Source organism: Dermacentor andersoni, chromosome 7 (assembly GCF_023375885.2).
Source record: "Dermacentor andersoni chromosome 7, qqDerAnde1_hic_scaffold, whole genome shotgun sequence".
Taxonomy (NCBI): Eukaryota; Metazoa; Arthropoda; class Arachnida; order Ixodida; family Ixodidae; genus Dermacentor; species Dermacentor andersoni.
In genome coordinates, this window is record NC_092820.1 from 99,764,216 (window position 1) to 100,260,960 (window position 496,745).

Below are 496,745 nucleotides of genomic sequence, written 5' to 3' on the forward strand. Positions count from 1 at the left end.
AGTGCTCTTAATTGCAGACATTGTCCATGACGAAATCCAGCAATCCATTAGAATTTCGCAACCGCCGCAGCCGCAACCTGATACCTTGAACTATGCCGCCGTCGCACCCCGCCAGGTTTCCCCGCCGCGCCCGCGCCAAGGCCCCGTAACGCCGCCAATCCTGTCGCCAGCTACCACCGCAGTAGCCAGCACGCCCAGCTGCTGCCCCGCATAACTTCCCACTAAAGACGGGCATTGGCGCGTCCCCGACCACTGCCTGTTTTGATATCACTGAGGTGAACAAGGCCATGTCTACAGTCGTTGAACACTCCGCTAGATGGATCCACGACGCTTCGCTGTCATTGTGCCTTACCAGCTGCCAGGCGACCGCCCTCGTGACTTCGCCCAACACCTGGAAACAACCAGCGGAGACCTCAACAGTATTCCCGTTCGCCGTCATCAGGACGCTGCCTGTCGCCGCAGCGCCGACCATGCACTGGTCCAGCCCGTGGCCGGTCTGTAAGCACATATCTGTAAAACTAAAATCCAGCCGATGGAGGTGCGGTTGCTGTTCATCGAAATGCTGAAGATCCCTCGCAGCTGGTGAAGACACCGAAAAAACTATCTCGACTACTCCGTTTCATGTGGGCCGTTCGCCGCCCAGTTGATGAAAGTTAACACTGCACGGGAAGGCCCTCAAATTCGTACAGCTGGAGGACACCTAATAACGCCGATTCGAATCTCCACAGCGAGAATTACCCGTAATGACAGCACCTACCCTGCGACCTTCATTATCCTGAACAATGCTCACGAGACGCGTCTTGTCGGCATAGACTTTGTGAACCAACAGTGCATTCATCAATTTGAAGTCCGTATCAATAACGCTACCGAAGACCAAGTGATACTGCCGGAGAGCTCTCCGAGTCACCGTATCTTGACTGTGCTGGCAGATCAAGTCACTATGCCGCCTCGTGCCACGTAATGATTTCCGTCAGCGCAGAAGACACGGCAGACTTAGAAGCGATCATCGACAGTGGACAACGCCTTTTGTTCGACCGAGAAATTGGCGTCGCAAGGGGAATCGTGCAATTGCGCCGAGAAAGAGCGTTGTTACTGATGGCAAACTTCAACTTGAATTTGAGGACTTGAACAAGGGCATGAAGATTGTTTATATGGACATGTTGCAGCAGTAAGCGATGCGCTTCTGCTCCTGTGTTCTACCAAACTTACAACGACGGCCGTGTTCCTGAACCAGCCTTCGATATTAAGCCGAGTCTTCGTAGGCCTAAACAAGAACAAGTCAAAGGTCTCCATCTGCAGCACACGCACACCTTTGCGTGGTATTCAAGAATGTAACGAACACGAATCTTAAAGCATCGCATAATAACCAAAGAATGTGATCGACCCCTACATCGGAGCCTGTACAGAGTTTCGACACCAGAACATGAAGCTGTAAAGCAACAATTCGACGAGATGCTGCACGAAGACATCATCAAGCCGTCTAAAAGCCAGTGGGCATGACCTGTAGTGTTGGTGAAGAAAAAGGAATGAACTCTGCGTTTGGGCGCCGACTATCGTCTCCTGAAAAAAATCACAAGGGAAGACGTATAATCCTCTTCCATGGGTATATGACGCCTTGGATCGACTCTGATATTCAAAGTAATTTTTCGTCGATGGATCTCAAGACTGGTCACTGACAAGTTGAAGTTAACGAGAGGGATCGAGAGAAGGCGGCGTTTATTACGCCGAGGGGTCTCGTCGACTTCAAGGTCGTGCAGTTCGGGCTTTGCTCAGCACCTCGCACGTTCTAGCGCGTCATAGACATAGTGTTGGCTGACTAAAAGTAGCCAATCTGCCTTCTGTAACTGTATGACATCATGGATTTTTCCGCCACTTTTGTCGAACACCTGAAGCGCCTCGGAACAGTACTAGACGGAATCAAGCAATATGGACTTACCCTGAAATCGGAAAAGCGCCGCTTTGAGTACGAAGAGCTGCTGTTCCTGGGCCACGTCATCAGCATGTCTGGCGTCTGTCTCGACCCACAGAAGACAGCTGCCATCGCAAAGTTTCAGCAGCCCATCGACAAGGAGGCAGCGCGCAGATCGCTTGGTATGTGTGTCAATCGCAGACGCTTTGTCAAGGGCTTTTCGTACATCGACGAGCAATCGACTACTCTAACGAAATATAACGCCGAGTAGAAGTGGGGTAACGTCACCAGTCTAAACATTTCAAGAACTGAAACGACGCCTGTAGTCACCGTCAGAAGTTGCACGCTTCGACAAAGAAGCTGATATCGAAATTCACACCCACTCAAGTAGCGTAGGCCTCGGTGCCGTGTTAGTCCAAAGGACAGACGGACTTGAAAGAGTTTTAGCTTACGCTAGCCGCTCGCTATCGAAAGCCGAAGCCAATTATTTTATTTTCGGAAAAGGAATGCCTTGGAATCATTCGGGCAACTGTGAAATTTCGGCCTTGCCTATACGGTAGGCCTTTCAAAGTCTTGAGAGACCACCACACATTGTGTTGGCTGGCAAATTTAAAGGGTTGCACAATGGAGCCTCAGACTGCATAACTTTAACATCATCGTGACATACAAGTCGGAACGGAACTACTGTGATGCCTATTGCCCGTCTTGGACGAGCCACGAGAAGATGAAGAAGAGGGGGACACCTTCTAGGGAACAATAGGCGCAGACGACTACGCCGAACAGCAGCGGAGCTAAGAAGCCTTGATGAGTAATTGGAAGGCAAAATGGACATTGTTGAAAGGGTATGTAGGCGAGGATGGCCTTCGACTTCTTTGCGAAATGACGTCCTTGTGAAAAACCACTTTTTACCACCCCGCGCCAACAACCCTCAGCACTGCGGCCGGAAGTTCTCCACGCCCTGCACGACGACCCGGCCGCTGGGTGCCTTGGGTTCTCCTGCACGCTCTCTAGGATGCAGGAGGAGTATTACCGGCCGCGCCTCGCTGCCAGCGTCGCTCACTACGTCAAGACTTGCCGAGACTGCAAGCGGCTCAAGACAACACCAACAAGGCTAGTGGGATTGATACAGTCAATAAAGCCTCCTCGCCGACCTTTTCAGCTGATCTGAATGCACTTATTCGGGCTCTTTCCGACATTAACATCAGGGAATAAGCGGACGGTGGTAGCCACCGACAACCTCACCCGCTACGCCGGTACCAAAGCCCTGCCCTAAAGTACGGGGCTGAAGTGGAGAAATTCTTTGTCGAAAATATCGTGCTACGACATGGTGCCGCAGAAATCCTCATCACCGACCGAGAAACGGCTTTCACAGAAGAGCTTACTCAAGCCATCCTGCAATGTAACGACACAAGTCACCGTAGGACCATAGCCTATCAACCGCGGAATTACAAAACGCCTAAACAAGACCCCCGCCGACATGTTAGCAATTTACGTCAACGTCGAACGCAAGGCCTGGGGACGCAGTTCTTCTGTACATAACATTCTCTTACAACACACCAGAGCAAGAAACAACGCGGATCAGGCCTTTCAGTCTTGTTAACGGAAAGAACCCGAGGGTGACTATCGACGCAATGTTGCCACGAGTCATTGACAAAGTCAATCGCGACGCCGACGCCTACCTTCAGCGCGTCGAAGAACCACAACTCGCCCGCCTGCGCATCGATACAACACAAATGAAGGACAACCGACGCTACAATCTTAGACGTCGCGACGTGGAATAAGAGCCCGGTGACCGTGTTTTTGACCGTGTCTTCAGCAAGCCGTCACTTTATCATTACTCGTCACACATTAGCCTCTTCGTCGCTTTCTTTCAATTTGCTTTTCGTGGTTGTGAATCAAGGTCATCGTATATACAGACCTATTTCAATATCTATTTTACTTCAGAAAATATTCCTAACATATGTATCGCACGATTAGACGGGTTTTAAGCTATATTTCAAGGCAGCTTTGTTTCGACTGTGCGAAGCGCACATTCGTAATTTTGATGAATATCCTGCTTTTGTCGTACGCAGCAAACGTAAGCGTAAGAGAGTTCGCACATAAGCATGACAACCTGGTCCGGTAAGCCAAATGCAACAGCACAATTGTGATTCTATGCCTAACTTTCATGATGTAAACATTCGCAGGACGTATAGAAAAAAGGGGCAACTTCGGAAACACTGTACAACGTTCACACTCAGCTTTTACCTAAGAATATTTTTCATTTCTCCCGCATTACTTCTTTATAAAAGAACAAATAGTTGTCTAACGCTATCCTAATATCTAATACTGTATATGTAGTGTAGTATTTGAATGCTAACCATGCATTATGCGATTTTGAACAGCAATCTACCATTTCGCAACAAGTTTTTTTATCAGTGTTGTTGTTGTTGTTGTTGTTGTTGTTGTTGTTGTTGTTGTTGTTGTTACGCTATATGGACGCTGGAAGCCTGTTCGCGATCACCGCCGCTATGCTGCCGCCGTATCGACGGCCCGTGGAGGGTTAGAAGGTCCTCAGAGACCCGCGGCGTGCTTAGTAGCGAAAAAGTCGAAACCCCTCGCGTTGCACTAAGTCGGCTCTGGAGCGAAGCCACTGCGGCATCTGTGTTCCTGCTGCTAGCGTATAAGCGCCGTGGTGCGCAAATTGCGCTTGTGCGAAGTAACGTTGCTGCCGACGGTCCCTCGATTCTGGTGTGCGCCACCGAGGTAGCTGTCGTGGCTCTGACCGTTGCTCAGCGCAGCAGGAGGGGCCTGGCATGCTGGTTCGTCCGCGCGTGTTGTAACATCGTCCGATGAGCTCGAACGTCAGCTCTAAGCCTTACTATCGATTTCCGCACATCGACCTCTGCACGAAAGCGCCGATGTTGTAATGCGAACCATTCTTGCCCGAGTCACTAATCCAGCTTCTTCTGTTTTCTTTTCTTTTCTTGTTCTGTTTTCTTTTTTCTTTTTTTTTTTTTTGTCGTGTGTCAGGTATGGTGCGTTTCGCGAAGGAGCCTTGTAAAAAGCAGCCAATAAAAAAGAAGGAAACTGTGGTTTGGATAGCCATCCTGTATTGCTACTGGCCGAATTAAAAGCTTTGTGCCGCGGATGCAAGTGTGTAGAATTGCACAACTATCCATGACATCATGGGCCTCTTGAGAAGCAACTTTGCATCAAAGGTCAGGTATCCTTGCTCTAGATTTAAGTTTGCACATATAAAAAGCCGAGGGTCCGTCCGAGTATAGTCCCGCTTTGCTCGGGTTGCTCGCACAAGGCAATTTCTTTCGCACGGACAGTTCCAGCGCGCCCACGTGACGGGTGTTTTTTTTTTTTTTTTTCACATACCCCAAAGGCCCTTTCTGGGAGTTAGATAGGGCGCGGCGAGGATGGGGTGTTACAGTAAACAGAGGGGGTTACAGAAAACAGATGAACAGTCATTAACAGCGACATCAATGAAACAGACACTAAATGACACCCACATACATAAAAAAATATTAAAAGCTTGTAGACATACGAATTCAGACACAACTATTGGGGGATGCTCAGCGAACTATTCAGCATATGTAAAAATCTCGCATGACTTACTATAGACACGACGCCGTGTGGTAGATTATTCCAACGACGGATGGCCCCAAACAGTGGCGAGTTTTTTTTAAGAGGTTTGTACGTGGATGCTGGTTTACAACTTTGATAGGCGAGCGAAAATGCGATAGGTAGGCTTTATGTGAGAAGCCTCGAATGACGAGTGATTTTGATAAAGCTTGTGAAAATTAGATAATATTGCCAGCAATCTGCTCTAGTGATGGCAGGTTTAGTTATGTTTTAATATTAGTGGTGCTGGAATGACGTTAGTAATTTCTTGTTATAAATCGGGCCGCTTTATTCTGAACAGACTCTAGTTTATTAATGAGGTATATTGATGTGGGTTCCAAATTAATGACGCATATTGTATTTTCAGAGCGAACCAGAGAGATTTATGTAATTTTTTTTTTTTGTTCGGGATAGCCTGACGTGAGCATCCTCTCATTAATCCGAGTGTTTCGAATGCTTTAGAAGTTATTGCTTCAACGCGGGCACATGTCTGCTGCAGTTGAGTCTGCTTAATTTCGTTGTCTGTGTTTCCTTTTCCGTCTTGCACAGCACGAAAACGTTGACTCTCCGCGGTCACAGGTCTCCTCGTTAAACGAATTTCACTGCGTCCCACTTAAGAGCCGTTCGCTTCAATAAGAGCAGCAAAAACCGTCAGCCCTCTGAGAAGCCTCGCCGCATAGAGAAGTGGTCTTACCTGGGTCCACGCAGACGTGACCCGGAGCACGCGGTATCGATGACCGCCTTGCATCGCAGCCTTCCGTTCGGCGAAGCGTGCCGCGATAAGGAAGGCTGGGTCTCGTGGGTCCTGCTGCACCCACCCTCCCAGTACCGGTTGGTCCCCGAAACCGACGCAACGCGTCGCTTCGAACGTCAGCAGTAAAAGCAGGAAAAATGTGGGGAACTGAGGTGTACCACGGCCATGCCCGTATTTCCCCATGCCTTGCTGCAAGAAAAAAAAGAAAAGAAAGGAGCGAGTATTAAAATAAATAGCATCGTACGTAATTCGTAGTATCACAGGGTGCACCCGTTTCAACTCTGACGAAAGGAACTTCTGAAGACCGCAGGAAGTAATTATAATTTTTCAGGGAAATTGTAATAGCAGCGAACGCTATGAGTGCCCGCCACCGTAGCCCCGTGGCTGTGGCATTGCGCAGTTACGCTCGAGGTCGAGGGTTCGATGCCGACTATGGCGGTCGCATTCTGGTGGGGCGGAATGCCACAACCATCGCGTACCGTGTAATGGGTGCACGTTAAGGAACCCCAGGTGGTCGAAACGAATGCGAAGCGCCCCCCCCCCCCCCCCCCCACCCGCCTCCACTACGAGGTGTCTTATAATGAGATCGTGGTTTTTGAGGCACAAAACTGCATAATTAATTTTTGTTCATATGAATAGTGTGTCTGCTACGCTCAGTCTGATAATGAACAAACACTTTGCCAATTACAGGTCGAGAAGCAAGCATACGGCAGGGACAGCTGAATAGCATTATTATTGCTAGTCTTGCGTTAAGTACTCCTGTGTATGGTGTGGTGATTGCTAAGCTAAACTCAACTTGCGTAATATTCGTCTTTGAAACGAGCCAAAAAATACCTTCATGTTTTATGCACTCGTGTGCTAGTCCTGCGGCGCTCGCAGAAAGAGCGCGTATCTACATGATACATAAGGCACAAGTAAACTCATGCCCACTTGTTTGCTAACCGACTGTTGATGGGGCAATTATAATTTTATTATTTATCACCTTATTTCTTGTGCAGTACTAGTTCATGGGTACGCGAATAACGTGTCTTCTATATAATGAGGAAAACCAGAACTAGGTGAAAGCAGGAGCCTACTTTCACCTTGTTCTCGTTTTCCTCATTGTCTTGAATTTCCATCTCCCACCCTACCCCTGCTTTTCTTGACGTCTTCTATATGCAAATTTTAACTGCCTTGTCTCCTTAGGTTTACGGATACTTAGCATGGCGCAGAAGAGTCTCGCAAGCAGTATTTCTTAGTGTAATCCTGCAATACACAAACAACCTCCCAACGTAAACATTCATGCAGCAGATAAAACTGATATCGCAAGCATTCGGAGTATTATAGATTAACTAGAGCACAAGAACAAAATTAACTCCTGCAAGCGATTTACAAAAGTATTAGTGCCGTGGCGCTACGGCAATATTGAGGTCACTTTGAAAGTATGAGCATACGCTAGGCGCGGACACAATTTAAGCCTTAGTTAGTAATTCCAATGTTGCTTACCCAGAACGATCTGGACTGGAACGCACCAAAAAGGCTGGGATGCACACTCGTCCGATATCTCTCCGACGTCGGCGTATATAGTCGGCCCGCGCAACCAGCGATCGCGTGCGGCAGCCAACGATGTCCTGGGCGCACAATTTGGCGCAGGGGATTTTTTGGTTCCACCCCAGCTGTTCGTCTCACGTGTATGGGGCGAGCAGTACTAGGTCGTGTGCGCGACAATTTTACGTCGACAGCTCGACAAGGCTCGTCGGCGTGCGTCTGAATTCTGGCAAGAAAGCTCAATTTCTGAAGAGACATCCAAATCATGACGCGAGAAGTGACCCATTCGCTGTTTGGAGGCGCTGAACATTCACGCCTCGTGATGGACACATGAAAACGTGGGCGCGAGTGTATTACGCTCGGGCGTGTTCTCGCCAGCTTTATTTGGGGAACCCACGCGTGGCTGAATTCAGCGGAAGATCCAGACCCCACAGGACTGGCAGCGATGCCGAGCAAGGGGTGTCGTATTTCTTTTTTTTTTTTTCTCTCTACCACGTGCACAATTCGCATACCACAGATGAATGTATTATTCACGAATATATAGCGCGTTTTCAGAAAGGAGGAAAAGGCGTTTTGATTCGTCTCCGTGCTGTTGGTCGCATTCAAGGGCTTGACAGTTTTTCGGCCTGAAAACTGCCTCGGCTTTTTATTTAAAAAAAAGAAAAACATACATTGAACGAGAGCATACGCACGTACGTGGCCCTGATTTTTTACTTTAGGTGCATGCGGCGATAAGAGGCACACCTGTGAGTTTCAATGTTTGCGTACGATCTTCGTGCACTGAAAAATATTCTGGGTCCCTTGTAGTAACTTTATTTTGATGCTGGGTGAGCTAGCACAGCAGTAGCGGACAATATGTTACTGCACTAATCTCGCCTCATCTCGTGGATTATGAACTCTGCTATTAGAAATGGACAATGGATAGAGTCAAACTTAATCAGAAGTGAAAGTGAACGAAATATATATTTGCGAATTCTCAAGGCAGATTGCCTCGTTGAATAATAAGAAATTGTTTATTCCGGTAATACTGTTACTGCTGCTCTCTTTCTCGTCGTCTTCATTTTTCCATTTGTCGTTGTAGTCTGTTTTAACGAAAGTTAAAGTAAAAGAGACATTGGGTCGCCCAATAAGGGCGATGGCTGAGCCTTTTCATATAGTGGTAGTATTATTAAAAGCGAATATTGCATAACGAAAGCTCTCAGGTTCGGGAAATGGAGAGCGCACATAGCCAAAGCTTAGTAAATAAGGTTCACTCATACCCGCCGTGGTTGCTCAATAGATATGGTGTTGGGCTGCTGAGCACGAGGTCGCGGGATCGAATCCCGGCCATGGCGGCCGCATTTCGATGGGGGCGAAATGCGAAAACACCCGTGTACTTAGATTTAGGTGCACGTTAAAGATCCCCAGGTGGCCGAAATTTCCGGAGTCCTCCACTACGGCGTGCCTCATAATCAGAAAGTGGTTTTGGCACGTAAAACCCCATAATTAATTAATTAAGGTTCACTCATATTGTAGTAGACACAATTCAACATACCGACAAATAATTTAAGGCGAACATTCGCCACACTCCACTTTGATTCACTGCGAATTGTTGTTATCGTCGTGGCAGTCGCCGTCGTACTTGTCCATTTCACTAGAGGCACCTGGCAGAGAGTCGCACGGAACGAGCAAACTATTGAATTTTACACGTGCAAAAATAAGAACCTAGTGCAAGACCTTCAGAAATATTTTATGCTCCTTCTTCAGTAAAATACATCAACTTAAATTGATAAAGCATGCGTCACGCTAGTTTCGGCCCGTATATTGCTGCCCTCATACCGGGAAGTCGTCGCTCAAAGCCGTCGCTCGCGTGGAGTTCGGCTTCCAAGCGACGAGTGACGAGGCGAGGCGACAGACATCGCCTCGCCTGTCGCGCTGACGCTGTCGCGTGCAAGATCACTTGTAAGCGGTTTATACTTTACTCCCTACATGTACGAGCCGAGTGCGAAGAACCGGCCTCTCCAAGAAGCAAAAAATGCTGGTGCAAGCACTGCTTTCCACGTGAACGAAGGCGAATTGTTAGCATCTCCTCGTGTTGGAAATGTTCTTTGGCGAGTATGTTTTTTGCTAAGCTGCATTCAGCGTTCTAGTGAGTACGTTTCCGGGCAAACAACTGTAGTGTTATGTTCCTGCATGCCTCCTCGTAGAACGTAAGCGGTGATGCGATCTTCGGCATTTGTGCGCTGCCCCAAAGCTGTCGGCAATCTACACAGACGGTTTAAACGCGGGAAAAGTTTACCGGCTGTTGCAGCACGTGTAGTATGGAACCTTCATCAGCGCGCCATCCGCACGCTACTTGTAACTGGCGAATTCCGTCAGCTACGTGAGATGGTCGGTTTCTCTATGTGTGCGAGAGAAGGGGGAGCGCAGCGTCCTGGCTTGAGCAGGCTTTCCAACACCTGCAAACTTTACGCTTGCACTGCGTTATGGTAGCTGCATGCAGGCTGTTTCACAACACACGTGCGAATAGAAAATTCGCGGCGCTTGGCGATGAAACCTGCGTCAAGGGTGGGAGATAAACATGCACCTTCCGTTCAGCGTGCTAACACGAAGGAGAACCCAAAGCACGCATTATTGATAAACTCCGGTAGTAATCGTCACGGAAGTGGTTAGAGCATAACACTGTTGTTCTTGAGCGCTTGAAGTTGTTTCGCTTCACAGCAGCCTCCACTTAGCTGAAAGCTTCTTGTCTTGCAGGAACTAATGGAGCATCGAAACATCGTCGCGGCCGCTGGTGTTCGTGCAAGCGTAGGCTGCACAGAACGCCGGCATGATCGGCCTACAAGTTCAATTGATGCTGCACACGTCAACTACCACTCCTATATACACACAAACAAAGGAATGTAGGGTCGAGCGAAGCAGATTAGGACGGCACGCGCGCAGAAATAAGCCCAGTCAGGCACGGTCGCGGAGACTGCGAAGGAGCGGAACACCAGTGTTGACGTCACTACGCCGCGGTCTCCGGTCTCCGCTCGCATCGTCAGCGTCAGCAGCAGCGCGCGGCGCTCGACGGGGGGCGGAGCTACAGCGCAATTTTAACCGACGATTGCGTCGCTCCTAAGTGAAAAATCCCCCCCAAAATTTTACCTTCATTGTTTATAAAGTTCCCGCATCCGTATATGAGCGTTTTATTGAATTCGACAGACTCTTCAGCTTCCCTTTATTATATACAATGGTATGTACAGAAAACGCACAGGTTAATAAACTATCATAATAATAAATACAAAACATAAAGCTTGGGCACACACAAGTTTACACCAAAGAAGTAAAACACTGTCACGGGAAGCATGATGCAAACAATATAACGTCACTGTCAACATAAGAAGAAGGCAGTTAATGTAGGCGCAGAGATGACGCTATTTTTTAGCTGGTTCCAGTCCGCTATTGTACGCGGGAAGAATGAATACTTGAACGAGTTGCTACGTGAGGAGAAGGGAGATATAGTGAAATTCTGTCTTTGCCGAGTAGCGTATCCGGACGAGATGGATACGATTTCCGTTATGCCAATCTTCTAATGGCCCTTTATTATAGATATAAGAATTTCAGTCGCGAACAACAATTTTTTTTTGTGCCAGAGAAGAAAGATTAGCCCTCTTTAAAGGCTCAGTAAATGAAGTTCTCGTAAATGTGTTATAAATAAAAACGCACGTCTCTTCTTTGTAGCTGCTCTAGTTTGGCTGTATTAGTTTTTGTAATATGGTCCCATATCATTGCAGCGTAATCTAACATGGGCAGCGCAGCTGATTTATAAGCCAAGGGGTGAACAGAAGAGGAGGAAAGCTTAAGTGCTCGCCTGGGGAAACAGAGTTTAGGTCCGCATTTGCCGAGACAGAATCAATATCAGTATTCTAGTTGGTATCGTTTGAAATCCAAAGCCCTAAATATTTACAGTTACTGGCTTCAGAGAGGAAAGTTTTATTAATACTGTAATCAGAGTGTAAAGGTTTCTTTGTATGTGTTATGCTTGTCAAAATCGTTTTTTCAACGTTTACCACCATCTTCAATTCTCGACACCAAGAGGCAATTTTCTGAAGTGCACTGCTCAGCAATAATTGATCCGATTTGATAATAATTTCGGAGTACAAGACACAATCTTCGGCAAAAGTTTAATATTAACTAGAATATCTCATACAATATCCTTGATATATACGAGGAACAAAAGTGGCCCTAACACCGAAGCGGGGGGTGCTCCAGAATCCACCGTTACTGATGCAGATACGCTGTTACGAATGGAAACAAACTGTCTGCGGTGGGTTAGGCATGCAGCAGTCCATTCAGTTAGCTGATTATCTTTGAGAACATTATGCAATTAAGAGAGTAGTTTTTTGTGAGGAATTTTGTCAGATCCTTTTGAATACTCCATGAACATAGTGTCAATTTGTGTGGCATCGTTAACTGACATCGCAAAATCGTGGATTCTTTCAATCACCCGAGTACACGTCGGGAATCCTTTTGTTAAGCCATGTTGATACTTGGTTAAAAAATTATGATTATTAAGAAAACATAGTATTTTATTATGTATAATGTGTTCGAGTAATTTGCAAGTTGTGGATGTTAATGAAATCGGACGGTAGTTGTCGATGTTGTTTCTGCTTCAACTTTCATGCAACGGTTTGATTCTGACTGTAACCCAGTCATTCGATAGTTCACCGTCGCATAATGATTTATTAAATAAAACGTGCAAATACTTAGACACCCACCCGACGTATTCTTTTAAGAAACAAATTTGGGTTGTTGTCTGGCCCCGGTCACTTCCTTACATTCAGTTTTAACAGCATATTGAAGATACCTTGTTCTGAGATTATGAGGTCTGGCATACGTGGCAAGGAGACATAAAAGAAGGGAGGGCACCATCATCTTTAGGAAAAACAGACTTGAAGTGGTCGGTAAATGAGTTGGATATTATTTCAAAATCAGCGACCTGTTCGCCGTTAATTTTGAAAGTGATGCTATAATAAAACTAGGTAGTGATTCCCCGTATTTTGTCTATGGCCACTCGTTTCTTAAATTCTGACAAACCTGAAATTATATTTTCACAATACGAGGCGTTGAAGCAAGATTTTTCTCTTCCTAAGTGTCTTTAGCCACTTCCGTAATTTCAGTTTCTCAATGGAAAACCATGGATTCTTACTTTTGGTTTCTTAACAATGTCTGGCACGAAATGCATGCAGCTGTTCAGCGCTTAAATGAGTTCGAACGGCTGAAAACAGAAGCTGCACCCAGGCACACGCACTCTCGCTGTCCGATTCTAAATTCGCGAAAACAGACGATGGCTCGGCGCGGATTCCGGGCAGCAAGCACGAGCGCTGAATTCGAAGTGCGTTGAGCTCCTCGACTTTGTGACGCGGCGGGGGAACACAAATGTTTCTGCTGAAAACAAAGGGAATGAAACATAATATAAACCTAGACTCTGCGGCTGGAGAATGTGTGCTAGGATTCAATGCTCAAATTAACAGCGCGGTACACATACAGTTGCACATAACCGTCGACCCAAAGTCACATTCAAGAGGCTCATGGAAATGTGGCAGCTGCATAGTTTCACGTGCCTAGTAATCCAAGTTGATATGAACGAGGTTCATTGAACGGCGGCACGTAAGTTGTAGCACACGCTCATTAACATAAGTTGGCGGAAATACGGCACATATGCGATGTCAGATTCCCGTGATCCAAGTTGGCCCGAAGATCGCCTTCGAATCCGATTCCCTGATATCACACAGCAGCGGGGTTCTGTGAACCGCTAGACTATACACTTTCCAGTGGTCCAAGTTCGCGAGAAAACGGTAGAGGCACAGAGAGGAAAACAGGCAGCCATACATACAGACAGCACGTGTAAAATGCTTGAATTGCCCTAGAAACGCTAATCACAATAAAATTATAATCAATTTGAATCAGGAACACGTTGTGTCCGGCCCTAGCTCCGCAATCACTGTACAGGCGCAACTGTACAGGTTATCCTGCAAAGCTCACAGATCATTTCTACAACTGCATTCGCGTTGTCGCAATATACTACGCAATGACGACACAGACAGGCACATATACCTACACGGACTATGATGTGATAACCAGCTTCGTGACAAGATGCGATGAACGCTTCTTCCTTCGAATATGGGAGGTGGTGGGTTCAAACACCTTGCGGTGTCTATTGCAAACCCACTACCGGTGAAGCCGTGATTACGTGCAGCTGTACTTGGCGTCTCTTTGTGGGGCGCGCAATTAGCCGCACGGGAAAACTATCCCTTGAGGTAGTTGATAATAGTGGAGGCTGTTCGACACGGCGTCACTTTGATTCCGGCTGCGGAGTCAAATCTCGGCAGAACAACGTACGTGGCATTAATATGGGCAGGAGAGACTTGGGGTGGGAAAAGGTGTTAAGGGTTTGGTGCCGCGGAAACGACAAACGTCTCTGTTGAGAAAAAAACGCAACAAGAAAATCATTTGGCCCGCTGGTTCTCCCAAGCCCCGCCAGCGAAACAGGGGCCAAGTTTGTACGCAAACGTTCCAAGCGCGGTCTGTTGTGGTGGTTCGGCAAATTAACAACACCATCCTTTTGTTTTAATTCCGGTAGCATTCTTAGGGTGCTTCATATACTTTACAGGTGGTATGTTTGCATGTGTGCACGTTTATTACTTTGTTTGTTTTGTGCACTTCAGGGGCCACGCGCCAGTTTGGCGGCGGCAGCCTTTGTGCTAGATGCCACCAAGTGTTCTAAGGGAAACGCGATAGAGTAGTCCCACTGGAGTACGCGCCTAATTCATAAATTGTTCCGGCGATGGCAATGCGTTTTGTCGCAAAGAAATTCGATATAAACGCATTACCATCAACCGTCATCGCAGGATAGGTTTAACCGGATTTTTTAAGGTTAGATCATTACGTGGCTCATGAGGCGGATAATCTGGTATTGACGCGGCTACGCCATGCTCAAGAAGACTACAAACCTTTAACCCTTTTCTGTAACTTGAACGTATGACGTTTGGTGTTGAATAAAGTGCATTTAATTAAAGTCGAGTTACTTAAATCACTCGCACCCACAATCTTTGGTGGGAGTCCAACCCACGACTTTCGGTATTCAATAAGGCAAATCTAATTAAGGCAGAGTTAATTAAGGCACTCTAACCGACGCCATTTCGTGGGAGTCGAAATCGACTGCAAGAACACCAGCTGGTTAAAATTATTCCGGAACTGTCCACTGTCCCTCAGAAACCGCTATTGAGATTGGGGGCATTAAACTCCCCAATTATCCCTTTTCCCATGCTGCAAAAAAAAAAAAGGAGCGCTCCAGTGGAGGTGCTCGGTATCAATACCTCTACCTCTCGCATGCTACGCCAGCGCTCTACCTCCCCATGTACTCCCCTGATTTTTTTTATGATTTTTATTTCAGGCACTCATAACTACTGCGGGAAACAAACAGATAAAGGAGCTAAGAAGTCTATTTCAGATGTATGGCAACAAAGACAAATACACAGAGCACCGTAGAGTTCCTCCATATCCAGCTTTTCTGGACACCTACCAACTAGCGCCCCAAGCGGCCCCGGCACGAAGCCAGCTCGTTTTCAATGGAACGAGCGGGTTTTTCGCAAATAACAAAAGCTGCAGGTAGAATATTGAAAAAGGCAGGTGACAGACATGTTCTGGAAGACACTCCACACGAGCCAAATGCAGTGATCACTCTGGCAAGCAAGAGTATGGTCTCAGAGTGCTTAAAGATTCAGCAATGGAAGCATGTGGAAACAACGAAAATTTGGACTCAATTTTCGAGACAGAACGGTAGCTGTCATAAACCTACGGCGTCTATCGTAAAAGTCGCTGCAGCGTATGTAGTCAGGAGACTCAGCTTTCGATTGATGCCTATCTCGACGTTCTACACATGGAGTAACTGTTCCTAAAAGTGATTTTTGAAACACATTCGTGCAAGTTCACGTGGTATCTATAAAAACCCGAGGGTATCAGTTTCGGAAACGTTGCAAGTGTGCGGCAGCTGGTAAACCGGTTTTTGTTCTTTAGGGACGCAAGCGACTCTTTCTTCCGCACGGTATGCCAAATGAGGCTGAGTAGACGGCTGCCAAAGTATGTGGTTTCAACCTAAGAGTTTTCGGGAGATTCGAGGTTTTTACCAAGAAGTCGTATCGAGTGTCAGATTTCTTTCAGTGCGCTTTTCGAATGATTACCTGTCCGGTGTGAACAAAAAGAAACGGTATTGTGCTTTGTGCACTGTTCTTTTCCGACTGCCATTCTACAGGTCCTTGTACGGTGGAGGCCCAAGCAGCGATATTTTAAAGAGAGTAAAGAAAATGCAGGTCCCGTCAGGAACGAAAACCTTCTTTTTTAAATTACACATTGGATCATTACCAGTTAAGACGTTTTTGGAGAGAAAGGGAGCATTTTTACCGTGGGGAACGGACTGCTTAATTTGCTAGCAGCCAGAGACAATAGATCATGTTTTTTTTTTTTAACCTGTTGGGAAGGTGTGTTTTTCTGGGATGTATTGCAGATGAAACTAAAGAAAGAATTTCCACTAAACCCGTATGGCATTCGTTACTTAAGCATAGATAATAATGATGGGGTACCTTTTGATTTAATTATGCTCTTGGACATCCACTGTATTTGGCTCGCAAGAATGGCAGGATACCATGTTGATAAAGATGCTCGGCCCGCAGGAATGTATTTCCGGGAAAACATGAACTGGATTGTCGCTATCCATGAAGCGGCAGAGGAATCATCCGAGTGGCTCCACAAGGGTAGAGTAGAGTGGCTCCCAAGAGTTGGTCACTTTGCGCGAATTTTGTTTAGACTAAGCCAGCACGATGCTGGTTGAATATGTGCACATTCAGCAAATGTACATTCTACTTTGGTTTTCGTCATGGTGATTGTTGTCTCTTGTGAAAAGTTATGTACCAAAACCAGGCAATAAAGAAAGAAGAAGGCATGAGCGAGTCGTTTAATCGCTCGCACCTGCCGTCCCGCGTCATGCTGCGTGATTCGTTTTTTTAACGCCACGTAGGAATGAGTTCGACAGTCTTCCACCAGATGGCCGAAACACAAAACTCAAGATTTGGTTTGAGTTTTGGTTTTTTAGGAGGGCTCTTCAAAAATTATATTTTCTATGTTTACTTAATAAAACGAAGGAACGGGTTGGTCATTTGTTAAGTCATCGCTTTTATCATCACATATTATTCCTTGGACAGCATAGCGACAAGCATGCGCATATCTTTGTGTTGCGCTAAAAAAAAAAATACTATCGTGCCTTGTAGCATGGACATACTCAGGAATTCTGGACATTGCACTTTCACCATTCTGTGGAACTTCACGGCAATGCACTTGCGTAACTGAATTGGTGAAATTTTAAACAATTTTATTTCTATGTAATAGCCGAGTATCAACAAGTTTCCGCTGTATGCGCGATGAGGGTAGCCTTTTGTAACAACATATGTATTTATGGCACTTAGTCAAAACATTGGACTTTTGGAAATGCGGTTGTTTGCTGTGCAGGGTGATATGGGCTGGACTAGTTTTGAAGTGAGGGAAGCTCGCAGTAAAATTGAGTATGAAGAACGGCTGAGAAATATGGAAGAAAGTAAATGGGCTGGGAGAGTGTTCAGGTGTCTGTACAGGAAAAACATTGATTCAGAGTGGAGGGAAGGAACTAGGAAGCTTACCAGCGAGTATGCGGCCTGTTGGGTGGGCAACACAGCAACAAAGAAGGTCAAGCGGAAAGACAGAGAGGCTGAAATAATCTCATGGGTGGTGGCAATGGAAAAGAAACCTGCTATGAGCAACTACTTAAGAGGAAAAAATAAAATCAGGAAAGAAACCATTTATGATAACTCAAAGGGAAGCTCATTACTATTCGAAGCGAGATCGGGATGCCTTAGAACGTGCACCTATAAAGCGAGATATAAGAAGGAATAAGAAGCATGTGCTTGCTGCGGTAAAGCTAGCGAAACGACGGAGCATGTTTTATTAGGATGTGAAGACGTCTACCCAGCGGTCGATTTAGGCACCACTAGCCTCCTTGAAGCCCTTGGGTTCAGCGGGAGCAGTGGTAAAGCAAACATGTCCGCAATAGGCATTAGTAAGAGGCGATTGGAGGACTGGTGGAAGAAAAGTAGAGAAACGAAAAAACACAGAGACGTACAAAAGCACAGTTCGCAATAGGGGATCAGAAAATTTGGGCGTGGTTGTTCATAGTGTATTTTTTTTTTCATTGTTTAACCTGGGTAGGAGATTAGGCAGTATAATAGCAAGAGCTTGGTGGCGCAACCCACCGCCCCGTTCCAAAGGGGACGCTCATATCATCCATCCATCCATCCGGACGTGCATTAAAGCAGTGTTTTGGTCAGGGATGGGTGATTGTGCCACAAGACAGGAGCAAATGGTCTTGCACCCTCTCAGCAGAGGGCACATTGACTTGAAGATGCGCGAAGTTTAAACCGTGATGCGATTTATCACAGCTGGCGTTTTGAACGGTAAATGCAGAGCGAATGTCATTCAGTCTGTTTGTACGCGTATGTTTTTGTGAGGCAGCAGGGAAGGAGAGGGAGTGTGCATGGGTGTGCTCACCTTGAACGTGGGTGTGTGTGTACTTGTACTTGCGTGTACAAGTTTGCGTTTGTACAAGTGTTTTTGTGCGTGTGCGCATGCGTTTCTACGGTACAAAAGCACCAACCCCCTCCCCCCAAAAAAATAATAAAAATAAGCTTGCGAATAGGGGAATCATAAGATCGAGCACTACAGCACTCGTTGATCTTCAGGATGGCGTGAGCGTTTCATTGAGCGTTTATTTCTCTGAAAATCAGTTGAAGTTACATTTATTTGCATCACAATGTTGGGCGTAATCAGACAAAAATTTAACGCATTTCATTAGAGGGTGCCTGAGTAATCTGTGTAAATAACGCACGACAATGATAGCAAGAATACAACGTTATTAGAGAATATAATTCGAAAACGAGTTCACTTAATAATGCAGCGTAGTAAAAAGGAAGTGCCTCCACAGTATAGCTGTGGAGGGAGCAAATAATGAACAGGCTCAAAAACAGTCTCGTAGGTCTGTAGAAAACTGGATAGACCGTTCGCGCCTTGGCAACAGGATAAGGTGGCCCCTGAAGGCAGAAAGTCTGGTGGGCATTTAAATCAGCCAGTTAGCTCTCGCCACTTAGAAATGCAGCAAAGGACATGATGACGCCACGACGACACGCCACTGTATGCCAAGAAATAAAGGCAACTCTTTTAAAGTGAAGCTTTCTTTGCTTCTTCCTTCGACTTTTCCACTGGTGCTGTTGCTGTCTTGCACGCCGTGTCGGGGGGGGGGGGGGGGGGGGGTTCAGAGCGTTCATATACATGGAAGGAGCGTGGAAAAGAGGAAAGGCGGCGCAGGAAACTCGTTTGGACCTTTGCATCGCGTCACATGTGCATGGTGCCCTCTGGAGCTCCCTGGGCGACGTCACATTAGCCTCCTGACAGCTGTAATTATCCGTGACCCCCCGCAAAAGGCATTGCAGAAACTGCAGCGCTTACCCTTATCCTAACATGCAAGTTCTGAAGAGAGGTATATAGAATGGCAGAGAGGGGGCAGGGCGAAGAGGTGGAGAATGGGTAGAACCGGGGTATTCGCGAAACGAGTGAATAACATCCTTGCCATTCTTCGCTCGCAGTTCTCATACAGGGGGGAAGGACGGGACCGGGAAAAGACGACGAGAGAAGATAACGAAACTCTACTACTATAGGCACGACAGCGGTTGCTGGCAAGCTGAAGGAAGGGTACTGTACGTTTCTGCTATTTCTAAAAATCAACCAGTGGACAACTGACGCAGGGCGTGCAGACGCAAAGACGCAATTAATTACCGTAGGGTATAGTGACACTACTGAAGTGGTCGCACGTCAAACCAACACTTACGTGGCCGCAGCGGTAGCTTGACAGCTGTGGCATTGCACGAGGTCGCGGGTTCGATTCCCGCCGCGGGAGCCAGATTTCAACGGGAGCGAAATGCAAAAACTGTCGTGCACTTTGATTTCGAAGCCCGTTAAAGAACAGCAGGGTATCAAAGTTAATCCGAAGTTCGCCACTACGGCGTGCCTCATAATCCTTTAGTGTTTTGGCACGTGGAGCACCATAATTCTGCCAGCACATCTGCCTCGATGCGATGTGCAATGTAAAGCAATGACAATGCTCAACCCTCTCACAGGTTACAAACAATGGCGCAAGACAACGCCTCAAGCAAACATGGCTCGCTGTATGTTGTGTACTACGCAAACAAAGCGCAGTAGTGCACGCAAGGTAACATTTTCCCTCAATTCACAGCTCTCGTATTGCACTATAGGCTGAAGAAATTACACATTCGCAGTCAGCATTACTGCTAATCAACGTCAATCGAAACAAACAACACAGGAAGCCTGGCTTACATCGATTCGCGCAGTGCGTGGCATCCGCATAATTTTTAAACTATGAATTTATATGCTTAATAATGGCGCCCAATAATGAAATATTTGCGTTCGCAGTGAGCAAAAGCGGCTGCATTGTCCACGGTAGAAATGATTTACACGGTTTCAATCCCATGGCCATTATATCATTGCCAACTTCCGTAGGATTGTAGTCGTCAAAATGGGATAAAAGTGACAGGGAAATCAGGAGGTTGATGAACGGCAAGACGGCAGAAGCTTATACAAGACCTCAGGGAAATAAAATGAATTTTTGAGCAGCGTGGTCAGGGGTCCGTGCTATGGTTTCAACGTCTATTAAAAATATTCCGAAATATGAACAGAGGCCGACAAGACTGCGGGCATCTTGGGAAAGGCGGAACAGCTGGAAACCTCAGGACAGCATTGGGCTAAATATTAAAGATGGCCTAAACATAACAAACCATAGTGTTGACAGGGTGGCCAAATTTTGGCGCAAATAAATTGCCTGTTGAAGCAGTCCAGCTGAAACGCGATGGTGCGAAATAAAGCGAGAATGTCGGCAAGGTGTGGAAGAGAGGCCAAGTACGTAGGTCATGTGGCCGACGCCAGCGCCCGGCAGTTGTCAGGCGACTGCACGTATAAGCGAGATTCCTGGTCGTCAGTCGTTACAGGGTGATTCGGGTCTGAAATATTGGGCGTGGACTCCATCACATTAAATACAGTGCACTCTACGGTGTCATTATTCGACGGCTGGTACCGATTCTGGCGCTATGAGGAGGGGAACAAATTGTCTCTCGTACCGACTATCACCTTCCTCGAACTGCCAACATTCTTTCCCCTCCGTAGTTGCTTTGTTTTTATTGGGTTCGACTGCTGATCACGAGGTCGCGGAATCGATACCCAGCCACGGCAGCCGTATTTCGACGGGTATGCAATGCAAAACACCCGTGTGCTTAGCGCTAGGCGCACGTTGAAGAATACCAAGTAGTCCAAATTATTCCGGAATCCCCCACTACGGCGTGCCTCACAATGAGATCATGGTTTTGGCACGTAAAACCCCATAATGTATTATGTAACGTCCGTTAAGGATGTCCTTGGCAGTCGCACAAGTCTTGAATGTAAGTAAGTGTCAGGAGTTGTGCGCGAGGTCTTTGTGCGGGTAGCCTTTATGGCGTTCAATACTTGCTAGTCTACATTGCGGCTGCATTATAAAGACGGAACGGCAAAATGGTAGACAATATGGAGAACAGACAAATCCTGCGTATATTACTGCACAATCATTCTAAATAGCGGTCTGCCTTCACGCACGTGGATAACCATGACAGGAAACTACTATAGGAACTAACTGCAAGTGCTGCATGTCTCATACGCAAGGGTTTATGTGGCGCAGTGGTCAGTAATTGTGACGTCATATTGCGAGCAGCTTCGGCCATATAGCATGCTAACGAGCAACGACACAGAGACAGTTTGCTCAATTCTTGTGTCGTTACTTTTGTGTCAAGGTTAGATATAAGGCAGCTAGATATATAAGTCAAGCTAGATATAAGTCACTTAAGCAGGAGCAATACGTGCCCCAATGCTTAAGTGACTTATATCTAACTAACCGTCACCAGGTTCTTGATGAACGCCTGAAAAATAACACCGATTTCGTGAAAGTATTCAGATTTGTGGACGATTTTCTAATCATTTTGAATAACGAGTCAGACAGTTTTGATTGGTTGGTTTCAAAGACCATAACCTCGTTTACTGAAGTGCTGTCCCCTTTATCGTTGAGACATGAAGTCCCTATAGGCAATTTCATAAGGTTTTTAACTTGGGATTGTAGTTTTCCCCACAAATGGCCTGCTGGAATTATCAGCCCAGAGGCAATAAGCCAGTCCTACCATTTCATTCCGCTCCTTCAAAACTCGTAAAACGCGCAGTAGTAACATCATGTTTTAATAATTCTCTGACGAAGTCATGTAACTACAAAGTGGAAACCAGTTTCAAAGATAAGGCCAAGCACCTGGCAGATTCTGGTTACCCGATGCGTATGCTCACCTCTGTCGCGGAGCGCTTAAGCAGTGTAAAAGTGTAACTGCAAAGTGTAAAAACGCATCGAATGGAAGCAGTGCCACTGCTGGAGCAAGAAAGTTGCTGTGGCACGATACATTCCTTGTATTTCTCAATCTCAGAAAAATAGCGGCGAAATCGGGGTTGGACGTGGTTTTCTCTGCCCCTGAGCGTCCGCAGAAGCTGTGCAAACAGGTTAATACGCAGAATAACAAAAGGCACTCATGTTCTACTCAACAGCGCTAACAGTTTGTAACCTGCACTCATAACGTTGTCTATGCCATTACACTTTCGTGCGGAAGAATGTATGTTGGTCAAACCGGCAGATGCATCTATGAGAGATTAAAAGAGCATCAATATAACGTCACTAGGGTAATCTCGGGTCATTTGGGTATTCACTGCCGACATTGTTCCTGCAAACTCATGTTCGAAAATACTTCCATTCTGTATAGGGCTCAAAACAGGATGACAAGGGAGATTGTGGAAGCTGAGGAAATTGCAAAATTGCAGGAAAGGTGCGTGAGGAAGCCATCAGTGTCGCTATCTGAAAAGAAGATAGGTTCCCTCGGTTTATCTTTGTAACCATAGCAGTATATGTTTTCACCATGCCTTGCACACGTATATGTATATATATATATATATATATATATATATATATATATATATATATATATATATATATATATATATATATATGTATATATATATATATATATACCACAAAAAAGGCAGTTCTGGGTCCGGGTAAATATTCACAGTGAAGCAGACGCGCGTATGAAGTGGTTTATTGACGTTTCGGCCGGGGTCCGGCCTTCACCAGAATTCATCAGAATAGATATATATATATATATATATATATATATATATTATATCAATGCTTGCGAAAATAAAATCTGTAGTTGAAAGTGAAGCGCTGTCACTGTGTAGTATCTGTTTCTTTCTACGTCCTCGTTCAGTCACGCTTATACACTCTATCATGGATTCTAACCAACGAGCCAGCCAACGTGTTTTGGCCGAGTAGAAGCTAGGGCGCACACGAGTGCTTTAGTTCGTGCAATGTGGGACGCGACATATTCGTTCCAGTCATGTCAAGGAAGTGTAACACTGCCGAACGCCTTTATGACGAAGTGCTCGTTGCGCGCGAGATCTTTTCTTATATACAGGTCAATCCATTGTAAAGGTCGCGCAGCGCAAAGCTCACACAAGAACGGGCACTGCAGTCGGCGTCGGCATGATGGAAGCATTACGCAAAAAAAAGGTGAGGCGTGCAGACAGGACACAAGAGAAGAGGACAACACGAACTTCTCTTCCCTTGTGTCCTGTCTGCACGCCTCACCTTTTTGTGCACAATGAATCCTTACCAACTAGCTCAGCTTTCTGTCGTTCTCAAATGAGAGAAGTATGCGTTCGGCTTAAGAGAGAGAGAGGGAGAACATTTACTCGGACCACTCGGACCATCGAGGTCGTTGCTCATGAGGTCGAGTCGCTTGAACATCGCGCTGCTGTGTCTGTTGCGTCAGGCTTTCGAACCCGCCGTCGGTAAGGAAATAGCGCAAGAAGTCATATTGCCATTGGAGCGAACTAATACACGCACAAGCACACGGGCTATCGCTCATGACCACCGCAGTCACTCTGGTAATCTTTGTAGTATTCTGACAACTACTTCGTCATTATATGACTAACAAAATAATCAGAGCAGTCTTCTGCACCCCTTCGTTAGCAGGGAAAGCCTCTTAGCTCAATATCTCCCATGCAAAGCCCTTGAAGAGCACAAATGCGATATTGAATGTCATATTTGGCAAAAACACGCTTTCGGAGAGTCGAAAAGAAAACCCCAACGTCGAACTTCATTAACCGGAAAAATCGCATCACGCGAACGTCTCCGTGTGGGTGTGATGTTGTGACACTTTCAGTGACCCAAGCTCAGGTCAAAAAAGGTTCGTTGAAGAGCGGTAGATGCACGTTGGCTCTAGGGGACATACCCATTGTCACACACGCAGCGACCGCGTCATGCATACCGAATGGTATATATTTCATACATTTTTCATACATCGCGCGTTTTTTTTTTGTTTCCTTCCCCTATTTAAATGATCAATGACGCGACAATGCTAACGTGCACAGCAAAATAACATCTATAACATCATATAAATGCTGGAGCTCCACTTCTTAGCTTACCGCGCCGAGCTCTCTTGGCGGGGTCCGCTTGCATCGCAATTTGCACTAGTTTTCTACTTTATATAGTACCTAGTGCCATGAAAGTCGCCTGCCTCGTACAAGTGGCGACCATTCTAAAGAGCAGGCACGCGAAAATGCGTTTTCCGGTACGTCAGGCCTTAAAACTTGCAGTGCGAAATCACTGGAAGTACCTTGAGCGCCTTCGTCCCGTCGTCTGCTTGACGTTCGCGGCGCTGTTCGTCAGCACGGCGCTGACGAGCCGCTGGCGCCTTACGACGGCCACCCGATGCCTATAGCTTTTACATTCTGACCTACCACCACCCCTTAAACTTCATTTTCAAGAACAACATTTCTTCGTACTTAGAACGTGAGCTTCGGCAACTTTCCTTTATCTCCGACTTTTCTACGGACATCTGCCATATCTATGCCATCGAAAATCAGGCAGCTGCCGCACTGTCGCGGATCCGGGCTGTACCTGTTGGCCCTGTGGATTTCCAGGCTCTAGCTTCCGCCCATCAAGACGATCCCGAGCTGCTTCGACTGCGGGAAAAAAGGCTCGTCGCTCCAGCTTGCAGAGGTGCCGCTTTTCTACACAACAACACTGTTCACGTGCGACACATCACAAGGCAGCTCCTCGCCCGTTCGTGCCCTATCAGTTTCGGCGGCCAATATTCTATTCGATCCCCGAGCAAAGCCATCCCGGCGTCAGAGCGGCACAGAGGCTTATCACAAATCGCTTCCTCTGGCCAGGGATCAACAAAGATTTTCGAAGATGGGCAAGAAGCTGCCAAGCGTGTCAAGCCGTGAAAGCGACCGGCACGCGTTCAGCGGAGCAGCCGTTTCGATAACGTGCATTTAGACTAGGCGAGGTCTCTTCCGCCCTGCCAAAGTTTTAGGTACCGCCTCACGTGTGCCGACCGGTACTCAAGGTGGCCTGAGGCGATGCCTCTACAAGACATCACGGACGAAACAGTGGCGAAAGCATTGTTGCTAAGTGGGTGTCGCGGTATGGTCGCCCTTTGCGCATAACTACTGACCGAGGCCGGCAATTCCAAAGCTTGCTTTTTTCTGCCCTGGCGACTCTGCTCGGCACGCATCCTCATTACACCACGGCTTGCTACCCACAGAGCAACGGCATGGTTAAGCGTCTCCACCGACAACTGAAGGCGTCCCACGTTAGACAGACTGCACTGGGCGGAAAGGCTGCCCCTAGTACTACTGCGGCTGCAAACAACAATCAAGGATCACCTCGGAGTCACTGCATCCGAGGTGCTCTATGGGTCAGCAGTTCACGCTACAGGCCAGTTTTTCGGCCTCCAGCAAGCCACTCCGCCAGCGGCTTCATTCCAGGCTCGAACAGTTTCGACCTACACCACCACGTATCGCCCGCGGCTAGCCTGTGTTTAGTTTCCCGACGATGGACAAAACCACGCACTTCTTTCTGCGGCGCGACTCTATCAAGCTGCCATTGAGTCGTTCTATGAAGTAACGAGTCAATCCCTTTCGTGTGATTTCGCACTCAGAGCAAACCTTGAAGATTGACGTACGCGGCATAGGAGACACAGTGTCGTGCGACCACGTGAAACCACCCTATCATGAACATTAACTCTTCATTCGTTCCGCCATGCCTCCGACATTCTAGGGAGAGAGAGAGAGAGGGGGGGTTGTACTGGGCTTGTAGCGACCGTCCGTCACTACATGTTGTCCGCGCTTCTGGGAAATCCACTTACCTAGCCTTGCCTCCACGCGGGGGTCATTTCCCCCTGCTATTTCTTGGAAGTAAGGTGGCTGCCCGACAGGGGCGCCATCATAGCCACTCGGCAAACCTGCTTTTACTGTGGAATGAAGCCAGTCGACTATCCGTTCTCAACCTGTCAAAACGTGTGTGACTTGTTGCCGCTAAACCGAGCTGCCAACAAATGAAAGAGAGCTTGGTGGCGCAAGCCACCGCCCCGTTTCAAAGGCGACGCTCATAGCATCCATCGATCCATTCACTACACCGGGACGCATTTGTTTGAACATCACGAACTCGCGAATATCACGCAAAAGCACCAGCGTAGTGATGCGAATGCCTATGAAGGATACCCTGCGCAGTTCACATGCTTCAGTGCTGCAGGCACCGCTTCTTGACCGACGATGTGTTAATGCTGCTCTCCACGAACCCAACCGGAAACCGTATGTGTTCACAATGTCCAATGCAAGCATTGCCTCTTCGCCTCGGCGTAGCAGCAGTGGTGTGATATGTTAAGAAATGGTTCTGCAAAAAGCGTGCCTTGAGCTTTTTTAAAGTGCCGCACATGAGGTGGCCATCCATGAATCCATGAAGATATGTTAGGGATGCCACCCAAAATTCAGAGATGAAAATCAGTAAATATTATATATGAGAACACACCAATTTTCTATTATAGCTTCGCAAAGTGTGGACATCGCATGGATAATGCTTTGACGACTTTTCCTTCTAATCCTGGAAAGAAGGTGCTAAATGATATGATCATCAGTGGTGCAATAGTTAACTAATATCTTTGTTAATAAAAAATGTACAGTCAGTATGTGATCACTTCTTTAACTATGCGCAGAATGTTCTGCCTTCTTAAATAATAATAGAAATACCAGAATGCGATATTGGCTCGTAGCATAAGCGTGTGTGAGCCTTGTGTAGGCTTGGGCGAGGCATGTTTAATGTATGCGTCAGGAAAACACAATTAAAACTGCGAAAGGAATCAATTGTCGTCCCCCTGAACTGTAGTTCGAAGCTTCAAAGGAAGCGCAAACGAGTTTCTCAGAAATAAAGCCTCACGGTTCAGGAAAAATTCGTGCTTGTCCTCGGTTCGAACCCAGGACCAACGCCTTTCCAGTGCGATCTCTCTGCCATCTGAGCTGACCAGGAGGCTTGCAGATCGCAGAGTGAGAGCAAAATTATCGACAAATTCGAGGAAATGGGACACTGAATATGTCAACTCAGTTGTGCGGAAGCCCGTAAAGTGGATGAAAGTACGTGGAAGGGATGAATTGGTCATCCACCTGAATTGTAGGGCGAACTTTCAAAGCAAACGCGTACGGGTTTCTCAGACAGATATTTTTCGCCTTTCATTTACTTTGCTCCACCTCCACGCCAATAAAAACTACATAACACGCGTATGCTCGTGCCAATTCCAGTTACATCGATCATCCCAAGCAGTGAGAAATTTATGTCATCTCATTTGATAGCCGATTTTGTAAAACTGAGAAGCATCACTCCCTCACCCTAAGCCGTCATTATCTCAAAATTCATCAAGGTTTTATCAAGATTGTCATGACGCAACGCTGCTACACCTCGCATACAGTGTTTTTACCCCTTCAAGGCGTAGTTAGTTATATGAAATCATGTCATATTTTTCCTAGAGGCAACACGTTTTTCAGAGGTCGCAGAAAAACTTAAGATAGCCTCTAGCCGTTTTATCAGCGTACACGACGTTTTTATAGTATGTTTTAGGCAATGTAAAAATGGCAAAAGCGGCACTTTTGTCTACCACAAAAGTGCCGCAATTTTTACATGCAATTTTTTACATTTTTAACTTTTGATATAGTTTCCGGTGCCACAAAGAAAAACATGTTCGAGGCGGTGAGCCTCAGGAAATATTTCTCTGCCTTTCTTTTTACCATAAACGTGTAACGGAAGTGATATGTTGAATATTTTGAGTGAGTCTTTGCAAGACACCTTCCGCAAACATATCAGAACGTTGAGAAATTAGGCCCTTTCGCCATATGTATTATTTAAGACGACGGTGTGTTAACGTGACTTTACTGCGGCACCCTGCGAATGTGTACTCTATTACTCCTGCCAAGAACTAGTAAGGTACCGTCAATTAAAACCCTCTGGCAATCAGACAAAAAATTGCGAGATTTAATAATGCGTAAATAATGTTTGGCGCACTAAAGGGATCCTTATCTTCGGTATTTCAATGATAACAGCCGCTAGGCCTCCCTTTGCATGAAAGTAAGTTTTGACCAACGTATCAACATGCGCAATACCGACTATGCCCCGGAGGGATGTCTTATCTATGCTAATACCATATCACCACTCTTGGTGCTCCGCGATCAAGGCCCACTCAAACCAGATTCGTGAACTCATCAGTAACAGGTTTTGATTACGTTAGTATTGCATGTGAAAAGGAAAACCTAAGTGTTGTGATTAAATGTGGATTGCGACGAATGCCTAGGGCTTCCTATATCGTCGTCACAGTGCGAATGCGCGCAAGCTTCAGAATAGGTCTGTGACTTGTAGCAACGATGGAATATATGCAACGAATACTAGGAAAAGGAACTTCGAATTTTCACGAATAAACGGCCAATACAAGCTTTATTTATGTCCAACATTCCCTCTGTGGAGCGTCTTCTCCCGCAAAAACAAAAGAAAAACAAAGCTCTCTGCTTGGTCTTCATGCAACGCAGTCAAATTAGTTGTGTAAATTTTTGCAAGTCACGTTTCATAGTCGTGATTCTAGATGTGCAAAGAACTTTGCGCATCTAGAAGTGTAAGTTCAGCATCACACCGACTTGCAGCTCTTCATAAGGATACTGCAGACAGTATATAATTCTATGTTGCACTGTGTGCTCAAATGGAGGAGTCTCGAAGATATAAGGCATTTTGTTCCCACGCTTTCGACAGCTTGGGAGGTTTTTCCTTAAATAACTGCGATGCGTATGCAGCTGGTCTTCGAAAGTCTTCAAAATTGGCAAAACATTATCGAACGCGACTTCGCAAAGGGTACGCCGTGCGTACCTAGTCTTTTTAGCAGCTTCATGGCACTAATTTTGGACACTAAGCATAGGACAACAAAACAGCCCTAAAAACTGGGTATTTGCATCCAGCAAGAAAAAAATGATCTACTACGAATGTGCACTGGTATGCGACTCTGAATATGCAAAATTCAATCAGAAAATTGCACAACATGGCAATTTCTATTCCTAACCACACCGGCGCTAAACTAAGCAAGCAAAAGCTACTGCTTGGAAGTGGATGCAAGTTAAGCGTTCAGAAAGCGACTGTTAGAGAATTCGTCTGCAGAGGACAACAGATCTGCAACTAATTTTTTTCTATCAGCATCCGCAGTAGCAGCAGCCTGTTTTTATATCCACTGCAGGACGAAGGCCTCTCCCAGCGATCCCTAATCACCCGTCTTGCGCTAGCTGATTCCAACTTACGCTTGCAAATTTCTTAATTCCATTGCTCCACCGAATTTACTGCACTCTTCAATTGCGCTTCCTTTACCTTGGCACATATTATGGAATTCTAATGGTCCAGTGGTTATTCGCTGTATGCATTACATGGCCTGCCCAGCTCTTCTTTTTTTTTTTTTGCTCTTAATGTCAACTACAATATGGGCTATCACTATTTGCTCTTTGAGCCATACCACTTTCTTCCTACCTCTTAAAGTTACGTCTAAAATTTGTCGTTCCATCGCCGTTTGCCCGGTGCTTAACTTGTTCTTGAACTTCCGTGTTGACCTCCAAGCTTTTGCTTGTTTTTTTATATATATACTATCAAATTGAGAAAGTGTAAATAATTGCAGCTAACGTCGAGGAGAAGGGGTCGCGGTGCTTGAAAAGGTAATGGTGAATTCTGCATGAAAATCCTTAAGCCTTCGCACCCAAAACGCGAGCCTTACTCGCCGCAACACTTTGCTCAATATCTACCAAGGGGGCACTACAAATGTGTAATTGTTAACTCGCAGAGCATTATGCCTGGAAATGCAAAATCCTCTGTGGTAAAATGAATTGCGACGTAAAGGCACGCGTTGTAGAGACTATATTATGCTTTTGTATTATAATAAGTAGAAAACGTGCAGTGCGTGGAAGGAGATCTTGAAGATTCGATGCGTAAACACTATTGCGAAAACTAACGATCTACTGTTTCTCTCTGCTTTAGCTGGTGCTACATGGAGTGAGAGGCAAAAAAAGGATGAAGTCGCAAATAACGTTGTTTATTGGGCTACTGCCTCGATAACGCCATTTACGGACGCCTCTAAGCAACCCCTCCCCCCCCCCCCCCCCAAGGTGACAGGCGCGAAATCAACTGGAGGGATGCAAAATTGCAGAAACTGGCCACGGAAATACAGCAGTACAACACCTGGGCGAAAGTATAAATGTGTTCTAAATAGAGTCACGATAGCCTAGTCAAAACTCGTGTAACGTCCGTATAGATTTATAACTAAGCTCATAGTAATTTGCTTGGAGGGCAGCACTTATAGTACCATATAACACACGAGCAATGCTGAAAAACCTAATCTCTTGAAAACTATCATAGGAACAATGTTTTCAGTGAGCAAATATTTGTGGCTGCCAAAAAAGACGGTGTCTTATTGCCATGTCATGTTACCTTGTTACCATGCACCTTGCCATGTTACCAAAAACATCCAATAGTAATTTCATTAAGAATACTGTGCGCTCATTACGGTCTCTCATGTACGAGAATTTATTTAGCAAAATAAAATAAGTACATGTATTACTGCATCGGAATTCACTCGATAGACAATTTTTTTATTTAAATCACATCTTTTGTAGGATATTAAATCATACCTATGTTTTGTTTTCTTTTCAAAACTGACCTGATTTATGGGGGCATGCATTATTTGACGTCTTCAAGCAGACATGTCGGCGTGTACATACATTTGTGGATATGGTTCTCTACTTAGCATCTGCTTCCTGTGGCCTCCACTTAGTCTTAATAAGTCTGTTTTCAAATGTTTTCAAAGGTCTACTGTAAGTTATGACGAAATTAAAAAATTGGTGTCCAGCTAGTTGCAGGAACATCTCTTCGATTAATTGCTCTTCGATTATTCGACGTTAGCAAAAAAGAAATACACTTTTTTATTGCGAATAAATTCTACATCTCCCAATCCTATGTGAAATTTAGGGTGTATCTGGTCCTATCTTGGTGAAACCACTAAAAAAATCCCCAATACGCACCAAATCATTTCACACATCTACACAATTGATTCAAGAGTCATAAGAAAGTTTGTGCAGCTACCTGTTCGCTTAGGTCATATGCACGACAATATAACAATGGGCGGCAGACTGTCCTGTATATTTCCGAGAAACAATGAAGGTGTGTGTACCTTGCAGGTTTACCTTGCATTTGCTCCCCCAGGTTTTAACTAGAACCTACCTGCTTTGTAAATAATTACTGCACTTGATATTTTTAAGACCTATAACATTAAAAAAAACGTGACCTAACCTTGACACATGTTTGCAATGTGTATTTATTGAGTTCATCTTTTTGTTACATACAGTCTTCGCGTTTCTTTTATGAAGGTGGCAGCGTCGTCAGTCTCTACTTGTCCAGAACGTTCAAACATGTTATTTCACGTGAGATGCTGCCGACTCGCTCAGACCCCGACCTACTTCGGAAGTTGGAATTTCATGCGTAGTGTTACAACAGCGCTTTCATGTCTCACATGCGCATGTCCAGGGCTGAGTTCACAGTGGCTTAAAACGCGGGCATACCAGTGCATAGATATCGTTCCTCTGCATATGCGCCGTGTCGCAGGACACACAAAAAACACGTGCCCATCTGCTCCTACGCGTTCTTTTGGCCATTTGGAAGTGACATTCAACTCTTCTATTTGTAGTTGCTTTTCTCTTCTAAAGAAAGCCAATGAAAATATTTTGAAATGTTGAAGGATCCGAATAGCATTGTTATCCTGCCTCTGTTTTTGTGTATGTACAAGGTATAACAGTTGTTGACTAGTTCATGGTGATTGAAACTTCCGTTTCAACTAACGGACGCGGAAAATATTCGCTTCTTAGGTAACATTTTAGAGAAGCTTCAGCGAACTGAAGCAATTCCTCATCTTGTATTATAAATATGACTAACAACTTTGTTGAAATCCTCCACTGCCGCTTAGCCCAAATCCTACATACTTGACAACCTAAATGAATTTGTACTGGTAATCTTGTATGCTGTAATGTCCTGATATTCGTTGTTTTCTTCTGGCTAAAACGTAACGGGATTATTCCCAAACGAATCGGTTGTAAAAGAAAAAAAAAGGTATGCAGTCGCGCAGCGAACAAGCGTGGTTAAGCGGTGAAATAAATGATTTACACCTAACGGTGGTGTATACAATTTTGTTTACACTCATGCTACGCAACGAATCAGCGTATTCTGGGGTGTTACGGGCCAAAACCACCATTTAAGAGGAACGTCGCAGTGGGGTACTCCGGATTATTCTTGACACCCAGGGGATCTTTAACGGGCCCCCATTGCAAGAGACACGCGCGTTTTTGCATTTCGCCCCCATGGAAATGCGGCCACCGTGGCCGGGATCTGATCGCGCGACCTGATGCTTAGCAGTGCAACAGTATAGCCGCTAATCCACCGCGGCAGGTGCCGTTCTATGCAACGAGTATTCTGATAGAATGTTTATGTTTATCCACGAGAAAGGTCGCAACTTCATTGTCGTGCAATTTCGAGGTATATACAGACGATCGCTCACAACCTACGCCGAAACGCAAAACTCCAATTCAGGCGCATGCGCAGCGTGAGGGAGTGGTGCCTTCTGTTCGAATACCGACTATGCGCTATTAGCAACCTCTTGAAGAAGCCTTAAATACCTCTGGAATTGCGTGTGCGTGTGTGTGTGTCCGTGCGTGTTACTACTACCAGAGGAAATAGCACAAACTACACCGTCAGCAAAGGTAAACCTGAGCCTGCCATTATGTCAGTGCGTCCGTGCCCACGGACTCCACAGATCCTGTTGCCCGTTTTCAAGTGTCTCGCTGCTGCTTTCCCTGTGTTGTTGCGGCTTCCCGTAATGAGTTAGAACTATGCATAGAGCGATGTCCTAGACGTGAATGTAGCGACGACCTTGGGCGGGGCGAGTTGTGGCGGGAACAGGTTGACCACTCTTGCCGCTTACGTAAGCACGAGGATGAGGCGCTCGCCCCAGGCACGCAGTGCATTGATTCCCCCAATGCGAGTGGCAAGGCTACCAAGTAGCAGCAGCGCGAAGAATGACAAACGTGAGCTTCTCATTCTTTCATTTCTTCCACACACACTAGAAAGCAACAATATTCACTGCTAAGTGAAAAAGCGCCTAAAGTATTTTTAGCATATAGGAGATGATGCGGTAACATGCCATCTAAAAGCAAACAAAAGATAGCTTGATCATGATAAGCACTGCCATGGAAGAAAAAAATCAGCTCTGATAGTAACGCCTTTTCTTTACTGCGTTAATCGTCATGGTTTGTTTTATTAAATAATGATGATGGTAGGTTGTTCCAATCATTTGTTTACTTTAAGGACAAAGATCGCAAGACAATCGCCATGTGGTGTGGCCGTTTGTGTTCTTTAACCGTACAATAATATTACTTGATTCATCAACTGACTGTTAATAAAGTGTGGGCATTCAATGTTAGCTATACTGATTCGTAGCTCTGTACTGCTATAATGGTGGCGTTAACTACCTGCATAGCTTTCAAGCTAACAGCGGCTCCTAAAGTATATTAAATGATTTCTTGATGGAAGCTCATAGGATCAAAAAATGTTAAGTTAGTGAAAACTTTATTGAGCTCTAGTCTTCTGCGAATGGGGTGGATTCTTCAGGGGAGTCTTCCTCCTTGTGTCTTCCCCGGAGGTCATCACCCGCTGCTGCGTCCGTACTCTATCGCAATGGTTTAAGGAATGTTTCGAGCTTCCAACTTGACCGCACAATTGCACTGTTGTGAACCTGAGGCTGTTATATGTTCACCGAGAGCCCTTAAACGTCTCGCTTAAAGGTAACAAAAGCAGCCAGCCTACTATTGTTATATGTTTATGACAAACTTCATGCACCACGCAGCGGTTTAAGGGATATTAAGTGCTCTTAATTTTCTAAAGAAGATGCTACCATATTTCGCATTGCCCAGATGTGGGGAAATTATTACGCCTCCTACGGTGTGCCACAACAGTTTCATATTGCGGAGCGATAAATGCGACGCAAGAACGCTTGTCTGCCACAGATTTAAAAAAAAATGACTTCAAATAATCAATGGGGAGCGTTGTGGGCTTTCTCCGCCGAGTTTTCGCATAAAAAAAAAACTAATTCTCAAATTTGCAAGCCTCGCCCATTCAGAGCTTTACAGTTCATCATTGTGCGAGAAGAACCGTTCGACAGCTCAAAGCACCACTTCTCGCTCCAGATGGAATGGTGAAATGATAAAGTTTCTTAAAATATTACCTAGATGAAAATACAGCTCCATCGCTGTTTCTCTAACGGACGGTCTGCCACCACAAAGATGCCCGGATATGTGAATAGTTGAATGGTGGATGGCCCGTTTTGAATAACGAATTTTCCTAAAGCGTGCTCGTGGCTTCCTTAACAGAAATGTCTGAAAATAAATGGTCTTGAGACGTCAGACCATATATTCAGACCATTTAGTCAGACCCGTAATTCGTAATCCATTACTGTTTAGTGTCATACAGTACACTAAGTCAGCGGAAATCAAAACCACGTGACCGAAAATCACGCACAGTGGCTATAGAGGAAGAGGAACGTAAACTTTATTTTCATATCAACGAGATTAAAGCCCGGCGTCTTTTTAGTGGGTCTGGGGCACCCGCCGCGGACGCGGCTCCGAGACCTTGTCTCGAAGCAGCTTCCTCGGCTCGCTGGACGGCCCAGAGTTGTGCTGTCAGGTTCGAGCTGAGCAGTGCGGTCTTCCAGCTCTAGCGGAGGCTGGCGGTGGAAGAGACGGAGGGGTCGGCACTGCCCGACTTGTTTGTTAAGTGCTGACACTCCCATAACATGTGATTAAGCGTGGCAACCTCGCCACACGATGTGCATCTGTTTGTAGTGCGCATGTCTGGATACATGGCGTGCATGAGTCGGGGGTTTCTGTAAGAATCCGTTTGTAATTGTCTGAAATGTACTGCCAGCGTCCTGTCTAACCTAGCGTAAAGGAATGGGTATACGTGTCTTTGTAACTGGAAGTGTGTCGTGATGTCGTGGAACCTGGTCATAGGATCCTCCCACGCCCAGACGTTTGCAGTACCCCGCGGAGGCTCTTCCTGCGATGATTCTCCGAGGAAGAGAAGTGGCTATAGAGAATGTGGTCTTTTCGGGAATTCAGCGGGCACTTATTGCTGCTGGCGGAAAAAAGCCGAGACATTTTTCCGTTTTATCCAACTTTCGCAGACCGCCGGAGATGTTTTGGTTCGATATTGTATTGTGGAATTTTTCTTCTAACATAATTCTAATGCAAGGTTTCCCTATACAAAGTTACTCACAGAAAATTTTAATATTTTCTAAACCACCCTTACATGATTCACAACTTGCGTTTTCTCTAGCAGGTTTTTAATTCAACACACACAAAAAGACTTCATTTGAAGTTTTCTTTAGAGAAATGGCCATGGTGAAGGTGCCTATTACGACTCAGAATACCATGAAGACCCGGAGAAGACACCGGCAAGCCGTTGCCGTCTCTTTGGTCGTGGTTTTCCGTATGGCGTTGCTTTGTGGAGCGTGGTATTCGGACACCAACGACATCTACAGGCAGTACGGTGACTGGCAGTGGCAAGACGCGTCGAGCCCCGAGTTCTTGCAACTAGCCACCGAAATAGAGCTCGATGCAAACGACGGAAGGAAGAACTACAGCGTGGCTAGCGAAGTGCTACGAGCCTACGTACAGGTACGAATTTTATTTGTCGATTGTCAGGAATTATAGGTTGCCTAGTGACAGGCACACTAACTGTCGTATTTGTACAGCGTCCTCAAGGTTCAACTATCGCTAATTTTCTTTCTAAACTTAGCCTAGCTACGCAAATCTTTTTTGTACAGGTGGTTTACACACTTCGGCGGACACAATGTACCTTCAGCAAGTTGGTTACTTATAATTCATTTTTAAATAACTGATTTTGCTTATGCTGTATGCGTTTACACAAAAGCTTGAAAACTATCGTATACGAGGACAGCTTAACTTGCTTTGACACCTTAAAGCGCTTGTGCTCAAATACATTCACAATCAAATTTGCCGTTCAGTTTTTACTTTCGTATTCAGGGGTTTGAGCCTCAACACAAAACTTAACCCGCGTGTGACGTAGCCCATTCCGTGCAGCACGCCAGTGAAGAAGGCGGGTGGAGCTGATGACAATTGCGCTTCTGCTGTCGGCTTGCAAAAACAAGACTGGCGCACCACTTTCCCCAGAAATTGCGCTCGTTCACATAGTGCGGGGATGGGGGGGGGGGGGGGGGGGCGTACATATATATGCATATATATGGAGCCTCCCCCCTCTGAGTGCAAAGCTAGTGTACTAAGCGTTCAACTTGATTGTCAAATGTAGGAGCACAAACACATCAGAAGCGTCAAGTAAAATTACCTACACCTTCAATACAGTAGTTTTAATATTTGTGATGTAAACGCGTACCATTAGCGTGAAATTTAAAAAAGCTAGGAAGCTTTTTCTTAAATATGTACTTGCTCACCGTCCTTGTTCACGAATACTGTGTCCGCCACAGCACATACACCACCTGTGCAAGCCCACTCAGAGCTAGCGCAGGTTTATAGTTAACATAACCAACACTTTACCATTGAATATCTTGCACATCGGAAAGGGCTGAGAAACGTTGAATTACATTTAATTACGTCTCTCAGAAAGCGCACCTATATAAGAGTAGAAGTACGCAAATTTTTCACTATTTTCATGTCTTGCCAGGTGACAGTGACAGTCAAACGTGCGAATTACTAGAATGCTTGCTGATCAAGCACCGGACGCTGTTAATGTGGACTTTAGTCCCTGACTCTACACTAACGGCACGTTTCAGTGTTCATTTGTCACTGCCTTCGCAGTGATTAAGCATGTTGAAAGGCAGCATTCAAGCAGCATTTAGAAACTGAACGAAATCTAACAGGGATATTCACGTTTCACGTCTACTGTAATATTGTAGTACTGTAGTAGTGTATTCTGGTGTATTATAATTTATTATTACTATGCAGAGAAATGTTCTATGTTTATACACTGTATTGTAGAATCGTCTATTCTGGTGAGTAAATGTCAGTTTCTCTCTTGCACGATCATTGTAGCATTGCCTGGAGAGCTATGAAACGACATCTGGAAGGTACCTTAACCATGCGCTTCTTTAGGAGTAATACTTCATTTCCTGGGGGCTGTATGTACATCCTGATCACAAGCGTTCCTTCATGGAAGCAATCACTTTGGAAACATAGCAAACTACTGATGTTATTAGTTTCCAGCTTACATCTGTATAGAAATATACAGGTTTCAACTGCAAGAATAAGGATTAACATTTTCATGCGAGAAATTCAGAGGCCAACTGCAAGAATAATATACACCAGAACGTAGCACGGCGATCCTTCTCTAAATTATTATTACATTGGCGTTATTGCCAGTGGTCTTTCTTTTTGGTCTCTGGTGCTGTCTATATGAGGATGAGGTGTGTGGGAATAGCTGTAAGCTGGTAGAAGCAATTATGGCAGAAAATCAGCGTCGCCATGCTTCGCCATGTGTTTTCTAACGAATTGGAGAAAGTTTTCTGCATGCTCACTTCTGTGGTGTTTTGTAGGCTCGAAAGCTTGAGTACAAGAGCTAAATTACCGTTCATGGTTAGGGGCGATGAGGGTATGTAAGCGCGCATAAGTCCAAAGAGTTGAAATAATGGCATCATTTTTTGTGCGTATGATTGACTAAAATTATGCCAAGTTGTCATGCAGGGTACTTGCTTTGGCCTTGTCCCACCTAAATACTACAAATGTTGTCTCCCAAGCTATATGGTTTATATTATTGGATTGTAGCACGAAGTTGCACACACAGATTAGAAGACAGGACGTGTGTCAATCTCATGTGGTGCCTTTTGTTGTTCGCTTTTTTAGCTTGCCTATTTCTTGACACATTTAACTGATAGTCTTTAGACCTTGCCATGTCCGTATGCTGCGGTATTTGCAATCACCTATATGTTGATGTTTTCAATGAAGATTTAGCTAAGGGTCAGCGCTCGTCCTGTCTGCTTCTAGTCTGTGTGTGTGTGCAACTTCGCCCTACAATCCAAGGATATGTTACCGTACCAACTCCCCCTACTTTCTATCCTGTTGCAATATGGCTCATGCAAGGTTGTTATATTGGCTCACCTAAACATTATCAGTGTTGCCTGCCAACAGTATTGTTCATAATGCTTCGAGTTCAAACATTTGATACATCGATGTCAATTATTATGAATAATATACGTCTTCTTTCAAATCACAGGTACTGAATGGATTAAGCTACAATCTCACCTATGTTGCTCGAAAAACAAGGTGCCCCACAACTGAGCGCTTCGACGAGGATGTTTGCACGTCTGGCATTCAGCATGTAAGTATCCTTCACATGGTGCGTTCTCAGGAACTATGTTGGGTGGCTTTTTTTTTTTAGCACCGCGGTTACTTCATGAAATACATTGCTCAAATAGAGAGAGAGAGAGACAGCTTTATTTGCCACTGCAGGGTTGGAAGTTAGGGCAGGTAGGCCTAGTGTGGCTCCCCGGCGGGGGCGACGTCTTGGGCCCACAAGACCAGTGCCATTGGTCAGACACCAAAGAGGTTGACATTACTTGCACGATAAATAAGAATGCGCATTTGACACATTACAAAAACTAATTAATTGCGTTTTTTAAAGTGATCACTTTACGGCACGTATTCCAAACAAATTATTGTCGGTGTGCTCACGAGCCGCGGGCGTATTCACTTAGAACGAATTCTTCCCGAAGTGTGCAACAAAATACTTTAGCGGTCCGGTTACTTTCCCCTTCAATGCGCAAAGCGGCGTTTCTTTAAATGGTGAGTAGAAGAACAGTGCACATTTACTATAAGTTTGACGGTGCACTTCCCGAAACCGGTGCTACCCTTAGAATTTATTCCAAGAGTTCCAATTTATTGGAACACTTGGAATACTCTTCTAATTTATTCCTTCCAGACGGGCAAGTGCGAAAATCGTAAATCGCAATATGTGCCCTTAAGGAATCAACTAAAACTTTATTCAGGGAAGTTTCGTTAATCAGATAAATTTGCATTTAGATTTCTCGTGCAAGTAATGTCTATTTTTTCGAGAAATCTTGTTCAAGGATAGGAAATGTGCTACCGGAGTCCGTTTTTCGGAAAACAATGTATTCGTTGTCGAGTTGCCACCACTTTTCACTATCAGGAATGTATGTCTATAACCTGTTTCTAGCCTACTCGAGACTTCCAAGCACTGAATTGAGAGCATCCAGCACTTGCACTGCACTTCGCGCTGACGGAGTATGCTGGCCATTCAAGAGCATTCTAAAAGTATTCATCAGAGACCGGAGCATCCTAATCACTTCCCGGTGTTCTTCGGGCAATTTGTCAGGAAGCCGCGCTGTGCACTCTATAACGGTGCGCCGTATCACTTGACGTGGCTTCGGCTCCAGCTGTGGGCATTGGCTGTGGCTTCGGTTGTGACTTCCGCTGTGGCTCTGGCTCAGCCACAGCATTCCGTTTGCATTGAAGGCAAAAGGACCGCGGTTTACTTTAACGCTATACTGCCCCGTACTGCACCGTACTGCTAACAATCACTGGCCCCTCGGTCTTCCTAGGTGACTTCAACGCGCGTCACCAGCTATGTGGACGCACCAAGATTAGCTTCGGATAGCAGAATTACGACAGCCCAATGTATCGGAGGGGCACCAACGCACGTCACCAGTGCGCGAGTCTGGAGCTCCAGCTGTTGGCGCGGAGTGACTTTCTGATCACCCCTGGCTTGTTTCACTCTTGGAATAAAATCTCTCGTACACGTGTACACCTTTTCTACACAGGTTGAAGTACACAAACGCGCATGTCAGTGTTTCAAGCGTTCTAATCAAATTCGGGATACATTGCTTTAATTTCTGGCGGCAAGGTCTCTCAAATGAGTGGTTTAAAGGGATTCTAAAAAGAATGCAATGAATCCGTTTAAACTGATAAGGTATCGTTTCAAAAGCATACTTCTTCTTATGCAGTAATAGCGAAAATAGAAGTCAAAGTTAGCTTTTCTTTTTTTAATTCACATCGAATCCCGAGCACCAATACATCACTGTGGCGTCATGAATTTCAAGATTATCTTGAAATAATTGTTTATTTTATTTTATATTGTATTTTTTTACAAAGACCGTTGTCGTGGAAACTTCAAGGCGGCGTCTCCACGAGCCTTTCGTTTATGCGTTTTTGCTGGCGTCGCAAGGTATTTCTCCTAGTAAGACTGGCGTTCTTAGTATCGTAAAGCGTAATTTACCGATACAGGATAAAAGGCTTCCTGTTACTATCCCTTTAAATATGTATAAAAATCAGGAACTTACGTGAAATATAATAGTGCAAATTAAAAGAAAATCTTCATATGCAGCTATCCAGTCAAGCACACAGTAAATCACGGCCAAAGTACAAATGAGGCATTTATTTATTTATTTATTTATTTATTTACAATATCTACAGTGCCAGTGTGGGGCATTAGCGAAGGGGAGGGGGGAAATATTAACATCAAGACAAAAAATACAAATACATAAAGCACAGATTGGTAACACGCCATTTGGAACTGGCTACAGAACAACAACTCTATAAACTGCAAGGGCAACAAAATGTCAAAGAGAGCGAAGCACAAATCTCTAGGCAGAAGAAAAGAAAGTTTAAGTGATAATTTTAAACTGTTCCCAGGCTGACTTCAAATAAAACTTTGAAGCACACGTGGGAATGCTTAACGGGAAGCGGAAACAATTTCCTGGGTGACCTTATTCCACTGTTGAATTGTTCATGGGAAAAATGAATATTTGAATAGGTTTATCCCGGTAGCAAACTCGCGCACATTTAATGTGGGATCAGTACGGGCAGATATACATGCAAGCTCCAGCACGTAGTTTTTCCTTGTGAATGCCCGTTGAACAACGAAATATTTTATAAAACAAAGACAAGCGCAAACATTGGCCCCTGTCTTCAAGAGGAGGCCACCCTAACGTACTTCTGATTTGGAATCATCTATTAGAATAGTCATAATCGCCTCTGACGAAACGAACCGCTCGCAACGGCACACGCACCATAGCGTCGACGTTAAGTTTAGTACAAGGGTCCCAAGTCCTACGCGCGCATTACAAAAGTGGGCTTACATTCTACATATACAGGGTTTCCTTTCAACAGTCTGGTTCTTGTTTGTTGCACCTCACGCAGTTTAGTGTTGCTAGCCTTCCAAGCAATGTAATCTATGTGCGCATTCCATGTTAAGTAGCTGAGAAAAACAACTCCTAGGTACTCATATTCCTTCACAAGAAACAACTGTGTTGCGCTCATGACATTACTTGCCGTTAGGGGCTGCTTTTTGCTCATGAATCTTAACAGATTGCATTAAGTTCGCAAAAGAAAAAGACATCATCTATTTATAGCATCATATTGAGAGATCTATTGCGGCCAATTTGGTGAAGCTATCAGTTGCTCCTATCCATAAATCGATCCCGCGTTACTTTATTAGTAACTGCCATCCTTTCGCTCTCACCTCTGTGTGCAGTAAAATTCTAGAACATATTTTATATACAGGAGTAGCCAAGTATATCGATGCAAATTCCTTGTCGAAACCATACCAGCACAAATTTAGGAAAAGTATATCGTGTATTACACAATTAATAGCGTTTATACATTATTTAGCGGCAGCACTTGACGATAATACCACTGTTGATTGTATTTTTTTTAGATTTTTGAGAGTTTTGAGAATTTTCATTCCTTTTTTTTCCCTCCCATGACATATGGTTGCAAAACTTGCCAGCGTTGATATTAACTCGCCATTAATTGCTTGTATTGCTGAATATTTACGAGGAAGGCGTCAGTATGCAGTTCTAAAAGGACAACGATCTGGGATAACTGATGTCACGTAGGGCGTGTCTCAGGGATCCGTTTTGGGTCCTCTTCTTTTTTTTACTTTATGTAGATGAAATCCATAAAAATGTTGAATCACACATCGAGCTCTTTGCAGACTGTTCCATATTGCATAGAAATATAATTCTGAAAGTGCCTTAACTGTATTTCAAAGAGATATTAATGCAATAAACGCAAGGGGTCAAACATTCAGAATTAATCTATATTTTAACTCAACAGTGTATGAGGCTCTCTAAAAAAATGCACGGGTAAGTTAGATTCCACAATAAATAATACTAAGATATAGTTTTTGAATATAAATAGGTATACATTTACTTTTATTCGTATTTCACATGGCAACAGCACATACATTATACTGTAAATAAAGCATGTCAGAACTTAGGATGTTTACGTCAAATTCAAGCGCATTCTCTCGGCAAACTCAGGAAGTATTGTACAAATCATCCGTTACATCTGTGTTACAGTATGCGTGTCGTGTGTGGAACTAAGCTGTTGCGGCTGATAAGGAAAAACTGGAAAAAGTGCTGTCTATGGCAGCAAGATACCTATATATATATATATATATATATATATATATATATATATATATACCCTATATACTGACGCATGATAGGCAGTTTACTGTAGGCAACAGTAGAATGGGAATCTTTATAAAGAACAGAAAAGCGTCGCTTCGACTAAAGCAATAGCACAACAAATATAATTCCCGAACTGGTGTTCCCTGTAATGTATGCATTTTCCGACCACACTACAAATCAGCCCGCCGAGATCACGAACACAAGGCACGAGAGTACAAACATAATGCGTCGGTATTTGGGATAACTTCTTTACCAAACGCAATCCGTTAAGAGAGACACCTACCTACGCTGTTATAACTGTTTCTTGCAGTAACAAGACCTTCTCTTCCTTGAAGACGGTAGAATTTTGGCATCACTAAAATTATAATAAAAATGCCCGCTAAGTGGGGATGCTTAACATAGATATTTCTTTCTTGTTTCTTTTTTTTTCTTTTTGTAATGATGCGACGGAATAATAGCATATTCGTAGAAACGCTGTTACAATATCACCCGATCATGCTTACTGTCATCTCTCTCTGTATACTATAGTTGACACATATTGCTTCTTGCTATCGCACTGCGGCCTGTACTTATGCTGCGTTGTTATTGTTTTTGTTTTGTTTTTCGTCTTTAGAGGTAAGGATTTTATTTTTTGTGGGCTTGTACATACGGCTAAAGGATGTGTGAATACTCGTGTCTCGTTTGCATGTATTAGCGCTTGGTGGGCAGATCCTAGTCGCGTTTCCTTAGAGTCACTGTAACGCACCTTTTTCTTACATTGTCCTCTGATTGCACGGCACACTGAAAAATTAATGCCTGTTTAGCATTTTTACTGCAGCGTGATATCGTGTGTTTCTTTTGCATGCACAGTAAGTCTAGTTGTGTGTTGGTTATTAAGCGTAGTCTCTTTTGCTTATTATGCCCTTGATTATTTCGTACTTCATGTCTTGTTTCGTACCAACCGTCAAATGTGTGATTCAGCACACAAATGTTAACACAATGTTATGAGTGTGTAGTATATTCAATGTATGTATCTTCAAAATATTGTCTACACCTCCCCCCCCCCCCCCCCCCTGTAATGGCTGCATAGGCACCGTCGATAACAAATAAATAAATAAATAAATAAATAAATAAATAAATACACATTGTGACAAACCGCGTTGAACATACCGAGTGACTGAAGTTGTCTACTGGGCCAAATTGTCCCTTCGAATTCGCATCATCTTAAGGCTCAATTTGTGCCTCTTTTAGTACTGCCGAACACTGTTCAGAAAGCGGCAGATGTGCAACAAGAGAAGGCGTGTACATCCATGCCTAAGTTCTTCTAGAAACCCAATTTTCATTGTCCCGAAGGAAAACGCGCAGTGAACCATATTCACAAGGCAATTGCAAGGTGAATTATTTTGCATTATTGAGACCTTCAAGTCAACAAAGGCACAAGGCCAATGAAGGCATTGTGCCTAAGGCTAACTTTACGGCAGAAAAGTTTGTGAAATGCACTTCGGAAGCCTAGAAACTTCGTGACGTATTTAGAGAACAATAACATTCCGGACACTGTGTACTCTCTTTTGGCTGGAATCAAAATTCTGCAAGACTGGAATCAGTTGTACGTTTGTGTAACTCTTTTCCTTTCGTTCCTACAGGAAAAAGGAAGATATTGCAACGCCCTCGTCTGGCAGGATTATTATGCGTCTATTCGCGAAACTTATTTCTACAAGTGTGACAACTTCTGGTCTACTACGTACGAGTAATTTCTCACATGTATATATAGCCGTTCGCTCATTGTCACTCGGCAATAAACTGTTCGAGGCAAAAGGCGTCCTCATTCGATACTCATTCCACCAGCTGAGTAATCCGGCTAAGTTCCTGTTTGGCATACGAAAGATTCCTTAATCAGTGTTCCTCACCTTCCGCTGGCAACATTGGGCGTTGAAAAAAAGAAAGATTGTTTAAAGGTGGGATTCAGCCGTCGCCTCGCCGCCTAGAGTGAAAGAATCATGGGCTGAATCCTCAAAGTTCGTACTTCATAAGTGCTTTTTTTTTTTTGTCATTGGCCGGTCGCCTTCGCCAATTTTATGTCTAGCACAAGGATTGGCTGAAACCCTTACTAACAGTTTTAGCGTAAGAACTTTTGGTGAATACGGGCCCGAATTCTCTTCTAGAAGCCCGTCATGAAGGTGTCGGAAGTTTTTTGGACAAATCTCTTGGGCCGCTAACACACAACCTCACTGCCTACACGATCGAACTGTAAATTCGATGATCACTGGTACAAAATGCTGGCACGAGCCGTCGTGCTCAGATGTGAACATTTAATGACCCAAGCCTCGTGTGGGAGCTCAGGTAAGTGATGCACGAGCTCATCGGCACAAGCTTGTTTTACACGCCAACTGAAAACATATTTTGAATCACTTCAAATCCAGAACCAGCGGTGGAAGAAGACGACGGCGAACGCGCAAGCAGTCGCACGAGCACGTCTCTGTGACCACGTGACGTGTTCAGTCGGGGACGCACTGGCCACACCCTCAGTCAGCTAGAACCGTGGAGCAGCCGCGTCTTCAGGGAAGCGTGTTCGTATCGCACCCCAGAGGCCTGGGCTCCATACCCACCCAGAGCAAAATGCAAGAAATTTTCGTTTGAAAGCCATTAATTTGTTCACAGGAACCTGCCCGTGAAATGTGACATCCATCCGAGCATTTGTTAATGTGATTTTACTCTTTACGGCGTCGGCCATTTTTCGTCACGGCACTGTTTCACCAAGGTCACTGCCAAGGGCACACAGACGGTTAAGGTTTTCGCGTTAATAATTTCTTGTAACCACGAGGTGGCCGGACCGCTTTGTTACTGAGTACATCATTTTGATAGCCGTCGTTTGCAAATTGTTCTGCGAAACGCGAATGTATTGAGTTCGAAATACTTTGCATGAATTCACATATCAGTTCAGAGAACACATGCCGTAAGGAATCGTTGCTTGAATACAAATTCAATGTTCTCTCTCATATTACTCACTATTTTATCTAGTTATCCATTATAACGAGTTACATCAAATTTTTGCCAGCATAGTTGTTACTTCCCCAGATGACCGGTCTACCGCAGCTAAATGAAATGGGGCAGAACCCATCTCAAGATGACTGTGTCATTGTGAATGTGATTAGCAGTCAAGCAATGTAGCGACACACCTTATTGCTGAAGAAACCTTTTCAGCGCAGACCATGTTAAAATGCGCATTGTTTAAAATGCCCCGTGTTACAGCAGTGTACTACGACTGGCGCCGGCGCGTTGTCGCTCGGTCTGTCGCTTCTGCTCTAGAACAGTTTCTTCTGGCCATCACCTTGTTTGGCGGCGTATATCGAAAGCGTCCAGCTTCAGCGCATTGCTGTGCGACGGCAAGGTGTCGTGCGGCTCTTTTGCACGTATTGCTTCGCAACTGTCGCCCAGGAATTGTTGCTTAACTTCTTCTTGGCCAGCAAAGTGGCGTCGAGCAGCTTCGGCGCGGCGTTGTTTCCGTTTTCCTAGCACTGCACCTGATAATACCCTCTTATGGCATGTCACAACTTGCAACGGAGGCTCTATAACCCGTTTTATATGTACTCGGGATAGACGTCATAGCGGGGGCAGTGTGCAGCGGTTGCATTTTGTTTGAGTAAGCTTCCTCTAGCGCTATTGCTTCGCGAGCGAGAGCGAAGATTCAGGGGCTATAGATAGCAGAGAGCAGCAGCACTTCAATGTGGGGGAAGTAACCTAATAATGTTAATCGCATTAAACGCTCATTCTATTTCCTCGTAACGTTCGCCCTTCTGCAATAGCGCTTCTCTGCTGCCCCTTGGTCATATTCATTTCAACACCTGTAGTCAGGCCATGTGTACAGGCTCGTTTGGTTATATATGCGATAACTATAACACCGCATGCCAGCTGTATCTTTTGGGGCCAGCATAAACTAGCTTCTGAGAGCATTCCTAAATATTATGTTGCCGGAGCAAATGAGCAGTACATGCGATACTCGATGGCTAGACATTCTATTCCTCGCGTGATGCTTTTGCAAGTTCGCGCTCACGTTACGGGGGCTGTACACTGCCGTATGTTCGGGTATTTCAATAATTTATACACTGTCGTTCCGGCAAGCGCAGTCGATAACGCGAGAGAATGCGGAGGTTTCATCATGCAAGGAAAGTAGTAGGGGTAGTAGGGTAGTGGTTTGCTCATGCGTGAGTTTTTCCATTTATGCATGCGTGATACAGCGCTCGTAGCATGTGCTTCTTCTTTAACGTCCAGGCAATTTTGTCCTCGCTGTCGGCAAATATGCACATGCAGCAATTCGCTCAGCTAGCTTCAGTTCTTCCTAGTCAGCTGACGCAAGAGTTTGAAAAATAAATCTCAATGACAGGGACATTTTCGTTTTGAGCAGCGAGCCCTAATGTACTGAAAGTACTGCTATAGCTAATTGCGAAACTTTGTTTTGTTCCCATTTTTGCTATTTATCCCCACTTAACTGCTAACAAGAAATCCCTTTGCAGGTGTGGGCTGTGGGGCCACTTTCTGAATAAATGCCTTAAGCTTGTACTTATTTACGCATAAACAGAAAGGAAGTGCGCATACGTTTGAACTTTTTATTCGTTTTCTTCAGCCTCACACTCAATAGGTTTGATATTTGGTCGAGCAAGTACAAATACATTCGTACGCTTTGAGCAACAAGCCGGCACACAAGATAAGAAAGGGACGAACTATACTGGTCCGTTCATTTTGTTACCTTGTGTCCAGTCTTATCGCACAGTTGCTACGATTGTACTCGCACTGAAGTTTGACATTACGCTATGAAAATTCTTTTTCTTAATCATTTCTATCCATGTTAATCAGCATTTTGTTTTTCGAGCGAGTTGCGTCATTCATAGCACCTTATCTCAAAGAAACCAGGGGAAGATAACAGAAGCAAATATTTCCAATCTCGCGACTTGATTCTCTAGCCAAAGCTGTATAGTGGCATTTGGTCTGCTGCAGACATGACAGAGGTCGACCGTGATGGGGATGAGATCTGGTAGGAAATCATAGTTTTACAATGGTTATCTCACCAGCAGACCCTTACAAACCATCCTAAATTAGTGCTCTCATACAGCAAGATTTGTAGTTTCAGTTCTCATACGAATGTAGTTAGGATTCACCTCTGTCCTCGAGACAATAAGTTAATAAGTCCTTTTCTAAACCACCAAAAAAATACAGTTCACGGCGCATTCGATTCCAACGATAAAATAAGAATAGGGGCATATGTAGCGAAGCCCTATCAAAGCACCCTTTTATAGCTCGCAAACAGCTGCGTTAAATGTTTACCTCCTTTATATGGAACGCTCTGTTTCATCATTTTCAAAGGAAGGCGTTTGCAGTTAACTTGTAGCGAAATCTCCACGAAAGAATAGGGCGTGACCCATATTTGTGAATGTATAAATAACCAAACAAATCAAAAATTGACGTTCGCGTCTTCATCGCTGTTCATGCGCAATACCTAGTCCCAGCTTTATCGACACAGGGAAAGAAAACAAAGGCAAGGCCAAGCGATCAATGTACGTTGAGGGACGAATATCGGACGCCATAGTTATCCGATGAAGGGCAAGTAAACGTTTATTGTCACCTAAAACGTTATTGGGTTTTCGATGCTATTGCCTGCTCCTACAGTCTTTTGAATGCGTACCACTTTGTTTTAAATTGTCATCTGAATTATTGCTGAAACGTGATAATATCGCATGGTTTTGTTCCAGGCCCTAAAAATTCGGATATTTCCATCATTAGACCATTTCTAAAGGGGCTTTAAGTTTAATTTGGCACGAGATAACGACAATTTAAGTAGTGTTTACGTTAACACCGGAGTACTTCATTTCTAATGTTTCCCGTACACCACATATTTTCCTTCAACATCTATGTGCGCAGACCTGTGAAATGCAAATATCGTCGCGGAGCACTGATTACAACAGCCATAGTACACAGAAGTGGGCTCCAGCTCGCCTTAAGTGAACCTGAACATTGTGCAGTCACCGTGGTACGCTGTCTACAATGGCAAAGAAAAGATTTGTGTGCCTTGTTCCACGTCTGCTTTCTCCTCGTTTTATTTGCGTCATGGCTGCTTTCTTTTTTTCTTTTTTTTTTGATCCAAGCAATGTTGCTAGGCAAGGTATCTCACGCACCGCATCTCGCGGATTCTGTATGTTTCAATTGCAAATTTGTATGCTTTGCACATAACACAGAATTTTAGGTTTGTAAAGTTAGTCGGCAATCCTTTCACAAAGATTTTTACTCTGCGCTCATTTGGCATCGCACGGCAAATGGATGCGCATATTGATGCGGGCACTGGTTGCCGACTGCTGGCACATATCGTTCATGGGCGAAATCAGGAAGGTAAACGTCCCGAAACTGCAAAGCGGATACGAAGGAGGTCGTAACGAAGGGCTCCGAAATAATTCTGACCACGTGGTGCTAAAATGCATGCTACGCGAACATTTTTGCACTTGTCCGTCATCGGAATGCAGTCATGGATGCCGGAAATGGAACCGCTCGCCGGGCGCTCCAGCAGCAGAAAGCCATATCCATTGAACCACTGCGCCAACTGGTCAGGTACAAAAAAAAAGAAACAGGCAAATTCGTAGGACAACTTATGCACCTCCACGCTGACTGGAATTTTGAAGCCTGCGAACCGTGAGCGAGGCGCGAACAATGCAACAAAGAAAACCGGTTCTCATTCCAAATTGACAGCCCAAGTCCCTACAATGCGTGCGTACTACGGAAGGAAGTTTACGTTGCTTGTTGAATGCGTTCAGCACGGTTTACCTAGTTCTTGCACAGACCGAATTATTTTATGTCTTCGCACTGTCTCTATGATGCCGAAAGCGATGGTGCTTCCTAGGTGCTTACAGGGTTAAAAGGTGCCTGTCATGGATCTACCTTCAATACCGTTTGCTGGTGGGTCGGTTCCTGATGCATTATTTGTGGCAGTGTTACGGCACAGCTATTGTCCTCAGGTTCCTTAGATCAGCAGCCCACCCACCATACAGCCAACAGAACTGACAGCCAGACTGGTCGGTCTTGATTGAACTTTGAATTGACGTCTCTAGCGCAAGAAACAGCACGGACGCCAGAGAAGCGCTGTCCGTGTGTGCTTCTCTGTCGCCCGTGTTGTTCCTTGCGCTTCTGGACAATTCAATTCAAATATGAATTCAAGAATGATCGCTCTGCAGAGCCCCAGCGTTAGATTCATATTCAAGCTTCGAAATATATCTTAATATGTTCTGCAGCAGTGAGCTCATAGGTCACATCATAGAAAATGTATAAAAGCTACAAGATGTAGGAAAATATTTCAATGTGCGCTCTAAATTTTTCACGCCAGGCACGACAAGGCTACACGAAGATGTCCGAAGCGTTCGTCCACGTGACCCATGTTACTCTTTCCACTGGTTTATCGCGCACGTCGATTCAGTTATTTCCCGCCTTCTATATGTTCTGAACCCTTCATACAGGTCGCGTATCGCTGAAGGCTCTCGCGACTAAGTATTTCAGCAATTGTTTAGAAAAGCTGTCTGCCGGTAAACTAAGCGTCAACGTAATGACGTAGAAATATCCTGCGAAATACCCAAGAAACTCAATGTTAAACTCAAACTCAATGAATAAGTCGACTCTAAAACTAAGAAGCCGTGCAATCGTGTCACGCATGGGAATTCTTTACGGATCTGACCTTGCTATTATAACACCTACTCTACCTTCATCAAGTAACAATGAACCAGCGCATAAAATTGTGATTATCATGCGCATAAAAAGAAAGCACTATTACCCTTAAAAAAATGTGAAAAAACAGAAAGTAAGAAACTACAGTTCTAGCTCAGTGGCTTGAAGGGCCCCTACTTCTGCACTTCTAGTACGTTCTCGTATGGCTGAAACATTAGGCTGTTTTAGCAGAACGTTTTTGACGGTCCGCTCCGCTCAGCGGGCTAGTAAAAGCGCAAGTGCGCATGCGCGACCCGTTCAGCCGTGAGCGGGCGAGCGGACGGGAGCCCCCTCTCCGCTAGAAAGCTTTCTCAGCGGAGCGCGGCGAGCGGGTGAAGCGGGTCTAGCGGGTCTAGCGAAGCAAAATGGCTGCCCCCAGTGCTGCTAGCCCTTCAACGAGCTCGTTTGAATCGGGATTTGTAAAGCGCAAACCTAGAGTACACTTTAGGAGACACGAAGATCTTCTACTTCGGGAGGTTGTGGCCATGAACCCGTTCCAGAACCCTGCCATGTGTGCACGTTTGTTTATGCGGACCACGTTTTAGGTGTACTGAAATAGCAATAAACCTTGCCTTGGCTACAACACAGCGTCACGGCTTTGTTAATGTAAGGATTATATATATATATATATATATATATATATATATATATATATATATATAAGAAATCAAAATGCAATGCATTGCGTGAAATGCCTTCAGTCATTTGAGTAATTCCAAATATATTATTTTATTGTGGCAATTCTTACAACTTGAGTATTATGTTCATAGCGGTTTTACCTTCTGCGGCAAGGTGGCGCGACAGGCGAGCACATGCCTTTCGGGCGCAGCCGGGCGCTCCGCTAAAACTGATTCTTCGTCCGCCGCTCCGCTAACTGTGAGCGGGTACGCGAGGGCGGAGCGGACCGTCAGAAACGTTCTGCTAAAACACTCTATTAACTTCCACATTTCTGGTACGTCTTGACCGTTTTCTCGTTAAAGGGCCCCTGAAACGGTTCGGACAAATTTTGTAGACGCGTAGGGTACAGCTAAAGTTAATCGTTCGCACCACAATTTGTGTTAAACGTCTCATATTAGGAGAGCTACGGACGATTACAAGTTGCCCTCCTCCACAGTCATGCATTTTCTCCTCAACTCGTTCGCCGAGTGATCGGGGCTAAGCTCCGCGTTCACTGGCTCTGTGTCATGATGGCACGTCGTGTCGTCGACTTCCGGTTCTCTAGGAGCGAGCGCGCGAAGCCTCTCCAAACTCTCCGCCAGCTGCTTGGCAGTCGACCCCAAGCGAGAGCTATCGAAGCAGCGTGTGCTGCGAACAGTCTGTCGAAGTGCCGGACGTGTCTGGTATTCCGGTAACCACAGGCAAGCTGGGCATTTCGGCAGATGGCTCGAGGCATAAACTCAAGCTGATGAAGGAACTTTAGCGTAGACGTACGTGGGCGGCCTGATCGGTCTGCACGGTCCAGCCACTTGTTGGCGCAGCGCTTACCCACCCAAGCAAAGCGCTAATATTGCTCTAACCAAGTGCAAAACATTTTAAACATTTACAAAACGTGTTGATAATTACACTGCTGCGAAAAATTTACATCAGCAGCAAAGAAAAATACATTTGGTTACTGGTACTGTGTATGGTTGAGCTCTGTGCCACCAGGTGGCTGCACCGTGCAGACCATTCACATTTGCGCTTCTGCTCATCCCTTTAAACGGCAGAGTCAAGCGGCCAGACCCTGTCCCCTTGCGCTTGCGTTCGCCCTAATAGCGGACTCGCGAAACGCTATCGCGTTAGTAATCTTCCGGTGTAAAGTGACGGCCGCAAACGCGCAAATCCTGGCGCCGATCGGATAGCGGCAGTCCGATGCGCAGCAGCCAGTTCGCTCGTCTGCTGCCTTGCAGAGTGACACGATGTCGCAGCTTGACATATTGCCAGTCGCTACGTTTGCAGTCCACAACGCAACAAAGTCGAATCATAGTGCTCGCGAAAACACTGAGACCGACTCTGACCGCGGAGCTCTCGTCAAAATGGAGTACGTCGTAACACAAGCAGACGACGCTTGCTGTGTGCCGGAAGTGCTTAAGTGTAGTGAGAAATGTTCTTGTGCATTTTCTTTCTGTTACTTTCTTTTTATAGAAACAAATTAGCTAGCATTCCAACTATTACGAACATTATTTGTTTGCCATAAAGGCGGAAAATTATAGATGATACGCCCTAGGCAGCCAATAAAATAGCTCGCCCTAATGACGTCATATGGGTGATTTACGTCATATGGGTAGTGGCGGCTAAAAATTCCGCCGAGACGTGTGCTGCGATCGGCAGCGATGTACACTTTTAAAACCTTGTAATAAATTATACGCTTCACGCGGAGCACTTAGATGCGTCAATTAATGATCAGAAGGACCTACTCTAACGACTGAGTCCGTTTGAACAAAATCGTCAAAATCGTTTCAGGGTCCCTTTAAGGTTGTGTTCTACGCTGGAAAAGGCAATGGTCAGCATAATAGGGATACTACCGATGATGGTCGCTGTATACCGGGCGCTGCCTTGCTCAGCTGAAAACGCCCCCGCAGAAGCTCCGTGGAAGGACATGAACCTCAAGGACAACGAAACTATAATGATAGCGCAACAAGCTATGGACTTTGCCAACAACCGAGGCTTTCAGTACCAATACGTCTTGGAAGTGCGGAGCGCTAAGTTCTCGGTGAGCTTTGGCCTGCTCTATTTTATTCCGCCTCGCAGATTTATTGCGAGCAGTCTGTTTATTTATTCGAAACATATCATTAAAGTCAGGTGAGAATGTGTACCGGAAAGAGACATTGTACTTTTTTAATTAACGATTACCGCTTCTTGTAGAGCAAGATAGCCCAGGAGTACGTATAATGTTCCAGTTCAGACAAACGCACTATCGGGGATAAAAATTTCAGGAAACATATCATTGATAGAACACAAACAATTCACTATAAAGAAATAATTACTAGATCACAGATAATAAGAATTAATATCACAGCTTGAAGGGTCTAAGGTGAGAGTGCGCATATATGCATGATGTCGTGACAAACTTGTGCATACGCATTTCACGCAATTATACCCATCAACAACATTCTATATCTCAATTGTCAGTTATGGGCGGTGGGGGGGGGGGGGGGGGAGGGGTTTGAAGGTGGTTGAGGGTAGCATCTAACTAGTGAAGATCTTAGCGAAAAAGTCTTTAGGAAATGACGACGGCGGATGCTTCCCGTGCATTAAATTTGTGCATGTATATGAAATGTCGCTGCCACTGTATACGTTGTCACGTGGAGTGACGTATGAAGAACACAGTAGCAATACTGCGAAAGACGAAATTAATTTTTATTGGGCGAACTGTGCCCTCAAAAACAAGCTACACTTACAGAACGGCGACAACGGCGAACACAGTCGGCGACCGTCAAAATCTGATCAGCGGGTCTAGCGCGTCGGCTTTTGTAGATCAGTCGTCGAATGTTCCAGAGTAACCGCTGGGATCCGCGTGCCTTCCACAAAGTTCTACACCATGCGCGTCACGCATACATGCTATCAGAGAACACAAGGTTCGGCGACAACAGACAGCGGATAGAGGCATCGATGACATTCTGGAAACTTCTGATACATGTAGACGCGTCCTGCGCTGAGTTTCTTAGACGTTAAAAGCGCTCACACTTAAAAGATAAACGAGTTCACGTGTCAATATGTCTTTCTTCGACGTTCTGTGTTCAAGGCATCTTTGCCGACAGAAAAAACGTACATTTCAAATAAAACGCTACCTAATATGTGCTGAACCATTTCATCCAATTGTTTTAGCCAAGGTCACTTCATGATGGCTTTTAGCACGGCGCGATTCATTACGTCGTGCTCCGTTTTCAAAGGGAAACCTAACGAAAGATGGTTTATGCCCAAATTTTGAACTTGCGAACACATGATCCTTCTCAGCCTTTTTGCTGGTTGGCAGAACCATAACGAAACACGAAAAGCTTTATGCCTAATGAATATATCTAGGAGAATGCAAGAGCATTTCAGTGACACACTGCGTTATGTCATAATTCATCTATGTTTATTTCTTTATCGCGAATATATCTGCGACGTCTAGTGCGACTTGGGCTCCGTACATGATTCACTCCCGATTACAGGGAGCTTAGCGGGCGCTGTGCAAAAGTGCGTTACCTGTCTGCCTTCTCGATTTCAAATTTTGCGTGAATCTTGCGAATACGTCATCAGTTGCGCCGCTACTCCCTGATGTGGATAAAATATTTGAGCTATAATTTATATTTAGAAACAAGACATTTTGCCGATTGGGATGCCTACAACGCGACACGTTGAAACTATTTCGTAAAGGCTGGGGCTGACGTTACAACTCAACTTCATTTATTTTTACGGGCACATAAGATGTTGTGGAGACGCACCGCCTGATTCTGGGTCAGTAAGAATATGCACCAATATATATTCTAATCTAAAGACTGCTGAGAAGTTACTGCTGACGTCGGCCCACACTAACCAATCACTGCAATTTCGCAGGAAGAAGGAGATAAGCATTACTACATCCTGACGTACACGACAGTCCCAGCGTACTGCACTACGTCCGCCCCGTTCGTAAGGGAAAAATGCAAGCCTCTGGATTACCTGGTATGCGAAATTGGTAAACGTGTAATTCGCGGTTCATTTGCCTTTCCTGAGCGGACGCCAAAGTCGGGAACTGAAACAGATATTTGGGAAAGTCTATGTATGCAGCAGTAGTCACTGTTTCGTAACTCTTGATCTAGTTCTGCGTAGGTTCTACTGAGAAAGTGGAACATGTTTGAAAAAATGTTCCAGATACCAAGTAGAACCTACGCGTAACGAATTTGGCTGAAGCATGGCACTTCCTTCGATGGAGTTTATTGTGTATGTTGCTATGCATCGCTATTATTGTCTTTCTGCATAGGCACCACTGCGCAAGTCTGACATATTTAGTAAATTTTTGCATTTGCTACATGTGTGGCTCCACCTGAACTAACATACGTTGCTACGAACTCTGTGGCAGACGGTAGGCGAAGAAAGAAAAGTCGCACTTTCGCCTGAAAGGAGAAGCAGCGGTAGCGATTGCAAAGTTTTAGGCAATTGTACGAATTGATGTTACTGATTTATCAGCCGCGTAAATTGCAGTCAACCTTCGCCTACTAAATAAACAAGCACGATGTCGCGTGCGCACAGCACAAACATGAAGCCATCTCACTCGATGATCGCGAACGCTTGTTTTCTCAGCGCTGGCGTGATAAGAAGTGCCAGCAGCGCGGGAACGAACGCTTCGCGCTTCCGCTCGCTTCACCGCATCTCAGAAACTGACAGCGCTGGAAAAGACAGCGCTCGTGAAGCCAGCAGTTATCCAAGGCTCGCCTCTGGCCAACGCACCAGCCGCAGATGACCTTCGACACATTGGTGCTCGGGCCACCTGTGTGCCAACCCGCGCGGGATGGCCATATGCAGCCACGGCCGAACTCCTGCCCCTCAGCCGAACCAGAGGAGAGAAGCCAGCTGGCCGGGCCTACCGCTCGATCGCGTGTCCTCCAACATTGAGCGCACATCGAGCCACCATCCTTCTCTGGCAACGCTCACCTGAATGCCCTCCCACCTGCAGCATATGCGGCGCACGGCCCAGTCGTTCTTATCACACCTGAACTTTGAACGTAAAACCACGGCCATGGCGTAAATTCGGCTGCAGTGTCCGCAAAATTGCTAGTGCAAAGCAAGTAAAGAGTGTGCGCAAATTTTATGTTGCGAAAACAAGAAAATGAAGGCGATCAATCAACTAATCAAACAAGCACAGACTATTAGGGAATCACGTGTCTTAAGCAGACCTTTTGGCGAAATCTGCTGTCACTACAAGGCTCCAATTGCTGCAATACTGCGGGTGACGTAGAAGAAACCTGACATCAATAAAGAGCGCAAACAACAGACACAGAACAAATAAAGCGTTACGTTTTGGGCGAGTTGGTTGTACATCGTTCGACGTCCTGTCTTTGTACGTGTAAAACTCTAAAAAGAACAAAAAAGGACTAGACACGTTCAAGCACTATTGTCAACTCTTTAGTCTTGCATATGCGCTTTGCATGTCCTAAAGATAGACGCCCGCTGTCAAAGTAAAAACTGCCCAATCGGAATAAGACCGTTCCAGATGGAACAGGCATAGCTTTTTGAGCGATACGCTGTTGTAACCATGCGAGCAACAAACAAGTCGATGCTGGGTGGTGAACTTTAACACACAAAAGACGGGCCCGATGTAGAACAAATCTGACATAAGTAGGCTTTGCGAACGTTTGGTTGGTTTATATATGACGTGAATAAAGAGCGGAAACAAACATACACTGCACTTAAGAAAAGGGTAGACACTGGTGTCCTGGCCGTATATACTTTTCAAGATAAGGCCCGCGTGGCCGCATACGCCGCCGCCGCCGGAGTAGAACGCCCGCTTCCCCCTGATGGCTCGCTCGCAATGGAAGACACCCCGCCTTACTCCCCGCCTCCCATTCCTTTCTTGCGAGCGCAAGATCGAGGCCCAAACAATGAAACGTTCCTTTCCTTAGAGCGCTTCCTAACCTTACGTGAGGCCTCCTTACAGCGAAGGACCGATGGAGGAAGCAAGCGTACTCTGAAAACTGCCTTCATCCGTCCTCACGTAAGGAGTGGTTGCCGCATGCCTGGGTTCGAGATTATCTCTTAAAAGCTTTACGCGAATACCATTATTCAATAAAAAAATGTTGTATCGTCGCACAATCTTTAAACTGAAGAGCTAATATACAGAAGCGTGGACGCTTTCTTCTAGTTTCGTTTACTAAACTTAAAAAAAGTAGCGCATTACAGTGCAAAACGATGTACTCCAGCAACGCTGGCATGCCGGCGTCGTGCAACGCCTAGCAACGCCTAGCAACGCTTCCATGTCGCGCGCGTGACTGAAACGAACATGCCTGGCAAGACGTACCGTGCTCGCGCTTCTCCGCAGGTGGGCGACTGCGCGCATGCGCAAGCAAACGTCGCGTGGTTAAGAGGAAGCTTTAGCTCGGGCCCAACTCCGACGCGGCCTATTCAAATACATGTAAAAACGCAAAAACGTTTTCCTGAGATAACCCCTGAAACGATTTTAATGAAATTTGTTGCATTTGAGAGAGAAAGTTAAATTCTAGTGACTGTTGGAAGCGGAATTTTGATTTAGGGCTTGAATTTTGTTAAAAGGATTTTCAAAAATTCAGACGTATGAAAAAAATACAAGCACGAAGTTTACAAACTAATAGCTCTGCATCAAGAACAGATATCGTGGTTCTGTAAGTGGCATCCATTAGACCATTCAAGGCGGACAAATTTGATATGTCAGTTTACATCTTACGTGAATTTGTTACGTTGTTTACGAGGGTTCTGCAAAAGTTGTAATTACACGTTACTCCATTTTTTGAGGTTCATGTGTAACATATCAATTTTGTCCGCTTTAGATGTGCTATCAGGTACAATTTACAGAATTGCGATATCATTTTTTCTTGCTGAGTTACGGAGTTGTAAACTTGATAGTTTCGTTTTCCGAAAATTTGCGTTTTTTGCCAAATTTTTATAAAAAATTGTCGACCTAAATCGAAAATTAGAAACCAACAGTCACTAGATTTTCAGTTTTTCTTTTAAATGCAGCAAACCCCGTCAAATTTGGAGCAGTGGTTGCCGAGAAAAACGAATTCTCCTTTTACATGTATTTAGATAGGAGCACCCGAGCTAAAGCTTCCTCTTAAGCAGTGAGTTGAAGCGCTCGTTCAGGGTCAGGAGCGGCGTAAGGGCGCATGAAGGTAGCTTTGGAGCTACCTTATGCTGAGGAAGCACCAAGGAAGCCTTCACCGAGGGCCCATCAGTAAGGAAGCTTTCAGAGTGATATAAGGTAGCCTCACCGCAATGAAGGCTTCCTTACTGAGATAAGGAAGATTTCATTGTTTGGGCCCGAGCCACCAACCTTCTAGCCTTAGCACGCTTTCACTCGCACATACAGCATAAAGCACACAGCCGCGATGTTATGGCACTTGGACTTTATACAAGACATCACCGCGATGGTGACGCCGACGTTGACGGTGGAAATGCGCCGGGACTGTCCATATAATTGCTATCACAATAAAAAAGAAAACTTTATTTGTCCCCCTTTCTATTCTGCTGCGTGGAGCAATACATGCAGGCCAATGGTGGGCCACGGTAGAACCTGGTTCAGGCGTAAGTGAGGAACCTTGCCACGGTAATTGCAGATTCTAAGCCCGATTGAGCTTGTTCGTTTTCTGTAACCATAGTCATAGTTTGGCCCACCGGAGTGCAACAGCAAAGCATACGCTGTGTAATAATTCGCAGGTATATAAGCGCATCCTCACCCCATCGGTGACACTCAAGTGAGAATGAAGCGCAGCTATAGCATGTAACTCTCCATGAGAATGCAACATCATTGCTCTGCCGTTAACCGTGACAATCACAAATACGACAATTCCGTAACATTGCGCGCAAACGCATATCACAGTTCCGTAAACGGCATCTGCTAAAGCATCCGAAAATGAAGATATACGAGAGTGTGCAGCTTGCGCAACATTATTACATTGATGGCGATTTCTTCGCAAAAGTTCTACCCGCAAATTACTCGTGCACTTCAAAACTGCACGTGAATTCTTTTTGTTTCAATTTAAATGCATCAGTAGGTACAGTTTACAGATTTGCGATGTCACTTTCTTTTTTTTATATATTTTCTGCATAACCCTTGATCCTTCGTACTTCATTTTGACAGTTGTCAACAATTCTGGTAGAAAAACCGATATCCTAAACGAAAAGCGTAGTTCCTACAGTCAGTAGAACATATCTTACTTCATTAAAAGCGGGAGCAGTCATCAGAAGTGCAGTGCATTCCACAAAAAAAATGATCTCTCAGTTCAATTGTGCTTAGATAGAAGTTCCTGAGGTAACACTTCCTCTTAGAAGGCCTCCGTCCAGCCGTCCGAGCCTATTTTCTTTGGCAAACATGCATACGCGTAGTGGGACATTTGTGTAGTCCATTTGTCATTGCAGAAGTATCTAATTGCACCTTCTGTAACACATAATCGCTCACACGAGTAAGTTTTTCTGTTTTCTTTTTCTTTGAAGGCCAGCGACGAGTGCACTGCTTATATGTTAATGGTACCCAAAGAAGAATTCGTCCAGGTGACAAGAATGGAATGCCACGAAATAGAGCCACACGACAGTCATACTAGAATAAAAGATGAATAGCCATTCCTTCCGGCTTTGGGTTTTTTCCTTTCAATATTGTAATGCGTTCTCTGGCTTCAGCCCTGAATATATTCTTAAGGAACAGCAGCAGTTTATCATTAACTGCGTTGATGCTGTAGGACGTAGCGAAGGCTGATAGTTCGAATATTTCCTGAAGTTGGGGCTGGACGTTAAGTGTAAGAGCGCCATTTCCAAACAAGCAATGTGTACAAGAATATAGAATGCATATTATCGCACATCATTTATCTCATACTTGCTCTCCAAGATGAAAAAGTGTTCGAGAAATCTTGCACAAGAATGCTTCAGTAAATTGAGAAGGAATAAAACAAACACATAAAATCATACAAGATGCAGACTTGGACAGGTATACGGCTGAAAAAGGCAACCTGCGCATTCGAATGCAACCGGTGTCGCGCCTTCTAATGAATGAAATTTGGGTATTTATCGCAGAATTAAGTACTTCGTACAATGCTGCGAGCGCGGATAAGAAGCTTAAGAAGGGTAAACGAAATTTCTACTCCTTTCCGTGAGACTCGCTTTGCACTACGTTCGGAAAACCTCAGCGGCGCATACGATGGCAATCTTCAGCTCGATTCAAGTCCAAAAGCTGTCGTAGCATTTAGAGGCTCCGCATAATATTCCCCATGAGTCCTGGTTTGCGTAGCGGCGGAAAGACTCTGCACAAAGCCACGTCGTTCACATCGTCGGAAATCCAGGCACAACGAAAATGGGGATCCCTGTCTAGAGTTCAGTTGTTGCAAAGGCAATAATCAATGGTACACGTTGCGAGGAGAGCACCTACGTACAAGAAGGCCCCACAAAGAAACAAAAAAATATTTACGACTGTGATTTCCGAACCAAGTGTGATGAGTGAAGTGCCCGAGGCCAAGTACACTGAAAAAGAAACAGAACGCGACGACCAAGAGCGCGCGGACGTGTGTGCCATGCGTTAGGGCTAGAAGAGGACGTAACTAAGAAATAAATGAAACTGAAACAATCGGTGGAAACATGCGGAGCACAATCAGATCAATTAGTGAGAAACACGAACTCCGACAGAACCAATCGTATGGACAGACGAGGCCCAATGAGAAGAAAGAGACGAAGCGCGTTGTACGAATTGCATGTGGAACACGCGCCATGTTTTGAGGCAACAACAACACAGGTGGAGTTTCGTTTCGTTTCGCTTCCTGAACACTGGCGCATAGCCTCTATGGGGGATTGGCCAAGAAACAGACGGTTTTCCGTGGTTAGAATTGAAGCAAAACTAGATTTTAACAGTGGAGCGTTGGACTAAAGAACTGTAATTTAGAAGTGCAATTAAAATATTAATTGTTAAGAATTTTGGTCAAATCAGTTAACATAAAGAAATGAAATAATATAAATAATTGACGATTTTAGAAATTCAGCAACGTAATGTTTTCGTCTCTCTAATAAAATTGTCAGCTGCAAGAAAAGCGTCCCTGTGGCTGGATCCCAGTGAAGTCGCCCCAAAAGAAAGAATGGTTGGGGAGGTGAGCGATAGCGAAAGTTTGATAAATTAGCTTTCTAAGGGTTTTCGTCACATTAGAAAGGGGCGGCACGAGAGAAAGCAATGTTCGGTAGATTTATGTGCACTGCAACATGAACATAGAGGGGACATAGCGAGACCAGACCTGTGTATGTAAAAACTTAGAGGCCTTGATGGACATCGATTACTATTCCACGAGAAGCCAAGATAGTGGAATTCAGAAGACGGTGTTTGCATGGATATTGCAGAGTTTTGCAATATACCGAAATTTCTGCACCTAGCCGCGGTGACGTAAGCTGATGTCGGCAAAACAGACATGATAGGGCCATTGAGGGATGCTCGTGCGAGCAAATCAGCCATTTCGTTCAAGTGCAACCCACGGTGTCCTGGTACCCACAGCAAACATATACTTTCCGTAAGTACGGAGGTACCATCGGACGAAATGTTCGTTGAATCCTTGCATTTAAGGATGCAGTAAGTCCAGAAAGCGAAAGCGGTAGAAGGTACGCCGCTGGGGACCGGGAGCTGAAGACGGGCCGTCGGGTTCCGAACCGGAGCCACCAGGGCTTCATCCAACCGGGCAACCTGTCAACCTGGTCCTATGCTTTGTGACTTCACCGGGCCACGGAGTTTCACCTCGAGGCCTGCGCACCTCTGCACCTGTTGGCAGAACGTGAACGGTCGGATTACGGGCCCGAGCTTATATATACAGCTACCTGTCCAGGGCGTTTCGGTCTTCTGCCGCTTCCTCCTGAAGGTTCCGCTGAAGGCGAGCCCAAGAGGCTATTCTCCAGTCATCAATTCGTCGCTCATCCCCATCCCCACTTTGTTAAGGTCAGCGTCGCTTCCATCATCGCCTCGCCCACCACCATTCGGCGGTGAACTGAAGTTGCCTTCGACTGTACCGCATGCTCCTGCTCGCGATAGGTCATAACGCTACATAGTGTCGAAGTTTGTTCTAAGTTGTAATTGCCTCTTGCTGTGAATGTTTTATTATGTGTTTATTACCTATTTCTAGGTACTATTTGCAATAAATGCCGTGTGTGCCTGTGTTAACAAAGGCTTTGTCCTCATTTGGGTGCACTGTGAGTGAAGCTAAAGAGAACCTGCATTAGAGCAACGTACATGTAGGTTGCCGTAGAATATGCGGCCGCTGAGTGTCATTTGAACAGTGAAAGTAGTCACAAATAGAGTGGAATGCTAAGGAGTGTGTTATCGACCAAATGAACCTCAAGAACGCGTTTATTTATTTATTTATTTATTTTTTATTAGAGAATACTTCCAGCTGGGTCTGGTAGCCAAAGCAGCAGTAGGTACAAGAGATAAAGAGAAAGAAAACACTCACAAAACAAGACAGCGTCAAAAGGCAATTCAAACACAGCAGAATAACAAATGTACATATTTCGCACGCATACGCTACTACTCAGAACAGCAGCGCCATTTACAAAGGACAGACGAAATTGTGAATTCAATATACGTAGCAAGAAAGGGCATGTGTGAAGATAAGGTCAACCAGTAAATGACTTGAAAAGATAGCAATGATTACAATCTGTAAAAAGTATATAACGCGCTTCACTCGTAACTGACAAGCAACAGCGGATAGGAAAGAGTCGATTAAGTGCTTGCTCCTGACTCCTTTTGGAAGCATGTTCCAGTCTCTTACGGTTCTATGAAAAAAGAGTAGCAGTTTCACCTGACAGAAGAAAAACTAAAAGTAAAGCCGAAGTATTAGGCAACTACATGAAGGAAAGTACACAGTTTTTCGGCCGTATAGAATACACTAAATATTCTCTTACCCATTACATTAACGAGCATTAAGTCATGCGAGCACAGACAAACATGAGCCCATCTCACTCGATGACCGCGAACACTTGCTATCGCAACGCTGGTCCGATTAAGAGAGCCCGCGGCGGGGAGAGAACTCTGCGCTGCCTCTCGATTCAGCGCGTTTTTCGAAACTTGAGATAACGCGACCTCCAACAGTAGGCGTGCAAGAAAACAGCGCACAGTAGGCCACCAGCCAGCTCGGTTCGCCCAGCCTCGGCACCTGGTGCATATTACCTACACAATTAAGCGTGCTGGCCGCGTACGCGCTCAGCTCGGCGTGCAGCAATGCGCAGCCACTGTCAGGCTAGAGTAGGAGGCGCGTGTGCTCACTTTCCCTCCCCCCTTCTCCAGCATGCGCTTGATCACGTTGCCGCGCGTTCACCTCCTTCGCCCCCGCGCGCTTGATGACGTGACCTGCAACAATGGGCGCGCGAGAAAACGGCTCTGCGCATCAAGCCACCATCCTTGTCGGCTCACCTTCGCACCCTTTCCCTCGCTCCCGCACCATACGGCAAGCGAGAGGCGATAGGATGTTACAGCACTTAGGCTTTATGCGGAGCATCACTGCGATGGTGACGATGGCTGAAGTTCGCCTGAAATGTTCATATAACTATTATCGCAATCTCTAAACGTGGTAAGCATTTCTTCTTGCCAGTTCTATAAGGACTGTATGTTTGCGTTATGCGCGAGTACGTCTAGGCGTTTTAAACAGTAAATAACTGTCGAAATTCGTTTCCTGATGGTTGATTATAGTATAAAGCATGTGAACACGGCGCAACTTACAGCTTTCCTCCAGTGTTGCGAGGCCAGACCATGACTGAAGATCAGAAATTGATACTTGTGTTTCGTAGGCATAATAAATAAACTTGAGTGCTATTTTCTGTACTTTCTCCAACTCATCTAATCCGTCTTTGTGGGAAGGTCCCAAACGAGACCGCCATACTTAAGGACGCGCCAGTACTGTATAGCCAATTAGTCAAGTTTTACTTGTGCAGTGCTTCGGACGATGTCGAAGCAAGCAGAGTCTTTTAGATGCTAACGAAAGTATGTATTAATGTGCGCACTCCATCTTAAATGATGAGCTAGTAAATTCCCAGATATTCGGACGCGGCGACAGACTTGATGTCAACATTGGTACTTCTTTATGAACGTGATAGCGGTGACAAAAAAGTGAACGAGATGCTTATAGAGCTGTTGCTAGCAGTGCCGTCGGATACCTGAAATAGTTTATTTAGGTTTTGCAAGTCGCACTACCTGCGTTCCTGGCTAACAATGCGTCAATCCACGTATTGTGCACAGTTGATTTACCAGCATTTGCTTGCAATGTAGAAGTTGAAGAAGTCTTTCAGAAACATTGTGAGCCATTTATAATATGGATTTCAAATATCAACATCGAAGTCCCCTGCGATGTCAGTCAAAGGCAATCTCAACGGCGTGTCGGCGACATGACCCAAAATATGTCCATTTCTCTAAAGCATAACGGTGGCGCCTTCTGTCACTGCGCGGCGTGTTTTGCCGTGTTTCGCCATAGTGGTGACTGGTGGCGCCACCTTTCTGCTGGAGGGACCCAGCGGTCGATTTAGGCACCACTGGTCTCCTTTAAACCCTTGGGTTCAGCGAGAGCAGTGGAAAAGGAAACATGTCTGCAATAGGGATTAGTAAGAGGCGATTGGAGGATTCGTGGACGTAGGGAAACGACAAAAAACGGAGACGTGCAAAAGCACAGTTCGAAATAGGGGATCAGAAAATTTCGTTGTGGGAGTTCATAGTGTTTTTTTTTATTGTTTAACCTAGGTAGGACAATAGGCAGTATAATAGCAATAGCTTGGTGGCGCAACCCACCACCCCTTTCCAAAGGGGACGCTCATAATATCCGTCCACATCCACCCAGTGACATCGCGAGCTCCCTATGTTTGACTGCAGTAGTGTGACCATAGGCTAGGCCTTCTTAGCTCTGAGAAGTCTTCCAAGCCAACACTCAAAGTTTGCTGCCTGTGAGAGCTAAAGCGCGGTGTATGTCTACAACGCAATTGACTTCTTATAAAAGCGGCAAATGAGTTAAAAACGTACACGCGTTCGGCCTGAAGCGGGCGAGCCAGCTATCCCCATGTCAGGCAATAATGTAAATTCCGTTGTACCCGTACAACGGAAGTCTATAGGAGACCTAGACAAAAACGGCTTGTGCGGCAAAAAAAAATAGGGTTAACTTGTTTCAGGGCCAATATTTAGGTTACACAGGACCCGTCCAGATACGTAAATGCGGTTTACTCCGTGATGCACATTTAGCCGACATGGGCTCGTAGACATTGTAATGAATATAAATAGTAGGTCCCGCAATAACCATAACTGGTAATCTAGCCCATTGATTTACGACCGACTTACGTTACGTCGCTCACCGGCCACAAAATTCTTCAGCACTGGGAAGAGCATACCACCTCTACCTTTCCCCCGCCATAGCGCCTATTGCTTAAACATTAGCAGCGAAGCTATTAAGGGGACTTGCATGACCATTCATGGTCAAGGCCAACTGGGTGCTGCGGTCTGCTTTGTATCAAATGTCCACCGACGAAGGGTCAGTAGCACTGCATCATGGCGAAAAATTTGCTTTTGAACGTAATGATCAATTTATGTAATAAAATTTCCAAAAATTTCACCGACGATTAAGATATTCCCTAATCCGAAATTTGAGTGCAGCTCTGTACGTGTTTTCATTTCCCGATATATTGGCTCGCGTGGACAATCTGTCTAGTGCGGCACGTTTGCAAAGGGAGCGAAGTGTGGCGCGACTGCCTCGCTAATCTGAAGATCGCGAGAGCCATCGCATGGGTGACACGTGGGCACGATTCGCACCAGCTGCTGCCGACAGACTTCTCAAATGACGCATGCTACTCTGACGCCATCTCGTAGCCATCTTCGCCGTACTACGCTTTTCTTCCCGCGCTTTCGCCATACCCTCCTCCGCTTTGCGCCTCATGGTTCCGCTGCGCCCACCTTACCGCTTTCCTCCGCGCATCTTCCACCTCCCGCTGCGCTTCGCGTTCATCTTTCGCTGTGTTCATTCGCTCGGTTACGCCGCCGCCGACGCCGACGCTCACCGCAGGAACGGGCATCTAAGAGCTGCGCTCTAAACTTCAAAGTTGGCTTGCATATATCTCGTTGGGATGCGCGTCTTTATTGGCAATTGATCGGTAATTTTTGTTTCGCACGTCGCCTTTAACTTCCTTCAGTTTGGAGATTTACTCGGAGGAGACCATATCGACAAATATTTTGCGGGTATTCCGTAAGAGCCTTTTAGTTAAAAATAATTTTAGTTTGGGCACCAGATCGTAGACGACACTACCAGCTCCACTAAGGCGATTCTCGGCCTAGATATTAAAAAAGACCTTTGACAACGGTAAACACGAAGCGACCTTAAAAACAATCACAACATTAGGACTAAGCCAAAGAATGTATAATTACGTTAGAGATTTTCTTGCGGGCAGGCACTCATGCGTCGTCGTCGGCGACGAAGAATCGCCGGAACTTGATACGGGTCCGTGCGGCACGCTGCAAGGATCCGTCATATCACCATTACTCTTTGATTTAGTTCTGCTCGGTCTACCCGAGAACTTAACAGCAGTAGAAGGATTGCATCACAGTCTCTACGCGGATGACATCACCCTCTGGGTTCCCGGGGGAGGATGTGACGGTTACAAATGCTGCTACAAGAATCACAATGGGCGTGGGGCGATCGCCTGACTACGTTCAGAGACCTCACCGAACACTACAGACTCGAAGGACGCACATTCCCGCCACCACACGATAAATTAAACAGGAATGAGGCCGTAACTTTACGCTTGCTCCAGACACACACCTACCCTAGCCCCGCCGTCCTACATCTTTGCTACCCCGGTTTAAATCGAACAGATGCCTGTAAAGCTTGCGGACAGAGAGCAACGCCGGGACACATGCTCTGGGAATGTGCCGGCAACCACGGTAATGAGACCGCCTCCGTCCGCGACGCGTCCGTAATCGCGGCCGTTGCCACAGTACGGGAAGCCTCGAGATCGCTTCTTCCCGACGCCGCCCCGGCTGCGGGAGCCGCCGGGGACCTTCTCCGTCGCCGTCGCCGCCGCTGGGAGGCGGCTCTCAAAAGTTCAGAGCTAGCAGACCAGCTCTCGGCAGTCCGGCAAGCCGAAGATGCCGCCCGAGTCCAAGGACTTCGAGCCGCCACCTGAGGCCACCAGAACAAAAACTGCCGGACCATTCATTAATAAAGTTTCTTCTTCTTCTTGGGCAGCCTATCAAGGCCCTCAGCTTTCGCGTTCTCCGCGCAACTACCATCCCGCCTGCGTCTCATCGGCATTGTCTTCGGCGTCCGCGGGATAACCGGGGATCCCGCCTGCTGAATGTACAAGGCCTCAGCCCATCATCACCTGTCCTCTCGGGGTGCATGCGGGGATGGCGTCGAGACCTCTCCCGTTTGCGCAACCCCCCCCCCCCCCCTCCTCTTGCTCCTCCTCCAAGGAGCAAAGGCATTCCATTTTAAATTATTTTAAATGGATAACGCAGGCGTCTGTACAAAGCTCGGATATACTGCAGCATATGGAAAGGGTCGAGTGAAGCGCTTGCAAATTCTTAGATTTCGAACAGAGGCAAAACAGACCGCTAGGACTTCTGAAGGATGTCAGAAATCTCTTACGCAGCTTCGATGTATTTGCTATATATTTGCACGTGTACTTGTGTAGCTTTACCCGCCGTGGTTGCTCAGTGGCTGTGGTGTTGGGCTGCTTAGCACGAGGTCGCGGGATCGAATCCCGGCCACGGCGGCTGCATTTCGATGGCGGCGAAATAGGAAAACACCCCTGTAGTTAGATTTAGGTGCACGTTAAAGAATGCCAGGTAGTCGAAATTTCAGCAGTCAACCACAACGGCGTGCCTCATAATCAGAACGTGGTTTTGGCGTAAAACCCCACAATTTTTTTTTGTTTACCTTTCTTCGGTGACCGCATTCACCGGCTAAAAAATGTTAAACGCTATCGCGCAGCGCAAGACGCACTTACATGGTTTAGAACTCAGGCGAATATTATCGTAGGTTCTATATGCATTATGTGTGTCCTCGCCGTACCTTGTATAATCAGATTGCATGCGCGACACGAATTGTGTGGTAGTTTCTGGAAACCATGCGGGCGCCAGGAACTACACCGGAACCTTCGACGAGTGACATATATAAGCCGACGCACATGACCGCTGGTCACATCTCGACGATCGCCGACTGTGTTCGCGGCTATCGTTGTGCTTCGAGTGTCACTTCCGTAGGTGGGCACAAGTTCACCCAGTAAAAGGCTAGTTTCGCCATTCGAAATTTTGCTACTGCGTTTTTGACGGCCGACAATATCAGTTGCGCGGAACGGCATACATGCCCGAAGGTTACTTTTTCTCGCTTATGTCTGGCGTCATCACGGTTAACTAGTTTAGCTTGGCTTGGCAAGCGATATGCCGTTTTATGTGAACTCTGTAAAAGCAGCGGAAAGTGTGGTACTCAAGAGGGGGCCGCATTGAATAAGCTAATAAGCAACTGATGAAAAGATGCACTAAATAGCATTAGCGGCTTTATTCTCTCAAAAATGTGGAAAATGACATGATAATTGGCAAGTGCATTCATTATTCCTTGTGTGCCATACTGCGATGTGTTCATTTGCATGTTTTTCACGCATGTGGCCGCTTGTAGGCCAACGTTATACTGTTATTTAAATAAATTCTGGGACTTTATGTGCCAGAATACCAATCTGATTATAAGGCATGCCGTAGGAGGGGACGCGGAATAATTTTAACCACCGGAGGTTATTAAACGTGCACCCAAGGGACGCTACATGGCCATTTTTGTAGTTCGCCATTTTTCATTTTGTAAACGCAGCCGCTGCGGCTGGGATTTCATCCAGCGACCTCGTGCTTAGCCGCGAAACGTTACACCATTTTGTTAATTTGATATACAATTAGCCAAATAATTTGACATTTTGTTTGTTTGATTGATAATATGATGATCTATTTAGCAGCTGCTCGAAGTATCTATAATTAGCACGCTTGGATAATGAATGCACTTCATCTCGTGTCTCCCGTTATTTGCTCTGCTGACTTGTTCTTACACCGTGAGCTTCTTCATTGTTTCAGTCGTTATAGCTAAAACAACGCGGCACCAGCTCAAGCTTGCATTACCCACGTTCTCTTCTGTAAAATTTCTCAGTAATTTAAATAAATGAGCAATAAGATTCATTGTTTAAAAAAACTTTTTGTGCGCAGACAGACAGGGACAAAGAAAAGGGGCAACACATGTGTCCCTGTCTGTTTGCGCACAAAAATTTTTTTAAATAATGAATCTGTTCCAACTAGGCCGACTCGCAGTTTTGCTTCAGAGCAATAAGAGTATACAATTTCTTCGCTGAATGTCTACTTAGCAATAGCAACAGCACTGCACAAGAAAGCTGGCACTGATAGATATTGCGGGAAGTTTGGTGATCCATTTGATAATTCTTGACCCAAATGTTACTTCAAATAGGCACTACATTTGTCTGGTCGAACAACATGTACTTATTGGAAAACCTGCTTCGATTTCACTGCCTGAAAGCGTTGGGTATAAACGGAAAAAATCAAAGCCCTACGCTTTTGTCCGCAATTTCTCCCGCCGAGAACGGCGCCGAGGACGTCACCGTGACATCAATGATTTCACAGTATAGTAACCTATACATCAGCCGATTTCTTGCGTCAAAAGAAAATTTATCATGATTTCAATATTCCGTTCCGACTTGTGTCCAAACATCATCCAATTATTTTATTTAAAAACTCCCAATACCGTCGATAGGACGCCGTCAAAATCCATGATGTCAAGGAAAGCAAATGCAAGTATTTCAAGGTGTGTCACCATCCGCCTCTCGTTTACCCATCTTTTCTCAGAATTTCTCTTCACAACTCCACAACCATTATTTGCCAATCAATGTTAATTTTAGGTTGTTTTGATTAGGTTGGCACCCTCAGAGCGAAGACGACGGAGACAGCGATGTCGCGGTGTTTCCGTTTTCAAGCAAATCATTATCGGGCTTCATCGGGCTCGGTCTCGTTCAAGTGTTACCCTCTAAACGGGGTGATCCTTCTTAATTTGAAAGTGGTTAAAAGGAAAGGGACTAACAGTTTCGAAGATGCGTCCTTCGATATTTATTGCTATAGCGCGGCGGACACGAGATGGAGGAGCCGTCGTCAACGCCCATTCGCTAATTAACTTAAGGCCCATGCTGCAAATGCAGTAATGCAGGAGGCAAAATAAATGTACGCACGCACTTTTAATTCCTTCATTTGTCATTAATGCATTCGTCAACGAAAATTTACTTCTTGTTCATTTCCGGAACCTTAGGCACAAACAGCACGGGAAGCCCTCTCCACGTGATGCTTTCCGCCTCGTTTGATTTCTTTAATTCCCCGACTTCACCACCTCATCGGACTTGTTGCGAAGTTTTTGTCGGTGATCGACCTCCGCTTACACTCTAAAAACTAGGAAGGGTATCGCAGGAGTGAAGCTGCCGGTTCACTCTTCAAAGCGTCGTTTTACTCTCGCAAAATGTCGAGGAGAGTGAAATGCATTGTTCACTCTGTCACCAAGGAGAGAGTGAAATGTGCTTTTCACTCTCCCCTTCAGAGAGAGAGAGTGAAAAGACTCTTGCGACAATAGAAAAGAGAGACTCTTGCGGCAATAGAAAACAAAACGTAGCGTAATCTTCTGCTTCAACTGTAGGTGGCTGGCCCCGAACATGGCAATGTATCATTCATGCACGCTGAGCAAAGAACACATCGTTTTGCTTCTAAGAGAACAGGCCGCCGCAGTTCAAAGGAACGCGTAGCGAGCGCTCTACTTTTTCACTCGGAGTGGCTCCACCGCGCGCGCGCGCGCTCACGATCGCGGAACAACACAGCACCCGAGAAAGAAGATCCGTCCAGCGAGCAAAGGCCAGCCGAGGGAGATCGTGTGTCAGCCATCTCGCGCCGCCACGAAAACACGACAGTCGTTCGTCATGCCTTGGATATAACAACAAATCCTCCACGGTAAGTGAATTCTAACTTAGGTGCACATTCTCCGTATATATCATGCTATCGCCAGGAAGTCGTCGCTGCGCTTAGCCGACGCGATTGACAAAGGACTAGGCGTACGCGCTATCTCTCGATGTCAATCGAAAAAGCCAGTCGTCGCGATAACTGCATGTGATTTTATAACTTTGCCGTTGTCCGTAAGAGCTTTAAAAATCGCAAACGCTGCCAGAACTATGGTATGTTCAATAAGACGCCAGGCGAGAGGACGCTTAAAATGGTTAGTTCACCAGCCCGTGATTCCGAGCCTATGCGGAGCGTGATTAGCGTGCGTTTTGTGTGTTTGAATTTATTCAGTTTGGCAGTCTACTGTGTACGGAACGCTGTTGAACTAAGGAATCACATAACAGAAGGCGTCATTTTGCTGGCAGCATGCTTTTTTTTTATAGGTAAACCGCGCGCTTGACGGTGTCTCGCGCAGGGGGAATCTGCGACCACTGAAGTTACGTGCAGCACCAGTGCTAGTTAGAAACTTTGCCGCAGGCATTCAGCTGCATGCTGCAAGAGGTCAGTTGGGCGCGTTATCTTGAACTTACTGAAAACGCATGAAGAATCCATGTTTTATTCTGAAAAAAGTATAAACCCCATTTAAGCGATCTTGCGCGCGGCAGCTACAAGCGACGCGACGGAGATGGCTGTCGCGTTCGCTTGTCGCCTACAAGTCGTACTCCGTGCGAGCGACGATTTTGAGCGACGCCTCCCCGGTGTTGCCGGCATGAGGGCTGCAGTCACGCGTGACGCGTGCTTTAGTAATTTACGTTGATGTATTTTACTATAAAAAGTAGCATAAAATATTTCCGGTGGTCTTGCAGTACGTTCTTATCCTTGCACGTATAAAAATTGAATGATATGCTCGTTCCGCGCGACAATCGGTAGTATTTGAGCGATGTATGTACATCCAGTTCCGGCTTCGCGCTATTGGCTAGTCGCTCATAGCACTTCTGGGCGACGAGCGACGATTTCTAGATTTCCAGAACCGAGCCATCTGTTCAAGCGACGGCCCGTTTTGTCGCTCGAAGCCGTCGCTCGTCGCCGTCGCCGTCGCGCACTAAATCGCTCTCACAGTGTTTATCCCTAAGACCGAACTGTTTTTGCTCATGTTGAAATGGTGTGATTATAGGTCTGGTTTTGTCTCCTGTTGTGGTTTTCGTGCACGGTGCGAAACTGAAAGGATGCTTATGTCTACGAACTCGGTGAATTGTCGAGCAGCTAGTTACGCATCGGCATCGAATATAACGGCTGCTGTGTGGAATTACAATTGCAGGGGCGCTTTGCATACGCTTATTGTTTTGGACATGCCTGTGCATTTGCTAATATGAGTTGGCGTGTCAGAGTTATGTCATATGAACAGCTAAATCAGCCTTCCTCTGGGGGTTACAAGCGTAATGTGTGCATTTTGCTATAGCATGGCAGATCAAGATGTGTTTATCGCTTGAATATTTTTAGTAGAGAAATAAAATATCAAAATAAAATGTTGCTTTAATTCCGTGTTACCAGTCTGTCGTACACAGAACAATAGGTTGGTGTAATAAACTAATAACTGCGGTTTAACTGCAACTTTTACATGCCTACAAGAATGTAAAATGCTAGATTTCAAACTGCAGCAGTAGTCGGGTCTGTCAAAAATGAACTCCACTGCGCACCTCATGCATGAAAATAAGTTCATGCCTTTTAGTAAGCTTAGATGCAGGCTGCAGTGAACTTGTTAGTATTGAAATGTGGGTAAGCTTGCCATAACAAGCCTTGTTGCCCTTTTTTATAGGCACATCTATATATCCATTGAGCTGAAGGACAATATTTTCATCCCTACTGAGAATCATGTTTGCAGCTATAATCCTCAAATTATGGCTTCAGCAGTGGCACAACCAGGGATGGGGGGGGGGGGGGGGCGGCACACTGGGCACGTGCTTAGGATGTGTCAGAAGTGGTGTTTGCGATACACCAGACTCATGACAGACCTATGACGTCTGAAAATGACCAATATTCTATTCATTAGCAGGAGTATTCTAACATTCATGAAAAACAAGGATGAACTGTGGTTTATTTGTTTTTTTGCTTAAATCTAAAGATTGAAGTTAGTTTAGCAGTTGACTGTTGCAGTCATTTGGATGTTTTGCATGCATTTCACTAGGAAGACTAAGAGCTAAGACTTTTTTATTGCCATGGCCTTGACTGTCTTGATGTTGTTTTGCACCATGCCCTTGTGTTGACTTTTGCATACGATATTTTTCAGGCACCCGCTTTATATAACGCAAGAAGGCAGCTGCAAGGACACGAGGATGTGAAAGAGCCAGTGCAGTGCGACTTCACGTAGTGCAGAGGAGCCAATGCCAAAAAATCAAAATACATTGGCATGTTATTTGGACAAGAAAACTAGTATGTGGGTATATTGGGTGTACCATTTGACCAAATGTCAACAAAATCAAGATACAGTATGTTACACGAAGATGAAAATTCTCACGTGCTCCAGGCAGTCATCTTAACATGGTATATTTATGTAATGTCTCTGATTGGAAAGTCAAATCAAGTATGCTCTCTGGAGACAAACACATAGCAGCAAGTGTCATTGAAAAGTTAAAAATGTGTTTTAAGAAAGCTGATTAGTTCTGAGAAGTGACTGCTTTTTGTCTTGCCTCTCAACAGATATATCCATGTGATAAAAAAATAGTGGTACAATAAAATTGCATATTTGCTTAGCGACATGATACATACTTGCAATGAGCACGGTGCCTGTGTTTACTATAAAAAGCAACAGCCCATGCTTGGTTAGGTTAGGCCCACTACAACATGCAGGCATGGGTGATTGGCGCTTTTTTTATTTCTGTGTCGTCAGGTTTATTGACGTGCGTATAGGTGCAGTGGCACGCAGTATGGCTAGTACAAAAAAGGGGGGGGAAGGCAGATATATGTAGCTCACTGTACACGACACAGGGCAAAGGAAATCCGTGTTCAGCAACTATGTTAAATGCCATGTACGTAAATTTTACAACGCTACTCGTTCGAAGCGCGCACACGTGCATATTGAAGAAAAGTTTCCAGGGTAGATAATTTAGTTCGTAATTTACACTAATTCTGCTCTAACCACGAGACATAATAATTTGAATATACTGCACGGAAAAACCTAGAGCGAATTAAATTGTGTGTCAGCTTCGTGTGTATACATATAGTCTTTCCTATACATTAGGTTTTTTGCGTAATGCATTAACAGTTGACAGCCTATCTTATGATGTGTACTCTACATTACAGTTGTTTATTAGTTTACTCGTTTGTTTTGCGACTGATGAAATGCCGGCATATATATATTTTCAACATTTGACATAACCCTGTATGCCTTGCAGGGACAACCCAGCACGTGCATTTCTCAGCACCCAGTCAACTGCCAAAAGTGACTCAAACACAGGCCACCAGTAAGTGGACATCAGTTGCAATTTCACATTATGCAGTTGGCGGCTGCCTTGTACGGAGGCTTTTTTTTTTTTAATGAGATGGTGATGTCGTTCTAATGTACATTTTGACCACAAAGGTGCGATCACGTCTCACAGAGGCATATATGGTTGCTATTCTCTGCGAGGGACGTGTTCTCGTGTTCGTGAAGCATTTGTGTTTGGCAGTATTGTCGCCCAATGAGTCGGATATAAACACTAACTCACCACTGCCAGCAAGTAGTTGCGAGAAACGCATTATGACGCTGTAAAGTTATTTCATTAATTCGAAGGAAAGTTTTGCAGCAGGAAAAAAGGTTGCTATTCCAGGTAAACATGTCTTTTTCTCGCAGGTTATTTAGCCAAACGGTGAATGCATGAAATTCGTGACTTATGAATAGATTTTAATTTATTCTTTAGTAATGCTTCTAAAAGAGACTAGAAATAGCATGTGACTACCTCTGCAATCAGCAGACCATACACTTACAGTCATAAGTGGCAGTTCCATGCAGTCTCGCACTTTATATAACCTTTCCTTTCAGCAACATTGGAACTGGTGGCTGCGTTTTCAGAAGGAGAAGTGCACTTGACACTGTATATGTATGTGTGAATTCGGTTTTCTTTGTATGTGTCGGCTCACTGACAAACAGTGCAAAAATCTGTTGTACCATGAGCCTGACGACGCCTTCTGCTGCTAGAAATGCGGCACTTCGTATTTTATAGTACTGCATGACATTTAAATCAAAGCTACCACATAAAATGATCAAGAAAACTAACCGCTGTTATAGCTGTTTTCCTCAAAGAACGCTTGTCCTTTATGGGCTGTGTTAATCTGAGCTCTCCACCGATGTTTCAGTAGTATTATCCCTTAGTGAGTGATAGATTGGGGGCAATTAATCGTGTTAGTGTTTAAGTGGTGTCCTAATTATTTGCATTTGTTCCAACAAAGTTGTCTAGATTACTTTATTGTGTAGTGTAGAGCTTATGAAACCATCAGCAACTACTGAGTTGCTAACACGCATATGGATTTGTCACTATACAGGTGGAACTCGGCTGTACCACTGCAGTGCTGCGGAAATTTCCTTCACCAGCGGCTTTGCAACAGCTGTTTCGCAGCATGTCGGTATGTGTTAATTTATAATTATGTTGGGATGGGCTAGTATTATGGACCACTGCTACTCTGTATTGTGACAGATCCATATGATAAGGGATGTAATGGGCACAGCGAAAACCTTTGAATTTTTTACTATGGTACATAAACAGGCTCTCCTTTTCGTCACTGGAGCAGGAGAGAAGGGCATGCAGGCACTCCTGAATGTACATATATTTCAAAACATGAGAGAGACACACACACACACACAAACTAAAGGCAGGGACGTTCCATCTTTCATCTTGAATTGAATTGTGCAGCGCAAAAATACAACACAGACCACAGAGAAGCACACATGTTAACAGGTTTGATACACACGTTAGTTCAACAGATTTGATACTTCAAGTGTGCTATTTTACACAAGGGGGAAGGGAAAGGGGAGAAAATCTGAAAAAAAAGTGGAGTGGAAAAAAAGGAATCGTGCCAAAAAGCATGAGAAGCATCGCGCAGCCAGGATCACCAGCAGGACACCTAAAAAGCACTCTGATAAAATTACATACAGGAGAACCTTACGTATAGTTTGTTTCAATCAACTCAGATCACATGCAGCCATTACTGCTATCAAGTTGTTTCCTTATGTCATATGAGGGAATGATGTGGGCCCAAAAAACTGTTTAGAGCTGAAGGATTATGTTCCATTCTAGCCTCATTGCCTGCTTTTTTATCATATTGTTATCAGCTGCTTATGTTAGGGACAAAAAGTAAGAGTACGAACTGTTTCCCGATTCGCCATTCCACACAACATGTCTTTGTGACTATATGTACATGCAGATGATCCATAGTTGAAAAATATTCAGTACAGTAGAATCTCATTACAAGATGCACTTGGTTGTAAGAGACATCTGAAAATGGTTTGGTTGGTTTTCCGATGTTTGCCACGTTAACAATACTGTATACAAGAGACACCTTTGTTACTAAGGATGACTTTTTAAGTATTCACTACTTCGAAGGGACACAACCCAGACGCATTCACTTTGTGCACCTTGTGTGCTCCGAAGGGCGTAAAGATCACGCAATCCTTACACAAGTCAATCGCGCATGTCTCTTTTAGCATGAACCAGAAAAGGAGGGCAACGAGGACAGTGCAGGGCAGAAAGTGTCGGCAGTTGAAGCTGACGAGCGCCTAAGAGCACCTCAAAGGTACTGCGAGCAACAAGGCTTGCAAAGTGAAGTGTTTAAATTCTAGAAGTTGGGAAGGAAGCTAACACAATCTACAGTCACTAAAAAGCTGTGAATGTCTTCTTTAAAGGGCCCCTAAACCACCGAGGTTGAAATTTAGTTGTGGTGTTGCAGTTCTACACAATAAGGCAATGAACAGGTAGCCACGAGAATTTTTCGAAACGGTGCAGTAATAGTGGAGCTACGTGTGTTTGATTATCGAAAAGTAGTCCCCACTCATTTTACTCTTTCATCTGGTACACGCCATATGGACAGTATCGTCTTTTCCTTGCCTAGTACACCTCCAAATGTTACGGGACAGGCCAACACCAACGAGCTCTGTTGCTGCCGCGCTGGCCCGTCGTCCTGCGAGGGGTGGCGCTAATACAACGGAACTGTATGGTGACTCGTGTTGAAGAGCCTCATAGGGAGACCCTTCTGTTGGCGTTTGTTCTTTGCTCCCATTGGCTGCCCACAATGGCATCGCGCGCAACGCGACGAGGAAGAAGGAGTGTGTGTATTTGCTTGCAGGCCTTGCCGGCAGTCGTACACTTTCGTTTGACAAATCGACAGCACCGGAAACTGGTGACATCATCAGAGACAGCCTGGTGACGTCAGGACAAACTGGGGGGTGCAGGATAGATCCAGAGAGGCGCACGGGGTCATATTCTTCATATTGTGGTGCTCCGGCAGTGCTACGCACTCTGGCATTTGGCTTCGTCGATCGTGACGGCATTCTGATTTCGATACGCGTGTTTACTTTAAATGTTCAAAAAATGTCGAGAAGTGGTTTAGGGGCCCTTTAAGCCACCCTGAGCATTTATTCCTTCAGATGTATCAAAACATACTTTAGTGATGATGCATAATAAAGTGATCTAGTCTGGCTCCTCAGTGTCTCAAAATTTTTGGTTTCGAGAGACATGTTTCCCGTGCCTCTTGAATATCTTCTGATGAGGCTTTACTGTAATATACACAAACAATTGTGTAACTCCTCCTGCAAGTATTATTCATTAAGCCCGGTCACTTATGTGCAAAGCTTGTGGTTAAGTCTTGATGTCCGTACTTTTTAGAGCTATGTTTATTAATTCATGCTGTTCTTATTGGTTCTTCGATGCAGGAGACAATGCCTACGAAATTATTGGCCCTGATCATGAGATCAAGGGGCAAACAACATCTCTGTTGCAGAAGTGAGCCCGATACCACTTGGAAGTTACCATGACAGATGACACAGCAGCAATAGATGCAGAGACTGCCATGTCTACTGCAGCTGCAACAGTGTACGAGGCAAGCAGCAGCTCGTCAGCATCAGCAGCAGTGTCAGAAGGAACCACACCAGGCCTGGTAGAGCAACATGTGTGCTATCACTGACTTTTTTTGTAGTGGATACAACTCATTTGCTCAACATACAAAAGCTTTTCACCACGACTGTGAGCCAGTGTTATTGTGCAGCAAGTGCAAGACTAAGTTAGGTGTTATAACACAGTACAAGCATCACTTTAATATATGCAAATGCAAACATATTACAGTTGTTGCCTCCCCAGCCAGCCCACATAGTGACAACAATGTGGAACACATGGTGGGACACACCTCTCCCCCATTACAAGATAGTAGAGACTGTCAGTGTTGTTGCTAGATTGACTGGTCTTTGTAGGCAACTAGAAGGACAACACAGGTGTCATAAGATTGTTGTTGATGTTGTTGTTGAAGAGGTAAAAAAGAAGTTTGATGCAGCTGAAGTGCCAACTGATATTGAGCAAATCAAAAGCAACCACCTGAGAAAGCAACACTATCGAAATTTGGGTATCTATGTGCCGCCAACTCTGGTAAGAATGGCATAGGACAAAAGTGTGATGAAAATCACACAGACACTGCTGTTGCATCACTGGCCACAGTGAGCAGCGACTTGTAGGGCAAGAGAGTCAACTGAAACTAATATTATGATATAGTGTCATGCTCCCATGTGACCACTTTTCAAGTTATTTTGCAAGATACAGCTCAACCTCCAGAAACGAGACTGCAACGTATGTAAAAAAGCTTTCACAAAGAATTATTCATACCACTATTAACATAGCAGTATCTTTTTTTTTTGTGTCGGTTTGAGGTTCCCGGCTGTCCATTAATGCAAAAATTGAGGAAAAAAAAGAACGTGTCGTACTTACACCTTTTTAACAAGTACGAGGGGGACAGAACTTTTCTAGTCATGCATCTTCATCATACTATCAAGTTTTTAAATGCCTTTTATAATTATTATTACCAGTTATATCTGAGTGCATTGTATGCATGTAGCAGGTGTAAAATCAGGTCTGTTGGATCAGATGCCTTATCTGCAAGCGAGCCCTATATTCAAGAAATTTGAATTAAAATAGTTACGTTAGAGACGCAGTCTTTCAGCACTTTATTGCCTGTGGTTTAAGCATTGCTCAATACTTTTGTGGGTGGCAATTTCAACCGGCACAGCACTGCGCTTTGCCACAGTCACATTTGTCTTCAAAGCGGTGTTTACCATTTGTGTTGATCTGTTTGTGTATGCATAGAGCAAGTTTTTAATTTATATTTTTCTGCATTCTTGTGCTTGCACTAAGCTTGCATAAGGCAGTTACAAAATGTGCGTCACTATAACGAACTGTTCTGTTGAGCTTACATTTGCAAATAATCGTGTTCAGATGGCCGCACTTCTATGCGGGTGCACCGCTTGCTTTGTGTATGTTCTCATGTTTGTGTAACGCTTATATAAGCTAGTTAGAAAATGTATGTCACTAAGCATTGTGATATTCTTTAAAGAACTGCTTGGTTGGTTTTACACTTGTGAATTAGTATTGAGGCGGTGGTATTCCCATGTATGCCCACTGCTAGCTTTCTGTGTCCTCACGTGTTTGTATTAAGTTTCTACAAGGGAGTTACAGCATGTACGTCACTAAGCGCTGTGATATTTTTTAAAGAACTGCTTTGTTGGTTTTACACCTGTGAGTAATAGTACTCGGGTGGCACTAGTCATGTGTAGGTACACAGGGACCATTTGTATACATTATGCTCATGTAAAGCAGTTACAAAGTGTATGTCACTAATTACTGTGATATTTGTTGAATTGCTGTGATGGTTTTACACATGTGAATAATAGTGGTCAGGACACAGTACTTGCGTTGTATAGTTGAATTTATACACTGCCAAGACATGGGCTGTATACGTACCAAAAGAAATGTATGTCATTATATTGTTGTGATTATTACTGTTTGGATTTTATTAAACTGTAATAAAATTGTTTCTTGTATCTATTGAGGTATGGCAATTTGTCATGCAACCAAACTGAGGATCTGAACTTGTGCATACAAATAAACAGCTAATTTAAGAGTATACTGCTCATATTCTGCTAAACCAGTTTAACAAATCTTGTACTACAATGCTGGAAAAATGACAGAGCTGACTCGGATGTACAGAAAAAGTTCTGCACTGGCTGAAGGACTGCCCCACACTGGAGTTCGTAATGTTGCATTTATTGGAGTAGAACAGAAAGTGCACTTCTATTAAAAATGCGACAGTCGGTGCAGAAACATAAGGCAGACGAGCGGATGTGGCACATTTTTTTCAGGGCCCTCCATGCCTACTACTGCATTTCTAGTCTTCCTGTGCTCTGCGTTCCCGGTTCAGCCAAGGTTTTTACTCCATGACAGTTGTTCTACTGGGTTCGTAGCAATATTGAAGAAAAAAATTCAATGGTTTTCAAGGACTTTCGAGGCCCCGACACAGTAACTTCAAGGACCTCGTGCAATGTGTGTAGTAGTTTCGACAGGCAATAACTTGTTCAAGAACACCGTTAACTTTAATGCAAACTAAAGAAAACAAAACAAATCGCATTTCAGTGATTTCAAACATTTGAAAGACTGCTAATTTGCCTTTCACCGCCCACCACTAAACGCACACAAGGAAGCATTTCAAGAAGGTGCTCAAAGTTTTTCTGCAATAGCACAATTAACTACTTGGACCTGCAACGTTTGCAGTTTTTGAATACTGTTTGGTTTGACAGTGTATGTGATGTCATCTGTTGCCTCAGCTTTTTTCACCATCAAATAAGCAATAGTCATTTCTAATTTCTTTTTATTGTGTCTGTCGCTCTCAATTTTCACGGCTTCTCTTCGAATGCCTCAACTGTTGAGCTTCCTGCTTCTGCTCCTCCAAGCACATTTGTCGCCGGTTCCATGTGCATAAAACTGGTATCTGCAGCTCCTTTGTAATTTCAACTTTAAGGATGTCGCTTTCCTTCTATTACCTCCAGAGACAATTTTCTGTGACATGCGAAAGAGTGTCACAGAAGGGAAAAAAAGCGCTTGGCAATGTCTGCTAAGTCTAGCCAAGTGTACAAGTTTAAGGACTTTCCAGTACTTCTAAAAATTCAAGGGTTTTCAATGCCTTGAAAATGGCATTTTAGAAATAAAGGATTTTCAAGGATCGCTACAAACCCTGGATTCTAGCACCTAAATAATTTTACAAGCTTATTTTGGCATGGAGTTAGGAAATTCATGCTTTCTAGCTAACGCTGCACTATCTCTGTACAGTGAAGCCACGAGAGCGCAACTATTTTGGAGTAAAGAAAAATACTGAAAGCTTTTAATACCACTTTTTTTTTCTATGGAGCTTCGTATTGCCTAGTTAAGTTTACGAATGTGCCTGGTTTTGGCGGGCGTTTCTTCGACATTTTCTGGAAGAAGCAGATGTCTAGCCCCGTATTCAGAAATGTATCTTAATACAAAGCTCATGCTTGACTTGATATAAACGACGCCTGGTGCGAACGTCCCCCAAGACGCTCACTGCCTTTCTTTTGGTGCGTTCACGACTTGCGTCGTTTAGATCAAGTCAAGCATGGGCTTCAAGTTATGATGCATTTCTGCATATGGGGGTAAGCGTGCACAATTCCGGGCAACGCACTGTGCCATTGACACTGAGAGAAAACGGGGAAAACAGAGTTAACCACTTATGCTCCTAAACTTTCGCGTACCTGTGGTGTGCGTGTATCGTGGAAGAAGAAACAGCGCAAACACAAGGACGAAAAAAAGCATCAACCACACCAGCGCTTCGTGGTGTGGCATGTTTTTGCGTTGTCCTTGTGTTGCGCTGTTTCTTCTAAAATGCTCAACCAACTAGCCGGCAAGTCCATCCTGTGCATATATAAATTGAACACACGCATGAGTGTAGATGGTCTTCGAAGCTTTTAGAACGAGCACTGCCACAGGATACGAGCAGTGCACGCGTAACAAGTGGACACATTAGTCATTTAAACATGCGTGCCAATGCATTTGACGCGGGTATCGGCATAAGCAGTCTCCAAATGCTGGAATGCATGCGCTTCAAAACGCTAACGATCTGCTGCTAATGCAGGACAAGAGCTCACAGCGGACTGAACCAAACTCTAAACTAATGCACTTGAAAAGAACGCCTACACGGCAGCGTGAGGCACGTCGAAATGCCTGGTACTGGCGTCGCAGTTGCTCACCAGTATACGCGCGAATTAAATCCACATATGTGGATGGTTGGCGCAATACTTTGTATCCGCGTATTTTGGAGAACATGGACTGGAGAAGCACTCGATCATGAGCTGAACGGCACATTTGTTATTTTCCTGCGGTGACGACAAGCCGTGAATAGTTCTCACGTTGTCGTCTACGTTGTCTTCCTTCGTTAGTCGTAGCAAGGAATGGAAATGATGCAAACGCACACGTATTCCAGTACACACTGCAGAGAAGCCCCACCCACCACAGCCGATTCATCAAATACGTTCGGTATATATATATAACCTCTAAAACAACACTACTGGGCGTGGCGGCGCTGTGGTGTAATGGGTATGATGTGTGTTTTCAATTGTACAAATGCGAGTGTACGCGGGTTCGAATCCACATGATGTATAGAGCATTGTGATTCTTGATAAGTATGTGATTCCCTTGATAATTGTATTCTAATTAGATTGTGTCACTTCTGATTGTGAAATTTGCGAAGATATTTGCAGATTAAGTATTAATTCGCTTTTTTTTCTCCTCAGTGGCGTTCGTGACGCATACGCATAGGCCGCTTCAGAGCAGTCACGCCTCACGGTAGGCAGCAAATAGCCACGAAAAAATGACTTTAAAATCCTGCATAACTTTGCTCACGCCTATTCTGAAGGCCGCTTGGAATCGGGCCAGTGTCTCTGAGGAGCCGCCTAGGGAACAGTATATCAGCGGCCCTAATTTGATCAGATTTCCTGCCTGCATGCGTGACCAGGACTTGGCTAAGAGGGTATTGGGGGAAGAGTACTAGCACTCTGTTCTGAAGGAGTACAAGCACTCTGTTTGGGGGAGTAGAAGTACTCGGTCTGGCGGTGTACTATTAACCCTGCGGGGAGAGTATTAGCACTCTGCGGAAGAGTACTAGCACTCCCTGTAGGAAGAGTATTATCACTCTGCGGAAGAGTACTAGCAATCCCTTGCGGTGGAGTAACAAAACTCTGTCAGGAGGAGTTGACCTACTCTCTCTCAAAGAGGGTCGATCTACTCTCGAAAAGAGAGTGAAATATGGGACAAGCAGCTACTCCCTCAAAGAGAGTGCCCGGCACTCCCTTAGTTTTTAGAGTGTATGGTAGCAATGCGCGACGACGTATTGGCTGCCTCGGCAGGCTATTAGTAGGAGCTGTTTTTCGTCACGCTTCGTCGAATAACGTTCGAAAGTGCTTCTATAGCTGCCTCTCTCCTTGTGCCCGGTTTCTAAATCTGAGGGGGAAAAAGGTGAACTTGTGCCGACAAATAATCTCACCAACAGATGACGCTTTTAAAATTGCGTTATTTGCTTATTGCTGTATTGTTTAACCTAGGTAGGACATTAGGCAGTATAATAGCTAGAGCTTGGTGGCGCAACCCACCGCCCCGTTCCAAAGGGGACGCTCATAACATCCATCCATCCATACACATTTGCTCTAGTATCCTGCCACGTTCATCCGCGATACTGCCACTGGAACATGGGCCTTGCAATCAGCGCGTGAAAGCTTAGCAAATTTTTAGCAATTAACTTATCAATGCGACTACGACTGCGACTCGTTATCTAGTGTCCACCGCGTTGAAGGGACGAATAGTGATGAAAGCATCCTTGCGCCGTTGGTTCAATCTTAGTATTTCAATAAATCACCTTTTATTTCTACTAAATTTATCCTGTACATTTCTACGCAACCTTATTTCACCTCATCACCGTTTTAGGCTGTCTGCTGAAGATGTCCATAGCACCTGCTGCACAGTCATATGAAATTTTTTTTAGCGACGCTCTACAAATCATCTGCTACATACTTCAAAACACCGTTGAATATAAGATAAGTTCTGCTATAATTTCAGGCCGCCATATTATTTTGCATACATTTGCAGAGTTATTAACGAAAATAGCAGCAAGAAAAAGGCCTGCAATAAAACAAAGGTTGGCCGCACGCGCACTGTACAGGTACATCATGGCTAATATTACATGCATTAATTGTTTAGAACTCTTCACTGACGCCCAGACATTTTTGAATGGCTCTAGGCTAATTTCATTTTTCGTAGTATATCTCAAAGCACTCCATTTTCTGTATCTGATAAAATTCTTCCGCAGGAATCTCGAAGAATGTTGTACTGCACTGTTTCTCAGCCTGAAAAGAAATAGAAAAAATGCATCATAAGGCTTTTCAATGGATTTATGATGCCTTGAAAAATTCATTAATTTGAAGCCTACGAGATAAAATCGAAACATACGACAATTTCTCACACCACATTCAAGTGGCAACATTACTTAGTAATTAATATTTCTTGCATACCTGTTGTCTTTAAACCAGGTGGCAAAAAGCTATGCAGTGCGAGTTAATATATAAACGCATGTTAAACCAACAGACGATGACAGGGAGAAAAGCATAGTGGAAGTGAAATGGTCATTCTAATTGAAGTGTATATATTACTAAAAGTGTTGACAAAATTTTTCCTTTCCTTTGTAAGCAGTGTAAAGCTTACCAATAACGTTTTTCGCAGTTTTATTTACTTTGGCATTTTAATTACTGTAACAATTACCGCACTAAGTCAACAGCAAGATGGGAGCAATTTTCTTGCACCTTTCGGAGGTGTCAATGCAGCCAACTATTCTTTCGGAAGACGTGTGATTCACGTTAGTTTCAATAAAAACAGAACACATCAATTTATTAAACGCGTGCATTAAAGAAATTGTGGCAGTGGTCATGTTACGTTGACTGTAGATAGTGATGCGTTTAGCATTCGAGCAATGCAGTGGCACATCGTGTTTCTGAAGTCACGTTTATTCAACATCCGTAGCATGACGACGACATGACCGAGCCGGCAGGGCGATGGTCGGGTCACGAAGAATGGCGACGATGGAACTACCATGATGGAATCACGACGAGCGTATGACAACAAATGCATGGCGACGACCGTATGACAACGACGCATTGACAACTATGGAATGACAACGCTCTGAGGACGATGAGATGACGACGACTGGATGATGACAATGACGACTAAACGCGGATGACGGCTGAAACATGGACAACGACTGAACAACAAAGCCTGTATGACGACACTGAGACGACCACGACGAATTGACGGCGACGGTATATGCATGATAGCGACTGTCTGACGTCGACGTAATGGCGACGATGGCACGACAACGGTAGTACAACGCGATTGAATAACGACAGCATGGTAACGAAAGATGAACGAAGAACGATTGACGTCGGCGGAACAATGAAGGTCATGTAACAACGAGGGCATCACGACAATGAGAGGAATTTACTATAGTGGTGACGATGTCAAAAGGCAACGTGATGAGGACAAGACGACAGTGCTATGACAAGTGTGTGACGACTGTGGCAATACGAGATTCACTTCAGATGATGAAGTATTTCAGGATGACGATGGAAGACCCCGACGGCTTCACGACAACGGTATGACAACGAATGCATGACGGCGACTGTATGAAGACGATGACGTCATGACAATGGCATGACTACAGTTCGATGAGGAAGCTGGAGTGACACCGATGGAACGACCACGACGGCATCATGACGACGGTGTGACAACAAATACATGGCAAGTGTATGACGATGCGATAGCATGACGACGACGGCACGACGAGAGTCGGATGACTAGAACGGCGTCGATGAAATTGTTATGACGGTATCACGGCCACGAGCACATACCTAATGACCCACGCTTGAAGACAACTTCGGCCACTGGGTCAGTGTAGAAAGGTTGATTACGACTGCATGACGATAGTCCGATCACGCAGCTGTAATTACGACAGTGGAACAACACAGATGGCAACCCGACCATTAGCCCATAACTAGTGACCCAGGCTGGTAGACAATTTGGACCACTGGGTTGCAGTAAGAGGATGGATGGATGGATGGATGGATGGATGGATGGATGGATGGATGGATGGATGGACGGACGGACGGACGGACGGACGGACGGACGGACGGACGGACGGACGGACGGACGGACGGACGGATGGACGGATGGATGGACGGACGGAAGGACGGACGGACTGACAGACGGACTGACGGATGGACAGACAGGCGGACGAACAGGCTCAAGAGGCAAAGAATGCTAATCCCATTAAAGGCAGATACCTGTAATGTCACCTCTCCCGACGATCTCTCAAAGAAAAAGAAATCATTTATTTTAGTCAGGACATGCACGCATGCGCGGTTGAAGTACTTCTGAAAATTGTTTCTGCCAGTTAACCACGTATTAAGTAAATGTCCGTTGTTATCCAGCCTTGAATGGAATTGTGGGGTTTTACGTGCCAAAACCACTTTCTGATTATGAGGCACGCCGTAATGAGAGACTCCGGAAATTTGGGCAACCTGAGGTTCTTTAACGTGCAACTAAATCTAAGTACACGGGTGTTTTCGCATTTCGCCCCCATCGAAATGCGGCCACCCTGGCCGGGATATCCAGCCTTGTATTACCTGTGGCATATACCTAAAGTTTTGCTGGTAACGCGTTTTACAGTTCTGACTATAGCCGAAGCAAATAAAGTCTTTGAATTACCCCTGTAGATGTTAAATAAATGTGACTTCATAAATACAGCTTGTCGCTACATTGTTCGAATGCTAATAACACTACCTTCGACAGGCCTCGTGAGCCGAGTTCTACCCTCATTTTTTTTCATGTGCATGCGATTATGAAATTGAGCACACCGGGCTGCTACTGAAATACTAGGCTTCTAGAGCACCGCAGCTCGCAAAAGGAGGTCCCGCAGGAACTGCTCGACGGATTTTCCTTGAGCTTGGAGGTGAGTCCGAAAAAGGTATCTTTCGTGGATGTCGTTTTGCTGCTCGACGTAGTACCACTCGAAGTTGGCGCCCACGGTGTCGTAGCCCTTCGTGTTTTCCCCGTGGCGAAAGTGAAATTATTGAAGACCTGTAACTCGTCTACACCAGCCAAGCCGAGAATCGGTGATGTTTTCACTGCGCTAGATCTTGGCGTTTCGGTGCACGACGTTGCTTGCCCTAAAAAACTTTAAGCTTCTCTTTGAAAAGGCTCCAGCTCTTACCGCCGTCTCAGGTGATGCGCAGTTTGGTGTTAAGAATGGCGAGCTGCAATGTAGGATTGCCACCCAATTACGACTGGGGGACAAGACGCGCATCCCCCACTCTCCGTCGCTGCAGCTAGGCTGCGTTCGAAGAAGCGGTCTTTGTGCTGAAAACCGCCTCCATCCACCAGCCCCATCGCCGTTGTGACGAAACGGGTTCGACGGACGAGCTATTGTGCCCGAGGTCCCCAGCGCGGACCTGATTTGCTACGCGTGAGCAAGCTGCCGCGGGAAAGCCGTTTTATGTCGCTTCCCATGCGCCGGCCGGCACGCAGGACAACGAGCTGCCCAGAATGTCTCCGAGGTACCCGTAACGGCGCCCCTCTGACGTCGGCGCCGTACATCGGAAGGTGTGTGCCTATGTGTGCGTAAACTGTTCTGCGGAACGGCGCCCCTCTGACGTCGGCTCCAGACCTCGGAATGTGTGTGCCTTTGTGTGCGTAAACTGATCTTCGGGGCGGCGGCGAATTTACAATGAGTAAACGAACGCTCGCGTCACCTTGTTTCGCGGGAGGCGGCTAGTTTTGCGATGACGAAACGAACATTCGCCGCCTTGTATCGCCGACGGACCGAGTGTTTAAAAACGGCTGTTGTGCGGATGCTCGACAAACTTTCTCTTGAGCTGACACTCTTTTCTCAAGCAGTCATGTTAGACTGATATAAATACTGTAAATAAACTCATTTTCCTCGTTCTCGATGAGAAGCAGTTCATCCCTTCATCAAATTCCTCAGCGTGGATAAGTTGGACGACGGCATGGGCCAGCTACCTTCGAATTCATGCCGGACTCCAATCTTGACAACGGACCACGCGCGATGGGATTGAGCCCCCAATCCTGACATCGGGTAGTCCGATGCTATCCATTCTCGCTGCCTGAAGTTGGCAGCCGCAACTACTGCTCTAGGACGAAGGTAGCTACCCTACATCCGACACCATGTATCGTCCCGTAGAAGAATCCCTTAGGGATATCGCACCGGAACTGTCAGTTGTGAATGACGTACTCATGAGGGGCACTAAGTTGATAATTCCCACAAGCATGCAGGTTGAGACATTGCAGCGGATTCATGCGGGGCACATCGGTAAGGCTAATAAGCAAGAGCTAGGCAGCTCGTTTACTGGCCTGAGATAAACGCTGACATAGAAGCATTGAGTCAGAAATGTGGAGTCTGCAGAAAGTACGCTTACAGTCAGCCAGCAGAACCACTATTGCTTCATTCAACACCAACCCAACCCAAGCCAAAAAAAAAGCCTACAAGAAAGAGCGGTTTGACAAAAAACCTGACTGAATACATTCATACCGTGCCCTGGGTGTATCATACCGGGCAATTTTTTAATTAATCTAAAGGAGAAATTTCTGCCTTTGTTGGCACCAGTTACTTCTCTTCCCAGAGCAAGCAAGTCTAAAAGCACGAGACACTAAAACACTAAAACACTAAAGCCAGTCAAATATCGCGAACTCTCCTGCAGTTCCACAGACGAGTGAACGAAGTCATAAAATAGAGCAAACGGACACTCAGAGATACGCACGGTTTCGTACAGAAGTGAAAATAGACAAAACAGTACGGAAACACGCATAGAAGATGACAGCTTTGCAGACGAGATACCTGATGTATCTACGCATAGCTACATAATAAGTCACGTAACTACGCAACTACATTAAGAAATTTCAACGTGAACGCCACATATACGACTTTATTGTAACATAGGGCCCGGGCAGAAACATTATATAACTGTGAAAGAAATACTTCGCTCATGGTTAATACTGTCGATAAATAAAAATAGGGATTTTAAACATCTTTTTTGGGGAAAATACCAAATTCATAGGACCATATTAAATGCCCAGTACCCTTAGCGATGGTTTCACACACACACACACAAAAAAGCTCAGCGCTCGTGACAAAGTCTCACCATTCCGGCGTTCAGGTTGGTAAGCTTCTAGTAGCAAACGGCAGACGGTAAAGTAGTCGAACACAATGCTTGTGATCATTCTAGAAATGGGCATAGCACTGCACATCACCAACCTTTTCTACAAGCGGTTTGCAAGTTGCTTCATCGAAAACTGCAGAGCTGAGACAGCTTGTTGGAGAGGCTTTGTATGTCACATTGTATTTGGAAGCACTGGCCTCGTTTATTTTCTGTAACAATCAAAGCACAAAAAGCACATTTGGCGTAAGTATACGCGCAGCTGATGGACGATGGCTATTGGAGTAAAATAAAGTGGCTGCAAGGAAATTCTGTATGCCTCCTTATTCGAAATTTGTCGAACAAGGAATGTGGCTGAAGGCAACGTTTCGACAAGGAGATTTGGCCTCGTCAGCGCTGCTGTTAAGTGTTTCGGCGGGGCAGCTGTTGTAAGACGGGTTTCACTCGCGCGATAACAGCAGCGGGAGAGCGGCCCCAAGGAACTTCCGGTCACGGGCCTGATCAGTCTGCTGCGCGGGAACACAAAGCGTGGTTATAAGTTCTTCCACTGTGCGGAAAGTCTATCTATCTTTAAGTTTTGAAACAAAAGACATGTGCTTTACGCCTTAATATTAATACGCAATATTTCTCGTATAACTTCCAGTAATGTTGACTTGTAAAATTGTCGTTATGTGCAGAGGAAAAGTGTTGAAAACATGCGGGCTTAGATTTTAACGCACTGCTCCTACTCGACATAGTGGCCAATGCTTTTCTTCTCGCTCGATTTAGCGGGCTACGTCGGTGAGCAAAACCAGAAGCCGTCCAGGGCCAATGTCTTTACACAGTGAAAGGGTCTCTAAAAGTTGGCTCCGGCGATATTCCCTCTTTGACCCCTCGTGATCACTTCAAGTCTCCATTTTGCTGTGAACTCCTCTCATGCTCATTTCAAATGCAACGTTAACAATTTGCTAGCGACGAGCAATCTGCATGATCATTGTTCTCTTATTTGAGCAACAGAGTTGTTCTGAAGGCTAACTCGTCGTGGCACACGTAAAAGAACTGTACCTTAGTGTGTAGTATTACAACTTTTGTGAGCTCTTACAGCCAACAGAGCTATAACGCCCCTATTCAGAAATGCACCTCGACTTTAAGCTCTTCATCGGTGCAACCGAATAGACTGTAACGTCGTCCCTTGTGCAAAAAGACACTGCGCCTCAGTGGTGCACTTGATTCTTCCCAACGACGAGTGTAGTGTGTGTGTGTGTGTGTGTGTGTGTGTGTGCGTGCGTGCGTGCGTGCGTGCGTGCGTGCGTGTGTGTGTGTGTGTGTGTGTGTGTGTGTGTGTGTGTGTGTGTGTGTGTGTGTGTGTGTGTGTGTGTGTGTGTGTGTGTGTGTGTGTGTGTGTGGGTGCGTGTGCTCGTATTTTAGTGCAACTAGATTATTCGGCTAGGAGGCATTTCATGACTTATTTCTTCACGTGTTTCCACGTAACCATTTAGCGATCGCATGACTACTTCCCGCGGTTAACTTCACGACAGTCAACTTGAAAGAAAGGAGTCAACAACGTTAGCGCTCCCTCGTGGAATAAATATTCGGTCTTCATATTTCAAGCCTATTGATTAAAGCGCGAGAAGGATGTAAGCGCAGGAATAGTATAGAATGCAGCTCAAGCGCTGTCCATCAAAGGACAAGTATACGGGAGCAGCGCTAACCCTGTGTCCCATACTCTGCTGTAGTTTAGGTCCTTCTTGCTTTTACATTATTTAAGGTTTTGACAAACTCGTCATGCTATCCCCCTTGCTGACGTTTGAATTGAAGCTGCTCAGAGTTGTGGCATTGCATCTACGCTTGCAATATCTACCTATTACAAAATTCGATTTCGAATTTTTGCGAAGTGTCAGTTCTCGCTATTTCGTCTAGTTAACTGTTCAAGTTTCTTCCTGTAATGGGGACTTCTTTTTTCTAGTTAACAAAGTGCGCTTTCACGTTGTATACTTGCCAAACTTTTGGCGGCACCAGTCATGCTTCACTTCAAGACAAAGTTCTCGTTGCACACGCTAAATGCGGTGGGAGGGGACGGAGGGTATGCTTGTTTACTGGGAATAGGTTCACCACCAGCCACGTCAACACTTTTCATGCCATATAGATATTATAGGAAGAGCAAACCGTGGTCTAACACGCTGATTGCAAACATAACTACGCCGCAATAAGCTCGAAAATTTGTCTCACGGGAAAGCTAACATTATATTTATCAAAAGGGCCCCTACTGTTGAAGTCGGTTCGACGTGATACGGCGGAATAAATGTCGCAAAGAGATGAAGGACGCTTAAGCTTCGCCTTTAAGAATGGAACGCCACAGCATTCAAAGATCCCCGACTGCTTCTCTCGCGTACCAGCAACTGGAGCATATGTAACCGTAATGTTTACCGGGAAACGCTGGCCGCGAGCGCTATGCACGAAGGCGGGCTTTCTGGTAGAAACGCGGCCGCTTGCGTGGGCCGCGATGCGGCGTAGGAGAGCGCCATCTGGAAGAATTGCAAGGAACCGGGAGCACCGCTCGGAGGCCCTCGAGATACTCACGCGCAGGCGCGCACAATTGGCGCACGCTGTGGCCGATCTATGCATGGTGAAACGCTGGAAAAGGGGTTTCCTTGAGCGAGTGAAGAATCCGCACCATACACAGCGGTGGCTGGGCCGAGACAACGTTTATTGCATGCTTTGATGCGTGTTAATATAGGCGTTGTGCGAGACGGTTAGAGAGGGAGTGTGAGGAGGGGTAACAGCGGCGATAACTGTTGCCGTATGCTGGCGTGACGTCATCCCGATGCAGCATCTCGTTCACCCTACGGTAAATAGCGGTCTGGGGATTTTTGTGTCCAGCCCGACCGGCGCAGTGCTGGCGTCGGGGTGATCGAGAAGCCTCGCGTATTCCTGGCCCCTGCCCTGAAGTCCCAACTACTTGGGGGCTGGCGGTTCCTTCTTGGTGCTCAGGGTCACGGGCTCCGTCGTCCAGGTCATGCTTCCCCACTCGTGGCTTGATCTGGTTGCTGTGTCGACGAATGTTCTCCCCCTCTGGACCATTGACGTTCACCATGCGAGTGCCAACCAATGACGTGATTCGGGGTGGGATCCATGGCTCGCCTCGCCCGAAGTTCTCTACCCAGACCAGTTCCCCCGGCTGCAACACTCCAGGAACGTGGCGGTCCACTGGAGATTGCGAGGCGAGAGGCCCCGGTGGTGCCACTGCGTTGCCCAGTCTGGAACGGAGCTCGTAGCTCATAAGTAGTTTCACTGGGGTACTGCCCCCGGCGTCCTTCGGTACCTGTACATAATCCTTGCCAAGCGTGTTTTCAAAGACCCATGGACATTCTTCTTCAAAAACTCAACAGTTCGTATGGCGCGTTACGCGAGCCTGTTGGACTGCGGATGATACGGTGCTGTCCGGAGATGTGTTATGCTATTCAGCTTCATAAACTCCCGAAATTCAGCACTTGTAAATTGCGGACCGCTATTAGATACAAGCGTCCGAGGCAACCCGAACGTGCCGAACCAGGTGCCCAGGGCTTCTCTGGTGGCGTGAGCTGTTGTGCTTTTCAGGTGTAATGCTTCGATCCATTCACTATGTGAATCCACAACGATCACTAGCATGTATCCATCAATCGGCCCCGCAAAGTCGACATGTAGTCTGGACCAATGCTCGCCCGTTTCTGGCCATGCGACCGGGGATTTCTTGGGGGGCATAGGCGCTGCTTGTACGCAACTTAACCATGTTCTAAATCTCGTTATCAATCCCGGGATACCACAACAGGGAGCAGCCTAGCCGCTTCATTGAGCAAATACCTTGATGGTTATCATGCAGCAGGCGCAACATTACCGCTCTCGCGTTGTTAGGCATGACTACGCGATGGTTCTAATATAGAAGCCCATGGCTCCAACTTATCTCAGCCTTCCAGTTGAAGTATGGTCGCAAATGCAGGTCCTTGGGCCCCAAGTTTCCTGGCCATCTTTCCCGCACCCATTTTTGCATCTTTGTCCTCATCATGCGAGGTGACAGCGGCCAGTTGTTTCGTGGACATAACGCCGTCATTGAGGTTTTCCGTGAGGGACATACTCACCATCCCCGGTTTCTTCCAGGGTCTCTGGCTGAAACGTTGCGGACGTCGGCAGTTGGCTGAGGGCATCTGCTGGAACGCTGTCCTTTCCCGGCTGGTGTTTGATGACGTATTCGTATGCACTCTGCAACAGGGCCCATCGCTGGATTCGGGTGGCAAGCCACGACTGGTACAGCCCTATCTGGATGAAAAAGTCTCACAAGTGGCTTATGGTCTGTCAACAGTGTGAATGGATTACCTTGTAGGAATATCGGAATTTCGAGACCCCAATAACTAGACCCAGAGCTCCGCGCTCCAGCTGTGAATAACTGCGCTCGGCTTCCATCAGTACCCGAGAACGAAGGCCTATGGGCCGACGCACTCCGTCCCCGACATCGTGAGAAAGCACTGCACCGATCCCATCAGGGGAGGCATCGCATTTCAGGACAAAAGGCTTGTAAGGGTCAAAATGCGCTAGGAAATCAGCGGGCTTGAGGTTCTTTACCTTGCTGAACACCCATTGTTGACTGGAACCCCACTCCGACTTAGCTTCCTTGCAGAGCAGTTCATACAGTGACGCCATGGCCGTAGATGCATCGGGAAGAAACTTGTGGTAGTATGTTACCATGCCCAGATAAGACCTTAATTCTGCGAGGTTCCGCGGCACCTGCATCTGAAGAATGGCCTCCACGTTTTCTGACTTTGGTTGACGTCCCTCAGCACTAATTCGATGTCCCAGGAAATCCACCTGTGCTCGACGGAACTTGCACTTATCCGCATTTAAGCGCACGCCATTTTCCCGAAAGCCCTGCAATACTTCGTGCAATGTGGTGCAGTCATTCTGTTTCTCTGCGATGATGACGTCGTCCAAGTAGACCTGAACCCCAGGAAGTCCTTGCAAGATAGTCTCCATGCGGCGCTAGAACACTGCCGGCGCGGAAGCCACTCCGAATGGCAGGCGAGTGAAGCTAAACAGTCCCTTATGCGTGTTTATGGTCGTAAGTAGCGTGGCTTCCTCGTCCAACGGTAGCTGATTGTAAGCCTCCCGCAAATATATCGGGGTAAAAACCTGACCGCCGTTCAACGTTGCCAGGATGTCTTCTACCTGGGGCAACTGATATTGCTCAGTGTAACAAGCTTTGTTTACCGTGAGTTTAAAATCACCGCAAAGGCGAATGCGGCCGTTACGCTTGACCACCGGCACCATCGGTGCGGCCAACTTAGAATGAGGTACAGTGACAATAACGCCCGCGGCCAGAAGGCGCTCAAGTTCAGCGTTTACACTTGGACGAAAGGCGTACGGAACTTCGCGTGCTTTCCAGAATTCAGTACCACGTTGTCGCATCTCAAAGTGTACCGGCGGACCTTTGATGAGACCTAGGCCTGGCGCTAACACATCACCGAATTCTGTTACCGAACGGTGCACGTTAACATAGTCGGTCCCGACGAAAGGCATTCGCTCACCTGTCGTGTTCACGTGAATTACTGGCGCCTCGAGCATGTTGAACGACAATGTTGAACATGTTGAACGACCAACAGGACCCGCTTCTTCTTGTCGTCCGTGACTCCATTGCCTTCAAAGAAGGCGTCCAGTCGAACTTTGTAAGCTGGCCACTTGTCGCTCGTCTCGTCAAACTGCGACGGGCTGGCATATCCTCCCATGGTGGCGGAGGCTGCGGCGTACTAAGAGGGCGGCCCGTTGTCATCCCATCCTCGTCACCACTGAAGAATCCGCGCCATACACAGCGGTGGCTGGGGCAAGACAACGTTTATTGCTTTGATGGGCGTTAATATAGGCGTTGTGCGAGACGGTTAGAGTGGGAGTGTGAGGTGGAGGAACAGCGGCGATAACTGCTGCCGTATGCTGGCGTGACGTCATCCCGATGTAGCATTGAGAATTATGTTTTTTCGTATAGTTAAATTTCAATTCGGCGTTATCATGTCTGTAGGTTGTGTGTTCGTCGTACTTTTAAGATTTTTCTAAGTATTTTACCTTGAAAAATTCAATTGGTTCAGCAGCTTCCTTGCGCAACATGGAGGGCCTGGGTATGGCTGGTTCTAAAACCTTTTTGCCGAAACAACTTGACGCTGGACGCCGACGCCGGCTTTTCTGCGACCGGGGTACTTAACGCTGTCGCATTAATAAACACTTGAGAGCAGGAATCACGTGCGATTACCATTAAGATAAATGTTTTCATCTTTTGCACCAAGCAAATTACATTTACGCCTGATTTACGGAAGCAGTACTTTCTCACCATCGTCTCGGCACTCAGCATCTCGACAACAACGTAATGACGGTCGACATTGCTCTTCATGTGTCTGAGGGCGTCCTGGGCCAATGTCTTTAGCTTTTCGTTGTTCTTCACCTCGACGCTCAGCCACTTAGGCCCGGCAGATTCTGTTGAAGAGCACGGTGGAGGTGAACGCAGCACGGCCAGTGTAAGGGCGATTTTGAGAGCTTTCGCCATGATTCGTCATACACACGGCTGGTTTTTTGCTTTGAAAAAAGAAATATGAGAACGAGATAAATAACTTACGGCACTTTTCACGGAAAAATAATGACGCCACACTTTGAATACCCCTGCTATATACAAGTACCCCAACTATCATGCACCAAGATTTAGAAATAGGCAAATACCACGTAGTTGGACAGAACCAATGTAATGTTGTTAGTCGTAGTCGCTCGGAGATGCTCAGGTTCTTTTTTTGCATGGCTCCTATTCACATTAGTCTGAATTAATTAATAAACTTCTCAAATACATTAAGTAGATGAAAAGTGTCCATGAGAAAATTGTAGAGCAACATGAAAAAGTCTTCATACAGCTTTCTGTTGCTCAATACGTGCTACGTGAAGCTGTTTTACCGAGCGTGAAAAGAACCCGCGAATACACGCAAAGTGCCTCGAGCGGCCAGTCGCACGGCAATATTGCGTGTATTTGCGGGCTCATTTCATGCTTGGAAAAAACACTTTTATGTAGCACGTATCGCATAACAAAAAGCTGTATCAGGATTTTGTCATGTTTCTCTACAATTTTGTCATTGACACTTTTCGTCTAATTATAATATTTGTGAATTCGATAAATTAATTAAGGATAATTATGTAATTGGGCACAATGCAAAAGAAAATCTCAGTATCTCGGAGCGACGACTAACAACACTACCTTGGTTTTTTCCAGCTATACGTGGCATTTGCATATCTTAAAATCTTGGTGCATGATAATTGGCGCGGTCTGCATATAGCTTTGTAACAGTTCCTATGCGAGTGCGTTGCTCTCCGAGAGAAGCTTATGCAGGGTGTTTTATCTTAAAAAATACGTTTCGCGAAGCAACGCTTCTGCACAGTCAAACACCAAGCACTTATAACTGTGTTTGCACACGCTTCTCTTCGTACATAGTTTACATTGGGCATTCAAAAGGCGCAGGGCGACTGGGACGGACACAAAGCAACACAAACTAGAACACAAGCGCTTGTGTTGTGGTTTGTGTTTCTTTGTCTCCGTCCTAATCGCGCTGCGCCTTTTAAATAGCCATGAACCGATTCGGCCAAATCAAAATTTTACTGTTACATTGCGTGTTTCAGAGCTACATTCGTTTTTTTTTTTTTTTTTTTTTCAACTGGGATCACTTGTTCTGGCCAAGGTTCATAGCAGCGCGGCCATATCACTCACGAAGATTTGCCAAACGTGGGCCCATAACCAGTGGACCAAGCGTGGGGAAGAGCAAATAAGTTATTTAGGAAATTTATACATTAAACTCTCAGTTGTACGAACGTCGGTTTAACGAATATTTTCGAAGAGCAAGCTTTTAGAAATCCCCGGCGTGTTTCCTATGCATTCTATGCAAAACAAAAATGGCTGTGGCTTAGCTCAGCTAACCTTGGATATGCAAAGCGAGAGCTTGGTTTGGCCTGGTTAAGTCTTGGTTTCACTTGGTTAACCTTTGCTTTAGCTGCAATTATTATACTTAGCTATACAATCATCGTTATGCCAGGTATGACGGCTGTTCTTATAGGTCGGTGGCTAGACATGACGGTGATTAGGCTTGGGTGGAAACTCATCCTTCGACGGTGCGACGCCTGTTGTGCCACAGGGAAAGCGCAAGTGCTAGACATGCAAAGAGACACCGCGAACATGCGCAGCGTCGTAGCACAAACGGACAGGGCGCGAACGCGGTCGCTACATTGATCCCGATGGTGCGACGCCTGTTACATTCCGGGCCCTCTCCAGTGAAGCAGCTTGCCGGGCGATATCCGCGGGGTGGTCAGGCGCCGCTTGGCGACGACGGCTCAAAGCCTCCCGCTCCCGCGCAACGCTCAGAGAAGACGGCCCGGCCTCGCTCTCATCCATTAGCCAGGCGCGCGACGAGTCAAGGGGTCAGGCGGCGACCCAGCTGCAGAGAGCGCGTGCACCAAGCCGGCGGCGAAGCTCGGCGCGGCGAGCCACGTGATGCGTTACCAGGACTACAGCGCAGCTGCGGTCAATTGAAGGTCAAATTACTGGCGACGGCGAAACTCGGCTCGACGCGGTTATTAAAGCTTTCGCATTAAATTCTTTGAGTTAAACGAGTTTATGAATAGTGAACATTTCAGTTGAACAAACTTGGTTGAAATCAAGAAAAAGAAATGGGCATGGGCAGGACACGTAATGAGGAGGGAAGATAACCGATGGTCATTAAGAGTTACGGAATGGATTCCAAGGGAAGGAAAGCGTAGTAGAGGGCGGCAGAAAGTTAGGTGGGCGGATGAGATTAAGAAGTTTGCAGGGACAACTTGGCCACAATTAGTACATGACCGGAGTAGTTGGAGAAGTATGAGAGAGGCCTTTGCCCTGCAGTGGGCATAACCAGGCTGATCATGATGATGATGATGATGATGATGAAACTTGAGGCTCCTCTTGTACAGTAACACCGGCTACAATGAGAAAATGCTGGCATAAATCCGGCCTTTGCCCTCTCTGCGGTGAAAGCGAGCAAGAGCAACAGCGCGACGAGGTGATCGACCCCGGGATGTGGGCAAAGGCCTGTGGTCAGCAGGATATTGACAGCAACGCTTCGTTCGAAAACTATGTGCAGTGACAGTGAGCTCATTACCTGTGTTGAACTATTAGATCTGGAAATTGTTTCCAGTGTTCGTCCTGAAGAAGAGTGCGACGAGGAAGATGCAATGGCAGATGCAGATTCAAATACTGTAACTCTAGCCGAGGCTGTAGGGTGCCTTGGAAAGTTACGAACCTTCGGGTCTCAGCAACAAGCTCTGCCAGAGGAAGTGCACAAAAACATAAACTCTCTGGGCAGGTGTATTACTTCTTGCGCTTTAAAGGGCAACTCCGGCGTTTTTTAAACAATATTAGGATATTGTCATTTTCAAATGGTATTGACCGTCCTGTCCACAGTGAGGTGGTTCGATTTCCTTAGAACTTCATTACTAATTCTAAATAACCAATAAAGGAGATGCCGAAACCGAAACGGGTAGCTGCTTCGTGTGACGTCACGATGAGTGAATGACGTCAGGTGTTATGCATAATGCAAACACGCAGAACGCATGCTAAACACGCAGTACACGTGGCGCTAACACCGCAGAAACGAAGCTGATGATGTCTCCTGACGACACAGGGAGCTTCCGAACTAGACAGTGGCGCTTTAAGCGACGATTTCAGCGACAATGGGTTGCTGACTCTGACGTTGCCAACACAGGGTGGCCAATAGTAAGTAATGAGTCCGGAAAGCAACCCATCTTTCATATTTATTTTCAGGAAAACTAAATGACTTGCAGCCACATAGTTTGGCACAAATAATCAGAATGCAAAAGAGAACATACATTCAAAATTTTATTAGTATCAGTGGATATCGAGAAAACGCCGGTGTTGCCCTTTAAGAACACCAGTGCAAATGAAAATTACAGATTTTTTTTAATGAGACAAGCAGCAACGTAACTCTTACGCACTTCGTGTATTTATATTGATGTACATGACTCCATAAATTACGTATAACACTTTTGACGCTTTGTCTGCTGTGCATGCCTTATGCTGTTCGGCATTCTACTTAACATTTAGTTTAGTGAACTTTCAGCTGAGTGAACTATTTACTTGGGTCCCCTGAAGTTTACTCAAGTGATGGTTCACTGTAGAAGCCATTGAAGATCATGTGCTGTCCCATTAACAGCTAGGTCTGTGCGCTTTAGACATAGCAATGAAGCGACATTATATGTAGATCTTTTATGCGGTTATATATTGTTTCATAACGCAAAACACAAGTCCATTCATGGGTATTTATTCGTCGACAAGCATTGCTATATAACGCCGGTTAGCTTGAGTCTTGCCGTTTCATCAAGCCAGAAACGGAAGACAGACCGAAGACTGAACACCCATGCCAAACACCACGGTGCAAAGCAAATACAGCTTCGTTCTCAAATTCCCTTGTTTTCAGTTCCGTCCTATGTGTACTGGCAATATCATTGCCTATATTGTGATGTTAACAATGACTGTTAGGTTTAGCTAGCAAAAAGTGCCCGCGGTGGCGTAGTCCCTATGGCGTTGCGCTACTAAGCCCGAGGACGTGGGACCGAATCCAGGCCGCGGCGGCCACATTTCGATTGGGGCGAAATCGAAAAACACCCGTGTACCGGGCATTGGGTGCACGTTAAGAACCTCAGGTGGACAAAATTAATCCGGATTCCGTCATTACAGCGTGCCTTATAATTAAACCATGGGTTTGGCACAGAAAGCCGCCTAATATATATTTTCTTTTATTTAGCAAGAACTGCTACTTAGCTCACTTCGTCTCGAGCACTCTGTATTTGTGCTTGACACTGAACTTCTATGTACGAGGAAACCAGTAAGGACGCCGCCTTCTCAGCACGTCATGGTGGCCCGCCTGCTATTTTTCTCTGTGCGTTTTTTTTAAAAAAATAGTAGCTTCAACAATGACCTTTTAAGTAAACTTTAAACAAGTATATTGCAAACAGTAAATAAGTCCATGTAAATACCAAGGCCTTTGTTGCGCCTTGACCGAAGTGGACTGAAACAGCATAAGCAAATAATATTTTAATCTTCCTCTAGGGGTTCCGCAAATGTAAAAAAAGGACCCCCGTGGTTGATTCTTCTGAATCGGAAATGCAGAGTTCACACCGGCAGTTGTCGTAATTCTGAAAAGTGCTGAATATAATCACTCCATATAAAAATGTTGTTTTGCAGCGTTCATGCGTTCATGATCGTTCATGTTCAAGCTTTTTCCTTCTAGCGCAGCCAGGCATTCTGAATCTGGTGGCAGTTTCCAGCAAGCTGTTTTTATCCATTGTGTCTCTGAAACTCTCAGTTCTGTACAAACAAAATGGCATTCGTTGATGAAAATGTATTTTCATCAAGCTACACTCTACATATGCCTGGGATGTCGTGGCTTCGTCAAAAAAAAAAAAACTAGCAACAACCTAAAGCTGTGACGTGTTTTGCTTTTTCTGATGAAAGTAATCTGGCTCAAGGTTCAGGAATTGTCCCGAGTGCATAACACGAATAGCCACGTGGCCACATGGAGGAAATTGCAGCGTGGGAAGGAAAGCATACGGCTGCAATGCGAAGTGCTCTTTTAAAGCGAAAGCTTTACTAGGCCAGCCAGCGAGCCATTTCGGCTCGTCGTGCCGTATGCCGTATGCAGGCAGCCGTATGCCGTGGCCGACGAACGACCTTGAGCCGCCGTTGCCTAGCAACGCCGCAGCCGCGCTCCAACAGATGGCGCCGCCATCGACGCCGCTTCCGCTGACTCCGCTGCCATCGCCGCTCGCTCCACCAAATGTGCACCGCTGGGGTAGAGGGAGAGGAGCCTCGCGGGGCATATATATATATATATATATATATATATATATATATATATATATATATATATATATATATATATATATATGCACTTCGCCTCAGTGTATTTAGTCGTTACGGAGAGCGCGGAAGAGACAACGCGCTCAAGAGACGCCAGAAGAAGCGTAGCCATGCAGCTCTTGCTTTCGCAATTCAACTAGGGTTAACCAGTGCTAACCCACAGGCAATTTTTTTCTCATTCCATGCACTTTGCAGTATAGCCGGGTAGGTATAGGTTCCTGTCTCGCCTCGTTTCGGGTCTCTTTCGTAAAAAGAAATACACGCTTGCAGCTTGGATCGAACCATGCGTCCTCCCAGCAGAATATATCGGTGCTCCAATGCACGTCTCCCTCGACTACTGCAAGTAGTTCTATTTAGACGGTTGGCGCGTGCGAAAACATGTGCGCGCGCAAGCACGTGCGCGTGTCCCAGTTTCCCTTAACTCACAGAGGTGCGAGCGAGTAGCAGTCAAGCTTACCGCCGTCTTTCGCGTGCGTCGCGTCTCATAACAATCAGATGCTCATATAAACGGAAGCAAGTAGTTAGCCCTATTCTCATAACGCGGAAGTTAGTGCTTTGAGATGTTGCCTTAGACTGCACGTCCTTAAAGATCCGCCCGCGTTTCCCTGTCCTTTGCTCGTAACAGGTAGCGCTATGTACACAGTGTGTGTGACCGTACGCCGCACCGCCTTCGGCAATGGACCCGGTCAAAACGTAGTAGGTTGTAACGTTTCTTCGCTGGATTCCCCAAAAAATCAGTCGTCACGCCACCGTCGTTGCCGTGTTAACGCCGTCAACGTCGTCGTCTCACTGTTTTCGTCACCTACTTGCTCTCGCGTCACGCACACAATTGATCTTGCACAAACACACTGGTCCACGTGAGAACGCTTTGCAGAGCCCCGAACGATGCCAGATATCCAGGCGACTTTATAGATGCTTCGCATAACACCGGTTCTCCGAGTGCGTGGGATCACTCTTAAACTTTATTTATCGATAGCTACTGAGAGGAAAATGTTACTGGTAGAGAATCCGTGCCACGTATGTTCGAGCAGGCATAGCAGCTGTCGTGAGGCGCGTCGCCGCAGCGGATAAAGACGGAACGTTTGTTTATGGAAGAGTGAATGAGATTTCGCGCCCCCTTTCCTACATGACGCCTAGCACTGCACACAGCTCCGAAGAATAGGCTTCAATTTTCAACGCATTGTAGAATAAGCGAAGTCGTTGTTTCGTTCAAGGCCCTTTTTGTCAAGTCTTTTTCCTGTTTGTCTGCGTTGGCCCCTCCTCCCAGTTCAGAGACACCCCGCAGTTGCAAAGAGATTTGTGGAGACGTGAGATTAAAACCATTACTTCCGTACGGCGACATTTTTCTTTTTTCCATCACGAAGGATACGTGCTGCCAGACGTGCAGCCTGGTAAGGGCATTCACACCACATGCAACGATTTGCGCAGAAATTCAACACGTGTCATTTCTTGCGGCAAAAGACACACACCAATAGGAAGAAAACATTTTTTTTAGTGGTAAAGTACAGCAAAGTGTACAACTTTCTTTATTAGAACAAAAAAAAATGTTTCTTGTTCCCCCCGTATTGCAATTTACTGTCCCTTGCCAAAGTGATATAAGTGAGGTTAAGTTCTACTGGTCACTTGCGTGCAATGATTCCTACGGTGCACAATAAATATAAATTATGGGGTTTTACGTGCCAAAACCGCGATATGATCATGAGGCATGCCGTAGTGGGGGAATAAGTTGGCCCACCTGGGGTTCTTTAACGTGCCCCTAAATCTAAGTACACGGGTGCTTTCGCATTTCGTCCCCATTGAAATGCGGCGTGCCCGAGATTCAATCCTGCGAGCTCGTGCTTAGCAGTCCAACACTATATCCACTAAGCTACAACGGCGGATTCGGTGGACATAAGAAGGCGCGTTTACTTCCTGTTGATCCTAAGTTGTTTTGTTGTTTCTTAAGTGTAAGACCAAACATTATTGATATTATTGATATGCATTAGACGAAACATGATTGTAATTGATCAGAAGAACGTCAAATTTACTTCTCGTATACCAACCAAGCGTGCTTTCATATAAGAATTATTAAACATTAGTGACTCCTAGTACAATAGCGTAAATTGAAACCGCAACTTTCCGTTACTCCATATGTTTTGTTACCGCAGAATACTGCCTATACAAACAAATTACAAGTGAGAAGAAAACAAATCGGCTATTTATGAAATGACACTCATCTGTGTGCGTTCCCCAGGCTGAATGGCGTCGAGTACAATATTTGTTACCACCAGTCAGCGCTTCAGGTGGGTCATTGCTTAAGACTACATATTGCAGTCAAGTCAAACAGTATTAGGAATTTGGAGCACAGGGCATAATACTCACGCGCAATGGCCGACGGTGAGGCGAAGATCGCACATTCGTCTCAATTTTCACACTTCGCCGCATTTCGCTTTATTTTTTGTTTTTTGTTTTTTCCTGCGAGCACAATAACGCTAAGCGCACGGTTCACTTTGTTACGACCGATGCACTCGTTAGAAATGAGGCCGCTCTTTGTGGTCAAGCTCTTCTTGCTCTTAAATATGGCTCAAAACATAATAGACACCGCTTCAATTCAATCCCTTTGTTTTTCATAAACAGAATTAGCTATCTTTGTTTTCTCTAACAGCCATCTGTATGCGCTTTTACAAAAGGAATTACCTGCTTTCGACGGCATAATCAGATGCCTTATTCTGCGTTCCTTCCACTTAGCGAAGTATATTGCCGACAGAACGTGTCGTGGACAAGTTTTCCAGAGCCGTATACTTCTTCTACAGAAAATTTGCTGCCTGTTTTAATCTCGATCACTGTAGGTAAACGTTTTTTGTTTTTCTTAAGTTGACAGAACAATTTTATACAAGGTGGTTATACATGTGGGAACCACTTAGTAGGTGTTTGCTCGCTGGTACATACTTCTCACTGCTTTCCATTTAAGGTACACCGGACGATTTCAATTCATAATTAAATTGCACCTCTCCTCGCACGTACGACGCTATATTTGCCACTAATTGTCACAACTTTCACAGAACGCTCATGCTTTCGTTGTTCAGAAGTAGTTCCTTCAGCTAGTACACGCACCTGCAAAGCCCACAATGTTCATGTTTCTTTTATTAATAGTATATACTTATTCTTTCTAAAGATATTATGAATAGCTCAATAATGTAATAATGCTAGCTGTTTGAGCGGTTGGTAAGACATGACAAAAACGTTTAGGCGCACAACCAGACGAGGACGCTGAAAGAAGAGACACGAGCGCTAACCTGCGAAATTTTTATTGAAACCCGCGAAGTGGTATATAAAGGCTTTTTTTGGCCGAACATCACGTAAGCGCAGCTAGCATAACTAACTGAGACGACATAAGTATTGTAATTCCTTGGAAGTTAAAGGAATGGACGGCTTGGACACAGTTATCTCCTAAACTATCAGTCATCTCTGCCTCGATAATTTCACGCGTTAGTTGGCCGCTGCTTCTCTTGATGATGGCGCATTCGTGATACATTGGCAAGCAGCTCGATTTTTCACCAAAGTCTGCGCTTTGGCCGCAACTGGGAACATACTACGACTATTATTACTAGATTCACACTTCTTACAGTGCACATCAAGAAGCCCTCCGCACTTTCCCCTCACATTTCCCGCGCTTTTCCCTCCCCGCTTGTCGCATTGACTGAAAAAAAAAATTAGGCAAAAGGCGAATGTTCAAGTCGTTTTTTATGCTCCTGACGAGCAAAATGGGCAAAATGACCAGCATTGGCGCCTCTCACAAGATTGGGTGCAACAAAAATCCCGAGGACACGTTCGCGGATTGTGCGGAATCGATCGCATATAGCATGCCGATTTCTTGTGGTAAGACTTATGTAGGTCAGAGCGGGAGCTGTATAAATAACCACCTCCGTGAACGCCGTAGAAATGTCAGCGAAAAGTGGGGAGGGTTTCTTGATGTGCACTGCAGGAAGTGTGAATCTAGTAATAATCGTCGCTATTGAGATGTGCGTACAGGTTGTACGCACGCCCCGCGAACAGGACAACGCGCATCTCGCTTAGAAAAAGACGACGACGTTGACCGAATGCGCGCGCACGCGCTTTCATGTTCTCGATCGCGGAAGAAGAAGAGGACGAAACTGATAAACGCCGAGACGCGTCAGTATTTCAGAAAATTAATCGTATCGTAGCTGCAGAAGCCGAAGAAGCGACCCGAAAAGGAACGACGATGGTGAACTTCGACGAACTTCCAGTTGAGCTTGCGCTGAAGATACTATCTTACCTTCCTCAGCACTGTCTGCCGACCATAGCCGAAGTCTCACCGTGGTGGAAGACGCTAGCCTTCGATCCCAGCCTCTGGAAGGAAGTGTGCATCGATTCAAGTTTTGCAAGCAGCGTCCAGCGTGTGCGCGACGTTCTGGAAAGAGCTACGATGATCCGTAAGTTAGACGTCTCCACAGGACCTCTTTATCTTGAGGTCATTGCATCGGCTTCGAAACGCTTCAAGCTGATGACAGAATTGGCGATCCCTGGCCGGGCATTGTCCCATGCTAGCATGCCGGCCATCCTGCAGAACTGCGAATCGCTCAACACCGTCGTGCTGCGCGGCAGGGATACGCTACTGCCGGTCGACATATGCGCCCTCGAGCACCTCAAGTGCCTCAAAGCGCTACTGGCTTCCCGCGAAGTGCGCATCGACGATGACGTTTTTCTGCGGCTGTGCCTCATTTGTCCTCGTATAGAGCGACTGCACTTCAACTCGGACTTTATATCCCGCAGAGACAGCTGGGAGGGCCTGCATCACCTGCGACACCTCACGAGGCTTTCGATAAGTCGAATTTCAACGGTTGCATTGCTGCACGTCTCCAGGAACTGCGGCAGTCTGCAGACTCTCCAGATAAGTGACATTTGGAACGAGAACGAAGTGAGCGTCGCCCAAGCTCTTGAGAGGTTTCGGAAGCTGAAATTCATCTCAATATTTGACAGCTGCGGCACGGACTGGTTCGACTCGAGGTTCCGCACGCCGCCAGAGATACAGCGCTTCGACGTGCCAGGCCTCCATATGCAAGAGAAACACTTTGCGCTCCTTGCCGAAAGCTGCCGTGACAATATCAGAAGTATCGCCTTTAGCGCGAAAGTGCTTACACCTGCATCCTTGAACGCCCTGTATGGATGCAGATACCTCGAGAGCATCGCCATTCACGATCTCCGCGGCAAGGGACTATTACTGCCCAAGCTGATCAAGCTCCCCAACCTCGTGCGAGCAGAGCTGCACGTCGCTGAAGATACGACGGAAGCCATACGCACGTTGAACTCAGTAGTGGACATACTGGACATGTCCAGCGAAGGCAGCGCACGGCTAGAGGTGCGCATGCACTGCTCTTCGCAGTCTTCCCAGGATGCCATGATCCGTGGCGTGTGGCTTTTCAAGGAGTTCCTCGCTTTAAACACGCGCCTTTCAGGCCGGCAGATCCGTGACATTGAGGAACAATGCTGGCGAATCAAAGATGCTAAGATCTTCTGGCTACCGATTGGAAGAATAACGTCGAGAACAGTCCATACGTCGTTCCCGGTCATAAGCAAAACGCTAAAGCACCTCATACTTGACCTTTCGGACTAATAAGCACCACCGGACAACCTAAAGTGCTGAAGAGCTTAATACTTCTGACTATAAGTAATAAATGTTTGAAATCAATGAGAACGGCATCGTGTGTTACTTCTTATTGCATACTGCAACTTGATTGCATCTTTTGTGTTGAAAATTTACAATTCCTGTACTCACGTTCTTGAATGTATTACTGTCCACATTGATACGAGATATAACTTCAGGTTACCGGTTCCATGACTTGGAGTTCATTGCAGTCTCATTTGCATGGGATGGCGCTCATATCGTACACTACACAGCTGTGAGGAAGCCATGCCTTTGAGGTGAGCTACATGGATGTTCATTTGCGCTGGTATCAACATTAAAGCAGTTTGGGTGCTCACCAAAACGCATCCTGTTGCATGGATGGCAGAGTACTCCGGAGAAGCCTCTGCGCGGGTGCCGGTGATTGGTGTAGCATGATAAAACCGAAGTTATTCTTCGGAATGGCTTACTGGTGCTGAGAAAATCAAAGCATCAATATGGATTACCATGCTCTGGCGAGGGAAAGGAATAGTGTTCATGGAAAACGTCGAACAGACGCATTTAAAAAACTAACTGTAAAGCGCTTCGTTATTTGTCATGAAAGATGATGCTAATCGTTTGAAATTTGTGTCTAACAGCAGGGAACGGGCTTTTTCTTTTACTTTAGAACTTTTGGGCGAACAGGCAGGCACAAAGTTCTTTTCTAACGCAGCAGAGTCTTTTTCTGTGATAATGCCATTATCTCGGATTACAGACAAAAAAGTCCTTCTTTGTCTGTCGCAAGACGTGGAAACATTAATTAGAATTAAATCACGAACGCGTAAAATTCTGTCCACAATTTGCACTCTTTTTTCAGTCTTAGCAACAGCGTTCACGCACTCAGAAATACTCCTCGCCCTTTCATCCCCAGAGAGAGAGAGTAAAACTTTATTCAATGTAAATAAAATAAGGCACGATGGTTGGAGCCCCTATTCCAGGGCCCCACTGGCACGCCAACCACTCGCAGAATCGATTGTGCAGACGCTAACTTATCCACGCGCTTCAGGGAATCGAGTTTCGAAATGGCCTGCATTGTAACGGTAGCGAAGAACGCCGCATGTGAAAGAAGAGGAAGAGAAGGATAGAGTATAGGGGCAGTGGGTCGGGGGAATAGTTGGTTTTGGAACGGCTTAGGTTTGGGCGTGTCGCGTACCGCTTGGAATCCGTTCAAGGCAACGGACTCCCGTTACATTTTGGTGGCAACGGTCATGTTAGCCCGCAGCAAGGCGTCCCCCAATACGACGCCTTCGCTCGCATCGGTGCTGCAATCTATGCCAGCACCGTCATCGCACACTTCACTGGATCACGCCCTTTCCACGAGCGACGCCACCACTACGCAACCGTCGCCGCTATCTCAGGCTTCAGATTCTGGTACGACACCTTCAAACATTCACCCTGCTGATTCGGATTGCACTCGCCGTCAACCTGCGCCCAACTTGGCGGCTCTCCTGGACTCTTTTGAAGAACGCCTTGACCAGCGACTGCTCTCTGTTGAGAACTGTTTACTCCAGCGTATGTCTTCTGCGGACAGCCACACCGCTGACTTCACCACACGTGTTTCCAGCCTTGTGTCGCCTGCTTCCACTGCTCAAGTTCCACCTGTCTCGGCACCTCAATATCCCTTTCCCATTTTCTTCACGCAACAATGTCAAGGATCCTTCCGAAGACCACCTACCTTTCCGGTCTCCTTTCCGGTCTCCTACCTTTCCTGTACACGGAAAGGTCTCCTTTCCGTATATAGTTTGAGTCTGTCGCTTCTCGCCACTCCAGGCCACCTCACCAGAAAGCTCAATTAAATCCATGTAGCTCAGCTTCGTTCTGCTGCCGCTGATTTTCTGGAGTTTCTGCCAGCATTCGACCGTTCCAACTACGTAAGCCTCGCCTCGCCACTCGAGTCCCGCCCATCTTCAGCACTTAACATCTTACAGAATTACGGCACGTGCAACAGGGCCACTACAGCCTGCAAGAGCTCGCTGCTCTTGTCGAGCGCCTGTCATGGAAGGCACTGGCTGATTGTCCGAACTCCACCATCGACTTCATTGCTACCGAAGCCTCCATTGACACCATCATTGACAACGTTCAACGCTTCGTCCGTCTCTCCCGCCCGTCTACAGTTCACGCTGCCTCTCTTGCCTTGGAGGTTCGCATGGCGGAATGCTCCACTGCACTGTCCTTCCTCCACCATTCTACATGCAAGCGTTAGCAGGCCAAACCAGTCGGTGAGACACATACCGTCAGCGCTCTACAACTGTGCGCTGCTATCAATGGCAGGAGACAAGCCATTATAATCGTGACTGCGTATAATGCCCCTTTGTCGGAAAACTTCACCGCAGACCACTGAGGGCAGGCCCTCCGCGTAAGTCGTCACGTCACTCTCCTATTATTGGGCCCGTTTACGAATATTCCCGCGTTGAAAGTCCAGTTAGGTGAGCCACCGGAAAACGTTGAAGCCCTGGCTGGCGGACAATGGGACAGCTTTTAATTTCATGATACCCAATTGGATCCCCATTCAGTGCCATTTGAAGACGGCTACGGTCGCACCAGCCGGCCACCTCCTAGCTGACGGAGATCGTCTACCATCCCTCGCAGAAACTTCGATGTCTGTGGCTGCTTTCGAAAAAAAGTGTAAGTTATCAGCATAGAGCAGTTTACACCGTTTGGAGTGCCCCTTCTGATAACGCGCGTGCCGTTCGTTACTGGAAAGTACCGGGCTCGCAGCGTTAAAGAAAGGAAACGCATCAAGGCAGATAACGATTATTGTTGTGTGGCAGAAGGGGCAAGCCAAAGGGTGTAACTTTGCCTAAGAGTGCAAGTGGGCTCATAATCCAGCGTCACCAAATCTTTCAGCAAAGCCTTCATAGAAACTACATTTGTTTTCTGCCTCCGTTTTAATAGAACACATTTCTTCGCTTAATGCAAGCGTGCCTGTTTAGCCCAGTGGGTAAGACACTTGGCTCCTGAGCTTGCGGCCGTACGTTCGAAAGTCACAACCGCCAGCGCTTTTCCTCTCGAATTTGTTTCGTCTCATGTGACGGACGAAGGAATGAGTTTCCTGTAGGCATAGCAATACTTACGCATTTAAAAACTAGTCTCGAAGGAAGTGCTTTTGATAACTGCATAATAGAAGACATGTCATTAACACCACTTAGCTAAATGTACAAAATGCACTCCCCTACGAATATTTTTATTTCATGGTGGGATCTTATGCGAGTGTTACGGACACGTCACGTTTCTGTGGCTGGCTCACATGTAAACTTTTAGCAACTTCAAGGTGACCGCGAGGCGTGTTGTCCATCACGTCTACGCTATAAAAGAGTTCGTACGAAGCCAACATAATCCAATCCGAGCGACAAGCAGCTCCAGCTTTGCGGCACTTGCAAGCTAGCTCCTTGGGCTTTCTCCGTCGTGCCGCTTGTTTTTCGGCGAGGCAACTTTCAATTTATCAGCGGGAAAACGTCGCCGGAGGACAAACATGAGACTTAGCAGATTTGTGGAATTCGGCAGGAAGATTATATGCGTTGGAAGAAACTACAGGTGAGTGGTAAAACGCTTTGTTTTTTTTTTTCTCTCTTGTTTGAACGCTCTCGAAGCGCATGGGCTGGGGAAGAGGTTGGTCACTTCAGGAGACCGCGATATCAGTGCGCTGAACTTCTTTCGTGTCGCAAAGTCAGCACATATGTCTTACGAACAAGTCAGTACTGCGGGGATTTGCACATTGTCCCGCATCGTGCAGCGGAAAATATCTTGCTATCGGCCTTGGTTCACTCGATTCAGTCCATTTTACCTCCGCTATTCCAAATAAACAAGAGTGTCGCCAGCACGTCGCATTCCGCTGGTGGATGTTGACAGCTGTTTATTGCGTAATCGAGGCTCGCCGGAGTGCGGCTTTTATGTCGCCGGAATGCTGATAGCCTTCGGGCCACAGCCTTTCCTTTCCTGATCGACGCCGTATCATACCGCCGCTCCTAGCGGCTGGGTCATTACTCTCCGCTGGTAGAATTAATCAAGAAATCGCGTAGGCAGAAGAGAAAAGAAAACGTGGCCGATTCCTTCCCGACAGCAGCACCAGTTTGTCATGTTTCGCGGAATGTACTAAAACGTGCTGGACCCAAGTGTCGGATTTGAGTGTAGTTTATGGTCTCGCCTCGATTGTAGCATCAGCGCTTGTCGGTTGTGCGATGTGTCGGTAATCGCTGCGGAGTTCCGGCAGGAGATATTGATGTACGTATATGGAACTGACCTGTCGATATCTGTATCATACTAAAACGTGCTGGACCCAAGTATCGGGTTTGAGTGTAGTTTATGGTCTCGCCTCGATCGTAGCATCAGCGCTTGTCGGTTGTGCGATGTGTCGGTAATCGCTGCGGAGTTCCGGCAGGAGATATTGATGTACGTACATGGAACTGACCTGTCGATATCTGTATCATATCACTTGCATTGCGTGCGGCGTCCGGCTTCCACAACTAATATCTGAAGATGAAAAAACTCGGTCGTGGAAACAGCTCGATACTGTAGGCCACTTCTGTGCTGTTTTCATCCTGGCGTGTCTCCACTGTGTGTGTGATTGATTAAACTCGCACAGCTTTTCCTTTCATATCTTTCAAATCTTTCAACCCTATGGTGGCTTCTATGTGTCCTTTGGCAATTTCATGCCACCGTAGGGCCAATTTCACCCATTTTCCCCACACTCGGAACTGGCAACAAGGCATGGCCAACAACCAGAAGATCCTTCCTCTTTTATTTCGACCAACCACAACAGCCACGGCCTGTCTTAGCGAGATTGGTTAGAAGGAAGTGGAAAGCTTGTGATACTGTATGCACTCAAGTAAAGGCCAGACTTCATTTTCCTGCTCTCGATGAGGGGAGGCTCTTGCACAGCGATGAGCCATTTCAATTCAATTTCTCTGCAGGCCATGTGTAATACCCTTGAGTCTCTTAGTAACGACTGCTGTTTTCATAACGTGTTCATTTGTTCACACATACACACCACGCAGCTGGTGCCATACCCTTGAGTCTCTTAGTAACGACTGCTGTTTTCATAACGTGTTCATTTGTTCACACATACACACCACGAAGCGCTCAGCACTTCAGTGTTGTCACTACTGTGGCACTCTTTGGCAGCACACTTGTAGATACAGTCGTCCATTGTGCCATCCATAACGTTAAGTAATGCTTGCAACTTAAAAGCTTTCACAACAATGTCCGAAAACACTGCATGCCATTGCACAGTAACTTTCTTTTTTTTGTTCTTCAGTATTTTTTTTTTTTTTTGATTTTTGGGCTGTCAAGTTCGGGATGCAGCTCGTAAATGAGTGCGACCTTTATGTGACTGTATGCAGTACCCTTTTGACACATAGCTTGCACCTTGAAGTGAATCAGCAGAACGAAGAAATAGAAGGGAGAGAGAGAAAAAGGACAGAAAGCAAGACAGAAGAGAGGATCACTCTGCAGCCGCATGCATAGAAATTGCCTACAAAGCAGTGCTAAATGCATTCAGACTAAAGGAGGCAGAATGTTACCACTTCTGCTGCATCACATTTGCTACCATTCTAGAATGCAGAGCAGCCACGTAGCAAGTCTCAACCGATTGCTGATGTCGGCCGGTCTGCACCCCATGGCCAGTGGAAAGGCCAAGTGCACATGGAACAATGTTAGAGTATCTGCTGACTCTATCAAATTTTCCCAAGAGTTAATATTTGGGCTCATACTGAGTGTTCACTACTGTTTTTGTTAAGCGTTATGAAAAATACTGTTCACAAAGAAGTTTTTAAAGGTGTTGAAGAATGGTGCGGCAGAAGGCTGCAGACAAATGCATGCAACAAAGAAATTGTGACGACGGCTACGCTACCCTCTTTGTGGCAGCTCAGAATGCCATACGTAAGCACAGCCTCCTGTGTACTACTCGGTGCCTTTGTTTGAGGTTTCACATAATTGATAATGCTGGGGATCCTGCCAATTCCTGATGGTAATGCAGAATGCTAACAGATATTTCGTACCCCAAACAAGACTGGAACTGAGTCTCGCTTATGGATATCCGACCACCCTCGTAAAGCACACTGGAGGAGCACAGTGGAGCGGCTCTACAATGAAATGACCTGTATAACAAAGAGAACATTGTGTTGTGGTTCTGTTCCTTGGTGCGTGATCTTTATAACGAAGTGAGCCGTATAACGAATGACTTCGGACGCCCGAAGCACTTCGTTGCAAAAGCGTTCGACTACTTGCTTCGAGCAAGAGTATTTAAAACAGCTTCTGAATCGGCTGAAATCGCTGCCATCAAGGTCGCTGAAAGAGTCACTGATATAACAACACGTTGCTTGTTGCTTCTGTTTCAAGTTTGCAGCTTGCACTGCACATCTAAAGGAGAATCATTGTTAATAAAGAGCAAACATATCTGATGAAGGGTGTGTGTTCAGGGCATACTTTAAGAAAATGTACCAGCCAATTCCTCCCTGGGTAAATGGCATACCCTGACCTTCACACATGCACACACACACATGCTCACACACCTTCGCCACGAAAATATTGTAAATTCTGAAGTTCAGAGGCTGGCAGGCATGCCTTTGGCAGACATGTGTAATGCTTCTACCCATTACTAAAGCGACGGCAATGTTTTTAGTCTTAGACGAAAAGAAAGCAGCTAGCAAAATTGAATAATGTGTCTTTCCATGTTATATTGCATTAGCCTTGTCTGTGTGTGTCATTGCACTATTCAGGCTTCATACACCTCCTTGAAATTCTTTAAAAACGTTTGAATTTGGAAAGAGAGATTCAAAGGCCCTTACAACTCCTTAAAAACAAGTGCACTCCTTCAATTTCTGAAATGAGCATGAAAAGTATGGACAGCTTAGGAAAGTTCATAAGGTCGCATTCTTGAATACTGTGCAGTTAAAGATGGGAAGAGCGTAAGAAATTTGACTCTGCCCGAACTTGTCAAACTTTTATGATTGTCTCATCTTTAAGTGCGACGTTTTCGAGAATCCCTTGAAAACTGCACATGGGACTATGCCATGGACACTGTCTATTGGAAAACAATCCTAGATTTTTTGTTTTGAGAGTGTCGCTAAACAATTGCAATGTGGCATGTCCATAGACACCGACAACAAGCTTGTTTTGATTACCGTTGCCATCGTGTAGCTAAACAAGGCTAGATCAAGTGACCAAGCCATGCCACCATTTGGCTGTTTTGCTAGTTTGTTCTCACCACAGCTATCATGGCATCTTGCTCGAGCCCTTGACTCCAAGTATGCCTGGAGGAAAGCGAGTTTCATCCACTTGGCTGTAGCACGACAAGCATCTTTGGCTGTAGTGTCTCTGGACACAACTAATCATCATGCCAGAAGGCAATCGACATCATTACAATGGGAAAGTCAATGTGTGAAGGCGACCTGAAGAGCTTGAAGCGTGTGTGCAAGTCGGCAGCTGAAAAAGAGACGTAACTATTTCACAGCGTATGTGTATGAGTAAGATTTATTTTACCCTCCTTGAATTCTGACCTTCGGCATCCTGGAAGTCCTCTAATTGGCCTTGAATTGTTAGCCAGATGTTCTATATGAACCCCGACTATTGTACTCTCCTAAAGGGACACTAAAGTAGAATGTTAATTCATTCTGTGTATTAACGCTTTTGCAATGCCAAAACGGCAACTCTTGCTGTAAGAGGACGCTCTGCAAACCAGAAAAGATGCGAAGACAAAAGAGCTGTGGCAATACCACTCTGAACTTCCCACGTTAGCTTACTGATGTGGATTTTGCCGGTGTTCATTTGAGCCTGGATAATTATTTATGGATAAATAAGTGCTACATGCACATTCAAAACAAACCAAAGATGACCCAGCGAGTTTCTAAAGCTATATCTGTGCCAAAATGACTCACATACAAGCACGTGTTCTGAAATACCTTGAATTTCTGTCTCCACTTATATTCAACTTCATTTAGTTTATTTAATTGAGCTTGGAGAGAACATTTTATCAATGTATACTGATTTATTGCTGCTACTTGTGCGTCTTCAAATTCGCAGCACGGGCATACTGACATATTTTTTACTCTTCTTTCATTAAACGAAGGTCCAGAACCTTTAAACCTTAGAAAAAAATTTCGCAGGCCTCAGAGTGTTCTATATGTTTTTTAATATAAGCTGCATTTTCGTTTTTCTAAAATTTTTCTCAGTGTGTAAAACCATAAAACCACTAAACACTTAAAACTATGCATGCTGGCATCAACAACATGAGCATATTTTTTTTGGAGGGGGGGGGGGGGAGTTCAACTAACCATGGGCATTTTCTTTCTGCTAGTACTTTCGGCTTGTAAAAATTTTGTTTACAGAAATTCAGTACCCTAAAATAGGGTAAGTACAGGATTTGGTGACGAGTGTACACGCGTGCATAATCACGTTTGATCCTGCCGACTGATTTAAAGTGTGTGCATCTTATACACTGGTGTGATATATACCTTTCTTTTATTATAAATGGCAAAAGTGAGGGGTGCAACCTACAGTCCAAAAAATACAGAAATAGCTTTTCTACAGCAAGTTTCGGTTATGTTTCTTCCTGGGTGTTACTGTGTCGTGCTCTCACAATGCAGGAAATGGTCACGGGGAAGTAGGGCGATCCGGTGTTTTTCCGGTTACTGTGTTGTGACTCAGAAAATGCTCACGTGGGAGTAGGACATTGTGACATTTAGACATTGCCCCGACTCGCTCGGTCACCTTCTTTGCAGCTATTCATTCCAAGGGTTTACGCAGCAGCATAGGAAACGGCCGAACGAGCAGGAGAGAGAGTCCAATGCCCTACTCCCACGTGACCACTTTCTGCATCGTGACATTACAATGCAGTAACCTCCTGAAAAAGTAAACTAAAACTGGCTGTAGAAAAGCTCTAAATTATTTAAGATGTTCTGAGGGTTGTGAGCATTTTTTCTGCGGTTTAGATGCCCCGGACCTTCATTTAGCAAAAGAAAGTTAAAAATATTTTTGCGAGAGGAAAAGGCAAGCAGTCAGTTCCAAGTGAACAGCCGTTTACTGTTCTTTTCTGCAGAAGCTACCACGCATACTTCTTCATCCTCGGCTTCTAGCTTAACTAGCACGTGCCATTACCCCTCCCTTCAAAAAAGAACAAAAAGAAGGGAGACTGCTTCTCCATGCGACTAGACGAAAGTTAGGCCACCCTCCCCCCCCCCCCCCCCTCCCCTGCCAAAAAAGTTGGGGAGATGTCAATTGCCACAAGAAGAAAATAAAAGAAATGAGAAATACAACGGACGTGACGACAAGGGCCACATCACAAAGTTTGTGGATGAGAGTCGGTGCGAGTGGTAGGACTGCATCCTGGTAACATGAACAATTTCAGAGGAACATGGTCTACGGGAGTGGTGCGAAGTTTTGGCTGGAATAACTCCAAGGTCTTCCACTGCAATACAGTCCCCTGGCAAGCTCTGTGAGGAAGACGTCAACAACAACCGCAAGCCAAACCGAGGGGATCTCAAATGCCGCCGTACCATCCATTGTCAATGCGTCTTGCACGCCTAACCTGTTCCACGGCGACGCCTTTGAGGACGTTGAAGAATGGTTGGACCATTTCGACCGGGTCGCCACCTTTAACGACTGGGACGATCGCCGTAAGTTGAAGAACGTCTACTTTTCCCCTTTAGACACGGCAAGAGTATGGTACGAGAACCACGAAGCCTCGTTTACCAGCTGGCAGGAGTTTTACCAACTGCTTCACGATGCCTTCAGCACCCCCGAAAGGAAAGAAAGAGCCGAACAGGCACTGTCTTCGAGGTGACAAATGCCAAACGAAACTGTCGCCATGTTTGTCGAAGACATGACACAATTGTTCCACCGGGCCAACCCACTAATGCCAGAAAACAAGGACGTGCGTCTGTTAATGCGAGGCGTAAAAGAACAGCTTTTCACGGGCCTCGTGCGCAATCCTCCTACAACATTGTCTCAGTTCGTTCGTGAGGCAACAGTCATGGAACGTATGCTTCGGCAGCGGCTCTCGCAGTATGAACGCCAGACCACTATGACTGCTGCATGCTCTCTTGTACCTGCAAATGATGACGGGGAGTCCCTTACCGAGGTACTGGCATCGGTAGCTTCTGGTTCAGGACCAGTAGGCATACAGTGGATGCATACCTGGCGCCTCCACCAGTTTATCGTGAGAGGAAAAGGCAAGCAGTCAGTTCCAAGTGAGCGGCCGTTTACTGTTCGTTTCTGCAGCAGCTATCATGCACACTTCTTCATCCTCGGCTTCAAGCGTAACTAGCGCATGCCAGTATCATGTCAGTACGCTGTAAAGATGGACTACAGAGCTGTGGTTGCTTATTAGAATGTTTCTATTCATGAAACTGGCTCAATACTTCATGTAACAATGGCCATTACATATGTCAGTCAAATGCTGTGTGCAAGAACTTTGGTTGGAAAAGCATCAGATGTCAAGGTTATAGAGACAAGGAAAAATGAAGAAAGACACACGCACACACACACACATTTTATTTTGACATTAACTGCCAACATGCTCAAGTCTACCCTTCACAGAAAATATTACTTTGTGCCTGTAACATGTGAGAGCTAAATTAAAGAGAAATGGAAGTTCAAAATAAATTTTGTGAAGGAGGGTAACCATGAGGAAATCTACGGTTGGGGGCTAACAGATACGGCTTTTTCTTTGTGCAGAGAGCATGCTGAGGAATTGGGCCACGCGGTGCCCAAGGAGCCGCTGCTGTTCATGAAGCCCCCAACAGCCTACATCACCGAAGGGCAGTCTATAATGGTAAACGCATTGTGGGCAAAAGCAGTCGGTAATCCAAGCAACCTTTTCAAGTGGCACTAGTGTGCTATCGATGTCACAAAGGTGGCATAACAGAGTACCGATTGCAGAAGTAGCTCACCTTCTCTGTAAGGTTCATAGACTTTGCAGGCTTGCAAATGACCAGGAGCAGGGGACTAGTGAGCAACTCTGTACTGCTTTTGAACAGCATTTCTTAGTTGGGGTTCAAGAAGGCAGTGAAAGAAGCCAGTTGGTGGCAATTTATATCTTTCTTTGTGTGCTGTGTACGGCACGGAAACTGGGGGGCACACTAACAAATGAACGGTGTGCAAACTTGCAACTGGTTTATTTGTTTTACCACAGGCCGAGTATTATGGAGGTTCGTGAACGCAGTGATCAGGAAATAAAATATATCTAAAGAAAAACAAGGAAAGACTTATTGAAAGTCACTGATGCTCACAAAAAGCCAGTCCTAAAGATTATATTGAGATGTTCAAATACAGTACAGCTGGCATGTTGGCAAACATACTTGGGGACCATTTTAGTGCCAACACACAAGAGCAGTGTGATGAGAGAAACAAGTTGCATGGCTGTTCTTTGACGTGTGCATGAATGATGAAGGGTTTAAGGGAAAATGCATGTAATGTATTAAATAAATGCATAGAAACTGATTAAGAGCGTCGCTAAATTGCAGCATTTTTATTATGTTAGGTAGTCTCTGTGGCACCATACATGACGATGCTTCCTGTACAGCTGTACTATTACTTTCATTGTAATAACTAAAGCCCCCTTACTCAATTCTCTGTTGGCCTGTAAGGTATCTTAAATAAATAAATAAATAGATGCTGAAAGTCCGCTGTGTTGTTATGCCCTCGAGACCATTGTCTTAAATTGTTGGATTAATATAGTGAACGCTTCAATGTCAGTGTTATGACAAATGGAACAGCGACCACTGCATACAGCCACCAAAGAAAACTTTGCTGCAGTTACCGATATATTATTTCGATTCACTTGTGCTTCACACGACAGGCTGTTTTTCCGAGCATCTGGTTTGTTTTCACGCTAATGTTGTCTACGAAAATTACCTGAGGGAAGAACTCTGGCGCTATTGTGTTTCGGAGCCACAAGCAGATTGCTTGAGCCAGCATTGAAAGAATGGTTAGTGCTACATGCATTTGCATAAAGCTTGCCCTTCTGGCATCTAACGACTTTGTAACCTGGGAGATTGATTATGTTCAACAAAGAATTGTGATGCAGCTACAGTTTGCAATGATTATGTATGTCTGCAGAGTCTTATTGTTGCCTTGCTGTGTTTCGAAGGGCGTAATTGCTTGAAGATGTAGGCCAGGAAAGATGGGTAAAGCATAGTAAATAAAACCACAAGAATGTCCGAAGACACAAACGTGAAAATCGGGCAAGTGCACTCACCGCATTGCCCTTCATTCCCATGGTGGCTGAACAGTCACAGCGCCACAATGCCCTCTGGCAGTTTCAGCAGGAAACGTTTTTACAATGCCCGTGTTCAAGCACGCGCAATGGCTGTGGACCATCAGTGCACCAATCCTCTTCACCGTTTCAGATTCCTAGGGACTGCGAGGAGCTAGATCACGAGGTCGAACTGGGTGTGGTTGTAGGGCGCCGAGGGTCTGCCATCCGCGCGGAAGAGGCACTCGACTACGTGGCAGGATATGTGGTCGCACTGGACATGACTGACCGACAGCTGCAGAGACAGGTGAGGACTGGTGCCGAGTTTAAGTGACACTTAATGAAAGTGTTAGGTCAGGCAGAATTCAATGATTGCTCATTTGAATAGGAAAGTAAGGTAGGCCATCATTGATCATTTTTTCTTGTGTAACGTGAGGGTGTTTGGGTTGTGTTCTATGTTGAAACATTTTCGGAAAGAACAACATTGTGTGACATCAAAAGAAAAGGCTTACTTGCAGGCCAACCTCTCCTACTGAGATAAACACTTATAAACACCAGGTTGAAAATAGGCCTTAAGATTCTCAGCTGTGCCACTATATATCTTGTGGTGAAAAGGTAGACAAAACCCGGGAGTGTGAGGATGTACATTCCGACCCATATATGAGAATATTCTATTGCCATTGATATTACATTTTTCTTAGAGCAGGTTACGGAAAGAGAAAAAAAGACAAAATAAAAATGTAAACATCCTAATCCCGAGGAAATCATGCCCCTTTCACTGTTTAAAAAAAAAAGCCATAATCTGTCAGCTTTGGTTGCTTCACATAAAACTTCCTGAAATCCTTCTTTAAAGGGCCCCTCACTAGGTCTGGCCATCTTGAGCTGACAAGTGCACAGTGTACAATGAGCGATAACGATTGTGTCTGAAAAGTATTACATCACTGTGTGCTACGGAAAGATCTGAAATTTTCAAACCAAACGCCGTTTTCCCTTCTCCTCGCGGCCGCTGTGTTTCAAGCCGGAGGATGACGTACACATGCTAGTACGCCTACGAACACGTGTTTGTGCTGTGATGTTGCTCATGGTGACACCTGACTTCGAGAATTATTCAAGGCAACATATATTATTTGTGTAATATGGTGCTTGAATAGACTAATTAAAGCTTAGAAAAATAATAAAACCCACAAACCGAATGTCTGCGTGTTTTTGTTTCACTTTGCACCGCAGCAAGAGAGATGTACTTCCATTTCGTCTGCATGTTCGCTCGTCGTAAAGTGCAAAATCGTGCGCTGCGCTAAACGAGACAATCACAAAAGCTTGCGCACGACGTCGCCAGTGGAAGTGAATAGCGCCACAGAAAAGCGAGGAGAAAAAAAATTGAGGCGGGGCTTGTGACGTGTGCATCACGCGATCCTCAAGGTCCGGTATGGGAGAATGCAGGGAAGGAATTTCGCTTGCAGAGGCTAGACGGGGCAATTGGAGAAGGTGTCTCACTTGGCAGTGGAGCTTGCCTCCTGAAATCTTGGGTTCGTGGCACTGAAATATTTATATCTCTGCTATTAATGAGCCAATCTGAAAAATTTTTGTGGCAGAACGCTCCTTAGAGGACACGTAACAACTTCCGGTGTATAACCGTAATTTGCTATGGGTCCTGGTGTGGGGCCTTTTAAAGTGTCTAAGTGCACATTCTTAGCGACAGATGCATCACAAAAAAAAAAAATGAAGCTCGGTAGAAACTTCGTCATCTGCACAGTATTCTGCAAAGACACAACATGGGCATTCTGCTCTGCAGTGGAACCCTGTTGATAAGTTTCTCAACGTTGCGTTTTCCCGGCTGCTACGTCATGTTTTCGTGGTCCCAACCTAAAGCCCATTGACTCCTGTGTATTATGTTCCCATTTGATGTGTCGCCATTCTGTAATGTTCCCGCATGTTACATTGCATTCGAGTGCGGTGGTCATGCAAATTTGGTGGTTTCGTATTCGCAAATACGAAATGCTGGAAAGATGCAATCATCAGTCACGGTTAAGTGTGTCACGGCATGGTTGTAGTGTTTGCCGGATCACTAAGGTCATCTTCACTGCAGCATAACTATGTTTTGCAGTGAAGCTTAATGGAAAAAAGGCCTCCCTCGCAGAATGCAGCCCGTTTTTGACATTGTTGTGGCAATTTGGGGCCATCCTTACCATTACATTTTCTCTATGACATTTTTTTTTCTGCTGTCCCTTGAAAAACGTGTCAATGGGGTTCTATTGCACTTGTCCCCAGGGTTGTCATCACTGAGGCTTATGTTTCTCTCAATTTTTTTCTCTCAAAGCTGGCTTACAGTGGCCACATCCATTCTTATAACCATTAATGTAGTCTGGAGACATCCCAGTAAGCGGATTGTTTTACCATAGAACACATCCTGAAGTTAATGGTGCCGTGGCTTTTTGTTCTTATATTCTATATATTTTTGCAACTGCTATTCTTACACACGGGTTGGACTGCAGTGTGCAGGAAGTTTGATAGGAAAATCCTACGGAATTGGTAAATCTGAATTTTTTAAGCAGTCATTAAATGAGTGCTAATTCAAGTTGAAGTGCTAATAGATTGGTCCTCCAAAACGTCCAAAGGGAACCCTGCACTGCACCAACGCGTTTATGATGCGACTTTTCCCATATTTATGGGCATTCTGCTGTCTTCTAAATGTCTTCGCCCGCGTAGCATCACGTTCAAGTTTTTTTTTGGTTTTTTATGCATTTAGCTGCTGCCGCAATTACAAAGGGATGCCAGGGTGCAATAATTGCTGGCGATTCCCGCAAGGCTAGGTGGTCTACAGCTAACAAGCATCGCTGTCACCACACTTTTCTTTCATGTCGAGCATTTTTATTGATGGTTGACTGTCATTTACCAGTCATAAGTTATTTGTTAGCCGCCCTCAGGAGAGCTGGCACTGTATTTGGTGGTGATATGAAACCTATCATTCATTTCCATTGTACTCTCGTTGATGAAAGCTCTGCTCCCAATAAAAGTGATGCTTTGGACATTCTGGGGTGCTAACTTGTGACTAGCTTATCTTGGCCCCCATGTATCCCTTAAAGAACAAACAAAAACATTCACCGACGATTACGGTACTCCCTAATGCAAAATAGAGGCTTTTGCCTTCATAGCTGAGCAGCCACACCTGCCTGTGTGCAGGTCACCTCTCTCCCATCTCCCTTCCACCCCTCCGAAACACGAGTCAACAGTGGCAACAACCAACCCCACCAACGCCCGTATAGTATATGACACCCGTTGCTTTTGTATGTTTATATGCCCATTGCCTGCAGGATATGTCACTAACATGTATTCATTATTCAGTGCACGTTTCTCATACAGTATTTAGTACTTTGTGCCCTCTTAACATATTTAATGTATGGGAGCATTTCTTTTTTTGTATCTGTGCGCATTTTTCTGTGCGATTGAGCATGGGTATGAATGGCGATAAGGGCTGTTGACTCTGAGTGGATGTGATTATGAAGACAAGTGAGTGCCGGTTAACGGGAGTATCAACGAAAGTCAGCGACAGTAATTTTAGGTGAACTTAGGTAAAGTATGTTCGAAGGCGAATTAGAAAGTCTTTGCTTTCTTTTTTTCGTTCTTTATGAGCTAAACTAAGGTACATACAGGTCATTACAAATATACGTGCTATTATATGTACCTAATAATCCTATCGCACTGGACATCTTAATGTCATTCGAACTGAATGGCATTAGCATCGGATGACATTATTCGGCTGCTACACAGCAATATTTAATTCCATTTGAATCAAATGACTTCTGCAATCGAATAAGTTCTAGAAACGCATTTGGCTTCGCACTTGAAGCGAATGTAAACTCTCTACCCCAGAGACAAGGTAGGTAAAATATGACATTGAGCGTTGGTAATTTGTGAAGCGTTCATGTAAATAGGCAACTCTTTTGCGTGTTCTAAGGCATCTGTTATATTAACAAGAGAAAAGCTGTACAGCAGGCTGTCACAAAATGTTTTTACTCTCGACCTCAGTGGCGTCTGGCTGCCGTCACTTTACTAGTTGGCCATACTGTAAACAAACGGGCACCTGTGTGCACGTACAAAGCAAGGTACACAGCAACTAACCGCTTCACCTGCTGCAACTTAACGTCATCGTTCAGCGCTGCCATGTCAATCATAACGCATGTGTTCAATTTATCGGCTATGACCAACTCTGTGGCTATGACTACTAAGCTTGTCTTGGCTTATTGTGGCTAGACATTCTGAAATATAAGTTCTATAGGCTTATTTTAGTGAAGTGATGCCCCATATTTATTTTGAAATAAATAGATTGATGTTTCAAACACTCACACATACCTTGTTCTGCATTTCATGCCTAATTTTTTTGAAGGATCGCCATTGATATCATGACTGAAAGGCATTAATTTTTCCTCTGTAGCACCACCATGGGTCAAATAGCATTCACTGCACTGAATGTCATTTGAATCTAATGACATTAAACGCCTAGTGTGACAGGGGTATTACACCATTTTTCCACATATTCCCCACACTGGTTCAGACATTTGTCCCATCACAGTGCTAAATTTGAGATGCCTCTGTGGAATGTTGTCATCTGTAAGCGACGCACACAACCTCCCTGAACGCTAATTGTCATGCGTCTTCACGGCTTTTTGCGAACTCGCAACACCACCTCCTTGCACTTCTCCAAGCGAGACACCTTTCCTGATTCATGGGTTCCATTTCCCTGTGGATTTCGATGTGCATTCGTCTCTTGCTTTATCGAAAACGAATCACACTTGTTGCTCGTACGCCGTGGACGGTTAAAGCACAACCGCCATCTTCAACAAGTGAAAGCGGCGCTGTGCTATGGAGCTACCGGCAGATAAGGCAGGGCCAGTCCAAGCAAGGTTCACATCTTGGAAAAGGATATGTTGACTTCGCATTTACAGCCATGATTTCGCTGAACAAAAATAGGGGCAAGGGCATTCTGATTTGCCCTTGTATGTGAGTTTGTGCTGGTGTATGGAAGTGGATGTGAGTATGAAGGTGTGTGGAAGTGACTGAATGCGTGTGAGTGCAGGTGAGTATGAATGGGCGCAAGTAGTGAGTGATACAGTTACCCTCTAATTCAAATTCTAATGACAAAGTAGTGAGTGATTGCCCATGAGCGTGAGAGAATGTATAGCCCCCAAAGCTATTGGTGAGTATGACTGGGTATCCACTTGTGCCGAACTATGCACACTAGTGAATGAGTAAACTTCAGCCAATGCGATTGGCTCATATCCAACTCATGACTGCTGTGTCTGCAAAAAGAAAAACGCAAAGTGCCTGCTGCCCGTACCATGCAGTGCCAAGCCCAGGGCCACCCATGGGAGCGTGCCAAGGGCTTCGACACGTCCTGCCCAGTGGGGCAGTTCCTGCCCAAGGAGTCTGTGAGCGACCCGCACACACTCACCCTCTGGTGCAAGGTCAATGGCCAACAGCGGCAGAAGGGCAGCACTTCACACATGCTGTTCACCATCCAGCAGCTGCTGGAGGCGGCCAGCGCCCGCTTCACTCTCGAGCCCGGCGATCTTCTGCTCACTGGGACGCCCAGCGGCGTCGGGCCCGTGCGCGCTGGCGATGTCGTCGAGGCTGGCATCGAGGGGCTTGGGCAGGTCCGCTTCCCGGTCGAGCAGCAGAAGCCGAAGCAGTAGCGTTTCTCTAGGATTGTTGCCTTTCCTGGGCCATTCGGTTGCCCACCAGTGAGAGGACCCGGTGCTCACAATGTTGCAAAACAGGAAGAAGGAATATGCCATTCAATGCCCATCCTCACCCTGTGCAGTAATCAGATAAGGACACGAAGGGTGGTACAGAATAACACAGCGCTGATAAGCAGGTGGCGCTGGTTTTACTCTTCGTGTGCGTGTCTGGTGTGCACCGAATCCTTCATTCATGACGAATCAACTAGCCTCCTTCTGAGACCCTTTTGCTTCATCCACTGTATTCCTTCCGACCTTGTTCTGCATCCTTGTTACCGCTAGGTTCTCTCACCACTCTAGTTCTTGTAGTTATGAAACGAAATGGTCTAGTTCAATCTTCGGTTCTTATTGCACAAAGAGCTTGTGACTGGGGCATGGCCTTTTCATCGCAAGCAACAAGGCAGCCGAAATGGGCAGCAGTAGCATGTGTGCTAATAATCGCTGGGTGTAGTGATATCCCGAAAGGCTAATTCATGAAGTTAGGTATCTTTTCAATTACTTTCTAATGCTGTATGCACACATTGCGTGCAACTGTGCGCTCCTGTTGAAGTAGCAGAGACTAGCCAGCGTACAGGCTCTCAACTTTAAGTTTCCTTCTTTTTGGTAACTGTTTTGTCTTCGGCAATGATATTGAAGCAGCAGCTCTTCGCTGTTGACTTATGCGGGGCTTTACGCAAGCCATCTAATTTTGTTCTTGTTTGGCTTGTCCCAACATTCTAGAATTTAAAAAATCTGCACATACACTGCCGTAGTAGAGAGCTGAACACTGGTACCGTAAAGGGCGAAATTTCTTTGGGCATGCATTCGCGTTCAAGTGTTACTATAAATAAGTAGTCGCAGACTGATCTGAACGGTTCAGGGTGAATTTGTCAAATGCTACAACCTTGTGCCTTTTGTAGGTACGGTACCATACCCAGCAGTCAGTGCAGTCAAGCTCTTGGGAGCAAACCACACATTACGTGGGTCGCTGAAATTTTCAAAGCTTTGTGTTGTTTGAACTGAACAGCCAGTTTTCTTACTCAGTGGCATTGCAATGCCGGCAGAAATAAGTATAAAGTTAGCAGTTTTTTTTTTTTCCGTACAATTTGAATCTGTCCACATGTTCTATCCTTCACTTCGAGGCACAACAGGTGCCATGTATAGTGTAACCCCCACTGACCTGTCGCATATCCAGTAACACGTTACCAGATGTCACCGCTGATGTGAATGCTGGCGGGCAGTTCTCCAAGCATACGTATATCCGTGGCCTCCTTAGGAAATGCACTCATTTCCGAAAGGTACCGGTAATGGCTGCTTTGGACCAACCCTTGAACCGAACTTTGTGGGAATTAATAGGCACATTACATTCTTTGCATGTTTCTCGTCGTTCTGTAGGTGTGGGGTGACTGATGTTATCAGTGAAGCGAAGTCATTCCACTTAGGCCCCATAGGTTACAAAAGGCTTGTTCTCTGTGCACCTTTGGCTGCTGTTATTTTTTTTATTTCTCCAAGAGGCATACATTTTTGGCACATCTAAGGTTCACTTTGGCTGCTCTATGCTATGCGTCTTTCTGCTAGGTGCATTTTATCATGTTGCCTAGCAGCTAACATGGGGCTGCTCGTTTGTTACGATGCTGGTTTTTTTGAAGGTGGAAACTTCTGTCTTATCCACTTTTCTCTTTCACCTCTTGGACAGTCTGTCATAAAAGTTGCCCGTTTCCTCAATTTTGACTTAAACCGTGGCTGAGTGAATGCCGACTAATCAGAACCTTGTGGAAGTGAACAGCAAGTAGTTTCTCTTGTGTCCCAAGTGCAAGCCTCAAACATTAATGGTGAATTAAACTGGTTGGGCGGCAGCGGCCATGTAAATACTATAGCGAGTGTTCCCATACGGGAATCCTAATCCGCTGGTACAAAAGTAAGCCGTTCCGCACAGGATTATCGCGGAAGTTGCTATAGGTAGCCGATTCAGGAAGCAGCGTCCAGGAGCTGTATTCTCGATAGATCACTTTTGGGGATATTGTTGCTCTCACGCAATTTCGTGAGACCTGACACTGGATGTGCCGGCGCCTACTGGTGACTACATTGCTTAAACCATGCCAACCACAGGTGTCTTGGCACAACGGTAGGGAAGCTGTGACCGTAAACACTGACATGTTCGGCACCAAGTTACACGAACTCTTATGAAAGTGGAAGTATATTTAAAGTGATCAGCTGAGAATACTGCTCAGGTATCTGCTGGATGTACACCGTCAAAGCACCAGAGTGATTTCGGTGGCGCTACTCCTTTTGTTCATGATGTTTAAGTGCTAATCGAGAACCAGTTCAAAACATAGAAAGTACTACGCAAAAAAAAAAAAAGCCTGGTAATGTTGACGTGAAGCACTGATGGTTGATACACTCATCTCTTTAGCCTGCACAACTGACGCAATGTGCAGCTGTCACTCCGTTACCCAGCAGCACGCTGCTGCGGATCGGATCAAACTGAAATAACCAGTGGAACACGCTAACAGACATTACATCAACCACTGCAATGCATAGTCCTTGCCACGGAGATGCGTAATCAACTCGCTCTGTGCCGACCAATGGAATTTGCCATAGTTTATGTTGTGCCTGCCTGTACACTCGGGCAACAACTGCCTGCAAAACACAGCAACGAAGTTTGCAAGCTTGTTTAATGATGCCGTGCTTTGTCGACTCCTGTATGAGGATGCACATTTTGGCACTTCGTATGCATAGCCATTTTTAAGTTGGTTAGTCGGTCTGTTGCCAATCTTGATGCGCAATTCCCTCGCCTTGAGATAAGCAAGTCGAGGGCAGCTGAAGTAGCAGCACGTAATACTAGCTTTGAGAGCTTTGTATTATTGATACATGCATTAACCTCGCGAGTGCCACGCACAAGCGCCGATTGTCCAGGACATTCCTTACAAAAACTGCCAAGGACGAGTCTGGATAATGCGTGTGCTTTCCTGCCCATTTTGAATGCCGTAGACAGTACATTGTTGTCAGCTCTTTTACAAGATTAGATTGACCTTCTCTCTCCCTTTTGCTTCTAGAGGGCACTGCTGTAAGATGATAGCAAGGAAGCAGTGACTTATATGTGGTGGTTAGTTTCACATCACTTAGGCATTTTTCACACATGATAAATATAAGTGGCTTGTTGATACTAATTTTACTCCCCATGGCAAGTGTATGTATTTGGTACATGCAGTCATTCTGCTTTCCACTCGTACGTGCAACTTTGCTTGTCTTCTTATTTACATCTTTTACTAGTGCGTAGAGGATTAAAGGGACTGTGAACTGTTAGCAAAAGCTGAGAGGGTAGTACTAGAGTGTACAGCTGAGCTGGTTGCATTTAATAGCCTAGTCGTTCAGGTGCGCTATCTGTAGTTGTGCTCGACCTGTTACGGCCTGCTGAAGTCGTGCTCACTTACCGGGAAAAGCTCACCAGACCTTGTGTGGTTAGGTTTTGCTTTTAACTTGACATTCGAGTTGCCTCGTGACAAATGATTTCAACTTAACTGTGGTCGTATTTTGTACGTTGACAGTGAGCACGTATGGTAGGCTACGACTGAGGTTCAATACAAGTGCAGTTCATATGCCTGTGGTGTGAGACCTCCCATGCAGATGAAAGCTTTCTCAAGTCTCGAGGACCAGTTTTGCCGGACAACCTTGCGGACCCAGCTTCAATATTCCAGCATTCATGTTTAATGCCTGTCTGTGAAGTCTTCCAAGTGGTTGTGCTTGAGTGGAAGTTCTGCAGTCGGAGTGTTTGTTGCTGGAGGTCGCACGGTTTGGCTGTTGGCCACCATAAGCAGCAGCGGGACTGAGAGTTGCAGCCATGATAGAGGTTTTCTTTTTTAAACTGCAGAACAAGAAACAGAGGCATTGTTGTGGTCCTTTCCTTGTGTTGCACCTGTTTCTTGTGTTGCCGCTGTTCGAAAAATGCTCTGGTGGCGAGTCTGAAGTACGCCCAGCGCACGTCTGCCCAAATGCAAGTCTTGTTGCAAGTTGACCATCACTGCCTGGCCATCACGTGAAAGTTGAAGTTTGCTGACATTCCTTTGGTAACCATACCAGAATATTTGCAATATTATTTGAACCCACAGCTTATGTTGTTGAACCAACGGTTCAATGGCACCAATACACTGCTGATATTCGGTACATGTTTTTATGTCACAGTATAACAGAATGGTGCAACGTAGCAGTGCTTCTAGTTCTGTCTCGCAGGGGCTTGAATATTACGAAGATGAAAGCTTCATGTTGCTGTCCCCTTTATTGAGAGTCTGCGTGAAACAGATGTGTTCTCACATGGTAGCCACTGGGCAGCTTTCCAAAGAGCCCTGGCACAGTTAGAAGGAAAGGTTGAATTCTAGTTTAACCCTGAAGTTTAAAACCCTTTAGCGTGAACGCATATACAGGTGTAAAAGTTATGTGAATTGCACATGTTAGCTCTAAGAGCATCTAACATTGCTCTACAACAATCACTTAATGTGAACATGAGTTTCGCATAATTCGTGTTGCCAAACTAGGAGTAAACTGCAAGTCGGCACGTCAGTTTTGTTTACTTTTTGGGTTCACTTTCTGGCATGGTTCGTGGAATTAGGTGTTCAGCTAAAAATTGTAAACATCATGGCGATTCTTTTTTCCCCAGATATTAATAGTTATTAAACTTCAGTGCTTTGCTTGTAAATCCAGCAAGTTTTACACATCAGTCACATGGGGCACTTTCGATTGCGATCAAAAGTGTAGTGCATGATCTAACTGGTTGAGCAGTTAATAACAGCACATTCTATGTTTGACGTGTAGTATTTGAATAAAGGGGACATTAACCTGTGTTTTCTTCTCGAGAAGAGCTAGACACGTAGGCAAATTAGTTATTGTCAGTCTGCTGAAGGGTTTGCTAATAATGCACAGCAACTGTCACTTGTACCGTGCAAGCCTTGGTGAAAAGCAGTTACAGTTAACAAGTTAGGTTGTTTCCTTCATACTGGTAGGCCATGCGAAAGTGTGCCAGTACTTTGCTCACGCTTCTAGGAGCGCTATGCTGTGGTTGGCCAGGAAAACGTGAAGGGCAATGTCATTTGTTTAAACCAGCAAATGACATATTGGCAGGCCGAGTATGTCTTGCCTGACGGGCCTTGTCATCATTGAATGTTCATTGGTGCCTCTCTGATGGAGCCGTCAGGCGAGGTGTTGGCATTTGATCTAAACCCAAAGGACCCAGCCTTGCATTCCTGGCTTGTGATACGCAGTATGGTGGCAGCTTTACGAATCTGACACAAATGTTGTAAAACATGTTGAATGTCACTGTTTCTACCATGCCATCATTAGATCTCTGCTAACCCTTTCTTCCACCCATTTGCAGCAAGCGTGCCAACGCCAACCACGTGGCGTAGTTACGTGGTGGTTTGCAGTTAACTTTGGCCAATCATTGTCTGCTGCTGAGGTGCTTGTGCTGCCAGAATAGTTAAATTGTTCGTTGTGCATTCTAGATTTATCATGTCACTTCAACTGCCCCGTTTCTAGTAGATGCTAATGGAAAGTTGTACTGTTTCCTTGTGAATGCCATTTTCTACTATTGAACAAATAAACTCGTTAATACAACAGCTGTATGCGTTTACTAAAGAAGCCTTCAGCTGCGGGGCCTCTACATCTTGCTTTGATCTTCCGAGATGACAGACAAGACATGCCTACAAGACGTCACAAGCAAGGCTTGTAAACATGATGTTTCAAGTGGAGATGCTCCTCGAAACAACTCTTTTTCAAAAATTTTTCAAAATTCAAATTCATTGTTTCAAAATTCGGTCAAGTATAGAGTTTTCTATGCAGGTTTCAAATGTGGCACAACTTTTTGTGTAGCTGTTATAGTGTTAGAGTTATAGAATATAGTTATCTTTATGGGCACTTTTTTTATTTAATAAATTTTCACAAAAAGCATCGTGCTGTAGCTTGTTTAGCTTTTTGTAGATCGCAAAGTGCCGATATCTAACCAAACAGTGTGTACAATTACTGAAACTTGTCAAAAAAAAGAGAACATCTGAACAAATTTTTTTTCTCTATTCTCTGAAATATAACCGTGTACTTTTGCCACTTACTGCTTGGAGATATTTCAATTTCAAGTAGATAATAGCATTGTACATATCTTCAAGAGTATGTGTGCCAAATTTCATTAGCATCAGACAATTGCAAGTGTACAAGATTAATTTCATGTGATTGTGAAAAAAAAAAATTAGTAGAAGTGTCCTAATTTATTTTTGTAACTGCAGTAATTGTACACACTGTTTGAATAGATATCGGCACTTTGCGGTCTACAAAGAGCTAAATAAGCTACAGCAGAAAGAACTTTGCGAAAATGTATTACACAATAAAGTGCCCACAAAATCACTCTATTTTGCCATTGTGTAGGACTTAAGAACTATAGCAGCTACACAGAAACTGACGACATATTTGAAATCTGCTTGAAAGGCTATTTATAAGTGCGTGGGTTTTCAAATCTCCAGTACAAATATTCAAAATGCTTTTTCGGGGACTGTCTCCCCTTAATCTAATAACTAATAATGACTCATGATTTTAAATGTCTGCCATGACATTTATGGTGGGAGCAGGAGTTAGCATTGCAGCACTACAACGTTCAGCATTCATTTATGCCATAACAGTTTGGTATGTCGATATCGTTTCTTGTAGGATTCTTTTTTCTTTTTCGGATTCCCCGCACACATCGCCGAGTACTTTTGTTGGCAATTCGACTTTTTGTATTGTCATCACTGTCAGTCCCAATGCTACTGAATGTACTGAGACAGAATGTTGGCATGTGGGCAGATTAATTGCATGCTAACAAACTTGGAAATTAGCTAGCTCATGAATGCGAAAGACCCACTGTCCAACTCAATTCCCAGGAGTGGTCTTCTGGGTTCACTATGCGGTGTATGTGGATAGAAAAGGTACCTTTAGAAGATGAAAACAGTATCTTAATGGGGCATTGCCAGATTCCACGTGGCATAGAATGTCATCTTGGAACGTGCTGACATCTCCGGTTTCATGCACTTGGGACAAGGCAAGAGTCAGCATTGTGGAGTAAAACCTACGAAGCGCACGCATGAAGAAGGCAGCAGTGCTATTTGATTAATCTGTACCCTTTGATCCCAAGATGACTGCTCAAACAAAAAAAAAAGTCCGAGAACACCTGAAGCGCTTTTTACGAGTTGTGAATGCGAAAGCACTAATGTCCAATTGAATGCCGCTGGGCGGTCCTTCGAATTATGAACGCCTTCTGGGCAAGCGAGTGCGTAGATACGCTTGGCGCGTTTTGATTTAGCCTAACCGAGGCGCAGTTAGAACGTAGGCGCGAGCTTGCGTGGACAAGAAACGCGCAGATAACAGACTTCTGAGAACGAGAATGATGTGGCGTTGCGGCGATGCCCTCTCCCGTGATGCAACACCTGCCGTGCTGCCGCAGCATAAAGTGCTATGGTACATCCATTCTGCTACATTTAGGTGACGTGGTGTCGCAGCCAATGAGAAACGAGGTGCCATTTTGCTCCTACAGACGACAGATGCCAGCTTTCTTGCTCAGTGGGCCATTTGACGCTTTCGCATCAAAAAGCGGACCATGTCATAACCCATTGCTTGTGAACCATTCTGAATAAGTGGTCTGTATAGGCCCCAAAACATCATGTTTTAGATGGTCAGGAACATGCTTCTACAATTAGCTCACTGGCAATTTATTTATGTCACTCTTTGATGATTTGGTTTCTTGCGACTACAAATATACAGCAGAACCACCATAATATGTTGTTCATTCATACGTTTTCCCATGTACACCGTTGCTAAAGCCCGCCAGGTCCCAGCAAGGGGCTCATGGACACCTGTGTACTAAACAACCCCTCTCATACGTCGTTCCCGCATGACACATTGCGGCCTTTGGCATATAATTACAAAATATCAAGTGTACAGTCTGTACCGTAATAAACAAGAATCTTAAGATAACACCAACTCTATTGGGCACCATAGCTGCGTACCTCCTACCATAGTTTCATACAATAATTACTTGAGGGAGATCCGACGCTAGTGTCTAGGAGAGCTGCAAGCAGGGTGCTTCAGCCAGCATGGGAGTGACAGTTACTATAGATGGATTATTCTATCCAATGTCCTTAAAAGAGCTTTGCAACTTTGTAAACACAATCATGTTAAACAAAGTACCGAGTTATAGATATTTATACATTCAAATTTTCAGACTGCAAGATTTTAACACGGGACCTCTAGCACAGAAGCCTGATATTTACACCATTACGCCATGGATCCACGCATCGACAAGTGGTGTAGAAACACCTTTACGAGTTTCTCACGGGCAAGTGAGTACGTTGAGGTGCTTGGCACGTTTTGATTTGGCCACCTCGACAGGCTGAACCGCTGCAATTAGTAGCAATTGTGCATGTTCGCAGAGTCTTCTGCATTTTGGAAAAGTACAGATTGTTCTGAAATTTAGGACAATGAAGGCAGATAATATGTCGTGAACAAAGCCACAAGAACTTGTGAATCCACAAGATCACACACATGCATGTACTAACCATCATTCCCATGGTGGCTGAAGGATCGCAGTGCCACAGTTTCCTTTAGTAATTATTGTAAGAAGCTCTATGCCTCTGACCACTATGTCCACTTTACTGAAAGCGCTACAGTATCGGGAAAAAATTCAGAAATGCCCGACACCTCGCAGCATGCCATTCAATATTTGAAGTCGGCCTGCACAACCACATGTCAATATTGGCACACAGTCGAGAAGAAATAGCAATACTTTGGTTTTAATACATTGCCAGCATGGTTGTGGGCCATATCTGTCACGCGTACCTCCTCGAAACCGAAACTAGCCAAGCCTAGTTGGATCTAGTAGTTGCCGACCGCACCCAAACTGTAGGCTAAGCCAAGCCGCCAAGTTGGCAAATTGTTGAAAGGCTGCATCGGCTGCAGTTGATGTTTATCATGAGAGTACCGCGGCTCCAGCGTTTCTCCATTCACGTGTTCAATGGCGACAGTCTCGCGCAGCTTCTTCAAGCAGTTTCAAGTGGTGCCAATTCCATACTTGATGGCTTGCACTGACGTCATCGTAGTTGCCATGCTGATGCATAGGCAAGGTGATAAGCTGGGTCCGAGACGTCACATGAGAGCTATTATTACGAAAGAATGGTGGACTTATGCTGCCAGAGATGAAGCTTTGGTGCATGCATTGATTGTACTTTCATCTGTAGCAAAGTGGACAGAACGCGTTGACAAACTTGGGCCGCATTCCAGAATATCACTTTTGAAGGTTTCACTTTCGTACCACTGTACACATTGATCGGCAACACCAATCCTGGCCCTGTGATAAGATCCGTGTGCTTTGCAAAGAGCCTATGTTGTGGTCACTTGTAGACAGCGATGCATCTAGCATTAGTCTCTTTTTCTCGAAAGTGAGTCCAAGAATACGACACATCTTTCTCGGCCATTTTTGGAATAAGTGACTCTGTTGAATCCGATATTTCAAACATTGAGGTGGTTCTCTGTCTAGCCCACATTGCAAGCCAGTGACTGCAGCTCCTTCATAGCCAAGCCATACATGGTGTGTTTTAAGGGGAGACATTCCTCGAAACAACTTTTTTTTTTATTGTATTACAGGTTCCAAATTCAGTTGAGCATAGGGTTTTCTATGCAGATTTCAAATATGGCACTACTTTCTGTGCAGCTGTTATAGTTTTAGAGTTATGTGATGCACAATGGCAAAATATAGTCATCTTTATGGGCACTTCTTTATATAAATTTTCGCAAGACGCATGGTACTGTAGCTTGTTTAGCTCTTTGTAAACTGCAAAGTGCCAACATCTAGCCCAACGGTGTGTACAGTTACTGAAACTATGAAAAAAAAATGATAATCTCGACTAGTTTTAACGTGACAGCGTTAAGGAGTTCGTGTCGCAGGAAAGCCGGTGTCGGCGGCGGCGTTGGCCGTGAGCGAAAAATCCCGGATGGCAATTCCTGAATGAAAACAACTTGCAAGATGGGCTGGGTGGGGATCGAACCAGGGTCTCCGGAGTGTGAGACGGAGACACTACCACTCAGCTACGAGTTCGACGGTTCAAAGCGGGACAAAAGCCTCTAGTGAATGCGGTGTTGCCTTAGAAACATTCCGTAGAAAGTTATACTGCGGTATATATCGGTAATTATGAGCATGGAAAATTACAGAAGTCGCAGTTAAACTTCTGCGCTTGGCGCACACGCAGAGCCATCGTGCGGCAAACACAGAAGACCCCCTCCTCGCAATGTATGGCGCTGCTCCGACAGGTGGCGCGCCACTCGCCCCCTTCTCCCCTTCGTCTCGTTTGAGCGCATTGGGGCCGTGCGGGGACCAGTGCGAGGATGCCCCAATACCCTTGCGTTTAATAAGTTTTCTCGCTCTCTCCCCTTCCAACTTCCAGTGTGCATCACTCGAACCCTCATGTTTAGGCAACGCTGCTCCTCTTTCCGTTCACAGTGCGATTCCTAGGTGCAGCGTCCGATGTGGGACGCGTCTGGTGGGAAAGCGTCCCCTCCGATGTGTGCCGTGCTGCTGGCGAGGAGTCAGTATCTGCGTGGTGCTCCCAAGCGAGATAGAGGACGATCCCATCAAGGCGTCAGCCCCATGATCGCGTCCGCCTTCACGGCGCGGCGCGGCCCGGCTGTCCGTGCTGATCACGACGTTTGGCTCGCGTAGATCGTTTCTCCCTCCGAGTTCTTTGGTTCGTTCCGCTTGCTCAGGCACGTTTAGTCTTTGTGCGACTCAAGAGCATGCCGAGCAAATGAGTGGGCAGCGCGAATGGGGTGCAATAACGCTATCGCGTTCAGACTCTTAAAGGCGACGCTTAAGCGTCCTCCAAATTTTTTTTTCTGAATTCTCTGAAATATAACTATGTACTTTTGCAACTTACTGCTCGGAGATATTGCGATTTCAAGTAGATATTAGAACTGTACATATCTTCAAGAGTATGTATGCCAAATTTTATTAGTATAAGACAATTGTAAGTGTATAAGGCTATGTTCAGGAGATTGTGAAAAAAAATTAGTAGTGTCCTAAATTTTTTTTATAGTTCCAGTAATTGTACAGTAATTATACATGTACTGTACATGTAATTGTACAGATACAGGTATTTTGCAGTCTACAAAGAGATAAGCTACAGCACAAAGCGTTCTGCGAAAATTCATTTCACAATAATATGCCCGCCAAATCACTATTTTGCCATTGTGTAGGACTTAACTCAAGAACTATAACAGCTACACAGATACTGACATATTTAAAATTTGCCTGAATTGTGCCATAAGTGGGTGGATTTTCAAATCTCTAGTGCAAATATAAAGGAAATGTATTTTTCAAGGAGCGCCTCCCCTTAATTTAATGACACGTTAGTGCAACTTTAACAGCATGTTCACATGATATGTTTCCCAGATATGCTTTTTTCTCAGTCCCGTTGAAAACATAGAGGGACAACACATATGTGCAGCATACTACGAAAGCACTTACCTTGTCTTGCTCATCCCTTTATCCACTTGGTCAAGTTGTCCATGTCAGGTCAATTTGCAACTATATACACTGACTGAGCGATCTATAGTCTAAGGTCCCAAAGCAACACACGAGGGCTGTGAGCGGTGTTGTGGAAGGCTCTGTAGTAACCTTGACCTGCCTCGTATTCTTTACAAGTGAAGTGCACACTTTCAAGGTCGCCGCTCTGCAAGAACTACCAGTGGCACGCCAAGGGAGGAACACGCTACTGGCCATTGAACTACATGGCCGGTAGAGCCACCGTAATCTGGCTGCAGAGACTACAGTTTTAGCCTCTCCGTGATTTAGTGTTTGCAGAACATCAAGACACTGGGAGCACTGAGCGGTGCCTTGTGGTGCTAGAACAACTTGAACCAGAACACTACACTAAAATGGCGATGTCCAACTCGGCAGCTGGAGTCAACAATCATTAGTACACAAGTTTCTTTTTTCTTCCTTGCAGCCAACGAAAGTGTGGTTGAACAAAGCATTACAAGCATAGTTTTGAACTCTAGTGTACACCATATCTGGTGCAGTCACGGGGATGACGATTAGCACGTAGATTTGTCTGATATTTGCGAGTCAGGCGTTCGTGCGGCTTTATTGCCCAAGCTTTATCTGCCTTTTACTGGCCTAAATTTTGAAGTAATCCTAGTTTCATATATTCTGAAGGCAATAAGACAGAACCTGCATAATCGCCACAAATTGTGGCATTGTAATGCAATATCTCGTTGAAAAAAAGGATCAGCTTGCAAAATTATTTAGCCAAGACAGTTGGCAAATCCATGTACCACTACCGATAATTCCCATGCTCCCTGTACCACCATGCTTGCAGCTCTCATACACACCAGCACCAGAGTTCAGTTGTACGAAAATATGGTTACGAGATGTCGCTGCCATGCGGTATTCTCTAAAAGCCGAGAACCTTGTGCTTCAGTTAGGCAACGTCGCTGACTAAAGAAAAGGGTCAAACAAGTGTGGACGCTAAAGAAGGCAAGGTCGACGTAAATGCTCCGACTTTGAGTGTACAAAGAGGACACACGGTGGCTAGCTTTTGTGGAAAAGCCTATAAGAGGCTCGAGAGCTAGATTTTCACAACTTGGGTCCTGAAATAGCGTGTACTAATCTGGTGAATGATGCAACAAAGGTGACACTGGAGCTGCGAAATTGCAATGTGAGCAGAACTTTATTGCTGAATACAACAGCTTGGGTATAATTGGGCAACTTGATTGGTACACACACACTCTCAGGGCAGAGTGCCTGAAAGGAAAACTATACCCCAGTCAGATGGGCAAATTTAGTGCCACTTTGAGTGCACCCTACCTTTGGTGCCATTTGTAGGCTGTCAGACGAAAAAGTTTAGTGACACTTTAAGAATAAAGATGGTAATACTCGTTGCAGAGTTGGCACCAATACTGAAACCATTTTTTTTTTTTTTTTTGCGGTTTCTAATATTAAAAGCGTCCCCGTGACATAATGCAGCCAAAACATGCTTGAAACATTCCAATTTCAGCCTCTGTGAAATCATCTGACCTGGAGTTGGCCGATATGACTGTCTGGATTTTAGATGTGTTACTTGCTTCTACTACTGGCTTGAAATGAACAGAAGTGTTAACTAGATTATATTATTCCTACCTTTCATTCAAGGGTTCTCGTAAATAAGCATTTTCTTTTTCACAATACAGTAATTGTTTACAGAACACAAAATGCTGAAAAATCACACAAGCCCTATGGCTTCATAGGCTGTCATGGTCATCAATCCCCAATGACACTTCGTTTTGCTGTCAAGCACCACGCTGCCAAATTAACACCCTTGCTGGGTGCACTCTCGCGAAGTGTTGCTACATTTGCCCACCTGATTGGGGTGTCGCACGTAATGCACATCTCTCGGAGGTGCAATTTGCTTGCACATGTCCAAAACCCTGCAATGCATACATGTTACACTGATAGTTTCCTGCGGACCTCTTTTAGGATAACCTCTTTTAGGAGATGGCATTTTCAACAACCACTGAAGCATGCCGAAATTCGTGAGCTCAGCTGCGCAGACTGCACGATGAAACCGTCGGGTTGCCCAGCTCTTAACAGTCGGTTATGGAAAATGCATGAACGACGCACATATAAATATATAAAAACAGATGAACTGTGGCATGTACAAAGCATAAGCAAACAGAATCCGGATATTATGCTTCACCTCTCAGACACCTACCGAGGCAGATGTTAGTGCCACTTCGAGTTGGGGTCATTTTGCTTTCAAAGCTTGACCACTACTATCACTTCTTTGCCTTGTATGACAGCAAACAGGAAAATGGCTGTTGCCTGTACAAGCAGCTTTGGAGTGTGCCATTTTACGGTCAACGTTTTTTTTTTCCACCACCTGAAGGCAACATTAATGACTACCTTTCCAACTAACAGCCATCGATTCAAATGTTTGTAGCAATGGCTCACCATTGCTACCAGTTCCAAAGGGCACCTGCTTTTCTGTACGGCACTGAGCTTACAAAATGGTTATCGGTGAAGTCTGTTCCCTCGAGTCTCACTAAGTTTGTCAGCCAGACAGAAGGTGTTAGTGCGCTGTCTACTTTCCTACCAGGCGAGGCATTGCTGTGTCTCGTAATGCAGCTTTAGTTGCACTGCTAACGCAGCACAAGTTTGCACATCTCCAGGAACAAGTTGCTACTTACTCTCAGTTCGCAATGCGACATTGCTACTACACCTCTCGGTGGCCAGGCTTAATGGTGCAGCTTCCCTTTCTTAACAAAAGGCTTTTCACATGGCAAAGCAGCAGTACTCTCAATACACACAGACTGAGCATCAATGTGCTGTGGCCTGAAGACACACACTTAACACTACTGTACAATTTGGCACAGAACAGGGTGTGCTTTTCAGTTGCCATAGGTGACAAACAATGACCTGGTAGGTAGCATGGCCGAGCCAGGTGGGACAAGAAAAGATGTCCCGACAGTCAACATCCAACTGTGGCAGACGTAGCTGGTGCTGCTATCAGGGTTGCCAGGTTCAGACTATTTTTGCCTAAACTGCCTGGTGGTAAGTATTTTGGAGGCTTGTTACTTGCAAAAATGTTTGGCTTCTCTACTGCAAGGTAACTTATAGCATAATACTATATCACAGACGTCATACTAGAGCGTGAAATTTAAGCTGTGGTATAATTTTGCACAAACAGCCATTCTGCAGTGGCCAAACATCATTATGAATAAAGCGATTTTAGCGAAAATGTTTCTTATAGCCAACGTTTGGAGTGTTCATTGACGGCGAGAAGTGGGATACTATAGCACAATGTGCAGACGTCCTGAGACTGGTCAAATAATGCATTGCCTAGTCCAAAGTGACAACAAACTTGCAATGTAGGATTCCTAAAACTGAGGCACTCTTATTGAATGTCTGCAAATTAAGAGAGCGGAAGTTATCTGCTCGGTACGTTTTCTCAGGAGCTGGTGCCTTGGCACAACCACCGTGGCTCTCCTGCAGCAGAATCGTCCAGAACAGTCCTGCATCGGTCTTTCTCCAATGCCGCCATTTGAACAGAAATGAATAATCAACAATTTCGAATGTAGCGATTTCTTAAATCGTACAGCAAGAATGATCCCATTAATATTTGAAATTTCAAATACAATTGAACCCACCTCGAGCAGTTTTAACGACCATGTTTTTCACTGCACTTCCGACTGTCCCATCCTACCTATTGAACCAGCATCCACATAATTACCCATGTGCCGCTGCAACTACAGCTGAAATGCATTCCATACAACAATGGATTAACGCAGGTATTCTGCACTATGCACTTGGGCCATGGCTACTGTGCGGCATGAAATGGATGTTGCAGGTAGGATGCAACGTCAAGTTGAAGATGCGTTGCCGATGAATGCAGCTACCAAGGAAGAGAAGCCGTTTTTTTTTGTTAGCATCAGTGCCACCGAGCAGCTGTTATTCTTGGAATAGTGTACTAGAGTGCACTAGACTTCAATGAAACATTGTAAAGAAAACAAAACATGGAAGTCTAGCATTGGCTGCTGGTGATAATGTGCGTGGCTCCGTACAATGCCATTTTTTAGCACTACACGTGCCCCACACTGTAGCTCTGCCTTCTCCTGAATGCGCATTGCCCTCACAAGTCACAGCAGATGCACTTGACTAAAATTATTGCTTGGGCATCTACCAGGATTTCATTTGTACAGTTGCCGACCGATTTTCCGGAGATCGCGGGGACTGAAAATAGTCCGAAAAACCCGTTCACACACAAAAAAATTTATTAGGCTTAGAGCGGCTTAAAAAGAAAATCCCTAATAATACCGTGCAACATATTACACTTAGAGGTGATCAAATTTGCCTGGATTTGTGCAAGAGTGACGCCTCCACATACAGTCTGACAAAAGTGTCACTGCGTTCGCGATCTCCGTTGCCAGAGACCGCCATGGAGAAACTAGCCATGTTTCTTCGCACCACTTGGCTCTCACGAAGGCACGCAAGGTGGTGCCGATCACGCAAATGCAAAGCCACACATAGACAAAGATGTGACGTCTCCGAGAGACACCTGCTTTGTTGGCACACCACGTGCAAAATAGCAATGAAAAAAAAAAGGGGGAGGGGGGGATCCTGCATGAAGTGCTTCTGATGACAGCGCTGACCAAAAAAGAAACAAGAAAAAGTGTTGACCCCTGGAGCGTTCCGTCAGCCAAGGAAGAGCGGGTGTGGACCCCAAGACTGGAACATATCGCATGCGCTCTGTTGAAAGCGTGCTCCTCCCAATTTTGGAGGCTATATAGCGGGCCACTGAATGCCAAGCCTGTGGAAAACCCAACATGGCGGCCCCCAAGATCAGGTAGCGTGGCTTGGGATGAGCGATTTAGTTAGGAAAATTGAACTTTGGGGCTTAAATTCGTCAAAAAAATTGGTTGCAAAAATTCATGAGCTCTATGGGAACCCTGATGCAACATTTATCAAGTCCGAATTGTTGGAGTCCGAAAAATCCGTCGGCGACTGTAGATGCTTGCTTCTAAAACGATGCTATCCATCGAAAGTGTTCCACGAGGGTGTTCAGTGCTCCAAGCACCCCCACAACACATAAGCCATGTCTGAATAAAATTTTGATATAACGAAAACTTTCACTGAAAAAAACATGACATTGTTATGTGGAGGTTTGATTGTATCTGATAAGCTGTACAGGAGCCACCTGATGAAAAATCATGAAGTACAGTGAAACCTTATTTCGGGAAAAGCATTTAATTTCTGGGGTTTTACAAAACTCCGATATGATTATGAGGCATATCGTAGTGGGGGATTCCGGGTTAATTTCGACCACATGGAGTTCTTCAACATGCGCCCATGGCACGATACACAGGCGTTTTTACATTATTTCGGGAAAACTATACAATATCGGTTGGCCATTTGACCCACAAAAACGTGCGCTATTTCAGTGCCCACCAGATGCTTGCTAATTCTGGTCAGATACACCGATTAACTAGGAAAACCTTAGTAGTTATAATACAGAAAGTTGGAAGCGTGCCATTAAGGGGACAAGCTACTCAAAAATTATTTTTGTTATTTGTACTACAAATGCTAAAATACTGCCATTCATAGAGCTTTTTCATGTAGATTTGTAGAGGCACTTCCTCATGTATTAAATTGTCACAGAAGGCATCGTGCTGCAGCTTACTTAGTTAGCTCTTTGTAGACTGCAAAGTGCCGACATCTATCCAAGCTGCATGTATAATTAGCAGAACTAAGCAAGAAAAGATTAGTAAACTTCAACTAGTCCTTTTCGGAAATCCATGAGAATAAGCTCGTGCACTTGACTGTACTGTATTAATGAAATCTGCCATACATACTCTTCAAGATATGTACAATGCCGATATCTAATTGAAATTGCAATAACTCTCGGCAGTAGCCGAGAGAGTAGAAGGTTACGTTTCACGAGTTTGTGAAAATAATTTGTTGAAGTTTACTCATCTTTTCTTGCATAGTTCCGCTAACTATACATGCGGTTTGGATAGATATTGGCACTTTGCAGTCTACAAAGAGTTAAATGAGGTACAGGATGATGCTTTTCGTGAAATTTAATTTAAGCCTCCAAAGATCACTACATTCTGCACTTGTGCAGGACATAACTAAAAAGTATAGCAGCTACCCAAAAACTAATGACATACTTGAAATCTACATAATGAACTACAAATGGCAGCACATGTACAGTCAAATCTCTTTAACTCGGGCACGCTTGATTCGAACTGATGCCGTGGTCCCGTCACAGTTATGTGTGTTCCAATGGGTGAAAATGCCCGGTAATTCGAACACGCAAGCATTTGCAACCGTTAATTCAAACATACCACGCTCCGACAATGCCAAATCACGCCGCGGCACCTCCGACCAGGATTTTTCTAACCCTGCCATTAGGAAAGGCTTATGAGAAACAACTGAACACCACAGGCATAAAAAAAAAAAAAAGTGGCAGAAATTTCATTCTCTCTCAAATGGCAAGGTCGCTGTTTCTGCATTGCGGCATAATTTACCAGCCACACCGGCGGCAAGACACGCTCTGCGGGAGGGATTGGTCCAGGGTCGAATTTTCGTGGCCCGCCACTGCGGCAAGCAAGTGGAGGAGACCAAGAGTAGCCTCTAGTGACTTATGCGCAGGAAAGTGGCATCATGTGGAGCTGCCCTACCGCTCTATTCATGCTCTCATCTGGTTCAGCCGGACCGATTGTTTCGTACTATCGTCTGCTCACGTCAGCTCTCGCTTGCACGTGTTTTGGTCGGTCTGGTTCGCACTTGTTTTTTTACAATGATGCGTCTAAACGGAGATGTTCCAGTGGAAAGGTTGTTGGAGACGGTGCGCCATATCCGATTCTGTACAGCAAGACAGACTCTGAATACAAGGACACGAAGGCGACACCCAGTACCTCATTCTCCTTGTCTTTTGAATGCGGTGACGACGACGCAACAGAAGGGAGCACACCAATGCGATTATGATCAGTGGCAACGACTTCGCAATCTTGATAAGACATGACTCACGCTAAGCCCGCAGGCCAAAGAAGGTAAACACAGCGCCGATCTGTCAGCAGACGAAGGAAAAAACGAGTAAGCATGCAGAGGGAAAAGCAGCAGTGGGGGCCCAGTCTGACCTCGGCAACTCCGCTGCTTCGGTGGCAGTAGGTGGCAGAGGTAATTAGCGCCATCCAGCAAGTTGGCGGGAAAGCGAATCCGCTTCCCTCCCGGCCTTCCTCGCAACTACGCCCCCTTTACCCTCCCTCTCAACTCGCTTGTAACTCCCTCCTCTTCGACGGTCTCCGCGCCTGCGCCGCCAGCCCCGTGCCAGCTTAGCTTGCTCTTTGGAAGTTTTGTTTTTTTGGCACTATAGGGAAGGCGAGCGTCGGCCGGCGTGGGCAGTTTCGTGGTCCTCGCTCGCTGTGTGCTTGCGCGCTGCAACATTTCAAGACTCTCACCATTCGTGCATCGTGCTATGGCGCACGAATACTTCAAAAACAAGTCCTTTTGATTCGACCTTCTAATTTTAGTTCATACATATTCTCGGACCCCTTTGAGTTCAAGTTATCGAAATTCAACTGTATTTTCAGATCTCTAGTACAAATAACAAAACATTCTTTTTTTCGAGCAGCAACTCCCCTTAAGAAATTTTCAGTAGATAGTGAAAAAAAAGAAAAAGGAATACGAAGCAGCAGGACTGATAGAATATTGCAGTGTTCCTTCCGTCACTTGGGAAGGTACTGTGGGAAGGAATGCCTTATGCTCTTCTTTCATGCGTTTTACACTGCATAAGAGTGGCCCTCAGTGGCGTTTCACCACACAATCTCAATCAACAGTTCCCTCAGTCCAAGAGAAATCCATACACATGCGGACATGTGGCCACGTGGCTCAACAATCGCCATCATTGCAACCGGAGATTCTTCTACTGTGATGGCGGCAGCACCCGCAAGCAGTTATTGCTTTGCGTCAACTTAGTATGAAGGAGGCTTGCGGTATGACAATGTGGAAACTGTTTGTAAATACAATGGAATGTCGTTTGACTCTGACCTGTGAGCTATCGTCAAACTTGCTTACTACAGCAACAGACAATCAGTAGCCAGTCAGCCCAACGGCAATGAAACGGTTAGCAGATGAGCTCGGTAAACGAGAAGTTTGCCTGCATGGATGAAGACACACATGTCACGCTGCAAAGTAAGTTACGAGACCCTTGACATTCTGCATTCATGCAAGCTCTCCTACCAAGTTGTACATGCCTACGATTTGCAGAGGATGACTGAAATTGCACATTTCGTGCAATATACGAATGAGGATGACGGAACTATCTAGTATATGAAGGAATACTCGCACGGTAAACATTTGCTGTTCTCTTTGTTCTGGATAACTGGAATGCTTCTTCCTGCAGCATATCATAATTAACAAGCTTTTACTGTACAATCTCAATATCCTGATCCACTGTATAAACCGGACCTTTCTTCCCATCCCAGCAAAGCCGAAGCAGTGGCGTTTTACCACACAACCTCAATCAACAGTTCCCTCAGTCCAAGAGAAATCCATACACGCTGCTCACAATCCCATGCTGGCTCAGTGATCACAGTTCCACAGAGAACTCCGACAATGGTTACGTGTGCCCCAAAGCATCACACATGCGTTACCAAAGGCCACTGCACGAGCCTTGAAAGACACACTCTTTGGTCGCCGTGATGACTCTGCGTGGCTCGTCTACAGGTGGCCTTGTGCATAGACAATGGCCAGAAGGGAGCGCACGCGAGCGGCACTGCAAACCCGCAGCTCGCCAAATGACAGCGCAGACGCCGCAGCAGTGGGTACAGGCTCGCTTGCGGATGCGTGTACAGCCCGAACTCCTGTAGCGTGCAGCAGGTGGGCCAGGTTGGACTCCCTGACACCTCCGCCTGCACATGCCAAACAAGAGGACAGCCGTAAGGTATGCAGTCGCTGATCGACAATTTCAACTCGACAGGACTTGTCAAATAGTTTTAATCTGAAATATCAGACACTACAAAAAATAAGTTACCGTATCTACTCGCATAATCATCGCACTTTTTTGTCAGAAAGATTGCCGCAAATTCAGGGGTGCGATCATTACGCTGGTTAAATTTCCCACGAAAATAAACATTTTTTGTTCATCTGGCATTTGCCATGGGATGACAACAGGTCAACAAACAGGCAGCTGCCGTTGTCAACAGTGCAGGACACCAAAAGAAAAATGGCAGTCAACGGAGCAAGCGGAACGCGCCGAACACTATTTTTTTCTTCTTGCGAGTATACTTTATGCGCATTGAAACAGTTTCTTCCGTATCAGTAATGAATAATATCATTACTACCAGCAAGTTTGCAGCAATAACGTAGCCATGACCACTTTGAGGAGACAGAAACAGAGGTGGGTGCATTTAGCTGCCAGTGGCATAGAAACACATGGCGGGCACGCTGCGAAAACTGCGGCATTTAACTTCACTACTATCCTAATATGGCACGTTTACGCTAAGGGTGGGCAAATATCTTAGCTGTGTTACAAGCGTCGGCGTATGAATAGGGTACACTTCTAACGTACCAGTGGAAATGTGGCTACTATCATTGCCGCTCGCGATTTGTTGCATGCCCATGGGTGCAGATGAGAAGAATCGAAAGGTGCCTTTTTTGTTGTTGACCACAACCATTATAAAGCCTACAAAAAATAAAGCCAAGGCAATTTGGTTGTAGCTTTTTTTTTTTTCATGGAAGTGCAGAAAGCGATGAAATGAATGAAATCTGTTATTTGTATAATCTGTTGCTTCAACAGACGAATAAAAATTGAGAAAAATAATAAAACCCACAAACCGAATGTCTGTGTGTTTTTGTTTTACTTCGCATCACAGCAAGAGAGATGTACAGTGCTCACGAAATGAAATGTGACAGGGAGCATTTAGTGGAACCCTGCAAATGCGCAAAGTACTCAAGAGTACAATGTCATGTCGCTAGGAATATTGTCACCAAAGGTGACGCTGTGGGGATGCGCGACTCTCGCGCGTCCCCTGATGTTTTTCCCGCATAGCGTGCCTCCTGTAGTGCGGCTTCGCCGCGTGGCCTGCGTGATGGCCTGCGTGAAGACTAGGCGCTCTCTCTGGGATTCGAGACAGCGAGCGGGACGGACGTGCCGTGCGCCGACGCATGCTTCGGCGAGACCGTCTCGCGTGGCCGCCTTGGAACGCGCCACCGTTGGCGTGACTGTACACGCGAACGACCAGGCGTTGGGATCCAGCATGGGGCGAACATATTCGCTCGCTATGCGGTCGTCGCGGTGAGTCGGACTTCTAGATTTGTCGCGCGCCCATCGGCATGTTTTGGGGATAGCAACTCGGCTAGCAGGCATTGATCTATGAAAGGTGCAATAAATGCCCTTGTGATTGTTTGCACTACTGTGTTGTCGTTCCTTTGTCCCAAGAGTACGGAGGAGAACCACCTATCTCCCACAACGCGGACTCCGATTTAAGTGTAGGTGCCAAAATTACGCCAATGTGTCACGAACTGCAGCCGGCAGAAATGAAAGTATACGCATTAGCTAGGCCTAAATTGACGCGTTTCATTCCATAAGCACTGCACTTGCGTTCCGTCTGTTATTTACCATGTCGTGCAGTTGCGCGGGCAGACAACGAAAGTATGCTATTTTCTGCTTAGTTCCAGTGCGCGATCATGCCCTGTGATCCGCTTGTGTCTGCCTCAGCATTCATGTAGCGCTGACTTACGCTGATAGTCAAGTGTAAGAACACTCGACTATCGCACTATTTTGTGCACAGTGCGCAAAATCGTGTGCTACATGAAACAAAACAAATGCAACAGCTCGCGCACGACGCCACCAGAAGAAGCGTGCTGCGCAGCAAAAAAAGGGAGGAAAAGAAATAAAAGAAGGCAGGGCCTGTGACACTTTTGTGCTTTGCACATGAAACCGCAGCGCCGGCTGTCAGGTGCCATTAAACTCGCCAACAGCAGTGAGAGGCGGTGATGCTGTATGCAACTTCACGGCTCCCTGCTTGGAAGCAGGCAATTTGAATTTCACCGGAGAGATGCAGATGGTTCAGACATTTTCTCTTAAACTAAGTCATTTCATGGCATGAAACAAGTGCTGCTATGTTATTGGAATAAAATTTGAACAGTCTACGTTGACCTAATATTTGCCTTTGGTGTCCATTTAATGTTTAATTAAATATCTATGATAGAGCACAGAACTCACCTGGCATCAGCTGTATTCTGCCCTTGGCCTGAAAAGTAAGAAGTAAGAGATAGAACAAGTCAATCACTTGACACAAGGGCCGCACAAGTGATAGCATGAACAATGATAGGTTAGATAATTAAATTCTGGAATTTTACATTCCAAAACCGCGATCCGATTATGACGCATGCCTAGTGGAGGACTTTGGATCAATTTCGACTATCTTGGGTTTAATGAAGTACCTGAATCTAAGCACACGAGCGTTTTTGCATTTCAACCCCATCGAAATGTGGCTTTTACGGACGAGATTTGATCTTTGGCTCCAGGCTTAGCAGCACAATGCTGAAGCCACTAAGTTACCGCGGCGGGTTCTGCACGCTGCAGTTAGCAAATGCTTCGCGATTGGCAGTGCTTTTGTACTATCACGGGCTATAGGGACCAAGGTTAGGTCTACAACAACAATGTGCGAGTGAGCGAGTGAAAGGCCTGAGAACCGTTCATACCAATGGCAGGAGCAGAAGCAGCTTATTTTTTTCTTCTGAACTTGCAGCTCGAGGCATGAGACATGCGCCGGAGTGCGCCATAAATAAAAGGCGGCCGACTAAAGGGCTGCCCCCTTTCAGGAGAAGGGCAGCAGCGCAGCAGTGTCCAAGAAACAGCCTTTAATGCTGGGCTAATTAGGTAGAGCCGTTGTTTCAGCAATCTTAAAATAGTTGAAAGCAGATAATGACTAGGTAGGCTGGTCGCTAGGTAGGCTGCTTTGATTCTGCCTATCGCCACGACTTGTTCACGTCCATTGAGGTTGATGGTAATGCCTTTTCTGTCCACTTACTGTATTTACACGATTGTAAGTCGACCTTTATTTTTTATTTGAAAATCTGAAGTGGGGGGGGGGGGGGGGGGGTCGACTTGCAATCGAAACCAAAACATGGTACCACCAAAAAAGCGAGACCAATGAGATATCAGGGGAGCTACAATGTAGTTACAATTTTATGTTTGCTCTATAGCCCTATCCGTAGTTCTCGCTATCCCGCACGTTTGCTCGCTTTTCGGAAGGGTTTTTCAACATTTTCTAGAGTTTTGCAGCGCACACAACACTTATGGGGGATGTCGATAGTCGAGGGAAGTGCCGCTGTTCTATTCGCGGCGGCACCCCCAGAACGGCGTGCTTGCAGGGGGTACCGATAGTTCATGGAAGAGCAGACGTCGCCTCACGTGTTTCTATTTCCCTGTAGCTCTTAGTTTGACGCGTTTGACTCGACTGCTGGCTACGTACTACTTACATGCTTCCGCAGTCATCATGAGTGCTCGAGGCCTACTAAACATTCGGCCCCCGTTCACAGCAGCGTTCAAGAGGGCTGCCATACTTTACGCCGAAGAAACAAATCACTGCGCAGTGGGCCACAAGTTTTGATGTTTCTGAACGGGTGGTGCGAAAGTGGCGACTGCAGCGAAGCAAAATTTTTGCCTGCGACGGCAAGCGAAGAATTTCCCACGGGCTGAAGTCGGGACGCTTTCCGGAGCTCTAGGCCAAGCTTGCGGCATACATCGCTGAAATGCATAATCGGTCCCTGCCAGAGAAGGGCGACATGGTCATGAAACAAGCGTGGATCTTTGCCTTTTAAGGACCTGCTCTGCCGTGAGTACAATGAGTGACTGGCGGCAGAAGACCGTGAACTTATGCCAACTGGACGTGTCAAAAGAGCCTCCCTGACAGCTCTGTGTGGTTGCGTGCATTCAGCGTGGGCTGCTGTTCCACAAGATGTCGTTGTGCGGTCGTTTGCCAAATGTGGAATTTCGCTGGATGACGACGCGCTGTAAGACCGTAGCAGCAATGACGATGGCACAAGTGAAGACGAGTAGTAAAGTGACCATGCCAGCTACTGATAAATTTTCGTCATGAAATGCGCCCTCGAGTATGCTCTTCTTTTTTTTTTCTGTCGCGATACAGGGAGTGGGGAGGGCGACTTACAGTCGTGTAAATATGGTAAGCAAGTTTGAAGCCGCAGTCGTCGATGCTAGGCCGCCTCGGCATCAATCGAAAATAACAGATTTTTGTTGTGCGAAGTGAATAAATACAGTCGATCCCGGATGTATCGAACCCGGATATATTGAATTATTGCCTATATCGAATAGTTGAAAAATCCCCTTGGGAATGCCATGCAAAAGTATAGTGCTATTGTTCGTGTATATATAACTCCCGTGCACCAGCATGTCGATGCATCGAACTCCGTGTTGAGCTGCTCCCCGGCAAGTGCGCTTCTCCCATCGCATCCCACCCCCGCAAGTGCGCTTCTCCTCACGAAGCTCTCGCGATGTTCCCGCGATCTCACGTGCGCAGCCCCGCACTCTGAGAAAGGGGCGAGCGGGTAAAAGGCACGTGTGACGAGGAGAACTTGGAGTGCGATTGGGTGTGAAAGGGAGGCGGGAGGGAGAAACCACGCTGACCGCAGGCACCCGTTTCCTGTGTTTTGGTTGGCTGACATTGCTGGCACAGCGAGACAAACGAGGTCAGTGCAGCTTGGGCTTGTGGTAGTGCGGAGACGCGGAGCGGTGTGTCCTTCGATTTGCTTTGTTCCTTTTATTCACGAGGCCAACGCGAAAGCTTGAGACTCATGTGGTGCAGTGCATTTTTCTTTCTGCTTTTGGCACGTGTTCCGGAGCCATGGCCACTAAAAAACGCAAGAATTATGATTTGTCACCAAAGGCGGACATCATTCGACAGGTGGAGGCTGGCGAGAAAAAGTCGTCGGTCGCCGCGGCGTTCGGAATTCCTCGCAACGCCCTGAGTAGGATCCTCAAGAAGAAAGCCGACGTTAAGCTGAAGGCAGTGCAGTCCAGTCGCCCTGGAGCGTGTCGTGTGCGCGTCCCAAGCTTTGACAAGGTCGAGAAGGCATTGTACGCCTGGTTTTTGGAGACACGTGCCAAGAACATACCTGTTGACGGCCCAATGCTCATGGAGAAGGCCAAATGGTTTGCTGTGGCCTTCGGAGAAGAAAGCTTCACTGGTGGCACTGGTTGGCAGCAACGATTTAAGAGTCACTACAGCATCGTCGGAAAGACCCTTTCGGGCAAAAGTGAGGCGACCAGCACAAGTCGCATAGAGAAGTGGTTGACCAAAGAGTGGCCAAATATTTCCGACCGCTTTTCGCCGTCGCGAATATTCTACGCAGATGAGACGGCACTGTTTTGGCAAATGCTGCCAAACAAGACTCTGCATCTGAAGGGCAGCGCATGCCATGGTGGAAAGAACGGCAAAGTGCACGTGTTGATTTTGTTTGCTGCGAATATGGATGGGTCACGCAAACCACGGCCGTTTGTTGTTGGAAAGAGCAGGTCACCACACTGCTTTAAACGGAACCTCAAGGGACCGGGGAAATTGATTCCATTTATCAGCAGCTCCATTTACTGTGAGACAAAGCTGAATACAATTGCATGAATACAAAACCATAAGGATATTGTTCCGTTTAAAAGGCAGTTCCGTATAAGCAATTTCCGTTTCTCGAGATTCCGCTGTATTTGTCCACGACTGTAGAAAGCAAAACGACAAGTCAGGCAACCAGCTGCTGGTGCACTCACCTGGTTGGCAAGTCTGGCGAGCAGCTCCAGGCCATGATCCACGCTGGCAGCTTGGCCACTGGTTAGCAGACGCCGAAAGCCAAGCTCGATCACCTGCTCCAAGGCTGTCTGTGGATTCCTGGCCACGTCAAATGCTGCACAGGTAAGCAATGATGGTCAGTCTGTCCGAGAGGGACTGCTAGTTAGGAGAGTTGAACATATTCATCTTTACGAAAACAGGGCGGACTGCAGCACACAGGCATATGTGGAGTCATTCTTGTTTGATTGTCTATCACACACTAAAAAGAGTTTACACCCATTGGGGCATATCTTTGTCCCACAATAATAATCATTATCTGTTTTGAAGTATTGGCTATTTTAAAAACCCTGCGCTCACTAATTTCCTGTCGAGAACGCTGTGATAGACCGATAATGCACGTGCCATTCGTGATCTGGAAGCACTGGACTCGCATCGGTAAAGAAAAGAAAGGTACACAAGACAGATCGCGATTATTAGTGAGGGACAAAGATATGCTCCTAAGTGCGTAAACTATTTTTAGAGTGAACAGTGCATGTGCTTTTTTTTTCCATTAAAGGAGCACTGCAATATATTTTCTTTAATCTGGTAACGAGAACGTTTGTTCTGTAGACGACGTGGTCACAAATAAGCAAGCCAAATATTATTCTGCTGTGTGTAACAGGGAGCCCACAATCTTGCACAAAAGATCACCCAATGTAACAAAAACTTTTTCAAGGCCCGTTGAATATTATGACCAGCGCTTGACAGCCCGTAGACCCAAATGATTGGCAAATTGCTCACGAGTTACTCCCTTCATAAAAGCTACACCTCGTCGCTGACACGGTGATGTGTATGCACCATCCAGCAAGTGCAAATTAATTGTATGAGCACTCACGTGACATTTAAAGCAATATTTCTTCCTTACTTATGGGGTTTTACGTGCCAAAACCACGATCTGAATATGAGGCATGCCTTAGTGGGCGACTCCTGAAATTTGGACCACCTTAATGGGCACCTAAATCCCTGACGTGACGTCACAAACACTGCAAAGATAACAAGGTGCTTGGTGTTTGCCAAGCAAACCACGGAACAGCTTAAAGGGAAGCTGAAACACTTTTCGAAAAAAATGAGTTCTCTGCGGCGTACTACAGTTTTGAGTCCCCTGAACACGAATATCTGGTTCAAAAAGGACGGAAACAAACGCAAGCGGCTGTTTTTCCAAGAAAACGCGCACCAGCGCCTCAGGGCATTGCGCGAACGCCGCTGTTGCCCGTGATTGGTCGGGGCCGCTGTGACGTCGTTGGCGGTAGTCGCCGGTCGGCGCCGCCGCATGTCTCCGTTTCAGAGCGTAGCACCATTCCTTTCTCTCTGGTAGCACGCGGTTCTGCTGTTCTGGCTTCATAGCTGAGTTGCAAGATGGAACGTTCTCGCTGTCTCCGACAGCTTGTATTGTCCCCGTACATGTTTGAACCCACAGCCGATACGGAAAACGATGGCGGCAACAGAGTCAACGACGATATTGAGTGTGCCAACAGCGAGAGCGATGTGTGCACCTTCTCGCGCGCTGGAAATCTTAGCTGGTACGCATGTACGCATGTACGCAATCGTAGCTGGTACGCATGTACGCATGCAGAAAAAATGCGCTAAAGTGTCACTGGGAACATGCTGCTGGAAGAATGCCGAAGCACTAACTTCTCATTAGATTTACACGGGTGCAATTCCGCGATGTCAAGCACCTTGCCGCTGCTTGTCTAAAGTCCCGTGGTTTTTTCAGCGTTGATACACGATCGCGAACATAAGTGCCGCGTTTCAAAGCGCGCACATGCAGTGCTGTGAGGTACAGTCATGGAAGTTGCTTATCATACACATCCAGAGATGACCAGAGGTATTATATGTGCAATATTCATACTATGGTTCGACGACTTTGCGAGTGTGGCTCGATCAAGAATCGGTATGCGTGCTCCATGCTAGTGTTGACATAAAGATATTAGGCAGTTTTAGCACCGCCGTGTGGTAAACACGATAACTGAACCGTACGTCGAATGTCACTAGGCAAGCCTACACTCCATTTGATACCTCAGGTGCATCGCTGTGGAAGCTACGCTCGAAGTCCTGTCACCAAAATTTATTACTGCGCGCGTTTCCGTCTATGCTTCGCAGCGTGCCAGCGGCGTTTGCTCGCGCGAGCATGCACGTGAAGCTGCCGCGACGGGCTGCAATAAAAAAAAATACCGAAAAGAAATTTTTTTTTTTAAAGAACGTGTTAGCAGCCGTATAAGTACACGGATGGTTTCTATGGGTAAATTCTTTTTTTTTCATTCCGAACTGAGCTTATATATGGAAAGCTTTCTGAAAAATCGGGTCAAGAAACACCGAACTTTTTCTAAGTGCGAACGCAGCCACTGCAAGAAGTATCTCAAGCCTCCACAGCGTTGCACCTGATGTATGAAACGGAGTATAGCAACGCTAGCAACAACGCGTTTTCGCATTTGTCGTAAGGCTATCCGGCTACGCTAAAACTGTGTTACCAGACGTTAATGGCTGCAAATGTTCGCATTTCTCCAGTGCATCAATGTGGGCCTAATCACGCTTTCATTAAACTAGGTGCACCTGCATGTGCGTATGTGCGTATTGATGGAAGATGAAGAGAACTGCTTGTGCTGCCAGGAGGTGCAAGAGATTAGGAAAAAACAGAAGCGCACGCAGTGCGTAACAAGTTCAAGACAATTCAGGACTGTGTGCCTCAGCAGGGCAGTACTAGAAGTGGCACTTGCCCAGAAAGGAGTCGAACCGGCTGGACAAGGCAAGAAGTTTACACACAGGTGTGAAAATGATATGGCCAATGGAAAAAGAGTGATGCAAAAGCAATTTTTTTTTTACAGGCAGTTGAGGTATGCAGCATACCGCCAGTTTGTCTGGCTAGTATGGAAAAAGTTGGGAAAGAAGAACCGTCGAATTCTGCCAAGCTGTGTACTTGAAGTTGTTCGGGCTTCAGTCGCGCCGATTTAATTGAAATACCGATTGCCAGCATCGTTGTCAAGCTCCGATGATAGTCACTGTCGCGGAAATGGTCCGAGCACAGCAAAGTTGATTTCGTCGGCACGAACTTATCTCTCCTCACCGCACGTACCCACTGCGCTGCAAGCTTCTTTTCCTTCGGGAATTTGTGAAACACCACATCGTCTCGCCCGCCTGTGTTCGAGCAGCCGAATGCTGCACAGAACGAGGGCATGTTGGGCGCCCTTGGCTGTAGGCACTCACGCAGCACAGAAGGAAAGAACAGTTTACGAAAATCGCAAAACAAACGTGAGCGGCGGCGGCGGCGGCGGCGGCAGATCTCTCGTAGCGTCGTTCAGTAAAGCGCAGGACGGAAAGACGCATGCCAGCACATGTCAGCACGCCGGTCCGCAGCTCGGTTGGCTCGGTCTCCGCCCATGACGTCACTCTCGCCGGTTCTCTCCTCTGCCAACGTCCTCACCCGGCGCTCCGGGAAGCGATGGGGGCGTGTCCGCGCGGGTGATTTAGAAAGCGATTTCCGCCCGTTATATTAACAAAACGAAAAAAAAAATTTCAGAACCGTAAATTATTAGGTCTGTTCTTCCCAATCCCAGCAATTCATAGAAATTGAAAACCGTTTCAGCTTCCCTTTAAAAGGGAGACTATTGCAGGCTGCTATCGCAAGTAAATGTGTGTACGGCAGGGCGGCCGTGGTTAACTTGTGAGAGCACGTGCCGTCAGTATGGCAGTTTACTTATGCTGGACCTGGATGTTAGCCTGGACCTGGATGAACAATTATGGACTGTCCAGCAGGCTCGCGACGTGGATGTGAGGCTTGGCCTTCCGGTCCCGACGTGGGAGCGTCCCGCTTAGTGGTTAATTATCACTACTTGCAGGACCAAATAAAGTTTTCCATCCATCCATCCATTATGCTTCTGGTGCATCTGCCATGTTTGACTGCGTGCTATGTTCATGAGTTTCCTCCAAGTTCATTAAATGTTGTTTTGCTTCATACAATGCATTTTCCTGCTCATGACAGGCTCCTCAAGGATCCTTCAATGAAGGAGCCCACTTTAATCTTCATGCATACAGGCCCAATCTTCTAGCAAATGGGCTAGTGCTTTTGTTGCTCTAGGGTACCTTTGTTAGGCGCCAATCCCGAAGGATTACTATTAGGCGTGATCGAAGAGTAAAACTTTCTATTCGAACCGAATGTTTCACCACTTTAAACAAAGTAAAACAAAGTGTGGAGTCCTGTTGGTTTTTAAAATTATTAAGGTTATTTATGGTATTGGACACACAATGTAATGGTCTTTGCAACTGCATGTCCGGTCAATTGAGGAGCTTGTAAATATGAAACAACTACTTTCATTTATATGGTGCAACATGACAATGACACCTATGAAACAAACATTTGCGTTTGCACACAAATGTTTGCGAACATATGTTTGCTGTACAAGAGATGTGCGTTACAGTCGAATCTCGATGATATGATAACGGCTGACACGAATTTTTATGATGCTTCGGACAGACTACGTTATATGGAATACGCCATGATTCGAGATAACACTAACAGTTTCTCAAGCCTTCACGGATGCTACGAACGCGCCAATGACCGGCACACACGAGCGGAGTGATGCGGCTGGTCTCGGAGAGGGAGCGCAGCCACCGTGGCTAATGTGCAGCTGCTGTCCCTTTTCACACCCGCTTCCCTTCACCTACAGCGTCTGCTGGCCGAGCGGCAGTGGCCATCGGACCGCCTCTCCACACCCACCTCCCTTCACCTCCACATCTCTGCCGCCACTTGTGCAGCGCGGTGTAGCGTACATAGTGCGCTCGGCACGGAACCTGACAAGCCCAAGCCAGGGTGAGTCACCTGCCTGACAAGGCTACGTTACCCGTTTACTGGCAGCTCATTGGCGTACGCTAGCCTTTCTTTTTTACATTTTTTATTGCTACGCCACGCTTTCACGCAGGGCGAACCGATCTGAAAGGGAAAGCTGAACTGCCATCGCCATCACAGGCTGGGCCGCGTGCTACTGCATTTGTGTGTTTAGTGTTCGCTGCTGTTGCAGCATCGTGCATTTCGCATAGCTGCTAGAGCGCTGCAATGTGGACTACCCAAATGTGACGGATACAAGTTGAGTGTGCGCAGGAAGACTGAAGCGTTCGTTACTCGCGATGTCGTGGAAACAGAAGGCCCTTTCTTTCGAGGAGAAAATTGAAATCCTCAAGAAGGTCGATGAAAACCCCAAGAAGAAACATGCCGAGTTGGCACAGGAGTTGGGCATAGCACCGTCGATGCTCTGCACCATTGTTGGGCAGCGAGATGTTCCGAAGAATGCCCAGCACTTCGATGTGAACGTCAAACAGGCGAAGACAGCTAAACAAGTAAAGCTGGAAGAGGTCTTGCTGACATGGTTCCGTGAAGTTACTGCGGCCGGCGTCAACGTGGATGGCAAGGTGCTACGCGAGAAGGCAGACAACATTGCACTTATCCTTGGATTTGAAAATTTACAAACTTCCGGGGGATGGCTGCATCGTTTTAAAGAAAGGCATAGACTTGCCTACAGAGTTGTTTGTGGGGAAAGGAAGAAAGTGGATTAGTCAGCTGTCAGTGACTGGCTTAACATGCTGCCGGCGCTGATTTTGGACTACCCACCATGCGACGTATTTAACGCTGACACGGGCCTCTTTCTCAACTTGCAGCCGGAGAGGAGCTTGTGCATGAAGGGCCAGGCTTGCCAAGGCGGCCAAAGAAGCAAAGAAAGAGTGACCATGCTTTTTTACGTGAATGCCGACAGCTCAGAGAAAATACACCTTACCGTCATAGGCAAGTCTAAACAGCCGAGATGGTTCCGATTGGTAGGACGTTTACCTTGTTTGTACAAGGGGAAATAGAAAGCACGGATGACCGCAGATGTTTTCTGCGAGTTCCTCACGACCCTAGATCGGAAAATGGCAGCAAAGAACTGAAAGATTTCGCTTTTCGTAGACCAATGTTCGGCAAATCCAAAGGAGACGACTTTTAACAATGTTGCAGTAAGGTTCCTGCCTGCAAACACTACGAGACATCTGCAGCCGCTGGACACGAGAATAACATTTGAAGAAGAGGTGTCACAGGGCCCCCTTTAGGGCAAGGTATTCGAGAGACCATTCAGCTGGTGCTTACCTCTGTGAAAGGTGGTGTCCGCTTGTGGACCAGCAGCAGCTGCAAAATTATAAAATGGGATTATACAACTGGCCGGTCATGTGTAAGAGACTCTTAGAAATAGCAAGCAAAGCAGCTTTGAGTATCCAGAAGCTTGACCTCCTTTGAACACCTATTTTTTTTTTGCATTTTGTGCACTCGACAATAGCATCATGTAACATTTGGTCCGCTATTTCTGAAACTCTACACTGTCTCAAGATTTGCACTTTTATCAAACAGTGCAGGTGTGCAGACATCAGTAGAGGTGCACAGAGAGAGGACACGGACATTGTTTTCAGTGTGGACACCGTTGTGTCTTGTTTGAATTTGCACTTACAACATGTGTTGAGAATCTAACAACCAACTAGGCAAAAGCAGTGGTGTCAGTACACAGAAAGACACGAACAAAACAACCATCAGAATGGGCTGATGCCGACTGGAATGCACTAACTGGCATAGCATAGGGTTTGTAGAAAACCCTAGTAGCAAGCGTGGCTAACACCTTCACTTCACGCAATTGTAAGGTTATGAGGAAGATGTAGAAGTGGGAGACCTGAACTTGAGCAATGCAATCAGTCGGATGCACAAGTAAGTAAAAGCATGAAGAATGGAAAAGAACACAAGCATAGTCTGGGCTCTGTGTTTGCAAAGCCTGAATGAATGAATGAATGTGTGTTGGTTAGTGGCGCAAGGGCCAGGTATGGCCAAAGAGCGCCAAGTGTTTGCAAAGCCTCTGATGCCACTTTGGCAACACTGACCTATTCGGGTATGTTGTTTATAAGACTCCCTATTACAGTCGAACCCAGTTATAACGATACCACTTTTGACAATACTCGGATGTAACAATGAGCAGCCCTAGCACTGTGGACCAGTGTGTGTGTCCTCTGGCAAAATAAACCACTTACTACAATGCCCCCCCGCGGCATCATCGGTTGTAACAATTAGATCTGGCTCGTAGGCAAAATTCCCAACAAGAAAAAAAAAAAAAAGCCAGCTGCTGTGCCTGCCTACGTGCTACACACTTTCGCCACACCCAACATTGCGTCGTGCGCCCCACACCTTTGTAGCTCTGCCGTACAGATCGCTAGCCTCGCGTGTCCCTCTCCATCCCTCTTCCACCCCTCGGATATACGAGTCAACTACACCGACGACGGAGGGGTGAAAGGTGCATGGGAGAGAGGTAATGCTATAAAAGGGTTGGACGTATCTACTTCTTTCTGTCCAATTAAAAGTGTTTGGGTGTCTGTTCCCTCTGCTTTTTTTCATGCAACCCAGTTGAAGCAATTATCGGCTACAACAATGGGATTTTCTTGGCACATGAATACAGTTGAACCTCGTAATAACCAAATCGGCGGGGAATGTGAAAAAAAAAAGAGCTTTCGCAAAAATTTCATTGCTGCAAAATGAGACAGCACAGATTCGTCGCAAAACGAAACCTCATATAAAATTTCCATTAGCCTACTTTGGCAAGCTTTCCCCGAGGATATAGAACCGCACTGCTGACAGTAAAAAGTGTGCCGCATGCATTGATTAGCAATGGTAGCACTACCGTGGAGCAGTATTATTGGTCAATTGCTTTCGGAGATACAACTTTTGTGAGATTTTACGTAACTTGGCACCGGACGCACAGCTACAGGGCTGCACACACGCAGCAGCGTTTCTCCAGTGCCGTAGGCGACGACGCGTCTGGTGCTGAACGCGAAAGTGATTGTATCTCGTACAGTCTATGCTCGCGTACAACATACTTTCGAATATAACGAACCATATTTCAACCTTAGCTTGCTCTGCCTATTTTATTAATGAAAGAAAGTTTGTTTTTAATGGACTGCGCTACAACAGCGGACGAAATTAGTGGCAATCTTTGTCTAATCGGCCATATAAAATGAACTTTTGCCGTGTCGACTAGGGCTGGCAACTGACTTGAGAGGTTCAGCCGACGATCGCAGCTCAATATCATGCACGAAAAGGAGGGAAAGCGGGGCGGGAGCACACACGAGGCATGGGGGGGAAGGGGGGAGGAGGCAAGGGGGATTGGGCTTTTACTTCGGAGGCTGCTGTTAAAGGCGTGTCAGTGCAGATGCCGTATCTCGAAATCGATCTGTGATGTGGACAAAGTGCACCCAGTACCGGCAGCTTCGTGTGCACTGTGCTTTCGACGTTCGCTTTGAAGTGAAAGGCAGCACAAAAGTCAATTTGCTCGCTGTCGCTGCCGCGCTTCCTCATTACTATGTTATGACAGGGACTTTCCGCAGTCATCGAGCAAGATGTGTTTATGTTTACCTGTGTGCATACGACAAGGTGCTTGTTAATTTAGTTAGTAATCTAACATTTAAAACTATAACACTACTATCTTTACTTCGCATAGCGGTCTACTAATTTGCGATCGCAAACGATGGCTTTCGTGTGAAACCGCAACATCTTTTTTTTTTGTTACTTTGGTCGTTCGTCACACACTCTCTTTGCAATAACATTGTTGCACATCACGACCAAAGTTTTGGAAGTGAAGCGTTTCGGATATTACAGACTTTGGATAAAATGGTAATTTTTTGTTGGTTTATCAGGGTCCTTTGTAACGAAAGTCGACTGCATACCCGAAGGCAATCGATCGAGATTACAGCCCCTTCGTGCAAATCTACATTCTGTGCCAAATGTGCAAGCAATGCCTGCCGATGGCACCAAAACCAGCATTCTTGAAAGCAATGAAAGCGTATTTCCTGACGATCGCTTAATCACAGCCCGATGTGTGGCACTCCATCCTGTGACGGCCATCCCTAGCGCCATAAACAATTCCTCGTCATTGGGATACGGATTTCCTCACTTTTGCTGCATTTTTCTCGCCGAGGCGCACATTACTCACTGCACTAGATGTACAAAAACTGTCGTCACATGTCGGTAGCAACATGCTGCTGCTTCAAACGGGCGATTAACAAACAACATGGCAGCCAAGACATGTTTCTCGTCATTGGCTCGTCATTGGGATACGGGTTTCCTCACTTTTGCTGCATGTTCACTTCCGGCGCTTGGTTGTTTTTGTAAACAAAAATGACGGGACCCACACAAGTGTAATGTGCATTTAACACATTTTGGAGCCTACTACGCCTTCTGCGAGTAGGTAATGTGTGGGGTTACGTTCCTGCTAATTTCGTTAATGCGGCATTGTACAGTGCAGTCCACTTATAGCGATACCACATACAGTAAAACCTCATTAAACAGTACCTGCTTAAACAATAGTTTCGTTTTAAAAGTAGTAAAGTCAAATCCCCGACTCAGCGGCCATTGAACATAACGTGTTTTGTATGCGCATAAACCATACCAGCTTATTGCGTACGCATAGGTTAAAACGTAGCGTTTCCACTTTTCGTCGTGCAAACACGGCGGTGTGCCGTCTCCATCGGGCGGCCCGGCAGACCAACAAGCCTCAGAGATCGAAATAACGGCCTCCAAGCGCCCTGTGTGTTTGCGCGTGAAGTCACATCAACATAAATATCATTTCGACGCCGTGCCAGAGAGCATTGTGGCATCGTGCTAGCGAGGACTCACATCATGCCGAAGCTCGGATAAAAAAGACGCCAGGTGCTCAGCATAGAAGAAAAATTAAGACATCGTCCGTGCTATCGAACGTGACACGAAGAAGTCGGTGCTGGCACGCGACAGGGGTCTGCTGTTGACTACGGTGTGTGGCATTTGGAATGTGAAGATGTTGCTCGGCAGCGCTGCTGTGACCGAGAAGAGATGTCCGCTACGAGGTTTCGACTTTTCGCCATCGTTGCCTCTGTTGCTGCTGAAGTGTCAACTAGCGACAGTGATGAGGACGACACAGAAAGCGACAGCACGGGCAATTCAAGCCCAACAGTGGCAGAAGCTGCGCGTTACGTCAGCCTCATGAATGCAATCGTCGCGATGAAAACAGCGCCCCACGACTTCTGCAGCGCTACCGCTCGCATGCACGGAGAACATGCAACGCCAACAAGGAATCTGCCATGCGAGTGTTTGCCTAGAAAAGGGGGCTGGCTGAAAAGCTGGCTCACAGCTTCAGTAAGTTTGAGGCCGCTGTCGTCGCTGCTAGGCCGCCGCGTCATCAGACGAAAATAACACTTTTGTCGTGCGAAGTGAATAAATACTGCATGTTTTTTCCCCCTTTCATCGCACTCTCTCTTGAGTTCCGTTTTTGATAGGCAAGTGGGCAATGTCACACAATTTTGGTTAAGCAGTACTACCGTTTAGTACGCACTTTATCCAAGCTGTGGCCAACTACGGTTTAACGTGGTTTCACTGTACTGCACTTCCTCGCTCCAGCGTTTTGATAGAGAGTTCCCGCAGTCATAGAGTGCACGCATGACATCATGCTTGTTAGTTTAGTTAGTAAACGAATGTTCACAAGTTCATACGGCTGATAAAACTACCATCTTTACTTCGTATGGCTATCTACTAATTTACTCTTGCAATCGGTGCTTCGCCTTTCGGGTGAAACTGTGACTTTTCTTATTTATCGCAACTTCAGTGCATTGGGAGTAAATTTTTGTTTTTCCAAAGGAGAGAAAGTTGTATTTCTGCATGAAAGCATGACGTATGCGGTACTGTAAAGGACTTTGCTGTTTTCTTGGGTGACGGCAAACGGGTGCATGTCACATTCGAGGGTGCATTAGAATCGAGTAAGTATGATATGCTATCTGTAGCAGGCAATTACGGAAAATTCCGGAAGATTTTAAAATCACCACCTCACATGACGTTATCTTCTACATTTTGCCCCTTGAATATGAGTAAAACAGTTGCTAATTTTTGGCAATCAGTTCTAGTTAGTTTTATGCACTCTCCTGCCTGTTTCATCCTGAACATTCTGCCTCTTCAATTAGAATTAAAACAGTTTGCATATTGTCCTCTATACGTGGCAATCTCAGCTTTGTGCCTGGTTAAACTATGCGGTGCAGCTTCACTTTGGTAGTTACTACATTCAGTGTCAAACATGAGCACACTAAATGTGCAGGACTTGCAGCAAGTGCACAAACAGAAGGCAATCACTCACCAAGCAGCCGCTGGCAGGTGGGCATGTCGACATCACCTTCCCTACAAAAAAAGGAGACCAACATTTCGCTACATGGAATGCACTTATCACCTGCCATCGCTGAGAATAAGCGCTGCCCGTTATCCCAGCAACAGCTATGTTACAGCGAGATCCCTCATACGATCCAACTCTGTTAAGGTGGAAGAAGATTTTTTCAGAATTATATTTTATCTCCTCTGCAAAACAAATGCTGATTATTGGCAAACAGAAGCCAAGTCAAAATTCCCTTTCTAAAATTTTGTACCCAGACCAGCATGTCGATAGGGTCAATGTGAAGTCGCAGATTTCGATGCAATTTATTTCTCCATTTTTTCTGATACAGAGCAAGGGAAATGTCTGAAATGTTGCTGGGCTCAGTAGTAGTACTAGTAGCAGTAGTGCTAGTACACAACAGCAGTAGTAGTAATAGTATATTGCATTAACCTTATGTAAGCCCATACATGAAAGATTGGGAAAAAAATATGCTTCCCCCCCCCCCCCCCCCCCCCCAGAAATATAATGTAATGCCACATTAAATGGTTGGTACTTCCGTTCGTTTGTCTATACAACTGCAATTAATTACTCAATGACGCATCGAGGAGATAAGTGAACAAAGATGAGCGCCATTTTTCCCCTTCATGGCAGTTTTGTTCAGCATAATGATCTGTTTCCTGTACAAGCAGGCTAAAACTTCAACCATTTTTTTCAAGGGCCTCTGCCAGACTAAGAAAGCTTTCGTTTTACATGTTATTGGGCCATTCTGCTGGAGACAGATCTGTCTTGCGGCCACGGTTTATCAATGTACTTTTTCTTAGTTTTCTTTAATGGTTCAACGTCGTGTTGATTGCTGAACAAGTTATCAAAGTCAAGAACCTCTTTGTGAAAAACCATTTCAAAAAAAGTAAGCAATGTATATGTTGCTTTTATCTCTACCCCCTTGATTTGTTACCGCTGCTGCAAAATTTTCTGGCGGCAGTACAGCTACTGTTGACGGCACATCAGTGCCACTGTCAATGCTGTCCAAGACATCATTAAGCCTTCCCCGTGCTCTCGAATAAAAACACGCACATTACATTTTATTCCTTGAGCAGGAAAAATAAACACGTGAAGATAGTGTTCATTCAAGGAAACAGCTGTTATGGTCTTTATGTACCAAAAGTATAAACATAATTTTCTGGCTGCTCACGATGCATGACTGCACCTTATTTGCCCAGCGGTTTAATATAGGACAGCTGAATTTGAAGCCTAACTCGTGAAGTCTTTCAAATTTCGCGACAAAACTTACTGACACAAACTTCTGAACCAGCTGAAAAAGCATTCGAATATTCATGCCACCGTAGCAAAATTTTCTCTTACTTTTGCTCCACGGCATATTGCAGAAACAACGTGCACACAGTGAGGACAGGCCATCCGTATGTGGAAATGAGTGGAGCTACAAACATGCAGGCTTGCATGCAAAGAGGTAAAAATGTATTCGTTTTACTGAACGTGGTGCTCGTTTTCAGATACAATACAGTCAAACCCGGGTATAGCGAACTCGCAAAAAAAAAAAAAAAAAAAAAAAAACGCCTATCAATTCGGTATAGAGCATAATTTGATATAAGCCGGCTGAATAATTTAATGTCATAAAAGCACATACACCATTTATAAAATCACTTTATTGATGAAACTAGCTTAGTTTCGCACGAAATAGTCCTGCATTTCTTTCTGAATTTCACTGCCTGCGGCGCACGCACTTCTCCACATTGTCTAAGGAGTCGGGAGCAGCTGAGGCCGCAACCTTCCGCATTCGCGCAGAAGCACTGGACTAGTGCGAGCGCACCAATCACTTCGGAGGATGTGGGCAAAGGACCATCGTTGCTTTCCTCATTGTGCCCACTTTCACTTATGCTCGGTACGATGTCGGCAATGTAGTCCTTGTTTTTGGGCTCACCCGTGGTTGCGACACCATCATTTGCACTCACAAACTCGCCCACTGTTGATTCGTCAACAGCTTCCAGAAATTCTGACAACTCGCTCCAAGTTTCGGTAACACTGGCAACGGCTGCGTCGCATTCATCAGAATTTACAGTTATCACTGCACACGCGGAAGCCGGCACGGCTGAAACAATTTTGGATGAACCAATCGTACACGGCCGTGCGTACGCGTTGGGCACCACGGGCACCGGGGCGAGAGTTTGGCCGCTTTAGCCCTAATTTCCCCCTTATTCTTCAAGATCGTCCCGAGAGTGTTCCTTGGAATCATTCACACTGCGGGGACACATCCGACTTCTCACTGCATTCGACCCGATTTATGATTTCGAGCTTCATGACGAAAGGCATATTCTGCAGCTTCATCACGGCAACACTGCGGGAGAAGGCCCACAAGGCACACACACAATGGACCAGAAAAGCACCGAGACAACTCGCACTTTTGCCATTTCGCACAAGGGCACAAGAGCCTCTGATTGGCTGTCTGAGCAAGCGCTGCGGGCGGATCAGGATCATTTTTTGCACGGGGGTGTCGACGGCTCATCCGAAGCAGCGTGGTCACGGTAGGGAGAGCGGTTGGATTGAGCCGCACCGTCGGGTTTCTCCGCAACATTTCCGCCGCTCGATGTTCGATATATCAGAATTCGCTGCTATTTTTGTTCGATGTAAACACAATTTTTGCTATATACAGTCAACGACCGATTTTTCGGACCCTCTAGGGAACGTAAAAACGTTCAAAAATTCAGGCAGTCCGAAAAAATGAATGCATGCAAAAAAACGCACCCTTCTTATTTTTTTCTCAGATCTAGAGGTAAAGGGCGAAGTAACAGGCTTCCGAAACCCTGCCACAGCATCAGTGAAGTGGCTATAAAAAGAGGCGTTCAAAAACTGTATGCAGCCGACTGCCGATTTATTATGTACATGCGCATCGTCGGGCAGGCGGTGTTATTGCTGCAGTGGCTTGAAGAACTTGTTCATTTGTTGTTTTGACGGCATTCCGGTTGCATGCGATCATACTCGCCTCGATCTGAGCAAGGGTCATGTCAGCACTGTACACCGATGAAAGAGTCAACAGTGCTCGCGTCAACTCGGCGCCTGTAGGTGGCGCAGGCATTGGCTCCTCATTTTCAACATCGGAGTCTTCTGAATCCCCCACAACCCGACGGACTATTTCCTCGTCAGTCAGTTCTGCGCGGAAGTCGAGCTCGTTGTCAGCGTCAACAAACTGTTCAAAAGTTATTTCCGTGGGTATGGAAACCCCAGCAGAGCGGAGGTCGTTGATCACGTCGTCCGACGGTACTGCTTTCCGCGCTTCGATGCCATCGGCGAGGACGACGAAGACGGAGTGGGCGCCATCGAAGGCAAGCGAAATCCTCAAGTTGTGAACAGTGGAGTTCGCTCACGAGCGTCGAAGCACCTAGGCCTAGCGTCGCAGAGCACACTTGACACAACAGACAACCACACACCACGCTAGCCAAAACATGGCCTGCACAAACAAACAAACAAACAAAATGGCGCCGCTCCGCGAACTCCGCCGGAGGCGGAAGTGCGGCGATGAACATAGCCAGCGTGGCCAGACCAAATCGGTGTGTGACGACTAGATTCGGCTAGTTGTGCTTCAAAGCGGTGATATGCTTCGGCTGCAAGTGGATTTTCTTCTCAAGGGCGCTGCGCGAGGAGCCAAAAATTCCTTCCGTCCGTCCGTCAAAAAGTCCGGAAAATTGGACGGCGGGGGGTTCGAGCGTCCGAAACTTCAGATGTCCTTATACGTTGATTCTATGGGGCTCGTGGCGGTGCCACGAAGACGTCCGAAATATCAGGCATGTCCGAAAATTTGGGCGTCCGAAAATTCAGTCGTTGACTGTATACTCATTGTAACTATACTGTGCCCAGAAATTGTTCAATATATAGAATAATTCGATGTAAACGGGTTCGATATAGTCAGATTCGACTGTAATTAAGAGGTTATTGGCCATCAAAGAAGTGTGCTTTATATAGAACATATATGGGTGAAGACAATGGTGGAAGCAAATGAAGAGCCACGGGCATAGTAGCTGGCTTCACTTCCCAGTTGCCACCTCAACTCTCCCGCGTCCATAAGGAAGATACAGGCTAAGAGAAAAGGGAGGGGAGATGAAAGTTAAAATAAAATAGACGTAAAGGAGATAAGAGGACATAACAAAACATTCACAATTTATAAATCTAATTAAAGAAGTAATCAAGACTTTTGCATGCTTTCAGATGCATCCTCCTCCTTTGTTTGTCAACGACAATTTAGCTCCGAGCATTTGCGTAACTAGTCGCAATCGTCACCTGGTGAGTGCTCCTATGACAAAGCCGTGTGCGCCGTTTTGCCGAAACAGGGTGATGTCGGTCACCATGGCCTCGACCTCCTCGGCCGTGTAGCAGAAGTCGCCAGCCCTCGGCCGCACCAGCACCATGATCGGCAGGGGAACTCGCTGCCGGATTGCTTGGAACAAGCCTGCGCATTGTCGTTGGCAGGGGTTCAATGTGGAAAGGTTGCATGTCTATAGGAGCCAAGTGTTTTATACTACAAATTCGCAGTCTATGGGAACTACAGAGCAATCATCAACTCTACATATTCAAACACGACCATAACTAATTTGTGCGTAATTGTGTTGTGCAGTCGAACAACAATTCAGCAAACACAAAATACAATGCGGCACCCTAGAAATTTCATTGGCCAAACATTACCTGTATGGGCTAACCTATGGCCATGACGAAACTTAAAGCACGAAATTCAACACAATACTGGCTATGGTAAAGAGAATATTTGTTTACTTGCAGTACAAAATACATTTCTCAAGAGACAGGCATTCTGGAATGGTACTCCAAATGAGCTCCATTTGGGGATACAATGCTTTTGTGAGACTTGGCACCAAACACATCAGCATCTAAGAGCAACAGTGTTCTCAATACTGTGCACTATGCGAGGAATACTCCCACCTATAGATGCTGCGTGCTTATGATGCCGAGTCACAAAAGATCTTGCAAACATGGGGCCTTATAACGTAAAACTATTCCAATACGTTTCTATTCCAATCTCCTGACGTCAAATTTGCGTAACCACAGATGCAACCACAGAGCGTAGCGGTGGCGTAGAGGTAGAACACCCGCCTCGCGTGCAAGAGGTCCGTGGTTCGAATCCCGGTGCCGCGCAATTTTCCACCGGAATAAAAAAAAAAAAAAAAAAAATCCGCGTGTTGATAAAATTGCATAAACAGGCCTGGAGTGTGGCCTGATGCCGGTGACCAGAACCGGTAACACACTCCCTCACCAGAGCAGGATTGGCCACCCTGGTGCAGTACTTGGCCACAACCTCCTATATGAACACAACAATACATGACCGGGGTAGTTGGAGAAGTATGGGAGAGGCCTTTGCCCTGCAGTGGGCGTAATCAGGCTGATGATGATGATGATGAGATGCAAGCACCGGGCGGTCACCCGCAGGGTTGTCTGAACAGACCAATCAATTGCTCTCCTCATTCATAGGAGGTCACTTTTGTTTGCTTGAAAAACGAATAACATTGCCTACACTGAGCGGCTTGTCGTATATAATTGGCTGACAAGAGGCGAGGAGAACGCTCAAGTGTAGAGGGATTCACTGGGGCAGAGCCAGTGCACTGAAAATTGATAAATGGATGAAGAGGATGGTGCCGGCATCTGCGATTGGTCGGCTTTCCCTTACTTAGCTTGTGGTGGCTGGTCGAAAATCCGGCGGCATGCAACGGAAGCTTAAGAATGACGCTAAAACTGAGCCTCAGCAAAGAAGAGTTGGCAGAATGAGGTGGTAAACGTGCCGAAAGGGCTCGAAAACGTTACACGGCCACGCAAGAAGTTTTATTATACGCAAATACACCCATGCTCTCCGGCAGGTGCGAGTAGCCAGCGTCTCGGCGATCGATGGCAGCCATCTTTTATTCCTTTCGGAACGGGGCAGCCTGCAGCTATTCCGAAGAAAATTCAGTTTTGTTCAGCATACTCATGCATCTTTATCGCGTACACGTCACTTTGACACGGTGAGTTTGTGCAGTTTTGTGACGTCGCGTGACAGGCAGATGAAGTGGGTGCAGCCCGAAAGCTTTCTACCAATAGCCGAGGGCTAATGGCGAAAAGCGGTCGAATCAGAAATAACTGTTTTTCTTTTTTCTGTCAAATCATGCATAATCAGTGTGTACACACCATATCAGATGGGGAGGTATCGCGGTTTTCGTGACGTCGCGTGACAGACAGGTGAAGTGGGCATGGTCGAAAAAAGTTTTTGACCAATCGTGGAGGGCTGATAGCAGAATTGGAATAGAAAAGTTTGGAATAGTTTTGGCCAGTGGTTTGACAGCGCAACACTGGGCTCATTGGAAAGCTTCGTTTGTCACGTGATGCTAGCCCCTGGTACAACAATATGGCGGCAAAGGGTAAAGCACCATCCCTCGAAACAAAAAAAATTACCGACAATTACGATACTCCCCAATGCACAATTTGAGTGCAGCTCTATACATTTTCATACTGCGATAGGTGTATTAGCTGGCGCTGACAATCTGTCTCCTGCGGCTAATAAGCTGCGCCTTATTTTTTATTTTTCCTTGGCCCTCTTTCTCCAAAGATCGGATGGGAGGGTGGAATAGAGCTGTGCCGAGATACACAAAACGACATGCAGGATGTCCTAGCTATCATGTAACAACTTTTAAAGAAAAGAAAAGCCTTCTATGCAGATGAAGCCAATTGTATATTTTCAGCATCCTCCTAAAGAAGGCTCAAGTATCTTTTTTGTTTCTCCCAAATAGTTTTCAATGAGCTATTAGCAAAATATTTAGTTGCTACATTTATGGCAGATTTTTTAGCACTACGTGTTAGAACACACTCGAAAACAACAAGTTTAACTTTTGCGGTGCACTACCTCTTGTGCGACCTTTTTCAATGTTTAGAAGAAAGCCTGTAAAATATTTTAAAGAAACTAACCCATTTTCCCGCTTGCAGGTCACAGCAGTGGCACTCTCAAAAATTCCACAAAGGAACTAGATGCAATAACATGGCAGCTGAAATTTTTTTTTTTGAACAGAAAGTTTATCTTGGTATGGCCACGAAATTGCTGGTATCGCAGGGTCGAGTGCCCAACCACTTCTGCAAGAAGTGAGGAGACTGCCAAAGCCATGTTACCAAATATTGCAGCAAGTGCCATCAGTTTGACCCGTGAGGTCAATCAGGGTTTCTACCAAGTTGACATTTCTGAATTCCCCGAGTTTTCCAGGTATCCCTGAGTGCCTTTGCAATATTCCCTGAGTGATGTAGAACTATGTTTTATGTCAAGACAAGCTGAAACCATATCGCCCGATGCTGTCACTCTCTAGTAAGCATATGAAAAAAAAAAAGGGACTTAATCCAATTTGAATACTAAGGAGTAGTGTCTATGTTATTCAAAAAGAGAAGAGAAGGGAGGGTTTAGTAAAATGCGCAGCAAATAAAATGCCTTCGAAAAGAATTGCAAATCGAGTCGGACATTCTCAAATCCGAATAAAAAAGGAGATGCATACAAAAGCAAATATTTTTGAATATGAGCTATTTCTATCAATTGACAGCAAGCTCAGTGGTATGAGGCCCGAACTTTGTCACAATTGAGATTCTCTCTCAACAGCTCGTAAGTCAACCTCAACTGTCCTGACATACTCTCTGCCCGCGCACGATGCCTCAGTGTTGTGTTTCACTGCTTTAAATAGTTTATTTTGGTTTGGATGAGGGACACTCGCATCTCTGCATCAGCCAACACTTTGTTTTTTGAGCTCAAGCTCCTTCAAAACGGCGGCAGCACGCTTCCTTTCCCGTTCATTCCTCAATGCGTAGGTCCTTTCTGTTCTTGTTCTCCTTCCGCCACTCATTCGCCCCACGGACCATTTGAAGCATCTTCTTGGTCAGTTGCATAGTCCACGTCCAAGTTTTCCAGACTCCCAAAATTCGAACATGCTCGATTATTCGGTCTGCTTCGCGGCACTGCCATTTTCCCCATAGACTATAATGTATAACAACTGCCGAAAGTTCGGAGACCTTGCAACCTCTCCACACACCACACTAGCCAAAACGTGGCCTGCGCAAACAAACAAACAAAATGACGCTGCTCCGGAAACTCCGCCGGAGGCGGAAGTGCGGCGATGAACATAGCCAGCGTGGCCAGACCAAATCGGTGTGTGACGACTAGATTCGGCTAGTTGTGGTTCAAAGCGGTGATATGCTTCGGCTGCAAGTGGATTTCCTTCTCAAGGGCGCTGCGCGAGGAGCCAAAAGACCTTCCGTCCATCAAAAAGTCCGGAAAATTGGACGGCGGTGGGTTCGAGCGTCTGAAACTTCAGATGTCCTTATACATTGATTCTATGGGACTCGTGGCGGTGCCGCGAAGACGTCCGAAATATCAGGCATGTCCGAAAATTTGGGCGTCTGAAAATTCAGTCGACTGTACAGTCGAACCTCGATATATCGAACAGCGCGGTGATTGTGAACTAGTTCGATATAGCCAGAATTCAATACATAAAATCCCGCAAAAATGTGTCAAAAACGTATGCAAATCAATCAATGAACCAAGGGCGTGACTGGGGATCGTTGTTCGGAGTGCGCATTCGGTTGCGCCGCACACAATTAGCGTAGGCCACTTCATCCACCGTGCGAAGTCGGCATGGTCTACACTCTAAAAAAGGGTTTACGCACTTTGGGTTGTATTTTGTCCCCAAAGAATAATCGTCATCTGTCTTGCTCGCATTTCCTTTCTTTAACGCTGCAAGCCTGGTACTTCCTAGTCACGCACGGCTTGCACGTTATCAGCTTGACACAGCATTCTCGACAGAAATGTAGCGAGCGCCAAGTTTTCAAGAAAGGAAACGCAAGCAAGGCAGATGACGATTATTGTTTGGGGACAAGATAAGCCCCAAAGTGTGTAAACTTTTTTTGGAGTGTAGGCCAATTGCGTGCAGCGCAACAACAATCCTCGATCGCGTCCCAATCATGGCGCAGTAAATACTCACTTGAAGCTTCGCACAGAGCATTTATTTATTTGGCTGAAAGTACTGCAGCAGTGTAGCCTGCTTCTTAATGGCAGCCACATGCTTAAACACAGAGTCCTCAACATAGCCTAAACTATCCACAACCAACTGGCACCCAACCGAGTGGCGTTTGCGTGTTTGCGGATGCAAACTGCCTGTTCTCATGAGGCGCGGCAGGTGCAGAGCATAGCACCGAAGAGGAGTCAGTGCAGCAAATGCAATGCATAGAATAAAGAACAAACAATGCGCTGTCGACGCTGTTGAAATAGCCAAGACACCGCATAAATTCAAATGGCGCCCTCGGCGCAATCAATGTGTGCAGCTATAGTGTGCAGCAGTCGGGAATGCCCATTACTATCTTTGAGTGTGTTGCGGAACAGCTGGCCGCCTGTGAACAGGGCGCATATGGTCTGGGGCGGCGGCGGAGTTCGATATATCCATTTTCCGTCCAACCCGGTTCGAAATAAATAAAATTAAAATGGCATGCAATTTTCCAGGTGATACAGAAAGTGTTCGATATACGCAATAATTCGATATATCTGTGTTTGACATATCGAGGTTTGACTGTATGTACACACACACACACATATGGAAATCCACATGTAGCTCACCAAAGCTGGGGGTCAGTCCTCCGACAGCCAAACCAGAACATAGCTCCAGCCGTGTGGCCCCTGACTCAGCAGCTGTCAGCGCCGACGTCACCGAGTCCACACACACCTCCAGCTGCACCAGAGGGGCAGGTGTCAAGCAACGGAGCACACTTAGCACCAGAGTTTGCGCAGGAGAAAGGGAGTGAATGATCATTCTCAGATCTCTGAATAAGAGCCCCTTCAATCCAGAAAGAAAAAGCACCTGCTGGAACTAGGGCCGATGATTGTTGTTAAACACTTATAGAAAACTATTCGGCTTATTAAAGGAATGATACCCTTGAAGGTGCATTATGTTGCAGAGAAGACATTTAGGCAGCGTTTGTTTTTTAGTAGGGAAATTCAGTGGACAACAGAACTGTTAACCAGTACACCTGTAGCGGTGCTGGAGCCCTCACCTGCAGATGACACAGGGGGAGGGGTTGGAGCGAGAAGAGGAGAGCATTCCTGCCCAAGCGCTCTTTAAACCTTCAGACACCCCAAAGCACTGTGCCTAGAGGCCCAGCTACTATGCTTACATGCACAAGAATGTTATGAAGGCATGTCTTCAATGGTGCCAAGTTCTACCTTCGCATTGTTGCCTATTGCCTATCTTCACGACCTCCATAATAGCCATGGATGCTCAACGAAAAATGACAAAATGTTTATTTTATTGTTGCAAATTCCATATTTAGAACTCGTAGGTTGAACTAAGTTCACATCGAAGGCGTTTTTTTTAATTCTGATTAGTTTGCTGTTGTTGATGAAGACGGTTGTGTTAGAGCACAGGCCCAGTGAAAGTCCCTACTGCCAAACACCGACCACAAACCAAGAAAACAGGCAAAAGAGCTACAGAAAGCTAATCGCTTTAAAAACAAACTACAGCTGGACTCTACATTTCTTGGCCTCGTGTATTCCTGTAGCAACAGACAACAGCACAGAGTTGAATCTTGTTATAATCAAGTTGCATCAGACATGGAAACACCTTCGTTCTATCAGATATTCACTCTAAGCACATGTTCGTTACACAATACTATAGGTGAGAAAAGTTTTTTTGTTTATTTACTTTGTTATATTAAGGTACGACTGTACATCTGCTGATCAAACTTTTTGAACTAGAAGGAGACCAGGAAAAGTGTTTGAAATACCGAAATTCAAAAAACGACTTTTCCAAAATTTTGCTCCACCAGCAGCTTATGCTTTCCCTATGCCAATCCTACGCTTGTCTCTATTACAAACTGTCTTGCGAACTTCCAGAATATGTGGGGCATTGCACCCTCCATGACGTACCTCGAAAGCCATCAGTCAATTGTCGTCAACCCTGGAAGCCAGTGCAAGGAAGTTGAACACGAAGTTAAGGAATGCACACCTGAAAAAAATCAAGAGGTCGAAGAGCACTGATCAACACAATTGGTGAATTGTGCCTGAATTCCCATTTCACAAGAGTGTGTACACAATTGGTGAATTGTGCCTGAATTCCCATTCCACAAGAGTGTGTTGTTCCCAGTTGCACCTTTGTTTTCTTTATGTCTTAACTCAGGCATGGTCCAAAGGAGGCTGAGATAAAAGGCGAGCAATGCCTGACGGCGTCTCAGTTCTCTTTACATAAATACACAACAATTTGGCAAACAGTTTGGCCAGACAGATTCTGCACACTTGGAATGAAAATGCAGGTACATAACTTCAAACAGTTGAAGACTGTTTTAGTTTCCACCAATAAGTATTAACGAAACTGTGAGAACAAGATTAAGCAAATATGAATTACATTTGACACATATTACAAAACTAAGAAATAAACACTACTGAAACAGAACATTGCATTTGATGCACTTCCACAGCAAAGTAGGCTACTAAAGCGTAAATCACCAATACCTGCATTAATACAGTTTTTCTCTTAACAGGACAGACTAAAGCAGACTTTCAATTGTACACATCACATAGGTCCCTACAACACATACTGCCATGTTCACTCTGCATGCCAGTGCATGCCAAGATTATGCATCAAAAGCAAAAGTGCTGGTAAAAATAACGATATTTAGAACGTGTTGCATACACCTTGAAACACTTCCGATATTGGACCCGAGCTGCAAGTTTGAATAACTTGTGTAAAGCGCCTCAGCATAAAACAAGTATGAATGTAGAAGGCTCGACATTTACTCTTGGTATCAGTACGTCATCATTTAGCAAGTTCACCTTCTTTTGTTGTTTTTCCCAGTGTTTTACATGAGCCACATTTCTCCAAGTGGTTAGATGGGCGCCTTCTCAAAATTCTAGAAATTAGATAACTGATGTCCTCATGTCCGATGTTCCTTGCAGAGAATTCTCGCATGAAGTCCACATCCTGTAAGCTCAGTAATTCGTAATCCATTCAGCTGCATGCTTTTCATGATTCTAAGGGCGCAAGAAATATCGTGAAACTAAACTTCCATGGAAATCATTAACTGGCGCTTGAAGGGAACATATTAAGAAACAGAAAAAGAGCAGGTGTGCGATGAAAATGACTGACCTGCTACATGCTGCCAGTGAACAGCAACCACGCAATCTGCTGATGCCTCGATATTACTAACTGGCTCCTACCACTTCAGTTGGCTATTAATGCCACTCATCCCAGAGGGTATAATAAATAAACAAATAATAACAGGGGCAATGCATCATCTGAAAAGTGTTTCAGATAAATATCAGATGGCCACGTTATCAGAGATCAAAATACCGATAAATTATGAGGCAACAAATAGAGAACTAACCAAGAACGTCAAGACCAGTGTTCTAAGGCCTGTGCAAAAGCTCGTTTAGCAGAATCTGAACGTATAATTAGTGTCTCATTGGATTTTTCAATGGTATCCTTTCCAGACATGAACAAAAGGAAACACTGTAACCCCCCCCCCCCCCCCCCCAAACGCACGTGCGCAACTCGGGTGGCGCAGGGCTGCTCAAAGCCTGTCGGTACGGCTTAAATATCGATGTGTGAATGAGAGCCTATGCATTACGGGCGAATGCCACTCAAATATATGTGACGTTAGGCGACGAAGGATGTTCACGCTCGCCGCGAGTTGACGAGAGCGTAGGCGTTCGGCCAGACATGTGATAAGGAAAGGCGATAACTCAACATCGTAACTGCAAAGCTGTTTGCGCAGTACGAAGCTCTTAAAGCTTGTTGGCGGAACGCGAACAATACGCACACCAATCTGCATGCCATCGTGATTCGTACAGCTAGCACTGAACAGTGGAACAAGATCTACGTACCCCCACACGCGCGCGACAATTATTGCACTCTTCTGACTAATGTGCACGCACCATCGCTGTTTGACCAGACGCCGGCATCTAGGCAAACTCGTCACTAGCGTACTGGCAATGCACTCACTCACAGCAGCAACTTACCTTGGTTTTGTAAATTCTGGGCGAAGATTACCGGCGATCGCGGATTACGCCGGCGTTCCCTCGAACCACCCGCAGGGAATCCAAGAGTGTCAAATCAGTATCATATCAAGTTGTCAGCCCTTCGCTTATTCCCGCCGCCATAGCAAAACACACAAGCAGCGTATGGAGCGATGCCAACGGGACAAAGGCCCCAAGAAATCCAGTGCTTTATAGTACACTGAACCCGTCCCTAGAGGCGTGCGTTGACGCCGGTACGCCGGTACAGCTCCAACAGCTCTAGCATTGTCTACAATAAAAGCACCTCATTAATACTATACCTTTAGTGGTGCTTTGTCCTGCCTCTCTTGCTCTATCTGTGTAGCTTGCAGAATGTTAGCACTGGTTAGCGTGGTTAACTTAACAGTAATACTGGTGCTACAGTAACTCAAGGAGGCACTACTGCCACAGCTGTTCTGCCAACCCACTGACAGGGCGTGCCAATAAACATGAAGCGGGGCTTTCAACTCTAAAAAATAAGTTAGTGTTGGAAAGTTTTCTAAAACATTATATGCTAAAATGCGGTGTATTTAAATTACTTTGTTTCTTTACTTTAAAAGTTTTTGTAGTGGCGCTAGCTGTTACTTTAACACGGAGCGTTGACGCTACCAGCACCCCTCCACTTCAGCGCACTTTTTCATCACGTGATTACGGCGTTTTTAGTTTTGATTTTGCTGGTAGCCGGCATAACCCAACTTCAGTCCAAACAGTGTCCCTTTGTCATTTAATATTACGTGTGCATCTCTAAAGTGATTGGTGTCGTCATCGCGGACAAACGCAATTTTCAACGGTATGACAAGCGTGTCTCAACGGTAGTATTTTCGAGAAGACGCGCCAAGCCCTGAAGCGTGACACGGCGGCCGAGGATGTTCACGACATGTGAGTGAAAAGCATGCATGCGCTAGTCGACTTGGCATGACCTTTGAGCGGTGGCACACGTCTTTAACCCTCAATTGAAGCGATATACTGGGGAAATAGTTAGAAAAATGTATTTCTAGCTCACGGCGCGTGAAAAGCCACTCGTAATTTTTTGTGGATGAACGAATATTTATTAAAATATAAGACGAGAATGTACATGTTACCGTTTGGCAACATGGCACCTCAATTCAGGCGGGTCTGTGCCGTGTCAAACATACAGAATTAGTCCCATTTTTTGCGTAAAACAAAGCTGCAAGCTGCATTTCCTGGGCAAGAACTTGGGAGACCCTTAAGCTTCCCCATTAATAGTAGAACGTGATAGCATTAAAGGGTCCCTGACTGCTTCTCATGCTCACCACTACCTGCTTCTCATCGCACATTGTCGTGTCGCTATCCCAGCGACACGGAGGCTACACCACTACCGGTCCCATGCCGATAACAACCTTTATTCCGGTGAACATAACTTATATACAAGAGCGCTGTGGCGCCATCAGTCACATGTGACCTGGGATGGATGGATGTTATGAGCGTCCCCTTTGGAACGGGGCGGTGGGTTGCGCCACCAAGCTCTTGCTACTATGCTGCCTGATATCCTACCTAGGTTAACCAATGAAAAAGGAAAAGAAAAAAACACTATGAACTAACACGTCCAAATTTTCTGATCCCCTATTGCGAACTGTGTTTTTGTACGTCTCCGTCTTTTGTCGTTTCCCTACTTTTCTTCCACCAATCCTCCAGTCGCCTCTTACTAATGTCTATTGCGGACCTGTTTGCTTTAGCACTGCTCCCGCTGAACCCAAGGGCTTCAAGGAGGCCAGTGGTGCCTAAATCGACCGCTGGGTAGACGTCTTCACATTCTAATAAAATATGCTCCGTCGTTTCCCTAGCTTTACCGCAGCAAGCACATGCTTCTTCTTCTTTCTTATATCTCGCTTTATAGGTGCGTGTTCTAAGGCATCCCGATCTCGCTTCGAAAAGTAATGAGCTTCCCTTTGAGTTATCATAAATGGTTTCTTTCCTGATTTCGTTTTTTCCTCTTAAGTAGTTACTCATGGCAGGTTTCTTTTCCATTGCCGCCACCCATGAGATTAATTCAGCCTCTCTAACTTTCCGCTTGACCTTCTTTGTTGCTGTGTTGCCCACCCCACAGGCCGCATACTTGCTGGTAAGCTTCCTAGTTCTTTTCCTCCACTGTGAATCAATGTTTTGCCTGTACAGATACCTGAACACTCTCCCAGCCCATTTACTTTCTTCCATATTCCTCAGCCGTTCTTCATACTCAATTTTACTGCGAGCTTCCCTCACTTCAAAACTAGTCCAGCCCATATCCCCCTGCACAGCTTCATTTGTAGTCTTCCCGTGAGCGCCCAATGCGAGGCGACCCACAGACCTTTGGTTCCCGTCGAGCCCTGATTGTACCCCTGATTTAAAGCAAACAACCGCATTTCCAAAAGTAAGTCCTGGAACCATTACCCCTTTCCACATACCTCGTAGGACCTCGTACCTATTGTATCCCCATAGCGCTATGTGCTTCATTATGGCTGCATTTCTCTTCCCCTTGACTGTTATGATTTTTTCCTGTGCTTCCATATATCCATTGCCTTCGTTTATCCATATACCAAGGTATTTATATTCTGTTACCCGAGGTATTTCTTGGCCCTGTATCTCCACTGTCTGTTCACTGTTTTCATTGAATACCATAACACCTGATTTTCTAACACTAAATTTCAAACCTAAATTGTTGCCTTCCTGTCTACAGATATTAGCCAGACATTGCAAATCACTTTGCTTGTTAGCGAGCAACACAATGTCGTCCGCATAAAATAAACCTGGGAGTTGCTGCTCTATTACTGTACCTGCCTGTTTGTATGAGAGATTAAACCAGATATTACTTACTTCTAGCTCCCTCTCCATCCTCACCATGTACATCATATACAGCGGCGGGGATAAAGGGCACCCCTGCCTCAGTCCCTTGTTGATTTGAACTTTCTCCGCGCCTCTCATCCCTTCCCATTCAACGCAAACGGTATTTTCTAAGTAAATCTCTCTCAAAAGCTGTAGACAATCGTTACCTAAGCCTTCCCCTTCCAGAATATCCCACAATATGTTGCGGTCTACGTTGTCGTATGCTCCTGTAATGTCCAAAAAGGCCACATACAACGGTCTGCTTTCTACTTTTGATATTTCGATACACTGAGTAAGAACAAACAAGTTATCATCCAAACGCCTACCTATTCTAAAGCCATTCTGAAGCTCTCCCAAAATGCCATTATTCTCTGCCCATGCTTGAAGCTTTAATTTGATTGCCTGCATTGCTAACCTGTATATTACCGATGTAATAGTCAACGGTCTATACGAGTGAATTCTGTCTTTCTCCCCCTTACCTTTATAAATTAAATTAATTCTACTTTGTCGCCAACTGTCTGGTGTTCGTCTATCTCTTAAAATTTTTTCCACTGCTTTCACCAGAGCTTCCTTACTTTTTGGTCCCAGTTCATTTATCAGCCTAACGGGAACCTCGTCTAGCCCTGTGGCTGTGCGCTTAGGAATTTTCTCTTCCGCTTTCTTCCAGTTTAAGTTTGTCAGCACCAACTCCTTTTCCACTTGGGTCTCATTCATGCTATTTTTTTCCTCAAGTACAACCTCGTCATTGCCTTGGAAGGATTCGGCTGTTGCGTTTCGGATGTAATTTATTGCCGCTTCTCCTTCCAGTCTGTTTTCATCTTCGTCTAGGATATGTTGTTGTATTGTTGCTGACTTCCTGCCTAATAATTTTATGTGATTCCAAAATATTCTAGGTGCGGCCTTCTTTTTCTCACGTATTTCTGACAACCAACGTTCACTTTCACCTTTTAATTTTGCTTGCACCAGTATTTGAACCATAGACTTTTTCTCCCGGTATATTTCCCGTTTACTGGTTACTTCATCCTGTGGCAACAGCGCCTTTGCCTGCCTGTGCTCTCGAGATGCTTTCTGTCGTTCGGCGATCGCTTCTCGTATCTCCTTGTTCCACCAGCTTTTCGGTTTCTTTTTTCCTTTCCAACGAACATGTTGTTTCTCTTTACGTATTTCTGTCGTTATTACACTTAGAAGCTCACCATATTCCCACTCCTTACTTGGCCACTTGCCAAGTTCTTCTTCAACTCTAGTGACTATATTTGCTATTTGTTCAGCGTTCAAATTTGGACTGGCCATTGTGCTTTCCTTGCTCTCTTTCCCAACTACATATCCCATTTTCAAAATGATGCGTTTATGGTCACTCCCTATGCTGCTAACCCCTTCCTCATCGATGACCATTTCTCTCAACTTATCATGAATTCCTTCTGTCATCAGACAGTAATCAATGGTCGATTGCTGGTTTCCCACTTCCCACGTGATCTGTCCTTCACGCTTAGGCCCTGTATTCACGATCACGAGGTTATGTTGCTCGCAAAGGTCTAGCATTGACTTCCCGTTATTGTCGGTATAGCCATCTAAATCCTGTATGTGGGCATTCATGTCACCTAATAGGACAATCTCAGCACCATTCCCGAAACCCTTAATATCAGCGCTTATGCATTCCACTAACTCTTTATTCTTCTCCGTGCAATTTTTTCCGGTCCACAAATACGTAACTCCCAGCCAAGTTTCTTTCCCACTCATTGTACCCGATAACCAAAGATGCTCTTGACATTGTGAATTTACTCTTTTCCATTTGGCTCCCTGATGGATGAGCATTCCGACTCCCCCTCCCTTTCTTTCCGACTTAGTTCTGTTGCACCCTTCCCATACATAATTCTCAATAACTGGCGGCTCTTCTGAGTCTCTAAGGTGCGTTTCTGTAACCGCATACACCCCTATTTGTTCTCTATGTAACTGCTCCTCAATCTCTGCCCACTTTTCCTTTCTTCTGCCGCCCTGCATGTTTATGTAGCCTATTGCATGGCGAGCTCTTTTTCTTGCTTTCCTCCTTTTTCTGTTATCGACGGCGATGCTCTGCTGATGTTCCCCTAAGGGACCTTCTTCATTACTACCTACTCTGACCTCCTGAGCGCCCGCGGGCCCCCTAAAAAAGCAACAGCGCGACCCCCAAGTCGCCAGCCCACTTCTCGTGCTAGCCTGTAATTGAAGTGGATCCCATCTCGTTTAAAACCACCACACCTTCTCACTTCCCTGTTTGCTTCGACAACCTCGAAGCCCTTCTCTCGGCTCATTTTCCATATTTCCTCATTGGCAGCCATTACGGCTCTTTGTACGTGACTGTCACGCACAGGCACCGTGCACACCACGATCTGCACTTGAGGGGATAGCTCGCGCAAGTCGTCCACCCCCTTCGCCAAGCGCTGGGCTAGTCCTGGCCCTTTCCTGTTTAGGACGTCATTTAGCCCACCTGCTACTACGACAAGGTTGCGTACGTGGGCATTTTCTGTGAGCTTTTCTTTTGCTCGCTCCATGACAGCACTCAGTGTCCGCCCTGGAAATGTGCCCACCGCCACTCTTTTGTCGCCTTTCACCCTCTCCACAATTGCTTTTGAGCACCCAGCCATGTTTGAGTCGCCAGCGATAATCACCCTTTCACTCTCTCCTACCTCTCCCTGCTTCCCTGTGTCCTTTTTCGCGTGATTCTGACTCGACAAAGGGCATTGTCCCCTGGGCTCCTGCTTTTTCCGCGTGGTCTCAAGGTAAGTGCCGCTCCTTCTAGCTTCCTGCGGCTGCAGCGTCGCCTCACTCGGGGCGTGTTGCGCTGCTTCACTATAGCTACGCCGATTCACCGGCGGCGAGCTGGCGACCGCTTGCTTTGGCTCCCTGCCTCCCACTTTGCCTGTAGGGTCTACCCTACTTTCTGAGTCTTTGCCACCGCTTTGGTGTCCTGACCCGACATTCTCCGCTGCACGCGTCTCAAGTGCGTCGAGCCGCTTTTTCAGTTCGGCGCTCCTTTTTCTTCGTCAAGCTCGGCCACGGTCCTTACTAACTGCGCGGCCTGCACCGCTTCCACCTTGACCAACTCGGCGACTTTCTCCTGCAAAGCTACCCGCTTCTCCCGCTCCTCCCTCAGGTCTGCTTTCAGCTCTTCGAACTTGGCTGTCCAATTTCCTTCCAGTTTTTGGACTGCTTCCCTGACCCCTTCGCACAGCCTGCATGTAAAGCTAGACTCCTCCGCGTCTGCTAAGCTCTGGAAACTGGTCTCGTCGAGGGAGCACCAGCGCAGGCACTCGTCGCACTGCACTTGCTCCGCGTCCCCCGCGGCTTTCCCTTTCTTCGGTTTCATCGCTAGGCCTACGTCCTTAGGCTCAACGAGCACGTCCGCCAAATCACTCACGCAAAGCCGACCTCGACCACTATCCCAAACAAAACTAAAGAATTATCACTCCCTACTCCATGTACGCATCCGAAGAGCTAGCTGAAAGAATTAAATAAGCCTATCAAATAGGCCCCTCCTACCACCTAGGCCTAACGGGAGAGCCGCCAGACCTAGACAAAGCCGGTACGTTTATTCACGCGTTTACTACTCCTACCAAGAATTCAAAATTTGCGCCCCTACTCCATGCAAAAGAAAACACTTCAAAACACTAGCTAATAAAGATAAACGAGTACTTAGCTACGAACGAAGTCGCTGAAGCCTCGTGCACAGGAGCGTCCGCGAGCCAACCGCTCAGCAACTGTTGTTAACACCGCGGCCGCACGGCGTATCATGATGGCACTGCCGACATGACCTGCGTCACGTCGGCAGTGCCATCTGTTGAGAAGGCACGACACTACATCTAGCCCTCCCTCAACAAGAGAACGCAGGTTATATGCACACAACCAAAAAACCGTCGCTGCTTGTGGCGGCCAACTAAGTAATTGCGCTAACAAATTGATAGTAAAGTCACTGGTGGCGATTGCCTAATAAAGTCACTGCAGTCATTAAGTTCATTGCACATAATCCCAGAACTTTGCTGGCAGTCTTCGCTCCCGTGTAGTATGGCGCAGCCCTGACTCTACTGGCTGATAAGGGTTTGCCGATTCGGCACCACGATCAGCACACAGTCCAGAGATAATGGTTCCAGCTAGTGGGCTCCCTGGCCGTGTAGGTGGGCTCGGCGTGCAAGGAGGCAGTGATGACACCAGCGGTTCTGGAGAGTGTGAGTCATCAGTCGTTGGTGTTCTTTGGGATGTGGTGCTCTGTGTTCCTAAGGAGGGTGTCCGAGTTGTGGCGTTGCGGCATTTCTATGTCCATATATACTGTCCGTGGAAGAGGAGAGACCTTGATGCAAGATCTCAAGCGATCAGAGAGATGTGTGTTTTGCAATTTGAGCGTGAGGGGTTGCGTCCCAGGTCAATCAAGATCTTTCTCCTTGCTGATGTAACTGAAAGCCTGGAGATTTGTGCCGTTCGCTGAGCCTCGATGACTTCTTCAAGCGTATTATAGACTCCAAGGTTCATCAGGTTCTCTGTCCTCGTGCGCATCGGAAGACCTGGTACTCTCTTGATGCTTTTACGTATGAGGGTTTAATTTAGTTCTCTAGTGGAGTTCCCGCTTGTTCATGTTTGTGACATAGTCTGTGTGGCTCATCAAAAAGGCATGGAACAGTCTTAGGAGGTTGTCCTCCCGAAGACTACCATGTCTGTTGGAGATCCTAGTGATTAATCAAATGACCCCTTCCAACTTGGAAGTCAGACAATTGATCGTGCAGCCGTTCTGTCCATTGGCTTCAATGATCATGCCGAGAATACGTATGAAGTTCACTCTCAACATCCGCTGCCCCGCAGCCATGTGCAACCTAATGTCGATGTCAGCCAGTGGTTTCCAGTTTTTGGGTTTAGGACCCCTTCTCATGGGTCGATATAAGAGAAGTTCGGACTTTGACGGCGAAAGCTTGAGAACCATTTCCTATTTGTATACAGTTGAACCTCGCAATAATGAAATTGGCGGAGAACGCAAAGAAAGTTTGCTTTCATGAGAATTTCGTTGTTGTGAAAAGAGACAGCACAGATAGGTAATGCATCACAGAGCAAAGGTTTACAGTCAACATTCCGTTAGCCTACTTTGCAAGCTTTGCTGGAGGATATAGAACCCCATTGCCGACAGTACAAGGTGCACTGCATGCATCAACCAGCAGTGGCAGCACTGCCGTAGCGTAGTATTCTCGGTCAATTGCTTTTAGAGATTCGATCACTTTTGCAAGATTTTGCGCAACTCGGCACCGGACACAGAGCAACAGCGCTTGCAGCAGCATTTCTCCAGCACACGCTGTTGCGCGTAGGCGCTGGCGCGTCCGGTGCCAAGCGCAAAAGTGATCTAGATAATGGTTTCTTTGCGCAAATGTACGGCCGGTGCCGAATCCAAAAAGAAAGTTCCAAAGAATCAAAAGAAAACATGCCCCTAGCTTTCTGAGCCATTTTTATTAGGTTGCACCTAAAACTGCAATGCTTTGCACTTCTACTTACTAACACCCCTTCATTCCACCCAGCAAAGCACTAGAGCTCTAATTAACAGCACAGAACAATGATTAATAAGAGCCCCATACCTTTCGTAAATGCTGGTGTGTTCAATCGAACGCCTTGGAGTTGCATCTCATCTGTGAGGGTGAAACCCCTGTCTGCCTTGACATCGCCATGTGTCATACGTAAGTGCCGCGCGTCGCCCCTAGAAGATCGAAGCGGCCACCAAGCGCCGTGAACGACGAGGAAGACAACGGGTGCACGAGTACGGCAGCACGAGGGCGCGCTCGCAGTGTTCGAACCAGGCGGGCAGCAGCTCCGAGCTCCTGGGCGGAACGAGGCGAGGGCTCCTGCCAGGCGAGACGTCCGTGGCAAGGTGCGGAGGACCGCGGAGCCGAGCGTGGACGTCCCAGGGCCCCTGCTGCCAGTGATCGAGACGCTGGCGGACCCGAGGGCCGCCTGTCCCTGAGCTGCCGCACCTGAGCTGTGCCGAGCAGCGTTTCAGTCTGGCACAGATGTTGCTGTGCTAGACGAGGTCCTCACGTGCGACCGCCGTACGTGGATTACGAGCGGCGCATGAGCTGGGCACCGAGGTCGTGCTGGAAGTGCGACTGTAGCACATCGGTCGCGAGCGGCGTCCGAGCCGAACATCGAGGACGTGTGGAACAAGGCGTCCCCTGGCTGCTGCCACGGCGGCTCCTGAGCGTGCCGAGTCCGAGAACCGTGCTGAACGGGGCCCGAGCGTGTGGTCGTCGCGGCCAGCTCCAGCACGGGTGGCCGCACGGTGCCGTGACGACCGAACTGTGAGCCTCGCAACGCGGGACTGTTTCAGCCCGTGGACACACTGACTGCAGTTACGCTGTCATCAACTCTCTGTACATATTCATATTTTATAGGTTGCTCTGAGTTTTATAAACGCACATAAATGACTCTCTGTCTTTCTTCCGCATCACTGCGCACTAGCGAAAGTGCCGAACCGTCCTAATCACCACAATTTCTGGCGTCCGCGACAGGACTAAGCTCTGCTTCCACCCTTAAGAGCCGCACTTCGCTTGTGTGCAGTGGTCGGAAATGGGCTGGGAGAAATTTATTCCGATAGGCAAGGAGCTTGGCTTGTCCGGTAAAGAACTAAGAGAGTGGATTGACGAACAGCTTAACAGAGAACGCGATAAACGAGCTGAGGTCAGGGAAGCAGCGCGAGTAGCCCATGAACAGGAGATCGCTCGAATGACGGCGGAACGAGCTTTGTTAGAGACTAGACTAGATGTCGTCTTGCAGAGCACGCGCCTGGGACGGTCGAAACCGGAAGCGGACGCGCGGAAAGCAGCCGTGAAGCATTTGGAAGTCCCCACAAGCTTATTCCTCCCTACAACGAGAGCCGCGACGAACTCGACGCGTACATACAGCGCTTCGAGCGGGTAGCCACGAGCCAAGGATGGCCAAGCGATAGGTGGGCGCTATCGTTAAGCTTGTGTTTGTCAGGCGAAGCCTTGAGCGTGATCGGACGCATGGCTGCGGACGATGTCACAGACTATCAAAAGCTGAAGCAAACTTTATTGCAAAGGTTCCGGTATACGGAAGAAGGATACCGTCAAAAGTTTCGCGAAACTAAGCCGGAGAATTCCGAGACAGGGCGGCAGTTTGCTGGTCGACTGCTTGGGTACTTCGATGATTGGCAGCAGATGGCAAAAACAGAGAAAACATATGACGCATTAAGAGATAAGATTGTTTCTGAACAGTTTTTGCTACGTTGCGATGAGAGGCTCGCCATCTTCCTGAAAGAGCGAGGATGCCGCGGCCTCGACAAGCTAGCCGAAGCGGCTGACCATTATTTGGAGGCGCAAAACCTAACAAACCTCACCAGAGGAAAAGAAGATAGAGGGATTAGTAAAGCAGCCCTGCAAAGCAAGAATTCCGAAACAGAGGCCAGGAAAGGAAAGGTTGAGTGCTTTCTATGTGGCAAGCAAGGACACCGTGCTGCAGATTGTTGGACGCGGTCAAAAGGACCGAAGTCCTCGTCTTGCTGGAAAAGCACGAAACATGGACATAAAGCTGACGAGTGCCCGAACAGAAACGGCAGCAACACGGAGGCGTCTAGTGCCATTACTGTCTGCGACAGGATGCCTGCCGCCCGGAACAAAGCAAGTCCGGCTCCTACCACTAAATCTGAGTATAAAACAAGGCCCCCTGTAAAAACATATGGAGAAGACATCTGCCTTGGTCTTCAGACGCAAGAGATGCCGACGGCAAGCGGATATCTCAATGGACACCCGGTGTCGGTGTTGAGAGATTTCGGCTGCAGTACTGTGGTCGTCAGGCGTTCGATGGTGCCGGAAAAGAATTTCACCGGTATCATGCGTACCATTTACCTTCTGGACGGTTCGTTTAAGCGGCTTCCAGAGGCAAAGGTCTATGTAGATTCCCCCTTCTTCCGAGGAAGGACACTGGCACTCTGCATGGAAAGGCCACTCTATGATGTTGTTCTTGGGAACATCGACGGGGTGCTCTACCCTACTGGTTTCAATCCGTCACATGACCTGTCTGACATGTCAAAACGGCACAAGGACTCGGCGACAGCAGAGGAGCCTGTTCGACACCAAGGCGTGTGCCCGGATAGAGCTACCGTGAGTGCTGCGTCAAACCCTGCAACTGTGTCGACTGAGGCAACCAAGCAGGAGACGGAACCGTCTACTGAAGCAAAGGATGAAGGTGCTACTGAAAGAGCTGGAGAAGGCCAGGAGGGCAGGAGACGAGCGTCCCTTCGGGCCAATGGGCTTGTGAGTGAAGACAGTCTCGGTCGCCGTCGCAAGCGGCGCAAGCCCAGAAAGGAGGCGGATAGCCACAGCCAAAGTGAGCCCGAGGGCATTGACCGGAAAGGAGGAACTCCATGTCGGGGTGGGCTCCGTTCTTACCAGCGACGCGTCCCTCGGGATCGTTCAGACACAAGGTCACGCATTGATGTTGATGAAAGCATCCCCGAGTCACATCGTTACGTCTCGGCTGATGACACGCGCAAGTGTTCATTGTACATTGGGAACATGTCAAGCCAGGTGACCAAGGATGAAGTTCGTGCCCTGTCAGATGCCATCCGCAGTGTCCGCTTTATAAACAGGCACAGTGCATTCCTAGATTTTGAGAGCCCAGAAGTGGCTACTGTACAGCTGGAGCTCCTGCGCAGCAAGCAGCTCAAGGGGAAGCCAGTGCAGGTGGAGCCTAGCAGACCACGGAACAGTTCCACATACAAGCCAGACCGCCTGCTGTATGTGCGAGGGCGTCCTGGTGACAAAGGCATGGATACCCTTGGATTGCTATTTCCTGATGCCTTGCTCATTGATCGCCGTGCAGGCAAAGTGCTGCTGCGATTCAAGGACCATGAAAGGGCCATAAGTGCCATCAAACAAGTTATTGCTCATGATGGGACAGACTACAAGTTCAGCTTTGCTGCTGTTTGTCCGAGATGGAACCGCCGAGGTCCACCCCGAGGAGTGTGGCGTGAAGGGTAGCGAAAATGTAGGCGCTGACCAGATGAAACGAGCGCAAACTTACAGCATGAAGTAATTGTATTTACCGCGTTTGTGAACACTTCATGAACTACTTCTGTGCGTGGAAAAAAAAAAAAAAACTCTTGCATATGAACACTTTGTGCCTTAAGGACTGCGAACTTTACCCATGCACGTGATTTGGAAAGTTGTTTTCGTGAAACAACTTCTTAAAGTGGGGGGTGAAATGTCATACGTAAGTGCCGCGCGTCGCCCCTAGAAGATCGAAGCGGCCACCAAGCGCCGTGAACGACGAGGAAGACAACGGGTGCACAAGCACGGCAGCACGAGGGCGCGCTCGCAGTGTTCGAACCAGGCGAGCAGCAGCTCCGAGCTCCTGGGCGGAACGAGGCGAGGGCTCCTGCCAGGCGAGACGTCCGTGGCAAGGTGCGGAGGACCGCGGAGCCGAGTGTGGACGTCCCAGGGCCCCTGCTGCCAGTGATCGAGACGCTGGCGGACCCGAGGGCCGCCGGTCCCTGAGCTGCCGCACCTGAGCTGTGCCGAGCAGTGTTTCAGTCTGGCACAGATGTTGCTGTGCTAGACGAGGTCCTCACGTGCGACCGCCGTACGTGGATTGCGAGCGGCGCACGAGCTGGGCACCGAGGTCGTGCTGGAAGTGCGACTGTAGCACATCGGTCGCGAGCGGCGTCCGAGCCGGACATCGAGGACGTGTGGAACAAGGCGTCCCCTGGCTGCTGCCGCGGCGGCTCCTGAGCGTGCCGAGTCCGAGAACCGTGCTGAACGGGGCCCGAGCGTGGTCGTCGCGGCCAGCTCCAGCACGGGTGGCCGCACGGTGCCGTGACGACCGAACTGTGAGCCTCGCAACGCGGGACTGTTTCAGCCCGTGGACACACTGACTGCAGTTACGCTGTCATCAACTCTCTGTACATATTCATATTTTATAGGTTGCTCTGAGTTTTATAAACGCACATAAATGACTCTCTGTCTTTCTTCCGCATCACTGCGCACTAGCGAAAGTGCCGAACAGTCCTAATCACCACACCATGTACCAGGTAGTCGCTGATGCCACTGCTGTTAGCAATAATTTTGTCCGAGGCCCACCCTTTATAAGCTTTGGACACAAACATTATAAACGCATTTGGGGCAATCGCTACAAGAGACATCACGGTGTTATGTGCTTTGTAGCTGCTGAATGTTTGTGCCCTCGCTATCAGCTTTTTGGGGCGCTGCAAAAACACCTCTGTGCAATCAAGAATGCATGTGGTGTCGTCATGCTTATTTTCGATGAAGGAATCTGGCATGCTGTTTTAAATGTGGGATCTTGGCAGCCAGGTAACAATCTTCATGATCTTGCAGAGCAGGCTGAGTATGTATGACACATGGTTGCCAACACTCGACACAGCGATACGGAAAATCCATGCAAGGTGTCCATACAACAGCCCAAGGTGAAGCCTCACGAGGCACATTATGAACTGATCAGCACGTGTGAGAACACTTGACTTCTTTGCCAGGATAGAAACTGCTCTTACAAGTCTCTCAAACACGGTCTGGGATTGATTAGCGTAAAATAAAATGTCGTCTCTTGATAATAGGTGTTTTCGATTCAGGAAAGGTGCACGGCACCGGAAACGAAAAGGTGCTAGTGGTGCCGATACACGGTGCAGAAGTTCTCGGCACCTTGTGCGAGGTCGCAAGATGGAACCTGTCTGCAGTGCCACCAATAAAATGTCAATCGAATGTGTAGGTGCAGGCCTTTCGTCTGCTGCGTCTACAAAAATGTGGGTAATAAGCTGGCGAGACAACCCCAACGACGGCACGCGTGTCCAAAGAAGCCGTTTTATTTATCTTGTGCGTCCACAAACCTGCTGACTTGGACAACGAAATGGATGACCTGCACATTGTTATGGAACTGATAGAATCTGACAGCGAAGACGAGGAACTCGATGCAGTGTTGTGCCAAGTCGGTGCTGAACTGCTCCGCAACGATCGCAACCGCATTCCCAGATATTACGAGGAAGTTGTGGCCAGGTATTTTGATCATGAGTTCAAGCGCCTTTTTAGGCTCTCCAGAGGCACATTTCAGACCGTTGCGGAGCGTTTCAAGGCATGTATTTTTTTCCCAAGCCCTCAGGGAGGTCGCCCGCAAATACCCGCGGAGAAAACATGCCTAATTGCTTTGTCTTATTTAGGTACTCAGAACAGTATGTACAGAATTGCTGATACCTACGATGTGTCAGAGTCATCAGTGTCTCTGTGCCTTAAAAGGTTTCTGAACTTCTTATTCAGTATTAGTAAAGAAGTGATTGCTTGGCCTAGCGATGAGCGGGCGAATATCAAAGCACGCTTTCTTGCTAGAAGCAACGGCAAAGGACTAAGAAACACTATTGGGTGTGTTGACGGCTGTCACATTGAAATTCCTCACCAGAAAGAATCCCCTGCATCCTACTATAACAGGAAAAAATTCCCTTCAATCGTTCTGCAAGGAATCTGCGATTCAAGCAGCCGTTTCATAGACATTTTCGTTGGATATCCTGGCTGCGCACACGACCCGCGCGTGCTGAAAGAAAGCCCCATCTACGGTGTAGCCGGGACCAAGTGTGCTAACGACTACTTGCTGGGCGACGTAGCGTTTCCGCTTCTCCCATGGCTGATGCCTCCATATAGGGACAACAGGGCGACGTTTGAGTGTTACAAGCGGAATTTCAATAAGGTTCACAGCCAACAGCGTGTGGCAATTGAGCACGCATTCGGCATTCTGAAACAGCGTTTCAGGAGACTGTATGTTGTAGACGCAGATTCAATTGACCAGTGTTGTCTTGTCGTACTTGGTGCATGTGTACTACATAATCTGTGTAGCAGTAGCATTGACTTATTAAGTGACTGCGAGGACCCCCCCAGGGAGGACAACATCGAAAATGAGAACGATGGTGCAATCATCAGCACTGCAGCTGTTAAGCAGATGTGCGAGCTTAGATGCAATAATATTGCGGAAACGCAGTGCTGAATGTTTACTGCTGCAGCCTTCACTTTCCTCAAAAATGCACTTTGCTTTCTGACTTGTTCTGACCACTATAATTGTATTGAATGCTTTGCACTGTTCCCAGCCTCGTACCTTCTGTTTCGTGTCTCGGTTGAATAAATGCCAGAAGACATGATTTGATGAAGACAAGCTGTTTATTTTTTTGTTTCATATGCGCTCACGAAGCGCTCCAGCAGGGCCATCTTCTCCTTGTGTCGCGTTGCCCTATTTTTTTCTATCTCATCTAGCTTTTGCAGGAGCTGCAGTAAGGGCCGGTCCTTCTTTTGTTTAGGCAGCTCCACATGGCCAGTTGGGCTGTCCACTGCTTTTGGGGCCTGCAGTTCCCTGCAGCAAAAGTATTGTTCATTAGTAGAAATTTACACTTTAGAGAGGCTTGCCTGGTGACATGCCTAGCATATTGCTCAAGATTGCTGTGATGAAAAATTCAATATACACAGCGCAGGACGGAAACCTCAACAAACGGAAACCTCAACAATCAATGGACTGAAGTATCTCAATGAGACCCGTGTCCTGTGCCTTCATTGGCATAACACGCAGGCAGTGTTAATGAATGGGCCAAGAAAGCGATACCTGAAAAGATGGCAGTCAATGAACCTTCAGTGTGAAAATTGAGGCTCTTTCTAAAATAAACAGCCTGTAAGCACAGATAAAGTGCACTATATCATCAAGTATGTTGCACACAAGGCACCAGTATTGACCATATCCATTTTATTTTAAATTAGAAATGTTTATTATTTGTGCCATTTAGTCAAATGCGGTGTAGGCATGCCCGGTAGTGCATCCTGAAGCCACATGGCATGACAAACTAGCTTATAGGATTGCAAGTACAAATAGGTCAGTACTAGCTGCTGTTCCCGAGTCTGACAGAACACCAAGTCCAAGCAGACAGCATGCAGGATGCAACACAAAACAAGAGTTGCCACCTTTCTACGATCATGCTCACCTCTCCCTGTCGTCGGGCACCATTTTTTGTCCCTGTGTGTACGTCACAACAGGACTCACATGGTGCTGTTTTTCCATGAAGTCCTGCAGGTCTCTAATAAAAAATTAAATGCAAGTAGCACCGGAACTTTAGTACACCAGCAAAGCTGCTGCATTTGCACAGGCAAAACTTGGAACATTGTAGCAAAACAGAGAAAGGAAGTTTCTGCTCTTTAATTGATTTGTATGCACTTATACATATCCCATTGCCAACAGGGACCCGGCAGGAGTGAGAAACATAGGCGTCGAACAAATCACTTAGCCAAATTGCTCACATGGCTTGCGGAAAGCATAACTGCATACGACAGTGGTACAATTTCCTATAAAATGAATGATAGACAAGGATGCACTACAAGAATAAGCTATTCTCTGAAGCTGATACTCGTTAAATTGCATGCTCAGTCATTTTTGATTTGATTCGATTTGAGCATAAAGTATTTCAGGAATTTGCTACGTCTTGAAACAGCCAGTTTTGTTACTAATTTCATGTAGACACTGTGAATAAGACTTTAGGTACGTCTTAGTTGAACTATGCACTGGCATAAGAGACCATGAATAACATAAAAGCACTGCGAACACTTACTCCTCAAAACTGCACTCGGCAGCCGCGCTGCCGGATTTATTATTATTCGTCCGGACTCTCTTGTACGCTCTCTCGAGTGACTTCCATTTATTGGTTACTTGAACCACGGTGAGGCAGCAGCCGAATTCATCATTGAGCGAGTCTGTCAAAAACAGCATCAGCTGCTTTTTGGTCCTGCGTGCAGAACAATACAAAATGCAACGCAAATACACAAACGCATCGAATGCCAAGCGTCACCTTAGTCCCCCCTTTTGCCCGATGCGGCCGAAGTGTTCCTTGTAGTTTTCTATAAGGAATTTTGTTCTTCGGCCGCTCCACAAGGCTTCTTCGCTGTCGTGTTGCTGAGTCGGCATGGCTGCCGCGTCCACGGCAGCAGCTTCAGTGGTACGCGGCGTGGCGTCTCCGCAACGCGAAGTTGCGGCTCCTGACCGCTCTGTTTGCTCAGAATCTGCGGCGAAACCCCCCGGTGTGCAAAGCACCCTCACCCTTCTTCCATCTGCAAAAATAAGGGAAGAAATGTCGCCACTTCGCACGTATACAAACCATGCTATTATGCTTACACCATGCTTACACAGTACAATAGCAAACTTACCTGCTGTAGAGTAAAGTTCGGCGTCACCGTCGAAGGTAATGACGCCAACTCATTGTAAATTGGGTACAGCTCTCTCGGGCTGCCATCAATTTCTACTAGCACAGACACTTTACTTGCGGCGTCTACTTCGCTCACTTCTACCCGTCTGCTATGGCGGTAGGGTCGTGCGGCTGCACCTCTTGCCAGCCAGGTTCAAAGGTGCACTGCACCGCGGCGACACCTAACCTCGCACCCCGCGCAATCGAGGACGAGAGTGCAGGGGGCACCTCTGCACCTCAGGGAATCTAGGGTTTAGGTGCAGCGCACCCTGGATGAGTGCAGAAAGTGCAGAGAACCCAAGCTGAATCGAATAGACCTAGTGATTCAGCAAATGATTTTCCGTTGAACCCAATGGGGAGATGCTGGACATATGTGTGGTCCTCATATGAATTATCCTCCCACTGTGTCCACCGGTCGCATATTTGCCCCTGTGGGCAAAAGAAACCCGCAGGCTCATTATGTTGAGTACATGGTTAGTACGAACCACATAAGTAAGCATCAACTCCAAAATATAAAGATATTTGTCTCCATAGAGTAGGTTTTGCTACGATGCAGATTTTACTCTCAGTGGATATCACACTATATTATGCATCTGTAGATTATAGGCACTTCACATTTGTACGCAAGCATGTTTGTTTTGCACGGAGGTTAATTTAAAAATGCTTGTTACATTTTTAAGAATTGTTTATTGGCATGAAGGCACTAGAGTTTGGTGTTAGTTTTTGGGCAGGCATGGAGGTGTGTGTTTGTTTAGAGTTTGTTGGGTATTTTGGAAGTTTTTGTGCTGACATAGAAGTGTGTGTCTACCTAGTGATGTTCTTCACTTGGCTGTGATGTGCTCTGCACATATGTTGCGTGATGCAGCGATCGTCTTGCTCACGGTGAGTTTCTTGAAAAGCCACAGGTATTTGAGGCTGCAGAAGCGGCACATAACTCGGTCGTTTTTAGGATCCCACAATCCAAGTGCCCCGATGATGATCGCCTCCACGGTCACCTTCTGGTATTTCTGCAGCAGGTACTCTCGGACTGGCTTGTACTTCTCCTTCTCCCCCTGGCAGGCCCCATTCAGGGCTGCAGGCTGGTTCTCTAACGGGCAGGTTACATCCACGATGATTGCCTCCTCGCGTCTACAAAGCATGAGGTCAAGACGAAGATTAGTACTTCCTACTGGCTGATTCTTGTAGTTGATTGACAGTGAACTTGGCGGAGGCAGCGGCTTTCACTCGGTTCACGATCGGGTTGTGGTGGTTTGTGTATGCTTGACTGTGAGTCATGCAGTGACACAGGACATGTGGCAGGGTCTCGGGTTGACTGCCACAAATCCTTGGTCCACGGCCGTAGCCCATGGCCTAGCTGCATTCAGGGGAACGACGTTGAGTTGAGCTCGGTGAATGAAACACCAGTTAGTAACCCTTGTCAATTGGCCGGTACGCACAAAGTGGGAACTGCTCCGGTCGTTGGCAATGCACTCTATCACTTTCCGCTGACTAGGTTTTTTGGTGGAGATAGTGATTTCATGCGTTCGCCAGTGCCGTCCTGAGTGTCCTCACCACCTTAGTACGTTTCCTCAAACCAAGTGTTATGTCACCCCTGGAGATGCGGGGGCCTTCTTCTTGGAATTCAGGTGGTACCAAGACACCGAGAAGTCTGCGGGCCTCTGCCCACACGGACTGGAGCTGCGTCGCTATGGCCCGGAAGTCGCCCTCCATCTCGCCGCTCAGATAGGCGGCCATGTCACCAGGTTCTGCAAGTTGTCTTATCCTCCTGCTTGTCACCACGACCTGCACCTGCAGTGCTAGGTTCTGGACTTCCGTGTCTGCAGAGGAGAGAAGTTTGAAGGCATTGTTAATTCTGCACATGGCACATACTTCTGCCGCCACAGGAATGCCAATGGCGCCAGCTGTGGAGCTACAATAAAGGTAGTCGTTAGCAGCATTGGCAGGCAGGTGGAGGTCCGTTTCATGAGTGCGGGAAGCGTTGTTTCAAGGCGAGACCATTTTGGCTTACCAAGGGAGCCACCCTTCATGGCAAAGTTGAGTGCCGGAAATACAAATGTTTTAACGCCGTCCAATCTCTGCCACGGGGCGAGCATCGAGGTAAGCACGCCGTGACCCACGTTGATGGCTTCGTCCACGGTTGCCTGGCCCGGTATTATTGAGAACCCCGCTGATCGCCCAAGGAAGGTGTGTGCCTCGAAGTCACTGATTAACTCGTTCCTTACCACGGGGAAGTTGGCTGCTTTTTGAATGGTTTAGTTAGGAATTTTTTGTGCAACATCTACTAAGTTTAAAGTGTCATGCAGTACATAAGTGAAGTGAAGGTAAATGAACGTGCTTTCAAATAAAATTTATTTTAACATTATATATAAAAAAACTATTTACATAAAAAAATTCTTGAACAAAAAAACAAGCAAATTTCAAAAAATGGTTGAGTAAGGAGTAATATCTCTGGCAAAAAAATTTTTTGCAAAATTTCAAAATATACAAATTGTTGGTGTATCACTAGGCAACATTTCTTCAAAAAAATTACACCCATACATTAAGTACTCTTTGTGTTATGAAAAATTACAAGATGCCTAGTGAAATATTCAAGTTCTTGATTGGTCCTACTTGCGATTTTTTTTTTTTCAAGGAAAAGATTAACTTATAGCACAATATTATATACCAAAACGCGTGTACTAAATGCACATTGCAAAAGCACATTTTGAAAAAAAAGACAGTTATAACAAAATGCGTAATAAAAAGGAGCAAACACAAACAATTTATAATATTCACCACAAACATTCTTAATGATTAGCTTATATCTTCAGAGCAAAAATTCTATAAAGCTTATGACAGATACAAAATAGTTAACACTCCATAGCAGAATATCACAGCAAAATTGAAAGTTGTAGTTCAATAACTTTTGGAGCCACAAATATTTCATTCAGCCAGATTGGTGTGCCAGTTGAAACAGTTTCTCATTGTGAAGCACAAATGCACATTGCATGTGCAACAGAACACATTCGTCTTGTGTTGAACTTTCTTTTCCTCATAGCACTTCCTACAGTTTCGGCGGACGTCCTTTCTTTCAGGCTTGTGCCGTGCAGCTGTGCGTGGTGCAGCTGGCAAGGGAGGGATAGGAACTGGTGCTGTGTCCTCTAGCTCTAGGAGCTGTCCAATCAGCTCTGTCCTAAGGCCAGCTGGTCAAACCGAGAAGGCCTAGAAAGCTCGGATGCTTGGGGATGCTGCATGCGATATGCTTGAAAAATAATGTAGCTGTTCACAGCTGCGATGTCGATGCAGTGGAAGAATAACGTTTTCCACCAGCGGACGCATTTCCCCAAAACATTGTACGTGGCAATGAGCTGGTCCGATTTATCGACTCCAAGCATTCCGGCGTTATATTCGTCAGTGAGCTGTGGCTTTTTTATGGCGATTTGTTGCCACTTCCCGTCCTTTTCTCGCCGTTTGGCAAGCATGTGCGAGTTAGCTGTGTGTGCAGTGCTAACCATATGCACAACACGTCGATTTTTCCATTGTAGATACACTACTCCCTTGTCTCTCAGCCAGCAGACGTCTCCTCTTTGAGCTCTCCTCTCCCAAGTGACACCTTTCAGTTCTGTGGGGAATCCCCGGCGATCTTCTCGTGTTGTGCCGCACGCTAGTGTCTTGCGTTCCAAGAGGTGCACAAGAAGAGAGGTCGAAGTGTAGAAGTTGTCCATATATATATAATGTACCCACGATCAAGGTACTTATCGCAAAGCTTAGGGACCACATCAAAGGCCAGCCCATTGGCACTAGGTTTTTCACGCTTCCCTGTATACACTATGAACTGGATGGTGTAGCCGGTGTTCGGGTCCGCAAGAACCCATAATTTGTAGCCCCATTTCACAACTTTGTCTCTAATGTATTGCCGAATTCCAGACCACGCTTTGGATTTTACCATTCTTTCGTCCACTGAAATTTCGCGATAAGGCTGGAACAATGACGCGGAGCAGTCGTTCATGTGCTGAAGAAGCCACGACACCTTGTCTAGCTTCTGTGCGGCAGCGCCGTTGTTTGTATCTGGGTCAGAAATATGTAGCATGGCCAAGAGCGCGGTGAAACGTCGCCTTGGCTTAATGTTTGGAGGGAGGAGCCCAGAAAACAATTTTGATGTACTCCAATACAAATGCAGCCGCGGCAGTTCCAGTACTCCCATGTACAACAGTAGGGCGATGGACTTCATCATTTCCGATGGGGTTACCTCTTTCCAAGAACCATCCTTCTCGCTGTAGGTCGGTTTCTCGATGATGTGCATCCATGCATACTTGTTGGTATTTGCACAAATAGCGTGAATGACCTCCCCCGTAAAGAAAAGGCTGTTCAGGACATTTTCAATATGAACCAATTTTATTTCTATGCTATTATGCCTGTAAACAAACCTGATGCTCTCTGTACTTGCGAGCTGCAGCACGGCAAAATAACACCTGAGGCTTCTTTTATATCCCCTTCGGGCGCGAATTAAGAAAAAGGGTCGGGAAAATTTGAAATCCTTTTTAGACTATCTCTAATAAATAACACAAAACAAATGATATGGTTAGAAACTTGTTTATTTAACATACAAAAATTTTTGGTGCTGTGTACAATTGTACACATGGCGTCTGAACACAGAAAAAAAGGCAACTACATAATCTTTCATATTCTGTGATTTTCATGGGTTGTTATCATTTTAGAAGCATCTTAGAGAGATTTTCTGAAGCATCTCTACAAGTGAACTTGACGGCACCTTACTTTTTGTTGTGGAACTCATAGTAGCAGTCTTTCGCTGCACTCAGGCAAAGGAAAACACCACACTTCCGACAACAAATTCGAGACTTGGAGGCACAGCCAGAGTTTCGGCACCTTTGCGGAAAGTTTGCCGTCGTGTGCATTGGCCAGTGGTTGGTGCCGTCAAATCTTGTTGAGTTGGTTGGCATGGGCGTACCACTGTGCGACTGCCAAGCAGGGTTCCGATTGGAAGTGCTTGGTCTTCCCCTCCTTTGTGGTTCACTTTTGTTGCTAGCAATCAAGCTCCGCGCGATGTCAGATTGGAATGCCATCACATCCTTCACTTCTTTTCTAGGGAGTGCATCTTCGTTTGCATCGCGGATGTACTCAATCCAGCTGTTGCAAACTGCGAAGGAAATGAAGTGGGAGATGACTCTAACTGGCCACTTCTTTGTCCTTGTGTAGAGTGGATACAATGACATTAAGAAATCCAATTTGTCGACGCCGCCGATGAATTTGTTGTACTCGGCTATTACTTGTGGGCAGGTAGGTCCACATGTTCTTTGGCTGAATCACTCCATCGTTTGACTTTCGTTGGGTTCCCCACTCCTACAAGTGTGGAGATCATGTTAACCGGGCCATTGTCATGCCACCGCACTATGACTACGTCCTCTTCTTCAGTGATCTTGAAATCGTGACTTCCACGGCCTTCCTTCTTCAACTCCTTGTCACTTTTCAGCTCGCAGCCAAGAAGCCTGTTGGACCTGATTGTGCCAGAGGCCAGAATACCCAGCAGTTTGAGCTCTCGGTAAAGTGGAACTGACGAAAAGTAGTTGTCCATAAAACATCTGATGTTCTGCCCGCGGGGTAGGTGTTGTACTAAGCGCATTACCACCGATCCACCAAGGCCCAAGTATGAATGATCTTTGCTCACACCGGTGCCTTTACCTTGGTAGAACTCGAAGTCGTGAGCCATACCATCTGAGCTGCAGCGTACAAACACTTTGATGCCTTCAGGATTGGGCTTGTTTTTGACGAATTGTTTTCCAGGTACCCTCCCTGTAAAAGGCACCATCTGTTCATCAATACTGGCCTGTTCGAGTGGATCCAAATCAAGGCATCGACTTCTCACGGCATTTAGAATTGGAGCAACTTTCCAAAATTTGTTAGTGGTTGATTCCTTTGGAGCATTTGAGTCAGTCACGTGTAAAGCTGCTCGCAGCTTAAAGAATCGCTTGCAAGTCATTGCTTCCGCAATAGTGGGTATACGCGTGTCCTCTTGCCAGTACATACGCACTCTAGGGAACTTGAGGAGTGCCATACGCATCATAACACCGAAAAAAACTTTAATTTCTTCTGGTGTGGTGTTCAGCTCAGCTCCGTCTCTGTGCAAAGCATACATGTTAGTGTAGTGAGCCAGTTCGACAAAAATCTCATCTGTATAGTACTTGCTGAAGTACTCAAGCGGCTCCGAGGGGGTTGAGCCCCGTCTAGGGATGAAAGTGCACGCAGTATTCTGCGGTGAAAAATCCTTCCTAATCCACTTCACTGCTGTTTTCTTTCTTTTGGGTTGAGATTGCTGATTATTTTCTTTCTCGTCCTCATCACTGCTGCTAACCCTGTGGTCTGCCGTCACAGGCTCTTCGCTTGAAGTCTAGCATGAAAAAAAAAAGAAATATGGCAGCGCTTATCATTGTTTTAGTGTTTTTCAACAAATTGTAATACAGCTTACACATGAAATTACAGCAGAAATAGAGCTAACAGTGAACTAGAAGAATCAGACGGCTCGGGTGAGTAAATTTCACTTGAGCAAATGCAGTTGTACTCGCCATCATTGTGACACTTTCCTCAACTTCATCATCGGAGAAATCGCCATCCGACACATTCCCGTCTGCTATCCTCGACAAAAGCGCTTGAGCCGACGTCTTCGATGCTTTTGGCCGGCCAAGAGAATGTTCTCGAAGACCTACGATGCATAGAAAATAGGTATAAGTTGACCATTGCCAGTTAGAAATAAAATACATGCCGAAATAAGGTGATCCAGTAAAGCAGCCCTAAGGCGCCATGTATACAATCATACACATACATATTTCACTGCATGGTACAGAACCACTGTTAATAAAAACCTCAAAAACTTTTAGTATGTGAGATGTACTAACCTAATGTGTTAAGTTAATATAAAACTCACTGTCGTAAAAACGTTTTACAATCGTAAAAATAAAAAGAATCACAATGCACTCGCGTGCCGGTCCGTAAAACGTGGAGACGTCCATGTTTAGTGGTTGTTTTGACCGTAGCTTTGGCGCACAAAACCTAGATGGCGCTAGTTGTCTGCTTAGGAAGCATGAAACAGTACTCACGTGGTGTGTCATCCGGTTTGAAGCGAAGGCGCGCGGACGCTGTGGCGCCAAATTTCGTGTGTACAATTGTACACACCGCCGCTGAAGGGGATATTGTACACGTACTTTGCCTTGCTGAGCTTGCTCCCTTTCCGAAGCGTGGTTGGGCGGAGGAACCTTTCCAGGTCCTTGATTTTTAGGAAACCGTGCCTCAACACAACCAAAAGCGGAGGGTCCATTGTGGCCTATGCACCTTCGCTTGTGGACAGCTCTTTTTGCCCTACTCAGTTCGCGCCAAGTCTGTGATGGGGGCGCTGGTGATGGGTTTTTCCACAGCGCCGCCTGGGCAGAGTCTGAGGTCTAGGTGCACGCTTTGAAACGTGGTGCTTATGTTCGCGATCGTGTATCAACACGCAAAAAACCACCGAACTTCAGACAAGCAGCGGCAAGGTGCTTGACATCGCAGAATTGCACCCGTGTTTGCAATCTAATGAGAAGTTAGTGCTGCGGCATTCTTCCAGCAGCAAGTTTCCAGTGACACTTCAGCGCGTTTTTTCTCCTGCCATTTCAACGTGCAGCTACATGAAAAAACATACGTACCAGCTAATATTTCCAATGCACGAGAAAGTGCACACATTGGTCTATCTGTTGGCACATTCAACATCGTCGTTGCCGCCATCGTTTTCTATATCGGCTGTCGGTTCGAACATGCAAGGTGAAAATACAAGCTGTCCGAGACAGCGAGAACGTTCCATAATGCTTACAACTAATCTGTGAAGCCAGACCAGAACAGCGTGTTGTGCTCTGAAACAGCGGCGCCGACCGGTGATCCCCATTAATGATGTCACAGCGGTCCCGACCAATCACAGGCAACAGCGGTGTTCACGCGATGCCCTGAGGCGCTAGTGCGCGTTTTCTTGCAAAAAAAAAAGCCGCCTGCGATTGTTTCTGCCCTTTTTAAACTAGATATTCGTGTGCAATGGCCTAAAACTAGAATGCCGCAGGGAACTCATCTTTTTTTTTTTTTTTTTTTGAGAACTATTTCTCTGACCAGCTCCCTCATGTGTGAGTCGGGTGACGGCTCCTGTGACGACGACTTGAGCGAGAACAGGAGTCCTTGGGCCCAGGCCACCTTCGCGGGTCTGGACGAGGACTGTGACGAGCCCTGGGTTGAACCCAGGGATAACTCAATCATTGTTGAATGACCCCGGGAGGACGAGGACAAGGTGTTGCGGTTGGATGACTGGAACTTCAAGTGAGAGCGGGATCTCGAGCGACTGGCCCATTCTCGCTGCAGCGGTTGGCTGAGAGGTGGGAAAGACCGATCTCGGGATGGTGAGTGGCCGTTGCGGAGGGTCAGTGGTCGTGTAGGTGATTTGGCGCGTTTTGAGTTTGAGCCAGGTGGCGTGGGCCTCTTGACGAAGCGATGTTTACAGCTTAGGCTGTGGGTAGTGTGTCCACCATTGCAAACAATACATAAGGCCTGGCATGTCGGTTTGGCATCTTGCGGGGGTGGCGCGTGGTCTTCGCCACAACGGCGTCATCGGTTATGTCTGGGATGAGGGCAGACATCAGTTCGGTGGCGGCCCACCTTGCGACAATTGAAGCAGGCTTCCACCTTGGGATAGGAAGGGTAGAGGTGTGTGTGCACGTCATGGTAGAATATCCATCGGGGCAGATGATCCCCGAGTATCGTGATGAGTGTGTGTTTGGTCTGTCCCATACGGTGGCCGCCCACCACGGGCACATTTGGGTTGCTCTCCTGTAGGTCTTTCAAAATTTCTTCATCGGAAAAATTGTTGAATGCGTGGAACATGATCCCACGAAAGGCATCGTCTGGCGGCGAGGTGTAAATGTTAGTTTCGATGGACCAGTCCCTGAATTGTAGGGACATACTTCGAAGGTATGTCTGTGCTCAAGCTGAGTCTTGCACGCTTAGAGTGAGTGTATTGTTGGTAGGGTAGACCCTTACTTGTTCGAGGGACGCTGGTGGCTAGTATGGCAGCGACGCTGCATTGTATAAGGCTTCGTATAGTTGCCAGGGTGCAGCTTTGTGAGGTTGATTGGGTCTTTGGTCTGTCCACAATGTAGTTGGTGTCGGCTGGCATCTTAGGTAAGGGCCGCATTGTCGCTAGGGCAGTGAGCATGGCTTCAGATCATTGCGAGGTAGTGGCATTTGCTCGGCGGGCTTCTGGTGTGGCGTGGCCTGGCAAAGCTCGAGCTGTCGCTCCTCCTGTGCACGAAAACCAGGCGGCAGCTGCCAAGAGTCGTCCTCCCATTCTTCGGTCGAGATCGTGGTTCTTTCTACTACGCACTCCATGTCGGTGGGTGCCTGGGTGTGGTGGTAAAGCCGGGTGGCCACAAGAGAATGCGTGACCTAGGCATGGCCCAACTGTCGGGTGAGAAAATGTGGTCGAGGAAAAATGAAACTCTCACTTGAGAATGGCTGTCGAAGAGCCCATGAAATTAGTATCCACGGGTTTGGAAACACTTCGCGCACCCACCTGGCAAGAAACTTGCTGTCATTGTAAACCTCTATGGGATTCTGATGGTCCCTGAGTAGGCACTGCATAATTGCTGCATATGGAGGTGCTTTGTGAACATAAATTTCCTTTAAAGAGCGATTAAATTTACAAGCTCCAAAAAGCTGGTTGTGTGGTTGTCACGGCTTGTCACCCGTTCGCCGTCGGCACGAATTCGTCGACCGGGTATACAAGCCGGTTGGTCATTCTGTACTCAAGTGAATATAGCGAAGGAGTCAGAGTCAGGAGAAAAAGAGAAAAAAATATATTTATCGACTGACGATACACAAATGAAAAGAAACACAAGAACGCACATACACTTAATCTAGATCAATAATGAAAGCAAGAAGAATACAACGAACAAATAACAGTGGATATAGAAACTAACACTACACAAGAATACACTTAACGGCGCTCCACTAAACAGAGTTCAAAAGAAAACAAATGATGGCATATGCATGGCCAGGCAGCAGCAGCAAGTCCATAAAGTGCGGAGTCGCCATCAGAGTTTTCCCGAAGAACACTGACAAGCCAGTTTCGTTGCGATGGATGCAATTGCTGAGCTGGGTATCCTGGGAGACTAGGTCTGACGTCTTCCCTCAAGCAGGTTGGGCTAGCTTGTGGGGAACTACCGTGAGCTTTGTTGCAGACGTTGGTTTGTCATATCTTACATCAACTAGTAACTCTCAGTTCAGACGCAGCTAGGCGGCCCAGGCGATACTCGATGGCACTGGCTCCTTGATGCTTCTCAGCAGATTGTAGGCTCGGCTTCTAGACTGCTTAGCTCAGTCTAAAACCTGCATTTAAATAACTTCTCCTTTCCTTAGTTCCCTTGTTGGAGGATGGCAGATATTGGTGGCAAGTTTACCCAATTAGATTCCGGCTCCGCCCAAGGTCTTGGCCGCACCCCTTTTAATAAGGGACAAGGGAATGGGTGATTCCCCCTGCATTTAGAGGTCTTGAACTCGTATTGCACCACACACACATAGACCCTTAAGGGGGGAGGCTACACTTGAAAGACTACTTTTTATTTGTGGACAGATCTGAACGAAATTTTCACACTTTGTGTATTTTAATGTGCAGATTCTAAAAATGTAACTAGTTTTGCCATAGGATAAGTAGTTTCCGATATACTCTAGAAGCATTGTATAAGCTGGGTCCTTTCTTTGGAGGAAGATTAGCACCCAAACAGAAAACCCTAACACAGTGGTTTGAGTATAAAGTCTATCTAGAATGTTCAGGGAGTGTCATAAGGTATTAATCAATGTTCTAGGCTAATCTGAGCAAGAGTTAGAGCTCATCAAAGCTGTGAGAAAAAAATGCCATCTTGACATGTCAAACATGGGACCCATTTCAAAAACTTTTTGAGAGGAGTACTGCTTTGAAAAGGGTGTATTGCTTACTGCATACATTTTTCTGGCAAAAAAAAAAAATTATGGGGATAGCTGAAATAGGACAGAAGCTATTTTACCTTCAAAATTGGAAGTCAGAATTGTTGTTTTGAGAAGTCAAGGAAAAACATTCTGCAACATCTTTATTGGGAACATATCAATAACATCTCAAGGAAATGCACCAGGGGCATAATCTGGATGCATCCCATCTTTATGCTGCTTCTTGGCCAGCTTCCTTGCGCTCAAAGAGGCTTCTCGCTTCTTGCTGGAGTTAGCGCTTCGATGGCCGTCTTTCTCCTTTGCTCGCTGATATGCAGTGCCAGGAATTTTCATGTGTAGCTGCTGTAGAATTGCAGTGGATGCAAGCAGGTTCCCAGTGTCTGAGCGTAGGACAGTTTCTGCAACAGCAGCTTGCACGGCAAAGAGAGATGCATGCAGTTCCTTTGAGACTAAACTCCAAATCAGAGTGAGGCTCTCATTAAAATTCTGTGTCTTGCCTCGCTGGCATCTCTGGAGCAGTTTTTTTTTTTTTTTTTCAGATAGCTGCATATATACAGGCAGCATTGCTTCTGCCACATGTTCTGGCAAGTTGTAGTGGTGCCTCGGTTCAGGCTTTCCCTTTGCTCTCGTAGCATTGTGACGACATCACGAATTTTCACTGTTCGGACACGGGTTGTAATTCGAATGTTCGTCAGTAGACGTGACATGCCTGTACGTCGCCATCACAGCCTTTTGCATGGTGTCCACATCACCGCCATTGAATTTTAGAGCCCAGCCACAATACATGCTCAGCCTGGTGATGAGCTCATTTGTCAGCTGGCCTCTCCCACCAAGGCATTTCTTTGCGTCACCTTTTTGTTTCTGCACTAAATTAAGCAGTGCTGTCCCCATGCGCTTTTGGACGTGATTGACGCCTTCCTCCTTCTGGACATCAACAAATCCATAAACTTATTCTTCTCGGATAGCAGTAAATGTGCAGCTGTCACCATCGCACAAGATGGTTGTGTATCTCAATCCACGTCGCTCTAAAGACCTTTGAAACAGTTTGAGGCCAGCTTCAACTTCCACATGACCAGCTTTGCTGTCAGTATTGTTTTTGGCACTGGTGTGTGTCCTTCCATTTTGCGCAGCCATCAGAATCGTGCTTCGGTCCAAGTTCACACCCTAAACAAAAGTTTGAGAGCACGACATAGTCCAGCACATAACCTGTGAAGAGCTCTGACAGCACCAACACCTATGTGAGAGGAGTGACCGCGAGTCATCCAAGTGCCGTCATAGCACACTATGTTACCTCTATCACCAAAACATCAGTCCTCATACAGTGTGGCCACTTTCTGTGCACACTGGCTAATAGCAACATCGGCCGCTTGCGTGGCAGCAGGTTTCAAAGTTTGCTTCAAGTGGTGCTGATAAGTTCAGTGATGCATCCCACAGTGGGACAATCCCATTGCCGCAAATTCATAATTCATGGCTGTCTGGCCATTTCCCGTAGACATCATCGCCCGCGCGCGTAGCCAAGAGGTTGATGTCGAATAGGTTGCATGTCTTCTTACCATCAACTTGGGATGAGCTCCATCCGGCCGCGATGTCTCCACAATTATTGCACACAACAGTCAGCTTCACTGCGAGACCATAGTCGCGATCACCCCTCACTACTTGCTCTGGTTCGTTGCACGTTTCACATCGCAGAACTTGAAGGAGCGAGTTGAGGGAGTTCAGGTTCACCATCATGTAAGAAGTGGTAGGCTGATCTGACGCTGATGCAGTCGCTGCACCGCTCGCCTCTGCGAAAGGCTCAACCTTCCATGCCGTTGCTGGTACCGACGAAAGCCCTTCAAGTGCGGCTTTTTCAGGGGCGCGCGCCTCGCGCACTTCTCCGACACCGATAACATTGGAGTCTATTCTCACGCGGCCAGAGTAGACATCGCTCGCATTGTCACGGCAAGCTTCCTCGCGCACCTCGCAGTTGCCGATAGCATCGCTGTTTATCCTAACGCGGCCAGAGTCCACGCTGTCAGGTGAAGCAATCCCACGAACACTGCTGTCGCCAATAACATACCGTATTTACTCGCGTAATGAACCCACCTTTTTTCCAGATAAGTTGACATAAATTTTGGGGGAGGGTTCATTACGCGGGGAAAAAAAATTTAGATATTTTTTAGGTCGAAATTTCATGTCACAATGAAGATAGGAAAATCGCAATCCCAACCTTACCTTTATAGTAAAAACACGTACGCGATGAATGTGAATTAAAAATTCATTTTTATTTTCATGCTGCTGGCTGCTTATGGTCTGTCTCACTCGGGCTCGCTATCTGAATCCACGCTTCCACTCATATCGCTTGCGACTTCGTCGGCGTCGTCGTCTTCCCACAGCGCGTCGTCTTCACTGCCGTCGAGGCTGTTGGAGATGCCAGTCTTTTTGAAGCTGCGGACGACCATCTCGCTGGGAATCACACTCCATGCTTCTAGAATCCATCGACAGAGCATGTCGATGGTGGGCCTTCTAATCTTACCTGCGGGAGTCAGGTCGTGGTTTCCCGCGGCCATCCACTCTGTATAGAGCCGGCGCACGTTGTCCTTAAAGGGCTTATTAATGGAAACATCAAGGGGCTGCAGCACTGATGTCAAGCCACCTGGGATGATAGCGAGGTCCGTGCGTAACTCGCTCATTCGGCAGCGGACATTTTTTTCCAGATGGCCGCCGAAGCTGTCCATAACAAGCAGCGATGGCAGGAGAAGAGCCCCGGGCCGCCGTCCCCAGACTGTTTTCAGCCAGTCGGACACCAGCTCGGCCGACATCCACCCTTTCTCCTGGGCGCGAATGTGGATACCGGCAGGAAGAGTTCCCTTTGGCAGAGTCTTTCTTTTGAAGACGACGAACGGCGGCAGCTTCCTGCCGTCCGCTGTTACAGCTAACATCACGGTGCACCGCTGCTTCTCGGCGCCCGTCGTCTTAACCTGCACACTTTTCGCACCTTTCATATCGACAGTGCTGTTTCTTGGCATGTCAAAGTTTATAGGCGTCTGGTCCGCGTTCCCGATTTGCGACAGCAGGAACTTTTTGTCCTCACGGATCCGAATGACAAAGCGGTGGAAATCACGCACTTTGTCCCCACAGTCTGCCGGCAGCCGCTGGCATAACGTAGTACGCCTTCTGAGGCACAACACGTTCCGGCGCATGAAACGAGTCGTCCAACCACTGCTCGCCTTAAATTCACTCGCGGCAATGCCGTGACTTCTTGCAGTGGCCCGCGCGTGATTCTGTATCAGCTCGTGGGATACGGCACATCCTTCGTTGCGGAGCCTCTTCACATAGCTCAGAACTTCTTCCTCGACGCGAGGAAACTTGCCCTGCTTCGGCCCGCGAAAGGCCCGGCGATCTTTCTTCGTCGCTCTGAGTTCCTCTTGTTGATTCCTCCAGTAGCGCACACGCACGGGGTCTACACTAAAATGCCGTCCAGCCGCGCGATTGCCATGCTCCAAAGCATGCTCCACGACTTTGAGCTTAAGAGGAAGCTTTAGCTCGGGTGCTCCTATCTAAATACATGTAAAAGGAGAATTCGTTTTTCTCGGCAACCACTGCACCAAATTTGACGGGGTTTGCTGCATTTAAAAGAAAAGCTTAAAATCTAGTGACTGTTGGTTTCGAATTTTTGATTTAGACCGTCAAATTTTTATAAAAATTTGGCAAAAATCGCAAATTTTCAGAAAACGAAACTATGAAGTTTACAACTCCGTAACTCGGCAAGAAAAAATAATATCGCAATTCTGTGAATTGTACCTGATAGCACATCTAAAGCGGACAAAATTAATATGTTACACATGAACCTCAAAAAATGGAGTAATGTGTAATCACAACTTTTGCAGAACCTTTGTAAACAACGTAACAAATTCACGTAAGATGTAAACTGACATATCAAATTTGTCCGCTTTGAATGGTCTAATGGATGCCGTTTACAGAATCGCGATATCTGTTCTTGATGCAGAGCTATTAGCTTGTAAACTTCGTGCTTCTATTTTTTTCAAACGTCTGAATTTTTGAAAATCCTTTTAACAAAATTCAAGCCCTAAATCAAAATTCCGCTTCCAACAGTCACTAGAATTTAACTTTCTCTCTCAAATGCAACAAATTTCATTAAAATCGGTTCAGGGGTTATCTCATAAAAACGTTTTTGCGTTTTACATGTATTTGAATAGGCCGCGTCGGAGCTGGGCACGAGCTAAAGCTTCCTCTTAAAACCGGCCGTGTAGCTAGCGTAACGCCCCATCGCACAACGCGCAGAAAATGCACAGCACGCACGAAATAATGCAAAGGTCGTAGCGAAGCACTTAAACAGCAACAAAATAGGACTGGCGAAATGGCGACCGACGCTGTCCAAGTGCGTTGTCTTTACTTCGTTCTGCCGCCACCGCGCATGCATGGCGCTATAAGCAGAGGTTTGCTAGGGTGCCTCGATGCGCGCGCCCCCGCTTAGGGTGAGGACATCTGCGTCGTCTGCTACGGCGGCCGCCATTCTCGTTCCCACTGCATGCTCGTTCTCGCGGAGAACGGACTCCTCCGCTTTCCGGCTCCCTATCTCACGCTCGGCAGCGACTGGGGCTAACCCCCTTTCTCCCGCGCTGTTATGCGGAGGGCGTTAAAAGGCTGAATGGGCATTTTTCTTCGTGAACGGAGGCGCGGTAAACAGGATTGCATGGGAAACCTCACTGATGTCCCAATGCAAGTGAGTGAATTTGATCGGTAAGAAAATTCAGCCGACGCGGTCAATGCAACAACGTCTTGGTTCTGCACGCTTTGAAGAAACAGCATCAGCAACGGTAATAAAATATAAAGTCCCCTTTTCGTCTGGTAACAGCCAGATGAATACAAAAGCTGTTACCCAAGCAAACATGAAATCATTTATTCAGTGCTTATGAAAACACACAAAGTTAGAGATTTGTGTTTAATGGGAACGTGAACACTGAACATTATTGCACTTTTTAAAAGTCGACATTTATGTTAAATAGACCGTAATTGATAAAATAGTTGTGATCACTATATATATAGATGCAGACTTCAGACTTTGAAGGAAAAGGCTCGCAGAACTGCAGATTCCAGCTTGCTTACGCAAGGCTGACCCCTGCACAAGTCTTGCTTCCGTGGCCACTAGGATGAGTGCTCGGAATTTGTCGGAGATGAATTCGGAGCCTCACTCTGGCATATGCAGCAGTCAGCATTTTGCTTATTCGTTCTTTGTGAGCCATGCATGTGTTCACTGAGGGTTTGTCTATGCCTTCGAGATAGGCTATCAGAGAACGAAGTGGCGACTTCATGGTGAAAAATTTGCCTGTGCACCATGAGTTGACAGCGGTGAAATGTTCCTCGTAGTTTTTTAAAGTTTTCATGACATCAGCGCTTGGATATACGAGGTTTTGCCCATCCCTGACGTATTCCTTGAGTGCAGTCAGGGAAGCATACTGATCGTCAGGCTTGCCAAGGAGAGCAGCCTTGCACTGCGGACAAGTTATAGATTTCAAAATTCCTTTCAAAATAAAACCGCCAAGGTAAAACAAGATGCGGCACTCGGTTGACGTGAGCTCTTCAATGAACAGAATTTCCGTGTCGTTGATTTCATCGACTTCGCTTTCTGCACATTCCTTCTTGCTATGTGCAAGCAGATCGACAAGGTATTCGCGGTCGTCAAGTTCGTAGCTTGTTGATCTCGGAGTGTGAAGAAAGTGGCTGACGCTGACGAGTCGGAGTGCACACTTCAAGTCATACGCAGTGGGCACTGGCTTCATGAGCCGCACCACAGAAAAAAGGTTTTCTAGGCAGTCTTGCAACAGCCTGCTCGTGAGGAGGAATTCATACCCTTCACTGCCAAGAAGCACTTCTTGAAGGCGAAGGACAGCCGTTGTCGCAATTAGGACCCCTGCTTGCGATGGCTTCCACTGAGATCCAGTGCCCATTTTCAGTTCTCTGATGGTGTCTGTTGCCGTGCGTAGTGTGTCCAAGGCGGCATGATATTTAGTAATGTTCCTGCGGCTTAGCGCCATGGTGGGATGACGCGATGACATGAGGGCATACCACCTAGAAACGAGGTCCATAAACCACGCTGTTGTTTCGGCCTCTGGCTCAATCACTCCTTCTTTTATTAGGAACCGAATAGCTGGTGGGGCTTCACGGAAGAGCTGGACAGCGACTCCTACTTTCATTTTGATGAAGTGCCCACAACTAATGTGGGTTTCTGACAAATTTGGTGCTACCTTAAGTTCGTTGGCTGCGTCATAATCCAAGACGGCCTGTACATGCTCCAATTTCACCTTCGAGGCCGTCAGTCCGTTCCTGCTTACTGTAGTATCACTGAGTGTGAAAACTTTTGAGCTTAGAAGCTGTCCTTTCAGGTTCTTAAGGACATGTGCCGGGTCCGAGATGAAAAAAAGTTCCTTCCCTTTTAAGGTTGGGTGAGGTATTGAGCACGAAGTTGTCGAATGGCGGTGGCTCGAAAAGCCAAATTCTCTCCACATAGCGCGGTTTGCTGCACCCATGTCACATGTGATAACACGGACTCTTAGAGAAATCTGGCTGCATATCTGCACTATTTCCAGGACATATGCCTTGAGTACAGAGCCGTCCACGTGCCTACCAGTGAATTCATAGGCTATCACTTGCTTCCATCTCTGGTTTACCCCACCTAGCATAAACACCAAAGCATGATTGGCTGGCTCTTCAGGCTTTGAGGGCAACGTCGTTCCTCCCAGAAGCACGTCTTCGCCACGGTCGAGTTCAAATCCGGGTGCTATCTCCATTTCATCTAAAAAGAGAACGCAGTCTTTCTCCACGTCCTCCATTCCCTCTGCTTTCGACCTCATGACGTCGATCACTTCATGCAGGATACCTGGCAGAAACTTCAGGCCCTGAATTCTTCTTGCTAACGTTCTGCTGGATGGAAGAGGGTAGCCAATCTTTCTGAGTGTTTCATACCCGGTGGTTCCACAAGCAAATTTAATTTTTAGACCTTGCTTTACTGTTTGCGCTGACCACGAATTACCATGATTGTTGTTCCGAGAAAGAGCACGAATTTGGTCTTCATTTAAAAACTTCGTATTTCGTGAGAAATTAGTTGCCTCTTTCTGCAGCTTGCGTACCTGCATCTGTAGTTTTTTGACAGTGTTCTTAGATTCGTTATGATGTTGTCTAAGCTTATTATTGGCTGCTGTGAGATCTGCAATCTTCTTCCTAAGCTCAGCTGCCTCAGAATCGAGGGGTTGGGTCGCAGTAACTATTGCAGTTTCTTGAAGCCGTGCATCCCTGGGGGTCGAAGTAAGTTGCCCATTAGCATTGTTGGTTTCCGTAGCCGCCAATCTCTCATTTATCTCCCCGTCTGACGAAGAATCAGCGGGAGAAAATTCCTGCGTAGTTGAGGGAAGAACGTTTCTCACTTCTCGTGAAGAATTGTGTGCGGCTGCGTCGTCACTGAATAATGCAGGCACGTGTGCATTTCGTTCCCTTGGTGGCCTTCGCTCTTTAGGAAGTTCTGGAAACAGATAAATAAGAAAAAATGCCCATTACATATATTTAAGATTGTGTTAACTAAAAGCAGAATAGAAGGCGCGCCAGAAAATTTAATATGTATGCGCATGAATCGTTTCCTCACATAACTTTTTCAAATGTAGATAATGAGCCGATAAGCAACGTGGTAACAAATACCAGGGTCAGGAGGCATCTCACCTTTGAATGGGAACACCGTTGGTACAGCATTAGGCTTGAGCTTCTTCCACCCATCCGCGCGGTTCTGTTCGAAGCTGCTGGCTTCGAAATGAGCCTGCAGATGAATTTGATATTGAAATTAGCGGCGCATTTCCGGCTCGATAATGAAAACAATGAAGGCAGCACGCAAGAGAACACAGTAGTCCAAATATCAGTCGAATTACTCGAATGAGAGCCTCAATCTGCACATAACATATCCTGTCTATCTCATTCACTGACTTAATCCGCCATCGCAGAACGAAGCGTCGGGTTAACAGGCCAAAGAACAAATTAGTCGAAATATCAGGCGAATTACTCGAATGAGCGCCTCAATCTGCACATAACAACGATCTCTGTTAATCTCATTTACTGACATAATGCGGCGTCGTAGGACGAAGCGTCCGGTTAATAGGCAGCGGAAGCTACCCAACGCCGCACACATGTCAAAAACAACTTCAGAAATCGTGAGTGAATTAATCAAAATTGGTTCCTGGACCATCCATTTGCACAGTAATTGCCACAGCTTATGTGCCCTTGCTTGTCCTCATGCTCTGTGCCTTGATGCAATGTTTGGGCCCAGACCGCAATTCGCTGGCAAGCGCCTAGTAAAGGCAATTACCTTTGAATGAAAAGAAGCGGCGAAAGCACGCGTGGTACGTATTCCCCAGCGGACACGTGTCGTGCAATTTCGGATGCGAACAAGCAAGCGGCAGACAATGGCCTGTACCGCGCTGTAGTGAAACTCATTTACTTTGTTTTAGTGTTTCACGCAGCTTTTTTAAGCCGAGCAAGAAGAATATTGAACGACACTTAGCTGCCCAAACGCAACAAAATACAAATAAATCGCAACAAAAACAGCACTGAACCAACATGTGGCACTTACGCTGCAGACACACGAGGAGTTCGTCGGTTGCCACTTGTCACGCTTGACTCGCACCAGCCACAGAAGCCGCCTTTTTGGGTCCCTTGGAAAATGGAACATCCTCCAACCATTTCTCGAATGGTTGGAGCACTGAGGAACACAACATCCAGGCATTCTACGCCGATGAAAGCCGCGCGAACGCAGCAGCGTTTCGAGGACGCCCGCACAGCAGCGCGGCGAAGTCGACGCGGGCAACGCAATGGCGGAGGGAGCGCGCGAAAACAGGTTTAGGCGGCGCCGGCTGGTTCAAAGGGTGACCTCACCCTAAGCGGGGGCGCGCGCATCGAGGCACCCTAAGGTTTGCTTTGCATTTAATAGATGGCACTCGGCAACCTGCATCATCATCATCATCATTGTAAAAAAAAAGAATCTAGAGAAGTTTGACAAATTGGTTCGAGAAATACAAAGAAAATAGCCGAGCGTGGTGGAAACTGCCGTCACCCCATTTCAAAGAGGACGCCCCAGTAAAGCCCTTTGCGCATCCACCAACGAATCATGCAAGGTCAATGAACGATCAACGAAAGCGTGCAGTCGACGCCCGCGTCACCCGCGTTCGCGTCGCCGGTGTTCAGCATCGTTGGCTTCAAATGATGTTTATTTTATCACTGCGCGATCAGACAATTTTATGATCGTCGACAGTCGACAGCGCCGGCCAATTGAGCCGAGATAACGCGAACATGCTGAACACCGACCCTGCGGGCGGGTGCGCGTTATTTACGCGACGTAAAAAAAAAAAAAAATTCAATTTTCGACGACAAAAGTGGGGGGTGGGTTCATTACGCGAGTGGGTTCATTACGCGAGTAAATACGGTAGACGTTTAGGCTTACACGGCCGGAGTCCACACCGCGCTCATTTTGGGGGGTAGCGTTATCGCTACCCCCCGCTACGGCGTTATCAGGTGATGTCAGAGCCCGATTGTTCATCGCATGCTCTTGCGGCGCAGTAGCAGCTCCAACACGCTTTCTGCCCCTGCCTTTCTTTTGTGTACAGCCGAAATGATGCAGAGATCGGAACGTCTTCGCACCGCCGAGCACAGTCAACCGCACAGTCACGTTAAGGATAACACACCTCCGTAAGAGAAAAACCTCTTCATAATGGCAGCCAGTGCCTCCTCTATACTTCAGTGCCCGGCAGACGAGCGCTACAATAGGCCGCCGCCACGAGTACAGCGTTGCGCTGCCACCAAAACAGGGCACTCCTCCCTCATCCGTGGCCAGGCTCGACTGGCAAGCGCGGCCCTCAACACGTTTCTTTGTGTTGGCCGCACCACCCGCATTTCTTAATGTCTAATTTCGCAGCTCAGAGGTACACACACATATATGTGGTTTGTTCCTTGCTGTACGAATTGCGAAGTGAAAACGGTAACTAATGCTGTTATGAGGCGGCGCCCAGCTGTGTGCGTGCTCGCTTTCAGTTTAAAGGAAAAGTCAGCAGACGCGTTTCTGGGGCTGCCTACGCAGTAATGTATAACATGGTGCATACGAGAAATGACAGCAGCATTTATTATATTAGCTGTTGTCATAAAGCTTGAGGCACTTCATTGAAAGGGGCTTTTTGGCGAAGTACCTATAGGCATCATGCTTGTCCGTCACGGAGAATGCATAGTTCGATGGAAGAGGTCGCAGGAACCGCACAGAAATCAGTTCCATGGGTTTCAGCCTGTGCGGCTCGTCACTGTGCTTGCATTTCAACAGATTGGAGCTACAGAGAGCAGGAACTGCACATTCTACAAGACTAGCGAGGGGTTTCTCAAGGGCACGATTTTCCTTCAGTGCCTGTTCAGCAAACGTCCGCAGGGTGTCAAGGATAAATAGGAGCTGGTACGAAGGATAAAGCAATCCACCTTTTTTTGGCTGCCAGTGCCAGTGACAGCCAGTCAGAGCAGCCAAGCAGGGCCGCCTCCCAGTCCTCCCGGTTAGGGTTGGGTATAGGGGGAAGGTGAGGGGTTGATTGGGATGCCCACACCATGTGGAAAATGTCCGAATATTTTTGCTCACAGTGCGGGCACTTCCCTGTGCACGCAGGGTCGAAATGTTTTTGGACTGCCGGGCACAACAGTGTTTTAGTTTGAGGCGGAGGAGTAAACGCTTCTCTGCCTTCATGAGGCCCTTACAGGGCTTAGGAAAGATTGCATGGTCGTATTGGTAGTGGTGGGTGATTTCCTTGAAGGTAAATGCTAGATTGGGGTTGGAGTCCGCAGCGACGGGAGGCAAGGGCGATGCTCAGAGAGTGAGCGTGCGGGCAGCAGCGTCAGCCGCTGCGTTGCCCTCGAGACCCTCGTGCGCGAGAGTCCATATTATCGTTTGGGACGCGGGGACCCCGAGATAATTGCTGCCTTGAAGTAAGCGGTATGCCAGATAGGGAATAAAGCCCCTTTCGATGTTTCTGCAGGCCCCTCATGAGTCGCTAATAATGACCCGCGAGTCCTGATCTGCGGCGACGAGCGCAATGGCCACCTCTTCCGCATGTGTTATGTCTTGTGCTTTGAACGTAAGGCCGTTCACCGTGGTGTTTTGGTGGACGACTGCGGCCGTATACCAACCTCCATGGTGTGGCCGGAGGCGCCCACGTAGAATACTGCGTGCTTGTTCCCATAGTGACAAGCCAATGCTTCCGCCCGCGCGAGGCGCCGGCCACTATGGTCATCTCGTGTCATGTTGGCCGGAAGAGGATGCCCGTGAGGGCATATCTCAAGATTTCCGGGATGCGCACGCGCTCTTACATCAGTGTTGGATGGTGGATGTGTAGTCGGGCAAGAAGGCGGCGACCCGACGGCGTCTTTGAGAGTCTTGTGTAGTGGTTCGTCAAGTGTGCTTCTCGGAGTTCTGCGAAGGTGTTGACCATTGCCAGGCTGACGACGCACTGGTTGGATGTGTTGATAGGGAGGTCGAGAGCACGCTTGTAAATTTTACGGAGAATCACCTCAAAGGCGTTCTCGTCAAACCTGCGAAGGTGGAAGTAAGGAGTCGAGTACAACACTCCACTGGTTACGAATGCGTGCGCCAGCCGCAATGCGTCTTTGCACCGTAACCTCCCGCATTTATTGGAAACCCGGTGAACCATGCGGCCCACCTGGTACCCCACCTTGCGCAGTTTGGCCAGTGTTGTGTCGACTCGGCGGTGTTTATGAATAAAGAGACCCAGTACTCTGATCTGATCGTGTTCTGTGATGGTTTCATTTGGTAGGGACAGTTTGATCTTGGTAGTGCACTTCGCTGAGGGGCGAATGTGCACAAATTGCGATTTGGCCGGGGAGCATTGAAGGCCGCAGCGGCGGGCGTAGGCATCCATGATCTCCGCCGCTTACTGCAGGTTGGCTTCAGTGTCTCCTACCGATCCGTGTTTAGCCTAGATGGTGATGTAGTTCTACATTCTTCAGCTGAGCCGGGAGTTTCAGCATTGCCAAATTGGATAGTAGGGGTGAGAGGACCGCGCCCTGCGGGGTACCTCTGGTGCCTAATTGGTAGGGGCCGTGTTCTTCATCTTGTATCCGGATGTATGATTACCGGTCGGAGAGAAATTGCTTAACGTATTGAAATGTGTTGTGTCCACAGTTGGTTTGGGAGAGGTGTGTCAGAATTATGTCGTGTGTGACATACCTGCAATACTCACTCGTGTATTTCTACTGGGTTGCTAGTTCTTCCTATTCACTGCAGCTATCCACCAGTAGCGCAGCTTGGCGTTCTTCGTTGCGGATGGAAATCGGTGCAAGCTGAAAACACTGCACTGGCACGATTCCCTGCGTGTGTTGTGCTCTTTGCAAACAGCGCTAAGTAACCTGCTCCTTTTGCGCTGGTTGTTTTGGCATCCAAACACGACGCAGTGCCGCCCAGATGCCTTCTTGTACTTTGGATCCGCGTGAACGGGCACATTTCCGTACTTTGGAGTATTAGAGCTGGCGCTTGCCACGTCTTTTGGTCGCCGACTAACACACTTTGGCAGCCCAGTACAATATGGCGCTGGCCGACCGGGCAACCAGGGTGCGGAGAGTATGCGTTCGGTTAGTCTAGGTGCGAGGCTACCTTGTTCTGGTCTATAATGCAGCATTCGTGACATCTAAGTGACAAGATTTGCCGCTCTCTTCAATATGCTGACTCTTGCCCTACGTAGGTGGCACTGCCATAGGCGGCGGCCTTTTCGCGCTCGTCTGGCAGGCGTAGATTATATAGGAGGCTGTGGTAAAACTAGCAGAGTTGCCAGATCACTCCAACCACAGGTAGCCAAATGGCCTCCGCAGTAGCCCAAATGTAACCAAAAGCGAAACTTTTGGGTAGCGTTAGTTCGCAGATGGAGACGTGTTTTCTGAGGCCAGCTTTCTTAATTAAAATTATCAAAAGGCCAAGGATCCTTGACCTTCTGACATGCATATGTGTTCTCTCACATAGAACTTGGAAATTTCGATTTTGTAACAGGCGCGCTCAGTTTCTTTAACCTGCATGCTGTCTTCTGCATTTTTATTCCAGCGTGCATTTCATTTGTGCTTAACAAGTTTTACTTTTTTTTTTACACAGGAAAAAGATGTAGCCCAAAAATAGCCACATAGCCAACAGGAAAATTCTGACGCCAGCTCGGACAAAAAGTACCCCAATTTGACTATTAATAGCCCAATCTGGCAACCCTGAAAACTACACACGGCATTGGTAACCAAGCGTCCCTAGACAATCAGAAACTGCCATTTTGGTCACGTGCACCAACCAACCAATAGAAGCACACGCTGCGCATTATTTTGTATGGTTTTTTTTGCTCACGCGTGGTGAGCAGGGTTGCTTACCATAAAACGCTCGAAGCAGGAGCTTTCAAACAAGACCAAAATTGTGGCGGTGGAGCGTGTAGTTCGCGGGCTACGGATGGTTGAAATAGGCAAGTTTAGACTTCAATTTAAAGGTCCGCGTGCGCGCATTCGCAGTTTTGATCTCTCATAACTCGTAAAATATGCGCAATTTTGAAACCAAAAGTTGCAGGTCAGTGCAGAAGGGTCTCAGGAATGCAAAAAGGAAGAGACTGAAAATGCAGTTTTCGGGCCGATTTTCGTCTTTCAAGTGCCATGTCTCGCCTAAGCCCGTGGCGGGCCTCTATTGTTCGTTCACAAACACAGGAGAAACGACGGCGGCCGGCCATATGGCACTGTTCGGCACACATACGCTGTCAGCAATTCGTGGGCACGGGATTGCACAGAGGCACCACATGAACTGTCAGCACCTCGTGGACACAGGATTACGTAGACACACCACATATTTCGGAGTATTCACAACCCCGCCTTCTTGGCAAGCTTCTCAATGCATGCGCGGGGCAGAGAATACACAGGGCTTCCTACAAAAAGCTGTATGGGCATCACGGCCGCACCGACGACGCAGGGGATTCCTACAAAAAGCTGCTCTGCACATGGTCGCGCCAACAACGAAAAGACAATAATCTCTAAACCTGCCTTGGACTTCTTTCGGCTGCTTGCAGGAGTGGCCGGCGATAACCGTCTTGCTCACCAGTCCCTAATTCCACGACTTTTTGTCGCCCGTTGATCGGTGCTTAGCCGAATCGAATGATGCCACACCATGACAGTGATCCTTGTGTGGAAAGCTGCATGCGGGTCATGCACATGCTGCATGCACCAGTCCCTAATTCCACGACTTTTTGTCGCCCGTTGATCGAGCCTTAGCCGAATCGAATGATGCCACACCATGACAGTGGTCCTTGTGTGGAAAGCTGCATGCGGGGGGGGGGGGGGGGGGGGGGGGGGGGTACTTTACCGTTTCACATTTCACAGAATGGTGCTGGTCATTGTCGATGAAAATCGTACTGCTTAGTGTTAAATGAAGCAGCAGCTTTTCCTTCCCCCACTTCTCGTAATGGGTGTCATCCATTTCATCGTGGTAGTCTGTGGATCCCTTTGTAGCGTGGAACACTTCACTTGCTCCAGTCACAAAGCCACTGTTATTGCCTCATTGAGTTATAAACTGAGCTCTCTTGCCATTGGGGGTCCTCTCCACCTATTCTCATCTGACCAGCGGAGGTCTGGCTAAACATGGCAATTATTTATTTTTTTGATGTTTCTCTTTACCCACAGCGCCCAGTGGCCTTAGGGGGTGGGGGGTAATGTCTGATACAACACAGATCACGAAGAACTATAACAAACAGGAAACAATCGCAAAACACAAAGGAACATCACAGTGATGATGCAAATAGCTCGTTGGATGTAAGATATAAGTTCTTTATGTGATCAGTTCACTCTTTTATAGATCGAGGGAGAAAAACTCTTAAATGAATCTGATTCACAGCACTACTTCAAGACTTTCTAGTTAATGGGGACATGTAAGTTTGGCATAATACATAGTGCTGAAGATTGATTCTGTAGATCACTCGCAGGTGCCTTTTTGTAGTCATTAAACCCCTCAGTGAGACATCACAGAGGCTTGTAGTATGCATGTTCCTGGACTAGGCACTTCTTTGCTTGCATGTGCTGTTTGCTCTCTTGCTTTTAGCGGCAGAAGTCTACAGAACTTAACATGTTGCCTGAGCCACCAGTAAGCAAGTCTCATTACACTGTGCATCATTTATGTGCTAACTTCCTTAACCTTTGTGCGACAATTCACTCTGTGAAAGCTCTGGGACAAGCCACTTGGCGCTGCCTACCACTGGCTGCCACGAGAAATGGCATAGGGGCTTGGCCCAAGCTTTTATGCCTTGTGTGGGCAGAACTCTCTTTTGTTGTTCGAATTTGAGAGTAGTGCATGTGTTTGCTTTCGTGACAAAGCTCTGTGGCAGTAATCGTTACCTGGTGTAGCTACCAGTAACCACTTCCAACACTGTATCTGGGATACCTCTTTCTTTCCTAGCTGGCACTTTTCTGCTCTTCACTGTCAGTCCTGTTTCTCAATGAGTGTGCATGATGAAAGAAAAACAGGAATAAGCAAGAAAAGTATTGGCTGAACATGTTAGTCATGTGAACATGCTGCTAAATATTAAAACGCTATGCAAGGCTCAGCCCCTAAAGAGCTTATTTGCCAATAAACAGTTGAAAACTCCTAATTAAAGTTTGGCTTTTATTCTGTGCCTCAGCCAAGCCCACATCCTTTTCAAGCTGTAGTATCGCATTGCAGCAGTCTGTGTCGCATATTTCTGTTTTGTCAGTGGTTCAGACGTGCCAGAAATGTGCCGCCTTTGGCCTACTTTTGTACACTTGTGTGAATTGCGAAAAAGGAATGCAATTAAGAAACTTGTAATTATGTACCTGGGACCTGGGACCCATGTACCCGGGACCACGCTTGGTGCGACTGCCACTCGGCAGAGGCTTTCTTTCAGAGCTCCTTGTTTCGCACTAGCCAAGCGCTGTTGGGCAAGGAGTAATCACTACCCCTTGCCCGAATGCCTCTCAGGGGCACCGAACCCGAAGGGGACGGTGGCAGGGAAATGCACATGCCAGAGTAGGACTTCTTCCCCTGCTGCTGCCGCCCTCCGACACCCTGGCAGGCAGCCCCCGCTCTCCCTCTTAGCCGCACGAGCATCCGAAGACACTCACACGTTGCCCGTGACGCACCCCGAGGAGGTGGGGAGAGCTCTTGTCCAGAGGCCGCGACTCCACCCAGGCTGGATTACACGGACACGCCACAATCCGCATCGTCCAGGCACCTCTGGATCATGGATGGTTGTCAGACTCATTCAGGGCCGACATACTGGAACCGACTTCCATGCTGTGGCTTCCAGTAAGCTGGATTACAGGGCCGCGCAACCAAGCCCCAGCCCTAACAACGTGGTCATTGAACTCCCTCACAAGGACGCGGTCCCATACCGAGGCCTCCATGTCGTTGGATTACAGGGGCACAACACGCGCCCCCAGCCATTTCGATATGGTCCTGTGTGTTCACCCTAAAGGTCCTTTTACCCGGGTGAACATTCGTGGCAACGTTCCTTGCGTGTAAGCCGGTCGTTGAATCCATCTGACTTCATTCATGTATGCGTTGATCAACACCTTGCCCCCAGGCAATGGTTAACAGAAGCCCGCCACAGGCTTCCGGCATGGGCCAGCCATGGCATAGTACAACGCTATACCGTCAAATCTCGTTAATTCAAGGTGGCCGCATTGGCATCTTTGGTTATGCAGAGTACGAGCCACAGCTCGTATACTCGACTTGCAGTACCACGACAGGGTGTCGGCGAACAGATGCTAGAAACGCAGCACGATCCCAGGGGGGCCGGGCACCTCGTCGCTCACGTACAGATGCACCGTGCAGCTGGCGTTGGAGATGGCACCGTTGAGGATGTGGCGTACGTACAAGTCCGAATAATGCAGCAGCAGCAGCAAGTGTTGGTTCATGAACGTCACTCCTTGGAGATCAACCATGAGATCAACGTCCAACGTGGCCAGTTGAGGCATGCCGCCCTCCAAGTTGGGATCGCATGCAGTGTGACACACGTATGCCGTGGTGCGAACAGTGGGAGCCATCCCCCACGCGTTGCCCATCGAACGATACCGCGTGTCTGTTGCGCAGGTGATTGAACAAGAGGTGGTCCACACCAACACCGACTCGGATTTGGGAGCAGTGGTGATGACGGCCGCTTTGTCATGTCTGCCCCTAATGTGCTGCTGGCGGGCGTCCATCGTGCTCTTTTGGAGCGCAACCGGCAGTGGATGTAGATGCATGTATCTCATGCAGTCTCTGCCCCACTCTCCGTCTGTCTCCATGTAGTGTATGGCCGGTGCCGGGATGGCGTAATGGTCTTCGCGGTAGACGACGCTACTGCTGCTGCTGCATGACGACTCGCTGACGAATGCTTCGATTGGGACGGCGGCGGCGGCAGCAGCGGCTGTCGAGTTCTTGTGGGAATGCACCAGGACGAGCGAGTCTATTGCGAGCGGCATCACAGGGTACATGCGCATGGTGCGAGCCAGCCACTTGAATCCAGCCCTGGGCGCCTTGACGGTTGGCTCAGACGCGTCCTCCGACACCGCATACGCGCACTTAAAAGCGACCAAATTGTCAGCAAACTGACTGAAACGCATATGCACACAACGAAATAGTCTGCGCACAAAAAGTCCAGCGAAATCTCGCGCTTGTTGGCGACCAGTGAGCCGCCCTTGCTGCGCAGGTTCATGCTGTCGCCCACCGCGTTGGGCCCGTGAAACAGGTTGACGACCGCGTTCATCTCCTGTGCAAGTGTGTTGCAGCTATTTCAGAGTCGTCTCTCGTACTGTAGTTTTCTAGCATTGGGCGTCTGATTAAGCTTGTCTTTGGCTCCCTCCGTAATTTTCTGTTTGCACATTGTGCAGATTTCCGTTCCCTGCGTCATAATTTGCTGTTTCATTTCTTGCATTGCTTTTTGCATTTCTGCCATGAACTGGGCAAAGTCTGGTTGGTTTCTTATCTCAGGTAGGCTGAGAGGGGGGGTCAGTGGGGTGAGTGATCTAGGGGGGCTACCTGATCTTATCTCCTGCATCAGTCTATTAATTTTCACGTCCTGCTCTTCGAGTTTTCTTTTGAGGACCTTATTTTCCTCCTCTAGTTGTTTTTCCCTGTTGCTTATAATGTTATTTTGATTTTGATTGCCCGAGTGCGGAAAAAGGGATTTGGGAGGGCCTGCTTCCCAGCTCACCTTTGTGCCGCCGTTGGGCTTCTTCTTGGCCTTCTGCTGCTGCTGCTGCTGGCCCTTGTCCTTCATGGCCGGGGGTGCCAGTGGCGGGAAGGATCTGAAGCAGCTCCCCGAGCGGCTCTGCAAGCGGCCCCACGACTGGTTCCGCGAGTGGCTCCGAGACCGGTCTTGTCCTCCCTCCAAGCTAAACCATCTTGGTCTCCGTTCTCGTCCCCTGCTATTCCGTTGCTGGTGTAGTTGCTGCTGTTGCCGGCCTCACAGCTTTCTTGCTTTCTTGAGTCGGTCCTTGCAGTCCCTGTATCCCGTGGTGTGATCGCCGCCGCAGATCAGGCACTTAGCTTGGCATTGGTGGTTCTCCGGCGGGTACTGCATTCCGCACACCCTGCACGCCTTTGTGCTGGGCGCAGGGCAGACGGCGGACCGGTGCCCTTGCTGACAGAAAATGTAGCGCAACTGCCTCGTTGGTCTGTACAGGTAGCATCTGAATTCTCCTCTGGTGAAAAGCACATACTTGGGTATGGTGGGGCTGTCGAAAGTGATGACCGCCGTTTCTGACTCCCCTAGCATTCTTGCCATGAGCCCATATCAGTATTGGGAGTCTGCTGGATGGAGTGAAATGCCATGCTGAAGCTGCTTTGAAGCCACCGCATAAATGTGTTTGCACATGTGTGCATATATATCACTATATATATATTATATGGATATATGGGACATGCCATAAAGCTTCGAGAGAGCAGTTCCAAAACATTGAAACAGCTCTTCGAAATTCTCTGTCCTGTGTTTGCACACTTCAAAGTAGTACTCAATATCTCTGTGTTACTGAATCCTGGATCTGACATCTGTAGACCAAGAAATGTGCTTATTCGAGTTCCTCATAACATGTCAAGAACAGAACAGTTGGTATTGCACTAGACCAATTATAAAAGCTGCGGCATTACTCGGCATGGAGGCCATTAAAAGTATTACATTTGCCTTTGCCTTGATGACTGAAAAGCTGGACTTTCTTTCCTATGTCAACTCTCTTCGATATCAAGTAGGTGTACGGCATGCCAGATCAATCTTCACTAACTTAAAGGCAGTCAGGAAGAACCATCACACGTTTGTGCTATGCATCAACTCAATGCAAAGCTTCTCGGCTCCCAGATTTTGACGACCTCGCTGTGGCAAATTGAAGAGCAAGCTTGAAGTCTTCTTCATAGCTTGATAATTGATCATGTTTCTTTGACTATAGCAAGGCTGAATAGTTCTGTTGTGCCTCAGTTTCTTTCACCTGGAATTCTACAAGTATAAAGTCATTGGCATTCCTGCTCCTTTTTTGCCGATTTTATACTTATCTCGAATGCTGTGTGTGCTCTTTGTTGTGACAAGTTTCCACCTGGATGGGTAATTACTTTTCATAGTTGTGTAAGCCCTAATATTGTCAGAGATAGTATTTGGTGGCACTCCCTGAGCCAGATAATTGTAAAGAGCATAAAACAGTGCACTGAAGTGTGTGCTGCAACTGCTAGAGCTAGCAGCATGTAATGCCTCTTGTATTACATGGAATTTCCTACTATACATGTGTTACGTGATACCAGTACTACTTCAGAGGTTGATTAAAAATAACCACACTGTTCAAACCAGTAAAGCTCCAACTCACATGGTGTGCAAGACAATAAATGTTTTCGAATCTGTCGAGGTGGTAGTGGTGAAAACTTTATTATGGAAAAGAGCGTAGGAGCCTCCAAAGGGGCCATACAGACTAAGTGGCATCCTCAGTCCGGGAAGTCATAGGACGATACCGCCACTTTGGCCCGCATGTTGAGGGTCTATTGGGCCCCAAGATCGGAGGAGCTAAGCAGGGTTGCCTCTCAGTCCTCTCGGGTAGCGTTGGGTGAGAGGGTGGGGTGGCTGTGTTCTTCAGGCAGGCCCACACCATGTGGTACACATTGGCTGTCTCCACACAGTTTTTGCACTTGCCATTAACCACAGGATCAAAGTATTGTAATCTGACTGGGCAGAGCAACGTGTTAGGAGTCAACATAGAATTCATTTTCCCACTTTATCCAGGCCCTTGGCAGGAGGTGGATATTGGCAATGCTGGTATTCCACAGAGCGGCAGTTGTGGGGTCCAGTCCATAGGGCTCAAATGAAGTATCCAGTGAATGAGTGCTCGGGTGACCACGTCTGCAGCCTCGTTCCCTCTAAGTTCCTGATGACCTGGTTCCCATATCAAGTGTGTTGGGGTGGGGTTGGCGACCCTCATGCTCGCATGCTGAATTTCGTAGGCAAGGGGTGAGATCTCCCCTGCCATCAAGCGGGCACAGGCTTTGCGTGAGTCAGTAACAATTACTTTCAAAGTTTGGTGCGAGAGAGCTAACACGATAGCAACCTCCTCTGCCTGTGTTGAGCGGGAGCCTTAACCCTTTGAGGGTTGATTTCTTTCGCCATATGCGATTTTTTTATTACAGATTCCAATTTTTCCTAGGAAGTTATTTATAAAAAAAATTACCGTAATTTTTCTAGGGTGACCGTAAAGTGAGAAAAAAATACTTTGCATTGGTATATATGTACTCTTCATTCATGAATAACAACAGTAAAAAAAAAGGAAATAAGAATTGAAAATTTGATGCATTGTTATAGTTCAAGGCTTTGAAGATGCACTCACGAGAATATTTCGCATGACTCAAATTTTCATGCTCTTACACTAATATGTACATCCATAGCGTAATCGAACTGCATAGGTGTGTGCATTCAAGAAAACTGTGTGGTTGTGTGTCCGTCAAAAAAGCAAAACGTGTGACAAGCTTCTGTTAATCTTCACCTTATCGCCAATCAGAGGCGATTAGTTTTCACGAGTCTCAAAAAAAAAAAAAGAAAGAAAACAACGGAAACGCTTGCACAGCGGCATCCTTCCTATGCGCACCCCCGTGAGCACTAAAGGTGCGAGAAACAAGCAGCCGCCCTTTGAGCGATTAGTAACAAGATAGCCATCAGTTTTGCAAGCGCAAGAAGCTGAAACCACCCGCGGAACAAAGCTCTAACTGCTATCTGCCCGCGCATGCGCCAATGCACGAGCTGTACTATGTATATAGACGCGCGGGAGCGAACTAGCGCTAAAGCAAACCTTGCAATTAAAGCCAAGAGAGGGAGGCGTGCGAAAACAATTCTCTGTATTCCCACATAGTGGCAGCACATGACAGAAAAGAAAAAGTTAGCAAATTGGCGTGCTTTTTAAACGTACAGACGGCACCATAAATATACGGCATCGACCATTTCGGACTTCGTTTGCGGCGCCGTATGTTTAGATCATTGACCCTCAAAGGGTTAAAGGAGAGGCCATCTACCTGTTTCCACTGCCATGTAGTGCCCCCTTGTTAGCATTCCGGCAACATCCACGTAGTATACCCGTGAGCTACTGCTGTACCGTTTTTCCAGTGTCCGAACGCATGCTTCCTTTCTTCCTTGGTGTAGGCCTGAGTGCATGTTTCTGGGCAGAGGGTGTACGTGAAGGCTACGTCTCCACAGCTCCGGTACCCTGAGCGTGCCTTGTTTCATGGTCGTGTTGTATATAAAGGCGAGTGAGAAAGCACCGACCTGAACGCGTCTGCCTGAGCCGAGTGTAATGATTTACGAGATGGGCTTCTGTGAGCTCCTTGTTGTGTCAGGAGTGGCAGGCGGCGGGCGCCCGGTACGCCGGCACGAGAGAGACAGGAGAAGTGTCTGGTTCACAGTAAACCCACACATAAGACTGGACCTACGAGTGGCTGTTTAATTCACCAAGACTTCTCTTGCCAGACGTCGCCTTCTCAATGGTCACTACCATACACATTGAATGGAAAGTGAAAGTGAAATTGATTTATTCATTATAGAGTGACTGTTCAGTGAAACGCACACCAGACGTGTACTGACTTAAGACCATGAATGTGTCCCCCCAAGGTCACAACTCAAGGCACACCAGTCTCTGGAGACACAAGAACACAGACAGTCTGTGACAAACCAGTCTTCGGAGTGTCCTGGAACTTGAAGTGACTTCTCACATCACTGGTGTATAAATTCATTTTTCCCACTGAAGTGCACACATTCCAAATAACAGAACAAGAAAGGAAACACATAGTACAACTTTTAATACACCACACACATAAAAGAAAATGCACTGTAGACCTATACCAAAGAAAAATAATACATGGCACTGTCTCTGTGGTGTCGTGGCGAGGCCCACAGCCATGGCATCTCTATGTCCTACGCTTAAGAAACAAAATCGTCAAGCCACGGAGGCCGTTTCTTGCTCTGGCGAGAACGTTTGTGAACCTCAGAGGAACTTTGCATTTTGCAATGCGTATCAGTCGACTTTGAAAACCCAGTAGTCCCACTAATGCTTGCCTTCCCCGGGTTTGAAATTTCAATGTTGGTGTCACGAATAACTGAAGAGGGTTGCCCAGGACGCTCCTCTTGACGTCCCAACATGTTCTGGGAAGCTATCAATTCTTCCATGGAATCAGAAAAGACTTCTGACTGTGTAGACTCGGAAGTAGTACCGTCTATATGGGTGCAAAATGCGTCCGCTATAGACAGACGCACACAGAGAGAAGAGCGAACTTTTGAGTGCAACCGCCGAGCAGCCGAGCGGCAGTGAAAATGATCCCTTATTGTATATACCTTCCCCGCTGAGAAGGCTGTCGCTGCAAACATAAACATCCGCTCGTTGCACAGATGTTCACAGCGACAACACCAGAGTCTGATCCTCTACAGGGCTACCCCCAAAGATGCGTAGGTCGCTGTTGTCAAGCTGATGTCCAGGACACGTGTTTACTCACGGGGCACGCTACAGATGGGGGAGAATCGGGCGGGGAACGACTGGGGAGTGCAAGAGGAACACACAAGTTTGACATGTATGCGGGTTTCACACAGTCAATTGCAATCACGTTTTCACGGTCGTTCACAGACACAGTAACAGTCTTTTCTCCGCGCTGTAGCACTTCGAAAAGGTCATCGTACAGTGCAGTGAGAGTGGGCCGGATGACTTTGCAGCGCACGAAAACATGAGTTGAGGCAGCGAGGTCTTTGCTTATGAAAACATCTTAAGTGGAGGGCTGTCGACTGATGTTGGTTGCAAGCCTTCAAAGAGCGACCAAAGTTGCTCAATGTAGGCAGGAGGCGAGAGGCTGGGGGCGGCAGGTGGTGTGAAGAATTCACTGGGTAGACATAGTGTCGTCCTGTAGGCCATTTCGGCAGCAGTACACCCAAGGTCCTCTTTTATCGCCGACTGAATACCTAGTGGAACTAGCGGCAGGTCACTGGCCCATGAAGCTCGAGTGTCGCGGGCGATGAGGGCAGCTTTCAACTGGCGGTGAAGCCTTTCCGCCATTCCATTTGCTAATGGATGGTATGCTGTTGTGTGGATGTGGCGGATGCCGAGGATGCTTGTTAAAGCTCCGAAGAGCCCACTTTTATACTGTCGTCCGCAGTTGGTTGCTGCCACGCTGGGGCAGCCAAAACAAGATGTCCAACCGGCTACGAAAACGGATGCCACGGCGGACGCCGTTATGTCATGTACGGGAAACGCTTCAGGCCTGCTTGTGTAGCGGTCAATGTGGGTGAGGATGTAGCGTTTACCATGTTATGAAGGCAGCAGACTGACAATGTCGATGTGAACATGGTCAAAGTGAGAGTCAGGTGGTCGGAAAGGTTGCAGTGGTGACTTGGTGTGGCAGGTCATTTTTCCACATTGGCAGTGCTGACATTCTTGAGCCCAGCAGCGGACATCTGTGTTGATGCTGGGCTTCATAATGGGAGGTGATGAGCCTCTGAGTGGCACAAACACCGGGATGGCTTGAGTCATGTAGCCAGTGGCGCCTCAGAAAATGAGATGTGGACCCTGCATGCAGGTCACACAGCTCGTTGCAATAATGTTGTGCCTCTGCGATGATCTTGAAGTCCACAACAGCTGTGGAAAACACATCGACACGTGAGAGGACATTGGCAGCTGCATTAACGGGTCCGTCGATGTCCCGGATGTCAACCATGAATTCGGAGATAAAATGCAGGTGCCAACTTTGCCAGGACATGTACATGCTGTGGTATCCATGGAAAGTGAATGTCAGTGGCTTGTGATCCGTCAGTACGTGGAACACGGCACCTTCGAGGAGGTGGCGAATGCCAAGGTAGACAGCCAGGAGTTTGCAGTTGAAAGTGCGGCGTCGAGTTTCTGCTGGCTTCATCTTCTGCGAAAAGAAACCGAGTGGACACTACAAATTCTGCTGGAATTGTTGCAGAACTGTACCAACAGCACTGAGGAGGCGTCGGTGATGAGTCGCATGGGCGCGTCAGTTAGGGAATCCACTAGGAGGGGGTGGGGGTGCCAGGACATTCTTGGCTTCTTGAAAGACAGCGTCTGCTTTGGATGTCACTGCAATATTGCAGATAGTGCCTTTGGAGCCTTCAGCATGTCGGTCAGAGGTAGAGTGATGCGGGCTATATTAGGCAGGAAACGACGGTGGAAGCTCAGAAGCCTGAGAAATTCATGGAGCTTGCGAAGCGATGTTGGGCATGGAAAATCCTGCAGAGCTTGAACCTTCTTGTCCAATGGCTTGATTCCCTCGGGTGTGACAAGGTGTCCAAGGAATTTGACGCTGTCAACACTAAAGACATTTGGCTGTATTGATAGTCGAGCCATGTTCCTGTAGTCGCGAAAACAGCAACCGCAGATGGTCAGCCTGCTGCTCTGGTGAAGAACTTGCCACCAGCAGATCATCAAGATAGGCGACGACCAAGTGCAGACCACGTGTGACTTCAATGATGAAGCGTTGAAAAGTTTGACCTCCATTCCGTAACCCAAAAGGCATGCGGACGTACTCGAATAAGCCAAAAGGTGTCGTGATGGCAGTCTTCGATAATTCGCAGTAATTTGATGATATGCCTTGACTAGGTAAATCTCGCTAAATATGGTTGTTCCAGCAAGAATAGTAGCAAAGTCGTGAATGTGCGAAAGCTGGTACCAGTCGGGGGCGGTGCGAGCAGTCAATGCACTGTAGTCTCCACAAGGGGGCCAATCTCCGGTGTCATGCTTGGGCACCATGTAAGGGCAGTTGAGCAACTGCGTGATGAAGGGCGGATGATACCTAAGTGCAGCATGTGGTCAAATTCTCTGCGAGCTATGGCGAGGCGGTCTCCAGCAAGGCTTCGTGGCTTGCAGGACACTGGAGGACCTGTAGTGACGACGTGGTGCGGCACAATGTGTCGCACCGGAAGTTCCAGGTTGCTAGGTTTGGTAAGTGCAGGAAATTCACTGAGGATCGAGGTAAATTCTGATGTTGGCGAATGCAGAGCTGCTTGTGTAGAGGCGGACAGAAGTGTGAGGATATCTTGCATGGAGAGGCTGGTCATACAGTCCACAAGTTGATGGGGGCGGAGATTCACATTCAAACAGAAATGGGTAAAGTATAAACCCCATGCAAGCGATTTCTTGCGCGACAGCGACAAGCGACGCGATGGAGATGGCTGTCGCGTTCGCTCGTCGCCCAGGAGTCAAACTCCAAACGAGCGACCGCTTCGCGCGACAGCTCTCCAGTGTTGCCGGTATTAGGGGATCGAGTTAGCGCCAAACCTGGTGTGGCACTTGCTATAATTGTTTAAGTTAATTTGTTTGGCTGTACAAAGCAACATAAAGTCTTCTGAAGGTCTTGCAATAGGTTTATTTTGTTTACATATCAAAATTTGGTAGTTTGCTCGTTCCGTTTGTATACTGGAAAGTGCGCACGTGCGCAAACCGGTAGTACGTCACTAATGTACATCCTGTTCCGGCTGCCTGCTATTGGCTAGTTGCTCATAGCACTTCCGGGCGACGAGCGACGGATTCTAGATTTGCAAAACCGAGCGATCGCGCGACAAGACCGAGCAATCTGTTCAAGCGACGGCCCGATCTGTCGCGCACGAAATCGCGCTCATGGGGTTTAGCCTTAAGAAAGTCCGCACCTAGTATGGCGAAGCGCATGTCGGAGAGGATGAAAATCCACCAAAATATGCGATGCAGGCCCAAGTCAATGGTGAGCGAGCATTGGCCAATGTTGCGATTGTGGATGTATTCACAGCTTGCAAAGGCGCAGTCCTCGGACAACGTTTTCGGTCGAGGCAGGAGGCAGAATGACGCTCACCTCTGCACCAGCATCCACTAGAAAGCAATGTCCTGCGATCCTGTATGTGGTGTAGAAGAGGCGGCTTCACGTAGCGGTTGAGTCACGTACCATCATTAGTGACTCGCTTCCATGTTTCCCTGCCAGTGGCAAGGCTGGCAGGGAAACATGGATTTGACAGCAAGGATTTGGAAGCAAGGAATTGGCAGCACTGGCGCCGAACCTGGTGTGGTACCAGTAGCAGCCATCGGAAGTGTGTCTTGGGTGGGAATGGGAACGTGAACATGAGCCACCCCTAGCCAGTCGAGAGTGACAAGGCGTGCCCATTTGCATTGCTGCCGTGGTGTCCATCAGCCGGTCAATTTTCTCCTCGAGGTGAGATTGTCGGGCCTTGAGGTCTGATGTGACAGTGGTTCATGACACCGCAGAGCTTGCGCCGGAGTAGTGGATGCGGTCCGCGAGCTCTGCCAGTTTGTCAAGAGGCATATTATCCCCAGCTGCCAAAACCACGACAAGTGTCTGAGGCAAGTGTTGCAGAAATAGCTCATGCAGTAGTGGACTCTGAGTCTTAGGTACGGTCGCCGAGTGGCTGTTGCACTCAATGTAATAGCTGCAATGATCATATTGCCAAGTTCTTCCACATTGAGGAGTTGCTGCAAGTGGCTTCTCTCTGACATGGTTTTGCGTGTGAGCACTCTGGCCTTGAAATGGTCGTAGGGTGCGGTCGGATGTGGGGCTCTCATGATGTCGTACTCATCAGCCACCTTGGAGGAAAGTGCTGAGATGACATGCAGGTACATCATGCGTTGTGATGTGATGCAGCACAGATTGAAGAGGGCTTCTACTTGCCTGAACCACATGGTGGGATTCTTCGGCCAAAATGACGGCAGCCGCACCTGGGCATTGGAAATAGCGTCCATGGCTGCGCTGGGGCAACACCACCTAGAAGACTGAAGGCCCCCACATGGTGGCGTGTCATCATGCAGGTCAGATCATCCTGCAAGTGGGCTTCACTACGCCCGCTCTCTCCACAAAGCGGCGCGTTGCCGTGAAATAAAATTAAATTCGTTCGCTCTTGTTACGAGTAGGAACTAACTAATATGCTGCGTCTGCAGTTATGTACGAAGCTTGGCTGGGAAAAATCGCCACAGTTTGTAGTCTCGTGCCTTAAGGAGGCGTTTTGCATGCTTACACATGTAAGAAACCATTTTCTGACTGATTGGAAGCGACTGATCTAAAATTTTATCATCACTGTTGGGCATCAACTTATGGGGTGTAGTTATAAGCTATTCATTTTTCAACCTACCGCCATGATTATATTATATTTAACACTTCGATGCTTTATTTACTTTCAAAAGCCCTATCAGGGGCATTATAAAAATGGCAAAATTTGACATTACTTGAAAGTAAAATGTCAAGAGTTCAAAGTGGAAGAAATCAACACTCATAAAATGACACAAACTCATTTCTGCTTACAGCAATACAGGATCCTTTATATACACAGCTTGACAGTCTCTTCTTTTTACAAGAACACATTATTGTTAAAAGTGCATATAAATGCCGTACAAGTCGGTGTCAGGAAAAGAAAAAGTTGGTTGCGTAAATTTTCTGCGAATACACTTTACTGCTTCAAGCAAGGAAATCCAGGCATGCACAATATTTTACGGCGCAGAACAGAAAGAGATTAGAACATCAGAAGCCTTCTTGAGAATGAAGGTAGGATGAAGGGCATTTTATTTGACATTGATGAGAGAAAAAGGTATCTTTTTACAAACGATACTGTGGAAGCAAAACTGCATAAATGACACCTCAACTTTTAACAGTTTCAAGTTTTCGCCTTGCCTTTGTGGCAGACAACTTGTCGTTTACTAACTTGTTTGCTGCTTTGCACGAGTTTTCAAAAGGGTGTTTGCTGCTGCACTCAAAATGTAATGCATGACTTGTTCAGGAGCATGCCCATTAACACAAACATCCAGGTCATCATTATCACTGAGGATGCCATACACAAGAGCCACTAGTGCTTCTTTCTGCTTAGGAAGTGCAAAGAACTGTTTGGCGAAGCGTGGACTCCTAAGCTTTTCCAGCACTATTTCTGTGGTAAGGACAGCATTCACAACAAGTTCGCGTGGGAACTTCAGCCCACCTCTGGTCATGCTGGTAATAAGGACATTTCTAGCAACGTCTATCTCTGCATCATCCATTACCAGATCTTCTTTGCATGACTGGCACAACAGTTTCTTTATAGCTGCTTGTGCGCAGTAACCGGCAACATATGTCACAGCTGGCAGCCTTGCCACTTTCTTCTCAATATCGCTGTCGCTAACTGTGACATCAACTGATGGTAGCGCTAAAAGGACGTCGTCGTGTCGTCTTTTCATCTTGTGTCCGTCCTTTTAGCGCTACCATCAGTTTTAAAGAATGCATCACCAACTAGCCCAGCACCAAGTTTTATTGTGACATCAAACTGGCTCAGCAGTGAGTTGGAACTAATGACAGGAACATCGCACACCATGTCAATGTCTGGTAATTCGAGCACTTTCTGTAGCCGCAGCTTTGTCTCGGACTCATAAATCTGCCTAATTGACACATGATAGTTGGCACCAGACAACTGACGGTACCGACCAAAGCGATCCTTGAGGGAATCTGTCTGAAATTTGCCTACCAAAACATATTGCATACCAAGTTTTTCAAGGCAGTAGATAGTGATCTCATGGAGCGCATGAGTTGTGTGACATAAAGCAGAGTGTAAACGTGAAGAGAGGGGGTTAACCGAGGGTCCCGATTTTGATTAGTCATATCATGAGAAGCCAACAGACACTGACACCAAGGACAACATAGGGGATATTACTTGTGCTTAATAAATGAAATAAAGAAACGATAAATTAATGGAAATTAAAGGGGATGAAAGAACAACTTGCCCAGTGGCTGTCCCATGTTTACCCACTTTGCATTCCTAATACCGCTCACAAGTGTGAGGTCCGGAGAGGTGTCTATGCTCACGCTGTTGCCATCTTCGTATGATCTAGCGGGTTGTTCAAGATTGTCCATTGCAGGTCCTGAGATACCCGCCATAGCCTCTTTCCCTTTGGAGTGGCTCGGATGTAGCCCCACTCCGGATGAGGCGCGTTGAAATCCCCAACCACGATTAGTTGAGCCCTAGCCGTTGCGTCTTTATCAAAAGGTCTGGCAAGCCCACCCCATTATCTTTCGGAGAACAATATACATTAAGAACAAAGAGACTCTTATAGTCCTTTCTTTTGGGCAGAACCTCTAGCAGGACGTAGTATGCATGACCGCTGCATGACGACTTCCTGGGCCTCGAGCGCCGCTCCTCCTTGCCAGTTTGGCTCTTATCCTCGCTGCTCTGCTGCAGGCCCATCGGCTGCTTACAGGCTAGACAAAACTTGCAGTTCCAGCTCCCCGTGTTGTGCGCCCCATGGCACATGATGCAGTCCGGTGTGCAGGTCAGCGACTCTCCTTCCGGTGGCGCAGGATGGTCCTTTCCGCAACGGCGACACAGATTAGTCTTCGGACGATAACAAACATCCGCCCGATGTCCCACTCGTCTGCAGTTATAGCAGGTCTCGACTAACTCTCTATACAGAATCACAGCGTACAAACAGTTCCAGTAAATAACTTGCCAGGAAACATGCTTCCCCCCGAATGTGATCTGAATCGCCTTCGACTTTCCCAAAGGTCTGGCATCCAAAATTTCCATGCCGTCATTCCCCTTCAAGAATCCCGCCCAAACTTCTGCCAGTGGGCATCCGTTGTAAGCACTGTAAATTACTCCGCGTACAGAGTTCTCCGGCGCCGTCACGTACGCCGAAACCTCAAGATGACTTTTCAGCTTGAGCGTCTTTACATTCGCATTGTCTCGATGACCCACACCAGGTCATCCTCCGCCGCAGTCGCATTCATCAGCTCTGCTGCTGCTCTCAAGGCATATCAGAGTTCTCTCGACGTCACTATACTCAAGTCCCAATTCTTGGGTCGGCACACAACCTTGAAATCCTTGGCTGGCATCTTCAGAAACGGTCCCCGTTTCTTCCACACCGGCGCTTTCCCACGCTTGACTTGCTCTACTCCGTGCGTCTGGCGCCCGTCGCTGCCCGCCTGCTTCTCGTTAGGCCTACTCTCGGGGTGGTCCCCGTGCACAGATTTCATGAATCGATCTTGCGCCTGCAAAACCCAGGCCCATTCTCCCGTTTCGAACTCTTCGGGTGTTATAGATTCTCCCTCAACGGAGTACTCCATTTTCTTCAGCCTCAAAAAGGCCCACAAGTCACAGCCCCGGAGCCCGGCGCCCCCAGTGGCGGCTCGGCCTAATGATGATGCCTAACTTTGCCGCGCCGTGGTTGAGTAGAAAAAGCATGGAAAAACCCTTAAAAAGGGGGGCAAACTTGACGAAATTAGGTGTCCGCAGGAACGGGGCAACTTCCTGTAGACAATCCCACCAAAGGCAAATCCACAGCACATAGCGTTCCGCCGAAAAACGTTGTCAAAGCGGGAACTCATGCGGAGCACGTCCACTCCAGTTCGCGTCTCCTTGCACGGGGAGGTACGGACTTGGATGGCGAGTATGTAATGGTCGCTGCTCAGGAACTGATGCGTATTGGAACAGTGCGCGTCGTGCTCATGACGGCAAAACCGGAGTGGTGTCACGGCACACGCTGTTGCCGATGCACGTGGGTTGCATAGGGTCAGTTAGCAGGGAGAGGTGGAGGTCGTGTGCGAGCTGGCCTAGCCTTGTGCCGGGGCCATCGGCCTTGGAGTAACTACAACCCAGATGCCTGATGTTGAAGCCGCCGAGAACGAGGAGGGGGGATTTGGCTGCTCTCGTTGCAGCGGCATGGAGCAGGGCAACGAGCGACAAGTCTTTGGTGACGCGTGGGGGGATGTAAACATTGAGAATAAAAAGAGAGGGGTTTTCACGTCGCAGAGGTAAAACCTCGATAAAGACATGGCGGACCGCAGAGAAGGGTAGATAGGCTTGATTGACCGTGAGTGTTCGCTGAGCGAGGCCGTGACGGGATGGGGCAGAGGGTGATGAGCCACTTAGTCGTGGGCGACGTAACCCGAGAGGGAAATGGTGGCGTGAGTCTCCTGTAGTACGATGATGTTAGAAGAGACCGAGGGGTCCAGTTGTTGAAGGTGTAGAAGGAGGTGGTTATGCTTGGGGCGAAAACCACAACACTTCCACTGTCAAACGGTGATGACGGAGCGGTCAGCCATGGATAGTAGCGGAAGAAAAAGGTGACGCCTTGGCCGCTGCTTTGAGAGGGTTGGGCGGCAGAGGATGAGGTGGTGCGGGCGTGGAGGGGTGGTTTGGCTCGTATGGTTGCGAGCATGGAAGTTTGAAGGCTGTCGACCGTCTCTTGAAGAGATTGGAAGGACATGGCGAGGGATAGGCAGCGAGGTCCGTGCGCATGGCATTGGGAGCTTCTTGTTGTTCCATGAGAAGCTGGTAGATAGAGTTGAAACGGCTGTCCAGCCGTTTTTCGAGGTCTACCAGGGCCGTCTTTACGGCTCCCTGGGCCTCTTCTGAAAAGTGGAGAGATGCAAGGGGGGTGTTGGATCCGTGGCACTTGCTAGTGCCTCCTTCTGAGGTCTGAGCATCCATGTCAGAGGAGGAGGCGATTGAGGAGGGCAGACAGGATGGGAGCGTGATGGCTGCTTCGAGCTCCTCTTCAAGAGCTCGTAGTAGGGCTTGGAAGGAGTCAATTTGCATGTTCTGTGCCGCAAGTTGAGCGGTTTGTGCAGTGAGTTGCTGTCATAGGAAGGTGTTTCCTTGCTGCAGTGCGATGATCTGCAGCAAGGAGGACGCCGAGGGAGCGCCTGGGGGCGTCGCCGGACCACGTCGACTGTGTGGACTTTGTGAGGCGGGTTTGGGCGCTGCCGTGGTGAGAGGCGGCAGTAGACCACGTGCCGTTTGCTTTGGGGGTTGAGGGCATTGCACGTAGCAGTGCTTACAGTTGGAGCTATACGTGGAGCGATTCCTGTTGCAGACGATGCAGCGGCGGTGCGAGTGGGGTGCGAGCCCTCGAGCGGTAGGGGGTGAGTGTCGCCGCAACGACGGCACCGGTCCTGCTGTGTGGCTTGGGGCACACGTCGGTCCGGTCGGCCTACGAAAGCCTCTGAGGCTTCGGTAGGCCTGCTTTATGCACAATAAAGATTGTATTGTATTGAGCAGCAGTTAAAACAGGCCTCCACCTTGTTGTGGAAAGGAAGGAGGCAAAGGTGGACTCCATAGTAGAAGATCCACCGGGGTAGCTTGGGGTCCGTGAGGGTGACCAAGATGTGGGGAGTCTTGCCCATGCGGCGGTCTCCCACAATAGAAAGTGCAGGATTGCTTGCCTGGAGGTCGTCAAGGGTGGCTTCATCCATGAAATCGTCGAAGGGGTGGCAGAGCATGCCCTGTAGGGCATACTTTGCCACCAAGGCCTAAAAGGCTGTCTGCCACCAAGGCCTTCGTTTTGGACACAATATGCCTGATTTGCTCCTTGGTGTCAAATATCGTTAAACAATTTCCTTTATTTCTGGCTTCTCCTGAATTTGGTGTCTTTTTGCATATGGGCCAGTTGAGCTGATTGTTCCCAGTGCTAGTTAAAAGGCTGCTGCAGCCATTGCAGTAATAATGACGTTCCATAATTTCTTTTTCTGTTCGACCTGCAGTTTTCAAAGCAGGTACGCGCTTGTAGGCAGCACTGCTTGTCTCTGACCAAACAGGGTGTTGATAAGCTGCAAACAATCCTCCAGGGCTGTCCAGGGCAGGCCATGGGCAACGACAAACGCCATTATAAGCAAGATTGCAGCACCCTTCATCGTGGGTCATAGCAGTATACCCACGTCTTGTGCAGTAATAATGGTCTTCCAACAGTCTTCACCTTTTTCTAGACACTGCTTCCACTCGAGTGAGATGTCTACACGGTTTTGTTCCTCAACTTGGATGAGCAGGTGAGGGATCCACTTCACACAAACTCTGGACATGTGAAGGCGGTCTTTCAAAATTTTGTGGGTGCTTCCTACTGAAATCTCCAGGAATCAGGCGAGGTGTCTGACAGTAACGTGCCCACCGGTTTTATCCTTTCAGCCGCTGTGTTGACTGTTTCCTCCGAAAGGGCTGCAAGAGGTGCACCATCCCCTCCCTACTATACAGTGTCGTCCCGGCCCTCTTTGAAGTCCTTGAACCACCGAAAATATGTTGTGCAAGACACAACGTGCTGATTAAATGCACAAGTGAAATCTGCATATGTTTTTGTGGCCGTTTTGCTTATGTTTGGATGCGTGTTGCTGCTGTCACGTTACAGCGAGAGTGATGCGACATCTGGTAGAAATCAATGGCGTCTCAACATTTCCGAATTATGCCAAGACCTAATACAGCAAGCTCGCAGTGAAGAGCACCAGACCCAGTCTTTATTGAACAACCCTCGTATTGTTCTCCCACTCCTTTTGCCTCAGCTCGTGCCAGTATAAGCATTCCTAGTGATCAAATGGCATCAGCACTAACCATCTTTAATGTGTGTGAAAGTTGGTAATGAAATATAGCTGAAGGTTTTTATACAAAGTATAACATGTGGTGCTATGCATGTGCAGTAGAACAAGCAACTTTATATTATGCCCCCTTGTTAGTAAGAATTGGAGATGCAGCTTAAACAAGTGAAGTTAAGCCTAAGCACCCACTGAGTGCGCATAATGCATTGCAGTCCACTCATTTTGTTCAGCTATTCTCAATGTTCAAGCACCATTCCTCTAAATAGTTCTATATTTTCAGAGTCGGAAAGGACCACTGTTTCGTGATACTAGTAGATCAGTATATACCATGCATGCCGGCTATAGCAATATATTACTTAATAAGCATGTCTGTCTTACATAGTGCAACACATGTACAATTCTATTTCCCTTGTTCCACAGGCCATGAGTAGGCTCCACTGCACGTGCATCTCATACCGCTTTCCATTTGGAAAACAGGAGCTCTTTTAACTGCGCTCAAAGTGCTCTCGCGAGTTCCAGCGCCTTCCGGTTGTCGGGCAGGAGCAGGGGCGTCGTGATTCATTGGTCCATAAGGAGCACTTTTTCAGCGCCGAGAGCAACCAAGAGCAGTTCTCAGTGCTTTGTCACTAGCGGCAGAGTAACAGAGAGCGCGGAGCAAGTCACATGACTTTTCTTACGTTACTTCTGGTTTTATCTCCGGGCAGGCAAAGACAAAATGGCGGAAGGCAGCAACCGTGATGGTCACCCAGTGCTGATGGCAGTAGCTAAGCGCTGCTTTCTGGATGAGGAATTGTTGCTGCTTTTGAATGAAGACACCAGCAGACACTCACAATTGACAATTCAAAGCACCAGAATACTAATAGAGTAAATGAGTTCTGCGGAGACCCACAAAGAGGCGCCCCTTATATGAGTGCATTAACAATGTCTTCATGAAGACAACAGGTAACAAGTTACTTGAAGAAACGAGTGCAACAGGTACTATTTTACTGAGCTTTTATCATATGCACTGAGAATAAGGTACTTTTACATACGACAACATGGCTCAGGCGACGCAGGCCATCCACTTGAGGACTGTTGAATATTATGCTCCGAAAAAGAAGAGAAGAAGATGAAGTGAGAAGCGAGCGTGGAGCCGAGCGCGCGCCTGCGTTTTTTTTTTAGTTGTTTTTACAAGCGTCGAATAAAGAAGACGTTCTCTACTTCGGCTCCGCTTCCTGGTTTTCAACATATGGTGCCGTGACCAGGATATCAGATCTACAGTTGAAGACCCCTGACGATGAAGCGAGCTACCTTAAGAGGACGACCGACCGACGCGATCAAGTTGAACTGCCGTGGCGCAGCAATTGTTCCCAGCCTAAAAATAACCAGGATATCACGTTAAAGAGGCTGGAGTCCTTGCAGAGAACGCTACATTGAGAACCAGAGTTTCAGAAGGAATATGACACTGCCATTAGGAGCTACTATAACAAAGACTACGCTGAGAAGGTCATAATGGACAGTACGAGTGAACATATCACGCACTATATGCCACACCAAGCAGTAGTGCGACGCGATAGAACTACGACTGTAGTACGGGTGGTATCCGACGCCTCTTCTCATGCTTCGGACTCGCCTTCACTTAACGACGTCTTGTGGACAGGGCCGAATTTGAACCCCAACATCCTCGACACACTGCTGAAGTTTCGCAGCTTCAAGATTGGAATTTCCGCCGACATCGAAAAAGCGTTTCTTCAAATATCGCTGGCTGAACAAGACCGAGACGCATTTCGTTACTTCTGGTTTGAAGAAGGGTCTTCCAATACTGAAGAATTGTGCATGACAAGGATTCCTTTTGGCGCCTGCAGCAGTCCCTTTCTCCTTGCTGCAACTCTGCGACACCGCTTCCAACTAGTAGAAGTCAAATATCCTTCTACTGCCAAACTATTGAAAGATCTTCACAGACTGGCGGCCACCAATAGTGTGTCGGCTACTCAAGGACAGTCATGGAATTCTTGGGCCGAAACTATCTGCTTCAAGAGTCCAGAAAACGAAGAAACAGATAAAGAGGCAGAGACAGCGAAAAGAGAAAGCGATGCCATGAAATTAACCCCTTCGGGCGCGAATTAAGAAAAAGGGTCGGGAAAATTTGAAATCCTTTTTAGACTATCTCTCATAAATAACACAAAACAAATGATATGGTTAGAAACTTGTTTATTTAACATACAAAAATTTTTGGTGCTGTGTACAATTGTACACATGGCGCCTGAACACAGAAAAAAAGGCAACTACATAATCTTTCATATTCTGTGATTTTCATGGGTAGTTATCATTTTAGAAGCATCTTAGAGAGATTTTCTGAAGCATCTCTACAAGTGAACTTGACGGCACCTTACTTTTTGTTGTGGAACTCATAGTAGCAGTCTTTCGCTGCACTCAGGCAAAGGAAAACGCCATACTTCCGACAACAAATTCGAGACTTGGAGGCACAGCCAGAGTTTCGGCACCTTTGCGGAAAGTTTGCCGTCGTGTGCATTGGCCAGTGGTTGGTGCCGTCAAATCTTGTTGAGTTGGTTGGCATGGGCGTACCACTGTGCGACTGCCGAGCAGGCTTCCGATTGGAAGTGCTTGGTCTTCCCCTCCTTTGTGGTGCACTTTTGTTGCTAGCAATCAAGCTCCGCGCGATGTCAGATTGGAATGCCATCACATCCTTCACTTCTTTTCTAGGGAGTGCATCTTCGTTTGCATCGCGGATGTACTCAATCCAGCTGTTGCAAACTGCGAAGGAAATGAAGTGGGAGATGACTCTAACTGGCCACTTCTTTGTCCTTGTGTAGAGTGGATACAATGACATTAAGAAATCCAATTTGTTGACGCCGCCCATGAATTTGTTGTACTCGGCTATTACTTGTGGGCAGGCTAGGTCCACATGTTCTTTGGCTGAATCACTCCATCGTTTGACTTTCGTTGGGTTCCCCACTCCTACAAGTGTGGAGATCATGTTAACCGGGCCATTGTCATGCCACCGCACTATGACTACGTCCTCTTCTTCAGTGATCTTGAAATCGTGACTTCCACGGCCTTCCTTCTTCAACTCCTTGTCACTTTTCAGCTCGCAGCCAAGAAGCCTGTTGGACCTGATTGACCCAGAGGCCAGAATACCCAGCAGTTTGAGCTCTCGGTAAAGTGGAACTGACGAAAAGTAGTTGTCCATAAAACATCTGATGTTCTGCCCGCGGGGTAGGTGTTGTACTAAGCGCATTACCACCGATCCACCAAGGCCCAAGTATGAATGATCTTTGCTCACACCGGTGCCTTTACCTTGGTAGAACTCGAAGTCCTGAGCCATACCATCTGAGCTGCAGCGTACAAGCACTTTGATGCCTTCAGGATTGGGCTTGTTTTTGACGAATTGTTTTCCAGGTACCCTCCCTGTAAAAGGCACCATCTGTTCATCAATACTGGCCTGTTCGAGTGGATCCAAATCAAGGCATCGACTTCTCACGGCATTTAGAATTGGAGCAACTTTCCAAAATTTGTTAGTGGTTGATTCCTTTGGAGCATTTGAGTCAGTCACGTGTAAAGCTGCTCGCAGCTTAAAGAATCGCTTGCAAGTCATTGCTTCCGCAATAGTGGGTATACGCGTGTCCTCTTGCCAGTACATACGCACTCTAGGGAACTTGAGGAGTGCCATACGCATCATAACACCGAAAAAAACTTTAATTTCTTCTGGTGTGGTGTACAGCTCAGCTCCGTCTCTGTGCAAAGCATACATGTTAGTGTAGTGAGCCAGTTCGACAAAAATCTCATCTGTATAGTACTTGCTGAAGTACTCAAGCGGCTCCGAGGGGGTTGAGCCCCGTCTAGGGATGAAAGTGCACGCAGTATTCTGCGGTGAAAAATCCTTCCTAATCCACTTCACTGCTGTTTTCTTTCTTTTGGGTTGAGATTGCTGATTATTTTCTTTCTCGTCCTCATCACTGCTGCTAACGCTGTGGTCTGCCGTCACAGGCTCTTCGCTTGAAGTCTAGCATGAAAAAAAAGAAATATGGCAGCGCTTATCATTGTTTTAGTTTTTTTCAACGAATTGTGATACAGCTTACACATGAAATTACAGCAGAAATAGAGCTAACAGTGAACTAGAAGAATCGGACGGCTCGGGTGAGTAAATTTCACTTGAGCAAATGCAGTTGTACTCACCATCATTGTGACACTTTCCTCAACTTCATCATCGGAGAAATCGCCATCCGACACATTCCCGTCTGCTATCCTCGACAAAAGCGCTTGAGCCGACGTCTTCGATGCTTTTGGCCGGCCAAGAGAATGTTCTCGAAGACCTACGATGCATAGAAAATAGGTATAAGTTGACCATTGCCAGTTAGAAATAAAATACATGCCGAAATAAGGTGATCCAGTAAAGCAGCCCTAAGGCGCCATGTGTACAATCATACACATACATATTTCACTGCATGGTACAGAGCCACTGTTAAAAAAACCTCAAAAACTTTTAGTATGTGAGATGTACTAACCTAATGTGTTAAGTTAATATAAAACTCACTGTCGTAAAAACGTTTTACAATCGTAAAAATAAAGAGAATCACAATGCACTCACGTGCCGGTCCGTAAAACGTGGAGGCGTCCATGTTTAGTGGTTGTTTTGACCGTAGCTTTGGCGCACAAAACCTAGATGGCGCTAGTTGTCTGCTTAGGAAGCATGAAACAGTACTCACGTGGTGTGTCATCCGGTTTGAAGCGAAGGCGCGCGGACGCTGTGGCACCAAATTTGGTGTGTACAGTTGTACACACCGCTGCTGAAGGGGTTAAGGAAAGAGGATATGGGACTTTTCGGATTTTGTCTAGCGTGGGATGATTTCTATTTAGTTGTGTGTGAAATATGTAACGAAGTCACAAAACCACAGGCTCTGCGAAAGCACTTGGAGCAGCGGCATGGGAGCCTCGACACATTTGGTAGGGCCGACCACACTGCTGACGCGTGCGTGCTCCACCCGGCGGGTGTAGGGAAGTCGTCGGGGCACAGCTCCTTGTCATCGTGCTCCTCGTCGTCGTATTCAACGTTATCGTCTTCCGCCCTGCGACACTCGAGCGGGCATGCCGGGCGCCCGTCGTCAACAGCAAAGGCTCCATCTGGGTCCTCACTGTCAGGGAGGCACATCAGGGGGGTGAAAAGGCTAAAACGCAACAACCACACGCTGGCCCCCGTTGTCCAGGTGGAGCGAATGCCACTTCCACGACAGCCTCGAGCCATGGTCGCCCGCAACAGCTCGCCAGGCCTTGAAAAGGAATTACCTTCACCCCAGCAGCCACCACCTTTAACCCCTGGAGGGCTAGGAATGCTGTCTTGGCCGGGGCCAGGGCAGGCCAGTCACATAACACCCGACGCATCCAACAGCAGCACGTCAGCAATGGTGGCTGCGACGGCTTTAACTGCAGCACCTACGCCCATCAGGAAGACGCATGCCAGCAATGGTTCCACCACGAGCACAGCAAAGGGCTCATGGTGCCGACGGCAAATTTCGCTCATGCAAATTGCGCACTTCTAGTGGCAACACGTTGCGGAGACCGGCACAGATGCGGTACCACCTAGAATCTGCTGGACAAGCTCCGTCTTGAAAAGAAACAAGCATACGCAAATTGTTCGGCCGGTAGCTGTTGAATATTATGCTCCGAAAAAGAAGGGAAGACGACGAAGTGAGAAACGAGCGTGGAGCCGAGCGCGCCTGCATTTTTTAGTTGTTTTTGCAAGCGTCGAATAAAGAAGACGTTCTCTACTTTGGCTCCACTTCCTGGTTTTCAACACTGCTTGGCTAGCAGAGAGGAAGCTGAAGACGTCTAGACGCGTCATCCATCATATGACGGAGTACTGGTGGAACTAAGCCCTAGGACAGCTCCGCAAAGCCTATGGTGGAACGAAGACAACAATAGCAACGAACAACCTGGTGCTGCTGGGAAATGCAGCATTCCTGAGGATGCCACAAATCTTCTACATGATTTACACATTTTTAAATGCAGTCCCATAAAATATAGCAGGCTTGAGGCATTTAGATTACCGTATAAACGCGTGTAAGGGCCGCACTTTTTTTTACAAATTCGAGGGCCTATTTTCGGGGTGCGGCCCATACACGCGACATACGAAAAAAAATTTTTTTTTTCATGTAAAAACAGACCAATAAGTGAATGCGCGTTTATTTACAATAATCCTCATCAATCATCACTATTTACAATCAGTCATCATCACTCGCGGAGTCCTCAGACTCCGAGCTGGTGCTGCATTCTTCTGGCTCATCACCCCACAAGTCGTCGTCTTCAGTTCCGTCCAAATCGTTGGAAATCCCGGTCACTTTGAAGCTGCGGGATACAATGTCCGTAGACACCGAATTCCACGCGGTCAAAATCCAGCCCAGCACAGTCGCGAGCGGTGCCCTCTTGAGCCGCCCGGTCGGAGTCTCATCGTGATCGCCGTTTGCAATCCATTCCGAGTATTGCCTCCGGAACTCAACCTTAACCCTCTCATGCATGAATTAAATCCAGAGGATAAAAAATTATTTTTTGCTTAAAAGTGTTACTAGAGGCCACAAAGATTATGATAAAATTTTATTGCAAGTAATCAAGAGTCTCTGTATCACATTTCCGATCTGTCCCCAAATGAGGACAACATGCTGTAAGTCCACATTAGTCTCTGGTTTAAGTACACAATAAATATATGTAACAATGCTTATTGAGCGTTCATACTAGAACACTGAAACAATTTCAATTCAAATTGAAATGCTGACGATCGGTCTTGCACATTCCACTTATGCACTGTGGAAGGACTCGAAGCACTCAGGACAAAGAGGGACGTTGCAGCGACCGCAGAGGTATCTTGTCTTGCTGCGGCAGGCGAGACTTCGACAGCGGCTGGCGTACTTTTGGTCGCTCTTCTTTGGGAAATGGCGCCCGCCGTCCAACCTCTTTTCCAGGGACACATGGTGGAGCACTCTCTTCCTTATAGGCGCTGGCGAAGAATCGTAGGATGGCCGGCCTCGTCGCTTCGACCTCTGTGCTGCTTCGCCGCGAAATATGAGTGCCTTGGCAACGCGACTTCGGAACTCAAGTTGGTCCATATAATGCTCCGCACCTTTGTCCCACCGCCACACAATCCAGGCGTTCACAACTGCTGCATTTAGTAGGTGAAAGAACATTCTCAAGTAGCCCCTTTTGTTCCGGACGTCATTTCTGTACCTTGCAATCAAGGAATCCATGAGGTCGACACCACCCATGTGTTTGTTGTAAACTTCCACGGAGTACGGCCTGGTGACATCCATTAATTTGCTCTCTTTTCTATTGTACCTTTTGGTAGTGCCTTCGGGCTGCCGTCCTGCATAGCTGGAAACAACATGAACAAGCGAGTTGTCCAGCCACCTTGTCACTGTGATGTTGTCTGCTGAGGTGCAAATTGATGTGCTTCCCCTTCCGTCTGCTTTGAGCTCCTTCAAGGGCTTTAGCTTTTTATCCGCTCCTTGCAGACGGTTTGTACGGCACGTCCCAACAAACCATATTGCATCCTCTCTGAGTTTTCGGACGAGCGCTATAGATGTGAACAAGTTATCGGCATAAAGTTTATGATTTTTCCCTTCAAGTCCCTCGGACAACCTGATGACAACGTCTCCGGCCATGCCAAATTCGCTTGAAACTTTGGCTCGCCCACCAGTTGCCCCTTGGTATACCTCAAAGCGATAAATGTAGCCAGACACTCCTGCTCTCACCCACACCTTGAAGCCCCAGCGCTTTGGCTTACTTGGGAGGTATTGCTTTATGGAGGAGCGCCCCTTGAATGGTATCACCATCTCATCCACGGATTGGTATTCCTCAGAATCAACTGCCGAACAAAATGCTTCGTTGAGTGCATCAATGACTGGCCTCATCCCAGCCAAGCGGTCATTCTGGTAGCTTAGAGTGTCGGTCCTATCGTTGAAGTGAAGGAATCTTCGAATCTCCTCAAAACGGTTTACAGGCATTGAACCGGCGACAATGTCCATCCTAAGGCCCGATTCTGTGGACCAGTAATTCCTGATTCTTGGGTATTTGATGTAAGTCATTACCAAGCACATGCCAAGAAAGACTTTTAGCTCTGGTAAAGTGAACCGTAGGTTATCTTTGCCTTTTTGCACTGCATACAAATTTGTTTGAAAAACAATGTGCTCCAGCAATGAGTCCGGAAATTCGGCGAGGAAGTAGTCAATCGGAAGTGTACCGTGCACGTTGACCCTATGCTCACCAAGAAAATCGGGAGGCTTTGCTGCATAGTCGTTGTCTTTGTCGGCAATCCACACTGTGCTATCCGTTCTCGCGGCAGATGTCTTCGAGAGGGTCCTTGCAGCAGAGCTTGTTGAAGCGCCATTAGCACGCACAGGCTCACGGTCATCACTCTCTTCTTCTGAGCTGCTGGAAGTGTCAAGGTCGGTGAGTAGTTGCTCCCAATCATCTGTGTCGGAATCGTCATCAGAATCAGATGAGAGGTCCAAAAGAGCATCGATTTCCTCTCTGGACAGTCCTCGCTTTGAAGGCATCTTGGAAAAGTATCGTTTTTCCCACGGTCTACGGAAATGGGGAACTTATTCACACCCAAAAACTCTCGCAAAAGCTGTCTCAATCGTGCACGAAAAGCGCGGGCAAATACACGCGCTTTCAGCCAAGGTCTGGCTTTCTGCGGGTACATTTTTGTTTGGAGGCGCTGCAGGTAAGGCTACACTTTTCATGCATAATGTCCCCAATTGAGGACACCTCTTCTTTTCCTTGTACCGAGCCCATAGCCAAGAAAAAAACGGCAACAAAATCAGATAATATGGATCAGAAGTTGCTCTTTGCGCAGATATTTTTTACAGTCCAAGAGCACCATAGCCTGTCGAGCAATTATTTTTTCTTTTCTACGAACGTTCAGTGACCTCGAACAAGCCTACTCTCCTTTAGAGATTGGCGTTTCAAAACACATGGACAGCAAGCGCCATCTGTGTAACACTTTAGAAACCTTGGCATGTCCTCAAATGAGGACACCATGCAGCTAGTGACTCGCTGCAAGCAACTGGACGACTTTTATACCAGGATAAATATGTGTCCTCATATGAGGCCCGTATGCATGAGAGGGTTAAAAGGCCGGTTAATGCTCACGTCCAGTGGTTGCAGCACGCCGGTGAGGCCGCCCGGAATAACGGCCATGTCTGTGCGGATACTGCCCAGTTGTTTTTTGACTCTATCCGTCAAATGACCGCGGAAGCTATCCAAGACGAGCAGCGATCGTTTGGCCAACATCGCGCCTGGGCGATTCTGCCAAACGCTCTTGATCCAATCGAGGACGAGCTCATCATCCATCCAGCCCTTTTCTTGGGCTCGAACTACAATTCCCTTGGGGAAAGCCTCATTCGGAATCCTCTTCCTTTTCAAAATCACATACGGGGGCAGCTTCCGCCCGTCTGCAGTGACGCACAGCATAACTGTGCACCGTTGGCGCTCCGCGCCAGTTGTCCGCACAGAAACGCTCTTCTTTCCTTTAAGCTCAACTGTGCAGTTCTCAGGACAGTCGAACCACACGGGGGTCTGGTCGGCGTTTGCTATTTCCGACAACATGTAGTTGTGCTCATGGCGCATCCCGATCACGTACCTTTGAAAGTTCAGCACCTTGTCGGTGTAGTCGGGGGGCAGCCTCTGGCACAGCGTGGTCCTTCGCCGAAAGGATAGGCCCTTCCTCTTTAAAAATCTCCGCAACCAGCCGACGCTACCTTTGAACTCCTCGCGGGGTATGCTTCTCGCACGCGCCAAAGCTTGCGTCTTCACGCGCAGCATGTCCGTCGTCAGAGCATATCCATTGTTCCGCACTTCCATTGCGTAGCGGAACAGCTCTTCTTCGAGCTCAGGATATTTGCATGGCTTGCCTCGAAAAGCACGCCTTTTGGAGCTGGTGGTCTTCAACGCATCCTTCTGGTTGCACCACCTTCGGACGCACTTCTCGTCCACGTCAAATTTTCTACCCGCCGCACGCTTGCCATGGTCGAGGGCAAACTCCACTACCTTCAATTTAAAGCCTGCCGTGTAGCTATTGATATGTTTGCCCATCGTGCTAGAATGGCAACGCTCGATGGCAATTCGTGAAAAATAAAGCAGAGCACACACGAGAGCCGCAACAACAGCGTGCGCCCACGCCAACAACGCTGCTACAACTCGCGTGCCTTCGACAGTCGCAAAACAAAGCCGGGGTGGCCAGCATGGTTACAGTGGCTACAAGGGGGAAGTGTGAGGAGCGCGCCCGGGCAGGCGAAGCGCTTTGGAAGGAAAGGGGCAGATGGCGCTGCAGCGCGCATACACGTCAGATTCTTCGGCTGCAGCGTTGGTAAACGCGTGTTTTATACGCGGCGGACGCAGTTTTTCTTTCGTCATGTTTCCATGGCTCTCACTATATTACAGAAATCGGTTCTGCTGGACACTTGGTTGTACAAGAGAGCCGGAAATATTACTGAGTTAATTCCAAATTGAGCAGAATGTCAAGAGAAAGCAGACTTACCGTTTCCATGTTGGATCGCCCAACAGCGTAGATTATTTCGCGACGGGTTGATTTCTGCTGTACTCGGACAAAGCACCACATGTTCAAATGCGCAAAATTTCTGAATAAAGCTTTATTTTGCTAAGCTGCTCTGGTAGCGGCAAAATAAAATGATTTCCTGGTACTTGGGAGTGAAACCTCTTCCAAACAGTCCTTAGGTAACCCGCCTCAGTTTCAAGTGCTTCTTTTTTTCCCGCGATGATTCCCTCTCTTTGTTAAGGGATTTCATGTAGAAATGAAGGCGTGTTAGCAGGAAAAACTTGGTGATGTGGTTGGTAATACTCAGCCCATGAAGTTCACAGCCAATCAAGACATTGTTCTTCCTGAGACAGCATGTCAGCTGATCAAGGCTGTCATAGTGCAGTTGGTTGTTGCTAAACCACATAGAAAAGGTGAGTTCTAACGCCTCTACAAACGAGAAAAGTTCGTGGGATGGGTAGAGCAGACCACCTTTGTCACAAAATTTGGTAAATGTCGAGAGTTCTTTGTTAGCATTCTCCGGATTCACGAGAAGCTGATCAAAACAGTCTTTGCAGTGAGTTTTCAGGATGGTCTTTCGTGCAACATACCCTGCAATGTAAAACACCAGGCGGCTGTCGCTCGTTTTTTCATTGTACACATGGTCAGAGAGAAGCTCAGATTTCTGGAGCCTTTGTGAAGCATCTTCTATCTGTCCTCTGTCAAGAAGTTCATCCACTTCACCGCCTGCTTCCTTCTCACCCAGCAAAAACTGCAGGGTGCCTCCTTCACAGTTTCCGCTGCTCGGCGCTTTCACTAAGTTATAAAAACTTAGGCAATTAACAGTGATGAGGAACTGGGTTGCGTTGGGGTGGTCATTACAGCCGGAAAACTGACGTATGACGCCAAACAGTTTTTCCAGGCTATCCTGACAAAGGCGGCTTGTCAGCAAGTACTTGTACCCAAGCTTGTCATGGACATACTTTAACAGATCTAATGTTGCATGGAGGGTAACCCTCAGTCCTTCAGCTGTGCTTGCTGACAAAAAACCTACTCTGGAAGGTGCCAAGGATCTTTCCCATTTGTTAAGGTACTCGATGAAATCTTTGATGTTTTTCTCTTGAATGGACCCAAGTCTTAGAGCTTCGGATGGAATACGTGCTGTCATCGCCTCTATTAGCTTGGCCATTGTGCTGACAAATGCCTCAGTTGCTGCTGGGTCACCCCAATTCCTTTGAATTTCATTCTTGTAAAAGAAAAGGCCACGAACGACTTCTGAGCTGAAAAGTTGGAATGCTAAGTTCACCCTCATTTTCTCAAAATTATTGGGCTTCACGTGGCATGCACTAATTTTTGGCATGACCTTGAGGGTGACTGCACATTTATCTTCCTCGTGTGCCACCCTGATGTGCTCAATGTAGGCAGCACCATCCGGAGTTTTGTAGAAGCACTTCAGGAAACCGTTCCTTACGCATTTTATCAAGTGGGGAAAATCTGACATAAAAAAAAGACGTCTTTCTTTATCAACAGGATGAGCAACCGACGACTTCACACAGCTCGAGGAACCAGATATTCCAAATATGCGCCACATAGAGCGGTTCCATGAAGCGCCATCAGCTGTCACAAAATCAACCTTCAGGCCAGCTTTTTCGGCAAGAATCACAGCTTCTAGGACGATTTTCGACAACAGAGCTGCCTTCACATTGCCCCTTGAGGCAAAAACACCAAGTATTTGATGCCAAGAACCGCTTAGAGGTTGAAACATGACCACTAGACCGTGATCACAAGGCACATGTTTCTCACTTTCGGGGGTGAATTTTCCTAAGTCCACAAGTCCCTCAATCTTTCCCCCTCCAACTACACTGAAACACTCCGACAGTTTCATCTCATCTATTATCAGGCCACCGTGGCACCTGAATTCATCCATGGTCTTCGTTTTCTTGCCAATCCCTGCAAGCACAAGGGAGTTGAAGCCAAACCCGCTCTTATACTTCCGCATATATGTCTTCAAGCAGGTTCTGTTCGGGAGTGTTAGTATTCCCTCTCTTCTGACGTGCTCGTAGAGTCTTGGACTCTTCATGCGCATTATAATGCACTCGAGTAGCCAATCTGGGTTGTATTTCATCCCTCTCAGTGATTTGCGACGAGCTGCCTGAAAACACTGCAGTACCGCGAGCCTTTGCTTAGGTGGAAGAGCTTTTAATCTGTCTTCCAGGACGCTCTCTTCCAGTTCTACACTCTGCCTCTCAAGATCCTTGATGGTTTGTGTGTAGACTGACAACTTGGCCTTGAGTCGCCGAACAGTTTGCGTTTGAAGTTTTTTCTTCCTTGAGAGTCTGGGAGCTGAATTCTGGCTACGACGCTTTTTTGATCGCTGGTTCAAAAGAGCTTTTCTTAGATGCTTGCACATCACACATGGCCTACTGTCATGCGCTACACCACGACACTTTATGCTTGAAATGATTGCGTCAAAAAAGTGAAATTTCTTGCTTCCCAACGCAAACGGAAATTCATCGACTGTGCCGGCTCCAACACAGACTTCCATGCTGTCGACCTCTTTCAAAAGAGATGTAGGATCGGTGGATGACAGCCCCGACTGGCGCACTCCCTTTAAAAAAACATCTTGTTTCACACAGTTCGCTTCTTGTGAAAACACAACCAGCTTGCTTGCATATAGGACCCGTTTATCCTTCCCTGGTTTGCACACACTGTAAGCCACAGTCAACGGCGAAGGGTTCAACGTGTGCATGCCCCACGAACACGACGGTAAAGTGAGGTCCTGAAACGAAGCTGTGCAGTACGGAACCTCCTCGAAGCCCACACTCACAGAAACGGCACTGTCTTCTGCACATTTCTTCTTGGCTGGAGCTGTGGGTTCAGGCTTTGCGGGCCGCTTCCTGTCAGGCGGCAGTTGCTTCGATAAATACTTTGGTAGGTTTGGGAAAAGCGTGGGCACAGCTCCAGGAAGCAACAGAGGCCTGCTTCTTTCGATTCGGACGAGCTCTCCATTCACTGTGTGCTCAAAGTACCTTGAAATGTACCTTGTGTCGAAATGAAGCTCGCACACCGCAGAGTTCTTCTCGAGTTGTTTGTCAGCACGCGGTATAGCCCGCTGCCACTGCGCCAACGCCAGTTCATTCTTGGGTACACCAAACAGCGACAGTTTCATCTTGCACGATTTGTAGCCAGTAGTGCACCCAGGCACAAAACAGTGGCTCTGTTTTCTGGGCATCACCACACATACAGCGCACAAGAAATAACTCACACAACTGCCGGCAAAGCCGAGAGAAACACGTGCAGCACAGCTCACGCCAGCGTATGCCACCGCGCCTTGCCCATCGACTGACGTGCAAACGTCGTCGAGCGCCGCCTGTCGGATCCTCCTCAAAGGCCTCAGTGGACCGCATACGGCGAGCGGCGCGCTCCTCACACTTCCCCCTTGTAGCCACTGTAGCATGGTGGCCAGGGCTGATGATACCGATGACGATATGGATTGCGGAAGCTCGCGGCAGAAAGAAAATATGATGATGATGATGACCCGCGACATCGGCGCCATCCGTGGGCGGCATCTGGAAGCTTCCGTGCGCGCGCATTTTGAAGGCTAATCACACGTGGGTCGTGGAAAGTTCGGGGTGCGGCCCTTACACGGATATTTTTTTTTTTAAATATTTGCTTCGGGAAGTTGGGGGTGCGGCCCATACACGGGTGCGGCCCTTACACGCGTTCATACGGTATGTTAATTACGGTAATTACTTGGCTCTCATGATTCAAAACTGCAGCTGCACGGCTAAATAATATGAACACGGTATGCATACTTGAATGCAAGCTTTCAGGAAACCATACCGTGACCTATCTTAGGTGTGAAATGAATAAAGATAGCAATACATATGGTACGGCACAAGGGCACGCAGCATTGTATTTAGCAATCGAGTTGAGTGCTAACATCTCAACTCATGCACGTCACCCCCCCCCCTCCCCCCCAAAAAAGAAAGAATAAAAGAAAAAGTGAAGTAACAAGTCTACCAAAATCAGTAGATGAGGCGGCGAACTCCAAGGCGGCTGTATGGCGGGTGTTGGGCTGGTGCTGCTTTGGCTGTGCGGCGCTCGCAGCAGCGCAGGCAGGCCTGCCCTTAGTGACATGGTGGCTCCGCACCGCTGATCTTGGCGGGTGGTAACTTCACTCACGTGCCAGGTCTGCTACCTGTTGTAGCAGCCTGTGCACGACCTCGTAGTCTTCCTCCGTCCCTGATCTAGTGAAGCAAACAGGCGCATTTAGAAAATTTGGCCGAAACGTGTTAGCTTAGGATATCGACGAGTAATAAACGTCTGGAACACTTACTTTCTCCTGTTTTTAATGTCCTCCCGCAAGAACTGCGCCAGGAGGAGGTCCAGCCGTTCCCTCACGTTTCGTACATTACGAACCACTTGTGTGTGATCACCGAAAAACCACAAAGTTTTTCGGTGATCTTCCCCCACATCGCGAGATCGTCAAACGGGTTTCGTGCAAGCACTTCTTCTAATATAATAATGTCGTCGCTCAGCATGAATCGCCTGCGCGAACGAACGACGGGAGGGACAGCCATTTTGTAGTTCTTTTGTTGCTTTTTTTTGGGGGGGGGGGGGGGGAGGGCTTGTCTTGACTCGGCTTATTTGGTCCTCGGTGTAGACGCGGTAATCTGGCCACCTGAGTTGGAGCGGATGGTACCGGGATCTGGCAATCCGGTATCCGGCAAAGGCATGCGCAGTTCGCACCCGGTAAAATGCCCCATTGCTAACGGGGTGGCTTTCCAGACAAGCTAAAGCTCTCTAATGTCATTTCCAATGAATGACATTCACTCGTAATGTCATTTGTTTGCTGTCACACAGAAAAATGTCACGACATCAGCTGAAAATTTCACTTTCAATTGAATGAGTTCGTCAAACTCATTCGCATTCTTTTTGGAACAGAATGTGTACCCTCGACACCAAGAGCCTACCAATCAGCTTTGCAAACGGCTCATTTTTAATTGTTTAACAAAACATAACTATTGTACTGTCAAACTTATTCCACAATTTTTTCTTTCATGATGTTTAACTTATCACAGTGCATAATTACGTAAATCTACTCTCAGTCCAGGGACTAAACGGCCGTCTTTGGCTGTGGCAGTCGTGTTCGTTCGCACCAGCCATGGAATCTTGGTTAAGCACATGCGCGTTTATGGTGTGTTTTGCCATGACGACGCAAGACAGCGATACAGACGTTAAGTGCCGTCCGTAGTGGTCTGAAGGCGAGACCCACACACTCGTAAGGGTGTGGCGGGACCACTTGGGAGACCTGCGGCGTATGAAGAGGAATGCGAAAGTCTATGCAACCATACAAGAGGAGCTGCGAGCTGAAGGCATAAACAAACCTCTGAAGGCTATAAAGTCGAAAGTAGAAAACTTGTAAAACTTGTAGAAAACACAGGTAAGCATCGTGTCAACAGCGCGATGGACAGCATTTTTGTGCTCCTTTATCTCAGTAGCACAGGGCCTGTTATTGATTTGAACACCACGTTGCATTCGCGGCTGGTGCGGTTGCATGTTTGCCGCCAGTCATTGATGAGTGTTCACATTTTGGGACCTTGTTAACATTTAATTGTTGCCGCCGAACTCTCAGTGTCATTTTTCTGCTGCAAAAATCTGCGCGGAAACCGGAAAAATCAACGTGTGGCACTGCATTAGACGCCTGCACGCTCTAGCACATCGGAGAGATGCGCTTCACTCAGGACCTTGCAAGTGGCCACACCGTTCCGCAGCAGGCGCACCGCTTCTGTCCCAGTTACCGAACGTGCCTAGACTCACAGATTAGTGAAGTGGTAAAATGAGCCAGGAGAGAATGTGGAAAGTACTAGCCGAAGATATGCGAAATACTTGACATGCACCAAGATGGAGCTACGGGTAAACAGATAGATATGGATAGAGCTACAGATAGTGATACAATACCATCTGGTATTCACATTAACAACGCAACAGATCTCAACTACACATTTTATTCTCGTTAACTCTTTGCACACTAATTGGTGCTGCATCTCTCCCGTCTGGTAAACTTTTATGCTGTAGTGCAGCTATCAGTTCCAATGCCACTGATGCAGACTGTAGACTCAGTGGTGCACCATAACAAACAACCAAGCAGACAGCATGATTGTGACAATTGCAAGTTAAAAACTGCACTTCTCTCGGGATGGTCTTCTGACACACTAAACACTCGAAAAATAAAAACAATTGGCACTGACACTTGCTAACATTAGGCACAATACGTTTTCTCTGTGCTACAAAAATTCTGCAGATTCCATGCAGTGTGAGATTCTGGGGACAAGTAAACTTTTAACGGCGGATCCAGCATTGCAGACCTAGACACCAGATGGTGATTTAGGTGTTGTCACAACAGTAAAACAAAATTTTTTAGTCCACTTGGCCCCTTCTGTTTCAGCAAGTCTTGCTCATCATCAAATGGAACACCTGCTTTAACACCATCACTACACTGTGCATTTTAGTGAGCTAGCTTGCAAAAATAATTTGCCACCACGGCCCTCACTTCTCAACCTTCACCACTGACAGCTTCAGTGCTGTGCACTGGCTGAAGGTAGTGTTGATTGGAGTGACGCAGCTCTTGCTCCCACTGTTGCTCGATGGGGTCTTTCAGCACTTCACAGATGTTGCAGAGAACACAAGCGGCTTGGATGGCTTGTTTTGCAGTCCTGAGCTTGCACTCCATCCTCTCTGAAGTGTATCTGAAAGAGGCTTTCAGTCGTCCAAAGGCATTCTCCACTATCCTCCTTGTTTTTGACAAGTGCTAATTAAAAACGCCTTCACAAGATCCTGCAACAGCATTTGCGAATGGCTTGAGGAGGTTAGGGGTCAGAGGCAACGCCTGGTCACAAAGCATTATAGAGCCCACTCTTGTGCCCTCAATTTGTGATGCAGGTGACTTGAAAAAATCACCTTCCAAGTTGTGAAGCTCGGAGCGGCTGTAAACATAGGTATCATGGCACCTGCCTGGGCTCCCTACATTGATATATTTGAACAGGTATTGATGGTCGACCAGTGCCAACAGTATGATGCTGTGACTGCATAAAAGGGAAACAAAAAATAAGCCTTCAGAGGCAATCTGTAGCCACCTTGAATGCAGAAATGTGAATTTGTCAGTTTGTTCAGAAACGTATTTATTCATCACAGGTACTGGTGAATGCTTGCTACCAAGACTGTTGAACACAGCAAATAGTTCGCTTTGAAACATGTATGTAGTGCTTTTTAACGCACGCAAAGGTGGACGAAATATATGAAGAAAGGTTACCACCCTTTGTAGTTCTAATAGTCCGCGGCGTGCTTCGCTGGTGGCGATATGGCAATATGGCAGCCATCCAAGGTGTTGATGGCTTGTGGAAAGCCGCTCACAGCGTAGAACCTTTTGATATGCTCTGGCATTTCTTCACTACGGACCATGCGAAGCCAGCGAGGCTCTAGCACCTTAGTGGCCGCCGCAAAGAATTCCCGATAGGCAACGTTTACCATAGAATACCAGACACCAAACAGATGTGCGATGGTGGTAGTGTCTTCTGCTGTCGAGCGAAGCCGGTACAGTCCGATGGCGACTGGCTTGTCCCTGGTCACAGCCAGCCACATGTTCGTGTCCTGGCGTTCCAATTCACCCCGCAAAGAGTCCTCAAGGTAACGCAATGTGGCCGGTCTCATGCGGAACTGTCTGAGGTGTGCTTTGCCCAAGTGCGGTAGCGTGTCCTCAAACCACCTTTCGTTGCGCTGAAAAGCCCATGGCAAACGAAGCAGCCATACTGGCAGCCACTGTGAGCCAATTTGCGCAAAGTCGCTCTTTGTACTCCCTCGAAATTGCTTCTTGCGCTTCCAACTCCACCTTAAGCGGCCTTTCCTCACTGCAATCTTTGGCCTGCATGCACATCAGAGCAGCGATGACACTCGACTGCCGTTTTCGTGGCTCTTCAGCAGAGGTAGCACTCACACCCATCGTACTTTCCGCCATGTTGTTTACCTGATCTTCGGCTTGGCTTGGGTCGACTTAGTTGCCAGTGTCGCCGAGTTAGTGATCTAAAAGTATGATGTGAAAGGGAGGTTCACTCATTCCAATGGATTTTAGCATATTGGAAAATAATCACTGAACAAAATTAGGTAGGACACTATTTCCACCTCCTTTCTTTACTATCGTCATTGTCATCATTTTCAAATGACATTAGTTTTCATTGCGTGAAAGTGCGTGGTGATAATGAAATTAAACCTCAACAAATGTCATTCGTTGGAAATGACATTAGATCTGTCATCTGACAGGGGTATTAAATAACGCATGGAAATGTTTGGTATTCCTTCACTTCATCCTGCACATGCTGGGATGAATGAAAATGCATCTGCAGCTCAGCTGGAGCTACTTACTGCCACGCAACAGCCTACAGCTCCATTAGTGACTGAAGGGGAAGCCACTACAGTCAAACCTGCAAATACTGAACTCGCAATAAACTGGAATTAGTTCGATATATCGTGTAATTCGATATAGAACATTTAAATAAATTCACAATGTACAAAACGCACCTCATCAAAAAGTGTTCTTTACTTTTTAAATACAAGTACCGCGGGCATATTAGCTCGAGAAATAGTCGCCGATCTTCTGCTTTTTCACTTTGAAAGCATTGCTTAGCATACACATTTCAACGTTGTCGAGTGACTGTGAATAGCTGAGCCCACAGCCTTCTATGGACACGCAGTGGCCATGAACAATGCTCAGCGCATTAAGTGCTTCGAAACACGTGGGCGGGTCGGAACTCGTTGGGTCCTCAGAGTTGCCGTCACCGGCAGGATCCCTAGCCAGATCAGCAACAATGTCTTCGTCGGCGAGCTCTCCGGTAGTCACAACATTGTCGTCAATGGAGACAAAGTCTGTAGTCACAGTCCCATCACAAACTGCATCCGGGAACTCAGACAGCTGCCTTAACAAATCGTCAAGTTCCTCGAGTGATTCATCAATGTCGAGGGGTTCAACGGAATTTTCAGATAAGTTGGCGCCAGCCTCGCTGGAAACACAGAGTCCACAATGACAGAAACAATTTTTAATCTTTTTTTTTTTTTTTTTTTTTTGACGTCGTTCCACAACGCATTCAACATTGTTATTGCACCCAGGAGGTCAATTTTCAACTCCTGGTCAGTGCGAAGATTTAGCAATAGCCGTTGCACAAGGTGCTTTCTATAGCCTGCCTTCAGTGCACGAATGACACGTTGGGCTAAAGGCTGCAGCACCGACGTTGTGTTCGGTGGCAGAAAGCAAAGCTCGATGTTGCTGACACTGACCTTACAATGGTGAGTGGAACAATTATCAATTAGTAAGCAGACCTTTGTGCCTTTGCTTACCAGGTCGTCGTCCCAGACTTCAGCCACTTTTCAAAAAGTTCACTTGTCTCCAAGCTTTTCTTTTGAACCTGTAGGTCACCGGAACGGCGACTGCATTTTTTAGGCACCGCGGTGATTTGCTTTTTCCATTCACAAGTGGTTGAAGGTTGGTGAATCCATCAACATTGGTGGCAAGCAATACTGATATTCGGGCTTTGTTAACTTTCCCGCCGTGGGACTTGTCATCGTGACACGCCAGCATTTTGTTTGGGAGCATTTGCCAGAACAAAGCCATCTCACCGGCATTAAATATATCATGGGGATGGTATCTTGTCATGATGTTGCTCCAATTTTCTTCAATCCATTTGTTCACGCTCGGGACATCTACCGCGCGGCATTCACCACTGATAGCTTGGCCGACAATGATGTGGTGCTCTTTGAAATGCTGCAGCCAACCTGAACCGCCTTTGAAGTCGGGTCTGTTGAGAAGGAAAGCAAGATCCTTTGCTTTCTGCTCAATTATGGGGCCAGAAACAGGGATGTTTCGCGACATAATATCAAGGAACCACTTGTACGCTGCTGCCTCCACATGTTCATGTGCAGCCGTGCATACTCCTCGGGCACTAGTGGCACCAAGCCTCTTGTCCACCTTAGCCCTAATGTTGGCCTTATTTTTTAATAGCATACTCAAGGTGCTTCCTGGGATGTTGTACGCTGCGGCGACATCCAACTTCTTTTCTCCACGTTCAACTCTTCGGATAATCTCTATCTTTGCGGATATTGTCGAATTCTTCCATTTCACGGCAGCCACCTCTTAGTGGAGTGGACAGTTACTGCGTTCAGAAAATGAGGCAACACAATCTTACAACTGAACGCTTAGGCAGTTAAGGCTATTGCAAGCAGGCGCACGTACCTGTGAGAGAGCGAGGGGGGTCGAACCACTCTTTCTAGGGGTGGCTGTCTGAGGGAGCAGGAGCAGAACTGCACATGCGCAGTTGGGCTAAACCCCAATTTGTCTGGGACGGGAGTATCGGCGGATAGCCCGGCCGGCACGCGGGAAAGCCAACTTCTGGGAGAATTTTTTGATGTTTGAAGTTTGATATATCGAGTGCGGCTGCTATTTTTGTTCGGTTTAGCAGTACTTTTTGCTATAGATTCTAATTGTAACAGTATGGTGTTCAGAAATTGTTTGATATACAGGATGATTCGATGTAAACGAGTTCGATATAGTCGGGTTCACTTCTCTCTCTCTCTTTCTCTCTCTCTTTCTCTCTCTCTCTCTAGATATATATATTATATGTATATGTATAGTTCACTTCTCATGGAATCATCCCTTGGGCAGGATGGCCGGCGTGCATTCGTTAGCCTTTTGTAGTGGACTGTTGGCACCGGTGGCACAGCAGCTGGCAGGACTACAGCTGGTAGGACTGGAGCTAGGGGTGAAGCTGGCGGTGTCCTTGGTACACTATGGCCGACTAGCCGAGCAGCTTCACCGTTTGGTGGTGCTGGACACTACATAGCCGCCGCTTCATCCTGGCTTTGAGTGAAATCCCACTGCCAAGAGTCATCTACTGCATGTCGGCATCTGCAAAGTTGTTGCAATCAGAGTTGATATTAGTGTCGTTTCCACAGTGCTTGTACCTTTTACAAGCCACTTTTACGAATGCGCTTTGCGCTATGCACACGTATTTTGCCTGGCTACATGATGCACCGGTGTTTTTGTGCAAAACACTGCACTGTGCTTGCTATTAGGACACACAAAGAACATGACACAATCTAAGCCCGTGAGCAGACAACAATACAGCATGTTCCTACTGGTGCATCCAGCTGAAGCAGGTTGAATGGAATGGTGAGTGATCACTATGCCCTTGCATTCAAACTTTTGCATATGAGCCACTCACCCTCATATTAGGGTTCATTCTCTGTTTCACTCAATTCAACTTTTGCAGCAGTGAAATAAGGCACAAATGCAATTGCAAAAACCACTTTTGGAAGCCTTCGAGATAGAACCAATGAATGCATCATTCCTCGTTATAGCATCCATTATACCAAAACTCCAACCTCATCATCATGACGTGCAAAATTAATGTCAGCACTCTGACGTTAAAAAGTAGCTTAGTTTCTTGCAATACTGCTGTGTCAAATGCAGAATACAGGATGAGTTTATTAGCCACCTGCAATGCCTCATTTGGTGCCTTTCTGTATTAGCAAATCTAGTTTCCTTAATTAGTTCACACATGATATTTCACATTAACTCAACTCACCATTTGCATCAGTGCCTCGTCCCGGCTGTGACGAAGCCAGCAATGCTGCTACAGCTGGTGGGGGCTCTGTGCCAGGCCCAGCGCAGCCACTATTAAAAAGGTTTGCAAGGCATGTGGCCATGTGGGTTGCCACCACACGGACCCTCAGTAATTCTTCACTAATGCCGCTTTCCGCCAGAGTGCCACCACCTTTGAGAGGCAAATATCAGCGTTAGCAAAATTTCACAATCACTAAAAATTCCATCGTGCCTCTTCAGTTCCACTGCTTCGAAAATGCTGCCAGAGACATATGCACACATCATGATGTAGCTCCCTTATGTCATTTTGGAGCCTTGCTAGCTGAGCACAAAGGAAATATAGACGCATGTCACCGTGCTCACATCCACATAGCACTGTGCATATGCTAATGAACTGCAACTGTGCCCAAGTTTTGCTTGCCCTTGTATTTCATTATAGCAAACGACAAGCCTACACACAAAAATAGCTGATGGCATTTGGCCAAAGACTGAATTTTTATGCTTTGCAAACCAATAAGGTAGTGTTCCTTTCATAGCAAGACATCTTTTGAGATAGCAACTGAAGACTTCAAGGCACCAAAACATGAGCGAATTTGCCAGTCCTGCAAGTGCGTCATGAAAAACAAACATGCGTATGCACTTCCTTTGTTTGCCTGCATGTTACAATCCACCAAGTTCAGTGCAAGAATATTTCTGGTGATGAACTTAATACGTCCTCGCCACTGTTCCATATGCACCCGCACAAGCTGTTGTAGACTGCGCTCGAAATCAGCTGTAGCAGTGGCTTCCTGTGTTTTCCTGTGCATTTCATCTAATATATTCTTAAGTGAGAAGCAAGCTGCAGCAATTTCAGTACGTACACCGAAATTGTTGCAGCTTGCTTGTGCATGTAAGTTCTGTAACTGCGAAGTATGCACAGTGGTGGATGAAATCTACTAATTAAAGCCCCCCAAAAATTGAAGGTTGCCCGACAGCCTTGGCACAGTATTCTGCGCGAAACAGGAAATGCTTTATTTGCTTTTACGGCCAAGGTGGCGACAACTAGATGCTCTGTCCATGTACAATGTTGCGGAAGCAATGGTATGACCTTCTGACAACTTCGTTCTAATATAACCAGTCAGGTACAGATTTTCAAATCTGTGTTCTCACATCTAAAAAATTTTGTTTTAAAAAGCATAAGGACATGTTAAAAAATGGCCGCCTATGTAGGTACAAGTGAACTGTCTGTCTTAGTATAGCACACATAAGGAGCTTTAGCAGGTCAATCTAGCTTAGATGAGCTGGCTGCTGGCTTCTTGCAAAAAAGTGGTTCGCTAGTGCCACCTTTATAGTTTGGCCATTACTAGCACGATTCTGAACTATGAGAAGGCTGTTCATGGGTGGCATCCCACATGGCTACTTCTTGCTCCCATTGATGCTCTACTCGTTCTTGAAATTCCTCACATACATTGTACAAAACACAGCATGCCCTAATAACTAATCTGGCGGTGTCGAGACTGCACTCCATGCACTTCACAACAAAGCGAAATCTGGCCTTCATTTGGCCAAAAGCATTTTCCACAATTCTTCTCGATTTTGACAAGTTGTAAATAAATTAATATTCAGGTGTGTTGGGTAAGGCATTTGCATATGGCTTTTGAAGATTACATGTTAGTGAAAACGCCTGATTGCATAAAATAGTAGAAGGTACATGAACACCTTCAATGACAGCTGTTGGACGTTGAAATAAATCATTTTCAGTGAGCTTCCGAAGTGTCGACCTGCCATAAACAAATGCATCATGGCACCGCCCAGGAGAGTCGACATTTGTGCAGCAGAATCGGTAACAGTGGTCGACCATTGCCAGCAGGATCATACTGTACCTGCAGGCAGAACAAAATGAATATTCAAACAGCGATCAAAAGCAAAAGAAATTCCAAGCGTTCGAAAGTATGTTTATACTTAAAAGAAACCAAATTGTATACTATTAATAAAACTATACAATAGTAAACAAGCGTTCAGAGAACGAAATGCGTAATCAGGTTATTGCTTTGTGAAAGTATGAGAGCATAGTTGAAAAAATCTCAACTCGCCAACCCTTGTAGTTGTCGTAATCTGAAGCATGTTCTTTCATAGGCGACACCAGGAAATGGCAACTGTCAAGCGCACCAACGCCTTGTGAGAACCCAGTCATGGCAAGAAACTCATGTAGTCTTCAATGTCTGCGGATGCAGAAATCTTGAGCCAGGCTTTTTCAAGGTTTCGCAAACCAGCTGCACAGAACTCCTTACATATTTTGTTTACTGTTAAACGGCCAAGTGAAAATAACACTGAAATCTTCCTGTCTTCCGCAGTAGAACACAAACGGTAGAGCACGATGGCGACTCTTTTTTTCGCAGAAATAGCCTTGGTCATTACAGCATGTTACGGATCGCTGCGACAATACTCCACGATATACCTGAACGTGGCTGGTGAAACACGAAAACACTTCTTGAAGTGCGCTTCTGCCAAATTAGTGAGGGTGTCCTCAAACCACCGCTGGCTGCGAGGTAAGCGCCATCGAGATCTGGCTGTTATGCTCAGAATGGTAGTGAAGGCAACCAAGTCGAATGTGTTAAAAAATATCTGAAGTTCTACGTCGCAGATCTGACGCATCGTAGCTTCTCTTTGCTCTTAGAGCCTGCGATGTTCCGCACGATTTTTCGTGCAGAGGAATATCAATGCATCTGTCAGGAGCTGTACTTGACGAACTTCCTCAGGTCGGCATTGCAACAGTCTCACTGTGGCAGGTGCCATTTTGTTTCTGGGCTTCGGATTTGACATACATTTGCCACAGTTATATTGTAGTAGAATAATGTCCTAGTGGCGCGACCGGAAAGGAGCATGCAAACCCCTTTTTGTTGACGCCACCAGGTGTTGCCACTGTGACCTTTTCTAGCAGACCGGCTGCTCTCAATCACTGCTTTTGAGGCGGTCCATGTTTCTAAGTGTTTTTTACTGACATGATTCTTTTGTTTTAACAGACAAGGATTGTATTTAACAAAGTATTGCGTAGAGGAAGTTTTTGAAGGCAATATTAATACTTTAGTATTGACAACTTCGTCTGCTAGCAAAGTCTGGCACAGTGCGGCGCTTTGATTGCACTCGTGGTATCGCCTGTGCCAGCTGGCAATTACCGAGCTTTTTGCTCATCTACTCCTTAAAAGCCAGTATATCTGAGCCTGCTTTGCTTCTATGCAGCTATATTTACCACTCCATTTAAGTTGCATGCTTATCACGAAAGTGCGTAGTGACTTCGGTGACACTGTCACTGGATGCTATAGTGCAAAGAGAGTGGTCTGGCAGTGTTTTTAGAATCAGTGCTTCTGAATCAATGTTGCCAGCATCCAAGAACTTGTTGATGATTTTCTGCCTTCCACTTGTAGATGCTTGCTGGCTGGCATCTGCATCTAACAAGGAATTAAGGACACTGGCTTCACAATTTCCCTTGGAGACATAATGGGCAAAGCTACTGAAAGGCAGTTTACAGTAACGACGAACTGCTGAGATGTAGGATGAGAATTGCAGCCGGAGGACTTATGCACCATCCCGAACAGGTGCTCAACGGGATCCTGGCTTAGTTGACTGGTCATGAGATACGTAAAACCTACTTTCTTTTAGGTAGTCCAAAAGTGACAGCACACCGGACAGTCACCAGCAACCCTTTACTTGTTGAGTGGTTTAAGAAGCCCTGCTTTCCTTTGGTATGGAGCTCCCAACATGTCAGAAGTAAAAAAAAAAATGCAGCTTGTTGACAGATGTGGATCTTGGGTGCAGAGCCTCGGCAGCAAAGCGAGAAGTCATCACCTGGATAGGTCACGAATTGTGCTGAACCAGGAAAGAGTTCTTGAGCAGATGTCGCACAAATCCCATATCCAGGATGCTGTCACAGTTATACCACATTTGTAATACACATGCTAAGAAAGAAGTTCTGCTACTCACTCAAAGGAATGTAGTGTGAGTAGCATTACCATGTTTACCAAGTGCAGTATGAATACGGTTGCAGTGGTTGTCATTATGTGCACATGAAAGACTTGCACATCCATCTGGCAGCAGGTAACCAGATCCAAGTAGTCCATTGCATAAGCACTTTATCAAGTGGGCAAAATCGGATAAAAAATTAAGTTGCCGCTCAGGATCTACAGGATGTTGTGCACTGCACTGTGTGCTAGTCGCAGATGCCCCTACACCAAGTATTGTCTACATTCCTCTATTCCACAGAGCTCCATCAGACATGATAAAGTGAACCTTCAGGCCGGATTTTTCCAAGATCACTGCTTCCAGCATAATCTTCATTAAGAGAGTTCTTTTAGTGGCAAATGCTGCAATTACTTGCTTGCGTCCAGTTGCCAACAAATGGGATGAACAATATGACCATGCCATGATCACAGACAGTGTGTTTGTCACCTCCTGCTGTAAATGGACCAAAGTCAACAAAGCCTTCTTGTAGTGGCCAGCGGTAGTGACAGAAAGGTGCTCGGACAACTTCATCTCGTCAACAATAAGACCTTCATGGCTGTGGAATAAGTCCATTGATCTTGTCTTTTTGCTGGGCACATCGAGAACTTTAGTGCTGAATCCATACCCCGTCTTTTAAGACTTCCGGTATTTTCAGTGTAGTTTTGAATGGCATTTTAAGTACGGATTCCTTGCGGAGGTGCTCGTAAAGCTTTGGGATCTTCATCATCAAGCATTCTAGCATTTCATCCCTTTAGTGCTCTGACGTGAAGATGCTTTAAACATGTGACGAACTGCCTCGCACTGTTTGCGTGGAAGGCCTGCTGTTTTTGCTACAAACTCATCTTCACAAATACTTGCATTCTTGGCCACCATAGCAAAAAGTTTGATATTCAAGCTTGTGGTGCGGTTGTTGTGCTGCCTTTTGCTTTACTAGCTTTAACCCTTTCAGGGTCGATTTTTTTCGCTATATGCGACTGCCCGGGGTAGATTTTTTTACTGCAGATTCCAATTCTTCTGATGAACCTATTTTGAAACAAATTTTCCGTAATTTTTCTGGGGTGACCGTAAAGTGAGAAAAAATATTTTTTCGTTGGTATATATGTACTCTTTACTCATGAATAAGAACAATAAAAAAAGTAAATAAACTTATAAAAATAAAAAATTTGATGCATTGTTATATATAGTTCAAGGCATACAATATGCGCACATGAGAATATTTCGCAAGTCTGAAATGTTCCTGCTCTTCCACTAATATTTACGTCCATAGCGTAATGGAACTGCGTAGGTGAGCACAGTCAAGACAACTAGGTTGTGTGCCCCTCAGAAAAGCGAAACATGTGACAAACTTCCGCTAATCTTTATCTTATCACCAACCAGAGGATTTTAGATATCGCGAGTCTCCCCCCCCCCCCCTCCCCCCCCCCCCCCGCCCAAGAAAAGAAAACGAAACGCATGCGCGGCGGCATGCTTCCTATGCTCACCCCTGTGAGCACTAAGCGAGCGAGAAACAGGTGACCGACTTTTGAGCGATTAGTAACGAGATAGCCATCAATTTTGCGAGCGCAAGAAACCGAAACCGCCTGCGGAACAAAACCCAAACTGCCGCCCACCTGTGCGCACGCAAATGCGAGAGCGGTAGTATATGGATGCACCATAGCAAACTGGCTCTAAAACCATGCAACAAAAACCAAGAGAGGGAGGCGCGAGAAAAAAAGTCCCTGTATTCCCACATAGTGGGAGCACATGCCAGGAAAGAAAAAGAATTGGAAATCGGCGCACTTTTTAAATGCGCAGTTGGCGGCATAAATATACAGCATCAACCATTTTGGACTTGTTCGCGATGTCGTATATCTACGTCATTGACCCTGTAAGGGTTAGTCTTGGAGCTGGGGCTCGACTCCTAGACTGCTGTACCCCCGTACGTGAAGCATGCGACTTCCTCGTCAGAAGCAGCTTTCGTGTTTCCTTGCATTCCGCACAAACAGCACCTGGAAATAGAAAAAAAGCAATGTGCACTTGAGAATAACATGTGAAATTGTGACGCACCAATGTGCAAAGCAATAGATGTTTAAAGGAGATAAATTACCTTGTAGAGAAACATTTCCCAGGCACTTAGTGCTGGAGGCAGAGCCCCAAATACCACGGAGCAGACTGCAACCTCGGGGTCAAAATATGTGGCAGGTCATGAGAGTCACTTTCAGGCATTATTCCTTGGCAGATCATGCTGCTGTCAGTCTTGTAGCAAATGGGCAGTGGCAAGGAAGCGTACAACTTTGTCTTGGCACAGCACACCTCTAAAGTACACTTGAGCAGACACTTATCTCCATGCTCATTGAAATGCACAACTTTTTCATGCAAAATCTCTAGCCTTTCTTGCTTATGTACCGACATCGCGAAAACTACGGTTGGGTCACTGCCGCTGTTAAAGCGGCACCAGAACTTCGAGGGAACATTCACTGCTTGGAGTGACCTAATTGCGAACAGTTCATTCCCTGTGAACCATCCGTTTTCATCTTGCTCGCTCTTGGCCTGGATCTCGTGAAGTGGTTGGCAGAGCTGACCGTCTGCCACTCGTTCTTCATTTTGTGCGGTCCGTGCACTCTTGCGTGGCTTCGTGCTTGCCGCCGGTGCATTTGCTGCGGCTGGCCTCTTCCTTTCCAGCCTCTGTTTGACAGGTGCTACGGAAAGGTAGGATGCACAGTCGGGCAGAAGGGTAGGCACCGCGCCAGGCACCAGCAACGACTTCCCACGTTGAAGTCGCACTTCGGTGCCATTGATGATGGTGACGTAATCCCTCAAAATGTATCGAGGCTCCAAGTGGCGCTCACCTACTGCTGACGATTCAGTGAAAGGCTTGTCTGTTCTTCGCAGATTGCGCTCCCACTTTTGAATTTCATCTTCCATTGGTGCGGCGAACAATGACGCTTTTCGAGCACCCAGACAACCACTGTGGCAGCCCGGAGCGCAGCAATGGGAGTCCGTCTTTCTTTTTGGCATTGTGCCTCCTGTGGTGCAGTACATGCAGGGAGATGCCTTCTTTTTCAAATCATCCAGTCTTTCACCAGAATGCGACGAATTTTGCCTTTCAGGTCAACAGCTCACTTTCGCCACACAGTTTCATAAAACTGAGATGAGCACGCTTTCTGAAGTTTTAGCCAGCGATCGCTGACCTTAAATCCTTGAATGCTCATCTGAAGCGCCATCGTTTCAGCTTTCTGTTTGAGGAGGGCACCGGAGACGGATTTGCTAGCCACTGCTGACTTCAGCCAAACAAGGAGGGCCTCCTCGAGCTTTCGATAGGTGCCTTGGCTTACATTTTTCTGACGACACCCAGTAGACTTTCCCGCTGCCTCCAAAATCTTTTGCTTGTTTTTCATGTAGTCCGAAAGAGTATGTTTGGAAATTTTAAACTCTTTTGCGACATCTGCCTGTGATCGGCCACCTTCGACAAATTTGATGATTGCCACTTTCTTTGCCATCGGCATTGTGGCGTACTTGCCTCGGTTCATCGGAACTCTCGAGGCCGACAACAACATAGATTTCTTCTCCATTGTGAATCGGCATGCTTGGCTAAGCAGCGCACACAGCGCAGTCGTTGGGAAATTGTCACACCGACTTTGTTGAGTGCTTCCTCGCTGCCATGTTGCAAAAAAAAAATAAAAGTTCCGGAAACAGCGTCTTGAAGCACTGAAGCCGATTCAATCAAATGCTAGCCACAGTAGCTTGCTACTGCTAAGCTTGTCAATGCCCGGCAAACACAAACAGGCAATCGAAGGAAGAAAGGAAAAAAAAAAGCATTGTGTTACGGCAGCGACGCTGCTAGCACATAGCCTCAACCCAGCGTCCGAGTAGCTGAGGAACCGCCATGCAAAACCGGCACCGGTTTTGAGACTACAGGATGAAAATGTAAACAAACAAAGTGGTGGCGACACAGCTCTATATGCGCGGCAGTTGGCCCGGCTGACGCTTGGAAAGTCCGAAAAATCAAACAGCCCTCCCTCGAGTGTCGGAAATATTGAGCCACGTAATACATTGACTTTATGAGGTATGTCCTGGGGCCGGGAAGAAGTACGAAAAATCAAGCATGTCCAAAAAATTAGGCGTCCAAAAAATCAGTCGTCGACTGTAATTTGTTACTATTTCTTTGCATGTGTTCCTAAATGCAAAAGCTTTTTTGGCAGATCAGCGATGCCATTGTAAACACACTTCACTTTTAATAGGTGTTCCTGCCATCACTGTATTCCAAGCACTGTTGTTCTCGAGCGCTTGAATTTATTTCGCTTCACAGCAGACAACATCATTGCGGCCACTTGTGTTCGTGCAAACATAGGCTGCACAGAACGCTGGCATGATTGGCCCACCACTTCAATTGATGCTGCGCACGTTGACTACCGCTCTACATACACACAAAGGAATGCAGGGTCGAGCGAAGCAGATTATGACGCCACGCACGCAGAAACAAGCATGGTCAGGCATGCTCGCGGTGACTGCGAAGGAACGGAACACCAGTGTTGACGTCACTATGCCGCGGTTTTCTGTCTCCGCTGACATCGTCAGCGCGCAGTGATTGACGGGGGGGTGGAGCGGCAGCGCAATTTTAGCCGACAATTAAGTCACTCCTAAATGAAAAATCCCTCCCCCCCAAATTTTACCTGCATGGTTTATAAGGTTCTCTCATCCGTATATGAGCGTCTTATTGAATTCGGCAGACTCTTCAGCTTCCCTTTAATATGCAGTTGGCAGTTGTGCACTAATTATCATCAGCAACACAGTTTTGCTAGTTGTCGTATGCCTTTTCAACAATCTCCATTAACCCTTTGAGGGTCGAATTATCTTGGAAAAAACTTTTCCAGGTGGTCAAATTACTTTATTGCGGATCTTGAATTTACAAAATGTATAAAGTCAGGAATAAATAGTAAAAAAAAATTAGGAACAGTATTTTGGTGTCGGCATCACTCAGAACTGCGAAATGTTCAATAGTATTTCAGAGCGTAGTACTCCTGGAAACACGGTTCTACGCACAGCGCCTTATCGCACTCTGCACACCTAAAATGCGTGTCTGTTCTCCTCTTGAGACGAGTTGTGTTGCCGCACACGACATCTTCTCTGTGTGCGGCTGCCTTGGGCAGAAGTCTGAGGTACCCTATCACGTAAGCGCGTTGCCGCAGAGAGCGAGAATACCTTGCGAGCGATGGTGATAAGCTAAGAGCAGCACCAATCAAGATAGATATCAGCTTCCGCCACCCCTAAGAGAGCGTGCCGACAAAGTGAAAAATCACGTTTTGCCCGTCTCTGTTGCGATCACGCGGCGGAACCGAAACCGCAAAAGCGCGTTGCCGCAGAGAGCGAGAATACGTCGCGAGCATGGTGATAAGCTAAGAGCACCGCCAATCAAGATAGAAATCAACTTCCACCGCGCCTGCAAGAGAGTGCCGACAAAGAGAAAAATGACGTTTGGCGCGCCTCCATTGCGATCACGCGGCGAAACCGAAACCGCAAAATGGGCGTTGCCGCAGTCTGCGCGACGCGCTGAAGCTAGAAATCAGTTCCGTTTATCTCTCCAAGAAGGTACCACAAATTTAAAACGCTTCTTGTAAGTCCTAAGAGGTGGCAGCACCTCCCACTGAGCACGCATCGTCATTATGGCGCGAAATTTCAAATGGAGGGTCGAAACCGTACCCGTACGGCGAAGACCTTGCGGGACAGAAAACCGCTTCCGTACATGTACGGCAAAAACCTTCAAAGGGTTAATAGCACCTAACCGTTGCCAAATTCAAGACTGTTTACAACTTTTAAATATGCTGCTTCCCCACAAAGTGATCCTATCCACTTTGGCTGTTACGAATTCAAGGCCAGGAGCGGGAGCTACCTAACATTTCTTTGTGTTTTGCATGTGCAATGACATTCAAATTGCACAACAGAACATTTCAGCGATACAGTTGTCTTGTCCAATGGATTCAACACGTGAGACATGGTTATCGTGTACAAAGCCTTTGAAATTGGTGGTACAAAAATCACGCCTGTGTTTCTCAGGTGACTAGCATTAAAAATGTGATTTTTTGCACATGCGTGCACATAGCACAACAGCAATGTTATCAGCATGCTTTGCACAGAATGAAACAAACAGTACTCATTCTTGTTTCACATATTTCTCAACATGGTGGCTTTTGTTGCATTGAGATTCATATATATGTCAAGCTCTCTCTTGCAGAAGATTTTGCTGTGACGTGTTACATGAACTATATCTAGATGTCGCTTTCATCCCTCGGCAGAATGCTTCTTGTTGAAGCCTCTTTCAAAAACATGCAACAAACAATATGTCAAACAGATATGAATTAGATGAATTGTGTAAGGGCCTGTACTTGCTCAATCTGCCTTTTGCAGGTGGTCGGATGAGGGTGGATGACTGGCCAAATGCCTTGAAAGATGTGTTGACTTTTTGAGAAGTCTGACAAGGCAAGGCACGTGGAACACTAGTCAAAACATCCACACGTGCTTTTCAACGCGTCTAGCCAGCTGTCTACCCTTGTCTGCCTGTGTGCAGAGGATGGCGCAATGAGCAATTACAGGACCTAAAATCCATGAAGGTTACCCATGATGACCATGAGCTTCACATGAAGTTTACCATTTCTGAATGGCTGTGAAAGGCACCAACGTCTACAACTGCCATTTTTCAATCTATTCATTTGTTGATGCTGCAAATACAGTGCGAGGATCACAAGAGAGAGAGAGAAAGAGTACAAAGCTACAATGCACGAAATCTGAAAACACCCATGTACTTAGGCGCACGTTAAAGTACCCCAGGTGGTCCATATACCCGGAGTGGCCCACTACGGCGTGCCTCGTAATCAGATCGTGGTTTTGGCACGTAAAGCCCCAGAATTTAATTTAATTTTCAGCTACAATGTAGGCAAACTGGCATTAGTTCAGTGGCTATATGTTGGGCTGCTGAGCTCGAGGTTACGCGTTTGATCCAAGCTGTGGTAGCTGACCCATTCTGATGGTGGCAGAATTGCACAACACCCATGTACTTTGATGTACACGAAACATATATTACAAGACATACCGTATTTACTCGCATAATGATTGCACTCGCATAATGATCGCACCCCTGAATTTTGTCGTCAAAATTCGATTTTTTTTCTTTCCCGTGTAATGATCGCACCCTGAACTTGTCGCAGCGATATGTCGTGTGCCAAGTCTAGCTAATGATAATCGCACTTACCATCTGTCAAATGCTACGCAAACGATTCTTGAAGACATACCAAGAGGTCTGCATGTACCCAACATTCTTAAGCAGATGCCCCATTTCATTTTATCACTTTCTGCACTTCCATAAAAAAAAAAAAGCTACTACCAAGCTTGTCTCGGCTTTATTTGTAGGCATCATAATGGATTTGGTCAACAACAACAACATAAAGGGTGCCTTTCGATTCCTCTCGTCTGCACTCGTGGGAATGCAACAAATTGCGGGCGGCAACGATATTGGCCACGTTTACACTGATATGTTAGAAATGTACCCTATTCATACGCTGACGCTTGTAACGCAGCTAAGATATTCGCCCACCCTTAGCGGAAACGTGCCGTATTAGGATAGCAGTGAAGACATATGTCGCAGCTTCCACAGCATGCCCGCTATGTGTTTCTGTGTGACTGGCAGCTAAGCGTGCCCATCTCTGTTTCTGTCCCCTCAAACTGGACATATCTATGTCGCATACTTGCCGATATTAACATTATTCATTACTGATACGGAAGAAACTGTTTCAATGCGCGTAATGTACTCATGGAAGAAAAATAATCGCGTTCAGCGTGTTCGGCTTGCTCCGCCGGCCGTCATTTTTGTTTTGGTGTCCCGCACTGACAACGGCAGCCGCCTGCTTGTCGTCGCGCTGCAAATGTGGGATAAAAAAAAATGTTTCTTTTCGTAGGAAATTTAACCCGCACAATGATCGCACCCCTGGATTTGCATCAATTTTTTTGACAAAAAAGTGTAATCATTATGCGAGTAAATACGCCATATGATCATATACGAAAACTTTTTTTTCTGCCTCACTCATTCTGTTTTTGCAAAACCTTCATCTTTAAGTCAATAAGGGCCTTTTTTGCCTTAAGGTTTTCCATTACTTGAGCATGCTCTGCCTGCCTTTTCTCAAGTCTATCCTTATGATCCTCACGAGCGAGTTCCATGCGAAGTGCATGGTCTTCGCGAGTTAGCTTCATCTTGAGCAAGTGCTCTTTCCTTTTTCTTTGAGCATCTTTTGTGATAGAAGCAAGCCGAGCGCCAAGTTCACTCCTCACAGCATCATCCCTTGGGCAGGATGACCGGCTTGCGTTTGTCCGCCTTTCACGGCGGGCTGTCGGCACTGGCGGCACAGCAGCTGGCAGGACTGCAGCTGGTGGGGCTGGAGCTAGGGGTGATGCTGGCTCTGGTACAAGCTGAGCAGGTTCAGCATTTGGTGGCGCTGCACACTGCAAAGCCGCTGCTTCGTCCTGGTTTTCAATGTCCCACTGCCAGGAGTCATCATAGTTCATGTCGGCATCTGCAAAGTTGTTGCAATCAGAGTTGACATTAGTGTCGTTTCCGCAGTGCTTGTACCTTTTACAATCCACTTTTACGAATGCGCTGTGAGCTATACACACATTTTTGCCTTGCTACATAATGCACCAATGTTGCTGAACAAAATACTGCACTGTACTTACTATTAGGACATACTAAAGAACTTGACACAATGTAAGCCCGTGAGCACACAACAATACAGCATGTTCCTGCTGGTGCATCCAGCTGAAGCAGGTTGAATGAAATGGTGACAGTGATCACTATGCGGTTGCATTCAAACTTTTGCATACAAACCGCTAATCCTCATATTAGGACTCATTCTCAGTTTCATGGGCCATGAAAATAACTAAACCAATGGTGTCTATGCTGACACTCAATGCTGGCACTTATTTGCATCACAGGTAGGCTTTCTGTGTATATTGCTTTCCTATTGCTAGGAAATTATGGGCACTATTGCATGGGAAAAAGAGGCGCTTTGGAAACGCTAGAGAGGTTTGCCCGATAGCAAGTCTACTTGCTATTCCACACGCATGTGGCAACAAATAAAACACACGTATGACCACAAACACACAGCATATGCACCCATGAACATACACAGCTAATCATATATCCAGTACACGACACAACATGGTCAATTTAGTTATCTCCACGAGGCATGGTCCCTCTCGTATGTTCAGTGCAGATAACATTATGACATCTCTTCTGGATGCAGACAGTGCAAGAGCATATCGACCCATGTGTGCTGTACATTGCACACATACAAGTTTGGTGATGTAACCACACCACTGTAAAAAATAAGGGATTTCTATTTGCAACACTGACATGAAAACATTGAAATAATGCACAAATGCAACTGCAAAAACCAGTTTTGGAAGCCTTTGAGACAGAACCAATGACTGCATCATTCCTCGTTATAGTGTCCATTATACCAAAACAAAAATAAAACCCTTCCTGCGCTGCTCCAACCTCATCACCGTGATGCCCAAAAGTAATGTCAGCACTCCGACGTTAAAAAGTAGCTTAGTTTCTTGCAATACTGCTGTGTCAAATGCGTAATACAGAATGAGTTGTTCATTAGCCACCTGCAATGCCTCATTTGGTGCCTTTCTGTATTAGCAAATCTAGTTTCCTAAATAATTACTCCAGATATAATATTGCACATTAACTCATACACTACCATCTGCATCAGTGCTTCGTCCCGGCTGTGACGAAGCCAGCAGTGCTGCTACAGCTGGCGTCGGCTCTGTGCCAGGCCCAGTGCAGTCGCTGTCAAATGGGTTGACAAGGCGTGTGGTCATGCGAGTTGCCACCGCACTGACCCTGAGCAACTCATCATTCATGTGGCGTCCCGCCGGGGCGCCACCACCTTTGAAAAGCAAATATCAGCGTTAGCAAAATTTGACGATCACTAAAAATTCAACCATACCTCTTCAGTTCCACTGCTTCGAAAATACTGGCGGAAACATATGCACACATCATGATGTAGCTGCTTTAAGTCATTTTGGAGCCCTGCTAGCTGAGCACGAAGGAAATACAGACACTGGTCACCGTGCTCACAGGCACATAGCACCAGGCATATGCTAATGAACTGCAACTGTCCCAAGTTTTCCTTGCCCCTGGTATTTCATTACAGCACACGACAAGCCTACACACAAAGCTAGTTGATGGCGTTCGGCCAAGGACTGCATTAGCATGCTTTGCAAACAAATAAGGTAGAGTTTCTTTCATAGCAAGACGTCCTTTGAGGTAGCAAACGACGCCTTCAAGAAACCAAAACATGAGCAAATTTGCCGGTCGTGCAAGTGTGTCGCGGAAAACAAACATGCGTAGGCACATCCATTGTTTACCTGCATGTTACGATAAACCAAGTTTACTGCAACGTTATCTTTGGCGATGAATTCATTATGGGGGGGGGGGGGGGGGGTCCTCGCCACTGTTCTGTATGCACACGCACAAGCTGTTGCAGAGTGCGCTAGAAATCACCTGTAGCGATGGCTTCCCGTGCTTTCATCAAATATATATACAGAAGCAAGATGCAGAAATTTCGGCACATGAGGAATAATGCTCACCTGTTTTGAATATCTCACGCGTGTCTTCGGCTTTGGCACGGCGCCACTTTTCTTTTAGGTTGTCCCAGCACTTCTTTAATTGCTTGGACGTTCGTGGCCGCACGTTGTGGCGACTGTTAAATTCGTCGGCCAACTTCTCCCACGTCTTCTTTTTCGCGTGGATGGACACCGCATCAGTCCTTTTACACTCAAGCACATCACGGTGCCTCTCCATCAGATCCATCAGGATGGTGCGCTCTTCGTCCGTAAAGTTAATTTTGCGCCGCTCTGTTCTGAACGCGGTTTACCAAAAAAAAAGATAATACTACGACTATTTAAACAACCAAACTGATTAAAAATGAGTAAAATAATACACAGCTAATTATAGATAAGCAAGAAAAAGCGAAGGAAGTAATAACAAGGCAACACAAGACGGACGAAGGAAATACAAACACAATGAGCACAAAACTAATTCGAGAAGACGGTACAAAAACGTGCGCTGCGTCGAGTGGGTTAGACCAACGTGGCCAGACGTGAATGGCGGACTCACCAAAAACGGCGAGCGTTTCATCACGTTTCATCAAGCATTTATACATTATTTATGCACAGATGCTTGTGTGCATGCCATTATTGCTTTCTTATAATAAAAGCAGTTTAAACGTCATCAAAGTATATATTTCGTAGCAAAAAATTCTCTAGCCTCGCTCCCAGGTAAAACACTTAACGAGTGAAGGGTGCCTTTCATAAGGCACACTTAAGGCGCGTTTTCGAAACACACCTTGTTCTTTCCTTATACTTTTCTCGTCCTTTCATAAGTGACCTTATCGCGATAAGTTAAGTTTGGTGTGTGAATACAGGGGTCAGTTTATGGGTCTGACCTCACAACAATTCCTGCCACTGATTCTATGCAATCAAGGTTATAAAATGCATCACATTTACCTTTGAGGTGCAGATGATGCTCAAGCAGCAGTGTTGTCAGCCAGTCTGCCACCGTTTTGATAGAGTGTGACAGCGTGTTAGCTCAGGGTGGGTAGTTGCTAGCCACCTCTGAAATTCAGAAAACATTGATCAGTCAACATAGATAACACACTTCACAGGGGCATCTGCGTAACCAAGCGTTCGGTGTGCTGTGACGCCACATACCCGAGCACACGACAGTTGGACCCTCCGGCGTGTAGCCGTGCGTGGTCTATGGCCGTGTCTGGGGAAAGGTGGATCCTGGGGGTTGCGCCAGCGCCGGGTGTGCGGACCTTTAAGGCCCCCCGGCGGAGGCAACACACGGCACCTCCAGACTGACCCACTTGGAGGAAATCGGCAGTCGCCTTTTTTTCTCCTCCTCTCCAACCTTCGTCTTTCTCTCTTTCAATCTTTCCTGTTCCATCTACTTCCAACATTCCTGGTGGCAAGGGTTAACCTTGTGTGTCATAGCCACCCTTGCTTATACGTATTTGGTTAACCCTCTATAAGGCATGAGGTCACACGCAAAAAAAAAATTTTTTTTGATCCAATGACACTTTATTGAGGCTAAGAAAAGGCGGTCAGACCAGTTTTCGTCACTCTCCGTACAATGGTTTTAGCACAAAAGGTGGGCCATGTGTCCCGCTGCACACAAGGAATAAACGGAGGTGGGACAGCATGTGTCCCAATGCTCACGAGGGGGTACCACAAAAGAAAGTTGCATGGTGATTTTAGGCTCACTTTAATGAGTGAAAGGGAGAAAAGCACTGCATATATAATGGCACGTTACAACCTGTGCATATGAGCTCGGTGCGCTTGGTCGAACACCAACGGCATCTCCTTCTTGTGCCAGATGATTGTGGGAACTGGTTGTTTCCTTGAAAACGGACTTCGTGTGGAACTCCCGTTAGTATAGAACCACTGTGGCGCCCATTTTTTCTGGGTTAGTCTGCCTGGGATCTTCCAATGCGGAAGCATTGCCGTGCGACTAGTTATCGCCCAAGAATGAGCTTGAATTGCAGCAAGCCTGTGCTGCCAGCATCGTGAACACCTGCATGCTGAATAAAGGCATTCACGATGGCAGCATCAACCATGAAATAAAAAATTCTGTGCCATCCTTTTTTTGACCGCCTGTCTACTACGTAGGCATTTCTTTTTTGATCAAATCGGTCAACTCCACCCATCCACCGATTATAGTCTTTCACAGCCTTCGGGCATGTCACCTGGATTTTTTTTCCACAAGGCAGCTTCCTTTCCACTGTAGCTTCTTCTTGGGGGTCGTGATAATTGGACATCACATGGACGTTCTTGGAGTCCCGCCACTGGTACACAGAAATTGGCCCTTTGGATCTGTACAGGAATGATCCACGCTTCAATTTATTGTCAACCTTTACCTCTTCAGGCAGATCTTTCTTGTTGGATCTGAATGTTCCACAAGCAAATATACCTCACTCTCGAAGGCGCTGGAGAAGCTTCGTCGAGGAAAAAAAAAATTATCGAAGAAAACTTGTGAGCCTGCGTCCACCACGTCTTCTGTTAGAGAGAGCACTACATGCTCACCGAGTCCCACGTCAGTGGGTCGACGCTCTGTGCGGCCTTGGTAGAGGTCAAATTTACAGAGGTAACCAGTCTGGCTGTCAGCGATACTCCACACTTTATACCCGCGCTTGATTTTTGGTTTGCGCGGCATATATTGCTTCATTGCCGATCTACCCTTGAAGAGAATCATGGACTCGTCGACAGCAACGTGGGAGGAAGGCTTGTACTCTTTTTGGAAGTTGATGTTGAGCATTTCCATTAGGGGCCTCACCCTGTAGCACCTATCAAAATTTGGTGAGGTCTTATCAGGTATCTTTGAATTGTCGTTTAGGTGCAGGCAACGAGTGATCTTTTGAAAATGTCTAAACGACATTACACTGGAGACTTCTTGAACATTGAAAAACTTGTCTGAACTCCAATACAGGTACACTTGAGGCAAGTTATGAATGCTCATTAGTATGAGCATCCCCATGTAAGCCTTCAGCTCGCTCACTGTCAGCGTGCGCCAGTTTGGCATCATTCCTTGAAGAGCATAGAAGTTTGTTTCCTGAACAATCATTTTCCACACCTCTTCATCGAAGTACAGAGAAAACGCGTCGCATGCGCTGCAGTCTGCATTTAGTTTTTGTGAGTATGTCGGTGAATTTTCTGCGATGCCCACTGGAATGTCGCAAGGCTGCCCGGCTATCCATCCTGCTGATAGGGAATAGTCTTCTTCCTCTTCATGGTCACTGTCATGATGAATGGGCTTAGCACGCGCGTTCTTAGTTTTCTTTTTGCGTGTGTATGCCTTCTTGGGTCTTTTCTTGCGCGGCGGCTCGATGTTTTCGTCGCTTCCCGATGACTATCGGAGCCAAAGCCGAGGTTGATGGTAGGGTAAACTCGTCACCCGAATCACTTGACACATCACTTTCCGAACCGTCAGGCAGGCTAAAAAACACCTCTAATGCCTCTTCAGCGGTGAGACTCCGTTCCCCTGCAAGGACAAACGAATACATAATAAATTTATACGTTTCATTCGAGCACGAACGACACACGACGCCATGCTTCTAAAGCCTAAGCCTAATGAACTTCCATATGCCTGCAGACTTTCGAACACAGAATTCTTCACAACATTGTATGAACTGTACAATTTTACTCATATGAGCCTGACATATCTAGAAGCACGGAGAACACAATGGGCGTCTTACCTGGCATTTTTGAAGAAAAATGTTGCTCTTCGAAAATCGTGTGTGCACAGCTCCGTCCTTCGAAAAAAAGCAACAAACTACAACACACACTTGACACTTGCGCCACCCAGTAGAAAAAAAAGAAAGCATAAAATAGTTAAACACATCTCTCTTAGATGGCGCCAGTTGTCTGAAGCAAACCCAGCTCTCTCGCAGTTTTCACAATCGTTGTTTTGCTACAGCATTGCAGGTGGGACAAGGGTTGTCCCGATGTCGCAAAAAGGGTTAAAGTGGGAACGTACAACTGGCATTTGTGGGACCTGTGTTTACAGGTTCTACAGCGTCCCCTTGTTGGGCTCCATGGTGGGTGGCTGGCATTCCTGCCGTAAAGATATTTTTATAGCTTGCTCTTTCCCCGCATTACCCGATCGCCCCAGAAAAGGGGGTGCACCGAAGAAGTGTCTCAGTTTTTTGGTGAGGCGACCATTTGGGACAATGCCTCACTAAACATTGAGACCGCCTCGTAGTGTTCCACCCACCTGGTTCAACAATACCATTGTAGGTGGCAGAAGGGTTTCGAGGCACATTCAAAGAGACTTTTCAGGGTCGCTGTTCTTTTAGGGGATCTCCTGAAGAAAGCACAAATGTCTTTAATAATGCCGAAAGCACGTTGAATGTCTAACATTCGAGGGCTCATTCAGGCAGAGATTGAAGGAGTGTGATGAGTAGTGCGTGTACTATGCAGTTGGAAGCTTTTAGCGATATGATCGCCTGTACGCCACAGCATGCTCCACCGAATACTAGCGCGCCATCGTAACCTTGGTCTCATGTGGTCCAGCTGCAGACCTAGTTTATCAAGCTCACTATTCAGCGTGTGAGCTAAGCTAGAAGCACTGACATCTTCGACAGCTACAGAGGACTAGAAATCCTCTCGAATACAAAAAGTGCTGAAGTCAACATATTGTACAATTAATAAAAATTGTTGGTTTAGCAATACATCTGATGTTTCGTCTGCTAGCTCGTCAAAAAAGCTTGCGTTGTTGACTTTTCTGACTATTTTGTCTTGGATTAGCTTCCCGATAATAGAAATTCTCATTTTGTATGCGTAGACTTGAGTACAGAGTGTTGTGTCTAGGTGGTTGAATGTCATTAGTCAAGACGCAGTCCCCTCCGTTTGCCCTGTAGTGTAAAAACGCCCTAAAGTTACCATCGTTGTTTACTGTCTCTTGAAGAGTAAGTTGCTTGACATCTTTATTGCCCCTGAAAGCGAGGTTTTGTCTTCCGCACAACATGATAGTCTCGATGATTGCATGCAGTTTTGCCTTGGTAACCTTAAACAAGTATTTTTACTTTACTTACTGGTTGATTTGCATCTAGACACTATCCACTTCACCTCTGCTCACATCGAGGAAACTTTATGCTTCAGTAGTAGCCCTCTTGTGGTAGTGTCCGCAGGTGGCTTTCGAAAGTCTCAATGGCTTGTTTCTATTTTCTAAATGGGGTGGTCACAAGGCTTTTGCACATTAGGTGAGTGCCTTTACCAGCTTGCCTTCTCACGCAAAAAAAATATGCAAGCTTTACAAAATGCTCTATTTTTAACATCATAAAAAGCAAGCCACTTATATGGCTGAAGGCAGTGGGACTGAAACGTGCGTCTCTTACCGTCTTTAGACACCGAGACCTCAGAGTCCTAGCTGGAAGGTGGCGTCCAAACTTCGGAGTATGCACAATCTTTGATGTCACCAGCCGTCTGTGCAATTGACATACAGTCAAATGTTGTATTCACTAAGAGGGATGATGACAGTTTTTGATGCCTCTTTGGCCGAACGAGATGTCTCGAAATCCCCACCTGTCGCTGCGACATTTTCGTTTGGAGAAGTGGAAGCAAGTGGTGAGCCAGGGCGTGACTCCTCTAGTGACTCCTACTCCCTCCTTCTCCTAGGTACGTGCCTGTATTGAATGTATACTTTGTCGTAAAAACCTAGGTGACACTTTAAACATTTTGATACATTTATACTAGGGTGTTGAAAGCTCTGTGCGAGCCTACATCAGAGATTGGAAGCTCTCCATAGCTGCTTCCTCTACTGCTAGGCAGGCGTCATTTGTTTGCAGTGTACCCAAGAACTTGTGCAACCTTCAATAAAATTCCCATGTAACACCTCCGGATCCTGTTATTCGTTTGTGATCTTGTATGTATAAAATGGAAATGAGTCGTAAAAAAGTGACAGGAGGCACAAAGCAAACAGGTTGGCACATCCGCATGCACATTGACATTGGCAAAAATTTAGCTGCCTTCCCTTACAAAAAATTATTGAGAAGGCATTGAAATTCCGTTAGTGAATGTCGAGTACCGTGTTGAAAAATTATCGTAAATTTATGGAGATATAATTGGGTGAAGTGTTGTGAGCTCTTGAATATTGCCCACTGAAATTTTACTGAAATACCATTGGGTGTTTCAACGTTGCGTAATTGCTGAGTTACCATTGCAAATTACTATTAAATTAGTTACAACACATCACAGAAGGATATACGGCTACCTGTGTGAAGGCAAAATACCAAGATAGTCTTGAAATGAATGGGCACGTAAATATGTGCAAAATTGTACGATTGACTTCTTCAGCAGCGGTTCATAGCTTGTGAGGACGCGCCATAAAACAGGTATTGAGGCTACGATGCTAATGATGATGATTGTTTTATTGGCATCAAAGCCTGTTTGATTTAATTAGGTATGCCATACATGTATTTAATGTATGTATGGCACTGGCCTGTGACTTTTTTCTTTCTCAAAACAATCCAACCATTTTTGGACCAGTCCCCCATTGTGGGCTGGAGCCTGGCCATAGCTGTGACGGAAACTGGCAGCATACAACATTGGCAATCTAAAAGGCTACTAGAATGAGCCCATAACAGTTTACACTGTAAACTGTACGCACCACTGTACAAAGCAGCATCATGAGAACCGAAAAGTAGAGCTTAGTGTGTCTTTTAACTATCAATGCTTGCATACCTACAAGCAGGTATTTTACATACACCTTGGATAGATGAAAATGATAAATCTTACACACAAATGAAGTTGTCACTCTTAGGCTGCCTGAGGGACTCTTCGAACTTTAATAAAAAATGTACAGCAGTGTTAAATACAGGCAGAAGAGAATTTGTAGGGTTCTTGCAGAAATAAACAATGCAAATAACTTTACATACCACAATGTTACGGACACTTTGGCAATTTGGTGTACCTACATACTTGACTAACAGCTCAGAGACAGAAATGATGAAATAAGGTAGGAATATACTTCACTACTGACTCAACTTGAAGCTTATTCGTGAAGCAAAAGATACTAAGGCACTGGCCAACTTGACACAGAAAAAGCCATGAATGTATGGCAAAAACAGCCTGGCGTGACCAAAAAAAGAAGTAACGAAAGACATGTCCTGGTAAATAAACGTCTGCACAAAAACAAGCTAACACACATGTAAACAAAGATGCGACCTATAAGCAAAATGAAAAATGTGCTTTTAAAAATGGCAACTTTTTCCCACCAAGGGTAGCATGTAGTTTGTTTTACTTTCGTGATCAATAAATAAGGCTGTGATAAGTCTCTTGTCTTCTGGTATTCAGAAAAAAACAATTTTGTAAGAACAGTGTCCATGCGACAGCTTTCACACAGCACCGAAAAAAAAAAAGAAATCCCACTTGATGAAGTGTGGCAACACAGATGTGGGTTTCCTGATCCAGATATCAGTGCATGTCTCTGGCAATGAATGAAGCCGAGCTGTTTTTCACGTATGACGGGTTGGCCATTGGGTACTTGCTGCTTGTGTAACCTGGGAGAAAGGAATGCGGATAGAAAATGAAATAATGCACATTAAGAACGTACCACACTACACATTTCTCAGATGTACAGCTAGTAAATACACCATTACCCAGCTGATGAGTTATTACCTGCGCAACAACTCTGTTGCCTACTAACTTTGGGCAGACAAAATATAAACAGATATCCTTTAACAACTTTAGGGAAAACAGGAAGGTGATTTGACGAGTGCCTGTTCTCTCATGGATAACTCAACAAAGGGCTGGCCTAAGTGCAAATGATTCCCTTTGGGATGTTAGTATCCGTAATTTGCTGTGTTGCATAATGGCCATCAAAACAGATCATGTGCATCAACCAGCTTCCAAATGTGCTCGTCCCTGAAGCTAGTATGCTCCATGGGGCATCATTAAACTGCCTTCCAATTCAGTTACACTGTGTGCGGGGTATAAGAATCCTGTGAGCAGCAAAAGTTACACATGTGATGAATGGTTTGGCACATTCAATACAGTTGCTTCATGAAAACTGGCAGTTTCATCTCGTTTTTTTTTTTTTTGTAGCCAGGTGCTAATCTTAGATCAAAGGGAAACTGCATTAGCTCAGCATTGCGAAATTGTCTGCAAGGCAGTACTGCATCTTAAATTGTACAGCATAACGGTGCCATGATAACCTCTAGATTCACGTTCCAAGCACTGCAACAAAAGACAATAGAAATAAAACACGAAGAGCATGTTGTCTTGCTGCACTGTTTTTCATCCAACTAGCCCAATTCATAAACTGTATATCCACTTGCAGTGGGCACCAATTTTTTTCTAACAATACTTTTCAAATCCTGTGCTAGGGTGCTTTGTCCTGTTTCGTTGCCTTTCCTTGAATTTTTTCATACTGCGAGAGCTCTTCTCGGCTAGTAAAAAATAAATATATACATATATATGTATATATACACACACACAAAAAACTTGGCTATTTGTGCAGTTCTAATATAGGCTAAAACAGAAACAGGTGTTGCTAATAGCTGCACTCAAATTACAAACTTCTCTGAAAAGCAAACATGAGACATTAACTTGACGATGAACCCCTAACCCCTGTGAAGAAAATGAACCTCTTTTGTTAAAGTTACCACCTTGGCTTCAATTCCCAGCGTGGATTCTAAGTACAGGGACAGTAAGAGGCACGAGTTCAACAGGTGTTACTCCAATTCAGCTTTTCTGGAGAACTGAAACGCAAACCTTCTCTTGATAATCTAAATCAACCTGAAAGCTCTTGACTATGCTTAAATATTTTCTATGCAACTTGTGAAACAGTGCAGCTGAGTCTACCCAGAAAATGTGACACTGAAGGCTTCGAACCGCATCTTTTCTTGCTTTGATGTAACAAAAACGCCGAGTTTTGTTTCAACTGTAGTACGAGCAAATGATGGTGCAAATTTGTTTGTGATTCCTTTAAAGGTTCATTATTTCAGGAAAACATAAACTAATTTTTTACATGAACTCGACAGTGTGCTTTGTAGCTGCTGGAAATACTAAAAAAACAAGAAAGATTACATCTGGTCTTAGGTGGAAAGTAGTTAACAAACAAATCACACTCTGGAAGCATACATAGTAGCTATACTTCGAAATACTGTCCTTGATTTCTATTGGATTGGATAAACTTTAATAAAGGTCCTGCACAATGCGCGTCAGCGGTCAGCGGGCGTCTCTCACGCAGGGACCGACAGTATGCACTACGTTTAAATACCAATTGGATCAAAAAAAGTGACCACTTCGCTAGAAAGTGCTTCACTTCTGCGATTATAAAAACTGTTCACGCTAATTTAGCTAAGGCTCAAAAATACTCAAATGCATTATAAGTGCATGCAAATGAATGCCCGTTTTTAAGGCCACTCTATAGAGCAAAAAATTTTTGAAATGTTTGTGGTACGTAGTTAAGAAATTGGCTAGCATAATTTAACAACCAACTCCATAAGTCTGTTTTGCGAAAACTTGCAATGAGGAAATTGTAGAGCACTCTACGAAATGCCAGATTTGACAGTGTCATATGTAAGTGCCGCGAAGCGCCACTAGAAGATCGGAGCGGCCACCAAGCTCCGTGAAGAACGAAGAAGGGGATGGGTGCACCAGCACGGCGGCACGAGGTGCTCTCGCAATGTTCGAACCAGGCGGGCAGCAGTTCCGAGCTGCTGGGCCAAATGAGGCGAAAGTACCTGCAAGGCGAGACGTCCGTGGCAAGGTGCGGAGGATCGCGAAGCCGAGCACGGACGAAGACGTCCGAGGAACCAGGGCTCCTGCTGCCGGTGCTCGAGACGCTGGCTGACCCGAGGGCCACCGGTCTGAGCTGCCACACCTGAGCTGTGCCAAGCAGCGTTTCAGTCTGGCACAGGTGTTGCTGTGCTAGACGAGGTCCTCACGTGCGACCGTCGCACGTGGATTGCGAGCGACGTCCGAGCTGGACGTCGAGGGCGTGTAGAACAAGTCGTCCCCTGGCTGATGCCGCTGCAGCTCCTGAGCATGCCGAGCCCAAGAACTGTGCTGAACGGGACCTGAGCGTGTCATCACAGCCAGCTCCAGCACAGGTGAACGCACGGTGCCGTGACGACTGAACTGTGAGCCTCACAACCCGGGACTGTTTCAGCCCGTTTATTCCAGTGTGCTGTGTGTGTGTGGACACACTGACTGCCCTTAAACAGCTATCAACTCTCTGTATATATGCATATTTTAAAGGTTGCTTCGATTTTTATAAATGCACATAAATAACTCTCTTTCTTCCGCATCGCTGTGCACTAGCAAAAGTGCCGAATAGTCCTAAACCCCACCATTTCTGACATCCGCGACAGGACTAAGCTCTAATTCCATGCTTAAGAGCCACACTTCGCTTGTGTGTAGTGGTCGGAAATGGACTGGGAGAAATTTATTCCGGTAGGCAAGGAGCTTGGCTTGTCAGGTAAAGAACTAAGAGAGTGGATTGACGAGCAGCATAACAGAGAGCGCGATAAACGAGCTGAGGACAGGGAAGCAGCGCGAGTAGCCCATAAACAGGAGATCGCTCGACTGACGGCGGAACGAACTCTGCTAGAGACTAGATGTTGTCTTGCAGAGCACGCGTCTGGGACGGTCGAAACCGGAAGCGAACGCAGGGAAAGCAGCTGTGAAGCATTTAGAAGTCCTCACAAGTTTATTCCTCCCTACAGCGAGGCCGCTCTCGCAGTGTTCGATCCAGGCGGGCAGCAGTTCCGAGCTCCTGGGCTGAACGAGGCGAGTGTTTGTGCCAGGCGAGACGTCCGTGGCAAGGTGCGGAGGACCGCGGAGCCGAGCGTGGACGTCCCAGGGCTCCTGCTGCCAGTGCTCGAAATGCTGGCTGACCCGAGGGCCGCTGGTCCCTGAGCTGCCACACCTGAGCTGTGCCGAGCAGCATTTCAGTCTGGCACAGATGTTGCTGTGCTAGACGAGGTCCTCACGTGCGACAGCCGCACGTGGATTGCGAGCGGCGTACGAGCTAGGCACTGAGGCCGTGCTGGACGTGCGACTGTAGCACGTCGGTCGCCAGCGGCGTCCAAGCCGGACATCGAGGACATGTGGAAGAAGGCGTCCCCTGGTTGCTGCCACTGCGGCTCCTGAGCGTGCCGAGCCAGACAGCCGTGCTGAACGGGGCCTGAACGTGTCGTCGTCACAGCCAGCTCCAGCATGGGTGAACGCATGGTGCCATGACGACCGAACCGTGAGCCTCGCAACCCGGGACTGTTTCAGCCCATTTATTCCAGTGTGCTGTGTGTGTGTGGACACACCGACTGCCCTTAAGGGGGAACACGGGTCTTTGGGACGAAAAAATAGCGAAAAAACGGACTTTTTGAAAATGGTGTTTCTGAAATCTACAGCCCCTTTTACACAACCAGACTGAATTTATAAACTATTCAATCGGTATTTTAGCCCCAGCATTACTTCATTTCATTGATATTAGCAAAATTTGAGCCGGAATTAATACTAAAACGGCACTTCTCCTACGAAACACAGCTGCCGTTTCACGCATCGTAGCGCGAACATCTAGGTCTCATTTCAAAGAGCGGTCTTCTTTCTTCAAATTTCCGCCAACGCAGGCTCTATGCAGCCATTCGATTCCTTCAGTTACCACACCAAAGAAGGGTCCCAGCGCACTCTCTTATTTATTGTTGAGTGCACGTGACTTGAGGGCGCCATATGGTTGGCGGAATTCCTTTCTCGTCGTCTGCTCCCCGCTTCAGTCGGTCGTGCGCCATCCGCCATATTGCCCTAGCATCAATGCTGCACGATGGCCCATTTGGGAAGAAAATTCCACACGAGGAACAAGTTTGGTAGAAGAAAGGTGCGACGTACATTGACGTACTTGCTATAGGCAGTGAAACAGGTCGACCTCTGGTGTAACTTCTAAAGCCAATGCCAGAGTCGCTGCTCAGGCACTTCTTTAGTATTCGTGAGCTGCATTAAAAGCGCTTTTCATTCAGCCATGTTGCATTTGACAGCACTGCAATCGCGGCGCATAAATACATATTGATGAGGCGTCCACCCTTTTCGCATTATATCTTTATGATGTGGGAAAATTTATTTTATTATAACCTGGTTCCTTTCTTTTAGACTATACATTTCCCAACATCGCCCGCGACAGATATAATTTCTTGTTCTTGCACTGGGTTAGTCAGATGTGAACATAAATTCCACAAAGGTCTGAGTACATATTTGACATACTAACAAACACCAATAAATTCAAGACACATGCTGCAAATTATATTTGTAGATGGTGGTTTGCAAGGCGTATCCAGTGGGAACAAATTTTCAGGATGACACCAGTTTCGAGATTTTCAATCCGAAACTGTGCATCACAATACATGGACATTCTGTTACTTTTGTGCTTCAATGCCTAAAACGGCGGTCTGTGAAAAAAGCAGAGAAAGCAACTGGAACAGTACGTTTTTATCACAAGTTTCATGGCACATATCTTGAAACTCGTCTTCATCTTTAGAATTAGTTCTAAGTTAATGTGTCTTGCAAACTAACTGACTACAATTCGTAAATTGCAATATGTGCTGTAAAATAATTAGGTAAGGCCTTTATTAATTTTCTTAGTAATTTGTTGATTATTCATCTCAATTCCTCGTGCTTGTCGTTTCCACTATTCCAACTCAGACTACCATCTACCTTAGGCGACTTCAAATGTTCTGTACAGTCTATGATACCTGTACGCAGGATGTGAAATTCTGCTGAATTGGGCGTTGCTTAAAATTACTCCATAGCTCTCTCTCTCATTGCATGTTCTTTTTTCGAACTTTAAAACATGCAAAAGTAAGTAATTATCGCTTATAACGAAACTAAATATGTAAAACTATAGCCGAGACACTGTATAAGGTTTACCACGACCAGAGAACGATCTTATGGTAACCAATTTCGAATGCTCACAAGTTTATTAATAATGTGACTGCTTCACTGCAGTGACATGTAAATTGCACCAATGATTCTAACTTCTAGAATTGCAGCAACCCGCCGTGGTTGCTCAGTGGCTATGGTGTTGGGCTGCTGAGCACGAGGTTGCGGGATCGAATCCCGGCCACGGCGGCCGCATTTCGATGGGGGCGAAATGCGAAAACACCCGTGTACTTAGATTTAGGTGCACATTAAAGAACCCCAGGTGTTCGAAATTTCCGGGGTCCTCCACTACGGCGTGCCTCATAATCAGAAAGTGGTTTTGGCACGTAAAACCCCATAATTTAATTTTTTTTTTAGAATTTCAGCGCCCTCGTGCATTCACAAATGTGGTTGCATGGTTGGCCTGAAGTGCAGGGAATGCACACATAAAAACCTCCAGAGGTGGTGGCCAATTTGAACAGAGAACCATTTTTTTCTTATTTGTTTTATTGCGGAGTAAAAAAAAATGTTCCAGTTCAGCTCTGGTTTGAGCAAGAACAAGTCTATTTCAGTTCAGTTCCGGGTTCTATACCTCAGGGGCACTGAAACATGTAAAAATCGAATGAGAAGGTTGAAGTCAGAAAGGGAGGCAGTACCAATCATGCCTTCAGACAGTGTCATTTTGGATCAGTAACACCCGCCACACTACTGAAGTGTTAGTGCCCTATTGTAAGCCTGGCTGTCATAGCAGGATGTGGTTTCGGCGGAAAATAAGACAGCCCTATAGGGGGAGAAACGCATCAACATTGCTGACAAAACTGCAGCGTTAGAGCATTACACATGACATATCATGGGTGGTTAATGTTGCGTGGCACTTGGGTTGGTGGCAACAAGCAAGTGTAGTAAAAAATATTCGCCCGCTTATGAGATTATCGCACTACAGTGTGCTGTCTTCCAGTAGCAAGAAGAAAACACAACTGCATTATTTTAAACATGAGAACAGCGTACTAACACACTGGGAAGCTTAATGTCAGCTGTTCTGTTGTAAGTCCACCACAGAAAAAATAGCCGTCTGCCAATTTATGTCACCTAACTGCAGGTTTAGTTTGCCCCTCAGTTACTGCCCCCTTAACAGAAACGTTGCAAGAGAGTTACTTTCAAATGCAAGTGACACAACTTGAGGCATTCTGTATTTCAAAGAGAAATTGTGTGCCGTTTTATATCTTTTGTGAAGTTCACCATTGACATGCCAAGGCTTTTCGCATTATTAAATGCAGAAACATTGCTATGCCTACCCAACGAGAAATTTGTCTGTCACTTCAAACAATGAATGGCTCGTACCACCTTAAGCAATGGCTCATACCCCTGTAAGCAAGCAAAAAATTCAAAGGCTGATACCCACGTAAGGCAGCGGCTACAAGCTCTCAGCAAAATGAAGCCAACAATGCTTACATTCATTGAAATCACTCGTGCAACAAACACAACAGCATATGTTTGAATAACGAACAAGCTCAAAACAAGCATCTGAAACATCAATAATGCATTGCATACCTCCTTAGCAAACATGGTTGTGGTTTTGCAACAGCTTTGCTCAACTAACCCTAATTCACCTGAATTAACATCAAAGGTTGAGGGTTCGACTCTGACCAAAGGTCAAGGGTTGGAGTGCCTTGATTAGCTCCATCTTAATTACAATTGGCTAATTACCTTCACCTTCATTAACATCAATTGTCGTGGGTTCGAGTGCTGCAATTAATTCTATCTTAATTAAACCTACTTATCCTGTTCGCTATCGAAACTGATTAGCGAACGACCGATGAGGGTTGATAAGGGTTTATACTGGTCACATGAAGCTTGGTCACATGGTCATATACTGGTCACATGAAGATTGATATTGACACTGGGCTGCGCGGAGATGAGTAAGTGGCCCAACGCTTACGCGTACTTAAACAACTACCAGAGCAGTTTCTAATATTTTTCTAGCAATGTTATCAGATAAATAAACATGCTCACTTAGCACGGCGTTCAGGCACACTGGGTCAATGCCGTCCTTCTGGCCATGGCTGCCTTTTGCACCAAACAGTGTGCGCCCTTTCAGCTTGCTTTCTTTGAAAAGGTGACGCAAAAGGGCTCTAGCAAATTTTCCTGGCCCACCCTAGCAGGACATAATGAGTCCGTTAAGGATAGCTTCTTTCACCAAGACGCCTCCGCCTATGCAAACCTGTACACTGAAATAATAATTACTATGTCATAAAAAAGGCTAGGTCTTTTGAAACACAAATAAATACACCAAAACTAGGGTACACAAAGGTTGCGACTCTGAGAACAAGAAATATCTCCTGAAGCACTGCACAGTCACTGCTTTGAAGATGAGGTTCGCTACTGCAAAAATGTCTTCAAGTGGTCCTTTTGCTCCTTAAGGGTCCCCTGTCAGAAGTTGAGAATTTGTTCTATAGCGGCAACTGTGTACCAGTCTGCAATGAACATACAGCTGCAAGATCTTTTAAATGATGCTCCGATAGCAAACTTGCAGGAATTTTGTGAGCTTGGTGGCAGTTGCAGTTTCTCGCTTACCTTTGCTACCCTCCCCACAAGCACTCTCATCCTTGCCTATTCTGACCTACCCCATGCATTACAGCGAAAGCTATAGGTCGCATCAATACACCAAATGAGAAGCTTCTCCACTGTCCCCGAATCGCACATTTTATGAAGATGACTGATTGGAAGATTCAAGATTGATCAGTTAACACAATATCTTCTGAGAACACACAGCCGGCTTGTGTCATGTTTACCGCCCCTAGTTGACTGGCCAATCGGCAGCTTTAATCATGGTGGCATGTGCACGACCTTAAGGCATAATGACAAACTAAGCAATCGGGAAAGCCTAACAATAGAATCTGTATGTCTTCATTTGGGGCTTCTCGGCCTCATGCAGCACTGCTATTTTCACCAAAAATGGTAGCTGGAGCATTTTATATGGTACGAATGTGTTTATTTTAGAAGTACAAAAGCTTAGAGGGGTTTAGGTTCCTTTTAATATCTTGAAGAGTGGTATAGCCTAGTGGTATGACTCTACCTCACTGCAAGTGTCATGTAGGCTGTGTGTGCCTAGTTTGATGCAACAGGATATGGGAGGTTTCCAAAAGTTAGTTGAGGGCACAATTTCATTTGTTTGCATTTTTAAATGTTGCTAGTAAATAAATTCTGAAAATGGTAACCAATTGGCAATATTTTCCATTGCTCTCCAATCTGCCTCAACCAGATTTCGACTAAACACCACCTGAGGCGTAAATACACTACCTCGGAAAGCCTTGCACCTTACTACACTGCCCAAAATATGTGTAATTTACATACCTTTCTGCATGCAACAAGCACATCTTTCTCTTTTGCCTGTCATTTTTTCAAGTGTTTAACCATCTATGCCACATCTGTAACGTGCACAGCAGCACAAGCATGTTTGTTGGCATGTACAACAAACACAGGACTGCATGATAACAGTACTCGAACTTGCACCATCTTGATACCATCACTCTAGCATATATGAATGTCAAACATTTGAAAGAGACCACACCATGCCAGTTCATTTAATAAAATACCTTGTGGCTGCTGGCAGAAATAATTATTTCGGTGTGCGAAATATAGGCTGATTATCACAAGAAATACTGGATAGTAGGAATTAAAACTTATACCAACAGTAATTTCAAATGATTTTCAGGTCACCTTTACTGGTCCTGCCTTTTCACTCAGACACATTGCGAACTAGACCATCACATAACAGAGTATTAATTGACATCCCTGTGCTGCTGTTATGACAATACCCTTGCACCATCTATTCGAAAGCATCCATAGCAATGCAGCTATATTTGGGAGAATTAATGCCGGAATGCACAGCTCAAAGAATTCTTTTTAAGTTAACGGTACTTACACCACAAATGTACATTACGAATTGTAATAAACATTGCTGTGCCAGACACAAATTGTTTCCTGAAGCTTTGTAAGATGTTAAGCCTCCACACATGGGCACTTTGCATTTCTCCACAAATGATCCGACATGTAACAGATACCCATATGTGACCATGTACTATTCATATCCAAAGCAAGGTAAAGAATGGTTTTCCAGCTATCGTACCATGCTGTTGAGCAAAATGGCTGCTGCACCAATTCAGCAGGTTACTGCAGGGACATGAGTGACAATTATAGCAGTCATTTAGCTTTGAAAACTAGAGTGCCAAGTCGGTTAGAACAATCTTTATAGCCTAAGTACTCCTAGGGATTTAAACTCTCCCAGATATTTGAAACTCCACAGTATGCTTTCTTCATTCATATTTAAGACACTCCCTCAGAAATAAGAGAGTGGCTTTCATGCACCTCTGCTGCTCCTAGGTAACTTTCGCGCTCATCTGTAACATAAAAAAACACCGACATGAACTTATAGGTGATTACAAAGCCTTTGCAAGTAGATAGGTAGGTATGTTGGTATATAATATTGAAACTATTTACTCAGCAAAACGGTTTATTAATTTATGTGGTTTAATCCCCAATCCAACACAAGGGCTTTCAGAGACACTGTTGCGAAGGGCTTCAGAATATTTCACAACTTTAGATTCTTTAATATGCCACCTAGAGTTCGGCGCACTAGCATTCTTGCATTGCAACACACAGAGGAATGTGACCGCTTAGGCTGAGAATCGAACCCTTGACCTGGTGGTCAGTAGAAAAATAGTATAGCCACTATGCCACCACACCATACAAACCCAAAAGTCATGCAAGATATATCTCATGCAGCAGTTCAAGTGTCACACGGAGATGCAAAGTAAAATTTTCATGCATTTCGTAAAGAAAATTTAGGTACATACTCGAAAGGTTAAATACTACAGTGTCAATCTACATCATAGATCCACATTACAAATATGCAGGATCTCGTTAACTGCATAATTATGCTAAACGCAGCATAACTATGCACTAAATAGCAGTAGACGCTATAGTGGCAAGTAAAAATTTCTCTTTACGAGGGCCGTCTCGAAAAGAAATGGGTTGCTACGGTAAATGTTACCTAAGATACGCACAATGATGCTTATGTTGCACAATGGTGAAAAGTTCCCCGACTCTGGCAAAACCAAAAACCATGTGATAGCGCACAGCCAGTGCCAATCAGAAACCCTAATCTTGGTGTAAAAGTCAAGCAGCAGAGGTGATAAAAGTACGGCAAGAGCGATGTGTGCGTGAGTATGCTTGTACGTAGAGTGAGAACCGGCACCGTTTCTTTGAAGCTTAGTACTTGCTGCCGCGTGGCTCCAATCATTCCGCGCAATTTGTGCGCAGAGCGTCACGTACACGTCCTTGTGCGGTTTGCACGGGAGCGTCGGTGTAGCTGTCTTCATGCACGTGCCATTTCTCGCCGGGCAAACGGTGCTCGAGTGCGGTGTGCAGCTTGAACCAACGTGCCCATTGGCACTCCTTTCGTTTCTGCAAGCAACGCAGATTCGGATCAGTCCACCTCAAAGAGGCAGTAGAGAACTCTAGCGCTTTTTGGTTATCACCTATTAAAAGCGTACAGCACACTTTAAACGGCAATGCGCCACGCTAGCTGAAGATGCTTACTGTGGTAGGGTTGGCTGCGATAGGTGATAAGGGCAAGCCCGTCGGCGGCTATGTTCTTTGCCGATGTCGCCACTACACCTCTGTTTATTTGTGATGTGTATCCGTGTAACATCACCGTGCTGAAGCAGGCCTTATCGGTAATGGTGCATCCAGACAAAAGACCGAATCCGGATTTTTAGCGGACGCGGACTATGCCACGGACTGTCAGACTGCAAGCAAGCACATCCACACAGCGGACGAGGCCCTAGCAGACGACAGCGCCACAGAGCCGGATTACTCTCGACCGCAGCCTCTGCGCTGGCTAGCAGCAATCTGGTCTAAGAGTTTCTTGCGCAAATTGTGAGAGTATTCGACAAAATGGAGGCCAGCAGAAAGCGACGTTTGGCCGCGATGGCTGTTCTGTCAGAAATTGACGAGCACTTTGATTTGCTAGTGGAACTTCCCGAACTGCATTGGGGCCATGGATGGCAAGCACGTACTCATAAAGAAGCCACCAAATTCGGGAACTATTTGCAGGGACTACAAGAAAAGCTTCAGTATAATTCTCTTCGCTATTGTCGACGCAAATTACCGGTTTTTATATACTGATGTCGGTGCACCAGGCTCGGAAGGAGACGCTGCAGTCTGGCGAACGACACCCCTACAGAGAGACATAGAAAACAGAAGCGCAGGCCTGCCAGAACTTGTGAAGGTGTCCAGCTCACCTAATGTGCTCCTTCCACCTGTGTTCATTGCAGATGACGCATTTCCGATGGGACGGAATTTAATGAAACCTTTTAAGGGCACAAATCTGACAGAACTTTAATTACAGGTAAGATGCATATGCACATATAACAGCAGATATCAGATGAAAGCTTGAACTGCAACAATGCATTTTTGTATCTACTAATGTCTCCAAAGTTACTTAGTTCATACTGCACATGCTACATTCTGCACTGGGATGTGCCAATGTTGGCATAAAGCAACTCCACTGTTTCATTTCATTACATGCAAGCTCATATGATGTAAGCAAGTTATTATTGCCTAAATTAGTGGCTACTAATATTCAGTGAAGCCTTAATTTCTGCAGTCATTAGTTGGGCTTTGTGTTAGGCAGGTGGTGTAGCATATTTATAATTCCTCTGCCATGCAATTCATGATCTGAATTAACATCTCCTTTACTTTTGAGGTTGTCAAGGGCTTGCCGTATCGTCGAAAACGCTTTTGGGATATTGGTGAACCGCTTCTGGTGTTTCCACACAGTCATCAATGCATCTCCAGAGAGGGTGACTGCCATTGTCAATGCGGCATGTGTGCTGCACAATTTTCTAGGCAACGATGTCATCAGTGCGCCAGACTTAAAAGTTGAACCAACCCCTGCTGGGTCACTCCTGTCCGGCCAAGCAGCGTCACGTGGCAGAATCGGTGCTGCAGTGCATGATAAGCTGTGTTCGTCCAGTGATGAGCGCCGTGCCGTGGCAGCGGCAGTTTGCCCACTTGAATGTGAGCTTCTACAGAAAACCTCGGAAGTGAATACAAGTGTCAACATTGAAATGGAACGAACATTTTATTTTTCCTGTGTTTTATTAAACTTCCATGTTTCTTTCCATCACCTGTAGCATTTCCACTTGGCATGACAGCTGCCTTGCTTTGGGTATCGCCCGCACAGTCGCAGCGACAAGCTTCCCGAAGTGTTCACACGCATCGTCAGTGATCACAGGTTGTGTTGGCTGCATGTTTACGGCTATTTTCTCGAGCACCTTTTGCCGCTGCGACCACGTCTTCACGCGGATTACAATTTCGCCGTCTTTTTCTGGTCGATGCTTCACTTAAAGATGTACTTGGTGCTGCGGAGAGGTCGGTGTGCGCTTCATTCTCTCTCTCCGTGGTGCAGCCTTCATTATCTAGGACAGCGTCATCAACTGTGGCAGCCTCATCCACTGCGGCTGCATCTGGTGTCTTATGAGTGTCTTGTGACACAGGAGGCTGCAACAAAGGGGTTCTGACTCAAATAAATTGTAAAAGAACGAAATTTTTTGCCTGCAGCAAAACAAAGCAACAACGTTTTACTGTAATTACATTAACGCTTGGCAGGACCAAATTCGCTCTGATAACGCGTTATATTGGATGCATCCGAATACGGCTACAAAACGTGCAGTACATTATTGAACACAATTGAATGGCCCTTCGGGTACAAGATGCATCTTGAAATAAAATTTAATATTTTAAGAGATTAGTAACCGGTTGCCTTTACAAGCATACCATTTCTGGCTCAGCCACCTCTTGCAGAGCATGGCCCATTACTGAGTGGCATACTTTAACTTTCACCGCATCGAGAAATTTCAATGCCTTGAAGAATTTCCATCGGCCTGTGTAGACATCGCTGGCGGGTTGGCCACTCTTCGTGTGCTCCATTTTGCTTCAACCGGTATGTTCTCTTCTTATTGTCGAAGAACCTCTTCAGCGCCTCTGCGAAAAATTTGGGTAATCAGTAACACTCCCATAGCAGCATGCATAAGTCACAGAGAGCAGTATGCGAAAAGCCTGACAAGAGCGAAGATACCGTTCCAGGAGAGCAGGCCTGGTCTCTACCACTACCCCTACTGCTCCCCTGGGAAAAGCAATGATGTTATTTTAGAGGTAAAGGGCCGACAAGCCCGAGAAAGGTACAATCCGGCGTGACTAAATACGAGCGCCACGGGCGCGATAAAGTCTGTCCGATGTACCGCTCCCTTAGAACGGCCTATAATGGACCAATAACACCGCTGCAAAATAAGGCCCCTGCATTGTTTACAATGTCAGTCACGGAAGAGGCAACCTACTGTCTCATGTAATATCGCATCGCTTTTTCAGGCACTGGAATATGTCAAAGCACTTACTGACGCTGTACGGCCTGTAGGTTGGCCAATTCTCCTTCATCTGATCAACAGTGTGTTCCCAGATTGATTGTTTTTTTTACGGTGTCCGCATAATCTGCACGACTGAGGTCCCACAAAATGGAAAACTCTTCCACCATGTGGACGAAATAAAAGGCGGCGTCATTGCACAAATTCATTGTTCAATAGAAGTGAACGACACCAGGAGCTACGAACTGCTGAAACCAGGCGCCAGCAAACGGACTGATGCTGACTGCAATGCAGCTGTCCTCGAGCAAGAGAGAAGTGTACTGGTTGCCAGACACTTCTCTCCTGGCCCGTTAAAGCTGCAGCTTTACCCCGCCAGAACCTGGATCTGTCCGCGTGGCTCACGGAAGAGGCGCGGACGAAGCACATCGCTGATGTGAGGTCATGTGACGCTCCGTCCAGCCCTGCAAATCCGTATTCGGTCCTTCGTCTGGATGCACCATAAGTCGTTCTCCGTGCACCTCGAAAAGGCCTAGTATATTTTGCGACGTACCGCATCATTAGCCACAATGCAAATCGAGGCGCAGTTAACCACTACGCAACAAAAAGGGTGATAGCACCTACTGTAAGGTATACGATGAGTCACTACGGACCAAAATTCAATTATGGTGCCCTATGCTTCGAAAACCATGATCTCATAAGGCAAGCCGTAGTGGGGGTCTCCCGATTGATTTCGACTTCCTGGTAATGTTTCACGTGCACACAATGCACGAGCATATTTTTGCATTCCGTCCCATTGGAATGTCCACGCAAGGGATCGCACCAGCGATCTCGAGCTCAACAGTGCACTGCCATAACTACTGGCATAGCACAGTGGCTGCGATTATCGATTAAGCAACCAGCCTTATGGAAACTGGGTTGGTAATTTGTCACGACCATGTTTTAACCATTCGTACATTTTAATCTGGTATGCATTAACAACTCTTTACTCACATTTTATTGCCTCTATGAAGAAGCAGTGTACTTCAAGGCCAGCCATGCATGAAAGATCTAACATAGAACAGAATAAATAACGCTCTATGCCTTAGATCAGAAAAGTTATGGATTACTCAGCAAAATTAACTCACCTTTAAGGGGGGACATGGGTTGTGGAGATTATTGCCTGCATCTTATGGCCAAATCTGATGAAAATATACAAGCTTACTTAGTTTTTCGTGCTGATTTCAAATATGCAATAATCTTTCTTGTAGGTTCATTAGTTCAGGAGATTGACGGTGCTGCCACTCTATTGTTTCCGGAGACAATGGAAAAAAAACTGCTCAGCAGAAAGTGAATATTATTGCATAGCTAGATACTATAATGTACAATAACTGCAATGCTGCAAAAAGTTTTCAAATGAAATTTTAATTAGTCATTCTGCAGGTGATCAAAATTCTTTCCTTGACCTAAGGCTACCACAGCAAAAGAAAATTCATAAAATGGAAATATACATACGCACAAATTTGAAATTCTGCTCTCAGCAATTTGTAATATGTAGATTAGGCTTTCTGCTAAAGAAAGATTTAGTGCTCTAGCTGTTCTAGATCATGAGATATCACTTCGACAGTCTAGTGAAGTGACCCAAAAACATGTTTTGAGAAAAGTGAGAAAACGTGCGAAACCCTACTTTATTTACAAATTTACAGCTGTAACAGCTCAGTAGGCACCAGGCATGTAGTCCTGCTGACTCCCAGCCCCGGTGTGCCGCTTTTTGAGGGACTAGCGCAAATTTTCTGATGCTTTGCATTTCTTGGCTGATGCTGTCATTTGACGCCTATCTTTCTCGGCCATGAGGGTGCGACTTTGCTCGCTCGGATTTAGACATAGTTCTTTCATTATGTCCTTTGAGGCCCTTGCCCTTGCACACAACGATGTTCCCAGTATGACCCACGTTCAGTTCGGCGTAAAGTTCGCGAACCGACCGCGCGCAGTCGCTCGTCAGATTACGCGCCGCGCGATCGGCCGCTGGCGTCAACTTCGTCTTCACGTAGCTCTGGCACGTTTTCGTGTGAAGAGCCCGACGTCTGATGCCCATCAACGAGACAAACGTCATTGAGCGCGGTCTGTCGGTTCTCCGTTGCCTGCATGGCACGCGTAGCCAAAACGTTCACAGCAAAGGGTTTCATTCGTTCAGCACTGTGAACGCGCGGCGAGCTCCACACCGACGCAAGCTCTCCACAATTTGCGCACATAAAACGCAGCTTCACAGCGAGTCCGTATTCCCGCTCGTCTCGGACGATTTATAAGGCACCACTGCAGATGTTGCAGTTCGCAAATGTTAATAAAGTGTTCACGGCACTCAAATCCACAATCGTTAACGTAGTCCCATCAGGCGGGCGAAGTGCATCGTCGGTACTGTCACCCACACTCGCGTTTCCTCTCCGTCGCTGGAGCGGAAGACAACTCCGATAGCTTTGCTTTGGCTTTCGCTTCCTCCTCCTCCCGCTTGGAGGGTTGCCGGTAGATCGTATCTTGCCGTACGCGAGCGCTGAGTCGAAGGGTCAACGGCAGGCGGACTTGTCACAGTATCCGCAGCAGCCGATGCCGTCGTTAGGCCTGCCGTTGCTGCATCAACGATTTCGGCATCGGTCGCTGAGGTTGTGGCGTCCTGAGCGTTTTGCAGTGTTGAGCAGCGTTTTTTGAAGTTTTCGATGAGTGTCCGTCCCACTTTTTGCGCACCAAACTTGTGCCGCGTTCGAAATTTGCGTTCCGTTTCAGATATCGCGTTGACACTGGGGCAAGATGGCGCACCTCAGTGCGCCGCTCCAAGCGCGGAGCAGACGATGGCCATGCAGTTCCGCCAATCGGGAGGCAAGCTCAAGTCACATGCACCGAGTGACGAATACGAGGGCGTTCTAGTACCTTTCTTTGCCGCGCATTTTATAAGTGGCCAATGGCTGAATGGGGCCCGTTCTGGCGGGAATTTGAAGGGAAAAGTCGCCTCTTTCAAATGAGACCATGATCTCCGCGCTAGCACACGTGGAAAAGCAGGCGCGCGTTTCGGAAAATATGCCGTTTCAGCGCAAGTTCCGCCTGAAATTCCGCTAGTACATGTCGTATAAGGCGTCACTGCGGCTAAAATACTGATGTTATCGGTATGAAATTAACAATATAGATGCAATAATAGCTGTACATTCCAAAAATGCAAGAAAAAAAAAGTTTTTTTCGCGATTTTTGGTCGCCACAACCCAGTACCCTTTAGCACTTCATTCTCTTCCGGCTCTTTCAGTCTTGTCGAGCTGGTACATGGTGCCTTATATAAAACGAAAGAAAAAAGGGAAGCGAGGGTCATTGCACAATATGCAAGGTACGCATGAAAATCATTCAGAAATTAGTTGAAGTTTGCATTGTAATATAGTTTATATAACTGCAATATAACTGCATTCACGCAGTTTCGAGCAACACCTCGTTTTACTTCTTTTACATTGTGCCTATTTAACTCCCTTAATTTGTTTTCTCAGGCAGTTTTATATTTTCTATCCAAGTTTCACTTGGCTAATGTATTTTGTATATTGTTTTACTTGTGTATTTTGCTAGGTATCGTACTTTTGTATAACTTTTGTGTTTTCTTTTGTAAAAATTTTGTATAACTTTTGTGTACTTTAGTTGTTTTTTCCGTAACGCGCAAAGCTCGCATTTCTTCATGTATCGGTTCCCCCTATGTAATACCCCTTCGGAGGCCTTTAGGGGTATTATGAAATAAATAAATAAAAAATAGTATTAAACTCGTATTCCATTAAGAACTCAGGTGAAAATTTGCAACTAGGTTGCAACTGGTTCCACTTGGTCCCTATTGCAACTGGCCACAGTAGAAGCCTACCAAAGGTATCTTCTGCTTATGGATTTCACGCAACAAGGGCAGTTCAGCTTTTTTTTTTTATTTGAGTTTCACCTTTCGAAGCGCCTTCGAAACATCCTGTATTTTTTCAGTAAGGAGACGTGACAAATTCTTCAGTGTGTCAGACATCCATGTTCTTCTACTGCAGTGCTGGATTGTAGCTGAAAACAATACAATGTTTCTTGCATAAGTAAAAATAGAAGTTCAAAAATCATACAATGATAAAGTGATGCAAGCGCAATATAGAAAATATTCTCATTATGACAAATGCTCTTATCTGTAAATTACATTATCTGCACTAGCATAACTTAAGAATGAAGTGGCAAATGTACCATTGTTTAATTTAGGCAGAATTTGTATATATGCTTCAGCTAATTACACTTGCTCATCCCCGTGACACCACAATAAAGGCATGCTCTTTTAATACAAATAATTTGGCCTTGTAAACAAACTTTTCAATGTGCCAAAAATCTAGGCCTCAACACGACCCTTGTGTTCTTTCATCAATGGTTCAGTTGAAACTCACTTCAGTCCACTTAAGGTCACTTAGGTTATGCATTTCCAGAAGTTGTGCACTTCAATGTAACTAAAATTTTATGATCATTACTTCATAGATGTTCATCTGAAAATTATGATTGTTAATAAGTCTTCCAGTGTTCATTCGTCGCTAACAGTGTGAACATAAGCGTTCTGAAATCATTTGCTTTGACTTCTTGGTTTACAAAATATAGTAATATAACAACGCAAGACACTCCCATAGATGAAAACTATCAGCACATCTTGAGAACTACATTTTCACACACAAAAGCACAGAGAAAAAATGCTGTCCGATTCTGTAGCAGGGCCTTGCACAAAGTTCTTAGGCTCCCACCAAGCAGCGTAAAGTAGAGGCAGTACAAGAAATGAAAATCAACGAAGAGATACTGTGCTGTCTTCCATCGTTTTACTACAGCCACAACCTACCCAATACTGTTGAGTGAGCTGCAGCATTCAAACCCAAAGCTGCATATTTAGTGGTGGCATTAACATTTTGTGACAGCTTACCCGCTACAACATCCACCTTCTTTGGGGTTAACCACTGTTTCGGCAGCTCGCCCAATGCGCTCTTCCTGGGGGCTACATTCCCACTGACGCTCCTTGTGGCAAGGACAGTGTTGCTCCACAGCGCCTGTACTATGTCCTTGCACAAAAGCGTTCCTTTCTTATTGGCAAAGATTTTGGCCGCTTGTGCACCAGAAATACAGAAGCCATCCTTTAAGTGAAACTGCAAAAACAAAACTGCAATGGTCTTCAGACTAGTTTACGTAACGTGTACACACACAACCCATGAAAATAGAAAAGGGGCAGCCTCCAAATTAGCTTAACAGAGTGTCACATAGAGGCTACAGGTTCTGCTGCTACGAGCAGGCCAGTGCATTTTATTCTTTTACCATGTTTATTAAAGATAAAAACTATTACTCTCATTTCTACCTCCAAACAGTACTACCTCCCAAGCATTCCCATTCAGTTTTTACGCGTTGCTTGACCTTGTTGAACTTTGTTTACAGTACTTATACAAGTACGTCACAGGTTTCTTCTACCACTAACACATATGGCACAACCAAGCTGACTGACAATTTAGCTTGTTTACATACATAACACCCTAAGGAAATTGTCAGGCTAACAGCGGGCACAGAAAAACATGAAAGGAGTGGGCGAGCTGTAATTAGCTGACTCGTTTGTAAAACGCTTCAATGGAACTATGTTGCACTAAACACATGCGGTGTTTGTGCTATATATGAGCAAAATACTTCTGTTATTATTCTCTGACAAATTGCTTAGCAGTGGTTAAGCAACAAAATATAACTTACAAAGCCATCTTCCCTATAAGAAAAGTTTAGCTTTCATGCTGTAAGCAGAAAAAGATACGTTTTTAGCAGACAACAGTTGATATCTGGCCTTGTTGGTATGACATTCTAACAGGTTTTAAATAATAGAAACAAGAGGAGTGAGACAGAAGCCTATATTCAATGAGTGGCACTCAGGCACATGTACATATGTTTAAAACACATATGCCTTTAAATACCACAGGTAGTGATAAGACTTTTTGTGCCAAAAAACTGTCATACCCCTGCCACACGTGCACAGAAGATGACATTAACTGGCTAATGCCTTAAACTTTAATGTCATTTGCAGGGTGCCACGGACATGCTTAATGGCATTAAAGCTTAATGCCATCGCGACGTAGTGCGTCCCCATAACTCACTTGGCCATCAAATGCGTACTCTCGATCCCAGTGTCTCCACATTCTGACGAGACTAAACGGATTCTTAGTGAATAACAATTAATATATTCTTCACTTTCTTTAAAAGATTGCTCTTTCTTGTGGCGTAGTGCATTTTTACAATTATTACAACTCACTTGGCCGTCGAATGCATACTCGTTTACGATGTCCCCGCCGTGGCCGTAGTGACCATATTCTCACAATATTAAGCAAACTTGTAGATAAAAACAACGAATATATTCTTCACTTTTTTAAAAGGAGCTCTTTATTTTCGTAGAGATGAGCAGGCGATCCTGCGTCTACTCATGGCTAGAGCACTAATCGTGAGTGCGTTAGCCAGGAGAAGCTGTTCAAATGCACGGTGGCAGCTCTTTGCTTTGTTGGTCTCATACTGAAGCCTTCGAATTTCTCTACGAAGCTTGACTCGAAGAAGCACATACGCCTGAACAAACTGGAGCACACCGTCAAATTCTTCAGGATCGCTGCTTGAGAGCTTTGAAGCTGTGAGCGCTATTTTTCCAATTTCAATGCTTTGGCTACGCTATGGATTGGCCGTCAAGCTAGCTTTGGCTTCAAACAGATTACGGCTGGGTGCAACAAAAATTCCTGAAGGAAACTACATACAATATGCCGATTAATGTTTCTCATGCCATTTTTTAAACGTCTACTTCCTAGATAACATTTTATTGTGTTCCGATTGGCAAGCAAACTTAGCCGTTTCACCGCAGCTATCGCCATCGCAATGCTTAATGTCATTAAGTATGCGCTTGTATGCACGATCAAAATGTAATGGCATTAAGAAACTTAAGATCTCAAACTTTTAATGGCATTAACCTCGCCCGTGTGTCACAGGTATCAGTGTCAGAGCACAGACTATGGCCCATTAAAAATGACAATTCTTTTTCTGACAGAAGAAGCGGCAAAGTGAAGCTAACTGCAGTTTTTGCTGCTTCCAATTACTAATCTTATTATTGCTCTGTGTTCTTGCAAAGCTAAGATGCTTGAACCTATGGTTGGCACCGAAATGTGCCACAATGAAACAGAAGCTGCTCACTGCATTCTTTCCTGACATTATAATGCTCTCTTAATTTAACATTCAGGCAATGGCCCAACTAGCTCGCACAGATCTTTCCAAAGAACTGTGATATCCGCTAAACAACTGCTTTGCAATCCACAAGAAGTACTAAAAGCCATATTTTTGCAAGAATACGTGCGTCCTATCTGGTAGTGGACTACTACCACGCTTACATATTGCTTTTGACCATCTTGGGAGTGAAAAAAAAAACTACTTTAACAACACATTCTGTCAGACCTCTCAAACTGTGAAAGATTTTACGCAAGTACAGCACAACAGCGACAGTGCTGCCCATAATGTTGTCTTGAAGATGCTGGAAGACTGCACCGTTATGGTAGCTTTTTGGCCCCATGCAAGTCAAAAACAATTCGCCACAGTGTCCACAACCAGATAGAACATATGTATGCTTGCAAAACATGCCATTTTATGCCCTATGGGAATTGCAAGAAAGCAGTTGTTTAGTAAGTGAGCCAGATGGGCCACTGCCTGAAGGTTATATTAAGCAAGTGTTATCATGGTGGAGAAAAGACGTAATAAGTGGCTAGTGTTGCATTTAGCACATGTGGATGCAGTCTATTTTTTTACAAACCTTGGTTTTGCCGAGACAAAGTCAAAGTAACAAGAATAATAGCTGTAGAAGCAATGACTGCAACTTTAGGTGCCCTTTGTCCCTCGCTCATCCAGAAAAACAATTGTCTCAGTGGTTCTGGTGTAACACAATATTGTGCCCGTTTTCTCATGTATCAAAGCAAGAAGTCTTCCCAATATCCATGGCATTTGTGAAGGCGCACGTGCATCCTCAGTGTATATGTATGCCTCGGTCTCAAGTAAACCATTTACTAGAAATTTAGTGCTCGTTCACACTACCAGTCATGGAAGCATAGTCTGAATATGTACATGTAGCCACATGTAAAGCTATGTCATTTACTGTGACAATGGCACAAGCACCGTGGCATCGACAGGGACCTGATTGCTGGGATTCAAAGCATTACCCATTCCTGAAATTCTCAATGATTTATGGCAATAGATATGCTGGAAGGAGGTCATGCAATCTAAACCTTTGCAAAAAAGTGGACCCCTGGCTTAAACCACAAGGAGCACTCAATCGTACTCGAATGTGTCCCAATAACAGCTCTGGAATTCACACGAAGAAATGCAGTGTACATTTCACTGAATGCACATTTAAATGATGTGAATGGTTATGACATATGAATAGCATTTGCAGTACAAATTTATGCTGTATAAGATTACCTTCAGTCTGGGCAGGCTGTGATGCAGTGGGTTCAGCATCTGGAATATACCACAGCGCTAGCGAATTGTCTGGCATATATGCATGGGGAACATACAAAAGGATATATATATATTTCTCCCACAGTTTTCATCAAAGATGAACATGCTTCTTAAAAAGCGCATAAGCCAACAGCAGCAATGTAAAGCTAAAAACGGCCCTTTGAATGGCTGCATTGCTTGGGCCCCGCACAGCTTGCCATGTCTCTCGTCATCCCCTTCAAGTAGCATTTGAGCCCTTTCAGAGCCTGCAGGACTTGCAGGCACACCAGATAGAAGGAATTTAAATCTTGCTTCCACTAAAACAATAATTGGAACACTTGATTTGCCTTTTATAAACTTGTTATTGTCAAGTGTGCATTCCTTTCAATGCAACGTTGAACACCAGCATGAAACCATAGTTAGAGGCACTTACAGTTAAATATGTGACTTGAGGCAGCGTTGCAATGAGAATGTTTGCTCAAGTAGCTTTCGATTTTGTTTCTGGAGATGGAGGGCTCCTTGCTTCCAAATTTTTTTCTTTTATTGCTTGAAGCAACTCGCTCCTGGAACAAACCGAGTCGCTTTCACACGACGAACTCGACGGAGTTGGTGTCCATGTCGCGCCCTGCAGGCAAGGTAAATGTCAGCCTCGCAAGACATATCAGTTAGCTACTAAATTCAAGTTGCGCTTACCTTTCTTTGTCCAACTTGGCTTGTTGGAACACAATCGTTGTTTATCAATGCAGCCTTCACATTTGATTCCCAAATTTCTTATGCCATTGTCTTTGCAGCAGCACGATGATGCTTTCGCCTCTACAGACAGAAAAAAAGAAGGCATCACACTTCCCTCGTGAAAAACTATTGGTGGAGCAGCACTACTATCCGATAACTCATACATGTGTATGCAGCAGTACAACGTCAATTTAGGCTAAACGAAATGTGCAAACAATGCATGCTATACTTTGTTGATGTATTTGGCTTATACTCCTGTGACAGTTGGTAAAATAGCATTACCTTTCTTTGTTTCTTTTTGTCTTCTTCATCTTCGGTTGTATCATCGTCCACATAGAGTTTTGGAATGTGCACCCCCTTTGCCGTCTGACGTTTTTCCAAGCCGTCTCGTGTGCCTTCACCAAAAGAAACAGAGCATTATGTTTCTTGCTTTCCTAAAAAGTTTCACCTAACCTCCTAGCAGCCAAGAGTACGGTTTGAAGAAGTTTGTGAAAGCAGCCGCAGTCCGGTGGTGTAATATTTATTTAACCAGCAAGATGAGTGAATGTATTACACCCGCATAATATTACCATAACTCCATCGATCAACTACCCATCTATCACAGTATTAATGTTGCTTTACTATTTTTATTTGCACACATGTGCATATCTGCTTTACTGCCATATATTTTCGCATGTCTTCATTTACGTATGTCTTTTCGAGATACAGCGTAGTTTCTTTAGTTTATACCGGTCCTGCATTCCAGCTCCAAAGGTGATCATCACCGTTAAATGAATCAGCGCTAATTAAAAAGATCTACAATCACTTGCACGCTGTCTACATGCGAGTGTAACATTTTCTAAGTAATTGGTTACATCCCGAAATGGTTCTGTTCGCAAAGCACGGTCTCCAGATATGTGAATGTTGCGAGCGACTTCAAAATTTTCACAAGTAGCAGAGAAATAGAAGCACGTTTATAAACGTTAGTATTAGCCCCTTATGGTCCAACATCAAGATCTGCCCACTGCAAGTTCCTGTGTTTTCTTCGTTGACGTCGTCCTGCCACATGACAGAATATAGCAGTCTATTGTGAAAATCTGTTTCGTCATTTGGGTCGAACCTCTCGATGTGCACGATATGTAGATGGTTGTCCACTTTGTGAGCGAAGCGTACAAGTGCAAACATGACCTAACACTAATAGTAATTAAAATAAAATACAACAAATCAGCCAAAGAGAGAGGGCGGCTGATACTATAGACAAATTCGGAAGGCAAGGGACTATTAAAAGGAACAAAAGCTCAGCGATATATGTTGACCTATGCGACGTGCGAACAAAAGACAAACGATCGAGAACACAACCACTGATGACGACAGGCAAACGAAAAATTGGAAAGGTCGATGGCAAAAATATGCAATAAGCAACACATCGGCTTCCATGACGCTGATGATGTCCATATCACCTCCGCCGGCCAAATTACTTCGAGGCCATATTCGGTTCAGCGACTTTTTATTATTATTTTTTCATTTCACGCTATTCTACACATTTGCTCACAACAGTTGACCTAAGCTAATTTTTGTATAATAGCAATAAACAAAACTGCAGGCAAACATTTTTTGCTAAGCAAATAGGCATAATACCATCCAATTGAAGGCCTTTAGGGTATACTGAAATAATCAAGTACAGCTGGGTGACAGTATATATTGATTATGAATGTGTGATATAGATATCTATTTGTGGTCAGGTTTATTTTTTTTTTCTTGTCTGGCTAGAGCTTTATTGTAAATATTGACCGCTCACCGTACAGATTGCCGCCATCTTCATTGACGTTATGTTGTGTGGGCTGTGTTTCGTGCTCGGTTGTCGTGGGAGCCCTGTGGTCATGGGGATTGCTGTGGTATGTATCCGATTGTGGTTCGCCCTGAAGAACATTGAGGCTGGATGGCATGTGCCATAGTGTGTTAAATGGAGCGACTGCAGTCATTCTACCCCATATTTTCGTTTGTAAATCAGTTTGTAAACACGTTACGTTACGTTGCACCGTATAAAGCCTTACGTGTCGAAGTTGAAGCGGAGGAAATGCTATCTTGGTTGTGGTGTTAGTGTCGCGGATCTCCCGAAGACGGCCAGATTTCGTTTGATAGGAACTCATTCATGTGACCGGCCCGTGGCAGGTGCACAAAGTGCCTCTGCTGTATCGCTGTAAACTGCTACGCCACTACTACAGCAACCCGACCCAGACGCAACACCCCTTCACACAAACAGCTATGCAGCAGAATGAGGCGATGATGGCCAAAATGCAGCTGAACTGTTATCCCAGTTTTCTGATATCAGTGAATGTTCAGAAGTGTCTGGTGACGCTGCCAATAGAACAGATCACTTTTTCCGATCTGGTGACCCGAGCAATACTGGAAGAGCTTCTTCAGAAGATGATGGTGACCATGAAGATGCACACAACAGTCCCCCACTGCAAGACTTGCTTGCTTTAACAGTGAATTTCGCTATAGAGTTTGGGCTTCCCTGGAATGGCGTCGAATTTCTCCAGAAGCTGATCGCGTACGTTCTTGACAGGAACAACGTTCCTGAAACCAAATACCTTTTGAAGAAGTATGTTGATGCAGGTGCCAAAGCCGCGAGGTTTCATTTCTACTGCGCAGAATGCCTGACGTGGCAGGCTGTAACTTTAGGAAAACTTCAAGAAAGAAACAGCGTTGAGGGCTGCTGTTTAATCTGTCATAAGATGTACAGTGGCCGCAAAATGCTCCTTGATGGCCACTTTTTTTACGTTGCCACTCCAACAGCAAATCTCCTCTCTCCTTGCTGATACATCTGTGGCAGCTGCCCTTTCCAGCCAACTTGAAGACATTACTCAGAACAGAGATAACAGCCAAATGACTGATTTCACTGACGGTCAGTTGTTTAAAGACATTAAGGCGAAGATTTCACTTGGCACTGCTCTGTGCTTACAAACTGGCTAGAGTATGCTCACACGTTGCACTTTGTAATTGCACGTAACAGGCGTTATGATCGGTTGTTTCCTGTTTGCATGTCAAATTTACGTTGATGGTACATCATTATTCACGGATTTTCTATGTAGCATGTTTCAAGATGTGTACATTTAGACAGTAGAAACGAATTCCATTGGCTGATACTGTTGTTGAGCAAAGAGCACCTGTCTTGCTTGTATCCTGTCACCGGGGTTTGCAGATTTAAGACACCAGAAAGATGTACTCACTTTTAATCTTCCAATAAAGTTTGACACGTGTGTTGTTCCCACTTTTTCACAAGCATGAATATGTGGGTGCAGTTTTTTTTGACCATGTAAAAAGCAAAATGTGTTGCCTCAGATAAGAAAATTTAATGCGCAAGCTTCTCTCAGAAATTTTCTAATACTTATTAGACATGTGCAATTAAAGCTTAGATAACTGTAACAAAGCGTGACTAGGAAGCACAGCTGAAAAGCAAAAGCTAAGACATCACAGTATGCATAATTATACTTGACAAAAGATCATTGTTTGCGAAATAAAAGACTAGTCTGGTTGATTGCCTAAGGAATAAATACACCAATTTACCATGCGTGACAAGATGTATATAGAAGGTTCAGATGAGCATTCACTCTGGTAATACTAATACCACTGAAGAAAAAAAATCAACTGTAGCACCACACATCCCTGACCATGGTAACTTGTATCAGAGGAGGCTTACATGAAGTACAGATGATAAAACTTTGCTGTAAAATAAATATGAGGACAGGTAGAAGCACGTAAACAACACAAATAATCCCTAATATTTATCTGTACAATATTAACGTTCTAGCCCTGCAACGAGCAATCAAGTTGCACAGAGGCTTTATGTAGTCTATCTCGGGCATCCATGATTCTTGACTAGGCCATCCTGTAAGTCGCTGCAAGTCACTAAAAATATACCTGCTTCATAGGCTTGTTTCCAGTAGTCGAAAACTGTTCCAATGGCATTTGTAAATTTTGATATTTTAACTCGGCTGGGTTAATATCACTAGACGGTGAGAATTGTGACAGACATCAATTACTGTATGGAAGAGAATGAGAATTGTAATGCTGGTCTTCCCACTATTTTGGCTGTGTTGCAGCTCGCTGTAGAGTGCTCATAAATATGTTTCTCTACCCGTAGCGTTATGCTGGAGTACGTACTTAAGTTGCCCACGAAGTGCAAACCCAGTGGTTATGGTGTGTTGCTGCTAAGCACAGTCATGTGTTTGATTCAGTGATAGCACCAAAACGCTTATGCCATACGGTGTACTATATTTACATGTAAATAACGTCAGGGAGGACTTCCTGTCTCTCGGAAAAAAAGAAAAAAATTGCACATATAATGGCAAGTGATGACAGCGGGAAAAACGGGAAACGACGTACAAAATAAGATGCCCGCTGGGGGCATTACCCATTGTTACTATGGGCTGCCTTTGCAAAATGCACTGAAGGGCAAGCGCAGCCACAATTTACCCATCACTGTTGACGTCTTAGTTACATTGGCAAGAGCTACTTCATCCTCCCTTCCATAAAAGTAATTGAACAGCCAGCACAGCAGAAAGGCCTGCGGCACCAACAAACATGGCTTCATGCACATTAGTGATTGCGGGGGTGCCTAGTAGTTTAGCTTACTGTTGTTTGAAGTGCGAGGGAAAAGAAAGTTGTTATATTCATTTTGTGAACCAGTATATAATGCAAGGCGTGTTCCGATGCCTGAAATTTTGAACAGTTTCATGTTATGTTCACCCAAATATAGTATGGTATAGCCGCCAGGATGCAACAGTCACTTGCACTAGTCTTTATTGTATGCTGTCTCTAACAACGTTTGATCCCTGCCCAAGCTCCCTACCCCGAAATATTCTACCTTAGGTAAATCGAGAAAAGCAAGTCTGATGTCTTTTAAATAAGATCAAATGCATTCTACTCGTATACCAAGCATTGAAAAACCCTATTCAATCAATAAAAGTATCACTCTAGAGTGAGGCATCATTCATGCGACTAACTTTGCTGTCTTACAGGTTCACGCAAGATCCACTAAAAATAAAATTGTTAAAGAGTTGGGATAGCTTCTTGAAGGAAGGCATCATCTCTACAGACAACCATGGTCACGCTTTGCTTGTTTGAATATACAAAAAAGAAACACTGCTTTGCATTAAGCAGTTACATCAAAATCTGGACCTATGCATAATAATATCTATGCGATTTCCTTAGTATGGGGTTTCCATCAACATGATGCACATAGTGAACGATGGTGTGCCCTGAATTATCAAAAATCCCTCTGTCTATGCATTTGTATGGGCACCTTATCTCCAGCAAGCATGTCAAGCCAGAGAGAGAAATAATTCCATCAGGGCTTCCACAAAGCCATGGCTGTTGCGGATGAAGTAGCAGGCCCAGCTGAAATGTCATTTGTTGCTCATTTGTGTTACGCAGACAAAAATTGTTGCACAGATTATTTCTTTGCCCATTACTTATTTAAATATTGTCAACATTTCCTCGAGCTTCCTTATAGTCAAGATTTATATTTAGGCTAGTTGGTTCATATCCGTAATAAAACGGCGCCAGAGAACGCAAGGGGCCAGACGAAGAAGAATACGTACACAGGGCGCTTATGGTGACACAACAAAGGGTTAATAAAAGTATACTTTTACAACATTAATACAATTTGATACAGATGTATAAAAGAAGCAGGGTGCGAGACTGGGATAGTTGGTAATCCATGACGAGGTGCACAGCGCAACAATGGACAGAAATGCACAACGAAGGCAAGCGCTTGCCTCCCTCGTGCCTTTCCGGTGCACTGTCATGCTGTGCACATCAGCATAAAAGATGACAATTTGCTTTGATATGTTGTCAGTTCACTTTGGGCTGCCTGTGAAAATACGGCAGGATATGACACATGTACTGTAACATTAAACATTGCATAATTGAAAATGATTCCAACTATTATGTTTTTATTTGTTATCACAAAGTTGGCTGTACTTAGCTCTCCAGAGAATGCGAGTGCTGTGCTCACCTCTGTCACCGTAACACCACGTTGCTGCTCAAAGTCCTTCCTGGCCACTGGCTCCATACATATTCTTAATATCAAGCACACACATGTAATTTATATTGCTTAGGTCCAACTATCTTAACGTACCATATCTTGTAGCCTCGGACGAAAAAAAATTGGACTTGGAAAAGGCTGTGAAGGATCTCTTTAGGGGCCTCTGCGGGTACGCAAAATGGTATGTGCTGCTGATGCGCGCTTTACGTTCCTTGTGCCGCCTGCATAGACGTACATGTACACAACATAAACATAACGAAACGAACATGTAAGAAATATATATGTGCAATGCTTTCTGAACCATTGTTACCTCGGACAACTTGACTGGCCAGCAGTCAGAATGCATAGCTCATTAACAGGCTCGCATACAACGAAATCGTTGTAAAATGCCCTTTCTGGTGTCAGCCCTTGTAGGTGGTTCCTTGGGGTTATGATTACTTTAGGGAAGTCACCCAACATGTCCAGCATGTGAAGTGGTCTGTGTGGTGACTTAGGCAGTATGCTAAGCTTTTGCCGCAGCAATGTTCTTCGACCTCTTTCAAAAATTGCATAAAAATTTCGCCATGCCTGATCTCCGCCTCATTTTTTTCCATCTCGTTAATTTATTTACATACCTACTTCGCCCATTGGGCATTACAGTAGGGAGGACAGATAATATAGTTTTACGTGTAGCTGAAGCCCAATGCTACATACAATTTATTTACAGGGACCATAGAGTTTCTCACTACATTACATAGAGGGAAATCTGGCACTGCTGCGCTGTGGTATGCATGGGAATGCCGGTATATTGTGGATTCGGATTGGCATCGTTCTCGTAGAGACAGAACACCTTGAAGACCCGCTTGGCAAGTACCGTTCAGTCTGTCACAATGATTCATTTTCTACTAGAACAGCACGTGAAAAGCTGTTTTAGCTTTATTATTACGCGAAAACATGTTTTGTTTAACTATGAGAACTTGTTATTGTGTGTACAACTACATGTTACGTAAAAAGTATCAGCGGGCCGCTAAAGTTGGAAGACAGACGACAAGGTTCGCGCTCGCTTTGAAACAGTTGGTCGTCTGTTCTTGCTTTTCTTTGCTTGGTCATGCATCGTGGGTGAGTAAAGATGTAATATGCGTGAATGGAAACATTTTATGAAGATTTTACTTTGAGAACGCGTTATTTGCGTAGCCATATCCACGCTTTAGACAAAGCCTCTTACAACACCAGCCAACACGAGCCTCGCAGACACATATACCGTCATTCCCATGACGGCACGGTGCCCCCTTAAGAAACTCCCATAGACGGTGGCGCCAGATTACCCTCTAGGTGTTATAGTGAGAAACTCTATGACAGGGACGCTAACGGAAGGCAAAATGGCGACGCTATATCAAGCGGGCGCACGTCGTCTTCCTCCTCCTCAGTGCAGCCACACTGTGGCGGCTTTTCCGTAGCATCACCCCCGGCAGTAGAAGTAAGGTGGCTAGAAGGACAGGTGTGAATACCGGCGGCGCAAACGTGACCCCACAGCTCACCGATGCCGCGGGGCGGCGCTGTTGACCAAGGCGGGGTAAGCACGCAGCCGAAATGAGCGCCTCGCCAGCCTCGCGTCGGCTGCATCTCTACCACCGAAGTGAAAGTTAGCCCGTTTCGGGTATCGCGCGCTTTCTGGGAGCGTCAAAGAATGAATCTTTATCATGAAAACAATGTTATGTCAGCCCAAATCATAACTCCTGTGAAATTTTACGGGCCCAGTTCGCACTGTATCGAGATTCAAACGCGTTTTGTCTGTGCGCATTTCGTGAGCTGGCTTTGGGTGTTAGGAGCTAGTGGGGGCTTCGAAATAATTTCGACCACTTCGGGTTCTTTAACGCGCACTGACGTCATACGGCACACGGGCGCCTTGCATATCGCCTCCCTGAAAATGCGACCGTCGTCCTCGAGATCAGCAGTGAATCACCCTATTAATGCAATGATCAGCAATGAGCCACCCTAGTAGAAGCACCGTCCCGGTGCTTAGTCTACACATCCGCGGTTAAAGGTGTGTGGTATGGCTAGGGTGGCTAGAAGGGGAGGTGTGAATACCGGCAGCGCAAACGTGACCCCACAGCGCACCGATGCCGCGGGGCGGCGCTGTTGACCAAGGCGGGGTCAGAATTCACTCGTATAGACCAAGGCGGGGTCAGACAGAATTCACTCGTATAGACCGTTGACCATTACATCGGTAATATACAGGCTAGCAATGCAGGCAATCAAATTAAAGCTTCAAGCATGGACAGAGAATAATGGCATTTTGGGAGAGCTTCAGAATGGCTTCAGAATAGGTAGGCGTTTGGACGATAACTTGTTTGTTCTTACTCAGTGTATTGAAATATCAAAAGCAGAAAGCAGACCGTTGTATGTGGCCTTTTTAGACATTACAGGAGCCTACGACAACGTAGACCGCAGCATTTTGTGGGATATTCTGGAAGGGGAAGGCTTAGGTAACGATTGTATGCAGCTTTTGAGAGAGATTTACCTAGAAAATACTGTTTGCGTTGAATGGGAAGGGATGAGGAGCGCGGAGAAAGTTCATATCAACAAGGGACTGAGGCAGGGGTGCCCTTTATCCCCGCTGCTGTTTATGATGTACATGGTGAGGATGGAGAGGGCGCTAGAAGGAAGTAATATCGGGTTTAATCTCTCATACAATAAGACAGGTACAGTAATAGAGCAGCAACTCCCAGGTTTATTTTATGCGGACGACATTGTGTTGCTCGCTAACAAGCAAAGTGATTTGCAATGTCTGGCTAATATCTGTAGACAGGAAGGCAACAATTTAGGTTTGAAATTTAGTGTTAGAAAATCAGGTGTTATGGTATTCAATGAAAACAGTGAACAGACAGTGGAGATACAGGGCCAAGAAATACCTCGGGTAACAGAATATAAATACCTTGGTATATGGATAAACGAAGGCAATGGATATATGGAAACACAGGAAAAAACCATAACAGTCAAGGGGAAGAGAAATGCAGCCATAATGAAGCACAGAGCGCTATGGGGATACAATAGGTACGAGGTCCTCCGAGGTATGTGGAAAGGGGTAATGGTTCCAGGACTTACTTTTGGAAATGCGGTTGTTTGCTTTAAATCAGGGGTACAATCAGGACTCGACGGGAACCAAAGGTCAGTGGGTCGCCTCGCATTGGGCGCTCACGGGAAGACTACAAATGAAGCTGTGCAGGGGGATATGGGCTGGACTAGTTTTGAAGTGAGGGAAGCTCGCAGTAAATTGAGTATGAAGAACGGCTGAGGAATATGGAAGAAAGTAAATGGGCCGGGAGAGTGTTCAGGTATCTGTACAGGCAAAACATTGATTCACAGTGGAGGAAAAGAACTAGAAAGCTTACCAGCAAGTATGCGGCCTGTGGGGTGGGCAACACAGCAACAAGGAAGGTCAGGCGGAAAGTCAGAGAGGCTGAATTAATCTCATGGGTGGCGGCAATGGAAAAGAAACCTGCCATGAGTAACTACTTAAGAGGAAAAAACGAAATCAGGAAAGAAACCAATTATGATAACTCAAAGGGATGCTCATTACTTTTCGAAGCGAGATCGGGATGCCTTAGAACACGCACCTATAAAGCGAGGTATAAGAAAGAAGAAGAAGCATGTGCTTGCTGCGGTAAAGCTAGGGAAACGACGGAGCATACTTTATTAGAATGTGAAGACGTCTACCCAGCGGTCGATTTAGGCACCACTGGCCTCCTTGAAGCCCTTGGGTTCAGCGGGAGCAGTGGTAAAGCAAACAGGTCCGCAATAGACATTAGTAAGAGGCGATTGGAGGATTGGTGGAAGAAAAGTAGGGAAACGACAAAAGACGGAGACGTACAAAAGCACAATTCGCAATAGGGGATCAGAAAGTTTGGACGCGGTAGTTCATAGTGCTTTTTTTTTTTTTTTTCATTGGTTAACCTAGGTAGGATATTAGGCAGCATAGTAGCAAGAGCTTGGTGGCGCAACCCACCGCCCCGTTTCAAAGGGGACACTCATAACATCCATCCACCCATCCATCCATCCGGGTAAGCACGCAGCCGAAATGAGCGCCTCGCCAGCCTCGCGTCGGCTGCATCTCTACCAGCGAAGTGAAAGTGAGCCCGTTTCGGTTATCGCGCGCTTTCTGCGAGCGTCAAAGAATGAATCTTTATCATGAAAACAATGTTATGTCAGCCCAAATCATTACTCCTGTGGAATTTTACGGGCCTAATTCGCACTGTATCGAGATTAAAACGTGTTTTGTCTGTGCGCATTTCGTGAGCTGGCTTTGGGTGTTAGGAGCTAGTGGGGGCTTCGAAATAATTTCGACCACTTCGGATTCTTTAACGCGCACTGACATCATACGGCACACGGGCGCCTTGCATATCGCCTCCCTGAAAATGCGACCGTCGTCCTCGAGATCAGCGGTCAATCACCATATGCGTGCCGTAAGACCTGTAAACTGCAGACATTACCTGATAAAGTCTGGAGGTGTTTACAAACCACTTTTTGTCTGCGCTTGCAGACCTGTAGCATGTCATTTTGATGCTCATATAAGGAATTTACTATGATTGCAGACAGTGAAGCAACAGATCTGGTCATGAAATCGTTTATTAACAAGTGAGCAAAAAAATATACAACACACAATGTTTCAGTGTTTTCCGTTTCTTCTCACTGCTCTGCTGATTGACACCTTTAAGCAAAAAGTGAATCCTTGTGAGGCAATAAAAACGTATAACTGAGGCTGTCAGGGTAGCAGAATGGTCTAGGCAACCAATCTTTAACATTTAACCAATTGACTGCAAAATCTCGGCCACAGCTTTGGCATGCTAGCGTGGAATTAAAAATTATGGGGTTCTACGTGCAAAAACCACTTTCTGATTATGAGGCACGCCGTAGTGGAGGGCTCCGGAAATTTTGACCACCTGGGGTTCTTTAACGTGCACCTAGATCTAAGTACACGAGTGTTTTCACATTTCGCCCCCATCGAAATGCGGCCGCCGTGGCTGGCATTCGATCCCACGACCTCGTGCTCAGCAGCCCAACACCATAGCCACTGAGCAACCACGGCGGGTGTTACACTGAATAAACGAGTGAGTTTGTTTTCAAGGGCATTGTCCAGCTTATAGAACGATTCTGACGGATATAAAAGGCCCTCAAGGTCCCACTCTTTGGATGCCTCTGGTGGAAGCTCTCTGGGGATATTGCCTTTATGGTGCTTCGCAGTCTTCACAATGTGTGGGCAAAACACGTCTTCTCGCCACATAACCTGCAATGTAATAAACTAGCCGTGCGTCGCTGCGGTGCTCAACATAACTTTGGTGGTCCACAGCATCTCGCCCTCGAATGACGGAATATCGGGAGGAACACTCCAAAACAGGCGACGAGACCAACTGACAGCCGAGGGCGCAGGCCAGCGCGGGAGTACCACGCCGTAATACCATGCCGCGAGCAGCAGCGCCACGTTCCCCCTGGTGGCATCGGTGCGCAAGGGGGTCACGCGCGCCCGAAGGAAAGCGCCGCCGGTATTCACACCTCCCCTTCTAGCCACCCTAGTATGGCTTTAGTCTCGCCGGTTAAATATAGTTGCTGTGGTTCCGGGTTGCCAGACAAGGAATCCGAGACGCTCCAGTTTTGGCGGGGAGATAATTTCGGCTTGAAGTGCGGTTGTATAAGGGGATTCAATGTCCCCGAAAAGTCCAGTGTTCTATCGTCCTCTATACGAGACATAACGAAACAATGTTTCGTTATGTCTCGTATAGTGGACGATAGAACACTGGACTTTTGTTAACGGAGGTTAACTGGGTTTATTAGGCATGGAGTACACAGGAATGGGTGTGGTTACATGGAGGTACAGAGAGTGGAGTGTCTTGAGAGGGGCGGCGGCCGACCAGCAGGAGAGGAGCGGGAGAGCCAGACGCAACTTGATATGTCGTCTGCTCAGAGTTCATAGATTCACCCCTTCGAACTCTCTGCTCAAACTTCTTTTCTTGCAGTGTGGGGATTTTTTCAACATGAAAATATTGCCACATACATTTGTCATACCAACATCTCTGATATTTTTTTTTTATTTTCCAGTGCGAGCGTCTCCTTTAATAAGGGTGAAGTCGCTATGGGAATCGGTAGCAAATTCAACGAAACCACCGCGTTATCGGGGTCCTCGGGGGCCTGATTCGCCCACCGTCATCCAAGCACTGACCAACCTGCCTACTGATGTCAGCTCCCTGCCCTGAAAACCCTGGCCAGCCCACCGACCTCGGCACCTTGCCTAATTCCAATCCTCAGGGCCCTGCCTGATCTACCGCCATTCACCTAGCTTCACGAGAACTGGATCTTTGGCGCCTGCCTGTAAATAAACTGTTTGAACATAACCGAGCGTCACTCATTTAGGTCCACGGAAAACGCGTATTTGTGCAAATTTATTCGTAAATAAACTGTCATAAAAGTGAATATTAGTATTCTGTTATTATTATTTGCATCCATAGAGGACTTATGCTTCTTGACATAATGTCTCTCTGTCGAGCTTTCCTAGCTACTATTGAGGCAGACAGTATGGGGACAATTGCTATCAAAAATGCCGCAAGCAAAAGGTCCGCGGTGAAAATGGCTGCGTACTCTGGAGCCAGCGAATTTACAATATTCGTCATGCAAAGGGCATTGGCTCGAAGCTGGGATGAATAATGGCAACGATATGGCTCAACACTGGCACTACGCTAGCAGCACAATGGCTGCTGCATTGGCATAATATTCGTCCAATCTTGGCTTTAACTTTGGGCCAGCATTGGATTGGGTTGCACTTTGCCAATATGCCAGCATTGGTGGATGATTTGTACATATTTCTGCCAGAATTGGGCCATGCTTGGACCAGTGCTGGTGGTCCGCTTGGGTAAGTTGCGTATTCCCACTGTGGCTATCCACTTTCAGAAAAGGTCAGAAGGAATTATGTATCTTTTCTCCGCAGTTATAGATGTTGAGGTATTGAAGTATCGTTTCACGTGACACGTTGTCGAAAATCCCTTTCACGTCTAGTGCGAGGACGGCTCTCCTGCTGTGCATGTGCAGTTTGTCTATCACTTTTGCCTTGATCTGCAGTAACACGTCTGGCTTGAATAGGTGAGCTCTAAATCCGAACATAATGTCTCAGATGCGTTCGTTGTCTTCGAGATGTTCGATCATGCGCTTGTGCACCACGTGCTCATAGAGTTTTCCAGCACACGAGGTGAGGGATATAGGTCGCAGTTCTGAACTGATGGGCTTGTTGGGTATAGGAATCATTGTTCCCTCCGCATGTTTCGATTCGGGTGGTAGTTTATCCTCCTCCCAACACTCGTTGATGCATCTACAGAGGGTCGGTTTCGGTTCCGGAGTGTCTTGTTTTTTTCGGTCGTAGCCCGGCGCCATGTTGCTGGTGAGCTTGCTCAAGACCTTCTCGCACTCTGCTACTGCGAAGGGTTGATCCAGTTCAATGTTTGGGTTGCCTCGATGCTCGGTAAAGGCGAATGTACAGTTATGTTCCGCTCGTTCACGATGAACCTCTCGTTCACTTTGATAATGTCTTCCTCTTTCCCTGGGTGGTTGTGTGTGAATCTGTGCTTTTGGTTTTGCGGCGCTCTTATTCTTCTTAGCTAGTGTAGTATTGAGTATCACCCAGGTGAGCTCGCAGCTTAGGGTCCTTTGAAGCTTCTTACAAGTTTCGAACCAGTTATTTTTTTGAAGCTGTAAAGAGTACTCCGGCGCCTCACTGATCAGCTTGGAGCTTTGAATTTGGAGTTTGCAGTTACACTTGTTGCGTTGCCAGCATTCCGGGAGTCCCTCCGCGCCTCCCATAGGTGGAGTAAGCGCGCGTCGACTGCGCAGGTTGTCTTGCGACAGTTAGATTGTCCTCGTGTGCTTCTCGGATCTTTCCACGACTCCTCTAATACAAAATTATCTGTCGTCTGTGGTCGCATCAATGTCACTTTTGCGAAAGCGTCATTACGAAAGGCCTGCTAGTCCGTAATCTTGACTTTTCCGATATTCATCGCCGCCTTGTAGTGAGGGATGATCGTTTGCACTATATAACGATCGCTGCGCAGATTCCTCTATGCAGCTGTACTCATAGCGTTTGAGTCCTTGTACCAACGTGAGGTCGGGGCAGGTGTTTCTAGATACTCTGTTGCCGATGCGCGTGGGTGTCTGCGGGTCGTTGAGCAGCGTGAGGAGGTGTTGGGCCATGTTGCGCACATATCCATTTTCTTTGACGCCCCATAACGCCAGGCCACATGGAGGTCGGTAAAATCACCAACTTGCCCAGTTCCTTCACTTCTCGCATTAGCTTGTCTACATACTTTAGGTGGTCCTTTGGCTGGCTGTACACGTTTGACACAAAGAACCTTTGCTGCTGTTTTTTCTCTGGCGAGATTTCCACGACGGTGTGCTCGATGCGGCGTTGGATGTCGTGCCGTTGAGCGTCGATGGTCTTCTGGGTCAAGATTGCTGTCCTCGTCTTACATTCTGTGAGGTGAGTGAAGTAACTACTGTCCTTGAAAGCTTCACTTTCGGTTTCTTGTAGGGCTGTAATATCTGGGTCAAATTGTGCGCATAATTGTATAAGGTTGCTTCTCCTACTTCTGGTGGAATGACAGTGCCATTGCCAAATTTTGAGCCGCTGGTTTTGCTTGTAGTCTTCTTTTTCTTTAGTTGGCCTCGCCATCTTGTTCGCTTTGGGTCTGCAGGATCTTAGTTTCTCTCGCTGAGTATTTAGGTTTCTTCGGTGCATTCTCTTTTTTCTAACATACGGATGCGTTGACTGAATCTTTCCCTCGATTGCGTCATTTTGGTCTCTAGTGCCCGAATCTGCTTCTCCATTTCGCTCTTGAGAGACTGGAACCCACTATGTATCATTTGCGTTACCATGGTGTGTACATCCTGCGATACCTCAGGCAATAATGGTTTCCATCATGACGGTCACCTTGGCATTTATGCGGTCTTCAAGTGTCTTGAGGTCGTTCCGAGTTATCACCGTTTGTTTTGCCAGTGATACTGGCTGTGATCGTGGTGGTGATGATGGTTGTGGTGATGATGGCGGCCGCGGTATTGGTGTTTGCAGTTGCTGGCTATATTCTTTGCATAGTTGCATTTTTGGCATGAGGTCTAGTTTTTTGCGCTGGCCTCCTTCTCTTGTGTCTTCCTCTTTTGATGTTCTAGCTCTCGCTTTAATTATTCGTTCAGCTTTGGAGAATCGTTACCGTGTTTTCGTACGTCGATTATTTTCTGCCTTGAACGCCAGTTATTTCCCTCGGCGTCTGACTGTGCCCTGTGAGGATGTTTGCCCAGCCTACCTTGTGCTGCGCGCTGCCGTGTTCCACGCCCATTGTCGTTATTCTCGGGATGCTCAGTTCTCTACCCCTCGATGTGGACTTGGATCTAGAACTTTTTGTCTGTTCGGTCTTATTTGGTGACTATGGCGGGGGTGACATCGTAATCGTGTGCTCGTTGTCGCTGGTAGTTACTACACTGGGCTGGTACCAGACGCTTCTCTGTCTCGATCTGGATCCCTCCCTGACTCTCAAAGGCGACGAGGCCGGTTTCAGCTTCCTTCGTCAGGCTCTACTCGCCGCTTGATGGGGCATTCTGCACAGCTTACCTTTCAGCCCGCATTGCTGGTTGTTTGGGCAAGCGTCGTGTTCTCCGCTGTTGTCACGTAGTTTGCCATTTGGGTTAGCGCAGACGTTTTGTATGTGTCCTATGTCCCCATAGGATCTGCAGTACTGGATTGACTTTGTGTACGGTCGGTAGCGGGTGAGCACACATCCCACTTTAATCTAAAACGGCACGCGCGGACCCTCGAAGGTGTTCACTGCCGACGTCGATCTTCCTAGAATTCTAGTGTACACGATTTTGCAGTTGTCAGTCGTTGCTAGCAGATCTACTAGCAGTTCGTCAGTGGTGCCTTCCTCTCTATCGTGAACAACGCCGCGTACAGTGCCCAGAATCGAATTGAGGTATGGTGTGATTTCGTAAATTGCTTTTCCAATTTGTATGTTTGTTAGTTCGGCTAGTTTAAGTGCGCAGTACTCTTCGCTACTCGTCCGAATTAAGTTTTGTTGCAATTGTGTCTGGATCATCACTTTGGTGTAGAGCTCCTGGGATGTGACTCTGCATGTTTGAGCTAATCCTCTTCCTACCACTCCGTCTTTCTAGCTTGATACTTTCATACCTGCTTTATGTCTATACATGTTCTTTTAATGGCTCTCTGCTGGTGGTGGAGTCCTTGGCCAGCGTAGGCGTGTTGGCTGGCGTTGTTGTGGCCCCACGGCTTTTGTGGAGCTTCTTGCGGTTTTCCACCACTTATGTTCTGCCCCTTCCGTTGGTCGTAGGAGGATTCCTTCTGCCTATCCTGTGTTGCGATGTATTCTTTCCTCGTCTGGCATCACGCTAGAAGCAACATCAACGGTCTGGTCTTCCACAGTGTCTTTCGGCTGTTGCTGCCGAACGTCGGTTACATGTCGTTCATTTCTGCTTCAGTATTTGTTATTGCTGCTGGGGAGTCTGTTCGCCCGACTTCCATAACGATAAGTAATGGCTGTGTTTCACCACAGAATAAACAATAAAGAAACGTGTCGGGCTGCCGGGTGTGCGCGTGGATCTCGAGGCACGTGGCTTCGGGTAGCGGGGCTCGGCAATCCACAGTAGGCTTAGCTGGGCGCAGCCTACGCCTTGCAACTTCCATGATAAGTACTTGCCTGAAAAATAAACTCACCTCTGTGCACGTGGTCTGTCTGAATGGCGTTTCTTGAGCCGAGTCAAATGCTGCAGGAAGTCAGCCATTGCGAGGTGCCAAACCTAAAGAACTTCTCGCTGAATCTGGAGCACATGTAGAGTAAGTCCGCTCGGTAGGACCTCTTGCGGCGAAATCCAGGAAATAGGAGAAGAATTAAAAAAAAAAATCTTTTTTTTTGGCTCCTGTCATCGGTCCGAACAGTTCTCAGATGTTTCGCTCGCTGACTCACACATAGTTCTGGTGGGCCTAACCTGGGTGCCTATACCCTAATTACTTCTGCTTGTGTTCTTCGCCGGGTCTTTGACAGGAAATATTTGTAGGAACTAGGAGGCCTTTTTCTTTTGACACGTGATGTTTTCTGCGGCATGTTTGGTTGTTGTTTCCCATTTCTGCTCAACTGCAGGTTCTTTATGGCCGTTCGTCGTCTGCCAGCCGTGATCTTCAGTGCTATGGAATATCTATTTACTTTTATGAACGCATCACACTCAATAACAAAACACGAAAAAACAAAATTAACGAGAGCTCTCGCATCATTAGCCTTCTGTCATTGTCCTGCAAATGAACAGCCTGCGTCATAATTTTGCGGACTTGGCACTTATGGTAGCTCGAGAACATTAATCAAATTTCACTACCGCTTCTCGTGAGCAGCAATATAACTGACTGTTGTGACACTACGACAGCGTTCGAGAGCGCTCGCAAATTGTGCCCAAACGAACCCTTGTGAAAGGCACGAGGGTTCAAAGAATTTAACTGAGCTATCGGAAAGGGGAACAGCACGCCAGCACTATGGTTGATATTTTCAAGAATTGGTTTGTGGACTCAGTATGTGTATTCCTAAGTTAGGATACAGTAACGATGTTCAAGCATCTTTGCGTTCTCAAAAAATTTTGCATTGAACGTAGAGTTTTTTTCTCGTGGTAGTTCAACCTGGTTAAAGGAAGGGTCAAGTTACACAAAGAATGCAATCGATACTTTCCGAGCTGATTTATTCTGGCGGTGATGGTTTCGAAGGAGCGGGAAGTGAGAAACAGATGAGCCATATCCGAATTAAATCAACTTTTGCGTGCACCTGACCTACGCTTAAATTGAAGCCGCAATGGGTCAACAGGATTTAGTAAGAGGCCCGGTACTTTCACTTTCATAGGGCCTGACTCCTCTGCACTCAAGCTCAGCTCAAACGCATAAATCGTTTTGTACAGAACAGTTTTCATCATCAGCAAAGCTAGTCTTTGGCCCAAGCAAATGTGTGATCCGAGGCCGAAGGGAAAGTACGTAGAAGACAGGGTGCTTTGCTCTCTCTTCGCGAACCTGTCAGGAATAAATTCGTCCGGATCACTCCATATCTTCGGATCTCTGTGGATGTGCCAAGGGGGAGCGACGAGCGTTGTCCCACGGGGAATATATTGACCCAAGACTGTCGTGTCCTGGGAGCACTCGCGCAAGATCATGACCGGCAGTGCGGGGTAAAGGCGTAGTCCCTCGCGTACAACCATGTCCAGACGCTCGAGGGTTAGTATGTCGTCTGCTTCGAGAGTGCACTCCTGGAGCGTTTCTTCAATGTTTGCATTTCCTGTGACTGTGTCGTCCCGGCGCGTTGCATCACTTGCGTTAGACTGCATTTGCCCCTGTGGCTTTTGGTGGCTTTTGTCCGTTTCGTAGAACTGAGAAGCGTTGTTCTTGTGAAGCATTTTGATTATATCTGGCTTCTCTGGTGGCTGTTGCTCTGACGGAGTACTTTGGTCATTGACGCGGTCTGTTTTTGTAGCTTTTAAGCTTTCCATTTTTGCCACCACCTCGGCGCGAATTTTTTCTTGCTCTTCTGGGTGTTTTGCCAGCAAGTAGAACACGAAAGCCAGCGAAGAAGAGGTGCTATCGAAGCCAACGGCTAACAACATGATAATATTTGACAACAGGGTGCTGTCGTTAAGGGCACGTGCGTATCTCCTCGTTTTTTCTGTGGCGCCTTCGTTTGCCGTTTGGAGGTCGATCAGGTACTGAAGCACATCTTTCTCTCGCGGTGCCTTCGGACTTCTTCGCCAGTTCAAAATTTTAAGCACATCGTTTGAGACTTCCCTCATGTTCCTGCAAAAGTCTGAGAACGGATAGACGCATCGGAGCGCCGCGCGCAATAGTGGGAAGGCAAAAAAGCTTTCTATGGCCGTTTCGTCCATTTGTTGGAATACTGTGCAGAGCCTGGAGACTGTGGGGTTATCCTCGTCCATTTGAAAGTTCACCTGAAAACAGAGAAATAGTGTGTAAAACACTAAAGTTCGCTAGTTTCCTTATACAATTGAAGCAAGTAAACATCTAACACGCATTTCCCTACTGAAATGTCTGGAAAAGACTTATAAATATCATAGACATCTACTAATTTGAGCTTACCGTAAGTGCATTAACGTTCGTGCCCGTTGATAGAAAATTTTTATTTTTACAGCGAAGCTGTGTACCTCTACCGTCCAAGGAAATTTTCGTGTCGTTGTAAGCAAAAAACGCCGCATACGTGGGCCGATCCCTGAGATAGTGCCATGCCGGGCCGGGCCGTGGCGTAGGTGAACCAGGCGTTAAGCACTTCCCATACGTGGGCCGATCTCGCAGATAGTGCAATGCCAGGGCGACCCACGGCGGAGGTGAAGCAGGCGTTAAGTACTCCCCATACGTGGACCGAGCCCGAAGATAGTGCAATGCCAGGACTACCTGTGGCGGAGCTGCTGTTCGCCATTAAGGGGCCCACATACACAGCTTCGCTGGTCATCCTTAAAAGATTGGAAGGGCACTGAGTTTTTTAGTTCTCTGCTCGAATTGTGCATCCTATGCGCACCTGGATATGGGACCGTTAAATCATGTGCGCAAACAATTTTGTGATGAATCTACGTGCATGTTGTAAAATTTGCCAAGGGCACAGAAAGGTTCCTCATCAGTGAGCATGTGTATTGAGCATTTATTGAAAACTTTAATTCGATCCCGCACTCCAGAACCGATGCAACAATAAAAGCTTATTTTCTGGCTAGAACTGTCACACGCCAATGGGCTTTTTTTTTTTAATAACATGTGCCTTCAAGTTTTCTGTTCTGATGCTACATTGTTGTGCCGCCTCTGACTTGGCGTAGCATTTGCGAAGGCTTGCTCGTTTCGCATCGAAATAGGTGACACGCTTACGTGTGACCCTTGCAGACACGAAGGAACTATTCAACGACTTTTGTGTCTTTGTCCGCTGGTGCAACGTTGAGCGTGAACCTTTCCGTACAGCACTAAAATGGTTGGTCTCAAGGCAGTTTTCACGAACGAATGTCCTTGGACCATGGCTGTGCTCGTCGCTGGCACGGAAAGAAACGCAAGCATTACTGCATTAGTTAAAGCCGACAGGTCTTTGAATATTTTAATATATCTGAATACCTGGATACCTTGAATATCTGAATATCTGAACAGGTCTGAATATACTTGCTGAGCATCACCACATGTGCGCGTGACTAGTGCAATTTTTTTCAGTTCTTTATTCTCCCTCTTTTCGTCCCCGTATTTCGTTCCTCTTCTTAGGGTAAAGCGGGAGGCACACGGTCCGATTCGGCGTCCGACGCGCCGAAACGACAGCCGGAACCGAGGCGTCTTGTCTTGCCGTTGCGCCGGATGTGACGCCGAGCGTGTTACAAATGGCAGCTTTTCGTGGCCCGGCCCGTCCGACCACCACACCGTTGTTTTTCAGCAGCCTGTGACAGCGCGGCTGGCGTGTGACGTCCTCTGACGTGCCTTCCAGAGTGGGCGGGTCGGTTTCTCATCGCGTGTTTTCTCGAGGGCTACAATCAGTTTCTTACACGAAGTAGTCACCGATTCAGGTAAATTAGCTTCTACGTGTGCTTGTTCTACAAAGCAGCGCCTAGCACACTTGTACTAAGCTAGTGGCGAGCTGAGAACCGCGATGCGAGAGCGTTTCAACAGCAGACAGCACACACCGACCGTCTTAGCGAGGCTGCTTGCTTGGCTAGTACGTTTTCTTTTCGCGTCGACGACGGGAAGAAAACCAATAGTGCTTAATTACAGATGACGTAAATGTACAAATGTTAATCGTGTTGGAAAATATGATCGCTCTTCGACGAGCTCGTGCTGCATCGCAAGCGCCGTTAGTTGCTGCGTCCGCCGGGCTATATATATATATATATATATCGCGATTGCTATATAAAGCGCAGAAGCGTTTGAGTGGCGCTTTGGTTTCGGCCGCCATTGATTCGCGAACAAGGTCGTCCTATTGATGTGATAATAACTACTGAATTCTTGAATAAGTGAAATTGACTATTTAACTAAAATGTATTAAATACATTTTTTTAAGATAAACTGTTAAACATTCCTTAAATGCCTTGACCGCTGCAGAAAGCGATTTTATTAAACGAAGATTTGCTTTCCGATTTGTGTGGATAGAAGTTATTACACACATATTCAATTGCGACGATTCGCATAACAGTCTAGTGGGACAAAGAACATACGGAAATGTTTTGCAGCATTTGATTTAAATGCTTTTGGAGATGTCCGAAGAAAAACCGACATACTGGGGCCTTTGCATACCTGCCAAGTTAAGACCGTCTTCGCGAGGGTGTCCAGCGCGAGGCAGTGCGCGTTGTGATAGACGTCGATTGGGTCCCCGCTTCGGCTGAGGGCGTCCATCTTCTTGACAAACTCCGTCGTGCACATATCGACGGCGCTAAAGAGGTCCTTGACTTTGCTAGTCGTGAAGCACGTGTTGAAAAGTGACCTCAGTTCTCGCCACTTCTCGCCTGCAGTGGAGAAAGAAGTAGAGTGCTTGCAATACCTGGTAGCCGTGTCACTTTGTCTGAGACAGCAGATGAAATGACACGGAAGTTGCACCGCGCTGCAGACGGTGCTTATTAACGCATTGACTTATGAAGTTGTACAATTCGTTGCATACTACAGCACAATACATTTTGTAAAGAATGGGTGGCTTCCACTTTATGCTATTTAACAACAATTTTCAAGAAATGGACAATCAATCAATAAATCAATCAAATGTATCTCCCGGAGCAGCTACGAAGCCTTACTACTGGTGCACCCAAAAAGTAATACGCGAGAAGTAAGTGTAAGCACAAGAGAAGAGGTATTTTAATGACTGGAAAATGTAGAGAGGTCGGCCGGATAATGGAGCATCTGGCCTGCTACTCCATACGTAAGGGAAGGGGAAGAGGGGAAGAAAAAGGGTCACAATGGGGGATGATAATGGGAGGAACGAGGTGAAGGACACATTACACAACTGTTATCACAAGAGAAATGCGGCAGGCAGACTATGAGATGGAGAACAGAGACAAATGGGGAAACACAATACAAAAATGCGGGTGTAAAAGGGAGTTAATCCAATAACATGATCATCTACATGCATACAAGACATAGGAAATAAATTGTAAAATAGGTCCCCCCCCAATACAGGCGGAATACTTAGTACATGTTTTTTTTTTTTTTATTATTCAAGCCATCGGTCATTGCTTAATGCAGCGAGGCCGGGCAGAAAAGCCGAAAAATCCACGGTTTACTTGTGCAATTTTCCGTGCCGCAAATGATTAAGAAGCTTTGGGAAATGCACAATGCAATGGACCATCTTAAAAAGGAACAAAAGGTTCGATTTATACGTCTTGATTTTAAGAGGTGCGAGTTAATGTGTATGCCGAGAGGCCTAACTGTGGTCGCCATAGCGGCGAAAGCGGGGCATGAAAATGCATTAAAACTGCAGAAGGTTGAGTTATTCGGTATGTATTCATCGTGAAAGAAGGTAAGGCGTGCCGACACGGACACAAGAGAACCAGATAACACAAATGCTGCTGAGAGGAAGATTACATACCGCGCCAGTACGGCAGTCACCAACTTGTTCGTATGTTGTACGAAACAGATGTCTGTCCGCGTTTTCTCTTTTACTTGCTCATTCTTCCTCTGCGCGGCAGCGCATATCTTACCTAGCTTATTGGCACTTGTAAAAAGTCACAGGCTTGCGTGGCAGACGCAGCGCAGTTACACCGAAAGCTGGAGGGGCGGCTACATAGGAGCTTCATTTTCGGCGCCAAGCATGACAGGTCTTCGCTGCGAAGTATCTTCGCATCATTTTCACGAGAACGATGTCCGCCCGACGTCGACACCGAGCTGCGGCTTGTCCTGCTCTCTGCACAGCGGTCTCCTGAGCCCCATGTTGCCTGGTTCCCTTCTTATAGTTCGTCGCTTGCGAGGAGGTGCCATAATGTGTACCGAAGATTAAACACAGGTATCCAGACTACGTGGCGCGTATGTCACATCCCGTGACCCGTGGCACCGTACGCTGCTGTTGATGATGTTGATGATAATGATGGCATCCCGTTAGAAACGGTATGACGACAGTCACTCAGCCTGCTACATCCAGGGTCAGCTACATGCAGCATGCAACTGCTATATGCAACTGCTACATCTCGGGCAACTCGTGTAACATACCGGAACTGCAATGCAACATTTGTACGTATCGATAGTAGGCGGCGCGCATGCACATGGCACGGTACGATGGTAATGATGATGATACTGATCTAATGGCATTCCCTTTGAAACGGGACGGTGAATAACCGTCACTTAGCCTGCTTGAATTATTCAGGTATGCCATACAAGTTTTTCGTTACATCAATATTTATACACCTCCATACTCTTAGTTTCCTTCCTCAAGACTTCTATATCTACCTTGCGCCGCATCCTACGCATTTGATACATGGCGTTCCACCTGGTGTGATAATATTCAAATGTTGTGTTTAGTGGAGGGATAAACTGTCGAAGTTTCACCCTTCACTAGAATTGCATGCGGTGGTTCGCTGTCCTCATCCAATCGGCGCATTTCTTGTTCTGGCGGCGATCGTCTCCTGGGGCTACACAACGAACCTTGGGGCACTCCTGGTAAAACCTAACTTGACGCCAGGATTCAGCGGAGAGTATAGCACATATCATCCTAGTATGGCCGGTCGATGGTTGCAGAAAGCCGCACATAATCCGAACTTCTAACCGACACACACAATTCCGGGTAAACCATGGCGTATTCCTAGGTCGGAGAAAACAAATAGCAATAAACGAAGCTAAAGGTGCAGGATTGTGCAGATAAGTAGAACACGCATGTGATGTCGGAGTACTAGACGTGAAGCTTGTAATTACAGAATGTTGAGCTAGTTGTTGTGAGTTCATCGTGAAAGAAGGTAAGCCCTGCAGACACGCACACAAGAAAACCAGACAACAAAAATGCCGTGCTGTCAGGTTGTCTTCTTTTGTGTCCGTGTCTGCACGCCTTACCTTCTTTCATGTTGAAAATGGATGTGAAGTTATTCTGGAAGCGTTCCACGAGGTCAAAATTAGATTTGCACGTTCCGCTCCAAACTGCAGAGACATACTCTAGTAGTAAAAGGCACACAAGTAGGATGGAGTTTCGGAAAGGGAATATGGGAGTGAAAGCCATGCAATATACGACAAACAATACCAATAGCACGAAGGGCACTTTGTTTCGCATATTTAGCATGTGAAGAGAAGCTTGGCGTTTTGTCTTAGTACATGCCGAATGTAGTGACGTACATCCCGAAGGATGTACGTAAATCGCACATGGTGGTTTTTCTGTATATAACTTGTTACCATAATTTAGGAAGCATTTACGACGGTGTGACAACAACCAGATGATGAAGCGCAATTGACGACATTCGCACGACCAAGGTGGCATGACGACAGTGGCATGCCAACGAATGCACGACAGCGTCTGTGCGACGACGATGGCATGACGGCAGTGGGATAATCAAGATTGAATGACGACAGCATGAATACGATAAAATTACGAACAAATATTGGCGCCGACGGATCGATGAAGGTAGTATGACGACTTCGGCACTATGACAATGGGATGACGATACTGAAGTTATGGCGATGGTGAAATGACAGCGTGGCATGAATGGGATGACGATAGTACTGAAGTGAGGATGTTGGTGAAACGACGGCGTGACGGTGATGGCATGACGACAACAGTATGACGACGACGGGGTGACGAGACTTGGATGTCGAATTTACAATGATGACGTTGAAACGAGCACGACATCACCCTGTCCATGGTATAACGTCGAATCCAGGACGACGACCATGACGATGATGCAGTGACGACACTGGCATGACAACGGCATGGGAACATTGGGATGACGACGAGTTTAGGAAGACAATGACTTGACAATGACTGTATCACGAATGACGAAGACGGCATGGCGAGAGTGGGATGACTTGGCTGTAGTGACGATGATGGCAGGAGCACAATGGCATGACATGACAGTCTTACACGGGATGCATGATAGCGTTGATGATTGCACCATGACAAGGGTGGCATAATCGCGATTGAATGACGACAGTATGATTACAATGCCATCACAAATAAAGATTGACGTTGACAGAACGATGAAGGTGGTATGACGACGATGACATGACAATGGGATGATGTTATTTAAGTGATGACAATTATAAAACGGCAGCGTGACGACGACGGCGAGACGACGACTGTGCGACGATAGTGTTAGTTATGAGATATATTTAACAAAGCTGGAATGGCAATGATACAACGAACACGACGGCATCACGACCCCGAACACACATCTAGTGAGCCAAGCTTTCAGCTTGGGCGAGTGGGTCGGAATAGAAGGCGTGGTGACGACAGCATGAAGAGAGTAAGATCACGAAGCTAGAATGATGACAGTATAAGTATAACGACCACGACGGTGTCGTGACCAGGAGCACATACCTAGTGGCCCAAGCAGGTAGGCAAACTGGGGCAATGCGTTGGCTTAAGACGTTAGATAGATAGATAGATAGATAGATAGATAGATAGATAGATAGATAGATAGATAGATAGATAGATAGATAGATAGATAGATAGATAGATAGATAGATAGATAGATAGATAGATAGATAGATAGATAGATAGATAGATAGATAGATAGATAGATAGATAGATAGATAGATAGATAGATAGATAGATAGATAGATAGATAGATAGATAGATAGATAGATAGATAGATAGATAGATAGATAGATAGATAGATAGAAACGGCCGAAGTAGGCAAAGAATGGGAGTCGTATTAAAATTTGTCTCGATCCTGAATGTTGTGCGGGGAAAAAAATTCTTCGCGAAACTCCTCTGGAAGTCTTCAAGTACGCGTAAGCATTGTGCCACTTGCTCATCTCCACTCAGCCCGATGTCATTATCAGCGTTCTGAAACTTGATCCGGCCAGTGCGAACGACAGCGCTGCGGCAACACAAACTGGTTCATACGGCCGCGTGCAGGTGACGGCATCAGGTGGGCTGATGGCGTTCCGATCATTATAAGCCGTTATCGCTCTTCAGCGCTTTATACATCCACGTTGAACCATTACGAACCGTAATGAAACGTACACCAGCAGCGGCTGCGTGTACGGCACGGCCGCGCGGACCGTAGCTTGAAATGTAGTTCTCAAGCGTTACGTTAGGGCGAGTTCGTTGTACAGTGACAAGTTTGGTTTCCCCGGCACAGGTGGCTATGCAGGTTTCTCACTTTATTTTTTCTTTTTTGTTGTTCTTTTGCCTTCCTGTTTTTCCTGATTGTGGCAGCGTATATATATATATATATATATATATCGCTGTCACAATAAAAGCCAGTTGAAGTTTGCGCATGTTTTGTGTCCCTTCGTTCGACGTCCTGTCTTTGTGCGCACAAAAGTCTCTTAAGAACCGTTTGTTGAAAGCCTGCGACGCGGACAGAGTGCCGACTACCGATAGCTCCGCGCGCCGTGGTTACGCCGCTTCGCGTTAAGGAATGACGCGCGGGCCCTTATATTTAAATCGATCTGCGAAATGGGCAGGGTGCGTCTTGTGCTGGAGAGCTTCGTGAGCGCTGTGTTCCCGCCGCCTCGTTCGCGTTGAAGCGACAGGCAGCATGAAGGTAAAGTCGCTCGCTGCTGCGGGCTTTATATTGAAAGCGATCGTTTTACGGGACAGACGGACGGATATTTCTCTCGTTGGATAAGCACAGAAACGCTTACGCATTGAAAATTAGTGACGTTTCACTTCACCAACGCAGGTTATGCGGAGGCGTATGGGTGCTATTCCCATACGCTTGCACGTAATCCGCGTTCCCTTTGTGTGGGTATGTGGGCTCGTGCTCTGCCTGCCGGCGCTTGCGTGGCTGCTTCGTCCTCACAAAGCGCTCGACTTCTTGAATGTCAGACGAACCCAGTAAATCTATCGTGCACTCTAGGTCCGTAGCAACTTGCAGAGGAAGTGAGCCCAGCGTGCCTCCGCATATCCTCCTATTTATCCCTATAGTGGATCATCTGGCGTAGAGATGATTTATATATAACTGCGCTGGGGACATCTGCGTTCCGTCGTAAGACCCAGGTTGGTTGGTAATGCGAAAGCGTGCATGGTATTAAGGATCTTAGCGCAGTCGTCCACTTAGGGATGCAAAGCGTTTGTGCCTCTCGCTCTTGATTTATTTGCAGCTTGCTGCCTAATCTCTTGTTCACCTGTCTTTTAATGTCTTGGTAAAAGAAAGCATCTTACACTTCCGCACAGTGGCCATTACGCTCAAATAGGTCGTGAGTTCCACCCTGACCGTGCCGGCGTTATTTTGAGGGGAATAATATGTAAAAGCGCTCGTTTAGTTAGTTTAGGCTCACCTTCTATGCCCCGGGGCAAACTTTTTAATAATAATAAAAAAAGCGCCCAAGGCGGTCAAAATTATTCCGGAGTTCTCCGGTACGGAGCGCCTCATAATGTGATCGTGGCTTTGGCGAGAGCCACAGAATTTAGTTTAAGTGTTGTCACAGTAAGAAAAGAACAAAAAGTTTCGGCTTTAACAGGTACAGGTGGTGTGAGACCTGACTCAATGGTATGTGCCATAAGTCTTGCTGCTTCCCGCAGTATTAGTTGGACTAAAAATTCCCTGATAGTCCGAGTCTTGAGAAAGTGGCGCCATCCGGTGGTGAACAAGGAGAGATGCACGACTTTCTCTTCCTCTTACCTATCTTACCTTTCGCTTCTTACCGTATGGCTTCGTTGAAATCCTTGCAAGTCTGTACATTTGTATGCTTGTACACTCTGTGGGCAAATACTTAAGCCGTACCAGCTGTTAGGGACGATGTCCGGCTGACCTTTATGCTTTTGCAGTTGCGTTTGTAAGATTGCTTGTTCGGTTTGTTTGAAAGAGTGACATAACAGTTAATAAATTGAAGCTTGCTCAGGCTGATTCCTATGTTTCATGGTATGGTCAGTTTACGTGGTCTTGGTGCACATTTCTTTAATTCGCTCGAACACTAATCCCACCCTTCCCTACACCTGGGGGAGCGGAGCGCTCCGCCACAAGTGACGCGCCCTACACTATGGCCACTGCTGGTAACCCGCATCAAATTCATTTATAGAACCAGACATATGAACTCATCGCCTAGACTAGGGACTCGGCTGGAGTCCGTCAAGAGTAATTAAGAAACAAAGCTTAAATATATATATATATATGTATATATATATATATATAGGAAGCAGGCAATATATTTGAGGGTTCAAAGAACAAGCCGCATTTACTGGCCTATGTGGACAGCCTTCCTTCTTTACACGTAGAACTGGTGTTGCTATAGCCATTTCAACTGCAAGATTGCCTGCGAATGCGATTCTTAATTCAGAATACGTACCTTTTAAGAACGTCAGCGCGCTAGAAAACGGTTCAGCATCAATGAAGAACATTGGTCTGTCCTGGAAAATTTTCGATGGTTTGATGAAGCACTCCTTGATCATATCGGTATCGGTGAGGACCATGTGGGGTTTGTCGCCCATGTAGATGCCGAATACTTTGCCATATTTTGCGATCCACTCGTGCATCACCTGCATTTATAACATCAGTATTAGGAAGCTGTCAGCAGATTACCTAAGGCAGCTTGCAGCGGACTGGCTTAAATGTGCACCTGGAGGTTTAGAGCTGTGTTTAATTACATACCGTAAGAACCACAACCTGCTGAACGCAGAAGTAAGCTGCAGATTTGAGACAACCTCAAGTACACATATTGCATAAAATGTCTAGCCATATCTTCGGTAATTAAGGGCGATGATTAACTTTGTGCTTGCTAACTGTACTCCTTATACGCATGATAGTACCTTTCCTAGATGTTCAAGTGACACTTGTCTTTTCGCCCACTTTCATTTCACTTCTCGCTGTTATTTAAACATTTCAAATAAACGTATTACGCATAATTTTCCTCGTGCTTCACGTCCCTTCGTTGTCTGTTTTGGTTCGTGTAACTTACGTAATACTAAGCCCTCGGGTCTCTCCTTATATCCTGCTTAGAGGAGAACGGTAACATTTACCGGCCAGATAATATGTTTTCTCTTCAACTCTAGGTTATTATGGTTGCAGGCGGACGTTGGTTGCTACGCCTAGAGATTAGCATGAGTCATAAGAGCTTTTTGTTATGTCTAAGAACTTTCTGAATAATTCCAGAATGTCGTAGCTCTTTTGTAAACGCAGTAATTGAAGATATTTGGGGAAAGCGGAATCGTAAGAAGAAATTAAAGAGACAATAAACTGCGCACCGATTCTTGGTATTCATGACACACAAATGCCAAGGTTGAAAGGCAAGAGCCAAAGGTTAATGAGACCCGAGATCACTTTTTATATGGAGACAGCGTGGGGAATAAATTTTAAATAAATGTAAAGAGAAGTAAAGGACACCTTGGATAATTGCGGTAAGATCTCTAGATTAGGCGTATTGTTTCATTTTTTTTAAAATAAAGCAGCAAGCTCTCGTAGGCATTTACCGGACGACGTTGTTAGGAAGTAGTCAACCTGTCCAACCAACCTGTGGCCCTTCCCGCCCTAAAAAAAAGCATCCGGAAGATTTCAGGTTGCCCCTTGCTTACGCTTATCAGGCTTTATAGAAGGAGAATGCAGATGGCATTGACCACGAGCCGTCTGCCTGAACTTCTGAGTAAATGTCTGGGTCAGGCAACGTGCAGCCTGTTTACCAAAGCTCTCTATTCCAGCAGGTGACTGCAGTGCCACCGCGTGAAAGGTACGGGAAGCACACTGAGCCGTAAACTAATTAAAAGGCACGCCTGCGCCTTAGAAATCAGGATTGGTTTATGTACGCCCTGTACCTGCAACGCGACCATGCCTAGTAGCTCCTTCGCAATGCTAGTTGCAAATCGCGCGTCCATTCGCATTTGACCAATGAAAACATTGTGCCTTGATTTTATACATTGACCAATGAAAACATTGTGCCTTGGCAGCACCTCTAGGACACCAAAGCGGCAACGGTCATACCAAAAATATTAAAACGGACGGTTCCTTAGGTTTGGGTCTCGTCTTTGGGGGCTGCCCAACTACAAACCGCCTCATGCAGTCTGTCTTTTTGGCGATGCTGCTTGCATTATTTCGCTATCCGTCGGATGCCCTGGCGACCCTTTGCTGACCGCCATATTTAAAAAAAAGATAAACAAATTATGTGGTTTGCGTGACAAAGCCACGATCTCGTTAGGGAGCACGTTGTAGTGGCGGACGCCGGATTAAGTTCAACCACCATATGTTGTTTAACGTGCGCCTAAAAATCAAAGTACATAAGTCTTTCTGCACTTCATCCCCATCGAAATACGACCGCCTTGTCAGCCAAATTTTAATCTCATGTGCTATCCTGAGGACTCCGTTTGCCTGTTTCTAGGAGTCTTCGCGTTGTAAACGCGAAGACTCATAGGTAAAGGCCTCTGCGTTTGCGTTTACTAATAAGCATAGAAAAGACTGAGTGCCACGTCGGTCACGTCGTCTTACAGTAAGTAACTAAGGTAAGTAAAGACAGTGAGGTAAGTTACAGAACGAGTTACAAAACCACCACTTTTCCGTATCCTTTATGCTTTCAACTTCTTTCGTTGGCCGATCCTAGAGATAGCGCAGCCTAAATAGAGTGAATCACTGATTGCGATAACAAGCTTTAGCGTCGTGCTTGGTGTTCGGGCGTCGTTCTAATGCGCACGTGATATACGCGCATGCGCCAAGGTGTCTGGCACAAGTAAAAACTTGACCACACCGTGAAGGTTCTGTAACAACATCACACACCACTACGCTGCCCGTAAAGAGCCGTGTTCGTTCCGCACTGTTCCGCATATTTAATAATCTGAAAAGGTTCAACACCAAAGGCTCGCGCTGTAAGCGTTATGTATCACGAAATATTTTTTGGACTGCAATCCTCAAAATTCCGAGGAATAACTTAGCGAAAGGTGTAAATACTGGTATGTGCAACTTTCGTGATAGAATAGTTTCATAGAATATCGCGCATATACAGAATGGCATACAGCATGGCATGGCATGTAGCATACATATACTTAATGAACGCGGAGCGTCACATTAACGCCGATGGCGAGGACGACGGTAATAATTCGCCGGGAGTGTACACATAACTGCTATCACAATCGTAAAAATGATCTAAGTAGACATAATAATGGCGGAAAGCCTGTGTTATTGGCTGTTCACTCGAAGCGTAATCAACTCACGAGCGCCTTAGTGCGTTCTTTTTGCACGGGCACTCCAGCGATGTGGGTTACGTTTTCTTGTCCCTGCATGTCTAAAATATTGGGCACAACAGTCGCACGACAAACATCACTGTCAATGTTACATTGCACGTGAACCTACTAACTTCAGCCATCAGCCTTCCGCTTAAAACCTAATTCAGGAAATTAAGAAAGTAAACAGGAAAAACTAAAGGACCCCATTGGCGAGTACTGTGACACGTCGGGCATCGTAGCCCAGCTTGGCCGCCACCGGTAAAACGTGAAGGTCCAGGGATAGACCACCATGTGGAAGATCAAAGAGAAATAACCATATCCCAACCCTCGTTCGGTCTCTCCGTGTGCGAAATAAACGAATAAGAGAGAGAAAAAAAAGAAACCATTCATGATTGACTGCAATATGGGGCTCAACCCGACCAAAATAAAGGAATAATGGTTGCGAATGTAGGTACAGACTACTGGCTGTATCAATTCTGCAAATGCAACGCGTACTGAAACTCATTAACTAAGAAGTTAGTTAATGAACCTTAACGTAGTTGCAGACAAGAGCAACTTTGTAAATATTGCATGTTGGAGCTATCACAACTATATACCCTGGTCGGAACTACTCGATGAGGTGGCCCATTACGTTAAAGAGGAATGAAAACGCGTAATGAATAACTGTCATATTTATGCTAATGACATATAAATTATTGAATAGCTTTTTTACGAATAATTTAGCGCCAAGGTTAGAATTGTGCTTTCTGCCACACGCAACTTCAAAAATAAGTTGGTGCAGATAAAAAAACACGTGCTTCATATATAATTATTTTCCACACATATGTGCCCTTTACTTACTGCTGTGATCTTTGCCGGTGGGACACCCTACACAAAAGTTTGTATCTACTACGGACAGTTGGTCCACTGGCTGCATGCCTTCTGCAAAGGGCGTAGAAGTTGACTTGCTTTCTGGACTATAGCAGAGGTACAGTGTAATAGTGTAACGAGCCTGCGTTTTCTGGATGAAACCGGGAGAACCGTTGAAACTGAGAAGACGTACCGTAATACCAATTGCACAGGATATAACATTGTCGTAGGGTGAGCCTTAGAGTGCATGACAAGCTCAGAACTTGGAAATCTTGAAATGATATGGTAAAAGCGTCAGCGCATGTGGGCATGTGGTCGTTGGTACAAAAGGTCAACACGACATTAAGCGCCGTCGTTACTTGAAGGGAGAATGAGGAGAAACACATGTTTGCACTGACGGAGTATATTCAAACCATATATGCTTTTTGATTATCAATAAAGTCGGAATTATTAATAGAAAAAGTGAACTTTAAAGTCAGTGAATTTAACCCTTAGGCAACAGTGCTTGTGGCTACAGTGTGACGTCACAAGTTTCTAGGCCTCTTTAGATGTGCATTAGACGCTTTAGCGCAGTTAAAGTTTTGGCAAGGTGCCAGATTGTGCAGTGCATCAAAGAAACGCGTTATTTCTTATTAGTAGAGAGTTAAATACTCTCCACAAATGTGTTCACTATGGAGAAGGCAGCAGGGAGTTTGTTAGAGAAGAAGGCGGTACTGTCATTACCCGCTTTTTTTCTTACTTAGTACCTGGTTTACAAACCGCCACTCGCTGTCAACTTGATCGTGTCATTACTGGTTGTATGTATACTTTCTGTATAAATTTATATTGCTTGCTATTTCTCATTTTCTCTTAAAAATGCGTGTGTTAGCAACTGCTTGAACTTGTCGAGAAGTAGCTACGATGGTATGTTTCACTCACCAGTAACCTAAAGAGGCAAACTTTACGCAGGACATTCCAAACTGCTCTAACATTCTGCACTCCTTTCTTGAGCAAGGGAGTTTTTGCATCCTCGGTATGTAGGTTGTCCCAGCTAACGTTAGCCACAATATTAAAACAAAACAAAAAGGAAAGAAAGCATGGTGCAAGATGCTATTATAAGAACAACGGTGTGCGGTCGTCAAAATCTGACGACTGAACATAGTAGGTGTTATTTGTATGTGGCACTGTGTTTCTGTCTTCATTACTTTTTTATATAGCTTGGATAACGTTAGCTGGGACACGATATATTAAACAGAAGCCCGTCTGAAAGGTACAGCACCATTGTTCGTCCTTTGGAGCTTGTAGACTAAACACCTATAGCTTACAATGTTGCCGAATAGGGCCCGAAGTAGCATGGTGTGGTACACTGACCATCATTTTCATGTTATAGCTATTTTGGCTATCCTCCTGTTGTTAACGCGACGTCGCGGATGAAGGTATCGGAAGTTTCGTGCTCTTGGAGGCGCCGCCTGCTTTACTGGAACAGCAGAATTGCGACTCGAAATTTTAACTTCGCTTGCGGTACGCCACTTTCCCATTTTCCAGTTTCAGATAGATAGATAGATAGATAGATAGATAGATAGATAGATAGATAGATAGATAGATAGATAGATAGATAGATAGATAGATAGATAGATAGATAGATAGATAGATAGATAGATAGATAGATAGATAGATAGATAGATAGATAGATAGATAGATAGATAGATAGATAGATAGATAGATAGATAGATAGATAGATAGATAGATAGATAGATAGATAGATAGATAGATAGATAGATAGATAGATAGATAGATAGATAGATAGATAGATAGATAGATAGATAGATAGATAGATAGATAGATAGATAGATAGATAGATAGATAGATAGATAGATAGATAGATAGATAGATAGATAGATAGATAGATAGATAGATAGATAGATAGATAGATAGATAGATAGATAGATAGATAGATAGATAGATAGATAGATAGATAGATAGATAGATAGATAGATAGATAGATAGATAGATAGATAGATAGATAGATAGATAGATAGATAGATAGATAGATAGATAGATAGATAGATAGATAGATAGATAGATAGATAGATAGATAGATAGATAGATAGATAGATAGATAGATAGATAGATAGATAGATAGATAGATAGATAGATAGATAGATAGATAGATAGATAGATAGATAGATAGATAGATAGATAGATAGATAGATAGATAGATAGATAGATAGATAGATAGATAGATAGATAGATAGATAGATAGATAGATAGATAGATAGATAGATAGATAGATAGATAGATAGATAGATAGATAGATAGATAGATAGATAGATAGATAGATAGATAGATAGATAGATAGATAGATAGATAGATAACATTCAGCAAGTAGATAAGGTGGAGATGTTAGCCACATGTATGGCGTAATTTAACTTCTGAACGGGCGAAAGTACTACGTGTGATAAGAATAACTCGATAGAAGTGCTAATTAGGATAAAAAACGTTGTGGAGGACGCTATCTCATACTTAAATGCAAGATTGAAGAAGAAAAATAAAGCTTGAACGCATGCACAATATCAGTGCTCTAAGGATAGGCTGAACGAAGGTATAAAGATATTCGCACATGACATAACGCCCTGCTTGCAATATATGGAGAAGCTCACGGTCCAGTGCGACTCCCTTGTGAGAGCGAAATCGAGTGGGCAACTGTGATAAAAATATCGACGGATATCCTTGAAATGCTGCAATACCGCTTTTAGAAAATTGTTTGAAAAAGAATGGAGGCTCATAACCTGTATGCGATCCCGCTTGAGCTGCGTCCAGTTTCCCCAGAACAGGTCCGGTTTGGGGCCGGGCACTCCAAGCCGTTTGAAAAAGCCATGCTGGTGACGGCGTTCGATCACCCACAAAATGAACCAGGAAACCGCACCTAAAGACACTAATTGTAAAACGCTGTAGAAGAGCTCCCACGAAACCATGTTGCTCACAATTTGGTGTAAGTGCGTCAGGAGCACATTGCCTTCTGAAAAGAGTAATGCAGTGGTAAAAGCTATTTATAAGGGAGGATGACATGCACTACCACTACAGAATGTACTTTGCTCTGGTGAGTGTGTTTCCTGTATAGATTCCCCAGTCATATGGCCTGCTGGCGCATGACAATTTAATTTTGCAGTGAGCGGTACAGCTGTTCTAGTTTCGTCCAGCGGACAGCTATGTGATTGTCGAGCGGCCAGACTTAATTATTGCAATGATGTTTGGGACGGAGTGAAGCGAGTTCAGAGTAATTATGCTCTTTTAATGCGAACAGAATTCGTGAGCTAGGGAACGGGCTGAACGTATCTGCCCGTTCTCAAGAATTCGAAAGGACTTTTATGCAACCTAATGAATTGTTCTGTGGTGTAGGGAATCGAGCTGCTGCTTATATAAGACTAAGACCCGCGAACGAACGAATATTTCACGGCCACCTTTAATGACAACAACTCACTGTAAGCTAGGAGCTGAAGTATAGCAATCTGTGCGATTTGTATGTGATGACGTCTTCATTGATAGAGGGCTAAACGACAGCAAAAGATGTAGACTCCAATGCACTGGTCTTGCTACTAAATCTTTACTTACAGTAATACACGCACACCACCTAATTTCTTGTGCAGACTTTTTTTTTAAATCGGCTATTAGACATATCCCTTTTCTTCTTTCCAGATGGTTTACCTTTCAAGAGGCAGCCATTATTGCAGAATAAAACTAAATGTTGACAGAGCTAATAAAAAGTATTTAGTCAATTTTTAATTACTCAATATAGGGCACGTGTTCTATGGTTATCAAATTCAAGCGTAGCACTAGTGAAGGTATCTTTAGTTCAGCGCTAAAACCAGCACCACTTTCGAGAGTTCTGTTCTTGAAACGTGCTACGAGATACCTTGTTGTTTATTTAAAAAATTAATTTTAATGACGTTTATGTAGAAGGCGGCGCTAGTCGTAGGGTTCCTGCTGAGCAGATATCACCACTGCTCATCTTCGGTGCCGCAAACATTAGATGTTTCCTAAAGTAGGTAATTAAAAAGACAATGACTTTCTTTAATTAGCCAGCAGGACATTGTTGCCTGTTGTGCAGTATTGCGCGCTAACAAAGCAATCAACAAGACCACGTCGAAATCTGTTATGCGCTCCATGTGGTTCATAAATAAATATTTGTTCGAACTACAGAAAGAAAAAGAAAGTAAAGAGGAACCACACATGGTATACTTGCAGGATCAATGCACACCAGTAAACTGTGAAAGTACCCGATTCCTTTCGCTCTGAAACCTACGCATGCGACCTTAGCCTTAGGGTACATCAAAGTCGGTATTAGAGAATGAAAGCACACAATGGGTTCGTCAAAAATGGAGCGTGTACAAGTATAAAACTACCTCACCAATTATAAATATATCAATTCCTTTCGAGGCATGGATACTGACGGCTAGCTGACACATACGTCGTATCTTGTCTTCACATAAAGAGTTTGAATTATTTATCTAGTTAGCTGCTCTTTTTACAACATTATTTTATGCATCTGGATGTACCAACAACCTTAGAGGAAGGCAGCCCCAATTTCCAGAAAGCTGCTTCTTTCAAAAGGTTGCGTTTAGGATTTCAGATGTCTTAAACTTACGAAATGGTTTAAATGTTGCGCGGATATTGTTATATAGTTTAAATGATTGACCACATGTAGGGCTCCTGAACAGTTTCCTAAGGAATGTTTTTTTTTTCTCGCAAAGGCTGCACTTCAGTCACACTTATTTGGCCTCGCGTAAAGATTTGCCATGCGTCCGGCCTAACTTCGCAAAAATAATTTCGGTGGTTTTTCATGTTTTAGTAGAGCAGCGGCCTAAATTCTGTGTTGTTCATATAGCATGTAACGCGCCAGGTCGCTTCCAAGCGCCATTTACTGCTAAGGTCGTAATCACTTCACACAATTTGAACTTTTCCTACGCACAAAGAGATGTGAGCACTCGGAAAAAGAAATGTTATACAAAAGTATCATCGATTTCTTTTCCGGGCTCACACAGTAGGAAGAATACTTATCGCTCACGTTTACGCAATAAAATAGAGCGTATTGATGAAAATCATGCACACATTAGGCGTGTGTCGCGCTGTGTCTATAAACATTCAGGTGACAAATTGTTTTATCCAGTTTGCGTAACATTTTTGAATGTGGTGTGCTGCATCTCCATCCTTTGTTGTTCAGAAAGCCCACCGCCACATGCGTCACTTCTCACGGGAACTGGATCGAACCTTTCACGGATAATAAACGACAGGGTTTATCTGTCGACAGGGAGTACAGTTTTGGTAACACTCTAATTCATAATGACAAGGAAAAACAATCTTTAAAAGCCACGTCGTGTACCTCACCTGGTATGTCAATGAACTGTCTGAATCAATACACAAGACATAGTTTGTCGTTGGCTTTAATGAATGAATGTTCGATGTTTAATGGCGCAAGGGCCAGGTATGGACAAAGAGCGCCATGCTAGTATTAATGAGTTCGCAATGTACTGATGGGTGCTGTGAAGTTAATGTGACGTGGTTGTAAAGGAGTCTAAAAGTGTTGGTGTAAATTGCATAAAATCTACGCGTAATAAAATCATGGCAATGATTATTGACGTGTACTATGAACACTAAAAGGCATTGGAAAAGAATGAGGCAGTATACAAAATATATGAAATGCTAAAATTGCCTAGAGCACTGCTGCCTCGCCAGAGCCCTTGAAACATAAGGGCCTAGAGGCATGTGCTATAGGAAACAACTATCACAGCGGCATCCTCTGAAGAGAGGAGACGCTACGAATTTGTGGGGCTAATAACATGTAATACAACATCTTTCAGGAAACCTAGGACTGCGCTGGTGTCAAAAGAGCGGTTCTGGGCCGAGTAACATTACAGGATGAAGGGGGATGTGCTGCCGGTATGCTAAGGGAAAATGTTTCTTTCTCCCAAATTCGGCTTCACGACACTCCAGGAGGACGTGGAGGACGGTCAGCCCCTCCTCTTCCCGCATCTACCACAGGTTGGAGGCTCATTTCTAGTGAGTAAAAAGTTATGGGTGCCAAATGTGTGTCCTATTCTTATACGACAGAATATGACATCTGTTCGGCGGGATAGTCTTGCAGAAGGCCAAGAACCTAATTGTCGCTTTATTACGTGCAGCTTATTATTTGTTTCCAAGTCCCACAAGCATTGCCAGTAGTTTCGCAGTTTCCTTCGTAAGAAGGGCTTCAGATCAGTGACAGGGACTGGAGCGGTATGATTAACAGCATGGGATGCAATTGATGTGGCCATCTGGTCCGCTGGAACGTTACCCTCGATGCCCCTATGGCCACGCACCCAGCATATAATCACATGCTGGTTTGATATATACGCCTTACACAGGACAGAATAGAGTTCATTAATTACTGGATTTTTGTGTTTACAGAATGACATCAAGGCTTTCACAACACTTAGGGAGTTCATATATATAACTGATTTTTGGAGTTTTGATTTACTTATATCCTTCACAGCCGACAATAGTACACGGGCCTCAGCCGTAGATATACTTGTTTCAGGGTGCAGTACACCGTATTCTGAGAAGGATGGACCCATGGCTGCGTAAGACGCCCCGGCATGCGACTTAGAAGCGTCTGTGTAGTGCTCTGTGCACCAGTACTTGTACTAGAGCTCTAAGAAATGCATTTTAATATATGTCTCTGGCGCATGTTTAGTAATCGACATTAAAGGGAACGACAACCAATTTTCATGGTACACACTTCTTCTAGTGCAGCGGGAAGCTTACTGGCCAGAGCCGGTAACGCTGAAAACGCCGTGGAATATTTTTTATTGGGATTTTTCGATGTGCAGTGGGGATGAAGTCGCTCTCTGGAAGCATGCTGAAAACTGTGATAGGTGAGCGCGATAGCGATTATAGGCCAGCATTAGTGGGAGGCGGACGACAAGTGCGGCCGTAGGTGTGAGAAAGTATTATTTTTTTCATGGAGTCGATGTTCCTGCGGTTCCTGTTTTCCAAAGGGGTAAAGTACTTGTGCGATGATTGCCACGCGTTTTTGCCGTTTCCTGTCCAACTGCTTTGGTATTTGACTAATGAAAACGAAACCAAGCAAGCGCATAGAAAACGAAACGACGCTTTTACACGTGATGCGCGGTTCGTGTTGCTGTAGCCAGGCAAGCGTTTCTGATTTCCGATGTCGTCTCTCGAAGACCTGAGCGAGCTGGAACAAATGATTTTAGCTCACACGCGTGCTCAGAATTTACATCCTTACGAAGTAGCACCCGAACGTGATGCTTCTATGGACGAAAGTTGCAGCGGAAGCGACAAATCCGACTTGTACGATGGACCACTGACCCCGCCACAAGCAGCGTGCCTGGAGAATGCCGATTCGTAAAGGCCCGCTCACACTAGGCCAACGCGACACCGATTTCGGCCTGCCGACTGTCGGCGACAGCGTTTTTTCCTTCCTGTTGGCGCCTATGTCACACTGTGCCGACGCCGACAATCTGCCGACGGTCGGCGGAGAGCTCGGCGTCGGTGCAGTGCGACAGAGGCGCCGGCATGAAAGTAAAAAACGGACCCATTTACGGCCCAACTCGTCGATGAGATCTTGTATCACAGGAAGATCATAAAACTCTGGTCACTTGCAAACTCACGCTATACTCGCGCGCGTACAACAGCACGTGCGCCGCCATGCATGTGGGACGACGCAAGCGCCGGTCGCTAGCATGGACTTTCTTTACTTCATAATACGCATAGAATAAAGCCGCAAGTGTCTCATAATATACTAACTGCAATTTTAAGCAATACTTGTATACTGTAATTAATGACAGTCGACTTACGTACAGTAATCTCTTGACAGCATTTCGAAGTATCGAGATTTCACCGCCAGGCCTCGCCACTTACTGATTTTTCTGACTCTTTGCCAATTTAAAATTATATTTCCTTCTTAAATCCTAAACAGCGTTCTGGATTGTATCACGATAAATCATGGTCATTTCATTTTCATCAACTTCTCACAACAGATTTTGGCCAGTTGCCGGTACCTTTGAGAGAAAGAAATGGTGCTGGGAAGGTCATGTAATGCGCAGGTTAGATAACCGTTGGACCTATAGGGTTACAGAATGGGTACCCAGAGAAGGGAAGCGCAGTCGAGGACAGCAGAAGACTAGGTGGGGCGATGAAATTAGGAAATTCGCGGGCGCTAGTTGGAATCGTTTGGCGCAGGACAGGGGTGATTGGAGACCGCAGGGAGAGGCCTCCGTCCTGCAGTGGCCATAAAATAGGCTGCTGATGATGATGCCAACTTGGAACACTGGGTATGTGCCACTCGGTCTGTGATGCTTTTTTGATTAACTCCTTTCACGCGACCTTCGGTAAGTAGGTATGTGCCGCTGAGAATGTACTGCTTTACAACCTACGTCACAAGGGTCCACCAAGGACAATAAGGCGATGTTTTATATGGCTGTGCCACAAATGCACTGGGTGTGTAGGTGTAGGTCCTTTGGAATACATGCACGGTGCCGCTTTTCAGTGAACGACTTTGCGGCCAATGCTTCAGCGAACTGCGTCATGAATGCGTTGAGTATGTGCCGCTCTTCCATGAACCTCTCGCCAACTTGTGTAACTGAACATGTGCCACTGGTTAAGCGGTAAGCGAGCTAGCAATTCTTAGCATTAGCAGGCACCGGCACGCCGCGCTTGTCGTATCGGAGGCTACGTGCCGTCTTCTTGGCAGCGCCACTAGATGGCGCAGAGTGTCCAGAAAGAAGCGTGAGAGAGGACCTCGGTTGCCGCATGGTGCGTTTCGCGGAGCGCTTAGCTTTGCCGATGCTACGTGCAAGCTTCGCGGCGGCGACACTAGATGGCGCCGAATGTGCTCAAGGAATGCGTTGAGTGTGTGCCGCTTTTCAATGAACCCCTCGCCGAGCATGTTTTATTAGAACGTGAAGATATCTGCCTTGCGGTCGATTTAGGCATCTCTGGCCTCCTTGAAGCCCTTGGGTTCAGCGATAGCAAGGGGAAAGTAAACATGTCCGCTATAGGAGATTAGTAAGAGGTGATTTGAAGATTGAAGGAAGAAAAGTAGGGGAACAACAAGCGACGGAGGCGTACAAGAGCAGTTCACAATACGGGTTCAGAAACTTTGGTTTCGGTAATTCATCGTGGGTGTTTTTTTCCTTTTCTTCTTCTTTAACATTGGTAGGGCATTTAGCAATATAATAACAAAAGCTTGGTGGCGCATCCCACCGCCTCTTTCCAAAGGGGACGCTCATAACATCGATCAATCCATCGATGCGAATCGCGAAAGAGGAGTACCGCTGCATCACACGCTTCATACATGACTGATTTCAATGGTGGAAATAAGTTATGTCGCTACATTGATTCATTGTTAAACGCATTACTGTCGACAGTCATCGTGAGGTGCGTTTTGCCGATTTTTAATCCGAAAGCATTATATGCCAGTTACGTGAAAATGCGGTGTTCTCGTCGGCGGAGTGACCCAAATATGGTACCAAAAATGGCTTACGGCACAAAGTGTAAGTAAGTTTCAGAAATGCTCGGAGCGACGTCGAATTTACCATCCAGGCGGCAGTAAACAAACCAAATTATTGGCTTTGAAAAGAAAAATTCGTACATTTGGGTCTGGGTGGGAATCGAGCCCGGACCTCCGTGGTGTTAGACGAGCACGCTTCCTCAAGCGTGACGGCGGCTCGACGGTTCGGGCTGGCTAAAGGTTTGCCTAGGGCGTCATTGCAGACATCACGTCGCAGCTATCTAGCTGATTAAAGGTGTGGCCTAGTGCGTGCGCCATTGCGCACGTGACGGTGCAGCCAATAAGAAGAACGTCATGAGTGTATGGAATGAATGCATAAAATCGAAGCACTTCACCAAATGGTCAATAATGCTTTCGCATTCCCACACGGAAGCACTTTTGCGTGTCTCTGCCGATTTTTTTTTCTTATAGAAAGAATAAAAAGCGTTCAAGGAATGCATTACCATTGTTAAGTGGTTTCGAAGGGGTCGCAGAAGGCAGCACGGCTATGGTCGCATCTTTCGCGCGGTTTCGTGCACCTAAAGGTGGCCACACGTTTGGCAATCCCGCAACATGTACTTGACAACGTGGCATTCGCAATCCGAAAAATTCCGAAAATGTGAAGACAGTGCACCCGCATCAGTTCCTTAATAGAGTGGAATATTGATGCTTTTATGGTCCGTAGATGAGAATTCCGGAAGCTACGAAGAATCTGTAGCGCTGTATGGAATTGTGTTTTTGTGCGTGTTTGTGTTTTGGCAACATTCAGTTTGTAGATATACGTACGGTCTGCATTGCTCATGTATATTCACGGCGTTATAATGATACAACGCAATGCACAGTGCCGTGTCTCACCTTTACTGTATATATCTCCACCTAATATGTAACAGGATGTCCCCATTTAGCCATGTGCATCGGGAGTGCCTTCTGAATAAGTACACTTATGCTTGTATTTGTTTACGAGTAAATATACTGAAATAAGCTTTGCCGTGCAACTATATAGCCACAGAGCTACAAGGGCGGGTCCTTGAAAATCAATTTTAGGGCATTTCAACTTTCAAAATCTCGGCTGGTGTTAATAGTTATTTGCCGTTCTGAAAATTAGGATGTTTCATGTTTAGCTAATGTATAGCTAATGACTGCATAACTGTTTGGTCTGTATAGTGGAATGGCCTATTGAGTGAGTTTGTCAGGCGGGTGTCCTCCAGGGGTGTCTTGGGCTATGATGGTTTATATTAGTTTAATAGTTTTAATATCTAATAGTTGATGCATTCATAAGGAATGTACAAAAAAACTCGGAGGGCGGCGCGGTTGCAATACGTGACACTAGGGAACGTACTGCTAGCCAAAATTTATACGAAGCCATTGCTACAAGCAATACCGCCTGACGGCGACTTTCGAAATGCCTGCCATTTCTGCCTACCGATGCTGTCCCGTCGTCATTCACGCAATCACTGCTTTAAGCAGCTGCCGCGCTGCCATTCCATCGGGTGGTGGTGGTAAAAACGTTTATTTCCTCTGAAAAGAGGGAGTTACATGGAGGGTGCTCTGGAGTCAGGCTTAGTGCCCTTCCCCTCACAAACACTAGGTGGAGTCCCTAGTACGGGACCCCAGTGGCTTCCGCTGCCGCCATAGCTCGTTCGACCATCGCCTTTTGGGCTTTCAGGTCGCAACAGGCGAGTAGGGTCGCCTCCCAGTCCTCCCGGGTGGGGTTTGGGTGTGGAGTAAAAGCAGGGTTGGAGGGGCACGCCCACACCATGTGGTAGAGGTCCGAGGACCTCTCCCCACAGTGCGGGCACTCCCCGGAGAAGGCAGGGTCAAAGTGCTTTAGCGAGGCCGGGCACATCATGGTGTTCGTGACAAGGCGGAGGAACAGGCGTTCCTCCGCTCTCGTTAATCCTTTACACGGGTGGGGGTACAGTTTATGTCTATCTTTGTATAATTGTGTTATTTCTTTGTAAGTGTAGGTCGGCGTGGCTTCCGCTACTTCTTCAGAGGAGGCGGGGGACGAGGTTGCCCGGTTAGAGAGCGCGCGGGCGGCTGCATCTGCTGCCTCGTTTCCTCCTAGCCCCGAGTGGGCCGGAGCCCAGACTATGAAGCGGTGGGATGGACCTCCTACGTACGAGCTATTTTGCAGTAGCCGGTAGGCCAGGTACGGGACCCAGCCCTGTTGGACGTTCCGACACGCCCCTCGCGAGTCGGTTATGATTGTCTTGGAATCGGAGTGTGTTGCCGCTAAAGCGATGGCGACTTCCTCTGCTTGAGTGACGCTTCGGGCTTTGAAGGTGAGCCCGTTCACCGTTTTGGACTCGTGGATCACTGCCGCCGTGTACCACCCGCCATGGTGCGGGCCGGATGCGTCCACGTAGTATACCCCGGGTTTCCTTCCGTAGTGGTGAGCTAAGGCCTCTGCCCTGGCCCTGCGTCTACCCTCGTGGTCGTCCCTGGACATCTTAATTGGGAGTGGTCTTACGTGCAGGGCGTAACGCCATTCCTGAGAGAGTCTTACTCTCTCCTCGGTTAGAGTCGTGTGTTCTATGTGCAGACGGGCCAAAAGGCGGCGTCCTGATGGCGTCTGCGATAATCGCGTGTATTGACCTGTGAGGTGGGCTTCTCTAAGTTCATCGAAGGAGTTCGTCATGCCCAGACCTTGGAGTCTCAGGTTAGACGTGGTTATCGGGAGGTCGAGGGCCTTCTTCGCCATTTTGCGTATTATCACCTCGATGATGTTCTGGTCGTGTTTGTTGAGGCGGAGATAGGGGGTCGAGTACAGGATTCTGCTTGTTACAAAGGCATTGGCCAGCCGCAAGGCGTCTTTGCTTCGCAGTCCCCCTTTCTTGTTCGAGACTCTGCGGACCATTCGGCCCACCTGATCTCCCACCTTCTTTAGTTTGTCGAGCGTGGTCGTCGCCAGCCGACGCTGGTGGATGAAAAGACCTAGGACTCTAATTTCTTTTCTTTCGGGTATCGGTTCCGATCCAAGTCTCAATTCTATCTTGTTTGTGCATTTTTTGTTGGGGCGAATGTGCACGAATTCGGATTTTTGAGGGGAGCAATGAAGGCCACATCTTTTCGCGTACTCGTTCGCCGCGGTGGCCGCCTCCTGCAGGCTGGCCTCCATTTCACCGAGAGAGCCCTGCGTGGCCCAAATGGAGATGTCGTCCGCGTACAGCGCGTGTTGCACACCCGGGACTTTCTCCAAGTGGACCGGCAGGTTCTTCATTGCCAAGTTGAAAAGCAAGGGGGATAGCACCGCTCCCTGTGGCGTCCCTCTCGTGCCTAATAGAAAGGGGCCGTGTTCCGCGTTCTGGATCCTCACGTAGGCCTGTCTGTCCGTGAGGAAGCGTTTTATATACTCGAAAGCGTTCCTGCCGCATCCCGTCTCTGATAGGTGTGTGAGGATCGCCTCGTGTGTCACATTATCGAAGGCTCCCTTCAGATCTAGGGCCAGCACTATCTTATCCCCGTTCGGATGTTCGATCGGGTTTAGTACCTCCCTGCTGAGCTGCAGCAGGATGTCCTGAGCCGATTTATTTGGCCTGAAGCCGTACATCGAGTCGGCGAAGACTCGCTTGTTTTCTAGGTACTCAGATAGTCTGTCTCTGACCATAGCTTCCATCAGTTTGCCCACGCACGAGGTGAGAGAAATAGGTCTTAGGTTATCCGTATCTATGGCCTTGCCCGCCTTGGGGATGAAAGTTATCAGCGCCGTCTTCCACTCCGTGGGAAATGGAGCTTCGCCCACCCAAATCGAATTAAAGTGTTCTAGGAGGGATTCGTATGTGCGGTCCGGCAGATTGGCTAGGAGTTTTACCGAGATCCCGTCCCTTCCTGGCGCGGTCCCGCGTTTCATCCTCGCTAGAGCGGCCTTGAGTTCGTATATTTTGAAAGGTTCGTCCAGCTCAGCATTTTGGGCTCCATTGTATCTGTAAGCGTCTCCCCTTGGATCTTGGGTTGTGGTCAGGTACTGGTCCCGAAGCTTCAGTGCAAGCTGGGCCGTATTTCCTTGAAATGCATGTACCGCTCTCTGCAGGTGCTTGTGCGTCTCGGTGCGCGTCTGGTTGGGATCTATGAGTGCCCGGAAGAGGCGCCATGTGTTCTTGCTAGACATCTGCCCAGCGGCCGCGTTGCACCTATCTACCCAGTTCGCGTCCGCGAGTTGCGCCGCGTACTCCGCCGCTTCTTTAGTGATTGCCGCGATCCGAGCTCTTAGCTTTCGGTTATGCTTCTGTCTACGCCATCTTTTGACCATGCTGCGTCTGGCTGCCCAGAGGTGGAGGAGGTGGGTGTCCACGTCCGTCACCGCCTCTGAGAGCTTTACCTGCGTTTCCGTCGAACGCAGGTTGATCAGCAGCTGTTTTGTCCAGGCTTGATATCCCTGCTCCTGGATGGAGCTTACCTCGTATTCCTTTCTAAATTTCGTCCAGTCCGGCAGCATAGTGTGCCCCGTAGGCCTGGTAAGGGGTTTCGTACGGATCGTTATGGTGATCAGGCAGTGGTCACTACCGAGAGTTTCCTCCGTATTCGTCCACTCCACTCGCCTCGCGTTTTTCGTGAAGGTTAAGTCGGGACACGTGTCCCTCTGCACCGAGTTCCCTATCCGCGTGGGGCACGCCGGGTCAGTGTGTAGGGTTAGACCTAACGCGGACGCCGCCTCCGCTAGCTTCCGTCCTCGTATGTCTTCTCGATGATAGCCCCATGAGGGACTCTGCGCGTTGAAATCTCCCATTACTAGTAACGGGTCTCGTCCTGCTTCCCTGATAGCTCTGCTCAGGAGTGTGGAGAAGGTTACGTTTTTTGCTTTAGGTGGGCAGTACACGTTCAGGATGTGTAGCGGCGAATCCTCCTTTTTCAGTGGCAGAAGAGTCACCATCACGTGCGAAAAGCTGGTTTGTAATTCCAGATCTACCAAATTTGCAGTGTAGTTTTTGTGCACAAAGATGCACGTTAGGGGGTCGAGTTGGAACGTTTTGTAGTTTGTGAGGCTCACGTTCCCGCCAGGTTCCTGTATGGCCACTACTGCCGGAGTATGCTCGTACGTAGACAGGTGCATCTGAAGATCCGCTCTCTTAGTCCTCGATTTCAAGCCTCGACTATTCCACTGCGTTAATGTTATGGGACTCTTTTTAGTTTGTCTCGCCATGTTGTATCTGGAGATTGTTGTTATTCTGGAGGGGAAATTGCTCCTGGTGGTCTTCCTCCTCGTCCTCGCTTATCACCCTACGCATCCTGTAGGCTCGGGGAGTCTGGAGTCTCCTCGTGTTAGCGTATTTGCGAACCGTCATCGCTTTCGCTATCTGTTGTGAGACTATGGTGGGAATGGATTCCTGGACCCTTCTCATCATAGCTTCTAGTTTATTTTCAAGACTAGGTTCTGTGTCGCTTTCCATCGCCTCCTCTTGCTGAGGTGGCTGGGGTTTAGCTAGCGCACTTTCTAGTTTGCTCGTTAGCACCGCGATCTGCGCTTTTAGGGCTGCTATCTGGTTTCGTAACTCGGTTTCTACTGGGTTGGGTGTGGGTGGAGAGGAAGGTTTGGGAGGAGGAGGAGGAGAGGCGGTCCCACTCACCTGCCGCATCCCGTTCTGGACTATGCTGGCCCAGGTCTTCTTTTGCTTGGGTTGATCAGAAGTCGACTCCCTGCCAGGTGGAGGGGGCGGGAGATTCCCGCTTCCTCCCTTCTTCTTCTTCTTGTTTTTTGTCTTCTTTTTCCTCCTCCTTTTCTCCTGATTGCTGGGTTGTTGCTGCGCGTTCGTGCGAAATTTCGCCGTGCAGTCTCTGGAGTTCGTGGCGTGTTCGCCGCCACACACCGCACATTTTGGGTTGCACAGGTGAGGGGACCGCACCCCCTCCACAAACGGGGCTAGCGTTCCGCAGAGTCCGCAGTTTTCTTGTCTCGGTGTCGGGCAGGTATCTGGCCTATGCCCCACCGTGCCGCACAAGTTACACGCTGGTATGGTGCGGCGGTACCTTGCTACCGGTATGACTTGCGCGTTGTACAGTACAGCTCTGGGCTTGTACTTGCCTTCGAAGGTGATTCTGGCTTTGTTAGAAGTTCCGAACTTTCGGATCTCCAGGATGGTGCTTTCTCCGTGAAAGCTTTTCACCTTCCCTCGCAGGGACTCGGTGGTTTCCAGATTGGCCACTGTGATGACTCCGTGAATCACGTTGTCTTCGCTCTGTTTTACGTGCCCGCGCAAATGGAGGTCTGCTCCTTCTTGGATTTTTATCGCAAAGTCCCCGACCAGTTTGTCTGCCGCGTGGATGCTCGACGTGCCCACGATGATCAGGTTTTGGTCCGGGGATATTGTGAAGTAAAAGTTGTCCGCTTCGGCCTCCCCGACTCGCTGTCGTAGGGCTAGGCCTAGCTCACCGTGTTGTAAGTTCTTCAAGCTTGTCGCCGTTAATGGTTTGATGATTAGCACCACATCGTCTGGTCTAAATCTGCAGAGAAACTTGGGTTTCCATGCAGCTTTGACTTGCCTTGGGCCTCCGGCTGCGCGCTCATCGGATGCCTTGTCGGGTTGCGCATGGTGGCCTCCGTGAGCTGACGTGGCCTTCCCTTGTGCGCAGGCTTGGAGTTTCTGGGCTCTTGTTTCAAAGGCCCGGATCACATTAGCGTTGCAGGCTTGGTCCCGACTGGTCTGCGGCACAGTTGTCCATGCCATGCCTTCCGGGTCGTAGCCGCGTTGCTGGTTTGCGCTTGCCATGTTGGCTTGGAGCGGCCTCCCCGCCGCCGAACGCCGGCGTTCAGCCTTGAGGCTGCGTCGCGGCGCTATGGCGGATGGGAGGAAAAACGCTTAAAAAGGTCAACAAATCGGCCTACCGGATTGGGAGTGGTCTCCCTGCGTGCCGGCTGACTTGCTGGTCCTGTCAAGTCCAAAATTGTCGGGATCAAACGCGTTGGGCCGCCGCCACGGTCGAAAATCGCCGGAGCCGATGTCCCATGCGTCCGCTCGCTACGCGCGCTGGTAGCGTCTCCATTCCATCGGGAACAAATTGCAAACGATGTTATCTTGGTGAGTGCTCAAGCGCGAGTGTAGGCTCGCACGTGGCCATTTGTTAGTGGCATTAGATTTATAGCGATTGCAATTATATGGACCCACAAGGCGAATTTTCGGTGTCGTCGCTGTCGTTATGTTCCGTATAAAGTTCAAGTGCGATAACATCGCGGCCGCATGCCGTATGCTATATGTGTGAGCGAAAGCTTGCTTGGGTGAGCCGAGAAGGGTGCTGGCTCGATGCGGCGGTGCCTTCTCTCGCTCGAAAGGAAGGAAGGTGTGGAGCGTGCGAGGGGGGAGGGGACAGAAGAGCGGGGACATGTGCGCGTGTTAGGAGGGTGGGGAAGGGGGCAGCTTAGTGGCCATCTCCTCTTCCACTCTAGCTGTGCCTAGCTCCTACTCCAGCTTGGCGGTAAATTGCGGTGAGTTCAAAAGCTAGCCGACTGAGGTAGCCGATGGCTTCCTGTGAGCTGTGGTCACGCGCGCCTAGTTCGTGTAGAAGCGAGAGGCCGCGCGAAAGGCGATTCGCTCGCCAGTGCTGCCGCTATTTATCACGCCAGTGTTGTGACCGCTAGGGTCCGCGGTCGTCGAGTGATATGTGTTTGCGTCTGCCTTTGCGCGCGTGACGTGGTTGTTAATTTAGTCAGTAAGCGAATCTTTGAAGCAGTTTGTTCAGCTGATGAATTTGCTAGCATTGCTTCATACAGCTGTCTAATAATTTGCTATCGTAGTCAGTGTTTCGCTTTTCAGGTGAAACTGCGACTTTTTGTTAGCATTGACATCGCTCATGAAAAAAAATTTAATTATAAGGTTTTACGCGTTAGAAGGGCGATTTCATTATGACTTACGCCGTAGTGGGGGACTCCGGAATAATTTCGACTACCAGAGGTTCTTTAACGTGCTCCTAAATCTATGCACGCTGGTGTTTTCGCATGTCGCCCCCATCCAAAAGCGGCCGCCGTGACCGCGATTCCATCCCGCGACCTCGTACTTAGCAGCCCAACACTATGGCCACTAAGTAACCACAGCGGGTTGACATCACTGCTCCGCACTCGCATGTGCGGTGACGTAATCCACCTATGAACAATAATAAATTGACAATTAGTCTACGTGTCAAAAGACATTTCTTGTCAATGTCAATGCAACTAAACAACAACGAAAAAAGAAGCCGTACCCTTTTCTGGTGGCCTCCACAAGTGACCCCCTTATTGCGACTGCTGTTCTAGTGACGTTTTTCTTTTTTTTGCGAAAGCTTTTTGCGAATGCTTTTGCGAGTGCTATTGCGAATGCTTTTTTAAAGCGTCTTGCTGACGTTTTTCAATAGGCGCATGAGCGTACGTGACGTTCAGTTTTCTGAAGTGACTGACCCGCGGTTCGCTATTTCTTTGATGTCTAAGCTAACCGTTTGAAATATCTTCCACAGAGCAACCTGTTCTTTTTTTTTTTTTTTTTTTTTGCTGCGTGACATAGATATTCTGTGGAAATTCCTATCCCAGTCGTTAATGTTTGACATAGCGCTTACTGCCCCCGTAGTTAAGGACAGTGAACCCAAAGGCCCTTATTGTGGCCTTATTGCGCGACGATGTTCCAGCAAAATTAAACTGTATATGTTTATGGCCATCACTGACAGAGCAGGGACTAGGCCAGCAAAGCTTCGTCGTTTAATTGTTCGCTTTTTGGCCTCACTTTTGCGCTAGCTAAACTGTGTGTGGCAACCCGGCATTAATTACGGAGTTCCAATTATTCTAGTATGACAGCGCTTACTGGAAGAAATAGTCCGAATTTAAGCCCCAGTAATGATTGTGCCACTGTCTGTAGTAATCTACACCTACATGCTCATCCTCTTAGCGCGGCCTATGGTGGTACTACTTTTAAGTGCGTAAACAGGGAACATTTTTTTAGATGTTCCTTGCCTCGGGAGTATTATTCGGTTTCTCATTCCTCCTCTTCCTGTCGTGATCCCCTTTCGACACTTTAAAAGCAGCACGAATTCATGCAATTTTCTCTTCAAACACTTGCCTAATTTACCATCTTACCATGAAAGTGTGAAAGCTATTTTGTTAGTTCTCTTAAGGCTATTGCTCTACCCATCCGCTCTATCACGCGCGCACGCACGAGATGAAAGTGGATAGCAAAAAACGTAAACGTCAGTGCAACACTTTCTTCTCGCACTAGTGTCACTCATATTTTAGTGTACTTGTAGTCCTTTAGGGATATATTCCAACAAGCTTTATACCCTACTGGGTTTGTCTTATGCCTCGAAAATGTTGCCGGTGCGCCTATCTTTTAGACATGATTGCCAACCCTAATGCGGTTATCAATCTATATTATGTGCTTTTTAAGTTTCACAGTGATTATTTGAAAGGAACCACATATCGTTTGATTTAAGCCAGATAGGCAGTGGCTCAAACCCTGCGACTTAGGCTGCCGTGAAAGAGGTTTATTGAAGGCAACTACATACCCATTGTTACATACCAAGGAACACAAGTTGATCTGCCCGTTGGTTCTGAACCAGGTTCCCTCGGCTCCGCACAGCAGCCCGGTACACTACCCTTTTAACCATGGACTACCGAGCGACCAAGTTGGCGCGAAATAGGCTAGGTGTATCTTATTTTGTTATAGCGCAAGCTTGACACGGACAACAGAAGACACATCTGACACACACAGCGCTACTTTCAATAACAGATTTATTTCTCGTTCTCGTCGCTATATATACACCCTCGACCCGTCATCAGCACGTGGAAAATTTTTGGAAAAATAAACAAAATATATAAACTGGGAACCACACGTAGGCAGTTTCTTGACTAACATATTCACAGACATGTACACGTTCAACGCGAACAAAGATAATTCAGCTCTATTGAAGATAATGAAATGGAAGGTTTACTGACGCATGCGTCGCCGAATGTTGATATGTGTCTGGCTTCTATTATCAAGCGCGTCATTTCACACCTGCTTCTACTCATGATGACTGTTTCTTTAAATCTTGGTTTGCACTTGCATCTCTGGCAATGAATGGCAAGAAAGCCGTCAGCGGCCACGTTGTTACCTTTGTTACTGTGTTCTCGTAGCCGGTCATTTATGCATCTACCTGTTTGACCGATGTAGGATCGTCCGCACCAATTCAATTCATTGATTGCATCGCCGGTGTGGTATACCGTATTCCGCTTGATAATAGAAGCCAGACACATATCAACATTCGGCGACGTATGCGTCAGTAAACCTTCCATTTCATTATCTTCAAAAGAGCTTAATTATCTTTGTTCGCGTTGAACGTGTACATGTCTGTGAATATGTGAGTCAAGAAACTGCCTACGTGTGGTTCCCAGTTTATATTTCTTGTTTATTTTTCCAAATATTTTACACGTGCTGATGATGGGTCGAGGGTGTATATATAGCGACGAGAACGAGAAATAATTCTGTTGTTGAAAGTAGCGCTGTGTGTGTCAGATGTGTCTTCTGTTGTCCGTGTCAAGCTTGCGCTATAACAAAATAAGATATGCCGTACCAACAAGCCCCTATTGCTGTCCTCATAGGTTAGGTGTAAGCATGCACAGGTTCATCAATACAAGTAGACCTACCACAAACTGAGTGAGGTTCCCTGATAATGGCACCAGCCTTAATAATCCTCATAATCATAATCTTGCGTGAACTACTTCCATTTAGGCTGCGCTCGCTACCTTCCTGTCGGGAAGGTAGCGAGCGTACATCGCGAACGTCGCGTTCTTACGTGCATGACTGTCGTCACCTGAAATCACAAACACGGTGTGAAAGAAATGTAGGCGACATAGAAACGTCGTTGTTTTTGGAAAAATACAGTAGCCCCAAAGACCCGCACATGGTCAAGCACTCCTGACCCGCCTACGCTCCCGGCCAGCGTCACGCTGTGTGGCCTCTAAAGGAAGTCATAGGGGACACGCCTGCAAACGCTGTCCACCCTCGCCCACCGCAGCGACCACCAGTCCCTATCTCGACGGATCTGCCAGGTGTCTCGAAGAACCGTTCCCCAACATGTGCCCTACAGCAGACGGCAGCCTCTCTCCTCCAGGAGAGACTTGGGGACCACCTTCACATCTTCGTAGATGGATCCGTGATACCGGAGACGGTCTCATCCGCAGCAGCCTGCGTTGCACCGAACCTACCACAGCTGTGCCGTCTCCCGGGACATGCAAGCTCTACCGCAGCAGAGCTAGCAGGACTCCATCTTACTGTGGACCTACTGGCGGAGGAGCTACCAGTGACCCCGGCAGCCATCTTCTGTGACTCCAAGGCGGCGCTTCTCTTCCTGCAGCGCCCTGACAGGACTAGCCTTGGGGTTGCGCTGCTCTCTTCAAGACTGACAGCCCTTCAGGACGCAGGATGCTCACTATCCCTGCATTGGCTACCGGCAGACGTGGCGATCCCGGGCAATGAAGAGGCGGACACTTGCAAAAAGTGCGTCCCCCTCAGCCCTGCTGTAACGGCAGCAGACTTCTCGAGACACAGGCTGCGCCGGCACATCATCGCCTGCCACCCGGACAAGCGGGTACCCTGGGCCGGCCCCCACGGCCTCTTCCACAGCACGGCATCCCACAAAGGGATGCCTCGTTGCTGCTCTGACTGCAAGTTGGCTGCTACTGGACGGCAGCCCACCGGCACCGCCTTGGGAAAGCCACCTCGCCAGCCTGTGCCTCCTGCGGTGAACCAGAGGTTCTGGAGCAGCTCCTGCTGGCCTGCCCTGCGCACCTGCAGTACCGGGGCCGACTTCTGCAGGAGTTCCGCCGCCTGGGGCTCCCATGTTCACGACAGGAAGATATCCTCTTCCCCTGTCGTAATCAGCTACCAGCCTTCCTAAGTGTCGTCGAGTAACTCGACGCGTCGGGGCTCTCGGCGAGACTATAGGAAATTTCTACAAAGATGGATAGCCTAACGGCCTTCCCACCACCTCGGGCTTCCTGATCCGTCACAACTTCGCTTCTGCAGGGCAACCTCCTATACGGTCTATCACCAGCCTACTCCTCCGGTCGAAACCACTGGGCCCTCCCGGCCGGCCTGCTCTGATGCTGCTAGGACGACCCTCTACTTTTCTCCCTACTACCCTCTCTCTCTCCTTTTCTCCCATCTCCGCCACCCTGCTGGCGCTGAGTCGTGCTCCCGCATGGGTTGCAGAAGATAGTGTCAGCCTTTCCTCCTTTCCCCCACAAGAACCACTTCTCTCGTAAAAAAAGGTAAGTGAAAGCTTGTTTAAGAAACCTAAGTCCAGTGGTATCAAACAATGAATTATTATACTTACGGAGAAATATTTAACCATAATCATTACTGTCCCGTCAGTGTACCAACGCATTGCATATAATCCGAAAGCTAAAAAGGCGCCCACTTATATGTAAGAACAGCAGAAATTTCTTCAAAAGGCATTACTAGTGTCCCCTTTAGCCTTATTCAGATGTATGTGGTTGTATAAGCCCGCGCACATGCCATACTTTGGACATTTGCAGAAAATTGCTCTTAGTTCACGCCAAATTTAAGAGCACCGAAAAAAGGCACGACTCACATCTATATCAGTCTATTGGATTACAACGCACAATAAATGGACAAGAATGACAGAGTAATGACACCACCGAGCGCTGAGTAAAGACACCACGTATCGCGTTGTCCGCTACGTGGCGGTGGCCTCGTGCAAAGCGAGGTCACTCGATTTCTGCATCCGGCACAGAATACTTCCTCCCAACATGTTATTGCTGTTTCCCGGCTTCCCTGCGTCAAGAATCTATGGGACTAGGGTTTGTAAAATCTTGCGCTCAGAGTGGCAACGGCAAGCCCGCCTGTGCAGGACCACCTCCGGCTCGCATCTGCTCGAGCCGCGACCTCTGCTTTCCGGTGGCGCGAGCTTTCCTGTGAAGTCGATAGGATGACGGAATTCCTTTGACAGCAAGTGCTTCCCTCACTTCGTCACCTTCTTCCACCAAAGGCCCCTGTCTCCAGAGACGCCGTCCACGTAGTGGGCGAGGTACAGCCACCACTGTAGGTGTGACAGGTTGTCAGCTACGGGCCTATGTTTGCTGTAGAACCTAAGAAGACTGAATCTCTGTATATACAGAGATTCCACAGCTACCTTAATTCTGGACAAGAAACGTAGGCAGATACCTATAAAGAAAATCTGCAGAGTGCAATAAATCTCTCTATGTGGCTTTCATAGATCATGAGAACGCATTTAATGCAGTAGAGATACCAGCTGTCATAGAGACATTACGTAATCAAGGAGTAAAGGAGGCATACGTGAACATATTGAGAAATATCTACACAGATAGCTCAGCTACCTTGGTGCGCCACAAGAAAAGTAGAACGATACCTATAAAGAAAGGTTTCAGGCAAGGAGACACAATCTCTCCGATGCTATTCACTGCGTGCTTGGAAGAAGTATCCAAGCTATTAAACTGGGAAGGCTTAGGAGTAAGGATAAACGGCGCATATCTAAGCAACCTTAAATTTTCAGATGATATTGTCCTGTTCAGCAAAACTGGGGACGGGTTACAACAAAGGATTGAGGACCTCAACCGAGAGAGTGTAAGAGTGGGGTTGAAGATTGGTATGCAGAAGACAAAGATAATGACCAATAGCCGGGCAAATGAACAAGAGTTCGGGATGATAGTCAGCCTCTAGAGTCCGTGAAGGAGTATACTTACCTAAGTCAGTTACTTGCAGGGGACCATGATCATGAGAAGGAAATTTACAGAAGAATAAAAATCGGTTGGGGGCGCATTCGGCAGGCATTGTCAGATACTGAGTGGAAGCTTACCACTATCATTAAAAAGAAAGGTGTAGAATGAATGCATTCTACCGGTGCTGATATATGGGGCAGAAACTTGGAGACCTAAAGAAGGTCGAAAACAAGTTAAGGACCGCACAAAGAGCGATGGAACGAAGAATGTTAGGCGTAACGTTAAGAGACAGGAAGAGAGCGGTGGTGGATCAGAGAGCAAATAGGTATAGCCGGTATTTTAATTAACATTAAGAGAAAAAAAATGAAGTTGCGCAGGTCATGTAATGCGTAGGTTAGATAACCGGTGGACCATTAGGGTTACAGAATGGGTGCCATGAGAAGGGAAGCGCTGTCGAGGACGGCAGAAGACTAGGTGGAGTGATGAACTTAAGAAATTCGCTGATGCTGGTTGGAATTGGTTGGCGCCGCACAGGGGTAATTAGAGATCGGAGGGAGATGCCTTCGTCCTGCAGTGGACTTAGAAAACGTTTATGATGATGATGAGGCAAGTGTGTAGGCTAGCCCCTAAGTGTGAGATCGACAGCTGCATTTCGGAAAGTGTGGATGTGTTTATCGCGCTGTAAGGTACTTGGACGGCACTTACTCATCCAAAAGACTGTCTCTTTTTGAAGGGCAATTCTTTAGCGCTCCTGCCTGCCGACAAGAGGGTGGTTTTGTTGTGGCTCAGGAAACGCGTATAAACCAAGAGCCACGGATGCTGTGCCATCGGCCTTCGATGAACGGACCGGTGTAAGCGCAGCAGAAAGATTATGTGGCAGGTTGAGCCTGGATAACCTTGTGAAGGCCTTTGACAAGGACAAGAAGCTCTGCTTAGACCTGTTCTTCTCAGCAAGAAAAGAAAAAAAAATAAAGAATAGAACAGCGCTTGGTGGTTTCCTTACTCTGTCAGTCCCTGTCAGTTTATTGTGCGCTGTGATTCAGTAGACATGTATAACCAACTAGCCCACCAGTTCATCCTGAGCCAAAACAGGCAGTACAAGAAAAAGATGTATGAATATATTAACACTTAATTAGGGCTTTCATATCTTATTGGACTCGTACTAATTTCTACAAACACAGGAATGAATGAACGACGGGATAATTATTGCAAAGCAATACGACGGAGACGTGCCGGTATCATGCTGTAGGAACGTAAGAGAACGCGCCGCCGTGTCAAACGCGAAAGCTGACAAAAATACATCTCTAGCATAAATTTTTATATAGACGAAAGAAATACTTGGAACAGGGTTTACAAAATGAAAGGCTTTTAACCTTATCTTCTACCAGTAGTAAATACACAAGGAGACACTCTTGAAGAGCAGGCTGATTCTCTAGTGGCAACTTTTGAGTATATTTCTAGTTCATCCCCTTACTCACCCCGCAGGGGCGTCTGCGTCAGCAGGCGTTTGGTGTGTTGCGACACCACGTACCCGAGCACACGAGGGTTGGACCCTCCTGAGTGTAGCCGTGCGTGGCTTAGCCGTGTCTGGCGAATAGGGGATCCTGAGGGTTGAGCCGATGCTGGGTGTTCGGACCGTTAAGGCCCCCCGGTGGAGGCAACACACCTCTTCGGCCTCGGCTTCACATAGACGGCACCTCCAAACTGACCCACCTGGAGGAAATGGGCAGTCACCTTTTCCTGTCCTCCTCTTCAATATTCGCCTTTCTCTCTAGCCTTTTCATCTTTCCTATCTTCTCTTCGCTTCTCCTCACTTCCGCATTCTGGGCGGCAAGGGTTAACCTGGTGTAATTATCCAACCTTGGGTATCTTATATTAGGTTATAGTGGCGATGCATGGCCTGGCGTCTGCAGGCTTCCAATCTTGTAGCGTCCCCTTGTCGGGCTCGGTGGTGGGTGGCCACCATCGCCGCCGAATTTGCCAATTTTTTATGGCTGAAGCTTTTCCCCTATTACCTGATCGCTCCCTGAAGAGGGGGCGCACCGATGTACAGTTCAACTTTTTCATGCAACCGAAAGTGTCCTTTCCTAAATACCACGTTGTCCACAGTCAGCACGAAACGAAGACAGTCCGAATGATATCACCATTTTTTGTAGCTAAATCTATCACCGAAGCAATAGGCCCAGGTTATAAAGTAACGAAGATGGGAAGTGGCGATCTTCTACTAGAAGTTCGCGACAAGCCACAATATGACAAACTCTCAAAACTTGTAGCGTTTGGGGACATTCCCGATTCTGTAGGCCCACACAGGTCGATGAACACAGTGTGCGGTGTCATCTCGGAAGATGACCTTATGGAACTTACCGAAAGTGAATTACTAGAAGGATGGCAAGAACAGAACGTCGCCGAGGTACAACGGATGAAAATAAAGCGAGATGACAAAAAAATACCAACCAGGCATATAATCATCACTTTTGGAACTAGCAACTTACCAGACTCAATAGAAACAGGATACTGCAAACTGCGGGTAAGGTCATACATTCCTAACCCACGCCGATGCTTCAAGTGTCAGTGGTTCGGGCACGGATCGCAAAGCTGCCGAGGGCGCACTACTTGTGCAAAATGTACATCAAACGAGCACTCGTCCGACACCTGCACTTCCACCACACGTTGCGCTAACTGTGAAGGGGATCACCCCGCAGACTCGTTCTTGCCCATCCTGGAAAAAATAAAAACAAATCATCGAAATCAAAGTAAACATGAACCTTTCCTTCCAAGAGGCGCGCAAACGCTTCTCCATCAATCAATTTAGTCCATCCTACACCGATGTGGCTCGCCGGAAAGCAGCGCTACATCCTTCGGCGGCCGCCCAAGTGACACGGAGTGTGACGGCGGTCACGCGATCAGTCCCCCCGGCTGGAACAGCCAGCGCTGTACCGGCCCCCGCAAAGGCACCAGCAGACCCTCGGGCCTGTTGGACCCAAGGCCACTGACCAAGCAGATCGGCCCAACATTCCCGCGAAAGTGCCCACCGCGCGGGCAGTATCCACCGCCTCAGAGGAGGTGATGAATACGAGCACAAATCCGACGTCTCAGACGCCCAAGGAACGGCGCAGCTGCCTCGAGCGCGTCCGGTAGAGAGATTTCGTTTCACGGGGCCTGGGAAGATCTCCTGAGATAATCTAATCTATATTTCTTGGACACACAGCACAAAACACATACATTATGGATACACAGATAATACAATGGAATGTCAGGGGTTTACTCCACAACCTAGACGACATTAAGGAACTCTTACATAAGTACAGTCCAAAGGTGCTGTGTGTCCAAGAAACACATCTTAATCCTTCACGCACGAACTTTCTCCGGCAGTATGCCGTTTATCGAAAAGGCCGCAACGACACCCTCGCCTGGTCTGGCGGTGTGGCAATAATAGTAGATAAGGGTGTTGCTTGCCGGCAACTACAGCTTAAAACACCCCTAGAGGCAGTTGCAGTCCGTGCGGTACTTTTTAATAAGTTGATAACAATTACCTCTGTATACATCCCCGCGAACTACCAACTTTCAAAAACAGAATTTCACACCTTTCTCTATGAACTGCCCGAACCCTACATTGTCGTTGGAGATTTCAATACACACAACACCCTTTGGGGAAGCCGTCGTTGTGATGCCAGAGGACGCTTAGTTGAAAACTTTCTCCTTACTACAGATGCTTGCTTGCTATTTGGGAAAGAACCTACATTTTACAGTGCCGCAAACAAAACATTTTCATCTATCGATTTAAGCATCGCATCGAGTTTACTGTTGCCACGTCTGGAGTGGAACGTGATTAAGAATCCTTACGGGAGCGATCATTTCCCCATTGTCATAAAACTAACAAAAGATGATGAGTGCTCTCCACATGTCTCCCGGTGGAAAGTCGATTGTGCCGACTGGACACGATACAGGGAGCTGACACATTTGACTTGGAATAATATCTGTAATCTTTCTATCGAAGATGCAGTGGCATATTTCACGGCGTTCATAGTTGATGCCCCGTCAATATGTATCCCCTTAACAAATGGATCGTCCTGTAAGCGACTTGTTCCATGGTAGAACGATGACTGCAAAAAAGAGCGTAGAAATCAAAATAAAGCTTGGAACAACCTTCGAGACTCTCCAACTACGGAGAATTTGATCATTTTCAAGAAAATAAAGTCTGAGGGTAGAAGAACGCGGCGCCGTGCGCAAAGGGAAAGCTGGCAAAGATATATTTCTAGCATTAACTCTTATAATGACGAACGAAAAGCCTGGAACAGAGTGAATAAAATCAAAGGTCGGCGAACTCATCCTCTACCATTAGTAAACACGCAAGGAAATGCTCTTCAGGACCAAGCTGGCTCTCTAGGGGCTCATTTTGAAAACGTTTCTAGCTCATTGCATTGCTCCGATGCATTCCTTAGAAATCAGCAACAAGCTGAGAGACTGCCTCTGGACCTAAAAAGAAAGAGCAATGAATCCTGCAACCGTCCTTTTAATATGGCGGAATTTCAGGCTGCACTACATAGTTGTAATAAATCAGCTCCTAGAACCGATCGAACAATTTACGAGATGATCGAACACTTACACCCCCAATCACACAAAACACTCCTATCATTATTTAGCGCCCTACTCTTTGCCAGCTATATTCCTCCCTCTGAAAGGAAACAGCCATCATACCTGTTTTCAAAGAGAAGGACCCGTTTTCGGCCAGCAGTTATAGGCTTGTAGCCCGGACAAGCTGCCTATGCAAACTGTTTGGGAAAATGGTAAACCGACGCCTGATCCATCATCTTGAAATCAAGAAAATAATATACCACTTGCTGTGCGGTTTTAGAAAGGGTGGATCCACTACAGATAAACTTGTCCGCATCGAGGCGAATATACGCGATGCGTTTTTGCACAAACAGTACGCGCCCGTTCCTGCGTTGAAGGTCGGCGTGCCTCGGCGTCGTCGGCGTGACCGAGCGAACGAGCAGAACGAAGGATAAAAGAGCGAACACGGAGCACAGCGGGGGATGAAAAGCGAAGGAGTGCGAGGAGGAAAGCGCAGGAGGAGGCTGCAGTGAAAGCATGAGACGGAAAGTGGAGAAGTGCATGAAGAAAGCGTAAGAAAAGCGTAGTGCCGCTCTGCGGCGACGATGGCTGCGAGATGGCGCCCGAGTAGCGCGCGTCGTCTGTTCGCAGATCGCATGCGGCGAGCCCGTCCAACGATACTTTACAGGGTGTTCCAACTATCTATCATGAACCAAGACTTAAAGATATGCAAATGCCTCGTAGTTGGACAGAACCAAGCTAATTTTGTTTGCCGTCACTTGGAGATACTCAGATTACTTTTTTTTGCATTGGGCCTAATTGCATAATTAGTCTTAATTTATTAATCAACTTCTGAAATATTATGACCGGATGAAAAGTTTCAATGAAAGAAGTGGTAGAGCAACATAAGAAACTGCCGACACAGCTTTCTGTTGCTTAATACGTGCTACATGAAAGTTTGCGGAGCCCCTGCATACACGCAAAGTGCCACGAGTGGCCAGTCCCGTAGCATGAGGCACGCAACTCACCTACATTTGTGCCTGAGAAAATTAAACAACTTATGTTTTTTTTTCTTTTTGTGCCAATACCACGATTTGATCATTGCGCACGCCGTAGCATCCCGCTGCCAAATAAATTTGGCCACCTGAGTTTCTTTAACGTGCACCTAAATCTAAATACACGAGCTTTATTTATTTTTGCACTCCCCCCTACTCGGTATTGTAGCAGCCGCAGCAGCGATCATATCAAGCTCAGCAGCACACAGCCCCAAAGCTACCGCAGTTTGTGAGTCTGTGCATGTAATGTCGTAATGAAATGTATGAGTAACAAAACGTACAACCAGCTGTAAAACTTCGGAGACCAGGTGCGCTAGAAAGCAAAATTAAATGCAATATTTTTCCTCTCAAACCCACCAGATTACATTTTGTCTGCTCATGTCGCCTCGAAACGTTGGCTAACGATGGTATATAGAACAACCACACGAATACACCAGGAACGCAAAATAACACTACAACTTTATATTACCATTAATGATACATTGATGTATGCTATCTGTGTACCTCACAGACGTCGCAGCTAGGATTGTTAGGTGCACGCACTCAAATTTTACTGAAATATTCTGATCAGAGTTTTTAATTAAAGATTGAGGTTGAACTCATTGTTAGCACTGGGGCCGCCCAGAAGTAAACGGCGTAATTTTTTAATTGCTGGAAATCATATTGTTTCTGTGTTTCGAACATCAGCTGTAGCGCAAAAAGCAATACCAAAAATTAGGGTGGATGCGTATACAGATAACAAGTACGCTGAATACTTATTGCTTGCTCGAAGTGTTCCGTGCTTACAGTCTTACGTCATCTGAGCATGCTATGGACCACAATTTTTGTTAATAAAGTAATTGCGAATGCTTTCTTCGGCAGACGTTTTTTTTCAGATCATTTTTTTATTTACTGTTAGCAATGTGGACCGAAACAACAGGGACATTACTCCGCTTACCCCGGCGCGTCAGAAGCTTTTTACGTTATACATTGCATGGATAGTGCGGCCATCTGCGCTGTGGCTACTGTCGTTGCTAGAAAGGCTGTCAGGTTGGAAGTAAGCCAGAAATTTCGCTCATAGCAACAGCTGCGCAGGGGACACTTTGATGGGTTTGAGGTGACGTGATTGGGGCCAGACGTAATGAAGGTTGTCGCGTAACTTGCAGTAAGATTGCACGCCGAATGTATAGCTGCAAACTTTACCAAACTGGTCCGGCGTGCTTAACCAGTAGAACATTTGCAATATGTAAACCAACCCGCCGCGGTGGCTGAGCGGCCGTGGTGCTGCGCTGCTAACCACGAGGTCGCGGGATCAAATGCCGGGCGTGGCGGTCGCATTTCTATGGAGGCGAAATGCGAAACTCGCGCGTCCCGTGCAGTGGGGGCACGTTAAAGATCAGCTGGTGGTCGAAATTGATCCGTAGTCCTCACCATTACGTGGTTCATAATCAAGTCGTGGTTGAACGAAAAAACCAGTCAAAAACACAAAGGACAAGAGAGGTTCACACCACAACGACTGGTTAGAAAGACGCCCAGGGAAGAAGAAATGCTTTGCAGAAGGGTTGAAATCTGTGCCAGTTGGTACATACTTGAACGAAAAAACCAGTCAAAAACACAAAGCACAAGAGGAGAGGTCCAGTCGTTGTGGTGTGAACCTCTCCTCTTGTCCTTTGTGTTTTTGACTGGTTTTTTCGTTCAAGTATGTGCCAATTGGCCCAGATTTCAACCCTTCTGCAAGTCGTGGTTGTGGCACGTAAAGCCACAGAATTCAATTCAGTTCACTGAGAAAACTTTTGAAAGGAAATTCTAGGTTCGTATATGTCAAATAATAAAACTAGCGACTGCGAATTGTTAGAACAGAATAGCGTGACCAGAAAGCAACTATTATAAAACCCAGCGCAAAATATGCGACAACAAGCAACGACAGGCGGTTGTTGTTGGCCTACCTCTTCTCTGAACTTTCCTGGTATGTGCGCTGAGCTTTACGTGATTTAATTAAGCACCAAGTTACCAAACAATACGCGCCACTTTCGCAACTGTCTGAGGAAAAAAAGAGATGTAACCGATTACGTCGTCGTGGGGTCGTGTGGAAAGACTTTCTGATAGCACGAAGACTACTTCGGTGAGCAACTTACTGAGCAATATAAAAGAGGTTTGCAGCGCTTCATTTTAGATGTGAGCTTTATATGAGAAGTTCCTGCGGAAATGCATTGGAACGGAGAAATAGTTTTGTTCGACATGAAGTGCTAAGAATTTCATTAGGCTCGCCGTATTCCAAAGAAACGGTTTAATCTACCGACAGCACGAAGGTTATTTTTTAATTCAGTTTGTCGTTCTGTCTAGAAAAATTCTTTAATATTTGGAAAATGAAAAAGTGAACGGTGAAGTTTATGATTTTGTAACTCGGCAATAAAAATGGCAACGTGATCACATCTACTAGGTCATTTGATGTTAACAAAATGTACATATGATACGCCGCTCTAATTATGCCACTGATTTCTGACTATAGCACTGTCCCGAAACCCTCGTTGCCTATTTCACGCAAGCTCTGAGCTCATTAATGAGATGTGTTCAACTCAGGTGCTCTAGCAGATGCGGCTTACGGAACAGCGATATCTGCCTCTAGCGCACAGTCAGTTGTAAACTTCCTGATAAAGTTCTGTTGAGAGTCGGGGATTTTTGGCAATCTGTTAAAACCATTCGCGGCCTCAAATTGAAGTTCTACTTCCGAAAGTCGGTAGAACTTTTAATCTTTTTTGAAATACAGCTACTTTCAAACTTTTCAGCACTTGCCTAATGAGAGCATTCTTAAATTTATCGTGTATTTATTTAAGGGTATAGAAAGTGGTTCAGAGATGAGCTCCTTCTTAAGTGCGGTTTTGGAGACACGAAGTTCAAGGAAAGAAAAAAATCACAAGCTGTAGTTCCACAGAGTATTACAGCTTTACTGGGTAGCTGTCTCAGGGAAAAGTTCTGCCATTATTTTTTGTCAGTGGAGCAAGAGTGATAAGAAGCAATTACATTTTAACTGATCAACAGAGAAATGGGTGCTATCTCATAACAGAATTCTTGGAATCTCCTGTGTCTTCATGGAATTTTCTGCGCTTTATGTTATAGAGCCGACATTCTGCCCACGCAAAGTCCGTCATAGTTTCCCGCCTGAGAAACAGGCCTCAAAATCGAGAACCCTATTAGCGAAAGAACCTATGAAAAAAAAAATCAACGCGAGAATTATATGAAATGCAAAGCGTCGGTCATTTAGTTGTCGAGCTAAGAGTTGCTTATCGGGTTGTTCGACACAAAGTTACGCTGAGGCCACGAGAAACACCGTACAGTGGGCAGCTCCGGAAAAACTGCAACACGGGATTCCCTAACTTGCGCGTAAATCTGGGAAGTGAATGCGGAAATTCCAGCGAACGCAACATGAACACTGAGCCGCCACGGCTGAGAAGTTCTGTTAAGCCGAGGAAAGCCTCTTGTCAAACACGCGCAGGGAAGTTGTTGGAGGCCGTAAACCAAAATACATTTCCTTCGTATGCGCACCGTTATAAGGCAGCGGTTAGTACGCTGTGCTGCTGGCGCAGAGGCCACCGGTTTCATTCTCCACCCCGGCGGAGGCAAATTGATGGCAAATGGTAAACAATAATGTCATGGCGTCATTGCACTACACCAAGGCGTCGGACTTCATGCATCTGAATTCGGCATACGCCATGTGCAGGTCCTGTGCAAGAGCTAGTGACGGCGACATGGCACCCATCCATTTTGGGTGCGAGCTTTCCTTTCACCGTTCCTTATCTAGTTGATGTCATCCGTAGCGCTCTCCACTCGCGCGCTCCGCTCTTCGTCACCGCACCTATGTATTGTCTTCGAGTATTCTACTGTTCTCTCCCCGCAGGGGCGTCTGCGTCAGCAGGCGTTTGGTGTGTTGCGACACCACGGACCCGAGCACACGAGGGCTGGACCCTCCCGCGTGTAGCCGTGCGCGGCTTAGCCGTGTCTGGGGAAAAGGGGATCCTGGAGGTTGAGCCGAAGCTGGGTGTTTGGACCTTTAAGGCCCCCCGGTGGAGGCAACACACCTCTTCGGCCTCGGCTTCACATAGACGGCACCCCCGGACTGACCCACCCGGGGGAAATCGGTAGTTGCCTTTTCCTATCTCTCTCTCCCTCCAACCTTCGTCTTTCTCTCACTTTTAATCTTTCCTGTCCTCTCTTTATTTTCGTGTTACTTCCGACTTCGTAGGCAGCGAGGGTTAACCTTGTGCACTATATCCACTCTTGGGTATATGTATTCGGTTATAGCGGGGTTGTACCGCTGGCGTGCGCAGAACTGAATATTTCCGTCCTGTGTCGTCCCCTGGTTGGGCTCCATGGTGGGCGGCGGCCATCCCTGCCGAAAACACCATACTCCTAATGGCCACTTCTTTTCCTCGACTACCTGATCGCCCTCAGAAACGAGGGCGCACCGAAGATATTTTCCAATTTCTTGGAAACAAATCGCAAAACGTCCCCCGATTCCATGTAATTCATTCAAGCAAACCTGAAAAGACCATGAGAATGATTTCTCCTTTCCTGGTATCTAAGTATCTCACTGAAACTCTTGGTACAGGCTATAAGGCATCCAAAATGGCTAGCGGCGATCTCCTTTTGGAACTCCGCGATCCAAAACAGTTTGAAAATCTTCCTAAAGTTGAGTCATTTGGGGAAATCCCAGTAACAGTAACCCCACACCGAACTATGAACACCAGCCGTGGTGTTGTTTCTGACGATGATCTGATGGAGCTCACAGAAGCCGAACTGTTGGAAGGCTGGAGTGAGCAAAACGTGATCAATGTTAAAAGAATCATGCTAAGGCGCGACGGGAAGGAGATAAAAACCAAGCACCTTGTATTGACTTTCTCCTCAAGCATTCTACCTGAGACACTCGAGGCCGGCTACGTAATGTTACGGGTCAGGCCGTATGTTCCAAATCCTCTCCGCTGCTTCAAATGCCAGCGTTTCGGTCACAGTTCCCAGAACTGCAGAGGCCGGCAGACATGTGCAAAATGTAGTTCCCGAGATCATGCCTCTGAAACATGCGAAAACGCTCCACACTGCGTGAACTGTGATGGCGAGCATGCCGCATACTCGCGGTCATGCCCGTCTTGGAAGAAAGAAAAAGAAATAGTCACAATCAAAGTAAAGGAAAACATATCATACAAAGAGGCACGCAGGCGGGTTTCATACCTTCCTAAGACCACCTTTGCCGAAGTGGCGCGTCAGGGGGCAGCGTCACAACGGCCTCCGGCGGCTGTTCGACCCACAAGCAGTGAGCCGGCAGTTACGCCATCTGCCCCCGCGACGGTTGCAGCTAGCGCTGCTCCGTCAACCCAGCAGAAGGGACCATCGAGCCCGAAGGTGGGCGCAGCCGAGGCTGCTCCAACATCCCCGGCCCCTTCCAGCGCTGGCAATAGCCGGCGCAGCCAAATCCCTCAGGGAGCCCCATCGACCTCCGGGCTGGTGGGCGCAAGGGTCTTGCCTTCCGAGGCAGGACTCACTCGGAAAACTTCTCGCTCTCAAGAGCACGTGTCCGGCGCCTCGCTAGAGGCAATGGACACTACACCTGTCCTGAAGGCGCACCAAACGCCTAAGGAGCGGCGGGGCTCCCTCGAACGCTTCAAAAAGGGCAAAACCCCGATTACAGGGCCTCGAAAGAGCTCTGTAATCTAAAGCATAACTTCCGTTTCCATACACACAGCACCAAATTACCTTCATTATGGACACGCTAATTATGCAGTGGAACGTCAGAGGTCTCCTTAGAAACCTTGATGATGTTCAAGAACTTCTCTACGAACTCACTCCAAAAGTGCTGTGTGTACAGGAAACCCATCTTAAATCTAAACACACTAACTTCCTTCGTCATTATGTTACTTTTCGTAAAGATCGTGATGATGCCATCGCATCATCTGGCGGCGTAGCTATTATACTCGATAAAGGTATAGCGTGTCAACATCTACAACTACAAACGCCCCTAGAGGCAGTGGCCGTTCGAGCCATACTTCTAAACAAACTTATTACCGTCTGCTCTCTGTATATACCCCCGCACTATCATCTCCATAAACATGAATTCCATGCATTAATAGACCAATTACCCCAACCCTATTTGGTTCTAGGAGATTTTAATGCACACAGCAACCTATGGGGGGACTCTCATTGCGATGTGCGAGGTCGACTGATTGAACAGTTTCTCTTTTCATCTGGTGCATGCCTTTTGAATAGTAAGGCACCTACATATTATAATACTGCACATAAGACCTATTCCTCTATAGACCTCAGTATTGCATCTCCCACCCTTTTACCTGATCTTAAATGGAACGTTATTAGAAATCCATACGGGAGCGACCATTTCCCGATAGTACTGTCTACACCGAAGACGAATGAATGTCCCCCACAGTTTCCTCGGTGGAAAACTGATTCAGCCGACTGGGAACAGTTCCGAAAAATCACACTCATATCGTGGGCTGACGTTTCTGCTCTAAGCCTGGAAGCTGCGGTTGAATACTTCACCTTTTTTCTGATTGATGCCGCGACCAAATGTATCCCAGAAACAAAGGGGTCACTTAACAAGCGCCGTGTTCCATGGTGGAACGAGGAATGTCGTAACGCGCGTAAAAAGCAGAACAAAGCATGGGGGCTGCTCCGCGATTCTCCGACTGCAGAAAACCTTGTTAATTTCAAGCATGTCAAATCACAGGGAAGGAGAACGCGCCGACAAGCTAGAAGAGAGAGCTGGCAAAAATATATATCAGGAATTAACTCTTACACGGATGAGACGAAGGTCTGGAATAGAGTGCACAGAATAAACGGCCGACAACCTTACTCGCTACCCTTAGTATATACACAGGGAGATAGTATGGAAGACCAGGCGAACAATCTAGGCGCACATTTTGAACGCATATCCAGTTCGTCACACTATTCTGACACATTTCAAAGACATAAAATACGAATAGAACGGCAGCCATTAGTACGAAAAAGTGCAAAATGTGAGGCATACAATAGACCATTTGGTATAGCAGAGCTTCAAGCAGCACTAAACGGCTGCAACAAATCTGCCCCAGGCTCTGACCGCATAATATATGAAATGTTAATGCACCTGCCATCTGAAACACAAAGAACCCTTCTTTTTCTTTACAATGGTATATGGTCTTCCGGCCAGATTCCCTCTGTCTGGAAAGAGGCCATTATAATTCCCATTTTGAAACAGGGTAAGGATCCTTCCTTGGCAAACAGTTATAGACCGATAGCGTTGACAAGCTGCCTATGCAAACTTTTTGAAAAGATGGTGAACAAACGCTTGCTCCACTATCTTGAAACCAACAAAATATTAGACCCATACCAATGCGGTTTCAGGGAAGGCAGGTCGACGACAGACCAGCTGGTCCGAATGGAAATGTACATTCGTGAAGCCTTTATCCACAAACAGTTTGTCGTATCTGTATTCCTAGATATGGAAAAGGCATATGACACTACGTGGCGCTTCGGGATCCTTCGGGATCTTTATGGAATTGGTATACGCGGCAACTTGCTGACCATTATTGAGAGCTACTTGTCTGACAGAACATTTCGCGTGAGAATTGGCAATGTGCAGTCTCGATCATTCTCACAGGAGACAGGTGTACCGCAGGGTGGAGTGCTGAGCTGTACACTCTTTATTGTGAAAATGAACTCCTTGCATACCATCATACCTCGCACACTCTTTCACTCGGTTTATGTGGACGATGTACAGATAGCTTTTAGGTCGTGCAATCTCAGCATCTGTGAGAGACAGCTACAGCTTGGCCTGAACAAACTCTCAAAGTGGTCAGAAGAAAATGGTTTTAAATTTAACCCTCAAAAAAGCACATGTGTTCTCTTCACAAACAAGAGAGGCATGTCACCGGAACCCGCCATTGACCTTAACGGAGAACGACTATCGGTCAGTCTTGAACATAAATTTTTAGGTATTATTTTGGACAGAAAACTTAATTTCATTCCCCACTTGAAATACCTTAAAGCTAAGTGCCTGAAGACTATGAACCTGCTGAAGCTACTTTCTCGAACAAACTGGGGCAGTGACAGGAGGTGCCTGCTTAGCCTGTATAAAAGCCTTGTACGATCACGCCTCGACTACGGAGCCGTGGTGTACCAATCCGCATCGGATAGTGCTCTCAGAATCCTCGACCCAGTCCACAATCTAGGCATACGGCTGGCAACAGGCGCATTTAGGACAAGTCCCGTGGAAAGTCTGTATGTGGAGGCGAACGAATGGTCGTTACATCTGCGCAGAACGTATTTAAGCTTCTCCTACTTTTTAAAATGTAAATCGAATAACGAACATCCGTGTTACTCAACCGTACTTGACTTGTCTTCTGCAAGACTTCACCACAACCGCCCATCTGTTCGAGCTCCTCTGTCTGTGCGCTTAGAACAACTGGCTCACGAAACTGGTATTAAACATCGAGAAACAGTCCTAATGACTCCCACTAACCTTGCACCACCTTGGGAATGGCAGTCTATCCAATGTGATATGTCTTTCGTCGCAATAACAAAACATGCGCCTGAGGTGCATATACATTCACACTTCCTCGAACTCCAGGCGAAGTACTCCTGCGCAGAGTTTTATACAGACGCTTCAAAGTCTACTCATGGTGTAGCTTATGCAGCGCTCGGACCTTCATTTTCAACGTCCGGTGCATTAAATCCAAACACCAGCATCTTCACAGCGGAGGCATACGCGATCCTCTCTGCTGTGAATTAATACTCGAAAGAACGTCCTGGCTATTGACGTCCACAACCGAAGCGCAATCAATGCTTTGATGGTAGTAAAGCTCCTGGGCAACATCAATGTCCACTACCTCATTCCGCAAGACAACGAAACAACGGCCGGTGTTGTTTATGACATTGACACATCCATTAACGACAGCGACCTGCCAATTTTAATCAAACCTGCGACAGATGGTGTTGCCTTACTACAAGCTCGGCGCCTTGGCAAGTCGACCTGTGTAAGGCTCGTGTTTAAAGGTGACTGCCTACCATCACATGTAAAGGTCGGCCATTTTCGTCATGTGGTACGACCTTTCGTACCCAAACCACTTCAGTGCAGAAGGTGTCAAAGAATTGGACATGTGAGTGCTGTCTGCCGAAATACAACGATATGCCCACGATGTTCCGAACACCACGACACCGACACTTGCCGTGCAACAGAGCTCAAGTGCCCAAATTGTCAAGGATCGCACGCTGCGTCCTCAAAAGACTGTCCACGCCTAAAGAAAGAGCAGAAAATCTTGAGAAAAATGGCCAGAGACGGATCGTCACACAGAGATGCTTCTGAAGCGATAAGGCGACATCGCTCCCGGAAACGAAAGTCTATCAAACCCTCTTCCGATTCAAGGGAAATGTCTCGTCCGGCAACGCCACCTCCTGTTCCATCTGTCTCCAGTAAGAGCACGAATGTCAACGAAAGAAGTGGCCATGCTTCATCAAGTGATGCGTGGCCGGCACTGCCGAGGACATGCCACGCGCCAGAGCCACAGCAAATGACTCGCCATTTGCAGTCAAATGTCACTACAGTTGACCAAATGCAAGACAAGGACTCACAAGTGATTGCCATGCTCAAATCGCTCACGAATGTCATGCGTCTGCTACTGACGAACATGGACACTCCAGCTGCTCGTAGCGCACTGCAAGTATTGGACGCGCTGACTCCAGTACTTGAAAGCATCGCATAGCACCATGGCCCGCCCCTCGCTGCCCTTCCACAAGGAAGTCAAGAAAGCATCTTTACTGCAGTGGAATGCCCGTGGTCTCAAATCAAGAATTTCAGATTTTAGACATTTTGTCTTCGAAAACCGTTTTCCCATCCTCGTAATTTGCGAACCGAACGTGCAGAATGTTATACGTATTTCTGGCTATGAGGCATTCATGTCCTCTACCTGTGGTGATGTAAGCAAGGTAGTTGTATATATTAGATGTGATCTGACTTACGTGTTGCACCCAGTTCCGCCTCACGACGACAACCAGTACGTTTGTTTAATCGTGAAAACGAATAAGCTTACGTTCACACTCGTCGCTGTGTACATTGCTCCTTCAAGTGGCTTCGACTCTAAACGACTGCACGACGTGCTATCAGCGACACCCGGCCCTACGATTCTCACAGGAGATTTTAATGCTCACCATCCGCTTTGGGGGATCCTGAAGATGGACTCCAGGGGAAGGCGAATAGCATCCTTTGCGACACAGCACGACCTTTACTGCCTCAACGATGGTAGTCCGACATATTTACGTGGACCTACCTACAGCAGCTGCCTAGACTTGACCCTGGTTTCTCGGCTTCTTGAAAGAAACGTGCAATGGTTTACAGACATCGAAACACATGGAAGTGACCATATTCCGACGTACCTGAAGATCAAGGGACTATCGAAATGCTCCTCCATGACGCTCCGGCGAATTGACTGGTCGGCGTTTCGGTCGCACATGGAGGGAGTATGTCAGCAAGGGAACCATTCAAGTCCGGAACACGAAATTCAAAAAGCCATGCAAGAGGCTACGCGTAGTTTCCAGCCTTTCCCGAAATATGCAGAATTTGAAGCAGAACTGCAGCGACTACGAGCAATTCGCCGGCGGGCTGAAAGAAGATACAGGAGAACTAAATCCATCCATGATCTCCGAGTGGCAAGGCGGATGCAAAAGAAGATTCAACGTCGCATCGATGCACTGCAATCTCAAAGATGGAAACGTTTCTGTGAGTCGTTGGATCCACGTCAGCGATTATCTCAGATATGGAGAACCGTGCGTGGGCTTCGCGTATCACCACAACAGCGTGTCCCTTTCAAAGCCCTCGCTTTGCACCAAGGTCGCAGCGAAATTGACATTGCTGAAGAATTTTGCTCAAGACTTTCCAGCTTGCAGTTCCAACGCGCAATTACACCATGTGCTACTCCTGTGCCACGGGATTCCCGCATGGATGTAATTTTTTCGCTGGAGGAGCTTGAGGCGGCACTGGCGACTTGCAGGCGCTCTTCGTCACCTGGCCCGGACGGGGTTACCTATGCGGCGCTCGCCAATCTTGGGCAGAAAGCACGACTGATGCTACTAAACCATTACAACGAGTCTTGGCGCAACGGTTTGGTTCCACGTGACTGGAAATGCAGCCGCTTGGTTCCACTTCTCAAACCTGGTAAATCACCGTTAAACTTGTCATCGTACCGCCCCATCGCTCTGGCCAGCTGCATAGGGAAAATAATGGAACGAATGATTTTGACGCGCCTGGAATGGTACCTGGAAAATTACAACGTGTACCCAGATGCTATGTCTGGCTTCCGGCGAGGGCGCTCATCCATAGATAATGTCATCGATTTGGTTACGTTTGTTCAGCATCAAAAACGCCGGAAACGACTCACTGCTGCATTATTCCTAGACATAAAAGGCGCCTATGATAATATAGCACATTATGCCATTATAAATGCTCTTATTGAAGCCGGAATCGGTGGCCGCACTTTTCAGTGGCTGTGCAGTTATTTGACCGACAGGCATTTCTTCGTGATGACCGAGGATGGCGCCACGACTCAACACCAAACGTGTCGTGGAGTACCGCAAGGCGGAGTGTTGAGCCCGACGCTATTCAACCTAGTGCTCGTTGGCCTAGTCCGATGCTTGCCCAACACAGTTCAGGTATCAATATATGCTGACGATATCTGCATATGGGCGTCTGCCGTAACACGACTGCAGGTACGAGCACGGCTACAAAAGGCAGCAACGATAACATCTCTGTACTTGCGAAAACAGAACTTAGAGCTGTCTTCAGAGAAATGCTGCCTTGTTACATTCACTCGGAAGGAAATGCAGCGTTACAGTGTAAAGGTCAATGGGCAAGCAGTAGCAAATGCACGGAAACACCGCTTTTTAGGGGTAATTATTGACCGAGACCTATCATGGAGCCCGCATGTTTCATACCTGAAGAAGAGATTGTTGACAATAATACATCTCCTCAAATTTCTCGGCGGAAAGTCATGGGGCACTTCGGTGCGGTCAATGCTGCAGCTGTATAACGCCTTGTTCCTCGGTTTCGCAAGATACAGCCTCCCTGTGATTGGGAACACCTGCAAAACAAACCTGCGTGTACTCCAGGGACTACAAGCTCGAGCGCTAAGGACGTGTCTCGGTCTTCCGAGGTGTGCGTCTACAGCGGCAACGATTGCCATAGCTCGAGATCACCCAATATCAACGTACTTGGCAACCGACGCTCTCAGGGCGCATATTCGGCACGTTGCCCGATTACCTTCTCACCATCTTGCCGCTCTACCCACAGAAAGGCCACACACAACTTTCAGTCGTTTAATTGATGCCAATCGTACCTCATTGCCATCGAACTACATGCCTGCAGCAAGACCATCCTTACCTTTATGGTGCCAGCACAGACCTGACATACGCCTCACCATCCCAGGAATCATGAAGAAAGCCAACATGCCATCGTTTGCCCTTAAGCAGGCCACGTTAGAACTTTTACATGAGGTGCACAGTGGCCGCGTACACGTTTACATCGACGGTTCAGTCACATCTGCAAGCGCAGCTGCCGCTGTGGTGATACCAAGAAGATCCGTCAAGATACAGCTAAAGACGTCACATGCATCATCAACGACAGCTGCTGAACTGGTAGCCCTGCGTGCGGCTCTTCATTTTATTAAGGAGGAACCATCCCAATCATGGTCAATCTTCTGCGATTCCAAGGCAGCCCTACAGAGTGTGCTCTCAGCACTACGCCATGGATCACATGAGCAGCTCGCCGCAGAAATCAGAGAAGTCCACCATCGACTAGTTGACGAAGGACACGATATAATATATCAGTGGTTGCCTAGTCACTGTGGCATACATGGCAATGATCGAGCAGACGCAGCTGCCCGATCTGCCCATGACGGCGTCAACTGCGTTGCCATTCCTCTTTCGAGAGCCGACGCAGCGAAAAAACTTGCCGCACTTGCGCGTGACCTGACATTAGCCCAGTGGAATTCATCCGATTTCACAAGTGCACGCCTCCATACTCTGGACCCTAATTTACAGCTCCGTATTCCGCCCGAGCTTCCACGACGTGACTGCACCCTTCTTATCCGTCTATGGCTTGGAGTAGCATTTTCAAATGCCTACTCTTTCCTTATCGGAATGGCCGACAGCCCACTGTGTGACTTCTGCGGGTGCAACGAAACGATCGAGCATCTTCTTTGTCAGTGCTCTCGTTTTAACCCACAAAGAACTGTCCTCTCAGCCACCTTAGACAAACTGGACAAGCGTCCAATGACAGAAAACAAGATCCTTGGAACCTGGCCTACGCGAACATCAGCGCGATCCGCTATGAAGGCGCTGCTGCGATACTTGAAAGACACGGGACTTTCTGACAAATTGTGACAGTACGCTGTGTGGCGCAGGACTGTACGGTGACACTGCGTAACACTAGGAATGCCTTTGCGGGTTGCGTGACAGTGCCCACAGAAATAGTTCGTGTGTACGTGCGTGTGTGTGCTTAGGTTTTTTTTTTTTTTTTCCTTTTTTTTTATCCTTCTTTCTTTCTCACCTATTGCATCCCCTTTCCCCTCCCCCAGTACAGGGTAGCCAACCGGAGATAATCTCTGGTTAACCTCCCTGTCTTTCCTTTGCCTTTCTCTCTCTCTCTCTCTCTCTGCTGTGAAACATATAGAACAAACAGGTATAACAAAGGCTGTCATATTCACAGACTCATTAAGCGTTGTTAGCTGCATATCAAGCATACGAAAACACAAAAACCCCATCCTTAATCAACTGTATAACCTTCTATGTTCAGCATACATGTCTAACCAAATGATTGTTCTTTGTTGGGTGCCTGGCCATAGAGGCCTAGAGGGCAACGTAGCTGCTGACGAAAGGGCTACATCCGTACCTTTTTCTGATGAAAACATTAATATACCTGTACCCTACACAGACCTTAAGCCATTTTTACAGCATAAACTACGGAAATATTGGCAACGGCAATGGGACACTCAGGTATTCAACAAACTGCACCTAATCAAACCGAAAATAGGAAACTGGATCTCTGAGAAAAGAACGAGACAACAGGAAGTACTGCTCTGTAGGTTAAGAATTGGGCACACCTATAGCACTCACTCGTATATTCTAACTGGAACTAACCCTCCGACATGCACTAGGTGTGGAAGTAGACTTACAGTCCTTCATGTTCTCGTTCAGTGCCCATTATTAGAAATAGAGAGAAAAAAGTTCTTCCCTTCCTTATACAGTCATAATATACCTCCGCACCCAGTCTTCTTTTTAGGCAATGACCCTCTATTTAATTTTAAATCAGTGCTCAAGTTCTTAGAAGAAACTAATACCATCGAAATCATTTGGCCAGGCTATTTGTAGCACAGCCTCTGCTTAGAGGCTGTAGCTGCAATGAAATCACTTACACAGCACATGCCTCGCAGCCCTTGCACTGAAGGGCTCTGCAGAGGCACTGGTGCTGCTATAAATTAACATGTTTTAGTATCTTATCGTTCTCAACGTACTTTAACAACCATAGGACTCACTTTTCATTGACCTTATTTTAATAGATACATATTTTACGCCATTTACAGCGAATATTTTAGGCCAATATACAGCCATATTCATCGATACTCATTGCCATTCATCACCAAATGTCATGGCGCTCTTTGGCCATTTCTGGCCCTTGCGCCAAGAAACAATATCCATCAATCTACTGTTCTCTACGGAACGAGAAACACTTACGCCCCTCAGTGGGAAAAGTAGCTAAAAAAAGCATTCGTGTTAGTACACTTTATAATTTTATATTACTTGTAGCAAGCCTCTGGCCGTCGCGCCAGTGCTCCACAGTTTCTGCATATTGCACGTGCTGTGTTTGTTTTCCTATGCGACAAAAATGCACATGCTGGGCTGTGGAGTTCGCGTGCTGGGCTGTGATAGTGCAGACACATTACAATCGTCCACAGCCTGAAGAGAGCGCTTTGAGCTGGCGTCTCAACAGCGTGCTGGCCAGGTATGCAGAAGGAGCACGTAAACAAGCGCCAACAAAATGGCTCCACTGCATGCACTCAGCGTCGAGGACACCGAGGCCCGAAAGAAGCGTCGCGCGGAACAGGAGTGTTTTGGTTATGCAGCGAAACGTGGTGCGGACCGCGAACATGCGTACACAATTTAGACATAGAATTACAATAATTAATCGAATTACGTACACCTCCACAATTCAACTAAAGTTTAAGGCTTCTGCCACGATGCCGTGTGCCCTGTGCAGCAATGATAATGCTCAACCGTCTGAGAAATTGTGAACAATGACGCGCAACAACGCCTCAAGCAAATACGTCTCCGTTTGTGTTCTGTGGACTACGCAAACAGCAGTGGCGCGGACAATCTGTCTCGTGTGGCACGTCTTGGAAACAGCGAAGTGTGGCGCGACGGCGTCGCGCCACACTTCCCGCCACACAGTTCCCGATTAGCGACGGCGTCGCTAATCGGGAGATCGCGAGAGGCAGCGCGTCGGTGACGCGTGAGCGCGATTCGCAGCAGCCACCGCAGATACACCTCCGCTCATGGAGCGCTTTGTTTTCATGTATGGCATCGGTGGCGTCATCCGTGAACAGATGACGCGGGCTACCGTGCACCATCTCGTAGCCATCGTCGCCGCAGAGCCCCTCTTGAGCGGCACTCTGTTTTACCTATGATGCTTTCGCTGTACCCTCCTCCTCCGCTTTCCTCCTCGTGCTCTATTGACTATCGCCGTCTTTCATCCTCGCTCCACGTTCGCTCTTTCATCCTTTGCTGTGCTCGTTCTCTCGGTTACGATGGATGCCGAGAGTTGTCGCCGACGCTCGTCGCAGGAACGGGCTCCTAAGAGCTTTGCTTTAAAACGAGGCAGGTGGTGGCACGGGGCTCCCGCGCCAAGCCTTTCATAGAACTGAGTGGCTTCGGAACAAGTTAATTATGCGTGTGATCGTGACCTGCATACTCTTGAACCATTTTGCAAGACATGATGGCGTGCAAACTTGTTAACACTTTCGTGTATGTGGTTCACTTTCCGTGTAGCAGAAACATGGAGCCCTATAACGTAAGCCTATTCCAGTCTATTTTATTCCAGACTGACGGCGTCATAGTTACATAACCGTCTACGTAAGCAGCGGGCAGAGACCCACAGCGTTTCTTAACCACCTATAAAAGAGGAATATATTGGGTGGTTCACCTTTGTTTAATTTCATAGTGAATAGCATCGCCTATTTGACACGTCTTTCTTGTCTAGTTGGCTATCAAGAGGCGAGGACCACGCAGGAAACGTTAGGCATTTAGTGCGACCGAGCCACTTCAGTGAAAGTAGATAACACAATGAGGAGGACAGTGCCGGCGTCCGGGATTGGCTCGCTTCCCCTTGTTTAGCTTTCGGTGGCTGGTTAAAAATAGCGGCGGCGTACAATGGACGTTAAAGATAGATCCCTTCTTCCCAGCAGCTCCGAGCAGCCAGTGCCAGAGCAATCGATCGGCAGACGTCGTCTATTCCTTTCGCTACGGGTCAGTCAGCGTCCATGCAGGAAAAGAAAAAGTTCACTTTGCTCGGCATAGTAATGCATCTGTAATGCGTACACATTACTGTGACGTGATGGGTTTTCGCCGTTTTGTGATGTCGCGTGGAAGAAAGGTGAAGTGGGTGCATTGCGAAAACCTTCGACCAATAGCGGAGGATTAAAGGTAAAAAAGGTGTCTAATCAGAAACAAATATTTTTCTAGTGTACAGCCTAATTATGAATAATCATTGTGCGCACATAATATTAGATGGGGAGTTTTCACGGTTTTCGCAATGTCGCGTGACAAGCAGGCGAAGCGGGGGTGACTCGAAAAATGTTTGACCAAATGTGAAGGGTTGATCTCATAAACGGAATAAGAAGATGTGGATTAGCTTTGCGTCATAATGAACCTGGTTAGAGCACATAATGGTTAGAGCACCCAGCTGTTTTGATCGACGGAAGATGTTCGATTATACCGTCGGTCACACGCGATTTTTTCTTTGTTAAAGTGAGGTGAGCAAGGAACCAGCGTTCCTACCTACCTAGCTGCCTGTTGCAAAGTGCCAAGAATGAAGCGAAGAATTCTTCGCAATAAAAGTGCATATGCGTGCTAGTGCCGTAAGAAATTATCACTGTTGCATACTACACGTAGTGCATGGGCTCGGCGATACGCACAATAAATGGGAAAACGTCGATGAAGAAGGCTGGCGTGGCGTTGTCACAGGTAATACAAAAATAGTAGTAAGTTTTTGATGAAAAGATTAGTAGAATTCAGCAGGTCCTTTATGTTGGTGAAATGGGTGTTTTAAACAAAGTGCTTGCCAGCACATTTATGGTGTTGGGCTGCTGAGCACGAGGTCGCGGGATCGACTCCCGGCCACGCTGGCCGCATTTCGATGGGGGCGAAATGCGAAATCACTTGTGTACTTAGATTTAGGTGCACGTTAAAGAGCCGCAGGTGATCTGAACTTCCGGAGTCCTCCACTTCGGCGTGCCTCATAATCAGAAAGGGGTTTTGGCCCGTAGAACCCCACAATATAATTAATTTTATTGCTGGCACGGATACAAAGTACCGACTCCGAGCCAGTGCTCATTCTTAGTTCAACACTGTACAACCTGCGTGGCAGTAACACATTAAGCTCTGAAATTCCGGGTGCGATGCGTGGTTTGAAAAATCACAAAGCACAGTAAATCTGGAACGCCATATTAAAAGATTATTTGCGTCGACCTCAAAACGAGTTTCGGAAGGGCTTCAGATGAGATCTGCCTGAAGTTTGAAGTGTTTTTTATGTTTTCGACTATTCTGAGTGCTTAAGCGATGCCTTCCAAAAAAATTTTAAAGATGACTTGTGGTACAGAGCACTATTTTAGTCCTTAGTTTGATCACCCATAAAGGCGGGCTTCATACAGGGTGTTCTAGCTAACTATAGCCGGAGTTTAAAAATATGCAAATGCCACGTAGCTGGACAGAACGAAGGTAATGTTGCTTGCCGTAGCTTGAAGATATTCAAACTATTTTTCATTCCGACTAATTAGATAATAGATCTTACTTCCCTAATCAAGTTCCCAATTAGATGAAAGATGTCAATGAGAAAATTGTAGAGCGAGATAAAAAACTCCCGATACAGCTCTGTGTTGCTCAATACATGCTACATGAAAGTGTTCTTCCGAGCTTGAAAGAAGCCCGCAAAAGCATGCAAAATTATCGCGCAACTGGCCGCTTGAAGCGCTTTGTGTGTATTCGCGGGGTTTCACACACGAAAAAGACTTTTATGTAGCACATATTGAGGAACATTAAGCTGTATCCGGAGTTTTTTATGTCGCTCTACATTTTTTCCTGGACACTTATCATCTAATTGTAATATTTGTGAAGTTTTTAAATATGTAGGTATAGTTAACTAGGCGCAATGAAAAAGAATAGTTTGAGAATCTCCAAGTGACGGCAAACAACATTACCTTGGTTCTGTTTAGCTACATGGCATTTGCACTAGATTTTAAAACACCTCGTGTTTGGCGCAGCATAGCCTTAGCCGCTTTCGCGCCATTAAACCCCACTTAACTAACTAACTAACATGGCATTTGCATGTTTTTAAACTCTGGCTAAATTTAGCTGGGACACCCTGTATATCACGAAAAATGGAAGCGCATGTGTGGCTGATTACTGATGTCCAATAACTAAGCTTTTAACTAATTAGCCTGTGGCAGATATTGCAATTTATAAATTGTAGCCCGTGACACTGCAAGGTGGATCCACTGAGAAGAAATTCTTTCGATAACAGCAGTTGTGAAATTATTAATTTCATAATTTTGCGAAGAAATACATTGGCGGTCTAGTTACTTTTCTGCTTCAATGTAAAACGCTGCATTTCCTTAAGATGTAATCGGAACGACAGCGCACTCTTTCTGCAAGGTTGACTGCGCATATGTCAAAAAGGGTTCTCAATATTTTAAAGTGGAGATGCCTTGCAATATCACCGGGTACGATTTGTAAATTGCAATACGTGCCACACGGTAATTAGGGGAAACCTATGAGTGACTTTTAGTAATTAGTTATTTATTTACTTCGATTTCTCATGAAAATAACGTCCGCCTGTTCCAGTGTTCCAGCTCAAAGACTAGAATTATGCCGTCTGCCACAGATGATACTGGAACCTGTTTGGCTGTCCACAGAAAATCAAGAAAAAGCAGATATTGGCCATTGCGCGCGTGCTGTAAAAAATGATCACGCTTAGCAGTTCTCGATTGAAAAAGAAGTATTAATAGAAAATAGGATAAGGGTTTCAACATTTTCAAAAAGTTGTACATGCCTTTATTATTTTTCTAATGACGCCATAAATTAGTACCTTCCCAAGCTTGATCACTGAATCACCAAACAATTGAAAATATCGTTAAACCTGCTGAAACATCCGTAGCTGTGGCAAAATTGGATTGGCCAATTACGGATGATCTCCGCTCAATGAACGAAGTATTGCTTGGTCATTTCCGTACCTGTGATCACCATGTGATGCACACCCCGTCGCTCTCGCACGCCGCTCTACCTTGGTGCTGTGCTACTCGCAGTCAGACAGGCGTCCATGACCCCTTACAGAAGAAACCAAGAATTCGAACGCTTTAAAATTTGTTCTTCTATTGCGTATGCACAGCGTCCTCCTCTCGTAGTCATGGAGACGTACAAGCTGAAGAATCAAGGGTAACTATAAGGACGGAACTGCCAATAGCAGTCCAGTACTGCAACAAGGATTTATTTCCACCTTGCTCCTGTTCCACGGAACGCAGCAAGCTTTTTGTCATGCGATCGTACCAGGAACGCCATGCCAGTACGACAGCAGGCCTGTTCCAGTTTTGGAGGTCGAGGCCAGTCATTGACAAGGCTTGAGTAGCCTTGAAAGCCGACTGGCGTGAAGTAGATTTGTCCACTCTACAGTACAAGATAAACCGATTTCACTTACCATTACTTCACTTAAAAATATAATTGAGACAGTCGTCATTTGCTGATCCACGCAAGTAACGGTGGGAATAATCAAACGCAGTCGATTACTTCTAGGTTACCATTCTCCGAAAATTTTAATAGCAGTGCACATATGCCGCAAACACAACGAGCTGGCCTGTAACTTCCAGCGCGTCCTTTTCATTCATTCATACAATGCTTATCTTTACCAACAATAGCTTGAAAAAATTTTATCAGTGGTCTTCTCTTGCGTTGGTCGCGAAGTTATCAGCAGTGGCACTGAAAACTCGCCCTGTGTGTGAGCTGGGAAGCAGTGCAGTGTTGCAGCGTGCGGAAATCTTGCGCACTCAATCGTCATCGCTCAGCATCCCGTGCCATTTCGACACGCAACACTATATTCTTGCTGGAACTTGAAGACCGTCCAGGTTTGGCCAATCGTCCCTAGGTGATGTCCTGGCACTGAAATCTTATGTGGCCTTCACTAGCGATTCATACAAGCGCCGGTTTAGTTATTCGGCCAACATCCGCTGGATTGTCAAGATGAAGAGGAAATACTCAGCTTGCGGGTTTGTCTCTTGTCTGAGCATGGCCATCCGTGAGGCTGCTGCGTGGCACAATCTCAGGTGTTCTGGTGCAGTTCCCGCCAAATTCACGTTCCGAATATTGTTTCGTTTATTACAACTTGCCTGACCATTAAGGTAACTAACTACATGCAATTGGTTACCGAAAATGAAATTGAATTAGAGCGTTACCGATGAGGAATGTACTTGTAAATTTACAAAATTAGAAAGAAATGTAAAAAATTGCAAGTAATTAGCTACACATACTTCGATACATGCAAGACTGACGTGTAGTCGCCTAGTGTTACTGTAACGTTCATTAGTTGAATTTAGTTTTATTGCGGTTACCTGTCCTCATGCACAACTTTTGTCGTTGTCTGTTTTGAACGTGGAAAGTTCGAGTCAAAATATGTGTGTTGCAGAAGTTTAAATCTAGTCGAAACAGAAACAGAAAGTAGCTGCTTGCACACCGGCTAAAAACGAGAAACGAGATACAGAAAATACGCAATTAACATTACGTGGCAAACGTAGCAAAAAAAATTTAGGTTTTGATGAACAGTTATGAAATTTTATGAACTGGTGTAGACCAATCTGAACTGTTTTTTTTTCTTCATGTTTTAGACCTGAATCCAAGCAGAATGGAAATGTGTGAGCCGTTACGTGAAAGATTTTCGTTTGGACTTGCTGCCTGAAGTGCACGTATGACAAATTGCAAGCACCGCAAGCTGGCATAGTCTTAGAAAGCATGTTGTCATTCGTAGCGAATTGCGCCGCAGATAGTTTTTATAAGTTGGTCTCGTGACCGCTCATTCTGCTTCTCATTTACAGTTTTCAAATGCTGCATGGTACATTACCGCGCAGCATTGATTGACCGGTACGTATAAGCCGCTGTAGTGCGCATGTCCCGGCAAAAGAACTAATGAAACATGCGAAGCTGTGATGCACCTGCACAAAGCGCAGCTGCACACACCGTAACGATCAGCCTCCACGGATACAGTCACATATTCAAAGCGTTTTGGAAACATTCCGATAAGCATTCTGAAGGGTATGCGCATCGTGCGCTGTCAGTGTTTATGCATACTAAGTTCAGTGAAACAAAACTTAACACTAAGATATCAAACCTAGAATCGCGAAACAATCTGTGCCATGAAATCTGGGATCTGAACGAAAATTACCATCAGGGGGACGTTGAAGGCTTTTGTGAAATTTACATGACAATGTCAGCAGTCCGTCCCACAAGTGTTTTTCCAATATGGCTGTTTCTCAGTAATCCGACCTCTGAAGAAAAACGAAAACCGGCAAAGAAATGCTAGTAACCACGAGGTTTAAGGTCCCGCACTGATGACGGTAAGCAAATGAAATTGGGGCAGGTAGAAACTTACAGGTTCAAAGGAATCGCTATTCGAATACAGAATAATTGATTCCTGATATTGTCGGAACTATATGTACATTTACGCTCAGATGTCTCGTTCTACAACGAATAGGTGAAAATATTCGCTTAATAAATTACAAAATCAATTAGAGATCACAATATAATGCAACAATTTCTTCAAGTTTTATTGGAAGAAATCACGCCAAGCAAAGAGAATACATTGAACCATGCGACGTTACAGAGCGGCTTTACTGATGTTATGGTATTGATGCACTTGCTTCAAATTTGACATTGGTGCTAAGAGAGGAAACATCGGCCTCTGACCGGCGTTTTTTTCTATAATAAGTGCGAACTCAGAAGCAGTCCTGAAACTTTAGTGTATCAATTTAGCCCCATCTGTCTTGTTTTTTTTTTGCGTCCCCTAAAACATCGTTACTTCAACATAGTATAAACCTGGGTGAATTGGTTGATCTTTCTGGTCAAAGCAGCGCAAAAGTAACGGCAACACAAGACAGAGAAATACTGAGGACAGGCGCTGATCGCTCGTATTTTTCGTTACTTGTGCTGCTTGCAAAGTTGCTTTTTTGTGCGCGTCAGAAGAATTAGGCTCGAGGGAGCACTACGCTCCTAGATTTGCAAGTCTCTTCACACTGTTCAGCGCTGTGGAACTTGTTTTGGTTTCCAAGGCAGCCGCCGTAGGTGAAGCTCTCACAGGTCGCGGTAGTCGTGTTGTAGTAGTACTTGGTCATGTAGGCCTCACAGGGTCCCGTTATTGGCGGCAGTTCGCAGAGATGTGGTGTGGACACTTTACAAAAAAGAAAAGAAAGGAAGAAAGAGTAACGATCTTAAGTTTTATTGCAAAGAACATTTTCTAAGTGCTTCCCGCCCCTTTTTGCATGATGTAAGAATAGAAAAAAGAAACAACCTGAGCAACATAATATGTGAAAGTATAGTATACAGCACGGACAGTACCATAGCTACTTTTGGCTGTGGACCTTTTCCTACGTAAAGTGGGACATATAAAGGTAAATCCCATTTCATAAAGGAAACAAGTAAGCCAAAGCATGAAAGTGAGCTTGTAAATATGCCGTCTTCCAATAAATATATTCCCTGTTGTTGAGTTCGGCTCCTTCATTTACCAAGTGCATGTCGAAAACTATGAATCTTAACAAGAAACAAGCATTACCTGTTCTCACTTAGGATATGACAAGGCGAAAAATACCTGCATGGTTGAACTTATTACCCCTAATAATCAAAAGCTACTTCTGACACGGGCTGCGGTGAAACGTTCCGTTGGCAATTTTGATTTCGAGGTTCAAGGCGCATAGAAACTCCAGCATATCTGTTTTGTGGTAGTTCTGATCTCTGGTCGGGTCAGTGCGAGTGATTCGCCACCGAAATGTAGTACTTTATTTCCGGTAAGCTTAGACACTCATCCACAGACTGCACCTAAATTGAAACAAGTGACAAAAATAACGGGGTCCGAGTAGTTCAATGCTTTCAATCTTGTTCCAGTGGCAGTGCTGTGCTGCGATATTGTAATGTTGGTATTTACGCATATGCTTTGCGATTACCATCAGCTGTGGTAAATGACCTGTTTCGGCTTTCTTGCTTTTGAGAATCTGATAGAGGATGTTTGTTATGGAAAACCTCGCCTTCTTCCTATTGCTGAATGATATTTTATTGTTCCGTGGAGTATGGATGACTCTATCACATATCACAGGATGGACTGACATTCTATCACATGTCACTCCCAAGGCTGTAACAGCTTAGCTGGAGGCATTATGCTTCGTGCAGCCACTCGCATCAACGCGAATTGCGCCGCGAAGACACATCGCAATGCGCACTCTGTACTCGTCGCAGATGACTTTGAAGATACAGCGGCCAGGCGGGCGCGGTCGCCCGGGAGTGTATTTACAATTGCTAGTAGGTACAGCGCGGCATGGCGCTTGCGGATACTTGCGGAGAGGCCGGACGTTCGCGCGCATGTGCGAGTAAAGCGGGTGCGAGCGAGGGAATGTGGACACTTTTGCTCCTTGGACATATGACTCTGCCTAGGCAGTACGGCGGAGTTTCTTAGCGCGTGTTGTATGCGTTTTTCCTAGGCGGGCCGGCAGTAGTCGCGGGGCGCGGTAGTGCTGAAGTTAACGTAGCAAGTTGGCGGCTGGACGTAATTGTATTTATTCAATCGTGTTTTTTTTTACTAACTGAAACAGCGTGTCATTGTTTCGCACTATTGGCGGCGCCTCCAGGACACGAAAGCGGCAACGGGGACACCAACGCTAGAACCCGGACTGTTGCGTGGGTTGGGGCTCGCTGAGGCCTGCGCGTGCCAGGGGTGTATAACATCGGCTGTCCACTATCGCGGACAGCCAATTTTTTATGCGAACACCCCCTGGCATGCTTCGGCCTCCGCGGCCATAATCCACGGGCCGCCATGCTTCCAGCTTTAATCCCCCCGCTACCCCTTGGGTGCCCTGGAGATCTTGCGCCGCCTGCTTTATTATAACCTCAGCTGCTCTCCTAAGGTCTCCGTTTGCCGCTTACATGTGCCCTCCTGGAACAATGCTTGTAAATAATACAATGTATCGTCGCGACGAAAAAACCGACCCGCGACTTTTACAACACCAGTCAGAACCTTGTCGCTTCAGACACAGCGATCACCAAATGGGGCGTCCATGCCCACTGCCTCACCGCGCGGGCAGCCAGCGGCGGCGCGTAAACTCGAGCGCACTCCGCGTTGCCGGCATATCTAGGGGACAAACGCATACAACATGCGCTAAGGAGCCTCCTACGTAGTGCCTAGGCAAAGTCATATATTTAAAGAGCAAAGCCTCCAGATGCTCACTCTCGCACCCTCTCTTACACGCGCCTGCACAGAAACGTCGGGTGCCATGAGAAACGCCACGCCCCCGCTGTACCTACTAGCAATTGTAGAAATTCCGCCCGGGACACCCGCAGTAGAAGGTGACCCCTCCTTCCCACGGCGCGCGGTGGCGAATTTATCGCTCTTGGAATTTAGCGGAACCGCACGGCAACGCCGATGACAGAAATGCGTCTGGAGTGTCCATATACGTGCTATCGCAAGCGTGCAGCTCGAGTATATATTTTAAAGCTTACTCACCTGGCCACGCAAACAGAATGACTTCTTCGCTCGCTCTTGGGCCAAACTTTCGATCCCATGGAACTGCGCACAAGAAGTATAGTTTTATTATGAATCACGTCTGGTAACACTAAAGCAGGTGTAGAAAATAAGAAAATGCTTCTCAGTGCTGCGTCTCCGGAGTGGGGAGGCATTATCGTGCTTTTGGAACATTGTACTGACAGCTCAACAAAGCCGTTGGACAGACGCAGCGACGTCAATAAGTGATCAGCAGAGATTTACTCAAGTTGTACAGCGTCGTGTTATGTGCTAGGCGGCGTCCCAGGAGCTCAAATTCGGAATGGTCCTTTAGCCAGGAAGTCGGTAGTGTACGCTGATCGTCTTACGATGTTTCAAGATGTTGATGAAAAAAATTACGGAACTCATCTGAGGATGGCTGTCGATGATAATACGAGTAACATTCGACAAACTTAGCGGCGTACCATATTTCTGAAGATGAATATGTTTCACAACTTCGATTGTCACTCTGCGGCTCACGTTGCTTCTGCTGTATGTGGCATAATTCGGTATCCTATGTTGCTATGGTACTCACTGGCCGTGGTCGGCCATGAGCATGGCGGTATGATGATAACTGTATGACGCCGACTGACTGACGACTAGGAAATGACGAAGGAACTCATCGATGGAACGACAAACGTGGTATGATAAGAGCGGCAGGACGGCAATGACCGACCGTTGTTTAATGGTTACCATAGTATAAAAAGGACAGAGTGACGCTGCCGACATGAGGACAGTTGCATGACGACGACATCGTTTATTTCACAACTTTAATTGTCACTCTTTGGCTCGTGTTGCTTTCGCTGTATGTGGCATAATTCGGTATCCTCCTATGTTGCCATGGTACTCACTGGCCGTGGTCGCCCATGAGCATGGCGGTATGATGACTGTATGACGCCGACTCACTGACGACTATGAAATTACGAAAGAAGTCGCCGATGGAACGACAAACGTGGTATGATGAGAGCGGCATGGCAGCAATGACCGACCGTTGTTTAATAGTTACCATAGTATAAAAAGGACAGCGTGACGCTGCCGATATGAGCACAATTGAATGACGACGACAGCGTGACAACGATGGTTTGACGACAATTGGCCTCGATGTGACGAAGCTGGAATGACAACGGTGCTGAGAAGATGGTGTGACAACAGGTGTATGATAGTGGATATCTGACGACGGACGACGCAATGATGACAATAGCGTGAAAATAGGGGCACAATTAGGATTAAATGACGGCAGCATAATTAGGATAGAATGGCGAAAAAGATGATTTCGATGAATCAAAAACGCTGGTATGATGACGATGACATGACGTTACATAAAGGATGATGATGGCAAATTGGTACTGTGACGGTAAATGCATAAAATAGTACGCAGTGTGTGGGATGACGATGGCGTTATGACGACTACATGGCGAGTGTGAAATGTCGACGTTAGAACGACGACTTACGACCCCAAAAGCAACACAACAATGGTAGGGCAACCAATGCATGACGATGACTGTGGGATGATGGCATTGACGACGATGTAATTAAAAGGGTATGATGAGAGTAGAATTACGACGAATGCATTAAGAAGCCTGTGTGACAAAAACGGTGTGACGAATATAGCATGGTGAAGCTGGAGTGGCGGCGACTGCAGGACCCCTGCGGCATGATGACGGTGGTGTCACAACGACTGTTTGATGGCGACTGTCTGACGACGATGGCATAACCACGGCAGGATATTCACAACTGAATGATAACAGGATAACTACAACGGAATGAAGAAGGAGGATTGACGTCGATGGAAAGACGAAGGTGGTTTGATGACGATGGCATGACGATAATGGGATAACGTTACTAAAGTGATTAAAACGGTTAAACGACAGCGTTATGAGGACGGTATGACGACAATGGTAGGAACATGATTGGTATATATATATATATATATATATATATGGCGTGACGATGACGACATGATGAGAGTTGCATGATGAAGTGGCAATGACGACTATGAAACGACCGCGAGAGCATCACGACCACAGTATCACAACTAATGCTTAACGATGACTGTAGGACAACGACACAATGATGATGGTGGCATGACAATGGTATGAAGGCAATCGGATGACGAAAAGTGTATGACGACAATGGCCTGGCGATGAATTTGTCAACAGGTCTCTATGACGGCAATGGCCTGATGAAGATGGGGTGATGACGACATCATGGCGAGCAGTGATTGACGAAGCTATAATAAGGACAGTGCAACGACTTGAACATTAAACTGGGCTGATTAAGTTATATTACCAAAAACCTTGCTTTCCAGAATTCGGTACAGGCGTGATCTTAAGGCCACTAAACGAATTGTAAGTAAGATTCTTAAAAGAATCACTCGTTTTTCATTCCTTTCTGACATGTGTGTAAATATGTACATTCATCTGTAATTGTGACTCTGCTCTGCGGTTCGTTCATGTTCAAGTCTACAAGTTTGGTTCCAACGCCGTTGCTGCTTTCATCAAAGTTACGGGGTATAGGTATTCAGTCGATAATTAGGGTGTCATTTTCTGGAACGCAAATATTAAAAAAAAAAGGTGATTGTGGCAGATGACTCATATTCATTGCGCCTCCAGGCATCGAGGCGAAGTGGCGGAGAAAATGTGGCCTCTTGTTATTTCATGCTAACGAACGTGGGAAGCGTCGGTTGAGTATTTCCATAAATTGAATTGAATTTCCATAATTGAATTGAAATTGAATGTTTTACCCGCCAAAACATTCATCTCATTAAGAGGCACGCGGTAGCGGGGCGCTGCGCATTAATTTAGACCACTTGGAGTTCTCTACCGTGCAGATGAATCTAGCACACGGGCGTTTTTCGCATTTAGGCCCCTTCGAAATGCGGCGGCCAGGGCCACGATCGAACTCGCTACCAGAAGCTCATCAGCAGGACAACACCACAGCCACAGCGCCATCGTAGCTGGCGACGCTTAAGAAACGCGGACAGAATGTGTGCTAACAGTCAGATCAGCGGGACTCACTCTTGTGCAATGCTTATGATCGTTGCGTAGTATCATTTGAGTAAAGAAATCAAAGGAAAGCGATTCAAACCAAGTTTCGTATGAGCAGGAATCCTCTGAGTTATGAAGAAAGAAACATTATTTCCTTGTGTGAATCGTAAGCAGCCATTGATTATGGGGCAACCTCATGTTTATTCGTATTTGCTTACACTGCATTCAATATATGAAGCAATCAATAAATTTAAATTGAACTAGGGCTTCCGGTATCGATGATGTCATTCTTCTCGGAGCTAATTATGTTGTGCAGAGTTCGGGAACGGCAAATATTTGAAAGAAGTTTGTTGCTTTAAAAAAGAAAATACTGCGAAGGTATATACTGCATTTTTTTTGCTTGAGGCATTGCAGTAGTTGCGGTTTAACAAGTTGAAAGTAACTAGTGGGTTCTACACGTTATTGTACTCTTTCTCTTTCAATTTCGTTACGTTGTTTAACCTAACATTGACTTCAGGCAAAATGACACCACAGGTAATCAGTCACTGCTCTTAGATTCCCCAAACTTTATTTGAGATGCTTTAGCGTTTCTGATGATGGAAAGCCTGTGTCCTGCACGTTCCCAGTCCAGTTACAGGCACAGAGAATGCGGAACCTCCATCAACAGGCGATGAACAAGGAGGCTCTACTCGCCGTCTTAGGCTACTGGCAATCGTCCTCGCTTGTAGGGCCTCTCTTATATACTTAAATAGGGAAGGAAATAAACCATGTACCTCTAATTCTAATTTGTGAAAGCTGTGACCTTTTCGTAATCAGGATAACATTGCCGCATGCGAAGCACAAGTCTTATACAAACCTTCAGGATGAAAGGAAGTAGAAGCTGCGGAATGATCTACGTTAGGCCAGACGATACGGTCACCGCTTGTTGGAAATAGAGCATGAGTTCAGTGCTCAACACTACACCGCTGTCTGCTCTGTCACAAGGCGGCTACTCAATATAAAGAATCGTTCCAGGATTGGAGATACTGCAGACAATTTATAGTGTTGGGAATTCTGCTGAAACATGTATTTTTATATCAAGAAACGAGTTGATTATTGAAAATGCGCAAACTTTGCGCACCTACTTCTAGCAGGGAGTAATGATTAAATCACCTTCCTGAAACCTTGCTTTCCAGCATTCTGTACAGGCGTGATCTGAAGACCACTGGGCGTATTGTGAGCAATATTCTAAAGGAACACACTCCTTGTTTTTCATTGCTTTCTGACATATGCATCAATACGTAGATTCGTCTGTAATTGTGAATTTGCTCTGCTATTCTTTCATCTTCAAGTCTATAAGTTCGCTTACCAACACCGTTGTTGCTTTCGTCAAAGTTACGGTGTACAGGTATAAGTAGCGTGTCCTTTTCTGGACTTTAAATATTAAAAAAAAAGGTGATTGTCGCAGATGGCTCAACGTAGGTGCTTGACCTGGATTACTCGAACTCGAAACAGCCGGTATAGATGTGTTTCTCTCATTAAAATAAGTTTACATTTAAGTGCATGTCCTGTGTTCCTCTGTGTCTTCCTCTGTATCATTGTGTCTATTTATTTCTTGAAGATCCATGTTTACCAACACGACCACTATCCTTCGTTTTTTGAGAGTCGTCTAACGAATGCTTCTCGACGTTACTTCCCGCAACTTGTACATCAAAGTGGTAGGATGCCAGCATGCGTTGGGAAGCCCAATAATGTGTTTGAAATGTCATAGCGCCCCCAGCCATCGAGCTAAAGTGGCGGAGAAAATGTGGACTCTGATATTTCGTGCTACGGAAAATGGGCAGCGTCGGTTGAGGATTTACAGAAATTTATTTGTGTTGTTTCGTGTGCCATAATGCCCATATTTTCACGAGGCACGCCGTAGCACTGCGCAATATGTTCGACAACTCGGGGTTATTTGCCATGCAGATGAATCTAAGCACACTGGCGTTAAGCCTCCATAGGAATGCTGCGGCCGGAGCCGCGATCGAACCCTCTACCAGGAGCTCAGTAGCAAGGCAGCCCTACAGACACAGGGCTATCGTAGCAGGTAGCTGTTAAACAGGGACAGAACGTGCGCTAAAAGTAAGAGCAGCGGGACGCGCTCTTGTCACAACGTTTATGATCTTGGTGGAGTATCATGTGAGGAAAAAAATCAAAGGAAGAAGATTCAAAGCATTTTTGATGTGAGCAGGAATGTTTTGCGTTATGAAGAAAGAAACATTATTTCCTTGTGTGAATCGTATGCAGTCATTGATTATGAAGCAACATTTTGAATTTCATACCAGGCAACCCAACACTCAACATATGAGAGAAGCAATAAGTTGAAATTGAACTAGGGCTTGCGGTATCGATGGTGTCATCTTTTGGGGAGCTAATTGTTGTGCAGAGTTTAGGAACCGCAAATATTTGAAATAGGTTTGTTGTTTATAGAAAACAAAATAAAAAGAACACTGCGAAAGTGTATACTGTCTTTGTCTGCTTGAGGCATTCCGCCAGTTGCGGTTTACTGAGTTGCAAGTAACTAGCGGGTTTTAAACCACATTGTACTTGATTGCATTCTACAATTTCTTTACATTGTTTAACCTAACGTTGACTTGAGGCAAAATATCAGATGCAGTCGGTCACTGCTCTTGGATTCCCGAAATTTTATTTCAGGTGGTTCAGCGTTTCTGATGATGGAAAGCCTGTGTCCTGCACGTTGTGAGTACAGTTACATGCACAGACTGTGCGGAGCCGCCAGCAGCAGGCGAAGAACAAGGAGGCTGCGCTACTCGCGTTCTTAGGCTACTGGCAATCGTGCTCGCTTGTAGGACGAGGTCTTATGTACTTGAATAAGGAAGAAAAAAAACCATGCCCCTATAATGGCTAATTTGTCAAAGCTGTCGCCTTTTTATAAGCAGGATGACATTTCAGCATGCGAAGCACAAATCTGATACAAACCTTGAGGCGGAGAGGCTGCGGAATGATTTCTGGGAGGCCAGAAGATTTGGTCAGCGCCTGTTTGAAATAGAGCCTGGATTCAGCGCCGAACACAGCGCCGCTCTTTGCACTGTCACAAGACATCTACTCAGATTGGAGAATCGTTTCAAGCCAGAAGACAATGCACATAATTTACGGTGTTAATAACTATCCGCATAATATATATATATATATATATATACATATATATATATATATATACATCAAAATTCTTTGTATTTTAGAACTTCATGCACTAATTCTTAGCAAGAGTTGGGCAATATATCACCTTCAAGTTCATTTCATACGTTCAATCGAAATGGCAAAGCTTCAATATGAAATATTATGTCGGCTTTTCCAACATTGTATTCATTATGTGAAGCAATCAGTAAATTGAACTAGAACATTTGGCACTGATTCATTTAGTTATCGAAGGCCTAATGTGGTTTACGGAGTTCGGTACGGGATTCATCCTCGGAGCTTTAAACAATGCGCAAGCCAGTGATGCAGGATTCCTTTTCGAACGCTGAAAATAATCAGTCTGTCTGCACAATAATGGAGGCCTTAATGAGATGCCTAATAAAATCTCGAAAACATTTCTTTAATTCAAACATTTTTTAACGTTTTGTAGGTAGTGACGAACGGAAAAGCAAAAGTTGCACCAATCCTGCAGTTGATGTCGCGGAGAGCCCGTGGGCCCAAACTTGGTAGTGTAACCAATTTCCGCAGAATCGGCTAGAAAGTACACACACAGTGAGTAGAACGACAATGGCGTTACGTACTCTCTATACTCTGTTTCATATTTAACAGAGAACGCGGCGGAAGCTACGCAAGTCGTGAGGTCATACATGCCTCTCTCTGCGCGTTTCGCAGCGCAGTTGTTCTGTTGCGATACTAACTGTCGGGAAACTCCAGTTGAATTTTCACCGTCGTCGTAGTCGTCGCCCTGAAGTTCTTTATGAATTCCAAGCGCTATAAGATGGCGGCCGCGTGCCCTATGCTGTAGGTACAAGGTGTTACGTTTCGCCTCCTACGTGCGGTATAGCCGGCGCGGATGCAACGGACGCCGGGGCTTCGTTCACAGCGGCGGACATTTTGGCCCGTTCAGCGCTGCCGGAACGCGTCCCCTCAAGCGCGTCCAGGCATGTTTCAATGCCGCGTGTCTTCGTGTGTGTGAGTGTATGCGCATGTTGGTGCCCACGCTTGTCAAATCGTGGCAGCCGGGGAGAGGAGCTCCCCAACTGTGAAGCGAGGAGGTCTGACCGACGCCGGCCCGGCGGATGCGTCACTTCTTGTCTCAACGTGTCCGTGCGCCGCCGTCACGTGCGCCTTTTCCGGGCCGTTCCTTCTTGCCCTCGACTCCGAGAGTATAAAAGCAGCTGCCCCGGACGCCAAGAGAGAAGCTTCGATTTATTCAGTCGAGTAGCGTGGTCTCCCGTTTCTCCACTTCGGTCGACCTGACCGGCAGCTTTTTTGCGATGGTAGAATAAACAAGCTGTTCTGTTAGCAGTCGACTCATCCTTTGCCAGGACCTTCGGATGCTTGCAGCTGTGCCCCAGGCGGCCAGGCCAACGCTACCCTTGGGGCTTGCGACCCAGATGCAACAACTGGTTGCCAGCGGTGAGATCGCGACAACGGAGGCCAGCAGCGATGATATGCGGTCGACTGTATGCTGAGCAGCACAACGACCATCCGGGAGCAGTGCAACGAGCCCTGTGTGATGACTGGTTGCCTGCAGCGGAACGACTGCGCTGAATTCTTGGCTGCGAGGTTTGGTGAGTGCGGGACTTTCTTCTGAGTTTTGCCAGGCTTTTGTTAGTGTCAGAAACAGAGCTGGTAATTGTGGTTGTCGTTGCTGCCGGGTTAGTTTGCGGCAAGACATTAGTCGGCAGTAGAGAAAGCAGCATTCAGAGCAGCCATGGATTGGAAGTCGTTGCGCAAACCGAAATTGCTCGAGCTTGCAAGAGAGCTGGGTCTGGATGTCTCAGACAAACTCAGAAAACCAGAGCTGCTAAGGGCTATTCTTGAGTTAGAAGCTGAGGATGAGGAGCTGTCGGAATGCCTTGAGACCATTGAGGAGAGGGAGACGGCAAAAAGACAGGAGCGCGAACGTAAAAAGCAAAAAGAGAAAGACGAGCGCGAACGTAACGAGCAAAAAGAGAAAGAGGAGCGCGACCGTCAACACGCTTTGGAAATGAAGCGTCTCGAGGTAGAGATGGAACGCGCTCGTAATGGAAGTGAGGCACACGGTACAGGAGAACGAGTATCGTTCAAAATGACTGACCTGATGCGGCCGTTTAAGCTTGGAGAGGACATTGGTTTGTTCCTGGTTAACTTTGAGCGAACGTGCGAGAAGCAGGGGTTCTCTCGGGAAACGTGGCCACAGCGCTTGCTCACTTTGTTGCCCGGCGAGGCGGCCGACGTAGTCGCTCGCTTGAACAGAGAGGAAGCAGAGGATTTCGACCAAGTGAAATCGAGTCTGCTAAAAAAGTACAGGCTGTCAGCGGAGGCGTTCCGTCGGAAATTTCGGGAAAATGAGAAAGGCAGAAGTGAGTCATATACAGAGTTTGCCTACAGGCTTATGTCAAACATGCAGGAGTGGCTCAAAGAAGAGAAAGCGTTTGGTGACCACGAGAAAGTTCTGCAGTGTTTCGGGCTGGAACAGTTTTATAGTCGGTTACCTGAGAACGTGCGGTACTGGGTCTTGGATAGGCCAGACGTTAGTACGGTGGCTAAAGCCGCCGAGCTAGCCGAGGAGTTTGTGACGCGTCGGGCCCGCGGAGCTAAGGACGGTCAAAAGGGTGAATTTGGCTCTAAGTTTGAGAGGGCGAAGTTCACACCCATGAGAGCAAGGGGGGACACACGTAGTGCGGATGCGAGTGAAAGCAGTCCGACCGAACGTAAGGAGACGGCGGCAGCCGAAGCCCAACGCAGAAAGCGGTTCGAGACGAGGCAACCGCGCGTGTGTTATACGTGCCAGAAGCCGGGTCACTTTTCGGCGCAGTGTCCAGAAACAAAAACAAAAGTCGTGTTTTTGTCATTATGCAGCACTGACGAAAACATGAAGCTTCTCGAGCCTTACATGCGAGACGTCCTCGTGAACGGGAAAGAGTGCCGAGTGCTTCGTGATTCCGCAGCTACAATGGATGTAGTTCACCCCTCTCACGTAGAACCCGATATGTTCACGGGCGAGTGCGCATGGATCAAGCAAGCTGTGGAAGCTCATAGCGTGTGTCTGCCCGTAGCAAAAGTGCTTATTGAAGGACCTTTCGCAGCACTTGAGACGGAGGCCGCAGTGTCATCTATGCTGCACCCCCCCCCCCCCAATGCCCGTACCTATTTTCGAACAGGTCCGATCACCTCCTGCGCGAGAAGGGGCTTTTGTTTGGTGAGGCTAGCGTTCAGGCCTTAACCAGATCGAGAGTTCGGGAGCTCGCTGCAAAGGCGGTAGTTGCGGGGCCGACGTTGTCGAACAATGAGAAAGGGTCGGAGGCGCAGCAAGCTGATATTCAGAGCACGTCCGAACTGAATAAAATTGAGCCTGTAGCGTTGAAGGCACCAGATACTGGAGAGGAAATGCCCGACACGGGAAAGTTAGAAGAGCTATCTGCAGATTTGCTCACCGCGCCTACGTCAGATGGACTTAATAGGTGGCTAAAAGTCAGCCGGTCGGCTTTGATAGCCGACCAATAAAAGGAGGGCAGCCTAGAAAACCTGCGCTGCAATGTCAAGGAAGGTATCGCCAAGAAAAATGCTTGTTTTGTGGAAAGAAGTGGGGTCCTGTACCGGAAGTATCTAGACCGCAGGGGAGTGGAGTTCGATCAGCGGATCGTGCCTCAGTGCTACCGTCAGGATCTGTTGCGCTTGTCGCATGGGGGTTCGTGGTCTGGACACCTAGGAGTTAAAACTAAGGACCGTCTCTTGCAAGAGTACTATTGGCCAGGGTGTTTTCGTGACGCAGAACACTTTGTGAGGACATGTGACACCTGTCAGCGGGTAGGCAAACCAGGGGACAAATCGAGGGCGCCGTTGAAGTTGGTACTTATCATTACGGGGACTTTTAGACGGCTCGTTATTGATACAGTGGGACCTGTGCCGGTAACAACCACGGGGTACAGACACATTTTGACTGTGATCTGCACAGCTACGAAGTTTCCTGAAGCAGTGCCGCTTAAAGAACTCAGCTCAGTTGAGATAGTCAATGCACTACTGTCCATATTTGCGCGAGTTGCTTTTCCTGCGGAAATCCAGTCAGATCAGGGCACAGTGTTTACTAGCGCTTTGACGACAACCTTTCTCGAAAGGTGTGGGGTAAAGCTGTTACACAGCTCAGTGTACCACCCACAGTCGAATTCCGTTGAGAAGCTCCACTCCGTTATGAAGCGCGTGTTGAGAGCATTGTGTTTTGAACAACAAACTGACTGGGAGCTGTGTCTGCCGGGGGTGATGTTTGCAATAAGGACGGCGCCGCATGCGGCTACGGGGTTCTCGTCAGCTGAGCTGGTGTTCGGTCGCTCGCTGCGGTCTCCACTTCGCATGCTTCGAGACTCGTGGGAAGGCAGGCGCGACGACCCAGTCGTGGTGGAGTACCTGCTTAGGCTCCTCGAACGCTTAAGAAGGGCACAGGAGTTGTCAGGTGAAGCAATGGCAAAGGCCCAGCAGAGGGCCAAAGTTTATCATGATCGGACAGCCAGGGCCCGTCGTTTTTAGGTGGGCGATGAGGTAATGATATTGCGCACATCGCTAAAGAACAAACAAGGCGTGCAGTGGGAGGGCCCAGCACAGGTTGTTCAAAAACTGTCGGACGTTAACTACGTGGTGAGTCTGCCAGGAAAACGGAAAGCACAGCAAGTTTACCACTGTAATCTGCTCAAACCCTATAGACAACGGGAAGCAGTGGTGTGTATGATGGTAAACGTTCCCGAAGGGCTTCCGGTCGAGCTTCCGGGACTAGGCTCAGTGACGAACAGGGAAGACACCGATCAAGTCATTAGTGACTTAATCAGTAAAGCACCGCTGTCGCCTGAGCAGAAAACCGAACTACACCAGCTCTTACAAAAGTTTCAAGGTCAGTTCTTTGAGAGGCCTGGTAGGACTTCTGTCCTTACTCATGAAATAGAACTTACCTCCCCAGAGCCAGTACGATCCAAGGCGTACCGGGTGTCACCCCGCCAGCGCGATATTATGGAGGCTGAGGTAAAGAAAATGCTACAGCTCGATGTTATTGAGGCGGGTGAGAGTGATTATACCTCCCCTTTGATTTTAGTTGAGGTACCGGGCAAGGAACCTCCTCCTTGCCTCGACTACCGCAGGCTTAATTCCATCACTAAGGATCAAATTTATCCGATCCCTAACATCGAGGAGCGCCTTGAGAAAGTTAGTAGCGCTCAATTTATTTCCACCCTAGAGCTTGTCAGGGGTTATTGGCAAGTTCCACTTACAGAAGAGGCTAGTAGGTATGCGGCGTTCATTTCACCAATGGGAATATTCCGTCCTAAAGTTTTGAGTTTTGGTTTGAAGAACGCGCCATACTGCTTTTCAAGCCTCATGGACAAAGTGTTGCGGGGACAGGAATAATTCGCTTTACCGTATTTAGACGACGTAGCGATATTCTCCACATCCTGGTCGGAGCATATGGCACACTTGCGGGCAGTGCTAACCCGCCTGCGCGAAGCGGGCTTGACAGTCAAGGCTCCCAAGTGCCAGTTAGCACAGGCCGAGGTTGTCTACCTCGGTCACGTGATTGGACGGGGTCGTCGCCGCCCCTCTGAAATAAAGGTGGCCGCTGTGCGAGACTTCCCGCAACCGCGCGCGAAGACCGATATTCGGTCGTTCTTAGGTGTCGCCGGCTACTATCAGAGGTACATCCCCAGGTACTCTGATATCGCGTCTCCCCTGACGGATGCTCTAAAAAAAACAGAGCCCCAAACAGTCGTCTGGGACGAGAGAAGGGAAAGAGCTTTTAGCGCCCTAAAGAGCGCCCTAACAAGCCAGCCTGTGCTACGAGCGCCAGACTACAAAAACGGGTTCGTTGTTCAGTGCGATGCTAGTGAGCGAGGTATGGGCGTTGTACTGTGCCAACGGGAAAAAGGAGAAGTGGAACACCCCGTCCTGTATGCTAGTCGTAAGCTGACCAGTCGTGAGCAGGCGTACAGTGCCACCGAGAAAGAGTGTGCGTGTCTCGTATGGGCCGTTCAGAAATTGTCATGCTACCTAGCCGGCTCGAGGTTTATCATTGAGACGGATCACTGCCCTCTCCAATGGCTGCAGACCAGCTCTTCCAAAAATGGCCGCCTCCTGCGCTGGAGCCTCGCTTTGCAACAATATTCCTTTGAGGTGCGTTACGAAAAGGGGAGTCTCAACGGTAACGCCGATGGCTTAAGTCGAGGCCCCTAACGTAGGAATCAGCCTCAAAGTTGTTTGTTACTGATGTTTTTCTTCCTGAGGCAGGATTTTTAACATATCGCTTTTGTTTAGTGTTTCAAAGTCCAATTTCAAATTTCCAATTTGTGGACGCGTTCTGAGTGCTGCTAGACTACTGTAAGGAACTAGGCAGTAGTATAAAAGGGGAAAGAGCCTGGCATGGCTTAGTGAGGGTTGTGTCGTGTTTGCTGACTTAGGGGTTGAGTTTCGGCGTAGTTCTAACGCTTGCTGTGAACGAGAAGAAAAAAAAGGCAATTCTCCCGAAGTCACTTTGCAGTGTTCTGTGTGAACCTGAACGTGAAAACGAGGCCTTCTCGGTGCGCTGCGCTCAAGAAACGCCGAGGGACGACCGACTTCGGTTATGAGCATCATCGAGCGACATCCCTCCGGACAGCGGATGCAGTCCCCTGACCATCGGGATCTCCTTCTCCCTACGGGGCGGTCTGTTACGTTTCGCCTCCGACGTGCGGTATAGCCGGCGCGGAAGCAACGGACGCCGGGGCTTCGTTCAAAGTGGCGGACATTTTGGCCAGTTCAGCACTGCCGCAACGCCTCCCGCCAAGCGCGTCCAAGCATGTTTCAATGCCACGTGTCTTCGTGTGTGTGTGTGAGGGTGTGTGTGAGTGTGTGGCATGTTGGTGGCCACGCTTGTCAAAGCGTGGCAGCCGGGGAGAGGAGCTCCCCAACTGTGAAGCGAGGAGGTCTGACCGGCGCCGGCCCGGCGGATGCGTCAGTTCTTGTCTCAACGTGTCCGTGCGCCGCCGTCACGTGCGCCTTTTCCGGGCCGTTCCTACTTGCCCTCGACTCCGAGAGTATAAAAGCAGCTGCCCTCGGACGCCAAGAGAGAGGCTCCGATTTCTTCCGTCGGGTAACGTGGTCTCCCGTTTCTCCACTTCGGTCGACCTGACCGGCCGCTCTTTTGCGATGCTGGAATAAACAAGTTGTTCTGTTAGCAGTTGACTCATCCTTTGCCAGGACCTTCGGATGCTTCCAGCTGTGCCCAAGGCCGCCAGGCCAACGCTACCCTTGGGGCTTGCGACCCAGATGCGACACGGTTTACTGATTTGCAAGTAACTGGCGGGTTTTAAACCTCATTGTACTTGATTGCATTCTACAATTTCTTTACATTGTTTAACCTAACGTTGACTTGAGGTAAGTATCAGATGCAGTCGGTTACTGCTCTGAGATTCCCGCAATCTTATTTCAGGTGGTTCAGCGTTTCTGATGATGGAAAGCCTGTGTCCTGCACGTTGTGAGTACAGTTACATGCACAGACTGTGCGGAGCCGCCAGCAGCAGGCGAAGAACAAGGAGGCTGCGCTACTCGCGTTCTTAGGCTACTGGCAATCGTGCTCGCTTGTAGGACGAGGTCTTATGTACTTGAATAAGGAAGAAAACAAACCATGCCCCTATAATGGCTAATTTGTCAAAGCTGTCGCATTTTTATAAGCAGGATGACATTTCAGCATGCGAAGCACAAATCTGATACAAACCTTGAGGCGGAGAGGCTGCGGAATGATTTGGGGGATGCCAGAAGATTTGGTCAGCGCCTGTTGGAAATAGAGCCTGGATTCAGCGCTGAACACATCGCCGCCCTTTGCGCTGTCACAAGACATCTACTCAGATTGGAGAATCGTTTCAAGCCAGAAGACAATGCACATAATTTGCGGTATTAATAACTATCCTCATATATATATATAAACATTAAAATTCTTTGTATTTTGGAACTTCATGCACTAATTCTTAGCAAGAGTTGAGCAATATTTTACCTTCAAGATCATTTCATGCGTTCAATTGAAATGGCAAAGCTTCAATATTAAATATTATGCGGTTTTTTCAACATCGTATTCATTATGTGAGGCAATCAGTAAATTGAACTCGAATATTTGGCACTGATTCTTTTAGTTATCGAAGGCCTAATGTGGTTTACGGAGTTCGGTACGGGATTCATCCTCGGAGCTTTAAACAATGCGCAAGCCAGTGATGCAGGATTCCTTTTTCGAACGCTGAAAATAATCAGTCTGTCTGCACAATAAAGGAGGGCTTAATGAGATGCCTAATAAAATCTCGAAAACTTTTCTTTAATTGAAACATTTTTTAACGTTTTGTAGGTAATGACGAACGGAAAAGCAAAAGTTGCACCAATCCTGCAGTTGATGTCGCGGACAGCCCGTGGGTCCTAACTTGGTGGAGTAACCAATTTCCGCAGAATCGGCTAGAAAGTACACACAGAGTGAGTAGAGCCACAATGGCGTTACGTACTCTCTATACTCTGTTTCATATTTAACAGAGAACGTGGCGGAAGCTACGCAAGTCGTGAGGTTATAGATGCCTCGCTCTGCGCGTTTCGCAGCGCAGTTATTCTGTTGAGATAACTGTGGGGAAACTCCAGTTGAATTTCCACCGTCGTCGTAGTCGTCACCCTGAAGTTCTCTATGAATTCCAAGCGCTATAAGATGGCGGCCGCGTGCCCTATGCTGTAGGTACAAGGGTTTTTGCGCGAGTGGAAGCCGAGAGGGACGGTCCGCCCTCTGTGACTTTTCTGCTTCTGTAGGAGAGCCAACAAACGTCATTGAGTAACTGGGCGGGAATGTAACTCCGCTGCCCTCCCACCAGTCGTTGCAACTTCTTTCCTCTCCCTCACCCTTCCTCGTCTCCGCAGGCGGCCAGCGGCACCTGCTTCAGACGCTCGCCTTTAGGTTCAGTAGTGTTGCTTTGTTGCCGTTACCGAGAAATAAGCGTGCCCTGCGAGGTAAGAATGGATGAAGGAATAAAACTAGGAGGGGGTGTCACGTGATTCTTCTAGTCTGGACAAGCCAACCTCCTATGACGCCGCCCCTCCCGCTCGCCGACGCCTTGTGCGCGGTGCCTTTTGGGTAGGAACAGGCCGCATCGCTAATGGACCATTCCTGTTTCGTTGGTACGTGGTAACGATTAGTGGCCTAGGTACACCTGCCGTGAAAGGCACGGAGGCACGTTGGAAGTGTAACCTCTGGATTTCTGCTAACGTGGGCGTCGTTCCTCGCTTCAAATGCCTTGCCTTGAAGCGTGGAGAAAGACTGGAGAGCGAGGCCCATGGCGACATAATATTCAAAGCATCCCTCGCCCTCACCGCCGCAGTTAGTGGGCGCTCTGACCTTGAAACCCGTCCAGAATATGCCGACCCGAGCGTTGTCTACCATTTCGTCAAATCAGCGGTTGTGTACTTTAATGCGGTGCGTATTTTCTTGCTCATTTTTGTTCCGCTGAGTACCACCTATATAGGATGATACGAGACCTTTCGCTGAATGATTATTTGTCCCATGTTTGCTTAGTAAATGTTCTGCACTCTAAACGCCGAAGTCCTCGCCTTTCCTTGAAATTTGCGTGCACTATTTTGTAAGATTGTATGGTGCGACGTCCTTAAGCTCTTGGGACGGGTCTATTGAGTTCTCGCAGGTCTGTTCAGAGCCAGCAAGCATTGAGCAGAACGACAGCGTCGACTGGGACCGTCAGTCATGACATTGGGCCGGCAGGGCCTCAAATATGGTCGGCGGACCCGGCTCACCCGCCCATTGTTGGGCACAAGATGGAAACATTTTTTCTTTGACATTGGAAAGCAGTCGCTACGGACCCTGAACGTTCGCTTAAGCGCCTTCACATGTTTTCAGAGGCGAAATACATCATATCGCTTCCCTCGAGATGACCCCAAACGGGACGAATCGCCGTGGGCTTGGTTTGAAGGCTTGGTTGCCTTCGCACGTTTTCAGGGCGAAAGATTTCCTCGTTGTCCTCAAACCACCCCTAAAAGCAGCCAGTCGTCATTGAGGTGGCCGTCGCAGTTGCTTGGGCACAATACCCGTTAATTATCTGCCTTCGTTCTTAGCAGCATTAATTACCAATACCAATTAATTACCAATGCCTACGTTCGCTACCGCATTAGCGCCTGTCTGCTGCTTTTTTAAGCTGCAAGCGTCGTGGTAATTCGGTGCGTTACCTGCCTGACAACAAACACGCGGTGTGCGTTTGCCACTGCCGACTATGTGCGCATTTTCCAAAACTCCCGCAGTAGACGCAACCAAAGTGAGCCGGCTAAAGCTACCGCTTGCCTATCACGTGAAGGCCAATTTCCCATCATCCGATTCCTCTCAATTTTTGTGTGACTAGGCTTCGAAATTGTCACGTGACACTCCTTTCTAGTATTTTGCTTCCTCCGTGGTGGGAAGGCTCGCGGTTCTTGCTCGTTGTGTGCCGCGCCCTCCTTGGTTTTGTACGCGTTTGACTGTGTGGCGCCCGATGGAACCCAAGAGAGAAGGGAAGAAGCGTTAAGAGGTACAGGGCGCTGCCATCGTTGCCTGCTGCCTTTAGCACAGTGACTCAACACTCTCACCGATTGCGAATGCGCTCTTGTGCAACACCACTTCGACGATGGGCACTGGAAGGTTGTGTCGTTTCGCTAAAGACAGCTGTTGACTGCACAGTTTGCTTCCTCGTTTTCAGTTGTGCTAATCAGTTCAGTCGAGAACATTCCAAGCCTGTCCTTCACTTCTGTGCGTTGTATTAGTGTGCATCATGACCAAGTCAATAAAGCTACGCCAGTAATCTGTTGTCTTGAAATATGGCACCATTTTTTGTAATGGCAAGGTCGGTAGTATTGGACAAGACAGAGCAGATGCAAAGACACAATGCGCGACGTATCACGCGCGCACGCAAGACAAAACAAAACAAAAAAGTAAGTCGGGCAGAAAGGCCCTGCTGGAGAATTGTCATATAGCATATAGTGCGTATTATTCTATGGTGCACTTGCCTATGAAGCTTATACTATACCCTTAAAACCAATACACACAGTTTTCGAGAAATAATCTTCCCCAAAGCATGCCACGCACACTATATCAAGATCTCCCCAGTAAACTCGTTTTTACCGATATGAACTTGGTTGCAGTTCCTTTTTTTGCTCGCATGATTTTCCCGCCAGCACGCTCGCCTTCGTTCCAACGCGTCCTTTCCAGAAGCTGCTGGCTGCTATGGAAGACGCAGTTCACTCACTGCTTTCCGTTTTCCGCGCGTACTTTGCCCGCGCAAGCTATCGCCTGCATTCTAACTACGCCTCCATAAGGCATGCGTTTGGTGCAGGTTTCCTCGTCGTATTCTGACGTCTGTCTCCATTCCTCGTCACTGCGCGGTTTCTTAGGGCGTGTAACAGTCAAAGAATTTTCACATTCAAGTAATGCCAGCGATGAGCTCACACATAAATATTAGTTTCTGGATTGTGATGTAATGCAGGTCCCCCGATGTCGAGTGCGCCGGTCGCGGATCGTAAAAATTTTAACAAGAGTTTTGGTCTCTAGCTTTACCGATGCTAGAATTCCTAGATGGAACTCTGGCCGTGCGATCGCGGAGCAGCCATGGTTAGTACAAAGATTTGTCTGATCTTCGTGCTTGTGGCTTGAGACTCTCGTATGGTATTGTTTTTTACGCTATACCCTGCATAACGCAAAAAAACGGTCCTGTATTTTAAAGCAATCGATGCTTTTATCAATGCAGAAGGTCCTATCAAAACGCATAATCGCTGCTAATGGCAGCGGCTCAGTCTGTCTAGGTGGCCAAATTGAAACGCGCATGTGTCTGAACATGTTTGCTTGCCCACGAAAAATTCATGCAGAAATGTTCCAAAATACTGGTAAACATCTTTCAAATATTTGAAAGACGTTTATTGCAATAAAAAAAGCACTGCCAAGGTGTATACTCCATTGGTTTGCTTGAAGCATTGCACTAGTCGCGGTTTACCGAGTTGATAACTAGAGGGTTCTAGACGTTATTGTACTTGATTATCTTTTACAATTTGTTTACGTTGTTTAGCCTAACATTGACTTCAGGCAAGATGATACGAGATGTAATCAGTCACTGCACTTAGATTCCCCAAATTTTCTGTAAGCTACTTTAGCGTTTCTGATAAGGGAAATCCTGCGTCCTGCGCGTTGCCCGTCCAGTTAAAGGCACAGAGCCTGCGGAACCGCCACCAACAGGCGATGAACAAGGATGCTCTACCCGCCGTCTTGCTACTGGCAATCGTCCTCGCTTGTAGGGCCTGTTCTTATGTACATGAATAGGGAAGGAAATAAATCATGTTCCTGAAATTCTAGGTTGTGAAAGCTGTCACCTTTTCGTTATCAGGATAACATTGCAGCATGCGAAGCACAAGTATTGTAGAAACCTTGAGGATGAAAGGGCGGAGAGGCTGCGGAATGATCTACGTTAGGCCAGACGATACGGTCACCGCTTGTTGGAAATAGAGCATGAGTTCAGTGTTCAACACTACATCGCTGTCTGCTCTGTTACAAGGCGGCTACTCAAAATAAAGAATCGTTTCAGGATCGGAGATACTGCAGACAATTCTTAGTGTTTGAAATTCTGCTGAAACATGTAGTTTTATATCAAGAACCGAGTTGAAAATGCGCAATCTTTGCGCACCTAATTCTAGCAGGGATGCATGATTAAATTACCTTCCTGAAACCTTGCTTTCCAGCATTCTGTAAAGGCGTGATCTTCAGACCACTGGGCATATTGTGAGCAATATTGTAAAGGAAGACACTCCTTCTTTTTCATTGCTTTCTGACATATGCATCAATACGTAGATTCGTATGTCATTGTGAATTTGCTCTGCCATTCTTTCATCTTCAAGTCTATAAGTTCGGTTACCAACACCGTTGTTGCTTTCGTCAAAGTTACGGTGTAGAGGTATTTAGTAGACAAGTAGGGTGTTGAAATTGAACTAGGGCTTGCGATATCGATGGTGTCATTTTTTGGGGAGCTAATTTTTTGTCCAGAGCTTAGGAACCAGTAATATTTGAAATATGTTTGTTGTTTAAAGAAAACAAAAGAAAAAAGAACACTGCGAAAGTGTATACTGCCTGTCTGCTTGAGGCATTGCGCCAGTTGCGGTTTACAAAGTTGCAATAATTAGCGGGTTTTAAACCACATTGCGCTTGATTGCGTTCTACAATTTCTTTACATTGTTTCTCCTAATGTTTACTAGAGGATAAATATCAGATGCAATCGGTCACTGCTCTCAGATTCGCGAAATTTTATTTCAGGTGGCTCAGCGTTTCTGATGATGGAAAGCTTGTGTCCTGCACGTTGTGAGTACAGTTACATGCACAGACTATGCGGAGACCCCAGAAACAGGTGAATATCAAGGAGGCTGTACTACTCGCCTTCTTAGGCTACTGGCAATCGTGCTCGCTTGTAGGACGAGTTCTTATGTACTTGAATAAGGAAGAAAACAAACCATGTCCCTATAATGGGTAATTTGTCAAAGCTGTCGCCTTTTTTATAAGCAGGATGACATTTCAGCATGCGAAGCACAAATCTGATACAAACCTTGAGGCGGAGAGGCTGCGGAATGATTTGGGGGATGCCAGAAAATTTGGTCAGCGCCTGTTTGAAATAGAGCCTGGATTCAGCGCCGAACACATCGCCGCTCTTTGCACTGTCACAAGACATCTACTCAGATTGGAGAATCGTTTCAAGCCAGAAGACAATGCACAGAATTTACGGTGTTAATAACTATCCTCATATGTACATATATAGTCATATCATGAGAATACGACAAACACCGGCACCAAGGACAACATATTGGAAATTACTTGTGCTTAATAAATGAAATGAGGAAACGATAAATTATTGGAAATTAAATTAAGTTGGTTGGCTTCCCATGATATGACTAATAATATCGGGCCCCTCGGTTAACCTCCTTTTCTTCTTGTTTATATATACATACATATATATATATATATATATATATATATATATATATATATATATATATATATATATATATATATAGGAACATGTAGATTTCTTTGTATTTGGGAACTTCACGCACTAATTCTTAGCAACACTTGAGGATTAAATCACCTTTAAGCTCATTTCCTATTGTCAATGGAAATGGCAAAGCTTCAATACGAAATATTATGTCGGATTTTCCAACATTGTATTCATTATGTGAAGCAATTAGTAAATTGAACTAGAACATTTGGCACTGATTCTTTTAGTTAGCGAAGGCCTAATTTGGTTTACGGAGTTCAGTATGGGATTCATCCTCGGAGCTTTAAACAATGCGCAAGCCAGTGATGCAGGATTCCTTTTCGAACGCTGAAAATGATGAATCTGTCTGCACAATAAAGGAGGGCTTAATGAGATGCCTAATAAGATCTTGAAGAGTTTTCTTTAATTGAAACATTTTTTAACGTGTTGTAGGTAGTGACGAACGGAAAAGCAAAAGTTGCACCAATCCTTCAGTTGATTTCGCGGAGAGCCCGTGAGTCGTAACATGGTATTGTAACCAATTTCCGCAGAATCGGCTGGAAAGTACACACACAGTGAGTAGAGCGACAATGGCGTTACGTACTCTCTATACTCTGTTTCATATTTTACAGAGAACGCGGCGGAAGCTACGCAAGTCGTGAGGTCATAGATGCCTCACTCTGCGCGTTTCGCAGCGCAGTTGTTCTGTTGCGATACTAACTGTGGGGAAACTCCAGTTGAATTTCCACCGTCGTCGTAGTCGTCGCCCTGAAGTTCTCTATGAATTCCAAGCGCTATAAGATGGCGGCCGCGCGCCCTATGCTGTAGGTACAAGGGTTTTTGCGGGAGTGGAAGCCGAGAGGGACGGTCCGCCCTCTGTGAGTTTTCTGCTTCTGTAGGAGAGCCAACTAACGTAATTGAGTAACTGGGCGGGAAAGCAACTCCGCTGCCCTCCTACCAGTCGTTGCAACTTCCTGTCCCCTCACCCTTCCTCGTCTCCGCAGGCGGCCAGCGGCACCTGCTTCAGGCGCTCGCCTTTAGGTTCAGTAGTGTTGTTTTCTTGCCGTTACCGAGAAGTAAGCGTGCCCTGCGAGGTAAGCATGGATGAAGGAATAAAACTAGGAGGGAGCGTCACGTGATTCTGCTAGTCTGGACAAGCCAACCTCCTCTGAAGCCGCCCCTCCCGCTCGCCGACGCCTTGTGAGCGGTGCCTTTTGGGTAGGGATAGGCCGCATCGCTAACGGACCATTCCTGTTTGGTTGGTACGTGGTAACGATTAGTGGCGTAGGTGCACCTGCCGTGAAAGGCACGGAGACACGCAGGAACTCTGGATTTCTGCTACCGTGGGCGTCGTTCCTCGCTTCAAATGCGTTGCCTTGAAGCGTGGAAAAAGACTGGAGTGCGAGGCCCATGGTGACATAACATTCAAAGCATCACTCGCCTTCACCGCCGCAGTTAGTGGCCGCTCTGACCTCGAAACCCGTCCAGAGTTTGCTGACCCGAGCGTGGTCTATCGTTTCGTCGAATCAACGGTTGTGTACTTGAATCCGGTGCGTATTTTCTTGCTCATTTTTTTTTTTCGGTGAGTACTACATATACAGGATGATACGAGACGTTTCGCGGAATGATTATTTGTCGCGTGTTTGCTTAGTAAAAGGTTGTGCACTCTAAACGCCGAAGTCCTCGCCTTTCCTTGAAATTTGCGTGCACTATTTTGTAAGATTGTATGGTGCGACGTCCTTAAGCTGTTGGGACGGGTGTATTGAGTTCTCGCTGGTCTGTTCAGAGCCAGCAAACATTGAGCAGAACGACAGCGTCGACTGGGACCGTCTGCCATAACATTGGGCCGGCAGGGCCTCAAATATTATCGGCGGACCCGGCTCGCCTGTCCATTGTTGGGCAGAAGATGGGAAAAATTTGTTTGACACTGAAAAGCAGTCGCTACAGACCCTGAACGTTCGCTTGAGCACCTTCACATGTTTTTAGGGGCGAAATACATCATATTGCTTCCCAGGAGATGCCCCCAAACGCGACGAGTCGCCGTGGGCTTGGTTTGAAGGCTTGGGGGGGGCGTGACACGTTTGACACGTTTCTATCTTGACACGTTTGCAGGCGAAAGATTTCATCGTTTTCCTGAAACCACCCCTAAAAGCAACGAGTCGTCCTTGAGGTGGCCGTCGCGGTTTCTTGGGCACAATGTCGGATAATTACCTGCCTTCGTTCTTAGCAGCATTATTTACCAATACCAAATTATTACCAATTTCATCGTTCGCTACCGTATTAGTGCCTGTCTGCTGCTTTCTTAAGCTGCAAGCCTCGTGGTAATTCGGTGCGTTACCTGCCTGACAACACAGACTCGGTGTGCGTTTGCCACTGCTGACAATGTGCGCATTTTCCAAAACTCCCGCAGCAGACGCGACCAAAGCGAGCCGGCTAAAACTACCGCTTGCCTATCACGTGAGCCCCTATTTCCCATCATCCCATTCCTCTAACTTTTTGTGCGACTAGGCTTCGAAATTGTCACGTGACACTCCTTCCTAGTATTTTCCCTCCTCCATGGTGGCAAGGCTCGCGGTTCTTGCTCGTTGTGTGCCGCGCCCCCCTTGGTTTCGTACGCGTTTGACTGGGTGGCGCCCGATGCAACCCAAGAGAGAAGGGACGAAGCGTTAAGAGGTACAGGGCGCTGCCATCGTTACCTGCTGCCTTTAGCACAGTGGCTCAACACTCCCACCGATTGCGAATGCGCTCTTGTGCAACACCACTTCGACGATGGGCCCTGGAAGGTTGTTTCCTTTCTCTAAGGACAGCAGGTTAGCGCACAGTTAGCTTCCTCGTTTAAATTTGTGCTAATCAGTTCAGACGAGAACATTCCACGCCTGTCCTTCACTTCTGTGCGTTTTATTAGTGTGCATCATTACCAAGTCAATAAAGCTAGGCCAGTAATGTGTTGTCTTGAAATATGACATCACTTTTGTAATGGCAAGATCGGTAGTATTGAACAAGACAGAGCAGATGCAAAGACACAATGCGCGACGTATCACGCGCGCACGCAATACAAAAAAAAATAACTCGGGCAGAAAGGCCCCGCTGGAGAATTGTCATATAGCATATAGTGCGTATTCTTTTATGGTGTGCTTGCCTATGAAGCTCATACTATACCCTTGAAACGAATACTCCCATTTTTCAAGTAGTAACCTCCTCCAATGCATGCCAGGCACACTATATCACGATCTCCCCAGTAAACTCGTTTTTACCGAGATGAACTTTGTTGCAGTGGATTTTTTTTCTCGCATGATTTCCCCGCCAGCACGCTCGCCTTCGTTCCAACGCGTCCTTTCCAGAAGCTGCTGGCTGCTATGCAAGACGCAGTTCACTCACTGCTTTCCGTTTTCCGCGCGTACTTTGCCCGCGCAAGCTATCGCCTGCATTCTAACTACGCCTCCGTAAGGCCTGCGCTTGGTGCAAGTTTCCTTGTCGCATTCTGACGTCTGTCTCCATCCCTCGTCACTGAGCAGTTTCTTAGGGCTGGCAACAGTTACAAAATTTTCATATTCAAGTAATGCAAGTGAGCTCACAAGAAATAGTAATTAGTCTCTGGATTATGATGTAACGCAGGTCCCCCGATGTCGAGTGCGCCGGTCGCGGATCGTAAACATTCTAACAATAGTTTTGATCCCTAGCTTTACCGATGCTAGAATTCCCAGATGGAACTCTGGCCGCGCTATCGCAGAGCAGACATGGTTAGTACAAAGATTTGTCTGATCTTCGTGCTTGTCTCTTGAGACTTTCGTATGGCGTCGTTTATTACGCTTTACCATGCATAAAGCAAAATATGGTCCCGTATTTTAAGGCAATCAATGCTTTTATGGATGCAGAAGACCCTATGAAAATGCGTAATCGCTGCTAATGGCAGCGGCTCAGCCTGTCTAGGTCGCCAAATTGAAACGCGCAAGTGTCTGAACTTGACTGCTTGCCCACGAGAAATTCACGCTAAAATGTTTCAAAAGACTGGTAAACGTCTTTCAAATATTTGAAAGACGTTTAATGCATTAAAATAACACTGCGAAGGTGTACACTCCTTGGTTTGCTAGAGGCATTGCACTAGTCGCAGTTTACCGAGTTGAAAGTAACTAGAGGGTTCTAGACGTTATTGTACTTGATTATTTTTTACAATTTGTTTAGGTTGTTTAGCCTAATATTGACTTCAGGCAAGATGTTACCAGATGTGATCAGTCACTCCACTTAGATTTCCCAAATTTTCTGGAAGCTACTTTAGCGTTTCTGATGATGGAAAGCCTCTGTCCTGCGCGTTGCCAGTCCAGTTAAAGGCACAGAGCCTGCGGAACCGCCACCAACAGGCGACGAACAAGGATGCTCTACCCGCCGTCTTAGGCTACTGGCAATCGTCCTCGCTTCTAGGCCCTGTTCTTATCTACATGAATAGGGAAGGAAATAAATCATGTTCCTGAAATTCTAGTTTGTGAAAGCTGTCAGATTTTTGTAATCAGGAGAATATTGCAGCATGCGAAGCACAAGTCTTGTACAAACCTTGAGGATGAAAGGGCGGAGAGGCTGCGGAATGATCTACGTTAGACCAGACGATACGGTCACCGCTTGTTAGAAATAGAGCATGAGTTCGGTGCTCAACACTACACCGCTGTCTGCTCTGTTACAAGGCGGCTACTCAAAATAAAGAATCGTTTCAGGACTGGAGATACTGCAGACAATTCATAGTGTTTGAAATTCTGCTGAAACATGTATTTTTATATCAAGAACCGAGTTGATGATTGAAAATTCGCAAACTTTGCGCACCTAATTCTAGCAGGGAGTAATGATGAAATTACCTTCCTGAAACCTTGCTTTCCAGCATTCTATACAGGCGTGATGTTAAGACCACTGGGCATACTGTGAGCAATATTGCTCACAGTATTTTTCATTGCTTTCTGACATATGCATCAATACGTAGATTTGTATGTAATTGTGAATTTGCTCTGCCATTCTTTCATCTTCAAGTGTATAAGTTCGGTTACCAACACCGTTGTTGCTTTCGTCGAGGTTACGTTTTACAGGTATTTAGTAGATAAATAGCATGTTGAAATTGAACTAGGGCTTGCGGTATCGATGGTGTCATTTCTTGGGGAGCTAATTTGTTGTCCAGAGCTTAGAAACCAGAAATATTTGAAATAGGTTTGTTGTTTAAGGAAACCAAAATAAAAAAGAACACTGAGAAAGTGTATACTGCCTGTCTGCTTGAGGCATTGCGCGCAGTAACTAGCGGATTTTAAACCACATTGCACTTGATTGCATTCTACAATTTCTTTACGTTGTTTACCCTAACGTTGAGTTGAGGCGGAATATCAGATGCAATCGGTCACTGCTCTGAGATTCCCGAAATTTTATTTCAGGTGGTTCAGCGTTTCTGATGATGGAAAGCTTGTGTCCTGCACGTTGTGAGTACAGTTACATGCACAGAATATGCTGCGACGCCAGAAGCAGGTGAAGATCAAGGAGGCTGTACTACTCGCCTTCTTAGGCTACTGCCAATTGTGCTCGCTTGTAGGACGGTTTCTTATGTACTTGAATAAGGAAGAAAACAAACCATGCCCCTATAATGGCTAATTTGTCAAAGCTGTCGCCTTTTTTATAAGCAGGATAACATTTCAGCATGCGAAGCACAAATCTGATACAAACCTTGAGGCGGAGAGGCTGCGGAATGATTTCTGGGAGGCCAGAAGATTTGGTCAGCGCCTGTTGGAAATAGAGCCTGGACTCAGCGCTGAGCACATCGCCGCTTTTTGCACTGTCACAAGACATCTACTCAGATTGGAGAATCGTTTCAAGCCAGAAGACAATGCACATAGTTTACGGTGTTAATAACTATCCTCATATATATATATATATATATTGACACGTGTACTTATCTTTATCGGGCGACCACGTTTCACCGCTTAGCAACTGTAATCGCACAGCGAGGGACGCGCCTGCATGTATCCGACGTTTCTGGAAAGTTATTGATGCTTCTACCCGGCTGTCTGTTGTCGCCGAACCTTGTGTTATCTGATTTCATCGCGTAACGCGAATGGTGTAGGACTTTGTGGAAGGCACGCGGGCCCGAACGATTAGTCTGGAACATTCGACGACTGCTCTATAAAAGCCGACGCGCTTGACCCGCTGATCAGATTTTCGACGATCGCCGAATGTGTTCGCCGTTATCGTTATGCTTTAAGTGTAGCCTGTTTTGTGGGCACAGGTTCGCCCAATAAAAGCTAGTTTTGTCTTTCACAGTGCTGCTACTGTGTTCTTAACGTCACTACCACGTGGCATCTTCCTGTATTCTCGACAGCGTCCGGGAGAATCCGAGGTGCCCAGCGGTTGGATCGTCGTGTAGGGCGTGCAATATTTCTGGACGCAGCGCTGACGGTACAACAAGAAGGTAGCTGGCGCGGACTGGTGAGAAGTTCTTCTTCACGAGCAGGTTGTTTTGTAGCGTGAACGAAGACAACCCGCGCTTAAATGTCCTAGGGACAACATCGGTGTTCCCTTCCAAATACTCGACGAGACCTTTTAGCTCCGGGTCGGCTCGTTGATGTTTAGTGAAGTCTTCCGCGCTTACTATCCCACGGAAGGCGTCGTCGTCCTCGTCGTCTTGCGACGGGGAATCAATGGGGGCGCGCGATAAGCAGTCGGCGTCGGAGTGTTTTCTTCCGGACTTGTATATTACGGTGACGTCATATTCTTGTAGTCTGAGGCTCCACCGCGCCAGCCGTCCTGAAGGGTCCTTCAGGTTAGCTAGCCAACAGAATGCGTGATGGTCACTGACGACTTTGAATGGCCTGCCATAGAGGTAAGGACGGAATTTAGCTGTAGCCCAAATGATGGTGAGGCATTCCTTTTCAGTCGTAGAATAGTTGCTTTCCGCTTTTGACAGCGACCGGCTAGCATACGATATCACCCTTTCAAGTCCTTCTTTCCTCTGGACTAGGACGGCACCGAAGCCTAGGCTACTGGCGTCAGTGTGGATTTCGGTATCGGCGTCCTCGTCGAAGTGTGCAAGTACCGGCGGCGACTGCATGCGTCGTTTGAGTTCTTGAAATGCCTTGGCCTGTGGCGTATCCCACTTGAACGCGACATCACATTTGGTTAGATGTGTTAGCGGCTCCGCGATGCGTGAATAGTCCTTGACAAAGCGCCTATAGTAGGCACACATGCCAAGGAATCTGCGCACTGCCTTCTTGTCGGTTGGCTGCGGGAACTTTGTGATGGCAGCTGTTTTCTGTGGGTCGGGGCGTACTCCTGATTTGCTGATCACGTGGCCTAGGAACAAAAGCTCATCGTAAGCGAAACGGCACTTTTCCGGCTTCAGAGTGAGCCCTGATGGCTTGATGGCTTCTGACACTGTCGCAAGCCGCCTAAGGTGATCGTCGAAATTTCCGGCGAAGACAACGACGTCATCCAGGTAAACAAGGCACGTCAGCCACTTCAGTCCGGCTAACACCGTGTCCATGACGCGCTGAAACGTTGCAGGCGCCGAGCACAGTCCGAATGGCATGACCTTGAACTCGTAGAGGCCGTCTGGCGTGATGAAGGCAGTTTTTTCGCGATCTCTCTCGTCGACTTCGTTTTGCCAGTAGCCAGACTTGAGGTCCATCGACGAGAAGTATTTAGCGTTGCAGAGCCGATCCAATGCGTCGTCTATCCGTAGAAGGGGGTACACATCCTTCTTCGTGATCTTGTTCAGTCGACGATAATCGACGCAGAAGCGTAGGGTTCCGTCCTTTTTCTTTACCAGGACTACAGGAGAGGCCCACGGGCTTTTCGACGGCAGGATGATGTCGTCGCGCAGCATTTCGTCGACTTGTTGCCTAATAGCTTCACGTTCTCGCGTCGAAACTCTGTATGGGCTCTGGCGGAGAGGTCGAGCGCCCTCTTCGGTTGTTATGCGATGCTTTGCGACTGGGGTTCGTCGAATCCTTGATGACGTCGAAAAGCACTCTTTGTATCGTCGAAGTAGACTTCTGAGCTGTTGTTGCTTAATTGTGGGGAGACTTGGATTTATGTCGAAGTCTGGCTCGGGAACTACGGTCGTCGGGGTAGATGCGGCAGAATCCTAGAGGACAAACGCATTGCTGTTTTCCAGAATTTCCTCGATGTATGCGATCGTCGTGCCCTTGTTGATGTGCTTGAACTCCTGGCTGAAGTTTGTCAGCAACACTTTCGTGTGTCCTCCGTGCAGTCGAGCGATCCCTCTTGCGACGCAAATTTCACGGTCGAGCAATAGATGTTGGTCGCCCTCGATGACGCCTTCTACGTCAGCGGGTGTTTCAGTGCCGACGGAAATAATAACGCTGGAGCGCGGCGGGATGCTCACTTGATCTTCGAGCACACTCAAGGCGTGGTGAGTACGACAGCTCCCCGGCGGTATCGCTTGATCTTGCGACAGCGTTATCGATTTCGACTTCAGGTCGATGACTGCGCCATGTTGATTCAGGAAGTCCATGCCGAGAATGACGTCTCGTGAACACTGTTGGAGGACAACGAAGGTGGCAGGGTAAGTCCGGTCATGAACGGTAATTCTTGCCGTGCAGATCCCAGTCGGCGTAATCAGGTGTCCTCCAGCGGTCCGAATTTGAGGGCCTTCCCATGCAGTCTTAACTTTCCTCAACTGGGCGGCGATGGGTCCACTCATGACGGAGTAATCGGCTCCTGTGTCTACTAAGGCGGTGACTGCGTGGCCGTCAAGAAGCACCTCGAGGTCGGTGGTTCTTTGTCTTGCGTTACAGTTAGGTCTCGGCGTCGGATCACGGCTGCGTCGTGTTGAACTGAAGTTCGAATGTCGCATCGTCAAGTCGTCTTTCATCGGTGTAGTCTTCGCTTCCTGATTTCTTCGGGACGGCGGCGTGTCGTTATGTCGTCGAGGTAGTTTCGTCGGTGTCTTCGTCGGCGGCGGAGGATCTTCGTCAGTTCGACGAACAGCAACCGCACCTCCATCGGTTGCTGCTTTTAGTTTTCCGGTTATGGGCTCGCTGACCGGCCCCGTGCTGGGCCAGTGTATGGTCGGCGCTGCGGCGACAGGTAGCGGCCTGGTGATGGCGAACGCGACGGTCGTCCAGAGTTCCACTGAGTAGCGGCGAGGTAGTCCGCGATATCGCGAGGGCGTTCACCTCGCTGCGGGCGCGGAGCATTGACGGCGAAACCTCGCAGTCCCATCTCCCGGTATGGGCATCGGCGATACACATGGCCGGCTTCTCCGCAGTGATAGCAGAGCGGACGGTGGTCGGGGGCTCGCCAAATGTCCGTCTTCCTCGCGTAGGTGCGCTGGGCGACGGGTGGGCGTGCTGGCGGCGGCGGCGGCGGCGGACGACGGAATTGCGTCGTTGCAGGGCCCTGGCGTGGTCGCGGAGGGGGACCTTGACGGCGTGCGACGGCGGCGTATGTCATCGCTTCTGGCTGGGGCTGCGGTAATTGTGGTTGCAGCTCGGGAACTCCAAGCGATCGGTGCACCTCTTCTTTCACGATGTCGGCGATCGAAGCCACTTGAGGCTGTGACGAAAGCAGGACCTTGCGCAGTTCTTCGCGCACAATGGCCCTGATGGTCTCCTGAAGGTCGCCGGAATCGAGTCCTTGGATGGCGTGCTGCGGCGTGAGCCCCTGGCGGTTATATTGCCGGGTGCGCATCTCCAGAGTTTTCTCGATCGTCGATGCCTCTGCAGAAAACTCAGCTACGGTCTTCGGCGGGTTACGAATGAGTCCTGCGAAAAGTTCTTGCTGGACGCCCCGCATTAGGAAGCGGACTTTTTTCTCCTCTGACATTTCCGGGTCGGCGTGCCGGAAAAGACGGGCCATCTCCTCCGTGAAGATCGCGATTGTCTCGTTTGGCAGCTGCACTCTGGTTCCTAGTAGTGCTTGGGCTCGCTCTTTTCGCACGACGCTTGTAAACGTTTGCAAGAAGCTGCTTCGGAACAGGTCCCACGTCGTTAAGGTGGCTTCTCGATTCTCGAACCAGGTCCTGGCGGCGTCTTCCAGTGCGAAATAGACATGCCTCAGCTTGTCGTCGCTGTCCCAACTGTTCAACGTAGCGACCCTCTCATACGTCTCGAGCCAGGTTTCCGGGTCCTCAAATGTTGATCCACAGAACGTCGGAGGTTCCCTGGGCTGCTGCAGCACGATGGGGGACGCTGGGGCTGCCATTGGGGTTGCCTTGTCCACAATCTTCTTGGTCTTCTCAGGTAGAAGTCCGTGCTCCGGGGGCAGCTGTTGAAGACGGCGGCTTGCTCGATGCTCCGGGACTACGTTGGTGTTCACTTTGCGGTCCGGGCTTGGATCACGGCTTGTCGGGGGCGTCCGGTACATGAACGAAAGCACCTCCACCAGATGCCACGTGGTAGTGACGTTAAGAACACAGTAGCAGCACTGTGAAAGACAAAACTAGCTTTTATTGGGCGAACCTGTGCCCACAAAACAGGCTACGCTTAAAGCACAACGATAGCGGCGAACACAGTCGGCGATCGTCGAAAATCTGATCAGCGGGTCAAGCGCGTCGGCTTTTATAGAGCAGTCGTCGAATGTTCCAGACTAATCGTTCGGACCCGCGTGCCTTCCACAAAGTTCTACACCATTCGCGTTACGCGATGAAATCAGATAACACAAGGTTCGGCGACAACAGACAGCCGGGTAGAAGCATCGATAACTTTCTAGAAACGTCGGATACATGCAGGCGCGTCCCTCGCTGTGCGATTACAGTTGTTAAGCGGCGAAACGTGGTCGCCCGATAAAGATAAGTACACGTGTCAATATATATATATATATATATATATATATATATATATATGTAGTCATATCAAGAGAATCCAACAAACACCGACACCAAGGACAACATAGGGGAAATTACTTGTGCTTAATAAATGAAATGAGGAAACGATAAATTAATGGAAATAAATTAAGTTGGTAGCCTTCCCATGACATGACTAATAAAATCGGGCCCCTCGGTTAACCTCCTTTTCTTCTTGTTTATATATATATATATATATATATATATATATATATATATATATATATATATATATATATATATATATATATATATATAGGAACATTTAGATTTCTTTGGATTTGGGAACTTCACGTGCTAGTTGTTAGCAACACTTGAGGAATAAATCACCTTTAAGTTCCGACGTAATATGTCGGGTTTTGCAACATTGTATTCATTATGTGAAGCAATTAGAAAATTGATATAGAACATTTGGCACTGATTCTTTTAGTTATCGAAGGCCTAATTTGGTTTACGGAGTTCGGTACGGGATTCATCCTCGGAGCTTTAAACAATGCGCAAGCCAGTGATGCAGGATTCCTTTTCGAACGCTGAAAATGATCAATCTTTCTGCACAAGAAAGGAGGGCTTAATGAGATGCCTATTAATGTCTTGAAAAGTTTTCTTTAATTGAAACATTTTTTAACGTTTTGTAGGTAGTGACGAACGGAAAAGCAAAAGTTGCACCAATCCTGCAGTCGATGTCGCGGAGAGCCCGTGGGTCCAAACTTGGTGGAGTAACCACTTTCCGCAGAATCGGCTAGAAAGTACACACACAGTGAGTATAGGGACAATGGCTCTACGTACTCTCTATACTCTGTTTCATATTTAATAGAGAACGCGGCGGAAGCTGCATAATTCGTGAGGTCATAGATGCCTCACTCTGCGCGTTTCGCAGCGCAGTTGTTCTGTTGCGATACTAACTGTGGGGAAACTCCAGTTGAATTTCCACCGTCGTCGTAGTCGTGGCCGTGAAGTTCTCTATGAATTCCAAGCGCTATAAGATGGCGGCCGCGCGCCCTATGCTGTAGGTACAAGGGTTTTTGAGGGAGTGGAAGCCGAGAGGGACGGTCCGCCCTCTGTGAGTTTTCTGCTTCTGTAGGAGAGCCAACTAACGTAATTGAGTAACTGGGCGGGAAAGCAACTCCGCTGCCCTCCTACCAGTCGTTGCAACTTCCTGTCCCCTCACCCTTCCTCGTCTCCGCAGGCGGCCAGCGGCACCTGCTTCAGGCGCTCGCCTTTAGGTTCAGTAGTGTTGTTTTCTTGCCGTTACCGAGAAGTAAGCGTGCCCTGCGAGGTAAGCATGGGTGAAGGAATAAAACTAGGAAGGAGCGTCACGTGATTCTGCTAGTCTGAACAAGCCAACCTCCTCTGAAGCCGCCCCTCCCGCTCGCCGACGCCTTGTGCGCGGTGCCTTTTGGATAGGAATAGGCCGCATCACTAACGTACCATTGCTGTTTGGTAGGTACCTGGTAACGATTAGTGGCGTAGGTGCACCTGCCGTGAAAGGCACGGAGACACGCAGGAACTCTGGATTTCTGCTACCGTGGGCGCCGTTCCTCGCTTCAAATGCCTTGCCTTGAAGCGTGGAGGAAGACTGGAGTGCGAAGCCCATGGTGACATAACATTCAAAGCATCACTCGCCTTCACCGCCGCAGTTAGTGGGCGCTCTGACCTTGAAACCCGTACAGAGTTTGCCGACCCGAGCGTGGTCTATCGTTTCGTCAAATCAACGGTTGTGTACTTGAATCCGGTGCGTATTTTCTTGCTCATTTTTGTTCCACTGAGTACCACCTATATAGGATGATACGAGACCTTTCCCGGGATGATTCTTTGTGGCGTGTTTGCTTAGTAAAAGGTTCTGCGCTCTAAACGCCGAAGTCCTCGCCTTTCCTTGAAATTTGCGTGCACCATTTTATAAGATTGTAAGGTGCGACGTCCTTAAGCTGTTGGGACGGGTGTATTGAGTTCTCGCTGGTCTGTTCAGAGCCAGCAAGCATTGAGCAGAACGACAGCGTCGACTGGGACCGTCTGTCATAACATTGGGCCGGCAGGGCCTCACATATGGTCGGCGGACCCGGCTCGCCTGTCCATTGTTGGGCACAAGATGGGAAAAAATTTATTTGACACTGAAAAGCAGTCGCTACGGACCCTGAACGTTCGCTTGAGCGCTTCCAGATATTTTAAAGGGCGAAATACATCATATCGCTTCCCAGGAGATGCCCCCAAACGCGTCGAATCGCCGTGGGCTTGGTTTGAAGGCTTGGTTGCCTTGACACGTTTGCAGGGCGAAACGTTTCCTGGTTTTCCTGAAACCACCCTTAAAATCAACCGGTCGTCTTTGAGGTGGCCGTCGCGGTTTCTTGGGCACAATGCCGGTTAATTTTCTGCCTTCGTTCGCTACATCATTAGCGCCTGTCTGCTGCATCTTAAGCTGCAAGCCTCGTGGTAATTCGGTGCGTTACCTGCCTGACAACAAACACGCGGTGTGCGTTTGCCATTGCGGACTATGTGCGCATTTTCCAAAACTCCCGCCGCAGACGCAACCAAAGCGATCCGGCTAAAGCTACCGCTTGCCTAACACGTGAGGGCCTATTTCCCATAATCCCATTCCTCTAAATTTTTGTGTGACTAGTATTTTCCTTCCTGCATGGTGGTACGGTTCGCGGTTCTTGCTCGCTGTGCACCGTGCCCCCCTTGGTTTTGTACGCGCTTGACTGTGTGGCGCCCGATGCAACCCAAGAGAGAAGGGACGAAGTGTTAAGAGGTACAGGGCGCTGCCATTGTTCCCTGCTGCCTTTAGCACAGTGGCTCAACACTCCCATGGATTGCGAATGCGCTCTTGTGCAACACCACTTCGACGATTGGCCCTGGAAGGTTGTTTCGTTTCGCTAAGGACAGCAGGTGAGCGCACAGCTTGCTTCCTCGTTTTCGTTTGTGATAATCAGTTCAGTCGAGAACATTCCACCCTTGTCCTTCACTCCTGTGCGTTTTATTAGTGTGCATCATGACCAAGTCAATAAAGCTACGCCAGTAATCTGTTGTCTTGAAATATGACATCATTTTTTGTAATGGCAAGATCGGCAGTATTGGACAAGACAGAGCAGTTGCAAAGACACAATGCGCGACGTATCACGCGCGCACGCAAGACAAAAAAATAATAATTCGGGCAGAAAGGTTCCACTGGAGAATTGTGATATAGCATATAGTGCGTATTCTTTTATGGTGTACTTGCCTATGAAGCTCATACTATACCCTTGAAACCAATACTCCATTTTTCAAGAAATAAGGAGGAGGAGGAGACAAAGGACAGCAAAGACAGTGAGGTTAGCGAGTGTAGGTACCGGCTGGCTACCCTGTGCTGGGGAAAGGGGTAAAGGAATAAAAGGAGAAAGAAGAAGAAGAGGAAAAAAATGGAAAAAAAAGAAAATTCACCCAGTAACGCGATACTACGTGCTACAACGTCAAAGGCGGTCGTACAATTCGCATGTCCTTAAAAACTTCAACAAAGCCCTTAAGGCCTTGAGTGCCGAAGCGAGTCTGGACTAGTGTCCTAGAGCTTTTTCCTCTGTAAAGGGGCGATTGTCGAGTTTTGCGAGAGCGGTCACGAGCACTTTTCTTCGCACTGTGTAGCGGGGACAGTCACAAAGGAGGTGTTCAATCGTCTCCTCGCAGCCGCAGGTGTCACAAGTAGGGCTGTCGGCCATTCCAATGCGGAATGAATAGGAGTTCGTGAATGCTACGCCGAGCCACAGGCGGTACAGAAGTGTTGCTTCCGCTCGTGGCAACCCTGGTGGTAGGCGGAGTTGCAGACGTGGATCCAATTTGTGGAGACGTGCGTTCGTGAATTCCCTGGTGTTCCACAGATTCTGTGTAAGATCGCGGGCGAGCGAGCGAAGACTTGTGGCTGCATCTGTTCTTGACAGCGGTATGGGTATAATCTGGGCACCATCATGAGCCGACCGGGCAGCGTCATCCGCACTGTGATTTCCTGAAATTCCACAGTGACGCGGTATCCACTGGTAGATGATGTTGTGTCCCTTGTTGATTGCGTGATGGTGGAGTAGTCGGATGTCTGCGAGTAGTTGCTCATTTGGTCCATGGTTGAAAGGGGACATCAGACACTGAAGAGCTGCCTTTGAGTCACATAAGATCGACCATGAATGTGATGATTTGTGAACAATAAACTCCAGAGCAGGACGGATAGCTGCGAGTTCTGCAGCCGTCGATGATGTAATGTGAGATGTCTTCAAGTTGAGGTTGACGCACTCTGTGGGAATCACCACTGCTCAAGCTGAACTATTTGAGGACACAGAATCGTCTGTGTAAACGTGGATGCGTCCTCTGTGCTGTTCATTTAGCACTGAAAGCACGGTTTGTTTGAGGGCGAAAATTGACATCTCCATTTTCCTTTTGATACCGGGAATAACAAGAAGAGCCTGGAGTGGATGGAGGCACCACAGCGGTTGAGATGGTCGTGCTGCAGGTGTGAAGTTTAACGGTAAAGTTCCATGGTTGGCGGCAATAATCTTGCTAAACGCTGAACGAGCTCGAGCGGCAGTAAGGAAGGCGAGATGATGCGATGGGAGTCGGGCGAAGTGCCTGATATGCATCCTTAAAGTGTCGACTTGAAGATACGTGTTGATGGGGTGGTCATTCGCGATGGCTATTGTTGCTGCCGTGGACGCACATCTGGGAAGACCAAGGCAAATTCGCAGAGCTTGAGCTTGTACAGATTGGAGGGCACGGAGGTTGGTCTTGCCGGTCCCACCCAGCACAGGTAAGCTATAGCGCAGGAGACCGAGGAACAGTGCGTTATAGAGTTGGAGCATCGCACTCACAGACGCACCCCATGACTTTCCCGCAAGAAATCTGAGCACGTGGGTTATCATAACTTCCTTTTTAGGTAGGAGATATGAGGACTCCAGGAAAGGTCTCGATCTATTATCACTCCTAGAAAGCGGTGCGTCTTCTCGTAGGCAATTGGCTGTCCATTAATTCTGATAACGTACGGTTTCATTGCTTTACGCGTGAAAGCGACTATAGAGCACTTCTCGCAGGACAGCTCCAGACCTCGTGCTCGAAGATAACCTGATGTTAGCGAGGCCGCTTTCTGAAGTCTGGCGCGCACCTGAGGACGCGTCGCTCCTGATGACCAAATGCATATATCGCCTGCATAGATCGACACATGGATGGATTCCGGAAGGGTATGAACCAGGTCGATGAGCACCAGGTTAAATAGAGTGGGGCTCAAGACTCCGCCTTGCGGTACGCCTCGGTAGGTGTTGCGTTGTGATGACGCACCGTCTTCTGTTTGCACAAAGTATGACCTGTCCTTCAAGAAGCTGGATATCCACCGAAAAACAAGGCCGCCTAGGCCGACATCACCCAAGGCGTCCAGGATGGCTTGATGGGTTACGTTGTCATATGCGCCTTTAACATCCAGGAACATCGCCGCTGACAGTCTCCTGAGGCTTTTTTCGTGCTTAACAGACGAGACAAGATCTATGACGTTGTCTATAGAAGAGCGTCCGCGTCGAAAGCCTGCCATAGCGTCAGGATATAACTTGTAATGTTCTAAATACCACTCTAGACGCGTCAGCACCATCCTCTCCATCACTTTTCCTAGACAACTGGCCAGAGCAATGGGACGATAAGACACCACGTCTAGGGGTGATTTACCTGGCTTGAGCAAAGGCACAAGGCGGCTGGACTTCCATGCAGCTGGAACTTCTCCTTCACGCCATGAATTTTTGTACACGTCTTGAAGTGCATGCCGGGCTGTGTGAACGAGGTTTCCAAGAGCTGCGTATGTCACACCGTCAGGCCCAGGCGATGAGGAACGTCTGCACGCTGCCAACGCCGCCTGCAACTCCTCGATGGAAAACAGATTGTCCATACGGGAATCCCGCGAGATTGGAACATCACGGGGATCACGTGTAGCGAACGATGGCGGTAGACCAGCAATCTTGAAACAGAAGTTCTCCGCTACGTCGATCTCTCTGCGACCTTGGTAGAGAGCCAGGCATTTGAAGGGGTGGCGTTGTTGCGGTGATGTTGGAAGACCACGCACTGTTCTCCAAATATGTGACAGGGGTTTATGCGGATCAAGGGTATCACAGAAGGTTTTCCATCTTAGAGACTGCAGGAAGTTGATCCGACGCTGGATCTTCTTCTGTATGCGTCTCGCCTCCCTTAGGTCGGAGATGGACTTGGTGCGTCTGTACCTTCTTTCCGCGCGACGGCGGATTGCGCGAAGCCACTCCAATTCTGCTTCGAATTCAGAAAATTTAGGAATAGACCTAAAAGATCTTGTGGCTTCTTGAGCAGCGGCGTTAATTAGCTTCTCGATGTTGCCAGGCAGACAGTCCTGGATCTCTTGGCAATTCTTCTCCATGAGCAGCGTGTATTTAGGCCAGTCGATGAGATGAAGAACTGTAGTAGAGTGTGACTTACGTATGCCGTCGATTTTAACATAACGTGGTCACTACCATGCGTTTCGTTGTCCGTGAACCATTTCACACTGGCACTGAGGCATCTTGAAACAAAAGTCAAGTCCAGGCAGCTGCTGTATGTCAATCCCCGCAGAAAAGTGGGACTGCCATCATTTAGGCAGCAGAGCTCATGGTCCGACGCGAAGGATCGCACACGTCTTCCTCGACAGTCCATCTTTAAGCTTCCCCATAGCGGATGATGCGCATTCAAGTCGCCGGTAATAACCCATGGTCCAGGTGTCGCTGTTAAAATTGCACCTAGTCTTGCGTTGTCAAATCGACTCGAAGGTGAAATGTAGGCGCCTATGAGCGTGAGTGCGACGTTCTTGCATTTTATAGTCAAACACACATACTGGTTGTCGTCATCAGGTGCCACTGGGTGTAAAACATATGTGAAATTGCATCTGATATAAACGATGACTTTGCTGCGGTCGGTACAGGTGGCAGACATGAAAGCTTCATATCCTGATAGGCGGATGGCGCTCTCAACGTTTGGTTCACAAATGACGATTATTTGAAATTTGTTCTTAAAAACAAACGGACGAAAGTCCGAAATGCGCGATTTATTGCCTCTGACATTTCATTGCAAGATAGACGCTTCCTTGACCTCTTTAAGGAACGAATGTAGAGGAGCAGCCATGGTGCTTCTCAAGACCGGACAGTACCGGATACAGGGCATCCAGTATTTGAAGTGCGCCTCGAGCCGCCGGAGTGTGTATGGCGGTCAGTAGTGCTCGTAGCGTGTTCATAAGGGCCCTTATCATGGTGACAACTTGTTTGTCGTTGTCTTGGTTGCTGCCAGAAGGTGAAGCATGATTCGGCGCGCGTGCTACATCTTGTCGCTCCGCTGGTGGATCTAGCCGTGGCAATGGCGGCCACCCCTCGCTTGAGGCAATGATATTGGAGACTTTCTGCTGAGGAATCTCATTGCCGGTATTGCAAGTTGTATGCGGAAGTTTCTGGACTGTCAGTGGACGCGGTGCATCCTTAGCAATAGCAGCTGGTTTCCTAGATCTCCGCCGACGTGAACGTCGATGTCGCACTTTAGCGGCAGAATCCCTGTGTGAGGAACCGTCTCTGACAATTTGCCTCAAGACTTTTGCCTCATTTTTCACATGTGGGCAATTCTTCGAAGTTGCATCGTGAGAGCCCTGAAAATTGGAGCAATTTTGGTTTTCTGCACGACAGGCGTCGGAGCTGTGCGACCCAGAGCACCGTGAGCACACGGCAGCGGTTGTGCAAACCGCACTAACGTGCCCTATCCTTTGACATTTCCTGCACTGAAGCGGCCTTGGACCAAAAGGCCGTACAATGTGTCGGAAGTGACCGACCTTGACGTGTTACGGTAGGCTGTCTCCTTTGAAAGTTAACTTGACACACTGCGAGCTTCCCTGGCATTGGCAATTGCCATTGGCAATACGGCAATTCCCTCTGTCTCCGGCTTGATGAGTATATGCAGTTCAGCATCGCTTATGTAATTATCTACGTCATACACAACGCCGGCCGTAGAGTCATGATGGTCTCGCTTATAGCAGCGTACGTTGATGCTATCCAGCACCTTAACGTTGCTCAGAATGTCTAGCGCACTGCGGTTTGTGACATCTATAGCGAGGATGTTCTTACGGGCGTTGATCCTTGTATCTTTGATCTGACCCGGAACAAGAGATTCGAGCGATACAGATGTGGCTTGGCGGTTGATCCGGTTTAGATTGTCGCTAGCAGCCACAGGCATATATAAAATGGTGAGGTCTGATGGCTTTCGCGTCGGGATCACAGTTGCCTTGCTTGAGCAAGGAGACGTCCTGACGAGTCTTCTCTTTGCTTTGTGCTTCGCTACGGGCACGAAGTCGGTGTCATCCGACGTTTCATCACTGGTCCCTGAGTAGATCACAGTGCCCTCGCTGTAGGTGTCACTCGGGCGACTAGACCGCGTTCTCGGTGTGGTCGCTGTTGACGTATAAGGACCAGGAACCTCTGCAGGCGACTCCACGTCCATCGCCGTAGTTAAGGGAGTGGCGTCTCCCACAAATTAGCCTCAAAGAAGTTCAAGAAATAACCTACTCCAAAGCATGCCAGGCGCACTATATCAGGATCTCCCCAGTAAACTCGTTTTTACCAATATGAACTTTGTTGCGGTGCATTTTTTTCATCGCATGATTTCCCCACCTACACGCTCGCTTTCGTTCCCATGCGTCCTTTCCAGAAGCTCCTGGCTGCTATGCAAGACGCAGTTCACTCACTGCTTTCCGTTTTCCGCGCGTACTTTGCCCACGCAAGCTATCGCCTGCATTCTAACTACGCCTCTTTAAGGCCTGCGTTTGGTGCACGTTTCCTCGTCGCATTTTGACGTCTGCCTCCATCCCTCGTCACTGAGCAGTTTCTTAGGGCTGGCAACAGTTACAAAATTTTCATATTCAAGTAATGCAAGTGATGAGCTCACACGAAATAGTAATTAGTGTCTGGATTATGATGTAACGCAGGTCCCCCGATGTCGAGTGCGCCGGTCGCGGATCGTAAACATTCTAACAATAGTTTTGATCCCTAGCTTTACCGATGCTAGAATTCCCAGATGGAACTCTGGCCGCGCGATCGCAGAGCAGCCATGGTTAGTACAAAGATTTGTCTGATCTTCGTGCTTGTGGCTTGAGACTCTCGTATGGTATTGTTTTTTACGCTATACCCTGCATAACGCAAAAAAAACGGTCCTGTATTTTAAAGCAATCGATGCTTTTATCAATGCAGAAGGTCCTATCAAAACGCATAATCGCTGCTAATGGCAGCGGCTCAGTCTGTCTATGTGGCCAAATTGAAACGCGCAAGTGTCTGAAGGTGTTTGGTTGCCCACGAGAAATTCATGCAAAAATGTTCCAAAAGACTGGTAAACGTCTTTCAAATATTTGAAAGACGTTTAATGCATTAAAGAAAAGAAACACTGCGAAGGTGTATACTCCATTGGTTTGCTAGAGGCATTGCACTAGTCGCGGTTTACCGAGTTGAAAGTAACTAGAGTGTTCTAGACGTTATTGTACTTGATTATCTTTTACAATTTGTTTACGTTGTTTAGCCTAACATTGACTTCAGGCAAGATGTTACCAGATATAATCAGTCACTCCACTTAGATTTCCCAAATTTTCTGTAAGCTACTTTAGCGGTTCTGATGATGGAAAGCCTGTGTCCTGCACGTTGCCAGTCCAGTTAAAGGGACAGAGCCTGCGGAACCGCGACCAACAGGCCATGAACAAGGATGCTCTACCCGCCGTCTTAGGCTACTGGCAATCGTCCTTGCTTGTAGGGCCTGTTCTTATGTACATGAAAAGGGAAGGAAATAAATCATGTTCCTGAAATTCTAGTTTGTGAAAGCTGTCACCTTTTTTTAATCAGGAGAATATTGCAGCATGCGAAGCACAAATCTTGTACAAACCTTGAGGATGAAAGGGCGGAGAGGCTGCGGAATGATCTACGTTAGACCAGACGATACGGTCACCGCTTGTTGGAAATAGAGCATGAGTTCGATGCTCAACACTGCATCGCTGTCTGCTCTGTTACAAGGCGGCTACTCAAAATAAAGGATTATTTCAGGATCGGAGATACTGCAGACAATTCATAGTGTTTGAAATTCTGCTGAAACATGTATTTTTATATCAAGAACCGAGGTCAAAATGCGCAAACTTCGCGCACCTAATTCTAGCAGGGAGTAATGATTAAATTACCTTCCTGAAACCTTGCTTTCCAGCATTCTGTAAAGGCCTAATCTTAAGACCACTGGGCGTATTGTGAGCAATATACTAAAGGAACACACTCCTTCTTTTTCATTGCTTTCTGACATATGCATCAATACGGAGATTCGTCTGTAATTCTGAATTTGCTCTGCCATTCTTTCATCTTCAAGTCTATAAGTTCGGTTACCAACACCGTTGTTGCTTTCGTTGAAGTTACGGTGTGCAGGTATTTAGTAGATAAGTAGCGTGTTGAAATTGAACTAGGGCTTGCGGTATCGATGGTGTAATTTTTGAAATTGAAATGGTGTCATTTTGAAATTGAAAAAGGTTTGTTGTTTAAGGAAACCAAAATAAAGAAGAACACTGCGAAACCGTATACTGTCTGTCTGCTTGAGGCATTGCGCCAGTTGCGGTTTACTGAGTTGCAAGTAACTAGCGGGTTTTAAACCACATTGTACTTGATTTCATTCTACAATTTCTTTACATTGTTTAACCTAACGTTGACTTGAGGCAAAATATCAGATGCAGTCGGTTACTGCTCTGAGATTCCCGCAATCTTATTTCAGGTGGTTCAGCGTTTCAGATGATGCAAAGCCTGTGTCCTGCATTTGTGAGTACAGTTACATGCACAGATTATGCGGAGCCGCCAGCAACAGGCGAAGAACAAGGAGGCTGTACTACTCGCCTTCTTAGGGTATACTGGCAATCGTGCTCGCTTGTAGGACGAGTTCTTATGCTTTGGATAAGGAAGAAAACAAACCATGTCCCTATAATGGCTAATTTGTCAAGGCTGTCGCCTTTTTATAAGCAGGATGAGATTTCAGCATGCGTCGCACAAATCTGATGCAAACCTTGAGGCGGAGAGGCTGCGGAATGATTTCTGGGAGGCCAGAAAATTTGGTCAGCGCCTGTTGGAAATACAGCCTGGATTCAGCGCTGAACACATCGCCGCTCTTTGCACTGTCACAAGACACCTACTCAGATTGGAGAATCGTTTGAAGCCAGAAGACAATGCACATAATTTACGGTGTTAATAACCATCCGCATATATATATATATATATATCATCATCATCATCAGCCTAGTTACGCCCACTGCAGGGCAAAGGCCTCTCCCATACTTCTCCAACTACCCCGGTCATGTACTAATTGTGGCCATGTTGTCCCTGCAAACGTCTTAATGTCATCTGCCCACCTAACTCTCTGCCGCCCCCTGCTACGCTTCCCTTCTCTTGGAATCCAGTCCGTAGCTCTTAGTGACCATCGGTTATCTTCCCTCCTCATTACATGTCCGGCCCATGCCCATTTCTTTTTCTTGATTTCAACTAAGATGTCGTTTACCCGCGTTTGTTGCCTCACCCAATCTGCTCTTTTCTTATCCCTTAACGTTACACCCATCATTCTTCTTTCCATAGCTCGTTGCGTCGTTCTCAATTTCAGCAGAACCCTTTTCGTAAGCCTCCAGGTTTCTGCCCCATATGTGAGTACTGGTAACACACAGCTGTTGTACACTTTCCTTTTGAGGGATAGTGGCAACCTACTGTTCATGATTTGAGAATGCCTGCCAAACGCACCCCAACCCATTCTTATTCTTCTGGTTATTTCAGTCTCATGATCCGGATCCGTGGTCACTACCTGCCCTAAGTAGATGTATTCCCTTACCACTTCCAGTGTTTCGCTACCTATCGTAAACTGCTGTTCTCTTCCGAGACTGTTAAACAGTACTTTAGTTTTCTGCAGATTAATTTTCAGACCCACCCTTCTGCTTTGCCTCTCCAGGTCAGTGAGCATGCATTGCAATTGGTCTCCTGAGTTACTAAGCAAGGCAATATCATCAGCGAATCGCAAGTTGCTAAGGTATTCTCCATCGACTTTTATCCCCAATTCTTCCCACTCCAGGCCTCTGAATACCTCCTGTAAACATGCTGTGAATAGCATTGGAAATATCGTATCTCCCTGTCTGACGCCTTTCTTTATAGGGATTTTGTTGCTTTCTTTGTGGAGGACTACGGTGGCTGTGGAGCCGCTATAGATATCTTCCAGTATTTTTACATATGGCTCATCTACATCCTGATTCCGTAATGCCTCCATGACTGCTGAGGTTTCGACTGAATCAAACGCTTTCTCGTAATCAATGAAAGCTATATATAAGGGTTGGTTATATTCTGCACATTTCTCTATCACTTGATTGATAGTGTGAATATGGTCTATTGTTGAGTAGCCTTTACGGAATCCTGCCTGGTCCTTTGGCTGACAGAAGTCTAAGGTGTTCCTGATTCTATTTGCGATTACCTTAGTAAATACTTTGTAGGCAACGGACAGTAAGCTGATCGGTCTATAATTTTTCAAGTCTTTGGCGTCCCCTTTCTTATGGATTAGGATTATGTTAGCGTTCTTCCAAGATTCCGGTACGCTCGAGGTTATGAGGCATTGCGTATACAGGGTGGCCAGTTTCTCTAGAACAATCTGACCACCATCCTTCAACAAATCTGCTGTTACCTGATCCTCCCCAGCTGCCTTCCCCTTTTGCATAGCTCCTAAGGCTTTCTTTACTTCTTCTGGCGTTACCTGTGGGATTTCGAATTCCTCTAGGCTATTCTCTCTTCCACTATCGTCGTGGGTGCCACTGGTACTGTATAAATCTCTATAGAACTCCTCAGCCACTTGAACTATCTCGTCCATATTAGTAACGATATTGCCGGCTTTGTCTCTTAACGCACACATCTGATTCTTGCCTATTCCTAGTTTCTTCTTCACTGTTTTTAGGCTTCCTCCGTTCCTGAGAGCCTGTTCAATTCTATCCATATTATAGTTCCTGATGTCCGCTGTCTTACGCTTGTTGATTAACTTAGAAAGTTCTGCCAGTTCTATTCTAGCTGTAGGATTAGAGGCTTTCATACATTGGCGTTTCTTGATCAGATCTTTCGTCTCCTGCGATAGCTTACTGGTTTCCTGTCTAACGGCGTTACCACCGACTTCTGTTGCGCACTCCTTAATGATGCCCATGAGATTGTCGTTCATTGCTTCAACACTAAGGTCCTCTTCCTGAGTTAAAGCCGAATACCTGTTCTGTAGTTTGATCCGGAATTCCTCTAGTTTCCCTCTTACCGCTAACTCATTGATTGGCTTCTTGTGTACCAGTTTCTTTCGTTCCCTCCTCAAGTCTAGGCTAATTCGAGTTCTTACCATCCTGTGGTCACTGCAGCGTACCTTGCCGAGCACGTCTACATCTTGAATGATGCCAGGGTTCGCGCAGAGTATGAAGTCGATTTCATTTCTAGTCTCACCATTCGGGCTCCTTCACGTCCACTTTCGGCTAACCCGCTTGCGGAAAAAGGTATTCATTATCCGCATATTATTCTGTTCTGCAAACTCTACTAATAATTCTCCTCTGCTATTCCTAGAGCCTATGCCATATTCCCCCACTGACTTGTCTCCAGCCTGCTTCTTGCCTACCCTGGCATTGAAGTCGCCCATCAGTATAGTGTATTTTGTTTTGACTTTACCCATCGCCGATTCTACGTCTTCATAAAAGCTTTCGACTTCCTGGTCATCATGACTAGATGTAGGAGCGTAGACCTGAACAACCTTCATTTTGTACCTCTTATTAAGTTTCACAACAAGACATGCCACCCTCTCGTTAATGCTATAGAATTCCTGTATGTTACCAGCTATTTCCTTATTAATCAGGAATCCGACTCCTAGTCCTCGTCTCTCCGCTAAGCCCCGGTAGCACAGTACATGCCCGCTTTTTAGCACTGTATATGCTTCTTTTGTCCTCCTAACCTCACTGAGCCCTATTATATCCCATTTACTACCCTCTAATTCCTCCAATAACACTGCTAGACTCGCCTCACTAGATAGCGTTCTAACGTTAAACGTTGCCAGGTTCAGATTCCAATGGCGGCCTGTCCGGATATATATACATATATATATATATATATATATATATATATATATATATATATATATATATATATATATATATATATATATATATATATATATATGCATATATAAATATATGCATATATAAATATTTAGAATTCTTTGTATTTTGGAACTTCACGCACTAATTCTCAGCAAGAGTTGTGCAATATATCACCTTCAAGTTCATTTCGTACGTTCAATCGATATGGCAAAGCTTCAATATGAAATATTATGTCGGCTTTTTCAACATTGTATTCATTATGTGAAGCAATCAGTAAATTGAACTAGAATATCTGGCACTGATTCTTTTAGTTATCGAAGGCCTAATGTGGTTTACGGAGTTCGGTACGGGATTAATCCTCGAAGCTTTAAACAATGCGCAAGCCAGTGATGCAGGATTCCTTTTCGAACGCTGGAAATGATCAGTCTGTCTGCACAATAAAGGAGGGCTTAATGAGATGCCTAATAATATCTCGAAAACGTTTCTTTAATTGAAACATTTTTTAACGTTTTGTAGGTAGTGACGAACGGAAAAGCAAAAGTTGCACCAATGCTTCAGTTGATGTCGCGGAGAGCCCGTGGGTCCAAACTTGGTAGTGAAACCAATTTCCGCAGAATTGGCTAGAAAGTACACCACAGTGAGTAGAGCGACAATGGCTTTACGTACTCTCTATACTCTGTTTCATATTTAACAGGGAACGTGGCGGAAGCTGCACAATTCGTGAGGTCATAGATCCCTCATACTGCGCGTTTCGCAGCGCAGTTGTTCTGTTGCGATACTAACTGTGGGGAAACTCCAGTTGATTATCCACCCTCGTCGTAGTCGTCGCCCTGAAATTCTCTATGAATTCCAAGCGCTATAAAATAGCGGCCGCGCGCCCTGCGCTGTAGGTACAAGGGTAAATGTGCGAGTGGAAGCCGAGAGGGATGGTCCGCCCTCTGTGACTTTTCTGCTTCTGTAGCAGAGCCAACTAACGTCATTGAGTAACTGGGCGGGAAAGCAACTCCGCTGCCCTCCCACCAGTCGTTGCAACTTCCTTCCTCTCCCCTCACCCTTCCTCTTCTCCGAATGCGCCCAGCGGCACCTGCTTCAGCCGCTCGCCTTTAGGTTCAGTAGCGCTGTTTCCTTGTCGTTACCGAGAAGTAAGCGTGCCCTGCCAGGTAAGAATGGATGAAGGAATAAAACTGGGAGGGAGCGTCACGTGATTCTACTAGTCTGGACAAGCCAACCTCCTCTGAAGCCGCCCCTCTCGCTCGCCGACGCCTTGTGCGCGGTGCCTTTTGGGTAGGAATAGGCTGCATCGCTAACGGACCATTCCTGTTTGGTTGGTACGTGGTAACGATTAGTGGCGTAGGTTCACCTGCCGTGAAAGGCACGGAGGCACGTATGAACTCTGGATTTCTGCTACCGTGTGCGTCGTTCCTCGCTTCAAATGCGTTGCCGTGAAGCGTGGAGAAAGACTGGAGAGCGAGGCCCATGGCGACATAATATTCAAAGCATCACTCGCGCTCACCGCCGCAGTTAGTGGGCTCTCTGACCTTGAAACCCGTCCAGAGTATGACAATCCTAAAGCTCCTCCATACACGTTTCCGCCGACCAGGTTAAGTACCGCCAACCTGCCCTCCTCCTCCATGCTCCTCTCCCACTCACCCCCCTAGCTCCCGGCGGCAAGCGGAACTTACGTAGCTGCAGCTTCCTGTTCCGAGTGGAAGTGACGCTTTGTTTTTTAGCGCTGTTTACTTTCACGTCGCTGGAAAGGCTTCAATTGCACGAGCTGTGGTTGAAACTGTTAATGCGATTCCATCCAAGAACCACCGCCTACTGTAACCAGCGATCTGCTCGTGTTCGCTGCTTCGCGTCAACCTGCGACGGGTTGTGGCACGAGCGACAACGTACAGTGGAATGTAGTGCCTAGGCGCTTGGAGACCATTGCCGTTTTTCGTACATTTGGAAAACAGCGACCGCGAACTACTACTTCAGCGGAATACACAGCTTCTCGCCTTTGCATTCTTCTTATGGTGACTGCCACAGCTCTGCTAAGCATGCGCGGGCGTCTCACCATCGTCCAACAGAAGTCAACGCGGAAATTCCCGCAGCGCAATTCCAGGAAGCGGAAATGCCGGAACCGGAAATTTTTAAACCGGAAATTCCGGAACCGAAAATACCGGAACCGGATTTGGTGTGAGGGAAAAAGGCGGTGCACAACAAAGGTTGTCGCTACTTAAGAAAGCGGCGGTGGCGCGTGGATGTAGGGGTTTTAGCCAACCCGAGCGTGGTCTATCGTTTCGTCAAATTAGCGGTTGTGTACTTGAATGCGTCGCGTATTTTCTTGCTCATTTTTGTTCCGCTGAGTACCACCTATATGGACGTCAGACTCTGGAGTTTTGCAAGACGCGTAGCGCCACCTGCTGTTGCGAAGAGGCAGTAATTGAGTAGTGCGAAGCCCGACTCCCTTGCTAAGTTGCCTATGCAGCTAGCAACTGCGAAACAACGATTTAGACAGATTTTGAACCATATTGCGAGTGTTTTGCGCCTTTAACACCCAGACAGAGAGCTATGAATTTCTACGCTAGTCGGACGCGCCGCCGAAGTGCCATAAAGCGCTTGCTGGCTCACTCTTCAGACTGATGGCGGAAGCGACGGCAACCACGATAGCTCCGCGCGCTACGAAGAAACGCCGCAATCGACGCTACTGTTGTGTTGTAAATCGCCATGAACGTGAAGGGCAGAATAACAACGTTCAGTTTTACCGATTTCCATTGCGATCGTATGAAGGGGAAAGGCGAGAGCGCTGAATACGGGCCGTTCAACCTGTTGGTTAATCGGATTACTTGCATTCCCGACAACACAGCGGCTCGCATGAGAAAGTGCGACAATTTTGTTATTCTGTAATTGTGCTGCGTGGCCGTGACGGAGGACCGTGGTAACCAAGTGAAAACTCAAGAATCTGCAGCCGCCACTTCGTTGGTAAGAGAAAAAACAACGTTGCGAACCATCCTGCGTATGTACCATCGATATCTCCACCTTTTAACAGACGTCCGCCTCCGCTTGACTCAACAAGTGGAACGGAGAGATTTGGCAGGTCAGCTTAACGAAACATTTTGGTTCGTTTATGAATTCAATATCCTGTTCTAGAGTACGTCGTATCACGAGCACATTTCTACTTTCGGTATTTTGCATGTCTTGCGCCGATACAACAAGCACGCTTCGCAATGTACTGAGCCTGCTCGACTGCGTTTTTCAAATGTGAGCAATAAAGTTGCCGTATAGGAGCGAGCACTGGATGAGTAATTGCGAAGTAACGCACTTGTGTAAAGAAAAAAAGAAAGTTCGCGTTTATTTAAATTTATTTGTGCGCGCTTGTTGCTCGAAGCGTCTGCGAAAAGTTCAAATTATGGTACTGAGCGATACTGTAGCTCCTGCGAGAAAGAAAGATGCAGCGGGTAGGCACTGTAAGAAGCTTACTTTCGTTATGATAGCTGTTTGCTGCCTTGGAAAACGTTTTCTGTTTGCTGCAGTGGAAAAGGCTATTAAAAGATTTACTCTCTGTAAATAATTGCGAGACAAAACATTACGATAAAATACATGAAAATATAGCAGATACTTAAGTCTTGTGTTCAGGACATATTCAATATGAACCAATTTGAAATGCTTAGATTTTTATGCTGATATGCCTATAGACAAACCTGATGCACTCTGTACTTGCGAGTTGCAGCACGCCGAAATAACACTTGAGACTATTTTATATTCTACACGTACTTCGCCCTGCTGAGCTTCCTTTCTGAAGCGTGGATAGGCGGAAAAAGCTTTCCAGCTCCTTGATTTTTAGGAAACCGTGCCTCAACACAAACGAAAGAGAAAGGTCCATTGTGGTCTATGCACCTTCGCTTGCAGACACCTCTTCTTGCACTACCCAGTTAGCGCCAAGGCTGCGATGGGGGCGCTGGTGACGGGTTATTCCGCAGCGCCGCCTGGGCAGAGTCTGAGGTCTATAGGATGATACGAGACCTTTCGCGGAATGATTATTTGTCGCGTGTTTGCTTAGTAAAAGGTTCTGCACTCTAAACGCCGAAGTTCTCGCCTTTCCTTGAAATTTGCGTGTACTATATTGTAAGATTGTATGGTGCGACGTCCTTAAGCTGTTGGGACGGGTCTATTGAGTTCTCGTAGGTCTTTTCAGAGCCAGCAAGCATTGAGCAGAACGACAGCGTCGACTGGGACCGTCTGCCATTAACATTGGCCGGCAAGGCCTCACATATGGTCGGCGGACCCGCCTCGCCCGTCCATTGTTGGGCACAAGTTGAAAATTTTTTTTCTTTGACATTGGAAAGCAGTCGCTACGGACCCTGAACGTTCGCTTGAGCGCCTTCACATGTTTTCAGAGGCGAAATACATCATATCGCTTCCCTCGAGATGACCCCAAACGGGACGAATCGCCGTGGGCTTGGTTTGAATGCTTGGTTGCCTTCACACGTTTGCAGGGCGAAAGATTTCCTCCTTTTCCTGAAACCACCCTTAAAAGCAACGAGTCGTCTTGAGGTGGCCGTCGTGGTTTCTTGGGCACAATGCGGATTAATTATCTGCGTTCGTTCTTGGCAGCATTAATTACCAATATCAATTAATTACCAATGCCTTCGTTCGCTACAGCATCAGTGCCTGTCTGCTGCTTTTTTAAGCTGCAAGCTTCGGGGTAATTCGGTGCGTTACCTGCTTGACAGCAAACACGCGGTGTGCGTTTGCCACTGCCGACTATGTGCGTATTTTCCAAAACTCCCGGAGCAGACGCAACCAAAGCGAGCCGGCTAAAGCTAACGCTTGCCTGTCACGTGAGGGCCTAGTTCCCATCATCCCATTCTTCTCAATTTTTGTGCGACTAGGCTTCGAAATTGTCACGTGACACTCCTTCCTAGTATTTTCTTTCCTCTATGGTGGCAAGGCTCGCGGTTCTTGCTCGCTGTGCACCGTGCCCTCCTTGGTTTTGTACGCGTTTGACTGGGTGGCGCCCGATTCAACCCAAGAGAGAAGGGAAGAAGCGTTAAGAGGTACAGGGCGCTGCCATCGTTGCCTACTGCCTTTAGCACAGTGGTTCAACACTCTCACCGATTGCGAACGCACTCTTGTGCAACGCCACTTCGACGATGGGCCCTAGAAGGATGTGTCGTTTCGCTAAGGACAGAAGGTGAGCGCAAAATTAGCTTCCTCGTTTCATTTATGCTAATCAGTTCAGTCGAGAACATTCCACCCTTGTCCTTCACTAATGTGTGTTTTATTAGTGTGTATCTTGACCAAGTCAATAAAGCTACGCCAGTAATCTGTTGTCTTGAAATATGACATCATTTTTTTGTTATGGCAAGATCGGCAGTATTGGACAATACAGAGCAGATTCAAAGACAGATTGCGCGACGTATCACGTGCGCACGCAAGACAAAAAAATTAATTCGGGCAGAAACGCCCCGCTGGAGAACTGTCATATAGCATATAGTGCGTATTCTTTTATGGTGTACTTGCCCATGAAGCTCATACTATACCGTTGAAACCAATACTCCCATTTTTCAAGAAATAACCTTCTCCAAAGCATGTCAGGCACACTATATTGGGATGTCTCCAGTAAACTCGTTTTTACCGATATGAACTTTGTTGCAGCGCATTTCTTGTATCGCATGATTTTCCCGCCGGCACGCTTGCCTTCGTTCCAACGCTTCCTTTCCAGAAGCTCCTGGCTGCTATGCAAGACGCAGTTTACTCACTGCTTTCAGTTTTCCGCGCGTAATTTGCCCGCGCAAGCTATCGCCTGCATTCTAACTACGCCTTGTTAAGAACGGCCAGCTGCAGTGCAAGTTTGCCAGCCAGTTACGCCAGCGGTGGCAACCTCATCTTGGAATGCCACCGCCAACCTCTAGCCACGGCGTGGCTAAGTCGACTTTGTGTCGGTAACAATACGCGCATCCTCCACTCTCCGTCGCTTCAGCTAGGATGCGTTGTGACTGAAGGAGTTCGCCGAAGCAGGCTTTGTGCGCAACACGACAACGCGGACCTGATCTGCTACGGGTGGGGGAGTTGACGCGGGAACGCCGAGGAAGGCTCCTTCGCGCGCACCGACCAAGACGCAAGACAATGTGCTACTCGCGACGGTTCCGAGTTCCACGAAATTCGTGCGGTGTGGTGTATGTGTAGACCGTCCTGCGGAGAGGCGGCTAGTTTGCGATGACTAAACGAACGTTCGCGTCACCTTGTATCGCGGGAGGACCGAGTGTTTAAACACTGCTGTTGTGCAGATAGATGCTCGACTCATTTTCTTAAGCAGTCTTGTTAGACTGTGACACCTTCTTAAGCAGTCTTGTTAGACTGTGACACTTTCTTAAGCAGTCTTGTTAGACTGTAACACTTTCTTAAGCAGTCTTGTTAGACTGTGACACTTTTCTTAAGCAGTCATGTTGGACTGAGACTCTCTCTCAAGCAGTCATGTTAGACTGATGTACTTTCTCAAACAGTCATGTTAGACTGATATAAATACTGTAAATAAACCCATATTCCTCGTTCTCGATGAGAAGCAGTCCTTCCTTTCATCAACGTCCTCAGCGTGGATAAGTTGGACGACGGCATGGGCCAGCTACCTTCGAATTCATGCTGGACTCCAATCTTGACAACGGATCACGAGCGATGGGATCGAGCCCCCAATCCTGACAGCCTCCGTAAGGCCTGCGTTTGGTGCACGTTTCCTCGTCGCATTCTGACGTTTGTCTCCAGCCCTCGTCACTGAGCAGTTTCTTAGGTCGGGTAACAGTCGCAAAATTTTCATATTCAAGTAATGCAAGCGATGAGCTCACACAGAAATATTAGTGTCTGGAGTATGATGTAACGCAGGTCCCCCGATGTCAAGTGCGCCGGTCGCGGATCGTAAACATTCTTACAGCAGTTTTGGTCCCTAGCTTTACCGATGCTAGAATTCCTAGATGGAACTCTGGCCGTGCTATCGCAGAGCAGACATGGTTTGTACAAAGATTTGTCTGATCTTCGTGCTTGTGTCTTCAGACTATCGTATGGCATTGTTTATTACGCTATACCCAGCATAAAGCAAAATATGGTCCTGTTTTTTAAGGCAATCAATGCTTTTCTCCATGCAGAACCCCCTATGAAAACGCATAATCGCTGCTAATGGCAGCGGCTCAGCCGGTCTAGGTGGCCAAATTGAAACGCGCAAGTGTCTTAACGTGTTTGCTTGCCCACGAGAAATTCATGCAAAATTGTTCCAAAAGACTGGTAAATTCATGATTGAAAATAGGTTTACTCCGACGCAACATAGCAAATCAGAACAAAAGGTCATAGACGTTTCGCCACCTATACAGGTGGCATCTTGAGTGTGCAATGACACAAATGTGGCGAGGTGCAATCTTCTCTTCCCACGCGTCCTTGTATGCGTCCCGCAGCGAGCCACGGTCGACGTTGCACGCTAATTCGTCACAACGGATGAACCGCGACTGCAGCAGTTTTCTTTCCCGCCACTTTTGCTCTTGGGCCAGCGTTGTTGTATTGTCAAGATCGAGACTATGCCGCATCGTCCAACAGTATTCAGCAAGTTCGGTCTTAGCCCGCGTTGCATGTGTGCCCTTGGCAACGTCTCCTTCATGTTCTTTTAATCTCGTTGACATTTTCTGCCGGTATCGGCAATTTAAGTCGCCTCACAATTCCCGCACAGGACTTTGTCGATAGGGGAACACACAGCGCAAGAAAACTATGAAGTAAGTTAGACTTTTAGCTTTGCCTTATATGTGATACTTATCTTCGTAGGCCATCTAGTGCGTAGGGCGTATAAAAGGATGACTATTAGAGCTACAGAATATGGACCGAGGGAAGGGAAGCACCCTCAAGGACGGTACAAAATTAGGAGGGGTGACGAAATTAGAAAATGTGCAAACGCAATTGGGGATCACCTAGCGCAAGACTGGGGTAATTGGAGATCGCTGGCAGAGGCCTTCGTTCTGCAGTGGACATGGAAATAAGCGGGTGGTTATGATGATACGTGATACCTTGGACCCTCTGCGCTTGTGCAGCTTCTCCATCGAACCATGGTCGACAGGCCGAGAATTGCAAGTTTTGGCAAACCGCCATCGCGTACCTTGCTAGAGCGTAGAGTCAAATTAACGGTGCCATGAAGAATAACGCTTTTAAAACGTTCGGCATTATCAGTGCGTCAATATGGCTAGCGCTACGGCGCCATTTGTTAGATGAAAGTCAAAACGCTTTTCCGTCTCGGTACCGTCTCTTCAGGCTTTGCAGCTTCAAAACAAATAGCTGTGGGACCCTCAGTAATAACGTCGGAACATCTCTAGCGCTTTGTTCTCTGCGTCAGATATGACCGAGCGATGGCCGCTTTTACCATTTCTTTCTGTCACAACGTAGAGCAAGGAATAAGGGGGAATTTGGATCGAATCATCGGGGACTGCGCTGGTGCGGGCCCTGTTATTGTGCTGCCTAATCATAGTAACCTGCAGGGGTAGTTAATAGTAAAGGACGCTTATGCTCAGAGGGCCTAAGGTATCACGGTAACGTATCACGTGTAATGCAACCTTCAACTCCCTACTATGTCTTTACTGAAGTGAAGTAGCAATGAGGTTCAAGCTGCATGACCTTTGCCTAAATCTGTGGTAGCATGTTTTTTTTTAAGTAATACAACGGTCGTGTTTGAACCAGAATGTGACATAGGAGCGACCAAGTTTACACAAGACTATTGCGGCCTATTCTGCAAGTTAAACGCCAGAAGCTTCAGAGTATTGCTTAGATTGATATATAGTTTAAACACAGCGTCAGAGATTTAGGGTTTTTCGCGATGTACTACTGATTCATCTCAGTTCTGCAGAGCAGAAGCACATATATAAATGTAGTTCTTTTGGTAACTATTCAAAAATAACTGTAGCTAGTGCAGCACATGGCGCAATAAAAAAGTCACATTTCATAACATCACCAAATGTTTGAGGTTTTTGTGCACATTTCATTATATCGCCAAATGTTTGAGGTTGAATGTTTGCTGCTATTATCATGTAGTACGATGCTTCGAATACTACAAGCGCCAGATTTATATTCTGAGTTCCGCGCAAGTATTAACCCAAGATTATTTCCGCGCAACCTTGAGCGATCGGAAAGCGCGTTTTCCGCTCTTGGCCGGCGGAGAAGGGAGGCTTTGCGTCCGGCCCGCGGAGCCCTCCCCATCTCAGTAAGGTGCCTGGTGGTGGTCCCGTGCAGACGATGACCTCTCGATGAGCGCATATTTCCCCCTCATCTTTTAAGAGGTTCAATACTTACAAGCATTTGTCTCGCAAACCATCTTTATTTCAAGGGAATTTTCCACGTCTCAATAATTTCTCTCGTCGTATTCGAGTGCTGATTGCCGTGTTATAGTTTGTACACGAAGATTTCCCTCAAGTCTAAATATTTTAAGGCAGTTTCCTAGTCTCTAAAGCCGCTCGAGCTCGCTCTTGTCCTCGGGCGGCCATTTTTCCAAGAAAGTATGCCTTCCAACCACTATCCACCCACAAAACCACTTCCAACCACAACCACTTCCAACCACAAAAAACGACTATCGCGGACAACATCAGTCCGTTTCCACGTAAATATGAGGCTCGGAGCAGGAGCTATGGCGCTTCAAAGTAACGTGGGGCCTGACGAACCAACCGAGTGAGCTATCTTTCCGGTCAACATCCAATGGTCACGAGTTCAAATCGCCTGTCATGTTCCTTTTTCTTTCCGCTTTTTCTTTCTTTTTTCTTTCTTTCTTTTTAATGCCTTTTCCTTTATTTTACCACTGTACGGGTACCCTCCTAAAAAAAAAAGAAAAAAAACATATATATCTTCAATTATGTATGGCCACACATGTGCAGGTCATAAATACCAGGTTCTCTAGCCGAGTGCTATCCGTGCAGTATAACCGAGCTCAGATTGGTCCACCTTGACTGATCAAATAGGGCACCACTGTAGGTTAAATGAGGCGTACAACTCCTGTGGGACCCGCCGTGGTTACTCAGCGGCTATGGTGTTAGACTGCTGAGCACGAGGTCGCGGGATCGTATCCCGGCCACGGCGGCCGCATTTCGATGGGGGCGAAATGCGAAAACACCCGTGTACTTAGATTTACGTGCACGTTAAAGAACCCCAGGTGGTCGAAATTTCCGGAGTCCTCCACTACGGCGTGCCTCATAATCAGAAAGTGGTTTTGTCACCTAAAACCCCATAATTTAATTTTTAATTGAACTCCTGCGGGGACGGTAGAGTATCCGCCTCCCGTGCAAGAGGACCGTGATTCAAATCCCGATGCCGCACAATTCGCCACCGGAAAATACAAAAAAAAGAACCGTGTTTTGAGAAAACTGCACAAACAGGCCTGGAGTGCAGCCTGATCCCGGTGACCAGAACCGGTAACGCACTCTCTCAACAGAGCAGGATTGGCCACCCTGGTGCAGTACTTGGCCACAACCTCCTATATGAACCCAACAATCAAACCCCGGCCCTCAGTCCCCAGCAGCTGCGAAGCAACTGACCACGGCGGCGGTCAGACCTGCGACGCTGCAGAGGGTGCTAAGAATCCCTGGCTCCGGACAGGCCGCTATTGGAATATGAACCTGGCAACGTTTAACGCTAGAACGTTATCTAGTGAGGCGAGTCTAGCAGTCCTATTGGAGGAATTAGAGGGCAGTAAATGGGATGTAATAGGGCTCAGTGAAGTTAGGAGGCCAAAAGAAGCATATACAGTGCTAAAAAGCGGGCACGTCCTGTGCTACCGGGGCTTAGCAGAGAGACGAGAACTAGGAGTCGGATTCCTGATTAATAAGAACATAGCTGGTAACATACAGGAATTCTATAGCATTAACGAGAGCGTGGCATGTCTTGTTGTGAAACTTAATAAGAGGTACAAAATGAAGGTTGTACAGGTCTACGCTCCTACATCTAGTCATGATGACCAGGAAGTCGAAAGCTTCTATGAAGACGTGGAATCGGCGATGGGTAAAGTCAAAACAAAATACAGTAAACTTATGGGTGATTTCAATGCCAGGCTAGGCAAGAAGCAGGCCGGAGACAAGTCAGTGGGGGAATATGGCATAGGCTCTAGGAATAGCAGAGGAGAGTTATTAGTAGAGTTTGCAGAACAGAATATGCGGATAATGAATACCTTTTTCCGCAAGCGGGTTAGCCGAAAGTGGACGTGGAGGAGCCCGAATGGTGAGAATAGAAATGAAATCGACTTCATACTCTGCGCGAACCCTGGCATCATACAAGATGTAGACGTGCTCGGCAAGGTGCGCTGCAGTGACCATAGGATGGTAAGAACTCGAATTAGCCTGGACTTGAGGAGGGAACGGAAGAAACTGGTACATAAGAAGCCAATCAATGAGTTAGCGGTAAGAGGGAAACTAGAGGAATTCCGGATCAAGCTACAGAACAGGTATTCGGCTTTAACCCAGGAAGAGGACCATAGTGCTGAAGCAATGAACGACAATCTTATGGGCATCATTAAGGAGTGCGCAATAGAAGTCGGTGGTAACGCCGTTAAACAGGAAACCAGTAAGCTATCGCAGGAGACGAAAGATCTGATCAAAAAACGCCAATGTATGAAAGCCTGTAACCCTACAGCTAGAATAGAGCTGGCAGAATTTTCTAAGTTAACCAACAAGCGTAAGACAGCGGACATAAGGACCTATAATATGGATAGAATTGAACAGGCTCTCAGGAACGGAGGAAACCTAAAAGCAGTGAAGAAGAAACTAGGAATAGGCCAGAATCAGATGTGTGCGTTATGAGACAAAGCGGGCAATATCGTTACTAATATGGATGAGATAGTTCAAGTGGCTGAAGAGTTTTATAGAGATTTATACAGTACCAGTAACACCCATGACGATAAGGTGAGAGAGAATAGTCTAGAGGAATTCGAAATCCCACAAGTAACGCCGGAAGAGGTAAAGAAGGCCTTGGGAGCTATGCAAAGGGGGAAGGCAGCTGGGGAGGATCAGGTAACAGCAGATTTGTTTAAGGATGGTGGGAACACTGTCCTAGAAAGACTGGCCACCCTTATACACAATGCCTCATGACCTCGAACGTACCGGAATCTTGGAAGAGCGCTAACATAATCCTAATCCATAACAAAGGGAACGCCAAAGACTTGAAAAATTATAGACCGATCAGCTTACTGTCCGTTGCCTACAAAGTATTTACTAAGGTAATCGCAAATAGAATCAGGAATACCTTAGACTTCTTTCAACCAAAGGACCAGGCAGGATTCCGTAAAGGCTACTCAACAATAGACCATATTCACACTATCAATCAAGTGATAGAGAAATGTGCGGAATATAACCAACCCTTATATATAGCCTTCATTGATTACGAAAAAGCATTTGATTCAGTTGAAACCTCAGCAGTCATGAAGGCACTACGGAATCAGGGTGTAGATGAGCCATATGTAAAGATACTGGAAGATATCTATAGCGGTTCCACAGCCACCGTAATCCTCCACAAAGGAAGCAACAAAATCCCATTAAAGAAAGGCGTCAGACAGGGAGATACGATATCTCCAATGCTATTCACAGCATGTTTACAGGAGGTATTCAGAGACCTGGAGTGGGAAGAATTGGGGATAAAAGTTGATGGAGAATACCTTAGCAACTTGCGTTTCGCTGATGATATTGCCTTGCTTAGTAACTCAGGAGACCAGTGGCAATGCATGCTCACTGACCTGGAGAGGCAAAGCAGAAGGGTGGGTCTGAAAATTAATCTACAGAAAACTAAAGTAATGTTTAACAGTCTCAGAAGAGAACAGCAGTTTACGATAGGTAGCGAGGCACTGGAAGTGGTAAGGGAATACATCTACTTAGGGCAGGTAGTGACCACGGACCCGGATCATGGGCTGGGGTGCGTTTGGCAGGCATTCTCAAATCATGAATAGCAGGTTGCCGCTATCCCTCAAGAGGAAAGTGTATAACAGCTGTGTCTTACCAGTACTCACGTACAGGGCAGAAACCTGGAGGCTTACTAAAAGGGTTCTGCTGAAATTGAGGACGACGCAACGAGCTATGGAAAGAAGAATGATAGGTGTAACGTTAAGGGATAAGAAAAGAGCAGATTGGGTGAGGGAACAAACTCGGGTAAATGACATCTTAGTTGAAACCAAGAAAAAGAAATGGGCATGGGCCGGACATGTAATGAGGAGGGAAGATAACCGATGGTGATTAAGGGTTACGGACTGGACTCCAAGGGAAGGGAAGCGTAGTAGGGGGCGGCAGAAAGTTAGGTGGGCGGATGACATTAAGACGTCTGCAGGGACAACATGGCCACAATTAGTACATGACCGGGGTAGCTGGAGAAGTATGGGAGAGGCCTTTGCCCTGCAGTGGGCGTAACTAGGCTGATGATGATGATGATGATTTCCCTTTGCAGTGTACCTTTGATGACTCCACACTGTAAAAATGTGTGCACTCTTAATGATGTTTTCTTGTCGCACGGTAGGACCGCAACTATAAGGGCCTCACAAGAATTTATAGACAACGACACCTGAGCCATAACTAGACGTGCAATGACAAAAGACGTAGTTTAAAACTATGTAATCTTACCGACATTCTTGGGCGCACAGAAATATCACACAGAAGAATTTCTGAGGGATAGATACGAAAGTCTCTTGTAGGACATTTCTTTGCGCCGAAGGCCGTCAGAATGATTACATAGTTTTCAACTACGTCTTTTCTCATCGTACGTCTAGTTAGACCGCCGTTGTCGTCCGCTATAAATTTTTGTAACGCCTTTACGGTAGGGGTGTTACCCGTGGGACAAGACACCTTTAAGGATGTAAACATTGTTGCAGTGCATGCGATTTCCTGTATTTCCAGGAAATTTTAATGCGAAAGCATTGCATGCCCCGAAGAAAATCCGTCGCGAAGTTGGCGTGACCGAAAGATGGTACTAAAAATGGCCGATGGCGCAAAGAGCAAGAAAAAAAGAACAGGTCACAAACAGCTCCGATTCACTTAAGATTTTTCGGGGAGGTTTCCCTAAACGAAGTAAATTATTGGCTTCGAAAAGAATAGTTGGTAAATTTCGGTCCGGCGGGGAACCGAACCCGTGCCTTTGAGATGCGAGACTTGCACGCCGCACCGACGGTACGGCGGCTCCGCGGTGCTCGCCGACTAAAGTTGCGCCTAGTGCGTGGTTCATTTCACGCGTGACGGCGCAGCCAATGGGGAGGAGGTGGCGTCACGTCATCGGTCTATAAGATGAGTGCATACAATAAAACGCACTAATGTCCAGTTGAATGGCGCTGAGCGGTACTTCGAGCTGTGCTTCTCCTTGGCAAGCAATCGCGTTCACCCGCTTGGCGCGTTTTCATTTGGCTTTACCGACGCGCAGTTAAAACGCAGGCGAGAGCATGCGCAGTCAAGGAACGTGCAAAAAAAAAAAAAAACATTTCACCAAAGGGTTTATAATTCTTTCGAATTCTCACACGTCAGTAATCCTCAGTGTCTCTGTCGAACTTTAATAACTTACCGAACTGTGGTTATTAAAATCACTATTTCAAAACCTTACCGAGTACGGCGCCGACGAGCAGCGCTAGTAGTTCGAGTGTCCTGATCATCTTGCCACCGCGAGAGCTTCGAGGAAAGGTGGGCGACACACTCGAACGAAGGAGTTTTTGAAGGAGCTGGAAGCACACTTCGTCATTCTCGCCTTATCGTCCAGAAGTATTGGGAGCGCAGAGAAGCAAAGCGTTATCAGGAGCGGCTTCACAAGGAAAACACTGGTTGCGAAAGCAGTTTCGCAACAATGGTTCTCCACACCTTGGGAAGTGTGCGTTAAGATGACGCGGGTAATGACGCAGTGTTCAGTGTCTAGAATGTTAGGTAGCTGTACATTTAGGATTTACGCAGTGTCTGCGGTGTAATTCTCGGGCGGGGTTCTTTGCTGTGTCTCGAAGTTTTATTTAGCACTTGTTTCTGGGAGGCTTTTGCATGTTGCTAAATACCCGGTGTCTGCGCTTGAAACAAAGGTGAAAATTGTCACAGATACATTGTATTTTCAGTTACGATTCCTTGCCACATGGCTTTTGCGTTTCTTTCGGCGCCTATTTATAGGGTGTTTCTTTTTAGCTGCATCGAATGTTTCAAAATGGCCTGTGGCAGATAGCGCAATATGAACATGGAACAAATTCTCAGTACTATACCAGTTTCGATATATGCGCCGTGGGACTTGCAGTAACAATGCGTTGCTGTTCGACTTGCTCTCTTTAATAAAACGCTGTCTTAGGCATTTGAGCACTACAGTAAATGGAACGCCAATGCATTTTGTCGGACCCTTTAAAATTATTACCTCGAAAATGATGTAGCCCCAATGATTCGCTCCAAGTGGACTGGCCTTGTATACTCATTAGCTACAATTCGTAGATCGAAATATGTGCCGTAAGGCAATTAATTAGAGAGCAATTAGCTTATACATGTTACTTATTTAATTTGGGAATTTTCTTTCAAAAGTAATGGCCGACTCATGAACTAATTTAGATAAAGGTGAAATATTATTGCTATCTGCCACAGGCAATTTTTAAAAATTTTATGCAGCTAAAAAATAAAGTACACCCTGTATGTGTTATGCACTGCCGACCTGGATCTTACGTAATGATCTGTGTTTGCTTTGAAAATGTGCATTCTTGCAGGAAATGTGTGCAGTTTCTGTTCGTTGCTTCTTAGTGTATGTTTTGCTATGAGCTTTGTCAGATACAAAAAGCAAAGCACGTTCACCCTGTCTGAACATTTTAAGGATTTTGTTCTTCGCTCCTGAATACAAGTGCGATTATGTAATGAGAATAAATAACTGTAATCGAACTATTGCTCCTTAGTTACTCCACATTTGAACTCCTCCAATCGCTCAGTTATCTCGCCATGGTGTGTGATCTTGGCGCTAAGATACTGTAGACCCGCTATGGGTTTCTTTCACGATGCACGTTGAGCACATGCCAAAAGTATATTAGCACTATCTCTGATGCAATCAAGATGGCTCATCGCATCGGATATTCAGCGAGTATGAATGCTCACCACTGAGATTATTCCTTACAAGTTCAGCCTATGCTTGCCCTTTCAACGCACTTAAGGATCGCGGTAAAGGTATCGGCCTTTTCTTGATGTGGCCTGTAGCCTAAGAGCCGTATAACGTAAAACTATTCCAATATGTTTTTTATTCCAATCTCTTGACGTCAAATTTACGTAACCGCCGACGCAATCATAGGGCGGTCACCCGCAGGGTTTTCTGAACAAAGCAATCATATGCTCCCCTCGTTCATAGGAGGTCACTTTTGTTTTCTTGAAAAACGAATAACATTGCCTGCACTGAGCGGCTTGTCTTATCTAATTGGCTCACAAGAGGCGACGAGCACGCTCAAGTGGAGAGGGATTCGATGGGGCCGAGTCACTGCACTGAATATCGATAATTGGATGAAGAGGGTGGTGCCGGCGTCTGCGATTGGTGCGCTTTCTCTTACTTAGTTTGCGGTGGCCCGTCGACAATCGCGGCGGCATGCAAAATAAGCTTAGGAATGACGCTAAAATGGATCCTCAGCAATGAAGAGTTGGCAGAACGAGGTCATAAACGTGCCAAATGTTCATGAAAACGTTACACGGCCACGCAAAAAGCTTTATTACACGCAAATAAACCCTTGCTCTCCAGCAGGGGCGAGTAGCCATTTCCGGAGCGATTGGCGGCAGCCATCTTTTATTCCTTTCGGAACGGGGCAGCCTGCGGCTATTCAGAAGAGAATGCAGTTTTGTTCGGTATAGTAATGCATCTTTAACGCGTACACGTCACTTTGACGTGGTGAGTTCTTGCGGTTTTGTGAGGTCGCGTGAGAGGCAGGAGAAGTGGGTGCAGCCCAAAAATTTGACCAATAGCCGAGGGCTAATGGTAAAAAGGCGTCAAATCAGAAATAACTATGTTTCTTTTCTTCGGTCAAATCATGAATAATCAGTGTGTACACGTTATATCAGATGGGGAGTTATCGCGGCTTTCTTGACGTCACGTGATATACAGGTGAAGGGGGGGGGGGCGGTCCAAAAAAGCTTTTGAACGATAGTGTAAGGCTGAAAATTACATCAGAATTCATATCACAATGACCGTTGACGGGGATGCAAATGGCACTCGAGCAATGTAGCGACAGACCATGGTGAAAGGAGGAGCGTGGCGACATTGCATGACGACAACGCTATGCTGAAGACGGCATAATGAAAGTAAGATTTCAAAGTTACAATGATGGCGATGGAACGAGCGCGTAAACTAACGAACTTCATGCTTTCGTGAAGCTTACAAAAGGGGCGTCGGTTCTATGTAGTTTGTTACACAGTGAAAACGTTCTTTACGTTGTACAGGCAATATAAAATTTCTTGCAGGGTAGGTCATTAAATAGTTGTGTAAACAGATAGTGTCGAAATAGGCCAAACGTCCTTGTGCCCTTGCATGGACATTTTGCTGACAGGGCGTCCGTTTTGACTGAATGAAATAATGGCCACCAAATAATACGCTGACAGCTATCGTTATTGCTGGTAACCGTTTCTTGCCTTCCCTCTACATGCTTTTGGCCTCTCGAGAACTGCACGCAGCTTGAATGTGCGGCCCTTTTCGCTAACGTGTTCTCGAGTTGCTCCTTCTGCAATGTTGACCTGGAATGCTCTAAATAATTTTACAAAGGTTTCAACAAATATGTTCTTTCGGTGTTCCATTCAATTAGAACACTGTGTACATAAGACGTTATGAGGACCGACCGCAAATGGGAGAATCGCATGCGTCGACTTCTGTCACAGCCTCATAGAGAAAGATTTTGTTTGCCACAAAATTAACGGCCCCAAAAGCGGGCATTTCAAACCAAAATGTCATTTCCGTTATTCGCGAATGATGATGCAGGCTTCAGGTCAATTTAAGGCAAGAGAAACACAGGTTACACCGCACAGTGCTAACTACCGACTTACGCTCATGGCAGTTCACGCGAAAAAATATATAAAAAATAAGTCTCACGTGGTTTCTCCTCTCAGCAGACGCAAGCAATCGCTATCAAAGAAAACACCTGACGAACCTACTGAAAATACCTGCCGCAAAATTCTACCTGTCGTCTTCGAAATGTGTGTGCCCGTATGGGAATAGCAGCTGCGGCAGATGCGTAAGCAAACACCTGGCGCAGTGTTTTCTAGCCCGTGTATGACAACCACGTGTTGCACACGCCACCTCATATGCTTCTTTGCATATACGAGGACGGCACGTGCAGGAAAGGTCAGACGCAGCAACTGTAAGGTAAGCGCTGACGTCCACTAGGGAAAGCTCTGCGAAATATCGTACTTGACTTTCTTGCGAGCCCGACGAGAGACCCGGTATCAGTCGCGCGTATGCGCTAGCTGCAAAGCTGAGATGGCCTTGCTGAAACGTTTCTCTCTGAACTTCAAGAACCATTCGTTTTCGGCCGTCTTGTTGCGGAATAACAAATCCATCTGAATTTCTCATCGTTTACGTGATTGTAGGAAGAGAACATACAGAAGTGTTCAACATGAAAGGAAGGGTTTCTGTTAGGGGCAATATACTACAGGGTGCCTTGAGATAAAGGGAAATTATAGGGAAGTCCTGTGTATTCTTGGTTTCACCTAAGTTTTTTGCATAACATGAGCTATTCACTTCGTACATTACAACCGAGCCTACTTTTTAACGTATGCTTTAGTTAAGGACAAAAAAACATTAACTTATAGAAGGTTGAAAATGCGCCTTACGTTATTGCAGAATGTTGCGACCTTCAGGTAATCTAAAAAGTTAATAACATTGCCATCATTGCCATAACATTGCTGTTACTCATCCTTTCTATATCTTATTTCGGCAACATTGTTCTTGAAAAAAAGAAAAATAATACTTGACGTTCCAAGCCCACAACACAAAGGAATAAGAGCAGCGTTCGCTTTCGAACCACAGGCTAGAAAATTACGCTCTGTTTACATTTCTTTATTTCTTGTAGCAGCGAACTCTCGCAACTTTTTCTGTGCATATCTTATTGCAGGCTAAGCACGCAGAATGGTTCTTTTAGACTATCTTGCCCGCCTTGACATTTGATTGTAGCGACAAAATTTGGAAACTCTTAAGACATCTGAATTTTACTAGTTGTCGCGCGGCAATAAAAAAAAAAACATTATGCTAGAACTTATCTCGCTATGACTTTCGACCATAACACGAATAACGCTTGAACTATGTAGCGAGACATCGTATTCGCGAAGTCGCGTTTATTTGACATCTTAAGTGGTAATTGTGAGACTTCCACTGCTTCGGCTATATGCGACGTATTCCTGCGTTGCCCCACTTTGCTATGGCACTCGCTCGTGAAGTTTAAGGGAACTTACCTTTGGGCAAGTTCTTTAAGCTTCATCTTATGTACAGTCAAGAGCACACGGCCCGACACGAAGAGGCAGCACGGGCGCTGACTCGCAACTGAGAAGTTTATTGAAATAAACACACCTTTTATACACGATTACGTCACGTGCACTCCAAGAACATTACACAAGAACAAGCGTGGTATTGAAATTGGAAGCATACGTATACGGCACAGACGTCAACGTTGTGCGCACATGATTCTGCATATAATCTCCGTCAATGTTTCGAAGGAAATTCAATTCACCCTGTGATAATGACGCTCAAAGGTGACCTGATGCACACATATCTTGTTTTCCCAAATACAGAACTCTTCTACTGTTTCCCTCATTTAATAACTGTGATTGGGAATCACAGTGTATTGCTCAGAACGGTGTTCACAGCCACATGCTCCACAATGCGCTTCGGTGTGCGGCAGCCTATCAACCTGGCTGGCCCTTTCATGGCCTTTCAAGTGCAGATTAATGCAGCGCCTCGTCTGCATATATAAATATGCATCGTTCGGCATGATACGGGAACTGGTGCACCACACCCGTTCTACAGGGAAATATGATAACGGCAGCAAGAAATGTGAATGGCTAAATATACTAATGGCTAAAAAAAGGTGGCAGATCCCATGAACGCGGAAGGAAAAGCGAGGTGGCTGTCACTTTATATGTGCATCGTATGTGCCATGGCCTAAATAGCCTGGCAGAGAGGTATAGGGTAGACGTCATATTTTTCGGCAGGAAGAAAATTGAGCGCCATCTGCGCCGCTTTTCAACGGAAATTTCACAAAAGGATTTGCCTTTAGAACAAATGCGGCGTTAATCATAAGTCGGCATACGTTCTCTGTAGAACGGACGTGGTGTACCATTTGTCATTATGATGCGGAAGCGTGTATAAAGGGCAGACGGGGCGTTACGTCAACGTCCGCTTGAAAGAGCATGAACAGGCTGTCGCGCAACGCAGTGCACTGGGGCTATGAACCACGCTTTGAAGAATGCACTACCGTTTAGCGTCATAGAAAAAACTCATGAGAGAAATAGTGGAAGCGTTCCTTATTTGGGAAAGCAAAAGACACCTTTCAGCGTCGTTATCCCAGAGCGAATTCAAATTCTTTCAAAACACTCATAGGGATTAGGCAGAATCATGCGCGCGCAATGTTGACGTTTGGGCCGTATGAGCATGCTTGCGATTACAATACCACGCTTTTTCTTGTTAAACATTGTTGGAGTGCAGGTAACGTGATCGTCTATGATATGGGTTCACTTTCATAAACTCCTCAGTTGCGAGTCAGCGCCCGTCCTTACTTCTTCGTTTCCGTCGGTGTGTTCATGCGCAGTACATAAGATGTCGCTTGTGCAGATCACCCATGAGCATGGCGTGCATAACGACTTGATGACACCGACATGTAAGGATGTCAATAGAACGTGAACGGGGGTATACCGACAAGGGTATGACAACTGTGAAACGACGATGGAGTGGCGACGATGATGTAAAGGTTGAATGTCCGAGTTAGAATGGTAACGATTGAATAAGAGCGACGGCATCACCACGATGGTTCGACAACAAATGCATGGCGACGACTTTATGACGTCAGCGCAGTGACGACGAAAACTCTATGACGCCAATGGCGTGACGGTAAATGTATCCGGATGTTGTATGATGAGGATGATGCCACGACGAAGACGACGTGGCGACGACAGCATGACGAGAGTCGGATGACGAAATTAGTATGATGACGATAACCCGAATATGACGGCACGAGATGAATGCAAGATAGCGACTGTCTGACGAGAAAGGCAATGATGGCGATGGCATGACGACAAGTGGTATAATGAAAAATGAATGATGACGCGTTCATTAGGTCAAAGTGACGAAGTATTAATGTCGGTGGAACAACTGCGGCATGACGACAGTGGTAGACGACTGTGTGGTGACGAGTGCTTGATGACGATGGCTTGAAGAGAACCGAATACAAGATAGTGGCAGCCTGGCAATGATGAAATGTTGACGATACCATAACGATGGTGGCCTAATGCAGTTGAATGACATGTTTATTTGCATATAATGCAAAATGATTATTGTTGAGGTAACCAGGAAGGCGGTGTGACGACTACTGCATAACGACACTGTTATAATGACGCCTGTGTGCACAAGTTGGCGCGATAACGACGACATCACAACAGGACACAATGAAGACGATGGCATGACAACCGCATTAAAACAATGTGATGACGATTAGTCTATGGCGACAACAGCGGAACGAACACTGCATCACGACGACTGCATGACGACGAGGACGTTACCACGACGGCATGATGTGAGTCGGATGCGAAAGCTGGAGTGGCGACGATGGAACAACCACGACGGCATCACAACAGCAGTGTGACAATGTATGCGTAGCCTTTTTATGACAAAAATTGCTTGACGACGACGGCATGACGAGAGTCGGATGAAGCTGCAGTGACTACGATGCGATGATCACGACGGCATCACGAACGAAAGCAGTGTCCCAAGCTTTTAGACAACTTGGGTCACTGGGTCGGCGTAATTAATAGGCTAGACAGACAGACAGACAGACAGAAAGAAAGAAAGAAAGGAAGAGAGAAAGAAAGAAAGAAAGAGAGACACACAGACAGGTGCAAAATACCAGAAATAGGCAAAGAATTTAAATCATTTTAATAATTCTAACCGCATTTAAGAACAATCGGCTCCGATTTCGCTCACATTTCTTTAGGGTAATCTCCTCTGGTATTACATGTGAAAGCGTGCTCGGTAATTCTGTTTTGAGTGCGAAAAAAAAGTAACCAATTTTGATGAATGGACAGGAATCTGTTACTCTCGCACACCCGTTTGGAGGAAACGCACTTAACGTCTACACCGTTCTGCCCGCTGTCGGCGCAGACCACGCTGGGCTGCCAATTTGATGATGGGGCAGCTGACGATATAGCTACGACAAGCGAAAACTGGGGGCAATAATGCCATAAGAAAAGGCTGAGCGTTACGTCCTAGTTGTTCTTTTGTTGGTTCCGCCAGTTTCTACAGTACCCTGCATGGCTGGCCCATACCAGCGCAGCAATTTCTGGCCGATAATGCCGCTCGGGCAGCTCTTGAAGACGCACAAGAAGAGGCCATACCGCTTTCACGATCCGACGCAGCTAGCAGACTTCGAGTGCTTGCACAGGAGATGACGCTCTCTTCATGGTGCACACCAAACAGCCAGACCAACCAGAGCAACCGTCAATACCACCTGCCCTCTTTGATGCATCTCTATATGCCAACTGGACTCCGCCGAAGCGAGGCGACTCTGCTTTATCGCTTATGGTTAGGGGTGGCTTTCACGAAATCTTACTCATTCCGCATTGGAATGGCCGACAACGCTCTCTGCAATGCCTGTCTTTGCGAGGAGACGCTGCAACACATTCTGTGTGACTGTCCTGAATATAATGTTCAGCGACAGTCCCTGGCATCCGTTCTCGCGCACCTTGACACTAGACCATTGTCCCTCGACACGATTTTCACATGCCGCCGACAGAAGACATCGCAGGTGAAGGCGACGAAGGGACTACTTCAGTTTTTGAAAGAGACGGGATTGGACAAGCGGCTCTGACAGTGTTATCACGTACAATGCCAGATTGATGGACTCTACCGGACGATGTTTGTGTGCTGTGCTATGTGCTCTCTCTCTCTCTCCCCCTTCCCCATCTTTCATCGCCCCCATCCCTCTCCCATGTGTAGGGTAGCAAGCCGGTTACGCTAAACTGGTTAACCTCCCTGCCTTTCCTTCTCTACTTTTTCCTTCCTTCCTTCCTCTGGCCTATAAAAATGCGTGAATTGACGTCATCGTGCCGTCATGCTGGGGTGCTAACACATTTAAAAGCTTCGAAAATGATAAGATTGAGAAGCTGCGTAAAGAAGAGACCTGACACCAACACTGCCTTTTGGGCCGAGCGGCACATTGATCACAGTGATAAACCATTGTAAAAGGTCACTGTTAAAAAGCAAAACAATGTACACGTGAGAATGCGACGCGTTAGCGTCACCCTAGCCAACATCTTCAGGTTTTAGCAATTTGAGAATCCGCGGCCACTATTTTGTAAGCATTGGAAAAGTCGATGTTTGGTTTGGCCTCACGCGATTGGCCAGGCGGCGCCGATATCGCGACCTACGCCATTGTAGGCCAATCGCGTGAGACCAAACCGAACGTTGTTTTCGAACGCTTACAAGATGGCGACCGTGGCTTCTCACTGTGCTCGTCATGGAGGTCACGCAAACTCTAGCTATATAGGCTGCTGTGTTCGGTGCCCAGGAGCCTTCTTATTTAGAATGCCACGACGTGCACGGCTTCAGTTTATTTCCCTGAACTACTAAGCTGCCGGTAGTGCCGTAGAACGAACACACGAGTATATTTTATAACAAGCATCTTTAGCTCTAATTACGGTGACTCGGTCTACGTAGAGTTCTTCTACTTAACACAACGTCGCAGTTTCAAACCCCTCTCTCGGTGGTCGCATTTCAATGGAGACGAATGAAGTCACTCTAGTACCTAGATTTAGGTGAGCGTCAAATAGGGCACGTGATATAGTGCGCAACATTCCAGTGCAGTGTTTCTCAATATATCTGTGTCGCTTTGAGGCGCCGAAAACACGCTATCAATGAAGTAAATTATCATCAATATTAAATAAATAAAACGATTCGTATTGCAAAATTGTGTATTCCTTTTCCATCACGTATTGCTTCGCCTGATAGAAGCCAACAAACACTGACATCAAGGACAACATATGGGAAATTACTTGTGCTTAATAAATGGAATGAAGAAACGATAAATTATTGGAAATTAAAGTGGATGAAAAAACCACTTGCCGCAGGTGGGAACCGAACCCACAACCTTCGCATTTCGGAGGTCCTGAAAATGAAATATAAATATTAGCGTCTCGCGCGCAGTGTCATGGCATAACAGCGTCGTGTTTAACTTAGAAGCAACTTGCGACATTGCAAAACCAGAGGAAATATGTTCACTAGACTTTAAAGTTAAAAATGCGGCTCGTATTTTTCAATATATTTCATCTCTTGCGTCTAAATATAGCGGCTGATTCGAGACACATAGAATTTGTATTCGTTACCACACGACGCGACGTGACCGTACGATGCTAGATGAAAAGAAAATACGTTTCAAAGTATGTTTACTTTTAATTTCAGTGGTGTTGTTCTGTAATTACAACAGCCACACACACACACATACACAAAAGGCGCAGGCCTGCGCGGCACACGCAGTAGAGTCAGCGCGGGAGCCAGAGCAGCGGCAGGAGCTGAAATCTGAAAAATCTGAAATCGGCAGCAGCTGAAATAATCTGAATATAATAGCGAAGCTGAATGCTGCAAAGGCGAAACCTAGAGCACTTTGGGGCCCCAATAATTATGAAGTGGTTCGTGGAATCTGCAAAGGAGTCATGGTACTCGCGCTGAGGTTCGTAAATGTTGTTCTATGGCTAAAATAGCATATATTGTCGGGGTTGGAATTTAACCAAAGATCAGTGGGACGTTTAGAGAAGCGCAGGGCAAAATTAGTTTTGAAGAAGGACTCAGGAACATCGATCAAAATAAATGGGCGACTAATGTGCCCTAGTCTCTGTACTAAAAAGCCTGGACATAGAATGGAGGACCAGGACCAGGAAGTTGACAGCCAAGTACAGGGTTAATGAAAGTGTATATAGACAGCCGGGAGTAATAAGAAAGAGGGTGAGAGAAACAGAGACAACAAATTGGATGCACAGAATGGAAACGAAAAAAAAGACCATAAACATTTACAAGAATGACAACAAACAAATTAGGAGGGAAAATGTTTACGATAACGCGAAGAGAAGTGAATTGCAATTTGAGGCTCAAGCAGGTCGCCTATGGACAAAAACGTACCGGAGCAAACATTCACAATTAGATTAGGCATGTGTATGCTGGAGCTAAAATGCCGAAAGCACTCAGCACATTCTAAAGTAATGCGAAGGGATTCACCTAGTGAGACCAGTACGTAACGTACAACTTCCAGTAGCGCTTGGATTTAAAGTAGACGGTAATATCAGCTGCCCAGCAGTTGAGATAAGCAACAAGCGCTTGGAGTACTGGTGAAAGAAAAACAGGGAAGAGACTGATAACAACCAGATCCATTGCATAAATACGCAGTAGTGCAAGGTTGATACAGAAGATTAAAGAGATGTATACAAGAATGCTAGTAGAAAAACCACTGATGTCATACTTCAGTAAATCAAGCTGGCGGGGTGATGATTTATCCCCGACCCGTTTCAAAGGGGATGCCAATAAATCATCATCATCATGACGACAAATTGTACGGTACAATGAGAATGATGATAACGGTTTATTGGCAACCCCTATCAAACTTAAGCTGACAAACAGCCACTTAACCTGCTTGATTTATTCAGGTGGACTATACATGGTTTTCATTATAGCAATTTCTACACATCTCCATCACGTTTTCTTTTTCGTTGCACAAGACTTCTCTGCCTTGTAGCGCTACCTATGCAAGTGCTCCATAGCATGCCACCTGGTGTAATAATATACGCGGCGCGCATGTCACATCGCGTGTCTCCTCGCATGCTAAGACGCATTTATAGGGCATGTTTCTGCTGCAAGCCAGCCAGCGCTTGCGTGCCTCTGTGGTGGAGAAATTGAATCCCCCGATGTGGGCCCGGGTGTAATCCTGGCGGAACTGGGTGTTTTGTTACTGCGGTAGCAATTATACAGACACTCCAGGCGCATTTCTGCCGTCGCCGTGATGTTTCATATCAGGTCCACGGACGATACCAGCGTCTCCGCGCACCCTACGCTACATGTGCGAGTGAAAGCGTGCGATGGGAGCCGACGATCGCGTGTCAACCACGCCAGCATGAAAGGGATAGAAGCGGGGGAAATGTGCGCCGTCTTGAGTCGCGCGCGAGGCGCCCTGGATTGTGAGGCACCGGGGGAGGGGAGCGAGGGGTGTGCCGTTCTACTGCGGCTGCAACTACATGGGGTGGCTGCGTGCGGTCGCGCGCGCCCTTATATCGGGAGCGATCGGCGTTTGGGGGCAGAGTCTAGGTGCGCCAGCGACTTGTACCTTTGTGCGTGCTGTGTGTTCTCAGCGCTCAGTTTTGTTGCAGTGATAGACAGCACGAAGGTCACTTCGCCAGCATTTTCACAGCGATTGTCCGCAGTCATCGAGTGGGATGTGTTCATGTTTGCTGTGCGCGCTCACATCATGCTTGTCAATTTAGTTAGTATGCCTAACTTTACAAGTTCATATGGCCGATAATACTACTAACCTTACTTCGTGTAGCTGTCCAATGATTTGCTCTCGCAATTGATGCTTCTCCTTTCCGCCAAAACTGTGGCTTCACATGATGCTCACTGCTTACGTAACTGCATAATAGTAAAATAATTACCTTGTAATACAAAATTATGATTAATAACACAGAAAGTGGCATATTGAACAGTTTTCGGTGGGCGTCCACAGCAGCTTTGCGTACGCAGGAAACTCGTGGAGGCGACAGTGCGCATGCGCAGTACGCAGGAGCACGCACGATCTCTGGCGTGCGCCCGCAGCTTTACAAAAGCTGCATAGTGTCCGCTGCAGGTTCTGCGGGCTTTGTGGGATGTTCTCGCGTGTTCGCGTGTATCCACGAGAGCGCATTTTTCGATATGGCTCTTGCCCAAGACATGAGTCCAGCTTCTCGTTTGACTTCTTGGCGGCTGATATTGGCGACGCAGTTTCAGAAGCTGGCACTGGCATATGGTGGCGCTGAGTAGCACGCTACCGGTACCTGTACATGTAAGTCAACAATTGCTTTCTTAACTTTTGCGTCTGGCCACCTATTGCAGTTTCTTGCGCGGGCGCTTCGCTACGCACGCGTCACCTCGCGCGCTGCGTGCGTGAGTGGTTGAGGACGCCCAACTGTCTATTGTCTGCTGGAATAGACGGCACAAACGCTTGCAGTAGGGTTGTCTCGATTAATTGGGTGGCTTTGTACAGACACGGTGTTACTTATCAGGAATGGTGGAGCACCCGGCTTTAGGATGCACTAGTCGCGCTTGGCGGTGGCTGCTGCGTTCAAACTGTGTCGACTTACATCACCAAGAGCACGCATGCGAACAGAGGTGATATAGATGTACGATAACTTTATCCAGGTGCAGACCGTCAGGTCTGCTGTTCGCAAACGCTTGGGATATATAGCCTCCTGACTCCCATACTTGTTTATATTATACAGTGAAGCTGTTAGCCTCTAGTTGGTCGGGCTTCTTGTATCCGTCACAAACAAAAAATTGAATTGAAAGAAAGTGCATATTTCCTTTGGAATCAAGCATACAACACAAAGCTCGGTATTCAATACAATAAACAAAAGCACAAAACAAGCGTAAGAACCGCAAGATGGATTATAAGGCGCCTCTGAACAATGCGAGGCACGTCCCTTGTACCCGCGTGTGTTTCCCGGTAACGGCTACATAAGCTGCTCCGGTGGGAGAAGGGCAGCAGCAGCCTACGAATCAGTGGGTGACGTCAACAAACTTCATATTATTACGATATGATTCCGCGAGAGACGAGCAGCCGCGAGAACGACGAAGAAGTTGGTCGGTGCCCTCGGCACGAGCGAGTGTCAGCCTGGCTGCCTGGCTCCAGTGTAAATAGCGTGTAAATAGCATCTCTCGTCTGTGTCTTTCCACACGTAACATTTCTGGTGGAGGTCAGCGATCCCCGTCCTCACCACGGAACTCCGAAGCGGTCGGCACACCGAGCTTGTCACCATGCCTCCCGGTGACGAACCCGCCTCCGCAACGGCTTCGGCTTGTCCGACTACTCCAGTCGTCACGGTTGCCCCACATCGTGACCCAGGTGTGTTCTCTGGCCTGGAAGGACAGGATGTCGACGACTGGATCAAGCTCTATGAACATGCCAGCGCTAATAACAGGTGGGACCCAACGATTATGCTCGCCAATGTCATCTTTTATCTCGGCGGCACCCCACGCGTGTGGCACCACACACATGATGACGAAATAACCAGTTGGGACAGTTCCAAAGAAAAACTGCGGGAACTGTTCGGCGACCCTATTGCGCGCAAGGCTGCCGCGAGAAAGGCTCTTGCATCTCGTGTTCAGTCACCTACCGAGCCATACGTTTCCTACATCCTCGACGTCTTGGCTCTATGCCGTAAAGCTGACGATCATATGTCCGAAGGAGATAAAGTGGCACATGTGCTAAAAGGCATCGCCAACGACGCTTTCAATTTGCTTGTTTTCGGCAACGTGTCGACTATCGATGCCATTATAAAAGAATGCCGTCGCCTTGAACAGGCTAAGAGCCGCCGTATCTCAAACCACATTGCGCGCCTACCCAACACTGCTGCTACGTCGACATGTGAGGGTCGACCACGTCAGACCACCACCTGTGACGACGTCACCCGCATTGTTCGCCGCGAACTCGAGGCCGCCTCTTTGCCAGCCTTCTCCACGCCGCATCCCGATCCGCCAGCAACCACCATTGCGATGATTCAGGCTGTCGTCAGACAGGAATTTGAAACCATGGGTCTGAACACCGTGTGTTCCACGTCTCGACCCAGCGTTCCCCAGTTATTTAGCGGCCCTCCTCGTCTCCGGCAGTCCTTTTCTGCCACATCTCGCCGCAACCCGTCCGAATGGTGTACACCTGATGACAGGCCGATCTGCTTCCACTGCTGTCGCATCGGCCACGTCGCCCGTCACTGCCGCAACCGATGGCCACCACCTCCTCGGACTTACGCCCCCACTTATTCCCGCACCTTTGGACCTTCTGTGCCCTATGCCACCCGCCATGAACCTACTACTGCTGATGCCCCTGCTTCGAACCTTCGCTACAGCCGCTCGCCCTCACCTCGACGCCACCAGTCTCGTTCGCCCCAACCCCGCCGCTTTTCTTCGCCGCCTATCGCCTCCCGCACCCAGCCGGAAAACTAGGCACTGCAGCTTCTGGAGGTGAAGCTGCGTTGTCGACCCTGCCCTCAAATCCTCTGCTCACGTTACCTAATAACCGAAACCTTCTTGACGTTGACATTGACGGCTATCCTGTCACAGCACTCATCGATACAGGAGCACATCTTTCTATTATGAGTGCTGCCTTCCGACGACGACTGAAGAAGCTCCTCACTCCAGCGTCGGCACGCGTCGTCCGCGTTGCGGATGGCGGTGCTGTGCCTATCATCGGCATGTGTACGGCACGTGTCAGCATCGCCGGCCGCCACACTCCTGTACTCTTCACTGTAATTGCTCATTGCCCCCACGACCTTATTCTCGGCCTCGATTTTCTCTCCGCCCATTATACCCTAATTGACTGCTCTTCCAGTACCCTTCGCCTCGAGTTGCCGATGCTCGCAGAACCTTCTGACGCACCCAACTGCCGCTTACGCTCCACCGGCTTTCTTCGCCTGCCGCCAAAGTCCATAGCCTACATTGAACTGTTGTCTTTCCCACCAGTTCCTGATGGCGAGTACCTCGTCACTCCTCTGCCCGACATCCCAATACAGTATGACGTCACCGTGCCTCACAGTATAGTTACTATTACTGCGAACCACACTCGCATGCCTGTCAGTAACTTTGGATTGGCAAAGCAAATTCTACCGCAAGGTATTTGCCTTGCCACCATTGATTGTCTCGGCGACCAATACGTGACAGCGTTATCGACCGATGGTTCTCGCGACCTTAGCATGCCCATCGCGCCAGCCTCGGGCGTCGATCCCAACATAAAGAAAATGGTTGCGACGGACCTGTCCTCTACGCAGGCTGAAGACCTTTGCGAAGTATTATCGTCCTACCGCGATATTTTCGACTTTGACGATCGCCCTTTACGCCAGACGCTCGCGGTCAAGCATCGCATTCTTACTGGCGATGCTGTGCCTATTCACCGACGACCGTATCGAGTTTCTGTGTCGGAACGCCGACTAATTCAAGATGAAGTGAACAAAATGCTCGATAAAAACATAATTGAGCCTTCATCGAGTCCCTGGGCGTCACCTGTGGTGTTGGTTAAGAAGAAGGACGGCACGTGGCGCTTCTGTATTGATTACCGTCACCTGAACAGCATTACAAAAAAGGACGTCTACCCCCTCCCACGTATAGACGACGCCCTTGATTGCCTGCACGGTTCCAGATATTTCTCGTCTATTGATCTTCGTTCGGGATATTGGCAGATCGCTGTTGACGATATGGACAAAGAAAAAACCGCGTTCATCACACCTGATGGCCTATACCAATTTAAAGTAATGCCGTTTGGATTATGCAACGCCCCTGCCACCTTTGAGCGTATGATGGACTCCTTGCTCCAAGGTTTCAAATGGTCCACATGCCTCTGCTACCTCGACGACGTCATCGTCTTCTCGCCAACGTTCGACACTCACCTTGAGCGTCTCACAACTATACTTGATGTATTTCGAAAGGCGAAGCTGCAACTTAACTCATCGAAATGTCGTTTTGGCCACCGACAAATTATTCTTCTGGGCCATCTAGTTGACGCTTCCGGAGTACAGCCTGACCCCGACAAAACTCGCGCTGTCCGAGAGTTTCCGGTTCCGAAGACAGCCGCAGACGTTCGAAGTTTTGTAGGGCTGTGCTCGTACTTTCGTCGTTTTGTTCCAGATTTTGCGACAATTGCTAGGCCCCTAACTAATCTTTTGAAGAAAGGCGTACAATTCTCGTGGGGTACTGCAGAAGCCGCCGCCTTCTCTCGTCTCGTCACTCTTCTAACCTCACCACCCATTCTCGCCCACTTCGACCCTGATGCCCCTACAGAATGACGTACAGATGCCAGCGGTCATGGCGTAGGTGCCGTCTTAGCCCAGCGTCAGCGTGGCAAGGATCGCGTTATTGCTTATGCGAGCCGCCTTCTAGCACCATCGGAGCGCAACTATTCCATTACGGAACGCAAATGCCTTGCTGTTGTCTGGGCGGTTGCAAAGTTCCGTCCTTACCTTTACGGTCGCCCTTTTCCGGAGTCACTGACCATCATGCTCTTTGCTGGCTCTCATCGCTAAAAGATCCTACAGGCCGGCTCGGTCGATGGGCTTTGAGGCTACAGGAATTTTCATATTCCGTGGTGTACAAGTCTGGCCGCCTGCACCAAGACGCTGACAGTTTGTCGCGTTACCCTGTTGACGACTCTGACTCCTCCAATATTGCCAGTGCTTCTTGCGTGTTCTCGGTATCCCAGCTGCTTCATTTCGCCGACGAGGAACGCCGTGACGCCTACATCAGAGCACTCATCGACCGTTTTGAACACTCTCCGGCCGATGCTACTCTACGCCTCTTCGTCCTCCGCGACGGTACTCTGTACCGTCGTAACTTTCATCCAGACGGCTCTGAGTTCCTGCTTGTAGTACCTAAACACCTACGCTCCACCGTTCTAGAAGAGCTTCACGACGCACCAACGGCAGGACACCTCGGCGTATCTCGAACCTATGACCGTGTACGTCGCCGTTTTTTCTGGCCGGGCCTTGCCCGTTCCGTACGACGTTACGTCGCCGCTTGTGAACTTTGCCAACGACGCAAGAAGCCTTCCCAGCTCCCCGCTGGTTACCTGCAGCCGCTCGACATCCCTGCCGAGTCCTTCCATCGTGTCGGCTTGGACCTTCTAGGCCCATTTCCGGAATCTACATCAGGAAACAAGTGGGTTGCAGTCGCGGTGGACTACGCGACCCGCTACGCCGTAACCTGTGCTCTTCCGACCAGTTGTGCAACTGATGTTGCGGACTTCCTGCTACATGATATTATATTTATGCATGGTGCTCCGCCTCAATTGCTTACAGACCGCGGCCGCACCTTTTTGGCCAAAGTCATTGACGACATCATGCGTGCCTGCTCAATACAGCATAAATTTACCACCTCCTACCACCCCCACACGAACGGCCTCACTGAGCGTTTGAACCGCACCCTTACAGACATGCTATCCAAATACGTTTCAGACGACCACCGTGACTGGGACCTGGCTCTACCTTACAATACCTTTGCATATAACTCTTCCCGTCTCGAAACTGCTGGCTTTTCCCCGTTTTGCCTCTTCTATGGCCGCGAACCGACGCTACCACTGGACACTGTGCTTCCGTCCGCCACAGCTTCAACTAGCGATTATGCCCGTGATGCAATCGCCCATGCTGACCATGCTCGCCAACTTGCGCGCGCTCGTCTACAAGTGTCTCAAGACAAGCAGAAACAACGCTACGACCTCCGTCACCGTGATGTCCATTTTGTGCCCGGAGCCCTCGTGTTGCTTTGGTCCCCATCGCGTAAAGTCGGCCTTTGTGAAAAACTGCTTTTCTGTTACACAGGCCCATATCGCGTTATACGCAAAGTGACCGATGTCACCTATGAAATCGTTCTAGCCACGCCCACGACGTCCTCCGCTGTGACAACCAGTGACATTGTCCACGTTGGCCGCCTCAAGCCCTACAACTCTCCATGCCCCTTGGATATTTAACAGCACCGTGACGGTGCTTTTGCCGCCGGGGGGTAATATTACGATATGATTCCGCGAGAGACGAGCAGCCGCGAGAACGACGAAGAAGTTGGTCGGTGCCCTCGGCACGAGCGAGTGTCAGCTTGGCTGCCTGGCTCCAGTGTAAATAGCGTGTGAATAGCATCTCTCGTCTGTGTCTTTCCACACGTAACAATAACTAAAAGGGAGAGCTGCGTAGCAACTCATTGAGTTCAATGCAAGAGCACTGTGGGCAGACCACGCAAAATGGACTCCCGAAGAGCAGCATGAATAGGATGAGCGTCGAAGAGCGCGAAATCGTGATGCTCAGCCACGGTGTAATGCTAAGGCTAGACAGAGCAATAAAAGATTTCATATCCCCATTGATAACATTTGAGTGGTTTTCTAACAGCTTCGTTGGCCATCCACTTTCGCAGGGTCTAGATGGCGAGTCTATGTATTTTGATCGGTTGACCACATTTCACTGGCTAACAAATGTTAAAGGTTAGCGCTCAACATGAGACGTGCCTTTGTTTATTGTAAGTTTGTCGAATGGTATCGCCGCGACATATGTAATCAAATTCCGTTCACTACGGGAATACTGGCGCAAATACTATAGCTTCCGCGCGCCCCAGCGACTACGCTGAAAGGTTCATCGAGCCCTATATAGATAGCGCACCCGTCTGATGCGCAGATCACTTTTAGACGATGGCAGACTCTGCTCTCCGCTATCGTTCTGCTTTGTCAGTTGATTCGTTTTTTCGAGCCACAACTTCGCCCAATAAAGAGTTCATTTTATCAGTCACAGTTATGCTACTCTGTTCTTCACCGCCACTACAACGGGACAGTATTAAAGTGATAGCTTTCTTTAGCTACTTCATATGACAAACTTCTTAAAGCAGCTTCGCCCGGGGCTTTGGTTGAATGACTTGGGAGGGTAACTCGAGCAACGAAAAGGAAAGAGCGTTGCAACCTACGATCCGGTTAATGTGGCCTGAGGGGAGTTGAATGCGATCGACGCCGTCTTTGATGGGTCTGACCACTACACCTGATGAACTGTTTGCAGTAACCGAAGCACCTGTATATACATGCACATTATCAGAGTAATATGTAGTTTGAGTGTTGTAAAGTCTGATGCTCGTCTCGATAGGCTGCAGATGCATGCATAAAACGCCAAAAGAGCACATTTACCAGTTTGGCTCGTACAAGCTATCGCTTTGGCATGCTTGGCTGGTGCGTCGCCTGGAACAAGGAACGGGGCGAGTACCCAGTGCACTGCCTCGTTGTTAAGCCCACGTCGTAGTGGAGCAGGCTGTAACATTTCTTCGCCGGAGTACAGTGCGTCAGTTTACGCTGTCGTCCTCGCGTTTTTGTTCTGGTCGAGTGCACGATTGTGTTGCTACATCTAGAAGTGAATTGCGGAACGCACAAAGATGCTTGATGGCCGGCTATCTGCAAAATCGTTCGTGCAGCGTTGATTCCCAACGTGCGCAGGACCTGCGCAATCTCGCGCAGTGTCCTTTTCGTCTTATGCTACGTTGTCAATTGCAAGCTCAAAGTTGGCTAGGGCCTGGAGTGTGTACACATCAAAGCAAAGGAATGAAAGGAATTCGTGGGGATGATTATCCATCTCCAGAGTGTATTGTACGCTCGTATTCACGGCGGCACAATGATTCCTTTCCTGTTAGGCGCGAGGAAGTATGCCCCAGATTGTCTTGCACTTCTTCTGGCATTCCTTGTAAGTGGCGTAGTTGTTCGCATTTCCTCCACATCCGCCGAAGATGAACAGCTCGCAAGCTTTGGTCAAAGGGTTGTAGTAGAAGCGCTGCATGTACGCCTCACACGGTCCCGTCGCTGGCGGGTACGAGCAGTCTTCCGGCAGGGAGACTGCGTGGAAAGTAGACAGCCTTGTCAGAAGGCGACATTACCTACAATTCTATTCAGTTATGGGGTATCGAACATCGTGTGAAAACTGGAGCGCATCAAATGGAACGTCCGGGCAACAGAGCGCAAGAACGAGCGATTTGCATCGCCTGGTGACTAACGGCACTTCACTAACGCAAATCTCCACCATCTTAGAATGTTTCCCACACTGTTTGCCTTAACAAAAGTGCTGTAGAGGGCGCGAAGCGTACGTGCCTATGTATTTGCCTTAATTAGATTGTCCCTCATAATGGTGGAAATTGCCTAATTTTGCGAACAGGTGGTTTAACTGCTTGCTGCATCGCCTAACATTGCTTTGTGCTGCTGTAAAACTGAATAGCATATTGAGCCGTTGTTCATCGTAAATTAGAGCTAAGTTCTGTTTTGAAAAATTCACCGACGATTGCGATAGTCCTTAATGGGAAATTTGAGCGCAGGTCTATACGTGTTTTCAGTTCGCGATGTATTGGCTGGCTTGCACAATCTGTCCCTTGTGGCACGATGCAAACGGAGCGAAGTATAGCGTGGCTGCGGCGATAATCGAGAGATTGTGAGAGGCAGCGCGTGGGTGATACATGGGCGCGTTTCACAGCTGCCACCGCAGACAAACCTCCGCTCATGCAGCGCTTTGTTCCCATAAATGGCATCGGTGGACGCGCTCGCCACGTGCCTTATTGATGGCGCCGTTGGTGCAGCATAAGGCGCACACTTCTCTGGCGCCATCTCGTAGCTATCTCAGCCGCTGAACGCGTCTGGCGCGGTACTACGCTTTTCTTCTCCCGCTTTCGATATACCCTGCTTCGCTTTCCGCCTCATGGTTACGCTGCAACCTCCTCCTCCGCTTTCCTCCTCGTGCTTCTCTATTCGCTATCGCCGTCTTTGATCCTCCGCTGCACTCTGTGTTCGCGCTTTCATCCTTCGCTGTGCTCGTTCGCTCGGTTACGCCGAGGTACGCCGACGCTCAACGCAGGAACTGGCGTTAGTTGCGCTCTGAAATATAGATATAATAACCACTTTACTAATTTGTAGCACTCTCATAACTGTCGTACACAATTCATTCTGTGTGCGTGTTCCCACAAAAGTAGATTCTCTAGACCAGAAGCCCAACGTCAAGAAAGAGAGAGGGAGAAAAGACGCAAATACAGTGATGTTAACTAAGCTTATACTTACGGGGCCACCAAGGAAGTTCGAATGCCTCGCTATCGTCCACGATTGCTGAATTAAAGGTTCCTGCGAAGAGAGAATTCGAAACTTTGCCAGTGCCTTCTAAATCTTTCCAAATTGATAGCACGTCACTCGGAAAGAGGGGTCATGATGTTTTATTGGGCATGTGGTTGCAATGGCGAGGACTCGAATGTCCGGAATCCAATTCCAGAAGTTTTTCGGTGATCTTCCCTGAAGTGAAGGCGACAAAATGGCCTTATACGCAGCCTTCTACATGCCAGCCCGATGGCCACTTCCATCTTCAGTTGCGTAATACGTATTTTGAGCTAAGGCCGGCTACACAATCGAAACACCAACAAAATGCAAGGCAGCGATATTTTGCGCATCGCGATTTGTTGCCAGAATTCGGACTGCATGATTAGCAGATTGATCAACAGTACACTTGTAGTGCCACCAGACATGCATAGGACAGGGGAAGAGGAAGTAAAGGCGGACGATAGGGCGGGGCACATGCACAAAGGTTAACTAAGTGACAACTTTTTCTTTTTATATCTCTTTTTCGCGCTTGAAATAAAGTACTTACTGGTTTAGGTGCTGATGAAGCCTATTCGTCAGTAAAATACCATATCCAACCATGAAGTGAAAGTCTCGCTAGGATGTTAGCAGAGAAGCCCAACGTAATAATACAGGTTGGCTAATTTTTCCAACCACGCTTTTTACAAATATTGCTTGTTTTTACGCACTTTTATTTTGCCGTTTCATCGCAAATTTTTTTTTGTCGGCCTTACGGTATTCTTTGGCAGCGCTTCATGAAAAGTGGCCAGAAGTCGACGGAGTACCCGCAGAAAACATCAATTACAGCGTTGGATCTGCCGCATTTATCGCCTCTTTTTCATCTGTCTATTGGCGCTCAGTCTACTGAGCCCCAACATCCACCGAACAAATATTACACTCAACAAAACATGTTGTACCCGGAAGTCTCAAGGTACATCAACGAGCGCTAAAAACTGGAACAACACCTGAGTTTATTTTGACTGGATTAAGTTTCACCTTACACCTACCTTCTTCAAGCTCTCATGAGCCGTGGCATATTCAGGGATCAAACAATTGGACATGCAAAAATCAAGTGTTGCAGCGCTTAAGTTCATTATTTTAAACAATCTAATATTTACTGTTCATTTCCACAAGCGTTATTTACGAGCCCATATCCAGTTTAAAGTCGTTTTAAGTAAGCGTCGTGCATTTGAACATAGAGAGATTGCTTGTATTTGTAGCTCAGCTTTTCTGGCGTTTTTAGCTGTTCTTCGGAAGCCCTAAATAAAATGTTACTTGCCAGGCTCTGATATGCCCTTGGGTTTTGTTCTGGTGATAAGTTCTATCTCCTCGGCGCTTGTAGAAAAATAATTTTTAACGTTTAAGATTTTGCATCGCACGAAGTTGGCTGGCCTGTATCAGTTGCTCATCAGCATCAAAAGTGTCACCAAAAGTGTTACGTAACGGCGACGGTTGAAAGTGCGCTGGGTATTTAGTGCAACTGCACGCCTGTCGCGCGCGGGTCTGCAGTCTTCTACAGTTGTGTTCGACGCCAGTGCTTGGCGCATGCTCTACATGTGGTCGCTGTCGTATCTCGTGTTTTCTTTTGTAAACACGATGATAGTGTGTCTCATGGTTTGTTGCAAACAACCATTTACATTTGTCTCATTGCGATCTCAGGACTTTTGTGACGGTGTTCCGCGGGACTCCTCATCTCAGACAATAATCGTCACACACTGACGCATGCATCTCTCTCAAGTGTAGCGTGGACAGTCCGCAAATTTTCTGGCGGCAGTGTCCTTCGGATGCCGAAGTCTGTTGGCTGTAAATGTCAATGGCGGTTATCGATGAAGGTAACGCAGAGGGCTTCGTCCTTCTTAATATGTGCTGGCGATTACCTTGCAAAGATGCTTTGTCCCTCGATTACCATAAAAGAATTGTATATGTTGAAGTTGACATAAATGTATACCTGTCCAATCTTAGAACGCGAAGTTTGTAGGCGTTCATGTCTAGGTACTTCTTCTTTAAGCTGTAGACGCTCCATGGCCGGCCGCTTTAATGTGCGCTTCTGTAGAAAATGTCACGGCCAAAGTGAGGGACGCCCGGTGCGTGTTATATCGGTATTTTTCATAATATTTGGCGGACGCTGCCTGGAGCGTGAGGGGGTGTCTGTGTGCTGACCAGCTGCAAATTAAGTGCGCAAGAGTGTCTTTAGGTGAGGGATACAAATTATTCGCTCCTCAGTCAATAGGGGAAACATTGTTGAGTCCAGAATGACCTCTAAGAAGCATTTTCGATGCGACCATGTGCACCGCCACATACCTAAAATGGCCAACACATGCGTACTTTTGCGCCACCAGACAGGCCAAGAACGACAGCAAGAGTACTATTTAAAGCACTTAAATTTGGTCCATTCTGGGGTAGGAGCAGTGGCAGGCGCGGCTTGCTAGTGTTCCCGAAGGCAATATATTTTTTGGCTTTGTTTGTGTTTACACAGCCCGTAAGAATAAACGAACACGCGGTCGGCAAGCAAGATACGAAGGCGGCTAGAAAGACTACAGCCTTGCGGTCTCGGCCTTGGGGGACGTTCTGTTTACGGTGGGCCTCACAAATCATCCCCGTGCGCCTCTGCTTCTTTGACCTCGTTCTCCAACATAAAAAAAAAAGCTATGTTCTTTCGTCACAGGGGGTATAATTTTATAATTCTTCATTTTAAGCACAGTTAGGCCAAATATAAAATTCAGGACTGCTTAACTATTACAGTCTTATGAATCAAAGTGCGCTATAGTATGGGTGTTACAGCAGCAGTGATAACTACAAACAGAAAAGCTCAAGGCAAAAAAAAAATGTTTCGCAAGTATGTAGGAGTATTGTAGGATGTGCAATCAACTGCGGTCATAGTCATATTTATTTATTTATCTATTTAACATACCTTACAGGCGCTTCGAGCATTGTGTAAGGGGGCGTCAAAATCCGTTGCATGCAAAATGGTTCATACACAAGCAGAATAATCAATAAAAGGACAGTAAAGCACAATACATGGAAAATAAAATAAGAACACATAAGTGTAGTACAAAACAGAAGACCAAGCGATGCTGAAATAACGAATATGAAACGCAGGTTAATTAACACGATAAAACAAACAAAAGTAATAATAAAAAGAATGCACTTGACACATGGATCAGTGCGCAATATATCAATGCGTGATAAAGCACGAGCAAGGTATGAACTTAGACATGCTAAAGAACGCCTTGAATGAAATGTACGATGAGTTGGCGATGGAATGTATCAGGATTGGACAGAAAAGCGATGCTGCGTGGCAAGTTATTCCATAATCTGATGGCTCGTGGAAGTGCTCACTAATTGAAAGCTAAAGTATCGCCATAGATGCGTGTAAGACTCAAATGATTGTGCTATCTTTTGGACGTGCGGGATGAGACATCGATATGAAATGGACATGAGCTATTGGAGTGTAAATTCTTGTGAAATGGTGTGAGTAGAGCTATTTTACCACATGCGCATATAGAGTGGAGAGAAAGAACCGTTTTAATCTGAGCGACGTTTGAATGGCAGTTATAGTTTCTTGAGGTGAATTGTGGATAGATTCTAATGTGGTTACCATGTTGTTACGATAGGGATACTAAATGGTGGATGCAAACTCAAGTTGTGGGCCAACAAAAGTAAGGTAAGCTAGTTTGCGAATATTAGCAGGGGAATTTCTGAGCAGCGTAGATTTTTGGGCTTGTTGGTTTATGATTTGAATAGCAATGACTAGCGCGCAGAGAAGCAGACAGTGAAACTCAGACACGCACGACCAGTACGAGCACTAACTTCCAATAAATTTTATTTTTGAAGTTCAGTGTTTGACGGAAGCCCGTCTGGTCAGGATCAAACATAGTGAAAAGATAGACAAAACCCGGGGCACTACGCCGGCCAATGTAAAATTTAAAAGAAAAGCAGACGTTTCGGCTCTCACACGGGAGCCTTGTTCCCAGGTAAAATAAACAAAGGTGCTCGACCAGCTCGTTTAAATAGTCTTAAACACGTTACGCAGGCAGCGCGCACGCACTGACAACAGATTGCCATCGCACCTGTTCAGAGTGTGTGGCGTAGCCTGAATCATGAGAGACTTAAGATAAAGGTGTCGGGATAGCCCTTTTTTCTTGGCGAGGACACGTGCTTTCCCCCAGTCGATTGTGGGGCCGCTTGAAGTGGCATGCTCAGCCAAAGCATTGGATTTCACATCTTCTTTCCTCACGTGATAATGGTGCTGTTTAAGATGCCTCTCAAAGTCGCCAGTTTCCCCAATGTGCATGTAGTCACAATCCGTGCTTGGGACAACGTGCGCAACACCTGGGAATTTCTCGTTTGGTAATTTGTCCTTAACATAGGCGAGCGATTGTCGTAGTTTCTGGTTTGGAATGTGTGCCACTTTAACATTGTAAGAACGCAGAACACTGCTTAGAGCTTCACTTGTGGACGGGATGTATGGTATTCCGGCGCGCTTTTGACATGATGCAGCATAGAGTAACTGTGGAGGCACCATTTGTCGTTAAACAGCACTTAAGCAAGAACACGGGTAACCACCGGCTGATAGTACCCGCCGCACCACGCTTACGTCGGCTGCGTAGTCTTCGTGCCTTGTGCAGATTTTCTCCCCGCGTCGTAGAAGCGTGGAAACCACTGCCCTTTTGTGAGAAGCAGGCTGCATAGAGCCGAAATGCAAGCAGCATCCTGTGTGAGTTGGCTTTCTGAAAACTGCGAACGGCAAAGTAGACCCCTTTCTTTCAATCGGCATATCGAGGAACGGGAGCTTGCCGTCGACTTCCACCGTGAAGTGGATTGCTGCTTCCATACTGTTCAGGTGCGAAGTGAGCGACTGAACGGTTTCTTTATGAATGATGCAAAAACAGTCGTCCATGTAGCGAGAAAAATTCCTTCGGAGTAGGGCTAAACGAAGAGAGCGTTCGACTTTCAGGCGGTTTCATTGTCAAATTAATGGCGTTTACCGATATTGAAGCTCCCATTGCCGTTCCGTCGACCTGTTTGTAGAAACACTTTTGGAACGTAAAGTACGTGTTTGACAAAGAGAACGGCAACAGCCGGGCCAGGTTCGGTGCATCGACGGGCGATCTTTCGGGTAGAGTTACATGCGACTCCAGAGTAGTCTTGCATAAATCCAAGGCCAGTTCTGTTGGCACACTAGTGAAAAACAAGTTCACGTTAAAAGAGAACAAGATGTCGTTTTTATCCAGTACGACGCCACGGACTTTGCCCATCAAGTCATAGGAGCCATATTGACGCAGAGCTCGTGCGTCTTAAACAGAGTGCTACTCCATGCAATGACCCGGGGGGCAAGCTGTGCGCAATACAGCGCTGGTGCCATTCACGTTCCTGCTGCCAACAAAGACATCGCTGTTCCTGTTTTCATGTGACAACCCATTCGCATTCGGCTATCACTGCCAAAGCTGTAGCGAACGGTTCGCATTCTCAGGCGGTACTGGGCCATTGGCTTGAACAAACGCTTACATTCGTTGCATGTCTGTACTTATTTATAAAGGTACAGAAATTATTACGTATAGGGACCGAGGTTATGTCCACTCCAACAATGAGAGAGTCGGCGAGCGAATGACCTGAGAGCCGTTTGCATCGATAGCAGGAGCAGAAGCAGCTCTCTTTTGTTCTTCGGTTTTTCTTCTAATCTTGCAGCACGATGCACGAGACTATGCATACGTATAGTAATATAGATAAGCCAAATGAGTGGCATGTTTCAAGCGTTCCATCGTCGTGAAAATTTGAATTATTAAAAAAAAACGCTAATAACCACGAAAGCCCTGTCTCACGTCTCTTATATCTCCTGGAACGAAGTTACATTGCGCAATACATGTACTTGGCAATGTTGTGGATCAAGTCGCTATCCATCGCGCTAGCTTAGGGACTATGGCGTTGCGCCACTGAGCTCGTGGTCGGGGCTTCGACTCCGGCTGCGGCGGTGTAATCTTAATGGAGTGAAATACAAGAGCACTCGCGGAACATAAACTTTGGTGCATGCTAAAGAACTCCCGACGATCAAAGCTAATTTGAACACCTTCACTATGGCGTGCGTCACAATCCTATCGTGGTTCTGGCGCATAAAAGCCCTGAATTGCTGTTTGTCTGCAGGAATTCGTATGCCGGCAAGTACAGGCGAAAGAAGTCGGATATGTACACATCAGGGTAAATACTCAGTAATGAAGGCGCCATGCGCACTATAACACTGCGGCCAGCAGGCTGGCAGCAACCATAAACGCAGTGTCGTGACGAAGCTGGTGACAGAGGGTGGCCCACCATTTAAGCCGCCGAATAACCGACCGTTGTGATATAGCGAGCATGGCGTTACGCTGCTAAGAACGAGGGTGCGAATTTAAATCCCGGCCGCGACGGCGGCATTGCGATGGGGTTGAGTTGCTTAAACGCCCGTGCATCGGGTGCACGTTAAAGAGCCTCAGGTGCTCAAAATCATAGCGGAGTCTCCTACTACCGAGGACCTCATAATCAAATCGTAGTTTTGGCACGTAAAACGCCATAATTTCCTTTTTGTTTTGAGCCGCTGACATAAATTTACGTGTTGATTCACAGACGAAAATTTGCTACACGAAACTCTCTCACGAGCGGTCTCAGGATACGTACTAATTGATCACGCGTCGAGCACAAGAAGCCCTTTTTTTTTGCGAAGTGCTAATGTTTGCTTTAAACAACAACAACAAAAATAAAACACAAGAAAGCCTAATTATCAAATTTCAGTCAATCGCTTTATTTCGGTAGTTGCAATTTTGTGACGCACACCGGCTGCAAACTCTTAAATCAGTACTGAACGCGGAGGCAAGAAAAAAACCGCACGTAGACATCAAGTGCAATTTTTGTTCAACGAGGTCTCATCCTGGCGACATCGCTACATTCGAAAAAGATAACAAAGTCTGAACGTGGACTTTACTTTTACCTGGCTGAACTGCGCAATTTGATTGTTGCATGCATGCCTTCATCTGCAGATATTGCAGTTTTTTCCTGCAGTGAGAACTGCTTCACGGGCTTCTATGCAATTCGATGCGCTTCGCTTTTAAAGCCAAGTGACTGGCGTTGAGAGAATGGGTTCGTATAGGGCCATTCTTGTAATCTACGCGCGCGCTCAAGCTTGCAGTACCAAACACACGTACTTTATCTCGGCGAAGTACGAGTAAATCGAATAAAAATAATTTTCCGTGTTCTTACGTTGCCTTGCAGAAATGTCCAGCTCACTTTCCTGGCGTAGAAAAAGTTGGACATTCTGGGAGGATAACCAGCTTGCTATTCAGTGGTCATGCAATATTTCTCCCGAAAAACACATCACCGCTTTCAGTGCGGTTTCTTCAAGAATGTTGACTATTCAAACATGTGCCAGCTCCGTAATTGCGAGACGGCGCTTCTTCTGACAGTGTTCGCAATGATGCTTAGAGGAGTAACGCTAGCAGTCTCACAACCTTCGCATCGACCGTTCCCCACCTGCGGCAAGCTGTTTTTCCATCCCCTTTTATTTTCAATAATTTATCATTTCTTTATTTCATTTATTTATTAAGCACAAGTAATTTCCCCTATGTTGTCCTTAGTGTCAGTGTTTGTTGGCTTCCTATGGTACGACTAATAAAAATCGGTCCCCTCGGTTAGCTCCCTTTCTTTTGGCTTTTCTAGGGCACACAGGTCAGGCGTACATCGACCAGCCAACGCCAATGGGTGCGAGTGGTGCGTCAACTAATATCTGTGTGTGCAGCAACTAAACGGGCAGATTGAAAGGTGATTGCCGCAGCGGCTGTCACAGTGTATATTCTTGATTGCTTACTCCACATCGCGGGCATATAAGGCATAGGTCCGGAAGAATGCACCATGAAGGGGTTATTTATACTCAGGCCGATGACAGGACATAAAAATTGCAACAGCGCAAACGCATGCAACCACAAAGTAACAAGGACAACCACAAATAACAAAGCATCAGCGCTTGTGTCTCGTCCTTGTTACTTTGTGGTTGCATGTGTTTGCGCTGTTGCAATTTTTATGTCAAGTATTCACCAACTCGCCCAGAATAAAGTTTTAACGATGACAGGAGTTCATCATAAGCAGGCCACAATTGGTACAACTGCATCATTCATTGAAGTCGGAAGCACTAAACAGGTTTCGCGAAGGAAGTCGCAGCTGACTTTGTTAAGAAAGGGAATGGAGTGTCACAGGGATGTCCAGATTGTTTTTAGATTTCAAAAAAAAGGTACATATAACTTGGGGAAAATTAAGGCCCACGTCAAAACCGAGCATATTTTCCCGCACATTTTACTTCAGCATTTTTAGTATGGGAAAATCCTTAGTCCAGTCACGAAGAGGGGCTCATGAAATCGCAGGATGTCCCAGCTAACTGAATGTTAGAACGTACAAACGCATTCCTGCGTGTTAATGCTTTTATACCGTATTTTTACGAAATTGCTAAAGAAAATCAAATAAATTCGAATAATTTCACAACTTGCAAGTTGCACAAGCACATACGAAAAAATTAAATTTGCCTTTTGAATGACATCTAAACAAGAAAATTGGTCTATATTCAATATTTTTGAGGATCCGCATGAGCTCTGTTATCACTCAGGATTCTTTTTATTTATACATTGCTAATTTCTGAACGCCCAGCAAAATATATTTCTTATCTCTTTGTACTGTTATTTCATAGGTGGCAATTATTGAAGAAGCCTCCCTAGGCAGCAACAAGCCAGCTTGGGTGCTCTTGCTCACAAACGCTCACGTTGCCATTCAGCATCTCTATCGACGGAAATAGTACCAGCTATCGTCGCTGTCGATTGACAAGATGATACACTTAGTCAGCGATGAGAACAGGGCGAAACACTGGTTCACACCAGACTCTTCAACATCCTATTGTCTTCTGACGTCCTTAGTTCGTATAAACGCCAGTACCATTATTTAATAAAGTGTGCTTATAGGAGAAGTTCACATCATCAGTGATGCTTGTTACTCTTTCTCGTTTACGTAAACCATACAGACGAAATATAGGACGGCTCAAGAAACAAAGAGTGCGAAAAAAACAAGGAACCAAGGCACAACATTGAAATAAAATGTAAATAAAAGCCGGAATGCACCAACAGATAGTTCACAAAATTAATAACGATAGGACATTGTGCATCACAACACATAATTTAGGTATTTTCAGATCGAAAAAAGTAAATTATGTAAAAATAAAATTATAGCGCAGTCACTTGCAGTTCACATGTAGTGGTTAAAGCACAGTCTGCGATGCAATCATCTCAGTGCACTGGCGGGTACATGACAAATCAAGGAATGCATCACGTTAGAAAAATACAGCAAACTTACCGAAGACACTGCAAAATATCGCCAGAACCACAAGTATCTCCATCGTGCGTGCACAATTGGCCGAGGTCGAGTAACGTGTAAGACACGATTCAAAGCGTCTGAAAAACCGTCGACTTGACCTTTGGGCTGTTGAGTGATCCATGTCACCTGAGCGATAAGACTCGTTACACGCGCTGTCCGGAAGGAAAGATGCTGTTATGGAAAACCAGGCCGTTATCGCACGCTGGTGCCAGAACCTCACGGATGCTTTATTTTTCAGTTACATATGCGCGGGCGCCTCACTGCAACTGCAACCGTTGACAGAAAATCTGTGAAAGTAACAAACTGGTCTCACGCTACACAAGTTCAGGAAAGACAACGTCTTGCTGTGCACTTAACCGTAAACGTGTGAGACCCACATCTAGCTAGTCGACATATCGTTAGCAGATCGTTAGCATGTCGATGCTCAGGGCTGACCTCATTCGTTTCGAGAGGTTTTCATCATGCAGCGCGCGCGAAAAATGCGCTCTCTTACAGGACAATCACGTCGACATGATGATGACAAGCCAGTGACCACGACAACGTGGCAATTACGGCACCTCGTTTACAGATATTTGAGAGATGCTCTTGTACAAAGTAAGCCTAGTTGAATGAGCGTTATTGCGTTTTACTTCTTGATGTGCTTCTAAGTATGCCACTCTTAAATAGGATGACCTGTTAGGGGAATAAAATTCAGTAGCTCAGTACTAAGCATTTCTCTTTTGTGTTGAAAAGAGTAATTTTATTTCCTGCCCTTGCCTCATCATCCGTTGCGCCTAGTTCTTGAACCTAAATATAACGGCGGTGCGGTGTCTTCCGAGCCAATGATGCAGCTCGAGCAAATCGAAAGTTAAATGCGTGAACAAAAAGAAACCGAAAGGAGAGTACACGCAGCGCGAGGTGACTAGGGGCGAGGGCCAGATATCTATGAATAGAATTTCTACCCTACCTTCATATTGCGTCAAACTCCAACAGGCATGATCTGGCATTAAGCACCGTCTGCGCCGCTAACCTTTTTCTGAAGCTAAATTACTAATTAACAATGGAGCAAAGAACGTCATTTATCTACCGGGAAACATTTTATTGGTGTATTTATTTATTGGATGCGCTTCCTATCTTAATCACTCATGTTCTTTTGAAGGTTCTGTTATCAACTTCGGTTACTCCTCTCATAGAAATGTTTTGACATGTCTATTGATTACTAAGATGTTTACTAAGATGTTGCAAAGTAACACAGCGGTATCGTAAAGAGCGTAGTGTAATGGGAGTGCTTGGGCATAATTCTGACCGCCTGCGCTGATCTACACTGCACCCAATGCCTTGATATAGGAGTTTGTTTACAGGGAAAAGAACGTGCGACTGATGCAGAGGGCTGATCTCATTCGCTTCGCGCGGTTTTCATCACGCAGCACACGCGAAAAAGATCGTCTTTTACAAAGTACTTAGCGGTGAGGACAAGCACGTCGACAGGATAATGGCGAACCAGTGACCACGACAACATGACCATTATTGGTACCTCGTTTACTGCTATTTGAGAGAGCGGCGATCTTGCGGTTTCTTAGAAAATGTGTTTTTTGTGTTGTATAACTGATGCTATTGCTCTGTACTGCTCCCCTCCGTAGGAAACGGATAGGGAAATGAGTGTCAGCTCTCTTAAAACAAATTTACACCCTTTGGGGCTTATCTTTTCTCACAACAATAGTCGTCATCTGTCTTGCACGCATTTCCTTACTTTAGCGCTGTGAGCACGTTACTTCCAAGTCACGAACGGCTTCCGCGTTATCAGCGTGACACAGCATTCTTGACAGGGATATCGAGCGCCGAGTTTTCTTGAAAGGAAACACAAGCAAGGCAGATGACGATTGTTGTTGAGGGACAAATGTACACCCTAATGGGCGCAACCGTTTTAAGAGTGCAGGGTGTAATTACAGGAGTAAGGCTTCTATGCTGTTACTCTGGCGGCGATGAGGTTTGAGGCCGTGTCATTTCCAGACCACTCATTGAGGAATCAGAAACTCATAACGGCTATTCGCAGTCATAGAATTAAGCGATTGGAAGACCGGAAATACTTTTTTTTATTCTACTCTCATTGCAATTCTGTCACCAGGCTTGGAAATCGAACCAGCAACCTGCTGCAGCAGTAATAGCCCCCGGGTAACCGCGGAGAGTTGACGAGATGTGTGCGTGTGAAGTAAATCACGACGAGGAGGCTTAACAAGTACTCGACATATTTAAAGACATGTACATCTTTTGCCCTAAAGTACGAACATGACAATACATCCAGCAATGACTGAAATTTACATTTGTTACAGCGACGAAATAAATTTGTTCAAACCACTTCAAACATGTACCGGCATAGTCACGTTGCCTTACTGAAAGAGGCATCTTCATTTTCTAACTTTCTTTTGTTTGTTTTGAAGGCAAATGTGCTTCGCAGCAGAAGGCATGAACGAACAGAGGTCTGTGCACTACGTTGCACACTGTCGAGATCTTTGTGCGGAAGAACACGTTCGCATTCATGGCGTTCTCGGCTGGTTTTCTGCTGTGCCTTTCGCCTGTCAGCGTTTTCACATGGCGCGTGTACGAGGACTCACGTGCGCAAACTTGAAGCTCAGCGGTACTGCCCAAGAGTGTCTTTCCCAGGAAGCGGGCATTTTTGCTCTGCTTAGGCCGTTATGTCGATGAGTGTGTTCCTCGCTATAGCCATTCCCCTGGTCAATGTGGATTCACGAGCTTAGACAAAGAGAAAGCAAATGAACTAACAGGCTATTCCGATTCCAGGAACGCATGTGATGGTGAAACGTTGGTTCCTTCGTTAACAAGGGTTCGTGCCTACAGCAGACGTTGTACGCCTTCAGTGGCAGTTGCCAACCTGCTTCTTTCTTTCTCTGTCTACTAAATATAGTTATGCTTTCAAACCAAAAAACAAAAATATACTAATGGAAAAAAAATGATGCCACCTGTAAAAGTAAATAACGTTTCATGATATGCAGGAGGTCAGTGAAATATCGCCTCTCTGATCAGCAGAGAGAATACAAGTTGTCCGACGATTGGTTTAGAACACTGTTCCCTCAGCACAGCTGCTCGATGTTGTATATCCTCCATTCTGAAGCCAAAGCACCCCCGCGCTGGGGGCGCCGAGGATATGGCGAGGACTCCCTCACCTAACAAGGCACTGCTGAGGTCGCTGTGGCAGAAGCGCCAGACACTCGATACCCCTCAAACTGCGTGCAAATTACTGGTGGGCGCGTTTTGCGAACAGCGACGGGCGGTGCGGTGGTGCCTTTCACGTTTGGAGCGGGTTGCTTGCACGAGCGGGGTGGAAGAAAGCCTATTTGGCACAGTGTATCGTGAGTTTCCCTTTCTCTCTACTCTCTCTGCTTTCCCGTACCTTCTACTGAAAACTAAATGAGTCTTACTGATGCGCTCGAAGCGAACGGACGTCTGTCATTTTCCCATAAGTTAAAAGTTCTCCGTCTCTTATTCCGCAACACTCGATGCGCTACCCATTTGATCATGGACTACTCAGTAACCCATGCGTCCTTAGGCTCAACGGGAGAGAAATTGAAACGAAGCACTTAATTCTTACGTTCGGCATCAGCACGTTAGCAGAAACCATCGAAGCAGGCTACGTTCATCTTCGAGTAAAGCCATACATCCCTAACCCTCTCCGTTGTTCAATATGCCAAATATTCGGCGACAGTTCACGGAACTGTCGAGGCTGACTTACCTATGCTAAATGGAGTGCGCATGAACAACCAGTTTAAACCTGCGAAAGCACTTGTAACTGGCTTTCCCATCATGCATGAGAGAAAAGGAGATCGTAGTAATTAAAATCAAACAGCACCTGCTACTAATGACGCGCGCAGGTGTCTGTCATGCGTGCCAAAGAGCAGGTTTGCCCAAGTGGCGCCTCCGGGAGCAGTGCCACAGCGGTTACAGGCCCGCGTACAATGAGCCGGTGGCAACGGTTTTCATCTGCTCAGAGGCGGCATCCAGCGCTGCTCCGCTATCCCAGAAGAAGGAGCTATTAGTCTTTGGACTGGTCGGTTCCAAGTTCTCGTTTTTCGACGCGAGGCTTTCAAGGTAAATATCCCCGCACCTCTCAAGGGGCCTTGGACACAACGAGCCAGACGGCACAGCCAGCCCCTAAGGAACGACGCGAGCCTGAGAACTGCACCAAGGGAGGTAAACCCTGTGTTACGGTGCCAGCAATAGGCCCTGTAAAATAGTTCCGCTCCCTTAGACACACAGCACAAATTTTCCTTATAATATGAACACACAAATAATACAATAGAGTTTTCAGAGGGCTTATTCATATTTTGGCACAATAAAGAACTCCGTAAATTTTGTCTAATGGTCCTATGTCTTCAAGAAACATAAATCAAATACATATAAATACATCAAATAAACATTGTAGTGGGAGTGGGACCTGACCCTGATATCAGGGTCAGGTCGGACACCTTCACGGGACACCTTCACTAATCTAGCGATGCGCCCTGTTGGTTGTGTCATGACAAGAAGGTGAGTCAGAGTCTGGTGATATGTGGAAAGGGAAATTATCGCGAACAGTTTCATGTTGTTATTTTCCATCGTCCCGGTCTTCTACTCACCGATGCTGATGCACGGTCCACATTTCTGGTACTGAACACATTTGGCTACGGTCAAGAAATTAATTACATGAAGCTCGGGGAAATGAAGTTTATTGACTGCAAATACCATGTGCCAGATACAGTGGTCCCCAAGATACTGCATTTCTACCATGACACCCCATAATCAGGTGAACACGATAGTTTCTGGCGCACGTGCAATAAATGGATCAAGAGATTTACGTGGCCGGGTACGAAAAATAATACCAGAACCTAAAGCCGAACCCGCCATCTGTGCCAGACGAATAGTCATGTTCAGACACTCAATAAACAAAATGGGAAGCGCAGAGCATGAAAATGTACCGTTTGAAGTCCATTTCGATTTCGCGGAGCTGAGAAAGGTCGGGCAAGGCGCCAGGCAAAGAAACGCTTTCTTGCTGGCTGTTGATGAATTTAGAAGGATGGTTATGGCCAGGGCAAGAAAAGAACATGCCAACAACATCAAAACACCTAGCCTTCTAAAAAGTGATGGAGACACAAATACCTTTCTGTGCGGTAATGGACTTGCTTTTCGGAGAAAAAGCTTGCAAAGCTGGCGGAAGACAATGGAATGACAATGATGTTTTGTACACCATAGCACCCAACTGCTAATTACCTTGCCGAACGTGCTATACGCGCCACGAAATAGTACATAAATATGCACCCGAACTTTCCAGGCGGTTGGAAGTGCTGCCTCGAAGCCGCTGTGAGACATCAGAACCGTTCTAGCACGAGTAGTCTTGGATGTAGCCCTATTTTTGTTGCTTAAGGGACTGTGCCCATACTTCCAGCGAATTGCGAACTCGGCCTCCTTGATAACCTACAGCTTTCTGAGTGCAAGAAAAGTGCGAAAGACAACAGGCATATAAAAATTGAATGAAGAAAATCTTTCACAGAAAACGCACAAACAATATAGCGGGCACACAACCTGGTGACCACGTTCTAGTACGCAAATGAATTGGGTGTTCCAATGATCGTTACTAAAAATGCCGAGACGGCCGAGGAAGTGGCCACCGCCCTGGCCACTCTTGACCCAGCCTGTCACACCATACTGAGCGATTCTCGCGCAGCAATCAACAACTACATCAAAGGTCATATTTCTCAGCAATCACTCCGTATCTTACGACAAGCCCCGCATTCGTCTGAAAATAAATCCCCCTCGTCTGGATCCCAGCACACGCTGGCGTTGTTCACCCGCACCTCACCAACCTCAGCGAGGTTACACACTCCGTAGCACGAGGACTAGTCAACCGCGCCGGAGATGGTGCAGGTGCACCCGCAGGACGCGACCGCCTTACAAGATACAACGACCTTGTGAAGTCATTTTACCTCGCAAGAAGAACCTTCCCCGCCCCTCACCGCAAGTTAAACAGGGCACAGGCAACCACACGTCGCCTGTTACAGACGAATACATACCCCTCCCTCACACGCTATCATGCTATATACCCCGACATCTACCCGAGCCAGACTTGCAAGGTCTGTAAAACTGAATCGGCAACACTCCCCCACATGCTATGGGAGTGCAAACATCAATACCCAGACCTTAATTCCGTGACCCTCTCGTCGAGATGGCACGCCGCCCTGCGCAGCTCCCATCTCGATGACTAACTCTGGGCGACCCAGCAGGCCTACGAAGCGCCGAAGAGGCAAGACCTCGACGTCCCATCGTGGGAGGCCTAGGCCCAGCCCACTGAACTGCTGGTGCTCATTAAAGCTCACTCTCTCTCTTCCAATGACAGGTTCTATGGATCCTTTCAAGTAATGAACACTGCTAACACTTTCAAGTAATCAACGCAAGTACCATCTGGTGCTTGCGAGCTTTCGAGCAAATAGTGCTCCTCCATGAGTAATGCATTCAAATATTACACCAGGGGGGTGGGAAAAATGTAGTCCGGGGTATTGAAGCGGTCTGCTCATGAATAGTCATAGAAGACGACGAAAAGCGGTCAGGAAGAAGAAGAGGATTCTAGTGGGAGTTGGGGATTGAATGGTAGAGGGCACCCCTCTCTGCACAGATATGTCTCAGTGACTTACTTTAGGGACGCTACATGAACACGTACATGAAATACATTCAAGCAAATTTTCTCCTGCAAAAGGCCAGTTTCCCGAATCAGAGCGACGATGTTATTCCTCATCGTCCAGTGTAGCTATAGAAGTAGATGGGAGTTGTGCCTGCCAGAGCTTCCAGCTTCTAACACCCCCTTGAGGTGGCTGCTGTTGAAGCGGCGCAATTTAACAAGTTTGTCGCAATTAATTCTGTAGAGAACCTTCCTAGCTGTCAACGGTCAAAACATAATTTTAAACTGTTATCGATGAACTGCCTGAACCCTATGTAGTCGTAGGAGGTGTGGAGCGTAGACAGAGCAAGGAGCCTTCCTTGGCCAGTAGTTATAGGCCTATAGCTCTGATAAGTTGTCTGTGCAAATTCTTTGAGAAAATGATTAACCGGTGCGTCATCCATTTTCTTGAAAGCAACAAAATACTCGATACCTTACAGCGGGATTTCAGGGAAGGTAGATCCGCAACCGATCATCACCTTGTCCGCATCGAGACAAATATCCATGATGCACTTGTGCACGAATAGTTCTCAGTATATTTAGATATGGAGAAGGCATACGACAAAACTTGGTGCTTAGGAATTCTCCATGATCTTGCACGAATGGGAATCTGAAGCAACTTAATAAACGTGATGAACAGCTACCTAACAGCTAACAGCTACGTCGCACGTTCCGTGTTGCTAACGTCCTCTCTACGCAATTTGCGCAGGAGGCTGGTGCACCACAAGGTGGTTTGCGGAGCTGTACTTTATTTATTGCCAAACTGAACTCGATCAAAACTGTCATACGATGCACACTTTTTTATATTGTATATGTGAATTATATTCAAATGGGTTACAAATAATGTAATCTTAATATCTCTGAGCAACAAGGACAGCTTGGCCTAAAAAATGTTTCTGAGGGGGTGGACGAGACTAGATTCAAATCAAGCCCTCGAAAAGCATCTGTGTGCTATTCTCGTATAAGAGAGGTAAGCTTCAAGACCTTATTATTGAAGTTAATGGAGAGCGGCTATCTGTGAGCCAACAAAATATATTTTTAGGCGTCATTTCAGACTGTAAGTTTACTATTGTCTCACAGTTGAAATATTTGAAAGCGAAGTGCCTGAAGGCAATGAGCTTACTGAAGCTACTTTCCCGCACATCTTGGGGCAGTGACAAAAGGTGGCTTTTGAGCTTCTACAAAAGTCTCATACGGTAACACCTTGACTACGCAGCCATGATCTATTAAAGTGCTATGACTAGTGCTTTGAAGATGCTAGATAGCGTTCACCACTTATGTATACGTTTTGCTACAGGTGCCTTCCGAAGACGTCTTATAGAAAACTTGCACGTTGAACTGAACGAATGGTCTCTACATCTCCAAAAGGCATATTTAAGCTCCTGCTAAGTCCTGAAGCTTAAGTCAGATATTCAGCATTCATGTCATTACATTCTTCACGACATATACACTGCCACGCTGCTTCTTAACGGCCCCGCTATTAGGGCTTCTTCGAACCTTCCTTTGGAAGCACTGGCCGAAGATACAGGCGTGCTAGAGAAAATGAAATAATGGCTCCCCGTTACCTACCACCATTTTCGGAATACCCAATGTGGTGGTAGGTTACGGGGATCCATAAGAATCCCATATCGAATCGATATCGAACCAGATATCGAATTCGATATCTCCTTCATAGAAACATCAAAGCGTGCGCGTGATGTAGAAATACATTCACATTTTGTTGAGCTTCAGGAGAAGTACTCCTGCGCCGAATTCAATACACCTGCCTCAAATTATTCTACTGGTGTGGCCTATGCAGCCCTCGGATCGACATTTTCAATATTCGGTGCATTATATCCTCAAACAAATATTTTTACAGCTGAAACATACGCGATACTCTCGGTTGTTAAAGATACTGTATTAGATCAACAAATCTTACCATAGCTCTTGTGTTCACGGAGTCCTTTAGTGTAGTCCGAGCACTACAAATTTACAAAAACACAAGAACTCCGTTTTTATTAACTATACAGCTTGCTCTGTTCCGCGTGTATGTGCAACGAAGTGATTGTCTTATGCTGGGTAACTGCTCACAACGGTATATTTGTTTATTTATTTATTTATTTATTTATTTATTTTCAATACTGCTGCTCTCCTTCGAGAGAGTGGCAGTCAGGCAGTACAATAATTCAGCTGTGCAATGCAAGGAAATCAAAGTATAGGTTATACAAGAAGTAAGAAAGGACATAAGCAGTGCAAGTTATACATACTACACAGGTAAACCATGTTAAGATAAAACGAAATAGTAAATAATGAAAAAAAGAAAGGGAAAAAAGCAAGAGGCTTTGTAACAATAGCACAGATATCACTAGGGGCAAGCAATAAAACTAGAGGTAACTAAAATAAAGCTACGAGTGTTTGAGAATCATTATGGCAGACGAATAAGCTGTCGAAAATGAGAGGGTTTATTAAAATTTCCTAACGAATAAAGCAATCTGTGTCGGTGTCCCTGCATGCATAGGTACTGTTATTCACACAGTTTTTTTTTCTATTTGCGAGATAAATTCAGGTAATGGTACAATGTTGGTGGTAGTAGGATCAAGTTGGTTCCATTCTGCTATTGCGAGCGGGAAGGAAGAATACTTAAATGAGTCATTTTTACATGCGTATTATGTCAATGTGTGCGCATGCTTGCTACGTGTAGGTCGAGCCTCGGAGAATGAAATGCATTTGGAGGTATCTATCCTATAGTTATATTTTATTAGTTGAAACAAGAATTTTAAGCGAGCGTGTTTTGCTCGTGTGGATAGTGTTCGCAAACCGGACCGGTTTAAAAAGCAAGGTTTGAGTACGGGCTATTTGGTATTCCATGGTATTCCCACAAACTTAAGAAAATAGGACAAAGAGCAGGTATCGACGTTGTTTTCTCTGCTCCAAAAAAATTTTCCCAGCTTTGTGTCAGAACCAATCCTGCTGCTAAGAAACGTAGTATTTGCAGCATTAATCATAGGAAGAAGTTTACAGGTTGTTCGAAAGGTGTAGTGTAATAGATACCCCTGAAATGTTGTAGGTCTTATATAGGACAGACTGGTAGATGTCTTAACGTTAGGTTACAAGAACACAGCAATAAAGGGCGCAAAGGGCGGGAAGGCTTCTCAGGTGTTTACTGCGCACAATGCGGTTGCGTCCCAATTTTTGAGGAGGCGACTATCTTAGCTAGGAATTCCAATGAAAGTACCAGAATTATCATTGAAGCAGCGATTGCCCATGGCGACTCGGTTAGTAAGCCATCAATCGCACTAACAGACAAAGAACTGGTTTTCCTGAGGTCGCACATGCGCTCTCGTTATTCTTAGGTAATAAATTCTGAATGCATTCTCATGTCGGGTTGCTGGTTGTAGAGGGCGCTTTTGTCTTGGTGTTTCAGGGTATATACGTTTGTTTCTGAAAATAAAAATCAGTTGGAAATCAGCGCTTGTCTACGTCGTTCCTTTTTTGTCCTCCGACTATGTGTGCGCGGTAAGTGACGATTTTACCTGGGTTAAAAAATTTGTTGGCGAGTCTGTACGTTTATATTTGTTATCGATGAACCTCACAGCTTTCCTTTGTATTGATTCTAGCTTACTTATGTTAGTCAGTGTATGCGGAAACCAGACTGTGTTAGCGTATTCGAGAACAGGCCTTACAAATGATGTGTAGGCTAGCAGCTTCGTTGACTTGGTCACGAGTGCCAGGCTTCTTTCCTTAAAAAAAAATTGTTTGCGCAGCGCCTTTGAGAATATATTACTGATATGTTTGTCCTATTTGAGCTCCGAGGTTAATGTAACGCCTAGATATATGTGTTCTTCAACTTTGTTAAGTGGAGTGCCGTTAACTGCGTTAATAAAGATTGATGGTACCGTTTTCCTAGTTACAGTCATGATCGCAGACTTTTGTATGCTTATTTGGAACTGCCACTTGGAGCACCAATCAGCTATGTCAGCTAGATAATCGTTTAATTTAATATGATCATTGTAATGATTAATTTCTCTGTATATGACGCAGTCGTCCGAGAATAGTTTTATATTGCAATTGATGTTAGCTGTGATATCGTTAATATAGAGTAAGAAAAGCAATGGTCGGAGAACAGACCCTTGGGGGACTCTGGATGTTACTGCGACTGTGTTTGAAAGCGTTTTTTCGTAAACTACAAATTGGGATCAGTTACTTAAGAAACCTTTTATCCAAGCAGAAAGTTCTCCTATACCAAAAACATTTTCAACTTTAGCTTTTAATTTGCTGTGACATACACAGTCGAAAGCCGTGCACAAATCGAGTAGAATCAAGTCAGTTAAAAAAAATTAAATTATGGGGTTTTACGTGCCAAAACCACTTTCTGATTATGAGGCACGCCGTAGTGGAGGACTCCGGAAATTTCGACCACCTGGGGTTCTTTAACGTGCACCTAAATCTAAGTACACGGGTGTTTTCGCATTTCGCCCCCATCGAAATGCGGCCGAGCCCAGCACCATAGCCACTGAGCAACCACGGCGGGTAATCAAGTCAGTTTTACCGCGGTTATTAACTGTAACAACAAGATCGTGGACTAGTTTTGTCAGTTGAGTTACTCTCGATAGACTACTGCAAAAACCGTGTTGGTTGGGAGAGAAAAAATTAATGCGCTCTAGGAATACGGTCATGTGCTTTAAGATAATGTGTTCTAGAAGTTTACATGACGTGATAGTTAGTGAAATGGGTCTGAAATTTGAAGGTAATGTTGTGTCAGCTCCCTTGTGGATCGGGATTACCTTAGCAATTTTCCAGTCATGAGGTAGTTGTGAAAACTAGGCCAATATATTTACTACACCACTCTGCATATCTTTTGAGGTATAAAGGGCAATGTGCGCCCCGTGGTGGCTTAGCGCATATAGCGTTACGGTGCTAAGCACGAGAACGCGGGATCGAATCCCGGATGCGGCGGCAGCACTTCGGTGGGGGCGAAATGCAAGAACGTCCGTGTACCGTGCATTGCGTGCTTGTTAAAGAACACGAGGTGTTCGAAATTTATCTGGTGTCCCCCACTACGGCACGCATCATAATCGGATCGTATTTTTTTATGATGAACACACTACGTCAGTAACTTTTACCTACAGATGCAAGTATCCCCATCCGTATAACAGACTAAAGTATTTTCTACATCATAAGCTGAGGAAGCATTGGCAAGGACAGTGGGATGCTCAAGAATCGAATAAGCTACAGATGGTTAAACCAAAAGAAAGCTGACTCGACATCCCGGCCCTGCGGAAGCGGATGTCTAACGAAGCTGTTGAAAACCACCACTACAACTGCTTAGGGGTGTATACAGTGCTTTATTGCTTTAGAGTAATGATAGTAATGGTAATTTAGAGTGATGGTAATTTGGGCAGCACGCCGCTGCTGGTCATATTGCCGTTCTTTTTTCTCTTTGCTGCTCCGCGTATTCAGCTGCCCTTAGGGGGCCGTAACTCTGCGTTACGAACCCATAGCGGTTCTATAAAAAAAAAATAGATCGGTTGCTTGGCTGGTTCTTTTATATACGAAAGGCTATATATGTCATTCCCCACGTCGCAAGCTGCCGTCGCCGCGGCAGGAGTACCGCGGAAACGTACCTTTACCGGGAAACGTAGGCCTGCAGTGCTGCGTGCTTCGCATTGTTTTCAGCTGTGCCTTAACTATGTGATCAATTTTGTGCGTCTTAAGCTTTTCTACGCCCGCTGACGAACTTCCGTACATTGTTTCTTTGTTCTTTCTTTTTTTTTTGCAGCGCAGCTTTGAAGCACCCTTTCCTTCGTGAGGCGTCGGCGTTCCCTGCGTAACCTAGCGAACCAAAGCAGCAGATGAGAGAGCGAAGAGAGCGCGAAGAGACAAGTAGAAGGGGAGGGTGCAGCCGAAGCATGAGGAGGAAAGCGGACGAGGAGGATACGGCGAAAGCATGAGAAGCGGAGTGCCGCGTAAGCGGCGACGACCACTACGAGATGGCGCCAGAGTAACGCGCCGTCGTCTGTTCTCCGAGGACTTTTATCTTTTTTCGGTGGCTACTTTTCACCGGCTAAGAAACGGTAAACGTTATGCCTCGACGCACACCGAGACTACATGCATCAAAAGTTTCTCTAATGGTAATGATATTTCTATTTGTTTGCTGTTGTCGCCAAAGCTTATTGTTATCTGATTGTATGCCGTACGAGAATTGTGTAGTATTTTCTAGATGCCACGCGACAAGAGCGATTACGCTGGAAACTTCTACAAATCATTTATATTAGCTGACATGGTTGACCGCAGATCAGATTTCGACGGTCGCCGGCTCTGCTACATGTCTCTCACAATTTCTTTGCCTCAATACATCGTTAAAGAAAACACGTATAGAGCTGTGCTCAAATTTCGCATTAGGGAGTATCGTAATCGTTGGTGCATTTTTTTTTTTTCAGAATCCAACGTCCTTTGACGGAAAACCAGCATCTTCTCTGCAGGAGCCTATTAAGTGATGGCGGTTCTGAAACATATTAGTAAAACAAAGCTACAAAAAGTAATTGTATTCACTGACTCCTTATGGGTAGTTAAAGTCATATATGATAACTTAAATGTAAAAATCATGTAATCAACGACTTTTACACCCGGCTATGCACAACTTATATAACTAACCAACATGGTTTAATATGCTGGGTTCATGGGCACAGAGGGATCGAGGTAAATCTGCTTGTAGATAGAATGTCTGAGCCCGTAGCAACAAAATATAGCAAGCTGTCCACAGCAGTTCCCGTCACACACCTGACGCCATTCCTGCGTGAAATGCTGAAGAGGTATTGGTAACAATTGTACAATGCCGAAAGCTTGAATAAAGTCCACTTAATTAAACAACACTTAGCTAATTGAGCATCGTTAGCAGTCACAACTATGTATTGTCATCTTTTGTCGACTGATAGTAGGGCATACAACAGTACTCATTCTTATTTTTAACTGGTGCTCAACCTCCTAACTGTGGTAGATGTGGAAAGAGGTTGACTGTCCTTCACGCCTTACGGAAGTGCCGGGAAGCAGACGTAAAAAAAAGCAAAAACAAAAAAAAACAACAGAACTTTCGTCTCACGTACCAGTCGCACATTGCCCTTCATGAAGCATTTTTTCTTGGAGGAGAAACATTTTTCTACCATAAATCAGTCATGAACTTTTTACGAGAATTTTAATTATTGCACGTTATAAGCCCACCAGACACGTAGCGCATATATACTCTAACCAAAGGCTTCCGCTGCGACAACACTGTCATGATCGCTGTGTCTCCAGGTCCTTGTGCTCAAGGGCTCTGATAAAGCAATAGAGCTGCTTGCAGCGACCTATTTTAGTACGAGAGCGAATGAGAAAGTCTTTGCCTCTATGTCTTATTAGCCAAAATAGGGCACATACAGGTAATTACAAGTATACGTACTACTCTACGTACCTTACACTGTTTTTCCACATAGTCCCCGCACCGGTTCAAGCATTTGTCCAATCGCAGCACTAAATTTGACATGCCCTCTTTGGCTACCTCGGACACTTGCGCCAAGAAACAATGTTAGTCATCATCATCAATACGTTTTCTTTGGGTTATCAAACTACGACGTAGAGCTTGTGTTACGTGTAGTAGATTGCGCGGTGGCATTCCCGACGGCTGAAGGCTGTTTCACATCGCGCAATTTTTAGTCAGCGACGCAGCGAATTCCGTCGCTCAGCGACCGCCGCGACGTCGTAGGCTCTCCGCGACTGGATTCCAACAAGTTGGTCGCGCCGTCGCTGAGTCGCAGCGATCGGCGCCAGTTGGGACAAGCAATTTGTGACGCAACAAAGCGCCGTCAAAATAGACGCTTTCCTGTTTACCGCGCGTTGGTAGCTCTGTGGAGCAATCTCGCGCGCCACTTTTAGCTATGTTTAGCTTTTAGCTTCCGCGGAATGAAAAGTGGCTACAATGGCACTTATCTAAGATTTAGCGTTTCAGATGCAGTTATTTTGATTCTTCAAGTGCGGTGTTAACTGTGCATTTTTAAAGCGAAGCTTTCTTCACGAACCACCCTGCACTTGTCTTTCTGATAATGGCTCCCGCCTGCTGCTGCTGCTACTTATGCGTTCTCGCCGAATAGCTCACACTCGGATGGATCGATAGATGTATGCTGTGAGCGTCCCCTTTGCGAGGTTGTAGGCTGAGCCACCAAGCTCTTGCTTGTATTTTGCTTAATTTCCTAGCTATCCTATTGAACAAAAAAGCATACATAAATAGTTCCCAGCATCTAATTTTCTTAAACTCTACTGAGAACAATATTTTTGTACACCTCCTTTGTTTGTGGTCTTCCTAATTTTCTGCCCCCAAACTTTCAATTGCCTGTTAGGAATTTCTACTCCGGGCATGCTTACTTCCCCCCTACTATCCCTGAACCCAATGGCTTCAAGGACACCAGAGGAGCCGAAACCGACAGCTGGGTAGATACCTTTACATTCTAATCTTCAGCCGAGCACGGCGCGGGTGAATGGATGGATGGATGGTTGGATGGACGGATGGATGCTATGAGCATCCCCTTTGGATCGGGGTGATGGGGTGCTCCACGCAGCTCTTGTTATTATCGAATGGATGGATGGATGGCTGTTATGAGCGTCCCCTTTGGAACGGGGCGGTGGGTTGCGCCACCAAGCTCTTGCTATTATACTGCTTAATGTCCTACCCAGGTCAAAAAAGAAAAACAATCGGGTGCGTTACGGCGGCGCCATCTAGGAGTAATGGCTCACGCTACTTCGCCCGCAGCAGT

At 46.5% G+C, this 496,745-nt stretch overlaps 10 protein-coding genes, 5 long non-coding RNA genes and 1 pseudogene across 21 annotated transcripts in view; 7 read left to right on the forward strand and 9 right to left on the reverse strand.

Annotated features, from left to right (window-relative positions):
* LOC126534070 (cystatin-2-like) overlaps positions 1-7,969 on the reverse strand; it is a 21,278-nt gene extending 13,309 nt beyond the window's left edge. The window contains exons 1-2 of the mRNA XM_055072600.2: positions 7,761-7,969; positions 6,216-6,464 (exon numbers count right to left, since the gene is read on the reverse strand). Of these exons, the coding sequence (XP_054928575.1) occupies positions 6,216-6,458 (243 nt within the window). The 5' untranslated portion in view covers positions 6,459-6,464; positions 7,761-7,969. The remainder of the gene's footprint in view (positions 1-6,215; positions 6,465-7,760) is intronic.
* A 27,892-nt stretch (positions 7,970-35,861) lies between these two features.
* On the forward strand, positions 35,862-44,677 carry LOC126534063 (uncharacterized). The gene is made up of 3 exons (XR_011895491.1): positions 35,862-36,107; positions 38,677-38,781; positions 44,518-44,677. It is a non-coding gene; the product is annotated as an uncharacterized lncRNA (long non-coding RNA).
* Positions 44,678-48,275: 3,598 nt separating this feature from the next.
* LOC126534065 (uncharacterized) lies at positions 48,276-59,866 on the forward strand. Its single transcript, XR_011895781.1, has 4 exons — positions 48,276-48,469; positions 53,054-53,303; positions 55,130-55,237; positions 59,738-59,866. It is a non-coding gene; the product is annotated as an uncharacterized lncRNA (long non-coding RNA).
* A 10,934-nt stretch (positions 59,867-70,800) lies between these two features.
* LOC129385685 (uncharacterized) lies at positions 70,801-79,050 on the forward strand. 2 transcript variants are annotated; one of them, XR_008613168.2, is made up of 5 exons: positions 70,801-71,264; positions 73,540-73,682; positions 74,645-74,713; positions 75,771-75,851; positions 78,154-79,050. It is a non-coding gene; the product is annotated as an uncharacterized lncRNA (long non-coding RNA). The 2 variants fall into 2 exon arrangements; XR_008613167.2 differs by lacking the exons at positions 75,771-75,851; positions 78,154-79,050 and having other exon boundaries at positions 74,645-75,357.
* Positions 79,051-84,168: 5,118 nt separating this feature from the next.
* LOC126534039 (uncharacterized) lies at positions 84,169-104,102 on the reverse strand. Of its 2 annotated transcripts, XM_055072599.1 has the most exons (5): positions 103,841-104,102; positions 98,703-98,865; positions 95,870-96,111; positions 89,643-89,756; positions 84,169-84,669 (listed from the first exon to the last, which is right to left on the reverse strand). In XM_055072599.1, the coding sequence occupies exons 3-5, from the start codon at positions 96,080-96,082 to the stop codon at positions 84,571-84,573; spliced, it is 426 nt and encodes a 141-aa protein (XP_054928574.1). In that variant the 5' UTR covers positions 96,083-96,111; positions 98,703-98,865; positions 103,841-104,102; the 3' UTR covers positions 84,169-84,570. The 2 variants fall into 2 exon arrangements, with proteins under 2 accessions (XP_054928574.1, XP_050037207.1); XM_050181250.2 differs by lacking the exon at positions 98,703-98,865.
* Positions 104,103-104,204: 102 nt separating this feature from the next.
* LOC126534038 (oxaloacetate tautomerase FAHD1, mitochondrial-like) lies at positions 104,205-130,654 on the forward strand. 3 transcript variants are annotated; one of them, XM_055072598.2, is made up of 4 exons: positions 104,205-104,307; positions 117,813-117,909; positions 119,486-119,638; positions 124,674-130,654. In XM_055072598.2, the coding sequence occupies exons 2-4, from the start codon at positions 117,865-117,867 to the stop codon at positions 125,019-125,021; spliced, it is 546 nt and encodes a 181-aa protein (XP_054928573.1). In that variant the 5' UTR covers positions 104,205-104,307; positions 117,813-117,864; the 3' UTR covers positions 125,022-130,654. The 3 variants fall into 3 exon arrangements, with proteins under 3 accessions (XP_054928573.1, XP_054928572.1, XP_050037206.1); XM_055072597.2 differs by having other exon boundaries at positions 104,205-104,303; XM_050181249.3 differs by lacking the exon at positions 104,205-104,307 and adding an exon at positions 110,483-110,675.
* A 7,106-nt stretch (positions 130,655-137,760) lies between these two features.
* On the reverse strand, positions 137,761-176,065 carry LOC126534036 (copper homeostasis protein cutC homolog). Of its 2 annotated transcripts, none has more exons than XM_050181247.2 (9): positions 175,934-176,065; positions 173,529-173,607; positions 172,224-172,335; positions 166,883-167,051; positions 162,581-162,621; positions 157,540-157,578; positions 151,373-151,506; positions 147,815-147,842; positions 137,761-145,499 (listed from the first exon to the last, which is right to left on the reverse strand). In XM_050181247.2, exons 2-9 carry the CDS (start codon positions 173,538-173,540, stop codon positions 145,309-145,311), a joined length of 726 nt encoding a protein of 241 aa, XP_050037204.1. In that variant the 5' UTR covers positions 173,541-173,607; positions 175,934-176,065; the 3' UTR covers positions 137,761-145,308. The 2 variants fall into 2 exon arrangements, with proteins under 2 accessions (XP_050037204.1, XP_050037205.1); XM_050181248.3 differs by lacking the exon at positions 175,934-176,065 and adding an exon at positions 175,617-175,834.
* A 245-nt stretch (positions 176,066-176,310) lies between these two features.
* On the forward strand, positions 176,311-317,168 carry LOC129385681 (uncharacterized). Its single transcript, XR_008613164.2, has 3 exons — positions 176,311-176,531; positions 284,969-285,478; positions 316,876-317,168. It is a non-coding gene; the product is annotated as an uncharacterized lncRNA (long non-coding RNA).
* Positions 184,902-188,452, forward strand: LOC140212791 (uncharacterized). The gene has a single exon (XM_072289286.1). It carries the CDS (start codon positions 185,483-185,485, stop codon positions 187,475-187,477), a length of 1,995 nt encoding a protein of 664 aa, XP_072145387.1. The 5' UTR covers positions 184,902-185,482; the 3' UTR covers positions 187,478-188,452.
* LOC126534037 (uncharacterized) lies at positions 190,630-195,492 on the reverse strand. Its single transcript, XM_072289284.1, has 4 exons — positions 192,316-195,492; positions 192,079-192,252; positions 191,458-191,550; positions 190,630-190,838 (listed from the first exon to the last, which is right to left on the reverse strand). The coding sequence occupies exons 1-4, from the start codon at positions 192,429-192,431 to the stop codon at positions 190,649-190,651; spliced, it is 573 nt and encodes a 190-aa protein (XP_072145385.1). The 5' UTR covers positions 192,432-195,492; the 3' UTR covers positions 190,630-190,648.
* LOC129385819 (uncharacterized) lies at positions 209,900-212,633 on the reverse strand. The gene is made up of 3 exons (XR_011895782.1): positions 212,306-212,633; positions 211,405-211,498; positions 209,900-211,210 (listed from the first exon to the last, which is right to left on the reverse strand). It is a non-coding gene; the product is annotated as an uncharacterized lncRNA (long non-coding RNA).
* Positions 239,039-243,636, reverse strand: LOC129385682 (piggyBac transposable element-derived protein 2-like). The gene is made up of 2 exons (XM_055072595.2): positions 241,709-243,636; positions 239,039-241,535 (listed from the first exon to the last, which is right to left on the reverse strand). The coding sequence occupies exons 1-2, from the start codon at positions 241,901-241,903 to the stop codon at positions 239,901-239,903; spliced, it is 1,830 nt and encodes a 609-aa protein (XP_054928570.2). The 5' UTR covers positions 241,904-243,636; the 3' UTR covers positions 239,039-239,900.
* LOC140219461 (putative nuclease HARBI1) lies at positions 291,279-299,958 on the forward strand (annotated as a pseudogene).
* A 5,390-nt stretch (positions 317,169-322,558) lies between the features above and the next one.
* Positions 322,559-323,782, reverse strand: LOC129385432 (cytochrome P450 3A4-like). Its single transcript, XM_055072059.2, has one exon. It carries the CDS (start codon positions 323,779-323,781, stop codon positions 322,612-322,614), a length of 1,170 nt encoding a protein of 389 aa, XP_054928034.1. The 5' UTR covers position 323,782; the 3' UTR covers positions 322,559-322,611.
* A 64,003-nt stretch (positions 323,783-387,785) lies between these two features.
* Positions 387,786-450,814, reverse strand: LOC129385680 (uncharacterized). Of its 2 annotated transcripts, XM_072289085.1 has the most exons (8): positions 450,467-450,814; positions 432,829-432,885; positions 416,649-416,705; positions 410,532-410,588; positions 404,666-404,722; positions 396,733-396,789; positions 390,749-390,811; positions 387,786-388,429 (listed from the first exon to the last, which is right to left on the reverse strand). In XM_072289085.1, the coding sequence occupies exons 1-8, from the start codon at positions 450,513-450,515 to the stop codon at positions 388,227-388,229; spliced, it is 600 nt and encodes a 199-aa protein (XP_072145186.1). In that variant the 5' UTR covers positions 450,516-450,814; the 3' UTR covers positions 387,786-388,226. The 2 variants fall into 2 exon arrangements, with proteins under 2 accessions (XP_072145186.1, XP_054928568.1); XM_055072593.2 differs by lacking the exon at positions 432,829-432,885 and having other exon boundaries at positions 450,467-450,813.
* A 19,618-nt stretch (positions 450,815-470,432) lies between these two features.
* Positions 470,433-481,341, reverse strand: LOC129385679 (kunitz-like toxin PcKuz3). The gene is made up of 3 exons (XM_055072592.2): positions 481,281-481,341; positions 471,876-471,935; positions 470,433-470,669 (listed from the first exon to the last, which is right to left on the reverse strand). The coding sequence occupies exons 1-3, from the start codon at positions 481,321-481,323 to the stop codon at positions 470,467-470,469; spliced, it is 306 nt and encodes a 101-aa protein (XP_054928567.1). The 5' UTR covers positions 481,324-481,341; the 3' UTR covers positions 470,433-470,466.
* Between the last annotated feature and the right edge of the window lie 15,404 nt (positions 481,342-496,745).

Excerpts from the sequence above, each read along its gene's own strand:
- LOC126534039 (XM_050181250.2), bottom strand. The coding sequence starts at position 96,082 with ATGGCGAAAGCTCTCAAAATCGCCCTTACACTGGCCGTGCTGCGTTCA. Across the intron at positions 89,757-95,869 it reads TGCTGAGTGCCGAGACGATG|AAAATAAACGAGGCCAGTGC; the intron begins GTGAGAAAGTAC and ends TGATTGTTACAG. Across the intron at positions 84,670-89,642 it reads GCAAACCGCTTGTAGAAAAG|GCTGAGAAACAGTGCAGTAC; the intron begins GTTGGTGATGTG and ends ATTTCTTTTCAG.
- LOC126534038 (XM_050181249.3), top strand. The coding sequence starts at position 110,614 with ATGAGACTTAGCAGATTTGTGGAATTCGGCAGGAAGATTATATGCGTT. Across the intron at positions 110,676-117,812 it reads TGCGTTGGAAGAAACTACAG|AGAGCATGCTGAGGAATTGG; the intron begins GTGAGTGGTAAA and ends TTCTTTGTGCAG. Across the intron at positions 119,639-124,673 it reads ACCGACAGCTGCAGAGACAG|TGCCAAGCCCAGGGCCACCC; the intron begins GTGAGGACTGGT and ends CGTACCATGCAG.
- LOC126534036 (XM_050181247.2), bottom strand. Across the intron at positions 157,579-162,580 it reads CACCTGCCAGCGGCTGCTTG|CTGCTGCTGGTCCACAAGCG; the intron begins GTGAGTGATTGC and ends ATAATTTTGCAG. Across the intron at positions 151,507-157,539 it reads GGACACCACCTTTCACAGAG|CATTTGACGTGGCCAGGAAT; the intron begins GTAAGCACCAGC and ends TTACCTGTGCAG.
- LOC140212791 (XM_072289286.1), top strand. The coding sequence starts at position 185,483 with ATGGCTGCGGACGATGTCACAGACTATCAAAAGCTGAAGCAAACTTTA.
- LOC126534037 (XM_072289284.1), bottom strand. The coding sequence starts at position 192,431 with ATGCCGACTCAGCAACACGACAGCGAAGAAGCCTTGTGGAGCGGCCGA. Across the intron at positions 192,253-192,315 it reads GGGCAAAAGGGGGGACTAAG|GACCAAAAAGCAGCTGATGC; the intron begins GTGACGCTTGGC and ends TTCTGCACGCAG. Across the intron at positions 190,839-191,457 it reads GTGCCCGACGACAGGGAGAG|GGAACTGCAGGCCCCAAAAG; the intron begins GTGAGCATGATC and ends CTTTTGCTGCAG.
- LOC129385682 (XM_055072595.2), bottom strand. The coding sequence starts at position 241,903 with ATGTATTTTATTTCTAACTGGCAATGGTCAACTTATACCTATTTTCTA. Across the intron at positions 241,536-241,708 it reads AGGAAAGTGTCACAATGATG|ACTTCAAGCGAAGAGCCTGT; the intron begins GTGAGTACAACT and ends TTTTCATGCTAG.
- LOC129385432 (XM_055072059.2), bottom strand. The coding sequence starts at position 323,781 with ATGGACGAGGATAACCCCACAGTCTCCAGGCTCTGCACAGTATTCCAA.
- LOC129385680 (XM_072289085.1), bottom strand. The coding sequence starts at position 450,515 with ATGATCAGGACACTCGAACTACTAGCGCTGCTCGTCGGCGCCGTACTC. Across the intron at positions 432,886-450,466 it reads GCTCGTCGGCGCCGTACTCG|GCGCTGACCAAATTTTCTGG; the intron begins GTAAGGTTTTGA and ends TATTTCCAACAG. Across the intron at positions 390,812-396,732 it reads CGCAGCCTCTCCGCCTCAAG|TTCCATGGGATCGAAAGTTT; the intron begins GTTTGTATCAGA and ends TCTTGTGCGCAG.
- LOC129385679 (XM_055072592.2), bottom strand. The coding sequence starts at position 481,323 with ATGGAGATACTTGTGGTTCTGGCGATATTTTGCAGTGTCTTCG. Across the intron at positions 471,936-481,280 it reads GATATTTTGCAGTGTCTTCG|GAACCTTTAATTCAGCAATC; the intron begins GTAAGTTTGCTG and ends CTCTCTTCGCAG. Across the intron at positions 470,670-471,875 it reads CGAACTTCCTTGGTGGCCCC|TCTCCCTGCCGGAAGACTGC; the intron begins GTAAGTATAAGC and ends CTTTCCACGCAG.